The sequence below is a fragment of the Leptonotus elevatus genome, chromosome 9 (assembly GCF_054856555.1).
Source record: "Leptonotus elevatus isolate MCC_2025b chromosome 9, RoL_Lele_1.0, whole genome shotgun sequence".
In the NCBI taxonomy this organism is placed as follows: domain Eukaryota; kingdom Metazoa; phylum Chordata; class Actinopteri; order Syngnathiformes; family Syngnathidae; genus Leptonotus; species Leptonotus elevatus.
This window is the reverse complement of record NC_141247.1, coordinates 22,524,896-23,017,306: the sequence shown is the minus strand read 5'-3', so window position 1 is coordinate 23,017,306 and position 492,411 is coordinate 22,524,896. Positions and strand designations below refer to the sequence as shown.

The window sequence follows — 492,411 nt, the reverse complement described above, 5'->3', positions numbered from 1 at the left end:
AGGCAAAGGGGAGAGAGAGAGAGAGTATACGGATCTGACACAGCAGTTAGTGAGGTGACACCAGTTGTTGGAGGTAACACAATACAAATGTGAGCTTAAGTCGATTTTTATTTTTAGGTATCTGTAATTTACATAAGTATTATTATTATTTTTTTTTTTTAAGTTTTTACTTCCTGCATGTGAAAACAGGCATCTGTACTTCCTATACTTTCTGTCAACTTAGTCTCTGGGAGCCTGTTAGCTCGTGAGCTAGCTTGTGAGGTCGCTAGTGGCTATAGTGCATGTCTACATAGGGCTTGGAAAAGCCCCGCAACAACTATGTAGGATATATTCCAACCACCGGAGACTTTAAAGCAGATATATTTTTGTGTCTCAAACGTAAAGATGTGAAGGCATAATAAGAAATCTTTGCGGTATTTGAGTGAGCGTGGTTTTGGTGCATCCAGCAGCCACACACGCAACATTCGAGAGCAGAGAATGTCTTTTCTCCCATTTTTAAACCTCACTTTGAGATTTGATCATACAAATTTGGCAGGGTTGTTAATGTTAACAACACTCGTCTCTGTGGTGTGAGGCATTTACAAGACTTTTTTTTTTTTTCACTTTACAGAGACTTTAAGTAAAGGGGTTGAAACAGTACTTTTACCAGATTTTATTTTTATTTTTTTAAACAAGCATCTATACTTCTTCTAAAGTACACTGTGAGTACTTTTGCCACTTCACGTGTGTCACGTAGGTTGAGTGAGGCGGACTTTGAAAATAAAAATCCATAACGCAAATATGCGCAAACAACTATGTGGGCGTCCAATTCCTAATTTTGGAAGCTACGCTGTGTGAGCACAAGGAGGAGGTCTCATTCTGTATTCAATTTCACAATCCGGCTGCAGCGTTGACGCGGCTGCCGCGCGACGAGATCAATTATGGTGATGTGAAAGGGCGTAATTAGTGGTGTTGCTTTAGAAGGTGCCATTTAAACACGTTGCCAATGTTCTTCAGACTGTCAGTCAAAAGTACAAACAGGTCATGGTTATCGGCAGGGATTCAAAATGGAAAGCAGATGTCAAATATAATTTTATATTCAGCAGTTTAAAAAAAAAAACCCTGAATGAAATCCATGATAAAGCCATGCTTACGTCCTTGTTTCTAGCCAATCATCTTGTCAACCTCCCTTGCATTGTCCCTCGTGTATATTGTGGTTTTCTCCCTAAATCGATAAATGTCTTGCCTTTTACATTTACATTAATTATTTACTGGTAAAAAAAAAGAAACAGAGAAGGCGTAAAATGTATCTGATTTTTAAAGTTTGTTTTAAAAATCAAAAACGAAGAAAAAAAAAAGTCAACTGGTTCAGTACTATAAAATAATTTGACAGCACCTGTGCCATATACATCATCTGGACCAGTTCCAAATCAATATCTCGCTAATACCAAGACGAAAATATAAAACAATTAAATAAAATATAGTGGTGCCTTGAGATAGGAGTGCCTTGACTTCTGAATCTTTTGGGATACAAACCATTGCTTGTTTGATTTATTCGTCTTGTGATACAAGCATAAAACCTGAGATATGAGTGTGATTCTGACCCCGACCACTAGATGGTGGCAGCAAACTTCAAAACATCCAGCCACCATCAATTCACATTGGCTTCTTTGCAGTGGAAGGACAATCTGAGTTGTTGTTGGTAATGCACCATTACGTTGGTTCGCTCTACACACCACAGAAGAAAGAAGGACAATACATTTGGTACAGTCGTGTTTTGTGCTTGCATTTTCCGCACTTGCAGAATAAACTGTTGGGAAATAAATTTGTACAATTTGCATGGAACAAAACAGAATTTAGCTGGCCACAATTAACCTTGTTTTTGCCGCGCTATTATCACCGTTCCGCGCACCTGACTTTCTCTCCAGCTTAGCAGTTACGAAAAAACCCGACCCGTGCCGTCTCTGTGCTGATGCAATCTCACCCTCGTTTAGTCAAAACAAACAAGCAAAAGCAGCAAGAGGAGAACGAGATGGCAATCGCCGGTGCAGCAGACCGCCGCCACTTAGCCACGGCGAGAGCTTGTATCAGCTTCCATGCCACGCCGTTGCCGTTGACAACATGAACCACTCATCTTGTTGAACCAGCGCTAGAGGGAGGTCACTTGGGCTGGATTTACAAGAGGTGGCCAAAGTACTCACAATCTGTACTTAAGTATAAGTACAAATTTTTAAATAATACTGTGGTCAATAACCGTATTGGGAAAATTGGCCAACATACCTTGGGTGAAATTTCTCTTTCACTTTTATGGACAGATGATGAATGGATAGACGATGAATGGATGGACACATACGTAGGGAAGCATAGAGAAGGCGTTTGGGTCAATGGTACTAAATGGTACAAAATGGTTGAAACTCAATTCTCACACCACAATGTGTTGAAATGATCGTAAAAGTAATAGCACAATCAATGCAGGGGGGATGAATGTTTTGCCAGAGTTTCATGTTCCTGCATGCAGTACTTTGAAAGTAGAAGAGAGCCATATGAAGAGGCACCATCTGTATTTAACGAGGAAAGCCAGCGATGACGGACCTCCGTAAGCACGCTTTGTCGTGCGGTCCAATTTTGACAGATTTTCCATCGGAGCTTTTGTTCATGTCCTTTTCCACTGCATGTGCTTATGTTTCACTTCAAACTGCAGAAAATTGTTCCAAGGCGGTAAGTCTTCCGTAAAGCTCAGGATTTGGAGACCGATCGCTTCTTTGGCAAGAACGACGGCGGAGACCGAAAGGTTGCAGTAGCACAGAACGTGTGATTCACAGTTCTAAAGTTCAGGGTTCGACTGTTCGCTCTGGTCTTCCTGTGTGTCATGAAATGGGAGACGACTAGGGGTGTAACAAAAACCGGTTTTAACCGAAACATGTTTTTTTGATTCAAAATGAGCGAGTGCATCACACCAAACAAAATTATTCCACTTTGAAATATATTGAGATACGTATCGAATCATCTTTTGCTGGAGAGTCTTAGAAGGAAATGACACTTTTTCAGTACTGGCAAGCTCATTCAAAAGTATGTAAAATGACAACAAAAACCTGCTGCATACCCTCTTGAACTGAGCCGTACCGTATCAAATTGAATCAAAATCCCATTGAGTTGAACCAAATCGAATTGTCTCAATTTAAAATCGAACTGTTCTCGAATAATTTTGCTTGCGAATGCAAATTTTGGCTATGGTTTTGCGAATAAACGCTGGCGGATACACGTCACACGTTTTGACCGGATATTATGTCACACGTACATTTGTAGTCCCAAAGCGATAAAGTAAGGTATGTTTGGGGGGGGACGATGAAATAGAAATCTTTTTGGAATTAATTGAAGAGGAAAATATGAATGCTATTTTAGACGGAAAACAGCAAAGAAACGCTACGGTTTATCAAAGTCATACAACGTCATTGCACGGCGCAGTCGCTTCCTGGTCCTCTTCTTCTTTTAAATGACTGGTGGATCACATCTCTATGGTGTGTACCGCCACCTACAGCGGCGGAGTCCCCTTCTCAATATTCGCAAAAGAAGAACAAATGGAAACGTGCATAAGTCGCATGCCCGTTTTGCACATTTTCAGTAAATTTGCTTAAAAATTTTGAAACAATTGGATGGAAACCTGACTACTCTCATCAAACGGAACGGAAAGTGTGCTTGCTTCAAACTGTCACTCGTAGTACAATCTGACTGTAAAACTGATACCAACACATACAAAACAACTTACGATAAAACATTTTCAAAGAACTTAACATTCATGCTTTTCGGAGTGTGGGAGGAAGTGAAAAGCTGTGATTTAAACATCGAACCTAAGAACTGTGAGGCGGACATGCAACCACTTGCACACCGTGCTGCCATGGTTTATGTATTAAGTGAATCCGCCATTGTCTCTTTTGCAGCAGTGCTTCGCTACGGTCTGAGGAGGCCTTCATACATTTGATTTCCAGTCCATTTTGTAACTAACGTGATTTAACTTGGGTTTCGCAATAATCCAGTCACGCCAGTATGTTCTGACATAATTGCAATATGTTGCTCGTATTGTCTCCGTCCAATCTCCTCACAGCACGTGTTTTCCATTCGGTTCTTCCTCGCTGCTGTTTGTGGTTACTAAACCACACAAGTCACGTTTGAAGAAATAACAGCTCTCTTAATTGTATCGCGTCAAAAAATATACAGCACTCGGATCATTTTCTCCGTCGAGGGAGCTGGGAGAAGACTCCGATTTCGGTTTTGACAATCATCGCCACGAATTAAGAGCACGGAAGAGTCTGCCAGGTCGGTTTCTGTTTCCTCTGACGCACATGGCGAGTCGCTGGAACCTGGCATCTTCGTCATGTTTACGGTTAGCATACGCCGCCCAAACGGATTAGCGCACGGATGCGGAATTGCTCCTAAAGCAGTGATGTGAAGAATATGCGTCTCGAGACTGTGGGAGCAGATCAACTAAAGAAAGATACAAGTTTTCATATAGACTCTTGCAGATTTTTTACTTTTTGTATTTTTACACTTGTAGGGTGAAGAAGGCCAGAGATATCATGAGGTTCCATCAACTTTTTTTGTGACAAAGATAGAGGCATGGAGCTTTCTCTGATGGCACCATGAGTAAACAATCCCTTCCATGTCATTTGACCGTGCCAAAGTAATTTAAAAAAAAATAGGATCAACAGCTTGAATGAATGATGTTTCTAACCTTCTATTCTGCCGCCGTAGTCCGTATGCGCGACGTGACAGTTGAAAAGAAGATGTGACGTGAGGTAAATGCCTCGGAAGGAGACGGAACACTAGCTATAATTTGTATTTCAACTAATAGATAGTTTCAAAAATAGACATGGTGAAAATGATGTCATAGTTAGTTAGTCATTTTAAGTTGGAAAGGAGAAAAAAAACAATTTTGGGACGTATCTTGCAGTGTTATCGTCTTAGTTGAGATCAGCTCAGCAGTAGTTAATCATTTTTCAAGAATTATCAAATGGTCTATCCAAGCCATTAAAAGTACAATATCCTCTTTCTTCAGGTTTGTAAAGTTGATAGAGCATCCTAGGACCTTCTACCAAAGTTGTACTCTAGACAACCTTTCCCAAACTACCGGATGCACTCGCAATGACCACGTTGCACCAAACAAGTACTGGTACAATTTCGTCAACATTGATTTCCACACGTCAGCCCTTTTTCAGATATTTTGACAGCATTTCTTTCTTCTTCTTCCGCTTTTCCTCCTCCTCCTACACAACCGCACCGGCGGCAACATAAAATAGTTTGCTCGGCGAAAGATGATGTTTTGTTACACTGTTCGACAGCTAAAAGAACGAGACGAGGACGAGGCCGGGAAACGAGCACCAAGACGAATTTGCACTGCGAACGTGGCCTAGAAAACACTCAATCACACGGGTGAGATGCATCAGCTCCAAGTTTTTTTTTTTCCCAGCAACCCAACCAGACACATTATGTCTGGCCTGCGTGGATGTTTGCAAAACAGCGTCTCTTCCAGCTGCCCCACTTTAAATTGGCTAAGTTAAGAAAGAGGCACACACATACAGAACACTCGGTTTGCTTAACTTTCAAATGAGGGTATGGGTTTTAACTCGTTCACTCCCAGCCATTTTCACTGAAGCAACCCCCTTCGCTCCCAGCTGGTTTACTGGATTTTGACTGATTTTGCAAGGCCCTCAGAATATTGCTATAAAAACATGGAACCTACCAAAAGAAAGATTAGAGTCTTAGAGCAAACAAAAAGTATATTTCTATCTGTTTCCGTTTTGCCTCAATTAGCATTAGAATATAGCTAAGTTTCATCATTATTCACAAATCTGTTTAAAACACTGGCAAAAAGAGGTTTTTGCAACATGGCCTTGGTTGATCTCTTATACTCTGCTGCCACCTGCTTGCTGGCCGTTTTCGTAACTACCATTGCTTCAAGCATTCTCTACATTTCAGAGGCTACATCAAAGCCTTCTGTATGCTATAGCATAAAAAAAAAAACATAACATCTTTGGGAGCGTGATAATATTTAAAATAAAATGTATATATACGTTTTTGGGGAGCATATGAATTCATCATTCTAAATCTAGAGCCTCTATCACACTTCCCATAAAAACTTCTCCACCCCATTTATTTAGCCTTTTTCTCCCAAAACCACACAGTACTACTATTTCAAAATTTTGTTCACAAATTAAAGCAAAAAAACAAAAACAAAATCAAATAAATAAGCCGAATGACAGCTGACAAAGGTAAAATGTAAAATGTACAATGAAGAAATTTGTCTCAGTATTCCATTGCTTTTTGAGTAGATTGTGGGATAGAATGTAGTGGAAAAATTAGAATAAGTGAGTTGGAAGTCTGAAATGTCATGGTTTCCAGGAATGTGGCACAAGTCAGCGCGGTAGCTCAATAATCGCTAATGGACAAACAGCAGGGGATGACCCGCCAAGTCTTGGGGGTTCAACTAATTCCATCAACGTTGTTAACACTGTGATCCCAAAAATTGCCCTCACAGAAGATCTGGCATTACACACAACCAAGTGAAGTGTGATATGCTACCACTGAGTGCATTTTCACACTACAAGGCATCCTACAATCAGCTAATTGGCCTTACCGTAAACCACGCCCGCATGACCTAGTAAACAAGACGTCGCGTCTGCGTCGGCACGTGAGTTTTGTGTGGACAAACATAGGAATCGAGCTCCCGGTGATGCATTGCGTGGTTATCCAATAGCTTAATACCTGATAATTGGGGAATCGATGTAATTGCATTTATTAACGTATGCACCTGCAATTTCATTTAAATGTTTTCTTTTATTTTGTGTGACCTGTTAAATTGTGCATGTTGTTTGTCTGTTTCTACTTACTTTATCTGTTGAATACTGTTTTCATTTTTACTACATAGAATAATTTGAAACTGTATATTTTTGTTGAATTATTTGAGGACACCAGGAAGACTAGCGACCACTTTGTGGAAGCTAATGGGGATCCTTATAAAGAGTAAAGAGATCTGTCACCCCAAAGCACAACTTACTTGGTCACATAACACTACCATGGATGTTCATTTTATCATTTGACATCAATAACATCACATTCACGAGGATTAGGAGGCAAAAGTCCTTTGAGGAGTGCCACAGGGGTGTATGCTAGGTCCACTACAATTTCATCATCAACTGTACCTCACGACTGCATCATTTACACAGAGATCACACAAAAAAACAAACATTACAATACATGATGGACTCAAATATGACATCAGCATCTGATATGGTTTGTCGGACAGTGAAAATTGCTTTCAACTTGGGGGGTCAGGCGATTGAAATTGTTATTCGTAATTAATCGCATGACTTCAATACCTTACCTCACAATTAATCATAAATTTTATATCTGTTCTAAATGTACAACAAAATGTACAATCAAATATTTTTTCTAAGTTTTCATACTCTTGGTAAAAAAAAAAGTGGAAACATTTTAAATAGAAATATGGCTGCAACTTTTAGTCATTGCTTCAGTAATTTCATAATAATTCATAAAATTTAGTTGAAATTAAAAAGATGTACTGTACTGTAAAAAAAAAAAGCGAGTGTGATATTGATTTGTGTTGGTCATTTTTCTGCCACTAGATGGCATTATTGCAATTGCAAGACGTTCGTGACAGCTCAGTGCATTTTTCTTTTCATATTAAGAGCTATCTAATCTTTAACATGAAGTAACTTGTGAAATTCTGCACATTTTTAAAATTGTAAAATGCAACTTGACCCCAGTCTTTACAAATATATGTATTATTATTCAATTCATTACGGCAACATTTTGACGTGGACGTGTCTGCTACATTGCGACTGGAATTCCCCCAGTACAGGCTTTCCAAGTAATCGCGCGTTAAAAAAATGTGTGCCATTAAAGGAACTTTAAATTAACTAAAAATTAACACACTCATTTTGACACCCCTGTTAAGTGTTAAGTGTTGATATTCACATCCATATCCCGGTATTGCAGCATTTCTCATCCACACTCCTAGGTTGACTTCTTCCCCCAGTTTTATGTCGGTGGCATTTATTCAAAACTGTGACATTAGAAAAAAGCGGAAAAATCTTGCCTTGAATGAATAGTCTTCCTTTTCCAGACATCTGCTAACATTTTAAAATGTTTGAGTTCTTTGGCTCTCACGTTGGCTTTGGTTTCAACATAAATCAAGCACCACCTTCTTTTTTTGACATGAACATGCATCATATTTTCAGCACTAATTCATTGCCAGTTGTTTGCTTGTAAGGCCCCAGCTGACCAACTGTTTCAGTCAAGCCGACTTTGCACCGTGTCAACCCAAGCGCGAACAGGCCTGTCATTATCGTCAAAACCACTGAACACATCAGAACGTCACACCGACCCGTGCAGGCATAAAGGCAATTTTGATTAAGCGCTATAACCGGATAACAGCGCCATTTGTCTTACCGCCGCCACGGCACATTTATCGACTGTTTGCTGCGCAAGGCTCGGCCACAAACGTAATTACTGGCATCGCCGTGAAATGGACACGTTTGGCGCATCAGCAGTCGGAGATTTAAAGAGGCTTTGGCGGCGTCACCGCCAGGCATTCTGAGAAAAGATGCACCTGTCGCGGGAGACCGGACAGCTTGCTGCAAGCCGGCAGCAGCAGGCCAATGATACACTTGACTTCCTGTCTATCGGCGGATGAAGCCTGGGGAAGGTTTCATAGTGGCCATAATGCTCCCGTTAAAGGCTGGTGCATCGACCTTATTTGTCCTTTCTACGACAAACTTGTTGTTATTTTAGTTCACGGAAACTAATGAAAAAACTAAAATTTAATTTAAAAAACAATTCTGTTAATTAAATAAAAACGAAAAATGCTTTTTAAAAACAAACAAAAACTAAGAGAAAATATATTTTATGTTTACAAAACTAACTAAAAATATAATTAAATAAAAATTAAAAGCAAAAATGTCCTTTGTTATAGTCTTTGGTACTGTTATTAATTTAATGCATGAGTCTTTGGGGATGATTTTAAATGCGATTTTAAGTATATTTATTTCGATATTAACTGGAATAAGGACGTTTGAAAGTGTGCCACAGAAGTGCCGTCATCGAGCAGCAGCCAATAGAAAAGCACTTTCAGATGACAATTTTGCATGCTTGACTTTTGCCTTCGATGGCTCGCCTCGCCTGCTTTGTCATTTAACTCAGCCGAAATGCAATGCTAGGTAAGAAATATGTTTGTTTTTTTATTTTACCATGGTGTTTATTAACACATGTGCTCCCAAAAATTTACACAAATGTTCTATTCTATAAATACGTATTTATACGTTTTTTATGTGTGTGTTTTTTATGCTAGAGCATACAGAAGACTTTGATGCAGCCTAAGAACTGAAGCGAATCCTTGAACCAATGGTAGTTATTACAAAAACGGCCAAAAGGTGGCAGCAGAGTATAAGAGATCAGCCAGGGCCATGTTGAAAAAAGCTCTTTCCCCACTGTTTAAAAAAAAAATTGAATAAACTAAAACTAACTAAATTTAAAAAAACAACACTCAAATTGAAAAAAATAAAAATGTTTTTTCCAAAACTATAATAATCCTGATCTTCAGACACAAAAATGTCTACATAAATAAAATATTGCCTTTAACCGATTATTGGAATTGTGCATGATACAGTATGATACAGCATGTCTGTCAGGCAAGTAGTTTTATGCTACTTTGTTTTATTATACAGTGGTTAACCTTTGTTAACACATCGTGTAGGACGGTATATAGACGGAATAAAGGTTTCATGAACGAAGAAAGTTTTTATTTGTATTATTTTTTTTTTGATTGGACCTTTATTTAACCAGGTCAACTGAGAACTAATTCACATTTACAAACATGACCTGGACAAGAAGCCCCAACATGAGTTGCATAAACTGCAAATAAATAAATAAAAGAGGGTAATCCAGGACATTGTAGTAGCCTATAAACAAGATGTCAACGAAGGAAGCAAAAGATGATGACGATTTGGAATTTGCACATTCAACACTGACAGCCCCCCCTAACACTGCCGCCATCTTGTTCCGCGAGAAGGTTCACAAGCCATATGTCCTGCTTCTGCCTCCACCTCCACACACACACACACATACGCACACGCAGACACACACACCAGCAGATGGTGTTTGAAAGTGGCAGCTCTTCCATGCCCGCCTTCCAACCTTTTCCACCCGAGCAAATCCTCACGCATGTGTCAACACACCAGAACACATTTATGATTACGACACTGCTGATTGACACTGACAGAAAGATAGTCATTTGGCAATACTTTTTTTTTCTGAAAATGTCTCCAGTTGGCCTGATTGATTGACGGATGTCTCAGAAAGATTATCCTTAACAATGATCGTGTGGGATGTGTGTCAAAAGTCATTTTTGCGATCAAAGTCAACAAAGGCCCGATTGACAGATGTCTCTGAATGATTAACTTATCAATGATTGTGTGGTGTGGGATTTTTTCCCCCCACACATACTGACAACCAGGGCCGATTTTAAGCCCAATTCCACCTTTTGGTGTGGACTGTGTTAAGAGTAATTTTTCTGATTTAAAGTCAACAAAGGCCCGATTGACAGATGTCTCAAAGAGATTATCCTGCGTGATTATCCTTTAGTGTGAAGTGAGTCAAGTGATTTTACTGCGAAAAGTAAACAAAGGCCAGGTTCCTGAGTGATTATCAATTGGTACAGGGAGTGCGAAGACTAATTGTTCTGTTCGGTAGGATTAGCCTGAAAGATTATCATTTGGTGTGCGGTGTGTGAAGAGTGATTTTTTTTTTTTCTGATCTAACTCAGCAAAGGCCTAATTATCGAATGTAACTCAAAGATGATCCTGAGTGACTGATTGATTTGTTTCCAATCAAAACTAACATTGTCTCGGAAGTGATTACTGTTTGGTGCGATGAGTGTTAAGAGTACTTTTTTTTTGGGTGAAAATCAACAAAGGCCCGTTTGACGGATGTCTCAAAAAGTTTATCCTGAGCGTTTATTCTTTGGTATGCGTGTACCCCGCTTTATCTAAGCGTTGACCTCAGCTACCCAAGAATTGACATTCTATAAAATAATCGTTTCGGGCAACTTGAATAGGACTATTTTGGAAACTAAAAGACGTATCCAGGACTGTGTCTGATGTTAGCCCCGTTGCCATGGTAACAACTGCTCCTTCCAAGGCACAGTAGCCTTTATTGACTCACAAAAAAAACGAATGTTAGCCATCAGTTATGCTCAGCTTTGTGGGGGAGACTTTATAAAAAAACATCCTATAAATCTTGAGCAAACCGTTAGATTGCTTTTCCAGTTCTATTGTGTGAAAAGTGCAAAACGGCCCAACGTGGCGGTCTCTCTTAAGGGCCTTTCATTTGCATGCTATAAACATTTACAGAGCTGTGAAAAAAGTACTTTCGCGCTACCTGATTTGTTCCTAGCATATGTATCATTTCCAATCAGCGAGCCAATTTCAAAAAGTCCAACTTTTGCCTCATCAGCCATGAACGCTGAGCTTAATTGAGACGGGCGAGGCTTGCAATTGTTGAGGCCGCCGGGTTGACGCAACAGATTTTCGCACCGTGTTGCTTTTGTCTGGCTTCAACGTAGCGCGAAAAGAAGCTTTATGATGCATTTTTTACGGCACCTGTACGCTGAACGCTTAGCCGTCTTTTCACCCCCGCGGCGGTCGTTAAGCCACCAAATGGGAGAGAAAAAAAAATTAACAGCCCCAGCACAGTGTGCGGTGAACTTTGACCCCAACGGCCAGTGCACGCTTGAGTAAGTGTGTGCGGGTGTGTGCGGGTGTCAGCAAGAGGGGTTAAACAAGGAATGCGTGCAGCCTGCTGCTATACCTCACATAATTGGACCATTTGTTGCAAGGTCACGCAGAGCAGAAGCAACTCCCAGCCCCCCCCCCCCAAATTTTTTTTTTTTAAAGCTTGACCAGGGGACGCTGGCAAAAACACTGAATTTTGACCTTACTTTCATATTCTGTTTTGTTTAAAGGAGAATGAAGTTGTTTTTTTAATAACTTTTTAATAACTGTTTAATTCTTTAAATTCTATTTAGTTATGTTTTATCAAGTAAATATGATATAGAATTTTTAAATTTGTAGGGGTTTTTGTAGCAGCTGGAACAGATAAATGGCATTTCCATTCATTCATTCATTTCAATAGGGAAAGTCGATTTGCTGTGCCAATATGGGGAGAGCACTTGTACGTATATTTTGGATGTGTTCATGTATTTCTTGATCACTTGACATTCTGGGTCATCCAGGGATCTAAGTTGACTGAAGAAGGCGCGCGTGCATGAATAATGCAACAGGGGAGGACCCACCAAAAGGAAGTAGGAGCTGCAGGGAGGATGGACGTGGCCCTCGTTTTCTTTATGGCCCGTGCAAACACAAAGTGTGTCCTCAGCTGAGTTGCTCTTGTTCTTAAACAAGCTTCTTGGCCATAAAAGCACAGAAGGGAGCTCTGCCGCCAAACAACAGGAAGTCATTTTGATTGCACCAACGCAAATGCGAAAAACAAATACGACCAACCATCCATCTAAAAAAAAAAAAGAAAAAAAAAAGAAAAGTAATTTGTATTTATAACATGTAATGTTTCAGCCGAGAAAGGTCGAAACAATGAGGAATAAATTTCTACTCTTGAACAACATTTTATTTTATTTTATTCAAAACATTAAATAAATAAATGTTTTTTTCTTGATATAAAAACATTATTCTTGTAAAATGACCACTTTTTCCCTCGGCATATTAGGACGTTTTTTGCATTGTTGTTTCCCCTCAAGTCACAATTTTCTGCTTTGATCCAGTATTTTTATTACCTTCCTTAAAGGATGTGTATTTTTACTTACTTTTGTCATCTCTGCACGCATACACACACACACACACTTCACCTCATGGGACATAAATATTTCAGAGTTGTTAGTTCTCGTCTGCTGGCTTTCGACAAGCCTGCAGCTGAGCAACAAACAACACCTTCCGGACTACAATGTCACAAGTTCACAACTTGTTAAGACTAAATACTTGAAACTGATCTGACTTCTGCGTGAAATCTGCAGATACATGCTTGCGCGCTAACCTTGTTATTCATCCTCCAAAAATATTAACATGAGGCTCCCTGGAGCAGTTTGAACTCGAAACGCACACCAACACCAGTATTTATCTTCCCATTGCAAAGACCAAAAGAAAAAAAACTAAGTGTGTCAAAATTAGTGCTTTAATTTTGAGTTAATTTAAACTTCCTTTAACACCACTATTTTTTTTAATGCACGATTAATGGCCACCCTTTACTTGGATGGCCACACCCACATCAACATTTAGCAGGAATATATTAATTTAATAATTAATTAAATAATGCATATATTTGTGGATACTGGTGTCAAGTTGTACTTTACAATTTTAAAAATGTTCAAAATTTCACAAGTTACAGGATTAGCTAGCTCTTAATATGAAAAGAAAAATGCACTGAGCTGTCACCAATGACCTCAACACAAATCAATTCGTTTTTTACAGTACAGTACATCTTTTTTATTTTAACTCAATTTTATGAATTATTATGAAATTACTGTATCAATTACTAAACGTAGCAGTCATATTTCTATTAGTTTAACATTTTTTCCCCACTTATGTTAAGAAGATTAGGAAAAAAAATGATTGTGCATTTTATTGTACATTTCGAACAGATATAAAATTTGAGATTAATCATGTGTTAACTATTGATGTCACGCGATGAATTATGATTTTTAAAAAATGATATCGCCTGACACCCCTATTAAAAACACAAAATATAATTAAATATCATGTAAATTTGCTACGTTAGAGTTGTGTTGAACTTAACAGATATTGGTGCCTTAGACCAGCATAGAACATTAAATATGGTGCAATCGTGATGTATAATACAATGAATGCTGCTATCGTGCATTAGAGTTGTATAGAACATACAATCTGATGTATAACAGACGTATCGAATTTCATTTAGACGGAATGAAATGGGCTTTTACACCTGCAGCGTTAATGCAACTGAAGTGTCACAAAACTTTAGATGTCCAATACAACACATCACCCAAAAAGTTACACAGCTGATGACAAACACTCAAGATGTGAACACTTTGATTTGTTTGTTGCCACATTTCATTTGATCCGGTGTCAAGTGCTGACAACCATTAGGAAATATTCCATTCATCAATTAGGCGGGTGAGAGCAATCCATCAAGCAAAATAAGAGGGCGTGTGAGTTTGACGAAAGGGAAGACAGTTTCTGTGGCAGTGCCATTTGTCAACGAGTCATAAAAGTGTCCAACATTCAATGAAAGGATCTCCAATTTCTTACAAGTTTTTGCCTGGCATCACGTTGCCCGCAGTCACTCATTTACGCCTGAATTAGTAAACGCTCCCCATTTTGTCCCGAGGATACCGAAGAGCGAGGGCTTGTCAAATATGACACGAGGAACAAAAATAAAGAAAATTGCAGGACTTTGGGCTCCCGGCGAGGCAATTTGGTAAATGGCACAAGCGAGGAAACCAAATAGCCTCAGCTCGTGTCACGACTCGCCATTGACTTTAGAAGAAAAATGTCCTGAAGCAGTCCTTCCCACGCTTTTTAACACTTGCCCCCCACCGCCTCAACATCCCGACAGATACGGCGACCCCCTCAGCCCTTCATGGTTTTTGACATTTTTGAATACTAATAATACTAATATATTTAAACATATAAAATAATCAAATCACCTTTCCCCATTGAAATGAATGATAACGCCACTAATCTGTCCCAACCCCCCCCCCCCCAAAAAAAAAAATGTTCTAACTTGTTTTATTAATAAATAATAATAATAAAAACACTCAATGTTATTTGAGAGAAGCACTGAGAAAATAATTGTATGTTAGCTTCTTGTGTTAGCCTCTCGTGCTAGCCAACAGCTATTTCAACTTGATAGGACTCTCAGCCGAACCTGGTATCGATCAGTTTTTGTATCATGATTTCATGCATTAATTCAATAAGCCGTATGTTAGCTTCTGCTGCTAGCCTTTTGTGCTAGCCGCTAGCTAGTTGGGCTTGATAGGACTCTCAGACAAACCTAGTAAACAGTAAACAAACGTATAAAATATTACCATGGTATCAAAAATGTATTTATACGTTTTTGGGACCATGGTAATATTTAAGATAGAACGTATTTATACATTTTTGGGAGCAAATGAGTTACTTCCCAAGTTAACGTTATACTTTCCGGTTAAAGCATACAGAAGGCTTTGATGCAGCCTCTGAACTGAAGAGAACGCTTGAAGCAATGGTAGTTATTGCAAAAGCAGGTGGCAGCAGAGTATAAGAGATCAACCTGGGCCATGTTGCAAAAAGCACTTTTCCCCATTGTTTTAAACAGATTTGTGAATGATGATGAAATTTGATGAAACAGATAGAAATATACTTTTTTTTTCCTGATCAAGGAAGGGACTCTAATCTTCCTTTGTTTTTAAAGCAATAGAACACAATATTCTGTGGGCCTTGCAAAATCCGTCAAAATCCAGTAAAACAGAGTGATGGGGGTTGCTTCAGTGAAAATGGCTAGGAATGAGTGAGTTAAGCTGAGACTACCCCCTCAAAACAGGTTAATAATTTAGCGAGGCTTGAAAAGAGGATGAATACGGGGCTATAATTCATGATTTGTGTGGTATTTTGACAAAAGTGTGTCACAGACATCTTGTGGCATCTTGGTGCCTAGGAGCTAAGTTGACGTGAGGATCTTCATTTATTCAGGCCAGAGCATTGTCTAATTAGATAAAATTGATTTGTCGCCATCTTGTGTTATCCACAGGCAGCTTTAAAAAGCTTTTGCGGGAGTACAGCATCAAGCACGTTTATATTTTCAGTATACAGCCTGTTAAAGCGACTAAAGTTTCAACTGAAAATGAAGACTTCAGTCATGTGAAACCTAATTTTTGTTCAAATGTACTGAGCTGCCAGGTTTCATTTGTTTCCCCGCAGCTTATCGTCTCTCGAATGGGAATTTTTGGAGGGGAATTTTCACAAGCGAGAAACTCAAAACATTCACGGATTCTTGAGGCGCAACCAGCGGCGTCTCATGATTGCAAAAAATAAATAAATAAATAAGAGCGCCCGCCGGCCCGTGGCGTTGCAGTTCCGTGATTACCAATTATGCTCAGCCTCCGTTGGAGTGAGGCGCCACATTTTATCAGCCGGCGTCCTCATTGTTTATTATTACTCCATTATCATTGTGGCTGGTGGAATATTGATTTTTTTTTTTTTTTTTTGCTTGTCATTGTGTAGAAGTCATTCTATAATGGGACACTTTGATTCCTCTGGGACGCTGGAAGGAGAGATGTGCACCCCCTCCCCATCCACAAACCAGTCAACATCATGCACCACATATGCACACACACACCTTTTGTCACCCGAATAATCAATCATTTACTGGGTTGGGTTCATCAATTGAAGTACGATCTAAAGCCTTGTGAATAGTTGCAATATTGGCATTCATATCAAATTACAATAATTAGGGAAAGAAGGCCTGCCGCGAATAGTGTAAAATCATGATGATACCCAACCCTAAAAATGGTGTGTTTATTAATAGTTAAGACCTTAAATATACAATCCCAAAACACTTTAATATAATTTCAAACCATTCATAAAGGATTTGAATGAAAGTCCTTTATTCGCAAAAAGCTGCTCAATGCGTTTCAGTGCCTGCTACAGTATACTTTTTGCAGCCAGCCAGACAAAGACACATTCGCAGTGATTATGGGAATTGGGCAGATTGTATACGCACACGGTGCACAGTGTGAAAACGTCAGAATATGCAGCACAATGCGTTTCTACGGCGTTCCCGCAGGGAGGAATGTGCTCGTAAGTCGGCTTGTGCTGACAGACGAGCGGCGGGGCAGCTCGCAGAGAAGCCGCGATTTGCTAAGTGCGCTACGAATTGGCAAGAGAACGCACGTTAAAATTCAACCCCCGACTGCTGGAGGACGGGAGACTGTATTTACATGAGCACTGCAGGCGAGCACAATTGAATGAAAAAATAATAACATGTATTTTTAATGCTTCTCCGCCTCTCTGCTGTCCTTGTTCCATGCAGAATGAGTACTTGATTAAAAATGTTATGTTAAAATGTTGATGATAAAATAAAATAATTTTTAATAAAAAAATGTTTTTAAAAAGAGCAATGATGAGGACATGTCAAATCGGTAAAATTACCGAATGAACAATACTGAGCTCTCCAGAAAAAAAAAAATATGTTGATGATAAATGTTAGTGTTAACTGTTAAGGGATATGTTTGGATTTCATTTTTATTGCTCTGGTACTCCAACTTTTACGATTTTGAAGGAATGGCCAACTAGCTAGCGAGCTATCAGGCCCGCTATCTAAGGTTGCCAGCGCCACCCTATCTACTGTTGCTATGTCTATATATACTAATTATAATGTTATACCTAATATACGAAATGATCATACTAAAATGACATTAAATAGTAAAATATTACAATTACTGGTATTTCAATAACTGACCAAACATTTGAATAATTGTGATGCTATAGTTAACAAGCTACTTGATAGTAGCTAGCACCATCTTCTCCATCCATCTATGGTAGAAAGTCATTAGCCCAACACTGTTGAGGGATATTGCTGCTGAAGCTAGGTAGCGGTTTTAGGTAGCTAGCGCAATCCCATCTGTTGATGGGGGAAAAATATAACAGATAATCTTTAAACAGTAATATAATATTACATTTTCAAATTAGCTGTTGTCGAAGGATGATATTAGCTATCCACTAACAAAAGTTGAGTTTCTTTTATAACAGAATTGAAAATTAACACATAGGAAAAATAACGCATGTATCTCCAAGACTACATTTCTGAGTGTATTTGATCATGTGTATGAATAATTGAATCTGTCAGCATTCATACAATGTAAAAACTGCGTTTGAGACCATTATGTATCGTTAATTTACCATGTTATGTGGTAAAAACACCGCTGGCTGTAAAGACGACATCTCCCAGCATGCCCCGCGGCCGGCGTGTGTTTTGCATGCGGCGGACTGAAAACGTTCAAGAGTGTTTGGGAGGCGGAGAGTCACAGTCGGCTCGCCGGGGGAGCTGTGTGTGTGTGTGTGTGTGTGTCGGCCGGGCAGCAGGAGGAGCCCGCACCGACCGGAGAAGACGACGAGAAGAAAAGGGAGGAAGGGGTGGGAAAAAGAGAGAAAAGAGACCCAATTGAAAGGAAGACGCGAACGCTGCGCGGATGAAGAAAGCGGAGCGGCGACGGTCGAAAGGCTCGCGTGAAGTTTGCCGCTTGAAACATGGACAGACGGGGTGTCGACTAGGGACAAAAACACGGCAGAGAGACACGTCGGCGGGAGGTGAGCGACCGTTTCTGGGTTAAAACAGCAACCGAGGAGGGACTTAACAGGGGACGTTGTTGGAAACCTCACATCTGGCTTTGTTGAAGTTCGCACGACGGGTATCGAACATCTGGACCCGATGTTTCTTTTTTTCTCTTTCTGCTGCTGATTGCTCGCAGTGTGTAGCTTGTTTCTTAAAAAAATGAGGTGCACAAATGTGGTTATGCATGGATGAGGTGGCCATACAAAAGATGTTCGTCTTTTTTTTGTTCGTCTTCCGCCCACTTAACAAATCTGACCATTGACTATACAGTGGAGTCGTCCTTAAAGGGTTGGGGAACCTAAGGCCCGTGGGTTGTATATGGCCCAGAAGCGCGTTTGAGCCGCTGTGCAGTTCTAGACCAAAATATGTGTAAATGCTCATAAAATTTACTTCTCGTCAGAATGACCCTTACCATAACCTAATGTGTATTTTTTATAATTTCCAGCGATTTTCAGGCTAATGCAAGGTGTCCACGGGTCCCGCCCAAAACTGTCTGAAATAAGGTTTTCCGCAAACTAATGGCAATTATTGTTAAAACACATTGTTCAGGTTGTAAAATGCACACATAAAATATGCATTACATCCCACCTAAACATCCGATATAATATTTTTTTTCCTAAATAAAGCCTCTCAATTACCGTTAAAAGTATTGTTCAGATTCTAAAATGCACAAAAAACACATTTGTTTTTTCCATTTTCAGCTAGTAAATGCATCCTTTGCAAAAAGATACTCTCACTGCAAGTAATTCTCTTAAGGTCTTAAATTCTATTATGACCTAAATAAATGTCTCATTTGCCCTTAAAACTAATATTTGATCCTTTACATGCATCATTCACAGGTGGTGAAATTCACAAAATAATCCATATGTTTTGTGCAAATGTAATACATTTGTTACTAGCATTTTAGCACGTTAGCATAAAAGAGATCAGAATAATCAAAACCATATTTTATAGTGTAAAGGGAGAATTTAGTCAGTTTGGCCATAATATAGTACATTTAACATAAATGAATAGTGACATCAAAATAAGCTCAAAGTGGTATTAAATTGGCATGCAGCTACCCTAAATGCAATTTCATCACTAACAAGCACATGTGCGCAGGTTAAGTACACAAACAGGTTTCCCCCATTTTGGACTCTGCAGCTGAGTGCGGATGTGAGCTGTTTGGGATTTAAAGGCGCATAGGAAGGAAGGAAGGGGGGGGGGGGGGGTCACAGTGGACGTGGACAAGAGAAACTGCAAGGGGCGCTTGCCAAGAATTCAGCTTGTTGTGAGCCAGGCGTGGATGTTTGCAGTGGAACAGGGTGGAGGTGGGGTGGAGGCAGTAAAGGCAGTAACTGCAAGCATCACACTTAGTCATGTTTAAACTGCTGTGTTGTCTTGTGGTCATATAACACATTGGGATCAATGCATTGAACACGAAGGTCTCATGTCCAGTTCATCTCCCTTGGTGTGGACTACTACTTGTGTTAGCTTCTCATGCTAGCCCCTCGCTAGCGAGCCGGCTTGATAGGACTCGCGGCCATAGCCGGTATCGACTAGGTTTTTGCAAAAGTGGGACTTTGGATCTTCTGTGACAGGTTTTGTGTATTTGAGTCAGTGTGTGCTGTTTGACAAGGTTCAAGGAGCACAGTCATGGGTATGATTGAACATGAGAATTGGTTGTGTTAGGTAAAACCAACTTTTCATGAACAAAGGACTGATTTGGATCTTCTGTTTCAGGTATTCAAATCTGTTTGTTAGAGGCACAGATTTCAACGTTAGCTTCCTGCGTTAGCCACTACCTCGTTGGTTTAATGGACTCTCAGCTGAACCTGGTAAAAAAAACAGCTTTTTGTTAACAAGCTAGCTGCTGATTGGTTAGCCGCTAGTGCCAGTAGTCGTGCATATGACTTGGATAGAATGTTGCATTGATACTAGTTTTATTTTGATAAGTTTCTACTTCCCATTCCTGTTTGATTGACGGTGCTCTACGGTATCGACCAGCTTTTTACAAACAAAGGACTTTAATTTGTTTATGTTTTCTCTGACAGGTGTTGTGCATTTTTGTCTATTTGTTTGGTTTGTCAAGGAAAAGTACTAAGGACAGATACTGCTATGTTAGCTTCCTGCTCTAGCCAGGTTGATTGAACTTTCAGAATGAAAATGTATGGACCATTTTGCGAAACACTTTTATTTGGATCTTTTATAAGATGTGTTGTGTGTTTTAGTCCGTCTGTTTGTGCAGTTTGACGAGAAGGAGCAGTGAGTAGAGACTGGTATGTTAGCTACTTATGTTAGCCTCTTGTGCTAGCCACTAGTTAGCTCGGCTTCATAGGACGCTCAGCCGAAACTTTTTGTGCGCTCACCACCGCAAGTTAGATTTTCTGTGAGTAGAGTTTTAGACTGCTACGTTAGCTTCCGCACTATCCGCTGACTGGTTAGCCAACCAGTGTCAGTAGTCAAGTGGCTGCTGACTGAGCTCAAGTGTTGGTTCTGTTAGGTTGCATTTAGCACTGATTTGGTTGGTAGGTTTTACTTCTCATTCATATTGGTTTGAGAGGAGTCTCAGACAGACCTACATTTTTATGAACAAAGAACTTCTCTTGTTCACAAAAATTGTTTTTCTTGTTAGCGCTTCACCGACTGGTTAGCTGCCACATGCTGTTACGTGTTACACGTGCACATATATTTAAAAACAAACAAACACTACAGTACTATGTTAACAAAGCATTTGTTTCTGTTTTCTTTTTTTCCAGACACCATTGTACAAAATGCGCCGGCAGCCTGGTCCATGTTAAAGTAATGGAAACACTACGTTTGGTGGCCACTGCCACGCATCTGTGGGAATACGCGAGCGGCTCGCATGGCTAGTCGTGTCGAGCCTGTCAGCCGATACGCTCAGGAACGCCATGCTAAAGTGGCGCGAAAATAACCAGGAGCGCTCTGTTCACGCAGAGGGAAAACGCTGGAAAAAGTTGGTGGAAAATCTTGTTTTTTCGCCTCGTTTTTGATTCCCTGCTTTTTTTTATTATTTTGACCTAGATACTTCTACGAGGCACTTACATTTTGGCCAATCACATCTAAATGCAACCTACTTTTCTGTGAATAGTAATGGATGGAATTCACAGCCTGGCATAGTGAGGATGTAAGTGGCAAAAGGATGGGAGCCATATGAAGAGAAGGAGGACTAGCTGGAACCAGCAGAGCACAATGGCCCACACCAGTTTGCTGCAGGGGAAGCGCTTTTACTGCCGGGAATGGGTCTTCCACAAGATCCAGCATTGCCTTCAGGAGAAAAGCAGCAACCTGAGCGGGGGGACCGGCACCCCCAGTAAGCAGCCCCCTGGCGGAGGCGTGGCCAACCCAAGCAGCCTGACGTCAGGCTCGGTGAAAAGTGGGAACTCCTGGGGGGTGTTGCTGGTCGGCGGTCCCGGCAGTGGGAAAACGGCGCTGTGCACGGAGTTGCTGTGGCCCTCGTCGACGCAGGGAGCCCAGCGAGGCCTGCACCAGCAAGGCCTCGCCTTCCACTTCTGCCGGGCGGACGACTCGGACACGCTGTGCGTCGCCGGCTTCATCCGCGGCCTGGTGGCGCAGATCTGCCGCAGCGGGCTGGTGCCGGGATATGAGGAAAAGGTGCGCGACCCGGCCGTGCAAGGCGCACTGCAGCCCGGCGAGTGTGAGAGGAACCCCACCGAGGCGTTTAAAAGGTAACAACGGACATAATATTGGGGGTTCACTCCCAAAAATTTATTTATATATTTTTTTATGTTTTTTTATGCAAGAGCATACAGAAGGTCGCTTAAAGCAATGGTAGTTATTACTAGAGATCAGTTTTCAACAGGTTTGTGAATAATGATGAAACTTAACTATATTCTAATGCTAATTGCTGCATAACGGAAACAGATAATTAAAAAAAGAGACTAATCTTTCTTTTGGTAGGTGCCATGTTTTTATTGCAATACACAATATTCTGTGGGCCTTGCAAAATCAGTCAAAATCCAGTAAAATAGCCCGGGAGTGAAGGGGGTTGCTTCAGTGAAAATGACTGGGAATGAATGAGTTAAGTAGTTTTTTTTTTTTTTTGTTTTGTTTTTACAAACAAGGCCCAAAAATTACTCTGACCTTTTTATAATCATCTTCGGGTGCTTCCAGGTGACGCTGGAAATGTGCTTTTACCTCCCAATGTACAATTGCAAAGACAACCCTTCCCCCTATCACCTCCTGACCCTGATGCACCCTTCCCCCATTTTTTTCCCTACTGCCACTCACACTCATTGCATAGCTCCACCTCAGCGGCCTCATTGCATGTCATGCCTGGATAGGTTTTCCCTCCGGTTTGGCATTCCGGACGGGACTATGCCAATATTTCTGTGTCATTTGGGTGCTATGAGTCCGCTAACAGATTCACCCGCTGACCCGAGCGACAACTTTATCATAATGCCTGCAGGGACAAGTCTCGCAGTGGATCCGTACATGAGTGAGAGTACGGCTTGTCGTACTGTAGGTCAGTCGGTGTGTGCGCGCGCGCGCTAAGCACTCACATTTCTCGTCTAGCCATCTGCTGACGCTTGTTGCACCCTCTGAACACTTCACACACACACAGAGTGGAAAAGTAGGTCACGGCAAGGTAAACCATTTTTTAAACGCTCACCAGAGTCAACACACCTTTTATTTCCCGCCCCCACCTGACACCCTTGTTCCCAGGGAAGCACTTGTCATCTGGTCATAATCATGAGGCTGCAGTTTACCCACGACTGTGACTCTAATTTGACCCCCCCCCCCCCCACACTAGACAAAAAGCAGGTTACCGAAAGGGCTAAAATAGTTTGAACCTAAGCAGGATGCACTACTTGGCGCATGCAGACAGCATTTTGCATTTATGGAGCAAGTGTTCTTTCACACTTTCACCCTCAAGGACTAAGGATACGTTTAAACTAAAACTCAAAAGTTTCACGTTAACACTGACCTGAAAGTCATTTCTGGACTACAAGGCACACCTGACTATAAGCCGCGCTAGCTAAATTTGGGGAATATTTGAGTTTGTAACACATATAAGCCACACCCGACTGTAAGCCGCACGCGTTTTAATGTTACCGCACAGGTTGTTCCCGCTACTTTCTTTTCCATAATGAGGGCGTAAATGGTCTCGCTCTCGTTCTGTCTCCTACTGTATTTGGGCTCAATTGGTTTGTTTTGCTCTGCCTGACCCTCTTGCGCTTCCTTTATAGTGTGGCCCCTTGTGATCTGATGGATAAGCCGCACCTTTATATTAGCCGCAGTCTAATGCAAGTGAAAAAATTTGCGGCTTGTAGTCCAGAAATTACTGTATATGGATTACATTTTTAATGTATGTAAGTAATACAACTTCAACGGGAAACATTAGTGGTGGTGAATGTGTACACTTCGCTAAAGTAGCAACATTGTTTTGGTTGTACACATTGTCGACCATTTTCAGCATTCAATCAGAACCAAACTTACACTCAGCACAATTGTTTTTGAGCTAAATTATTTCATTGAATAATGTCAGGTGTAAAGGCTTGTCATACACAAATAATAGGATCGGTCTTCCTGGTGTCATAGTATATGGATTTTAGGGTACGGGGTTTTTAGGGTGTGAGGACTGACAAAAAAGAACATAGCATGAAACCAACAGCAGTGGCTTTGTGTCCATTATTGTTCTGAGTAACATCTATAGACGTTGCACGAACTCATACTGAATGCATATCAAGAATGTCCCTCGTTTTTGCAGTTCACCATTTTATAAATGATAATGATATCGTTTAAAAACAAACAAACACGTGAGAGCCGTTTTGAGCCGTCCTGAACTGAGGATCCCCCCCAAAGCACTTCAATGAATAATATCTGATGTGAACACTTCTCGGGATCATCATACATAAATTACCTTATCATTCACCCGTGTGTCTGTTTTCAGGGTGCCAGGTTTATTGGCACTATATGACAAAAGAATAAAAAAGAAATGGACGGGAGTAAAATTTTATCGTTACTCTAGCATGACAGACCTTAGGATAAAAATTCACAAGTGGGTGCTCTTGTTTTGACTACAGACTTCCAAGGCTACTCAGTAAAAAGTTATACAGGTCGCATTTAGTAAAGGGTGTTAATAAAAACCTTTTTTTTTTCATTTTGGGAGCATTTAGCCTCCACCGACTCCCGTCCAGCTGTGACTTTCAGCCAGTGAGTGCATGCGAGAGGCCCCTGCCAAATTCTTTGTCCTAGTCAAAGGCAAACAAGTCGGTTTGTTGATAGTAATCGCCAGTCGTGTGTTAATGCAGAGAAACTGGTTCAGACACGGGTTGACGTCCGCGCCGTACAAGACGATCGCTGCTTTTCCCACTATGTGCTTGCGGGCAAGCTAGACTTGAGGCATTTTGAGCACAGATTTGAACGGTTTGTTTGTCCAGTCTGTACACATTTGCAATGTACCTGCACATTTCTCTTGTAAATGTCGTATTCTAGCTATGTGTTTTTCATTTGACGCTTGCAGGAACACTGGTGGTTTGATGGTTTGGGAACAGGTTTGTGCAGTTGCAGGAGTCGGTTACTCATTGCTGACTCACAAGCCATCAAATACAGAAAAACAGATCTGAGAGTTGTCACAATCATGTCATTTCAAGGAATAAAAACCTGATGATTGATGACAATTGAGGAAATGCGGTAGCTGTGACAGGATAATTGCTATCCCAGGGCCTATTTAACCCATCACTTTGTGTTCAAATGATGAGTCGGTTAAAATAAAGTTGAAATCACATTGAGTCACATTGTGTACACTACAAAAATAAAAAAAATCAATCACTCATCAAGGGTAATACTATAGCACAGGGATCCTTAAAAAGTCTTAAATTTTACTTTCCGAAAGCCCTTAATTATCCAGAAAAAAGCTAAAAAAATTATGTTTAAAAACAAATGTTTGGAAATCTGCGTTGTTTTTAAAATGTTTTAATATTTTGCACTTTTGCGCAACTTATGTGGATGAGGCCCTAAAGTGTTTTAAGTGTGGCTTCTTTACTCCCTTTTTGTGCATTGTTTTGTCCAAATTTGCTGAAATAGTCTGACAGGGCTTCACAATTGTTGTGCATTGTTTGTTCAGCTGTTGAAGTGTTGCATCGCTACACAAGACCTTTCCGTTGACAGTCTTCCTTTTGAAGTCGTGTACGAACTGATCACATGTAGGAGCGATGAGAGGCTTGTTAAGAAAGACGAGACGCCTTTAAGCAAATATTCCAATAAATTTAGAGATTAGCTATTAATTGAAAAAAGTTGATAAACGGTGTTATTGATGTGGATTGTTTGCATGAAAACCACAGAGCGTGCAAATGACTTCTAAAAGTTTTCAGCGTAGGTTATTTTTTATGCGTATGTCACAACCGTGGTGGTAAACAACAATGGCAGATCACAGCTACACGGCACTACTGTGAGGCTTGTGAGCTGTGGTGTTGTGCTACATCAACAACACAGAGCCGAACCAGCTTACATTACCTTAAAAATAAAAGTTTTTTTTAAATGATTTGATGGCTTTTAAAAAAATGCACCAGGAGTGCAGTGTAAATACAAACATGGTAAATTCTCTCTATATAAACTAGACTAAATTTAGCTCCTTCCTGACACACACATTTCTTAGTTTCTCACTTGAGATGTATCTCTTCAACAATCAATTCCTGGACATCAGTTACTACTTACGTCTTCGCCAGGCCTTGACACCATCTTGTGGTGTCCGAGGGGCAGCTTAGAATTCTAGCCTGGCATGCACATTGCAGTGTTTCCAGTCATTTTTGTAGCTCTAGCTGGAATAGTCTTTCGTAGACAATTATTACTCATTGCAAGGTACTGTAGTCATGTCATGTTTAGGTTGTGTGCCCTGCGACTGGCAGAAAGTACTTTACCACTATCGTTATCGCACATTTCAAACGAAACAATTCCAAACAATGATTGATTTGTCACAATGATCAAGCTTGAAATTGGAATCGGTTCCCCAACTCGCCACTAGTTGACTGGATTTTGTCTGTCTGTTTCCAACTGCCGCTGGACCTACAGGCCTCCCAACATGCCTTTTCCTTCAGGACAAAAGAACTGGCTTCAAACGGGGGGGGGGGGGATTAACTTAGTCATGTGGGCCCAATGAATTCCAGCACTTTTGTTTTTGCTGATGGCACCAAAGTGTTGAGTTTAGTCGGTGTGACCTTATCTGGCTGCACGGTTCAGCTTCTGCTGCAGTCCCCATGATAAATTGCCAGAGATTTAAGTATTGAACCAAATATTTTATACCTGTTACCGTGCAAGAAATAGCCTGGGATTATATACTTCAAGTAAATAGATTTATTATGTATTTCTGGCAACAACATCAAACACTAACAAGCGGCTTTGTTCCAAATGAGCTGTTGATATTATGTGTCAATTTATACCGGCTCAGTAGTCTCTAAATAACATTTAACAGAACAGGGAAGTTTTCAGCTCATGGGAGCGAGACTCGAGTGGCAAAAAGCCAGAAATGAGGAAAAAAAACATCTAACATGTTTCCTCTTGGGCAATTGCGGGGAAATTGGCCATGTCACATGTTTTATTGCAGATTCTAAACACAATTCAAAGCTGCGCACGTTTCAGTTTCCACTGTACTAAACCAGGACAGATTTTAATGGCCAGTCGTGGGCGCTTTGTGTATTTCTTTTCCACTCGTGTGTTGACTCCTTGACTGGGCGGTAGTACTTTTTGAGGTACTGTATAAGGAACACTTATCCATGCCTTTCATGTGGTGCACGGCAGCAGAAGATTTGCTGAAAATTAGGGCCACATTTTAGCAAGCAACAACAAAACTTTCACTTCCATCCACCCCCTTCTCTTGTGACGCGTCAAGTCCAGTAGAGCAGAAGAGGAGAAACGGCAGCCGCAACGGTACAATGATGACTCAGCACTCCGTGGCTACCCTCTGTCTCAACATTACTGGGGGATATTATGCGAGTGTAAAAAAAGCATAAATGTAGTGTACAGAAGAGTTCAGTCTTCGTCATACTGCAGAGATGTAAAAAAAACAAACTTTTTTTAAAAAGAAGAAAGTTGAATTAGCTCAAATTGTTTTTTGTTTGTACGCCAACTAAGACTTCTAACAACTGCTTCTGATTACTTTGGTCCTCATAAAGTCGTTGACCTGGATGAAAGCTTGAAGGATAATCCAGATTTGGCAGGAAACTTTACCGGCCACTCTAAAGAGTGCGTTGGGTTTGCGGAGATTCCCACACGCCACAGTGTCGAAGGGAAACGGGCGGAGGTCGGGGGTGAGTTGAAGGGGGATGAAATTTCAGATTCAGTTAGCAGCATTGGCTCGCTCATCAGGAATGCGCACCTCGCTTAAAACTTGGAAGAGCTTGAGGGATTTGCGCTAGTTATCTGAGGCATGCGTGCTGTCTTAAAAAGTAGCATGTGTATACGATTTGAAATTATTAATCAGTGTAATAAATCGCATGACAGATAAATAAACAGGAGGTAGTAACAATATACTACTTCTACTGGAGCACTTTGTCAGCGTTGCGCATGCAACTCCAGTTTGACCTACTTAAGCTGTTTGTTTGTTTTTCAACTGACATTTAGAAGCTAATTTGGGATGGACACCATTCCAGATGCAGCCCTCAATGTTGCTGCCGCGGAAATAAAAACTAAAACAATTCGGTCTCTTCTATGTGACGGGTCCCATGACCAAGAAATTAAAGACATCATGAGACTTGATCTCAGAAGATTGAACATTGATAATAGATGGTAAATTTGGCTCTTTTTCTTTAAGTAAAGCCCAGTCATGGTAAACCAAACCTTCATGCGTGTCCTTCTTGACCAAGAGGAGTTTGAGAGGAATTTGAGAACGCATCGGATACATTTGAGGGTAAACAAGAAGATACCTGTAAAGAACAGTTACAGTATTCTTGTGATGTTCTTTGTAAAAAAATAAAAAAAATGAGAGAATCTGAGGTGACTGATTCCCTCTGAATAAGGTGAAGCATGAGTCGGCAGGTGTTTACGTAAAGTCCCTCCATGCTAAATAAATCGTTGAATCAATTATGTAATCATCGTTGAATGCTTTGTCCCCCAACTCCTAAGATATTTTGTTCTTATGAGATTGTTAGGCCATGAACACTCTATGAAAACGGTGGACGTGAGCAGGCGTGTTCGGGGTCAACATCTGTGAGAATGTCACTAATGATATGCAGCCCCAGCGGAGTCGCATTAGTTACAATGCATTCAATTCTCAGAGCTGACGGAGCGTTATCCCAAAATGTCAACGTTTTGAAAAAGATCTGTGAGGACAAGTATGCGTATCAAGTTTCTTTACAAAGGGACATTGAAAACACCGTAACAGACATGCCAGACAAGACTAGTTGTTTTTGTCAAGCTGTCCAAGCACAAAACTTTTCAAAGCCATAGACTGGCCTTGAAGTCAAGATCACATTAACCAAGAAAAGACCAACTTTGAGGAGTTGATTCAAGTGAAAAAAGCAGGTCAAAAGGCATGTAGAAATCTGCAAAAGATGAGGAAAATAGTATAATAAACTGAGAAGTTTGAAAACTACAACATGAGATCTATATGATGAGTAAGCACGTCATCTTGAGAATAAATGCCGTGCTTTTGAAACAAAGACCCCTAAAGTATTTTGAAGACCAACACCCATCTTAAGTACATGGTGGTCCTCGGTTTACCACTGAAAAAAAAAAAAAATTGTTTTGAGGTTATAAGCTAAGCTGTGTTATGTTAGCTATAGACGACAATGATAAGACTTACGTACACATTCAGGTTCTGACGCTGTAGTAATGGAACTAAGTCAGATGATGAGGAGCCACTGTACTTACTACAAGACTACCCTGATGACCGGCTTGTGTTATGTAGCTCCTGGTCAGGGTCATCCTTGTCATTTCATTTTAGCAGCCCCCTTCCAATGAGTTGTCTTAATTGCTTGATTGCTGCCTCAACCTTGCAACGACGTCAGTCGTCCAACCGCAGTGTGCGAGAGTGCAACATGACAGATGGTGAGTGCATTAAATGTCTTTCACGCCATGTCTTCTGTACAGCACTTGGCATCAACTCAGACATATGTCGAGGACTCGAGCGAGAGGAGCACACTCGGACATGCTCGGCAAAGTGGCTTTTGTTGCGCTTGCTTTGCCCTAATATCCCACAGAGTTGTCTTTTTGTCTGCCGCTCTTGTCTTTTGACTCTTCGACAGCCCAAAAGTAGCTGAATTGCGCGAGAACAATGGTCCTTTGTCCGGCCCACTTGCTGTCACTGTGGATTTGATTGTCTCGGTAGGCAACACAGACATGGCTATTCACGCCCAGTGATCCCCGTGCGTGGACATTCCTTTTGGCAACGCTCCCAGATGGCACGGCAGGTTCTCCGCGGGCTTCAGCCATCAGGAGAGATTAGCCGAGGAAGCCCGAGTAAGACCACAATCAAGCGGGGAAAATCGTCTTAAGGGTGTTAAGAGATTTGCAAAAAAGGAGCACCAAAGGGGGTAGATGTTTCATTTAGCCTTGTTAGGACTGTTTCTAGATCAGTGTTCCCAAACCTTACATTACATAAATCTCATGGCACACAAACAAATGTCATCATTATTCACAAACCTGTTGAAAACAGTGGGGAAAAGAGCTTGTTGCAACATGGTTGATCTCTTATACTCTGCTGCCACCTGCTGGCCATTTTTGTAATAACTGCCATTGTTTTAAGCAACCTCTTCAGGTCAGAGGCTGCATCAAAACCTAACAAAACATAAAAAACGTATACATATATTTTTATGCGTTCTTGGGAGCAAATGAGTTAATAGTTTGCAGTGTCACAAAAGCTTTTTTGCTCTTCTTGACATAATTCTTCTCACAAAAAGCTCATTTTTTTTTCTCTGCTTTTTGTTCAGAAACTGATGTTTTGGGTGCAGATGGCTTTAGAGCAAGTTCTGCTCTCTTGTTTCATGACGAAGCAATGTCATATCCCAAACAGAGCGGGCATCACCTTGGAAGGTGACCGATTCTATCCGTGCAATGGCCTCTTTGTGTGGAATTAAAATGTAGCTTTGCCTGTGCTCACGTTTTCATATTGATTAATTGATTTGTTCAACCCTATTTTTAAATGCTTAATTAACGGGGGCCCAGATTAAAATGTCCCCAACCTGAACTCTTCAGATCCTTTATCGCTGGCGGTTGAGCTTGAAGTAATTTACTGAGTCTCGGGAAATGACATTTTGCCCGTCTTACGCCCGCGGCGCTCACACACGAACAGAGGAGCTCAAAGAAGACCTCGAATACGTTTGTTGACCGCTGCGGTTCACTTAGCATTCATGTGCGACATTAGCAGTGGAGCTTACAGATTCCATGTCTGGCTAGCAGCTTGCCGTTGCTGGAATGGTTAATGTAGCGTTTAAACAGCCAACTTGTAATGTGACGTCTAATTCCGAGTGTTCTACGTCATGTTTGCTTCATTGCGAGATGCCGTGCGGCCGGGTTGGTTTCAATTCGCAGTCCACATTCAATGCTGCTGTTGCAGCAAAATATAATATTACATATGAATAATAATAGCATCTTGAAACATTAGCTCACAGGCCGGTACAAAATGGCCCAATGAATTATAAATGCATCTGCTGCGGGCCGAAATAATGTGCAGTGGACTGAATGGATGCGTACTTAACGTCGATTCAGAAAGTCCTGTCCTTCACATCAGAGCTGTCGTGCTTCACACAAACAGTCGGTAGTTATTGCTTGAGTAAGTTCATCATAAAAAGTAGGCCAGGGGTTGTCAAACTTTTTAGAACCAGAGACCCCTTACAAGGAAGAAATGTTTTCAAGGACTAATCCAGTCCAGCCTCCCCCGTAGCTTAAAGTGTTGTAAACTCTTCCGCACACAGGAGATGCTATTTGTTAGCCCTCCTATGGCCTTTCCCATTAACTCATTCACTCCCAGTCATTTTCACTGAAGCAACCCCCTTCGCTCCCGGCTGTTTTACTGGATGTTGACAGATTTTGCAAGGCCCACAGAATATTGTAGCTCAAATTCTTGCTCACAAGTCAAGACAAAAACACCGGCCGGACGGCTCTTATCTCGAAAAGGCTTTCTTCATGTACTAAAACATTTCCCCCCCATCCTGTCCCAGATGCGTGCTCTTGCCTCTCCTGAGCGCCAAGCCGCCGCCACAGGCTCTCTTCCTGCTGGTGGACTCCGTGGACGAGGGCAGCCAGCTGGGCGAGGCGGAACAGAGGTCGCCGCCGGGCTCCCCCAGGACCATCGCCGAGATCCTCGCCAGTCATCACGAGTTCCTGCCGCCGTGGCTTCTGCTCATCTGCTCGGCACGGAGACAGAACAAGGCCATTACTAAACTATTCACAGGTAAAAAAAAACAAAACAAATATATATATATATATATATATATATATATATATATATATATATATATATATATATATATATATATATATAAGAATATATATATATATATATATAAGATATAGATATATAAATCTCCTCGCATAACACTTGCTCATCTTGATACTTTCCACCTGAAACCTCATTTGCTGCCAAGTAGTATCTCGAGCATCTCGACGTGCCCGAATGACATCGGGGTCGCCGGTGCGGGCGCTCACCTGATGTCCTGTGACACTAGCTGCTGTTATCTTGTCAGGCCAGCAGCCGCCATCCCATTAATCAACACGCAACTCTGCCTTTCCAAAAGCTTTCCAGCGCCCAGGTCGTTTATGTGCAATGAAACTGAGATAACTGCAGACATCACCTCACATGATGGCACCGTTTTGCATATTTTATTTTTGCTTTAACAGCCCAAAGCTGGGCATTGTGAAAATATGTTTGGAATGATACCACATGCTTCCAAGGTGAGAATTTGCAGTGTATTGTGTCAGACGGAACAATAGGGTGACAAGCTGCACAAAGGAAGTGGAGGAGACATCTTGTCTTTTGTCTTGCTTCTTTTTGCTCGATTTTGACGCCTTTTCGGTTGCTCTGCCATTACAAGCCATGCTATGAGTATACAGTACACGACTTCTTGTTTTGTGTCAGATTACTGTGCCTGCAGCCGAACATATTTTAAATAGAAAAATTAAGACGTTGAATATATACACATTCTGAAATAATGATTATCTTATATGAATTTACAAACAGATTTCAGTGTGTGAAATTAGGGCCTGTTTAAAGGATGGTAGATTGGATCACTGACTAGCACGGACGATGTAGGGGTATTGGAGGATTTTGGACTGCAGTGCAATCTGGTCACAATCACCAGACATGGCAAAGCCCACTTTTTGTGTACCACTCAAACCCCCTTCCCATACTAAGACGGCAATCACAGTGCAAAGAATACTCACTATTTCGCAACACTGGCTGCACAGATGTTTTTAACGTTTTGGATTACATTTTGTTGCTTTAATTTGGCATTTTGAATCGCGCTGCGTGTTCGAGTACCTGCATCAAATATTTTTAGGGGTCCATTAAACATGGCAGCTCCTGCGGACTACTGCGTAGTACTCAAGATCGCTGCCCGTCTGTTGCTCTTTTGGAGGGTTTTTCATCTTGCAAAAATGTGATAAACAGCTGTTATCTTCCTCCTCTTCGTTCTCGACCGCCTCCTTTCACTTTTCCTTTTTAGTGGCTCTTTGATGGCGGCTGGGCCTTCGTCAAGCTCTGCTTCAAATTGCCCGGCAAATGGTTGTAAACAATCTCGGCGACGGGTTCCTTTTGAACACAGGAACTCGCTCATCACATGTGATTCCACCATTTTGTAAGGAACGAAGGCCATAGATTTTAATATCAGCCTTCTTTCTTGCGCGTGTTGCTATGTGAACGTTTGCTCCTGGATCTGCTGGAGCACCTCATTTATTTTCTTATTGAGTTTGTGCACTGACACGTTTCCGCATTGTATACAATAGCCTTTGCTGTCCTCCTTTGCGGATGCTTTTAGCAGCACTTTTTGTTTTGTCTGGATTCAGTCTTCCGCTTTGAGTTGACTACGATAATGACTTTACTTCTTGCAGGCATGCACACAAACAAAATAGCGTTACCCATTTTTGTGGCCTGCCTGCATTCATTTGTATCAGAAGTACATTTTTGTCAGTCAGTACTGTATCTTAAACAGGCCACTTAAGTACAGGGGGTCCTCGGTTTACAGTAGTGTTATGTTTCTCTGACACTGACATACAGATGCTCAATTGTGTACTTAAGTCGGAACACAAATCACTGACTACGCTTAAATGCAGTCAATATTCGGGTTAAGGTCAGAATTCCGGTTTCTGACACAATCGAGGTAACATGTTTACATGCGTGGCGGACCGAGTTACTCTCAATTACTTGGTCATTTGCGCTGGATTGGAATATCCTGTTTGGACTGTGATGCCCAGACAATGTACAATAATTACGTAAATATTATTGGTTCCGGCTATACCGGGCCACGCAAATGTTTTTTTTTAAATTACTGTGCGAGTATTTTGATGTAAATATTGACTTTAACTGTGAAATTCGACTTAAGTCGAAATTCGGGTTACATTCCCGGCGTAGGAACGGATCTCCGTTGTAACTTGAGGACTCCCTGTATTGCTACTGAAAGTTACTTCTCGGTACATCACAACAGTACCTTGATTCCTGTGGTTTGCTTGCACCCTGGAAGTGGTGCAAACTGATTCCATGTTATACGTCGCAACCATTGTAAACCAACGACCCCCTATATAGTGCTACCTCCAAGGTCAAGCACAATTCATTCAGTGAGCGGCCCATCATTTGATATGGTCGACATTTATATCGTATTTTCCCAGAAAATGTGGTCCACATTTTAAGGGCGTTAAGGCATTTCACCTTTGAGTGTCCTCTTCAGAAAATGTTTTACGAGGCCGACTTATTCTGGGTTGGCGATGGTTTGGGGTTTTGTGGATAAGGTTTGCATAAAACTCATAACCACGAGACCATGACTATAAGAATCCTTGTGAGGAGACGAAGCGCAGTTGTCTCTGGGAGTCTGACACATACTATCAAGCTTTACTCGGAAGTGACTGTTCCTGACAGAGATGACTCTATTTCCCCCCCAGTCCCCTAGGGGAGCACAACTTTGGATTCTTCTTCCCTTGCTCAACTGTTATTCCTTGTGTCCATCTCACGCTTTGGAATGTGCTCTGGGAACTTTTCAACACCTCTGAGACCAGAGCAGGAAGAATGAGGCTTTTCTGAGTCCTGCAGCAGTAGAATGCCTCGCTCGCATCCGCTCGGCTTGCCAACAAAGACGCTTCTGTTTGTGACGATTAGGGTGCAAATTTGGGGCACTCGCGTGTTATGCTCACTCATTTATGATAAAGCTCCAGACTTCCTCCATGTCGAGCTTGGAATTTTCAGACTGGAAAAAAAAAACTGTATGTAGCAAAACTATGGAGAACATGCTGTTTTTGCAGCGCCTCCCCCTCAACTGAGTGCAGTGCTACTGTACAGCCTCGATGGGGGCAGCGGAGTGGAAACACTTAGGTGGCAATTTTGGTCAGGAGTTGAGTTGAGTGCACGGCAATTTCACAAGGCCCCGAGGGCAGAAGGCAGACCAAACGAGAGGGCGGGGACATGCAAGTGGGGCTCGCAAATAAGACGGTTTTTGAAATATAGATTCTTCAAACCGAGTGGGTGTGAGATTTAAAAAAGTGGCGGTGAACAGTCCAATTACTTGTGCTCCTCCCAACTGTTGGGATTTTTCTTTGAGTCTCCGGAACTTTGAACGTCTCCAGTTGAAGTCAGGAACTTTAGAAAAAAATAACATTCCCCCATCTTTTCCCCTGCTAATTTTCGCTACGTTTGACTGGATACCAAGAGCCCACAGGTATAATTTCTGCAAAATGTATCTCATTTTTGGCCATTATTAAAAAGAAAAGACATAAAACCCTTGATGAAAAGTCTTTTCATGTTTTCAGAGCTGGCTATGAAGAGTGGGTGGCTTTCTGGTACTGGAGAGATGGGTAGATAGAAAATGAAAAGGCATCCACCTGAGTGAGCAGAATGCACTGGAGCTATTCATACACCTTCTTCCCCCCCCCTCTTCCCCGTTGAAACATTTGTGAGCAATTTGTTCGTTTGAAAGTTTACTTCCTGCAACGCAGCACCCTGCAGGCTGTTATCAGGGCTCTTTAAACCTTGCAAAATCTCAGATGGATAGAAACAGTCTTGTTTTGAAGACAGGAGACAGAGCATACATTTTATATATATATTTGGCATTTCGGCATTGGCACCCTGACAAAAAAAAACTAATTGGCTACATTCGCATTTTGCATGCATTTGTTGCTCAGTGAGATACAGGGAACTTTTCATTTATGGATTTCTTTAAATTTCCACTTTATAAAAATGAGGCTGACACTTTTTATTTATTTATCTTTAATTAAAAAATTATATTGAAATTTGGGAAAACTTCATTTACACTAGAAATCTTTAGGGAACTATTTACTTGCCTAGTTTTTAATTTAGCTTAACACATGCTGATGACCCTGGAAGCTCCCTGCAATTTTTGTTATAATTTTTAGACAAAGCTGTCGATTCTTAATGTTATTAAAATTAAAAGAAAAATATTTTTATTTTGACACTAATATTTTCTCTTTTACTGCAAATGAATATCAGGTTGGAATATTGGTTATCAGTCTCCTTGACTACTAATAGTCAATATCGGTATCGTATTTGAAAAAAACATATCGGTCTATCACTACTTTGCTATTATTTAGTGCAATGCAGCCTGGTAGAGATTGACCAGATAATTATAATATAATCAAAATAATCAAGTGTTTCATATCAGTGAAATTAATATGAACATTGTTGACTGCAGTTATTGAGATGAAGTGCAACTGGGGCTATGAATAAGAACCTGTCCCGAAACCCTCTTTACATGAGAGTATTCCAGCTTTGCACTGTTAGAGCGAGTTCAATGAGGTTAATTTCCCCAATCAGGACATCCATCATTTGTTTTGTTACGCCAATTTGATCCTTGCACAAACTTTGAACTAGCCGCACATTTATATTCATATTAGCAACCCCCCCCTCCCTCCCTCCCACCACCACCGCCTCTCCCTGCAGTAATGAATCACAGCTGTAATTAACTCTGCGATATTCCAAGCTCAGGCTGGAGAATGCTACAGAGAGCGTGCGGCCGCTACTCATCTTGTGAGGCATGTCGACTGGGGAGGGATTCCTAGGATGACAGTTTATGGCTGTTTGACCCAAAACTAATCAGGTGGTCTTCCACCACGTCATGTTTTACAGCTCTTTAGTCATCCCTACGAGAAGCCATTCTAAATTCCTATCTATTGTGCAGTAAAAACGGCATGCGACTCAGAGCTGGGTCTCCTGTCAGAGGGAGCTTACGTAGCCCACCCTGGGAACAGCGTGAATCACAGCGTTCACCTCGCCGTGCCCGCCGACGTGAATGGCGCGTTGTTCTTTTTCGCCCAAACTGCCAAGAGACACAACAGATTTACTGCAGACAATCACAAAGGAGAAGAGTCTGTTTAAAGCGCCGCTGTATCTCCCAAAAATGTCCTTTGTCATCGAGGCCCGCAGTGGAATCTTAAGAAAAAAGGTCAATGTCATTTTTAACATCTCCCTGTAAATACATTCTTGTCTGCAATTTTTTATTTATTTTTTTGTCAGCCGCCTCATTTGGAGGTCACCACAAGAGCTTCTGGCACGCTGACAACATAAATAGTCATAAAGCAACAAGGTTGTTTTACTTCTTCTAGACTGTAGGAATGCTCCCCCAAGAGACGCGCTTGAGTCGTCCGTAAATCACTTGTTTCGATGATGGAGACGTATACCAACACGAAAGAAAGACAGATTGCAGCTCAACAAATTGAGCACTTCATCAGGGATTACACAGATTTGACAAATTAGGAGATGGGAAGATAATCTACAATGTGAATTTATTGTTTAAACACCAAAAGAGAATTCTCTTGGAAAATAGCTGTCAGGTTCAATAAACTGACATTCATAAAAAACACAACACAATGAAGGAGAAAGGACAACCTTTGTACCTTTTTCACAATATGATGAGGATTTGGATGACACTAATGTTTTGGAGTGAAAGAAACAAAATGAATACATGTAATTTATATCAAGAAATGATTTTAAAAGTTTGACAATATGTTTAAATGTGTATAGGGATGTGTATAATCAGGGGGGAATGTTGTACAATTTCCCCAACAATAGACTTTGTTGTAATGACTTTAAGCTTGTTTATTGAACAACAATATTTCAGACTTTTCAAAATGTTTTTATTTTTTATTTTTTTTTATCTTACCCAATAGAATTTCTAACAAAATGTTTATGGAGCTTCCGAGGTTATCATTACGTCTTAAAAAGGTAAATACCATAGCTTTAGTTTTCTAAGGTAAATATTTGTTTCAGAAATAAAAAAAAATACCTGAAATCTTAAACTTTCGCATTTCTTTGTTTAAATGTCGAACAAAAACGGTTCCCAGGGTCAGCATCATCTCTTATAAAGTAAAATGAAAATTTTAATAAATAGTTCCCTGAGATCAAAATGGTTTTAGATTTTGTTTTTTTATCAGACGTCAGATTATAAAAAATTTTTTAAAGGTTGATACCGATATTCGTCAAAATGTCAAATATCGGCGCCAAGACAGATTATCGGTCTATCCCTACAAATCATAATACAAGTGTATTTGATTATGATTTAATGAGTCTCCTTAACATTTTAGACGCATTAACTCAGTCCCCAAAATGTCATCATAGCGATAAGTCGTATTCGCCAAGCACGCTTCCATCCAACATTCAAGCACGAGATGTCATTTTCCAGGCTGCGAGTCGGCTACCACATGAGATGATCTGACGACCGTAATCCTGGCTGAATACAGTAATTTCACCAGCATGCAGTCTGACGGCTGGTTAAATTACAGGTCTATCTTCTCCACCAACGCCGCTGCACTGACATGGCAGACCAATCTGTGTGATGCCCGTTGGTATGTGGCATCTCTCTGCCAAGTGCTTAGGCTGAGCGTTTTTATGTTTCTGGGGCTCTGAAGCAGTTAGACAGAGGTAGACTTGTCGGATTATGCTTTAATTAAAGGGTGTTATAATTAGGTCTTAATTAGACTTTAGTATGGATAAATACAGAGAGAATTCCTGGCACATGCTGTCTGTTCTTGCTCTCATTGCTTTCAAGTAGATCTTTTCTGCCTTATGCCTTCATTTTTGTTGTCTGGATAGATTCCCCATGAAGCATCAAAAAGCTTCCAGAATTTCCTGACATTTGTTTGTCCTTATAGAGTGAATAAAATGTAATGTGCATACTTGTGCCGGTGATAGGAAACATGTGGCAGAACGCTCTAAACCAGAGAAATCAGCGAATGTATTGATGAACAAAAACACGAGGCCGAGCGGTAAGAATTCTGATCCTGCGTGGGGTCGAAAGTCTAATTAGCTGCATGTATATTTGTAGTCACTGGGTTTAGTCAGGATATTGTTATATCTTATCGATTTGCTTGTGTTATTTTAGGTTGACAATGGTACTGATATACGTAGTTAAAAATGAGGCCATTTATAATACGTACAGATGTGTATTTTGAGCAGAATTCAGTTCCATTATTCACAGCAAAGTTGTGCTTCAGTAAACTAGTTCAAACTGTATAAAAAACACACAACACAAAATGAGAACGCCATTCCATTTCATCAATCAACACTTCAATATCAATTAATCCATGATTACAGTTTACATGCTGTAATAACATCTAGCTCCACAATGAGAAATTTGCTTTGGCACGACTCCAGTCTAAGATGGCAAGTTTTTAATTAGAAGAAAAAAAAATGCAAACCATCCATCATGTCGCAGTAGTCTCATTAATCGTTTCAAGCGAACAGACAGTTGCGTTTTATGAAAATACCGTCTTTCAAATGGAGCAAGACTTATTGGCCTCGCAGGTTATTTGAGTACTTGTCAACTTGCTCAGCTGTGCTGTTGAAAGAAGCCGTGTGAGATACGGCGATAACTCCGCAATATGTTGGAGTGACCAGGTGCACCCGCCTTATAGATCAGTGTCCCGTTGCATCATAATGAGCTTCTGTCACTCAAAAGTCACAGGTTCTGCCGCTGAACTGTATGTTGTGCTTTGTGTACCCCACCCCCCCAAACCCCGTCCCTCCTCAGCCCTGTTCAGTTACACCACAACAGGTTTGACTGGAAACGGGCTTGCAATTTAGCACAGGGCATGTTTGAGCATGAGCGTCGCCCGCAGCGCGACATAATTAAGTGGAATGATTGTGACACAGTGGCGCAGGAAAAAATTATTTTCTCCAACCGTCTCTGCAGAAACAGCCGCAGAGAGATAAACAGAGCGCTTAGCAAACAAAACAATTGCTCTCCAATGAAATAACCACACTTGTCTGCAGTCCCTTGTGGACTCTGGTCCTCATACTTGTGTCAAGGAGTTTTGGCGCTTTGTTGTTCGCTGGAGCGGCGAGCGGCGCAGCTGTCGAGCAGACGTTGTCGCGCACGGCTTTGCCGGAGCATCTGAGGGCAGCCGGGCTTAGGTTTCTGTTTTCTTTGCTGATCCGTTGACCTAAGACGCCGTCCCACAAAAAGGGACACTGACAATTCGAGGCGCTGCACCTCTTCTTTAAACACTGACCCGTGAGCTCACACCACAAGTTTCTCGGCGTCGTTTGTAAAAAAAAATCATCTCCAATGCAAACAGTCGCTCTTTTGTACGTGGAGCTGTGTCTCCTGTGGCTAGTATCCAGTTCTGTAACAAGCAGCAGCTGGCTGAGAGGCCTTTTTACTCTGGCGCTGCATCTCGCACACTGATGAATGTGGCATTTGTTGCTTGTTTCGCTGCCACTATTGTTCGAACCTAAAACCGACCACACAGCTACTACAGTCGAGGCTTTGTTGACTGAATGACATGAAGTTTTTGGAAGGCTTCTTTAGCCAAGCTTTGCGTTGCATTCCTGGAAACTGTTTAGTTGTGTTTCTGTCAAAAATACAGTCTGGACTGGCATAATCAAATGCAGGGTTTCCTGCCTAAAATAGGTCACAGTTTGTTCGAGTAAAATGTCAGCAAATCCACATGCTACTTGGTTTTCGCAGGTCCTGACGTAAGGGGTTAGGAACTGTGTGCAATGAACTAGATTACCACAGCACTTACTGTTTTTTATTGAATTGTTTTATACTGTATTTATGGCAGCATATTTACTGTAATTATGACTTTACTACTGCACTGTGTTAGCCATGTTAGACTACGGCACATTCTGACTTGTTTTGTGTTATGTCACTTCTGTAGGTATGGCGGTCTATGGAAATCCTAAAGTATTTTATAACACCTTCTCATTATTTTTGTAAAACCAACATTACGTTGTCTTGCACTGTTTTAACTGGCAAACTTTGTTACATTCGTGGCGAATACAACCAAATTCAGAGGTTTCTTATTTTGCAGATTGAAACTGTAGTTGGGTTTCCATCCACCCATTTTTATTAGAATTTTCAAGAAATGCGAAAATAAAACTGAATGGAAACGCTAGAAGTTCGAAAAAGGGCCCAAAATTCGCAAAGAAAGGTTTTACATCACACGTGACCGGATATTACGTCACACGTACGTTTGTAGTCACAAAGCCATATCGGGCGATAAAGTAAGGTATGTTTGGGGGGAGACGACAAAACGGAAATATATTTTGAATTAATGAAAGAAGCGAATATTAATGCTATTTTAGATGTAAAACGCTACGGTTTATCAAGAATTACAAAAGCAAACTCATACGTCATCGCACGGTGCAGTCACTTTCTGGTCTTCTTCTTTTAAATTACTGGTGGATCACATGTCAGTGATGTATAGCGCTACCTACAGCGGCGGAGTCCCCTCTCAATATTCGCAAAAGAAGAACAGATGGAAACGGGCATAAGTCACATTTTGCGCATTTTCAGTAAATTTGCTTAAAAAAAATGCAAAACAATTGGATGGAAACCTGACTTGTCAAGCACATAGCATAAAAAATACAATTTAATACCTTTAAATGGCCATCAGTTTTTTTTTATGTTCCTTTACTACCTTTCAAAACTTTTTTTAAAAACAAATGAGATCCTGATACCAGGGGGAAAACATATTTCTAATTTGAGCTGAAAAAGTTTAGGAAACCCTGATCTTGTACATTACGGCAGGAACAAAATCTTCACAGCAGACAACCATGCAAAGTGACAGTCAACTTTCGCTGTTTAAGAACAGTTACGGTGTAAAATAATATGTTATCATTTTCTATTGGTTTTAAATATATAGCAGTGTCATATATAGCAGTGTCTTGACTTCACAGTGGTTGCAATCTCCCACCACTTCCTCCCTCCTGTGATAGTTCCAAGTGACTGTCCTCACAGTCAGTGACCACGGAATGTTTTGTCTGCAGCAGAAAGGCAATTTTATTTTCTTTCGCTGAAGAGATATCGCAGCTCGCAGCATCTCTCCATAGCAGACTGTGTGCTCACACGGGATCCCTCGGTGAATAAAACCAATTAAAATCCACTTCAAGGAAAAACATTACTTTTCATCTGAGCCCTTTAATGGCTCTTCGCCTCGGCTTAGCTTGTGGCTTTCCCAGCTGGCGCAAACCCAGAATGTCCGTAGAAGGCTATGGTCCGGAGAGTATCACAGTCGGACTAAGTTCCTGTGTGGACGCATCGTCAATACAGTACACAACGAGTTTGACCTAAGAGAACCTCAAAATCCTGAAATGCATTAACAAAAGAGGATTGATTGTAATACTCAAGTATTTCTGATGAAAGCTATGAGGACTAATGCCAAGTAAATAATCTCCCAAGTTTGCATTTGCCGGCACTTGAGTAATCACAACAACGCAATCTGCAACCGTTTTTTGGTTATGTGTCTTTCTGTATTTCTCTTTATTGTGATTCGATTGATTTTTGGAGTAGGAACTGGAGCAAAAAGTCATGCGGCTAAAGAAAAGAAAAGGAGGGGGCGTCGGGAGGAAAAGGCACATGGTGCAGTGGAACAATGAGCAGAAAGTGGGTTGGGGTCATTGGGTTTTTGTTGTCATCAACACTCACTAGTGTTTAGTGCAGGGAAGTTCTTGATGTAACAATAGGAATTTGTCTGTCCAGTCATTTTTTGCATACACTCCAGCATGACACAAGAGCTAGAGTTGAGTATTTTTTTCATTTTATCTGTAAGATGAGTACGATCTCAAGGAGAGACAAGAACACATCCCTCGTCTTGGATCGCTTGTCCTTAAGTTCACTACATGCTTGGGAACTGCCGCTTTGCTTCTCGTGTTTGCTATCCGTCCTCCAGGTGTGGGTTCACTAGCCTCGTGGGAGGAAAATTCCACAAGCTCGCTGCTATCCAAACAGTAGTCTCAGTTTTGGCAGAAGTTTGACTCATGCTGCATCTCCGTTTGGGCTATATTACAAGTGGAAAGCAATCAGATATACAGATGATATATATATATATATATCTTAATGTTCATTCAATACCCAGTTAGAAGGGGTCTTCAGTGGCGACGTAACCCGAAATTGGTGAGAAGCACTGACTATCTACTCATGTTTACAGTAAATATTTTTAGGAAAAACACTTAACTGCTTTCCTGTTAGCGAGAACTTGTATGGTGCAATTTTGTGGGATGTTAGAAAACGCACAGAATACGTGAGGAGATTAATTTGTAAAGAGTAAAATGTAGTGGGGTTTCCATGCAATCGTTTCGAATTTTTTAACAAATTTACTGGAAATGCGCAAAACGGACATGCTACTTATGCACGTTTCCATCTGTTCTTCTTTTGTGAATAATGAGAGGGGATTCCGCCGCTGTAGGTGGAGGTATACACCATATAGATGTGATCCACCAGTAATTTAAAAGAAGAAAAACAGGAAGCGACTGCCCCGTGTGATGACGTCATACGAGTTTGCTTTTGTGATTCTTGATAAACCGTCGCGTTTCTTTGCTGTTTTCTAAAATTGCACTAATATTTGCATCTTTAATTAATTCCAAAAAGATTTATGTTTCGTCGTCCCCCCAAACATACCTTACTTTATTGTCCGCCATTGCTTTGTTACTACAAATGTAAGTAACGGTCAAATATCCGGTCAAAACATGCGACCTGTATCCAGTCATGTCAGTGTTTATTCGCAAAACCTGTTCCCATAGCCAAAATTCGCATTTTCCTTTTTTTGACGCTTCAAAATCCACCTCCTCCAAGAGTAAAAACTTTTTTGCAAATGTTGGGCCTTTTTTCGAATTTCTAGTGTTTCCATTCAGTTTTATTTTTCCATTTCTTGAAAATTCGAATAAAAATGGGTGGATGGAAACCCCACTTCTCACTAGAAGGGTGTTCAGGATCAATGTATCTCCTATTTAAATTTGGATGTTTATACATGGGAAAGCGTTCTTTTACACGGAGATATGTCACAAAATCCCCCAGTCAATTCATCCGGTCCCAGTGACCCTGAAAACCGTGGGCATTGTAAGCGAAGGCACGCAGAAATGCTCTCCAGAGTACTGATCACAGATGGCTTTAACATGCATCTTGGAGAAAGCCATTGTGGAGATCTTAACATCCTCACAAAGTAATTATTTTTAAAGACGTTCATTAAGCCTCATCTCTCTCAGCAGAAGGCTTGCGATAGAAGAAGCGCACTGTGCACAATAAACGAGGCGATGGGATGTTTTTCCTGCCCCCTCGCTCACACGTCAGCTCTTCATAACCACAGCTCATGTCGTGCTCTTAACCTTTGCACCGATTGCACCGCCAAATATGAGGCCATTTAGTCAAACGACATGTTTTCTTTCAGCAGGGGATACTTATTTCTTCGCCTCAAGTCTGTTCTTACTTCATATGAGAGTGTATCTGTTGGCGTGCTTTTTGTTTTGGCCCGACACATTTCTCACATTTTACGGCGTCCTTGCGGTCATTCTTCCACTTGAGTTGACATTTCAACTGTAACGTATGCGCACGCCGCTGTTAAAATAACCTCCACAGTAAGAGCATCCCGTGAGTTTACTCGGCCCAGATTTGTTTTCCCTTCACTGCTTATTGCCCGAGTTCAAAGCTAACTGCTGCTTGATGGTCTCTCCTGCCAGCAGCCAGAGGGATGACACGCTCATTTCCTCCGAAAGGATGTGTTTTAGTCGGTTATCCTGTGCCTTAGGAAACTGAAGATTAGCCGAGCCTAATTACCCGAAAAGTACAAAATCAATGGCTAAGTACAGGGTATGATTTAGCTTTAAAATACCGTATGATTCGGTATATTAGACTGACTGATTAATAAGCCACATATTTCCATTCATCCATTTTCTGTAGTGCTTGTCGTCATTAAGGTTGCAGGTAAGGGTACACCAATCGCAATTTTCTGGCCAATCACTGATCCCGATCTTTAAAAAGTCTGACCTGCCGATTCTGACTTAGTAGCGGCTTGTAGTCCAGAAATTACTGTAGTCAAATTTTGAGTCTTCAATCGTTTCTGGAATGTGGGAGGGAGCAGTACCACCAAGTTCAGTCAGAACATACAGGAAGACCGAAGCTGAGATTCAAACTCCGATCTGTGAGGCAGGTGTGTCCACCGGGTGTATATTGCGCATTCATATAAAATAAAGCAAAAATGACCTTTTTCAGTTGATCACCTTCAATTTGAAGGCTGCATTACGTATCGTTTCTTGGCATGGTGATGATTGTGCAGATCCAAATGTTATTTGAAATGTGTTAATATGTGCAGATTTTATTGAAAAACACAAAGTGAACACTTAATGCGAACACATGATTTTGTTGAGTTGAAAATAAGCTAATAATAGACGAAAATGTGACACTCCTGAGACTGAGAAAATCCTTACACTGCTTATTTGTAGAAGCCGCAGGGGTTCAAGCTGAAGGAAAAAGTCTTCACAGTAAAAAACTGCCATTGTTTCTTTGACTATGAGTATTTGTCATTAATCAAAGTTTTTTTCTTCCACTCAGGATTCCGAAAAATCAGCCTGGACGACCTGCGCAAGGCCTACATCGTCAAGGATGTGCAACAGTACATCCTCCACCGCCTGGATCAGGAGGAGGCCCTGAGGCAGCATCTCACCAAGGAGACGGCAGAGATGCTCAACCAGCTCCACATCAAGAGTAGTGGGTGCTTCCTCTACCTGGAGCGAGTGCTGGATGGCGTGGTGGAGAACTTCATAATGTTGCGCGAGATCCGCGAGATCCCAGGCACGCTGAACGGCCTCTACCTGTGGCTCTGCCAGAGACTCTTTGTCAGGAAACAGTTTGCCAAAGTCCAGCCCATCCTCAACGTCATCCTGGCAACATGCAGGCCAATCACGGTCAAGGAATTGTACCACGCAGTCTGGACCAAAAACACCACACTGACAATGGAAGAGTTTCAGAAAAAGATGGACATCCTTTCCAAATTGTTGGTGAATGGTCTTGGAAGCACCAAAATCCTTTTCCACTACAGTTTTGCAGAGTGGCTGCTGGATGTGAAGCATTGCACACAAAAATATTTGTGCAACGCCGCGGAGGGACACCGGATGTTGGCTATGAGTTACACCTGCCGGGCAAAGCAGCTCAAACCTCGCGAAGTGCAGGAGTTCGCGCTTCACCTAGTGAATTCCAATCTGCAGATGGAGCCGTTCAATCTGGCTCTTTGGATGGTCTGGAACGGGACGCCTGCCAAAGACTCTCTGACCACCTCCATACCGAGGGAACAGGAGGTTTTGCAACTTCTAGTCAAAGCCGGAGCGCACGTCAACAACGAAGACGACCATGCATCGTGTATCGTACAACAGGCCCTGGAGAGAGAGGAATCCATACGGACATTATTGGACAATGGGGCCTCTGTGAATCAGTGCGACTCAAGCGCGAGAACTCTGCTCTCCAACGCGGCGTACAGCGGCAACCTCGATGTTGTCACCTTGCTCATCTCCAGAGGGGCGAACATGGAGTTGGAGGACAACCATGGACAAACGGCGCTCACGCTCGCCGCCAGGCAAGGCCACACCAAAGTGGTCAACTGCCTCATTGGCTGCGAGGCCAACATCAACCACACGGATCACGACGGCTGGACGGCGCTACGTTCGGCCGCATGGGGCGGACACTCAGAGGTGGTGTCCGCGTTGCTGTACGCTGGGGCCAAGGTGGACTGTGCTGATGCCGATGGCAGGACAGCTTTGAGGGCAGCCGCTTGGGGGGGGCACGAGGACATTGTGCTGAACCTCCTCCAGCATGGGGCTGAAGTCAACAAGGCCGATAATGAAGGAAGAACAGCCCTCATCGCCGCTGCCTATATGGGACACAGGGAGATAGTTGAACACCTCCTGGACCACGGGGCGGAAGTCAACCATGAGGACGTGGACGGTCGGACCGCACTTTCCGTGGCAGCTCTCTGTGTCCCAGCCAGTAAAGGCCACGCTTCTGTGGTGAGTCTTCTAATTGACAGGGGGGCAGAAGTAGACCACTGCGACAAAGACTGCATGACTCCTCTCCTGGTGGCCGGTTACGAAGGACACGTAGATGTTGTAGATCTGCTTCTGGAAGGCGGTGCTGACGTAGACCACACCGACAATAATGGGCGCACCCCCCTCCTCGCGGCTGCATCCATGGGCCATGCATCTGTCGTCAACACGCTGCTGTTCTGGGGCGCGGCGGTGGACAGCATTGACAGCGAGGGTAGGACGGTGCTGAGCATCGCATCCGCTCAGGGCAATGTGGAAGTGGTCCGGACACTGCTGGACAGAGGTCTGGATGAGAACCACCGGGACGATGCAGGCTGGACGCCGCTGCACATGGCATCCTTTGAAGGCCACCGGCTAGTGTGTGAAGCCCTGATTGAGCAAGGCGCTCGATGCATGGAGGTGGACAATGACGGCAGGATACAGTTGATACTTGCAGCGCAAGAGGGACACTACGATTGTGTCCAAATCCTCCTAGATAACAAGTCGTGTATAGACCAGCGAGGCTACGACGGGAGGAACTCTCTCAGGGTGGCGGCACTGGAAGGTCACCGGGACATCGTGGAGCTTCTGCTTGGCCATGATGCCGACATTGACCACAAGGACGCCGACGGACGCCCGACGCTTTACATACTGGCGCTGGAAAACCAATTGGCCATGTCAGAGTACTTCCTGGAGAATGGCGCCAACGTGGAAGCATGCGACACAGAGGGCAGGACAGCCCTCCACGTGTCCTGCTGGCAGGGTCATTTGGAAACGGTGCGGCTGCTCATCAACTACCACGCTGACGTCAATGCCTGCGACAATGAGAAGCGCTCTGCATTGCAGTCGGCCGCCTGGCAAGGCCACACCAAAGTTGTCCAGTTCCTGATAGAAAACGGCACACGGGTCGACCACACATGCAACCAGGGCGCAACGGCCTTGGGTATTGCCGCCCAGGAGGGTCACATCGACGTGGTTCAGATACTTCTTGAGAATGGCGCCGACCCAAACCATGCAGACCAGTTTGGACGCACGGCAATGAGGGTGGCAGCCAAAGGCGGCCATTCCACCATCATCAAACTCTTGGAAAAGTATGGAGCCACAACTTTAAATGGCAGTAATCCATCACCAGTGCACACCATGGAAGACAAAACGACAGGTAAAATGCAGTCGCTCACCATCAAATCTAGCAGCTCCGGTAGTACCGGTGCAGGGGATTTGCAGTCAACAGGACGTGGTCTCACCAATGGGCCCGTCGTCCACGCGTTCAGTTCACCGTCGGAATCCCCTGACTCCACAGTGGACAGGCAGAAATCATCGCTGTCCAACAATTCCCTTAAGAGCTCCAAGAACTCGTCCCTGAGGACCACATCATCCACCGCCACTGCGCAGACAGTTCCCATTGACAGCTTCCACGGCATGAGCTTCACCGAACAAATCCAGCAACACTCACTGCCCCGCAGCCGTAGCAGACAGTCCATCGTCTCGCCTTCCTCCACCACAAAATCCATCGGTCAACAGCCACCACCGTCGCCGTCCAACGACTTTGACTGGTCGCTGCTGAAACCTGGTGTCAAGTCAACAAAGGGAACCAAGATTGTGAACGGCACGGCAAACAGCAAAGGAGCGCAAGACAAGAAAAAATCCAAGAACGGTGGCTCCACGCAAGGTCAGGTACTCGAGTACGAAATGACCGAGATGGACAAGCGTCTCGCTCTCACTAAATCGGTCGGCAAGGTGGTGATCGGCGGCTCGACGCAGCAAGACCAGCTCTTCATCCACAAACAGAGCTGCGCTGAGAAAAAGCGCAATGGCATCATGACCAACCCCAACTACCACCTACAGGGTCACCAGGTCTTCCTGGGGCGGGTGTCGGTTCCTTGCGCCCCCCAGAACCGAGGCCACCACCAGGACGTCCTGGAGAGCTACCCCGTCGGAGACACGGAGCTAAGCCTTAAACAAGCTCTCAGACTGCAGATTGAAGGATCGGACCCCGGTTTCAACTACAAAAAGGAGACCCCTTTATAGTTGCCGGTGTCAAAGACAGACGGACTGACAAACGGCACATTCGCAACGGCTGACTTTTAAGTCGCTGCTGGATTGCATCTAATCAGACATGCATGAAGAATGTTTCTCCATCTGGACTATTTGTTTCCTCCCTGAGAAACACTGAAATCCATCCTGAATGCCGACGGTCACACGTGCTAAAGCAACGGCGTTCGGAAGATCTCAAAAAGTGGAAACTTTACTATCGGGGGGTAGTTCGGTCCCTGCCTCAAGACTTTCTGTGGACTGATACTCAATGTGCCTACATTCTGTTACAGCCTTTTCCGTGCAAAACTATCATTATAATTTAATATAATGCTATTTAATAAAATAAAATAAAAAAAGAAGTGTATGCACTTTGGAAAGAGTCAAATGACAGACATGCTTTTGTTTTATTTACTCTGGAAGCCCATCCTTATTTTATCCGCAGTCTGTGACTATTACTTTTCATTGTCGGGCATGTGGCGTTTTAAACACCAGGATGTTGTATCAATAGGCCGCCTTTCTCCAAATATTCTTTTTTGTCCCGTGTTCAAAGTAATCCTGGAGATATGAGAGCGTATTTATTATTTTGGAAAAAAGCCACTTTTTGTTACGTTCCGCTCTACCATGGTGCTGTTGCGTTCCGACAAGTTGCCCGCAGCTATTTTTGGACTCACGTATTGTGTTTCATGACAAAAAAGGATAACAAAGGTAAATTTTTGTCCCCATGGGATTTTTTTTCCTTCTTTTTGGTTGTGTGTTTGTATAAATATATATTTTTTGCGAGTGCATAAGAATATTTAAATATATCCACGATGTTATCGTCCACATTTGTTTGGTGCTAAACTCAACGCAGTTCTGTTGTGTATAATGCTGCCGAGGGGTAAAATGCGAGAGACACGGGAACGGCTGAAAAGAGAGTTAGTTTGGATTTTACTCTTGAACGCCAAAGTCGGAAAAAAACAGTCAGTCACTCAGTCAGTCGAAAAGGGACCGAAATTAAAAAAAAAGTCATCTGTTTTTCATTAAGTCTGCAGTTACAGGCTGTGTCATATTTTTGCATCATGCTGTGCTATTTTCACCAAGGACTACAATCATGGCGACCTATCGCATGTGCAAACACTTTGTCAAGCAAGGCCTGAAATCTGTCAGTCCACTAGGAAAAAAAAAAGTTTGCAGTCTTATCAGTTCAACAGCTCAGTGTTTTGTCTGCCATCTTGGGGTGGCCGGGACTGTAAATAAATATCTCATATGTACATTCAACGTTCATTTACTGCCTGTATCATATGAAGTGACATTTTTCCCCCATGTATATTAAAAAAAAATGCTTAATAAACATATTTGCTTTACTGCTGGAAAAAAACGCCACACTTGTCTTCTTTGTCCACCTGATCAGTTGACAGGATTTTAAAACGTATTCATTGTGGGAATGCTGAAGCAGATAACACTTTTCAAAATAAATACACTATTAGCCATGATTTCAAACAAGTCAAGTTAGTTAGCTCAATGCTTAGAGCAATTGCCTTCCACCACAGAGTACCTTGTTTTTTTATGTGATAAAAAATTCCCAATGATAACACCTTATGCTGCATTTATTTCTAATGCGGATAGTCCAAAGTTCCCCTGAGGAGCTAATGTGTCCTTCACATCGCACCATTTTCTCTCTGATGTTCCACTTGCTGATTAGAGGGCGAGGTGAATCAGCCCCCCGCCACGCTGTCTTACAGCTGTGTGGGGGGGCACACACACACAAACACACACCGATGCGTCATGCGGCAATTTTTGTTCCACCTTGGCCACCCGCTAAGAGTGAATTAAGCTCCAACGCTGCAGAACTCTTTGCTGCAACATAGGTGGCGGAAGGACTCACAAGCGATACTTAAGTACAGATTCAGGTAGAAGCACTGATTTAATGCATTTACATTTACCATTATTTCTGTAGTTTTAGTTAATGAATTATAATTATTTAATATTGGCAACTAAATGCAATATAATTTTAGTTGAGGAATTTCAATATACTGTAATTAATTAAGTATAATTAATTTGAGTCAATTAATTTTAATACAATTAATGATTGCAGTGAGTTTAATATAATGACCTGTAAATTAAATTGAGGAATTTCAATAGAATGTAATTTTAGTAAATTAATTTGAATATATATTGCGTTAGTAATGTAGTTTCAACATAATTTGTGTTAAATTTAATATAATTACAGCTTATTTTAAATGTAATGTTTTACAGTTTATTTAATTGATTATATTTGTGTGAATGTGAGCCTTTGTTAAGCGCATATGGTGTCCGATTTACCATGATCATTTTATTAATTATGAATCTTATGTACTTTTGTACCATATTAAATATGAACTTTTTCTATAAATTCAGTGGTTAAATAAAAAAGCCATTTGCTAAAAACAAATCATAACTAATCTACCTCGCTCAAAAGAAACTCAAAATTGATTGGCGTGATGATGTGTCGTCGACAGTCACCGAAAAGCCAGCCAATGACGCCAACATCATGGAAACCCAAGTCACAAGCCAACTGAGTGAATGCAATCAAAGGTCGTTTTATTAGTAATGAATTATGAATGATTAATTATATCATTGATGCCATTCACTCTCAGCATTCATCAAGCGATGCTTTTCTCTCCCTTTTTATTGTTTGGCAAACCTGAACCATGACACTTTTAAGTACCTTATTTCACCACCATAACCCCAATAAACCCCAATAAAGTATTGTGTGGCCATGCCGTCCGTCCCAGTGACTGTGAAAGCCATTTGGTGTGAATTTTCAGCACTGACTCCCCCCCCCCCCCTCCTCCTCCTTTGTGGGCTAATAACCAGTAAACCATCTGGAAGTGATGTCATGTCTTCTTCTTTTTTGGTGCCAGCAGCCACATCTGCTTGTTCTCCACCCAATATGCCCTTATTGCTCGTGTTGTTGTGGATACCGACTGAGTTAACAGCACTTTGCATACCACTCAAGAAGGACAAAACCTAGAAAAGAGGATATCAATTTGGGTAAATTCCCTTGTAGAAGTCAATCAAAGTAACAGACTTCGCCCAAAATGTCCGGCTTCCTGTTCAGTTCCGGACATGGGTCCTTGAGACTTTCTCATGTGCCCTATTAACTCATTCAAAACCCCAAAATGTATAAATACATTTTTTAATACTTTGTCCTGCACTACCCAAAAAGTATTTTTGTTTTTTATGTTTTTTTTATGCTAGAGTATACAGAAGGCTGTGATACAGCTTCTGACGTAAAGAGGTTGCTTAAAACAATGGTAGTTGTTACAAAAAACGGCCAGCAGGTGGCATCAGAGTATAAGAGATCAGCCAGGGAATGTTGCAACAAGCTCTTTTTCCCAGTGCTTCTTAACAGGTTTGTGAATAATGATGAAACTTAGCTGTACTCGAATGCTAATTGTTGCCAAACGGAAACATATACAAATATTTAGTAAAATAGCCGGGAGCGAAGGGGGTTGCTTCAGTGAAAACGGCTGCGAGTGAATGAGTTTATATGGACATGTCCACCTGATTTCGTGTTGATCGGTTTAACTGATGTTGGGGGCCGATTTTCTTTTTTTATAGAACAAAATAGAAATGGCGGCTTCAATCCAAAATTTGCAACTTCCTATTCAATTCTAGACCGTTCTGTTTTTTTCAAGGCTGATACCGATACAGATTATTAGTAGTCAAGCAGGCCAATAACCGATATTTCAAGCTGATATTAATTTACAGTAATAGAGAAAATTTTTGCGTAAATAAAAAAAACTGTAAATAAACTTTCCCAAATTTCAACATCATTTCTTAATTTTACTTATTTAAAATTAAAATAAAAAAGTCTAGGGAGTTTCCAGTGTCTGAAACATTTTTATTAAGTGTAAATTTAAATACATCCATAAATGTAAGCATTCGCCGCTCAGTGAGATACCAGCTTTATCGGCCTTCAGATTCCTAAAAAGGCAGATGCCGATAGTTAGCATTTTGACAAATATTGTCACCGATAATCGGTCAATCTCTAATTCTGGGCATGGATCCTTGAGACTTTTTGTGCGTCCACTGATGATAGACGCGTCCACCCAATTCAATGTTGATCAGTGAAACTGATTTGTTTTTAAACTTTCAACAGCGGCCACTGAGTGACAAATGACTCGTTCCAACCAAAATGGATGACTTGCAGCTAAATTCCAAATTTCCCGGAGGTGTGACTGAGTGAATTTTGAGGTCATTTTGGAGAGCCGTCAAATACTTGACTATTTTCTCTCCTGGCTTTGATTTTGATGGATCTCTCCATCGTTTCCGTCCTCCTTTGCATCCCCTCATTCGTCACGTCTGTCACTTTCTGGTCTTCGGAACTTTTTCTGTTTTATTCGTGCTGTTTTTTGTTTTGTTTATGTGGACTCTTTTCTCTTCCTTCTCATCTCTCAGGCAGACCTCAACTCCACTGCTGGCGAGTTCATCTCGGGATAAAACCCTACTCTCGCGCACACGCACACACGCATGCCGTGTGTTCATTGAATCAAAGTAGTAGGCGTGACGGTGCCCGGGGACAGATGGAGAACGGTGACAAAGAGAAGAAGAAGAAGAAGAAACAAAGATCTTCTCTGATGCAGGACGAGAATTATGGACATGAGACGTCACATGACATTCCATGTGAATTCTTTCGGGTTGACACTTGACTTCTCTTTTCTGACATAGTTGCGTTTTGGCCTTCAGTTTCGCCTTGATGACTTTTGCAGCTGATTGTTGCTGAATTTCAACACATGCCATCTGTTTTCAATCATTATGTAAACAATGCCTAGCATACCACACAGACACAACGAGCACCACTGTGAACATTAGAAATAAACAGAACTAGAAATAATCCACAAAATTAAAAAATATATATCCAGAGAGCTCTTGGTCACGCACACATTTTTATGTGTTATGATTAACATGATCGCTCCGTGCAGCAGTTAGTCATTATGACCACCATCCTTGCGCATTGAAAGTAAACAGAAAGACTAAAAATAAACCACAAAAACCATCCACGAAGCACTCAGTTAATGTCTCGCATTATGTGTCATAATGAACGCCGCCTTCTTGCGGTAGCTCCTCTTGCCAATTAGTTATGATAACGACTACCTTACTGCACAATAGAAATAAACAGAAAGACCTGCAATAAGACAAAATGGAAAAAAAATGCTGTGTTTCAGAAGGTCTTCCAAGTTACACATTAATCAACGTGATTGCTCCTCTTGCCAGTAATTGGGATGGGGATTCCAGGTCCAGAACGTAAAAACCCTGCCACAGATTGATTTCAATCAGTGTATCATTCGTTCAGTCGTTTTTCCAAACTAAACAGGAAGTAAAAAATTAAAATTAAAAAAAGACTTGTTTTCTCAATATTCATTCCAAAAACCAAAATGAAGAAAACGGAGACCGACTCAATTTCCAATTTTGTGCACAAATGGAAAATGAGAAAAACGGACAACGGGTGATTTGGACGTTTTATCCAGTTAGGATATTTTTTATGGAGGACCAAAACTGCCAAAATTAAAAATAATAATCTCAGTTTTCTTCATTTTGTTTTTTAGAACGAATATTGAGAAAACTACTTAGTATTTTTTTTTTTGTTGTTGTTGTACTTCCCGTTTTGTTTGGAAAAACGACTGAATGAATGATACACGGATTAGGAGTAGGAGCACCTGCGGCTAAAGCCAAACTTTGTACTTTCTGGACCTGGATTATCTCTCTGATGATGATATGTATCAGCTTGCAAAATAGAAATAAGGACAACAACAAGAAGTAATTCACAAAATAAGTTTGAAAAATGTCCACGGCACACTTGCTGGAACTCAAGTTCTTCTACAACATCCAACGTCCATTTTTTGTTGTCTCCACAGAGCGCAGTAAACAAGTCTGGCAGTATCCGCGTATAATTGCATGTTACACTCAGAGAGCGCTTCTATTCTTACCATTGTGCTCGTGTGTGTGTGTGTGAAGACAAGAGGCTGAACTGAACCGACGCTGCTCTCAAAACACTCGGGATATTGGGCTTTTGGATGAAATTTCCAGGATGAACCTAAAAGCTCGATAACCTATACAGACCAATTTTGACCTTGCCTAAACTTCCGACTGTGCAAAGCTATTTGGTGGCCAATGGCGAGCCATCTCTGTGTAAGGCCAATTTAACACCTGAGAGTGTTAAAATCTGTAATATTGAAAGCTTACTTTCTACCAAGTACATTTGACATCACACCAGACAACGATGTCATCTAATTTTCTAACCGCGGGATGCCGAGTCTTTCCAGCAGCTTCTGGAATGGAAAATGTGGCGTAATGGTTCAGTTTGGACACATGAAAGACTGGGTTGGGTTTCAAGATGGCGCAATTATTTGGGTTCAACTTGAGGTGAGGTGAGTTTAGTCGCCTCCTGGTTGTGTGTCATTAAAACCAGGATGGAACAGCAGCCTGAAGCATTTCCTCCCTTTGCGGTCGCTGCCACAGCATCGTGATATCATCGGATTCATTCAAGTCCGATTTATTACATTTTCAGAGATGCTGCTGGCCCTGATCCTTCTGTTTTTGTTTGGAATTAAAACTAAGATAAGTAACATTTCAATACTGTACTTTACTTCAGATTAGGGCTGGGTTTTAAAAATCGATTTTTATTTACAAGCGTGATATTAGCGATTATTTTAATATCTCTTTTTTTCCAATGAATTAAACAATAGAATTTTAAAGGCCAATTTTTTTGTATCTTACTGTTTTCTTGAAATGTATTGTTTACGTGAATTTAAAAGTATTTTCTTATATTTTTGAAAGACCTGACTTATCGCACTTTATGACAATTCAAATCATTTTTGATTTGAGTTCAGAGGTAAAAATAAATAAATACTTCAAAAAACAGAAGCTGGTGATCTGTTTTTCGCAATAATAAAAAAATAAATAATAATTCCGTTTCCTGAATATATTTTTTTTCGTTTCTAGTTTTTTTCCAGTTTTTCTGCATTTTTCTTCTTGTTTTTCTGATTTTTTTTTTTAAACAAACAATTATTCAGAAAAACAGACAAAAAAAAACAAAGCCCCCCCCCCCAAAATTGGAAAAACAGGAGTTTTTTTTTCTTCAAGTGAATGCAATACACTTCTGTAAATTACCGATGCTGTACTTTTTTAAAAACTTTTTTTTGAGACTTGAATCAATGCTACGTCTTTTATTTTATACAAGTGTTTGCACTTCTCCTCGTAAGTACAACGTGTGAGTACTCTAGTCACCTCTGCTCTTTTGTTTGATTTGCGGCACCTTCCTCCATTGTGTCGCCCGGTGTGAGCTCGCCCACCAGTCGCGGCTGTCGGAGAATGTAGGTCAGGCACTACAAAAAAGGAGGTTACGGCGCGCCCGTATTCAGACGGCCTGCTGTAACCCCCGCAGGTCAACACACATTAACCTCTTTTGTGTGTACAAATTTGTTTGAGACCGTACCTTAAATAAAAGTTAATAACGTGGACAAGACAAGGTCATGCGCATCAACAATGGGATGGATTGTGGAATTGTGCTCGATGGGGACAATGGATAAATTGCAGGAATAGGGACAAAATGGATGATATATAGCGTATACATTTTTTTGACTCAAATTGTTGGTTTGTGATAGAGCTAGGCAAAAAAATTTAAAATGTCAGTCATTCAGGACGATTACAATTGTAATTGACCTTAATCGAATAAACCCACAAACATTTATTTAAAGTAGGAGTGTCAAAATTAGTGCTTTAACTATGAGTTAATTTAAATGAACAATGCCCGCCCCTTACTTGGAAAGCCTGTACAGGAGGAATTCCAGTCGCTACGCAGCAGACACATCCACGTCAAAATTTAGCTGTAATAAATGTCATAATCATGCAAATATTTGTGGCGACTGGGGTCAAGTTGTATTTTTAGAATATAAAAAATGTAGTCTCACAAGTTACTTCATGTTAAAGATTAGATAGCTCTTAATATGAAAAGAAAAATGCGCTGAGCTGTCACGTCTTACAAACGCAATTATGCCATCTAGTGGCATAAAAATGACCTCAACACAAATCAATATCACACTCGTTTTTTACAGTACTTCTCTTCTATCTTTATCATTTTAACTAAATGTTATGAATTATAAATTATCGATGACTAAAAGGTGCAGCCACATTTCTATTAGTTAAAAAAAAATCCCCAGTTTTATGTTAACAAGAGTATGAAATCTTAGAAAAAATATTTTATTTTACATTTTGTCATGCATTTACAACGGATAAAATGTTTTGCAATCAATCGTGAGTTAAATATTGAAGTCATGCAATTAATTACAATTTTAAAAAATAATCGCCTGATACCTCTAATTTAAATGTTCCGTTTATTCAAAAATAATTCCTGTGCAAATTGTTCAGACAATAACGTATACTGATTCTCAGTTTTAACAAACTCAATTTCACGAATCAGCAAATTTTCAACAATTAGATTTTTAAAAAGATGATTAATCAAATGTATTCAATTTATTGCCCAGCCCTAGTTTGTGAATAGCAAGTGGAGACTTTCTTACAAAGCTTTGAATTATTAGATTTTTTTTAATGAATATTTTGACAAAAATGTATCTGAGTAAACCAAGAGGTCGGGAAACAAGAACCGGCATTTTACGTACAGTTTTCCGCTAGCCACTAAGAGAACTGCGAGATGAAAGTTAGCTCTCATAAAATCTGTTTTTACCTTCTTTTACATTCTATGAGCCTTTGGGGTACCATGCTAATCTGCGGCGACACCTCGTCAACAGCGGCCAACCGATGACGACGGACATGAGTCATCGGAAATGACAGCTCATGAAAACTCAACCTTTCCCGTCTGTAACTTGGTGGCTCGATATTTTATTGATCCTGAAGGAAATGCTGGGATTCTGTACAACAATATGGCAAAGCAACATTTTTTTTCTTTTTTTCAGCTGACATGGAGCTAGCTAGCTAATCGCAAAGTACATATAGACAACAACCATTAACACTCACATTCATTCCTACGCTCAATTTCGAGTCTTCAATAAAGCTAACATCTTCATAGCTGACTATTACATAACGACTATTCACTCTTGTTGCTTCCGTGTGTTTATTGTCTTTCAAAAAAAATGGATGCATCATCTTTCCACATTTCTCACGGACCAATTGGCTGCTCTTGAACGCAATGAACCGTCAAGATGTAGAAGTATATAACCTTTGGCAAGTAGCGTATATCAACGATAACCACGCTGGGAATAAGGCAATTAAATTATTCTCAAAATTGATTTTACTGACTTGAAGCAAAAAGCAGAAGCTGCCAGTTTAATCATTCCTCAACCAATCAATAACCTCTTGGTAGCTGTCCAAATGTGTTCAGTCAGACGCCACCCCCACCGCACCGCACTACAACTACACACACAAAGACTCACTCGATTGGACAAAATGGAGGATAATTCATCCTTTGTGTCCCCTGCAGACCAAATTGAGGACTTATCAAGCTCCCGTTCGAGATTGTTAACAAAGAGGCTTAGGACTTCCACACAAGAAATTTATCGGAAAGGTCTCGAAACACAAAAGGCGTCAAGATCCGACATTTAACGACAATGAAATACAACAGAAGATGAGCTGTGAAAATAGTCTCTGTCGTTTGCATGCTTTGTGTTGGTTCACATTTTTTTTTTATTATCTGAAGTGCAACAACAACACACCAATGCCGCTAAGACAACACTAGAATATTCCGTCAGTAACTGAGCTTCTGGGCGTGTCTTTTTCCTTCATCTCGCTCATTAAAAACAATGCTGGGGGGGATGGAGTTGCAGTGGGAGTGGGAGTGTGTGTGTGGGGGGGCGTCGGCAGCTACCAGGTGCAGCCATCAGGGCCATCCTGGCCTAATGGCGTTCTCCGATCAATTACCGCTCAGCCGGGGCGCGGCGTCTATACATATTTCATGACGGGCGGCCGATGCTGCCGGAACCTCACACCTTTTTATGCCGGCACCAACCCCCCGCTTATTCAAGCCGCACCCAAGCCAACCCACCCCCCAAGTCAACCCTACCAGCGTGGGCCCTTCCCCCACTTTTCTACCTCGGGGGCGTGGATGAAAAGAAGGTTTGACTTGTTAATATGCCGGCCGCATGAATGTGGGGTTCACCCGCAGCTGTTTTTGCATTGTCTGTCTGAATGGGAGCTGTAACTGTGGAGATGTATATATATATATTAGACTATCTGTGATTAGCAGCTGACATCATGAGGTGCTTTAATGCTGACTCGTTCAATTTCAGGAAGCTCTTGATGTTTTACAATTTTGACCTAGGTGTCAAATCCAAATCCAGAAAGTAAAAACCCTGCCACAGTTTGGCTTTAGCCCATGATGCTATCTAGCTAGCTTGCTAGCTCCCTAGCAGGCAAACAAGCACCATGGGAGATAGCTAGGGAGCTAGCTAGCTAGCACATAGGGCTAAAGCCAAACTGTGGCAGGGTTTTTACTTTCTGGACCTGGATTTGCCACCTGTGAATTTTGAAATGAGATGAGCAATTTCAAACGATTTTAAGACTTATTGTGGTCTTGTGGTTTATTTGTGTGTGTGTGCGTGTGTGAAAAAAAAAATCTGAACTGTATCACTTGAAGCTTGCAGTGTAAATCCTCACAGCACAATGACAACAAAAGATGTTGCCAATCAGTTTGGCCATAAACGATCACATTGCGTGCTAAACAACCGATTGCATTTTTAATACGAATCAGCGTTGACAGCGGCAACAAATAACACTTCAAACGCGGCAAACAGGAAATCAGTGCAACGATAAAAGCTAAGTGGAGATATGTGCAGACAAATGTCCAGCTGTTGGCATAATGCATGTGTGTGTGTGTGTGTGTACAAGTCCCAGAGAAGAGGTTGGTGGGAAAATCTTGTGTTTATCCGCCATCCAGACAAAAGTGTCAGCAGCTGTACCGCTCAGCATTCGCCACGGACTTCACACACCTCTACACAAACACGCAGCTGTATTGTGCAGCTGTGTGAAAAATCCATTAGTAGTTGATGTCCACCCACAAAAAATGCTGAGATTTAACTATGTATGACACAAGATGGCGACAAAACACTACAGGAAGCTCCCCAACTCACTTCAACATAGTTCCTTGGCACTAACGATGTCACATGATGACGCCAAAGCACTACATGACCCTTTTTACCTCACTTTCGCATAGTTCCTTGACAAAAAGTATGGAGGACCAAAACTGCCAAAATAAAAAAAGACTAAATAAATTAATAAAAGTGAAAATTTAAAAAAAGATATAAAAAATATAATTCCAAAATTCAATACAAAAATATATATAAAAGTAAATAAAAACTTGTGTAAATATATATAAATAAATATATATACATCTCCCTAAATAAATAAAGTAAAAATAAATGAAAAAATAAAAAAAATGAGATTATAATATATAAATAGAATTAAATATCAATCAATAAATAAAAATGATCTGCTTATTTCATGCTGCAGACGCTCTGTCAGGTCGAAATGTTAAAAGGAGACATTTATTTTTATATTATATATATATATATATATAGTTTCTTTGCACCAAGATGGCGCCAAAGCACTACTTGAAGCTCCCCAACTCACTACAACACAGCATTATCTACTTTAAAAGAAGCTACTACTAACATGTGTGTGTTTACAGAAGTTGTTGTGGCAGGTGGCGTGACTCAGGCTTGAAGCATCTGCCGACACGCGGGCGCCAAAATGCGAGCGGCCGTGGCGGATAACGAGGCGCGGCGGGAGGGGCGTCGTTCTTCCATTTACCGGCAAATTAACTCCTCGACCCTCACCTGATGTCGGTAGCTTCCGGTGCGATGACTCGGCAGCTTTACCCCCGCAAATGTAGCATCTCGTTGCGCCCCTCTGGATGCCTCATTAGGTACACCTGCAGCATCTAATGAGCAACACATGCACTTGTCATAAGCAAAATATTTCAAACAGCTTCAGGTTTTGACGCATTGCGTTTCAACACTGCTGCAAACGGCCTGAAATCGTGGTCAGGGTTCCACACTCGGCCAGTCCCAATCCCAGATAAAAAAAATAAAAACAGGCATCAGGAAGCGCATCAAGAGTAAAAAGTAGCTACGTAGGTAATAATGACTAAAAGTGTCATGTTGAGTAAAGTTTTGATTTGGCTCCATTTCCATACGGTCTTCGTAGTAGGCTGTCGGCGAGAACGTGTGAAGGTCAGACGAGCGCTGCAGTCTCCTCATCAATCATGTAAGCGCTCATGTCAGTTCCTCATTATGGCGACACGCTGTTTTCGCCGTACAACACAATTATCCGGCGTACACAAAAGGTTAGCCGGATCGAGTGTTAACAAAGTCGCTTTTGCATAATCGGTTCCCCCCTTTTTGACCTGCAATTAATATCTCATCTGCCAAATGGTTTGCTAAAGAGACGACAGAGAGCGCAAAGTGAAGCACCAGATGCTAGTAAACGTTAATGAAGGGGTGGCATTCATTGCATTATCAAGAGTCCTGTCATATTTGGTGTATTCATTTCACATTGTTTCTCCCCGTACATTTGGTTAGTTCATATTTTCTTATCACATTAAATAAATAATTAATATAATGAATGTAAAAAAATACTATTTTTTAATTAGAGATGTAATTAATTTATTATTGAAGTTAACTATGAATAAAAACAAGTGTATCTGTAGAATGAGTAAATCCATAAATAAAATACAAGTAAATACAATAATGCACATTTAAAAGTTCAAAATTTAATTGGTCAATTAAATATAATTAAAATAAGCATGATTATTATTAAAATAAAAACAATACAGTACATTCCGATTTTTGGGGGGTTAATGAATCAGAATTGAATTCAGCTTGATTTTTTATGTTACTGTTAAAATAAATTATTACATAAAATGTAATTATTAGAATAAAAAGACACATTTTATATTTTTTGTTTACTGGCTAGACAAAATTAAAATTAGCATTAATTCATATTTTAATATTAAAAGTACACAACTACACAATATTAGTCAAAAATAAACCGTTTCGGCTTATGATTATATTAAAAAGTTGGTAAATATATTATCACGTGAATTATAAATGGGAAAAAAAACTGTATTAACTGCACAATTGCACATATTGAATTATTTTATTTCTAAAAATGAATTAATTTAATTTAATTATTATTTATTATTTAATAAAATAAAATAAAATTGTGAAAAACTATTTTATATATACATAATTTTAATTAATTGGTTAACCAAATACAATAAAATGAGTGTAACATTATTTTATTATTCAATTTCAATGCGCCTCGATAGAGAGCAGCTAATAGCTAGTTTTGCAAAAAAAAAAAAAAGAGAAGAACTCAAGTTTACACAAGGTTAAATTGAGGTCGCCTGCAAAGATTAGAGCGCACATTAGGTTCATCCTAAAACTTCACCCCAAAGCCCGATTATCCTTATGAACTGAAATGCTGGAAAACAAGTTGGTTTAGAGCATCCCAATTTATGCAGCACAAACAACAACATGACTAAGTAGCAGCAGCAAATCCCACAATTAGTATGCTAGAAAAACATGGCAGAACTGGCTCGGGGGGCTAACGGCAACCTTGCCAGACTTTTTTTTATTTTTTTTATTACAGTGTTATTTATTATTTACGGTGAAGGGAGGCAGGCGGGAGGTTATTCTTGCCATATTTGCCGAAGCTGCTTCTAATTAGCCGGCGCAAAAGACACCCGCCGCCCCGACACGTCCGAGCGCAAGGGAAACTTTTGGCCGCCGTGAAAAGCATTCCATTACTATCAGTGTGCGGAGCCAACATGTAGGAGGATACGGGTTGAGGGTGCAGGGTGTGGTGTGCACAAGTGATTTAAAAATGTCTTCTTTAGAAGGCTGCTGTGACCTTTAAAAAAGCCTTTTGGAACATGTACATACGGATTATTAACATCTTAACCGATTTTTAATATGTGAGAGATCTGCACATCACATGGTAAATTATTATTATTTTTTTTAAATAATCAACCAAATCAAGTGTGTCCTTCCTGCTCTTATCGTACGTTTTACCCCTCTATACACCAATACTATAAGTTGTCATCTCAGTCAACTTAAATTTAGTAGCACCGGGAAAAAAAAACCTCTAATAATGATATTTTAGGAAAATGTACATTATTTTTCATGGAGCAGCATTTTAATTTTTATGTCATACAAGGTCCCTCTTCCACTACATGAAAGAAAGAGAAAAAAAAAATCGAAAAGGTTTTCTGATTGTAAGAGCTGCCACAATGTCAGGCTGCCGACAGGCATGATTGGCGCATGCGGCTCCAGCGCCAACCCGTCAAGGGTGTTGACTGACAATAGCAGAAAGGGAAAAAAATAAAAGAGCTCGCGGACAAGTGCGGCGCTCTTTCACTGTCCTTCTCCATTACGGTGTGGCAGCGCTCCAAATACACAAAGGCCGGCCGGCTGCAGTTAAGTAGGATGTCAAGACAAAAACGTGCAAGGCTGTATCGCATTGCATCATTTCACTTCATTGGCACCAACATGAAATATTTGCAGGTAAAATGCTGAGTCACAACAATTGCGACATTTATGGACCTTTCTCTTCGGTGCTTGAACATTAATTCTTGGTAACAGAAATGAAAACTTTGACCTCAGACACTGCAAATCATTCCAGAACAGTTGATTTCGCATTTTATTTTTTAAACAATATTAAAACAAATATCTGTTTTTGTTTTTTTTTAAGAAAAAAGAATTAATGTTGTTTCAAATATTCCCATCTTAACTCATTCACTCCCAGCCATTCACTGAAGCAACCCGCTTCACTCCCAGCTGTTTTATTGAATTTTGACTGATTTTGCAAGGTCCGCAGAATATTGTGTTCTATTACTATAAAAACATGGAACCTACCAAGTGAAATATTAGAGTCTCTTCTTTCATCAGGAAAAAAAGCATGTTTGTATTTGTTAGAGATAGACCGATATGCTTTTTTCAGGGCCGATACCGATTATCGGTAGTCAGGGAGGCCGATAACCGATATTTGAAGCCGTTATGCAGCTAACTGTTAGCTCACGGGCTAACCTCATAGGCGCTAATTTGCGAGCTAACAGTTAGCACGCGGGCTAACCATTCACCCGCACGCAAACTCGCAAATAGCTGCTAATTCGCTAAGCCGGGGTAACTCCCAAATAGCCGCTAAAAAGCGGCTATTAGGTTAGTGAGATAAGTAATCTCCCGTGATGAAGCGGTCTACTCGCTAATTCTTCTACAACCTTAATGTATGAGGTTGAAAACATTTAAAGAACTCGAGATATCCGGAATGATACAAACTATCTGAGATCAATAGTTTTCTTTTCGTCGCTCAAGCAGTCACAACTGTCACAACTTCAGACAAGCAGGAATTCATTTCATGTTATTAGCTTCAAAAATGAAGAACTCGATTGTTCTGAAGCTATGCGGTAGCCAAGATCAAAGATTTTTTTTCCTTAGCGCTCTACCCAAACCACTTTCTTTAAAAACACAGGGATTCATTTGATGTACAACTTTCAATTATAAAGAACTCAATTGTTTTAGAGACACTCATAAGTTGCTTTTCTCAAACGGTTTTCTTCAAAATGGCAGAGATTTCTTCTCAGAATGTACTAGGTGAAAAAGGAGGATTCTGTTATTCTGGACGTTCCTGAAGTAATTTTCTTTTCGTGGCTCGAGCTGTCACAACTGTCCATTTTCTTAACACTCGCAACGTTCATTTTCATGTCAAAAAATATCCTCCTTGTAAATCGATAGTATTTCAGTTCCAAAGTTTTCTTTTTGGCGCTTAAGTTGCCGTAACCTTCAAACTTTCATTCATCCATTTTCTGACGCTTGTCCTTGTTGAATGGATTTATCTTCCTGTTAAGAGTTGAGAAAAACCTTTGACCCAAAGTGTTTCAAGTTTTTTTTTCTCTCCGCAACGTCTACGTTTAAAAATAAAAAAGTGATTTTGAAAGCTAGGGCAGCTTTGATCAAACGTCACAACCAGGAAACCTTCTTCCAACTAAGAATGCATCAATAGGAAACATTATCTGTTTAAATGGACTCACAGATTTTCAAGACTGCAAATCCGCATCAAATTGCCTTTGCACGTAATTAAGCTGTCAAAGATTTTGGGCAGGATTGAACACATAGTCTTGTCTCAATCTCTACTGTCTTAATAGACTGCTCGATGCCCTTCATCCGGCGCGCGAGAATCTTCCTGCTGCTACCCGAGCGCTGCAAAACATTCACAATCCTCCGCTGAAGTCGTCGGCGCGTCGGATCATAATGCGACGCGATGATGGCGCTCCTTTCGTCTTTGAAGCAAAATCGAGCAAAAGCGATCGAGCATACTAATGGGAAGGTTTCATTTGCGTTTGTCAGTGACGTGTCGAGCTTTGTTTGAGACGGAGCGAAGACATGTTTTCGAATGCATTCGACTGGATATGTGGATGTATTATGGTCACCTCAGGAAGAGGAAGTTTTCGTTTTCTGTCTATGAGATCACTTTGATTTGTACTTACCTGACAACTAAAGCAGCGTGTGTGCTTGTGTGTGGGGGGGTTGGGGTGGGTGGGGGGTAAAAAAATGCCGTATATCATTTTGCAATAATGGGCAATAATGAGATTGACTGGTCATTTTAAAACTGGCAAAATAAACCAATTAGTCTTCCTTACTGTAGACATTTTAGGGATAGACCGATTATCAGCCGGGCCGATTATCGGTGCCGCTATTTAGCATTTTGACGAATATCGGCATCGGCCTTTTTGAAGAATCATACAGCTGATAATATATCAATATTTAAAAATTTGTCAACTTCCAGAAAGTATTTATTTAAATTTTTAGGTAACGTTATAAAAGATGCTGCTGACCCTGGGAACTCTATGCACTTTGTTTTTGTTTGAAATTATAACTAAGAAAAGTCAAATTTTAATACTTAAAAATATTTAGCAATTTTGAAAAACTGTATTTACTGTAGAAAACAAAAGGAAGCTATTTACTTGTTTAAGTTTTTATTTAACTTTTGAATACATGCTACTGCCCTTGGGAGATCCCTGAACTTTTTGTTTGTTGTATTTTAAAACAAAGATGTCTATTGACTAAGATTTTTTTTTGGACCCCAATATTGTATGAATCCTAAAAGTTGCTCAATAAACATATGCTAAAAAAGAAATAAAAAAATTTAAGAGATGGATTGTTTCGTTTTAATTTTGATGCCAATATTTTCCTTTTTAGTGAAAATAAATATCGGCTTCAATTATCGGTTATCGCCGTCCTTGAATACTATTAATTGGTATCGGTATATCTAAACATTTAACAGCTTTGATTTGATTCTCTTGCATCATAAAAAAAAAATCTGACTTCCCCGAAAAAACAGTTTTTTTTTTAAACAAAACATTAGGTGCAACAATCAAATTATTCTATATATATTTTGATAATCCATTAAAATTGTCCAAATCATAAGAATTTCAGCCTTTAAACAGTAAATATGGTCAGATTTCTGGAGTCCTATAAAATCTGATTGATTGGCAAACATTTGCTTTTACTTTGTGTGTGTGTGTGTGGGGGGGGGGGGGGGGGGGTCCTTAAAAAATAATTGTAATTCCCGGCAGATAAATCAGATGAACAGACTCTGGAATGACAAGGCACAAGACTTGAAGACTATCGCTAGCTGACGCTAACTGGTGCCGAACAGCCAGAGGGCCTCCGACGAGCCGCGGCGTCATGAAATACTAGCGATACAATCGCCCGCGTCAAGATGGCTGAAGCTCTGGCGGAGGACAGAAAAAAAGCTGCTCGGGTTTCTCATTCTCTTGCCGGTCAATAAATTGCACACGCAGCAGCGAGTGTTATGGGACGCTGGATGTTACACGCCTGATATACTGCCCGGCTACGCTCTGACCATTAACGCCACAAAAGTCCAGATTTACAGCTAGATTCCCGCGGCGGGAAACGGCTGCACAGTAAATGCAAGCGCGGATGTGCATTAAAGTGATTAAAAAAACAACAACCTGACTTCAATCTTAATTGGATTCTGTGGCCGATTGAGTCATATTGAGTGTATTAATCACATAGTGAACACTTCAGACAATCGCACTTGTGTTGAATAAAAAAAAAAAATAACACATGGCAAGGCCACTTAGCTTAATGCTAACAAACAATTGAACTTTAGCAAACCATGCCTCCAAACGGTCAAGGTCTGTTAAGATCGTGTCCAAAGTCTTCCATTGTAACATCGATCAAGAAAACTTCTCTCAGCTGCCATTAGTGTCAATTTTGTCAACAGAAACTAAACTAAAATCATCATTAATAAACAATAACTGGGACTAAATCAGTATGCATTTTCATCGTCTAATAAAAACTGGACTAAAATCTGTGAGGAAATTTTGGTTCGTGAACAAAAACGAGACAAAAATGACAAAATTTTGAAAAATCTTGTCTCTGCTAATCTGTCACTGACACACAGTGACACACCCACTTTCAAATCTGCAGCTCGCGAGCGCAACATGCTCAAACGCAGGACAGGCAGGACGTGAATTCACAGCAAAAGGTAAAAAAATAAAATAAAATAAAAATTAATTATAGTTACAAAGTAACATTAATCCAACGGCTATAATGTTCCAAGAATAATGTTAATCCGACCGCTAACTAATGCTGGCTAATTTACTAGCTCGTAGCCATAGTAGCCACTTGTTGATATACTGTAATTGTGCGTCAGGTCGTTTTTCATCAAAAAGATGAGAGAACATTTTATGTGAAATAGTTTTAGATCCAAAATGTTCAATGTTCATAATATACTGACAAAAAAATACAAGGGTTAATTAAATGATTGTCCTGACTAAAACAAGACTAAAATGTTGACAGTTTTTGTTGACTAAAACTAAACAAATAAAATTATGCTTTCTTGGACAAAAATAAAGACAAAAATGCTAGCTTTATATTAGACTAAATAAAAACGTGATGAGGTAGACTAACTATGATTAAAACTAACTAAAACTGAGACTACATTTAAAATTGGCAAATAAAATGAACACTAGCTGCCATAAAACAACAACAAAATGCAAATGTTCCAACAAGCTGTGGACCTCTAACAAGCAAAATGGTGAAGCAATGTGCCCACGGATTATGTCAATTGGACGGCAGGTATCCCAAGAGTTTGTCAAGGCGGAGTCCTATTCTTTCCATTTCTAAAGCCAAAAGCAAAAAACACTGTTGGAGTGATGTCTTCAATGGATTCAACAGTGTGGATGGACGGCTTCATTCCCAGCTAAATGTCTCCCAGTAGGGGTGTGCAAAAACCCCCCAAAAAAACTAATTGATTCTCATAAGAATCGCGATTCTCATTTACTACGATTCAGAATCCATTTTAAATGTCCCAAAATCGATTTTATTCAAATTATTTTATACTGTCTTGTCTTGTCTGTGTGCCTTTATTTGGAGCACTGTTCATGTTGTACCCGGTTTGGCCACTGAGAGGCAGTGTGGTCCCACGCAATCTATTACACTTTTAAGTTGTAGCAACATTAGAGAGTAGAAGGAAAAAGTCACGATCAAGTTATTCCAATAAAAGTTGTTTTTTTGCAGTGTAGAGACGTTCTTTTGAGTGATAAAAGTGCCGCGAGTAGCGCACTAATTAGCATTAGCGAGTCAGACTGGAGTAGATCATTACAGTTCCTTGCGCATCTATCGATTGAAGCAAAAATCATTGTCAATCAAATCATTTTGGATCAAAAATCATTTGTAATCGAAAATCGAACGCAGACCCAAAAATCGGAATCGAATCATGACACATTCAAAGATTCCAACTCCTATCTCCAAGCATTACAGACATTTGCTTCAAGGTAAGGGCCTGGAAAGTAGCGAGATGGGCTAGCTAGGCTATAGCCATAGCGATGACTAGCAACCCAATGAGCTTAAAGTTAGCTCTGTTGTCAAATTAATTGTAGCTCTGGAGGCAAGATCATCCACAAAACGATTATTTAATATGATCAGGATATCATTACCAGACCACCAGAGGTGGGCAAATCCGTCGTTTCATCACCTAGTCACCTGCCTCTGTTTTTATACCTCTCACATGTCAGTCATGGCTCTTACTCTGCTAAAACTGTTTCGACCCGTCCTCTGGGAACTTTTGACGCATCGGCGATTTTGATCCCGCGACTACCTCTTAACATCACTTCAGAGTCAAACGTACAATGGCGGCCCGGATGGACGGATGTGTCACAGCGCGACATTTCACGTAGGGAAAGCTGACAGCTAAACCGCAGCACTGCAGTTATCCGAAAGAAGAGCAACTTTGGCTGTGTTGGTGCTAGCGAAGAGAGTGACTCACACGTGATGACTCTCAGTGGATCAAACCAAATGGAACAGAGCGCCTTTGATCGTCTCGCAGGCTCGTCTTGCCCGGACCGGTTACTGACCTCGCCGTGACTTTTGGATTTCATTTCTACCCTTAAGACAAGTTCATTCACATCATCATCCTCACCTCAGTGAACTCCCGACAGTATTTCATAAATTATACAACCGTTGTTTGTCAGCGTTGCCCAGCAATCGTGCTTGACGGTTGTCAGCTTGTGCCGCAGTCATCATTTAAACAATCGGGACTGACTAAGCCCTTGCAGTGGGCTACGTTGTTGTTTTTTTGGCCAAATGATCCTGCCTCCACGTTGCCTCATTCACACAATGACAATGTGGCGTATGCTGCCACGCAACACAAGTTGCCAGCTCATTCGCACTCATCGGGGCCAACTGTGGTGCCGAGCTCTAAAGTAGTTGAACGAGACGAAGCGGGGAACCCAAGAATCATGTCAAAAATCGTATAAGGCAGAAAAATTGCTGTGTAACCGTTTTAAATGTAGCATCATGTTATTATTTTTGCTGACTACAAACCACTAGAACCACCAAAGGTCTAAAGTGAAATGTACATGTTAAGTCAGAGGTGGGAATCGGGGGCCGGAGTCCAGCAGGTTTTGCATGTTACCCTTCTCCAACACAGCTGATATATGATCAGCTCATCAGCAAGCTGTGCAAAAAAGCCTGATAACGATCCTGTTGATTGGAATCAGCTTGTGTTGGAAGTGAGAAACCTCCGAAACCTGCAGGACCGAGATTGCCCACCTCTGCGTTAAGTGTTTGATGTGCACGGTTTTAAATATTTCAACTAAAAACATGAACAATCTGTGATACCACTGCATCAATGTTTAAGTCGACTACTTTATGTTAACCACGACACCAAAGGCCACAAATAAATAAATGTTATACATAATATAAAATAGGGATGTCACGATTAATCGTATGATTTTGCATAGTTAACTTGCAATTAAATCACACATTTTGTGTCTGTTCTAAATGTATAACAAAATATATATTTTTCACGTTTTTAATACTCTTATCAACATATGAGTGGACAAATGTGATTATCTTATGCAAATGTATACTGCAACTTTTCAAATTCAAGCCCAACAACAAATAAATTGGGAATGGACTGTATAACTATTACTGCACTCTTACTGTAAAACTAAACACACAACAAAACAAAAAGAATTACACACATTGTACATTTGAATACTAAATGCTAACACACTAATGTTGACATTAAGTTCCAGTGCCCTCAACACCATTTCAAGTTTCTTTTTTTTTAAAGGTGCTAGGTTGAACAGTTGTGCTTACCTGCCAACTCTTTTGTAGTTTTACTTTCATCATCATATCCAATTGTTTCTGTTATCTTTCATCGCAAAGCCTTTCACTCTTTCCTGGCCACCATCGACATCGAAAGATGTTGACCGGGCCGATTCTTCTTCGTTGGTGAATTGGCGCGCAACTTTCTTCTTCTGATCATTTAACTCACGTGCTTTAAGGTGTGTTATCTGCATGTGTGCACCACACTGCCCCTAAGAGGCCAAGGTGAGCGCTAGAAATTTCATTTGTTTTCCTTTCAAATGTGTCTTGATTTTATGTTTTGTTTTGTTGGTCGCTGTGTGAAATTCAACCATGTGAACTATTACACCACCGAGGGCCCCAAGCATTTAAATGAGCCTTGATTTGACTTTCTTGGGGTCCAAATGGGGCTTGGTTGAACATTTTATTTTATGTTTTGCCTTGAAATGTGCCATGATTGGCCCTTTCTTGCTTTAAAAGGGCCTTGATTTATTTTCATTTCCCCTTAAAATGTGCATTAATTTCACATTTTTGTCTTTTAATAGGCCTTAAATGCTCGTGGTTTTTTTGCCTGTCAATGGGTCTTGATTTGACTTTTTGCCTTTAAGTGGATGTTTACGTTTTTTGTGTGCGGAGAGAATGGGTGCTGATGGGAGTGCATGGTTAAAACTATTGACATTGTTTGACTGTAATGGAACCCACTGAATCTTGTATTGTTACAGTCATTATCATTTAAATGATGTACTACTATTTTGTAATACTTGACTGACAACTGTATTTAAATACAAACGCTTGCGTTTCAGAGTGCAGCACTACTGTAGCAGCAGCGCTGTGAGTCAGCTTCCCTTCCTCTGTCTGGTGTAATGGAGTCAAAGCGGGGGTGAAATAATGCCCGAGTTGGCAGTCAGGCATCAAGCGCCCACATCCTGCTGGAGAAGGAAGCCAACAGGGAAGATGGTACAGCGCTGCCACCTGCTGGGTCATGGCTGGAAGCACACCACGAGAGACCAAACTTCGAAAAAACTTTTGGCTGTGAAGACGGCATTATTTTTCATAAACGACGTCGAGTTCAGTTATCTCAAATTTACTTTAGTTTTTTTTTCTTTTTATGATCATGCATTATTCCGGACTCTTTTATTTGTTTTTTTACTTACAGAGTTGACTCAATAGCCCTACTATTGCCATAGTCTTTTCTTTTTTTTACACATGTACTTGTACTGCAGCTCACAGACTGTGAGTACTTTCACTACCTCTGTAAATAATTGGTAAAAGTAATGTTTTGATTGGCAAACACGGTCAACAGATGCAAGACGACATAACAGTGCACGTGCCCAATGCTGTCCTCTAGTGGTAATATAATGCAAGTTCAACTTAAATGGACGGACTATTTAGGGCGGCTATTTATTTATTTTTGCGCTTCAACTATGCAAATTGTATTGACTTGTAATGCAACTCTATACTAACTACACCACTTAAAGGGCTTCTGCTTGTTAGTGTAGCATTAATATTATTAATTGAATAATGGTAATGATTGTAGTCGTAGTGGTTGTATAAAGGAAGTTGTTCAAACATTTATTTTGGTATCCTACTGGTGTACAAATACACTTATTGTCCTCACAACAAAGACAATTCAGCACACTAGTCAAATGACTGTTTTACTAGTCATGTTTTTCCATACGGCATGACATTTTTGTGCACTAGTAGTAGGCCTATATGACTACAGCGTAGGCTACTAATAGAACCACTACATGTTAACAGTGAGGAAAAACTGTGCACTAGACAGTTGACGTCTGCATGCTACTTATTATCTTATGAAGCGCGCAATGTTAATGCACCCTGATTGAATGTCATTTCATGAAACTGGCTTGCTCTGAGGCCACTCGCTCTCGTGTCCGCCCCTTCTTAAAAAAAAAAAAAAAAAGTGCACCAGGTTCATGGGGTGTGAGTGGAAGAGGCCACGTGCAGTCGATGGACATTTATTTCCTCCTGTCATTCTCGGGGGTACAAGCGAGGGTCTGGCTCCGGCACCCCTGGGGAACGGCTTGATGAATTGAGCTGGCGGATTTATGACGGACCTGGCGGCTCCTCGACTTTGACTTTTTTCCTACGCAGTGTTTACAAAGTCCTCCGAGGGCCAGACCGAATTTATCAAAAAATATGAACAAGCATCCAACAAATTTTTATTATGATATATTGCTAGCATTTGTGGATTCTGTTTTTTTGCGCTTTTAGTAGCAATTCCACTTATAACGCATTGTTTTTTTTTACAACTGCTCTATTGATAATATTAACACAAGTTGTTAATAAAAGCATTACTTGTAGCAGTAACAGTTATTTTAGGGAAGTAGCAGTCGTTTGAGTTGTGGAATTTAAGCATTAGTACTAGTGGTAGTAATTGTAGCTGTAGTAGTTATTTTGATCATATTAGTAGTTAGGGATGTAACAATATCCAAACGTCACGATACGATAAATACCATGATATGAACCTCACAATATGATAATTATTACAATATTGTGGGAAGGTTGGTGATAAAAAAAAAAAAAAAAAGCCCACGATAATGTGTAAAAACTCACAATATTGTAAAAAAATAAAAAAATAAAAAAATAAAGCAACCATATTAAAAAAAAAAAAAAAAAGTCAGATTGTTGTGTTTGGCTGAATCGGGGCAAAAGTAATGTATTATTTTTTTGGGGATGGAGATATTGAAAAATATTTGCTGGTATGACAAACGTTGCAGCGGCCAAAACATTCCCGTTTAAAATTAAACTGCAATAATGAACTAACAACCAGAGGGTGCTAGAACTGCACAAATGAAATACAACCTCGCTTTTTTAACGGATGTGCTGCTTTTACAGTAATATCGTGACATAACGACAACGATGTTGTGGCACTTTTAATATCACGATATTGCCGTTATCGTTACATCCCTATTAGTAGCTGTTGTAGTGGAAGTTGTTGCGGTTACAGCAGCTGATGAAACATTTATATTGGTGGTAGGCAGAGAGAGTTGTTTTAGTAGTAAAAGTAGCAGTAAATGTAGTCGTTGTAAGCAGGAGTTGTACTAGTAACAGCAGCAACAATAGCAGTAGTAGATGTAGTAGTAGAAGTTATAGTAGTACTTGCATGTAATGTTTGTTTGTAGTGATTGTAATAACTGTTGTGGAGGTGGTTGTTGCGCTAGTAGTAACAGAAATAGCAGCACTACTAGAACTACTAGTAGTAAAAACATTAGTAGTTCAACTAGTAGTAGAAGTGATAGCAATAGTAGTAGTAGTAGTGCTAGTAGAAATAGTAATACTAGAGGTAGTAATAGTAGTACTCACATTACTAGTAGAAATAGTTGAAATATTAGTACTTGTTGTACACAAAGTGTTTGTCGTTACACTAGCTTGCGTGGGGGCAGCATGGGGTGAGTGCGGATTGTCCCAGCATAGGCGTTGCCACCGGGGTCAATCCGGGGTCGAGTCCGGTGGTCCGCTGTCCTCTCCTAAGTGTGCCGAGCCAGCGGCGGGATTGATGTGCGCTGAGATGGAGGCTGTGCAGCCAAAACATCATCAGGACCTCTCCTTGACTTCACATTCTTCTCGGGGGGGAAGTGGGGGGAGGAAGTGGGGGGGTCTGGTTTGAGAAATGTGCCGGGCGCCATGTCAGAATGCAAGGAACATGCTGCGTTATTTTTGTTTTGCTAGTATAAACACACAGTTTGCTGCCATTACATAATTAGGACATAGATAAATACTTTATTTCTAGAAATCTCTGCCAGTGTGTTCAAATGATCACGTCTAAGACATTCCTATAAATCACAATGTGCATCACTGGTGAACTATTTTTAGAAAAGGCCCGCAGGCTAATCATGGCGTCCTAGGGGGCACCACGTTGGTGACCCCTGATGTAAACAATGAAACAAAACATCCATCATTATGAATTCATTGCTTCTGGTTAACATGACTTAGCCACCAGGGGGCAGTATTTTACAATCATGAAGACACAAACGATGATGACTTTCACAACTACTACTACATTAAAAATGTATTTTCTAAAAAATGTAATGGCAAAAAAAAACATGAAAAAAAGACACAAACGTTAAAAAAATTATCTAGAGGCGAGAAAAATAAAACCTTTACAAAATCTATTTTGAATTTAAAAATTGAGCTAATTAATATTTTTTAATAACACAAATACAAATGTTTTTAAAAAAAAAAACTAAAAACAATAATAAAACTATTAAATAATGAAATTAACATGAAAAAACAAAATGAAAAAAACAAAAAAATACACAAACGTTAAAAAATACAAAGGTGAGAAAATAGGTTAGAGGCTAGAAAAATAAAACCTTTGCAAAATTTTGAGTTTAAAAACTGAACTATTTTAATATTTTTTAATAATACAAATGTAAACTAAAACCTTTAACAAAAACAAATACAACTACTAAATAATAAATTATTTAAGATTTGTTTTATCTTTAAAATGTACTACTTATTTTATCAAACAAATTAGAAAACAAATACACATTTTTAAAACAAACCCTAAATAATACAAGAACAACAGTAAACACAACTATTTCCATATGATAATAACCCGGTGTGTTTATTCATGACTTACAATGTGCTTTAAAACAATCATATGCAACAATCTACATATGCTGAACGCACGCACACACACACACGCGCACATGCACACACGCACATGCACACGCCCACACACACACTGAGCCCCTTGGAGAAATTTTTGAGATTCTTTTTTGTCATTTGTCTCGCAGCGTAAGTGAGCAGCCGGCTGTAGAATTACCACTTGAGTTGGGAAAGCGTTTTGAACCATTTTGCTCTACTCGTGTCATCCAAACAGCATTTGAACGCATTCCGACACGCTTGCTTGGGGGAAAAGTCACGTTTTGATTATCGGTGTCCGTTAGCAGCCGTGCTACCTGATAGCATCTCCTCGGAGCATTAACTTTTGAAATGTCTACGTGCAAGCGTACTGTGTAAAAAGTGGAGCCAGTACTCGTTTGGAAAACATTTCATTTCCTGTCCTTGGCGTCGCAGGCAAACACTGCAAATCTCCTCATGAGAAATTACAGCAAATCATTTAATCGTCGGCCTCACGTTAAGATGGCCGCCGAGGCAACATGACTTCTTGTATGTGACTTTTAATGCGACTGCGCGCTGAAAACAGACTTTTCTTGAAGGAGCCCTGAGAAGAGACACTTCAATTTATTTGTCACCTTCTGCCCTTTGAGCTCAGCTTTCCATTTAATAGACAGTCGAAGATGTTTAAAGGGTGTTTTGGCCACAGCAATGGCAACAATAAACACTAGGCTAGGTAAGATTAATTTATGTCTAAGATTTACAGGAAATACAAATACTGTACAAACAAATTGTGAAACTTGAAATAATGAAAAATACACACACAAAAAATTGAAATGATAAAATATATAACTGGAAGATGAAAAATAAAAAGGAAAAAAATAAGTAGTTTGGAATGTTCTTTTTTTAAATAAAAACTACATTTAAAAATGTTATTAATTAATACAACTAGGTAAGCTTAATTTATGGCTAAAATTTACAGTAAATACAAATACTGTACAAAGAAATAATTGGTAATATTGAAATAATAAAAACAATTAAAAAATGCAACATTTGGAAAGAATACTCAAATGATAAAACTGGGAGATAAAGTATAAAAAGGAAAAAAATCAAACATAGATGGAATGTTTTTTTTAAATAAAAAAATAAAAATAAAATAAATTAATAAAAACCCAAAGAAATCAATGTAAACTGTGTGATATTAAATAAATAAAATTGAATGATTTAAAAAAGGAAATATTATATAGATGTGCACTACCACTACTGCTGAAATGTTGGGGGGGGGGGGGTGGATAGCAAAAATATTTAAAAATATATTTTTTTTTTAATGCTTAATCCCATTTTGCACAATAGAAAATAAAACATAACAATTTAACTAACAAAAATCAAAACAATAAATGCAACTAGAAATTAAACAATACAATTTAAATCTTCAAACTGTATTTTTTCAAAATTTCCAAATGAAAAAACTATATATTGGCACACTCAAAAAATATTAAAATGAAAATTAAGTCAAAACAAAAATAAAGCGTTCAAATAAAAAAAGTCTCACAAGATGTATTAAGTTTCTATATAAATCAAAGTAATCTACACTGAAAAAATGGGGAGTGATATTTACTTGAGAAAGCTTAGTAAAGGTTGATGCACTCAGAAAGTACATTTCACAAGGAGTTTAACTAGAATTTCTGGCTTTACTATATTTTTTCAAGTAAATATCAATTCCCATTTTTTCAGTGCTATATATAATCTATGTATTATGCTCTTGCTATGATAAATGTATTGACTTTTTGCACTGTTTTCCTCCCATCTACATTATTTACATAAACATTCATTGTCTGTTCAATCATATTTCATAAATTCATGTCAATGTAAAGTAGTACTTATGAAGATTTGTTTTATTTTCTTTTATTTTTTTATCTTTTACTTTAATATTTATATGAGGTCTTTTTTTAATTTTATTTTTTAAATGCGACTCGTTTATGTCATATCTGCACCGAGACAAATTTTTAGTAATGTGAAATGTATTCACTGCATGGCAATAAAACCCGATTCAGATTATGTCATTTTTAATCAATGATTTTTAAAACTGCAATGCCCTGACACCATCTAACTATTTGTGCGGCCAGGTAGCGATGCATGTTATATTTTTTAATTTGTCAATATGGACCTTATGTGTTGTCAAAATATCCAGTTTTACTGCAAAGGCCAGAATGTAAAATATGGCAACCCGATTGGGGAATGGGCAGGACTAATAATTTTGACAGTGGCGCTACAATTTACAATTATGTTCCTAAACGTATAACTCACATTGGCCAGCAGAGGCCAGTAGAGTAGCAGTTAATAATATGATGAGGTGCTTGACGTGAACTTTGAGTGCACAAAGTTTACAGGAAGAGAAATGTGGGCCAAGTTAGTGAATAAGCCATTTGCTTGAGAGGACCTCTGCAAAATCTGTACTTTTTGCATTGAAAATATTTGTTGGACTGTAATGAAAGGTAAAAAAAAAGCTATAAAAAATAAAATAAAAAAAACATTTGAGGTGAGTCTTAAGCGTCTTAACTCACTTTTCCAGCTCTGTCTCCCAGATGAGCGGCCTAATTCGGAAAAGGCCTCGTACCCCAGCCCCCCCCCCCCCCCCATTCCCCTGGTCGGGCTCCACATCAAAGTGCGGTGCTTGCTTCCACAGGAGATGCCTTTTCCTTTCCTCCAGCCTGCGTTATCGCTTATGATCGATATTAAACAGACGCGGCTCATAAATCACGCGGGCGGCGCGGCCCGAAAACCGCTTTCAAGTACCAACAAACTCTGCGGTCGGACAGCAATTCACAGGCTGCTGCTGTCTTCTGTGTTTGCCAAGAGAGAGGAAGTCGGGCGGTATCGCGCCAAACGTTCTGTAAATAGATAGGGGCCTACTGGTCGGCTGGCACACACACACACACACACACACACATAGCCACTTGTGTCCACGTGCACTGACAACCAGTCGATTTTCTTCCCAAAAACAAAAGCAAAAAGTCCAACAAACTGCTTCCTGTGTGTGGCAGTTTGTTGCTTTGGTTATTTCCACCCTTCAAACCGAGAAGGAGTAAGAAGCTTTAATGAAAAAGCCAGGCCACAAAGCAGGAGGCAGTCAGTGAGCGCCTCCCACTGGTGTTCTTTGGACTTACAAGTAGGGCAGACTAAAAATGCGGAAGTCCCAAAATGTCGTGGGAATCAGTCACGTAGAAAGCTTCCGTCCACCCATGCATGATCTGCGGTGGAGACAAAATGATTGTCTTTTTTTTTTTTTTTTTGAAGCACAAAAGCAATAATTGTGAAATGGCTATGGAAATGAACAATGTACGGTAAGTAGGCCTATCAACAAAATGTCACTTTTGTTGTTTTAGCTGTAATAAAAATATGTTGATCACAAAACTTCTAGGATAGCAGATTAATGCATAGACTGACAAAACAGGAATCTAGTGTCATTCGTGGTGCTTTAATGAACCATAGGAAAGACGGTGAGCAGACAACCTTGACTTGACGGGATTGGACTGGACTGGACTGGTCGCCATGACTGGACAGGACGTGACTAGACTCATCGCCATGACTGGACAGGGCGTGACAAGACTGGTCGCCATGACTGGACAGGATGTGACAAGACTGGTCACCATGACTGGACAGGACGTGACAAGACGTGACAAGACTGGTCGCCATGACTGGACAGGACGTGACGAGGACGATTTAGCTGTGACAAAGTCGACTTGGCTTGATGCACGAACTTCCACACCTAACACAGGCAATGCACCCACACCGACTGGACAAACACAACGGACCACACCAACACCAATGAGACACACCTGGGGAAGGGAAGACACCTGCACACGGGTAGGTGTGGCCAGACACAACAAGACAAGGGAAGAAACCAGGAACACAAGACAAAAAAACACCCAACCACAGACAAAAACAACAAGAAAACCCATAACAAATAAAATCTCAACCCCCACAGAACTGAAACATGACACCCCAATGGGCTCTTTCCACAAATCCACTACTTCCTGAACTAGATACCACTCTTTCATGATTGGACAAACTGATTAATCCAGGTGTGTCTGGCCATTGTCGTCGTGGTTACTGAGGTCAGGCACACCTGGATGAATCAGTTTGTCCAATCATGAAAGACAGGAAATTAAGGAGTGGTGCTGAGTTCAGGAAGTAGTGGATTTGTGCAAAGAGCCCATTCCACCCGCCCATCCATACAAGAGGCGGCCATTTTGCCGTAATACCGCCCTCTGGTGTCAACTGAAATTGACTTCAAACGGCCCTCGGGCTCACATTGCGAATGTCACGTGTTCTGGGTTTGGTCTTGTGATTTAGCTGCACCGTTTGTGTTCAAATATTGGTTGCGTAAAGGCTACCACAAAATGGATGCTCGTTTCCTTAGCCTGTTTTGTCAGCCTGTCTATGGTGTTTTTCATCGTGAGTTAGATTCCTGTAAGTTATTTAGCTTGGCTACATGTGTGTCTCTTTGTATTATGAATTGAGTGACGGCTTGGATCGAAAAAACAAAACAAAAATGGTAAGCCGAGTCACCACTGTAGATAATGAAGTCTCACTTGACCCTGCATCTTTGATCATTTTTCAAGGATGCAAAGTGTCTTAAGCCATTCCAGGATTGCGACCCTCAACTCCCACTCCCTGGATGGAACGCAGCCTTCCGAGAGGAGGAAGCGGCGTTTCCTCAGGACATCTCTTCGGATTCCTTCAAGGTCGCGGCAGCGCTGTGAATTGTTTGACTGACAGAGATAAACCGCACCGTTTGTTTATCTGCGCTTCCTTGCACTGTTTGGTCACAAAGCTCTACGGAACGGCGATGCGGAACGTGCCACCACCACCCCCACCACGCTCCCTTTCCCTGACTCGCTTTGTTTGTAAAAAAAAAAATTCTGAGCCGCTATCTTTCGTCGGTGGTGGTGTTTGGTTTCAGCGCGGAGCGCTCGGAGGGGAAATTTGTTGAGTTTGTATCTACAAAATGGTGTTTTTGTGAGTTCCGCCGCTTATCTGCAGCCCTCCTGAGGAACAGGGAGCAGATGGATGGCAGGAAATAGCGCTGCTTAATGTTCAATAGTCATGCAAGAGGACTCGGGGGTCAGAAGCTACTCAGAAGAGGATGGGGATAATTGTCATGAATAGTCTATGAGGCATCAAATAAAAGAACGGAGTACACTGTTAACACAACCGCCATTCAATGATTGTTAGCAGGAGCTCTATTTCAATTTCAACCAGTTCCAACCATGTCAATTTTTGAAATGACTTAAGCTGAGTCTTCTACCCCAAATTAAAGGTCAGTCGTAGTACCAAGATTGACCTGTGAGAGGCAGCATGGGGCCACAGGGTATCCCGACTGACAGAAAACACAAAGTAAGAATAGCATTGGAAGACATAGAACAATTTAGGCTAACTGTTAGCTCATCTGGGACCCTACATCGTGCCCGCAAAGTCTTTTCTTTGAATTTCAATCACAAATTCTGAAGCTCAGCAGAACTTGCTTTTGAACACACACAAAAGGGTTTACAATTGTAAATATTGAGCAGGTCTAACGTTTACAATTGCCGGCCGTTTACTTGAGCAAGGAAAAAGACAAGACAATATAAATAAATATAAATATATATATATATATATATACACACACACAAATACAAAGAAGTGTCCGGAATTTCAAAGAAAACTCGAAAGGATTTCGAAAGTCTACCAAGGTGTGCTCTCATTCATATATATATATATATATAGTTGTATGTCATGGTGAACTGAACTGACCCGAGGTTTGAAAGTCCTATTTATAGCGCAATAACGTTATCTGTTATGAAGGAGGTAGGCTTGAGGTTGCTGTAGCCTACATTGTAACACGAGTAGATGCACCCCCCCCCCAACCCCCTTCTATCCTCTCTGCTATTAAGTGACAGCTTGACTAGGAAAAAACATTGTTGTCATGGAACAATGGAGTACAGGAAGTTGGCCTAATCCCGTGTGTCCATGCAACCAGATCAACTTCAAGCCGCACGAACAAACAAACCGATCCTGCTCTTGTCACGACAGGCTACAAGTCTACGTTTTGCCAAACTATTAAAAACACAAAGCGCTGCGGCTAATAAATGACGTTTGACTCTTGCAGGTGAGCGATCGTAAAACAGACGAACAGATAATTTCACACCGCCTGTTTGAGACCAGGATTTTACACCCTTCACTCTGGGTTGCAGTTATATATATTGTTACATGTTTGCAGGATCTCTATGTGAAAGATGAAATGGTTGCAGCAATATCCAGCGTTGGCTGGGTTCTGTTTAAAATGCAAAGGTATGGCTCTAATGGATTGATTTTTTTTTTGTTGTGTGCAGAATCACTGTCTGAAAGAGGCTATTTGCCTTTATTCACTGGGTTCCGTGTTAAAAAGCAAAAGTGGCTTATCACGAGATCTGGTGGTATGACTCGGATGCACCAATTTTGCCGGATCTCTGCGAAATAGATCTTTGTTCTGCATTTTCTGGGTTCTGTGTTAAAAGACAAATGTGGTTTATTGTAGGTGTTCCCTTGGTATGGGCCCAATTTTTGCAAGCACTCTATGTGAAAGATAATTTTATCCTGGATTTACTGGGTTCTGTGTAAATGACAAATGTAGTTTATTATGGGATCTTCTGGTATGGCTCTGATGCATTTTTTTCCTCAGGATCTCTGTATGAAAGAGGCCTTTTGTGCCTCCTGTGCAAAAGGTGGCTGATTGCGGATCTGCTGTTATGACCCTGATCAACTATTTTGCTGGCTCTCTGTGTCAAAAGACTAAGACGAGAGGGAATAATCTCCTGAAATAAGGACGTCGACAGGAATTGTGAATCAGTGGCGTGGTTCAAAGTGAGTGCCGAAGCCAAAATCTTCAACAAGGACTTGAAAAGGCCAGCAGGGGGGCCGTCTTGGTCATTATCCCGGTGGCTCCGAGCAGCACCTCCTTCTCGCAAGCTTTCAGAAGCCCACCCAGAGCTCCTCTGGCTCGCAGCTGTTTGAAGTTGTAAAGTTGAATTTGAGGGGAAAAAATCCAAACAAACGCACGTCTCCTGCCAACTTTGCCGCACGCAGGAATCTATTCCTGGAAGGAGGCAAGAGCGACAGTGGTGGATTAAAAGGTGAGAGAGAAAAAGAGCAGAAGCTCTTTAATTAAAAAAAAAAATAAAAATCCTTGGTCCCGGCCTCCCTGCTTGGTACTCCTCCAGGAGTGATACTTCATGAAACACACAGACAATGGCTCAGTGGAAGAAGTCACCCTTAATGCTCCTTTTGATCAGACGCAAGCTTTTGTGCCACACATTCTTCCCTTTTGCTCGCAATGCGCTAAGTTGGGAATGATTAGTGTCTGTGGACAAATCCCCTTATTTCATTCCCCCTTCTTCTACGGATGCTTCTTCACAGCCAGTCAGCTTAGCATAATGCTGTGTCGCATTACTATCCGACGCTGTCATCCGTTGCTTTTCTTACACCTGACCACATGAATACGGCGAAGGTCCTCGGTTTCAGGACTGCACAGACAGTTTTGGAGGTTTGCACTCAACAAAAAGTAGATCGCTGATTTTATATTTAAGGTCTGAAAGTGTTGTTCATACGAACATTTGACTGTTATTATGACTTTACCACTGCTTTAAAATATACATATATAGTGGAAGTCAACTTTAAACATTTCTTGACAATAATATGTTAAATGTGACCTCTGGGGTGAGGTGGGCGTGCTAACTACTTAAAAAAAACAAAAACATTCCAGTTGTTGCTACATTTTGGCGGCGCAAACGCATCCTGAGATCTTTGGTGCTCATGCAGCTGAGACTTACAGAACACAAGATTGACTATCACCACGTTGGCCCTTATTCCATGCAGACAGAGCGAGCGTGCGCACGTGTCAACGCGCATTCCATCGTACGCACGCACGTGAGTCGGCGGATTTTCCAGCAAGAACGCAGTCGTCTTGGACCACTTGAAGCACTTCCTCCTTTATCTGCGGCAGCTCGAGATAACAAGCTGATGCCTTCATGCTTCCACCCTCTCCCCCACGCCTGAGTGCACCGAACAAGGGGGGAAACCCGCATCTTGTGCCCCCCAAGCCTTCCGTCCCCAAACTTATCTCCAGCTGTGTGATGTGGGAGCCGGGCTGAAGATAAAATCATTAATTACGTGGTTTTGTTCAGTGCGCGCGGCTGCACAGTTTGACACGCTACAACGAGAGGCTTCTATGGAGAGCGATAACGGCCCGGGGAAATAACGCGGCTCAAGCACGCAAATGAGCGACCCCGCGATATAGTCGTTAAAACTGGGGCTCTCAAACTGGGGCCCCTGGCCCCATGGGAATCCGTAAGCAGAAGATTTGGGCCGCGAAAGGATTTGCCATGAATTTTGCCATATCATTTAATAACTCATTAATTCACTGAAGCAACCCCATTCGCACCCGGCTTTTTTACTGGATTTTGACCGATTTTGCAAATCACACAGAACATTGTGTTCTATTGCTATAAAAACATGGAAAAGAAAAATTTGAGTCTCTTCTTTCACCAGGAAAAAAGTATATTTGTATCTGTTTTGCAGGAATTGGCATTAGAATCTAGCTAAGTTTCATCAATATTCACATTCCTGTTGAAAACATTGGCAAAAAGGGCAACAAGACCCTGGCTGATCTCTTATACTCTCTGCTGCCACCTGCTAGTGTTTTTTGTAATAACTACCATTGCTTTAAGCCACCTCTTTATACAAGAAGCTGCATCAAAGCCTTCTATATACTCTTGCATATTTAAAAATAAAATAAAAACAAACGTAAAAAAACGTATAAATACGTTTTGGGAGTGTATGACAAATTATTAAAAAAATGTTATTGGGTGTGAATGAGAAAAAGAAAATAAAGTATTTTTACAAGAATAATAGATGGGCATGTTTTTACCTTTGAGAACTCCTGCTTTGAAAATAAACTCGCAATTCAGATAATCTACAAAGTCGGCCATCTTGATCACGATCAGTCAATCTTTTTGCAGTAATCATAAAAACTTGCAGCCAAATTAAAAAACTTTACCCCAAAACATTCGCGAAGCGAGATGGTTAAATTTACAACAGCTATACAAGAATAAAATAGAATTGAATGTCATCAATCTGGATTTCTACCTTATCTAACGTTGACCGTTTATGTTTTCATGTTGAAAATAAACGTTCCAATCAAATCAAAAGCCGCTTACTTTGTTTGGCTCTCATCAAGTGGCTCTTGTATAATGCGCATAGAAAGGTTGAGGGCATACGTATACATGCCAGAGCGTGTCAGGGCCCGCAGGCGGCGTGCCGTTAGCTGCCGAGTGTTAGCGAGTTCATGTCCGATCCGCCGCGGACAGGAACAAATGGCGAGGGGCTTCTGGCGGCGAAGAAGACCCTCTGACTGACACGATGAAGTAATCCCTTCCCGTAATTAAAGGATGAGGAGAGATCAAAGCACAAGTGTTAAGAAAAGAACATCCTTGTAGGATTTAACGCCGGCTAATAATATTGCCTTGTGATCTTCCCAGGCCAGAAGGAATGGCAAATGACAAAATGATTGGCTGATAGCCAGGAGGGTAAAATATGGCCCGTGGGCCACATAGGTTCCACTTTGTTCTTTATCCGCCCCCTTGCATGGAAAGTCGGGCTTTTGTTTTAGTTTTAGAACAAAAAGTCTAGAATTACAAAATCCTACTTTTTGTTCCAGAACAAAAAGGCACCGTATTACAAAAATCAAGTTGTGTGATTTTTTTTTTAATTCACTTTTAAAATAGAACATTCTCACCTCCTCCAATTTCAATTTAGAAAAATATTGTTTTACTCTTATAAGAATACTGTATAACTTTTTATCTCAGCAAAGTATTTATTTGTGTCTGTGAAGGATTATAACGTGTTTGTTTTATTATTTTGTTATTTGTTGTAAACTCATTCACTCCCAGCTATTTTTACTGGAGCAACCCACTTCGCTCCCGACTGTTTTACTGGATTTTGACTGATTTTGCAAGGCCCACAGAATATTGTGTTCTATTGCTATAGAAACATGAAAGCTACCAAAAGAAAGATTAGAAGCTCTTGTTTCATCAGGAAAAAATATATATTTGTGTCCGTTAACGTTTTGCAGCAATTAGCATCAGAATGTAAGCTATGTTTCATCAATATTCACATCCCTTCAATATACTCCCTTAACACCAATTACTACTTTCTTATTAGCTAGGGCTTTGTTGTCATCTTGTGGCAGCTTGGGTCATTACAGAAAGACCCACAAAAATGCCAAGAGCCACAAATGGGTGAGGATAGGTTCCACGGGGGGGAAAACAATAACTGAACAACACACAACAAATAGCGCTGGCAAACATGCAAAAAGAGTGGAGATTCGATTCCCAACACTCAGAACTGTGAGGCAAACATGCTAATCGCTAGGCCAGCGTGCAGCCTTTTGAAAAGATCTGTTGTTTTTCCGACTTAACCTGGGGGCTAAAACACACCGGCTTCATTTCCTCCCCCTTTGCTCCGAGCACTGACGGTGTTGATCTGGGCCTCCATTGCCGCGTGTCAATCAAGCGCTCAGCAGGTACAGTAGATATCAGGGCGGGAGGCGGAAGCCGCCTGATGTAAAATAAACATTTCAAGCTCAAGAGAAAGCACGGCGAGGCTGGCGGTGGGCGTGAGTGCAGCTGCGAGCTTGGGTGGGACGGCCGGGCTCTCCCAGAACGTTGTGTTATTTCCACATCAGGGAGTTTTCTTTCAAACTCAACGCTGCGCTTTCACGGACAGCCGCCCGCGGGCCCTTCTTCTTCCTTTTACCTCCGCGGATGCCTTTTGTGCACGCCTGACCCCTTTATAGTCTCGCAATATTGGTTTAGGAACAAAAGCGACCTGCTTAATTCAATAGAGCACCTTTGCCAATAAAACTAGCGGGTGCGCTTGCTGTGTGTGTGGCAGGAGGCGCTGTTTTCATTGTGTAGCCACCCCTGGGGGCAAATGACAAGCTACATACCACATGGGGCAGGGAAGGAGATTTGGAGTGAATATGACGGATATTACACTCAACAGGTGGCAATGAGGCAACAATTCCCAACCGCTATGTGGCGTGGAACTTTTTCAAGTGAGCAAAGGTATTGGGACATGCGACTGTTTGCTTGTTTTTCTTAAACATTAGCTAGTGCTTGTTTTTGGCTTTGAGTTTCACCTGTGAAAACGGCATTTGCTGCAGAGTTGGCAAATCCAGGTACAAAAAGTAAAAGCCCTGCCACAGTTTGGTTTTAGCCCTTTGTGCTAGCTAGCTAGCTCCCCAGCAGGTAAACAAGCACCCAGGGAGCTAGCTAGGTAACTAGCACCTTGGGCTAAAGCCAAACTGTGGCAGGGCTCCTGGATTTGCCACCTCTGATGCTATTAAACAAACATGAAGACCAGAAAGCTGCCTAAGGAAGAAAAGAAAAACATTTTAAAGCTGAAAGAAAAGGGAAAATCGATCAGAGCTATTGCACAAACAATTGGCATTGCTAATACAACAACTTGGAATGTCCTGAAAAAGTAAGAAACGACTGGCGTACTGAGCAACAGACATCGAACAGCTCGGCAAAGGGTATAAACATGAGTTAATGACAGAAACATTTTGAGAGCTGTGAAAAAACACCGAAAGACAATAGTCAGTGACTTCACTGCTGACCTCCACAGGGCCATGGTGAAAAAATTACAATTCATTGTTTGAAGAAGGCTTTGAGAGATGAATTATACAGGCCATACAACATGATTCAAACCACTTATCAGTAAAAACAGTCACAAAACATAGATTGGATTAACGTGGATTAGCTTCATCATGCAACAACAGAATGACCTAAAACACACTGCCAACCTAAAAAAGGACTTCATGGGGGGGGGGGGGGGGGGCTTAGACTGGCCACGTCAATCACCAGACCTTAACCCAACAGAGCACTAATTTACCTCTTCAAGAGGAGACTGAACAAAGAAACTCACAGGAACTAATAAGAACTGAAAGAGGTTGCGGTAAAGGCTTGGAAAAGTCTAACAGTCTTGATTAGCAAGTGAGTCTTATGCCACCAAATATTAAATGTTATTCACTCTAATGTCTGTTCCAATACTTTGAAAAGTGGGTGCCTTCAAAAAGAAATCATTCCATTCAAAAGTATGCCAAACTGTACACCCCAAATGGAAGTAACTGCTAATAATCAGAGTCAGATGCTCAAACCTTGAGCATTTGCATGGGCAGGCGGGTGTCACTGGGTGCATCAGTATTGACGACCAGCCGCTGAAAGGTGTTGCTCCGCATCCCCGTGAACTGTCAACAACAGTTCATTAGCCAAACGGTCCATGTGCTCTATTCATGCTTTGCCAATTGCCGAAGTATATTGTACAGTTCAAGATGCACCAAAAGCATCACAAAATCATACACTTTTGACAATGAGTCTCCGTCACGTCGAGCACTAACAATTCCAGCAAAACGTAGCAAGCGAAGAACAGTAGAGATGGACCTCATCAACATACCTTCTTGAAATCAATTACTACTTTCCTATAAATCAGGGATTTACAAAAAGTGTGCGAACAGGTTGGTTTTTCAGTGAATACCTGACAATAGGAGCCACAAAAATATATATATGTATATTAGGGGTGTCAAAATTAATGCGTTGATTTAAAGTTCCTTTAACGCCACCATTTTTTTTAAACACACAATTAAAGACCGCCCCTTACTTCGAAAGCCTGTATTGGGGGAATTCTAGTCGCAACGCAGCATACATCAAAATTTAGCAGTAATAAATGTAATAATAATGCATATAGTTGTAGAGACTGGGGTTCAAGTTGTATTTTACAACTTTAAATATGTGCAGAATTTCACAAGTTACGTCATGTTAAAGATTAGATAGCGCTTAATATGAAAAGAAAAATGCACTGAGGTGTCACCAATGTCTTACAAATGCAATTATGCCATCTAGTGGCAGAACAATTATCTCAACACAAATCAATATCACACTCTTTTTTTTTTATCGTAAATACATCTTTTGAATTTTAACTCAATTTAATAAATTATTATGAAATTACTGGCTCAATTACTAAAATATGCAGCCATATATCGATTAGTTTACCATTATTTTTCCCACTTTTATGTTAACAAGAGTATGAAAACTTAGAAAAAAATATGTCATTGTGTATCTTATTCTACATTTACACTCACTTAACTATTGAAGTCATGCGATTACAATTTTTAATTGCCTGACACCCATAATCTATAAAAAAAAAACTTCAAGCGCGCTTTCCTTTGTCTGTTATAGTGTCAAATCATGCGTGTGCGTGTTAAGAGTACACGCAGGCATCTCTGCAGGTATCTGTCTTCAGCCCCCCCCCCCCCCCCCCCACACACACACACCCTACCCCCCACTCAGCTAAAGTTGTCAAATCGCCTTGGGGTAACGCACGTCAACGGCGGGAGCGCGTTTTGAGGGGCTTTGACACTTGCAGCGCTTTGAGGATGCACATGAACCCCCCCCCCCCCCCCCCCGGCGAGAACCGTTTATTGGCGTGGGGGGCCAAACATGAAGTGGGGAAGAAGGAAAAAAAGAGAGCTGCCGGCTGTCAGAGGCTGTAAATGGTGATTTTGTTTCACTTCCCTTCAGAATCAAAGCGTCATTGAAGCCTGTCCAAAAGCAGCATGTTTGGCCCTGCCACCAGGAAAGACAGCCGTGTTATTTATTTCGTAGCTGGAGGTTGTTCTCTGCGAGGTGTTGATGGAGCTTCACATGCCGCGCTGCCGTGCCGCGACGGACGTGTGCACTGCAGGACCCCCCCCCCCCCCCCCCCCCCACCAACCCCTTTACAACCAAAACCCGCTCTTTTTGGTGGGCGTTGCTCATCAATGCAGCTGGAATGCAACGGCAGCCGAGTGCATGCCCGCTGGCTTTTTATCAGCCTGTCACATTAATGAAATACAGCGCATGTCGAGATTGCTCAACGTCCGCTTCAACTTTTAAACTTGTCTGGCTACGGCTTAATGATGTAAGCGTTAAATGGAGCATTCAAGTCACCGGGGAGGCTGCGAGGCAACAACCACACAGCGGTAGTGTCGTCTCCAAAGCATGCTCATATAAGGTGAAAAGTTTTTTTTGGGGGGGCGGGGGCGGGGGGGCTGCAAAGATGGTCGCCACTCACCACCGCGCTTTGACATTTTATTGAAGAAATGCGCTCGCTGTTAGGCTGCGGCAACTGTGATGATCAGACTTGCTGAAGTCATGCCTCGTGCAAGACCTCAAACACACACACACACACACACACACGAGATAATTTTATGGAGGTTTTTTTTTTTATGGGGGGGGGGGGGTGTTGATGTTCTAACATAGAACACAATTCTGCAATGTGAGGTTTCTCTAGACAGGGGAAGTTTGAAAATCAAACAAAATTGGCTCCTGGATGCTTGTGGGCTGCTCAGGCTGGCCCTTCTTTTGGTAGGAGCCTAGGAGGGTCACGAGAAGGGGGGGGAGGGGGGGTGGGGGTATGCAAAATAGGGGGTTGGTTGGTGACATATTTTTTTCCCCAATTGCAAAATCATGTAGAGTGAAAATTTCCAATCGAGGGACAAACTGTTGCTACCAGAAATTATTTCAACATGCTAAAATGGCATAGGTACGTTTAAAACAAAACGAAACACAATCCTATTGTTAAAATGAGCTACCGTTAACATATAGTATCTCATTGCATTTAACTTTGTAACACTTACTTTTAATGTAACCATTAATAAAACTATAACTCATTTGTGATTCATAAAAATAATGTGTTGAGTATTTGTAGAAAGAGGTAACATAATGTTAAAAAGCAACACTGTTAAAAAATAAAAAGTGCCGGGTGGACCAAAAATTTAAAAGGAACAAACTTTAATAACATTTTAAGATGGGCAATTCAACTAAATGTTTGAATTTGTGCTTTTGTGAAAATTGGCTTTCCTCCACATCACAACAAAGAAATTCCAAGAACAGTTGTTCCTTTAATTGAACCCCAACTTAAAGATATAAATTAAAAACAACTTGCTTGTTTTGTTGAGCTAACATTGTTGCCATAAGTGTCAGCAATTTACATTTTTTAAGTTTTCCAACTTAAATCACTGCTTTAGGCCAAAAAATAGAAGCTGTGTCTTGAGCTTTGAAAACAAACGAGGCTGCTTTCAACATTTGGAATGAGAGTCGCATAAAAGCTACATCATTTAACAATCTAACAAAATGTGGGCACATTTCCAATCTTGAATTCTGAATCACCCAACTTCAGGGATATCAAGTCTTTTTTTCCCTTCTTTTTTTCTTTTTTCGGAGAGCTCAGTTCATTCGGTAATTTTACCGATTTGACATATCATTGCTGTCTTTTAAAACATTTTTTTTTTTAATTTATATATATATTTTTTATACATTTTTATTTTGTATGTGGGAGTGCATGTCCATGTGCGTGTGAGTGTGTATGTATTAGTTCACCTAAAACCTATTTAAAAATCCCATACCGTTCACCTAAACCGAAAACTTCAAAATCCAGTCAAGAGTCGTGAGGCCGTCAGGAGACCCGAGGAAGAACCAAAGAAAGGAAAGGAAAGTGAAATCCATCACCGACCAGACACCACCCACCGGGCCCCCCAGGGATATCAAGTCTTGTGAAATGTAAAGCAAGTATCTCCAAATTGTGTCGTTTTTTCCCCCTCTTCAGACACCAAACAACATAAAAAATGATTTGTTTAATTGGTAAAAAGAAATATAACTCTTTTCACTGGATAAGGATAATAATGGATTTAGCATTGCATAATGCTAATTCAAAACTGACCAAATAAGATGTTTTGTGTCAGTATTATTGTTTGGTTTGGTTTCGACACATAATTAAATCTGAGGGATACGACTGTGGGGATTTGGATTGAAGCGACTGTTATTATGGCTTAGGAAACTCTTTACCAACTGCTGGTAAGACCAGTCTAGGAAACAGATAACTGTCTCCTGCTGCAAAGCCTTGACATTGTCCCCCCCAAAAAAGGAAGGCGGGGGCGGGGATGACAACCACCTTATTTGTCAACCCAACCACCCGCTCCAAACTAATCCCTGCATTTGGATTTTAGTCACTCATTTAATGATTTCCTCATTTGACGTAGGAAAAAAAAAAAAAGGATGCATTTTATATGGCTGACTGCATAAATTGATTGCATGTGTGAATTTCTTTCAAGCGTGGAGGACGATGAGTAAAGCAAGTGACACTAAATGACAAACGTGCATCTCTTGTGCGTTTTTTTTCCTTCTTCTCTACGACCGCCTGAAATGTTTGTTCCCTACTAAAGCCTACAGTTATCCGGCTGCCTTTCTCGCTTTGCTAGGAGCACCGACAAGTCGCGTCATGCCGCTCGTCCCATTATTACTGGCGTTATTATAAAGAAGCCTACCTATCGCTCTTGTGTTGATTTACTCGCTTGTGCCGCTCGTTCCTCGAGGGCTTCGCTGCGGTCAAAAGGCATTTCCTACAGCGCGGAGGCAAACGTGGCACAGAAAACACACGAGTGCAGTAACAAATCATTCGGGTAAAACTGCGCATGTCACACCTCACAACAACACGATTGATGTTTGCTGATAAAAAGCTAGGAAACAAGCAGAGGAACTGCATAGCTTGATTGATAGCTCGATAGACAAATAGTCTGATAGCTCAAAAGATCGTTTGATTCATAGTTTGACAGATTTACATACAAAACAGGCTAGTTAGCGAAATTGATGGGTAACACGATAATTTGATAGTAGGGATAGACCGATAATCGGTATTTTGGGCATTTTGCAGAATATCAGTAACGGCTGTTTTTCAAAATTTGACGGCCGATAAAAAGTAAAGCTAAACCCATTTTTAATCTCAGGGAACTATTTATTTAAATTTTCAGTTAGCTTTATAATGTATGCTGTTGACTCTGGGAACCTTCTGAACCTTTTGTTTTTATTTAACATTAAAACAAAGAAACGTGAAAGTTAAAGATTTCTACATTTTGGAAAAAATATTTACTGTAGAAAATTATAGCGAGCTATGGTATTTACTTATTTAAGTTTTCTTGAACATTTTTAAGACAAACTGATAACCTTGGGAGCTCCCTAAACATTTTTTTAAATTTAAAATTAAGTCTATTGTTCAAGACAAAAAAAACTAACATTTTGACCTTTTGAAACATATTAAAAAAAAAAAAGGACAATATCCCCACCCCTATTTTTTTTTTTTTTTTTTTTACTGAAGATGAATTTAGGCTTCAAATATCGGTTATCGGCCTCCTTGCCTACTAATAATCAGCATCGTATCGGCCCTGAAAAAAACATATTGGTCTGTTTCTATTTGACAGATCTCCATGGCAGTCCTGCGTTAAGAACGTTTTCACCATGGCGTGAATATTGTACGATATAAAAGCATCTGTCCTACGATATAACCCTTCTGAAAAAGTATTTTGCCTTACTCTCCAGACAAGACCAAGCAAGTCACACTTAAACCAGCTATTATATTAGTGTGACAGTTGGATTGAGCGTCAATCGATTAGTCGTGCCTGGAGAGTGAGCCACTCAGATGACGTGATAACGAGCAGACTGTTACGCTGGTCACTTGTGAGCCGAGTTGTGCAGCGTTCATGTGTAACAGGTGCAAGTTAGCGCTGTGCGGACGTAAACCTCACTCCTCAGGAGTCTTAACTCATTCACTCGCAGCCATTTTCACTGAAGCAACCCCCTTCGCTCCTGGCTGGTTTACTGGATTTTGAAGGATTTTGTAAGGCCCACAGAATAGTGTGTTCTATTGCTATAAAAACATGGAACCTATGAAAAGAAAGATTAGAGTATCTTCTTTCATCAGCAAAAAAAGTATATTTATATCTGTTTCTGTTTTGCAGCAATTAGCATTAGAATATAGCAAAGTTTCATCATTATTCACAAATCTGTTTAAAACCGGTTGATCTCTTATACTATGTTGCCACCTGCTGGCCGTTTTTGTAATAACTACCATTGCTTCAAGCAATCTCTTCAGTTCAGAGGCTCCATCAAAGCCTTCTGTGTGCTCTAGCAAAAAAAACAACAACAACGTATAAATACATCTTTGGGAAACTAGAACATATTTATACGTTTTCGGGAGCAAATGAGTTAAGAGTCGTCGATGGCTCACTAAACGAGGGGATGGTGTTAGCGTGGGTTCGAGCCTCAGGCTGGAGATTGTGCCTCTTCTCAGCAAACTGCGGGGGTTTACTGTAGTTAAAAAAATAAATATATAACCCCTGACCAAGTGCTCAGAGACAACTAAGGGAACCAACTAATGACTCTCCTTATCTCAGGGTGTTTTTATTGTAAAATGTTCTCTTCTTTTAACGTCAACAACAAGAGGCACAGAAGGGGCCTTTTTGCCCCGGCTGTTCTCCATCACCAAGGGTGGATTGCCGAGTGAGGCTGTAGGCCGAAAGGTTGAGGATTCAAAAGCGCTCTGACAGGCGGCTTTTCGGAAGGGCCTCATGAGCCTTGTCGCTTGTGACGACTTTTGTGAATACAGAAAAGCGGAGGCACAGCTGAGCATGCTAATCGAGTAATTGTGCTGCTGGGATTTCAGCAGATTGGAGCCGGAAGCCCCAACACAACACAAACTCCCACCACGGCCACCTCCTAACCCTTTCCAAACCAAACCTCTCCACCAGAGCAAGCAACCGAGCCACAATCTCGCCTGCCAACCGACAGATCCCCTCATTGGGCGCAGTGAAAGGAAAGCCTTGTGCATCAACAAATCCCGAAGAGCAGACAAAACATATCATTGAACGCTGCGCAGCTTTCACACATTAAGAAATCTGTCCTCGGTCTGGAGGCATTTGATCGGTTCATTTCGACTCCCACGGGCCTCCCCCCTCTTGCTGAGTGCAGCTGCTTCCATTCTGCTCATCTGTTTTTGTGGGGCGGCGTCCCGTCCTGGCGGCTGTCGCTTCAAAACAACCAAGCGTCAAAAAGGTGACGGAATGCTGCCCGCTTTCAACCACCATGACCGCTTTTGCGTGGCAACTGTTTTTCAGACCTGAATCTAACATTTTCACTATAATTATAGTTTGTTTTGTATAGGTAAAATGTAGTTTCCGTTTTTTTAAAAAGCATTTTGGTTTTTATTTTTATTTGAGTTATTTCGTTAGTCTTAGTTAACTAAATTAACCCTGGTTAGATGGCAAATTACCTCAAAGCAAAGGGTGGGGGAACAATCTAAATCAGAAGGAAATAATTCAAGGCAGTACCAGCTATCCCTAGTAATGATGCAAAATCCGTTTCTTTGAATTTACCACCAGAGTGGCTCATCATCCCATTAGGAGCGTTAGTGCTTGGAGCTACGACCATTGTCAAAAATGTCCAGACTATTATTAGCTTGGTCTGCCAAAGTATTTATCCATCTCCAAACAGTATACATTTTTGGACGGTCGTCGGAAAGCACCAGAACACGCTTTCCTGTGTTGCCCATTGTTGGAGAAACCACCGCCGGACATTTCTTTACATTCACAAACAAACATTTGGACAATGCAGATGGCGGTTGGGGGAATGGGAAGTCACGTGCGTGGCCGCTATCCCCAACTGTTGACACAATCTGTGCTCTGTGCCACCTAATTCCCGGATGTCGGCTCATCCTGTCCTCCAAATCTCCCCAAATCCCACGGACAGTGGTCCCCGAGAGGCCCTGTTTACCCTGGACCCCGGCCGTGGAAGCCTCGGACCCCTGGCTCATTCCCCAAACCCCCGCCGCCCCCGCCGCCCGTGCGACACAGTCACACACTCATCAGTTAATGCCGAACATCTGGAGGGATTAACAGTGTCAGGCCAATCAGAGTTGAGCTGAAAGATCCCAGTGAAATCGCATTGTGCAGCTGCACTCGGCATTCAAGTGCTTCCGGATTGCCATTCCTCATACTCTCCCCTTTCCTCCCTTTCCCTCCTCGTCAACTTGCCGGGAATTGATGGTCTCCGTCTCCGCTCCTTTGCGTCTTCTCGCCAGGTCAAATATCCAAACGAGAGGAGAGTAATGTGAACTCCCTCTCTACTAAATAAAATCAGTGATGACACTTCCGTGGACATTAGAAAATAAAAAAGTGAAAATAATCTGTTTTTTACCGGGAATTGACGGTCTCAGTTGCTATGCTTTTGCTTTTTTCTTGCCAGGTCAAATATTCAAATAGGTGGAGAGTAACATGAACTATTTCCCTACTAAAATCAGTGATGCTGTTTCGCAGGACATTTTCAAAGGAAGTCCTTTAGCACCATCAAAGCATACGTTTAGTAATGTAGTCCACTTAGCAGGAATTGATAGTCTCAGTCTCTGCTCTTTTGCTTCTTCTGGCCAGGTAAAATATTCAAATAAGTATTTTCTTTCATCGGGAGAAAAAAGTACATTTCTATCTGTTTCAGTTTTGCAGCAATTAGCATTAGAACAAAGGTAAGTTTCATGATCATTCACAAATCTGTTTTTAAATAGTCGGGGAAATAACTTTTTGCAACATGGCCCTGGTTGATCTCTTATACTCTGCTGCCACCTGCTGGCCGTTTTTGTAATAACTACCGTTGCTTCAAGCATTCTCTTCAGTTCATAGGCTGCATGAAGGGCCTTCTGTATACTCTAGCATAAAAAAAACTTTAAAAATGTATAAATACGTTTTGGGGACCATAGCAATATTTAAAATATCATTTTTGTATACGTTTTATGGAGCTAATGAGTTAATCGTTTCAACTGTAAAACAACCCAGGATAAACTTAGCTCATCCCCAACATACAATTCTTGTCGCTTATTTGAAATGCATCAGGTCCACAAATGTTCCTGCTAAGATGGACGCTTTCCAAACAGACATGGGCTTGGCACCATCATGTGGCATCTTAGAACATTTCAGAAAAGCGTGACAAAGGGAATTTGTGAATATAAAGGTTTTTTTGGTCGAAATACCATATTGAAAATGAACACTTGACCCTGCAGTGTGAATCCAGCCTAAAAGAGTCCGTTGTTCTTTCATTGTTATTCGGACATTGAGGAACTAGTTTCAACGTGGTTCCTACCTCAATGATACAATGAGAACCTGTTATTTCCGACAGCCATAAACACAGCAACCATGACTCCGTCAATCACCTGAACGTCGGTACTACTTGTTTTTCTGTTTGTATTTACAACATATGCTGCTGTTTGTCTCTCTGGACCAACGTTTAGTCGGCCTATCATTTCTGCTGGCGTTGGACAGCAGGAGCGTCACTAAATGGGAGGACAAGTGTGAGACGGAGACACGTAGGAGAAAAGAGGAGTGGAAGTGAAGTGGGGTCACGCTGCCACCTGCTCAAAATGTTTGCTGCCGTAAATCTCGCGCCGTCGAGTTGCTTCACACATGCAGAGCTGGATAAACACAAAGTCACGTTTCCATCTTAAAATGGCAGCATGGCCAACAATCGGGCTTCTCAAACTTTTTGGGTCCAGGGACCCCCTACAGAGGAGAAATATCACTATTATTAATAACAATCCTAATATCAACATAACTAAGTGTACCTCTAAATGCCATAGAAAATTAACAAAGCGCCTATAACTTTTGATATTAGTCAAAGTTTTATTTATTTTAAAAGTGAATTAGCTTTATCCTTGTATGATACACTTTTCTTCGATTTATTATTATATTATATATTATATATTTTAATTAGAAAAGATAAAGCAGGGAGTATGTTTGTTTTATTGGCCAGAAAACAATGTTACAGGGAAAATGAAGGTCTAAATGCAGCACATTGACTCCAATGAAGTTCAAAGGTGAAGGCTATTGCAAAGGATGATAGAACAACGATACGACTACAGATGAAACCCCCTCTCACCCCCAGGTTCGTGTACCCCCATTGGTGATGAAATTGCACGAGATCAAGTTGCTGGAATGCACCGGCAGTCTCGCTTCTACTGGGACTAATCGGTGGCTTTTGCTGCATCTGATCCCAAACAGCTGCTTAGCAGACCGGGGCTGCAACTGGAAATGCCCAGGCCGGGGTCCCGCTACGGACCCGCAGAGGCTCAATACATTTATTTTGGAATATTTGGTTGAAAAAAAAGGCTTGAAAATTCAATTAAGGTCAAATGCAAAGTAATGATTAAAAGTGTGAGAGCGACAGAGATAGAGACAGTCATGAAAAACAGATTGTGTCCTGTTCTGTCCCATTAAAAGAAAAGGAAAAACAGATCATGTCTCGTTCTGTCCTGTCCTACCTTGTTTTACTAGAACAGATCATGTCCTGTCCCATTAAAAGAACAGAAAAATAGATCATGACTTGTTCTGTCCTGTCCTACCTTGTTTTACTAGAACAGATCATGTCCTGTCCTGTCCCATTAAAAGAAAAGGAAAAACATATCATGTCTCGTTCTGTCATGTCCTACCTTGTTTTACTAAAAGAAAAAAAAGATCATGTTTCCATTTCCAATAAAGAAAAAACAAGCAGATCATGTCCTGTCATGTTTGGTCCCATCCTTTTTATTGAAGGAAGTCAAGTCAAGTTTATTTATGTAGCCCTTAATCACAAAAGAGTCTCAAAGGGCTCCACATGCCCACAGTTGACAAATATTAACGCCAGAATACGAATCCTATTTTTTTCTTGTCCTACCCCCGTCCCATCCCGTCCAGTTGAAAGAAATATAAAAATACATCATATCCTTAATAAAGATCCACACCTGTCCTATCAAAAGAAAATAAAAAACAGATGATGATTTGTTCTATCCTTTTGCAGTAAGAAAAAGAAGAAGAAAAATCCTCTAATGGCCTGTCCTTATAAATGAAAACAGAAAAACAGATCCTGCCCTGTCCTTCCTCTTAAAAGGAAAAACAAATCTTGCCTTGTCCTGTGCGATCCTGTCTCTTCAAGGGCTAGCATACTAAAAAGAAGGACAATTTCCAAGACTATAGTAGTGTGAGTTGCAAAATACGTCGTGCTGCGTAAATACACAGATTATAAACTGTGGGTTTCATAGAATGAGACTACAGTGCGTTTATGTCTGAGTGACAATGTCATAGAGTGAGTGTTGATTTCCTGTCGCTGTCATCTGGAAGTCATTTGGCACCAAGATAATTAGAGAAATTAGCCAGCATGTGGAATGTTTTCCCTTGACAGAGTGACAAAGGAAGCCTTCCAGAAGTGCTCCTCACTTCCTCGTGCAAAGTTCCTCCGCACACACGTACACACATCTTTACACACTTAATCCCTCACTTTTACAAGCACCATCTTCCCCTTGCGCCCCCCCTTTAAGTTACATGTATGTGTGCACAATGCCAACAACTATGCAAGAAAAACTGCTCCATTCAACCCAAGCCAGATGTTTTGTGTTAAAAGCAGTGAGGCTTTTGTGAAAAGTGCAGTCTTGCCTTTCAATCAAATTCACTTTCAGTCATACCAAGTACCTGATACTCACAACACAATCCATAGAAACACATTTGAATACATCAACATGGAAGCATGCACGACACCCGGCAGTCTTCATACTATAAATTGTCTGGCACAATTAGAGGTAAATGACGTCATTTCTATTGTGGTTTGGGATTTTATGGTTACGAAATGGATACAGTAACCTGAAGTACTGAAAAAACAGCCAAAACAATTTATGTGCTGTGCTGTCCTGTCCAAATAAAAGAGAAATTATGTTGTGTTTTATCGATCTCCTCCTATCCTGTACCACTGAAAAAAGAATAATATGCATGTCCTATCCTGTCCTATTAATAAAACAGAAAAACAGATCTTGTCCTGTCCTGTCTTTGTCGTGTCATATATATATATATAAGAAGAAGAAGAAGCACACATACACACAAATCATTCTTGCACCGTTCATGACCTCAAAATCTCACATTTCTAGACCATTGTAAACCAAGGACCCCCCTGTATGGTATTTAGTGTATAATATAGTGTTCCCTTTGCTTTCAGTTTCTTTAACATCTTCTGTTCTGCAGCATTTAGTTACAAAACAGTATTAGTATCTTCACTTCCACTGTTTTTGGTAATAACTCAGCACACACAGCGCTTGTTTGGACGGGTATTTCAGTATCTTAAGGTCATATTTTCCTAGGCGCGGGGTGGTGTAACGGAGACAGGAAGTCGTTTTGAACTGGTGCCATCTTCCACCTCCCGACTTCCCCCATACCGACCTCCTACTCCCACATCCCCTCTGACATTCCAGCTTTTGCCTTCTAATCCATCTCTTCCCTGAGCACATTTCTAAATAAATAAAAAAGTTGCATACTTTTTTCTTTTTTTTGCCAAATACTACCAACTAGTGGTGCAACGGATCATCATTGATCCGTGGTCGGTTCAGATCAGGCCCCACGGTTCGGGTCACACCCGATCCGTGAGTTGGTTGGTGGTGGGGGGGGGGGGGGGGGGGGGGAACAAAAAAACTAAACAAAGTGCGCATTCACAGTCGATACCATTCTAACATGACAAGGAGGCTAAAACATATTCAACGTAACACGGTAAGCCGAACTCTAAAATAAAGTTTTACAAATACAGTAATAAATTGATGGCAATGCAAATAGCCTTAGTACACTTTTACTTTGGAGTTCGCCCACGTCGTGGCGTAATGGCGAGCTTGACCTTTTAGACCTTACTTTATCATAGTTGATTGACAATATAGTTGCGACCAACATCAACACAACTCTATCCCGACCTCATGTTGAATCGATAATTTAGGACGCTTGTTTTATTTAATGAAAAAAGCGATTTACTAAAAAAATAAAGGCAAAGTACTATTTATCATTTTTTTTCCTGATCTGAAAAACGATCCGATCCGCTGCACAGCTACTAACTCAGATGATTTGGTTCAAAGACTCAAGTTAGCAGAATCTCCAAAAACACCACAGACAAAATTCAAGTGGATCTGGAAACAAATACAAGTTAGCAAATCCACAAAAAAACACCACAGATTTAGATAATGCAGTTGAATCGGGTGCCTGAATCAAGTTAGTGGATTATAAAAACACCACAGTCTCATATGATTCGAGTCAAGCCTGACTCAAGTTAGTGGGCTCAACACAAACACCACAGATTCAGATGATTCAGGTGAGTCACTAATGCTGACTCAAGTAAGTTAACTAGACCACTTTAAGTCAGCGAGTGACTCAGGGTAAGGTGAATTCCGAGGTACAGTATATTTTCCAGAAAACTTTGCTTGAACTCCAAATTGGAAGATCTTTGGATTTTCCACTATACTACATGGCCTTGGCAGAGGTCTGTGCACTCTGGCTGCACCTCAAGCTTGTAATGTTACGGCCATCCATGAATTAAGACTGCCATTGCAACAAGGAGGAATCATGGGTAAGTGGACACAGAGGTGGGGGGGTTAATGGCCACCAGGGCATGGTTATGGTTAGAAATAGAAGGAGAGTGCTTTATGGGGCGCTCAGCCTCTAAATGTTACGGCTGTGTCACTTTTGCTCCGGAGACAAATTGCGCTGGAAAAATATGGCCCATAAAGTCTGTCAAAGCTCAGCGCATGTGTGGCAAAGCATGAAAAAGTGCCATAAATGAAACACCCCCCCACAAGAAAAAGATTGACGTTTGGCTGTGTGTATTTGCCATGTGTCAGCCAAATGAAATGGGAAGGCCTTGTATGTGGATCTTGGTGGTAGCTCCATACGTGCATTTGGGAGATTTCCTCAAATAGAGACTGGGTACATCATCCACTTAAGACAAATAAATGCCCCCTGCAAATAGCATCCGAAACAAAGGTACTACAGTGAACCCTTCAGAAACCGTTTACTGTGGAGCCCATTTTGGCTCTGTTGCTAACCAAAACGACAGCTCCCATGAGGCATGTAAAGAGTCATAAACTGTGGATGCCTTGCATGCATGTGAAAGGCCGTTGTTAGCAAAATATGCTTTTCTCCCTCACAAATTGTAAACAACCCGCGTTTGGGAATTTGGACCGCAGTGTACTATTATTATCATTAGAGAAAAACACATAATTGTGCTTTCAGCTGCACTGTTTAAGATGCCTTTCATGACATTTTGTGTTAGCAGAATTTGAATGGAGATAACATTGACGTGGTCTTAATTATAGGTGTGCTTGGCAGGTCACTGACTTGTTGGGTGATAAGTGGACCGAGGTGGGGTGGAGTTTTTTTGTGGGAATGCGAACACAAAGCCTGACAATTGCATCAGAAGATGTCGGTGTTGGGTTTCTCCATCGGCCACGCTAGCTAGTATAAGCCTTTCCCTTTCAAGATTGGGGGTCGGAGTTCACGCAACAGGCCGGGGGCCTCCGAAACGAGCTGAGGGGTGAGCCAGAGGTGCTCCAAAAGTTCACAGAAAAAGAAGACCATCGTAAGAATATATTGCGTACTCGGTTGGAGCGTTCGTTTGGATGGATGCGAGACAGCAGGAATTCTAAGGCAGTGATTGGAAAAATCTAGTGACAAACTACTGTAGTGTTAATTTCGTCAAAGAAAACTTAACAAAAATACTTTCGTCAACACACATTTTTCACTGAACTAAAACTAGACTAGACTGGACTAAAACCCTCGGTTAGCAACAGTAAGTGGGGCTAAATCAGTATGCATTTTCGTCGACTAATGAAGACGAGACGAAAATGTACTTCACTTTATAAAAACTGGACTAATATCTATGGACATTTTAGTTCATGTACAAAAACGAGACGAAAATTATATGATTTTGTAAAATCTTGACTCTGCTAATCTGTCACTGACACTTTCATGTGACACACCCCCTTTCAAATCTGCAGCTAGCAAGTGCAACGTGCACAAAGACACGGGACAGAACAAATAAGTAAATTATAGTTATAATGCAACATTACTCCAACGGCTATAACTTTCCAACAATAATGTTAATCCGACCGCAAACAACCGATAGCTAATTTACTAGCTCGTAGCATGGAGCCATACTAGCCACTTATTGATATACTGTAATTGTGTCAAGTTGTTTGTCATCAAAAAGATGTTCCTTTTTTTTCGATATGCTTCAAAATCCCCCTCCCCCAAGCGTAAAAACCTTTTTGAGAATTTTGGGCTCTTTTTCGAAATCCTGGCATTTCCATTCAATTTAATTTTCGCATTTCTTGAAAATTCAAAAAAAAAAAAATGGGTGGATGGAAACCCCACTAGAGTGGTGATGATGACTGTGTGGAAAGGTATTCTGCAATGTCGAAACCACAATGTGCCATCTCCTTGAATTCCAAAACATTTGGTTTCCCGATGAGCCAATCAACACATTTTGAGCTAATATAAGTAATTTATTTCAATAAAGGATATGTCATCCCTTTGTTTGCAGCCAAGGATAAGATAGCCCCTCTTGGCGGTGGCGACTGTGACCGTTTAGATGACTTAAGGCCAACGTCATAGGGGTATGTAACCTCTGGCAGAGGGGTTAACAAGGCATTATGGTCATTATGGCCGGTGGAGGAGCTGTGAAAATTACCTTTAAATTATTGAGCTGATGCATATCAATTTTCAGGGTCCGCTAAGTACCTCCCTAAAGGCAAGTTAATCTCCAGTGCTGGGCACGGAGAACATGAGATGAGGGTTCTGAGTGTGTTCGCCCCACAAAAGATAATGACAACAACATTTTGTTGGTGGTTGTGTGACACTAAAGTTTCCACAGCAAAAAATGGTTTGTCGTAAAATAAAATGATGTCAGTTAAACTGATGCATAGCCTTTTATAATTGAGCAAAGTGTATAGCTGGGCAAAAACGTCGTTACATAGGCCTGTCAATGACGGATGCCACATTTCGGCGAGTGCTTTATTTCATGAAGCCAAGACATTTGTTTCCCTGAACAAGTTGTGTCATCTTTTATTACGTCTTAAATTTTTACGGATACAAACCTAAATTCATGTAGGTCTGATTTAGTTTGAATGAGGAACATTTAGCCTAATAACATTTGACGTCATCTTAAAGTGAGGGCAATTACAGTACACTGGATAATCACATCATATGTTTCTTTTTATTGTGGGAACGCTTGTGATTTTTATTCTCCATACTTTTTTGCCGCATAACAACTCTCACATAATACTTCCAATTTACACTGTACACTTGCTTCAAAAATTCACGCCTCCCAGGTTATATATATCATCTGATTCCACATTACTTACAGTATTCGCACAATTTAAAGTTAAATATAAACTTTTCCCCATTCATTTTCAATGGGACAGACATTGAACTTTTTCTAAGTATCACTTTCCACGCTCACTTCCATACATATAACTTAGCATCATTATCAGGTGTCTGACACTGCTCGGTGGCACAGTTGGTAAAGTGCATTGCCCAGTAACCAGGAGGTCGTCATTTCACAATTGATCTCCCAATTGACTTCATAAGCATTCCACATGCATACAAATCTTAGCATTCAGCTTTCAGCATTGCCCCGCAATTTCTCCAGAAATGAGTTACTATTATTATTATTTTTAAGGGAAATCTACCCACTTGAAGTTCATCAAGGGCACTACTCAAGTTGCCATCTCCAACCCCTGCCCCGGAGCGGGTCACATAAAGCAAACCGGGAGTCTTTTTATACTCGTTTACTGTTCGTGTTAGCAGCCATTTATGACTCCACTGGCTCCAGTGACGTGGGATACGGGACAAAGGGAGAACGAGCCGTCTCCTCTAAAGCCATTCAGCATCTCATAACTTTGAAATCTTTTTTCCTTTTTTTTTTTATGGCCATTTAAGTGCGTCTGCGAGAAAGCCCCCCCACGTGCGGGCCAGGCCGGTAATGAGGCTCCTTTTGCCCTGACATCAAATGTTCCCTCAAAGTCAAGAGTTGGCGCTTTTGTTTGTTTAAAAAGTTGCTGCACACTTCCTTGGTCGTTCCTTTAGCCAATGGTAAAGTGTTGTGTTGATTGATCTGCACTGTGAGACTTTGATTCAATAAAAGACATCAATACAGATACTTTTGCTTGAAATTAAATTAGGCATAAAAAAAACACATTGTAAATCACCAGGAATCCTTTTGGTTGTTTATGGTACTGTATATCAGCGGCTTTCAAACCTTTCAGATTGTAGGACTCCTAAAGTACAGTTGTCATATTATCTGCAATTGGGTCCGATCACCTAATTTTCAGCTGATCGATATCTAGTGAAAGAGATTTGTTTTTTCCCCTTTAAGTTTTAAAAGTCACAAAACAGAATCTGTGGCAGCGACTATTTTGGATGAGCTCCTATTTATTAAAAAATATATATATTTTTTTTTTACAACTATCATGCATATCGCCTAATAAGTCCATCCAGCTATCATTTTGTGTTCCGGGTCATGGATTTAGCTGGAGTCAATTTATCCCAGCTGACTTTTGGGCTAAAGGTGGAGTACAACCTGGACTGGCAGGTAAAGATAAGACAATTTGACAGTGAATACAACAAATGCTTATGTAGCAGTCATCTAGCCTTTAACATATCTTATAATGACAATTGTTCCCATATATGACGTTTTGTAAACCAAGGATCCCCAGGAGATTTGCAAATGGCATAATATTTAAATAACACTCCGGAATTAACCCATTCAACCCCAAAAACTTATAAATACGTTTATTTTAATAGTTTGTCCTTCACTCCAAAAAACTTATGTATATGTTGTTGTTGTTTTTTTTTATGTTTTTTTTATGCGACAGCATACAGAAAGCTTTGACATGAAGAAGTGGTTTAAAGCAATGGCAGTTATTATAAAAAACGTCCAGAAGATGGCAGCAGAGTATACGAGATCAGCCTGGGCCATGTTGCAACAAGCTCTTTTTGCCAATGTTTGCAACAGGTTTGTGAATAATGACGAAACTTAGCTATATTCTAATGCTAATTGCTGCAAAACAGAAAAAGGCACATTTTTTTCCGGATGAAACACAATATTCTGTGGGCCTTGCAAAATCTGTCAAAATCCAGTAAAACAGCCGGGAGCAAAGGGGGTTGCTTCAGTGAAAATGGCTGCAAGTGAATTAGGTTGAATTATTCCATAAATTCAAATACCCAAAGTGCGCCTGTGTGCCTTAAACACGAGTTCTTACAATCCAACCCGACTTCAGTTCCTCTGTGCTGACTAGCTGGCTATCGCTCGACTAATGTTTAACCAGCGTGTGGCAATCCTGCTCCCGCAAAGAGGTCATACGCCGAGTTGTTCATTAAAAGGCAGCAAATTGATTATTTCCTTCCTGTTGTTTGCTTGCCGCACGGGGGCCTTGCGGGTCTACTTCCGAACTTGTGCTAACACAATGACCTTTATCTGGCGGAGTGGGATGATTGTGTAACCGTTGCCCTCCAGTTATCGCTGTACCGTGGCCAAAGTTGATATCCTCTTCCTTTTTGGTTTCTCCATAGGAACCAACTCTAGCTAAAAGGTATCCATCTGGCTAACCCATGTTAAATTCATAATGTAAACCCTAACACTTGTTTGAAGCCATAACCCAAGTGCAAAACCCGAATTTACAATTTTTACCTGAAACCCTAACCCTGGCTTGGAAGGCCCAATTGAGAAACCCTAACATTGGCTTGAAACCTTACTTTAGACGGCTGAGTCAGCGAGTTAAAACTTAACGAAGCGGCAAGGCCAAAGTGAGCTCATATTGCGTTTGAGTTGGCAAGCGCGGCCGGGCCTCGTATCTGAGAAGGGCTCCATTGAGGCATAAGCGGGTCAGTGCTGTTTGTGTTCTTCACACGTCCAAAGTGTACAGTACAGCAACGGCGGCGGTGAGTTGGTGACTCACTGAAATTTCTGCGTTTATTTGGCTAGCAGGAGGGAGGGGGAAAAATTGGGCAAGAAAAATCAACTTCCTGCCACTTGAATGAGTCAGAAAAAGTTTGAGTGTTTCACTTGATGATTCTGCACTTACTGGAGCTTTCCCCTCACAGGAAAATATACATATTACAACATTCACAAGCAATCCAAATCACAATTGAAACCTTCACCCTGGCTTGAAATCCTCATTTGAATCCCTAACCCTTGCTTGAATCACAACTTTGAAATCCTAACACTACCATAGATCGAATCAAATTCTGGTTGAAAATATAACACTTGTCTGAAACCCTAGCCCAGGCTTGAAACCCTAACCCATGTTTGAAACCCTAACATTAATCCATTGTCCTAGTTTTAAACCTTAAACCAGGCAAGAAACTCTCTTTTGGTTCCCTATTTTACAAAAACTCTAGCAATGATTTGAAACCCTAAGCCTTGTTTCAAAGCCTAACCCCGTTTTAAAATCCAAACTGTATCTTGAAACACTAACCTACATTTGATACCCGTCTTTAAGACCTTGTTTGAAACATCAAGCCCAGGCATGAAACCATAATTCAGAAGTGTCCAAACTTTTTCATTTGAGGGCCACATACAGAAAAATGTAAGGATGCAAAGACCACTATGATTTTTATTTAACTCTAACTTATTTGCTCCCAAAACGTATGAATATGTTCTATTTTAAATATTACCATGCTAACCAAAGACGTATTTATATGTTTTCTATGTTGTTTTTTTAATACTAGAGCATACAGAAGGCTTTAATGCAGCCTCTGAACTGAAGAGAATGCTTGAAACAACGGTCAGCAGATGGCAGCAGAGTATAAGAGATCAACCAGGGCCATGATGCAAAAAGCCCTTTCCCCCACTGTTTTAAACTGATTTGTGAATAATGATGAAACTTAGCTATATTCCAATGCTAATTGCTGCAAAACGGAAACAGATAGAAATATACTTTTTTTTCTTGATGAAAGAAGAGACTCTAATCTTTCTTTTGGTAGGTTCTATGTAATAGAACACAATATTCTGTGGGCCTTACAAAATCAGTCAAAATCCAGTAAAACAGCCGGGAGCGACGGGGTTGTTTCAGTGAAAATGGCTGCGAGTGAAAGAGTTAATGTATTAAAAACACACTAAAATCAATCAATCAAGAAATACATTTTGGGAAAAACTGCTACATAATAGTTTTTTGTTAAAGGTAATTAGGCGATAGTATAGGATTTTCCAGATTTTGGGCTGGCCTCAGTCTTGTATCCCCCTAGACTAGATCCACACCTGCACTAAACAGCGACCAAATCCAATCTCCACATTCAGAACCAAAACAAGAGCTGAGCAGTTTTCAAATGACTTGAAGATCATTCATGTTCACAAATCGGACCTTGACAAACCCAGGCTTGAACACTAATTTGAAATCCAAACTTAAAACCCTAATAGTGGCTTGTACATTCCCAAAGCTTTGTACTGTAACAATACATTTGAACATGTTGAATGGCGGTATCATTGGATATTGTGCAATCACAACACAAGTGCGACTTATAATAGTGTTTGAACAAAACATTCATACAAGCAGCCCCACCCTGTCATGCAAACTAGAGATAAGAACATCCTCACTGCTCGTCCCCATAAAAGCAGGTCAAGTTTCCAGTGGGTACGAGCGATTCTTGTCATCATGCCAGACCATGACTAATGGCAAGAGTCGTGCAATAGCTAGTAAATGAGCGGCTCATTAATACGCGTGTCTCAAAGCACATCTTGCCAACAAATGCACGCACGCCGGCTTGTAAATGCCTGCCGAGGGTTACGCTAACAAATGGATCAGCGGCGATGGCTTTTTATGAGCTTGTGTGATGTAAAACCACAGCAAAAGCTGTCATTAATGACATTTTAGCCCTTTTTCCAAACACAAAGAGGAGGACTTGAAAGTAGCCTCATTATTCAATATTTACACATGGCACTTTGTAGTGCTCACTCACAGAAGCTTTCCATTTGTTGCTTAGAAGTTGATCAGAACGTTGCACTCTGACACATTCAACGCATATTCCAGCCTGGCATACAAAGTCGGCAAATGTGTTCAATCTGCTCGATGTTTCAAAGGAAATTAATCAGCATTCAAGATGATTTACTACAGATTAGGACCTCCAGCTGCATTTGATTGGTGGTAGTTCAGTAGATTTTTTTTTTTTTTTGTAGGTAGCAGTACTTTCTAAATTCTAGAAATCTCAAGAAATCTGAGATCACAAAACACCTTTGCAGGTTCCAATTCATCAGGTTTGGATGTGAACCAGTCTAAATTAAATTTTGGCCTCCCAAGAAAATTGAGAGAATTTCTATGCCTTGGATCTTCTGCCTGGATCAAAATAACAGATTTGAAAACCATCCATATATAAATTTTCTATACCACTTATCCTGTTGAGGGTCATAAGCAGCTGGAGACCCTCCCAGTTGTCTTCAGGCGACACCTTGGATTGGTCACCAATCGGTCACAGGCCACAAATCAAAACAGACAACCAATTACACTCACATCGACACAGGGTTTTTCCTGTGTACAAAATTCTGAGGCGGCCACCTCAACCTAGTTTGCTCGCCACCTCCAGCCTGAGCCACTGATATTGCGCAACACAGCGCTCCAGCTCTGTTGATTGAGCTCGGCAGCAACGCATTTGATATATTGCACCAAAGAAGAAACAGATAATGGAGAAATTGGATGTTGGAGTTTGAAATAATAAAGAAAGCAAAAAAAAAAAAAAAAAAAAACTTTGCACGCCCATTTCCTGGTTGTGAGGGAGATGTGGAGAGGTGGCGCGCTCCAGCCATTGCCAAAGTCAAACACAGTATTTACAATAAACATAATAATGTTTTACAACAACGCTAAACTATATTTACAATTTAATATGTACTAGCAGATACATTTTTAATGATTGTAGTAAAAAAAAAAAAAAGCAAACATTTATTGCAAATTTGTATTCATATAATTTCTCATTTCTAGTCCCTGATCGTAAAATGGCTGCAGGAGGGCGGCCGATGCGAGTACCGATACCTTAAATAAGACTGGTATTTGCACGGATACCTGGTTTCGGGTCACTCATTATAGTCAGGATGATACCACCATTTTGAGCCAGGAAAACCCCTGTTGCTGACAGGGACATGAACCAAGAACGACAAGTGTAGTAGTGTACCACTCCACTATCAGTAACATGTTTTTTTTTTTCATCTAATTCTTCAAAATGATCAGTGATCCAACAAATGTGAGCTCACAAAACAACTTTGGAGGTTCGTGACATGAACCAATCTGGATTTCATTTTGGTATTACCTCCCAGAAGATTCAGGGAATTTTTAATGCTTAGCTTGTTTGTTTTGGACCAAGAGTGGACCAAAATAACAGTCTTAAAAGGTGTCTCGAGCACAGTCTGGATCAAAGGACCAGAAAAAGAGATGGTTTCGGTCTGGGCCCAACGGAAGTATTATTTTTGGATGGTTCCGACCATCAACCACAGAGCCCCAGAAGAAGTAAAGTACCAGGTAAAGAAGTCCAAAAGAGTCTGTAATGCCGCTGCTGCTGGATTGAGTACACATGGTACAGGTAAAGACTATTAAAGCCAGCCAAGATTTACATAAGAAAGATCATTTAGCTAACACCTCAATAATCAGAAACACCTCGTAGTTGTTTTCCTGTCCATAAAAACTGTTTTCGGGGCCACTCTGTCATGAACATTAAAAATAATGAGCGCCTTCAATCCTGTAAACGCCGCCAAGAAATTTTGCACGCTGCGTGCACATCCTGTGAAAAAGGAATATTGCGTCTGGTGCTAAATTTTCATTAGCACAATAGCAACTGGCAGCGCCGCACCAATACAATAAAGTGGAGAGGGGGCGACGTAAACCTGTCACCTCGGCTAAAATGGATGGGTCCTGGCCGGAGGGGGGACCTAAATCAATAGCAGGGAGGAAGGTGAGGGAAGTGGACCGGGGCTCGCGGGGGGGGGGGTGTTGGTTGGTTGTCCTAGCAAGTACCCTCGGACTTGAGGAGAGGGAGAGGAGGGGGAGTGTTTGTCTGTCTGTTCATGTCAGTGAGGCCCAAGGAAGGCTCCAGGCTGCCTCCCTCCCTTGTCGTCTCCCCTTGGCGGATCCTCTTCTGGCTCCAGTCGGACTCTGGCTCTGATTAATAGCCACCGGAGGTGTCCGGCGACAAGCTGATAAGGACCCCCACCTCCGTGGGCCCTCCTCGTAACAAGCTAGCTCGCTCTCCTTCCCCTCCTCTGGCACTCAGGCAAGCCAATTAAGCACATCTTAAAACACGGGAGCGGTGACAACTGGTCTGGGCCCCTGGTAGTGAAACAGCAGTGTTCACATGGAGGACGCCGGATCATGTTGAACCCCTCGGCCAAAACATCGTAGCTCACAAGTTGGAAATAGTTCAAAGCTTGTTCTAAAACGTACGAGTGAAATGGATGGATTATTTTGTAAATATTCATCTTGGCTACGATGTGAATTTCAGGCTGTAGCAAAGTTAACAAGTTTGACGTACTGCCCAAAACACATCTGTAGCCATGACATCTATTAGCCAGAGGCTGAGCTGCAATGTGTTTGTTTAGGGCGCGTTTACATGTGACAGTCACACTTCCTGTCACTTCTCTACTCTGCTTTGTGTACTGTACCAAATGTATTCATAAGATAGAATCCTAAAACGTATACCTACCATTACACCCCTTATAGTTAGAGTTAGCTTTAGCAGTTGACATGAGCACAGCGTGAACCACTTTTTCACCTCTCTGCCATCCAGTTTTTATTTGGCAGCAGAAGCTTTATTTCATGGCATCTTTCTATTGGTTGGTTGGTTGGTTTTGTATGAAATTAGCTACATAGGCTTTGTTGAGGCCACCTCGATTAAGGCAGCTGAAGTGAATATTGGTGTATCGTTGGTGTGAGTTCTTCAAGTTCTTTTGTTTACTTGTATCTTATTTTGAGACCTATGCTTTTAATTTGAAAGGCCGCGCCGTATTTCCGTTTCCTGTTTTCAGTCCTCCGTTCGTCGTTCAACTCGTAGCGTGCAGTAGTAAATGACGGAGTGAGTGCCCATTCTGATTCGTTCCAATTCTAATTCATGCCAGTTCACAGGTTGAATCCTCAACAGTTAGGTCAGAGTAAATGCTCGGATGTAACAATGGAGGAAAATAAATGCAACTTTGTAGAATCTTTTGGTCATATTTAACGGTCCAACGGACACACTAGACTGCAGTGATGCCCAACCACTGTGATGAGAGAGGAGGTGTGCCACCAGAAATTATTAAATTATAATTATGTGGTCCAAAAACATCATTTATTGACTACAAAATGTATATTTGTTCAGTGACGGGTAGAGTAAATAAATGTTCTTCTAGTAGATAGTATAAAGGTACAATTATCAAGTCTATTATTTCAGTATACAGTACACTCAATGTATACCTTTTTGTGACATTTTTGTTTGGTAGTGTGCCATAGTATTTGCTAATGTGAACTATGTTCCTTGGCTCAGTACAACAGGTGGAGAAACACTTGATTGGGGATTTGTTCACACTGGAAAATTGCAGGTTTTTCAGTTTCATGTGAACATGGCCCAAGCCAGTTGCTATTTTATAAAGACTAAAAATCCACCAATTCAGCTAATGCAGTTACCCGCCCTCCTTTTTCGGGGACCCTGTTCCCAGGCTCATCGAGTGCGAGCATAGACAAGAAGAAGAAAAAAAAAGGAACGGTTGAAAAGGCGAGGGGGGTTCCTCCTTTCCAGACAAGAACACAAGATTATCCCAGCAGCCAGTTACTCTATTTCTTAACTGGATGGCCGACGTAACAGGTGATCAAAGAGCTGAACCCTAGGAAGGGGCTTAGGGCACAGCAGTGCAGCCAAAGGGATTGCTTCCCGGTGATTTGTAAGCAGGAAAAGACTTTTGACATGAAAGACAGCTTAAACAGCAGAGGAGTAACAATAAAGCAGCTGTAAAATGCTTCTGGTTGCTGCTGAATTGATGTAGAGGGTGGCTCTCACAACTATTTTTCTTCTTTCTTTTTTTTGTGTGTATGTGGGACTCTGGCATTTCCTACCGAGCCATTTGGACAGTCACATGCACACAACAAAAGGCGACATGGGAGGGGGTGGGGAGCCCGGGGTCTTAGGGGTAAAGGGATGCTTTGTGCTGGGGAGATTGTGAAATCGGACGACTCCCATTCCTTTTCACAAAAGCTATGTTTGAAATTTGGTTGTATTCTTTGCCGTGACAAAAGTGCGGTTTCCCCAGTTGCAGGATTAAGTCCACAAATGCAAGTTTAATGGATCAGTTGATTTCGAATTAAAAGACAAGATGCTGAAATGTGAAAAAGGATCCTAGGTGAAATGTTGTGCGGTAAGGTGTGACGAGCATCATTTTGGATTATATCACGCCATATTTTTTCTAAGTTATCCAATCATAATTTGCAAGCTAGTCATGCGCTGGTATCAGATTCTGATAGTATATTAATGAGCAAAAATATTGTGGTTTCATGCTATTGCAATTACAATTGCAATCTAAAGTGATTTTTTAAATGTTTCGCGAGAAAATTTTTCCATTGAATGTGCTCGTAAAGGTTAGTTAGCTACCACAGTAGCTGGTTGCAAACGTTCATTTCAAGACAGTGTTATGGCAATTTAGATATATTGCCTTTAATTTGCAGAGTTTCTGTAAACTTTTGAATGTACTAATCCAACTATGGATTGTTCCAGTATTTTTTTGGCCAACTTGACTCTCAGCCATTTTCACTGAAGCAACCCCCTTTGCTCCCGCCTGTTTTACTTGATTTTGACTAATTTTAAAGGCACACAGAATATTCTGTTCTATTGCTATAAAAAAACATGGAACCTACCAAAAGAAAGATTAGTCTCTTCTTTCGTCAAGAAAAAAAGGATAGCATATTTGTATCTGTTTCTGTTTTGCAGCAATTAGCATTAGAATATAGCTAAGTTTTATAATTATTCACAAATCTGTTTAAAACACTGGGGAAAATAGCTTTTTTGCATCATTGCCCTTGATCTCTTATACTCTGCTGCCACCTGCTGCCCGTTTTTTGTAATAGCTACCATTGTTTTAAGCGACCTCTAGCATAAAAAATAAAATAAAAAACATTAAAAAATCTATTAATACAATCATTTTTAGGACCATGGCAATAGTTAAAATAGAACATTTTTAATACATTTTTGGGAGCAAATGAGTTAAGGAGCTGATTGGGGGGGGGGGGTGACCAGCAAGTATTTGTAACCTAATGATGACCCTCTGTAACACTCTAAGCTCAGCGGCTACTTCCTTTTGATAACATCCTGCTTGAAGCCTTGCAATGACGAGGAACTGTTGATCTATAGTTAGGTGTTATCTTGGTTTCATGTTGTCAAAATGGGAACAACATGATGAAAAGGACTGAAATTTGACATCAATCCAGATACCAAAGTTACTTGGTCTTACATACTGTACAAATGTAAATATTTCAGTCTAAGACCTGAACCACCTTGGTCCTTGTTGGTTAGAAAAGCACCCTACAATCTGTCGTTCCCATGAGCCTTCAAGCAGAAGCACCAAAACCTGAAACTGTGTCAATGCCTTACATAGAAAGATTATGGCCAGCAGAGGTCTACCTGTCACAGACTTGAAACTACACATGAAGCCGGAGTTTATTATTTCATTGCAAGAAAATGTAATCAGGCAGGACTGATACGTGCAACGGGACTGGAAGGATTCCATCTCGCATAAGACGACTGTCGAAAAGTCCTGCAGAGCCTCAAGTCTCGCCTGCAACGACACGTGTGACACGTTCGCTACTGGCCACATTACAAAAAAAAAGGTTGTCGGGATAGAGAAAGGGAAAATTTAAATGAATAAGAATAAACTTCCTGTGGGAGGAATGTGGCTGCTACCCATCACAGCTGGAATCGGCCCGGTCGCATACCAGGGGAATGGTAAATATTTAACATTGAATTTCCTTGCTGTAAGGTAGACCGGACGCAGAAAATATTACAATAGGCTTCAAACACAGAGGTGAGTATTCATGAGGTAACAAGATATGAACTAAAAAGAGGTTTTTTTTCAACATTTAGGTTCCATTACTTGCTTCCCTTAAACTACAGTCCTAATATAAATTGTGAATCTTGAGGATGTCCGTAACACAAGCTACAAAGAACCTTAATTTTCGAGAAGTTTTACATTGGAGTTGTTTAGTTTTACAGGGTTGGGGAATGTAACATCAAATGATGGTATGATGACTTGATTTGTCTTAATGGCAACACCAAGAAACGTTCAGTTTACGTTGATTATGGCGGCCCCATATGGACAAAAGTGGTAATGTTATGCCTGTAGGAAGACCGTATTTCTCATGAAGACTAGCGCACTGCGTCGTTTTTGAGCTCACGCCAGCGAGTGAAATCCGGGCCACTGTTGATCCTTGACTGTTTTATCCGGGTAGCTTCCCTTTTTTTTGTCTTCGCAGACAAAACTTTTCAGTTGTTTTGCAGCGACATTTGTGCATTGACATTCAAATTGACTTCTGTCATTGTTAACTAATGGGGAAGGGGGGAAGTGACATATGTCATAAAGCAGTCAGCACATTTGTATTTTTTTGTGTGGCAGTGTTCCTACCATCCTCCTCAAAGTTGCTTAGTGCCAGTAAAAATGATACAGACCCCCTCAAGCCATGGCAAAGGTACCATTCAGCTTGTTTTAGGTCGTTTATTCATCAGAAAAGTTATGAAAATATTTTATACAGGTTGAAAAGTTCCATAGTGCTACTTTATAAGTCTGCTTTTGCGTTGGAACTGATCACATCTTTATCAAACAAAAGAAAAAAACTAGCCCAAAATTAGGTACAATGACCCCCCCACCCCCCACCCCCACCCACTACGCCAAGCTTTCCCGCAATGATTTTATTGCTCACTTGGGTGTCCTAGTGTAAAGGAGTTATAAAGACAACAGAGCAAAGAGCAACTTCACTTCACTTGCCCCGTCTCGAATTCCAACTTGGTCACCGGGCGTACGTTCTACTACTTTAGCGCTCGGGCCCGGCCTCACCTTATGAAGAGCCTATTGTGCTGCAACCTAGTTTCCGAACAGATGATTCATAGTCTGTCAGGGCCGCCATCTGAAGTGTACACAGCAGAAAGGGAGACGCTCAAATGACAGACGTGTTCACATCTTTCAGCAGACAAAAGGAAAGCTAAGAACCGGGCCCCCGGCCACGGCAGCCAGACACTTGACAAGTTTTTTTTTTTCATATCAGGAATTGCGGCATTGATGTGGCATTGAATATATCGAGGCTGGATTCAGAAATTGCGTTTGGCTTGTGATGCTTTATTTACATGGACTTGTTCCATTGGTAGCTGTCAAATTAAATTTTAGAATGGGAACATTTTGTACCTCAGAAAGATTCTTGCTTTGGTAAAACATTATCACCAGTTGTGCTAAATTTTTACCTGTAAGGGTCCAATAGCTTGTCACTGGGGCAGTACAATCAAGGGTGCACTCAGTACTCCTTCCAGTATATGAGTGTGTGTCGAGGCTACAAACACTAAGCTAGTATTCTGTTGTACAATATGAACGGTCGGCAACAGGTGTAAACAGAGATTAATTGTACCTTCTGCCATCTAGTGGAAGAACATTTAATTGTTCTGACTAGTCAGGTTTCCATCCAATTGTTTAGATTTTTTCTCTCAAAATAACCTCATCCTCTGCTTTATTGTCACCCGTTTCCTGTCTTTGTGGTAATGTGCTTCTTCCTTGACAATCGCACCTTGTTTTTGCAGTTCAATAAAAAAAATTGTATGTAGAGCCTCAAAACCAGATACAACAAGTAAATTTGTGGTGCTCAATTGCTTGGTGTGCAGCAAAGAATAGCCGACTGTTCACTTACGGCCGCTCTTATACACTCGTCGGTTTTCAAAGACAGGATTGTTCAAGCTATTTTCTGTGTCATTCTTCAGAATCTGCCTATGTAGCTTGTATCTCAGCAGTAACAGAAGTGGGGTTTCCATCCAATTGTTTCAAATTTTTTAAGCACGTTTACTGAAAATGCACAAAACGGACATGCGACTTTTTTTGCGAATATTGAGAGGGGACTTATACACCATAGGGTATCCACCAGTCATTTAAAAGAAGAACAGGAAGGATATTGCTTTTGTAATTTTTGATAAACCGTAGCGTTTCTTTGCTGTTTTTCCATCTAAAATAGCATTAATATTCGCTTCTTTAATTAATTCCCAAAATATTTCTGTTTTGTCATCCCCCCCAAACATACCTTACTTTATCGTTCAGCGTCGTTTTGGGACTACAAACGTTCGTGTGACGTAATATCCAGTCAAAACGTGCGACATGTATCCGGCCTAGCCAAAATTAGCATTTTCCTTTTTTCGATACGCTTCAAAATCCATCCATTTATTTTTGGGGGCGAATTTTGGGCCCTTTTTAGAATTTCTAGCGTTTTTATTCTGTTTTATTTTCGCATTTCTTGAAAATTCAAATTCTAATTCTAATGGGTGGATGGAAACCCAACTACTGTCACTATAAGTCGCTGGCAGAGAGATGAACAAAGATACAGTTGTAGATAAATCGTTTTCAAAACAATTCAGTAAAACTTGATTGTTTCTTGCAATTTCACCTGGGAATCACTGAATCAGACAACTGTGAAGTGTTTTTTCCTCCAAACAGTGATTGACCTTTAAATATGTCAAATCGATGAAATGTACCTGCTCGTTTCACATTCCGCTGTGCTACCTCGCCGGTGTTACACATCATCTTAAATACTTTGGCCCCTCGTACCCTGCCAGTACGGAAATTGAACAGTCATGGAAGCGAGAGAGGAAAGAGGAATGAGCGCGTCTGGACTCCCTCACAGATATCCCGGCAGACTGTTTAGTTGACTCATGGAATGACGCAGGCTCCGGCATAGTTGTGCTTACTTCCTGGAAGTTGGGGTGCAAGCGGCTGCCTTGACACAACTACTGTTGCTGAGGCCGTCGCACTCACGGAAACTTTGAAAGCACGCGCTGACGTCCGGACCAAAAAGAATCGAAACATCTGGATCCCAGGGCACGCATGTGTGTGTGTCACTATGACTTTCCAGTTTTCAGGCAGAGAATCTTTACTGGAAACATTTTTTTTTGCAGAGGAGAATCAAAGGGATGCTAATATTTATATTCCTGGTGAGTTGCGGCTTAAGCACGTTCCCGGAAATTTGCTAACATTTTGTTGGAGTTTCTCCTCAACTTGGCACAAAACGTCTCGACCAGTCATTCTTTTCCACAATGATTTTGAAACACAACTAAGTTATGCACATTCTGCAGTTAATATTTTTTTAACTTAATGTGGAAAGCTACCACCGAAGTGCAGTGGAAATTCGGAATTTGAACACAATCAGTCATTTGTTTCTGTGTGACTTGCAATTCTAGTTTGAAAAACACCGCAAAAAGAAGGAAGAATGGAAAGTGAATTGCTCAAACTGTTACAGAAAATGTTGAGAAACATATGACCACTATGAACAAGTCCTCCAACAATGACGACCATATTGGTCGTTTTACCATTTACCAAAATACGACCAAGTGTTACGTATTGTTGTTTAGTGACCTCTATCGGCCATGTTAAATAGCGAAAAAATACAAAACTGAGACTCGAACCCAGATCGTCTGGTCGAAAAACTAACGTTTATCTTACTGAGCTATATAATGATCTTAGTGTTAACATGTATGTCAATTTGCCGTCCGACTAATGGTTGGGGTTAGGATGAGGCTTTCAGTGAGGTTGTACAGTACACGTTACGTCTTTACATGGGACACTAATGGCTGAGATTAGGAAAAGAACACGAACATCTTTACCAGATAAAAACGCACGAAACTCCTCTCTCTGTTCATAATCAACAAGGAAACGGTGAGTAATTCTGTGACAACACAATTAATTGCAGCATCCATTCGTCTGTTAGGTTTTTTTGTTTCCCTCCGCCATTGCCGCTTATTAGTTTCGTCCTGCCTAAACAACGCCTGATTGGTCCGATCGGAAAAAGAGCGGCTGCAAACGTATCAGCGGGACCGGTACAAGATGTATCCTCCGGAGTTTGTGAACTCACAAATACCGCGAGAATTCATCTTCCTAGCAAGGTTAATGTGGCCTTATTTATTGGAGGACTGTCTCACTATGGAATTACTCGTGGATATTTCTGATGGTCTTGAAACCTACAATTCATTTTCGAAAGTGGAGCATGAAGGGGTGTGGGGGGGGGCTATTTTGGCATTTGACCGGGATTCTTTTGCACACTTGTGCAGTTGTACATCGGAGGCATCCTGTTTATGCGTCTGCGACTGCACCAGGGGGGATGAAGGCCGCATCACCGAGCTGCAGACCAACAGCTGGGAATGGCCTCTCAGTGGGAAGAGACATGCCGTTCCTATGACAAATACCCGTAGAGCAACAGTAACATGTGTCTTCCCCCCCCCCCCCCCCCCCCCCCCTCAACACAGTGCACAGTGTACTTAATGAATAGCACACTTAAGGCCGCAGGCTTTTTTCCCCTTTTTTTTGGTTGTTGTTGCCGGAACAGTGAGGGGGGAGAAAATGGCCCCTTGTGACCTGGGAGGGCCATCTGAGATAATAAATCCATGACCCTGAGTTCCGGAGTGCTTTGGGCAAGGTCGGGGTGGCAAATTTCCCACTTCCACAATATCAGATGTTAACGTTAATTCCTCCTAGGCGATGTGTAATGACGCAGGAATGTCTTCTCTCCACGGCCTCGTCCAGGGCCGACGGAATCTGTTGAAAATGTGCGACAGCTGTGGAAGTTGGCCGGGCCCTGGACCATGGATGTATTCAATCTTGGGGTGGAGGGGGGTGGTCACTGGAGGTTAGGAAGTTGCTTGTGTTGTGTTCAAGTTAACTTGAACTGGTCAATGTGACTCCTCACCCCCTTTCCTCTCATGTAGACTCGGGCCACCCAATTTCAGACATGTACTTGGTTGGGTAATTCTACACTTGATCCTATTTGTCATTTTAAGTAAATTTAAGACAACGTTCTTGCACCTATGTGATTGAAAAGATGCATGATTTTTTCACAGGAAGTATTAAGAAATGCCCCCAAACATTTAACCCCTAGTAGAGCTTAAAAAGTGAAATGGAAAAAGGGTCCCCGCCCCTGCTAATAGTGTGGTCCAATTACTTGTATGTCAATGCAAGAAGCAGTTGTAACAGCTGTCAATGGAGCTGCGGGTTTGCGGCTCTCGTGTGGCACACTGCCCAATGTGGCCTGCTGTCATGGTCAGTCCATGAAGCAAGAAAGGGGAAGGGGGCGCGAAAGGGCGGGGTAGATGAGGAGGAGGGGATGGCATCAGATAGTATTTCCTCCACTCCACAAACCTGAAACGCCTTGCCCACACAGAGGCCTCTTTGTTACCCTCTCGCACAGTTTTCTCTTTGCAATTGTGGAGTTAATTCCAGAGCTGTGCCCCCTGCATTGCCAAAATCATGCCCTGCAATCTGAAAGCCCTTTCAGCCGTGGCTACCACTGAGGGGGTACGATAGCATCATTCACGAATGGAAAAGTTTACCAGCATTACCAGAAAACCGTCTCAAAGGAAATTCAATTCATCACAATTTGAAATTAACACGTCAAAGGCTCCACTGGCGCAACATACCAACTTACTGTACATACGCACCTGTACTCACAAAAACAGGTGTTTGTTTCAACCAATACATTTCCAAGGACGTCCACTTCAATGCCTTTCAATAGTCGGGTTTCCATCCACCTTTTTTTTTTTTCAAGAAATGCAGAAACTAAATGGAAACACCAGAAATTCGAAAAAGGGCCCAAAATTCGCAAGAACACTTTGACGCTTAGAGGGGGTGGATTTAGAAGTGTATCGAAAAAAGGAAAAAAAATGGATACAAGTCCCACGTTTTGACCGGATATTATGTCACACGTAGTCACAAAGCAACGGCGGACGACGAAACAGAAATCTTTTGGGAATTAATTAAAGAAGCGAATATTAATGCAATTTTAGATGGAAAACACTAAAGAAACGCTACGGTTTATCAATAATTACAAAAGCAAACTCATACAACGTCATCACACGGCGCAGTCACTCCCTGTCCTCCTCCTTCTTCTAAATTACTGTTGATCACATCTCTGTGGTGTATACCGCCACCTACAGTATCGGAGTCCCCTCTCATTATTCGCAAAAGAAGAACAGATGGAAATGGGCATAAGTTGCATGTCCGTTGTGCTCATTTTCAGTAAATTCGCTTAAAAAATTCAAAACAATTGGATGGAAACCCCACTTGTGTCTCCTCCTGTGACCATGGTTCAAGTAGGTCACAATTGAGGGACGATTGGAGCAGGAGATCAACAGGTGGAGTGGTCAGTCGTAGTGAGCTGAGCCGAAAAACACGTCTCTCAATTTGTTGGTCGCTCTACATTCCCACTCTCATCCATGGTCATAAGTTGTGGGTCGTGGTCGAAAGAACAAGATCACAGATACAGTTTCCTCCGCAGGGTGCCCAAGCTTTCCTTTAAAATAAGGTGAGAAACTCAGTCATCCCAGAGCGACTAGCATCTGGCTTCTCCACATCGAGAGGAGCCAAATGAGGTGGCCTGGGCATCTGGTTAGGATGCCTCCTTTTGAGGTGTTCCAGGTGACACGTAGCACAAGGATTTGGCCAAGGATGTCCCATGACACAATGGAGAGTACTTTATGTCTCTCGGCCGGTCTGGGAATGCCACATGGATGCCTTTGGAAGAGCTTGAAGTGCCTGGAGAGAGGAAAGTCTTGGCTTCTCTTCTTAGGGTATTGCCCGGGTGACCCAACCCTGGAAGAGCGGAAGTAAATGGATGGGTGAATGGAGTGATGGCGAGCAGTACGCAGGAGGTAAATGTTATTGATCGAAACAAGTGCGTTTCCAGAACTCCTTGCGTTACCTCCTTACTGATGCCTCCCTCCTTGCGCTTTCTCATTCACATTGACGATGCATTCTTGGCGCACCACACCCAAGATCATTGTAATGAAAATTCCAGTACCATTGCCAAAACGGATCCGGTTGCCTGTAATCCTTTTTCAGGGAGCATCATGTGATCTGGGGATGGCGAGGGCTCGGATTGCAGCCGATGCCGCAGATTGTCTCGGGAATGTTAGCGCCTGGTGTACGTGACAGTTAGCAGATGCTGAAAAGCCATCTGCTTAGCAAAATATTTCAAAGTACTTCATCTGGTTAATCTAATTTGGCTTCGAAGCTGGGTGGGATGGCCATACGCGATGACATGGTGACTAGCGGTCAGTGTAAATGCAGCTTATAAATTCACAAAACTGTAATACATATACATAACATTTATTTCTCAATAGTTTACAGTTGTATGGATTGACTGTTGTACTGCAGCCATAGGCTTTCACTCTCATCACTGTGGTTAGCTCTTGCTGGCTGAGACCGCTGCCCCCTTTTCCAACCAGATAGCTAGCTATCTTATTTGGCTAGTCAGCTAGCTTTCATCATTTTACATCCTGATGGCTTCGGTGGCTGACATGCTATGCAGAGATGGATCCTGCTCCACTTCCTTCCATGTATCAGTTGCAGCGGCCATCTACCTCAAGCATTGGCACCTTTCCTTTCCTTCAGTCACGGCACTACACCGTACATCCATGCAGCTCCTCTGGTTTGGCTACCAGATTCTATCTCCTGTGGAGATCTTTGTCCCAATGGAGGGCTCTGGATTTCTCCACTGTCTGCTGCATCCACCAAAGCTCCCACTAAAAATGTGTCTACAATTGCTTAATGATGGACGGCATCGGTGTCTCTGTGTACTGACCGCAGTGTGGATATACGCTCATTGCCCTCCTACTGTTAGTCTTTCTGATTTGTATGGACTGTGGAGTGTCTTTCAGTATCCTGATAAATGCCATGTAAAGTAGATTTTTGAGGATTATGAGTGGGTCCTTGAAAGCTTTCTTCCCTTGAAAGGGGTCCCTGGACCCCAAAAAATTGGGTAGGCCTGCAGAGAGTTATATAGAGAACACTGAGTGGCCTCAGGGAACTTTTTCAACCTCCTAGTGCTCAGACCAAAAAAAGTGCATGTAGTTTGAAGAGACTCCAAACTGCTCCCATCTAATTTTGAATTTATGGCCGTGTTATGCAGGAATCCTTGAAATATATCCGATTACTGCTTACGGGTCCTGATGAGCCAGAGCGTGTGTTCCAAATTTTGATTTAAAACGAGTGATTTTGGAGGAAGTCACTAATGAAAACTTGGCAGAGCTCGAAGCGCCTATTTATTGCCCTCGCCTGAATGTTACATGAGCTTTTAATTTACAGCATTAAAACATGCTAGGACTGCATTACTATTTACCTTTCCATATCCAATAGCGGCCGGCCGGTTGCCATGGGGTTTGCAGCCATATCCAATCCCAGCCCCTTTGGTACACACTCTTATCTCTGTTTAAATATCCGGTTACTTCCCCCTCTGGTGCAGGCACACAGAGACATGTCATTAAGAGCAGTATCTCTCCCCAACCCAGGCTTCCTTCCTGTACGCGTGGTGACGGATTGATTTTCTCCGCTAGGGCTCCACTGCAAGAAATATCCAACTAAACCGGTTATTTAATCTGGTGTTGAGTTTTGACATTTCCCCCCCTTTGGCTGGGAGAGAGACAAACACAGCCAACAAAAAATATTTTTACTTTTCATGCATCTTTGTTTCCAGAAAGTGTCATCACCCTTAAAATAACTGGATTGAGTTTATCATCACGCCTCATAGTTTATTAGTAAATGAACAAAGTGGGACTGGAAAAGCAGAATGAAACCGTTTATGAATCCAAGCAGGAAATTGCATCAAGATAAAGCTGGAAGTGGTGTTTTTAGTCCTACAACGGTAATTAAAACCATCCAAGCTGCACTAAAACAAGTGCCATGCTCACCATATTTGGAGATGCGCGAGAGCCGGCTTTTGGATACTTTAGGAGAAACCCAAAGCAGGAATGCTTTACCCCCTTCCATCTCCATTGAATTATACACTACTCACAAAAAGTTGGGAATATGGCCTTTTGGTTGAAGGTGTTTGATCCAAGAACATTTCCAAAGATGTCCACTTCCATGCCTTTCTGTGACTCCTCCAGTCTCTGTATTTCTTTGCTCCCTGTTCCTTCACCTGTTTACAAGCAATCAAAAAGTATATTTTTGACTGATCAAACCACAAGTCCATGTTAATAAAGAAACTTACCTACATTAGCCAAATTCGGACCTCGCAATTTGACAAAGCTCAGAGATGTTTGTGGAGCTAGGCTGGTAGCAAGTGATGATTTGGTTGTGTAATTTCACACTTGGCAAGAGAGCAATCACTCCAGAGGCCCAACTATTTGTATACTACACAATCAATGCAAGTCAATTTGATATAATCCGTTCTCTTTAATACAGCAGAATGATGCTGATGCAATCATGAGTCCAGTTGAATAAACAAAATAGGTACCTCCCTTTACTTTTAGTCTAGCAGTAACTATATGATTTGGGTCAATGGTTTGTGGGTTGAACCAATGATCAGTGGCAGTTTAAAACCAGCGCTGGGTATTTCTTACAGTGGAGCTTTGGGTGTGTGCGGCTTGGCGTTGACTCTCCAGAGTAGCCAATGGTGCCCACAGTGTTTTAGTCTCCCCACCTGTTTTGGACTATGTCTTAGAGGAAGAAAACAAAATCAATAGGGATGCTGCCCTAGATCTTGTTCTTCAAATTTGGGGGACCTATTGATTGCAAACATATGTTCTTCCCGTTTTTTTTTTTGGTTCACTTCTTTCTTAGATTTCTTGTCATGGCCACAAGAGTTTCCATGCTTTGAGACAAACCGCCTGCTCATGAATCTCAAAGTGAATACCCTATAAGAACACATTCATCTTAAGGTATAAAATTCTCTTTCAGCACCCAGGCTCTCCCACATGTTCCATTCCGATCATGTTACACGAGGAAGAAGCGGGGGTCCGGCAGCTTTTTTGCACGTCTTTATCGTAAAAATGTTGGTCTATTGTACAGATGCCCCAGCGCTGAACTCTTTGGGAGAGTAAACACAGGGGGGGAACGGTTATGCAGGCCTTTCCTTCTCTTTCAGCTGCACTAATGATGTTGTGGCGGACCACAGCTGTTTCTTCATAGCAGGTGTGCAGCAGGAGCCGCGGTGGACCGACCGCGCTCGGCTCGGATTAGAGGAATGCCAAGAACAAGACGGAAGGAGAGGAGACGGGGCGCACAGCGAGGCGGGGAAACGCATATCCACTGGCCATGCTGCGGGATACAGAACTCGATTGGGAATTTTCCCCTCAACACCTGGCCCGGGACATGAGGAGGATATTGATGTGGGGCCAGTGCCAGAAACCCCACACATGATTACCTGCAGTACGTACGGGAACTTGTCAGAGTCCTTTCCGGAGACAAGGCACAGAACCACCGCGTCCTAAAAACACACACTGCTGATTCGCAAGGAAAGAAAAGGCCTAAAGATATTTTCCTGAATTTGACTGGATGGGAAGAGGAAACAGGAACTGTGCAAAGACTACTTGCGGCATGGATCGGATAAGATGCAACGTAAGGTCGTAGGACGTGGACGGAGTGATGATTCAAACCATTATTCCAGACAAAAACTTTTACATGTCCAACTGTGAATGTTTCAGTATTTTTTGCACAACTTGCTGATCTCTAGCAGGAGCTGAACCAAAAAGTTTCTCTGTATCTCTGTTGCAAGCTGCTTATGACATTCTATGACACACTCACAATTCTGTAGCCACCTCCAAGAACACCGTCTTTGTAACTTCGCAATGATAAGGTAGCCTAAGGCTGATTTCGATCACATGTTGTCAAAACATCTACAGGACGAAGAAGAAAACTACCGTTGTTAATGCTACTTGGTTTCACGTTTCTCCATGTACTGCTGTTCCTGTTTGTTGTATCATAATGGGAGAAGTTAATTTGAACAAATAAAAATTAAGATAGTTGAGACAATTTTGATGAATGCTCTCTTTGTTTCTTCTCAATGCATTGCCGAGGTATCAGATCAGGATTGGTATTAGCAAAAACGTAAAGGTATTAGAGGATTCTGCGGCGAAGGAGTAGCCCAACGGCTATTTGTAGTTTTCTCAATAGTGTGCATGCTAATCTAACATTCCCCGCCACATCCACAGTTTTTGAATAATATTTTTTTTGTCAACCATAAGTACAAGTCTGTTACAGGTTATAAAGTGATTTTTAAGTGAATCAGACAATTTATTTTTGTAGTTAAATCCTCTCTAATACCTTTAAAATCAAGTGACTTTGATGCTGACACAAAAAAAACTAAATAATCATAGCATACCCAGTAGAAAATACAGACATCTGTTTTCAAATATAGGAAGTAAAACTAGAAAGTCATCAGAAAAATTAACACTCAAAGTGGAGATAGCTTAAAAATCTGACTTCAAATCATGACTCTTGATCACTGACTTTCGATTTCAGACTAGGCTGAGCATGAATTCAAAATCTCACAGTGGATGCCTGATCAAAAACTTTAAACATTTTTCCAAGGCAACTAGCAGGGAAAGATGAACAGATTGGACTGCCCTGAGAACTATGACGTTCTGTGTCGTAAGCGGCTACAGTCTGCAACCTAAGACGTTACGTTACCCTTTTAACTGTCCGCCTACTTTAAAACATTTACCGCTTTCCACTTGATATCCTCATCTCGTAAAGCAGGAGCACAAATACATCTTTGGATAGCTGCGTTGGGCAGGAAGCGAATGCCGAGTCAGAGAACGCTGCTCTCCCTCGCCTAGCACCTTGAGCTAATATTAAAGCACAGGCCATAGGTGGTAAATATTAGCTTTTCTCTGCCGTGTTGACAGTGTGTGCTTTTCCACACACACACGGAACAAAGGTCTGCCATACTGCACGCCCACCAGGCAACTACGACGGGGCCCCGGAGTGGCGCTAGATGATCGTTGCTCAACGGCGGTGGCTTTTCATTGTGTGACTTATGATTACGCAGTTGAAAGGTCCCCTCAGACCGGATGTGCAACAATGATAATGGGAGCAGAAGGCCGCAAGCTTTCACCTTATGAAGAAATTCACAAGATTATCGTATTTTAATATCATTACTGCTCGATGCTGTGAATTTGTTTCTACAAATGTATTGCCACATTTCAGCCATGTTATTCAACATTAAACTAGATTCGTACAGTTTAGCGTAATTCCACCAAAATCTTCAGGAATGCATATATTTCTACAGTCACAAAGAGTTGCCACCATGTCTAATGTTATGAAACTCTAACCCTGACTTGAAACTGTACTTATAATACAAGATGCCTAAACCCTAGACACCTTAAATTGAAATGTGAACCAGGGCTTTTAACCCAAATTCTAGTTTCTAACCCTAGTTTGAAACCCTAAACCAAGCTTGAAACCCTGTTTACCACTGAGAAAAATCAACAATGTAACTTGCCATTAACGCAAATTTTTAACTTTCGAGTAAAATGTTGTTTTTATCATCATGAATTTACCAACCCCTGCTTCACTCTCTGCTCACCATGCATACTACTACTTGCACTTGGATCGAGGTGGTCTAAACTTGAAGTGGAGGAAGCGACAAATGCGGATAAACAGTACTGATGAAAAGCTTGGACTTTCTTTTTTTCCGTTCATTTTGCGCATCGTCACCCTGCTGTACCCTGCGCATTTGAACGTACAATATTTGTCTGGACAGAAGATCGGGAAGATGACATATTCTCTTTGGTTCAAGAGAGACCGGCATTGTATGATATTACCGTTAAAGGGTATGCCGACAAAGGTATGAAAGCCAAACTATGGCATGACATGGGGACGCGACTGGATATAGCAGGTAGGATTTACTTTTATATATGATACTGTGCAAAAAGCCGGAGGGTTTCATTCATGTGGGAGGACATCGTGAGAGGAAAAATAACCGGTATGTTTACGTTTTTATATCCCGCCCCTGTAAAGAGGTTTCCGGTTGCCTCCAGGAATAATGACTACCACCACTGATGGCATGGAGGGGAATTGCTTCTCGCGCGTGCGCGCTGAAGGTACGTAATAGTCAGGGTCGGTCCAGTGTGTATTTACGTCATTTTTGTATGCGATGTGCCAATGTGTCGGTCGAAGCCACAGGGGCTACCCCCTGCATCGGTCACATTTGGCCGACATCGGATTGGTGTATCTAGGCCTTAGCTTTGGTGTAGCATTAAACATGAACAAATTTGGAGGCTGGTCAGCCTTCCGGAAGAGATTGTATTCAACCTGTGTAGTTCCAGTGTAGCCTTATAAGCCCCTCAGCCATCAACTCCAACCACATACAAGTTACTCATGCATTCCCACAGACACACAAAATGAATTTGCCCATCAAACTGGGCTGTTTTACTTACCTACCTGAAACACTTTGGCTTGGTAAACAGGGGTGGCTCAGTCAGAGCACTTTTTCCATCTTAAACCTGAAAGACACTTTACTCCATCAAAGATTTTTTTCTTCACATTAAGCTAAACGCTTCAGGAATATGCAAGGGTAAGCATTCATTGCTCAGGTGTTAGCAAACAAACTGTCTCAGCATGCTTTTTGGCACTGACTGCCTGGAAGATCAGGACGACTAAAATCAGAGGCCCTAATCAGAGTGGCATTGGCTCCCCCCTTCCTACCCAAACCGCCTCCCTCGTCTCCCTCCCTCAACTTCCTCCCAACTTTCTTCTCTTCCCCAGTGCGGTTTGCCTTGGCTGACTGATAATAAGAGACACAAAAATCCTCTTTTCTCCTTGCCGAAATGAGTCACTTCCTTGCCAGGGCCTCGGTTGCTGGACGGCCGCCAGGAGATACCCTGCTATTTATGCCGCGTTTCCATCACCACAAGTGGCAAGGCCTGGGAAGGAGAACTTTTAAGTGGAGGCTGAGCACGCAAAGACAACACGCATCCGTGCACATACAAATCCCCCAAAAAAACAAATCAACACAAAGAAAATCCAAGCGCGATTAGGCACACACACTGCCAGGCATGCTCTTAAGCATCCAACAGGTCCCAGAACACGGTCTCCTTCAAGGTCTCCATTTTCCGTGACATCCCGCCGTGAAGATTTATGTCCCTTTCCTCTGCATTTTTGGAGAAAGAAAACAGACTTGCTTTTGTTTTTTTAATTCCTGACGCACAAACACGCTCTTGTATGCAGGCACACACAGTCTCTCTCATGATAAAAACAGATATGGCCGAGGCTTTGGCCCGACAATTTCGAACACAGATGTCAGGCATGTACAGAAGCCCTCTTACATGACTTTTACAGATGTTCAATGCAAAGCTGATGCTAAGGAGATTTCACATCGATATATATATTTATTTATTTTTACCAACATGTTGCACATTTTGCGAACAAATCCAACCATTCCAACTTCAATATGTTCAACAAATCTGGGAGATTCTGGGACATTTTCGATGACACTGTTCTGAACATTGACCTTCTTAACCAATTTGAACTTTGACATGTTCCCCAAATTCACAGTCAAGTCGTCTTCGTCGCAGTCAAGTCGTCTTCGTCACAGCCACGCTAAGCCATCGTCACAGTCAAGTCGTCTTCGTCACAGCCACAGCCGAGCCATCGTCCCAGCCAAGCCATAACCCCAGCCAAGTCATAGCCACTCCACAGCAAGTCAAGTCAAGGCTAATCAGGTCGTCACATCACGCTCGTTCCAGTCATTGCAACTAGTCTAGTCATTTCCTGTCCAGTCATTGCGACCAGTCGAGTCATGTCCAGTCATGGCGACCGGTCTAGTTACGTCCTGCATTTGGGTCCGCCATCCCTCAATTACTCACGTCCCTCATGACAGCTTTTTTATAACCTTATTTTGTTTGATTGATTGGCCCATTTTTTGCTCTTATGTTTTTTTTGCCCTTTTTTGTATTCTTGATTTGTTTGCTTGCATTGTCAATGGCTTTTGTGACTATTGTCTACATTGTTATATGCTAATGGAATTAATTACAAACCCAGCAGTGCGCTGAGGTCTGCAAACTTGAGGGTTACTAATTCCAATATCTAATGTGTATGATATTATGATTTAGGTCCTGAATTAGCCTTTTGAGTCTTCATTTTTATGGTGCCTTTTATGCATAGGACTTTATTTGGGCAATGATCATGTCAAAATAGCATCACGGTCATAAACTAAGGCCCCACCTGTCGCTTGGGCATGAGAGTGGCAGTCTACTAAATGAGAGATTTTAAAACAAGAAACAGCAAAACAGAAACTGATCCAGGTGAGGCGACTGCGTCTAAGTACACTACTTTTATTCGGGATTAATGCTGCACACGCATGCCGTTAGCCATGCACTTAACCCACACAGTCAAATACACAGGATCCTTGTGAATCCAAAACATTCCTTTCAACTCAAGTTCAGGCACATCCCCCTAATGGAGGGGTTTGCACTTTTATTCATGGGCCCTTCTTTGGAATATCGCTGCTTTATACCTATCAGCCGACTACTTGTTGGGCCCTCTCTTTTTTTTTTGGGCTGTTTTTTTTCCACTGCAGCACATTGTCCCTGCAGCACTGCTTTGGAATGCGACGGATTGTGATTTAAATGGCTTTTGAGTACTCCTAATCCACCGGAGGCACATAAATCACACAAAGGTAGCTCTGAAAGGCTCGGCGAATTCCACAGAGCAAAGAGGAAGTCTTAAATCCCGAGCCTCACTTGAATAACACCAAGGTGACTTATTAATGGGATGATTTTTGACTCGTGTGGGTGTGTGTGTGTGTGCGTGCGTGCGTGCGTAGATTACCCTTGATCAATTCTTAGTTGTCTACTACTTGAGGACAAAATCCGTAGAAGAAACATTTTGACACATCATGAAAACTTCCCCAATTCTTTGGCTACAAAAACAAGGTGCTTTTGTGTTTTCCTTGCGTGCTGTTTATTTTGTCTTTAAACCGAGCAAATCCTAAGGTATTATATACACAAGGAGATGTGGTACAGGAAGGGTGTAGGTTGTGGCGAGGTTAAACTCAAGGTATGATATGTTTTCTCTTCCCAGTTATGGAAATGATCAGAGCCAATTTCCTCTCCTCGCATGATAAGATCGCCCCAATAAAAACCGGACTCGGCAGCGGAGGGGGTTAATACATTAGCTGAGCGTTTTTTTTTAACCGTGTCCTGAGGCCCACAGTGACCCACCACTGAAAAGAGCCGAGCACGTCTCCGTGGTAACCAATGGGCAGCATTAGTGAAGCCTGAGAGACAAATCAACTGCAAGTTTATTGATACGTTGATTACATCAATGTGCCCTATTTAATTGCTATGACGAATCCGAATGTGGTCGTGAAGCCATCCTTTTCCACTCCATCTTCAGCATAGTCATGTCTTCACATACCTGATCTAATAGAAAATAACAATATCCTGGCCTACGACCCACGAATGACTCCAGCAGAGAGGTGCCTAAACTTGTGCGACTACAAACCTGTTGACGTGACAAGCCAAGATTCACCACCTAATCAGAGGGAGTCCTCGAGTTACGACGTACGCGACCTACGACGTTTCGACTTTACAGCGCCCGTGCCGTAGCCATTTTTAAGTTATTTAAAGTTATGTTGTTATTTTCAGCAACGGACGTCCATCAGGCAAGACAGCTTGCCGTCAGGCGCGTCACTTTTCCGTGTTCAAATTTCCATTAGCGCCGCTTTGCCGTCCGTCAGCAATGAATGTCCGTGCGGAAACACTAAATATTGGTTACGGCATTTTACGGGTGGCAAAAAAAAAAAAAAATTCAATTACTGTACAAAGTATTTTGATGTAAATATCGACTTAAACTCATTCACTCCCAGCCATTTTCACTAACGCAACCCCCTTCGCTCCCGGCGATTTTACTGGATTTTGACTGATTTTGCAAGGCCCACAGAATATTGTGTTCTATTGCTATAAAAACATAGGACCTGTCAAAAGAAAGATGAGTCTCGTCTTTCATCAGGAAAAAAAGTATAGTTGTATCCGTTTTCGTCATTAGAATATAGCTAAGTTTCATCATTATTCACAAAATAACTTTTTGCAACATGGCATTGGTTGATCTCTTATACTCTGATGCCACCTGCTGGCCGTTTCTTTTTTATAACTACCATTGCTTTAAGCAATCTCTTCAGGTCAGGGGCTGTATCAATGCTTTCTGTATGCTCTAGTACACAAAAAAAAAAAAAAACATACAGAACATATAAATATGTTTTTGGGACTATGGCAATATTTAAAATAGAACATTTTTATACTGTTTTGGGAGCAAATAAGTTAATGGTGAAATTCGACCTACGTCAAAATTCGGGTTACATCACCAGCATAGGAACGGAACTCGTCCGAAATTCGAGGACTCCCTGTATTCTCTACTGTAAGTCACGAAATGGCTTGAAATTTGACAGAGGTAAAAATAAGCATTCATGAAAAACAATGTTGTGCGGATAGATTTGCACCAAAACTTGCTTTATCCACGATGCCGTAGGTTCGGACACACCAATCCCATTGTTGACAATCACTTCAAACTATGGCAAACTTCCATTTCTGATCACCTCAATGATCTCAGTTCTTCTGACTTCAGCTTCAGTTCTTCACATTAACTCGTATGGTCGTATTTGGAGATGTAGCTCAACTTGTTTACCCGCAAAGTGTTCCAAATCCCAAGTAGCAACATCCGGGAAGACCATCATTGTTGTTGTTGTTGGGGAAACTGATCCAAATCCTGCTGCTAGGCTAGTCATGGAGGATATATTTGAATGATGGTGTACTGTTAATCCGCAGATTTCAGACCATGCTATACTGTCATGCAGACCTACAAACTAGCAACGCCGAATCAATAATTGCCCTTAATAAAGTATACAGTGAGGAAGGGCGATCTATTTGACACTACATGTTCCAGGCCAAACTGCCGTCATTCTCAGGGCCTGCAGTGAAGAGCGAGTTAATGTTTACCCAGAAAATATGTAATTGCAGACTTCCCGCTAATAAACTGTTCCAGACCAAAATCCTCCTCTAACATTATTATTATCATAAGCCTTGCGGGACTCGGCCCGTCGATCTCAGCCTCGCTCGCACACATTGGCATCTTGAAATAGACAGATGACACAAGCAAACTTAAAAATAATAATAATAAAACAAGTCCGCCGGGTATGAGATGAAGTCACCAACCACGGGCCACATAAGTACTAGTAGCTTCGGCAGCAACTTTGGCACTTAAGCTAAAACATACGTTTGCTCTGGTAATATTATTACCAAAGAAATGCTAATGTTTCTCTCCATTACAGTGACAGTAAAAACCACAAAGTGGACCGTTCTACAAGTCTCGATAATCAGACTTGTCCTCAGTGGAGGTTGGCAAGTTGTTTTCAGTCGAATGCAGTAGTGCAAAGATCTGTGATAAGCTTTCTGCATTAAAAAAATTGGGACAGCGGTCTAACCTCAAATTACCCAAATCTCTATCTCATTTGCTCCCAAAAATGTACAAAAACATTCTAATCTAAATATAGCCATGGTCCCCAAAAACTTATTCATAAGTTTTTTTTACGTGTGTTTTTTTATACTTGAGCATACAGAAGGCTTTGATGCAGCCTTTGACCTGAAAAGGTCGCTTAAAGCAATGGTAGTTTTTATAGGGAGAGATCAGCCAGGGCCATGTTGCAACAAGCTCTTTTCCCCAGTGTTTTCAACAGGTTTGTGAAAGATGATGAAACTTAGCTATATTCTAATGCTAATTGTTGAAAACCGGAATCAGATACAAATATACTTCTTTTTTTTTAGGTGAGCCTTGCAAAATCAGTCAGTACCCAGTAAAATAGCCGGGAGGAAGCTGGTTGCTTCAAGTGAAAATAGTTGGAAGTGAATAAGTTAAAGACTTACTTACTTACTTACTCAAGTTTAGCAACATCTATAAAGTAGCAAAGGAGCAACAAATTGCACTCTAAAAACAGTTAAAAATAACCCAACTATGGGTCAAAAATGGACCGATCCTCTACTTGGGTCAATATGACCCAACTTTGAGTCAAGAAATGGGTCTTTTGGTGTAAAACAACTCGTAAATATTGGTCAGCTCCTTTATTTGGGTCAAAATATTGTGTCATTTTGTATAAAACAACCCAGAAAGTTCAAAGGTCAAATTAACCCAAGTAGAGGATCGGTCCATATTTGACCCATAGTTGGGTTATTTTTGACCCAACTGTTTTTAGAGTGTGTGGTCCTGGTTTGCATCTTCCTTGTAATTCTTGATAAACCGTAGCATTTCTTTGCCGTTTTCCATCTAAAATAGCATTAATATTTGCTTCTTTAATTAATTCCAATAAGATTTCAGTTTCGTTGTCCCCCCAAACATACCTTTACTTTATTGTCCGACACTGCATTGTGACTACAAACGTACGTGCGACGTACTATTCGGTCAAAACGTGGGACGTGTATATGTCGTATGTGTGTATATGTAGATGTGTATCCGGCCTTGTCGGCGATTATTTGCAAAACCTGTTTCCATAGCCAAAATTATAATTTTCCTTTTTTTCGATACACTTCAAAATCCACTCCCTCTAAGCATAAAAACTTTTTTGCGAATTTGGGGCCCTTTTTTATAGTGTTTCCATTCAGTTTTTATTTTCGCATTTCTTAAAAATTTGAACAAAAATGGACGGATGGAAACCCAACTATTGGCTAAGCTAAAAAATCTCAGACTTTTTCTATGTTCACAAAAGATTTCTAGAACTCTCAAACAATGTTAAAATATCGGTAGTGAGAAGATAATCTAGGTACCTAGGTGTGGCCTATCAACGCTGAATAGACAGTACAATTATTGCACAGGTGTGCCTCAGCTGCCATAATAAAAGTCCACTCAAAAATGTGCATACTAGTGGCAATAAAAAATGGGCCCATCACAAGGCCTAAGAAGATGGACGAGCCCACGGGCACAGCTTCCGATGCCAAAGTCAAAGTCAGTTAGTGGAACATGGAGGAGGGAGGGCCGGAGGGGAACTTTTTCTTCCTCTCTAGCTTTCTGTGGGAAAAAAAGTAGGGATTGGGGCATGCTGGCATCCCCCCCCCCAAAAAAAGAGGGTTGGGGTGCGGCAAGTGGCAGCGGCGGGGTGCGTTTCTTTCTTCTCTCGCCTTCCTCTGACTGCACGCTGCCTCGCTACCCTCAGCTCCACCCCTTCCTTGGTGAGCTCAAGGAGTATGTGTGTGTGTGTGGGTGTATAAAGAGGAACTCTTATTGAGGCGCGATAGAGTAGGACTTGGTTGTATTGTCTCCTCTCCAGCATGGAGCAGCCCTCCTTCCCCCCCTCCCTTTCCATCTCCCGCCTCCTTTCTCCAGGGACAAAGAATGTCCTGAATGCCTGGCGTCTCCTGCAGTGTCAAATAACTGGAGGATAGGTGGAGCGAGGGGGCGAGGGCCCGAGGAGGCGGAAAGGAACGATGGAGTCACAAGTTGCGGCAGGACTTTTACATTTTGTACAACAATTCACAAATGTTGCACTTAGGATCACCAAAAGATTTTCATGGACGTTGACTTGTATGTCTTTTATTCTTTTTTCTTTTTTGCGACTCTTTCAGCCTCTCTGTAAAGTAAAGATGCTCTATGACTCTCATTTCCCTCTAAAAGCATGAGCAAGAGAATTATTGATGAGGTTGATTTGTTGTTGGTGTCATCTTGGTCTCATATTGTTAAAATGTCTACAGACGATTTAAAATTATTGAATTTAAAATGGACACATTTAAAAACCATTTATAATTGAATCAGTACATTTATTCAACCCATTTATGGATTCTTTTGTGAATTTTAAGTTGTGCAAAAATGTATGAAAAATTGAACAGTTGGACCAGGCACAGGAAGTTATCAAATTCTGACAGTATGATAATCTTGAGCAAAAATGTTCTACATACAGTATACAGTAAAACAGTAAAAGTATTCAGGAAATTTAGCTACTCTGCTTTCTCACAAATTTTTGAAATAACATCAGAGTATAAACACGTTGATATTAGCCATGCTAGTTAGCCAGTTAGCCATGATATCTTACTTAGTAACAAGTCTACATTTTTACACCAGTTGTTGACTAAGAGCTGACGTTAATTTCAGCAGCAACCATGAATTTCAAGCGTGTTATCGTAATATATTAACTCATTCAAACCCAAAAAACGTGTAAACACATTTTTTAATACTTTGTCCTTCACTCCCAAAAACGCATTTAGACGTTTTATTGATGTTTTTTTTTCTTTTTTACGCAAGAGCATACAGAAGGCTTTGATGCAGCTTCTGACATGAAGAGGTCGCTTAAAGCAATGGCAGTTATTACAAAAACGGCCAGCAGGTGGTAGCAGAGTATAAGAGATCAACCAAGGCCATGTTGCAACAAGCTCTTTTGCCAGTGTTTTCACCAGGAATGTGAATAATGATGAAACGTAGGTATATTCTAATGCTAATTGCTGCAAAACGGAATGAGATACAAATACACTTTTTTTTTCCTAATGAAAGAAGAGACTCTAATCTTTGCCTGGGTATGTTATGTATATATATTTTTATAGGGACAGAACACAATATTATGTGGGCATTGCAAAATCAGTCACAATCCAGTATAACATCCGGGAGCGAAGGGGGTTGCTTGAGTGAATGAGTTAATGTTAGCATAAATTTGTCGAGTGATTGGTGCCGCTCTTGTAAATGTTATATCACATTGAAAATCTAGCTCCTATAGCTCTTCATACAAACCTTTACAACGCCGCAGTACACAAAAAATGATTTTGTTTTTGTGACATACGTTTCTATACGGAACACTTAACACGCACATGTGTCTCTCTTTTCAGCATTTACACAGCAACTGCAATGTTTTTGTTTACAGAAACTTCAGAATATGTTACACGTTTCACTGCTGGCATGTAAGCAAACCACCAAAACAACACTTTTGTAATCATTTTCAGTTATAAACAAAACTGAGTAGATTGCCCCCCACCCCCTCCACCCCGAGTCACAATTATGTTATGTTTCATGTTATAAATTCCGCTTCTACCTTGAGGTAACTGAATGAACAATTTTATTGAATTCAGTCCACAATATCGTGAGGATCTCTGTTTGGGAGAACAAAGTACATTTGTTTTGTTTTTGCCATGAGATTGACTTACTAAACAAATCCTATAAAACTGTAATCACTTTTAAATTATGATTAATGGCTTTTCATTCAACTTATTCTCTGTCCAGTTTTCTATTGTTTTTCTGGAGAGACTTAAATTTTCCGCAAAGCCACAAAAAAAAAATGCAAACGTGGTTTTAAATTTGATAGTTCTGTGCAATCTTCACAAAGACAGTGTAGCCTAATCAGAGTCAGTGTGATGGGTGATTGCGTTAACGTCAGCACCGAGAATGGCGAAACCTCACGACCGCACTGAATCATCTTGGAGCGTCCAAAGAAGAACACCATCCATCAAACTGACGTTCAAGCCTCCCTCGCTTAAAAAGGTAAGAGGTAAAAGCCTTCACATACTGAATGACTTCACTCGTCATCCACGGACCACCGCTTATGAATCCTTTTGTGAAGAATTTGTTTTTCATCCACGTACAAGCTTTGCTGCTAATTTTCTGCTTCATGACGAGCGAAGACGGTCCAAATATGTTGTCATCCATAGAAGACGATAGACCAGATGCATCACTTCAGCATACTTCCTTGGCACAATTACTACTTTCCTAATCAAAATTTGGTGCCATCTTGTTGAATTTAAAGTGTAAAAATACAGTGGTGCCTTCAACTAATATGCTTCATTTGCCCTCCGACCACACTCAAAACTCAAAAACACTTGTTTCTCAAATGACCTTTTCCCATTGAAATAAATGAAAATGGCATTAATCTGTTCCAGGCTACTCCCCTCCCCCCCCCCAAAATTAATGTGTACACTCTTAAAAACTATGGGTCAAAAATGGACTGATCCTTTACTTGGGTCTATTTGACCCAACTTTGAGTCAAGAAATTGGACTTTTAATGTAAAACAACTCGTAAATATTGGTCATATCCTTTACTTGGGTCAACATTTTTTTGTCATTTTGTATAAAACAACCCAAAAAGTTGGGTACAATTTGTCAGGTTCAGTCAACCTATAACAATTAATAAACAATAGACAAGAAAGGAAGACAAGAGATTTAGTTCACTCACGAGGAGAACGAACAGAGATGTGCACAGATTACAATCTCCTACCCGCTCTAAAGCACACTCCGCCGAACCCGCACTTTTTATTGGGGAGTCGCTGGTTATATAGCCTATTGCTGCTCTAAAGGGTTTGGGGAGGAAGCAGCAATGTGACAATGATCCCAGATATGAGTCTTGCGCTGACAATAATGCGCTGAAAGTTTCAGTCAAAGTTCAACAGTTTAACCGCAAAATGTTCCAGCCGCTATCTTGTGATATGGTCACAGTTCCTGTTTTGCAGCTGCATGAGCATAAGTCATGCTTTGCAATACTGTAAGAGTAAAAATGGGATAACTTATGTACATTTATTTTAACAAAATTGACTAATAAAGTGGATCGGTCCATTTTTTATCCATAATTGGGTTACTTTTGACCCAACTGTTTTTAAAGTGTATCTTAATGAGGAAAAATAGCACTCCATGAAATTGTACTTAAAAATAACTGAACATTTTTTTTCACACTGCAACAGTTGATTGGCCTTTGTGCTGCTCTTTCTGGTCACCTGGGGGCAGTATAATACAGGCAGATTCAAACTATTGAAAAAATATTAGTCGTTCTTTGCAGAGGATACAGAATATGTCTCTGAGTAGCATTAACATTCGGATAGTGGACCGAGAAGCTAAGACAATCACACCATATTACATATTTGCTAGTAAAAATGACTCATAGGGCTGGATTTGGCCCGCAAACCTTGAGCTTGACACTTGCGTTCTTGGACGTCGTGGCTGTCAAGATACGCATCAGTGGGGAAAGTGCTGTAACTATGCAACAGCGTAACTCTGCAGTGCTTCTTTTCCAGCGGCTTTCATCTGACTATCATAAAAACCACTGTGACTGCTACTGATATTTGGAAGAGGGAATGTGTCATGACAGAGTTCAGCTTGGTGGATGAAGTTGTTTTTCTATGAGCTTGAATTCACTGACAAAAAAAAATATGAACATGAGATGATTTCATCAGCCTATCATCATCCAAACCATAGTAAACAGCCACACATGACGGACACATGGATGAAGCAGACACATGGTGTTTGCATTGAGAAATAATAGGCCCGCATTTTTTTTTTCTCTCGTCCTGCTCTGACTGACATTAGAGACGACCCACGAGGAGGAAAAGGAAAAAGCGGAGCACCAAAAATGAAAGAAATTGCAGTCCTGCTTGGTTTTTACGAGGTTCAGACCCATTTTCCTGTCAGACTGGACTTGTTAAAAAGCAAAAGAGTGAGCTGCTTTTGTTCCGTGCTTCTATCAAAAACAACAGGTCGTTACATTGAAAGAATAACTGAGCTTCAGAAGTCTTATTCATTGTATCATATTGTGCAACTACTGCTTGCACTTTTACAAAGTACTTGAGACATGTAAAGAACAAGTTAAATCTAATTTGATCAAATGTTATATCGGTTCAATTTTATTATATTCAACTCAATTGAACAACAAAAATCCAGATAGACAATAAAATCTATCAAAACAAGAGAACAAAATTAATTGAATTAAGAAAAGAAAGAATAAAGAATAAGAATAAATAAGAATAAAAAGTGTTGTATCATAAATGTATTTAAGATTTCATGATAAAAAAAAAAGGCAAAGAGGAAAATGTAAAATATTTATAATCAGGATAAGAGTAAATGTAGCTTCATTTTTTTTTTTAAGAGTATAAAAGGATACATTTTTCAATGACGCATCCAAGTCATTCCAAAATTTAGGACCTCTGAATGCAATATTGTTCTGGTAGCGAAATGTTTGACATAAGGGCAAAGGAAAACTACAACTATTCCTAGTAGAATTCAGGTGAAAATCAGATGAAAAGGCAAATAAACTTAACAGGGAGATCTTGCTTATTGTAGACATACTTGTGCATAAGTAAGCAATAATTTCATAATTTAGTTTATAAAATGGTAGTATGGAATATTTTTGAAAGAGAGGTAAAAAAGGTTCACGAGGGCCAGATAGAGAAATACCTCTTAAAAATGTATTTTGCACAGACAGTAGTTTACTCGGATATGGAATAGGTTGCTGCCCACGCAATATTACAATAATTCATAAAAGGAAATAAAAAACTATAATACAAAGTTACATTATAGTTTTTTATTTATTTTTGCTTTTTAAATATTATATCGGTTGTTACATTGTTATGGATTCCTTGAGTGTCTAAATAAATAAAAAATAACTTCAACATTTTGAGCACAACAAATTGCTATACAAAAGCCTCTGTAAACAACAACATTCCCTGGGGTTTGTGCATTTCTGAGCATAAGTGGCACTTGGACGCGGGGCCGAGTCATTTGCGGCAGGCTTGGCACGTCAGTCACAGTCTGCAAGCAGAGCACAGTAGCACCTTTTGCGCGTCGCCTGGCCGCCTGTCAGCAGCGACATTAAGCCATTACGCCGGCGTGCGAGTCGCCCTCGTGGCCGCCCCACGCCGACACGCATCCGCATATCGTAATTACACACACTTCATACTCATCTCCCCTGGCAACACCAATCATGGCCGCCAAAGAGCTGGGGCTAATTCATTACGTTTGGTGGAGGGAAGTGGGCTGCCTGTAATGACACCAATTGCGCTGACCTAAACGCTGTAATAGGACCTCACAGTACACTGGCGAGGAAATGGCTGCAATTGAGGCTCTTCCACTTCCTAGCAACCCAAGCCCGGGCCTGCAATTTGAAAGGAAGGGGAGTGCAGTGGGGGGGGGGGGGGGGGGGGCGCCTCACATTACCTGCGCCCTGCAGCTTGAAACACGGCCTAATGAAGGCGAAATTGTACGAATTAAGCCGAGGCAACAAACAAAAAAGTGGAAGCATGTGTGCCAAATGGGCTCTCTCGTTAATTCGGTGGCTGTCTCTTAACGGCGAGATTACAGCAGACCGGAATTTGCCGGGCCGTGCAATCAGGAAAGACCAGAGGGGAAACAAACACAGGCTGCTTGTTTGGTCCAGAGGAAGGAAGGGGAGGGGAGGGGGGCAGGATTCTCGTCGTAGTTCTAAGAGGTGAGTCCAATATTTAACACCAAACTGCAAGGGTTGTTTCGCAAACAAGACTGACCCAAGGCAGATAATATTAGAAAATACTTTTAATGATGTGTTATACGCTGCTGGGCAGCCAGATGTTGGGGGGGGGGGGGGGCACCAAGCTGGCCAACATGGGCAGAGGAATAGAGTTCAAACAAGTATGGATGTTTCAAAGCCAAAGTGTCTGATAGAGAGATACAAGGCACCTATTTAGCCCCTTTCACGCCACCTGTTAAAACTGGTACTATTACACCTTTTTGGGCAAGTTCCACTCATATAAACGACACCAACTTGGAATTGTGGAGTAGACTTGGTGAGCTAGTAGATAGATAGCTTTCTTCGTTCATAAATATTCAACATAATTTCACAGCGTACCTGACAGTATGCCGCTATCTCGTTGCATGAAATTATAAGGTGAACTACTAAACTGTATGAAATGCTTATGAAATGAGATTAAAATAATAAATGGAGCAAAATTGCGAGAATGTTTGCTGAAGGTTTTGGGGACCAAAATAAAAAACTATTTATCACTATCCGCCATTTTGGTTGTTAACTTTCACCTTGAACGCGTTCAGGTCGAACTGGGAAAAACCAACTCTGATATATCCGATTTCCGACCATCCTTGAATGCAGCATATGATTGGATAGCCGATAGGCCAAGGCAGTTGAAGTCGCGAGGCCGCCATATTGCTCCTCCTAAGAAACGTTTCTTGGCACACGGTCCTATACATTTTCAGTATCGAAAATGGAGAGCATTTGAGATCGTACTTAGTAGAAACAGCATGATTTATGATGTTTTAAATTTGTTAAACATAAACAAGAGGACTACAGACATTCTACAACTCGCCTGAAATACATGTATAAATGATATGCTTAATGATGTTTGCAGGAGTAAACGTCTGTATATTCTTTATCAAAAAATTATAACTGATTTAACAAAATATGCCAAATCTACAATGTAATGAGCGATAAAAGAAAAAGGGGGGTCTTCAAAGCAGCATATACCGTCCACTTGTTAATTTATTTTGATTTTACTTGTTAAAAAATGGTGACCAAACTACCACATTTTTGTTTTCATTTCACGATTATAACCGTCCCATACCTACGATGTGGCATGCAACAAAACCAAGTTGGACAACATGCCTTTACAGAAAAAGTGGTTGTTGGCACCCTTCATCTTTTCACTCCTCCCTGCTTTAAAAGGACACATGTAGTTGCCTCACATGGACGTAAAACAGCCCATCTGTACACACTAAATGCACAAGCCCGGCAATGAAAGCTAAAGCGGGCGCGGCAGCTGTGTGCGACCCCCACCGCACATTACCTCAACCCTGCTCGACAAAACACAGGTTGCTCCCATTATAGAGCCGGGCAGCCCGTGCGCTGCTATTGGTTGGCCCAGAATAAAAGCAAAAACTCGGCGTGTTTTAAAAGCCTACCTTTGGGATGAGGTAGGAGATGCAGGCGCGCCAGTCGGTCAGGAGATAATGTTATCTGGACGCTCTTCAGTCGGCCGCCACCGCTCCACAGCACCGCGGGGCCAAGTCAGCGTTCCGCCGGTAAACTAGTGAGCAGCTGGAGACCAGGAGGGTTCTTCTTTCGCCCATCTTCCTTAAAGATGTCTCCAGTCCAGCAGGGAAAGTACATTCTTGCTTGTACTAGTGATAAATTAGAAGTACGTAAAAAGCAAGGCCGTGTGAATAAACAATATGATTGATTAATTCCAGTTTATTACCCAGGAATATTTTATTTATATATATATAAACAAACAAACAAACAGCAACATATGTTCTAGTAGGCTATTCCTAACATTTTATTTAGCAGGTTTTGACTAACACTGCTAATTGAATTTTTTTTATAATTTCTAATATATATCGTATCTTGTGACACAAGCCTCTGGTGAAATTCTTCATCTAATCTTATCATTAGCATTTAGCATTTTTTGTTAGTCAGTTCGCGACATTAGCTAAGCAACGAGAACATGTTTGATGGCATAAAAGCCTGTGCCAATGCCAACTTGCTTTATTTTGTTAAAAGTTAATAAAAAAAAAAACAACTTTATGTAGAGAGGTTTTTTTTTGTTATGCCTAGTTATTAAAATAGCTATTGTTATAATTGACAAAAAAATCATTTACTTTTGTACTTAAGTACATTTCAAGAGTCTGTCTATTTCTTTACACTTTAACTTAGGTAAAGGAGTTGAATCATTATTTGTATTTTTACCAAAGTCTTTTATTTACACATATTTGTCCCGTGGCAATCCGGAAACGGGCACCGCAGCCTGAGAAGTGGGTCACAGTGAGGCAAAGGAGCCCGGCGGCCACTTTGAGCCGCTTCAAGTCCCGTCACGTAAACAATGGCACTTCACGGGGAGAGGCTCGTCTTCCTTCCTGCCTGACTTCCTGTCCATCGTTCTGCCTGACTTGGCAAACTCAATGCTGAAGCCCCCCAGACACCCCCCCCACCCCCCTGCCCTCCCCCTTGTCCCTCCCTCACCCATTCAGACCTCCCTCCCTCTTGAATCCAGCAGAGTAGAGGAAGGAAAAGAGGCGACGACAAAGGAGAAATGATAAACGACGACAAAGCGACACGATTCTTGTGTGGAAGTGCAACACGGCGAGTCAACAAGCTGGGCCCTTTGACATGGAGATGACGGCGGTGAAGGTGACGGGGGGAGTTGAAGGTTGTGAATGTACTGATTGGCACCTACAGTGCACTAAACTTTTAAACCCGCCCACGACCTCCAGTCCTTTCTCATGCGGGCCCCGGCCCAGCAGATTGATGATAGCCAGTGCACTTCCTCCTCGGGGAGCGCGACCTCGGCTTGAAGAATGGCTGACCGTTGATTAGCCCGAGTCATTACCATTCAAGGCTAGCTGCCATTATGTGGTGGCACAAAGATGGAATGCTAAATTAGTATGTCAGCAAAAGATGGCCATTTACACATAAAGGATAGGAAGATAAAGATGAAGGTTTAAGGAAAGCAGATTTAGGGCCAGCAGGATCAAATGTAAAGCTCCTCATTCACCAAATATAAACTCTAAGATACATTTTGAAACCATGTTTATGATACACTATGTAAAATGAGTTGTTCTATAAATAACTTCCTTTTGAAAAAAATCTATTTTGGCGTTTGTGGATCTCACTCCGCTTCATCTGTCCTTTCTTTAGTCCTTCCTAAGGTCTCTTGGGTTCTCGCTAATCTGTTGGAATTGAGATGTTTCTGGGGTTGGTGAAAGATTCTGGTTTTGTAACTCTGCGGGTGGTAGGTGGTGTCTGGTTGGTGCTGGATTTCACTTTTGATCCTTCCTCTAGTCTCCTGACAACTTCACGACTGACGGGATTCTGAAGTATCGGTTTAGGGTGAAGAGTTTGGGATTTTTAACAGGTGTCAGGTGAATTAAAGAGCACAAACTCACACACACGCAAATTAAAAAGATTGAGCGATGAAGATGACCAAGTAACTTTGTATTCTTACCAAAGTCTTTTATTTACATATTTGTCCCCAGTGGCAACCCTAACCTTAACCCTAACCCATGTTGACTCGGGAAGGGTGCTGAATGAATAATACTGAGCTCTCAAAAAACAAACCAAAAAAAGAAAAAATATATTTTAAGAAATTAAGCCAAATTAATGCCACCCCGATCATGGGTTAGGGTTAGGGTTAGTCACCCTAACACAGAGGTGGGCATCGAGGGCCGGAGTCCTGCAGGTTTTGCATGTTGCCCTTCTCCAACACAGCTGATATATGATCAGCTCATCAGCAAGCTCTGCATAAGCCTGATAACGATCCTGTTGATTGGAATCAGCTTGTGTTGGAAGTGAGAAACTTCCAAAACCTGCAGGACTGCGGCCCTCGAGGACCGAGATTGCTCACCTCTGCCTTAACCCATTAAAAATTACCACTCTATCACAACATTTTAAGAGGTTCTGATTATAGACGAATTACAAATTGTCAAATTCTGAAGATTTGTATTTATTTATTTATTTTAAGATAACGGATTACAGACTATTTTTTTAAAGCAAATTTGAGAAATTTAGTATGACTTTTAAAGATAATTAAGACCATCATTTTGGAAAATGTTTTCTAACTTCTAAGAATTTGCCAAAATGAAAGCATCAGTGTGTAAAGTCACACATGACGTTTGATTGAGAGCATTTATATACATAAATCAGATATTCATACTTGTGCATCTCCTCTGTCTACTCCTGCTTTTAAAAAGATAACTTTATGCATTTGATGTTTAAACAAATAACCAAAACTGAGTAAATGTACATTCAGACATCCTGTCACACCTTAACAATCACAAATTCAGGCATGCAGTTCATTCCGTGACCTGTTACTCAACTTATAGGGGGACTATAAACTCTCTGTGTTAAATAGGCAGACTTCCTGAGGAATAAAAGCCACATTTTATGAGTTTATGGGCCTAATTGGGTCAACAAAAGAGCAACACACCCAGTACAATCTCAACTGATCAGGTGACATAATTTTACACTTATCTTCGACCTGAATTGGAGGGGGAAATTACATCATGTAGTCAAGAGAATACCTGACATCACCATTCTAGTTAGAGGGAGTAGTTGTGGTAGTGGTAGTAATAGTTGTTGTAGATATCATGGTCACACCTTTACTCATTGGCGCACCAACTTTAGAGAGTCTCACAGAAAAAAAAAACTAGTTACTGAGCAAGTTAATGATAACAAACTTTCCTGACATTATTTGTGTTTCAGAGGTGGCAAATCCAGGTCCAGAAAATTAAAACCCCAGCACAGTTTGGATTTAGCCCCAGGTGCTAGCTAGTGAGCACCCTAGCTAGCTCCCCGGGTGCTCGGTCACCTGCTAGCTCGCACAAAGGACTGTGGCAGGGTTTTTACTTTCTGGACCTAAATTTGACACCTCTGTTGTGTTCTAGCACACAAACTTCTGCACGAAGCATCCCGGAAGCCAAGCGCGAGCTAGTGAGCCAATCGGCATTCCGTAGAGCTGACAAATAGGATCACATTGGGGGTCACCAGTTGTAAGGAGACAGAATAATTCTGATTCTGATTCTCATTCTGTCTCCTTACAAAGTCATCATTAACACACACAAAACTATTACTTGCTTTTGCGGTTTTGAAGGCTTTTCATGTTCATCTTTCCACATTTTGACGTCATGATGTTGTAGTAGCAGTAGTATTAGAAAATACCAGTAGCCAGGAGGGGTAAAATGACTAACTGTACTAAGTTGTTAAGAAATATATATTGTCAAAATGATAGCGCCTTGACATATATCACAACGAATTTTAAAAAATAAAATCTTCCTTCTTCTTCTTCTTCTTGCTTTTATCGGCTTGCTAGCGCCCTCTTTGTTCATTTGTGGCACCTACGGACTATAATAAGTCTCAGTACAGAAGCTGAGTACAAAAGAAAGCTCCCAAGGACCAGTTTTTGTATAGTACAGGTATTTGATCTCAAATGTGGTGATCACCACCCCCTCCCCAAATATCTATAAATGACGCATTTAAATATCAAACCAGGGAAGCACCGTGTGTGCATCGCTGGTGCGCAGCTACTCTGAAATGATACTCAGAAAAAGCTCAGGGGTCAAAAGTCACGTCTTAGTTGATAGTGTGCTGCTGGTATCAGATGCAACCAATCCTGACTACACAGCAAAATAGGAGGGGGGAAAGAGCCGGAAATGGAAAGTGCCTTGGGTGAGCGGGGAAAGCAGAAAAAAGAGAGAGAGAGGGAGGGGATTTTTTTTCACTGCAGGCGACCAAGCGACCTTGAACGAGAGGTCTTTTAAAGTCGCACCTGTATGGCGCATGAGGAGGAAGTCTGGAAGCTTGATGTGGGCGCTACGTGTACTCCAGGCCCTCAGGAAAGGAAAGAATTAGAGGGGCCCCTTTGTTGTCTACTCTCGCTACACTTCATATATATTTTAAAGGCCTGAATACAAGGAAGAAGACCCCTCCTCTCTCGCTCTCTCTGTAAAAAAAGACCTTGGCGCAGATTGTCTGATGTTCCTGTAAAGGCCAATTGAGCGTTTGATTGTGGCCAAACACGGATACGGTTATGAGCACGCGTCTCGGCCTCGTCGTAAAGACGAGGCGCTGGCGGACAGCTGGTTTCACTTTTTTTTTCTTTTTTGGTGCTTTCGCTCGTTGGCGCGCTCGCACTTTCCTTTGTTCGAACAAAGTGTTCCTCTTTTGATGCGTCCTGACTAATGGTGTGATATTCACAGGGCGGCCGCACGCTTTCCTTTCAACTCCTCCGCAGCTGGTTGCCTGGAACACATGCATACCCCCCCTCGCAAAAAAAATGCTACAGGCGACAGCAAGGGGCCTATTCTTATCAGCTCTTAGGCCTGTCTTATTTAATACTGGCATAGATAAACATCACTGGAAATGTAGCTAGCAACACTTACACTTACTCTAAGCCCGGGAAAAACTACATTGGGGCCCTACACATCTTGAAAGGCCCCTAACAGCAGAGTTTCCCAATGTTTATTGAGCAAATTTACATTTACATTTGAAAATATCACAGAGCACCACCAAACAAAAACATCACAAGGTTAAATAGTGATGACTTCCATCTCAATTAACTCAAAATGTACTTCAGTATGCAATCTGTGCCTGTTTAGTTGAATACAAAGCTATTATTCTTTTGCATACATAATGGGTATAGATTAGGGGTGTCAAAATGAGTGCATTAATTTTGAGTTAATTTAAAGTTCCTTTAAGGCCACTAATTTGTTTAACGCGCGATTAATGACCGCCTCTTACTTGGAAAGCCTGTACTGGGGGAATTCCAGTCACAATGTAGCAGACAGGTCCACGTCAAAATTTAGCAGTAATACATTTAATAATAATGCATATATTTGTGGAAACTGGGGTCAATTTGTATTTTACATTTTAAAAATGTGCAGAATTTCACAAGTGACTTCATGTTAAAGAATATAGCTCTTATATGAAAAGAAAAATGCACTGAGCCTTACAAATGCAATTATGCCATCTATTGGCAGAAAAAGGACCTCAACACAAATCAATATCACACTCGGTTTTTTTACAATACAGTACATATTTTTAATTTTACCTCAAATTTATGATTTATTATAAAATTACTGTATCAATGACTAAAAGATGCAGCCATATTTCAATGTTACTTTTTCCACTTTTTTGTTAACAAGAGTATGAAAAGTTATTGTACATTTAGAACAGATATAACATTTGCAATTAATCGTGAGTTAACTATTGAAGTCATGCGATTAATTACAATTAAACATTTAAATTGTCTACACATACACATTAATTGTACCGTCTGCCTGTTCTTCCTATCACTATTTGTCGCTGGCATAGATACAATACTCAAAATAAATCATTTCAAAGTGAATACGTTCCCACAGCACACCTGACCATCTCTCACAAATTAACTCAAAGGCCAGGAAAATGCTGGGCCGCCTTCGTCTTACCTATTCCGTGTCGGTACCTTTGTACGCACATAAGGAACACGGGAAAAAGAAAGTTTTTATGGGTAAAAAAAAACACTGCATTATGTTCTATTATCAACCCATTCCTTTTCCTATGTGCTCTTCCTCTCTACTTTCTCTGCCAAAGAACCCCTCCAATGGACAAAAGACACCCCCAGGTTCAAAGAACTCTAATAACAAATAAAAAGATGAGTGAGGGGTGGGGGTCGTGGATGAAGCTCCACTGATCACAAATCCTGTAATTCCTTGACACATTTCTAGAAGCCCGTGCTTGAGCGTAAGCCTAAAATCAACAACAGATAAGCCCCTCTGTGTCCCTTCTCTTTGATCTGAAGGGGTGTGGAGGTGCTTTGGTGGTGGTGGTGGGTAGGGGGTGTAACTCCTAAGCTTCCTGCTCTGGACCCCCCACTCCTGTTCTAGATGTGGAAACCCTGGAGGGGGTGCTGAGCAGAGCCCATCAACGATTGATCTACTGTATTGGTCCATGTAATGTAAACAGACACTAAAGTGATTATTAAAAGCTACGGCGGCAAAGTCGTCCAGCACATTTTTGGCTTTCGGCCGATAACAGAGGCGAAGGAGATTAGACGAGGAAAAAAGTCAACATTTCCGACACAAATAATAGTGGGACTGCTACATATGTTAATGTGATTTTTATTCTCCACAATTGTTTGCCATGAAACAACTCCCACATAATACTTCCGAATTACACCGTTCAAATTTCAACTTGCTTCAAAAATTCACGCCTTCCGGGGCATTTATCCTGATTCCTAGGTGGCGCTATTGAGTGATTTTTATTTTTTGGTGCATTTTTCCATTGGATATCATTAGTTTCACTTTTCCATCTAAACAAAATGGAGGGTACTGCATGCCTAGGTAGCGCTAATGAGTGAATTTTATTTTTATTTTTTTGCATTTTCCCATCGGCTATCATTAGTTCCACTTTTCCATTTAAATGAATGGAGGGTACTTTCAGATAACACTTTTCCATATAAATTTCAACTTGCTTCAAAAATTCACACCTTTCAACTTCATCTTTTGTATTCATTTATCTTTCAACTGCAATTAATAGTTTGTAATTTTCACATAATTTATCTTTCAATTTACTTCATAAGCATTCAGTTTAGCATTCGGCTTTTAGCATTCCCACGGAATTTCTGCAGAAATTGCACTTAGTCTAGTAGGAAAGAGAAATCCTGACAGGAGTCGAAATGTTCTGATATCAGAGTGTTTCAAAGGCAATGGGAATTCTATAATACAGGACCACAGTGTGAAACCTCCATTTTCCAGTATCCTGTTTCTGTACAAATGGCACCGACACCAACTTGGGAGACAGTGGGCCTGGCAATTTTACAGCTGAATATCATTACATTCCCTTAACTTTTCATTAACATTAACATTCCCTTATCTTTTTACAGAATAGCGACACAGATAAAAAGGTAGAGATGTTGTCCGAAGTGGAAACTCCGGAGTCTTCCCCTGAACAGTACACACAGGCAAACAAAACTATTTTGCGACCCATTTTGGCCATTGTCCCAAAGTTTGTAACGCAAAGTTTGTAAACTGCTGTCTCGGGTGCTACGTCTGTAGAAGAGTAACAGAAGCCAAAGTGACATGAGGTCACCTCCTTTATGGAGGTAATCAGAGTTGCCTTCCTGTCTATTTTCACCCTATTCACACACAACTTGACCCCATGACAACAACCCACTCCCAATGTGAAACAGGACACCGTTTTTTTTTTCTTGTTATGGCTTTACAGCCTCGCAAGGCAACGGCACAAACAACAAGCTTCGTTCCTTCATCACCCCTTGAGCTTTAAAAACAGTTTACGTAGCATGTCGGAGTACAAACATTCTGTGTGGACTTGTTTGGCAGGAGCGCTCGTAAATCCAGAGAGTTTCCTTTAAAGAAGCAACAGCTTGTTTTGGTATTTAGTAGCATCAACAAGGTCAGCGTAGCTAGCGGAAGCGATGTAAAATTGTGCAAATATTCCTTTTTTCTGTTTTCTAACAACTCTAGACAGAGATGAATTGAGACACGGTTACATGTGACAAGCCAAACCATAATTAAAGTTTCGAATACAGTGGTGGACAGTAAATTGGAGCTAACACGTTAGCCATGTGTGAACAGCTTTTTGGTTTCAGACAAACAAATCGAAAATGTCCGTGTTCTTATAGTTAGCACTGAATAGCATCTAGCTATGATCTACTAAAACAAAATTGTGTGTTTAGGGATGTTATTTTAATTAAATAATCAACAATTATATTGCAGATGTCAGTATTCTACAAAGTCTAATACCCAACATTTCATATAGAAACTTTCTAGTATTGAGTGCACCAAAATGAAATGTACATTTGTGTGTGTTTAGAGTTACTATTTTTCATTTAATAACCCCAAAAATATAAATCTTATGAAATTCAAAGACAAAGTCAGTCTTTTGTATTTTATGCAAAATCTGACTAAAATCTAGCGTCCTTAAAAAAAATTGTTTAAACTTAAAAAAAAAAAACTAGATAATCAGGGAGGTGACTGTTTTGACAAATGAGAAAAAGAAAGTCCCTTGTGACGCCCCACCACCCGCAAGCCACCCCACCCTCTGACCCAACCCCATCCCATTGCCCCCCAGCCGAGAAGAGCCGGACGGAACTAAAGCCCCCCATTGTTGTCCCCTCATACAGGATCCGTAGGCAGTGAGAGAGGGATGTAAGGGGGGTAGAGAAAAGATGGGTCTGGTGTTGTAGGGGTGGGGGGGTGTATGAGTGTGTGAGTTGGGGGGGAGTGGGGGGGTCAGCCGGCCCGCTCAAACAAATAGCGTGGTAGGACTTGGCCCTATCTAATCAAGGGCAGGAGGTCACTTCCGAACAACTGGGCAATAAAAGATTATTTCCAGCCACATAACAGAGGAGCCGTTGGGGGGGGGGGGTGCTTGGCGGGACGCAAAAGGAGGGGAATGGGATGGTGTGGGGGGAGGGGGGCAAGGGGGAGGGCTGTCTGTGAGGGGAGGAAGTGAATTGAAAAAAGCCAGCAGACGGGAACCATCTGTCTGGATGCAAAGTCTAATCTCCCCCTCCCAAAAAAAGCCAGTGTAAGGGAGGTTGGGGGGGGAGGGAGGGTGTCAGTTTTAGGAATTCTACTTCTTACTGGATGGATCCAACCACCGTTGTCCTACCTGAGTCTGGTTTTGTTTTCCAGGCCGCCACATAGAGGGAAAAAGCAACGGGGGCCTGGAATGCTCTGAGTTAGCAACGAGTAGTAGCTAGCCGTGAGCAAGCCTTTTGGATTAGCCAATCAGAGACAAATTGTGGTGGGACTACATGCTACAAGCTAAAGCACAATAAAAGTGACTGTCTTACAGTGTTTGCAAGGGAAGTCAAACTCATAGCTAATTTAAAACATTCTTCTTCTTGCAGTTAGCCCCGAGTCATAGGCAGTCATGAGCTAGTTTGATTAGTCAGTTGAACATCTTTAACGCGAGGCAAGGCTACATGCTACAAGCTAAATCACAAGAACATTAACTGTCTTACTAAGGGTAGTTGTTAAGTAAAGTCAAAGTCGTAGCTAATTTTAAACATCCTTGTTCTTGCAGTTAGCCTTGAGTCATAGGCGGTCACAAGCTAGCCATTGGACTAGCCAGTCGGTCACATTTTAACATAAGTGATGGATTGAGGCAAGGTTACATGCTACAAGCTAAATCCAAAAAAATTTGACAGCCTCAGCCTAGGACTTCACGGTTGTCAAGGGTATACAGCAGTCGATAGTAAAGTCAATCTAAAAGCTAATGCTAGTTGTCGTTATCCAAGTGTGCACAGCCTCTGGTTCTTTTCAAACTAATCGATTCAGAAGATGTTCTTGTTCTTATGGTTAACACCAAGTCTTGGCTACCTGCAAACTCGTTTTTGGATTAGCCAGTCTTTCAATGTTTAATTTATTCTTAGATAAATGCAGGCTAAACTACTATAAAAGTGACAGCCTGAGTGTATACAACACTCAATGGGAAAGTCGAACCAATAGCTAATGCCGGCTCACATTAGCAGGCTAGCTTAGATCCTATCTGGTAATGCTAGCTCACATTAGCAGGCTACTTTATATCCTACTTTATATACCACATAGCAACAGCAACACCCTTTGAAAACAGACATGATCTTTAATCCGAGTTTGATCGATCCTCACTTTGTTTTTGAAACCGAATGCAAAATCAGATTTTTCAGAAGTGACGCATGGAATATCAATGAGCCCATTTGCTTTGTTGAAACAGGATCCAGTGATCAGGCACATTGATTGTCTTTGCCCAAATAAGGGCATTCAAAGTGACAGGAAGGAGGCTTGGAAAATAAATGGTAGGGCTTTGTGGTTTGACACTAAAAACAGAATGGCGGTGGGGTGCTTGGGTGGGGGGGGGGGTGTGTAACGGTTGGTGGTGTTTGTGGTGTGTACCCAGGAGCCTCAATGAAACACCTCCATCTTGAATAGCCCTCGACACCTGATAAAGCACCCGCCCGCCCTTTATGGTTCCCGAGGAGAAAAGATGGTGCTGGGTGACAATCCAAACAGGAAGCACTCAGTTTATGACGGCAATCCTCCACTTTGGATCAGCACTAAATGTATCTTTTATCCGGATCCACATCTGAACTTCGTTGGGCTGATGCAGAATTTTGGCAGAAAAAAAATATAGATTACCGATTAATCTGCCGATTATTTCAAAGCATATATTTAATGCATAAAATTGTGTTCCCACAGCATGCGCGTGAATATTCGTTATTTTAAGGAAAAACAAAGTCGACGCTAACTTCCTGTTCGCATTTGACTGGTATCTTCCCTTCGCTTTCACTTTTAGCATTAGCGCTTGTTCTTTGAATCCTACAAAAAAAATATGCGTTTCTATTAAATCCTTGTGAGACCATTTAAAGATTGACACAATCCAAGTCTGTGCCGATTTCCGGACTATTTTAAAGTCATTTTTATCCTGCGGAGGCCGAGTGGATGTTGGACGCGTTTTTGAACACATCAAACATTTCTGACGTCAGTTCGTCCAAAACCCAAACGTCTCCAGAGGTGGCTTCTTTTGGAGCGCGGGTCACCGTGTTGGGAGTCCAGAAGAGGCCCAAATCGCTACACTTCCTCTGATTGCTTATTTCTATTTATAAGAGTGTGGGGAGTGCAAGGGGGGGGGGGGGTTAATATGAACCATATGAGGAGTTTGAGGAAAGCTGAAGCAGCAATGTGGAGGAGGAACACTGGGAGAGAACATTCTGCTCCAGCCATGCCCCAGCTTTGGAAAAAAAAAAAAGAAAAAGGACTGCCCCGGTAGGACGTGCGGCTTGGAGGTTCCTCCGTGACTCACGTGGTAGTCATGTAGTTAAAAAAAATAATAACGCCAAGAAGAATGACGTGGGCGTGTGGAGCTGCTAAATTTAACCTGAAACAAGCTGCGCAGTTTACGCCGACAGATTACTTAATAGTGACTCAGATTTCACTTAGCAAATGTAGCTTCACTCACCACATGAGTAGGATGTGCGCGTGTTGAGGAGCAAATGGAACCACATTTTTCATGCACGTCATGTATCACAACAACAAATTGATGTTGCATCATGCTTTTTTTATATTCTCCACCACTGAACTTATCATTATACATCTTTCATTGCAGACGCTGATTGTTTTAGCTGAACTGATCGGAATTGGACAGAAATGAAAGGAAACAAAATTAAAAGGAAAAATAATAAAAAATTAAATATAATTATGAATATACCACCAAAAATATATTTGTCTATTTAAAAAATAAATAAAGGAAGAAGAAGAAATCAAATTGTTCAAAAGCACATGCTTAAAATTAAGGCTTTCAATTAAAATTTCAAATGTTTTGAAAATAGAAATCGTTTTAGAAAGGGATAAATAAATAAATAAATAAATAAATAGATACATAAATCTTATAGTAGATGGCATTATCCATTATATTGTATCATTAAAAATATTAGAAAAGTCATACAATTTTACTAAAATCTTTTACAAATTGTCGCAGGACTCCCTGGTAGTTGCATTGATTGGAATTAGACACAAAGCAGAAGAAAAAAAATAATAAACGACTATACAAAAAAAAAAAAGACTATAAATAACAAAATACACTTTGAAACCAATATTTTTAAAAGTGCTTTCCATTTGACTCAAAATATATATTCTTGAAAAATAAATAAAATGCAAAATATACACACTAAAATATGTGCATGTTCAATTATATCATTAAATATTAACTAAATCATCCTTCTTCTTTTTTTAAGTGTCTTTCTCAATGCCGAGACATCACTATAAGCCAACCTATTACCGTGCAATCATTACACATACTCAAAATATGCGATCTGCGTCATATTTTTGTTGAATGTACTTTAGGATTTTCTAAACACCAAAATGTCTCTAGATGGGGAAAATGGTTGAAAAGCTCGTTCAGCCTCCATAGCCAAGTTTGAGATGGGCTTCCTTATTTGGCTTCGGCTGGAAAACATCAAGTAAACACGCTGTCACTACAAGCATATAGTGGAGGGGGGGGGGGTGTAAGGGGGGCTCCTATTGTTTGCCATCATGCGAGGGAGCCAAATGGCTCTCGAGTTGCGTCGCACTGAAAGACGACAGGAAACTGACAAATCACTAATCCACTCCTAAGCCAACAAAAGGTACATTCCACCCCCACCCCTCACAAAAACACATTTGGTCAGGATGGGGAGCCTTCTTCATGGGTCATTCAAATATTTTGCAAAACTCTAAGGCAATAAATAGGCTTTTATTTTTGTGGATAGTAGTAAGAAGTAACAAAGGACAGACAGTAGTAACACTTTGGTAATGTACTTAAGTAGATTTGATAGATATTTGTACTCAGCATGAGTATTTATATTGTAAATTTGACAACCCGAATTGAGATGCAAATTGACCGTTAAAAAAAGAATGCTGAATCAGAATTTTGGGATTTGAGTGATAACCAAACCCATTTAACAGTGTGCGGCTAATGCTAACGATTGTGAATATAGCTACATAAGTGTCATGAGGTCTAAACTTTGCAAAAACTATTTTCTCAACACACCTCATAAGGACGTTTTTGGCTGGTGGTACATGACAAGTTAGCAAAATGGCTATTTGATATAATTGACAGTGAAATTGTATTTTTTATTTACTAGGACTGTGACTGTGAATTGAGATGCGAATTGGCTGTTAAAACCCGTGGGCAGTATTTTATTTTGATATGGGATTGGTCAGAACCATCAAAAAGCCCAAAACGGGTCACAATATCGCCAAGGGGTAAAGAATGCTGAATCAGAATTTTCTGATACGAGTGATCAATCATAGCTCATTTAACAGTGTGTGGCTAATGCTAACAAGTAACAGTTGTGAATATAGCTATGTGTCATGAGGTCTAAACTTTGCAAAAAACACACCGGGAAAACGGATTCTATACCTCTGTAGGAAAACTAACTCACCTTATGCTTGTAACTTTTTAAATCTGCGCCAGAGTAGTCACATGGTCCTCCTTTCTCTCACTTGCTGTGATGTCACAAGTCAAAGAGGACCCAAGGATTAGCTGCCTAAACATTACCTGCCTAAAAATACAAATATTTTTTGTACAGCATGCACTTTATAAACATCGTTTTTTTCTTGTCTCGTCATGATTTAGTCATCAAATAGTCAAACACTTCTTAGCAGCAACCATTTGCTTGTATTTGAACTTAAATTTAAGGTTGTTGTTTTTTTCAATTGTACCTCTTGCTGTGATGTTACAAGCCATAGAGGACCCAAGGATTAGCTGCCCAAACATTGCCTGCCTAAAAGTATAAACAAATAGTTTGAGAGCATACATTTTATAAACATCGTTTTTTTGTCTTGTCTCACCATAATTTAGTCATCAAATAGTCAAACACGTCTTAGCAGCAACCATTTGCTTGTATTTGAACTTATATTTAAGGTTTTTTTTATTCAATTGTAATTCTTGCTGTGATGTCACAAGCCATAGAGGACCCACAAATTAGCTGCCCAAACATTGCCTGCCTAAAAATACAAACAAATCGTTTGAGAGCATACATTTTATAAACATCGTTTTTTTTTGTCTTGTCTCACCATAATTTAGTCATCAACTAGCCAAACCCTTCTTAGCAGCAAGCATTTTCTCGTATTGGAACTTACTTTAAAAGGTTTTTACTCAATTGTACCTCTCATTTTCTCCAACGTGCTTGTCCCGCCTAAAGTGCTGACAAAGTCAAAACACTCACTGAGACTGTATGTAAACTGATAGCTCGTTTTGTGCCCTTTTGTTTACCTTCTTATCTGCTAAACTTTTACGACGCATCTGAGGACTTCCTGGTTTGTCCAACTGACATTTCAAAGTGATGATCTCATCCGCTGGGGGGTTGGGGGGGCGCTGGCGGGGGTCAGCAGACTTCCCAAGTGATAAATTCCCCTGACACACGCACACAAAAAATAGTAAGACAAGGGTAGGGGGAAAAGGAAAGGAAGAGGGTGAGGTTGGATTTTTCCTTAAGTGCAGGAACTACGCCATAAAAACTCGCCATTGATGGCCACCGGTTTTATTATCTTTGAACAGGTGGCCTGGTGATGGTCGCATGCACACACACACATGCAATATGGAGAGTGCCTGGAAGTTTAGGAATCTGATTGCGAGGGTCTTGCGGTGACTTGTTGAGCAACTTCCTGTTGGGAGTGCAGTGTGATGTTCGTGTGATGTCAACGTCACATTCATAAAGCCAAAAATGCCACCAACACACACATTCAGGAAAAAAAAAAGAGCCAGACACGTGCTTGTTTGTTTTCATTAATTAATATATTTTCTGCATTAAAGTTAACATAGTTTTCTTTTGTGCCACCCTTTTAATTTTTTTTTCTCAGTAAGTATTTGATATTTTTGTTATATTGACATGAGTAAAATTTTAAGACTGTCTCTTGCAATAAATATCATAAAATAATAGAGCTTCACATAATAAATATTTTTGTACAACAACAAAAACAATTTGAACAGATTTTCTTAACCAAAATAGCCAGAAGGCCTCTTTTTTGAGCATACAATGTACACAAAATAAATGGGAGCATGAAGGGAAGAGAAACATATTCCATGTGGAGAGACGAGAGGAAAAACAAATACTATGAGATGGATGTGCTTGTGTTAATGCAACATAAGCATGGAGGAGGTTTTTAGTGTTTTCTAGCAACCGGTAATTCCAAAAAAAAAAAAGAAAGAAAGAAAAAAGATACCTGCAGGTAACAGCTACATCATTGCCCTAAAGATAAGCAGGGTTTCTCAAACTGAGGCACAGGGGCCAAGAACGGGTCCTAAATGTCAAATTGGAGTTGTGATCTTTTGTATAGTTCCGAGGAGACATTGGCAGCGGGCTGAGTTTGAGAAATCATGTTGAAAAATAAGCAAGGTTTTCCAAACTGAGGATCAGGGGCATAGAATGGGTCCCATTTTTAGGGGACAGCCCCCAAATGTCAAATTGGAGTTGCATTAGTTTGGTTTGAGTTGACGGGACCAATGTTAAAAAAATAAAATAAAAATGTAATAAATCGATATTGAATCGATTTTCCTTTTTGAGCCCAATTTTGATTCATAAACCCATGAATCGGTCATTCAAATTTCATTTTCCCCATAAATTCTGAAAAAAAAAATTATTTGAATTTCAGGCCATTTTTTAAAAATCTTACCGTTTTCTTGAAATGTACTGTTCACGTGTTACTTTAACAAACTAAATCATTTGACCAATTACTGCCTCCGTCAAATTGACTTTGGAACTTATATATTTGTGGAGTTTTTAATCATGTCCTTGACATTTAAGAAGAATTGATGTTCCATAATTAATCAATATCAACATTGAAGTGAATCGAATCAAATTGAAGTCTTGTGAATCAATTCAGGAAATTCAAATCGATACCCAGCCTGAGAAATTATGCTAAAAATGAGCAGCGTTTCCCAAAACGACAGTCACGGGGCAAGCATGGGTCCCATTTCCGGCCTCGAACCCATATGCCAATTTGGAGTTGTGTTCTTTTGCATTGTACATTTTGAATTGATATTAGCAGGAGATTGGGGGGGTTAGTTTCAGAAACCCTGCTTTGAAAAGACACTCCTTCACAGGAAAAAAAACGGAAGTAAAACGATACAGAAATCGGAGAAGAGACTCGAGGAAAGACATAGGAGCGGTTAAGGCAAACACTGGTGTGTAAAACAAAAACATGGTCCTGAACCAGAAAAATAACTTTTCAAATCGAGTGGTTTTTCTTCGAGGGAAGACGGGCGGGAGGTGCTTGCTAGATTTTCTGTTTTCTGTCATCATTGTCTGTGGTGGTGGTTGTTGGGGGGGGGGGGGCGATCAGGAGGGTTTCTCCTGGTTCTGCGGGGCCCAGCTCTCCAGTTTGCAGTACACAGTGTTGGAGTTTTTGCATCGGCAGCCGGGCCTCCGCACCCGGTCGTAGCATCCCTGGCACGCCTTCAGGCAGCCCTTGACCGGCGGGTAGCACAGCAGGCAGGGGAAGAGTACCGACATTAATCCCATGCACAGGAAGCGCGAGCAGCAGTGCGAGTGCGACGGCGAGCAGGGGTGGTCGGCGCACGAGTCCCCCTCGTCGTCGTTGGAGCAGTGGTAGAAGATGCCCTTGACCAGGCACATGCACGTGCCGTGCTCCAGCGCGCTCTCCGCCGAGCAAAGGCACTGGCCGTTGCACGCCAGGCACGAGGGCAAGCTGCGGGGGGCCGTGCACTCGCTGCACTTGCATTTGCCGCAACGTTCGCAGATGAATTGGTGCCCGGCGGCGGAGGGGGGCGGCGCCGCCCCTTTGGCCGGGCCCGAGAAGTCCGGTTTGCCCTTGAGCGGCCCCTGGTGCAAGTGGGGACCCGAGTTGGGGCCCGCTACCGGCCCTTTGGCTTTGGGCTGAGTCCGAACGGGCCGCGAGTTGAGTCTGGCGGGCGGCGAGCGCGCCAGGAGTCCCTGCTCGGAGGAGGCGCTGCTGTTGCTCCCCGAGCTGGCGGCGCTCCCCGTGCTGGTAGAGCGGCTCAGAACCGGCACCCGGGCCCCGCCGCCGCCGCCGCCGCCCCAATGGTGGCCGCCCACCACCACCCCTGCGGACGGCCGGTGCTCATAGTTGTTGTTCACATTGACCAGGATGACCTCGTGAGTCCTCTCCTGCTTGTCGTGCGGCCGCGGCGGCATGCGGGGCACGGGCGGGCGGCGCGCCACCGACGGCCCCTCCGTGTACTCGTTGCTGGAGCGGATGGCCTTGATCTGGTCCAGGGAGAGGATGGCTGCATGCTGGAACTCCCGCTCGTAATCCGACCTCTGGCGGCTCTCGAGGGAGGGCTGCTGGATCACCACTAATGAACCGCCGGGGCCATGTTGACTTTGGAGCTCCATCTGGGGGGATCACCACTTCCGACATTCACCGTGGACTTGGCATGCATCGGAAAACCTGCGCAAAACGGGAGGAATTGGTCAGTTAGGGTTAACTCGTCGTCAAATGCTTGAGTATCTTTTAACCATTTTGTCACCCTCTTAAAATAGTAGCATAAGTCATATATCTGACCAATATTTATGAATTGTTTTACACTAAAAAGAACCATTTCTTGACTCAAAGTTGGGTCAAATTGACCCATAAAGTGGATCGGTCCATAATTGGGTTACTTTTGACCACCTCTGCTAAAATCGGCTGCATCCCACACATCATTCAGTTCTACCTCTGAATTTATTTATTTTTTACTTTTTGGAGAAAAAAATACACGTGTACCGTACGTACCCTTATCAGCACTCACTTTGTATTGCAATTTCTATGCTTTCTATGGTGTCCTTGAGGGCCCAAAAAGGGTGCAGCTAGTATAAAAAAATTATAATAAAAAATAAATAAAATCACTATTACACTTACTCCTGCTTATTAAAATGACAATGTAACAATAATAGTAAAAAAAAAAATTACATTTCTGTAGCTTGTTATTTCAAGATTTCAGTTGAGACCGCACTGAAATTGTGACCTCTTTGATTTAACATTAGTCGTTCGGCATTGTGTAGTTTTCATTGTGGAGACAACAGCCGATTTCCCTTGTGGGAATCTTGTCGTTCACCAGAAATCGACTAACAAGACTACTCTACCCTCTAATACCCCCCCCCCCCTTTTCCTCACCCCAATACGCACGCATTGCAAAAAGTCCAACGGGGGCCCGCTAGCAAACACTTCCCCTCGCTCATTTACATCTCTATGACTAGTTAACATTTAAATGCAAGCGCGGCCACGAAATGAGGACAGCGACTAAATGAGCCGCCTCGCTTAGTATTCTCGCACGCACCCCCACTGGAAAGTAGAGGGGGGGGGGGGCTTTTGAAGGAAATGGTGAAGAGAAAACAACAACAACAAAAAGCCTCAAGGTCAAAGTGAGTTGTGAAAAACACTTTGAAAATGTCACCGGTCGCTGAAAACGCCGTTGTTTAAACTCCTCTTTACAAGATATTTTATTTTCCTCCCAAACAACTTTGACAATTGTACATACTCTCCATGGCCCACGCTCCTTATTTTCCACCGCTCGCACTTCTTTTTTTTTTTTTTTGCTAATTTCAAACAAACTTTTATGACAATTTTGGACACCTGGCGTCAATCTGCTCGTGCGTATTGAGCGTTTTTGTCAAACATCGACTAAGTAAATTTGCACCTAAAGCCTGCGTTGCATGCAAATAGGAAAAGTTATGAATGAAAACGAGCGCCGTTGCTGGGGGAGGGGGAGGGGGAGGGGTGTTTGTCGCAGGCAACAGCCACGGAAGGACGCATGCATGCACGCGTGGAACCTCCACCAAGGAAGAAGAAAAAAAAAACCCTCCCTTCAACATCGACTTTGTGCGCTTTTAAACCCATCAAAGCCCACGCGGGGAGGCTTTGTAAGTGCTGCAAAAGTGTTTTAAAAAGGTGCGCTAATCCCCAAGGTGCGGCGCAAAATTGCGTGAAAATAACTTTAAAACGGTTATTTACCTATATGCAAGCGTCCATGGGCTCGAATCCATCAAGCCAGGCAGCCTACCGAGAGTCCATCCAGAAAAGAAGCGTGTTGTCCCCCCACGCAAATTGAACGCGGAGCATTCGCAGCCTGCTAATCCAAGTGCGTGTATCCCGTTTGCGGCGTTAATTCCCTTGTTTTTACGTCAAGTTTCCCGTGCGTAAAGAAAGAGAGAGAAAAAAAAAAAGCGAGTACATCCAAAGCCCCTCTGCACACATGCACAGCTGCGCACTTTTTTTTACACGGACGAGAGGCAGGCTGATCTCCGGCCAGGACCGAGCCGAGTCGGAGTCCCGTGCGTGGAAGTGTGAGAAAAGTGAGCGCAAAGTGGAGAAAAGTGGGGGCGAGCGTTAAATTGGCGAAAAGGCGAAGGGAGTTTAGGTCCAAAGCGGGTGCTCCTGCGGCGTACGGGCGCTCTGAGGCGTCAAGGCTGGCTTTGGCTCGCCTCCCCGCTTCCCTGCTCGTTTGCTTGCTTGCTTGGTGCTTGGCGGGCCTGTGAGCTCTGAATGAATGAGGCCGGGGGGGCCCCGCAGTGTTTGCTGCAGCACAAGGCACCTCCCACTGGCCATTGAGGCCCCTGAAAAAGGATACATCGCATCCGCTCCTGATTCATTGGGCAGATGTGCTGAAGCCGTTAAGGTGGACCGGAGCGTTTCCGCTCTTGTGGCTTTGGTGAATAATCAAGTGACGCACTGTGACGCAACACGTTTTCTTTTCTATTTTTTTTTTAGGGCCCCTTCTCGGTGCTTTTGTCATTTTTTTTGGTAAGAAAGACTCATCAGGGGAACTTACTGTACTCGAACATGTGAAAAACATGTTGCTAAGTGACCCATGCGGAATCACTATTACTCAACATTTGCATTTACATTAGGTCAGTTTGAATTAAACAACATCCAGTTTGTCACTTAAACAAACCTTTAATTTGTATTTAGTAGTAAATTCAAATAGAAAAAAATAATGATATGATATAATTTTTTACATCAATTCTTAAAAACACAAATAAATTACAAATGAAATATTTTTTAGGGGAAAAGACAAAAGTGGACATAATTAATTCATTAAGATGAAATATTTATATTGGGTTTGTTTTTATAATTATTGAATCATTGATTACTACACATTTTTATATTTACAATGAAAAACGTTTATTCATTTGAAAATAATCATGGAAAAATATATCCTAAATAAAGAAACCCTTTAAAAAATCAGGTAAAAACTCAATCATTTATTAATTTCACAAGACGTTACCAATTAAGAGTGAACCGAAGGCCTACAAATTAAAAATATATATTTCAATTGTACATACATTGAATGCGTAGACTAATTACAAATAAAATACATTGTAAATAACAATACAAATAAAGTGAGTAAATAAAACAATGTCTATAGTTTTAAATATGGAAAGTGTAAACTATCTATGCTACTTTAATTACTGTACTTAAGTAGATTATTTTTTTAAACACCTTGAAAAAGGACACATCCTTAAGAATATTATTTTATTTTAATATTATGCATGTGTACCTGTTTGACACATAATTATTATTATTATTCAAAAATGTTCACACGTGTACAATGTGAACGTTCTGTATCCCAGTGGAATGCCTGCTACTCACATCAGTTCCGGTCCACCTTAAAAACACAAGAAGCGCGGGGGAGGGGTGAGTAGGAAAAGCCCCACAACCCCCACCCCCGCGCCCACCACTCCGCTCGGCCCCTCCCCCACCCGTGTCCCCGACTGACTGCTTTGATTGGTGTCGCGGATGCGCTACATCCGGATCCATGAGAAAAGGGGAAGTTCAATACAAAGTCAATGGGGCCGCCATTCAAATGGAACAATCCATACGGGAGGGAAGAAGGGGCCTCCCTCCCGTATGCTGCTCGGCCTCGACACAACACATAGAGACAGTCATAAAAAGAATACTTAAAGCGTTGGTGAGAGTTTTGAGCAGGTTTAGTGACTGATGGGAGTTGCTGTCGCTGCTTTAGAAAGCGACAGATGGCCGCCAGTGTCGCCATTAGGGCGACCTGGACGGACTGGGCACAAAATGGAGGACCACGTTGGAAAGCGTCAGTCTCAGGAGGCAGATGGCTTCGTCCCATAGGACATTGATTGTCTCTCTCTCTCTCTCTTTTTCTTAAATTTAAATACATGTATAGATATTTCATAGGAAGTACAAAATATAGATGTTTAAGATTTTATTTTGCATCCATTTATTGATTTCTCAATTTTAAAAATACAGTCAAAATGTTGTTATAAAGATCCATGCATTTGAGAAAAAAAAAAGAATATATATATGACATTACAAGCTCCATACACTATTGGATTTTTCAAATTAAATTTGAGAAAATGTGTACATGACTTTAGTTTTTCACAATGCCCATGAAGAAATTAAAAAATAAGTCATCTCACTGCATTATTAACATCCGTTTCTCTTTTCAATTTGAAAACAATTATTTTGGATATGTGAGGATTATGCCTTTTTCTTCTAGTTAAAAAACAAACAAAAAACCGCCCTGAGCAAAATTATATGTACTCTTTATGTAAACATATTCCCCCCCCCCCCCCCCAAGAGAAGACACAACCAAAAACACAAAATCCATTTATTGCAATGTTGCCTCCCAACTAAGACAATAATTGATTTAAAAACATTTGACATTTTAATTAAAAAAAAAAGTTTTTATTTTTACTTTTTTTTTTACAAAAGGTGAAAAATATTTATTTGTTTATATGCCCTTGTTTATTAAAACATATTTTTGATAGTATTTTGTTGGGCAGCGTCGACCACTGGTGTATGAACAAGTGTGTGAATGGGTAAATGTGAGGCTTATTAAAAAGCAGCACATTTACCATTTTACCGTGATTATTGAACGTTAAATAATTCATGATGATGGAATCTTTATACTTGATGCGACCATATGTTTGACTGCTGGATGATGTCGTTTACATGATGGGACGACTCGGAGCCAGCAAATGATGGCAAGCCAAAAACAAATAGACATCAAAGGGGGGGCAGGAAAGAAGGCGGGGTGACGAAGGCGTTGGCGTTCCGCTGCTGGTAGGCGACGTAGGACTGGACCAGGGAGTCGGGGACGCGCGGCCTCACGGCGGCGAGGGCGCTCTGGAAGTGCCTGGCGTCCACGTGCTCGGCTTGCATGTCCTCCTGCAGGGCCAGCAGGGCGGCCTCTCGGCATACTGCTGTTATCTGGGACAGGAAGCACACGCGCGCACACATGCGCGGGTCACATGGGCAGTCGTAGTGAGAGGCCAATCGAAGTGAGTGACACAATGGTTATCAAGCGAATAGCTAAGCACGTGAAACGTGACGCAAGGCACATGGCGCAAACTCTGACCCCGGGGCTATTTGCAGCCTGCGGCTCATCTAAAATCTAAGAAATAGACCAAAAAAAAAAGAGGTAAGTCAATAATTGATTTGAAAATATTTGACATTTTCATTAAACTCATTCACTCCCAGACAGTTTCACTGAAGCAACCCCCTTCGCTCTCGGCTGTTTTACTGCATTTTGACTGATTTTGCAAGGCCCACAGAATATTGTGTTCTATTGCTATCAAAACATGGAACCTACCAAAAGAAAGATTAGAGTCTCTTCTTTCATCAGAAAAGAGTATATTTGTATCTGTTCACGTTTTGCAGCAATTATTATTAGAATTATAGCTAAGTTTCATCATTATTCGAAAAAGCTTTTTTGCAACATGGCCCTGGTTGATCACTTATACTCTGATGCCACCTGTTGGCCATTTTTGTAATTAGTACCATTGCTTCAACCGTTCTCTGCAGTTCATAGGCTGTATCAAAGTCTTCTGTATGCTCTAGTATACAAAAACATAAAACATTTATAAATATGTTTTTGGGACATTGGCAATATTTAAAATAGAACGTATTTATACGTTGTTGGGAGCAAATTAGTTAAAATTTATTTTATTTATTTTTTACAAAAGGTGAAAAATACTGATTTGGTTATATGCCCTTGTTTATAAAATATTATTTTATTATTTTTGGGCTATATTTTTAATAAATTTATGTCATCTTCATAGAAAACCACTTAAAAAATAAGGACACGTCTGATCTACGCATGAAAAAAAATTGTAAGTGGACGGAATTCTGTTTTTGCGCTCAGGCCAAAGCCATGTCTAAAATAAAAGTATTGTTTGGCACCATCTTGTGGCATCTTTGGGTAAAGCAACTACGTTGAAGTGAGGGAAGATGAATCTGTTTTCAGTAAAAAAAAAAAAAAAGTGATTTTCTGCCATCTTTTGGCATCTTTTGGAAATTGCAATTCTTTTTGGGTGGACTTAAATTCCTCGCGGATTTTTGTGGTGGTTAATTTAGTAATAAAAAATGGTATATCAAAATTAAAAGTGTAATTTGATGAGAATAAAATGCTCCTCTCTGGAGCGTAGCATTCCGCCCGCCGGTGTCCTCTGAAGGTGGACTTGATCTAACGGGATTATGTCTGCTTCCAAAGCAGCCCCCCGTCACTCAAATATGTGTTGAGGCAACATTTGGGATGTGGCCGTGTCTAAAGTGCAAACACGGCCTCTTTGCTTTGAATTACACGCATTTAGGACAGGGGCTCTCAAACTTTGCGGGTCCAGGGACCCCCTTACAGGCAAGAATTTTTTCCAAGGACCCCCCTTATAACCCCAACGCTAATCAAACATTGCTGAAGTCAGGTTGACGAAAAAGTCTCATTCCAGGAATTGAAGAGGAAGTCAGCAATTTTGGTATGATGCAGTCATTTTGCAATTATATATATTTTTTATATCCGTTTTTATTGTCACTTGTATTCGCTTATTTAGTCATATATTTATGTTTTAATTTTGACAGTTTTGGTAGTATTTTCGGTGAATTCTCTGGACGAAAGATTTTGTCAAACGAAGCCAAATTTGCAATTTCGGGCCACGTTGACATCTCAAGTGCTGTTGCAGACACGCAACATTTGAACGCGATGAAAACAAAAACTGCGACCAGAAAATATGGCTGGACGTACGGTTATGAATCAACTCAAGACAGGTGGCATCGGCTTGTTGTTGAAAGCTCGTTGGGGTTCAAATCTGCTTCGTTTGCTCCCTTGAATGCGCTCGGGCCAAGCTAGCATAGCGCGCTCGGTTCAGGACAGGTGCTTCGCAGATGTCAGGATGTGAGGTCCGCTGCCCCCCCCCCCCCCCCTTCCATCCCTTCGTCTTCTGTTTCCAGCGACATGATTTAGGAAGGATAAACACACACGAGGCCGGGCTCATTTCAAGCGAGGATTTCCCATCATTCAAACAATTTGGGGGGGGGGGGGTTGGAGGGGCGGGGGGGGGGGCAGTAAACTGTCAGTAATAATGATTCCAAACAATGAAGGCAATGTGTATGCCGGCAGAAGAACGGGACGTGTGGAACCAAGTGATCCAGTTTTTTTTTACCGCAACATCCCCAAACAGGAAAATATCATCTCAACAAGTTTCTCGTACTCTGAACTTGAAAGTCCGCGGATAGTTTGTGTCTGTGTCTCATTTGGGGATATCAAAAGTGGCTGTTTGGAGGTATAAAGCCGCCGTCCCTCATTGAGCTTCCTTTTAACACGTCCTCCATAGGGTTGAAGTCAGGGGAAGATGGTGGCAGTCATGCCAGGACTTTTCTCTCTTCGCACCCATTGCAGGCCAGACGTCATCTGTTAATGAAGACAACGTGCAATTTCTGCGGAAATTGCGCAGGAATGCTGAAGAGCTGATTGCTAAGATTTGAATGCGCGTGTTTATGAAGTCAATTGAAAGATAAATGACGCGACAATTATTATTACATTTTTAATTGTAGTTAAATGACAAATGAATACAAAGAAAACTTGAACTGCAATCTGTCTAAAGTGGGATTTAATCATTTCAGAAAAATTATAATCCATTTCCTGATATGATAGTCAGTTGGTATACACGTATATTACTTAGCATAATAGTCATGGATATATTTACGATGTACACTCAGAGGTGGGATTTGAACCTGCAACCTCCTGGTTACTGGACTCTACTAACTAACTAACCTGGAAATGATGATCAGTTGTATGTATGGAAATGGGCGTGGCAAGTGAGTCAGTCCCGTTGAGAATGAATGGGAAAAAGTTGTTATTTAACGTCAAATTGTATGAATACTGTAAGCAATGTGGAATCAGACGATATATACCGTGGGAGGCGTGAATTTTTGAAGCAAGTTTAAATTGGAACGGTGTAAATCAGAAGTATTATCTCGGAGTTGTTACACGGCAAAAAAAGTGTGGAGAATAAAAATCACAACAACACCACAAAATTAATATCATAGCAGGAAATGTTCATCTGGAAACCTCTTTTGACTATCAGCGCACTCCTCATTTATTCTAGCCAAAAGCTTGCTAACAACAATTTTTCAGTCACTGAACATTGCATGTCAAAACAATCATGTTGATTCCGGTGATGAAATCTGTCTCATATTGAGATTGTCAGCAAATAAACAAGCCATCAAGCGCAAGATTCAGTGAATATCGAGGCCTCCGTCCGTCACAGACGTTTAGTGTTTAACTGGAACCAGCAAACAGGCGCTTAACTGTTCGCGCGGCTCTTTTTCGCCTCGTCATCAAAAAAAAGAAAAAAGAAAACGCCGCTGTAGACTCGCTATCGGGCCAACGTTTTGGATCTTGAGTCAGCAGATTTCCCAACTGAGAGCCACTTGATGATTAGCTCTGCCCCTCATTTGCTTCCCCTTTGCACAGCCAAGAAGCTGACGGGAGCACGTCAGCCTGCCGCACTGCATCAAGACTTAAAACTTTAAGTGATTGCCGACATATTTCATGCCACGGAAATGAAAAATCCATCTGCATTGCAAGGATGAAAAAAAAATGGTAAAAAGCAAGACTCATTTGTCTGGCCTGTCACGAGTCAGCACTTTTAGCCATCGGAAATCTTATGCATTCAGATTTGATATCGATGTGGATCATTGTGGACGTCTATCCATCCATCCGTCCGTCCCGAATAGACATATTTTCCATTTTTAAGTACATGTATTTATTTAAGGAAGGAAGGAAGGAACAGAAGGGAGGGCGGAAAGGAAGGAAGGAAGGAGGGTGGTCAGGAAGGAAAAGATGGAATAAGCAGGTCTTGTGGAAAGAAGGCAGGAAAGGAAGGAACAAATGAAAGAAGGAAGGAAGGAGGAAAGGAACATAAGGAGGAAAGGCACAGAAGGAAGGAAGGAAGGAAAATATGGCAGAAAATAAACAGGTCTTTGTGGAAAGAAGGCAGGAAAAGAAGGTAAAATGAAAGAAGGAAGGAAGGACGGAAGGAAGGAAGGACGGAAGGAAGGATGGAAGGAAGGAAGGAAGGAAGGAAGGAAGGAAAAGATCCCAAACAATAACCAGGTTTGAGGACAGGCAGGAAAGATGGAAGTAAAGAAATGAAGGAAGATTGTTAAATAGAATAATTAAATATGGGGTTCCACAGGGGTCATAATTGAAACCACTTTATTGTGTACATCGATGGCTTTGTTAAATCTACAAAAGTGCTCCACAAAGTCGCGCCTCTTTTTGGCCCACAGGAGCCCATTTGAACTGAACCAAATTAAAAACAAAGCACTTAATGCAATTCATATTCCACAAACACATTATTATTCAAAATACCGTGTTTAGACAAGTGGGGGTGCACAAAACATATTGCAAAGAAACGTTTTCACTTGACTTTCCTATGTTGTGGCGGCAATATTGTCAGGTGTGTTTTTGTGTAACCTGACTTTGTACGCTTTCCTCCCATTATTGGCCATCGCGTTACCATTTCGCTTCCTTTTGCATTTCGAACCCACGCTCATTAAAATGTCGCTTTGTCTTACCCTACGAGGTTAACGGGACCGCACATACAGCGGCCGGCCTACTGTAGTACATCACCACACGCGCGCACGCACGCACGCACGCACGCACGCACACACACGGAGTGTGTACATGACGCGTGCGCTCGAGCGCGGTGATTTAGGGGCGCAGTGGCGGCTCAAAGCGGGAATGCGCGTGCGCGCCGTTGAGCAGCCGAGCAGAAAGGCCGCCGCTGTGCATCCGGGGCAGCGCGATGGCCGCGAGGCGCACCGGCGTCTGCGCGCGCACACGCACACACCCGCCCGTGCCATAACCCCCTTCAAATGTCCTCCCCTGTCACAACGCTGAAATGTTGCGCTGGCTCTGCCAATGCGTAATCCAACAAGCTCCATTTTCTTGGCTTTTCTTTGACTTTTTCTCTTTCGCCAAATTGTACTGAGCAGACAGGACACAGACGTGTGCACCGCTTTTGCCATTACACTTTTGTCCTCTAAAGTTAAAATTGAAATAAAACCACAAAAAAAAAAAATGCTCGCATTGTGTCTGAGCAACCAATAAAATGATTAAAAACAAAAGACAATATAAATGTCAAATAAATTACTTGACTTTGCTTGAACACGTAGCTAGAGTTAGCTGAGGACGCTACAAAAATAATTGTCTTCCCTTTCCTGAAAGCCACTGCAACTTACTTGAAGTAAAAAACAACAGCAAATGTTTGTGATTAATTTGTAGAAAGTATATAAAACCATAACATATTTTTCTTTTGAAAAAGTTGTTATGCCTTCTCTTAAGTTTGATGGAAGTTGCTATAAAGTAAATTGCTACTAAATGAAATAATAACCTAATTAAATGTAACTAAAAATAAAGTTAAGTCATTTACCAAAAATTTATTGCACTAGTTTTAGTAGGTTCAAAAAAATATTTTTTCCTTCATTTTCTGAAGCTGCTAACGTCTTCTCTCACGTTATTATAAAGTAAACTGTTGTTGAGGAAAAACAATAAAATAAAACAATAAGTACATTTAAAAAACATACAAAATATTATGGAATTTTTTCTTTTTCTTGTGCATGTAGCTAAAATGATACTAGTAAGTTAGTAAGTCAAATTGATTCAATAAACAAATCAACAAAATATTTGTAATTTATTTGTCAAAAAATACAATAAAATACAAAATAATCAAATTAAATAAAACAGAAACTAAATATGCTGCTACCCACTATAAAGCAATAAATGCTACCAAAGGAACTCAAAAATAATAATTTGTAAAATATTTTTACGAAGCTAAAGTTAGAGTCGTATACGATTTCGTTTTTTAAAATGTCTTTTTTACGTGAAGCTGCTGTGCCACCGCTACAGTCCCCGCGCTCCACAAAGGTTGTCGCTGGCCTACCTGCCCAAAATAAGCCCTTCACCCCTTGGGGCTGCTAAGAAAATAAAAAAAAACGCGAGCTGGCTAATCGCGTCAGGCAGCACATACATACGGACTCAAATCAGTCTGGTGTACTTTTCTGGCTTCCTCCAGCAACAAAGGCGCTCAGTGAGCGTATCAGACAGCCTTAATGAAGTGCCTGTGAGCAGCACATCCACTCTGTGTGTGTGCGTGTGCGTGCGCGTGTGTGTGTTTACTATCAATCCGCCCTTGTGTCTACAGCCGGCGACGTCCAGTCCGCCCCCCCCCGCTGCTTGCCTCACCCTCGCACACAATCGCTCACATTTACAGGAGCGAGGACGGAGGAAGGTGGCAGGAAGTCGCTTATGTGCGAGTCTCCAGTCTGAACCTTCCAGTGTCCAGCAACCCACGTCGATGCACACGTTAGCCGCTTAGCGCAGAAATGGATGGCGTCTTTCTGTTATTAAATGACAAGCTAAACGGATGGATGGATGGATGGAACGGCCAAAAATAAAAAGGTTTGATCTTCCAGAAAAAAAAGCCAAAGAGGAAGCATCTGCACGGCCTGCTGCTCCAACACAAACAGTGTCGTAGAGAGAGGGAGGGAGGAGAGAGAGAGAAAGAGAAAGAAAGAGAGAGGGGGGGAGAAGGAGAGAAAGAGGGGGGGAGAGAGAGCGAGGGAGTGAGAGGGAAAGAGAGAGAGAGTGGGAGAGGGAAAGAGAAGGTGAGAGGGAGAGAGAGAGAAAAAAAGAGATAGAGGGAAGGAGGGAGTGGGAGAGAAAGAAAAATAGAGGGAGGAAGAGTGGAAGAGGGAGGAGAGAGAGAGAGAGAGACAGAAAAGAAAAGGGAAGAAATAAAGAGAGAGAGAGGGAGAGCAAGCGGGAGAGGGAGGGAGTGGGAGAGAAAGAAAAGAAAGAGAAACCGAGAGAGACAGAGGGAGAGAAAGAGAGGGAGAGAGAGTGAGAGAGAGAAAAAAAGAGAGAAAGAGAGGGTGGGGGAGGGAGGGAGAGAGAGAGAGAGAAGAGGCCGGCACAGTCAAGTGTGTGTGATGATGAAAGTGTGACGGTATAAAGCTATGCCACCAAAGAAGAAGAAGTCCATAAGACATTGCTGCAGTACATACAAAATGTCTACACACCCTTGTTGAAAAGCCAGCTTCTTGTGCTATAAAAAAATTTAATCATTTCAAAATCCCTCCCCCCCCACCATTAATGTGACCTCTGACCTGTATAACTCAACTCTGAATCAATCAATCACATTCAAAAACTAAAACATCTGAACTTTAGTTGGGGGTTCATCAGTCACGCTTTAAATAGTGGCAGGCGCGTGCTGGCTCCCATTTAACATGTGTTCCAATATGGCCTAGCCCCAAATAAAGGTTTTAGTCCTAAGGGAAGGTTCTAGTCCAGAGGGAGCTCTAGTCCAGAAAGGTACTAGTGCCCTGGGAATGATTTAGTCTACATATAAGATTCTCATACAAAGAGGAGGTTCTAATCTTGACAGAAGACTGTTGTCCCCAGAGAGGGCTCTAGTCCTGAAAGAGGCTTCCTAGTCCTAACATAAGGTTTCAGTCCAGGGAAAGGTTTTTGTCCTGAGAGAAAATTGTTGTCCCAAGGGAGGGTTGAAGTCCTAATGGTAGGTTTTAGTACCAAGAGAAAGTACAAGAACTGAGGGAGGGCACTGGTCAGAAATATAGGGTGTAATCCTAAATTAATGTTCTAGTCCCAAGGGAAGGCTCTAGTCCCAACCAGACAAAAAAAAAAACTTCCTAGAACCAGAAGGTTTTAGTCCTGAGAGAAGGTACTAATCCTGAAAAAAGGTTTTATTCCCAAAAGATGAGGTTAGCCAAAAGAAGTTCCTCAGTCTTAGAGGTTCTAGACCTGAGAAAAGGTACTAGTCCCGAGAAAAAGGTTTTTAGTCTTGGCAGCGGATTGTAGTCCAGAGGCAGGGTCTAGTCCCAAGCACAGGTTAGAGTACAGAGAGGACATAATAGGTCTGAGAGAAGGTACTAGTCCCCAAAATAGGGTCTACTCCCCAATGCAGGCTCCTGTCCCAAATTAAGGGTCTCGTCCCAATTGAAGTTTCTCGTCCAAATACTAATTTAATCTATGACTACCAGAACCAGATCCTGACATGTACAAGAGACGTGTGCTTTTTTGAATTAAGAGCACTAAACATCTACATTTTCCTGATTTTGATATTAGAATGAAAAAACAAATGAAGGAGTAACAATGGAGACAGACGAGCAGAATATTTCACGTCAAGCTTTCCAAGCTACACAAAAAAAAAAAAAAGTTCAAATTGCCGTTGTGATTGGTTGTATGTTTTGGAAAGACCCGTGTGGGGTAGCACCTGTGTTGGGGTTACACAAAGTTAAGTGTGTGTGTGTGTGTGTGTGCGTGTGTGTGTGAACAGGGGCATAGGCGGTCCTCGCCTTTAAGGACATATTTGTCCTCGCCCCTTAATCAGACGAATGAAAGCTCGGCATTCTCCGCCGAGCTGGGAATTCAGGGATGGCATATTTACCAAACACACCCACACTCAAGTGACCTGTGTGTGTGCGTGCGTGTGTGCGTGTGTGTGTGTGTTAACGTCAAGGTGTGTAAAAGTCCACCTGTGTGATGTGCACCAGTGAAATGTGCTTTTTTTTTTCCTTCTCTCCGCCCCTTTCACAAGAAGCAAAGTGCACGTCGACACACACGGGGAATGTTGGCCTCCGTGAGATGACTGAACACGACATCCAGTACAAACGATAGGGCGATTACCTCCGCCAAGGCCACAAGCGGACTTTTAATCATGGTTGGCAAACAGAAAAACAAAAAAAAAAACATAACCAATTCACACATAAGTTAACGTTACCGTGACGTTTTGGGCGAGGTTTAGGATAAAAATGAAAAATGTGTATATAATAGTAGTTTGACATAAGAGCTGAATTTTTTCCGTGACCAATCTCATAACGAGGATTACTCACGTCAAAGCATTTTTCCCCAATTCAAATGAACGGACACAATGCTCCTTGTGTAAAGTCTGTTTTTTAAGTAGCCTAATAAAAATAACTTGTGTAATAACTTGCAATCAACATTGTATTTTGTTTATTAAAATATACCGTATTACCTACAACTTTTTAAACATAATAATAAAATTCATGTGATTTCTTGTATTATTCCACTTTTTATACCTAGATTTAATATTTTAAAACAACAAATGAAAAGAAAAAATTGTGTGCTAGCTTACAACATTCAACTTTTTAAAAACTTTTTAGTGATATTTTGTGACAAAAATTTTTTTTTTAAAAGCAAATTTGACCAATAATAGCTATTGAAATTAATTTAATTGAACTAAATAAAAACTAGTTAATCACATGTTTTTAACTAAAAAAATTTTTTTTTACAAAAAATATTGACATAATGATTTTAAAGTTAAAATGTGAACTTTTTCTCGCAACCTTCTTATGTAAGACATTTTCATTATATCGTTAAGACAAAACAAGGCCAGACTTTGGTGGCCATGCCCCCAATCGAGTGGTGAACCCCCGCCGAGGAACCAAAGACTTTTAGCGAGTGGCTGAGAAAAACTCAAGCCGACACATAACATCGGACCAAAACAAAAAGGAGAAACAAAAGACTCGTTTCGGAGCGCAGGTGTGAACGGCTTCTTTCCTCGCGCTCTTTGTCGAGCCGTCTTTCTTCGGGGACGGGGATTGCGCCACGTGGGACCAGTGGAGCCTTATCAAATGAGTGTCGTCTTAGAAAACAGCATTTGTCTCAAAGTTGAAAAATGAAACATGACCATGATTGTACAGAACGGCAGCAGCAGTGTTGTTTGCGCTTATGAAGAATCCCCAGCAAAATGATACGAGTCATATAACTCGCATATTTCCTTGTATCATCTTTCCCTATTGAAATGAATGGAAACGCCATCAATCAAGCCCCAAAAATGACACCAACGAAAATATTTGTATTGTGTCTTACAATTGGAAAAATGCCACTCTGCAGTATTTATAAAAACAGGTATTATGATGTCATGCAATAATTCCGTGGGCATTGAGTGACGGGTGTCGTATGGACATAATAGACCTTACCTAACTTAATGATGAAACAGAAGAGGGTCACAACTAAATGCGGAAATATTCGTCGTTTTCCAATGAGGATTAAGTATATACGCCTTTAAGTGTTTTTGTATCGTCTGTCTGCATGTGTTGCGAGTATTTTTTGTTTTCAATTTTACAACACGTTGTTCAAAGGTTTACAAGTACAACGCTAGATTTCAATTGGGAGTAGCATTAAATAATAAACTTTTTTTGTTTGTTTTTGCAATCTTTGTGTCGATGATTTGAATTGGAAGTTAATTACGGAAAAAACCCCAAATCTATTGGGGATTGTTTGAAAGGCAAACATAAAAAAACCTCAAACAAATTCTTGACTAGTTAGCTGTTGTGTAAATGTCCTCTTTACAGCCGTGCATTCCTCTGAAGCTGTTTATCTTTCATTGTCGTCGTTGCCCAACGGTACAATTAAATGCACAGCTACTGTTTGTCAAAGAGCATCGGGGACATTTATAGATGCCTTCTCTTTTTTTTTTTTTTAAGTTGATAAGAATCTTTGCCGTGACAAATACAAGGTTGTAAATCACAAAAAGGGGAGTAACCGAATAACAGGTGTGAAGAGGAAACTGTTTGTCTCCCCGTGTGGGTGGCTGCATTGCATTGTGTGTGTGTGTGTGTGTGTGTGTGTGTGTGTGTGTGTGTGTGTGTGTGTGTGTGTGTGTGTGTGTGTGTGTGTGTGTGTATCATTATAAAAGGTGTTATTGTCTTTTATTAACCTCCTATTATGCGGCTCAAACGGACTCATTTTAAAGCTGGAGGAAAAAAATACTTAAAAAATGTCAAAACAAAAAAAATAGGATGGCCTTGCTCTTCTTTTTATTATATCCTGTACTTTAGCTTTAGCATGTTAGCATCCGTGGACCTTTACTGCGACGTATCTGTTGACTTTGATCCGATCCGACTGTGTGTAATGAATCCTGTCGGGTGTTTTCCCCGACCACAAACACAAAACAACTGGAGCTCAGCGCCATCACACCTTTTTCCTTTGGGGGTTTGTTGCTGACGAGGCGACGATTACGCTATCAAATGTCACTTGTGTTTGGAGGAAGAGGACCCTGTGGCCATTTTTGGGGGGGGGGTGTTGAGAGGGAAAGGTTAGCGCTGGGAAACCAGTTGTTGCAAGTAGGGAGGAAGACAGGTGAGATTAACAAGCCTCCAAGCGCCGTGCTGAGAATAACTTCCTCACAACATGCGTTGGGGAAAATAATTTGCCACCAACACCGGTTTAACTAATCAATCGGAAATTGAGCCAAGCTCAAGTCTCACGGACCCATGCCTGAAACTCAACAGGAAGTCCGCTATTTTGGCTTGAAACTGCCATTTTTGAGCCCATCCAAGCTTCCCTTCTAGAGATCCAGTATAATATGACCTCCAGCAGCTGCTATGTGAGAAATAAGAGATAGACAAGTGAGACTTCTCATCAGCCGTGGCTTGTCTTTGAACGTCCGTGGGGCTTCGTTGGAGAAGCTGCAAGTGACGGCAAAGCACTCATTCCACGGCGGAGACAGCAGGGCAGAAACCCCTATGTCAAACACAATACTCGATAACAAGGGGGGGGGGGGGGTTCACGCCGCATACCTCCTCCAGGTGTACGGCCGCTTCTCCATGCAGGATATGAGAAGGACCCCGCTGATAACCTCCGTTTAGCTTGACTTACTTCAGACGCCCTGAACGAACCTGACTGATGCGGAGGTCGAAGGGAACTGTTTTCAAAATGAACCCAGGTGAACGCAGGCTCCGGTAAATCTATGCCGGCCACGCATATAGTCAAGTTGAATCCCTCAAGAATCAACAGCAGACGAAACCAAAGTAAGCAATGTAATTGTATTATTTGTAAAATAATGCTATGCTACAACCAAAAAGCTACTGGCATTAGCTTCAACATTGGCACTTTATTCACCCTTGACTTTTCATCAAAACATTTCCCGCCGGGAGCAGAGACAACAGTGGAGCGTCACATCGAAAAAGCCCGTCGGGAGTTAGTATTTGTTGCAATTCTGTGAAAGAGAATCACACGGAATAAGAAGAGACCAGCCGGTCGCACAACCAAGCGTTTGTGCGACGATCAGTCACAGTCAGCCACCAGATCATGAGGCCGACTCGCGACATTGGGGAAAGACGCGATCACACTGCGCTGGAAAGTACATCGCAGACAAATACTGGGAACCTTAGACGCCGCCTCGAGGCCGTTGCTGTGAGGAGTCAGCGAGGTTGCTGTTTTGACGGTGTCAGATCGACCTCGTAAACATTTGCAACTCGCTGGACTGAACTCCACAAAGTCACAACATCCTCCCAAGCAAACTTATGTATAATGAAACAGCTCGGCACCCAAACCACACATGTGCCACTTTTAACATATTATTTAAGACGAGAGAAGGATATAAGATTACAAGTACACAGACACAAGGTTTCAAAAGAAGGTTCGAGTCCCGAGAGAAGGTGCTAGTCCAGAGAAAGGGTCTAAGACCTGAGAGAATGTCTTGTCCTGAGAGAAGGTTGTCGTCCAGACAGAGGATTTTATTTCTGAGAAAATGTCCTGAATGAAGGTTCTGGTCCCAACAGAAAGGCGTCATGCCCAAGTAAAGGTGTTAGTAATGAGACAAAGTAATATTCCTGTTAGAAGGTGCCAGTCCCAAGTGAAGGTTCAAGTCGTCAGATAGGGTTCTCGTCTTGAGAACCGGGACTTGCGCTCAGAGATGGTGTGAGTCCTGGGGTTGATGTTCTCGTCTTAAGAATAGATTTGCGAGAAGGTCCAAGACCAGTGAGAAGGTTGTATTCCCGATATAGGGTTGTCCAAAAAAGAAGGTACGAGTCCCAAAAGAAGGTACACGATTAGGTACTAGACACAAGAGACTGCTGAGAGAAGGTTGTAGCCCACGAAGCAGGTTGTAGTTACTGAGTGAAGGTTCCAGTTCCAAAAGGTTTTAGTCTTGACAGACTGTCTAGCCCGGGAGGAGTTATGGTGCGAGTACCAATTGAAGGTTTTTGTCCCTAGAGAGAAGGCACCAAACCTGAGAGATAGCACTCGTCCAGAGAGATCTAATCTTTTCCTGCCGTCACTTCCTATTTCAAAGTGGAAACCGAAGTAGCCAAACTTACCTCGGCTCCAGAGTACTTGTCCGTGCAAGTCACCAGATCATCCAGAGACACATTTTGGGCCACGGGCATGCTCACAAATTGGAGGCGAAAAATGTCCTGTCGTGTCGGAGCATCTGGGAGAGGAACGTAGACGATTCGGTCGAGGCGACCTGGACGCATCAGAGCCTGCGGGATTAAAAGAGGACATGGGGAATGACGCGCTACACTTTGAGGGCTGCCTCAGAAAATAATTTGTTGAAAATTCAGCGCCCCGAGCCAGTTTCATGAAGCAATATTGGAATAGACCCATAAAAAAGTCTCAGGAGGCCATGCCCGAAAAGACACAGGCACATTTTGGTTTGAAGCAGACATTTCAGGGTCATTTTGGCGTTCAAGACAAATTTGTCGAGATAATTTATCCAATTTCACCAAATCTTGACCACATATAGGACACGAATGAGAAAAACACAAAACACGAACCCTTGTACAAATCTGACATTAAAGTTTCAATCTCATTTTACAGTCATTTTCTCGAGCCATCCTCAATGATGACTTGCCTTAAAACTAAATTCTAATAAGCAGCATTTCATGTGCTCCGTGTGCTGTTTTGGTTAGCAATGGCATTCAAATGGGCTCTGCGGTTAAGTTTTGTCGCAATAGCGTCTCTGTATGGTGATAATTAGTTACTAAATATTCAATTTTTCCTCAAGGGCAATAGGGAAGCATCTCTGAGGGTGGCATTTCCTAATCAAGAGACAATGTTTAGTACATCATATATTCTGCTCTGGAATGAACAACGAACCATTGGCTGTCCCACAGTAAGTCCTCCACATTGTCGAGTTTTTAAAATTGAGCCCCCCCCCGTCCGTCTATGAGAGTAGGGGCCACCATATCCAGATTTAAGAACAAACTACACTCCTGAGCTAAAGTGAACTAGTTAGTCCACTTAAGTGGCCGCCAAGTTGGCGTTATCCGACTGATCCTCCACTTCCTATAGATCATTTCTGTGTGACCCCAAAACAGTTCCTAAGTAGCCGAAAGCCGCGGCTGTCTCCCTTGTCAGACGTCGTTAAGTGGCAGGCGCCTCTCCCACGCAGACAAGCAGACGGACAGACAAGTGCGCCTGTCTACGAGAGCTCCACTCAACCGTGCACAGAAAAGCTTGGTCTTAAAAATAATGCGACCAAAAAAAAATAAATAAAATAAAATAAAGAAATATAGTCAAAATCCAGACAAGTTATAATACTTTAATATTTTTAAGGAAAAAATGCTTAAAGCACGTGAAATGCTCTAACAAAAACATATCTTGAAAGACAAGGAACAAGCAAATTTTCCCTTGATTGGAGATATAAATCTTGAGTTTGAGTTTTGAGTTTTTCTTGTGGCAACGACGCCGCCTTCTGATCCACAAGCTGTCCAGGTTGGGAAATGGACGTGGTGGATTGTTTTTGCCAAACATCTTGAAATCGATGTGGAATCCGCGGGAAAATAAGCATCAATTGGTGATGACAGTTTCATTGTTGTTTTTGTGGGACGGAGCCCCTCGCCGAGGCCCAGACGGGCCGGCTCACCGCGGCGCTGCACTCCGCAAGACGGGAGACGCGAGACATGCGGGAGGTCGTGTCAGAAGTGATCAGCCAGGCCAGACCAGGAAATTTTTTTTTGTCCTCTCACTGACACGCTTCATCGTAACACAGTGTTTTCATAGGAACAACTAGAGCTCATCCATGACATGTTAGCATTTTGGCTAATAAAGCAACTAAGTTCCCAACTATCCAACAAAGTAAGTAAGTATAAGTAAGTAAATAAGTAAGTTAGTAAGTTACGTTTTAAAGCGAATTCTTAAGTAAGTACGTTCATAAACGAGTTGTAAGTTTGAAGACAGAACATTTGTAAGTTAGGAATCTGTCAGTAAGTTTGTAAGTACGTTAGCTGGTTTGCCAGTTCCAAAGAACGTTTTGAAGCAAGTTGGCCAGTAAGTACGTTCCTAAGTTTGTACGTAAGTCATTTGTAAGTTTGCGGTTAAGTAAATAAGTTCGTTAGCAAGCAAATTCAAAAAGCTCATTAGTTCTTAACCAAGCAAGTTCGTAAAGAAGTTCATTGGCAAGTATGGTCAGAAGTGTGAAAGTAAGCTAGTAAGTTGGTGTAAATTTATAACTATGCCAGTTTACGTTAGTTACTAAGTAAATAAGATGATAAGCAAAGACCTTTGTAAATAAGTAAGGTCGTAAGTTCCTAAGTAAATAATTAGGACGCAAAGTAAGATTGTAAAATCTAAGAAAGCAGTAAGTAGTCAAAGATGTAAAATAAGAAGAAATGAAACTAACATCCCATCCATCCGGACCGGCTCTGCCTTTTGTTACCACGGCGACTGGACCATTGCTTGAAAGTGTTTCTGAAACTTCATGGTTGGAGAATCTTCATGGGGGCCATTATTACGTACAGTAAATTGCACCGATTGCTATATCAAAATGGTGAGCAAATTCAGAATGAGCTGCTCAGAGACACATTTTTAGAAATAGCCTAAAGTTTAATGTCATACTTGATAGGTGGGCAGGCACTCCAGAGATCCAACTATACGAGCAACTAAAAAGTCACTTTTCCATAATGTCACCTTTTCAAGTTTGACTCCAAGTCCAAAAATGACCAATCAGAAGTAAAACATCAAGCTTGGCTGCGCTCCTTGAAATCCCCCCTGCGTGCAAAGCATGCAGGACGGAATCGGCAGCCTTTTGTCTACGGTTTCCTCATTCCCCCTCTGGATAAGCAATTTCCATTTCACAGGGCGTGATGGACACTTTTCCAGCCTTTTATCTGCTGTTTTTCCTGTGTTTGCACGCGGAACACGAGAGGCTGGAACACAAGCAGTTCGCCTCAGGGAACCGCAGCGTGGCCCGGCGCTGACAAAAGGAACAGCCGATCACCAAAGGAAATCTTGTTTTTCAGGTCTTGGGATTCTTCCACTGTGGTTGTTAGAGACCATCCGCAGCGGTACAGAAAATAGAATGTGTAATTGTGGATAGGACATACAGTAGTTGTTGATCAAGAGCTGCAACCTGACTATGAAAATTCTAAAGCATGAGCTAAAGTGTAAAACTCTGCCAAGGCCGAACAATAATCCAGGTTTGTTGGAATGTTGTCCTCGCTTCCATATTAGTGGCTTCAACTGTGATATCATCATATCAACGAAGCTAATTTATACATTGGCTTTCCATACCTTGGCAGCTAGGCAGGGGAAATATCTGCCATTTTTAAGTGGAAGTCGGTCAACGGCAAAATGCAAGCGGAACTACATTGAAAACAAATTATTTTCTGAAGTGGCTCTGTTGTTAATAAACGAAGCCCAGGGTTAAAATCTGCATATCTAACGGGCAACATTTCTGCTCCAGTCCTGTAGGTGCCAGTAATGCCCATCACTCAATGGCTGAAAACGGCTAAATAATCAAAGAAGCAGCAGCCACGTCTGTGTTCTTTAGTGGGGAAGTTTTGTGTCAATGGTTTGGAGTCACGCTGGTTATACATGAATGGATTATTTCAAGTCAACTCGAATGTCCTGTCAGGCAAGTCGTGCTGACTGCTCATGTGAAATAAAATTCACACCATAACAGGCCGGCCATTTTTGAACGATCCTGCTAGCTAACAAACAAAAACAACCCCTTTGTGGAGAGCAACAACAACCCCACTAAGTCGAATTTGTCACAGCTCTTCCCGCACATTAGTGAGCATTGCCGGTGCCTTTGTGTGCGCAAGGTGAGGTCGGGGGCATTTCGGGATGGTGACCAGCCGGGGGGGGGGGGGGGGGGGCACTTCATGAGTCGTGCTCTCTGGCACGACTGTCAGCGCAAACCCGCTAACCTCGTGTTGGCAGATGCTCCCAAACAGAGCGAGGAACAAATGCACAATTCATTGATAGGACTTTGCTCATGAAACAAGTTAATGAATTGTGGCGCAAAAATATCTTCAACATGTGTGACGTTTGACCTCATTACATTTCTCTTCATCAAAAACATTGCAGGGTTTTTGGGGATCTGGAATGGATTAATGGCATTTCAATTCTTTTCAACATTACAAGTTGTGGTCATGGAACAAATTTAAATCACAATTTAAGATACCGCATGGTGATTAGGGGGTAGGGAGAGAGCCAAACTCCAGGACATTTCAAGCTGGGGACTTGTTCAAGTCGCAGTCCATCTTAGAATAATATGTTCAAATCAGTGGACTCAGCAGGACCTCGTCTGGTCAGCAAACCATCCCAGAGTAGCTACGGAAGAAATTTCCTGACGTCCGGGCGCCAAGGGTTCCGTGGCGCGGAACCTCAGCTTCCAGACTGTTAAACTCATCTGACTGCCCTGGAGGGAGGGAAGGGCTTTCCAACCTCCTCCCTCCGCCACCCTCCCTCGCAACCGCCCATCCGACATTTCCTGCTCTCGAGGATCCAAAAGGAGTAACGACAGGGGGGGGGGTACCTTAAAAGACAAATAGTTGGCAAGCCGGTTTGTTTTATAACCCAAAGTCTCAGTGCCCCAGACAGACCACTTGACAACCCCGACAAGTGGCGCGGCCCATGGGAGACATCCTGGACAGACGTCAAATTCTCGACAGTCCCGGCACAAGTCTACGCGAGGATTCCGTCCACCTTGTTGCACATCTGACATGAACGGCGTCACTACACGTCAGCCAATAGTAATTAGAAATGCCTCGGGCTCGGAAATGTGCTTCTATATGACGGAGGAAGCGCAGAGATGCTGCCATAGGAAGTGCAAACCTGATTGGAATGGCAGACTGGCGTTGGAGATCAAACAGCCTCTAAAAGATGGCGCTTTCTTGCGGACTTGGCAATTTTTCACCTTTTGTGGTAATATCATCGCAGGAACTCAAATGAGACACCACTGTTGTCTAAGAACATTTCAAAAACGCCAGATTGTGACTGAAAACCAACACAGTTTCAACAATACCCCCGTTCACAAGAGGTTGAACCGATTGGTCGACTCATTGTGAAACGCCTGAGCACTGGCTTCCGCGCAAAAAAAAGGCAAATAACAACGGCAGTCATTCCAGACATTCCAAATAATCCCTCATGACAGATGACTTCCTGTCTAGGAAGACCCTCAAGACCTCCTTGCGCAACCCGGAATGCCGAGAATCTTCAGTTCACAAGTGTTGCTGCCGAGGGAATTCTAACCCTCCCCTCAGCTACGCGAGTTTACAAACAGACACCACTCTATTCAAGTGTCTTCTTCCTCGATGGCGCAACCGAGATCCTTAGACCTGGGACTCGGTATGCGCATCATATCTACAGGTTCCCTTCTAAACACGGCACAGGCATGATCTAACCACCATGTGTACCTTGAAATAGCAATTAAAAAGTTGCCTACTTTTGAGAGAAAACAAAAAAAGTAACATTGCTGTTCGTTAGTGGTGCAACGGATCAGCGATGATCCATGGTCGGTTCGGATCAGGCCCCACGGTTCGGACCGTCTACAATCCGCGGATTGGTTGGGAGGGTGGGGTATAGCAAAGTGTGCATTCACAGTGGACACCGGACACGCCAAGGAAGCTGAAACGTATTCAACGTAAACACACTGCTTACGCTCAGGCTAACTTCAAAATGAAACTTGTTTACATTGATGGCAATGCAAATAGCTTTAGCATACATTGAAAGTGGCCCACATCATGGCATGATGGCTAGCTTGACTTCCCTTTTAGACGTTGACATTAAAGTTGCGACGGCCAACCAACCTCAACACAACGCTATCCCAAACTCATATTCGATCACTAATTTAGGACGCTAAGAAACCGCTAATTAATTACGCCATCATTGTATAATACGGCAGTAGTCTCCGACGTAAGAGGCTACTGGCTAGCTGTTAGCTACGGGTGTTTGGCTGGTAGCTGTAAATGAGTTTGGCAGCTGGTAACTTGAATTATTTTTCAATATTTGGGGGGGGGGGGGGGGGTTAGCCATGACAAGCTTTGGCTTAATTCTGCCCCTTCTCGAACCAAAAACTTTGTATGAGATTTTTTGTTTACTTTTATTGTAATCAAATGTGATGTGCCACCATCACATCAGAGTTTGTAATTAACCAAAAGCTAATGTAAGAAGTAATTACTGTAATTTGCTTTATTTGCGCACCACTCCCCATATATATATATATATATAGAGCATGTACACACATGATAGAACACAATTTATGGCAACCTGTTTGGTGGCGCCCAGTTTGAGAAGCACTGCTTTCGGAATCACTGCACACGTTTACAGCTGCTGGCTTGCTCGCGGAGACACGAGTGGACTTCCACGCCTGAAGGCATTCGCCGTATGCGGTTTCCTAACCTGTCCGCTCGCAATCCTCGGAGGCCTGGATGAGTCACGCTGGCTGAATGAAGGGCCACCCCAAATTTCCGCTATGAGAACCGACCAGTACTCTATACTAAACAACAACTAGTGGCCATTCCCCTAAAAGATGCTATACCCAAACCATATTTTATTGGTTCCATTCATTTAACATTTGTTTATCGAGGTAATGAATGCCATTGAGAAAATAATTTCATTTATGATGCTAACCTGGCTGAAGACAGCAGAGTAAAAAAAAAAGAAGAAGCAAAATAAAATCAAAAATATAAACATTAAAAATACCTTAGTCAAACACATGTTTAAACCCTATTACGAACCAAAACAGCAGTACCCATAGTCTCACAGATGAATGTTTTTTTGTTTTTAAAAAGAAACTTGCAAGTACTTTTTGAAAGATTTCAGAAACCCCCCCACAAGAAATAAAAAAAAGAATCTACACTTAAACGATAAAAAGACCATTTTTAGCAAGCATGATAGATATTTATGATTGATATTGCGACGGTACATTAAAAATGACATAGGCAGTTATGTGAAGATATTGCACGTTATATTTCATACTCAGACACGTAGACCGGCACAAATAAGGGCAAGAAACGAAGCGTTGATTGAAATGACTTTGACGGGACGAGCTAATGATGCTAATGACGCGTGTGTTGATCTCTCCCCGAGGCTCAGCACCATTTGATCACATTCTACAAAATGGACGACTTGTACCGACATGCACCCATGTTCCGTTTACACCTCAAATGGCTTTTTAGAGGTCCTTCAAGGACCATACCAACTTTAGCAAAACATGATTTGAGTCACAATCATAAACAACATGATTAACGGAAGAATGGAACGATGACTGTGCAGAACGGCGCGCTGCGTGTTTGCCAGTTGCGATGTTGTGAAAGCACCCTAAATGCACCGTGTCGCTTGCGTAGCAAGCATGTGACGTGTATGTGATTTTGTTGTCATGACACCCTAGTTGTAAAACTAAACACTAGAAATAATAAAATAAATACACATATTGTATATGTACGTAAATACAATCCAATATATACTGTACTTAGTTTTATAAACACACCCCAATGCTAATGCTAGCAGTTAATGTAAAATTCCACTGACAGGCTATTGCTAATAGAAAATTAGCATTGAACACCAGGAGTGATATTCCTTAAAAAATAATAATAAAAGAATATTCACAAACAATGGCGGTATTAACAAATACAGATACACTATTTATTCTTGCTTATCTGTGAAAAAGGATTCATTCCTTAATAAAGCTTTGCCACAGCTTTCTTCTTCTACTCTTCTTATATTGTGTGTAAGCCATGCATGCACGGCACCACACTGCCCCTAAGAGGCCAAGGGACGCACAGCAGGGAGAGCCATTACCTATTTATTTTTTAATTTTTTGTATTGCTATTATTTTAATGTATTACTATTTTACTTTGTTAGTTATTTAATTTCTGGTTGCTCTTTCAAGTTACATTTCTGTTTCCACAATTTTTCTAATATATAGCAAGAGTCCACTAAAATATATATATATTTTTTTTTATCCTCTTCATTATTGTGAATGTTTTTTTATTTTTTAAAGAGGTGTACACATCAGGGCTCTTTTACCTTTTATGGTGCGTGTGCGTGACAGTTGGGTCACACTCATATGGACACTATTTAAAAAGGGGCCGTGACAAAAGGGCAAGAGGGACACCCACCGTCCACTTGTTTCCCCGCAATTAAGCCCCCGGATGTGTCAAAACAACTAAAGCAATAAAAACGGCTGGAAAAAACGCAAGATTATTATTACAGGAGGGCGAAGAAAAGCAGAGGAAATGAAAGCGAGGCCATGTTGAAAAGTGGACTCTTTGGAGGCCATCATCATTTCAAAAAAAAAAAAAAAAAAAAGCTGCAGCAAAGTGTCTGCCATAAAACACATGTATGTTTGTTTTACAAAGAGCTGTTTCCTGAGAGCTGTCCGCAGTTCTCTGCTGGCTTTTCAATAGAACTGGCCTTCAGTGTGAACGTCTCCCGGTTCCTGTGGGCACCCTGCACATTCCTGACTGGACTGGACTGGAATCAACGCAAGGCTGTCTGGCCAGCGCAGCACAAAACACACATTCTTCATTAATTGAGCTCGAGCTAAGCAGCAACCCCTCGACGCGGGCCGGCCAATCACAGCGTAGCGGGGAAAGGGTAGGCTGGCCAATCACGGAAGCTAAATGGAAAGGCACACCTTGGTCGGCTCTAAGGTAAGCAAATGGAATTGGATGTGAAATAATGCTAGGCTATTGTTAGCCCAAGCATGTTTCATCTAACCAAAAGCTAATGTTACGCTAAACCTAAAATTATGCTAACGTTTTGCTAACACTCAGTATCTGTAATAGTTCATTTGGCAGTTTTCCCCTCTGAAATTGATTATTTAATATGTATTTATTCATTGAAAAAAACCAAGCTTTTAAATTAAATGATTAGTTAATTATTTTTCTTTCTTTTTCTCTTTGCAAAGGATCAAATAACATAAAAAAAACAAACATTTTTACATATGTAGCCAACATTTTAGAAAACAATAAAAAAAAAATTGGGTTATTTAATTGATTGTAAATCATAAAATAAATATATTAGTAAAAATACTTTTGGCTAACATTTTTCAGCAAGCACATTCAGTACAAGTGATTTTATGCGTATTTAATATGTATTTATTAATTGAAAAAACTAGCTTTTAAATAAAATTATTGGTTAATTATTTTTATTCCCCCCCATTTTTTTATGCAAAGGATCAAATAACATGTTTAAAAAACAACAACATTTTTACATTTTAGAAAACAATTTCAAACAAAAATTGGTTAATTAATTGGTTGTTAATCATAATATAAAAATATTTGTAAAAATACTTTTAGCAAACATTTTTTTTCAGCAAGCACATAAAGTACAATCAATACTTTTTAGTATTGATTTGGTGAAGCTAAAAATGACTTGAGCAATTATGCTATTAGGCTAACACATTAGTTGGATAAAACAATTGGTTCGTTAATTACAATTTATCGTAATTAATGCAGTTGGAATAAGAGTCAATTATTTGATCATTTTTAATTAAATTATTTGTCAACTGTCGATACCACAGTCTCTATGGAAACCAACATCAGTCTATTAAATTTATTGTATGTTAGTCCTAAGTGCAACTGATAAAGAAAGAAAGAAAAATAAAGTATCTCTCTAATCGCCGTTTCTTCCGCGTACAGACACATGCAACATAAACAGCAGTGCTGCTGAGTGACACAAGCGACTCGGCCGGATCCGTTTCCACTTCCGTGAAATCTAAACATTGGTTTTTGTTTACCCTCATCCTGAGCTGGGACTGGAGCCCGGCCAGCCTGGTGGGAGTGTGTGTGTCAAGAGAGAGATAAACAAGAGATGAAAGACAAATCAAGATTTTTGAACATCTCACTACCGCATGGCATATTCTACGAGATGGATGAGAGATGTGCTGCATTTTCGCCTTGTACTAAAAATATGTATAAATAGGCGGAGAAACAAGACTTGGGACTTTAGGCTTTGGAGGAGGGACAGGACACACAAAAAGAAAAATTCCCCACCCAGCATGTGAAAACCTGTGTCAGATTTCCTCATTGACAAGGTCACCCTCTCTCCGTGTCGCCTCAATGCCTCCACTCCGGTAACCCAATCTGCTGTAGCAAAAAAAAAAAAAAAAAAAAAAAAAAAAAAAAAAAAGCAGCAGCAGAAGACTTGAACCGTTCCCCCCAGTCGGTGTCCATTATTCCACTTTCCACTTGCGTGTGTTTGCATCAAAATGAGCTCAGTTGTTGATGTTTGTGCACGAGCATCCCTTCTTGCTCTCTCCTTTTACACACATTTGTTTTAAGGTAGTATCTTATCATAGGTCACTTTTGTGACAATTCCAGCACGATGATCAGTTTAAAAAACAAAAAACAACAACAACAAAAAAAAAAAACTACAATTCATGTTTACTTTCAAACTCTGCTAAATTACCAAGCAACATTTAAGCACATTTCAATCATAATTTTTTTTATTTTATTTTAACAATAACTTTTATTTTAATAATAATTTTAAGTAATCCATTATAACGTCGCTGCTATGAGAAAAACACTTATGTCCATTCTTATATACATTTTTATCCCAAAAACATAAAAAATATATATATATTTTTTAAAAGACAAAATGATAAAAATGGACATAAGTGGGGTTTGTGAAAACTCCATTTTTATTTTTCATTTTTATGTTTTTGGGATGTCTACATTCAGTTCCATCCCAAAAAGCATATACACATTTAAAAAAGAAAAGAAAAAAAAAGACAAAAATAGACATAAGTGTTGTTGTTTTGTGGTAGCCCCCCCCCTTTTTATTTTTAATTTTAATTTTTTATTTTTATTACGTTTTGGGGATGTCCACATTCAGTTTCATCCCCAAAACTTAAAAATATAAAAAATGGACAAAAGCGTTTTTTTTTGTTTTGTTTTTTGGATCATTTAAAATTGAAGAAAAAAAATGGACATGCTATGTTTTTCACATAGCAGCGACGATAAGCAGCATATCACACACTTTCATGAGAATTCTAGCATCAATAGCCAAGTAATAGCACATTCATGTCTAAGGCATACCTGCAACCCTTCAAGCATTTTTATTTCCCATTTGAGTCCAAATGAATGCCCTGCAACCGACCATGCACGGTCATGATTAATCCAGCACCATAAACAAGGTCAAGTCACTCATATTGATGTAATCAAGCCCTAAAAAATTCCTAAGTAAGTTATTTACAAATGTTGTTCAAAATAAATTACAAGGAGGCTATCATGGACTGTTCCAGCATTCTGAACAAAGTTCAAGCCCCCCCCAAAAATCAGTTTTGGTCAAAATCAATCCCGAGCAGCCTATGGTGAAGGAAAGAAATTCAATTGGAAACGATTGGAGTGTGCATTTTTTTTCCTTCCCTTTTTGGAGGCAAGGTAGGCTATGATGCACGATTCATGACGATTCATGACGATTCATGACGATTCTTTCCTCCCTATTCATGTCTCAGCCAAGCTCTGCCCAACTCGCCAAACACATTTCGGGACTTTCAGAGTCCCAATGAACCAGATGTCAGCAGCAGCCACTGTCAGGAATGAAGAATGATATGCATTTTCTCTATTGAAAGTCATGTTGACCGGAGGAGTCAAGAGGGTCAAGCAAGAAGCAAAAACAAAACACGGCACAAAGGAGCGCGTAATGAAGACAGGAAACGGGAGAAGAACGGAGGACTCGGGAGGCTTTCAGACAAGAGGCGGCTTTTCCGCAGCGCCGACCGGCGAGGCCGACACTCGAGCCGTCTGAATGGGAATCAGATCATCTGTTAACACAAGGCTGGCTCGGCCGGCCCCGATCCTGACACGGATAGGACACTTCCTCTTACAGTTCCATGTAACGGTGGCACAAATGGTTGCCGCGGCGACCGGCTGTTCCTTCCGACCGAGAGCAACAGGTGGGGCTGCGCTAAACGCCGAGCTGAAGTTGTCGTTCCGCGTGAAAGGTACCAAACGGAAAAAGGAAACTAGAGACTCAGTTTGAGAGGAATATTTACATTTGGAAGAGAGCAAAATAAAGAATTGGAACAATTCATTTGAAAAAAAAGTCACTCAAGGGTTGAGGAACGAACTTTTGTTTTCAAAAGTTAAATAAAAACAAACAATTGTTTTCTACAGTAAATAAAGTATTCCAAAATTTTAGTATTACATCTTTACTGATCTTAGTTTTAATTTCAAACAAAAACAGAAGGTGCAGAGAGTTCCCAGAGTCAGCATAATCACTGGGGGAAAAACAAAAAAAACATTTAAATTAGTTCCCTGAAGTTAACACTTTTTTTTAAATGGATCTATTATCGGCCATATGATTCTTCAAAATGGCCGATGCGGATATTCGCCAAATTGCTGAATATCGGCCTGGCCGATAATTGTTCTATCCCTACTCCAAATAGAATCAAATTGAATCTAAATAGAGTCAAATTTACCGAATTTACTATGTAGGTTCAACAAAAGGTGTCAAAGTGGAGAGTGACCAAAATGAATAATCTATCAAAATATTTTCAATTAACGGTGAAGCTTAATCTGATTACCATTTCAGATTTTCACACATTTGGGATCCAAATCAATCCTGATATTCGTAGTGGATTGAGGCAAAAAAAAAAAAAAAAGCCTTCAGTTTGGCCCGTCTGCATGATCAAATCCAAACACGCTCAAAGCCTGAAACCCTAAAAACCAAGTCTACCATCTCCACAGGTGTACACATTTCACAACCAATTGCTCATTTGCATATTTCATACTGAAATGCCTCAAGAATTTGTTTGATTTCCTTTGAGCTCTAAATCAAAAACGTGCCTGTCATTTCTACACACGCTGCGGCATCCTCTGGTATTATTAAGTATCCAACCAGGGGGGGCGAGTGCACCGCAACCCCAAAAAACTTCCCCTTTCCTCTTGGAGGGGAAGCCATTTTATTGTGTTCCGCGGAGGAGGAGGGGGGGGGGGTAATTACTTGAATGAAAGGCTTTTCTCCAAAGCTGCGGTAATTACTAGATGCGCGGCGAGAGGCTGGCGGAGAAAAAGGAGGAGGAGGAAGGGGGGAGGTACTGAAAGAAAAGATGACAGGCAGGTATTAAAAGTCAACGGGTGAGGCAGGAAGGAAGCGGCGAGCGGGATGTGTTGTAACAGAGAGAATGCTCAGCCGGAGTTTTGGGCCTGAGGGCGTGGCCTCGTGGGCACCAATCACGCGTCTGCTCCTAAGCTAACCGTTTGCTGATTTATACACCGACCTGAGACACACACACGCGGAAGTCAACGAAATAAAGCGATAAAGCCGAGCAAGTGTCATCCCTGTATTTAACTGTAGTATTTGTGATTTGAATGAGTGCCAGAATTAAAATGCCTGGCCACTTTTTTGAAAACTTGCCACGAGCAAGGTTGGATAAGTTGAAAAATGCAGCAAACTAACGTACATTTGTCAAGTAGCGATAGCATGCCGTTAGCTAGCTAGCTATGCCGACACACTGAAAACGTGCATTTCGAGGTTGCCACAATTTAGAGAACAGCGAGATGATGTTATTTGGATTCCGCCGGGCGAGGTCGTGTTGTGGAAAGGCCCCAGGATATAGTCCATAGATTTTAAGCGGATATATTTTTACACAGCTCTAACGTGTAGACAATAAGGATGATGCTAGACAATGTAGCATTGATTTTTAGATTGACACCATTTTAAGTCAATAGAATATTTTTCATAATTTTGAAGATGATGTAACTCAAACGAGCATCACAATGATTTCTGAAGACAGCAAAACAAAAAAAAATTTGTCTGCTAATTTACAGAAAAACAGAGAAACGTCATCATGCAACAAGACAATGACCCAAAACACACTGCCAACACAACCAAGCCCTTCATCAAGGGGGAAAAAGTGGAAACAGTCAATCCCCAGGCATGAACCCAATAGAGCATGCATTTTGCCTCCTGAAGAGGAGACCGAAGGAAAAACCCCGCAGAAACAAACGAACTGAAAGAGGCTGCAGGAAAGGCCTGGAAAAAGCATTTCAAATGAAGAATGCGACAATCAACGGGTCACAGGCTTGACAGTTATTGCAAGTAAGTGTTATGCCACCAATTATATAGCCAAGTTTCTTCATTATTCAAAAAACAGAGGAAAAGAGCTTTTTTGCAACATAGCCCTGGTTGATCTTGTATACTCTGCTGCCACCTGATGGCCATTTTAGCAATAACTACCATTGCTTTAAGTGTCCTCTTCAGGCCAGAGGCTACATCAAAGCTTTCTGTATGCTCTTGCATAAAAAAACAACCTAAACACGTATAAATACATTTTTGGGACCATGGCAATATTTAAAATAGAACGTTTTTATACGTTTTTTGGGAGCAAATGAGTTCAATGATGTATTTTGCAATATTTTTCTCTCTCTCAAATGTACAAGACATATTTAATGACATATTTGGCAAACGTAAGAAAACCAGAGCTGAGATTCGAACGCCGATCCTCAGAGCTGCGAAGCGGACTTGCTAAACCACGATGCCACCGTTCGGCCCAGGCCTAAAGTGGAATGTCAAAGTGGCAGTGAGCAGTTGGCTTAAACGAACAGTTGTCAGTCCCAGCGTTAACGAGCATGTCCGTCCATCAAATGATTTTTTTTTTTACACACTTTCCCCCCCTGGTCGATTCTGACCTTGGAGAATGGCCCCTTCAGATGCCCCGAGAACACCCCCACCCCCACCCCGTTACACGGCCGACCTTGTCAAAGGCTCGCCTGTTGAAGACCCGTGTGGAAAAAAAAAAGAAAAAAAAAGGTGTGCTCTTAGCTTGTTATGTGACACGCCGGGGAGACGGGCTACAGGAAGGTGAGGGGGGGGGGAGGCGGGTGGGCACGCGGGGGGCAACAATGGCTCCTCTCATGTCGGGAGGGCCCATCCGTTAAGTGTGTTTTCCTGCAATTTGAGAAAGTGGAATCTAGTCAAAATTGGTGTCCTCTTGAGTTCCGAATGCCTCAAGTTATGTGGCCGGAGGGGGGGGGGGGGTCGCTGCTCTATAACCAATGCCTTGGACTGCAGCTTTCCATGGCGGTGCTCATAACATGCCACACAAATGATTCTCCACCGTGAGAGATCAACAGGTGTGCCGCTGTTAGGTAGCGGACTGATGCCGGGTTATGAGTGACGCAACTTTAGAAGGAATGTAAGACTTTAGGTAGCCCAAGTTAAAGACACAGAGGAACCTGGTCTGGAAATGTTAGTTAAAAGTCTCTGCTCGTAATACGCAACATGTAAAAGCTCTCCAAAACCCAAACTATCGAAGTTAATTAAATTCAAAGGAACAATAAATAATCGGCAATTTCAAGCCAATTTATATCTAGTGCACATCTCTGATTCACTCTCAGCCATTTTCACTGAAGCAACCCCCTTCCCTCCCAGCTGTTTTACTGCATTTTGACAGATTTTGCAAGGCCCACAGAATATTGTATTCTATTGCTATAAAAACATGGAACCTACCAAAGAGTCTCTTCATCAGGGAAACAAAGTATATGTGTTTCCGTTTTGCAGCAATTAGCATTAGAATATAGCTAAGTTTCATAATTTTTCACAAACCTCTTGAAAACATTTGGGAAAAGAGCTTGTTGCAACATGGTCCTGGTTGATCTCTTATACTCTGCTGCCACCTGCTGGCCGTTTTTTGTAATAACTACTACTACTATTGCTTTAAGCGACCTCTTCGGGTCAGAAGCTGCATCAAAGCCTTCTGTATGGTCGAGCATAAAAAACATCAAAAACGTATAAATACGTTTTTGGGACCACGGTAATATTCAAAATATATTTTTTTAATTTGTTTTTGGGTGCTAATTAGTTAAAGACAATTCAATACAGAACTCAAAATGTTGGGATGTTTTACAATTCAATGATACGCTTTGTAAATGTAACGAGTTTCCCATTCGAATCAGTGTTTGTTACAATCCCTAATTAGTTGTCATCAATGAATGATAATTTCCTGACCAGTTAAGTGACATTTTCATCCATCTTGCAATCTTTTATAAACTACAGAGTAGGTTTCACACGATCAGGATTTTTTAGCCAATCATCGAGTTAAAAAAACAAAACAATAAACGATCACCGATTTGATCCGAAAATGGAGCAATATATATATTTTTAAAAACTTTTATATTTACTCGTCAGTCGATGGCCACCATTTGCAGGGGATAGGAACTGGCCCGGCCCACGAATAGCAAAAAACACGTGTTAATTGAAAAAAAAAAAGCACCCCAAAAAAAAAACTCTTTAAAAAAATGCTGATAATCATTAAAAATCTTATTTAAGTCTTTTTTTGTGGAACCGATCAATGATCGGGCAAATTAAGATATTACAGACGAACACCGATTTTGCAGAAAATGCTAAATATCGTGCGATCCAGCCGATCTGATCGGAGTAAAGTCGACTACAGAGTAATCCGGTTGCAAGCAAAAAAAAAAAAAAAGCACAAACTTTCCAAGTGCACTTTGCCGTTGTGTCATGCGGGGCAGGGCGTGTTCAGTCAAACAAAGCTGACCCATCCAAATGTAATAAAGACATTATGTAACATAACGCCATAAAATAATACGCCGAGAAAGTAATCAATGGAATACTGGCACAAGGTGCAATCCTATCTCCGCGAGTCATACTGTATATCCTCCTCTTATTTTTTTTTTCAGTCTCCTGACCTTGGCTTGGGCGCAGTGAAACCCAACACTGCCCAGCGAGCAGCAGTGGCAGTCTATTTCAGTATTTTTCTTACAGTAAAAACAACCCCCCCCCCCCCCCCCCTCGTAATTGAATCGCGAGCCGGACGGAGACTGCCAGACGTGACCGCCTGCACGCTCCCGTCACGGCGGTTGAAGAACAAGCTGCTTAATAAGAATCATCATCTTGCGGCTAGCGCGCTTAGCACAATGTTTTTACAGGACTTTGCACTGCCAGGCTTTCAACGCCAAGTCCACTTTGGTGTTAGGACTTTCTCAAAGCAAATTGCAGAGCAGATACCATCAATGTATACATTTGTTCAAGAAATGAATGGTAAAAGTCAGCGAGATAAAACTTGCTGAAAGGTGGACTTTTATGATATTGAAGCGACTTTAGCAGTCAACATTTTCACAGCTTTTTGGCCGAGTTGCTGTTCGGTATAAATGGCATCAAAACGTAATGGTTGTCAGAGGTGGCAAATCCAGGCCCAGAAAGTAAAAACCTTGCCACAGTTTGGCTTTAGGCCATGATGCTAGTTAGCTAGCTAGGTAGCTCCCTAGCAGGTAAACGGGCACAATGAAAGTTAGCTAGGAAGCTAGCTAACTAGCACCTAAAAGTAAAAACCTTGCCACAGTTTGGCTTTAGGCCATGATGCTAGTTAGCTAGCTAGGTAGCTCCCTAGCAGGTAAACGAGCACAATGAATGTTAGCTAGGAAGCTAGCTAACTAGCACCTAAAAGTAAAAACCCTGCCACAGTTCGGCTTTAGCCCCTGATGCTAGCTAGCTTGCTAGCTCCCTCGCAGGTAAACGAGCACCATGGGAGCCAGCTAGGGAGTTAGCTCGCTAGCACCTAGGGCTAAAGCCAAACTGTGGCAGGGTTTTTACTTTCTGGACCTGGATTTGCCGCCGCTGATGGTTGTAGACAGTGGACCTAGCAGTTTTTCGCCACCGGTGGCGGTAGTAAGGGTAAACATGAATTTGAAATGATATTCATGTGTTTTTAATTAGAAAAATAATAATAATGTGTAGTGTAGTGTAATATTGCACTTTCTAAAAAACTTTCTAAAAACATACAGAAATGACATCAACTCATTCACGCCCAGCCATTTTTACTGAAGCAACCCCCTTCGCTCCCGGCTGTTATACTGGATTTTGACAGATTTTGCAAGGCCCACAGACTATTGTGTTCTATTGTTATAAAAAGATGGAACCCACCAAAAGAAATATTAGAGTCTCTTCTTTCATTAGGAAAAAAAAGTACATTTGTGTCTGTTTCCGTTTTGCAGCAATTAGTATTAGAATACAGCTAAATTTAATTAATATTCACATTCCTGGTGAAAACTGTCAAAAAGAGCTGACCTTGGTTGATCTCTTATACTCTGCTGCCACCTGCTGGCCATTTTGTAATAACTGCCATTGCTTTAAGCCAAATCTTCATGTCAGAAGCTGCATCAAAGCTTTCTGTATGCTCTTGAATAAGAAAAAAAAACATATAAATATGTTTTTGGGAGTGAAGGACAAAGTATTAAAAAACTTATGTACATGTTTTTGGGTTTGAATGAGTTAAAAGGAATGTAAAAAATTATGTCTTTTTTTTTTTATCACACTTTTTGCGACAAAACTATTTCCTTCTGGCATCCCAGAAAAAAATTCAAATCAATGAATTTGTAAATAGCTAACTGCAACGAGGTGGAGGTTTACTGTAAAACAAACAAACAAGGAAAACACGGACAAATGACGAATCTGATTCGATTCAGATTCTTTGTTACGACTCTATCACGCAAATGTAGAACATTTTGTTGTCACTTGTTTATCACTCGTGCAGAGTGCACAATCGCGACGCAACCTGGTGGACTTGTAAGCGCGCCTTCACCGCGCCAGAGCGCCGCGCCACGCCTCAGGTTGTGTAACAACTCCGGATCTCGGTGATTCCCTTTTGGCACGGACGCGACAAGCCTGCCTTTCTAAAGATAGATAAACAGGTCTATTCACATGCTGTCAACTGCTTCATCTCCCCATCAACAAACCGCAAAACTGAAAGTCTCCGCTTCTTCCAACAACAAGCCTCGCCTTCGCCGCGCCGGTTCAACGTTGGGATTTTCAAACGCGTGCGAAGGCGTAAAAACAAAAACAAGCAAAAATGGAGTTCTGGATAGTGTAGACTTCTGCCAAGATTGAACTTGAAAACTAATATGTAATGATGAGACACATTTTTCCAACCACTTTGTGGCCGATCAGCAGAGAGGGTTCTGACAAGAATGAGGCAGTACAGGTAGCCCCCCTTTTCACACTGCCAGTTGGAATTTTCCTACTTTGTTTTTCCTGATGTCACCATTTTGTATAAATGGCATTAAAAATATATGAACAAGTCATTTTGTATATTCTATTTTCATTACGGGGTGACTGGCCGTTTAAGAAACCCTCTCAGCTTTTTGTCAATGGATGTTAAAACAGTGGATAGTCAATGCTGACACGTTTTCATGATTTCCGTCATATTTGGATGGTGTCAAGCTTGTAGAGAAATATCAATTGATGGAAAAACATTTTCCAAAAATGAAAATTAGGTCAACTGTACAAAGTCAATTTGCTACATGCAGTACATTGTGTGCTTAATTTAAAACTCATTGACGACGATAGATGCCAACAGATCCATTTCTAATGGGCTGGCATTGAATGAGGTAATTCTTTTTTTTATGATGTTTAAGATTGACCATTCCATGTATTCAATCAGAAAATGTTCAGAATTTTGGGTGATTGGGGTAAGGCAAAATTTGACGTTTTCCCCCCCCTCAATCCATGCGTCAAGCTTTTCTGCAAAAGTCCGAAGGAAATTGTAGCCGATATCACATTTCTGTCTTCAAATGGGAATCAGTTTTACTTCACTTGTATTACGGTTAATATCCCTTTATCCCACATTTAAGCTTAAGCGCCACACAACAGAATCCCTAATATGGCCAACAATTGGCATTCATTTAAAAACCCAAAAAAAAAACAAAGCAACATCTGCCATCTGCTTGCAATTGGAGCTGAGAGTCTGTTCTCTTCATAGATAGGAATCTTTTTGGGGGTGCAAAACGCTCTGCGATGAGGGTCCCTGCACTAATTGTCCTCTCTTATCAGAGTTGCGTCCTGTGTAGGCCACTTAGGAAGTTTGTGCGGGGAGGCGGAGAATAAAAAAACGGTTTGCTAAGGGTATTTACAGTAATACGTGTAAAACGCGATGTGTGGGGGTTCCATGAATGTGCAGCTATCGCATCGTGTGTGTGTGTGTGTGTGTGTGTGTGTGTGTGTGTGTGTGTGTGTGTGTGTGTGTGTGTGTGTGTGTGTGTGTGTGTAAGGCAGTTGTGATTACAACTTTGATAAGGAGCATGTTGATGTTCTGTGCAAAAGCGCTTTTGTCTGTGGAGCGTAACAGCGCCCTTGAAAGTGGTGAACCTGCGCTGGGTAAATACACACGAGCACATACTCAACTGGCATCCAGGCAGGCCTTCGTTTTGAAAGGCTGAGAATCCGTTTTTTTCACAATTCCCAGGACAGGGTTAAGGATTCAAGGAACGATTAGCATTTTTTTTTTATTATTATTATTTAGTAGAATCAAGCTCCAAACTCCATCCATCTATCTATTGTAGCTATCTATCTATCTAGCCTAGCTATATACCACTGACCTGAATATATGACTGGATAGCCGATAGCCCATACATGCCCGTGCAAGCCGTTGAAGTCACAGGGCGGCCATCTTGCTCCTCCCACCTCGCGAGCAGACTACTGTATAAACTATACGGTATGCGTACAGATGAGACATATACAGCTTGTAGGCAGTTAAAATAAGGCCGGGTGGGGGGCGGGGGTTGTGTTAGTTTTTTTTTTTTTTAATAAAAATAATAAAAATAATTAACAAGTGGACGATATATTTTGCTTTGAAGACCCCCTTTTTTTTTCTTTTATCGCTCAGTTCCTTAGACCCCAATATTAGATTTGGCACAGGCATCTTTAATTAAAAAATATATATACAAGCTTCCTCCTGCAAACATCATTAAGCATATCATTTATACATGTATTTAAGGCAAGTTATAAAATGTCTTAAGTCCTCTTGTTTATGAATAATACATTTTAAACACCATAAATCATGCTGTTTCTACTAAGTACTGTCTCATATATTCTCTCATTTCCATACTTTTAAATGTATAGGATCGTATGCCGAGAAACCTTTCTTGGGAGGAGTAATATGGCGGCCTCGCGACTTCAAAAGTCTTGGCCTATCGGCTTTCCAGTCATATATTCAGATCAGTGCTAGCTACTCCAGCTATTGTAGCTATCTAGCTAGCTAGCCTAGCTATTGTAGCTATCTAACTAGCTAGCCTAGCTATTGTAGCTATCTAACTAGCTAGCCTAGCTATTGTAGCTATCTAACTAGCTAGCCTAGCTATTGTAGCTATCTAACTGGTTAGCCTAGCTTTTGTAGCTATCTATCTAGCCAGCTACTCTGTCTGTCTGTCTGTCTGTCTGATCCTTGGAGTAGGCCCGTGACAACAACATATGGTACAGTACTGTACAAAAATACAGATCATCACACCTTGCCTGAAAACTGACTGTGAAAGAATGGCACTTTTTTTCTCCTACTCTCTGCCACACACGCACACGCACGCGCACGCGCACGCACACACACCACACACTCCTATCTGTACTAAAGCCGCCATGCCTGAGTGCAAGGCGGAGACCACAAAAAGGAACACCTGGCAAACGCGGATGTGCTCCTCCTCCTCGTTCAGAAGGGAAGGAGGCGCATCCCACCGCCGCTATCTCCCCCGCAACCCGCCCCGTCTGACTCACCTTTCACATGGCGGGCAGGAAGTGGCGTTGAGAGCAGGAGCTGCATGTACACGTACCCACGCGAGCGCACGCACAATTCAAAGCCATCACGGCGTACAATGTGACATTTGGCTGCAAGTGCTGATATGTGTATTAATGCATGATAATAACACACATTATTTTTCACGTATGAGCTTTTTGACAATCTTTTGTTGACCGTTGCACTCTATTTACTAAACTGCAGCGCGCCGGGCATCAATAAGGGCAAAAGTGCAAGTGCTTAAAATTATATTAAAGAAAAATATATGGATAATGGATGGATATTTTCCACATGCATATTTATGCGGTATATTTTCATTTATGTTATTATTATTATGAAGTACTGAAATTATGAAGATTCTTTTTTTTTAAATTATTAATAATGCCAATATGATGTCATTAGAAATGAGGAATATAAATATTTAGAAATTGGAGCTATATCAAATAAGAATAAATATAAATTAAGTATCATGAATAATAATGGATATTTGAACTTATCATACATAATAAAAGGCTATAGAATATGTGCAGTGCTATTTATATAATTGAATTTACATTACTATACTGTATATTCTTTAAAAATGTATTATCCTGGGCACTACTCGGATGTATTTTTTTTTATCAAATAAATAACATGGAAAATAATAAATAAATGGTGCTTTTTCACTCTTTTTATCATATTTTTTTCAACGATTAAATTTCGACAACAGGTTGTAAAAATCTTGTTGGTCCAAGCACTACTATGAACCAACTGAAGTATTTTCTGGAGTTGTGCCAGCTGATGTTGGTGCATGTCCACAAGATTCTTACAAATCATCATCCCGAAAAAAAAGAAAAAAAAAAGAAGACTTCTGCTATTTGCTTTCCGCTCGCCACCTCTGAGACCTGGGAAACGCCACTCCTGTTAAAACAACACTCTGTGTGGCGACTTACATTTATAAACGGACATTTATGTAAAGTTGAGGGCTATTTGGGAAAACTCCGGGAGGGCCGGCCCACCCTCCCCACCGCCCCCGTAGGGCTTTGCTGCGTTAGGCGCATTTCCGCGTCCAACCGCGGTTATAAAGTTGCACATATAAATAAACCTGCTTCGACAATACAACAGCTCTTTTCTTCGTGCTTAATGAGGGCTTGTGGTGAGAAAGCCATTTTCACTTAACAACATGAAATTCGATCGGTATGCCTATCAGGAGTAGACCCGTGAAAGAATCTTAAGAAAAGCTCTGCCTGAATAGACACGGGAAGTCCGCCATTTTGGCTCTAAGTAGACATTTTAGTGTCATTTGGTCCTTTTCCAGAGAATTTCTCTATAGACTTTGTCTAATGGGGACCAAATTTGACATTAAAATAAAACAAGAGCTGCTCGAGCCACTTTGGGGTACTTGCACGTTGGAATGAGATTATAATTTTTTTTAAATGGCATAATAAACCTTGACAAATGGATTTTTTATTTATTTTTGCCAGGTGAATGTTAAGACCCTTAAAAATCAGCGTCCTTTTTTATTTTATTATTGCCCATAGATGGCATCAAAAATAAATATTTAAATAAAATTAAATAAAAAGTACATGCTGTATGTTTGGTCTGATGCCAATGAACATTTTGAGTGATGGAAAGTAAAAAAAAAAACATTCATAAATGACTTAGTTATCACACTTATAAAGAGTATCCAAATTTTGTACAGAATACCCTATGTGGGGCATTTTTTTATTTTCGCCCCAAGGGCTAGGTGGCGCTATATTTCTAACCGAATATTGTCATAGAGATACCTTTAGGTCGTGACGATACACATACATGTGAAGTTTGGGATTTTTTTGGAGCATGTACTTGGGAGATAATAAGCATTTTCTCTTTCATGGTGAAGGCATGCGGTCGCTTGCTAATAGAATTAAAATAAAATAAATAAAATGAAATTAAATAATAGTGGTGAAGTTTGATGACTTCATATTTTTGGGGTGAAGTAAAAAAAAAAAAAAAAAATCCAGCCCCTTAAGCCAGTTTCCCTTAACAACCTGAAATTAGAGAAAGAAAAACAACAACAGAAAAAATAAATAAATAAGAAGAATCCTCATTGTGTGTGGTTCGAGCATAGCAGCAAACTTTAATGACTCGCCATAAAACGAGAAATAAGAAACTAACTATTTTGGTTTGAAGCCACCATTTTAAGGGTATTCAAGAACAAACTATTTTTTTTGCCAGTTGGCTACTAAATTTGAACTATGCAAACGAGACAGAAGGGCAACGCTAAATTTAATGACTTGTCATAAAATAGTAGAAAACAATAACATAAACAGCAAATCAACTTTCCAGGGGCCACAGACAAGACTACTTTCCAAGAGATTTTGGGGCCCCTTTGTACTGTTTGTGTCCATTACAGCAGCCTGTCTAGGCGGCTGTTCAGTTTTTAACCACGACTGCTGCAGTAACTTTATGGTATGCAAACTGCCCAAAAAAACTGAATCCACTTTAAAATGACAGTTAAAGGAGCTTATCAGTGGAATGCAGAACGTCGGCCACATAAAAAAAGAAAGGAAAAACCCTGCGACAACTGCAGCCCACCAGACATCCTCTTTGCCAACCAACTTCCTGTTTATGCAGGAAGCCAACGGCTGCTTGGAAAGCAGGCAAACACATCGGACGGATGACGGGGGAAGTGAAGATGGGCTGGGAGCATTCAGGAAGAGTGTGACAGCTATACGACCGCCATCAAGTATTTATAACCTACAAGTCCCCTAACCCCCCCCCCCCCAAAAAAAATACTTTAACCCCCCCATATTTGAGAACATTGTAAATCTCTTACTGAGATGACGGCATTGTGTGTATGAAAAACGAGGCCAAATATGCATTGCATGTACGTAGTGCTCACTATCGAATATTTTAGAATTGATTAATCGAGTAATCGGTTATTTTAATTTTCATTCAAGTGTATTGCAAAAGCACAACCCCCCCCCCCCGATTAATGTTTATTAACCAGTGATTGGTGTTTATTTTGTACTTTGTATTTGTATAGCGATTTGAAAAAAGGAGGATTGATGTACTATGTTACTGGTTCAGTCATTGTTTTCCAAAGTAAAGCAGATGTTTGCAAATTTTGATTAAACACAGAAGAGAAATCTTTCATGAAGGACTACAGAAATCAGTGAACAATTACTGCTGATATGCTGACATCAGAGGATTTGGACAATTTTTTAATTAAAAAAATGGCTCCAAATGATTACTCTATTAACTAATTCAAACCCAAAAAACGCATAAATACGTTTTTTTAATATTTCGTCCTTCACTTCCAAAAACGTATTAATACGTTTTTTAATGCTAGAACATACAGAAGGCTTTGCGGAAGCTTCTGACCTGAAGAGGTCGCTTAGAGCGATGGTAGCAGAGTATAAGAGATCAGCCAGGGTCATGTTGCAACAAGCTCTTTTTTATCAACAGGTTTGTGAATAATGATGAAACGTAGCTACATTCTAATGCGAATTGCTGCAAAACGGAATAAGATACAAATATACTTTTTTTATGATGAAAGAACAGACTTCCATCTTTTTATAGCGATAGAACACAATATTCTGTGGGCCTTGCAAAATCAGTCAAAATCCAGTAAAACAGCCGGGAGCGAAGGGGGTTGCTTTAGTGAAAATGACTGGGAGTGAATGAGTTAAAATAGTTGTTGATTAATTTGATAATCCGTTACTCGTTTAATAGATTCATTTTGACAGCTCTGATGTACGTGCCTAACTCCCATCTCTCGTTTTCGGTCATATCGAAGGCCTTCATACCAAGCTTAGAAATTACCGTGCAAATTTATTTCCGCCATAAATGCTGTTTATTCTAGGAATAAAGTCACCAAAAAAAAAATAGGTGAAAAGGGGTGACTGCATCCACGACTGCAGCTGGTGATTGGTTGGAGAAACGCAGCAGAGGCGCTTATGGCACCTTGTAGGGAAGAAAGAGTTAACCCGAAAGCTTCTGCTGGTGTTTTGAGGGTGTCAATGAGAGCATGGACGCCAAAGGCCATAAAAGTATGATACTATCTCAATTGCACCGACACACGTCGTGCGGCCCGCTTCGCCCAAATTACACATCGACGTAAATACTCATTTCCTGCAGAAGGGCCCCAAAAAAACAACCTGAAAAAAAAAAATACCATGCCTCCCACTGAAAATGGGATTCCTAGCTGTGAATGTCGAGCTATTTATGGTATGCGCCACTTTCCACCCCTGAAATATCCACTACATTTCAGACTTACCCCCCCCCCCTTCCCTCCTCCACACCCCCCCACCTCTTTCCGCTGCTACTTGACAGACAGTAAAAGCCTCCACCAGTCGAACTGCGCGCAGAGATTAAGTTTGACAGATAAATAGCCACTCTCAAGACTGCAATGGCTTGTCTGTTGTCATAGCACGCGCACACACGCGCTCCATAGAAACACGGACAAAAATGTATAGACTAAGTCATATATGACTTCATTTAAGCTAAATTATCAACCAAAGGGAGGGAAATATCAGTTAGTTTTATTATTAAAACTACAAACATAGCTAGCTAGCTAGCTGTGTATTTATACTACCTACAGTAAATACCTTGGTGATTTTAATTCATTCCAAAGTTGCGATGGCTTCTTTTTGTACTAGTCGGCTTTGCATCCAATTGTTTCGAATTTTTTAAGCAAACGTACTGAAAATACGCAAAACGGACATGCGACTTATGCCCGTTTCCATCGGTTCTTCTTTTGCGCATATTGAGAGGGGACTCCGCCGCTGTAGGTGGCGCTATACACTATAGCGATGTGATCCACCAGTAATTTAAAAGTAGAAGAAGAAAAACAGGAAGCGACGACGCCGTGCGATGATGTCGTATGGGTTTTCTAAAAATATTTATTTTTCGTCGTCCCACTCCAACCATGCCTTTACTTTATCATACATCTACAAACGTATGTATCCGGTCAAAACGTGTGACATCTATCCGGTCAAAACGTGTCAGCGTTTATTCGCAAAACCTGTTTCCATAGCCAAAATTCGCATTTTCCTTTTTTGGGCCCTTTTCCGAATTTCTAGTGTTTCCATTCAGTTTTATTTTCGCATTTCTTGAAAATTCGAATAAAAATGGGTGGATGGAAACCCAACTTACGATAAACCGACTTACAGTAGACGAGAGAAGGCTAAAAAGTGTGTCAATGTGGCGGCCATGTCAGCGGGGGCAACTTTCCCATCAAAACCAAAGCATGCACATAAGTGGCGGCCATGTTAGTAGGGGCAACTGTAGGTAAGGTAGAACAAATTATCTTAGCATCATCACCCTAAGTACGGAGCTCATACGGAGAATGTTGTATCGGCATTTTCATATCTGTCTGATTTTTACTCAGCTTGTCATGTTTATCATCTGTGCTATTTTTGTACCCAGTTTTATTGTAAAAGAGCATATAACATCGCTAAAATTGTGGCTAATAAACACGACCAGATGCACACCCGTATCCTCTCCCCCTAAGCACCAATAAAGTAAGCTAGGATAAACTTTTTGTTTCAAACTTTAAAAAAATATGTATTTTCATAAATGTTACAGAAGGAAAAAAAAGCTAACTTTGGGTGTTTTCAGGCCCCGAAAAAAAGTACGGACAACCCCTTCTCCCAATTAGTCCGTCAAATTGATGTTTTACTGTACAAATAAATTGTTCAAAAAGTGTTTGACTTGAGCCGTTTCGCTGTACAGCGTTTTTGACTTGCTGCTTGTTTCTCCAGGTTCGCCTCCACATGCACAAGCAACTACTTTGTGCATCAGCGTGTAAAAAAAATGTGCACTTAAACTGCTTTTCCAACTCCGCGTCGGGGGAGCGCTCGCGGTAATTCATCCACGCTGACAGCCATATGGAATACTGCTCCGCAGCGCCGCAAAGCGCTACTCTCAAGTCCCGCCAACTGCGGAAAAGAAAAAAAGTGGCGCACATCCTGCCTCTTGACTGCCAGCTCGATAAGACTGCAAATACTTTTCAGGAGGCGCATTAGCGTCGAATCCCCGCAGCTGAAATACGGCTACCTTCTCCTTTACCAAAGCCGAAAGTGGCCCTTGCATCAAAACGTTGACCATACAACGTATAATTTGTACCTATCGAGTAACATTTCTTCCGCTAACCACCGCTTCCCAGTGAGTTTTGGGGATACGGAGACTGTAATTGCACTGTTGCTTGAGTGACTCTTCCCGGGATGGGGTGGAATGCGGAGCGCATATTTGCCAGTGGAAATAACTGGAATATGGCAGAGGTGGGGCGTCGGCGTCGGTGGTTGGGGGGTTGCAGGGGGTCTCGCTCAATCAAATGAGCGACTCGTGCAGAGGTAACGCCGCTTTAATTCAAAATGGATGGCGTGCTGATTGAGCGCTGGGGCCAGACGATATGGTTTTGGACAGCTCGTGCGGAGATAACCGCAATTCCCTCCGGGGTTGTATTTCTGCTGTGGACCCGTTCACATTAATGACTGCGCAGAGCCTTGATCCAAAGTCAAGTGATTTCGCTCCATAATTTAGTTTCAAAGACCTTATGCTAAACAAATGTTGTTGTTTTTTCAGAACTTCGAACAGAAATCAAAAGGTACCGAAACCATCACTATATATACCATGACGTGTATTATATGCCAAAACAAAACATAAACACAACATTGTGGAGCGATCACGTCAGAATCAACCAAAAAAAATTACTTTTACACAAAATCAAAAAAGTTCAATTATGTATAAATGGACATAACTCACATAGCACCAGAGGTGCCAAATCCAGGTCCAGAAAGTAAAGACCCTGCGCCACAGTTTGGCTTTAGTCTCAGGTGCTAGTTAGCTCCTAGCTAGCTCTCATCGTGCTCGTTTACCTGCTAGCTAGCTATCGCAAGAATGAATGCATAATAAGTCGTGTACCTCCCACAATGTAAGCACAACATTGTGGAGCTCCCACGTGACAGAGTTTATACTATAGCAAGACCGGGGCGCTTGTTGTCGGGAAGTTCCACTTGTGGGGTGCCACTGATTGATTCCTGTGACTTAACCTGGAAGCCAGGAGCCATTTTGAGCGGAGCTCTGCTATTTGTTAGCTTTTTTGCATTGCCATGTTTTCATCCCCGGGGTCACGCTAGTGTCATACGTCAAGCTAAGTGCTTCCTGAGCTTGGCCATGTGCTGCGCTCAGTTAGCGTTAGCTGCCACTGAAACGCCACGATGCATTTTGGCATGGCGGCGTGAGGGGAGGGGCGAAAATAAACCAAAGAGACGGGACGTTACGGTACGTTTCAATCATCTGGTGGCCGCATTTTAGCCGGCAGGGGGTGCTGTCAATGACAAGCGGCAAACATAACCGTGTAAAATATAGAGCAGGGGTGCACAAAGTATGGCCCACGGGCTGCATGTGGTCTGTTACTGCCTTACATCAGGCCCTCCGAGTATTTAAATAATTTATTTGTTGCATTAATTCAGATGTTTTTTTGTTCCTTGGGGGAAAAAAATCCTTTATATCAGAGCTCATGTTCTGTGAAATGTGAGACATTATATATCACTATCATTAAATAATTTATTTTAAAAAATAAAATAAAAATGAGTAAAAGAAAAAATATTTTTGTGAATTTTTTTGATTGTAATTTATGAAAATTAGTAAGATACAATTTTTTTATTTTACCTAAAGTAAAGATGTCAGCAAATTATTTAATGAGAAAGATTAACAAAATTAACTTGTACATTTTAATTGAACATTCAATATATAATATTATTCAAATAAACATTTATTATTCAAAATCAATCAAGACATTTCTATAATTGAATTCCAATTTTATGTATTAAAAATAAAATAAAAACATTTTAGTTTAAATATTTGCAATACATAAACTAATTAAAATTAGTTGTAAATTAGATAAAAAAATTAATAGTTTCACAAATAGTATTTTAGTAAGTATTTTTTTTATTATGATTGAATTAATCACAGAACGATTAGTAAAATTATGTATTATAGTAAATCAACAAATTATGTATAATTATGAATTATATTTTACCAAGTGAATAAGAAATTGAATTCATGTAAAACTAACTTTTTCTTATATGAATATTGCATGATTACACATGTCACAATGAGAGCTTTTAATTGCTAAGGTAGGAAGGAGTAATTGGTTTGTCATATTTGTTAATTGGGTGCACCTGTCCCCATAAGTACTCATTGTTATGCACATTTTTAAACAATACCTCAATAATTAAATGCACTTTATTTTTGGACCTCCAACGAGACCAACGTTCCGTTAACCACACATGAAAGCACTTTCCTCCTGTACTGGATCCAAGAGTGCATTACGAAAACGATACAGGGTTGAGATGCAGTGGCAAGGTCTGGACCCAGGAGTCCTAATTGGTACCCCCACCCTGGCGACAAGCCCGGGGTCCCCCCCCCCCCCCACCCCCATTCCCCGTCCCCTCCACGGTGTTTATCCACTAATTGGGCCACTTCCTGAGACAGAGGCCAAACAGGGAAGGGAGGAATGCATGGCAGAGGGCCACTCAGACAAGCTAGCGTCAGGACTAGGGGGTGGCGCTGGTGCCGGTGATGGGAACGGGGGTGGGGGGCGGGGGGGCCGAGTGATCAGGGCAGGGAAGGAATAACGCGCAAAGACAGATGCCGTCTTTATCTTATTTTGGGGGCGAGTCCTTGTTTATGACATAACGGTTCAGATTCATGTAGACTGCGCTATGCAAACCCCTGCTCATCCCTTTAAACCCCCCCAGTAGCTTTTAATAGAGATAAAGTGCATATAAGTCATTGGGGTGACAAATGGGAATTTTTTTGTTTTTTTTATCCTTGCTGACCATCTACTGCGCTCGGGTTTGTTTGATGTGCTTACCCTTTGAAGTGGGCCTACAGGGTGTATATGCCGGGGTTAAAAGTTGAGCCCCCCCCCCCCCCCCCCAACACACACACACACACACACACACCACTTTGGACTTTACAGGGCAGCTAAAGGAAGCCAGATGAACGCCACACACCTCCTGACATTTATTTTCAGACATGAGAGCTACTATATGGACAAAAGTATTAGGACACCTGGCCCAAAGAAATGAAGTTGAGACCAACAGGAGCTCCTCTCAAAAAAGGCACCGACGCAAAGCAGGGTGGTTAAATTTGTGGTCTGAATTTCACGGTTTCAAACATTTTATCAAAAGACCCTTTTGATTCTACATTAGTGATAGATTTTTTTTTCGAAGCCGATGCAGATACCGATAGTAGTAGTCAAGGAGACCGATAACCGATATTTCAAGCCGATATTCATTTACAGTAAAAAAAAAAAGAAAATATTAGCGTCAGAATAAAATTACAAAAAAATAATTTTAAACATATAAAAGAATTGACAGCTTTGTTTAAAAATTCTAACAAAAAATGCAGGGAGCTTCCAGACTCACCTGCATGTGTTAAGTTAAATAAAAAAACTAGGTAAGTAAATAGCTCCCTAAAATTTCAACATAATTTCTTAATTTATTTATGTATTTATTTCTATAAAAAGTGTAGTGAGTTCCCAGTGTCAGCATCATTTTTTATGCAGTGGAAATTTAAATAAATCCATAAATGAAAAGTTTATCTCACTGAGCGACAAATGCATGTGAATGTAGCTAATTTAGTGTTTTTGTCAGGGTTCGTAAAAGGTTTCAGAAGATCTTTACAGACAGTGAAAAATTTGACTTAATATTTGAAAATGCTTTGCGACAATTAAAAACTGCAAACATCTCACAAATCCTGATGACGTTCGCAAGCATTCATTGCTCAGTGAGATACCAGCTTTATCGGCCTTATTTGGCATATTGACAAATATCGGCACAGATAATCGGCTCGGCCGATAATTGGTCTATCCCTATCCTACATCAGAAGCCGGAAAATGCAGTCGACTTCAAATCCACGTCGCTGGTTTGGTTTCAAAGGTACTGACACGGAAACACGCAAATTTTACAGCTTTCACCAAAAGCCCGTTTTGAAATTGCCTTTTTAAAGATAGCTTTTTACCGTCACGGTACCTTTCACACAAGAACAGCAACGTGGGAAGAAGCTGTTATGTCTCTGATAAGTGATATTGGAATGCCAGTCGAAATTGGAAGGTCATCAGACATCACAAGAATTTTGTTTACATTTGACGGGAACATTTTGAAGCTGTTTGCCAGATATTTCCCAGCGGACTCAAATGCATCATTCTGGGGGAAGACCTTCGACACGATTTTGGACTGTGGGAATTTTTGTGAGCTTGCTTTGTTCACTGGGAACAGAAAAGCGTCTTTCCCCAAGCTGCGGAGGTCAGAAAAGTTCATTTCGAAGCGGGAATTCCTACTGGTGACAAACTAAGGCAAATCAAGCCGTGACGAGAATTGTGTTTACATTTGACGAGGACATTTTGAAGCTCATTTGTGAGATAATTCCCGCCACCCGGCAAATGCAACGAGTTACAAGATTTTGCCGACCGATATAGATAGAAGGACATCTGTGAGATGAGCTGGCGTTGGCGAGACTTGTTCCAAGGGATTGAGCTGAAGATTCTTCCAAGCATGCCTTTGTTTGAGGACTGAAAACAGAAAAGGGCCTTGTCCTTCAATTCCCACAAACTTTGACATTCACGGTTGCCCAGAATTTCTTGATAAGATGAACAACCACCTTGTGTCATAAAGTAAATGTGATTATTACATTTGGAAAAGAGCAAACCAAAAGGCTGTACAAAAACATCTGAGCTAGGATCTTCAATGTTCCCACAGAACAAGACAAAAAAAAAAAAAAAAAAACTGACAGCGATCAGGGTCACAGGGAGACCAATTGGGTCGAGAGGGCTGAAATGCAGCTGGAGTACTTGAGAGTGACTGTGAATAAACACAGCAGGCCAATAGAGGAAGGAGAAGGAGGGCGGAGGAGCAGGACGACGGATACAGACACAAACCCTTTCCTGTTGTCCTAAATAGCAGCAACCAAAGGGGCGCTATCCCCGACATACTTCCTGTCCTATCAGCCCCCGAAGGAGGAGGAGGGGGGGGGGCTGGTCACACGGCGAACATTGCGGTACCATGGAATGTGGAATATTAGCGATGGGAACATGATTGTGTGACGTAAATGACATTCTAGTACAGGGATTCCCAAATGTGCGGCTTAAAAGTTTTTAGGAAAGATTTCAAAATCCAACTGGAGCTCCTTTCACATGGGCCGTCACAGCTATCTTTTTCTTTGGTTCATTGTCACTGTAAAAGGGTGTGTTGAAAAAAGGCTGCGTGGCTTAAAACATTTGAGAAAAGCAGTTCCACAAAGAACAACTATTAAAAAGTTCAAATCCATACTAAAGACTCCAATTTTAAGACTTCCAATTCTACCCCATCAGTAGCGAGAAAGCGGCGGTGTCATGGAAACGCGCGCAAGAACCCAAATATGCTCTTATTCGGGTTTTTTAAAAAACGCATGTAAACGTGTTACCTCGATTGTTTCAGAAACCGGAATTCTGGTCTTAAACCCGAATATTGACAGCAGGTTAACGTAATCAGGGTGAAAGGGAGGCATCAGAAAATTGGTCCCGCAAACTTTCCAACTTCTCAGGTAGTTACAAAGGGTACGGTGTCCAGGTGGCGTGAGACAGGCCCTGGCGAGTGGCAATGAAAAAAAAGAAAGAAAAAAACAGGACGTGTTTCGGAACTCCCAAGTCTTGATACTTCCTCTCCCAGTACGCCGGTCCAGAGTTCAGGCAGCTCCCAGCCCAAAGGAACACATTACTGATTTGGCATCCGCAACTTGCACCCTCTTCCAATCCATCCCTTGACAATTTAAATCAACAGAAATCCTACACATTACGCATATCAGAGCTTTTAATCGTTCCAAAGCTAAGGTAGGTAGGAATAATCGGTTTTAGTGGCATGTCATGGTCCACATATGCACTTTTTAAAAATGAAATGCGGACCCCCGGGATACAGAGAACCCAGTTTGAGAAGCAGTCAGCTGGAGGTGCGGAGCTGCATCTTCCTTAAAAAACAAGCATGTCTGTAATGGGATCGCGGTGACTTCATTAAGTTGGCACGCAAACAAGGGTATGTTTCCCCTCTTCGCCAATGTGGTTCCAATCCCATCCAAACTGTACATAAAGCCCGCAGGAAATGCAGCTGGGCCACAGACCATCCAAAAATATACAGCCGTAGCGTATGGATGTACGGGGTGTATATATGTGCGGTGTGTAAGGCCCGGGGAAAATAAAACACATGTGCAGGCGGTGCAAAAAAAAAAGGGGGCCAGGAGGTGGGGGGGGGGGGGGCATGATTAACGACGGCAACACTTTGAAGACAGGAAGACACCTGGTGACCATCTTGTCTCGATGGGCCACGGACAGACGGGAACGCTTTAGTGTGTAGGAATTAGCCGCAATAGCACAGAACAACCCCCCCCCCCAAAAAAATCCCCTTGCCAGATGGGGGTTAAGCCCGTGGGATTGCGGAGGACTCAAGGAATGAGACTCGCAACTTTGGCGGCGCGTTTTCACGGAGAATGATGAATGCGTTGGCTTCCTGTATTGACTGGCGATCCCGCTAAAAGCCCGCTCGGAGAGGCCGAGGCGTACGCCGTGAGACGGATGGAGTGACGGAGGATGTGTGTATTTTCCTCCCGAGCCACAAACAGCCATTGTTCCACGGTAAGCAGCAAACACCCGGCACCTAAGAAGTCTATAGAAACCAGATTGATGCGTGACATGAATACTAATGACGAGTTTGGTGGTTAAAAATCAACAATCATATTGAGAAAACATGTTCACTGGATCATTAAGGGAACCATTTCCCAGCCGTTGAGAGAAGCAGGATTTTCCCCACCAGAAAATAGTTGGCCCACTTTACAACACCGCCTAACAAATGGCCGCCTGTACAGTTTCCGACCCGTAGGTGGCTACGTATTGACGGAAAAATGAAGCTCAAGAAGAAGTTTCTAAGGCGGCGTTTCCCAATGCGATGCCGTCATTGTTATGACAAAACAACTGACAACAAGGCGCTTCCCGCTGAAGAGATCCAGCAAAACTGGCAAAACAGGTCATGACACGCCTTTTTACACAGAACTCGCCAAAGCTGGAGATTGGCAACGTCCGTGCCCAACGTTTGGGGGCTCAGTCAGAGAGTCCTGCAAATTAAACATACTCACGTACTGAGACTTTGTGCTATAACAGAAATTGAAATTCAACACAAAGCCAGGTTTAGTTAGCCAGTGCGAAAGGTGCGAGTGAAGGCAGCAAGTCTTGGGTGTTCAATTTGATATCAACTCATGACTACCGTCTTTGGTACTCGCTGGTAAATTTGCAGGTGTACTACACGCTCCGCCATCTAAGAACAGTCCGTTTATGGTTCTAGGCAGGACTCGAGTAGTAGCACTTTGGATGTACTGCTGCTGTCGTATTGCTTATTTAAAGAGTCCGGTGAACGGGCCGTTAAAAGTATTCTGAACTTCTGGAGACAAGCACCTGGATCTGTCTAACTAAATCAGGTTTAGACACTACCCCTTTGATTTTGGCAACGTTTCTTAGAAAAAGTAAAAAGTTGAGTCCAGTATTGCCCCCGAGGTTTCTAACTTGATTAAGTATTGCCGTGAGAGTCCAAGTTGACTGATGACACTTTGACCTTATTACTGTGGGCCAAAAAAAACTATTTCATTTTTGTCCAAGTTAAGCTGGAGAAAATTGCTTTATGGCTGCACACTGATTTGTTTGATGCAATGACAGAACGGAATCTACAGACCCGTGTTCACCTGCCGTAATACGTAGATCTGAGTATCGCAGCTTTTATACCTGCATATTAGCTGGGATCATGGAAGTATGTATTATACAGGTTGAACAGTATGGGTCCTAGGGTTGACCCCTGGGGAATCCCACAGGTAAAGAACGTGGTTAGGTGTGAAAAGGTCTTTGAGCAGGGATGTTCAGTTTTACACTCCGCCTCAGTTCCCTACGTCAGAAGCTGGCAAATCCGCAGATTGACTTGAACCCGCTCAATCCTACATCAGCGCCTTATATAACCTCCGAAATAAATGTAAATCCTCCAGGTCACATGACAATGAAAACAAATGATTTTACGCACTTTACTTCATCCATTGTGTTCATTTCCAACCCTTGCCCCAATTTGAGAGGCAAAGTGGCACAAACAAAACAGAGAAGTGCGCAAACAGGCTTTGTGTTGCCATTTGGGCCTAAAGGAACCAACTGTTCCCCCCCGGGTCGGATGTGCTGTGCATGTTGAGGCGGTCCGGGCTAACGGCTGAAGGGCCGCTCTGTAATTAATGGGCAGGAGGCCTCTTCCTCTCCTCTCTCTCGCTCTGTGCCACAGCGTTCAGGGCACCGTTACTGTCCTTCCTCTTATTCTCAGTGACTGCATTTTTTTGTGCTCTTTCTTAACGTGCTAACAGTCATAATTGTTGTAAAGGAAATATGTTGAAATGACATGCTGCAACCGAGGGAAACAAACTTTAGCACGAGTTGCTAGTGTAGCATTTTTTGTCTCCTCAAGACGCTGCCACACAGCTTTCTGCAGTATATTTTCACTACGGATGCATTTAATGGCAATGGCTCCTGGCTGGTCGCACCTGTCTCACTTTTCAGTCCGGCGCAAGAGCTCAGACCCACTCCCATTCTGGTCATGTTTGCTTTCCCCGAATTCCCCCCTCCTCCCGCTGCACAATCAAGGGTGAATTATCTGTCTTCCGGAAAGAGAGAGAGAGCGAGGCAGCCCACTAATTTGAGATGGACTTGATTGAGCCCCGAGGCCAGAGGGATGGAGCCCGCATCCGGGATGCTAATTCTAACCATAACACGGCTAACATGTGTTTTGCGCTGATTTGAGACGGGCTCAAAGTGGCCGCTACCTTCTTCCACTGCAAGGAGCCGTTCTTTCTTGTGGCGTGTTCTGCGGCTTTCGGGCCCACCATGTGTGTATTTATAGAGGCCGGGTCATGACACATGTACATTTGACTGCTTGTTCTTTCTTTTGGGACATGAGGCAGCGCCTGACTCGCCATTTTAGAGTTTGATTAAAGGGGACATACGATGGAAAATGGACTCTTTCTAATGCAAACTCAATTCACCTGACAACGAGCAGCAGGCTTGGCAGATAGAATTAAAGAGTCAATCTTCAAAAAAAAGAAGCTACCAACACAACAATTGGAACCGCTATAGACTTGCTAACAAATAGCATCATTGTGGTGGTGTTATAAACTTTTATGCTACGTTCAGACCGAACTGAAAATATTGCGACGCTACGCTGGTCTTGTGCGTTTGGAGGAAGAGGAGGGATTTCCGCTTCGGTAGGTGGTGCTAACTTTATAGTAGCATCGTTAGCTTGTTTCACACTTTGACAATTAAACAAACAAATTCACCAGATAAGCCAACCTCCACGCAATCTCCTTTTTGGCCCGGTCCCGATACACGATACAGCTCCGGGTGCCTGCAAACCGCGACGATCCCCCATAGCTATGCTAACGCTATGCTAACGCTATGCTAACGCTATGCACACAACCGCTTCCTGTGAAACGCGCCGCCCGTCCATTGAATGCAATGGCGACAGCTGATCCTGACTGCCATCTTTAGGATACAACAAAACTAAGCAAACCTAAAATAATTTGATCAAATGTGGCAAATATGTCTACCAAATAAACAATCAGATTGGATTTGTTGGATGAACTGTTTCTCATGTAAATTGTTTTATAATCATGGCGTAGAAGAGTGTAACAAAGTTAGTGCGTTTAGTGTAACTTCTTGACAGACGTTGCTGCTTTCCGACAATTTTGTGTGACGTGGCAACAGAATTTCATCGTAAACCGAGGACCTCTTGTGGTGGCTGCATGGGGGGAAACCAACAGCAAACTTGGCTGATGATGTCATCAAATTCCCAAGAGTGTATCTACTGCTCTTTGAAACGAAAAAAAAAAAAGAAAAGAAAAGGGGGTCGACCCAAGAAATATGTTGTGTTGTGCTATCCTGTTTTGTACATTTCCTGAACTCCAAGGTGGAGGGCAGGGGGGAACATTCACTTTGAGGAAGGTCAGGACAGGTCAACCCCCCCCCCCCCCCCCAAAATGCATTTGCGGCAGTCTGGAAAAAGCATCAGATGGAATGGGAGGAAAGGTTTGAGCTATTTCCTCTGCTGTTTTGTTCCTCCATCATTAAGGAGAGAAAAAAAAAAAACGAGGCTGGGGATATTTTATTTGTTGCGACCATTGTGTCCGGGAAGGACGCAATGACAGGAAGATGGAGGACACACTTGTGTATTGCAAGAGAACGGGACAAAAAGTGCTCATGCATCTGCTGCGTTGCACGCGTGTGTCACTTAATACACACCCAGCACTCACAAAACGTTTGTGATATTGGGCTTTTGGGGGAAATTTCACAATGGGCCCAAAATGCACTGTAATATATACAATGAACTTGATTTGAACTGGAAACTTTTGAATACACATTTTCAACCGTTTAATGTTTCAGCCTCTTTTTTTTTCTTTTTTTTAAATAGACAGATATGGTATTTTCAGGGCCGATACCAATTATTAGTAGTCAAGGACGGCGATAAACGATATTTGGAGCAGACATTCATTTTCACTAAAGGGGAAAATATTAGCATCAAAAATTTAAAAAATACAAACTCCAGCTCTGATTTAAAAAAAAATTAAGCATATGTTTAATGAACAATGTTTAGGGTTCGTAAAATCTTAGTCAGTAGACATCTTTGTTTTACAAATGTAAAAGTTCAGGAATCTTCCAGGGGCTGTAGCATGTCTTAAAATAAAAACTTAAGTAAATAGAACTCTATTGTTTGCTATAGTAAATAAAGTAAAAAAATAATAAAATAAAAACATATCTGAAGTATTTAAAATGTAGTTTTAGTTTCAAACAAAGAAAGAAGGTCCAGAGTTTCCAGGGTCAGAAGCATCCATGAAAATGTAAATAATTAGTTCCCCGATTTTTTAAAACTTTATTTCCCTGAACACTTAGTTTTTTTTTTACGGATCTATTATCGTCCGCATGATTCTTCAAAATGCTGAATATCGGTGCCGATAATCGGCCCAGCCAATAATCGTTCTATCCCTACCCTTTTTGCACAACTTGCTGAACGGAGAAATTCTGAACAGGCGTTTGATCGATGGAAATATACACGGACAAGGCAAGTCTCCACTGAGCTTAGTGTCATCAGCGGGTGAAAGAAGTACTGGAAGAGTCACAGAAAGGCATAGAAGTGGAATCCATAATTTCAAGTGCCTGTGAATGAAACAGACAGCCCACTCCCTCTCTTTATGGCAACTTGCTTCATTGACAATCCCACTATGTTTTTATGGTTGAATAAAAGTGATGCAGTATACTGTATGCATGCCTCAAAACCGTGTCGCAGTACAGGCATTGTTAATGCGGTACGTGAGACGTGACAAACACGCGACATTCACCTTTTGAACTGTCGTAGTGTATACCGTTATTTAGATGACAAACTGCAGCAGCACGATGAGCAATTGAGGCTCTCGTTAACGTTGTTATGCAACAGGGTGAGGAGACGACGAGCCAAGAGATGTTAGGTAATAACCTGACAAACACAATGAGCGACAAATAGAATCAGGAAGGCTGGCTTTCTACCAAAACGGGCTTATATGTCAAACTTTTTTAAAAATAGTTTCAAACCAGCCTTGTCATCGGGAATAGTGGAAAGTGAATTCATTTGCAATCATAAAATGGCCTGTAACAGTGTAGGCCATATTTAAGCGATATTTGACATATATATGGAAAATTGACCAATATTTGGTTCTTTGGAGTAACTACTGAACCTTTATGCGTGAAATTAACTCATTCACTGCCATTGACGACAAAAATTCATTCAAACTATTTCTATTAGTTTAACATTTTTTCCCCCACTTTTGCTAACAAGAGTATGAAAACCAAGAAAAAAATTATTGTAAATTCAGAACAGCTATAACATTTTTGATTCATCAACTAGTGAAGTCATGTGATTAATTACAATTAAAAATTGTAATTGCCTGACGGGCCTAATTAAAAAAATATATATTAAAAATTAGGGGCATTTAATCGTAATTAATCGCATGCTAATTTTATATCTGTTATAAATTGACAATAAAAAAATTCTAGGTTTTCATAAAAAAAAAAATTAGGAAATGAAAAAAATGCTTAACTAATAGAAATAGTTGACATGAATTGTTGACGTCTATAGTCGTCAATGGCAGTGAATGAGTTAAACAACCAAGTAAGTAAAGCATCTCACTGTCATGTTTTTAAAACAACCCAGATCTGTTTTAAACGGAGAAAAAAAACGCGTCATGTGTCTGTATTTTTTTGGTTTGCCTTGCGCAACCTCATCTCACGGAAATGGAACAATGTCAAGCGCTCACTCGTCCAAATATACAACATTAATGTGGAAATGAGACTTGTGGCTTTTCCTCAGGTGCTTCGACATCTCCCCAAAGCAAGTCGGTTAACCGCCCGAACCGCTCCGCCAAACTGTAGCGCGATCCCCCTCACGGTCACAATCCACAAAGCGCATTGGCTGCAAGCCCGCGGAAATCAACCCAGGAAGCGGAATCATTTGTGCAAACTCGCTGAAAACATCAATTGAACCATTTGGAATTCCGTAACAAGAAAGGGGGAAAGGGACGACGGCGGCGGTGCAACGGCGCAGCCTCGCACAAGGCAGCTGTCCTGGAATGCGGGTTGGCACAGCAAAGCCAGCTCTTCAATTATTGCTGATGAAAACAAAATGGATGCAGTCTGCTGGGCACGCAGCTTCTAATTAGTGGCTTCCGTCTTCCTAATTGCTTTCTCCGCGTCGCCCCCTCGTTCGGGGATCGGCGCAATTGGCCGCGCCGCATTTAGCGCGCTTTGTTTATCTTTGACAGAAACCATACACCATAATCAAGGCACAAAGTGAAGGTTTTCAACGCAGAGAATAGTCGAGCCGTTCCTTTTTTTAGTTTTGGACTTTTTCCTGCTTTTAAAAAGGGAATAAATCGCTATTGGCACAGGAATTAACCACAGGAAAAGCCTGTACGCTAACTATATGTTTGAGGACATGCTGTGCGTGCTGGAGGCCGGCCTGCTTTTTTGCCTTAATAGCCGTCTGTAAAACATCCCAAGTTGGTTCGAAAGAGTTTTTTTTTTTAATGCAGTAAATGCATGGAATTCTGCCTGCTAAAAGAATACGTCATTGACTCAAAAATTAGGCCCTCTTAGAAGTTATAAATGAGACGTTTTGCCTCTGATCTCCACCAGGAGTTTGAAAAAAAAAATTTTTTTTTTTTTAGGATTACTCAAAAATACTTGACCGATTTCCACAAAACACTGTGGAGTGGCTTGGGCCTTTCAATTACAGAAAGGCCGCAAAATTGCCGCTGTTGTTAACTAACCCGTTTCAGAACGTCTGACGACACCGAATCGGACTAAAACCAAAGCAATGTTTTCTTTAGGAAACAATGTCAATTCTTTTAAATCGATTCTATACACACAAAAACATGAACAAAAATGACATTGTACAGAGAATAACTATATGTTTGCATACAGAAAAGAGTGTAAATTGAGTCAATTTAAAAGGTTAATAAAGCGGATTAATAAACATTCAGCATCACTTTTACCTTCATTAGACTCAAGTGCTTGCGTACCGAAGACTTTGCATACGGCAAAGAGACATTTTCATTTTTTGCTTCGGGATTTTGCTCTTGAATTCGGTCGTGTTTCTCAACTTAATTATGAAATGACTGCCACTCGCAACTTTTTGTCGAACAACCCTCCCGGTCTGCTCGACAACACTCGGCCAAAATTCAGGTGTTTAAAATAAAAGCACACCTTGTTATAATAAAAAATTCCCGTGACTTTATTCACCCTCATTGTGGCTCACTTAGCAGTCACACTAAAACTATTTCGTGCTTGTTTATTGAGTGTGATGGCTAAATAGGACACCTTGGGGCAAGTGCTATTTATGCTCTATGCTTTTATTTTGAAGGTCGTACTTTTGACAAAATGTGTTACGCTGATGTTTCCGATCAGACCGGCGGGGTTATTGCTTTGAGAGTTCAAAGTCAAGCCTTGCCATCTGAACTGCTTCGAATTAACCACATTTGTTTTTCAGCAAAATTACACAAAACTAGTTGATTGATTTCCGCACAAAACGATGGAGTGGCATCAAGGTGCTGGACCTAATTAGGACTGTTTGGCCTTGGATTGTTATTTCCTTATTTTCCATGGACATGTGGAAACACGATATACACACACCGGCTTTTGTATTTAAACAAATCTAATAATTCCGGCCGCAAATGTGTCATGATATCCTTTTACGGCGCACCAACACGTGTTCTTTGCGTGCTCATGTGCTGCTACTATAACAAACAAAAAGTGAGCATGCAGCCCTGAGTAAACAAAGCAAATTCGTTACACCGTCTGCCATCCCGCCCCCTTGGACAAAATGGCCAACATCGCGAGCGTGTGTATTTACACCACTTAATATGACAATGATATCCTTCTTCCTGCAAAGGTGACATTAAAACGCCATCATGAGAAGATTTACTCCAAGAGTTGAGTCATGCTTACAGCACACAACAAAGGCTAACTGCGTGTGGTCTGCTGGAAGATATGCAAAAAGCTGAGACAATGAAGGAATATTTGCGAACAAATGACGTGCAGGTGAATTTCTTCCGGGATGAAACGGTGAACAGCTAGAAAACGGCGCTGCAGCAAAGTGGAGACTATGGCAACAGAGGAGAAAGCGAGTCTGCTGGATTTACTTCTCGGAACAGAGTCCAATATATCCAAGAGGAGACTGCGGGCGTACAACCCTGCAGCATACAACTACATCCTGCATTCACTATCAGTACGGAGACTAAGTTCATCCAAGTGGAGAAGTGGGCAGCAAGAAAATGGAGCGCTGCAACAAAGTTGAGACTATGGAGTATATAGCACTCCTGCCTCCAAGCAGAGCACTTCAAATAGACAAGGCAAGCTAACAAACGCATTTTTGAATTTTGCTCTCAGTTTGTAGACTAATTTCAATTAAGAGGAAACTATGGGCAAAAAGAGCATTCTAGAAAAGTGGAGAATGTGGAGCATAGCACTGCATCATCCAGAGGGACAAGAAAAAGTACCTTGCAAAATGAGTTTCTTGCATTCATTTATTAGTAATTTCATTCCACAGGAGACGTGGGCAACAAGAAAATGGACTGCTGCAGCCAAGTGGAGACTATGGAGTATACCATTGGCGGAGCTAAAGCACCTTACAAAGCAATGTGAATGAGGCAGGTTAACAAAAGGATTTGGCCGTTCAATTCTCAGTCATTTCATCTGAGCGAAGACTACAGACAGCGAGAGCACTGCAGCCAAGTGGAGACTGTGGAGTTTAAAACTACAGCATAAAGAGAGGCACTAAGAAAAAAGAACTTTGCAAAATCACAAAAAAAACATTCTTGCATTCACTTTTCAGAAAGGAAATGAAGAGAGAATGGGCAGCAAGTACACCAAAGCCAAATGGAGACTGTGGAGTACCAAACGTAAATACTGCATGTTTATACCCCCAAAAATTTGATTCATTGTGCAAAATAATAATAACAATAATAATAACAATCTTTACAACAAAAACAATAGGGACCTCGCAGCGGTCGCTGTTCAGGCCCTAACTAGAGCTGCAAACAGCTATGAAGCGCCCTCGCAGCTGCTAAAAAATGTATCCACCACTCCGTAAGGACATGAGTTTCTTCCAAGAGGAGACTAAGGGCAGCAGGGTCGCTACAGTAAAGTGGATTGTACCGTTCAGAGCACAGCAACATGGTAAGCTAACGTGGTACCTTGGGCTGGCTAACTGCTTGTAGAAAAACTGTCAACCCTAAACCCTAAAAGTGCATGTAAGTGAGTAGAGGAAGAATGCAACTCTTTTAGTATCGGGACCAAAATTTTGGATTCATAGAGTTGATTTAGATTTTATTTTATTTTATTTTCTTTACATCCGTTGTGTTCATTTGAGTAAATCGAGTAATTCATACGCAACATTTAGCGCACGGTAACTACATCGTGATTTAGTGTGGCTCGATGAGAAGGGAGGCAGGCAACCGGATAAGCCATAAAGATGGCGGAGATATGCGGAGAGGGGAGGAAATGGAGGGATTTGAACGCTCCTCCATTCTCTTCTCCCCCTCGCTCTCTTTCTCTCTCTCTCTCTCTCTCTCTCTCTCTCTCTCTCTCTCTCTCTCTCTCTCTCTCTCTCTCTCTCTCACTCGCTCTCTCTGTCTGTTTACAATTAGCATGCCGAGAATGAATCTTCCACGAATGACCGCTCAGTTGGCAGCACCCCGACTAGTCGGGAACAAGGGAGCTATTAGTGGAGGAGCTGAGGAAGGAAGGAAGCGGGGAAAGCCAAAAGAGAAGGCCGGCCAGCTCCGAGGCCCGAGAAGGGGGGCGAGGGGACGGCGGGGGGGGGGGGGGGGGGGGGGGAATCAGAGGAGGCCTTAGCCACACATATCCCTGAGGCCATCACCACAAGGAGGAGGAAGAGGAGGAAGATAAAGGAGATTAGTTTGGGGATGTGGCCCGAAGGACGGCGTAGGATTTAGGCCGGGACCTCCCCGCGGCCCTTTGACACCGGAGCACCCTCTCATCCAGGCATGAGATGCCCCCGGTGGTGTTGATTCACTACGATCTCGTACCGGGGTCCACAAACTGCAGCTTTGGGGGCAATTGCAGATTTTTACAATTCTCGTCAGGAAAACTTCGCTCCTTTCAACATGCAAAAATATTAGAACTGCCAGGACGTATCATTTCAACATATAACCTTGACACCAATTACTACTTTCCTATTACCCAGCACTTTGGCTGCATCTAGTGGCATCTTGGTGCGTTACAAAAGGCGCACACCAATTGCTGAGAACCGCCAGTGCTCTTTTGGATGTTTTTTTTTTTGGGGGGTGGGGGGGACAAACAGAAAATGATGACACTCACAAGGAGCTGCTGTAGGCCACAACTCACTACACAACAACCACACAACTATTTTCCTGAAGTCAATCACTAAGCCACGCCCCTCAAAGGCACATATACACAACTACAGCTGATTAACTCGTTTTACTAATTTGCATGCACACTTTTTTTCCCCCCAACGATATAAGTTTTCATTTTCCAAACCGTCGTAAATGATAACACGCGGATATGGAAAGAGGCACAAGCTCCAGAAAGCCGCCCCCCTTTCACACGGCCATTCATCATCGTGAAAGAGGAAATGAAGTGAAGCTTCTGCCAACAAGCAGCAGGGGGCCCCGAGAGGCCTCAAAGACCTCCACAGTCTTTCTGTTCCGCTTTGTTGTTGTTGTTGTTGTTGTTGTTGTTGTTGCTGCTGCTGCTGTCTCTCCACCTTGCTAACTAGCACAATAAGTCTTTGGAACTGGAAAAGCATGGCAACGCACCACCAGGACCATAAAACGGATACATTATCAATACGGAGTGGAAATGGGGTTTTCATTTCATTTGCGAACTGGACTTACAAATTGACTTGGTTCCTTCACCATGCTCAAAAAATGTGTACTGTATCAAAAAAAAAAAAACCCACCTAATTCTTGAAGGGTTATTTTAAGTACAATAACACTGATGCCAGTTTTGCTAACCCGTCTATGATGTTCTGCATTGTGTGTTAGCATTAAGCTAGCAAACTTTCATAAGGGCAAGTTTAAATCAGTACTGTACAGAGAATAATATCCCGTTTGTTGGTCCTCCCCCCCCCCCCCCCAAACGTGGAAGTGGACCTCGCACGAACCTACTTTTTATCAAACAGAGGCCGAAAAGGAGACAATGTCGAAACGTTACCCCCTCGAGTCGGCATACTCCCATTTCAAATCCCCCCCAAAGACCTAAAGCTTTTACACTTGTAAGCAGCCCTTAATGTGGCATTTGGGAAGCCTGGAGCGGAGAGACGAGTTTGGAGGGGGGGGGGGGGGGTTATTTGGTGGGGGTCTTCGGCAGGGGATATTGGGAAGGTACAAAGAGGGTATTATTTGTTGGCCCCGCCAGCTGCTCCCTAGCCACCTTCTATTCTGTGCGAGTGCATCCGGATGTGGGCAAAGATGGCTCCTTGTTGTTCAAGAGGCCGGAGAAAGAGCTTCATGCATACTATTGTACTATATACACTGCAAAAAAGTGGGGACCTCGGACCCAAAACGTTTGTCTCTTTATAGAACAGCGCGCTCTACTAGCCTCCCAAAGCTAACCTGGAATAAAAAACATTGCTGGGGGGTGGAAAAAATGTCATCTTTGGAGCATTATTGCAGGAGGGGAGCGAGCTGCCTTTCATGACAATAAACGAGATTTCCTGAATGGAGAGCATTCCAAGGACGCCGGTGGTCTCGGCTTGCCAAGAGGCAAGACGACACATGCCGGAGGATCGTCTGCCAGGTAACACAAAGAGCTCTCATTTCCTCCTCTTTTAAAACACGCACACACACACACACAAGCACGCAAACACCAAAAAACGAAATCTGGTGAATCGCTTGAATTGTCCGTGACAAAACTTACTTTTGAGATCCCAAACGGGTGCTAAAATTGTCTCTTTTACGTAAAGATCCAGCAAAATTGCAAGTATCAGAGCAGTAAGACAAGATTTTGTTTTTATCGGTTTGTGACTTTTACACAGACCAAGCGGGATATTGCCACATCTGTGTACGGTTTCACGCAGAGACACGGCAGTCCCCCAAGCAGATTATTAGAAGACCTTGGTCTCAGTAGTCAGGTTTCTATCAGAATTTTTGAGCAAATTTGATGTAAATGCGACTTATGCCCCGTTTCCATCTGTTCTTCCTGAAGAACTTCCTGGCATCCAAGGTAACATTGCAGGGGCTGCTATGTGAGAGGGGGTGCAGAATGCTTGGGTGTGAGGGTTATGATGGACAGCGTGAAAGGGGTTTATTTCGATGTCGAAAATACAGAAAATGCGAAGAATTGCATTTAAAAAAAAAATCCTCCGATTTCACATGAAGCGAATTTATGAGTAAATTGAGACGAGATCTATGCATATCCTTTGAGTGACATTTATTCAAATGTAAAATAAAATTCAGCTCAACGAATGCTGGAAAACACCGATTGAAGGTAACTATTAGTATGGATTCGAGGATCCACACGCGGAGAGAAACATGCACGCACGCACACACACAGGTGTAAACCGATACGAATGCAGCTCTTGAAGTTTGATACTTGCCTGGGGATCCTCCATGCTGAGAGACACACACAACTTCCCAGAGAACATCCTTATCCTATTACTTGCTCTCACACGCACACACACACACACACACACACACACACTGTGATGTTTTTTTTGTGTTTTTTTTTTTTTTTGCCCATGTGGCTTAACTGCGCCACAACGCTTTCTTCGCTGCATCCTAACAAGTTGATGACTTTGGAATACTCTGCGAGAGCACAGATGCTCGCGGTTGATACGGAGAACATTGCGTTCCGCTCGGAGCTACGCCGAAAAGCGTATTGACGGCCAATCGCAGTTGCAGGACAGCCTGTTCCCTTTGAATCCTTTACGGCAGAGGCGAGATTGTGATAACGTTAGTGGAGAACGGCTCGCTATAAAAACATGGAACCAAAAGAAAGATTACGAGTTTCTTCTTCCATCTGGAAAAAAATATATATTTCTCTTTGTTTCCGTTTTGCAGCTATTAGCATTAAAATATAGCCAAGTTTCATCATTATTCACAAATCTGTTGAAAACACTGGCAAAAGGAGCTTTTTTTGCAACATGGCCCTGGTTGATCTCGTATACTCTGCTGCCACCTGCTGGCCGTTATTTGTAATAACTACCATTGCTTTAATCCACCTCTTCAGGTCAGAGACTGCATCAAAACCTTCTGTATGCTCTAGCAATAAAACATTTTTTTTTTTTTTACGTATAAATAAGTTTTGGGGACCATGGCAATACTTAAAATGGAACGTTTTTATACGTTTTTGGGATCAAATGAGTTAATAAGCAACAATGAATCGACATACATCTTTGCGGATGACCAGTTCTTTCTGCACTGAAGCAATAGGGATCTTTTTTTTAAGCCATCTTACGCAAATGTATCGAACCTAACTATTTTCACTCATTATCGTCTAAAAACGCATCCAGAATTTCAACCTTGAGGCGACTTAATGCTGCACAGCTTCCGCAGACGGTTCAAGCGTTATCGGATTCATTTTCAACACTTTACATTGGCTGATTATGTGTAACGATGAGAAATGACGTCATGTCAGACCAATATTATCGATTTGTGGAAAAATATGAATTGACCATATTTGGACATGTGAAGTTTCTGCCCAACTGACAATATGTGACTACAAAATGGCCAATTGTGACTGCCTGTCTTCTTCAAGACTGCTTCCTGTTGATTACGTTCAACACGGAGCTTTACGTCAAAAAAGAAAAAAAAAAAAAGACGATTGATGCCAGGTGCATTCTTTTATGAAGTTAGCAATTACGAGGAGTGTACGTTACACACATACACATTTAGCTCCAGGATATTTAACTTGGGTTTCACGGAAGACATTCCTCCGATATATGATTGACTTGACATGAAAATACAGACAGCAAGACTTTTACTAATTGTTATTAAATTGTCATTTCAACACTGAAGGGGAATGATTCCCAAACGCTTAAGAGCAAAACATGAAATTGGGTCAACCAGTAGGCTTTATTTTTTGTATATTTCTTTCATTTAATTATAGTGTTCACTGTCCAGGTAGGTTCAGTGCTTAAGAAGTAAAGTCCACATGTTTAAATATCATTTATGTGTAAGAAATCTGAATTTATTGTTTGTCTTTGTTAAAAATAAATACAGTACATAGAAAGAGGACCTTACTCATTTGCTCCCAAAAACGTATAAAAATGTTCTATTTTAAATATTGCCATGGTCCCAAAAACATTTTTTTTTAACCTGAAGAGGACTCTTAAAGCAATGGGTAGTTATTACAAAAAACGGCCAGCAAGTGACAGCAGAGTATAAGAAATCAACCAGGGCCCTGTTGCAAAAAGCAATTTTCCCCACGCAGTGTTTTAAACAGATTTGAGAATATTGATGACATTTAGCTCTATTCTAATGCTAATTGCAGCAAAACGGAAACAGATAGAAATACACTTTTTTTTTCCTGATGAAAGAAGAGACTCTAATCTTTCTTTTGGTAGCTTCCATGTTTGTATAGCAATATAACACAATATTCTGTGGGCCTTGCAAAATCAGTCCAAATCCAGTAAACCAGCCGGGAGCGAAGAGGGTTGCTTCAGTGAAAATGGCTGGAAGAGAATAAGTTAAAAAAATAAAAGACTATTATTTAATCGGAATCGCAATATTTATAAGGGAACAAATTGCATTTAAATTAGTCATCAAAATCATTCAGCTCTTTCAAAAATGCTGTTTTTCATCAACTGAAAGGTCAGACAAGTTTCTCCTTGGCCTGGAGGTGGCAAACGCCATTGATGAAGAGGCGGGATGCAAACTCGCGTAGCGGCAATCAACCACGTGTGCTTTGCATGCAAAGGAGGAAGTCAAAGCTCCACTTTAGCTAATATCCGAATATTTACCAAGCTGCCCGCTAATTACACGGGGGTGCAATCGGAGCGTGATTGCAATTAGCCAACGTCCACGCCGGCTCGGGTGGGGGAAAAATACTGGCAGATGTTACGGCTGCTCAGAATGAATGCGCACCTTTATGGACGTGGAGCGCTTGTTTTCAACTCCCGGTAGCACGCGGCCACGTGCCCGACGTCAACGGAATGAACATCAAGGAAAAAAAGCCCGTTTGAGCCAAGAGATAGAAATGATTACCACAAACTTGATTTGAATTTAGACTTGTTCATAATCAAGTGGTTGGCAAATGGAAAAAAATAAATAAATACTGCATTAAATGATTATGAAAGTAAAAATGAAAAATCTCCCCAGGAGTAAAAAGATGACAGATTTGACAGCATATTCATGTAATTTTTAGGTCAGGTTTGGCGCCCTCTCCTGTGCAAAAACGACATTGCAAGGCAATGGCTTAACTTTTTTTTTTTTTTTTGTCAGTTGAGAATTTACATGGTATCTTATGTTATCTTGAATGTCGCCAGTTAGTCTTCAAAGAAGGCATGATCTTTGTATCAAGTCCACTTGTGTGGCTTTTGTTTGTCATTCTCCAAGATCTGAAGAAGGCCCGGTTTTGCTCCAAAACAACACCAACAACAAACATCTGCGAGTACGTAATCCGCCTTGAGCCTCCTGATTAGCGAGGCTGGAAAGCAAATGGCCGCTTCACGCCAACAATAAGGCAGCAGCAAAGCTTTCTTTGGGGATGTCAGGAAGTGAATATATTGTGAGGAGCAAACACCGGCTCGCTATCTGACACGCTACGGCCAAACGTCAATGTTTTTCCACATTATCATTGCAAACATTAAATGCAGGCTCACTATTTGGCAAGCCTTTGCTAAGGTTTAGATAACACAGAGCCTAATTTGAAAACAAAACAAAAAAATTCAAAGCCTTATTTGAAATTCGAACCCTAGTTTGAAACTGTTAACCTTATTGTTAAATTGTATTGTAAACCCAAGTTTTGAAACTTAACCCTGGCTTGTAACCCTAATTTAAAGATCAAATGCTGTCTGGAAAGCCTAATCCAAAACATTCAATATTGGGGGGTTGGTATGCCAATCCTATCTTGGAGCGCCAGTCTTGAAACCCTAAACCTGTCAAATTTGAAACCATAACCCCTAACCCTGCTGTGAAACCCTACTTTGTAACCCCAATTAATGTAATTTAAAATGTAAAACCCTAAGCCTTTCTTGAAACTGTTGATTGAAATCCCACTCTGAAAGCGTTGAAACCCGAACAGATATAAAAACCCATTTCTTGAAAGCCTAAGCCTGCCTTAAAATGTCTTGAAACACTCATTTGAAATCACAAGCCTGTCTTGACACCCTCCTGCCTTGTTGTCTTGGAACCCTAACCCGGTCTTGACAACCCTGATTCAGGCTTGAAACGCTTGATTGAAAACCATAACTTGAAACTTAAACACTGTCAACCAAACCTTCTTTTGAAACCCTAACCCTGGATGGAAACCCTAATTTTAAAGAATTTTAAACCCTAACCCTGTTTTGTCTTGAACCCTATCCTCATTTCAAACCTTAACCCTATTTCAAAACCTTTATCTGAAACCATAACGATGTCTGGAACCCTTATCGTGAAACCATATACCCGTGACAAGAAAAATTGTCATCTGAAAGTCAAACTTTCAAAACCACCCCCAAAAAAATCCAATGCTAGTAGCTGGTTGTCATGTAACCACGTTTTTGCGAGTCGGTTTGAGGAAGGCGGTCGCCCGGCACGTCTTCACTTCCGACCGCGACTACAAAGCCGCCACATTCATTGGAGGGAACAAGCGACAAAATGATTAATTGGCAGCGTGGCCTTCAATTAAAATCAAATCCCGGGGGCGGAAAAAGGCATGCCTGAAATTCCCGCCGATTGATTCAATATTTATATTTGCTTTGGGCGCCAAAGAAGGCACAACACACCACAATGTTTCCCCGCGCCTGATTTGCAGCAGATGTGGAGTAAACAACATGAAATGGCACATTTTGTTTTATCTGTCAGGAAACGAGGGAACGACCTGTTCCCCTCGCCATCTTTCGATGCTAACCGGGCTGTGATTCAGATGCATTCGTCACATAGCTAGCACAAGGGGCTAAAGCCAAACTGTGGCAGGGTTTCTTCTCCCTAGCAGGTAGTATGGACCACTCTCACGTTTTCCGCACCGTGGGTCCTCACAAGGTCGCCAAAGTTGAACCTGGGGAAATTTGCCAAAACAGAAATGATCCATTGGATAATACAGGAAGTGTTGGCGGGGCGGAAATGCTAACATTTAGCATTGGGGAGCGTTGAAAAGTGAATGGAGGCTCACTATTTGGCAGGCCTTTGCAAAAGGTTAGCTCATTTCAAAAGCTAACCTGAAACACTAAACCAGGCTTGAAACCAGAGGTGGCAAATCCAGGTCCAGAAAGTAAAAACCCTGTCACAGTTTGGCTTTAGCACCTGGGGCTAGCAAGCTCCCTAGCTAGCTCCCTGGGTGCTCGGTTGCCAGCTAGAGAGCTCACTACCTAGCTATTTACTTTTCACACCAGAGGTGGCAAATCCAGGTCCAGAAAGTAAAAACCCCGCCAAAGTTTGGCTTTAGCCCCAGGTGCTAGCTAGCAAGCTCCCTAGCTAGCTAGCTCCCCACTCCCACCTGCTAGGGAGAAGAAACCCTGCCACAGTTTGGCTTTAGCCCCTTGTGCTAGCTAGCTAGCTCTCTAGCAAACCCTTGTTTGAAACCCTAAACGCAGCTTTAAATTCCAACACCGTTTTCAAAGCTCAACCTTGATTTAAAGAAACGTTGAGCAAACGGACCTCCTTCACTAATCACGTGAGCATTCATCATCATTAAAAACAATGGACTGAGTGGATTGAGTGATGGACAACAGGTCCGCTCCGTCCACATTGGAATCAATTCACTTTTTCTCCATTTGTTTCCACTTCCTGCACCCGCCTCCCCCTCCGACTCAAACAGCTGAGGCCTCCTCGTCTCCCCTCTCCACCACCGACAGCTGACAATGACTGCATTGACACCCCGGCATCCCCCCCCATTCATCTTCATTGCTCCCCCCCACCGACCCCCTCGTCATATCCTGCCATTTGCATTGGAATGACCACCCGTGCCTGCTGTGGTGCGTGTGTGTGTGTGGAGGTGGGGTGGTGGGAGAAGGGGGGGCGTGTGGGTTCCGCACCCTCATGACTTGACATTGGATCAGTTAACATTCATTTCATAAAGATCTGTCTTACGTTGACAGTTTTCCACCGCAACATAAGTGACTATGCGAGCCCATTTATGAGCAATGCACTCACGCTCAGTGAGGGGAGGAGGGTGGCGAGGCGGTGGGGGGGGGGGGGTGATGTGATTTCTCAGCTGCCTGGGAGACCACTTCCTGAGAGGCCCACTCGTGGAGGGGGAGATGCATGGGGCTTCCCATCTGTCCCAGCCAGCAACAAAAAGCCTGACCGGCCTCCCCGGCCTAATTGACTACCCCCCCCCCCCCCCCCCCCCAAAGTCTTTGCAAATGGAAACTGGGTGCTTCTTGGTTCGAGGGCTACAAAAGGAGTTGAAAATGAGCGAGCGGCCGCTTGTCAAGGAGAAGGAAGCTGCTGTCACTCCGCCACTGCGGAGACGGATCCGTTCTCCAGACAGGAAACGGACCAATGATGGCGTGGTCAGCCACGAAAGCATTTCCATTGTGGCTGATGGAGATTTATCGATGTCGATTCCAGATATTTGACAGATTAAAATTCCATAAATTAAAAATATGTATGAGGAATAAAATTACTTATTTGTTGGTCCCATATGCTTACAACAATAAAGATATGAATTAGAGGCAGAACATTTGACTGTGATACAAAACTTTTCATTTAACTATACAAAAGAGAATAGGGGGAATTTTATGTTGTAAAGTGCTATTCAACAATAAATAAATATATAAATAATCAGCAAAAATTTTTATTTTTTTTTCGTGAATATCACCTAATATGCTAATATCGGGTCCTAACATACTATAAAAAAATATATTTATTTTAAATTTGACGAGTTTTTTAACTAATTTGCTCCCAAAAACATAAATATAAATCTTATCATGTTCCCAAAGACATATTTATAAGTTTTTTAATGTTTTTATTTATTTATGCTAGAGCATACAGAAGGTTTTGATGCAGCTTTTGAACTGAAGAGAATGCTTGAAGCAATGGTAGTTATTACACAAACGGCCAGCAGGTGGCAGCAGAGTATAAGAGATCAACAAGGGCCATGTTGCAACAAGCTCTTTTCCCCACTGTTTTAAACAGATTTGTGAATAATGATGAAACGAAGCTATATTCTAATAATAATTGCTGCAAACCGGAAAACAGAAATATACTTTTTTTTCTCGATGAAAGAAGAGACTCTAATCTTTCGTTTGGTAGCTTCCAATGTTTTTATAGCAATAGAACACAATATTCTGTGGGCCCTGCAAAATGAGTAAAAATCCAGTAAAACAACCGGGAGCGAAGGGGGTTGCTTCGGTGAAAATGGCTGTGAGTGAATGAGTTAAGAAGCCTGCCAAGTTTGAATGATTATAATTTTCTGGATTTCTCTGAATGATGCGTGTGCACTTACGGCCAACAATGAGGCGCTCTGACGTGGCCGAGATGCGTTTTTAGGGTGTAATCAGAAAAAGTGAAAATGGTGGGGAACAATTTCACGCAATAGCTCGACAATTAAGTGCTACTTAGCCCTCAGTCTTTGCTTGTTTTTAGCCATGGAAATGTCAAATGGATTTAGAAACAAATCTCTGCCGTGTACAGAATGTACGTACAGAAGGAGGCTGTTCCATTTCCCAATGAAACGCTTCCTCCTATCATCCACGCAAATGTATTTGTGATGGCTCAGAGCCAAAGAAGCAAAAAAAAATAAATAGACAAGCCGTCTGCCCTTTAAGAAGCATCAGGACACTCTCCTTCCTGTGCGCCTTTGAAAAGGCCCAGACGCGTCCTTTGATCAGCACTCAGGAAATTTCATTAGGCCAGAGATGGGCGGATAAGAGAGCAAAGGAAGCTTTTTTTTTTTTGTGGATGGGGAAGAGGGGGAGATAAAAGAGAAGACAAATAGTGGAAGGTGGAGAAGTGCCTCTCGGGAAGGGTCACCAATGGCAAGAAGGAGAAGCCCTACTAATCATCTTCAAGTGACTAAATCAAGATGCTGGAGCTGATTGCAACACAGGCCGGGAACAATGTTTTACATCGTAAACAACAGTGCCTTACATATCATTACTGGCGGGCAGAAACATTGCTTGTCCAAATTTGGTCAATTGCATATTTTTTCACAAATGGATACGATTGGTCTGTCCACACATTGTCTGTTATTTTCACACATTATTTAACAATTCCAAGTGTCCTGAATGTTTGAAGTGTCTGACAAGTGTTGTAAAACTCATTCTACGGGAGCCGTGTGGTCTTACGTCACCTCAAGGTGACGTCTCTTCTTGACAATAATGTGTTCTATGCAGCCCCACGAGTCGAAATACAATATTCTGGTTAATATTGTTTTAGTGGAATATGAGTTAAGCATCAAAACCCAGCCGCTTTTATCAATATCAGAAAGCGGCCATTTTGCCACTTGCTGTCAAGGGGAAATTACATCACAGTTGCGCAAAGTCTCTGGTAACAACCAATCACAACTAAGCTTCAGTAAACAGATGCACTGTGATTGGTCGCTGCCTGAGCCCCGAGCAACGGTGATGTCATCTTCACTGTAGATTGAAGAAGCTGTTTTTATCCATCTCAGGGGGCGGCCATTTTGCCACGTGCTGTCGACTGAAGATGACATCAATGTTGCTCAGGTCTCAGGTAACAACCAATCACTGCTCAGCTTCAGAGAAGAGGTGAGCTGTGATTGGTCAATGCCTGAGTCCTGAGCAACATTGATGTCATCTTCAGTCAAAAGCACGTGGCAAAATGGCCGCCCCCTGAGATGGATGAAAATGGCAGGATTTTGCTTCATAACTCATATCCCACAAATGTAATATTAATCAGAATGTCATGTTTAGACTAGTGAGGTCACATATAACATATTATTGTCAAAAAAAATTTAAGTTGACATTTTTAAGTTAATGGATAATTGACTCATTTTGTCACTTGCTGTGAACTGAAAATAATTACCTGAGCCTTGAGCACCTGTGATGTCATTTTCAGTCGACAGCAAGTGTCAAAATGTGTTTTTAAAGGTATTACTTGTACATGAAAAATTGAAGCTATCAAATTAATTCTAGACAAAATATTTAACTTTTTATTGCAGAAATTGCTAAATGAGTCAAGTTGATGTTGAATATTTTCTCATGCGAGTCAAACAAAGCGAACGAAATGTGTTGTGGTGTTTATCCAAAAGGGAGAGTGAAGAGAGGCACCTTTAACCTCATCAATCACGTATAACAGTGGCAGAGGGGGAGGCGAGAAGGGAGGAGGCGGTGCGGGGAGCTTATCAATCACAGACCAAAGGGGAGCCTGGCGTGTGTTTACCTTATCGATCATGTCCGGCCGGTTGGTGGCGGCCAGCACGGTGACGTTGCCGAGCTGCTCGATGCCGTCCATCTCTGTCAGGAGCTGCGCCAGGACCCTGTCGCCCACGCCGCCCGATCCCGAAGAGCTGAGGGGAGGAATGATGGCGGAAAATAGGAGTCAATGACAGGATGTGATGAATGATGGATGCGAGCGCGGGAAAATAAACAGAATGTGAAGCAGTGGTGGGAAGTAACCGAGTACAAATACTTTGTTTTCGTGAAGCTGCATTTTACTCATTTTTATGACAACCATTTACTTATATTTATAAACAGAACATTTCTGCGCCTTACTCTGTCAAAAAAGGCAAATCACCTTTTTCAACCTCCACAAATGACAATTTTAGTTTTTTTCCCAATAACTTGAAATTTTATTTTGTATTTAAAATACATTTTTAATTGTATTTTATTTCAAATCTGTATTTCTAAAATATATTAAATATTTTAACACTTTGCATTTTATTTTTGATATTTTATTTGTATTATTTCACTTTTTTCCCGTACAAATAAGAGCAAAGTTGTATTTTACTTATTTATTTTTATGACAACCTTTTACTTATATTTATAAACAGACCATTTCTACTAATTTCTTTGTCGAAAAAAGCATATCACTTTTTTCAACCTCCACAAGTGACAATTTTTGTTTTCCCCCCAATAACTTTAAATGTTATTTTGTATTTAAAACACATTTTTAATTTAATTTTATTTTATAAATATCTGAAATATTTTGAACGCTTTGTATTTTATTATTGATATTTTATTCGTATTGTTTCACCTTTTTTTCCCCTTACAAATAAGAGCAAATGCCAGGACATTATATATATGACAGATGCAAGCAGGAAAAATAAACAGAATGTAAAGCAGTGGTGGGAAGTAACAAAGTACAAATGCTGTGTTACTCTATGTAAGATTTTTCAGGTAGCTGTATTTTACTTATTAATTTTTGTTTTTATAACCTTTTACTTATATTTATAAACAGACTGTTTCTGCTCAAAAAAGGCAAATCCCTTTTTTAAACCTCCACACAAATGTAAAAAAAAATATTCCCCCCCCCCAATATCTTTAAATGTTATTTTGTATTTATTTCTTTAACTAAAATACTTTTTTTTTTAAATATACAAAATATTTAGAATACTTTGTATTTATTTTTAATATTTTATTTCTATTATTTCACTTTTTCCTTACAAATAAGAGCAAACGCCAGGACATTGTATATATCATGGATGCAAGCAGGAAAAATAAGCAGATTGCTGTACTTAGGTAGAATTTTAAGGTGTAATGGACATAAAAAGTTTGCACACCCCTGTTGAAATGAAAGCACTTAAAAATGTCCTGCATGTGTGCCAACTCCCATTTAACATGAGTTTGAATGTTTATTAGTTGATTCGGAATACAGCACATAGCCTGTTATAAGGGTGTACACACTTATGCAACCACAATATCTCAGTTGTTTGTTTTTACTTCCCCTCTCAAAAAACGTTTACACGGACTTTTAGCAGAGTATTGGACACAAGTATCTGTACTTCTACTTGAATACAGAATGCGACTACTTTTGCCGCCTGTGAAGTGAAGTGATGGAGTAGGTTCGAAGACGTAAACAAGGGTTGAAACAACAAACGTGCCCAGAAAAGACACACATGATGGATGGACGGTACGCCAGGCAAATTCCCTGCAAGAGGAAGTGACATCCATCACCTCTAATTGCTAATATTCGTCTTGTAAAACTCACAAGCAGTCGTTTGAAAGCCTGCATTTGTGCACTTATTCACAGCTTCTTTCATAAGAAAAAAGGGGGAAATAAACCAACCCGTTGGCTGCAAAAGTTGAGCCGCACTGCCAATGATGTCATCAAAGGGCACCAGAACACCGGTGCCGACGGCAAACGTTTTTATTTGTAGCCCTTTGCAGCTTCATGGGGCAAACAGATCCCTCTTCTCTCGTTTTTAAATTGCAGTAACAGTATGCTTTTAAGTGGGTTTAATTGTTTTTAATTTTGTAAATACAATTTTATATCTTAAAGTATTGTTTATTCAATTTAAATTACGTTTGTATTTTTGAAACAAATGTTATTTTAGATTAACATATTTAATATTTACAATATTTTATATTTAAAAAAATTGTTTTGTTTTTGTTACTTTTCTTTTTTTAAATACAATATTTGTATTCTTGCTATTGCTTTTTTACTGTTTACATTATTTAGTATATTTATTTTATCAGTGTTCATTTCTGTTATTCTAGATCGCTATTCAATACTAACTAGTATTTCATGTTATACATTTTGCTTTTAAAATATTTTTTATTTCTATTTTCTAGACATTATTTTTTGTTATTCCCTTATATTTTTCTTCTATATTTATTTTTATGTTTATAGTTTTGGATTTTTATTGCGATATGTATTCATCCAAAATTCCCAGTCGACGCTCCTTGCTTCACTTCTGTGCTGCGTTGTGCAACGTTTGTCACCTTTGTCTGCTCTTCTTTGTGCGTTTCTACATTTCCCCCCTTCAGCTCCATCTGGCTCTCGTCCCTCAATTCATCCCGCGAGTTTGGACTCGCGGCAGGTCGGCTGACAGATTTACAGGTGCTTCTCCTTTTTTTTTTTTATATATATTTTTTTACGTGTCGGTGTGGGGAATGGACGCGCACGCGCCACGAGTCAGACAGAGGTGGTCCGCCTGTGTCAACAGTTTTGAAAGTCCCAGGCAGGGGCCGCGCGAGCCATTTTATTGATTAAACGTGGCAGGAAGTGCACGCGCATAAATAACCTTGGCGGATGAGGGATAAGTCAATGTTTTTTAACAGTGTTGGGCTTTAAGGTGCTCAGCCGCTTTCCATTATTCATCCACTTGAACTCACGCTCATCTACTTGCATTCATACTCAACTACCTACCTAATCCATCCCTCCATCCCTCCATCATCCATCCATCCATCTTTCTATAGTAATCATGTCAGGTTGCCTTCAGAGACAGTCTGTGACCATAGCTTTGCTCTCAAAACTTATCTAACACTTCAAACTTTCCATTTGTTCTTTTAAGACTACAATTTGTTGTTAACAGCTTCCCATTTTCATTACCATTTCTGTTAAATAGAAATGGGCTCACACTTTTGGGCAAGACTAGTTTTAAAAAAAACAACAACAAAAAACGAATAGGATTAAATTGGATGGAATAGAGGAGATTAATAGACGCAGCGAATTGATGGATGATGGATGAATTTATTATTTGGAGGATGGATGATAGATTCAAGAAAATTGGTGAATAATTTGGATGAATTTATTATTTGAATGGCTGGATGGATAATTTAGATGAATTGATTATTTGGATGAATTGATTATTTGGATGGATGGATGATAGATTATGTCGAGGATGATGAAGGCAAAATGTATGGATGGACGACTGATGGATGACAAGATGGATAGCTGGATGAATGACAGCTGGATGGCTGGATGAGAGATTCAAATAGATGGGTGGATAATTTGAATGAACGGATTATTTGGATGGATGCATTCAGTTGGTCACAGACAGACAGACAGGACAACAGACAGACAGACAGAAAGCCCACTTTACAAGTTGGCCCGATGGTAATCTTCTACTTCTTCAATCACATCCCCGCCGCATATTTGGCCTCCCTCCACCCCCATCTGCCAGGGACGGTGGACAATGAAGCGTTTGTGTGCCTCCGGTGCACGTCCGTCTGTCCGGCCAACCCCCTCCAGCGCCCCCGCCATCCTATTTCCTCTACGCCACAGATGTGCCATCCCATGAAAGAAAGAGCGTCCACTGTGTCCAAGAGGCCACAAAGAGGACGGCTATGAGACGTTGCGTTAGTCACAGGCCCGGACAATGAAGAAAGCAGTCTGTTGACTCAGACGTGAACAATACTGTAGGCGGCATCATTATTAATAGCGCACACTTACCTTCCTCTTTCGCTGGCCAGGGCGTCGATCTCGTCAAAGAAGACCACGGAGGGAGCGACGGCCCTGGCCTTCCGAAACACCTGCCAGGTGGCCACAATGGGAGAGGAGAGGAGGAAAAGAGGATTTTAAAATAGCCGGCCAATGGAGATCGTCCTCAGCTGGCAGCGAACGTAAACAGGAAATGCATCACGAGATGGCGTCAACATGTGCGGACGAGCGCATCTGAAATCAAGCGCTAAAAATAATAAAAAGGATGAACAACATAACTCACGTTTACAACAAAAACAGACTGTCGGTATTATTAGAATTAGCCGCCGTCAAAGAAAACCGAAGTTTCCAACACTGTGAAAGTATCCTGAATGCACCATTTTGCCTGCGTAGCGTTAGCAACTAGCAAGTGTGTAGCGTATGTTATTGTGGTTATTCTCTAGTCCGCAAGCGTCCTTTAAGCTGTTTGATGACATCCCAGTTGGAGTTAACTGTAAAACTAAACACACGCCGTTGAGAATTACATCCACTGTATATTATTTAATTACAAAACATGCTTCATTTTTAAAACATCTTTAGCCTAGCGCTAATGCTAAAAGCGAAAAAAGGAAGTTAGCATTGACTTTCCTTCAAATAAAGAATATCCACACACAAATGCTGTGGGAACACATACCCACAGGAGAGATAACACTACGCAAAGGCACAAATGTATCTCAAGGTGTAGAAAAACGAGTTATTTTCATATAATTCAACCGCAACTTTCTTCTGTACCCACTTTAAGTGTGTACGCCATGGATGCACGGCACCACACTGCCCCCAAGAGGCCAAAACACTCAGGAAAAGTAAGTATTGTTCTTACTGTTTTTTCAGATTTTTCTATCTATTATATATCATCCATCTATCTATTTTCTATCTATAAAAACAAGAATGTTTTTATTATTGACACATACATTAGCCTTGTATACTTTTTTTTCTTCCAATTTTTGATAAGGTCATACTTGTCATTCAAAGCAAATAATCTTAATAGCGAAAATTTGTGCGTAAGTGACACCCATTGAAAAATAATGGAGGGGGGGGGGGTAATTTGATGCCTTATATATATATATATATATATTTTTTTTTTAAATAATCTGCAGATTACGCGGTAATCTGTATTTTTTTCTGCCAAAAATCGATATCGGCCTAAAAAAAAAAGCATTTCGGTCAGGCCCTAGTCAGCATTTTGTATTTGCTGGACTGTGTAGAAATCCGAGGTGGGTATTGTAAATGCCGTTTCTTCTGCTACAGGCCTGATGATGTAAAAACAGGACTTGCCTCTCTCACGGCTCTTTCAGACTCGCCAACGTACTTGCTCAGCAGTTCAGGACCCTGAAAAGTCAACAATGGCGGACGTTAGCAAACCTTTTCGTAGATTAGGATACTTTCAACATGAATTCAAGCATTTGCAGCGATGTTATCGTGCCAAAAAGCATTCCAATGGGTTGGAGGCGCTCATTAAACATCATAATATAAACGGAATAGCGCACTGATTTTAGTTGGCTTTCAAATGCCTCCGTTTCTGCCTGAGTGGTGGTCCAAAGGCTAACGTAACAGTCTGCATCTTCACTCTGTGCTCCGTTTTGTCAAGCATTCTCAAAGGATGGACTCCATCCAAAGCGCACCCGTCAGTACTTCAAGTCTTGGCTGTGGTTCATGATACCGTTTCTCAACTTTAACGTCAGTCCTGATCCACTCCCCCCAGACTCACTTGTACCTCTCTTGCTTGACTTTTAGATTAAGCAGATAAACGTCCACTTAGCCTCCCGGGGAGAACTTCCTCCCTCTGAAGTTCACCCTTTCAACACCTCCGGGCCGACACAGGAGAGGACATTTCACGTCGCAGCCTTTTTGTCTGCTGCAGTTAAGCGTGTAGGCTGACTCAATGTGTGTGTTTCAGTGTAGCTAATAATATGACTTTGTCACCATGTGCAGAGAATCAGAATTAGAATCATAAGAATTTGTCACCATGACAAAATATACATTTAAGAGCTAAACAAGTCATTACATGGCTAAAAACTGAATAATAACTGTATTTTTGGGGTACTTTTTTCAAACACCGAAACATAACAGTTGCTATGCAGTTAGTATGCCCCTTAGGAAGATGACACTTGATGATGAAGTATTAGCCACTTTTAGTCTGGCTAGACTTATGCAGTTACTATGTCCCATATGATGAAAATGATTGATGCTGCTGCATTAGCCACTCCTTGTCCAGTCTTATGCAGTTACTATGTGCCTTATGATGATGTTTGATGATGATGTACAGTATATGATGATGTATTAGCCACTCCTTGTCCAGTCTTACGCAGTGACTATGTGCTTTATGATGCTTGATGATGTATTAGCCACTTTTAGTCTGGCTAGTCTTATGCAGTTACTATGTGCCATATGATTAAAAAGATTTATGATGATGATGATGATAATGATGTATTAGCCACTCATTGCCTAGTCTTATGTTATTTTATGTGACTTATGATGTTTGATGATGATGTACAGTATTAGCCACTTAGTCTGACTAGTCTTATGCAGTTACTATGTGCCTTATGATGATCTTTGATGATGATGCATTTGTCACTCTTAGTCTGGTTAGACACACGCAGTTACTATGTCCCTTATGATGATGTCAGCTGCTATGTAGTTGCTATGGTCCTGTAATAGTGACTCTTATTTTGCCTAGTCACTCTTAGGCCTTCATCTGTCATATTGAATTGTGCATTGTCATTGTTTCCTATCCCTACTCTTTCACGCAAGCTGTTCAAGATTGCCCTGCTCTTTTTTGTTACTTTGCATTTTTATGTATAGACTCACTCTCTATATCCCACACTAATCCTCATGTCAAAAAAAAAAAAAATGCTAAAAGCAGACTTCACCTCCACTTTTCCTCAATACTTTTTTTGGGGCAGCGTAATTAGCATTAGCATTTCCTCATACAGCCGCGACTTCCCTTCTCACACGGCAACTGCTTTGAAAGACAATCACAGATCAACAACTCCACCATTTGGCCCATCCATCTCTGTCAGGACGCTGTGAATGAGTGGAGGCAGGGAGGGAGGCTGAAGTGACACCGGTTGGGGTGATGAATGAAAATGGACAAACATGGGTTCAAGGGTCACCACAAGGAAGCTCTCCTCACAGGAAGTGGGGCAGCGAGATGTCCCTCCCGGGGTCATTGGGGGGGAAACCTCTCCTCTAAGATGTTGACGGACATGTTAAGACTTTGTAGGGCTATGACTTGATGAATGCATAGTGGTTTTAATACATGAGCATTATTTGATATAAATCAGTAAAAAAAAAATTAACATGTAAATAAAAAAAAAAGGAAGTTTGTCATTTTGATTTTATTTGGGGAGTTGTGCATCATTTTTGGCCTTTTAATGAAATTTTGCACACACGAGGCTTGGCAAAAACATTTACATTTTAGACGGTCCTTGTCCTATGTAACAGTATTGCAACGTGGCCACGGTTGCGAGGGCACGTTTTTTAATTTAATATTTTCTTTGCAATAACAGTATGGTTTGAATTGAGTTCAATTGTTTTTAATTTTGCAAATACAATTTATATCTTAAAATATTTTTATTTTATTTAAATTACGGAAAAAAAAAAGTTTGTATTTTAGTTGTTAATTTAGATTAATATTTTTAATATTTACGATAGTCTGCTTTTTTTCCCCATTAGTTTTCTTTTTTAAAGAAACTATTTTCTTAATATTTGTATTTTGGTATCATAGAAAAAAAAAGAAAGATCATTAGGTTGCATTTTGCGTAAATGATTTTGTGCTGATGTGTGACTTTATTGATAGTGGTCATTGGTGACAATTTACTTTTTTTTTTAAAGCATGTTTTCACATCATTGTGCCACCTAATGAAAATAAATGGAGGAAATAATGACTGATTCAGAGAGCCTTCATCATGGCCTTTAGTTTGACATATGACTCCATGTTGTTTATGGCATGTCCGTTTTTCAACTTATTGTTGAACTTTGACCTGAGGCAATATCTTTACGTTTCAAGGACAATCAGAACCAAACAAATTAATCAGCCGAGTAACCTATCAACATTGACTACATGTTCATCAAGTGTGTAAACAACAACAACAGATGCTGATCATGATTGAAGCAAACAACAATGCAACTTTTGCTAATAAAGACAGACAAACTCACTTTGATGGCCAGGAAGTTGAGGCCACTTTCATTGGCCAGGGCCTTGGCTATCATGGTCTTAGAGCAGCCCGGCGGTCCGTACAGCAAAACCCCCTTTGGTGGTTGGATGCCCATGCGGGTGAAGGCCTCGGGGTGCCTCAGGGGCCACTCCACGGCCTGCTTCAGTTTCAGCTTCACATCCTCCATCCCGCCAACGTCAGCCCAGCGGACCTGCATAGCGGATAGGGATTTTGGACAGGAGTCTTGAAAAGCAAGAATTACTACATACAGTGGTGCCTTGAGAGATGAGTGACCTGACTTGTAAGTTTTTCGAAATACGAGCTGTCATTGGGTCGATTTGTTTGCTTTGGTTTACGAGCATAATTTGAGATACGCGTGCTATATGTTAGCAATGAACGCAACTCAACTAACTTCACAACTAGTAGACGTTTGACAGATAGTTAACAATTTGAAAAAAAGAGGCACCAAGCTGTTTTTTTTACCATTCCCAGTTGAAGTTGAGTGCCGAACTTAACATAAAGCAATGAGAATTACAACACATACCTTTAACCTTTAGAAAGTCGGTTTAGCATAGTGCTAACAAACAATGAAAATTGACATTGACAAGCTGAACTAGTTTGCTCCCAAAAACGTATAAATATGTTCTATTTTAAATGTTACCATGGTCCCAAAAACGTATATGTATATGTTTTTATGTTGTTTTTTTTTCATGCTAGAGCATACAGAAGGCTTTGATGCAGCCTCTGAAATGAAGAGAACGGCTGAAGCAATGGCAGTTTTTACAAAAACGGCCAACAGGTGGCAGCAGAGTATAAGAGATCAACCACGGCCATGTTGCAACAAGCTCTTTTCTCCACTGTTAATGATTAAACTTAGCTGTATTCTAATGCTAATTGCTGCAAAATGGAAAAACTGATGGAAAAGTGAGAGACTCTAATCTTTCTTTTGGTAGGTTCCATGTTTTTATAGCAATAGCACACAATATTGCAAAATCAGTCAAAATCCAGTAAACCAGCCGGGAGCGAAGGGGGTTGCTTCAGTGAAAATGGCTGCGAGTGAATGAGTTAAGAAATGTAGTGCACATGAAGCGATAGACACAAATTTGTTTGCAATATTGTTGTCATTGATTTATGACTTACTGATTTATGTTTACGCCACATTTAGAATTTTGATAAGTTGTCGTAGTGAACGCTTAAAAGACTGCAAGTCAAAGTGTTTCCTTAGTTCATGGTTCATTTGACTTTATTTAATGTAAACCTATGTGGCTTAAGTGATAGTGTTAAAAACAAACAAACACACATTTGTGTGGGGAAAAAAAGAAAAAAAATCACACAAAATCATAAACGTAATATTAAAGGGAAAAATAATTAAATTCTATTTCAAAATGGTTCCGCCTCACTCGAAATCCTTCAAAGATCAGACAAACAAACTGATTGTTTGCATAAGCCAGCCTCATTGAAGACCTCTCAGACAAAGCAAATGGCCATAAATTGTTCCGGATGGACAAAAGCGTTTGAAGCATTAAAGGGAATATTTGGAAGGACGCGAGGAACTGAAAATTCCGGTTGAATTATGAGCCGTCGTAAGAGTCAGCCAACGGCCGCTTGTGTGAGCGAGGGCGCGAGGCCAGCGTCTTCCCGCACTAACGCTTCCATTCCGCTCTTCAAATCCACGCCGTGGTGCACTTGTAACGCCTTTTCATCCAAATCACCGTGCATTCTTGCGCGGTTCACATAACCTCTCACCATCTGCCTTCATTCACGTCGAATGGCTGTCTGAAACTGGCCCCTTTAAAAAAAAAAAAAAAAAAAAAAAACTCTGAACATGCTATAGCGGTGCCAAAACCAGTTTCCACTGATGGAAAACAAATAGAAGAATGCTCCTGGCAAAACGCTTATATCTTCCACCTGTTTCCCAGATGGCGAAAAACTTATCTGTTTCCAAAGTCATAAATGCTTGAAGGGAAAAGGATTACGAGCGAGAAAGGAGACAGAAAAGCAGAACTGAGTTGCAGAATAGTGACTTTAACAGTGCTTGTTTACGCCAAAACAAGCTATGCCATCATAGCCAAAAAAAAAAAAAAAAAAAAAACGCCTTACAGATGATTTCATTTTGAGAAGATGCATCGGAAGTACGTGTCACACATGCCACAGGCTAAATAAACTTGGATCCTCACCGACATGCTATAAAAAGCTTGTCCTTCATTCAAGATGTATCACTTACAGTGGATATGAAAAGTCTACACACCCCTAATGACATACATTCACGATTGTTATTATAAAAGCTATGCTACAAAATAAAAGCTAAATGGCTAAAAGGGAAGTAGTAACTGGTATTTTTGTGATTGTAAATGCTATGCTACCAAAAAAAAGCTAAATGGCCAAAAGGAAAGTAGTAACTGGTATTTTTGTGATTGTATGTGGTATGCTAACCCCCCCCCCCCCCCCCCCCAAAAAAAAAGCTAAATGGCTAATAGGAAAATAGTAACTGGTATTTTTGTCATTGTATATGCTATGTCAAAAAAAAAAATCTAAATAGCTAAAAGGAAAGTAGTAACTGATATTTTGATGATTGTATATGCTATGCAAAAAAAAAAAAGCTAAATGGCTAAAAGGAAATTTTTAACAGGATGTGTAGCAGTGACAAAAGCCAGCAAATTTTCACCATTTATTTTAAGAGAAACATTGAAAAAAATAATTTAAAATGATAATAAAGTTTGGCTTTAAGATATGAACATAAGCAATTATACATTTCTATGTGTTCTTATGCACTTTTGTTGTCGCTTGTTTTAGTATACAGCAGCTAACTTCCTTGCTATATGACAGCTAAAAATTGTAATGTTGTTGACAGTCTTTATCAAGTCATCTCCTGTTCCTTGTAATTTTAACTTTGAATTCCTCCATGTCTTTGACTGTCTTTTTGCTTGTCCCGCAATCACCCCCCCCCCCCTCCAAACCAGCCCCAGCAACACCCTCCATAACCCCCCTCTCCCGACAGAGGTAACACATCCCAGGCCACCGGCGCCGTCTCCGGGGAACGGAGCACCTAATGGAAACCTGGCGTCTGGCCACATACTGTAAATACCAAGCAATTTATGGACAGCGCCGAGCGAGGGGGGAGGAACGGGCGGAAGGAGAAGGAGGGGGAGAAGAGGATGAGAGAGAGAGATAGGCCGGAAAGCCAGAATGCTTGTTTAGACAGCCGGGATTGAAAGAAATGAAAAACAAAGGCGTAAAAAAAGCAGACATACTGCGATGAATGATAGCAACAGTATCACCATAAAGCAATCATCAATACAAAAGAAGATAAACCATTTATGGCACACCAAAATATCAATCTTTATTTTTCCCGTGATACCACCGCTATCAGGATAAAAGCGATTGTGCAATAATCAATATCAAGAAAAAACATCAACTATCCATCAATATCAAAACCATATTGATAGTATCATCATATAGCAAGGGTGCTATAATCAATAGATAATTTCATATACTATAATACATCATACAATGAAGCAATATTTGAACAAGCATGCAATAACATCCTCACAGCGATTATAGTGGGGTGGCATCCACCCATTTTTATTCGAATTTACAAGAAATACGAAAATACAACTGAATGGAAACGCTAGAAATGTGAAAAAAGGGTCCAAAATTCGCCAAAAAGTTTTTACGCTTAGACGGGGTGGATTTGGAAGCATATCAAAAAAAGAAAAATGCGAATTTGGGCTATGGAAACGGGTTTTGCGAATAACCGCTGGTAAGGCCGGATAGACGTCGCACGTTTTGACAGGATATTACAGCACACGTACGTTTGTAGTTCCAAAGCGATGTCGGACGATAAAGTAAGGTATGTTTGGGGGGGACGACGAAACGGAAATCTTTTTGGAATTAATTAAAGAAGCAAATATTCATGCCATTTTAGATGGAAAACAGCAAAGAAGCGCTACGGCTTATCAAAAATTACAAAAGAAAAGTCATATGATGTTATCGCACGGCGCAATCGCTTCCTGGTCGTCTTCTTCTTCTTTGAAATTACTGGTGGATCACATCTTTATGGTGTATAGCGCGCAAGTCGCATGTCCGTTTTGTGCATTTTCAGTAAATTCTCTTTAAAGATTCTAAACAATTGGATGCAAACCTGACTTGTACGACAATCAATACTTTTGGAAGAAAACCGTCAACGATACATTTCAAACAATGCCAATATTATCACGATACAGCAATTTTGTGACAATCAATAGATTGAAAAAAATCTGCTTGATACATGATTCAACAATCGTATTAGTATCACGATACTACAATTGTGTAATAATGAATGCATTGGGAAAAAAACATCTATAATGAGTCTCTTCTTTCATCAGGAAAAAAAAGAAGTATATTTGTATCTATTTCTGTTCTGCAGCAATTAGCATTAGAATATAGCTAAGTTTCATCATTATTCACAAATCGGTTTAAAACACTGGAGAAAATAGCTTTTTTTGCAACATGGCTGGTCTCTTATACTCTGCTGCCACCTGCTTCAACCACTCTCTTCAGTTCAGAGGCTGCATCAAAGCTTTCTGTATGCTCTAGCATAAAAAACATAAATTTAAAAAAAAGTATAAATATGTCTTTGGGAGCATGGTAATATTTTAAATAGAATGTATTTATACGTTTTTGGGAGCAAATGAGTTAAAAAAAAAATTCTCCCCATATTGTGCCAATTTCCTCTAGTATTGAATTGTATCAACACGTTCCCTCTGCTGCCACCTACTGGCACAGAAACTGCATTTGCTCTGCCAGCACAGGTGCAGCGGACTGCCAGCCCACATTGCATGTCGGTTTTTTACGACGAAAAGCTGGCGTGCGTCGGCCCCCGCCACGCGTTACTCAGCGAAACGCAAATCACTCGTCTCGAGGCTTTGCGTGGCATTCTTGCTCTGAAGATTTTAACGGTTGCACGGCCGGCACGCAACCATTTATTGCGAGGGCGCTTTAGTCACGTTTGTGGAATTACAAGGTCGATGCTTTGACTCACACCTCGTTCGCTGGCTCGAAGGCTTTTTTTTTTGTTTAGTTTGAAGACCCACTTATTATCTTTTACTGTTGTTTTCTGAACTTTACAAGAGTTGCTGGCGCTTTGATGGGCTCAGAAAGGGAGAAATAAGTTTAAAAGCCAGAATGAAGCAGCTCTTGTATGCAAATGATGACACGACATCTCCATTTGTTTGAACATATGTGAGATTCTTACTATTTGCATGTCCTGTTAAATGTACATTATTCCCCCGCGATATAATTTTTTAAAATCAAATCTTCTTGAACATTCGTTTTTATACGAGTTGAATAACGGTGTAACAAAAAATGGTTTGAACTGCAAAAATTGTGTTGAATCGAACCGCTTCAAATCGGTGAATTTTGAAATATATCTAGATACGCATATAATTTTATTGGAGAGAAACGTATATCTCGATGTTAAAATAGCAACAAAAAAATTAGATGCATCGTACCCTCTCAAACCGAGAACCATATCAAATCAAATCAGGAATCCAACCGAATGGAATTGTTCCACTTTCAAACGGAACAGTCCTTGAATCGTTTCACACCCCGTGTTCGAACGCAGCACGTTTACTTGTGAGGCAAGACTCACCTACGTCATAACCCACCTGATTAGGCCCCGCCTCCTAAAGAAACACAATGCACATTTACTGTTTTATATCAATTTTATGCTTGCAATTTTTCCAATGTTTTTATGTCACTAAACAACCAATGAAAATGCATCTCACAACAAGCATTCCCATTGGCTGCCATTTTCTATTGCGCCGGAGGAAAGGCGGGGTACACCCTGGATTGGTCGCCAGTCAATCACATGAAACATACTGAAATTCACTTTAGAGTCTTGAATAAACCTACGTAGGTTTTTGGTAATGTGCGAAGGAAACATGCAAATGCCAAACAGGAGAGCATGAGCCGGGAATTGAACCAAGAACTTCTCGACTGCGAGGCAGATGTGCTGCTAACCGCTAGGCCGCTGCGCTGTCCTCAGTCAAAAATGATGTCGCTGAATTCATCGCGAGTTAGTACGAGGAAAAAAAGATGAGGTAACTTCTCATAAAATGAGTAAAACAATATCGATGTGCAAGTTTGCGTCCGTGATTGGCGAGGCCTTCCGAGGAACTCGGGGCACGCATTCATCCGGCCTCCGCTGGAAGTTTCTTATATAAAAGGGATTAGAAACAAATGTTTGCACTCATGTGGATATAATCAAGTCCGGGGCTCTGTGGCTAGCTTTTCAGCTGAGCTGCCAAGGAGGAAGGTTGATTTGGGGCGGGGGGTTGGGGGGAAGGGGGGGGGGGGTCACTTTCCAGTTCCAGGAACTGGCCGCAAGGAGTGAACATCGCTGGATGTGCAGAGTGTGGCAAAGAAGATAAGACGGACATATCGTCTTCATTTTCATGTTGTTGTTTTTTTTTTGGTTGGCGTCTGGCATGAACCGTCGCTGAGCCCATCTGCTTTCAATTACCAACAGAAAATGACGCTAACCTTCTTCCTGTCCATTATGTCCTACACTTGCAATGTCAAAACATCCTGCGTCTTGCCACTGTCCACCCCCCCCCCCCCCCCCAAGCCCCTTCCTCCTCATTCCCCCTTTTTCTTTGAGGAGAGGTTATTTACACTCCGGCTAACTTTTTTTTTATAAGGAGAAGTGAAGGTATTTGAGAGCAAAAAGGGAGGCCAGGCTACTCTTTGAGTGATTTAAGGTCATCTTGTGGCGTTGGGTATCAATTATGCTATCAAATTTGACGGATTCATTGAAGTGGTTGAGGGAAAGTCTCCATAGGGCACTCATCTCCCTGCATAGTCGCTAGTTCGCTATTGGTTGCTAATTCGATGTTTTGTTTTTGTCTGTGAAAGCTAGCTAGCCACTGAAAAATTCACCTTTTCCACATTTTTAACGGGGAGCCGAAATGCTCTCATAACTGCTTAACTGAACGAACATGGAGGGTTTACAATATTAGGGGTTTTAGTAGTGCTAGCAATGTTTCTTCTGCTTCGCCACACCTAGCTGCGTTAGCATAAGCAGTTCCGTTTTGCTAATTCAATGTTTTGTTTTTGTCTGTCAAAGTTACCTAGCCGCTGAAAAATTCACCTTTTCCACCTCAAACGTGGAGCTGAAATGCTCTCATAACTGCCGAACTGAAAGAACATGGAGGGTCTACAATTTTAGGGTTTTTAGTAGTGCTAGCAATGTTCCGCCCGCTTCATTGCACTTAGCTGCGTTAGCATTAGCAGTAGCCACATTTCACTCTGGTGATTACCGCACAGTTGGAGGAGGCTTGCTGAAAAAAAAGGATCTTCAATCTGACCTTTGAGCAGTGGTTCTCAACATGTGGGTCGGGACTCGAGACACAAAAGTGTTTTGGGTGGCTTGCGGACAGTTAGCAAAAAAACAAAAACAAACAAAACCCAAGAATTTGTATTTCAATTTTTTCAAAACAGTACCGAAGTGTACCAAGTTTCCACATTGAAAATACAATAGTGGATAAGTGATAGGAAATGTTACTACTTGTGCTCTAGTCACAAGCTACTCTATAAAGAAAAAGAGTCCAGCTCAGCCTTCAGCTGGCGAACATCTTCGCTAGCTAGCAATATGCTCCTGGTAGTATGCCAAAGTCATTTGAAACTGCGCTTTAAAATGAAATATACTGTGCATGTATTTTCAGGAGCCATTTTTGAGCCCAAAAAAAAAAAGAAGTTCTGGGCTTCTATGAAAAGGGGGGCAATGTAACAAAAGGAAGATGCAATAAAAAATGTTGGTTGCGATACTGTATCGTAACAGTCTTAATAAAGTGTGTTGTGCGTTCATGGATTAAGAATTAAGTCGGTGAAACCAGACCGGTTTCATCCATCTCAGGTCTTTTTATCCTGCACCGCCCCCTACTGTTGACCGATACTGATGTCAAAGCACCCTCGGGCTCGCACTGCCAACGTCACATGACTAAACCTTAAAAACTGGTGAATTATAATCAGCTTACTTCTTATTCCACAAATGCAATATCAATTGTTGACTTGCATTCCACTTTACACGGAAGGCTTCCTGGGCTTACTCTACCTTGGGCACGTCGACGGAGACCTCCCTCATGGCACTGGGCTTCACCACCGACATGGCCCATTGCAGGTCGGAGAGAGTGACCGTCACTTTGCCCGTCAGCTGCTGGTCTGACGGATTGTCGGAGGCGCCGATCGCTCGTCTCAGCGCGTTTAAACCTGCAGAAAGGACACTTTAGGTGTCAAATCTATTGCATGTAGATTCTGCTTCAGACGTTTCATTTCGGGGGTTGTGTTACAGAACAGAGAGCAACAAGGTGGGGAAATGTCACTTTCGGGTGAAATTTCAGGATCGTCTCAAAATGCACTATAACCATAACATGTTAGCTTAATTTGAACTTTTCTAAAAGTTTGTACATGCCACTGCAGTGACAGTTTTCTGGCATGTGCGTTACGTATTGCCAACTGTTCAATGTTCCAGTCCTGTTTGCACAACTTGCAGTTGGGCTCTGACAAGGAGCAGAACGATATCCTTCACAATAGGCAAAGCAAGGCAAGCCTTATTTAGATTGAGAATTTCGTACGCAAGGTCGTTCAATGTGCGTCACGTAATCAAAAGTACATTTAAAAGCATTTCCAAACAAAATAATTCAAGACATTAAAAAGCAAAGTAAAGAAATGAAAAAGTAGCTTGCTAAAATTACTTCTTTTTTTTTTAAACGCAAATATTTGGGAGAAAATTATTTTAAAAAATCATAGGTATAGAAAAATCCCATCTTTTAACTTTCATTTAAAAGCATTTACACTTGAATTTAAAAATATATATATATATATTGACAGCTCAGTATTGTTCATTCTGTAATTTTACCCATTTGACATGTCATTACCATTGCTCTCTTTTGTAATAATTATTTTTTAATTTGTATGCGGGTGAGTATGTGCATGTGCGTGTGAATGTGTGTGTGTGCATGTGTGCGTGCATACTCATTAGTTCACCTAAAACCTATTAAAAATCCCATACCGTTCACCTAAACCGAATACTTCAGAATCCAGCTAGAGTCGTGAGGTTGTCACGAGACCCGAGGAAGGATCAAAGAACAGAAAGGAAAGTGAAATCCAGCACCAACCAGATAATTACACTTGAATTCTATTGGCAGCTTATTCCATTTCTGTGCAGCATAACAGCTAAGTGCTGCTTCACGATGTTTGCTTTGATTTCTGGGTTCCACTAATTTACCTGGGACTGCAGACCTTAGATCCCTACTGGATTTATTTTTAACAATGTTGTTTTTTTTTTTACCTTTATTCAATGCGATTATTATAGCATCTTATTCTCCTCACTTTTTTTACAGTGCAAAAACTCGCATGTAACACATCTGATTTACACCGTTCAATTTTCAACTTCCTGGGTATATATATCGTCTGATTCCACATTACTTACAGTATTCGCACAATTTAACATTAAACATAAACTTTTCTCCATTCATTTTCAATGGAACTGACTTTTTCTAAGTACCCCCTTTTCCACGCCCACTTCCGTACATACGAGTGATCATCATTACTAGCTCTCTGATACTGCGCCATTTTGTACATTCGATGGTTCGATGCCAACCGACTATCATATCAGGAAATGGATTATAATTTCTCTGAAATGATTAAAGCCCACCTTAGACAGATTGCGGTTCAAGTTTTCTATTTATTGATTTGTCACAACTACGTATACATTTTTTTTTGTACACATAATCACATAATTTATCTTTCAATTGACTTCATAAACACATGCATTCAAATCTTAGCATTCAGCGTTCCCACGCAATTTTCTGCAGAAATGAGCAATTCCTTAATGCATTCAAACCCTTCAGTGATTTATAGATCGGCAGAAGAAGTTGAAAATCAATTCTACAGCTGACTGGGAGTCAATGTAGAGCTTTTAGTAATGCGCATCTCTTATATATCTATAAACAGGACTGATAATTAAAAGCAAACACTGGGTCGGGTAAAAAGGTTTGAATTGTTGCCTTGGAATAAAGTGGGACATTTATTTGCCAAAGTAAAGGCAAGCGGGCAAGGAAGTGGGACTTGTTTACGACGCTGTGACTCAAGGAGGTTTCATCCCGGCTCCAACTTTTGATCCAATTTAAACTCAAAAGCATTCGGGCTGCTGCTGCGCGATGCGACCGTACACGCCGGGCAAATGCAAACCAAATGAAATCTAATTCCCACCCCCCCCCCTTTTTTTTTTTGACAGAATTGCGTGAGGTTTGAATAGGAGACATCAGCATTAAAGCCAGGAAGGAGACGGGCAAAAACATTGATGTGTCACTATCAAAACTCAGCCTTTGTTGGCCTCACAAAAGAAGTCACGGGAAGCCGCTTAAGGAGGAGCTCGCGAGGCGTCGAGAGAGTTTCCACGCACAAAAGCAGAGGATGTCGGGAAGAAAGAGCGTATTTATTTGCAGGGAAAGGGGGTGTTTATTAGCACAAAAGAGACGGCTCCTGGCCGGATAATGGCCTAAAAGCGGGAGAAGTTATTCCAAACATTCACGGCGGACAGAAGGAATGTTCTGTTCGTTTCACGGTGGAACTATTTAAAGCTCAAAGTCTGGGATAGTGCGGTATTTATCGCCCCGGCATAAAACGTCAGCGCGTTTGGATATTTATGATATTCCGCGGTTGCTATGAAGCCGACGTTGCGGATGGATTGTGAGGTTTTAAAGACGAGACCATGCTTTCGCACACATAAGGAAATTTGGGAGGTGATTGCAGCAACATTCGATCAATCATACGCGTTTGAGGTCAACCGGGTCGACGCGTCGCATGCCTTGTTGTTGGAGGTACAACGTTTACGCAACAACAAATTGATTATCAATGTTTTGCTTGAAATTGTCCAAATCTTACAAATTTCAGCCACAGAACAGGAAATATTCTCAAGTTATGTAGTCCTCCATGAAAACACAACCGGGGGTTTTTTTTTTTTTAATACAAGGCATTTGCAAACATTTGCTTTTACGTTGGAGAACAATTGTCAACATTTTTGCCAAGTTTTTGACATGTTACAGACCAAACCAGGAAATAAATTATAATTAATTTGTGAATTTTCTGCACTGTCAGTTTGACGTAATGTCCACTTTTTGAATAAAGGAATAAAAATAAAAAAACATTAATTAAAATTAAAAAAAAATGCAATCAATTATTGAAAGGATCATTTGTTGCAGACCAAATTCAAGTAATATTAAACAGCAGTATCACCCATATACTACAATTTATGTCATATGAAACTGGAGCTGAAAACTAAATGAAAACGACAATAATGGAACTATGCCAACTTGCTTCAGCAAGTGCTGCTTTTTTGGCTAGCAACTGAGTTCAAACACGTTAAGCATTTGACTTTTTATTTGACTTTGCACTCCCATTTTTCCCGATTGACCTTACCACCTATGAACAAAAAAAGTATATTTCACTGAAATATTGCTCACAATCTGTTAGTGCGCACTTCTCCTTTGCCAAGATAGTCCCTGCACCTCACAGGTGTGTGGTACGTTCTGTTGAACCAGTTTCCTGCTGTTGGCCAAAAACACCTCAAACCTATTAAGTGTTTTCGCGCATTTTATGAAATGATCTTGAAAAGTGTTTTGAGATCATCGTTTGTCTAAACTGGACTAAGTGCAATTTCTGGAGAAATCGCGTGGGAATGCTGAAAGCTCAAATGGTAATAGATTTGAATGCTTATGAAGTACATTGAGAGATAAATGATGAAATGATGCACTTTACCAACTGTGCCACCGAGCAGTGTCAGACGCCTGATCATGATGTTAAGTTATATGTATGAAAGTGGGCGTGGAAAGTGATACTTAGAAAAAGTTCAATGTCAGTCCCATTGAAAATGAATGGGGAAAAGTTGATAAGGTAACGTCAAATTGTGTGCACATACTGGAGGCGTGAATTTTTGAAGCAAGTTGAAATTTGAACGGTGTAAATCGGAAGTTGTTGTACGGCAAAAAAAGTGTGAAGAAGCATTCCCACAATTATAACCATGTTTAGGTGGGCATCATCTTTTTGTTTGCTATTTGTTGTCACACGAGCTAGCTAGCACTATAATGGTATATCATTGTGTGGTGCAAAGCAAACTTCCGCCGGCACTTAAAACAGCCCGTCTTCTGGCCTGAACTTTATTTATTTCGTATGCCACTCGCTTCTCAGTTTGATGCGGAGCACGACGGATTTGCCAGGTTACATACCTGAGCTCTCGCCAAGCCGCCTGGCTCGCAAAGTTCGGGCTCTACGCTTCCAAGAAAGGCTCGAAAAACAAACGAGAAAAACGCTCCGTTCGCCGGCCCTGACAGGATGTGGGCAAACGCGTACGATCTGGGGAATCTTTCGCAATATATCACACGTTCGCTTGTCACTAAATCATTCGCGCTCGTTTGAATTCTATTTCAAGTCATCGAATGGTGTCATACAGATGACTACAATTTCAAGTAAAATATTTAGCGAGCTGCCTTTTCCTGTGACAGTTTAGACGAGCAGAGAAGGCCTTGCCGGCCCACCGCCGGTTGGTACGAAACCAACAAGAAACAATGCGAGATAAGGAAAGGAAACTAAAGAAGGAAGGCTTGTTTTATAACTCAATGCAACGCAATGATTAGTAGTTCCAAAGCCATCCCGCAACTGCGTTTCCAACCCCACAGTTGGCTAACCGTATATTAGCGACAACCGTTTCCAGCGCATGTGCGCGCCTTCCTGCTCGGAGCCAGAGGGCTTCTCGGTGTGGCAAATGTTGAAGTGGTCCGGACGGGACGGGAGCCAGCGTCAAGACATATGGGGGGGGGTGGTGTTGGAGGTGGTGGGGGGGGGGGGGGGGGTTGGGGGTGCATCCTGTTTAGATTTTCCATCTTGAGGTGAGCGAAACCGCAAGAAACACAATGAACGCAGGTTTTGTAGCGTGGTTCTTCCTATCGAGTATCGCTGAACTAGCGACAACTTCGCTAATAATTGCTTAGCTTGCAGCAAAAACACAAACAAACATCTGGTCCGAGTGGAAGCGAGCTGGCGAGGCAGGATGTGGAAGGAAGCCGGGGTGAGGCGGGAGATGCGGCGCACCGGCCGCAACGTGCAACATGTGCGCTAACTGCCCCCCCCCTCAACGGCAGCCTCCGCCCCACAGAGGATGTTGGGGTCACAAACAAAAGCTGAAAATTGTTCCAGCAGGGTTCTTGCAGGAATCACTAAGTTACATTTTGTACCTTTTTTTTTTAGACCATTAGGAGAACATTTTTAGACCAACTTCACTGAGAGCCAAGTTAGCTTTGGACAATTGTCCTGTCTCACGAAGATTAAATTAACGCTTCATGTGGTACCTACAAAATAAAAGTACATACCGGTACATATTTCAGCTGTCAGGACAGCTTTATTGTGACAACAGTGCATGCAGCAGTCCACATATGACATTTTCGCACAGACAGCACACGCATGTTGTTACTTTTTTTCGGAATGGACGGAGCGGATGTAAATTTTAAGACTTGGGTAAATAAAATTTGGGGTATTTTTCAAGACATTTAAGGTCTAAAAATAAGGTTTTTGAATTTTAGACTTTTTTTTAGATCCCGCGGGAACCCTGTCCAGAGAAAGACGCCAATCCATGAGGCAATCTGGGGGTTAAAAGATTGATTATCAATTGTAAAAATTAGTATTATATTTTTTATTTTTGGTCTACTATTTTGTGTTATTTACTAATCTTTTTTTTTTTTAATCACCAATGTGTACTTTTCATCTAATCTGTCAATTTTAAATTTTTAGTAATATTTGGTGATTTTTTAAATATATATACTTGGGAATTTAACGCTGCGATATTTTTGTCGAACATTTTTAAAATGTTCTAATATTTTTAAAACTAACTAGATTTTTCACATGTTCACCAATAGTTTTCGTATTTGTTTTTCATAATTTTGATATTTGTGTATTTTCCATCTAATTATTGTTCTTCCACTATTCTTTTATTTTAATTTTCGCTCCCGGCTGAAAACTAACAAAAAACAAAAAACAAAAAAAAAGATAATAATTTGCGTTAACGAAATAAAATAAAAACGAAAATGCTTTTAAAAAAAAGGAAAACTAACTTAAACTACCTTTTATGTTTACAAAACTAACTATAAGCATAACGAAAATGTCCTTCGTTTTAGTCTTTGATAATTAAGTCAATGCATGTTGCCGTTGGGGATGATTTTAAACATGATTTTAAGTATATTTATTTCTACATTAACCAGAATAAGGACGTTTGAAAATATGTCACACAGAAGTGACGTCATCTAGCAGCAGCCAATAGAAAAGCACCTTCAGATGAAGTCGCGCCTTGGCGACAATTCAGCGTGCTTGACTTTTAGCTCCAATGGCTCGCCTCGCCTGTTTTTTTCCATTTAACTCAGCTGAAATGCAACGCTAGGTAAGAAATTAGTTACTTTTTTAATTTTACCATGGTGTTTATTAAATATTGCGCACAAGCAATACACTTAAAAAAAATTATACTGAAACTAATAAAAACTAAGAGAACCCCCCTGAAAACGAATTAAAACTAACAAAAAAACAACAACCTCAAAACGAAATAAAAACTAACTCAAATTTGAGTTTCAAAACTATAATAACCCTACTGTATACATTTATTGGTTTTTAATATGGTGGTATTTTTCCAGATTCTTGTGTCGTGTTTATCTAATATTTGGCATTTGTTCAAAAACTTGTAAAATTGTGTTTTTTTTTATTATTCTACCACGACACACGTTGGGATATTTTAGGTACAGCTTTTGTTAACAGAGGGATGCCAACTTGCAATAAATATTGATGACAGAAGGACTTCTATTAGGTATTTTCATTGACATCCTGCAACGACGGCTGTGTTAGAAGACACTTAAAAGGTCAACAAGTCCAAGGTCTTGGAGAGTAATATATTTCTCGACACTTTTCCTGGAAATGACCGACTTTCTCTGAAAACCTCCTGAGCTGTACGTGCAGTTGCCATGGCGATGGTATAACGGTGACCTTTTGTCACAGTGAAAACTGCCGGTTACATCCGACGCTTGCTGAACCGAGCCGCCACAAAAGCGACGGAGGGCCAATGTCCTTTTGGTTTGGCTCTAAATCGCCATTTGTCTTCTAATATATTTGATCTATTATTTGTGGCTTTGATTTGTACTAGTTTTGCACTTTTTCAAATATTTAAAGGTTGCTCTTGGTGGTATCTTTTTTAAATAATTTTCACTCTATTATTATCTAATATTTTGGCAATTTTTTCCCATCATAATATTGTATTTGAACTTTTGGCTAAATATATAAATATGTGATATTTTTTGTCCTATTTTTCTTAATGTTTTTATACTTCTTGCCTATAATAACGTTTTGTTATTATTTTCTAATATAGTTTAAAATTGGTGTATCTTAGTATTTGTAATATTTAGGTACTTTTCATTCAATACATTTGTCAGTTAAATTGTGTTTTACTGTTGCGTTTTTTTTATTTAAAGATTTTCCCATTTTTTTGCCTTTTTGTGTATTAGTCTATTTTCTATATTTGTTTCTACAATTAGTGTATTGTTCATTTAATATTTTTTGTTGAGGTATTTTTCACTTTTTTCTTAATTGTTTTATTTAATTTTTTGGTTTACTATTGCATATTTGCTAAATACATTTTTTATTATTATTTCCAACTACAGCAATACCACAAAAGTGAACAGCCCTCTTTTCATTGGAAGTTGAATATTATGAAACCGCACTTTCATGGCGGGGCCACTTGTTTTGCAAATGTCCATTCTTGAATATTGCGATCCCTTCTCCATCTCTGCAAACAATTGGGAGTCCGCATAAGGTTCAAATTAAAGCGTGTTGTGTTGCCTCGCTCGCTTTTCCCCCTCCCTTTTTTTTCCCCCCCTGCCTGTCTTCCTTCCCATCGGATGTTTTCATAACCAAGCCCAACGTGTGCTCGGAATGGGCCAAAAGCACTCAGGAGAGAGAAGCTCCCTGAAGCCAAAAATGTTGGAATCGCATTGCTGAAACAAGTTTGCGCTGCCCCGCGGGCGTCCGTCAAGCTCGTTTGCCGTCTCATGTCAGGCTGCTTCTCCTCGAGTCTTGTCACAAGCATTACAAGGATTAGCCACCAGTAAAAGGTGACAGTCAAAAGCTGCGCTCATCCACCAGTAAAGGCCAAGGCACTTAATTCGATATTAGAAAAATCTCACAGCACACAACCAGAAAAAAAAAAAAAAGTCTCCAAAAGTATATCAAGTGAAGTAACGATGATCTCGTGGCAATTTGCTGAGTGCGAAATGTGGTTCAACATTTTGCCAATTATTCAGTTATATAAATGACAACAGGATACACAAGTCAATGGAACCTTCCGCCATCTAGTGGAAGAGGAAATAATTGTTCTGCCTATCACTGCATGTCGCTGATATAGATCGATTAACAAAGATACAAACACTCATCCAGTATTTTCTTTTCATTTCTATTTCTCATCTAATATTTTTTTATTAATTGTGTCCAGTAGTTAAGTAATTTCCCACAGTATTTATGTTAATATTATATTTTTAGATTCATATTTTGTTTAATTTTGAGTAACGTTTTCCTAATCTATTTTTTTCTAAAACCTTTTTGTCATAGATTTTATTTCTTTTTTCTAATGTACTGTTTGTGTACTTGTAAATTTCTCCATTTTTTGTCTAGAACACTTATTTTATTTTTTACTTAATATTTTTGTACTTTTATCTAATAATTTTCCAAATATTTCTAATGCTTCTCTTGATGCCACATACTCCCCTACTCATCCAATATTTTTCATTTAGTATTTTTCTTTTTATTTCTATTTCTTATCTAATATTTTTTGTTAATTTTGTGATGTACTTAAGTAATTTTCCACAATATTTATGTTAATATTATATTTTATTAATATGTTTATGTTAATATTTTGTCTAATCTTGGGTAACATTTTCTTAATCATCATCTATTTTTTCTAAGACCTTTTTGTCATATATTTTGTTTTATTTTTCCTAATATATGTGTACTTATCGGAATTGTCTTCTTAATACTTCAATTTTTGTTTAACACTTATCTTATTTTTTACTTTTATTTTGTACTTGTATCTAATATTTTCAAAATATTTCTAATACTTCTCTATTTCCTGTCTACAGTTTTATGTTTTTCCCGATATATATTTTTTCAATAATTGTGTGTTTCGTTTAATATAAAAGTTATTGCCTTTTTTAATGTTTCTATTTTTTTTAACATTCATGTGTTTTCCATATTTTGTTTTTAATACTTTTCTATGTGTGGTATAATATTCTCATTACTGATTGCCCGATTGCTTTTGTCATTTTTCCAAATATTTGTGTATTTTTCATCTAATATTTTGTTTTGTTTTGGTAATTTCCTAGTTAATATTTTCAATTAACTTTTAGTATTTACTTTTTTATATATACATATTTTATGTATTTATTGATTTATTTATTTTATTTTATTATTTATCAATTTTTAATTTTTTTTTATTTTTATTTTCCACCTATCAAAAAAACCTCCACATTTTTTCTCTTGTCTAATAGTTGTGACTTGTGCCCACAGTATTGCTCAAAATTGAATATCCAACGTTCCCGTTGCTCAAGAGCGAGTTGCGGGACAGCATCTCTCGGGAGAATTGCAGAATACTTTGGCCGTTACGCCATCACACGAGCGCAGTAACATGTTCATTACTGGCTGGCGCTTCGGGAAAACACTCTCCGCACCTGCACCCACAACAGCTGCTCTCTCAGATGAAACACAGCAATAGAATGTGCTGTTCAAGTTTGAGCGCACACACACACACACACACACACACACACACACACACACTTGATCGGTCTCTCTCTCACCTTCATACATGCACATGCGCACGCACGGCCAAAAGTGAGGGAGCATTAAGTGTCGGGGTCAAGGAGTACAAGCAAACCATTTGCGTTTTTTGTCGGCCCCCCCATAAAGCTTCGCCTGATGTTTACATGAGATTTTGCCAGCGTGTTTGAAAGAGAAGTACTTTAGAAGGTCTGGCCGCCTGGCGTTTTTGCGCCATTTGGGGTCCTGCCGTGCACAATTTATGCCAAACACACAAAACTCTTGCTGCATATTTTCCGGCATTTGTCTACCTTTTAATTTGCTTTGCGACCACTTTAAACTGAAGTGCGTTAGCCAATTAACTTTGTTGTGTAAGATTTGTTTATTATATTATATTATTTGCACTCACAGCCATTTTCACTGAAGCAACCCCCTTCGCTCCCGGCTGTTTGACTGGATTTTGACAGATTTTGCAAGGCCCACAGAATATTGTGTTTTATTGCTATAAAAACATGGAACCTACCAAAAGAAAGATTAGAGTCTCTTGTTTCATCAGGGGAAAAAAGTAGATTTCTATCTGTTTCGTAGAAATTAGCATTACAATATAGCTAAGTTTAATCATTATTCACAAATCTGTTTAGAACCGTGAGTAAATGAGCTTGTTTGCAACATGGCCCCGGTTGATCTCTTATACTCTGCTGCCACCTGCTGGCCGTTTGTGTAATAACTACCATTGCTTCAAGCGTCCTCTTCAGTTCAGAGGCTGCATCAAAGCCATTTGTATGCTCTAGCATAAAAAAACCCATTACAAATGTAAAAATACGTCTTTGCGACACTTAAAACATTTACAATAGAAGGTATTTATACATTTTTGGGAGGAAATGAGATGATATATTTTTTGATTTTTTCAAATATTTCCATCCATTGTCTTAATTTGGGTTAGGCGGGTTTCATCTAATACATTTGTATTGTTGTGCATGTACATTTTTCTATTTGTATTTGGTGAACAGAGTATTTCCATAATTATTTATAGATGTGTTTTGGATGTTTTTTAAATTTAAAAAATTTAGTTTGTATGAGTGTATTTTTGTATTTTATACTTCATTTGAGGATTCCTGAGGATCGTAATTAGTCGAATAAAAAAAACGGAATATTCCAGCAACTTCCCAATTGTCTGTGTATTTCTAAGCTCATATTTGTGTATATTCTGTCTAACATTTTTTTAAGACAAAAAATCCCTGCATTTTAGTAATTTTTGATTCACGTAGGCCATATAATCCCGTTATTATGTACATATTCCTTTAAATTAGTTTTATACTTGGTCCAATATTTTTGCAATGACTTCCTATTTTCCATCTGATATTTTGCTAAATTTCTTCTTCTTCCTTGCATTTTCCATCTTTTGTTTTGTCATCATTTTCCAAATATTTGTGAATTTCCCATCGAATTGTTTTCCGTCCATGAGTGCACAATTTATGCCAAACAAAAAGCTCTCCCTTCATACTTTCCTGCACGCATCTGCCTTTTAATTTGCTTTCCGGCGGGATTCAACTGAAGCGTGTTAGCCAAATAACTTGGGCGGGGGCAAGTAAATTACTCTTAGTTGTTAAGTTAGAGAAGCGGATCTTTGTGTTTATTATTGCTCATAATCAATTTTACAGGCCCGCTTTTTTTTGTTATGGTGGGCTTCCCCTGTTTACAGAGGCTTGTAAACAGCAGGGCCCGGATGTGGCACTAACGAAACAGGCGCACGTACACACGCACACGCGCGCATGGAAATGAGTCATGTTCCAGCAGGACGCCAAGAGGGTCGACAAGAATCCAGCAGACCACATGACAGCTTACAATTTGGGGTTCAATTTCTTCAACAACATTCATTATTAAAGTTATATCATATTTCGATGTAACTCTCTCTTTTTTTTGTCTTCAACTTGATAACATCTACTGTATTTGTTGGCAATTGGTCCAAAATCAAAGGAAGCTTTTTTTTCTTTTTCTACAACACTGCTGCAATATGATATTTGTGCACTAGAGGGAGACGTTTAAGTCTACCACAGCTGCAGCACAAACACTTTAATTTATTTATTTTTCGATAGGAATAGACGTTAAAAACGTTACTTCGTTTCCGTAGATCCTGAAATGAATTGCTCTACGGTATCGGCACCTTCACCCAAATTCAGATTGCCATGTTCTCCCTTAAAAAGCCGCCCGTCACGTCCAGCTCGCCGCACTTAGATGCTCGAAGCGTGCGCTCGGACCACCCAAGAGGCGCATACACGTACAACAAGTCAGTATGTGTGTCATCTGGGTGTGCGAAGGGTTGTGGAGGACGAGGAGGAGGAAGAGGACGTGGTTTTGGCGGTTTCTGTCTTCGGGATTGGAATACCACGGAAACCCCCGACCGACTTCCTTTTCGGTTAATATCAACACGCGGAATTGAAGACAACGAGTCATGATTGTGGTTTGGAGGCGCTACAACAAGAAAAAGCTCGGGCAACACATGGATCAGTGCTCAGATAATTAACTACACTTGCACAAAAAAAGTCATTTAAAATGACACCGGTTCGAAATATTTTCATTATTGTAACTAACGGTTGTTAGCCGTCATGCCGGAACAGTGATGTGAAATTTGAATTTTATTTCACAATTGGACCAGAAAAAGTCTCACAATTCTAACAATAAATGTGTCATTCGATGAAACGCACTTGTCACCGTCCTTACCCGCTTCTTTGCAAACAGCAGCGAGGTCGGCGCCGACGTAGCCGTGAGCGACGTCAGCCAGCCGCGCCACTTCCTGGGAGGCGGCGGAGCACGGGACTGAGCTCAGCTGCTTGCGCAGAATGTCGGTACGCTCGGCGGGACCGGGAACGCCGACCTGTCAGCGGGCACTGGCGTTAGCGACCACATGATTGTGTTGTACCCACTACAATTGGAAGCGCTAGCTACATAAATCAGGAACATTATACGTATAAATCAGAATAGATTTATGGCAAAAAAAAAAAAAATCACCTTGCCTACACATCCTTTTTTTGTCTTAAAAAAGAAAAACCACAGGACAGAATAGATTTACATCACAATTGGCCTTACAATGAACATAGTTAAACTACAGGTACTTAGAATAGAGCCTTGGGGAACTCCAAAAAACATTGCACTTCACGACAATATTGTGGTTACATCTCTAGAACTAAAACATAATTGGCTTTCTAGTAGGTACCTCCAGCTCCTTGTCAAAGCGTCCAGGTCGCCGCAATGCCGGGTCAAGTGCGTGGGGCCGATTTGTGGCCCCTAGGACTAGTAGCTGTCCCGAGTGGCCCTCCTGGAAAGAATCGGAAACCATTTTGAACTTACAAACACAATGATGAGCATGAGGATTAAATGGTGACATTGTGGAAAAAAAAAAAAAAACTAAAATAGAATTTTAGTTCATTTTAATTAATTTGAGCCGGTTGTGTCAATTAATCCTAAAATAATCCTTAAATCCTAAAATATATATATATTTTTTTTAAATGTAGTGATGATGAATGTTGACAGATTAATGATTACAGTATGGTTCGGCTTGAAAAATGACGGATTAACGATAAGAGGCAGGTGTCAAAATGCATCATTCTGTAAACGATATGTAACTCATTATGATGCAAAATAGCAATTAATCAAAATTCAATTATAAATTTTTTTGAGAGTTCAGTATTGTTCATTCGGCAGCAGTCTTACCAAGTCAACATGTCATCATCATTGCTCTTTTTTTTTTCCTGGTGTTTGTGGATCTCACTCTGTTTCATCTATCTTCCTTCCATTCTTTAGTCTCTCCTCTGGTCTCTTGAGGTCTCCCTAATTTGTTGGAATTTAGACATTTCTGGGGTTGGTGAAAGATTCTGGTTTTGTAACTGTGGGTAGTAGGTGGTTTCTGGTTGGTGCTGGATTTCACTTTGTTTCATCTTTCTTTTCTTTGATCTTTCCTCTGATCTCCTGACAACGTCGTTCAATTACAATTTCAATTATTACACTCTACAATTACAAAAAGAGCATAATCGTAAAAAAAGAAAAGATTATTAATACTAATTTTTGTTTACATTTAAACATTTGCACCTTTTTTTAAATTTAAAAATAACAAATTTAATCAATTCTGTTTCATCCGAAAGGAATTTGCATTAATTACAGTGTTTCAAAGAATTTCATGTGAATTAAATTTTCTTGTTTTGCATCAAAAAAAAATAAAAAAGATTGTCCTAATCATGATTTCAATTATTACCAAAATAATGGTGATTAATATTTTCTTCATCATTAAGCGGCTCCGCATACAAAATGCTGATAATTAATAAATATAGAACTTTATTTTATTTTTCTATTTAATTGTTTGAATGTCCTGCTTGCTAAATGACGATAATGAGTTCTCCTCCTTTGACTAAGATTCCTCCCCAGTAAGCCGTAACGCAAGCAGGAATGATGGAGGAGGCGGAGGAAGTGATTTGTCCAACAGACCAATCAAGTGCATAACCTTGATCCTCTGGACAGGAAGCCTCGCAGCACCTCTGAAAACAACTCCTCCTAGCTGATAACCGTCCGGTCGCGGTGACCCGAGGTGATTTACTTCACAGGATTCTATTCAAAGTGTGTGCGGGGGTCGAATCCAGCGAGCTGCCACGATGTTTTAAGCATTCCCAAACACAACGTGTGCCAAACATCAAGTAATGTCCTCACGGTACAAGCCTAAAAGCATCAGTGGGGAGGACAAGTTAAAAGTGAAGGGTCGGGCCAGGTCTTGACAGGATACTTACGGAGCCGATCCCGTCCATGAGAGTCAAGAGGGACGCCACTACTCGCTTCTCCACCTCGTTCTGCGCGCCCTCTCGCTTGGGACACAGAGCGTCCAGCTCGTCGATGAAGATGATGGAAGGTGTCCTGGCAAAAAAATAAAACACAAAAATCGTCAGCATTTTTGCTGGATTCCGTGTAAAAATTGTAATTTCATGAATTTTTTTTTTAATATTAGCCAAAAAATGTCCGAATATTACACAAATAATACAGATGTTTAAAAAAAATAAAGTTAATTCCAACAGAGCCTTTGGGAACTCTAAAAACTTCACAATACGTTTAGTATTATTGGTATGAATAAAAGTAATTTTACGAATAGAGTGAAAATATGATAATAAATAAATATGCTAAATAAAGTTGTAATTAGAACAGAGCCTAGGGGAACTCCAAAAATATTAAACTTCTATATCGTTTAACATCGAGACAATGTGTATAGTATTACCGGTACAAGAAAAAAACAAACATATATAATATTATATAATATATAATATGATGAAAATGAAGTCATTTCACCCTAAAAAAGACAATAAATTATAAGAATAATGTCATAAAGTAAATCATAGTATAAAAAAAAAAAAACTAGTAATGAGGAAAAAAGTCAAGATATTACAACAAAATTTCAACAGTCAAAAATATCATAAAACGCACAAAAAAGTAAAAAAAAGTGGCAATATAATCCTAATGACATCCATCTTTTTTATTTTTGGGAAACAATGACAATACCACTCCTGTCCAGTAGGTGGTGATCAATCCTACATGCACCATGTAAATGTTACCTTTTTGCTGCCTCTGTGAAGATTTGCCTCAGCTTCTCCTCAGTTTCACCATAAAACCTGAAGAGGAACATTACGACCCCACTCAGTTTGTATGACAGTGATGACATGGACCTTGCCATTAGCTTAGCATTAGCTTTACTTGCTCATGATTTCCGGCCCGTTGATCACCGTCATGTGAGCGCCCACCTCGTTGGCAATGGCTCGTCCGATCATGGTCTTTCCCGTGCCGGGAGGTCCGTAGAGAAGAATTCCTCGGGGAGCGGGGATGCCTGGTGAAGGCAAGAGCTTCATTTATAATTTCAATAAATAAGAATATGTATAGAGCTGTCAAACGATTAAAATTTTTAAATCAGATTAATCACATTTTAGAATTTTGATAAATCACGATTAATCGCTTAATTAAAAAGGCTTCTTTTTTTTTTATTGCCCGCCAAATTTTTATTTTTCTACATTAAATATGAGGATGTCGTCAACATGTATTATCCACTGCACACGCTCATCCTCCAATTTTTCTGATAAGTGAATTACTTACTTAAAAATGGGGAAAAAAATGACCCCAATAGTTTGGCATCATGAACAAATATTATGTATGTAGTTGTGATTATTGTTCAAACACAACCTGTGCTAATGCTACCTTTAACGTAACTTTGACAGCACTTGTACATGAAAAAAAACATTTCAAGAGAAAAGTTGACATGTTATGAGAACATCATAGTTTTGGAGAAAATGTATTTTATAAGGAAAAAAAGTTCAAACATTACAAGAATAAAATTTTAATTTTATGAGAGAAAAAAAAGTGTCTGGAAAAATACATAAAAAAACTCATAGGATAACAAATGTTATGTTAAAAGAAAAATGTAAATACAAAAATATAGTTGTAATTTTTCCCAAGAAATTGTCAAAATGTTATAAAAAAATGTATTCCAATAAAACACACAACATAAAATAATATTTTTCAAAGAGAAAATATTATTTTGTAGGAGAAGGTTAGGAGTTTAACAACAACAAAAGTCAAAAGAAAAAAAATCTAATAATACAGCAATTCCGCCATAATTTCATGAAAAAAAAGCTTCCTGGTAGTCTTTGAGAATTTTGTGTTATTTTCATAACTTAACAAATGTATTTTAGCAACATTACAATCTCCTCATTTTTAATATGAATTTGTATCCCTGCCAATTCCGAGTTGACATTAAGTTTTGTTGCTTTTTAATTATAATATATTAATTTTATTAATTATATATGTATATATATATATAAAATTGTCATTACATACCATAGCTGGAGAAGAGTTGCGGGTGTTTGAGGGGCAGCTCTATGGTCTCTCTGATGACATCCAATTGGCTGCTGAGGCCGCCAATCATGCTGTAGGTCACTTTTGCTCTTTTGCTTTCAGCTTCCTTCTGCTTGGCTTTGCCTCGAAAACTAAGCTTGGTCATAGAGGCCAGACAGTAGAAGGTGTCAGTACTCAACAAAGCAGCAGAGGGCGCTATGGGGACTTGGGGAGGGCATTCTGTGCTGAAGGAACCCTCCAAGCTGGTGGTCTTCTCCTCGCAGTCCGCAGGGGGTTCGAGGTGGTTCAAAATGGGAGATGCCGGGGTGAGGGGAGGCGGGCAGGCGGCGGGTCGGTGCGGCGTGCTTGCCGCGGGGGTCCCCCGAGGACCCCCGGTGTCATCTAAGGAGAGCAGATCGAGCTGGAGGGAGAGGTCGGCGGGGGTGGAGTCCTGCGCAAACGACTCTTCGGTGTCACAGGAAAGAGGAGGAAGGAGAGACGACATCTGGAGGGCGCCGCCGTCTTCACCTCGTACGCTTTTCACGAAAAGACTGCATGGCCGGCCAAAGTATGTGACGGACACAACGTTGCCGGGAAGAATGATGCTTCCAACTGGGGGAAGAAAAAGACACGAAATCGCCACATTGAATGCTACGGCTGTTTGTTTCATTCTCAACTGCTTACATTTAGAAGGTACTTATTTATTGATACATGCATAGTATTATATATGCTATGTATTATATAAAATATAATCATTGCATATATAAAAATCGGAATGCTACAAGAATGTAATTGTCATTTTATAAAATTAAATTTTATTAAAAAACAAAGTGGAAATACATGACATCGTCTTTTCATAAAGAAAAACAAAGTAATTTTAAGGGAAAAAACTGAAATATTGTCAGAAGTCAGAAGTTAAGTAGAAATATTATAAAAAATAAAGCATCATTTTATAATGAAATAAAGAATTTTACAAAACAGAAGGGTTGAAAATTTACAAGACTAAAAAAAGTGTGTGCAAAAATGTAATTTTACATTAACAATTAAGTTGAAATATATATATATATATATATATATATATATATATATATATATATATATATATATATAAATATAAATAATTAGAATAAACTCTGAATTTTATGCAAGTTTTTAATGTTTTTTTTTTTATGTATATTGTGTCTGTTTTACACGGTTCTTACAAAGAAAATGTATTTTTCTGACCATTGTTCATATCAAAAGTAAACCAGCATTTTCGCCATTACGGGATGAATAAAATTTTCTTCTATCTAATGTGTTAAAACTCACCTAAATAATTCAGCAGGAAGCTCTTGAACTCGTCTGTGTTTAATTTGTCATCGTCAGACCTGAAGGTATGAAGACAGCACAACAAAGCACTGAATGTGCGAGCTGCACTTGCACAAACATGACAACAGATGGCAGTCTCTCACTTCTAACGTCATCCAAAACACAACTGTTTTACTATTCAATTATAATTCATTTGCTTTTGCTCACAATTTATGGATTGTATTTACAAATATCGAAATAAAAATTATATTTTTCCATAATTTCAAAGGGGTGAAGGTGTGAATAATTACATGTTGGCTTCCAGCAAACGCTGTGCATTTGTAGTCAGAATGCAAGCAGGATGCAGAGAAGTCGCAAAGCTGCCAAAGAGTAGATGCTAGCTTACATGCCGCATCTTTAGCACCGCCACTGATTGTCACGGTAACAAAAGCCCATGATTTCAACCAGAAGTTCTTTATCCTTTGTCTATTTTGACAAATTCATGTCCGATATTATTTATCAATACGCTTGGGAGCTGTTTTAAAATTGTGAAAAATGTGCATCATTGAAAGCAGCGGTATTGATAAGAAGCTAACCTTGGAGAGAGAATGACTTCCTGGGCTTGAATCACGGGACCCGTCACAGGCTGAAGCATCACTGCATCGCCACATTCCACTTTGAGGTTGCTCTGCGCACCCTTGTTGAGGCCCACTTTCCCACTGGGGAACGCGGCCACAGGCCATCCCACACACACCTGTTAATATGGACAAAAACACAAAATGGCAGCAAGATTACGACTTGTAATTTTGTGGAGGGAAAACTGTTATTTTTAACAAGATAAAAAATGTGTAGTGTATTTTTTTTTTTACATACTTTTTTTTTTTAAAGAAAGAAACAATTACGTGACTAAAATTGTAATTGGGGGGGTTGTTTAGCATATCTAGACTACCTCCTGTCGTCCCGTGGGACTCGTGAGGAGGACGGGTCTGCCGATGCTGACGCCCGCCGATTTCAGCGAGTTGAGGCTCAGTTGCGCAAGAGACCATCTGCAACTTTTGGGCGTTTTATCATCAGCTGCAAAGCACAAAAACAAAACAAACACCTTGTAAAATAAAACGCAATGGTTATCATGCCTGCCCTGCGGTTCTGGGGGTTCGGGGTTCAAATCTCTCAAGTAATCGAGCTTCATCCTACATTCTGAAATCATGCATTTTCTGTATTGAATTGTACTGTACTGTAAAAGACAACTTATTATGTGAATGCGTTGTGAGTGTGCCCTAAAAAATATGTTGATCAATTTAAAAGTTATAAAAAAAAATATCCGCAATCTGCAGATGGGACTTTCGCAGGACAACACCAACCAAGAAAATGCATCAAAAAGGACTTCTTCGTGTCATGATCATCATAAGGTCAAGTTAGTTAAAACAATGCTAACCCTTTTCTTCTTCGTGTTGTCACAGTAAACAGTTAATTAGGTTTCCAGCCGGCGTGCAATTATTACCTTTCTCAACGAAGTCGATGACAGTGAACGCGTTGCTATTTTTACTCCCCTCGTGACTGGATGTCTCTAAGTTGCTCGAGTCACAGGAGCTGTCGCCTTCATTTAACCGCTTCGATTTGCTTTTATTTTTCTTAGAAGACATAACAAACGAAAGAAATGTGACACACGTGAACGCGAATACAGGCATAAACACCGGTCGCTGGATAGCTTCCGGGTTCAAAGTTGAACAACGCCCCATTTTACCGTAATACATAAAAAAACAAATTAGCGTTCACCGACATTTTTGCTAAAAAGCTAGGTTAATCGAGTAACACGTCACATAACCGACTACCACTTAACATTTTGTCATATGCAGATATTTAAATGTAGGTGGTTGGTGATTCATCCTTATAATAACCGTTTTGTGTTAAAAGTCGTGCCGGTGGGTGAGTCACTGATGGCGAATGATGATTGGCGTACGCCAAGAAATTACGTCACTTTTGAGCTACTCTAACATTCACGCTCTTTCAACGAAGCATTACGGTAATTACGCAACTTCAACCGCGGAAGTCGGCCAGTCTGCATTTAAATACGTTTTTAACGCAAGTAAAAGTGACCGACCAACAATAACAACATGGCTTCGTCTGTCCTACTTTGTCAATTTCGTTTGGCTGGAGTTTGCCGGAAGTGGTGTTCCTCTCGCACGTTCACGTGCAGGGCAGCTGTCAAACAGTTGCAGCGGGAACAGGGCGCCTCGGCTCTGGCCGGCAAAGTGGACCGGTTCGGGGGAGTTACGGTGGACCTGGCGGACGTCGGTCTGTCGGAAGACATCAGCGAAAGTGCTTTCGGTGACTTATTGACAGGTTTGTTGTGCTAATTTAGCATGCTGAAATTACCACCTCGTGTCAATAATTGGAAGGATTTATGTACTGGATCCGAATCTCTGAGTAAGTGACATTTTTTTCTTGCTTGATAACAGGAAGGATTCATTAGAATTTCATCTGGTGTCAGAAGTGGGATTTGATTAAGTTAGCCGTTATCTCATTGGTGACTTAATGATGTGCATGATTGATGTACCTTTTGCTGAAACTAATTTGTTGTCATTAGTGGGATCCAAATCAAGACAACTCGGCCATTCATTCATTCATTCATTCAAGTTGTCCTGTGGTTTTGACGCCATAGATTCATTGGCCCGGTGGAAATCGGAGGGCAAGTTGGCCGTGTGGCTGCGGGTGCCCATCGCGATGAGCCGATGCGCCTCCGCCGCCTCCGCCCACGGCTTCACCTTCCACCACGCGCAGGAGCGCCACGCCGTGCTCGCCCTGTGGATGGGCGCAGGAGAAAGCAGGTTGCCTCGCTTTGCGACTCACCAAATCGGAGTGGCGGGTAGGGGGACGACTTCTGCATTTCCAAACAATGTCCGGCAGGGGGCAGAGTGGGATTTGAATACTTGTCCACACAGCATGTCAGAACATGTCCTCAGCATATGGCAGGAAAACAAAACAAAAAAATCGGCTTTTATCCGGTAAAACGAAAGAGGCCTTGCTGAACAACCGGATTGTGGCGCACCAGGGCTCCCTAAAGACCTAAATTAGAAAAGTTAAAGTGGAAAGTAAAAATTGGCACATTGTGAACATAAATTACAATTATAAAGAACGCAAGATATATTAATTTAGGTTCATAAAAAAAAAGCTCTTTGGGGAAAAAAAGAGACTTGATAATGTATTCAAAGGAGGAACAATTTAGTTTTTTTTTTTTATCATAATTAAACAAGACTAAAATAATGTTTAACTTTTTTTCAAGGAAAAGTAAAAAAAAATTTTTTTCAACATTTGTAATGTAAAGCTTGACGTTTAATTTATAAAATATGTAGGCTTATGCAATGAAATTCATAGGTGCGAAACTTGTGAATGTTATTTATTTTTTTGCAAAAACTTTTTCCAACTTACTTGCATTTCAATTATTATTATTAATTTTTTTCCCTCGTGGTTCTCTTTTCCATGCAGCCTTAATACTCATTTGTCAGCCAAAGTTACATAACTTTATTTCGACAGTAATTTTTACACTCTATGTTCAATCTATTCCAATTTGAAGATTTTTTTTTCACCACTTCCGTTGATGCATATGTATAAATAATGTTTTCCCCCTGTTGAATATTCTCTGCGACACAATAACAAGCTTTCAAAGTCAATTTTTGGGCTCCCGGATGGCGAATGACCTCAATTTCCACGCGGAAGTCCAAGTCGGGCCTTGAACACATGCCTCTTTTACGCTGCTGTCAAATACATTTTCAAAGGAGGTCGTACCAGCAGGAGAAAATAAGATCCCTTCCTCTTCCTCCTCGCTTAGTCACACCGTTGTAAAAAAAATAAATAAAAGGTCCACTTCATTGACAAATGCGGCTGAGTCACACATGCTCTGTTTAGACTCCACAAAGGCCAGATGTTATTGTAACCCCTATTAACAATTTCAAGTGAAATATTTACAACACGGACGACTGTGTGGTTCAAAACCACCGGTGGTTTGGTTCCAGACCACTTGCCCATTTATTAGGTACTCCTCAAATGTCGTTTTGCTGGCGCATTCACCGACATAATAGTTGAACTGGTTTAAATATGAGTCAATGTATGTTTTGATTGTACTTTTGTGTAGGCGCAGTAGTCGATGAGTCCAACGGGAAAGTTTTGGTGGTGCAAGACAAGAACAAGGTAATTTGCTTTGGAAAGCTTCTTTTTTTTCCCTCCGCAAATATTAATGCATGGAAATACAAATACATTTTGTAGAATGGTGAAATGGTTGCCATTATATTGTATACAGTGAAAACTCTGGTTAGAAATTTGTTTCCCGTCCTCAAATGAATATGTTCACAAAACAAGTTATTATTTCCCTTTGAAATTAATGTAAATGCAATTAATCCGTTCCCATCATGAAAAATGATATTTTTACCTTGAACATTTTGTGGTAACAAATATATAGTCTTTGCAATATCAATAATTCGCTATCTTTGACTGTCTCACTATTTGATTCGATTCTGATTTTTGGGTCTGCGATTCGATTCAGAATTTTTTTTCTCGATTCAATTATTTCTGCTTCAATTTATAGATGTGCAAAGAATCGTCATGATCTACTCCAGTCTGACTCGCTAATGCTAATTAGCGCACTACTCGCGGCACTTTTATCACTCAAAAGAACGGCTATTCATACATAACGCTTCAGGAATGTTTACAGAGAAGCATCTTAACATTGTTCACCGGCATATGCGCCTCCTAATTTCTTACGCTGCAAAAAACAAAACAAAAAAACCCCACAACTTTTATTAGAATATCTTGATCGTGACTTTTTCCTTCTACTCTCTAATGTGGCTACAACTTAAGTGTATCAGAACGTGCGGAACCACACTGCCCCTAAGTGGTCAAATTGTGTACAACATGAGAAGCACTCCCAATAATGGCACACACAAGACAGTATAAAATAATTTAAATAAAATCGATTTTGGGACATTTAAAATCGATTCTGAATTGTACTAAATGAGAATATTTTTTTTACTACTAGCTCTAAATGACCACCACCTCACATAATGCAGCGCAGCTTTTGCTTTGTATTGTGAGACATGGCGGCAAACTAATTTGTTGCTTCATAAACTCTTAAGCGTCACATTTCTGTCCCACCCTAAATCGGGAAACCCTTGTACTTAGTTTGACAGATATTTTTTCCAGCATAGTATAAATAAATGTAATCTTGGCACACAAATGAGCTACTAATGACTTGACTATTTGTCCTTAATGAAGCGTCTATAATCACTTGTATTTATTTTTACTTTTCCGTGCCCTCCAAACCTCCAGTTAGTTGACCCGTCACAAACACACTCTGTTTATACATAAGGCCGATGAATGCACTGGGCCAGCACCACAGAGCGACGACTGTACAGTACATGTTCATCTCGTAATGAGTGCACTCTCAACTGATCCTGTGAAAACACAAAAACGGCCCACTTGGGTTTGTTTGCATTCCAGGAGGGTCTGAATAACACTATCACAAATTCAACCAGACAATGACAGCAAAGACACTTTTATGTTAATTGCACCGTTTTTAGTTACGCATCCGTGTATGGGCTTTTGAACAGTGGCGTTTAAAAAATATTTAAACAGACGATATTAGCTCTTTTAAAATGGCCTGCTTTTCTTTTTTTTTTCTTTTTTTAATGATGGCTGTCTGTGTTCAAAATTAATCATAACAAACGTATTTTAAATGGGAGTCAGAACACACCTGCCACCATTTAAAGTGCATCTGGTGAGCTCCTAATAAATTTCAGATGTTCTAGTAGGCTTTTCCTGACATTTTTTATGTAAGGAATCATGAAAAGTTCCAAAAAGCAGTCGGCGTTAGCAAAAAACAAACAAAAAAACGCGTAAAGTTTTAAATAGCAGTTGGCGTTAACCCCAGAAACATTCAGGCTTCACAAAAAAAGCTAACTAGAACATCTGAACTTTATTGGGGTTAATCAGAGAAACTTTAAGTGATCAATGATAAAACAGCAAAACACACAATTATCAATTTAAAAAAAACATCATCCCAATTGGCATCAAAAGGAAATAAATGTAAAAAATCAGATTTTTAGTGTCACAAAATCTTTTATTTGTCTTTGTGTGGTTCAACTCCAGCAGTAAAGCATTTGGTTGAAAATGCATACAAATACAATGCAGCTTAATTTGTGCATTTTTGTGTTCCTCATACAGTCCTAACGTGTATTTTACATTTCTGCGCTGTATACAAAATAGACCTACAAAAATATATATATATATACACACACACACACTGACAGTATAATTTAACCAGCAGCATTCTGTTATTAAATATCAATGATAAGTGGTGAGACAATTTTTTTGGGGGGGTTGAAAGATACGCACTTCTTCACTGCATCATACTTATCAAGTCAGTGACAAAAAAAAATACATTTAAAACCACGTTGTTTTTTTCTTTAGCTATGTAGCGGCTAAATAGTTTCTGTTTGCAAGCTGTAACAGAAGGAAAAAACTGGGTTCTGTAAAACTGCATTCTCACTTTTCAAATAAGGTTCTTGTCCCAATAGAGAACAGAAATGGCAGAAAGTTTGAAAACACAATTTTGCACTTTTACTGACAAGCTACCTTAGGCAGCCTAAGTTGGGGTCTTTCAAAACCTTCTTACTTTGATCGCTTTTGTCCTGAGTGAGAAAAAAAATCTGAAAATTGGCTCAAACTTAGATTTCACCTTAGCTGCGATGCCAAAAACAGCTCAATCGAAATGTTCTAGAGAATACAGTTTTGCTATGAAATTTTTCTTGCAAAAAATGGATCGCTACGATACATGAAACTTCTATAGCATATGGGTAATTAATTTAGTTTTTTATTTTTGGCAGACGATAAACGCCTGGAAGTTCCCCGGTGGGCTGTCAGATCCCGGGGAGAATATCGGTGAGTGTCAAGTTAGCATGTTAGCATGAAGCTAACACAGTACCAGCTTAATGGAGCTAAATTCATCCTTTCATCATCAGTGGTTCTCAAACTGGGGTTGGGCACATTGTATCTTGGAGATCCGCAAAATAATTGGCAATAAAGTATGTTTTATTATTAACTCCTTCACACTCAAGGTCATTTTCACTGAATATTGTGTTCTATTGCTATAAGAACCTACCAAAAGAAAGATTAGAGCCTCTTCTTTCGTCAGGAAAAAAGTATATTTCTATCTGTTTTCGTTTTGCAGCAATTGGCATTAGAATTTGCTAAATTTCATCATTATTCACAAATCTGTTTAAAACAGTGGGCAAAACGGCCTAGCATAAAAAAAAAAAAAAAATATATATATATATAACGTATAAATATGTCTTTGGGAGCATGGTAATATTTAAAATACAATGTATTTATACGTTTTTGGGAGCAAATTAGTAAAAAAAAAAAGTGCATATGGGCTAATTAAAAGTTCTGATATGATTTGTGATGTATCATTATATGACATTATCAGAAACAAAAGGTGGATTTTAATGGAGGATAGTGATCCTCAATCCAGGTTACACATCGGACTTACCCACTTAATTGAACTTAAGTCTCTAGTCTAGACCCCAAAAGTTTGAGAACACTTGATGTGCTCCATATTCATCTGAAGTGCACAAAAAGAGAAAAGCAGCTGGCAAATCCAGGTCCAGAAAGTAAAAACCTGCCACAGCTTGCTAGCTCCCTGGCAGGTAAATGATGGAACTAGCTAGCTAGCACCTGGGGCTAAATGCCACAGTTTGGCATTATACCCCGATGCTAGCTCCGTAGCAAGCTAGCTCCCTAGCAGGTAAACGAGCACCAATGGAACTAGCTAGCTCGCACCTGGGGTTAAATGCCACAGTTTGGCTTTACACCCTGATGCTAGCTAGCAAGCTAGCTCCCTAGCAGGTAAACGAGCACCAATAGAGCTAGCTAGCTAGCACCTGGGGCTAAAGCCAAACTGTGGCAGGGTTTCTACTTTCTGGACCTGGATTTGCCACCTCTGTTTACTATCATAGTTGACATTACTTCACGTTATCCTTCCCAGGAGTGACGGCGGTGCGGGAAGTCTTGGAGGAAACGGGCGTCCGCTCCGAGTTCCGATCCCTGCTGAGCATCCGTCAGCAGCACAACCACCCGGGCGCCTTCGGCATGTCCGACATGTACGTCATCTGCCGCCTCAGTCCGCTCAGCTACGACATCCATTTCTGCACGCACGAGTGCGAGCGCTGCGAGTGGATCAGCCTTGCCGAGCTGGCGCTGACCGCCGACACCACGCCCATCACGTCCCGCGTGGCCAGGCTGCTGCTGCATGGGCTGGAGCGTGGGTTCGAGCGCATCGACCTCGCCATGGAGGAGATCCCCGCCGTCTACTCGGGGATGTTTTACCAGCTCTACCATCGACAGATTTCTTCATCTTAGCGATAACGAACAATGTGAGGACCAGGCCTGGACCTGTTGTAGTGCTCTCTGCACTACGCTCGTCTCTACTGTTTATGAATGGACCACTACTACCTACTACAAATACTGTTTATCTAATTGAGCTAGTTTTATTTTTGAGAAAATATAGACTGGGAACAGTGCATTTGACAACCAGCTGTGACCTGAACTTGTCATCTTGTTTTAGGATCAATCAAAGAAAAGTTTGATCAAGACTGGGAAGGGATGCTGGTCACAACCGATAAATATATGACAAGATTTCCCAAAAATGACAGTCTATAAAAATGCTGAGTATGTTGAGTGGGAACTTCAACAAACTGAGTTTGACACACCAATAATTTTGAAAATTGTTGCAAAAAAAACCCCACCACAAGCTTGTCTCCAATATTCGCGACCTACCTCCAAGAAACTTTCCTAGCATGTTACGGTCAAATTTGCCGAGTTAGGACCAGGAAGTTGTACCTCTGTGTATCAGAAGCTAATGTATTTAGCTTCTAATGTTGCATTATTACAATGTGCTGACTTGGCTAAGATAACTACAGCGTCTACATCATCTTTAAATCGCCGTAAACTGCCTGTCGCCGGTTTAAACCGAACCTCATTCACTTCACTTGTCTTGCATTGGTTTCGTTCTGCTCCAGTGCAGCACAAATGCAAATAAGATACCTCAGGAAGATGCATCAAAAGGTGCTCAAGGTTTCATTAAAAGTGTGTGAAATGCCCTCTTTTTTTTTTTTTTTACGTCTTTCTCCAAGACACCTTGTGTTAAAATCCTTAACTGAAAGAAAGTCATATAATATAAAGGTATAATCCCAAATCCTCTTCAGAAAGGCACCTCATTCTCTTCACAACCAGTTGGGATTGTTGGGAGAAAAAAAAGTCAAGGTGTGATGGAATAATATGACGTAATAGTTGTAAAATTATCACAGCAACTTTTTGGGGACAGCGGCGACGCACCTTCACTGCCGTCACACCTTAAGACATGAACATGACTGCCTCGTCCCAGGTTAGATCTTGGCGGACATCGGGAGGAAGAGGATGGCCTTCTGACCCGGTCCAGTTTTGCTTCCAGACTTGTACTGGCCGGTCCGCTTCAGCGCCACATACATGGTGGGGTATTTCCTGGAGCGGTACGTGTTGTAGTTGTTGCTCTCCAGGCGCTCCAAAAAATAACATTCCTCGGTCGCTCGTCTCTGAGGAACAAGACAGAGAGGAATAACAACATCCATCCATTTTCAATCACTGCTTACCCTCATTTAGACAAAAGGACCGGTCGCCATTCATTCACAGGGTGAGTAGATAATCGTTTCCACACCGTCACTGAACCAAACCCAATAGTCAGACAGGTGAACTTCTACACGACCAACAGACTGAATTCTAACAATGTACAATAATCCTCTGCAGATTCAAGGTTTGCCATTCAGTTATGTTGAAGTCAACTGATAATGTAGAAATACGCCAGGGAAGAAATATGCTGCGATTAGCAAAAATACGTGAGCAATTGGCACGGTTATCTTATTTGTTTACTTCTTAGTTTGTTACTTATTGTTGCATCAAAATCCCCAACAAGGTATCAGGGTTTTAACAAACTGAACACGTAGTCTGAATGTGCCTTTTGTGTTATGGTGCTCTTTTTTTCCCCACTGTAATAATTCCCACCCAACGTTAGTAGTATTGTGCTAAAGCTTATCTGAATTTCACTGACATGTTTTGAGATGTGGTGAAAATGTGCAATAATTACAACAGTGTAAGCTTTCTGAAGATGCTCACTACCAGCAACAAGGCATTTCCATTAAAATACTCAAACTGGCGCGTTCTTGGGGTTTGGCTCATATTAGCTGCTTGTATTGTACTTGCTACTGTATTGTATTTATGGTAAAAGAAAGTCAACCAGGCAATCCACAGTAAAATAAATAACTGGCAAGGCGTGGTCCACTCACCGCTCCAAACAGTCGTCCGTCTCTGTTCATGGCCAGATAGCGGTTGGCACAAACTCCCTTGATGACTACCTCCCCTACAGATGTGGCCTGCAGCTGAAGCGTTACTGAGGAGAACAGATGAAAATGCCTTGGTACAGACTGTGGAATGTCAATGAACCCCCCTGAGGCTCTGGACCCTGACACAAGATACCAGAAACCAATCAATTGGCTATCCTAGATGATTCCAAACTGTTATGTCTTTTGGAAAACTATGACATCAGAAGAATGTGGATGGTACATAGTGAGATGATTTTAGGGACAACTGAAACCTCCGATCTGATTGTGACGTATAATCACATAAAGCTTACAACCCTGCAGGAATAAAATCATTTTGACAACAAAAGGCGCATTATTCAAGGAATTACGTCAACTTCTTCTTCTTTTTTTTGAGGAACAAAAGGTGTATTTTTGGGGGGAATGCCGTCCTACTTTTCAGAGAATAAGGGCGTCTACGGACCAAAGTACAGAAAGTCAAAGTCTGAGAACAGAGGGGCGGAGATCACAGAATACGTCTGTTCTAAGGTTGAATTTTTAGGGAGTTGTGGCCTCTGTTTCATGTCCGGCTTTAGTTTTTGTGGTGGACTGCAGGGAAAACGAGACATTTGTCCCCCAGAGTCTAAGCGTAAGCATCCAAAACAGGTTTGAAGAGATGGAACTTTGATCATACCAGGGGTTCCTTCACGCCAGCTGCAGCGACTTGGAACCCACTTAGTGTGGGTTTTGCCTGGGATGGTGTGAACGCAGGACTAAAGTCTGTGGTCAGCCCTTAAGGATGTGGTCTTAATGTCACTGGAGCAATTAAGTTTTGAGGTGAATGGAGTTCAACCAATTGCATACCACCAAAAGCACAACGCCCCCGTGACCGAGAGTTACTTTTGGGGAACAGTTCCATAGTAAATTTGATTAACTTTGTATGGTCACAAATCGGTAGCATCAACCCAAGAGGAAAATATAGTACTTGCATTAGTGAATTATGTCATCCCAAAATTTGGCAAGTCTATTATGCTTCAACAGAAGTGCCATTGATGGCGCTTTGCTATGATCCCATCAATGAGGAATAGCTCTACTCATTAGCTTCCCGTGCTAACAGTCTTTCTCAACATCCACTCTGGTTTCTATCACAAATAGTTGTGACGTGACTCATTGTTATTGAAAGGTAAATTCAATTACCTTAAGTAGCTCCTCTCTTTTACAGGACAATCTAAATCAAGCTACAATAGTTGTTTTGGTGCTGGTCATGTCACACTGGCTCAGGAACAAAACATTTTCCAAACATTTGTTTTCCTGAGGCATTTGCTGAGCGTCTCCCTGTCTCTCCTAATGGTGACTGTTTAAAAGTATTTGTGTAACGGACCTAACAAGGCCCTCTTAATTCAGGACTGTGTACAGTTTGTGTTCTTAAGAAAGTGAAAGTGTCCTGATGTAACCGCAACTTGTTTTTGGTCATAAGCCTTCGTCATCAGGAAGTCGCCTTCACTGATTTTTTTTGTGTTGTCTGGTGTGACGTCTTAAAGTGTGAGTCAGCATGGCTAGCCCAATTTACTAAACTCAGACATGTTCCATTGATTACAGAATTTTTTTACATTACATTCCCGGAACTTTGCACATTTGAATGAGCTGAGGAAGAAAATAAAGATAGCAGGGACTTACTGTGGGGATCACTCTTCTCCCGGATTCCGTCCACTCCCCCATCCGATTTAATCCGCAAGAAGAAGCCCCCGTTCTTACAGTACAGCCTTTTGGGTTCCTTGAAGGCTCCGGGTGGGAAGCCACCGCTACCGTCTTCAGTTGTAGAGGGAAGCGTGGTGATCTCTCCGGTGGCCATCTCCTCCTCCTCTCTCGGTCATCGACTGCTGCTCCGACTCCTTCTGGAAGAACCCCACGGTGGCCTCCCACCTACCTCCCTCTAACTTCCCTCCTCCCCCTCCTCAGAGCTTCACACCAACTGGCTCGCAAAGACCTCAGGGGTCAGTGTGCTGGTTGAGACAAGCTGGTCGCAAGGGCCTCAAAAGCCCTTTTGACTGGTGACATTAACAAACAGAAGGTTTCCACGGTGAGCTGGAAAAATGTCAGCAGATTTGCAGTTTTCATATGCTTGGCTTCTGTTTGGAGCGTTGTAGTTGGGGGTTGGACGGTCGCCTCACTCCCTGCCCCCCTTTTTCTTGCTGCCTTCCTGCGTAGTTTAATCAAAGCAGCTGCCTTTTAGATCTGTGTGCAAGGCTTTCCCCATTCGGGCCTCAGTTCGCATGCGCCCTGAGAGCACCCACACACAGTCAAGCTCACGCCCACTAGCGCTCTGCGATTCGCAGACGTCAAGAAAGCGGAGATGGGGGCGGAGGAGTGGTTCATCTTGGACGGTTTCACTGTGACCCTTCAACCACGTGAACAGAACCAGAGTTTTCATTCATCCGGGCTGCTCATGACTATGACACGGTGTTCCCAACTTGTTGCAGAGTTCTTTTTTGAACGATTCCCCCCCCTGCGTCTCATCGGTTTGGGCTTCTAGGCAAATGTAACCACATCTGAAACTCGTGTTGGATCAGTTTACATCCAGCTGGGCTCTTGCTGGTGACACTCCACCGCCCGCCGGAAGGAAGGAAGCACTCAGTCAAACATGTACATGTGTGATGTGGGTGTTTCGGTCAAGATCATTTTCAGAGACAACTGATAATTGGGTCTGTTTGTTGTTGACTTTGTCAAGGAAGTAGGGTTAAAAACTAAATATCAATAGTGTGACATATTGCAAAGTTATCTACAGAATACCAGACAACTCAATTAGAGATGGACTATTGTTGACATGCCACATTCCACACAAGTGCGTTAACAAAATTAGTATCCCAGTGATCTCCCAGAGTTCACTTCATGTATGGCTGTAAAAAGTATTCCAAATACTTCAACCGATTCATTCATTTTCTACCTTTTATCCTGGAGCCTATCCCAGCTGACTATGCGCAAGATGTAGGGTACACCCTGAACAGGTCGTCAGCCAACTGCAGGCCTCATGGAGACAACCAACCCTAAATTCACACGTTCACAGGTATGTACAATTTCTAGTCTTAGAATCCAGAATACTTGGATATAGCACAGAGAGTCAAACTCCACTGAAAGCAAGGATTTGAATCCTGAACTTTTGGCTGTGAGGCCTTGGGCAACAAGTCACGCGTACTTGGGGTGGTGTCAAAGATTTACGGTTTGAATTTGGTTTTAAATACCCTCAGGCAGTATGCTATCCTTGGGTTGGCTCTTCTCACACAGCTAACTTCATTTTAAATCATGATGTAGACTGGCTATGTTTGTATAAGGTTAGTGGTTCCCAAACTGGGGGACCCGGATCTTCAGGGTTCTGTTCAGAACCCCCATAACTGAGGAACTCGACAAGCATTCGCATTATCCAAAACGTGTCAAAATTTATATAACTGATTCAATGCTTATCGAAAACCTCAATAGATACCAATAGATTTATTTTCTTTTTTTACTTTTACTTTTTTAACACCACAGCTAGTAGTTAACATGTCTGCTTCACAGTTCTGAGGTTCTGTGTTCGGACATCAACTAAAGCCTCCCTGTGTGGAATCTCCACATTCTTCCACTGCTTGCATGGATTTGTAAACGTACTGGAATGTTGGAGGAAGACTCCAACATTCCAGGAGCATGCACTTTAGTTTAATTGAAGACTAAATTGTTCACAGGTGTGACTGCTTGACGACCAGACCAGGATGTGCCATTGTCAGCTGAGATAGGTTCCAGCTCACACATACATGGATGGAATTATATGACTAAGACTAGGATGTAATGTTTGATAGTCAACAATCATTTTCAGTACTGATGCATCTGCAACTTTCAGCAACTTACCATCTGTCTCCCTCATGTGGTAAACAATGGTAGTAACATTTTAGATTGATTTTGCTGAAGATTCGCTCCACCTAACACGGGTTGACAAATTTGAGGTTAGAAATATTTCCTAGGAACCCCCAATCTTAACTCTAAATGAACATAACTACCATATGTACACCTGATATGCTGCATCAATTAAATAGCAGCCTGTTAATTTGCTAAGTTTTTATTTTTTTCACAGAACCCTGAGGATCTGGGTCTCCCAGTTTGGGAACCATTAACTTTATAGAAACACACCCGATCTAACATTTTCCAGTTTCAGAGGTGGCAAATCCAGCTCCAGAAAAAAAAATGCTACAGTTTGGCTTTAACCCCAGGTGCTAGCTCCCATGGTGCTCATTTACCTGCTAGGGAGATAGCTAGCCAACATCAGGGGCTAAAGCCAAACAGTGGCAGGGTTTTTACTTTTTTGCCATGGACTTTCCAGCTCTGTCCAGTTTACATTAAAAAAAAATTAAAAAACAATTCTTCTTGTGAGGGTCATAAAAACATGAGACCTGCATGCTTTCCTTGCTTGCTTTCATCCACACCCGTAATGATCTCAGCGTCCGTCTGCAAGACAAGCAAAACCAGATTTAAGGCCTTCCGCCATGATTCCTGCTTGATGCTAAGAGTGTCAAAGACTTTGGACAGATGAACGTCCTTGTTGGAGTCCAAGACAAGTTGTGAGAACTTTGCAGAAATGCTATTAACATCTTGTAGTTTTTGGTTTACCACAGTCCTGGCTTTGACTTGTGAAATCCCGTTGGAGTTGGCCATCACGGCAGATAGGTAATCCATAAAACTGTCTGTCAGGAGGTGCAAGACAACACCAAGGTAGGGGTTAGAATCACTAGTCCCATCTCTGGGATTCTCCGCTTGCACTTTCTTCACCAGACGACGAATACAAAACAACTCTGTGACACCAGCGCCAGGTAGCACTGCTTTGTCTTTCAGGGCATAGTGTAGGCGGTAGGCACAAGCCCAAAAGTGGTCCTCCAGCGTCTGCACCTTCCCATGTACGGGGCTGGTGATGACGACCGTGACCAACTGGGTGCTCCCAACGGTGTGAAGGTTGACGGCGGTTAACGGAGTCCCCTCGTGGCTTGGGATTTCCCTCCATATACTGACCTGGATACCCTTGCCAACGCAGTGCTTGCTCAACTGCGTGGCGTACGTCACCAAAACCGCTCCAGTTGCGATAGCCATCTCCTTTAAAATGGGCACGCTAACTTTTCCAACTACGAGTATACAATGCTGAGAACAGAGTTGAATCACATCCTTGTTTACAAGCCCGCTGACAAGCACCAGGTCCACTTCTAGGTGTGACAGGAGTGCCAGGACCTTCCCCATCCACTCTTCGTCTTTGCTCACATCGGACATATTTGACTGGTTGCTGACATATTGGATGCCCGTAGGCCTGTTAAAGCCGAGATGGCGGTAGGCGTGGGATAAATCCCCACTGATAAGAACGGCGTTCAGAGGTTTGTTCTTGAGATGATGCACCACGGAAGTCTGGTCTTCATTGAGGAGAACGACGCAGCCCGGACTAACGTGAGCGTGATCCTCCGGGAAGCCTGGCAACAAGCAAGTGGTCACTTTAGTCACATCGAACACGGAACTCCGGATGTCTTTAGACTGGATACGACTGGCTTGAATGACTAAACGCATTGCGTCGTTGCAACCGTGGCTTAGTCCATCCGCCAGGTGTGCGACGTCAGGAAGACGAGGATCCGGAACTGAAATACTTTCAAGCTCGGTGTTGCAAAAATGGCGACTTAACTTTACGTGCCTTTTTACTTTGCTGACTTTAGAGTCTGATGGGGCTTCCGTATCTCGTTTCCGTGTCGACACACAAAGAGCATCGAATGAAACGCTGCTTTGCTTGCAAACATCTATGCACAAGTCCAACCCCTCTTTCATGGCTGCAACAACATGAGAGGTTGGAATTCCTTGCTGCAAGCACAACCTTGCTGCCTGACTCCACACTCCGGCAAAAAACAGCAGGCATCCGGACCCCGTGCGATAAACCTCATGGTGCGCCCGAACAGTCTCGTGAACCAGCTGGCCAACAGCGCAGGTGCTCAGGTCCAGGTTGTCCAGTATGCGCAAACACGAGCTGACCAGAGTCGACTCCCCGGTAGCTTCATCCTGGATAAACTTGTAATTTTTATGGGGTCCCAACGTTGAGTGTGCGACAGCGGCTAGTGTGGACAGTTTTTGCAGTCCCATGTGTTGCCGCTGATTTATTATTGTGCCTCCCGGCATTACGACTGAGGCCTGAAAAATTTTACGAGATGTTAAAGCTTTATTTTCTTATGAAGGAGTATTAGAAAATGAAACATTAATAAAACCAAATTAGATTCAAGCCATAATTTTACATGAATTAAGATGGGTATTTTTGAGAGTTCCATTTTTGTTTTTGTATTCATTTCATATTGTATTCTAATCTAAATTGTAATGTCAAATATTGTTCTTATCAAATTGCAAGTTGCAATCTTGACCATACTACTGTTTCTCAAATATGACTGTTTCTCAAACATATTTTAATCTGATAATGTTATGACTTTTATCTAAAATATACTTTTTTTAATCTAAAGAAAATTCTCAAATATATGACTTAATTTGCATACTGTTATGACTTGTAATCATGAAAATATCGAATTAGTATTTTTTTTTTTAACTTCAGGAGATTTTTTCTCTCTTAAAAACATAAAACATTCATTTTGTAAAATTAAGATTTGGTAGGTCTTTTTTTTTTATTTCAAAGTAATCCTAATTTCTTTCTAGTTTCACTTAGAACAGAGGTGGGCGTCGAGGGCCGGAGTCCTGCAGGTTTTGCATGTTGCCCTTCTCCAACACAGCTGATATATGACCAGCTCATCAGCAAGCTCTGCATAAACCTGATAACGATCCTGTTGATTGGAATCAGCTTGTGTTGGAAGTGAGAAACCTCCAAAACCTGCAAGATTACGGCCCTCAAGGACCAAGATTGCTTACCTCTGATTTAGAACTAGCTTCTTTGTTGATTAAACTCAAGAGCAAAGGCTGTCATACAGTAAAAAAGAGACACCTTAGCAGTCCTTGGTTAAGTAAAATAAAGCCCAGTAAAAACTTATGTGGCGCTAAAAACTACTTTGGAACACACCATACAGTAAATTATATACCATTACAACACGTATAACGTACGTCTCTTCGTGGAATTAAATATACGGTATAGTGGAACTGGAAATATAAACAGCAACTTTACAGGCTTTAGCGACAATCCTACAAATTTACGCTCAATTTATGATGACGGTACAAGCTAGGCTAACACACTATTTTGAATTACAGCAATTTATTGACTACCAAAGTTGTCCACAATTTACCACGCTAAGGGCGAAACAAGCAACAGGATATACTCCACTTAATACCTTGAAGAACTTTTCAATTATTAAAGATAATACCTTATTTCGGGTTGTATGTTTTTCCTTCCATTGACAGGCTTCCAAGCTCTGCTAACGACTGCGCGTGCGCCGTTTACCTCGTTGCTACGGGAACATGGATGGTCCACAATGATTGGTTGACCACGTTACATCCCGCCTACTTTAACTTCTTCTTCTAATTACTGGCGGATGGCAAGCAACGTTCAGGTGCATACCGCCATCTACCGTGTAGCACTCACCGTTGCAATCTACTTATCAATTCGTTCAACCGTCAATGTCAGCAAAAGGCTGACATTTGCGGAACGTTTTGAACATCAAACGTAACTAAGAGGGCCCGTAGTAATACTAATTTAAAAAAACAAGAACAACAATAATAATAATGTTGTTGCCATTTGGTGGGATACCTGTCACGACTACGCATGCGTCGTTTGCTTGGTTACTAAGGAGACAAAGGAGGGACCGCAACAATTGGTGGATAACGTTACATCCCGCCTACTTATTTTTTCAATTGGCTGATAAACAGACGTCATGGCTAAAAAACGTTGCCCATTGGTTCACGCGTTAGCAAAGGGAAAAAGTAGCAACGTTGAAACGTTGGTAAAGAGAAGTCAAACAAACCGAGCTGCTTTTCCTTGACGACCGTTGTAAAATACGTCAGAAGCTGAACTCTATTTGCGTTACTATTGTTTGGAGCAAGAGAGTGTCACTAGGACTACCAATTTGTTGCATTTTTTTAGGATAAAAGAAGCAAGAGAAGAAGTGAAAAGGGGTCGTGAGCGGCAAAAACGAACGTGTCCGATTACTTCCGGGATTCCTCCTGTTTGTTGATCGTTCGTTCACATCTCTGCTGGCAAAAAATGGTATATATTTGTGTACAGGGGTTTTGTATTCACAACTCACTTTCTCAAAACCACTGTCTTCTTTGTGTTAAAAGCACGTGTACGCTAATTTGATCCAGTTTGAGTCCAAATGTTGGCGACGTACTCATATTTTTTGTTTGTGTTTTCAGGCGGCAGCTTATAGAAAAACAACCCCATCCACGAGCCAGAAGAAGAAAGCCAGTTCGAAAATCGAGCTGAGTGAGGAGCAGAAGCAGGAAATTAAGGAGGCTTTCGACCTCTTTGATTCTGACGGCACTGGCAAGATTGACGTCAAAGAGCTCAAGGTTATTCATTGTTGCTTTACAAAATGCACACTGTAAAGTGCTTGAATTGATAATTGTCTAAACACTAGTACACTACTCAAGCAGGCTAACATCTAAATGTGAGTCGCCACATATTGTGAAAGAACCAAATAATCAACATGATAATTCTTACTGGGTGTGTGGTGTGCTTGAGATGACCAGCGCAACAGAAATGTAACAATGTTTGTTGTCATACCAACACCGACCTGTAAGAAGCAATGTGGCACTACAGGGCATCTGTCACGTCCAGATCACAAAGTCTGTGTCTCAACCCAACTCAGCATATAATAGAGAGAATTTTGTTAATGATAATCCGGGTTTGTCATTTCCATAATGTTTCATCTCTTGGTGGTGACAGGTTGCTATGAGAGCACTTGGCTTCGAACCCAAGAAGGAAGAAATCAAGAAGATGATCGCCGACATCGACAAAGAAGGTTCCGGAACCATCGACTACAGCGACTTTCTCAGCATGATGACGATGAAAATGGTGCGTCCGGGACCCGCAGGCCAAACAGTTGTTTGCGACGTTAATGGCTAATATGTGAAGTGGTTTCCACCAGAGTGAGAAGGACTCCAGAGAGGAGATCATGAAGGCTTTCCGACTGTTTGATGACGACTGCACAGGGAAGATCTCCTTCAAGAATCTTAAGAGAGTGGCCAAGGAGCTAGGAGAGAACCTCACAGATGAGGAACTGCAGGTACTAAGTTCACTCTTAACCCCAATTTTGGCCCTTTTCTTCATAATAGTAATTAAATGCGATCACTACTTGCGCCAGTTATTTATGATGCTGATTCTGATGTCAAATATAAATGTCTAGTATAGCACAGCCCTGCTACAATGAATCCATTCTAAAACGAGGGCAGTAAGTGCATTTGTGGTCTTGCAGGAGATGATCGACGAGGCCGACCGAGACGGCGACGGTGAAGTCAACGAGCAGGAGTTCTTGCGGATAATGAAGAAAACGAACCTTTATTGAGGAACTTGTCATTGTTGTCGTTTTTAAATGTACACAGCCTCATGTTTTATTTCTCTTTCCACTTGGTCTGTAAATAACTTTTTCCTACATAGAAATGAAACTTTTTGAACGTAGCCTGTGTGTTCTTTGTCAAGCCAGAAAAAGTGAATAAAAGATGAGTCATTTGGTAAAAGTTACTTTCGCTTCACAAAAAAAAGAAAAGTTTGTCGTCCTATGGGGAGAAAAAATGCTAAGTCGACTTTCAGCCCAAACAGGAAGCTGTTGTGACGTTGCTTTTCCGTGCCGTATGGCGTCTTTACTTTATTTTACATTAGATTTTTGTTATTTAATATACAGATTGATAACCAACATTGTGGAGGTTTTGAACTTTATTTCTACTCTATTCAACCCGTCAACTTTATTTTGTGTTATATAGGTGCAAAGATTTAATGTTTGAGCAGGAAAAACAAAGTTAACATGTGGCATTACAGTAATATGTTTGTGAAATATGTTTGAGTATGATTTGTATGTTGAATTATAATGCTCAAGTTTGGGGAGGACAAACAAAAATACAGTAAAATATATTTTTCCCTTTAACTACAAAAAAAATTAAAACACAGGGGGTTAAAAAAAATGGTTACCATAATGCTACACCAGTTGACATGCTAAAAATAAAAGTAAAAAAATAAAACAATTTAAAAACGTATTTATTATCTATTGAATAAAAAAATTAATATTTCAAGTACACATTTAGCGAAAAAGTATTAATTGAAATGTTAAAATAAGTTTGAAAAATGCATTATTACAGTAAAATTAATGAAACAGTTCAAATACAGAGAAATGACTTTTTTCCGTAATAAATGTGCATTTGAATCATGAATCATAACTTACTCATTCATCTCAGTTGAAAATGGACAATGTGCTGCTGTTTTCTTATTCCTGAGCAGAGGCGGCCATCCCCCACCCCCGCCCTTCTTTACCTGCTTCCTGTACATTTACAATAAGATGGCGCACCCTTGCTTTTCACACGGCTCGTCGTTCGACCTTATTGTGCCTTGGTGCCACAGATGACATCATCATGTTAAAGGGAAGACACCGAGGTGACTCGATGGATCAACAAAATGGCAGACTTTGAAAGGTTTTTGACATGGCGATATGACCTTAAAAATGAATGAGCATGGGGTTTCTTCTCTGATGCTTTGGAAGCTCTCCGCAGAACATGACTCGTGCTGTAAGGTGCGACTACAAAAAGGGCAAGAAAAGCCGACTCAAACAGCTAAACTTGGAACAAAAGCTCTTTAAATACTTTTAAAATGTAATTTGACCCAAACCAAAGTTTCTTCTACAGCCCAACTATTCATTTTTCCAATTATAGGACTTCAATCAATCAATTTCATTCATTTCAAAAGAAAAAAATACCATATAAAGCAATATTCAAACTTAATATTCAGAATTGAACATGTTTCGGAGACATTTGACTTTTTAAAATAATGTGCTTTTAATTATGTGAAGCACATTGCGTATGAAATGTGCTTTATATATATATAAAAAAAAAAAAGCTGCGTTGCCTGTTAACTAGACAAAACAAAGAGAATGATAAAACATTTGTTTAAAACAACCTCGTAGCTAACAGCCTGTTTAGCTTAATGCTAACAACAATTCAAAACTAGCATCAGTATTCTGATGTTATAACTGACATATTTGAACAAAAACGGTAGATGTAATGTTTAAAATAGACAGACAATACAGCAATCAATACTCGGAAACATATATATTTTTTTATCCTTTGTGAAAAATGTCTAATATTGTAGCTTACCAAGTTGGATGTGAAACTCTTCATGTGTGGCTTTGTATGTAATATACTGCCCCCAGGTGGCCAAGACGCGCAAACCAGGAGAAGCACAACGTCACCAAATTGGAGTTTAATTATTTATATTTTATTATGTCATGACTGTATCTTTTAATACAATATTATAGATTTATAGCATTTCCTTTCATATCAATTGGGAAAGATGATTTGAGATATACCCGAGTGAGGATGAAGCGCTACAAAAAAATTGAGTGATGGATAAAAATGCAGTCCATGTGTACGCTTGGTCCAGTCTACATAAATTCGTGAAAATTTTGATAGTGAAAAATATTTTCCCCCATCAACCCGCTGATGAGTGTCACCTCTCAGGTGTCCTGTGAGACTGCACGGGGTTTCACACACGAGTTGACCACAAATGACAAGTGGCTTCGTCACCAGCCCAAAATGCAACCTCTTGACACCACGCGCGCATTTCGCTACGTTTACATCACTTTCCACTTAAAAACAACAAACTTGTAATGACATTTAAAGGCCACAAAATTTTCATTACAAATTTTCATTACAAATTTTGTAACGCATTAGCGCAAGCCTTGACATGTATGTAACCCCCCCCCCCCAAAAAAGGTGCTCGCACCGGATCCAATGTCAGTGCTTTGGTCCACTACAAATCCTATCCTTCGTTATTCACCAAAAACTCACATCTTTGTGTAAAATAAATACTACTTTGGCGCCAAGGAACTATGTTGAAGTGAATTTAAGGAGTTGTGATTAGACAAAAGTTAAAGTTTAGTAGTCAGAATAATTGACATTTAGATGCTGTACATCCAAATCTAATAGTTTTATTTCTCCATATATACACAATTTTTTTTAAGTCAGTTAATTATTGCAGTTAAACAACCATGGCAAATGAAAAATGATTTATTTATTTATTTTGGGGGTGGGATGCAAATAGCAATTTAGGGAAAAAGTTATTTTATGAGAATAGTTGTGTTCATTACAAATTAAAAGCTATGTTACATCTTTTTTTCTTTGTGAAAATTGTAATTTAAAAAAATAAAGTTGGTGTTTTTTCCGAGCAAAAAAGTTGTAATTGTGACAACGACAGATGGGGAAAATATAATGATACAGTAGCAAATTCATTATTTTTAGAGAAATAAGTTGTAATATTATGAGTCAAAAATTGTAAGCTTTGCTAGAACCAAGACATTTGGTCAGGATAAAAAAAATTCCAATGTCACAAAAAAAAAAAAAAGAACAAAAAATTGAGAATAACTGCATAAAGTTAAAGCCTTTTTCCCCTTAAAAGTTAGTAAATAAGTTACAAGAACAAAGATGCATTTTGTTGGGGTAAGAAGTTGTACTGTAATCATACAATTTAAAAAATGGCTGTCTTTTTCCCAGTTGAAGTTTGATATTAAAGTCAAAATTTAATAGGGGAAGAACTTCATATTTTAACACAACTTTATAAGATTACGATTACTTTTTATCCCTACCATTACCGTACTTATTTTTTTCTTGGAACCCTCCCTCCCCCACGCAACTTTACTCTGATGACATTACATATTTATTCTTCTAACAGTTATTATGAATTTATGGTCGTAACATTACAACTTTTTATCCCGACAAAATGTGCATTGTGATTATTGCAACTTTTTTCTTGAAACATACAACTCGAGTAATGTCACCTAAAATACATACATGAATTTATCCTTACATTAGGACTTCTTATCCCAACAAAGTATGTATTTGTTCTCGTCATGATTACGATTTTAAAGTAGATATATTCTCATAAAATTACAGAATTTCCCTCTAAAATGTAGGAATTTGCTATCACGGCTATGAAAGTGCCATTTTCTGTGATGCGCAGGCGAAGGAAAGGGACTCCAGAGCATCTGAAAGTTCCTCCTACGCGCTTCTTCCCCTTTGGTGCTGACTAAGCGAGAGTGCACATCAGAGGGGTTTTCGCTTTCTCTTTTCTCAGTAGCTCTCTCGCACGCTTCCTTTCATTCTTCCCTCTCTGCCCGCTGACGTTCACACGGGCTCGTCCTCTCAATTTCCACGTGACAGTGACATAATGCAATGGTTTCATCTTTTATGGTGATTCATCAAACTTTTTAATGTTACGACCTATCTGGTATATGACGTTTAACGTAATGCATGCAGCCATTTCATTTGTTTATTTGTACATATGGTCTCTACAAGTTTAGCAGAGGCGGCAAATCCAGGAAGTAGAAACTCTGCCACATTTTGGCTTTAGTCCCAGGTACTAGCTAGCTAGCTGCATTGGTGCTCATTTACCTGCTAGAGAGCTAGCTAGGATAGCCACAGTTTGGCTCTAGCCCCAGGTGCTAGCTAGCTTGCTCCATTGGTGCTCATTTACCTGCTATAGAGCTAGCTAGCATCAGGGGCTAAAGCAAAACTGTGGCAGGGTTCTTACTTTCTGGACGTATATTTGCCACCTCTGAAGTTCAGTGTTTGAGAAACTTGAAATTGATTTTGCTTTTCAAAGAAAACACAAGCAATATGGCCAGGTTTCCCGATTAACACTTGCTTAACAGTCAAGCGACTTAAAATGGTAACTAACACCAGTGAAACAAGTGTACTTAGAATTAGGGCTCGACCAATTAATCGCCCAGCCGATTTGATTGGCTGATATTAGCTCCTTGAAAAATGTCCCAAAAATTTGACATTTTTCGTCAGCTTTTTTTTTCTTTTATAAATTTTACAAGGTAAGAAACCAACCAAAAAATAAAATACATCATAAGATTTTTCCTCCCTTGTGGTTAAATACGGAGGAAAACGTCAAACAGTCAAATGTTCTGCCTTTAATTCCAATGTTTATTGTTGCTATAGTGTCCAAGAACGACCTAAATAAATAAGTTATTTTATTTATTGTATATTTTTTCAATTAATCGAACGATTAATTGGTTATCAGAATTATATTCTGCCAAATATTGGAATTGGCATCGGCTACAAAAAATATACACATTGGTTAGGCCTTATTGAGAATGCTTTTGAACACACACTGAGCATGCCACTTAAAGGCAACTCAAAGCTTTTCTTCACAATAATACGTTGTATGTGCCCCCACTAGTCTAAAAACGGCATTCTTATTAACACTGTGCTTGTGGAATATGAGTTACACGGCAAAATCCTTTCAGGGTGCGGCCACAACAAAACACCAATCCAAAACAACCAAACACCATTGTCACATGGCCAAACTCAGATACAGGTAAGATGTGATTGGTCGTTAACTGAGCAACTGTGATGTCATTTTCAGTCGACAGTAAGTGTCAAAATGGCCGCCCCTGGCGTATTTTTCCGTTGAACTCTTTTATTGCTCAGTTCCTTAAGACCCCAATGTTAGCATATTTGGCAGAGGCATCTTTTGTTGAATCACAGTTATAATTCTTTCATAAAAAAATATGCAAGTTTCCTCCTGTAAACATCATTACGCATATCATTTATACAGGTATTTAAGGCAAGTTGTAAAATGTTTGAAGTCCTCTTGAACATCATAAATCATGCTGTTTCTAATAAGTACCGTCTCAAATATTCTCCATTTTCGATACTGTTAATGTATAGGATCGTATGCCGAGAAACGTTTCTTGGGAGGAGCAATATGGCGGCCCATCGGCTTCAAAAGTTTTAGCCTATTGGCTATCGAGTCATATATTCAGATCAGTGCATGAGATCAAGAAAAACGGGCGTATTTTTCCACTTAACTCATATTCTACAAATGCAATATTAATCAAAAAGTCAGTGGGTCTGCATAGAACATATTGTAAAGAAAATTCTGTGGAGAATTTATTGCTGAAAATTTGCAGCCCCATACAATTGCGGGTGGGTCTGTAATGTATTCCCCCACCATCAACAAGAGGGTTCTCTGTAGTCATCATCATCATGTGCGTGATAATAGTGTGGTTGTCAGAATCACTACGACGCGCTACGACCGCGGCGAGAATGGGAAGTGGTACCTTCCCTGCCTCTTCCTGCCGCGCTCGAAAACGCCGCTCGCAACCTACGGGCGGCGACGCGCACACGCATCTTTTGACGCCACGCGGCGGTGGAAAAGAAAAAGTCATTAGTCATACAAGTTTCTGCAGGGTTCCAACTCTCGACAGGTGGTTTTCCTGCGTCCCCTGGGATGCGTATAAAAAAGGCCAGCAACATGACGAGCGTCACTTCCAGAAAAACGTACAAACTTCTTGACAAGCTCTTTTTGCCGCTTACGCGAACATCAACATGAAACTTGTTTTGTGCCTTCTCGCAGTTTGCTGCGCCGCTTTCGTCAGCGGCGTGACACTGGAGGAGAGGAAACTGGTCGAAGTTTTGAAGCAACTTGGTGACGTTAAAGACTCGCTAGAGGTAAGCGCGCCTGTTTACTGGCTTTGTTTTACAATCAATTTATAAGGGTTATTGTAAGTTCACTTGCTTTCTCCTTCGGATCTAAAAAAAAATTTAAAATATGTTTTCCATGTTCGTACTCAACACCTTGTTTGTGTCCTGCAGTGCAGGGAGCTGCTGGTGAACACGCCGCCGCAGAATATTGAGGTAAGCGTTACTACGGCATGTTATTATCTTTGTGTCTGGGCCGCATTTAATAGTTGCGGTCGGTTAGTCAGCGTTACGTTCACACTTGGGTGAGTAGGAGAACCTCAATTAATGACTCACGCAACCAAGCGACCTAGAAAAGTAAAAACAAATTAAATCATGAAAATGAGATGGGATTCGTTTACAGCCCTAAATTTGTTGTTCATGAAAATGAATCAGTGTCAATGCAGTAAAATATGTGATGGTTATTTTAAAAAAATTTAATTAACAAACATATTTGCAAGTGCATTCTTTGAATTGGAGCTTTTGCACTGTTATTAAAATGAATAAATATTATAGAAACAATTATTTGTATAATTGTTTGTATTTTGCTTTAATTTAAATTTTTACAACAAGTAGTAGTACATATTAGTAGTTTTGGTATTAATATTCAAAAAATACTTTTGGTACTTTCACATGTACTAATTTTATGATCATTGCTATTATTTTTACTTACTTTTGACCAGTACAAAAACCCAATAAGATTGAACCATCTCATTTTTAAATTTTAATTATTTTATTTTAATTGTATCTTAATCAAACCTTCACTTGAGCAAAATTAAAAACGCTAAAATATGGTACAAATGCAAAATTTCCCTTGACGATAAATAAAGGATCTATTTATCTAGTTTTTTTTTTTAACATATTTTTATTATTACTTTGATTTTTAAGACCTAAAAAATAATGGCACAGATGTATTTTCATTTAAATTTGACCTTTTTTAAAACCCTTTATTTAAACTGGAGTACTAACATTTTAATTTTTTGTGTGTATACATTTACATATTTAAATTTGTATTCCCATGTTATTGAGTTTTTAACCTTCATTTGACCAGGAGAAAACATAGCATAAATAATGGTCTATTTTTATTATTATATTTGTATTTGGCTGAAAGAAAAAGTGAATAATCCTCTTTTTATTTTGCTATTACTATTACAACTATTCTACAATCAAACTAAAAAGGAACTTTCACAAACAAGTACAACTGACATAAATTTTAAAAGTTTAAAGCACAACTTGTAATACTTGTTCCTTCTCATCAGACGTCTACTACTCGACAAGTCGCTTCCTGTTGTTGTTTTTTTGTTTCTTTTTCACACTTCCGCGATTTTGCTCGCTCTCTCTCGGTCAAAATGTGATGAGTAATCAAATTTAATCTCGTCGAGATTTACTTAGAAACCCCTGGAAATGCCCCAAATTACATAGTTTCGAACTAAAATGGTTGAGTTCTGGTGTCTTTTCTAAGTTTTATACTCAGTCCTATTTCATCATTTGGAATCCCCTACATGCTTCAAAATTTGGTAGCAAGCAGACAAAATCTTCAGGATGAGTTTGTTTTTGATGGACACGAAAATTGTCTGATTAAACCTAAAATGATTTTTTAGATGTCAAATTTTGCTGGCACACCACAAGCATAAATGGGAAATAAAACATCGCCATCGAAATAAAAATGAATAAATAACAGACTTTCTGTCTCTTTTTGGGCACAATAACTGCAGTTAAGTAAGCAAATGCCCCAGCTAGAAAGTTGCAAACTGATTTCTTGAGTAAGTTGAGAAACATTAAGTGTTTCTTGTGTTGTTGTTTTTTCAGGACTGTTGCTATCTGTCAGCGATACGATGCTTCCGGAATAGTTTGCTTGTGCAGTTCAACGTGACGGAAATGAAGCAAGTCAAACTTTACCGGAGCCTCAAGCATCACATCACTGTAAGTGGAAGTCTTTGAAGTAGTTAGCGTTCCGGTGCCGTGTAACTGATTACATTTAAATAAATAAATAAATACATTGTCTTTCAGGAGAGAGGTCTGGACTTTTGTAAATCTGGAAATAAATCTGGAAATGCTGTGGTAAGGGAGTCATTTTTCTCCTCTACTTTTAAACAGGTCTGTCATATTTGATGACGTTCAAAAAGTCTACTTCAATTTTTTTTTTAGTCCACCTGCCAAACGTGTGATTCGCATCCAAAGGCAACTGCTCGGGAATTCGTCAGCCGACTGGAGTCTCTCATTCAAAGGGTAAGTTATCGACTTTTATAGAAAAGTTCCAGCTCTTTCTCATGTTGCTGTTCAGCTTGAACACACGGAACTAATGTTTCCCTATTGTTTTACGTCATGGCCAATTCTGCAGGATACCTGTTGAAAGAGTAAGACTAAAACGATTAACGGAATAACTCCGATAATTCCATTAGGAAAAAAAGGTTGATGCAAAATTCTTATGAAGATTCGCAGATATCCTTTTTCCACACGGTCTAATATTACTGCAGTCCCATGCACTACTCCATGTATAAATAAATGCAAACTTCCATATTTTACACAAAAAAAAAATAAAAAATTTAAGTACAATGCGTCTACTGCCAAGCTTCCACAAGAATATGTCTACGATTGTCGACAAAAAATAACGGAAACATCGTTAGCTAATTCAATATAGCCCACCACCGCTAGTTACAACATACAGTATTAGAATGTCCCCGCCAGTGGTCAAGCATAGACCTAATCCCTTTACTGTATTAAAACAAACAAATAAAAACATTAATATGCAATGGCCCACAACTGATAGTCATTCACTCAACACACAGACCAGCTCACTGTTAGCCGATTAACAACCCAGCCTATTACAACAGCCAACCACACTCTCATTTGCTGATGCAAGTCACTCACCAAGGTCAGGCTCCGCCTTTTAAAGCCACACACACTTTAAGTCACAGATACTACAATGTAGAACGTGAGGATGGCAAACCCAAGTGGACAAAAATTATACCTGCTTCTCACACGTACTTTTGTATAGCAGGTTGCTATTATCAACTCATGATGTTAAAATGGACAGCATGATTCATAATTCTAATTCAATTCACTCCCAGCCATTTTCACTGAAGCAACCTCCTTTGCTCCCAGCTGTTTTACTGGATTTTGACAGATTTTGCAAGGACCACAGAAAATTGTGTTCTATTGGTATAAAACATGGAACCATGGAGTCTCTTCTTTCATCAGGAAAAAAAATGATAATGATGATATAATTCTGTTTCCGGATTCACAGCAATTAGCATTAGAATATAGTTTAAAATTGTCAGGGAAAGAGCTTTTTGCAACATGGCCCTGGTTGATCTCTTAGACTCTGCTGCCACCTGCTGGCCATTTTTGTAATAACTAAAATTGCTTCAAGCATTCTCTTAATTTCAAGGCTGCATTAAAGCATTCTGTATGGTCTAGCATACTCGCTAAAAACATATAAATACGTTTTTGGGAGCAAATAAGTTAATATTAAGCGTGTTCCTTTTATTTTTTTGGTTTAGTTTATTTGGGCATGTTACTTTTAAAACAAAAATCCACACATTGTGTTGAAGCCCAAAAGGAGTAGGCTCAAGCAAGAGCTTATAATTGCCTATCATGCAGGAGCCCGGATTTTTTCCCTAAACATTAATACTCAACATAAAAAAAACATCTATCATAAACATCGATTGAAAATGAGAACCAAAATGCTGTGCAAAGCAAAATACCGTATAGAACAAATATGGAAATTAAAGTTCTTAGGCCATACCACATATTATTCCAAATGTAATGCCATCTAATATTCAATATATTCCTAAACATAATATAATAATGTTGCTAAACATTAGGAGAAACCCTCAATCTAATATGCTTCTTTAGCATATTTATTAAAAAATACTTATGTATATATTTTTTAATTAGTCTATATTAGCAACACACTTTAGATTATTTTCTAGACCATTCCATAAATTAACCCCTTTTCGAGTGATACAATGGCTCTTCAGGGTCGTACAAACACACTAAAAGCATAATTACCCTCTCCTATGAGTAAAACATTGTTGTATTTTTGTTGGAAGTTGACTGCTATTTGCAATTAATATATGAAATTGTGTATTCGTGTGAAAAAAGAAGACATTTTAATGAAAAAAAAGTAATGAAAAATATTGTGTCTCCTTTTAGGCTATCAGCAGACTGAACAACAACTGAACAGAAAGGAAGTTCAAGTCCAGAAAAAAAGAAGACACTATTTGCTGAGAGAAGACGGCCAAAACAAGCTGTGGCCTATTTATTTAACTTATTTATTTCTTGTTCTGAAGAGACGGCTTTTTAAAAAGCCGCTTTATCGCCCTCTGGTGGGCTTGGTATTTGGTTTGCTTCATTATCAAAAGCTTCTTTAATTTCAATGTGAGATTCTACAGTGACATCTGATGCGATTTATACTATGTATAAAGACATCTAGACAAAGACTATTTTGTATTGACATTTATATAACTATTTATAGAAAATAAAAAATAACTTAAGGCCTATGTTTTGTCATTTGTTTTGATTTTTGACAAACATGCATACAAATGTGATCACTCTTTCATGTCTTGAAAAGGTTTGAAAGCACGATTTTGCCTTCAGATGAAAGTGCCTGGCTGGTCATTTATTGTTAGCATAAATAACCAAGGCAGGACAGCAAAAATCAAGAGACTGATCAGCAATATTGCAATTAGCAATATCACTAGGACTGTGTACAATAACAGTAATGCTTTGGCGCCATCCAGTGTTATTTCGGTTACCGAAGAACAGTTGAAACGAGTTAAAGAGCTTCATCGAGAGAAAAGTAATCCTTTGCTGCCACCTTGTGGCTTCTACAGGCAATTTCAACCTCTATAGGGGTGTGTCAAGCTCAATACTTGCACATTTTTGCTGGTCACAGCAGGGCTCACTGTATTATGTGAGTAGAACAAGTATTCCTGGTATTTTATGTTATTTAAAATATGTTAAAATAAATACAGATACTTGGCTTATGATGGAGTTCAAACAAAGAAGGTGTTATTGTAATAGCATATTGTTAAAAAGAACCCCGACTGTCATGACAAGTTTACGTCGCAACGCACTCAGTGCGTTGCGACGTAGAATGGCGGCAGGCTCTCTGCCGAGCAATGTGCAACGCCTACAAAGAAAGCAAGTTAAGCCTCGTAGCGTTCCTAAAGAAACAACATGCGATCGGGAGTCACCTTCCCCCACGCCGTGCTCTCGTTACTCAACAGACGCAATCAAGAGTTTTGATAGTCTCTTTAGGAACGCTACACAGGCTTACCTTGCTTTCTTTATTGGCGTTTCACATTGCTCGGCACAGAGCCAGCCGCCATTCTACGGCACTATGCACTGAATGCGTTGCGACGTGAATAACAATGGCCGGCGTACGTCCAAATAAAGTTTCTACAAAATGTATTAAACTGGAAATGATTTTTGAAAAATGAGTCTCATAGTTATGTTGGTAACAGCCAAATAATAATAACATAGAGCAAACTTGTTATTACAGTCGGGGTTCCTTTTAAGACATCACAATGAAGGGGTTTATTTTGACAAGATTCATGGTCTATATCACACTTTTAAAGTGAATAATCAAGCATAATGACAGTGAGCATTGTGCATTTACCAAATCTGCCATGAATATCAATGAGGACATGTTATACAACAAAGTAAGAAAAGCCTACAATTGGTTCACGCAATGACAGCTGTGCAAATGCCAGCTGGCAGGTGCCGGCCACTCGGCACGTCACGTGGTCACATGACCGGGGGATTTTACCGAGGTATATCCCTTGCACCTTCAAGCTACAGGCCTGGTTGGACGTGACCAAAAACTTATTTCTTTCACAGGTGTGAAGTAAACCTCGGTAAAATCTGAGTGGTGTTGAAATCCCCCGGTCATGTGACCACGTGACTTTATTTGGACGTACGCCGCCATTGTTATTCACGTCGCAACGCATTCAGTGCGTAGTGCCGTAGAATGGCGGCTGGCTCTCTGCCGAGCAATGTGAATACAGCATAATTAAGAAAAAAAAAAAAAACATAAAGCAAAATGTAATGTGTGGAATTTCCCTTTTCATGGCTGAAACTGCTGTACACAAACTGTGGTGAAAGAGTTGTATGTCTGGAAAAGCTTTTTCTTGAAAAAAAAAAAACATCTTAGAGAAACCATCAAGTACAGCTATTATTTGTATTTGTCAAGGCACTCATTTTAGGGTTTAAGATTTTGTTACTTACATATAAAATATGACACGGCTTAGCGCCTTCTTATCTCGTTGATTTAATAGTACCGTATGTTCCGACACAAAACCTTCGTTCGCAACACGCTGGTCTTTTGGTGATTCCAAGAGCTAATAAGAAGTCCGCGGATTCTCGAGCGTTTTTTCGATTCGGGCTCCAGTTCTTTGGAATGCCCTAACCACAGAGGTCAGAGACGCTACCTCTGTAGAAACGTTTAAATCGCGTCTTAAGACTCATTTCTGAATGATGTGTACCTGGCGACTGCCGCTGCTTTCTTTCCCTTCCTTCTCCACGGCTTGGAGAGGGAGTTAGATGTTAATGACCGATTTGGATGCTGCACTACGGATTCTGTGCTGGTTGACCGGGATGCGATCCGGACCATCACCTTAAAGTTGCCGCCATGGAGGTAGCTGCTCTGAATTACTGCCATATCTATGCTAATTTCCATTAACCTGTTTATGGTGTTTCCTATTATATGTTAGCATTAGACTAACAGACATTTTCTAGAAGAAATTTTTATAGTTTATAGTCGATTATTTTGTTGTTCAAACATACAATGTTGAATTACCTTTGGTTCCAGGTGTCCATTTTGCTGTAAACATCAACTGTGGGTGAATCAAAAGCAGGCTTTACATCTTTTTGGGGATACTGGGCGAAGACGAAAAGAAGAGGCCCTACAGAATACTTTAATAAGTGTGTTTTATTATGTTTAGTTGTGTTTTAGTAAGTTTAAATGTGTTTAAAGCATGTAGACGTGTTTTTAACTAACACAATATTTTTTAAACACATTCAGTCACAGCCATTTTCACTGAAGCAACCCCCTTCACTCCCGGCTGTTTTACTGGATTTTGACTAATTTTGCAAGGCAATTACAAAGGCTAATAACTACCATTGATTTCAACCGTTCTCTTCAGTTCAGAGGCTGCATCAAAGCCTTCTGTATGCTCTAGCATAAAAAAAAAACATAAAAAAACGTATAAATACATCTTTGGGCGCATGGTCATGCTTAAAATAGAACATATTTATATGTTTTTGGTAGCATATGAGTTTATCTATATTAAAATGTTTGTACCTAATACAAATGGGTCTAAGAACATATCCCTGTGGTATACAGACATTCACTGAACTTCACTAAAACCGCAAAAATCGAGTTGTTTCGACTGCCTAACCACATACGTTCCAAGGGTTTTACATGATTGGTTTGAGTAGTACCTGGTAGTGTGATGCGCTGTCTTTTCATATTTGAAGAGTAGGTGGTCCACATTTTGGTTGAGTGGACCTTTATGTGAAAATGTTTGAGGAAAGCCAGTGCTTTGTCATGACCCAACATGAAACTAGTGCTGATTGGAAACATTTTGGTCCAATAACATCAGGTACTCGCTCTATGGTCATTATGAGATGACATGAATGATGACTTGCTCAGCCTCAACACATTGTTCCAACTTATTTTCACTTGCAAACGGGGAAATCCCGGCGCTCTGTCGATGACGCAAAGTCAACATACACAAGGACCTTTAGAATTGCTTTAGCACAAGAGGAGATTAGTGAAATGAATTGATTTTTTTTCTTTAGATCATAAGATCGATTTAAAAAGTATTGTTCTACTTAAAACACATCATGTGCACTATTTGTAACGCAAAAGCGATGAAAACAGTTTGAACTAGCTTTGCAATACAAAGTTAAATTTAGTGGCGCCGTGTTCTTACCAGTTGAATTTGTCCTACGACCATGTCTTTCTTGTTTTATGATTTTAATAATTGAAAGATAAAAATATTTTTTAGGACTATGACTTCATTTGTGTAAAATTATGACCTTTTGCCACTTCATTCTCATACGAATTTTCTCTTTTATTAAAACTTTCTCTTAAGATTTTTTTTCTTGTATTATCACAATTTTTTATATGAATTTTAAATCTCTTGTAATATTATAATCGCGTAATGATTGTTAGGACTATGACTTCATTTGTGTAAAATTATGCCGTTTTGCCACTTCATTCTCATGCGATTTTTATCTTTTATTAAAACTTTCTCAAGATTTTTTTTCTTGTATTATCACAATTGTTTATATGAATTTTAAATCTCTAATATTATAAGCGTGTAATGATTGTAAATGTATTGTAAAATGATCACTATTTCTTGTATTGTTACAAACCTATTCTAATAAGGATAACTTTTTTTATAACAATTTGTTCTTTAAAAATGTGGACTTTTCCGTTGTAATGGCTTAATTCTAAGATTGCGATTTAATCTAGTAATATTAGAACAATTTAATGAGATTATGATTTCTCCTGTAGTTCATCATCTACATCTTTATTAAAAGATAATTATGTGCTGTATTATTTACTTTAGTCGCCTAAATGTACCATTTATTTTTTGTATTATAACTATTCTCGAATGCTTGTCTTTTTTTCTTGTATTATGCCTAAATTCACTTACGATTATGACACGTTTGCGACTTTAATGCAATAAATGTGCGAGTTTTTTGTATTACCACTTTAATCTTAGATTACGTACACTTTTCTCTTGTATAATTTTAACATTATTCTCCTAAAATTATAATTTATTTTCTCATATGACTAATCCCAAAAGGATGACTTTCTCCTTCAGCAATTACTTTATTCTCATAAATTTTTCTCTTGTTTAATGACTTCTCATAAAATTATCACATTTTTCCTTGCATTACCACAAGATTTTTTCTCCCTCCACATTATTACAACTCAACTTCAGTCTCATTTTCCCTATTCAGTAAGTTGTGTTTGTGATTAATAAGAAAAAAGTTTGTACACCACAAACTAAGGACAACCAACCTACTTTCACAGGTTGCAAGAGGCCACATGGGGGATTTTTTTCCTTGTAGAAGCATCACGACAAAAAAAAATCCCAAGACTATAGGAAAAAAAAAGACAACGTTGTATGCATTAGGCTGATACCGATTCAGCCCACCCTTTCCAGTCCTGCAACTATATAAATTAAACTCAACCCAGAGGGGCGCATAACACAACACCAACAGCTTTTAACCTGCTCCCATCCCTCAAGACCACCATGGAGAACATCCTGATGACTTTCTTTTGGATTTGCGTCATCTCTGCAAACCTTCTAGCAAACTCGCAGCCTTTGAGTGACGCCAAGATCTTCTTCATACAGGAATATGTTAAATGCGTGAGTCTTAATTTAAGTGTGCTGTGTAAGACTATGTACTTACTACTTCTTAAAAATGAATGTTGACATTTATTTATGTCCTCACAGCCTTCAAACTCGACATTCTACACTCCCGCAAATGTCGTTTTGAATCTTGCAAATGATGAGGTAAGGTAATACACACTTTCATGTGTCTTTGATGCTGGGAGAGATAACAAGGTCACATTGGGTTCTCCCCCCCTGTATCAAAGAGGCTAATTTAGCGTAGCTTCCTCTGAACCGCACTCGAGGTTGTCTAGTACAGGAAGTAAGCACGGCAGGCGTTGATGCCTCGCAGCAAAAGGAAGCTTCCAAATCAAAAATTGTTCTCTCTCTCTCACACACACACACACACACACAGACATTATGCGTGACAACTGCGCTGGACTGCTGTTTGAAAGAACTGGACGGTGAAATCCGAAAGCAGTGCGACAACCCTCATGATTACATCAGCGACACCGTGGAATTCCTTAACAAAACCATTGGCAAGTGGAAGGACAGTCACGTGAGTATTGCATCACGCTTTTATTAACGAGATGAAACGATGGCAGTGCTCAAATGTGCTTATTTTCCCTCTTTGATAGCCACTGACCAATTCCAGCCGATGTGCTTGCGAGCACTGGCCTAAAACACCTTTGAGAGGCTTTCTCAACAATATGAAGTCGCTGCTTCAGCTTCTGAAGAATATGCCGCCTCCGAAGTCATCAACAAACGCCTCTGTAGACAGGAAGCGCCGCGACACTGAGGACTGACTCGAGCGGTCACAAAGCAGCCAGTTTTCTTTACGGGGGTCAAAAATGTTGACTGAAATAACTTGATGTATTTGATATCTATTGTTTTTTAACACTGCTCTATTTATAGCCATCTATGTGCACTTTTGAGCTACTGAATGTTTTGACTGATTTGATTTATTTCAAATTAAGGGTGAAATTAGAGTCGATTTTTCACTCCCTGGAAACGCCAACATTTTTCCGTTTTTTTATTTAAGCAGATTTTACGACATGGGAGGTAGTACCAGTCTGGATTTTTGTGAAAGAGATTGTGTCCACATTTGAAGAACCCTATTTATATATTTATTGTTATTTAAAACACTTCCTGATTGTGTGTACCTGAACTTATAACTTAATAAATAGAATCTCAAAAGAAATTGTGTTGAAATGATTGTTGTTGTTTTTTGCACAAAGACTCAGAAATCAAAAAGGTCTGTGACTGAAGACAATTGTTCCTAACATTTTCCATACACGCACGAGGCTATGAAATCAACGTGGGAGAAGGACTGACGTGTCGCTGCTGTAGGAGGTTGAACGCTGTCAACGTTAAGGCTATATTCAGTTGTCAGGCTGCCCACCAGAACAAAGATGGAACATTCAGTCATAGCAAAGTTGATGTCAAGTCATCCCGGGATTCGGTACTTTTCTATGGTCGCCTTAAGCAGGTCTACAAGTCTCTATGACGACAGACTTATGATCTCATAAATCACATATTAGATGGGATCATTTGCATAATGATGCAAAAAAAGTCAGATTATAACAAGAATGACATAAATCCTTCTGCATGGCGTCTTGGTGTAAATGCTGCTCGTTCTGAGGCCAAAGCTTTCATGTGTTTACATTGTGTAACCACAAAGGAGAAAAAAAAAATGCACATCCTGTTTGTCTGCAAAAAGACGAGTAGCACACTTCCACCTTTGTGGGCTTATTCAGACTAAACATTAACACTTAACACTTGTGAAATTGCGGCAAACAGTACTTCAATGCAGATCTATGTTAAACTAAAATTAGTAAAGTGCAGGCGGACTAGCATTCATAAAGAGATTTTTGTTTTTGTTTTAAAGGTTTGTATTGTATACAAATAGTTTATTTTCTGAAATTAAACAACCAATTAAATCTTTGTGAGACACCTATTTCCGAAAATGTGAGTTTGACTAATTCCATGACCATGCTCGTAAAACACTTGTATCTCAAATCATCATTCCCCATCGAAACGCACAGAAATGCTATTAATCCTACTCCTGGCTTAGTTTATGATCACTGGCACAAAGGCTCAAATAAGTTGCTTGTGTTTGGTGATGTTTCCACTGCATGGCAAGGGAAATCCGCAACCAAATCAAGTATCCTATTCTTCAAACGTTTAAAATTTACAATAAAACGACACCTTAACAAACTCACGATACAAATGAATAAATAAGTAAAAGTAGTACAGTAACGCAGAAAGAAGGGTAATATGCAAAATATAATTTTCATGTACAGCTTTTTACTAACAAATAAAATAAACGGTATGCTTTGGATGACTTCATAGAGAGCACAACTTAAAACAGACCATCACCATCAATCCTAAATATATCCATAAAACATGGTTATTGATGGCCCTGTAGGAAATTGGTATAAATAAAAAATATTCAAAAAAGTGAAATGAGAGCTGTACATTCAATGAAAAGTCTTGATCCTAGCACACAATTCCATATTTTCTCTTGTAAGCAGCGAAACAAGAAAACTTGCCAATTGACGAGAGTGATTAAATTAAATAATGTCTCGCACTTACAAACACACACAGGAAACTTAGGTATGTTTCCTGCACGCTTGCGCAACTACACAAAACAAATCACAGACTTAAGTGGTCAGACGGAAATTCTAAATATGTATAAGGTCCTTTTGCTTCATATTTAAGAACTAAATGAGATTGCCAGGAGTGGCCGATATGGGATCAAAACTCAACGCCAAGAAATGCAGTATTTTGAAATGCTGTGAAAATAAGTTTGCAGGTGGCAGAAATTTTACTTTGAAATGTTAATGTGTTAAGTCCCATTTGCTGTCTCATGCATGAAGCAGCAGCTTTGATACTTTTTACCCCCACAAATGACTACAAGGAAAAAACTGATTTCTATTTATAATTTTAATTTGTATGTATATTTTTTTTAAATTGTGCAACATGTTAGAATGCAATGAAACATATAACCTCCATCTCTAATTCAAATGGTTCACCTTGGATGTTGTTTTACAGGGGTTCTAACATTTTTCTTTGGCTTACATCTTACATACACCACCTGCACTTATATGCTAATATACAACTTAAAAAAAAATAAAAAATAGTACAGGCCATTTCGGCTACACACCTGGAAAAGAGAAGCTTTTTTTCCCCCCTCAACACAGAAACATTTATCAAGTGTGTGTTGATCTTACACCAAAAGAAACAACTATGCAATTGGACCAACTGTAAACAATCACTACTAATGTATTATATTTGTTTGTCCTTACTTATTTGACCATAGAGACCTCTGGAAACCTATGAGCTCAACAACAACAAACAAACAAACATCTCTTCATTCTTATTCTACTACATGTTGAAGTTATCACTGACCATGGGCTTGTCTGGCCAGGATCCGAAGCCTTGCTGCATAAAGTACGTCCTCAGTAAATTCTTGGCCTCCTGGTACGGCTTCGCCGTGTTCTTCATTGACAAAAAACACGATAGGATTACTGTTGTGAAAGACGGACAATAAAGAAAGCATGCCCACACTGTACTAGATGAAAAAGCAGAAGGGCTCCTTTGGGTTACCTTGGCTTCACCGTATGAACTTGTGGCAAGCAAGTCCTCCCTCTTGGCTTCTTTGGCCACCACCTTGAAGCGGTGCAACATCGCTGCCTTGCACAGGCGGCTTGCCAGAGCGGATCCACTCTTGAAAGGAGACCTATTTAAAATATGGAGATCACGGTAACCTGATTTGCAACAAAGCAGGAGGGCTGGATTTAAAAAAAAAAAAACAATTAATCTATATCAAATCGATTTTCCTTTTCGAGTCTGATATCGATTCATAAAACAATGAATCGATGAATTTAGTATCTCTTTTGCCCATAAATTCATAGGAAAATATAATTTTAAAGGCCAGATATTTTTTTTTGTATCTTACTTTTTTCTGGAATTTTAGAATTTAGAATTATGATAATATTCTCATCTCATCCTTGCTGATAACAATAGTTGCGTAACACTTTGTGATTATAACGTGTGGGTGTTACTTTCATTATTAACTCATTCACTCCCAGCCATTTTCACTAAAGCAACCCCCTTAGCTCCCGGCTGTTTGACTGGATTTTGACTGATTTTGCAAGGCCCACAGAATATTGTTTTCTAATTCTATAAAAACATGGAACACACCAAAAGAAAGATTAGAGTCTCTTCTTTAAACAGGTAACAAATATATTTATATATTTATTTATATATAAGCTTTTTTGCAACATGGCCCTGGTTGATCTCTTACACTCTGCTGCCACCTGCTGGCCGTTTTTGTAATAACTACCACTGCTTCAACCATTATCTTCATAAAAGCATAAAAAAGGAGCAAATGAGTTTAAGTAAATCATTTAACCAGTTACTGCCTTCGCAAAATTTTATTTGGAATTTAATGTCTGTAGAGTTGTTATCATGTCCTTGATATTTAAAAGGAATTGATCATCCATAAGTAATCAATATCGGATTGAATTCTTGTGAATCAAATCAAATCGGAATCGAATCAAACTGAATTCTTGTGAATCAAAATCGAATAGATTGATGAAATTTTAATCAATACCAAGACCTACAAAGCAGCACAAAAAGTACTGTGCAGGCGGATTTTTGCGGTAGAGCACAAGCCTACCGCTTGTGAAAATGTTTCATTTGGAAACCATCTGTCCCCATAAATACAATCTGTTGCATGGTCACGTACAGGAAGCAGTGTAGCCAAGCGAAACACTTTGTGATTTTTCTCTCTCGCTTACTCGGCTGTGGTCCTTCCAATCAGACCGTCCACCACCTCGATGGAGTGGTCGCCTTCGCTCCAGTTGAAACAGTAGGTTACCAAGTCGTTGTCAGCACTGCTGCTGGCTACAGAGGGTGCCGTGCTGATGTGAGGCCGCATCATGCAGTACAACATGGGCAGCTGCGCGGTGATGCCCTCCGTGCGCCGGTTCACCGTCATGTCCATACCGTGGATGTCCCCGCCGCCTGAGTCACCTGGACGGGTTCGTGAAAAGTGATTATGATGACGGATGATATGATTACAACAGTCAATGGAGCATCCACTTGCCTACGAGGATACTTTGGACGTAGACAGAATCGATGAAGTGGCTCAGTAAGGCTCCCTGGTAGCCCAGCACTTGCCATTGCGTGATCTTGTCCATGGGTGACACGCTGACAATTTTGGTGCTGGGGTGCTTGGAGAAAACAGAGTACATCTGAAAAAGGGAGCAAGTTTAAAATACAGCTGAATCTATGTAGCCAAACACAAATTCAGTGACTTTATTTATATTGGAATAATATGTCACCGGTTCTGGCTAAATGGTCCTCATTGGTTAAAAAAAAGCAAGAAAAAAAAAAAGCAGCTTGATATATCTATTAGGTGTCAAAATTAGTACGTAATTTTTTCTTTTAACGCGTGATTAATGACAGCCCCTTACTTGGAAAGCCTGTGCCGGGGGAATTCCAGTCGCAACGCAGCAGACACGTCCATGTCAAAATTTAGCAGTAATAAAGGTAATAATAATGCATATATTTGTGCAGAGTGGGATCAAGTTATATTTTACAATTTTAAAAATGTGCAGAATTTCGCAAGTTACTTCATGATAAAGAATAAATAGCTCTTAATATGAAAAGAAAAATGCACTGAGCTGTTACCAACATCTTACAAATGCAATTAAGCCATCTAGTGGCAGAAAAATAACCTCAACACAAATCAATATCACACACGATATTTACAGTTGAGTACATCTTTTTACTTTTAATTAAATGTTATGAATTGTTATGAAATGACTGTATCAATGACTAAAATATGCAGTCATATTTCTATAAGTTTAACATTTTTTTCCACTTTTAGGTTAAAACTTAAGGGGGAAATATTTTATTGTACATTTAGAACAGATAAAATGTGCGCTTAATCGTGAGTTAACTATACTGAAGTAATGCGATTAATTACGATTAAGAAAATTAATCGCCCGACACCCCCATTATTTATATATTCTAATTCTACACTTATTTCGTTTTATCATGATATATACCGCTTCTCAAAAATTGACATTTAACCTCAGAACTATGAGGCATGCTAACCACTACTTCACTGTCGTTCAGTAAGTTATCAAATTTACAATATACAAATTTAAAGAATAACAGTCCAACACCTTGCCCTCCCTTGACACGTGCAGGCCCATCTCATTGCTCATCTGCCATGTTGATACGGAACAAGGGTTCAGGGACCTGCAAATACAAAGTACAAAGTACTTACAAAAATGACTAGATATGGATTTCATGGCCAATCTCTGAAGTGGCTTAGTAATTATTTACATAATAGAGTACAATATGTTAGTATGAATGGCATAGAGTTTGAGAGGTATATGATACAATGTGGGGTACCGCAAGGATCCATTTTAGGGCCATTATTGTTTCTTATACATATATGAATGACCTTGCTACAGTATCAACGACTCTATATCCAATATTATTTGCAGGTGATACCAATTTACTTATTTCCAACATAATTTTTTCTTCACTCATTACTGAAGTTAATAATGGCCTTCAGGCATTTCCAAAATGGTTTCAAACAAATAAATAGGCATTAAATGTTGGAAAGAGCATATTAGTTTTGTTTGCAATAAGGTAACTAAATCTCTGGGAATCATTAGGAAACAAACTACACATACAATACACATACAACTACAATTATTCAGTCGCTACTTACACTTTGGAGGGCATCTGAGCGGCGCCCATCGGAACCTGGTTGACGTAAAGGTGCAGCGTGGTGCCAGTCTTCAGGCTGAGGAGGCCATTGTCTTTATCGTTGGGCTGGAAGATGGATTTCTCAACCAGGTGCGTGTTTTTGCTGAAGAACATCATCAGGTGCTGGTAGAGGAATCTCATAAGCGACCGCCTGGCAGTGACCACGGCGTGCGAGTCGTGCACAATGCGTCCATTTGTCGACGCGCTCTCGCTGGCACTGTAGTTGCCGGTGCCCATGGCTACCACCTCACGTCGACTGGCTACATAGAGCAAATTAAAAAGGAAAGAGGATTGGGGGTTGGGGTGAAGGGATAAGGTCAGTATTTCTCCTTTAATTAGGCTCATCTAGGAAAATGATTATACCTGCCTGACCTCAGACCAGAGATCTAACCAACGGCACAATGTTCAACTTAAATCCTATCTACGTAATTGTTTGGTGTGTGTCACAGCCACAGAATGCACTCACAAGTCTGAATGACGAATGCCGCGACGGTGGCGGTGCAGGCGCAGAACTGCGGTTGGCTGTTCATCAACTCGGTGAGTTGATCCTTGACGGCCTTTGGTATTTGGAGGTTAGCGGGACTCTTCCTCTCTGTCAAGTAACACATAAAAGAATTGTGTAGCGAAGGAAATGTAACTGCGTCAATGAAGCAGATAAAAGTGCCTGATCAGATTTTTTTGTGAAAAGAGAAGAAAAGCAGCACATAAAATGGATGGACTACCATGAACAAGTGCGTAGGCTTGGCTGTCTGATTGGGAGGACTCCTCTAAAGCTGGCAGAAATGGTGGAAGAGCTGAAAAAACACACACAAAAAAACTACTCAAACCGGGTCAGTTCCTTGACACAACCCTTTGTGAAGATGGCTGATTTCCAATGTGTTCTTCAATGGCCATTCAAGTTTTAAGAGAGGTTAAACACTTTAACTCAAACTAAAATAAAGTAGGAGACTTGCAGCGTACAATAAGAATATTTCTCTTAGCATATGTATATATGTATGTAACTGACATTTAATTTGCAAAATTTTCTATATGTCGCATTAAGTTTCATTTCCTGTTTCATGGTTACATTTGTATTTGTCCTCATTACCATCAATTATACCATATTGTGGTGTTATCGCAAAAAAATAATAATAATAACAAATAGTCAAATGAAAAGATATGCATGTGTGGAATTAATCCCTTATTGAGTTCAAATTGTGCAATTGTGATAGTTTCGTTTGACTTTTGTGGCATTTCCACAACAACTTTGGTTGCACTTCAAGCTGTACCACTTTTAAGGCTGTTTGACTCTGGACATTGCAATGTATATGATCAATTTGTGCATAGCATTCTTTCAAGCCCCTGCCTAGCAACTGTTCCCGATTGCTTTTTTTTTTTATCTCTCTTTTTTTTATATATATATACTGGCTCACCAGACAATTTAGGGGGCTCAGCCTTCTCTTTCTCTAATGTGGGCAGCAGGTCCTGAAGAGCCAGCTCAGCCGCTTTGAGCCGGGCCTCCTTTTTTGTCGTCCCCATTCCGGTTCTGTACTGGACGCCGTCAACCACCACGCAAAAAGCGAAGAACAATCCACTTACGTTGTCTTAAGAGTCAGAATGAATAATGCCGCTTGAGTCACACTGTATGTTTCAAATGGCACTTTTTTTTTTGTCTTGCTTTCAAAAATGTTATTCTCTATTGTACCTGTGGTCACCGTCTCCTTGATGTCCAGGTGGAATTGTAAAGTCTGCGCCAGCTGATGCAGCAAAGACACAGCATGGGTCTTACCGCTTCTGTACCTGTTGATCAGCTTTTTTGACCCAACACTTTCTTTGAGCCAAGCTTTGGGTGTAGGAGGAAAAGGAACCCGTTAAGTTTTTAAATGACTGATTTAATGATACACCAAGTCTCTTAGGGGAACTCACCAGGATTGTACTTGATGTTTTTATTGAGTTGAGCATTTGGCTTGTCTGTGTTGGCCATTTGGGGAAAGCTGGCTCCCCACCCCAAACAAAAAAAAAAGTAATTAAATAAATAAATAATACAGTAAGTACAAAACCAAAAACACAATATATTAAGCCAAACGTGATTCAGCATTTGATGATATTTGACAACACATTGACAGATTAGTTAGCCAATTAAACGCAATGTTAATGAATCACAGACGTTTTTAACTAATGTTTGTCTACCTTTACATCCCCTTACTGTTTTAGTAGCAGTTACCGCACATAGCCTTTCTGTATAGTTACGGAATGCTTTACTACAATACCAGTACTGTACCGGTACTAATCACAGGCTAGCTCGAATATGCCGAAGCTAATTAATTAGCAATCATGGTTAGCATGACGTCGACAATCCAAATTCGCACAGTGAACATTTCATGGCTTCCGTTGAAAACTGAATTTGACGCTCAATGTAAAATATTCTTATAGCTTATCAGTTATACCTCAATTGCATTCGTTAAAATTAAAAACGCCACAAGGGCTAATTTAGGACACAAACGTGAGGAATCGATTAAGTTAGCGAATGTTCAATTACTTACAAAACGTTACAGAGTACACAGTTTAATCTTTTTACTTGTGTCTTAAAGTCCTTATTTGTGTTTTATTTCCCATACGGCTCCTTACCTGTCCAGCAGTAAATGTTAGTATGCTCACAATCAGGTCGACTCAACCACACAGCCCGTTGCTTTGCTCCAGAACAAGAAACTGCAATCAGCCTCGGGGGCCTCACGGACATTCAGATGGCATAGCGGAGCTAATTCAAACTTAAACACGGAAATGTGACGCGCCTGATGGCGAGCCAACTTGCTCGATGGAGGTAACAACACAACTTTAAATAACTTAAAAATGCCGTGATTACTGTAGGAAATTAACGAAAAATAAGGTTCTACGGGACGAGGCACGGGCACCGTAAAGTTGAAACGACGTAGGTCATAGTACGACGTAACTCGAGGACATTCACACTTGGGGTTGACTTCTGTTGGGAGATTATACCATTTGTGTGCTGCATTACAGCTTTTCCATCTTGGATGAAATCATGATGATTTTTTTTTTAAATGTTTGTGTGTTAAACATATACAATTTGGTGGGATGTCTCTGAGTGTAAATGATGCAGTCGTGAGAGAGTGCTGATGATGAAACAGTAGTGGGTTTAGCACAGACCTCTGTGATACTCCTTTGTAGGCCCTATTGAACCTAACATGCATGTTTTTGGAATGTAGTAGGAAGCCAGAGTACCTGGAGAAACCCCACACAAACACGGGAGAACCTGCAAACGCCATATAAGACATGCTCATGAATAGGAAAGCTGTTTTTTTTTTTTAGGTCACTTATTAACCCCAGTCGTGTTAAGTGAGGAAGTTGGTTGTGGTCTGAGGTGGAATTTGCTTCAAAATGGCTTCAACATTACGTTCGTACTATGCCACTCTGGATGGGAAATGGCAAGCATTCACACGATATTAACTGTAAAGCTAGTCACTGTGCCCACAGTGAATGACGACGATCGAGGTCAGTTCATACTTGAAAAGGAAACGTGAAAACGGGATTTTCCCATCAACTACGTAGGATCGAGTACACAATCTCTTCGGGGTGTAGTTAACCACAAACCATTTCCATTCATAAAACTGGATGTTAGATTGCTCTTAGTTTCAGTTTGATATATTTTCTGGGTATTCTTACATGTTTAGCTCAGTCAGAAATGAAACCTAACCCAACCTCGGAAAAAGAAAAAGCATTAATGTAGCTTTTACCTAATAATAATACTCTCAAAGGGTCATTCAAAGTAGTGGAATTCCCCATGTCGATGTTTAGTTGGTATTCGAAAATACAGTATTCTCAAGAGATGCCATCTTTTCCTTCATAGTACGCACTGGGCATAGGCGACACACATGTTTCAAAAGGTAATTCATGATTATTGCAAATTTTCTAATAGCATCCAAAACAACAATATCGCATTTAAAAAAAATCATACTTGTCATGAAGACAGAAGGTACAATATCAATATGTGATGCAAACAGCACGATAAGTCATGACATATTTTATTTTAAGTTGATTGATACCCATAAAAAAAAGTTGTCCCTGTTCCAACATACAGACCCGAATTGTCTTTGGATGCCCGCTGAACAGTAGAGGGCAGTGTAGGAGTAGAGATGAATCTGTTGGGTGGATGCCTTTGGACATCAGTGGAAGGACATTTTCAAAGTCAAACATCCATTTCTATCACAGACATCTGCAAATGAAGTCAAATATGATAATTATTTGTATGGCATTATAAAAACTTAAGTGCAATGTGACTCATGCTATCTTTCATAAGTATTAAAAAAAATAAATGCGAATACAGTATATACAGCTCTCAAAGCTAACACATTCATTTACATCAAGTGTGATATAACATTGTGCAACAAGATAAACCAGGGTTTCCCTAATTTACAGCCTGTATTGGGTTGACTGTCAGACGAAAATGATATATGGTTTCTATTATTCCATTCTGTGTCATGCGTTTGAGTCCCATTGATAAATAACAGCAGCTCAACTCCAGGCTGCCGCTTCTGCTGCAAGTTGCATTCAGCCGTAGTTCTCCGCTGCGTCTCCACAGCCCGAGATTGAATCTTCCCCATTCATTAGACTAAGTGGATGAGGCTCCCTAATAGGGGCTCCCTTCCCCTCAATAATTGCCATTGATTGGCGTAAATTAGACCCTAGTTGCCAGACGAGTGATTCTCGACGACGATAATCTGATTCCCAACTCAAACTAATAGGATTTTAACTCTGGCTTTGGCCTTAATGTCCGTCTGCGAAACCTGCCCGTGGCCCTTGGCCCCATCTACACCAGGTCCTCTGGATCATATCTGGTCCAGGACTAAGTTGGACGGGTGTGTGGATTCACTGGGGCCATTCAATCACAACTCTTCAACTGGCGGTCATTCATGTGCGTCACTGCAACAGTGTCGTTCAAATGACCTCAGAAATGTTATATAAACACTCGTTCAAAAGAAATGTTGTACAATACTGAAACAGAAGATTAGAAATGGGAAAAATCTTAACTGGCTATTATTCATTAATATGTTTTGAAATGAGATAGAAATCCTGATATGCTTTGGAATGGCCTTCTTCCAGAAGATGTATTTTGGCGTCCATTTTGTCAAATGATGCCAAAAGCCAACTTTGGCTACATCAGACCGTCTTTGAGTTTCTTTCACCAAAACCAAAGATTACCCATGGCAATAATTTAATTTATACTATTTTATCAAATCGAACATTAGCATTAGATGTACTTTTGAATGGCCTAAATTGCATTTTAACCGAATGATCTTAGTTCTAACTCTAAAAAAAAAAAAAAAGCTTCAAGTCAACCTTAAACATTTCTTGACAATAATGTTATATGTGACCTCCTCACTAGTCTAAACATGACACTCTGATTAATATTACATTTGTGGAATATGAGTTATGAAGCAAAATCCAGCCATTTTTATCCATCTCAGGCCATTTTGCAACTTGCTGTCGACTGACGATGATGACATCACAGTTGCTCAGGGCTCAGGCAACGACCAATCATAGCTCACATGTTTTCTGAAGCTGAGCTGTGATTGGTCGTTGCCTGAGCCCTGAGCAACGTTGATGTCATCTTCAGTCGACAGCAAGATGACATATTGAGATGAAGATATTGTGTTAGTAGAATATGAGTTATGAAGCAAAATCTAGCCATTTTTAATTATCCATCTCAAGGGGCAGCCATTTTGCCACTTGTTTTCGACTGACGATGATGACATCAATGTTGCTCAGGGCTCAGGCAACGACCAATCACAGCTCACCTGTCTTCTGAAGCTGAGCTGTGATTGGTTGTCACCTGAGCAACATTGATGTCATCTTCAGTCGACAGCAAGTGGCAAAATGGCCGCCCCCTTAGGTGGATTTTGCTGCTTAACTCATATTCCACTAATGCAATAGCAACCAGAATGACATATTTAGACTAGTAGGGCTGAATAGAACATATTATTGTAAAAAAAAAAAAATGCTTTGGGTTGACTTCCTCTTTAAGAAGGTGGGTTAGAAACCCAAGTCACAGAGGGAGGAAGCATGCATGCCGACTGTATGGATGGAATTGTGCCTGACTTAAAATAAGCGTCACATCCATTGTATTAATCTGTATATAAGGAAGTAGATATACTCCCCCCCACTTGTTTCGGTGATTAGAATTCCATTTACTGATCCAGAGGCAGTGGTGTGTTTGAACAAAGCTACTCTTTTAGCACTAAAATGGTCGGCGTTGACTGATCACCACTCTGCGACTTCGTTAATGAAGAGCTGCTACCAAGTGGGAGTAAATGCTGTCATTTTGTGTCTTTATTATGAGCCGACGCCAAAGTCCATCGCTATCCGTCCTTCCGCTTTCCAAACAAGCCCATAACAAGAGTACAGCCGATGTTCTTTTGTCATTCTGTTGATAAGGGGGACGCCGCTGCGACGACTAAGGCCGGAGGACTAATGAATCTCCACTCCATTACCCCTGAATCGGACAGATTGCTCTCCCGGAGAAATGAATTGAGTTTTTTGTATTTGTGAGATCATTCTCCCTCCATTAACTGCTCTTTATCCCGTCTCTTCATCACAGGCAAATCAGGTTAGGCAGCCATGATTAGCCGGGGTGGCCTCCCTTTTTAAAAGGTAATTGGGTTTGGCGGCTCAGCTGATAGTGCCATTAGGACCAATAAAGGCTGGGCTTGGCTCATCGAGTGAAACAGATTCTTCGGCGGCAGATGGCAGGCGGAGGGATGATGCGTTCGGGGCGAAAACAAAGTTTGTGTAACCAAAGTAGTTTGGGGAAGGGGGGGGGGGGCATCCTCGCGGTGCGCCGCCCCTCCCCGCCAGCGTGGCCTAATCACCTTAACATTTTCATCTTTTCACTGCAGTGACATTTTCAAATGGCAGAAGATGGCCTTCGATGATGTACTCTCGGGAACTGTGTGGTTAATTACGCATTTACAGGAAAAACTAGCATGAAGAATCTGAAGCTATAGAGCTTCATTCTTCATGCGAGTAATAGAGTAATATGTACTTGAAAAAGCCTAGTAAAGTTTTTTTTCCACTCAGAAAGTAAATTTTACAAAGTGAGTTTTGAGTACATTTTACCAGTTAATAAAAAAAGTAACTTCAGCCCAGACAGCAACTTTACCACCTGAGCCATGCCATGTTTGCAGTTTGCTACTATACTGCATTGCTGGTGTGGCAAAATGAGACCCAAAAACTGGCCTTTTAGAGGTGCAAGGATTCTGCCTGACACCTTCAATATACAGCAGGATCGGAAAGGCTTAGGTGGTAGAGTGGCTGTCTCCCAACCTGAAGGTGGTGGGTTTGTTCCTCAACCCTTGAGTAGCCTCTTATTTAAAAAATGTTTTTTAAATAAACTAGTAAAATGTACTGAAAATTCTCCTTGTAAAATTAAAATACAATTTTTTTTTCAAGCAAATATTACTCTTTTTTTCCCTTCTTTTTACAGTGTAGAAGAAATTGCGTGGGAATGCTGAAAGCTGAATGCTAACAGCTGAATGCTAATGATGGAAATTTAAAGTTAAATTATGTAAAAATTACAAAGTATTAATTACTTATTAACTCATTCACTGCCATAAATTCCTTTAAAAAAAGATTGTTAAAAATTAGGGGCAAGAGGTGTGTTTTTTTTTTTTTGTAATTAATCGCATGACTTTACTAGTTAACTCATGATTAATCACAAATTTTATATCTCTTCTAAATGTACAATAAAAAAATTCTAGGTTTTCATACTCTTGTTAACAAAAGTGGGAACAAATGTTAAACTAATAGAAATAGTTCAAATTAATTGTTGACGTTTATAGCCGTCATTGGCAGTGAATGATTTTTTTTTTTTTTTAAAGGAGAGAAAATATTATTAAAAATTTGGGGCGATTAAAGTGTTTCATCGTAATTAATCTCATGACTTCACTAGTTAACTCGCGATTAATCACAAATGTCATATCTGTTCTAAATGTATAATAAAAAAAATCTAGGTTTTTATATTTTTGTTAACAAAAGTGGAAACAAAATGTTAAACTAATAGAAATAGTTTAAATAAAATGTTGACGTTTATAGCCGTCATTGGCAGTAAATGAGTTAAAAAAAGAATGCTTCAAGTGCAAAATAAATTCTGCAAAGTGGCACTGGGTAGGATTTGAAGGTGTGTAAAGGTGAGAAGGGGTGCTGGGTGTGTGGGATAAAACATTTGTCAAATGCTGGTTGGGAGGGCGTGCACCACTTCTCTGATATAAAAAGTTAATAAGACGCTGGTCTAGATGATTAAATATTCTGGATAAAAATTGAATAGTGCAACAAAAATGTGTTTGAGGAATTGGGGGTGTTTTCAGCTCTGTCTGGAGGTCAATAGGGGCGCGTCGTATAATTGGAATGGCCGGTTAAGATGATGATGATTGGAGGGTGTTTTAATTTGTGTGGACGGTAGCTGGGCTGTGCTAACATGCCAGAAACCGACACTAGTCGGGGCATTCATGAGGGTGCACGCCTTCAAAGTTTGTATGGTTGAAAAGATCAAATATCAAACAGTTCATGATTCATATTCGCTTACTTATAGATGGCTACTCCACTAGGGGGCGCAAATTCCCATACAAATACCAAAGCTTGACAAGACATTTATTTTTGGGCACCTTGCCACCTTGTGTGGCCGCACATAGCGCACATGCCAGAAACCGCCACTGATCAGGCCATTCATAGGGGGGTGTGGTGTAAAACTCTTTGCAAAAAGCTGGTCTCGAAGATGAAATATTAAGCATAAAATCCTGCCGAGTTGCTTTCGTTTAGTGCTCCAAGGCCATTAAGGCGCTTATTTTTCTGCTAAATCACATGCTGTATATCACATCCTGCAGAGATAGCGATGAACCGGTCTAAAAATATGCGCCTTTGCTCAGTCCTAAACGAGCAATTAAGAAGATCATTACTTTGACGACGGGGTCATTTCTGAGACGGCGGGTGTAACGCTATACGGGTTTTATCGTGACGGCCGCGTAAACTGCACTCTACCTGTTTTTCGACAGCTGAGGCCCGGCGGGGCGCTGAAAGCGAATACCTGATTGTGTTAGCGTCTCCCCTTTAAGCTGTTGTCACCTTGCTGACCGATTATGGGCAATTACCTGCTCTGTCGGAATCCTAGCCGAATAGATTGAATTCAGATTGATTTTGGCCCAGGAAAGAGGAGGGAATTTAAAGCCTTTTTTAATTGGGTATTTGGTGTGTGCTGATGTGAACAGCGGGGCCTTCCCGGGGGATCCGTTATGGGCCAATAATGGCATCGGAGTGCGGTGGTGGTGCTGAGGGCGGGGCGGTCGCTCCGGTCTCGTCTGCCGACTCCCTCCCAAGGCCATAACCCTGCATTTGCTCTGAGTGCTTTTCTATTATGCATTGATAGTTGAGCATCAATCAATAAGAAGGGAAACAGAAAACCCAGCGAAACCAACTTCTTAAGTGTAAAATGTCTCTTAATACCCGGGGCCTTTCAAACAACTTAACCTGGACGCTTTTTACCCTCACCCTTTCCTCCCGGTTGCTCTTTGAGGGACACTTACCGGCGCCGGGCGACACCATCTTTTATTTACAAGTGGCTGGAAATGTGAAAAGGATGCCAGTTTGCTAATAAACTACGGTGTTTGCAGAAGCACAATTTGACCAGTGGGGTTTGAACTGGCTGTCCGCGACCCGCAGTTTAGGGGGTCCGCAAAATAATTTGTAATGCATCATGTCTTTTTTTTTTTTTTTGTATACCTATGAGAACAAAACATTTACTCCACATTGTCTCAACTTTGAGGAAATTTAAAGTGCGGATTGAGTATGATTTCTGGTTCATATCATCACGTACTGATATGAATATTTTTTTAGTACAAACGCCAACCCAATTTAACCCAATTCAACCCAATTTAACCCAATCCCCTGCTTAGTCACTTATTACAAGTTTTTCTTTTTAATCTTAAAATAGCTTGCTTACTTTAACCAGAAACTAAATTGGTAGGGCTGGGTTAAAAAAAAAATCAAATAATCGATATTGAATCGATTTTCCTCTTTGAGCCTGATATTGATTCATAAAATCATGAATCGATTCTTTTAATACCTCTTTTTTTTCCCATAAATTCATAAGAAAATAGAATTTTAAAGGCTATTTTTATTTTATTTTACTGTTTTCTTGAAATTTATTGTACGCATGAATTTAAAAGTATTTTCTTACATGAATAAAAGACCTGACTTTAAGACCATTCTGAATCTTTATTTACAATTATTGAATTATCTAACCATTTACGCCCTCCGCAAAATTTAATTTGGAATTTGTTTGTGGAGTTCTTAACCATGCCCTTCATCTTTAAGAAGAATTGGTGTTCCATAATTAATCAATGTCGATTGAATTTTAGCAGATCGAATTGAATCGGGAAAAGTCTAATTGAACTGAACCCTTGTGAATCAAAATTGAATCGATTGAGGAAATTAGAATCGATACCCAGCCCTACAAATTGGCCACAAATGTAAATCTGCGACTCACTGAACCGCAAAGTAGCGAAGGAACACTTATTTGGGATTTTTTCTTTCATGACTTTCTTTCTTCGTTAATTTTTGATTTGAATATATTTAAAAGAATATGTATTTATAAAGTAACTTTATAAATGTAATTACAAATATCTATATTAATTATAAAATGCATTCTTATAATATTCTAATTTTTTTCTCAACATTTTTTTTTTCAAAAATAGGAAACGACAAAGTGAGATATTCAATGAGAAAGGCAGGTTTTATAGCAGAAAGAAAAACAGGAATTTATAGGCAACAAATAGACAACTTTTTAAATCCTCTGGCATTTCCATTAATTTATCGGCTTGTAAGGGGTCCCTTAATCCCCAAATTTTGAGAACACAGCAATTATTCATTCCACCTCAGCAGAAACATGAGAAAACAACCTTCCGTCGACTAGAATTTTTTTTTCTTCCAATTTTGCAGGAACGTCAAGGTTGATAAGGTCACCAGAACCCCTGCATGATCGTATTATGGATATAGTGAAATCAAATCCGGCAAATGGTTTTAAAATGACCCAAGAAAGATGGCCTCCTTTATAATGCTTAAACACAGAACATGGAGAGTCGCCTTTCACATTAATAATGCCGCAATGGGCCTGAATTGGGACGATTCCGGGAAAAAGTGCGCCCGGACCTGCAGATAAGCGAACAGCGGTGGGAAGAGATAAGCGCAACGGTCACAGCAACGCTCAGCCACATAATACACAAAGTCCACCTCAGGCCTTGCGAATGCGTCCCCACCGGGCTCGCCTGTCACCACTAATGCAGCTTTTTTTCCTACAGTAAGGCTATCCCGCCGATTTCTCGGAATGGCCCAGTTCACCTTTCCTCGGGTCCAGATGACAGGACGCGATACAGCGGGGAAACATCGATCGCTGGCCTGGTCCACATCTTAAATGTCCATCAACTGACAATTGCGTTTGCAAATCAACAGGTTAGTGGATAAGGACGTACCCTTTTTCCACGGTTTTTACCAATCACCACCTGTCACTGCTAATATTTGTGGGAATGCTAAAGGATTCTCACAAATGTTGTTGTGGTTGTTATTACATAATACCAAATAATGCTTACAAATTTCAACTAGCTTCAAAAATTCACGTCTCCTGAGGTATATATATATATATTTTATATATATCATCTGATTTCACATTATTTACAGTATTCGCACAATTTTCCTCATTCCTTTTCAATGGGACAAACGTTGACATTTTTCTAAGTCCCACTTTCCACGCCCACTTCCATGCATACAACTTTATCATCATGACCGACCACCTGTCTGATACTGCTCAGTGGCGCAGTTGGTAAAGCGCATTGTCCAGTAACCCGGAGGTCGCGGGTTTGAATCCCACCTTCGACTACACATTGCAAATATACCCATGGCCATTATGCTAAGTGATATAAATGTATACCAACTAACTACCATATCAAGAAATGCATTAGAATTTCACTGAAATGATTAAATGCATGCTACCTGGGTTCAAACCCCCGCTTTAGTACATTCGATGGTTCGATACCAAGAGACTATCAGATAAGGAAATGGATTATATTTTCACTGAACTGAGTAAAGGCATGCTAGCTTTCAGCATCAGATGACACTTTTCAAAATAAATATGCTATTAGCCATGATTCAAACTCAAACTCCACTTGGACCACATTTGAGTCATTTATCTTTTAATTTACTTCATAAGCACATGCATTCAAATCTTAGCATTCAGCGAATAGCATTCATTGCAGAAATTGCACTTTGCCTCGTCTCGTTTAGGTTAATCATAGTGGCAGACAAAGGCCTTTTGTCTAACTGTACACAGTTTGCCCTCATACCAATGCACATCCTAAAAAAAAGTCAGCAGCTTCTTCATGCTAATTTTCATTGGAAATGTGAAATTATTATACCAGACAATTCAATTTTAATTTTGCACACCCCACAGTTCTGGAATCCCTGTCTAAGACCCCGTTTTTCAATAAAGTGACCCTAACACATTAATCCACATTTCAAACCTTTTTTTTCCCGTTAGTTTTTTTGGTGGCTTGTTCACATATGTTCTTTTGAGTTGATATTTTTTAATCCTGAATTTGCGTGTCAGGTAAAAAACAAAAACTTTTTTGTCTCTATAAAATAAAACAAATAAAAACTTTGAATTAGGAGGTGGTCGCCTTGGGGTGCGGTAACATGATGTCCAGAGGTCAGCGGAGGTCAAAGGGTCAGCAGCAGAAGGTCACGATTAATGGATCGTCGGATAAAACTAGCGAGCTAATATTACCAATCGTCCTTCGCAGAAGGCGGAGAGGGAATTCCTTGCCTTGAAGAATTGTCGCAAAAAAGAAAAAAAAAAGCAGTGAAGGGCAAACAGCTTGGCTAAGGAGTTCAAGTGGTCACACGCTTTTGATTGACCAATCGGGAGGAGGGCCAAGCAATTAATCGACACGGAAAGTCAATGAAATGGTAGCAAATCAGTGCAGATTGTACAGAATTGTTTTTTCACATTGGCAACAGGATGAATACAGTGTCATCCATTATATATGTATATTTGTATCATTTTTAAGAATTATTAACTTACTTTATAGAAACAAATCAAACATAGTCTTCCCACATATGGAATAACTGCACTCAATCTGTCATCATCAGGCTTAAGTGCTGCAAAGCATCCAATGTCCTTTAGGTGGCGTCTCCCACCCTCAACACAATGACGTCCTTGTAACCAGGTCACTCATGGAAAAGAGATTTTTAATCTCAGTAAAAAAAAATTTTTTAGCTGGTTAAATAAAGGAAATGAATGACTTTCTCATCCAGGTTGCTTTTAAACTCAGAAAGAAAAATATTGCAATGTATTTATTGTAAGTATTTGTCCAAAATCCAATAGTAAGTCTATGGGAAACTGGCCAAATACTTTTTTTTTCCCACGGTACATTTATATTCATCTAAAGCAGGTGGGAACACTTTTGAGCGCACGGGCTACATTTGATTTAAAAAAAAAAAAAAAGAGAGAGAAAAAGAAAAAACTTACAGATGGGACTCAACGTATATGTAAATAATTATTTCTCATTTTCAAATTGTATTGTTTATAAATAATTCACTCAATTAATCAGCCAGTTGTTTAACAAATACAACATATTTTATTCATATGTAAAATCATTAATTTTACTCATTTATTTTAATTTTATTATTTACAATAAATCAGCTAACTAGAGTAGCTATGGAATGAGATACATTCATCACAACAATGAATATATGAAATTTAATAAACACATTTCAGCTAAATTAATGCAACAAATATTACTCTTGTTTTTGTTTTACTATCTTATACTAATACTACAGGGTTTTTTTCTACAATCAGTGACTTATTTTTATGTTTGTGTAAGAATGTTAACATATTCACAATTTATTATATATAGATAGATTTTTACAGCAGTAAATGTGGTAGAACGCTAATTTGATATTTGCAATTCGAGAAAAAATATATAATAAAGTCAATAAATAAATAAATAAACCCATTAAAAAATACAAATAAATTAAGAAAATAAGAACAAATACTTTAAAAAAAAAAACTACAGATTGATTTACTTCTTTAGACTCTTGTTGCGAGCCTTACTGTGCGAGGTGCTACTGTAAATGTGATGCCTTTGTTATCATCCTAACAGGATGCGCCCCTATGACTGTGTGTTTTGCCCCATAGTATGTGAAAGCCAAAGCATACGCAGATTATCAGGGCCGTGCGAGAGCCGTATTGAAGCCCGGCGGGTTTTGCTTTAAGGCCTGCGAGCCGTCGCTTGTATTGGATTTCACAGAGAGGCGCTAAACACGCCGCTCTCCTCTGCGTCGCTGTTGTTCCGACACGCTCGGCTGAGACGGAGAGAGGCTCTCTAAAGTGTCAGCTCGAGGATGTGGGAACTGCAGGTCGGCCTTTTTGCGCACACAAACTTACGCCTCTCATGTTTCAGCCCACAATGTGGGTGGATGTTACGCCAGGCCCCACTTCTGATAGAAAATCAAAACACAGTTGTGCCTCCAAAGTCGAACGCATTCCCTTCGAGATGACTTTCAAAACGACATTTTTTTTTTGCTACCTCGTGGCTAGCGTGGGAAGCTAACTTAGCGATCTACATCTTTGCGACATTTGTCGAACAATACAAATGGATCAACTCAAATGCAAAGCAACGGTCAAAGAATATCCTAACCAATGCCCTTCATTCATTCATTCACAAAAATGTGGTCACCTGCTCTGGTTGAGAGTCCTATCAGGCAGACAGGAATTGGGTCTAGCTCAAAGCTAATATAACAATCTAAATCTCACGGCACAAACAGATATGACAGCAGTTCCAAATAGAAAGTTGTTTGTCCATAAGCATTTGGTCAATACCGACTTTGGCTAGCTGGAATGGAGCCTAGCTTGAAGCTAACATAGCAGTCTACGTCTTCTCTCAGTGCTTTCTTGTCAAACAGCACAAAGTGATGGACTCAAATGCAAAACATCATGCGGTCTCAGAGGACCCAAATTGGAAGTTTTTTCCTTCAGAAGAAGTTGGTCCAGCCAATTGTCCTACCGAGCCAACAAGACAGGAAGCTAGCTCGAAGCTAATGTAACAATCTACATCTGCACTCAGGGCTCCTTCTCAGCACAATCGGACACAAATGCATGATAGAAGTCTCGCTGAGAGATGAAGCTCACAAGATGCAGTCTTTTCTTTGTGCTCCAGCTTCGCAAACAGCCCAAACAGATGCACAACACCCGTCAAGCGATCTAAATCAAAATAATTTGTTACATAGGTTGTTTTTTGTTAAGCAGATTCAACCCTGCTCTGGCTTAGAGCCCATCAAGTCAATAGGACTTGGGACCTAGCGCAAAGCTAACGTAGCAGTTTACATTTCCACTTGGTGCGCCTTCTTGACAAACACCCCAAATTTAAGTCTTTAAGTTTAAATTTAACTTAAGATTGGTCTGGCGGAGAATCCAATCGAGCCAACAGGAATAGGAGCTAGCTGGAAGCTAATATAGCAGTCTGTATACTCCGACTCAGTTCTTCTTCTTGCCAAACAGGGCCAATAGATGAGACAGCTGTCACTGAAGATCTAAATCAAAGTTTGTTTATTCACAAAAGGGTAGTCAACACCAACCGTCCTATATCAAGTCAAAAGGAATGGGAAGTCTAGATCTTTACTCTGCGCTCCGAGTTGTCAAACAACAATGGATGGGCTCAAATGCAGGGCTTAAAAAGTTACAAATATCAGATGCAATAATGCCCTTCGTTTACAAAAAAAAGCAACTTCTGTTCAGTCATTTTCTGTAATGCCGGACAAAAGTACTTGGACGCGGCGAGTCTTTACCAGCTTCATTTGTTCCCCGTCAATCCGTCGGCGTATTGTTATTTTAATCCTCTCCTGAGCCCACTCCACTTTCAACAACGTGATGCGGTATCAATATGAGAGAGGACAATAAGACTCTCTTTGGGCTAATCATTCAAAAAAGATGCTGGCTTTTGTCCTCTGCAGTCATATAGGATACAAACGGCTGATGAATCCCCGGAGGTGGCGTTTATTAACTCCATCACGTGTCCATAGGTGCGCAGCAGCTGCACAGGCCCTGAGGACGGCGGGGGTGGGGGTGGGCAGGGGGGGGGGGGGGGGGGTATATAGCCCCCACTACCCGCTTTCCTCACTTCCATACAGGCCCGAAGGCCAGCCTGTTGTCATGGACTAAATCAATGCTTGCCCGTCAAGACAACATGTCCACGCATTGATATTCCCCCTCCTCGCCCGCTCTTTATTATTTTAATTAATCAGGATGGCTGCACCTGTCTGTCAGTTTCCTCGCACACGAAAAAAAAGTAATTAAAGTGGCTGGCAAGGCATTCTGGGTGGGTTTTTTTTTGGGGGGGGGGGGGGGGCAAGCAGAGACAAGATGAATTGGATACAGATGCCAGAGCTTTCATTAAAAATCGTCTTTGCAAACAGCTCAAGCGTTGTTGTTTTTTTGTACTCGGCCAGGTAAGGCGAGGGTTAATGAAGCGGCAGGCTGCGTTGCGTGTAATTGTGAGCGGGAATAAAACATGGCTCCAGGGCACACGTGTGGTGGAAATCATACCCTCAAAAATATCAGCTGTCTTACTGACAAATTATTGAGGCTCATTAGGGCCCGTTTGAAATGTCATGTCTGGAGTTGTCATGTCATCACGTCATATTGAATTTTAATCAAATCAGGTGGTAGGAAACCGCAAAATTCCGACAGAGATTTGAACTCAGAGCTCCTGACAGCGAGGCAGTTGTTCTGACTCCTAGCCCCGCCACCAGTTTTACGAGTTGGGTTTCCATCCACCAATCTTTATTCGAATTTTCAGCAAATGCGAAAATACAACTGAATGGAAACACTAGAAATGTGAAAAAGGGCCCAAAATTCGCAAAAAAAAAGTTTTTACACATAGAGGGGGTGGATTTTGAAGTGTATAGAAAAAAGGAAAATGCAAATTTTGCCTATGGAAACATGTTTTGCGAATACAACTCGCACGTTTTGACCGGATATTACGTCACGCGTACGTTTGTAGTCCCAAAGCAATGTCGGAGGATAAAGTAAAGTATGTTTGGGGGTCGACGAAACATATTTTTTGGGGGAATTAATTAAAGAAGCGAATATTAATGCTATTTTAGATGGAAAACAACAAAAAAAACGCTACAGTTGATCCAGAATGACAAAAGCAAACTCATACGTCATCACACGGCGCGGTCGCTTCCTGTTTTTCTTCTTCTTCTTTTAAATGACTGGTGGCTCACATCGCTATGGTGTATAGCGCCACCTACAGCGGCGGAGCCCCCTCTCAATATTCGCAAAAGAAGAACAGATGGAAACGGGCACAAGTCGCATGTCCTTTTTGCGCATTTTCAGTAAATTCGCCCACAAAAAAATTTGAAACAATTGGATGGAAACGTGCCGACTGATTGACACTATATTGGGTGCACGTCTTTTTGTAATACCAGGCATGAAAAACTGAACAGAAGTCATCCATTTCCCTTCAAAGGCAGCCCCTGTTTATGTCTACATCTCACTTTCCAGATCCCTTCAGTGACCTTAGGGGCCCCCTTGGGGTCCCTCCCACCTGCGCAGGTTCTTGTTCCAGCGTTGCTATCATTGCCTGTGACTTGATTGCGCTCATACATCGGTCACCCGGCGCAATCACATCCAAAGTCATATCTGCGCTCAGCTTTATGGCTCCGTCTTTCAATAAAGCTTCGGCTGGTAAGCGCCGCAGAGGCGGAGAAAAGGCCTTTGTCGTGCGCGTTATCAGCGCCTTGTGGGGCCGACTTAGTGTCAATAAACGACGGCAAGCGGGAACGGACAATCAGAGGGTCTGCGGGGATGCATAACGCGGCGTCGGGTTTAAGGGAGTCTCCGCACCGTAAGTGGGGACGTGAGGTCTCCCGCAGCAGTGCGGGTAATGACCTGCATTATGAAGCATCAGGCCACTTTATGAGGATCCCTGAGAGGGCGGCGGCGGCGGCGGCGGCGGCGGCGGAGAGTCAACAGCGAGACGTGACGCAATGTAACCTGCTAAAGCTTTCCATTTGGATCCCCTTGCACCCTCCCACTTTCAGTGTCGTCTTCTGCGAAAACTGGAGCAAAGTGCTTTAAAAGGGTGAGACGGGAATATTCGGCGGGGGCTCTTGGGGCGGCGAAACGCAGTTATCGTCCGAAAAATGCACAAAAAGTGATATTTTATTACAGCTGCCAGGCTTTCAAAAATGACCGGAAAAGGCAAGAAAATGGAGGCCGGCCGTGTTTTAACAGCGCGTAATCGCTTTAACCCTGATGTGTGCTGTCCTTTTCACGCCGATAAGAAGCGTTTCTGACCCCTGATTGGATTAAGTCAAACTTCATTTTGGTGAGGAGGAAAAACCACTTTGTTGCTATTACTGCTGAATTTCCAAGATGGATGAACATAATAAATGTCTTGTTTTTTTTCCCCCTCCATGTCGCTCTCTGGCGGCCTTTACAGTGGAGCAGATCATTATTTGATCCCCTGCTGGGTTTGTAAGTTTGCAAAGAAATTAACAGCTTCTAATTGCCATGGTTGTTTATTGATTATGTTTTGACAGGAATATCAGTCAACTTTGTGTGAAAAAGTTCTAAAATGGCGTCCCTTTAATTGAGTCAAACGAGTATTTCATCCCTTCCAACTCCCATAAATGGTGCCCAACAAGCATTAAGCAAAATGTGATCTCAGCTCGTCATGTGTATAAAGCGCACCCGGGCCCGGTTGTTTAAAACTCGGTTATATTTGTAACCACTGGCTAAGTAGATTTAACCGACTATTAACTTTAACGGCACCATTATCTTGTTCAAAACTCGGTTCATTTTAAACGGCTACTAACTTGACGTTAACAAACATAAGTACCGCCACTAGCTTTTTTTTTTTAACTTCACTGCATTGAGGAGCAATGAATGGAGAATTGTTCAGTCAGTCCACAATGCCGTTAACCCAATTCTGGAAATAACACACTTTGACAGCTACTGCACGAAGGGGAATTTGGGGTGGACTGGACTATTTTCTGTCTGTTAAATCCAGAGGTTTTTTTTGTTCCGGGTCCGTTAAATCGTCATTTCATTGTACTGTCAAATCTTGTTTGAAAGCTGTATCAGCATGACAATGGTCCAAAACATACCATCGGGCCAACAAAGGATTGGCTCAAGAAAAAGCATATTAACTCATTCAAAACCCCCAAAAACGTATAAATACGTTTTTTAATACTTTGTCCTGCACTCCCAAAAATGTATTTATACATTTTTTACGTTTTTTTTTATGCTAGAGCAGGGGTGGACACACTCGGTCCCGAAAGTTTCCCTTCTCCAACACAGCTGATATATGATCAGCTCATCAGCAAGTTCTGCATAAGCCTGATAACGATCCTGTTGATTGCAATCAGCTGCGTTGGAGCAGGGAAACATCCAAAACCTGCAGGACTCCGGCCCCTCGAGGACCGAGTTTGCCCACTACTGTGCTAGAGCATACAGAAGGCTTTGATGCAGCTTCTGACCTAAAGAGGTCGCTCATTGCAATGGTAGTTATTACAAAAAAATGGCCAGCACGTGGCAGCAGAGTATAAGAGATCAAGCAGGGCCAAGTTGCAACAAGCTCTTTTTGCCAGCGTTTTCAACAGGAATGTGACCAATGATGAAACTTAGCTATATTCTAATGCTACAAATGTATTTTTTTTCCTGATGAAAGAAGAGACTCTAATCTTTCTTTTCCTAGGCTCCATGTTTTTATAGCAATAGACCACAATATTCTATGGGCCTTGCAAAATCTGTCAAAATCCAGTCAAAAAGCCGGGAGCAAAGGGGGTTGCTTCAGAGAAAATGACTGGGAGTGAATGAGTTAAGGTCATGCAGTGGCCTAGTCAGTACCCAGACCTCAACCCAATAGAGAACCAGCAAAGGAAGTTGAAGTTTGGCTTTTCCAGGCGACCGCCAAGAAAATTGAAAGTTTGTGTTCAAGATGGACCGTTTTACTTCATAATTAAATACTTGTTTCACTTACGTACCATTTTCTAACATTGATATTGTGTGTGGTTTTTTTATTCCTGATATTCTTTCCATGACTGTAGTCAATACACAACCACAAATATGAGAGACTGCTCATTTCTTTGTAAGTGAACTTAGAAATTCAGCAGGGGATCAACTAATGATTCCCCCCACTGTATATAAGCGTGCGTCTCGGGCTCCCCAAACGCATAACAACGCCACCGCGTTATGAGCTCAAATTGTTTAGGATGAGCGTAAATTGCATTGACCATAAGTGAGCCGCATATCCTCAGCTCATTTCGCTTCCAATTAAAAAAAGTCGAGCGGAGAAAACCTCCCGCGACCGTAAATCCCCCTTTACGGACCAACTCTTACGACTTCATTTTGTTGTGCAACGTTATTGTAACGAGCGACCAAAGAGCCCCCTGTTGTCTTTTAACTATTTTACTCACAATTAATAAAAAACAATCCAGTGTTAGAAGGGAGTGGTTGTAATATGTTTTGCAGGAACTATATGCATCACCAGAGCACATGATAATAAAAGGAAATCATTATTTAATAGGAGAAGAAAGGCTGCGCCGAAAAACAAAACAAGCAAAATGGAATGACACCTGTCTGCAGCAAACGGCAATTTATTTGTATATATTTTTTTTGGGGGCAAAATATGCGGCGTGAACAACAGTCTTCTGTCTTCGCACACGTTTTCATGCCTTATCGCCGCCATCGGGTCACGCGTCACCGCAGTGAAGTACAAAGGAGCATTCACGCCGGTGTGCTGAGAAACGTCGACTTTTGATGCAAAGCGATCCATCATATCGAGCTGCTCGCATGACAATTCAGGAGGGAAAGTTAGGCAGTGATGCGGTAAGCACTACTTTTGGCCAACATTTCAAAACCATTTACATATATATATATATATATATATATATATATTAGGGGTGTGAATTACCAAGTATCTGGCGATTCAATCCGTATCACGATTAATAGGTCACGATTCGATATATCGATTAATCCCGATACGAATCGATAAGTTGATTATTGCGATTTTTTTCCTCCCCCTCAATTTTAGAAAAGAATAATCAGTAAACTTGTACATGTACACTGTAACATTTGCAAGAACATTTATTTATTTATCTGAAACGTCAGGCTTATAACTGAGCCACCGTATTTAACAAACAATCTGTTGCAATCGTGTTTAAAAAGCATTGAAATAAAATATTAAGGCTAAATGTTCCGTTAACATAACATTCTTCCATGCTTATAACGTGTGAACCCTAACTTGAAGTAAGCCTTTGTAGTAGTTTGTTGAATATTTCTATAAAAAAAAAAGTTTGCGTATCGATTCGATGTTTATTGAAAAATAAATAAATAAAAAGGGAAAATAAAAACGGATATAAAAAAATATCATTAAAAAATTAAATTTACACAAAATATTCATAAAGTAAAATAAATATAGAAATAAAAAATAAATAAATATAGAAATAAAATTAAATGTCAACCACTAAACAAAAACACTCTGCTTTCATATTTATTTAATTGATCTCGCAGACGCTGTCGGCATGAAATGCGTCATGAAATGTTATTCAAAAGGCATTTTCGATGACTTTAGAAGTTCCACTTTCCTAAAAAGAAAAGATCCACATGCTGTACAGTTATTCACGTTGCCACGTTTTTCCATAGTAGTCTTTCCTTAGTGCTTTAAACTCAACTTTTACAGTCAAATCGGACATTTAATTGTTCCAGAGTGTTGCATGCACTCAAGTTGTCGTCTTTTCTTGCCATTGAACTGAATTTCTCCATAGAAGGCATCCATGTTTATATTCTCGGCAAGCTCTGCAACTTTGCATCAGTCCAGTCTGCTTCACTTTTGACCACTTCCTCCTTCCCCAAACAGCATCACAAGCATTCACTGCGTCCTATGATTCACTTAACTCATTCACTGCCATTGACGGCTATAGACGTCAACAACTATTTCTTTTAGTTGAAATTTTTTTCCCACTTTTGTTAACAAGAGTATGAAAACCTAGATTTTTTTTATTGTACATTAAAAACAGATGTAAAATTTGTGATTCATGAATTAACTAGAGAAGTCATGCGATAAATTACAATTAAAAAATGTAATCGCCTGACGCCCCTAATTTTTAATAATCTTTAATTTTTTTCTAATCGCATCAGGTGATTAACATTTTTAATTGTAATTAACCGCATGGCTTTAATAGTTCTAGGTTTTCGTACTCTTGTTAACAAAAGTGGAAAAAATGTTAAACTAATAGAAATGGTTCAACTGAATTTCTGGCGTCTATAGCCGTCAACGGCAGTGAACGAGTTAATGACAAAGTGAATCGTCTTTGACACCGACATGTCACAGCATGTAATCCAATTGGGACGTAAAGCTCACTTCTCCTTTCACACCCGCACTCGTCGGACAAATCTCCATCCCAGCTTTCCCTTTTTGCGGCGCTCTAATCGGTAACATTATATGGACGGACGGACGGACGGACGGACGGACGGACGGCGCTGGCGGCTATTGGGCCGGCGAGCAGCTGAGCTCTTGACGGGTGAGTACGGCTCAGCGGGGTGAGGCGGCCGCATCATTAAGCGTAATTACCTCCAGCTAATCCACTTCCACGCCGTGCAAAATAAACAGCCAGGCCCATTAGAGGAGCTGACTGTCAGCCTGCAAGTGGCCTGTGGCTCCTTTGGCACTGATCCACAGCCACAAGGGAATAAGAGAAGAGGGAAGGTGGGGGACATGGAGTAGGAAGTGGTGGCTGTGTTGTGTGGAGGTGCTGGCTACATGCTGGCAGAGCTGGTGCTTTTGTTTTGCCCCCCCCCCCTACAACAACCCCCCCCCCCCCCCACCCCACCCCGCCCCCGCCTCCTTCCCGTGTACCCAGATGGTGCTCATTGTGACCGCCACCATTTGCACTTTGCCTGCAGGCACGCCGCCTTCACCCGTATCACGGTGTCACCACACCCGCCGACCTCGTTGCGCGCTGCACTTTGGTGAGGCGCTGATTTATTTGCCCAACCTTTTATTAGTCACCCCTCAGAAGAGAGTACGCGAGATGCAAAATGAGAAAAACACTGGTGGGAAGTAAGGAGGTCAAAATAATTAAAGTCCTTCAAAGTGTCTGTAAAACGCAAATGAATGTTTTCTAAATCAGCAAGAATACATTTTAATGAAACACCTCAATATTGATTTGGGGAAAATGGAGCCTACTTTGTTAAGCTTTTTTTTTTATGCCTACATTTAACTAATTCACTGGCAATCATTTTCACCGAAGCAACCCCCTTCGCTCCTGGCTGTTTTACTGGATTTTGATTGATTTTGCAAGGCCCCCAGAATATTGTGTTCAATTGCTATAAAAACATGGAACCTACCCCCAAAAAAAAGATTAGGGTCTCTTCTTTCATCAAGAAAAAAAGTATATTTCTATCCGTTTCCGTTTTGCAGAAATTAGCATTAGAATATAGCTAAGTTTCATCATTATTCACAAATCTGTTTAAAACAGTGGGGAAAGAGCTTGTTGCAACATGGCCCTGGTTGATCTCTTATTCTCTGCTGTCACATGCTGGCCGTTTTTGGAATAACTACCAATGCTTCAACCGTTCTCTGCAGTTCAGAGGCTGCATCAAGGCCTTCAGTATGCTCGAGCATAAAAAAAAAACTTATAAATACGTCTTTGGGACCGTGGTAATATTTAAAATAGAATAATAGCAAATAAGTAAACCACATTTTAAAGCTGTGAAAATATAGCCACTTAAAGCCTCCGGTGGCTGGAATATATGGCAACAACGAGGCACTCTAAAGAGGCCACAACAGCACGGAAGCCCCTGTCCATATGCTGGCTGTCACGACAGACAATGAGGCGCTCTAAATCAGTCAAGCCAGCAGACTATCCGAAAGGAAGATGTGTGACATGACAACTGTGATGGAAGGTTTTTGTTTTGTTTTTCACTTAAAGAGTTACTTGACTCATTGAGCCATTTTCAGCAGTAAAAAGTTAATATTTTGTCCAGAATTAATTTGATAACGTCATTATTTTTCATGTAGAATTAGTACCTTTTAAAACAAATTTTCCCACTTGCTGTTGACTGAAGATGACATCACCTGAGCTGAGGAAGTCATGGCTCAGTTTGCTGACCAAACCCAGAAAACCGGCGAGCCATGATTCCGGATTTTGTCAATTTCTTAGCAACAATCTAAAAACAGTTGGGTCAAAAGTAACCCAATTATGGATAAAAAATGGACAACTTTCTAGGTTGTTTTATATAAAATGATGCTTCTTTTTTTTTTACCCAATTATGAGTTGTTTTTTAAAAGACCCATTTTTTGTCTCAAAGTTGGGTCAAATCGACCCAAGTAGAGCATCGGTCCATTTTTGACCCATAGTTGGGTTATTTTTGACCCAACTGTTTTTAGAGCGAATAATTAAAGTTGCCAGTCGAGAGTTGCGGAGGGCTCAGAAAACTCGCTAAGCCATTCTTTGAAAACTTTTAAAACTGTGCTTTTGTAAACTAAACAATAAATAAATGAATCGCCAAACTCGATTAATCACATGCCATAGGAGCTCCAATGAGAAGAGAGAACACGAGTTTACCGACAACATCTGCGGGCCAGCTGTGGAAAAACAAGTGCGACCCAAAGTAGGCCATAAATCACGTGATCGGACAGCCGAGCGGTTCACTCGATCCTTCCGCCGACAGGTGCCTTTGACCCCCATTCCCCCCCGCCCGCAATAACACCTGCTCCCGGAAACTTCCGAGATCTTGTCCCCCCCCCCCCCCCCCCCCCTCGCGCCCACCGACCCAGCCAACCCGCCCCAAAGGCAACGAACAAGCGGGAAGAAGCATTAACCGTCCGCTAGCCCGGCTAGCCGCTAATGGATGGGAGCCATTTCATCAGCAATCTGACATTTAATGAATATATATTTTATCTGCCCGCGCCGGTTATCGGAACGTCCTGCCTGTTCCGAGAAATGGTCGCCGTGGGACTCTTTGGAGTTTCCCCCCCTCTCTGACTGGCACCTGCACGCCAATCGGCACTCCCGCCTTCAGCCTCTCTCTTCAATATGGTACGCCGATTAATAATTCATGGGCGGTTATTAGGGCCGGTTCAATAGGAGATGTGCTGATGGAGGGTCGGGGCTTGGGCGAGTGCGCCCCGCAGGGATGCTGCATGTTGTTGTGTCAGCCCCCCATCTGCCAGAATGCAATAAGGCAAACAATGGAGGCCTTGATTTCCACCAGCAGGCCCATAATCTTTAAATGGCTATTAGCTGAAGAGTGCAACCAGTCAATAACCGACAAAATCCTTTTAAAAGCTTCTCTCGCTCGCTCGCTCATTCTCTTTTATTTCCCCCCCCCCTCTCACGGTTCTTCCCGGCCTGATTGTGATCAGACCGGAACGCAGGCAGGCGTTGCTCAGCTTTACGATCGGGAACGACCAGAGGTGGCTACAGTAGCCAAAAATTGGGCTCAAAAATGTCATATCACGATAATGCATTATCTTAACTCATTCACTGCCATTGACGGCAATAGACGTCAAAAATTTATTTGAACTATTTCTATTAGTTAAAAAAAAAAATCCACTTTTGTTAACAAGAGTATGAAAACCTAGATTTTTCTTTTTTTTTGAAATACAGATGTAAAATGTGTGATTAATTGACTATTGAAGTCATGCAATTAATTACAATTAAAAAATGTAATCGCCAGAAGATTATTAAAAATTTGGGGCGTCAGGCGATAAAATTTATTCGCATGACATGATTTTATATCTGTTCTAAATGAACAATAAAAATATATAGATTTTCATACTCTTGTTAACAAAAGTAGAAAAAATGTTAAACTAATAGAAATAGTTCAAATGAATTTTTGACGTCTATAGCCGTCAATGGCAGTAAATGAGTTAATAATTAGGGATGGGCGAGCACCGATACCTGGCCACATTGCATGGTATCTGGTCGGCAGTCCTAAACGTGCACGTCAGGTCTGGAGCGCACGGTGTCATGCGTCAACAGCGCTGTTTTGACTAGCCGCCGTGACCCCTGTGTTGCACAATCACATGATCAACTGGTCAGGTCAAAGGGCAACGCTAATGGAGGATGCGGCCAGGGAAGGAAGCACAGCCGGGGTGGGGGGGGGGGGCTTTGCCATTCAACTTTATCAAACAACTTTTTAGATGTTATTGTTTAGTTAAAGATAATATGACTTTAGAAGGGACAATCCTGCAGGATATGTTTTAAAGTACCCCCCCCCCTAAATAAATAACAATAATAATTATATGTTCTATGTTGTAACACTAGTCTAAACAGTATTTGTATTAATATTACGTGTGAAATATGAGTTAAGTAGCAAAATCATTTAGCATGTTTGCCATTTTGCAAACATCACATGACCTAACCCAGAAAAAAAGGTGAGTCGTGATTGGTTATTACCGCCTATACAGTATACCTGAGATATATAGAACATACAGAATTATTTAAAAAAAAAACACACACACACAAAAAAATATATATATATGTATATGTATATATATATATATGTATATATATGTATATGTGTATATATATATATATATATATATATATATGTATATATGTGTATGTATATGTGTATATATATGTATATATATATATATATATATATATATATATATTTAAAAAAAAAAAAAAAAGAGCAATGATGATGACATTTCCGAATGAACAATACTGAGCTCTTAAAAAAAAAAAAGTAAAAAAAAATAAATAAATAAAATAAAAAAAATAAAAATTTGACTTGACTTCCTTTTAAGACGGGGAAACTGCAAAAAAAAAAACACACTAAACTATCCTAGTAGTCACCAAAATATTTTTTTATCTTTTTCAAAGGCAGTATAAGTTTGGTGAAGTGCAAACAAGGGACAATAGTTCAAATTGACAACCATTACATTTTTGTAGACTTCCTGTTTCCTGTGTCGAAACTGTCCTTTAGGGATTATATAAAAACTAAAAAGTTTTGATTTCCATTTTTACGCGCTCCACAGGAAAGAGAACCTTTTAAGCGAAGGCAGGAAAAAGCCTGAAACGGTGTCACTTCCTCCCGTCTCCTCCCTCACTCTTTCCGTCTTCATCTTCCTCCTCGTGATTGTTCTCCGTCTCTTCGGCTACCTCGTCCGCCTCCTGCGCGCGCATCCAGCAACGAACAATCTGTCTTCATTGTGGAGACACATGTGCTGTTTTGACACTGAAGCCTCAGACAGAGCGAAGAGGAGGAAGGAAAGCAGAACGCTCCTGACAGCCCCCGCTACGCCGAAAAACAACAACAAACATTACTGGAAGCTCGTCCATCATTGAGAACGGCGCCAGACAACCGGTTCGAATGCGCATCACAGTTGAAAGTCGAAATTTGATGAGAACAAAATTGTAAATAATACATTTTGGAAAATATTGAGGGTATTCAATGAGCGAAAATCTAATAATTGGATTGCGAGAAAAAAGTTGCATCATGAAAAGATGCATTTTTAAATTTAAATTGTAAATTTCTGAATAAACAATTCAGATAAAGTCAGAATTGTGTTCAAATAAAGGCATATTTGTCAATAGTTGTAATTTTAGGTGAAAGAAATCTGAAAGTCCAAATTTTGTGAGCGTAAAATGTGTAATTTTATGATTTTAAAAAATCCATTGAAATTTTTACAAGAATACATTTGTAACTTTATAGGGGTAAATTGATTTTACAATAACATTTTAAAAAAGGAATAAAATTAAAATTTTTAGGAAAATGTAATTTTAATTATCAGGGAAGGGGAAAATTATGAAAAGACTAATTTGGTATAGATTTGTAAATTGTGAGGAAAAATTGTAAATTTGCGAATAAAGAATTCAAATAAAGGTTACAATTTGTTTCAACGAAAGGCGTAATTGCGAGACAAAGTAAATAGAGTCAAATTGGGGGGGGTCAGAAATTTGTGAGAACAAAGTCAACATTTTGCAACCGTGTGTGTAATTTTATAAGAAAACCCCCCAAAATTTTGCAGGAATAAAGTTGTCACTTTATAAGAAAAAAAATTGATTTTACAAGAACATTTTTAACTCATTCACTGCCATTGACGACTATAGACGTCAAAAAATCATTTTAACTATTTCTATTAGTTTAACATTTTTTTCCACTTATGTTAACAAGAGTATGAAAACCTAGAAACCAATTATTGTACATTTAGAACAGATATAAAATGTGTGATTAATCTTGAGTTAACTATTGAAGTCATGCAATTAATTACAATAAAAAAAATGAATCGCCTGACGCCCCTATTTTTTAATAATCTTTTCTCTTTATTTAAAAAAAAAAAGATTACTAAAAGTCTAAGTTTTTATATTCTCGTTAACAAAAGTGGATTTCTTTTTTTTAATCAATAGAAATAGTTCAAATTATTATTTTTTATGTTTATAAGCGTCAATGGCAGTGAATGAGGTAATAAAGGAATGAAGTTCTCATTTTTTAGGAAAATTAAATTTTTGTTATAAGGGAAGGGGGTGGAATCACAATTTAAAGAAAAATAAACATTTTAGGAGAACAAAGTCGTACTTTTAGGAGAATAGAAGTCATAATGCTACGACAATAAAGTTAGAATTTTGAGCTAGTAAAGTTGCAATTCCTGAGAGTACTAATTGTAAGACAATTTGTAATTTTACTCGATGAAAACATGCTACGTCGCTAAAAGTAAGTTACAAAAATTTGCGATAAATAATCACACACATTGCCTGCTGTTTATTCTCCGCCTCCCTTCAACATACGCACTCGCGCGCTCCGAAGTCCATCGTCCGTTTGTCCTAATTCGAGTTGACCGGCGCTCATCCGTCCACATCCGCACGCTGCCTCGTTGCAAAGTACATGATCGTATTTTTCAAGTCCAACGATCCATCACGGGCCGGCGGTGGCGGCATTAAGTGCATCACGGTGGTGAACTAATGCAGTTGACGAGCAGATGAATCTCATTTGAAAACGTCTGCGCTGCATTAGCCGCGGTGCTCAACGCGACAAGCACGCTGACCTTCCACTATACGCCGGCAAGTCAACCAAAAAGGACGAGAAAAACAAAAACCTTCAAAAAAAAACTTATTTTTAGTCAATCTGCTCCTTCCAAATTTCTCAACACATTCTACATCTAAAAAAAAAAATCCTATTGAAATGAATGGAGACATTTTCCAACAGTTGAGCTCATCAAACAGAAGTACTTTACATTTTCACAAAAGAAATCCCAAATCAAGACTTATTTAGCGCTCTCTTCCACATTCTTTAACTGATTCAAACCATTTCAACAAATTCAATTCATTGCAAAGCATTCGAGTTGAGCGTCAGCTTCTCACACTTCAAAGTCGATTGCGCGAGAAATTGCAATCTCTACTTGACGTATTGACTTTTTTTTCTTTTCTACTTGGTTTCACGGTCAGACATCAGAGTGACACTTTGACAAGAGAGCCACGTCGTTATTACCCTCACGGCGACTGTCCGTACATCACGTCCTCGCCGAAACGTCCACTTTAATTGAAGTGTCGTCTTCTGCCGGGCCAAAGTAAACGCCGTCCAATCCACTCTGGCGGACATTACAAATGACGGCAACGACGCACGAAATTCCGGCGTGGGCCAAATTGTTTCTTATTAGAGCTATCCTGTCCTATCAGGGGTCATGTTGAATTGTTATAGAGACTGTATAGATTGCATCTGAAAAGAATCCCATCATAAAAACGTTTTTGGTTTTTTTTGCAACCCCCCCCCACCAAAAAAAATCTGGGGGAATAAAATAAATAACGAAAAAAATTATAAATCATATGTTCTACGTACAGTCAGTAGGGAGATATTATGTTCAGTTTAAAAAAGAAAAAAAATATATATATAGCAAATAAACTCATTCACTGCTAGTCCAGTAAAAATGGATTTTTGACGTCTATAGCCGTCAATGGCAGTCAATGTCCCTCAATCTCGACCATGTTTGCTTGTTTTGGTGAAAGTATGGGTAATTGGCAACCACAAACAAGTTATTATCAAATACGATCATTAGCTCTCTGGCGCCACCTGGTGAATTATGGCTTTTAAGACTCTCAACTCACTTTTTTTTTTTATAGCTTTAGTTGAGTCCCCACTGAAGGGATAAATTGGCTAATCGTGGGAAATGCTCTATAACTGACAGATTCACCTCAAAAGTTCACCTTAAAAAAAGAAGAATTGTTTCATAATGGCAGTTGGCAACCGTGTTGTGCTCATTACTGCCACTTACAGGCCTGGACAACTCATTAAAAGGTCAAATATATGTCTACTGGATCAAGTAAAATGTCATTTGAGATTCAATTAGGATAGAATTATATTTTAAATGTGTACTTGAATGCACTTTTTTAAAAATCAGATACGTTTAAAATATTGTTTGTTTAATTAGAGCTAATAATAATGGGACAAAATAAACTAAGAAAGATTTTTTTTAAAATGTATGTTCATGATAAAAAACGTTTTTAGAGCAATCGTCCCACACCGTCAGGGACCAATTCAATTGTATTAGGTGCTGCTATTTTGGTTAGTAACAGCATCAAAATGGGCTCTAACTTTTTCATGACACATAACTCGTTTTTTTGTTTTCTTTCCTGGTGTGAAAAGGGAGGTGTCAATTTCCTCAAGGAAAAACGGATTTAGCAGAATTTGACACTGCTGTGGTGTGCAAACGCATATATTTTTCAAACATAATCCCCATCCTCATACAGGAGGTACAACGTTAGGATTAAGGTCCTAACCCCATTTTATTTTAAAATGAAACCGCATTGTAATTTGTTAAAAAAAAAAAAACATTTCACAAAGCAGCACTATTGTTCATGTCATGAACGTCTGTGACGTTCAACCCCGCACGCATTTACGGTACAACAATGATGGCGATGATCTCCGCACACCAATAAGAGTGTGATTTACTACGAAAATATTGACGCGTGATCGTGTTTGGTGCCTAATGTTGTTTTTCAACTTGTCACATTAATCACGTCAATTCATGAGGAAGAAGGGAAATGGGGGTGGGGGGGGGATAGCTGCCACCCCCACCGCCTCCTCTCCGCCCCTTCATGAGAATGAGCTCATCCTTCCACGGCAGACGCGCCGGTCTGGCGCTGGCGCTGGCTTCCCGTCTCGATGCGGGACAACAACAACGCTGCTCTTCCTCTTGATGAGCCTCCGAGGTACACTTGATGTCAACACCGAGACCCCCCCCCACCCCCACCCCCGTGCACCCTCTCACTTCTTCCACGCCAAATCGATGGTTTTGATGGGCTTGTTGTTCTGCATACAAAAGTGCCTGTCACCCAATGTGCTGTAACCGTCAATTGATATAATTAGAAAACACACTGTATATATAAAAAAAAATTCCAGTTATAAATTGGCATCCGATAAAAAAGCCATTTGGGACATCGGCTTTGAACTGACATTTTGAAATTATTTGGGGATTTATCGGAGTATCGCGCACTCAAAGGGACAATACACGAAGGCATGAATGTCATCTATGCGGAGCCAAGAGCCTGGATGAGCAACTTCAATGATGGAGGGAGCCGCAATTTTTTCATCAGCACTACTGTGGGGCCGCATAAGACGAGTCTCTTCCTAACCAGATGTGTGACAAAATGCCATATGGACAAAATGTGCGCTGGCCCAAGAATAGTGGAAATTCACTTCTAATTTCTACCCATTTAAATGCATTGGGAGGGAGGTGAATATATATTTAAAAAAATGTTTTTTTAATATATATATATATATATATATATAATTTTTTTTTTTTTAATATATATATGTTTTTTTATTATTGTTATTATTATTATTATTTTTCTGGCGGACCGCCAGTTGCCCGTGGCTAGATTAGACGGTGCAAGTTTTTTCGAGTTCACTCTCACCCAGTGCGAGCTGCGCAGCGTAAAGAGGAAAAAAATTGATGAGCTCATGCCGTCAGCACTTAAGCGGCTCAGGTAAGAATGCGCCTCATTCGTCAACATCAGACCAAGTGCGTCCATTAAGAAAGTGAAGAGAGCAGAAGAGTCGCTGCTTAAGTGTTGTTTCCCCCTGCCAGAATATTACAAGAAGACCATTTGTTTTCTCTCTGACGTGTGATTGACTTTCATGTAAACGTGGAAAAGGGACAGTCCAATGAATCATCGCCTTCCTACAATGTTGAGTAAAAGTGGATTTTTTATCTTTTGGCCGGAAGTCAAACGAGATATATTCAACAATTAAGGACTTTGGCTCAACATTTTTGACACAGATGCATGATCAAATCTTGCAACAGATCTTGGAAGAAAGAAAGTGAAAGAAAATTTAATAGATTATATTCTGTGTATAATTTATTTCCATGCAAATATTGTATTTAAATGTATTTTGTCGATTTTTTGGTCTGGATTTCTATAAATATGTTTATTCAAATATAATAGATTGTGTTTATTTCACCTTAATTATTTTTTATTAAATTTAATATATTTCTTATCATTATTTTAAAATGGCATTTTTATTTCAAATGACATTTTCTGTATTGTAACCTAATTGATTTATATTCATTAACTATATTTTTATGACATGTTTACTAATTATTTAATATTTCCATTTGGATTGATATATTTTATGTAACATAATTAAGTGTACAATTTAATGTAGTCATATATTAATCTATTGTAAAATTTAACTATGATATATAATTATATTTATTTATTTTGTAATTATTAATTGTATATAATGCATTCATTTAAATTTATTTAAATCACTCTTTGACAAATCACAATTTTATTTACCTTAATGCAATGTTTAAATGTATGTTTTAAATAGTTTTTTTTTACTCAATTGACAAATAGTTTTTTATATTATTATTACTACTTACTTTTATTCCGTGAAAACTGTTTAAACTATTTGAATTAAACTATCGTTAATTAATTTAATCCACTGCAGTAAAATTTACATTTTTAAATTGCTGCTCATGTCATATTTGTATTGATATATTTAAATTTGAATTAACTTAATCTCACTTTGATAACATTTCATCTTTTGTGTGCGTGGAAGGTTGTGAACTCACAAACCAATGCGACGTGACCTCCTCGGTGGCGGTAATAATAAAAATAACATCTGAGGTAGCATAACCGCTTCGATGAAATTCAACACTTGGGAATTTGTTTCGTAAAGCGTTGCGCAAACATTCCCCTGCCGCTCTTTTTTGTCTTTGAGCTCAACGTATGTTTAGTGAACTCTGATTCATCCGTCACAAATGTCAACATGACAGTGTCAAAAGGCAGAACATGGAAATCCCCTTTTCCCACATTTTCACCGCTCTTCCTTTCCTTGCTCATCATCGACCATTAAAGTTGTTCACTTTATCATTCTTATGACCGCCCCACCTACACCATCTTCGTGTATTGGGGCTTTCCTCCCCCTCTGCCTGTAATTCATCATCCTTTATAGAGACTAATAGGTTGTGCATGACACCGGGGAGCGTCCGGCCCCCAATTTTTCTTCGCAAAACTCAGCAAATCCTTGCGAGGGGCCTCTGCAGGGAGAAGAAAAGTGCTGCATCAAACCCCATTATTCGCTCTTATGATACATACAATATAAATAAAAAATATATAAAAATCCTGAATCCAAAAAAATGGCACAGTCCAGTTACGCACCTGCCTTTGCAAAACAGGAAGTCAACAAACAGGCATGAATATGATGCTTCGTTTTTTTGTTTTGTTTTTACTCATGCTGTGACTAAAACAACAAAAAAGAAAGCGGGTTGGGATATAGAACCAAAAAAAAAAATGGTACAGTCCATTTATCATTACTTTTCATCCAAAAGTAGGTAGGTCGCGTTCAAATTGATTGAATGCGACCTACTACTACTACTGACACACTACCGTTTATTTTATATATTTTTAAAGTTGTTGTAAGTTAAACAGAAAAATAATGTGGGGACAAAAATCATCCCGATTTTTGGGGGAATGGTATGATTCTGGTATCCTACATCATCTGCACCACTTTTTAACAAAATCGCTAAAAAGTTAGCTTGTTTAGCTAGCTCGCTAAAAAGTGAACAAAACGGACAAAAGTATGATGCTATATTCAATTAGTTTTTACTTTAGTTGCTTCCATCATGAAAAAAAAAATCTGGACTAAGAAATGGTCCAGTCCCAGCATCTTAAATTTTCAAGTTGAAACCAAGAAGTAGCCAAGAAGCTAACATACGGATGGACAAATACACAAAAAGGACGTTCATACTTTCTACTTTTGTTGTGACTGAAAAATAATAATAATAATATAAGAATATATAGCTCGGCCATTTTACAACTTCTGTAAAACAGCAAGTATTATGCTAGCTAACGGTTGCATGGATAAACAAATACAAATATATGATGTCACAAAAACAATAATACAGTAACACAGCAAATATCTCAAAATTAAAAAAATATATATATATTGTTTTAAATGCTAAAGCCCCTTCATTGTTTTCGTCATTATCCATGTAACATGTAGTAGCCACTAGCTAACACAATTGTTGTTACCTTTTTTGAAAGTAACACACCGCATTAGGAAATTGAAACGTTTTTTTTAAAGTTGATTAAAGAATCATTTAGTAAAGAATGCTACTTAAGACTAATTTCATACAAAGATTTTGATTAAAAAAAAAATGCGCGCAGCTAAATAATGCTAAAGCTAGCACGACTTCAAAGACCTCAGCGTTAAACAGTTTCAAAAGAAAATAAAGCTGGAGCTCAAGCAATAAATACGGGGTTGTATTTCCTGACGTCTTTAATACAACAGCAGACGATTACAAATGAGGAATTATTAGGGCGAATTAAAAAGGCCATGCTAACGTCATTTAGACGTGGGAAGAAGATCCTCAAGTGCTCCCTCCTCTCACTAAGCGCTTAATAGGATTTACTAGCAAGCATAATAACGTTTGATTAACCGGCCGCCGTCTTTTGCTTTTTGTTAGCGCCCAGCAATATAATATTGGATTATTATCGCGTCTTCATTTTCACACTGAATAAAAGAGGACATTTCGTTTTCACAGCGATTAAGTAAGTTACATCTGCAGTATTTCTAAACATTTGTTTTGACCTTTTGTATTGTGTTTTAAGCAGCACTTTCACGGCTGATTATGGCGGGTGGTTGCTCCACAATGTTGTGTGCGTCCAACAACGTCTCATTTCTGCCTTTTAAAAGTAATTATATAGTTTACAGAAATGATTTTACTGTTCATATCGCTGTAGTTTTATGGCAGTCATTTTATCCACATAAAAAGAGGTAAACCCCCCCCCCCCCCCCCTCCAGAAAAAAAAAAAAAGCAAGGCTCATCCCAAGGGAAGCCTCCTCCCTATCTGTTGCCTCCATGGTAACGTTATACACTCATCATATTGGCCGCATTGATGTTAGGCCAAATGTCCCCTAAGAACAGTTATGTTAGGCTGTGGGGCAGCCAGGCGTGAAAGTGACCAATCATCTGCTTTGAAATGTTAGAGACCCCAGGAAGGGACAGGGAGGCGTTTAATAACCTAGCGGTCCAATTAATTTGATACTGTTGCGGCAATATTTTCTATATTACTGTTATAAACACTGGTAAACACCAAAGAGGTCACGAAGAGGAGAGATTGCAACGCGCAAACATGGAATTCAAAATACAAGGTCACTCAGGAGCCACCTCGCGATCATAAACAAATCATTGTTTGGAACCAAAAAAACAAAACAATTGAGAATCAGCTCGGGTACTGAGCCACATGCTGCTTCACTAAGTCTGATCGCATGGTAAATTTTGCATTATAAATGTGTAGCTGGATTAATGCACAGCAGGGTGTGTTCCAAATACAGAGGTGCATTTTCACATGGAAATGGACAGACACAACATTGTGGCATGACCACATGTCAGAATGTATAAGAAAAGGGTGTATAAAACAAAATAAAAATGACAATTCTGGAAACAAAAGAGCAAGAAAATAGGCAAGATGGGTTGAAAAAAAAAATTACGTTGCATAGCTCATCAGAAACTGAAACTTGGGCATACACAACGTTGTGTAGCGAGCACATGTCAGAATCAACTGTTAGACCAAAATGGTCTACTATGAAGAAATCCTGAAACACGGTATAAAAACGAGGCAGACTGGATGGAACAAATAAGTCATGTACGGTAGCTCATCCGAAACTTAATAATGGATGCACACAACATTGTGGAGTGATCACATGTCAGAATCTACTCTGAGTGGAGTTTAAAACACAATGACAAATGACTTCGATGGAGAAATGCACAGTAGATCGAACAAATATGTCACTTCATCGTAAATGTACACATGGATGCACACGTTGTGGAGCGACCACCACTGAATCTACAGTGAAAGTTGAGTTTAAAACACAATAAAAGGCCCATTATGAAGAAATCGTGCAAAAGGGTGACAAATCAGTCAGACTGGATATTCATAGAGTAAACATGAACACACACAACATTGTGGAGCGACTGTCCAACTCCTCTTGAATTCTAATTACATTTAAAGACTCCGTCTCCATGCGTCATACGGTGACCTTTAAAACTGTACATTGACCTTGATTTATAGTCTCCACGCTGCTTCGTTATTAGGCTGCTGTTTTGGTTAGCAATAGAGCTGAAATGGGCTGAGCAGTTATCTCTTCGATCTAATTCCACTTCTTTCTTCATGGCGGGAAAAATGAGGCGTGTGTTGGAGGGAGGCGTTTAATTGCCTTAACTGCAATTTTGTCTAATACACGTCATATTGTTATCGAGTTAGTGGAAGCAGGTCAGTTAAAGGACGCGTTCAACAAAATCATTAGACGTGAATAGATTAGTGGGAGGCGTTAATGGCCGACTATTTCCTCATTGACGTGAAGGCTCTATCTTTAGAACGAGGCCAGTGAACGACCCCGTCAACGCTCCCTGCACCCAGCGCCGGCGTGCGACATAAGGGGAGGTGGGAGGTCGGGGATAGCGGGGGGGGGGGGGGGTTGCGGTGGGGGTGGGTACCGAGATGGGAGCGCGGAAACCCGATCGAGCGCCCCTCACCCTAAACTTAAAATACCAGCACAGATCAATAAGTGCAGCATGTTGTTTGATGTCCGTGGGAGTTGGTCAATCCCGGGCAGCCGCACACATCATCGCCATCGCAACAACAGATAGCATCAGTAATGCAACAATTGGAAGCTAATTGTTTATATTGCTTTAAAAAAAAAGATTTAAAATAATAATAATAATAATAATAATATATATTTTTAAACTGTTGTTGACAGAAAAGGACTAAGAAAAAAGTCGAAAATATTATGTAATCAGAATTACATTAATTACAGTATTTCAATTTTATTTAAATTACTTTGCTTTTATTATTTTTGTACTGTATTATTACTTTTTTTTTTTAATAAAAAAATGCATCTATAACATTTTCTGCCAAGCAATAAGTGAATCTAATCTGTCATCATTTAAAAAAAATCATTTTTAATAAAGAAAAATATCAATGGATTGGCTAAAGCGTGATAAAAGTCAGTGTTTTCTTGTGCGTCGGATGTGTAAGGGGCGTGGCCTAATGCGTGAGGTCCTGAACTTTGAAAGCGGTCTCATTTTGTATTAGTGTGTTTGACTGTCCCATTCAATAAAACGTCTGAAAGTGGGCGACTAAGGCTCTCCTTGCCCAATTGCCAGGGCATTACCAGAGGTGGCAAATCCAGGTCCAGAAAGTACGAAACCTGCCACAGTTTGACATTAGCCGCTGAGGCTAGCTAGCTCTCTATCTCGCAGGTCGAGCTAACTAGCTAGCACATGGGGTTAAAGCCAAACTGTGGCAGAGTTTCTAGCTAGCTAGCTCTCTAGCAGGTAAACGAGCACCAATGGAGCTAGCGAGCTAGCTAGCTAGCACCTGGGGCTAAAGCCAAACTGTGGCAGGGTTTCTACTTTCTGGTCCTGGATTTGGTCAGCTCCGGGCATCACTCCATTTTTTGGTGGTTTCACTTGAGCGTCAACATATTTGAAGCTTGCTCAAAAGAAAAGCAAGCTTGTGACTTTAAAATAAACTTGCAAGTCAAGGTCAAGTGTGTGTAAAAAGTTTATTATTTGCACCCACTTAATCCTAACTGTACCTATTAAAATGAATTCTATATTAATGCCTCCCAGACGAGAAAAATGCAAATAATTTAATAAGCATCCTATCAGCGTTGTTTTAATAAAACAATAAAGGAGTAACACAATTAAAGCGGGCTTGTTTTTTTTTTTAATAAATCAAAATAAACGTTATTTTTTTCTGTCCCCGTGTAATTAAGGGCTGGCCCGCAGCCTCGCGGCCGTGCGTCTGCTCGGCAAAGATGAAAAACAGATCCCGCATCATCAGCAGCCACGAGCCAGCCGGAGAAAGTCAAGCACCTGAGTGGAATAATGCATTGTGGGTAAACACGGCCGCAGCTGCCGCCATTTTAAAATAAGAAGCGCGACAGGCAGATTGATGAGACGTCGACGTCGCCCTCCGTCGGTCTGAACGCAAGTTGGGAATCTCGCTGATGAATTGAGGAATTCTCATGTCATGTTGGGTGTGTTGACTCAAGGGGGCGGGGGTGGGGGGGGGGCGCCTGGAGGCAGTGGGGGTCAAGTTTAGCCACTTTTGGGGCAGATGGTGTTAAGAGTTCAGTCTGTCACTCGGAGAGAACAGACAACCGGGAGGGGAAAAAGACACTTTATGGCTTTTATTGACTTGTGTGCGTCTCAATATTGACCTGACTTAGCCCCCAAAACGTTGCCCCCGCCCGCCTCTAAAAGGAGACACTTAAGGTCAGCAAAACACTCCACTTATTCACCGCTTACTTTAATATTGATGAACGCAAGCTTAAATCATTGATTCCTTTCGACTGAGATCAAGGGGACTCATGCAGTTTGTACACTTTTTACGGAGCTACGAGGACATAAGGGAAGACAGACAGACATAGTAGCTACGCTAGATAGAGTAGCTAGGCTAGCTAGATAGAGGAGCTATGCTAGCTTGATAGATAGATCTTGCTAGCAAAGGAACGAAATTTGTGTTACCCCCTCAAATAAAAACGTAACCAAAAAATGGATCACTACCTAACAAACTCAAAAACAAAAGCATGCTTCACCCAAGAAATTCTAAAAAAAATAAAAATTAAATCAACATAGATTTTATTTTTTTGTATTTTTTTAATCAAAAAACAAATATCTTCACATTTTCTGCGCTAAAAACATTTGGAGATACATGCCTTTCACTGGATTGTGACTACGACTATGGGGGGGGGGGGGGGGCACATGCCCTTTTTTTTAATACGTAAAAGATGTCTGTGATAATTTTGCTAATAATGTCAAACCAATCAGCAGCATGCAAAATGTGCATCTCTAATGCATTTGTGATGGAGGCCAACATTGCCATGCAAGCAGGACACCCAGCTGGGTGTAATCTTATTGAAAAATATGGCCTAGTTACGGTCTTGGGGCAGCGGAATTTACCTCCGTAATGAAGCGGGGGGAAAAGTGCATTACGCGGCGCTCTTATTGCAAAACGATTCTTGCAGGACTCATTAGGTGCGGCGTTCGCCTCGCCCTCGGAAGCGTCTCTCTCCGCAGGTGACATCAAATTGTCTCGGCCGCCAACAATTACGACAACATTAGCCGACGGGATAAAACATCAATCGCCCAAGCTCATCGCGCTGGGTAAACATCGGCCGCCGTTGACGGGGGAATCGGTTTCCGCCGTACGGATCGGCGATGGGCCAGGTGGGCTCGCCATTGTGTGGAAGTGGCGAGGACGGTGGAAGGGAAAGACGACCGGCACGGCCAACCAAAACTTCTTTCATCTTCACTCATCAGCACAGCATGAACACTTTCTTTCATGTGTCCGCACAAAAAAACGCGTCTCTTCTCACCGATTGCAATCTGACACCCGAAAATGGAGGACAACACAATCATATGCACTCACATTGGGCTGTGCGACTACCACCGCCATCACCATTACTACAACTAATAATAATAATAATAATAATACTGCTAGGATCCACTGTAGTCGTTGACACCCAAAAGTAAAGTTTATCGTCATTGTAAAACAAAAAGCAAATATATCCAGATTGTGTTTTAGATTTATTTTTTATTTAAAGTTTTGGCGCACATTTGGATTTTGTTGTTTATAAGAGAAAAATAAAATAAAAAATCGAATCAATTATTTCATAAAAATCACACAAATTCGACATGTTTGTGGCTTTGTTGTTTTTTTTGGGGATAAAAACAAAAAACAAGACAAAAAATTCTAGATACATGCTTTTTGGTTAGGTTGGATATGAGAATAAAGGGGGAAAACACAAAATGTGGTTGTTGTTTTGTTTTTTTTTTATAAAAAAAAATTTTAATCACCAAATTTGGAGATACATGCTCTGGATAAAAAGGGGGATCTTTTTTTTTTTTTTTATATATATATAGATGCATGGCTTTTGTTTTTGGTGGCCTATCAGAGTAAAGACAAAATAGATCACAAAATTAAATTATTTTTCCCAAAAATTATATAAAATAAAAAAAATTAAAAACACAATATTTGGAGATACATGTTTTTTGGCTTTGTCATTTTCCATATTAAATAAAATCATAGATGCATGCCTTTTGTTTTTGGTTCGGTTTTAGGTTACCAAAAACATAATTTTTGGTCTCCTCTTGGAGATAAGGAAACAGTAGACGGGTGGTAGTTTCGCAAGCTGAAGGTCGTGAGTTTGTTTCTCAACCCTTGAGTGACTTTTATTTATTTATGTATTTATTTTAAATTCTTTATTTTACCATCTTCCACGTGTAAATAGTAGCCTACTCTAAAACGGAGTCTATTTGGTCCCACTCTAAATAGAGTCAAATTTACTTTACAGAATTGACTGTGTTACAGAACCGGGCCAATTTTGGTCCGAATGCGAAAAACGTGCAGAAAACCCTTCATCGTCCACGAAGCAGGAAGTGGCCTGTACCGAACCGTCCCACTTCCAGAGAGGTACGAAAACATCCCAAGTGGCCCACGGGGGTTGGCGTTGAATGAATCTTTCGGATTGCAGGCAGTTGAAAGGCCGGCCAGCGAGGCTTGAAGCGTATGAATGATGGCACTTAGTGAGAAACGAGCGTCCACAGGCCATTAAGCGCCGTCCGTCACCAGCCAGATCGGCCAGATTAGCGCATGTCATAAAGTCAAACGCGGCCCCTATCTGCTCGCCGGCTGCAGGAGATGATGCCGGCGGCCGGACCGAGCGGGGGCCCCCTGCCGTACCCATGGGGGCGCTTCCTCTCCTCGCTTTTGTTTTGGCCGTCTTATCGGGATGGCTCGCTGCAGCGGATCGCCAAGGTGTCGCGGCAGACTAAACGGATGTCTGGACGTGTCGTAAACATGTCATAACAATCCGCTCAAAGTGGCAATATGTAGCAGTTTGGAAAAGTATGAATCGAGGCATTTTGGGAGGGGAGGGGGTTGTTGTGGTTGTTTTTCAGATTAAAAACAAAACTATTTCAAACAAAAACAAGTATCTCCAGAATTGGTCAATTTTCCTATTTTTAACCCCAAAAGTAAAAAAAATAAAAAAAATCATCTTCGAATTTGGAGTGTTTTTATTGTTGTCCAAAAACACCAAAAATTATGTGCCTCTGAATTTTGTAAAAACTATTTTTATTTATTTTAGCCCAAAAGTACCACATATCTTTTTTTAACTAAATGCCAAAACAAACAAAAACAGGAAGCATTCATCTTCAAATTTCATGCAAAAAGTTTTTTGTTTTTGATATATTTTTTCTCTTTCTCTTATTTTTTGCGTGATGAGTTTTTTTTACATGTGTTGTTCTTTTTTAAATGGAGTTACATGGCTTTAATTTCTTTTAGGATAAAAGAACATAAAATAGGAACATTTATAAAATTTGGAGATACCAATGTGTGTGTGTGTATACTTTTAGATTTTATTTATATATATATATTATATTTGTTTATATTATATTTATTTATTTATTTTAACGTTGACAAGTGGCCAAGTGACGTGCAGAATAATGAGATGCGTTGTCACTCGATGGCAGACGGTCCGACTCACAAGCCCAAACGTCACACCGAGTAAATCCACTTGAGAGTAAATTGAGACGAGATGTTCATTATATCCGTATGTATACCTTTTGGTGACATTTTTCTTTGATGGCGCGCCCCCGCGATTATTCTCAAAGTCAAATGTGTGCCTCCGTCGGGAAGCGGGCGCATTAGCCCGATGAAGGCTGAAAGTTGAAAGTGGGCGTGCCCCGACAGCGTGGCGACAAAATACTTTTGAGGGGAGGTGGGAGATGCTATCCAGACGCCCTTCAAAGTTCAGTCCATGAGTCAGCGCGTCGATCAGCGCTCACCAGCCAGAAGGAGGAGTGGGGGGACGGGGGGGAGGGGGGGGGGGGTTGCTGGGGGTATGCCAAGTTCCCAAGATGTGATCCTGAAGCTTCAGACAATGGCGGATGGGAATGCGTCAATATAAGCAAAAGGCGCTCGACGCGTACGGACACGTCGACAAATAACTCACAATCTTGTCAATGGTTTTCAAAAGTCAGTCCCATCATGAGATTACCTTCGAACGAAAACGCCAGCCTAACAACAAATTGTAAGATAAATTCATTTTATGGTTTGTTTGTTTTATGAATTAAAAAAACAAAAACAGTTTCAGTGATAATATTTTGAAATGTAAAGATGTGTGTTGTTGTTTTAAGGATGAAGATCCCGAAAATGTGAGTTGTCAAAATTTGCAACGTTTTTTGTTGTTGTTCTTGTTTTTCAGATTAATTAAAGAAGCTGACAAAATTCGGAGGTACATGCTTTTTGGTTTTGTTGTTGTGCGCTAAAAAATTGATTAAATAAAACTGAAAAATGTGATGATACATAAATAATTTAGATAAATGTTTTTTGTGCATTTTGGAATAAAATCGAAATAAGATCCATGCTTTTTGCACGTTTTTAAGGGAAAAAAACACGGTTTTGAATTGGGAGATAAATGATTTTTGTTTGTATCACTGAGCAGATTGAAAATTTTGCATACATTTTGATTATGGTTTTCTTCGGATGCAAATAAACATTTGGAGATACATGTTTTTTTGTTTCTTTGGTTTTTTAGGTTTTTACTTTTTGAGATAAAATTGGTAAAAACACGTTCTTGTTGTTTACAGCTAAAACTACACCCACAAAATGTATTCATTTGCATTAAGTTAGTTCATTTGAGATGCTGCTATAACGATCACTTGTTGAATGTCGTCCAATTCAATACTGTACTTGAATTTTTTTATCTGCCAAAAAAATGTCAGTAAATAGTAACATGACATTTTGGAAGTAACTTAGCCAGAACTCGCGTGACACCTGCTTTGTTACAAACATTATAAACAGCGACAGGTTGCGTTTAATCTCAGACATAAATTAACTGTTTTTTTTTTGTTTTTTTAAGTGCCCTATCCTGTTTCTGGCCCATCCGTGTTGGGGACTTTGATGTCTTACCTCCTGTCGGGAGCCGTCGGACATCCTAATCCCGATTCTGACACTTTTACGGCGGGACAGTCCAACCTGGAAGGAAACAAAGGTTACAGTAGCCCAACACGCGCCCGATCGCCTTTCGCACCAACAACAACAACAAGCCCCGACCGACAACTTTATCTCTTTTTTTTTTTTGCAAATGGAGGTCTGCGTGATGGGACAGCTGACAGAGTGGCGAGGCCCGGCCGCCCGTTTGTCGTGTTTTGCGTCGGCCACTCGCGTCTCGTCACCGGCAAACGGATTGACCTCGCTTTGTAACCCGAGAGCCAGACGGCGAAAGAGCGAGCGAGCGAGCGAATTGGAATTTGGAAAAAAACTTTCATCTCGCCAGTCAAAACCTTTCAAACGGCTCCACGTCTTCGTCACGTCGCACTTCACTTGCCCAGAAACGTAAACACGGACGGGGAAAAGAAAATAAAGGGAGCCGGGGCGACTTAATTACAAGACGAGCGTGGACGTCCATCACGCTCAAGTGCAGTTCGCAATGATAGGCCTGCTTCGTGGAATATTTCATGGAAATATACATACGGTATATAAACATTAAGACAAAAAAAATTACAACTGATTTCTAGCTACCTGGCAACTTAATGCTTTTTAAACGAACTGTCAACGGTTCTGTGCATACGTTTGGGCCACTTTTGAGTTCCTCGAATGCATTGTTGCATGCAATACTGAACTTTTTCCATCATAAGGTCATTAATCACCCCCAGCTATTTTCACTGAAGCAACCCCGATTGACCGATTTTGCAGGGTCCACAGAATATTGTGTTCTATTGCTATAAGAACATATAACCTACCCCAAAAAAATTATTAGAGTGTCTTCTTTCATCAGGAAAGAAAAATATATTTCTATCCGTTTTAGTTTTGTAGCAATTAGCATTAGAATATAGCTTAGTTTCATCATTATTCACAAATCTGTTTAAAACAGTGGGGAAAGGAGCTTTTTTGCAACATGGTCCTTTTTGATACTCATACTGCCACCCGCTGGCCGTTTTTTGTAATAACTAACGTTGCTTTAAGACACCTTTCCATGTCAGAAGCTGCATCAAAGCATTCTGTATGCTCTAGCATAAAAAATATATAAATACATTTTTGGGGGTGAAGGACAAAGTATTAAAAACGTATTTACACATTTTGGGGTTTGAATGAGTTAATTATCATTTATGTGAGTATTTTTTGTACAGTTATAAACTATTTTGTTCTGCCTTCAATTTATTGAGGCAGCAATTCCACTGCTGACCACTAGATGAGTAGCAACCTATTTTGTTTGACAGTGTAAATGAAAAAAACAACAAAAATTCAGCTCATTGAGTTTTTTGCTGAAGATTATTGAATCTAGTGTATGAATATTTTTGCAATCGATTAATCGATCTATTATTCAATCGATCAATTGGCTAATCAGATTCATTTTAATTTTGTGTGCTTAAAGACCTTGAAAAAAAAATCAAGGGCCGTATACGTTTATCATGGAATATAAGCCTGCAATGGAGGGAGTTTTCTATTTTGAAACAAATGTCGTACTTCGCTTTACAGGACTCGGATCACTACTTCTACTTTTCTTTTTTTTTAACACAAAGTATTCTTCTTGTACTTCATTCTAAGTACACCATGTCAAAGTACTTTTCCCACCTCTAAAAAAAAAATACAAAACATGTCTTTTGGAGTTTTTCTTTTTTGCGTCCTATGCGACATTTGACACGAGTTTGCTTTTCTGACACACAGCGGAAGCGCATTTCATCGGCTGTTGATAAGCGTGACATTTGTGAGCAGACGAGAGTGGAAGTGGATTCTATCAGCGTGTTTAATAACAGCGGCAGAAATGAAAAGATCCTGAAGGTAGCCTCGCCTCCTCAACGGCTATCTGGAGGAAGAAACAAGATTGCGCTGTCATTTATAGCGGGCCCGCGGGCTCGCTGGCAAAGAGAAGCTCTCGGAAGCTAACAAGTAGGAAATAAAGGAATTTCTCCTCTTAATCGTCCGGGCGGCTCCAGGCGGGAGAAGTGCAAAGTCCAAATCGGACGGCGTGGTCACTCTTTGGATAACTTCATCAGTCGCGGCCGACGCAATCACACGCTGCCCTCTGGGAGGCGGCGCGGGCGCCCAGAAACCTTCATTTTGCCGAGAAGCGCCTCCCTTTTGTAATTAAGAGAACCCGAACCAACGTCAGCCCCGGAGTGGAACGTCTGGAAACAAATAAAAGCCTAATGAAGAAATGATTGCTCTCGTCGACGGTGAGTAAAAGAGGAAGGAAGGCGCTCCTAAGGAACGCTAACGAGCTCCACCGAGTCGGGCCCGCTAAGGCCGGGTACACAAAAACTCAATCAGGCTGTTTTTGTCACTGTTTTTCGCCTTACATACCAACGTCGACAGACGGGGCAAATCTTGGTGCAGAAAGTAAAAACCCTGCCACAGTTTGGCTTTAGCCATTGATGCTAGCTAGCTAGTTAGCTCCCTAGCAGGAAAACCAGCACAATGGGAGCTAGCTAGGGAGCTAGCTAGCTAGTTAGCATCAATGGCAGGAAAACCAGCACAATGAGAGCTAGTTAGGGAGCTAGCTAGTTAGCATCAATGGCTAAAGCCAAGCTGTGGCAGGGTTTTTATTTTCTGGACCTGGATTTGTCACCTCTGCAAGATGATCCTTTGGTTTGAGGTGTGTTAAGAGTGGATTCGCCCTGATAATCGGATCCGAAAAAGGTCAGGCTCTTCAATATTAAACGTTTACGTATAATCGGTACATTTTCCCCTGCCTCTCTGTGTAGCCTGGTACCAAAAGGCCCACGGGCAGGTGGTTGGGGACCCACTGGCTTGAAGGGTTATAACACCGCAACATCAATGCTAGCTTTGGGAGCTAATCTATGGGATTTTGCATTGTGTGTTAGCATTAAAAGGAACTCCGACTGTCATGACAAGTTTGCTCTAAATTATTTATTTGGTTGTTACTAACATAACTATGAGATTCATTTTTCAAAAATCTTTTTCAGTTTAATACATTTTGTAGAAACTTTATTTGGACGTACGCCGCCATTGTTATTATGTCGCAACGCATTCAGTGAAAGAAACAACATGCGATCGGGAGTCACCTTCCCCCACGCCGTGCTCTCGTTACTCAACAGACGCAATCAAGAGTTTTGATCGTCTCTTTAGGAACGCTACACAGGCTTACCTTGCTTTCTTTATTGGCGTTTCACATTGCTCGGCACAGAGCCAGCCGCCATTCTACGGCGCAATGCGTTGCGACGTAAATAACAATAAAGTTTCTACAAAATGTATTAAACTGGAAATGATTTTTGAAAAATTAATCTCATAGTTATGTTAGTAACAACCAAATAAATAATATAGAGAAAACTTGTCATGACAGTCGGGGTTCTCTTAAAGCTAGAAGAATTTCGTAAGAGTAAATTCATGTGGTTTGGTTAAATAAACTGCCTAAGCGTTTTGAGATCATAGTTTGTACGATATTGAGGGTTTGAAAAAAGTTGTTGCTCAGTTTAATAAATAGTCAAGACATTTTACATTAACACTGTGAAAAATGTTACCGTTGCAGATCAGGATGAAATCAAATGACGCATACAACTAGCCTTTTTCGCTAATCAAAGACTCAAGACTAAAGCTAGTACATAAAACTGTCTGTTTTTGCTAATGTAATATTCAAGACTTCTTTCAGCTTTTCTTGCGATCCAGAACGTATTTGCTGTTTTGTGTCCTGAAGCTCATTTTTTCCAAAGTTTCACACATAAACTAGTTTCTTCCTGGGACCTTTTAGACTAAAATGTAACATTGATGGCTAATAAAGTTTTGTGACAGGCGAGATGATTACCCAACAGTCACAACAATATTAACAAAGGCAATTATAAATGTTTTCAGGAGGGAACGTCAATTACTGTTTTTTTTTAATGTCATTTCCCCAATCTTTTCTCCCAATAAAGTTGTAAAAACGAGACCAGTGTAAATAAGAAAAGAAAAAAAAGTTTGGTGTAAAATAAGCGCTTAGTAACACGATTTATCTTCGAGTTGCGCCGGTTTGATTGAGTCATGCATGCAGAGCACACAAACACCTCCGGCGCTCTCCCCGACAACTGTTATCGATGGCCTTCCATGGAAAATCACGCATTGTGCAGCTAAAAGGCCCTAAATCTCATCCGCAATTGATTACGGGCATCTGACTCGGTGTACATTAATTCAGTTTGGGCCCATTAAAAGAAGAATGCTTGGCCTGGCAAATGGCAAACGATGACTGTCAACGGCGTGATGAATGGCGGCTTATTATATTCCCCCTCATTATGATTAATAACATAGGAAGGGATGCTCCATTCTTGTCAGGGCGGAAAATGTAATTAGCCGCCTTGGCCGGCGTTGCAGCCAGGCCTCCTCTCGGCTCTCGTACAGAAACACACACGATCCGGATCTCACGCCGTTCGCGCTACAGCTTCCTGTTTGGCTGTTTGTGCTCCTATGTGGATTTTGCTGTTATTTCTCAGCTTTCCTTTCCTCCTCCCAGCTGTAACGTTCCAACAGTAATGTTAATCCGACCGCTAACTAAAGCTGGCTAACTTACTAGCTCGTAGCATGGAGCCATAGTAGCCACTTGTTGACTAATGGTGGCAAATCCAGGTCCAGAAACCCTGCCACAGTTTGGCTTTAGCCACTAATGCTAGCTGGCTAACTCACTAGCAGGTAAACAAGCACAATGGGAGCTAGCTAGCTAGCACCTGGGGCTAAAGCCAAATTGTGGCAGTGTTTTTACTTTCTGGAACCTGGATTTGCCACCTCTGCTTGTTGATATACTGTAATTGTGTGTGAAGTTGTTTTTCATCAAAAAGATGAGAACATTTGATGTGAAATATATTTTTAGATCTCAAAATGTTCAACATTATCTGCTGACAAAAAATATACCGTGGTTAAAATGATTGTTCTGACTAAAACTCGACTAAAACATTGATGGTTTTTGTTGACTAAAACTAGACAAATAAAGTTGTTTGCTTGGACTAAATTAAAGACGAAAATGCTAGATTTATAAACGACTTAAAATGGACTAAATAAAAACGGGATGAGGTTGACTGTTAAAAACTAGCTAGCGTGATTGAAATTGGACTCAATTTAAAAATAGCGGATAAAATGAACACTAGTGTACAGTATATTTGTATGCATGTTATTCTGCTGGCCTAAACATTTCCCCATCACTGTACTAATAAAGTCTTATTTTATTAGCATGAATGTGGTGTGCACAACAGGGTGGAGGTGTGGTTTGGGGGGGGGGGGTATTGTCGGGGTCAACGGCAGGGCGTTCTCATGATTGCACCTGCAATCAGCACCTGTGAGACCACTCTCGCGCTAAACATCAATTAATGCGCAAATATCCTAGCGGGCTCCTGGCGGACTCACTACAGCCGCCTTATGATTATTAAATTATTAAATTACGAGCGAGACGTGCTGATGGAACGTGAAGCAATTTGTACAGCCATCATCTTTCTTTCTTTTTTTTTTAAACTACAAAACGGTGTTCTGTTTCAAGTGATTATCAGTGATGACTATCTGCTTGGAAACTTGGGTGGCATTCCCACTAATTGTTTAGGACTGCTCCTGTTACTTTGTTTTAATAAACCTCATGTCAAATGTATTCTGCCGTCTGCATGATGCAGGGGGAACATGTTTTGTTAAGTCGCGTTTCAACATTTGACTGCTATGCCGCTTGTTGCTCTGTTAATTTAGATGTTTGCCATTACTTTGTGTTATTAAACCAAAGTTTGGAAGTGTTACTATTTATATAGTGTTATTAAGGCAGTATACAACCAATTTGTATTGTGGCTCCTTGGATAATAGAATAATAATAATAATAATAATAATAGAAATGTCAATAGACCAACTGTGGAATGTATTCTTCTCTATTATGTCAACACAATTCCTATAAACGACCAATGAAAACATGTTTTATGTCATGTTTTTAACGTTCGACTGCCCAACTACCACCAGCTTACTTAATTTTACGCCAGTTACTTTGTTTTAATAAACCATGTGTCAAATGTATTATTCTCTTATCTACAATCAACAGGGTGCATACAAACAAACAATAAAATTGTTTTTTGTTAAATGGTGTTTCAACATTTGATTACTCCGCTACTATGTTTATTTTGTTTAATAGTTACTTTGTTTTATTAAACCAAGTGTGGAATGTATTCCCAATGTACTGTCAACACGGATCATATAAACGACCAGTGAAAACATGTTTTATCATGTCATGTTTTTAGCGTGTGACTGCCTGAGTACCACCAGCTCGGTTTATCTTACGCCCGTTACTTTGTTTTAACAAATCATCTGTGGAATGTATTCTCCATGTACTGTATAGTTGACACAGCTCATATAAATGACCAAGGAAGATAAGTTTTATTATGTTGTGTTTACAACATTATGTACCGTTGTTGTTACATAACTTTAGCAGTTACTTTGTTTTATTAAACTGTGGGACGTATTCTTTCCTATGTACTCTCAAAATCCTGTATAGAAGTAACAAAACATTGACATATTATGTTTGAACATTTGACGGTTCCACTTATCGCCACTTCTGTTCATTTTGATTTTCTTGTTACTTTGTTTTAATAAACCAAGTACTGAATTAAAGTTTTTCCGTCTTCAGCCACGGAGATATTGTGATTTTCTTCCAATATATCGATTGTTGTCCACCGATTATTTCATGATACAAATGTTGGCAATAACCAGTCACAAGTTATGTTACAATTCACACTGCTAACAGCTCATTTGCGCCTTTTTTTTTTTTTGCTGCGTTCTTTGCCCAGGCCCGCGTAGCCTAACCGGAGACGGCGCACATCCGTCTCGATGCGTGTCGGCGGAGGGCGAACACAAACAAGCAATCAATTGTTGGGCGCCCGGCTTGCGGCCTCCTAATCGAGCGCATTTATCTGAGTGCGCGGCGCGAGCCTCTGCGATACTTTAATTTGCGAGACATTACGTTGAGTTAGCGCCTAGCGGGTCGCTGCTGCTCCACCTGGGGGGAGGAGGCGGAAGTGCGGGGGAAGAGTGGGGCACATTTGGCAGCGTTGTTAAAAAACAAACAAAAAAAAAACATGTTGTGTAGTGTAGCGGGACCGCCGCCATGTAAATGATCCCACCCGCTGCAGCTTTAATGGGCCGCCCAATGGATTTATGTGGGAATAGCCAGCGAGGAATATTGCATTGTATCATGGCGTAATTAGGGGGAAGCTTCGCCGTTTGTCCTTCGACCGCTCGCTTTGATTGGATGAAAGGGGTGGGGGGTGAATGGAGGGTGGGGGTAGTGTCTCTCTAATAATGATGCACCCTCAGGCCTAATGTGCTCGCTCTCGTCTCGTCTTCCTCGCTCTGCTTTTTATTCCTCCTCCTGACGACAATAATAAAGAGTTCTTGGGAGTAAAAAAAAACCCGTTTAGTCTAATTTTTGCAGATTAACTTCAAATGCTCTACACTTTATTGTTATTTTTTTATGTTTTGGGCTCATTTTGTGATTTAAAAAAAAAATAATCTTTTCCATTTTGACTTCCCATCTTCACTTTTAGCCCACCCCCTTTTTTTTGTGGCGGCCAACCAGCTTCAGTCCCACCCTTTTTTCTTCTGTCAGCCAATCAGCTTCTAACCTACCCTCGTGTGCTTGTGTCCTCGATGTTTTCAGTGAAATAATTATTATTTCACTTGATGCTTGCTTGCCTCATGCGGCAAACTCTTGCCGGTCAATGTAGTGACTTTATCCCAAAATTGTTTTGACTTTGTGCACTATTTTAGTTTTAATGCAGTGGCGTATGTGGTGGTCCAGTTCGGCACCCGGGACCTCAACTATTTTTGAATTTTTTTATTTTATTTTTATTGTCTGGCGATCGCTGCTTGTTCAAAAATCTTTAGAATAATTCTTCATTTGACTACATTTTAATTATGCGCAACATGTTCAAATTAAATAGAATCAAAATACTTTTTCTCAGTTAAATAATAGAATATGTATATTTTTACCGTCATGTAACTAAACAGAAATCAGACAAAATGTTTCTCGTCTGGAAGAATGGCTTTACGTGCAATCTGCGGACGAAATACACATGGAAGAATAAACTGCAACTAGAAACAAAGCAGGACCTCACCAAACATCACTCTACTATGTGTTTTTTTTTATTACAAATTCTACAATGATTGTTTCAATAAATATCCAAAATGCTGCTTCCGTCATGTGTACGCTCGTAAAAAGACGAGACTTCCACTTGATGCAGACAGATGTCCCCCTTTCCCCCCCTTCCTCCCCCTTCCTCCCCCAGTCTCGCCCCGGGCCATCCTGCTGCTCGCTGCCGGGGTTGGGCATCCCGAAGTCGGCTGTATATGACAGGCGGCTGCATGGTGGCCCCTTCAATGCCGGCGGAGGAAATTCAATTAGCGCTTTTGTCAACAAGACAAAAGCCAATGATACGGCCAATTACGCTCGGCCGCGCGCATGCGCGGTGCACCCACGCCACTCCAGCACTCCGCCAGCACTGCCGAACCCAGCACATAAGGGAAACCTTGTTCGCCATTGTCAACGCGTCCTCATCAACACAGTCCTTATTAAGAAATACTTTTTATGACCAATACTTGTTGCGATGATACTTGCGATACGTACTGTTCCCTCTGCGCGCCTGTCATAAAAGGGGCGAGATGAAAACGGCGAGGCGAGTAAATGAAAGAGAAGCTCTTTTATCCGACTTAAATGACGTTCACGTAAACGCCTCACAGCGGTGGCTGTAATTCACTCGAAGCTGCAGCAAGTTACTCAATAAAAACAAGCCAGATCGATGCGAGCCATGCAGCTCAACTCGGATGCCCGCGAAGAACACCGGGAGGGGGAATGAAGACAATGAAAAGAAAACTAAGGAGAGCGGGGAAAGTAAATAAATGAGCGAGTCGGTTCATTGTGACGGATTAAAAGAAAAAGGGAAAGAAAACATCGAAATCACCTGATTGCTTTGGGTCAGCTTTGTCAGTAATAAAGTTTTTTTTTTCCCGTAGAATATTAATGCTTGAAAATGTCAAATACAGTATCTGCTTTGAGCTTGTATAAGTATTATCAAAAGTGAAGTAAGATTAAAATAGGATACATTACATGCTCGATCTTTTCAGTACGATAATGCTATAGAAAAATTAACATTGTTTTCAAGTGTGTCTATTTCGAACATGTGTAAAAAGACATTTCAAAAAAATAATAACAATTTCAGTTCTACACTTAGAAAAGGGCAATTGAAAACAGCAATTACAAATAAACAATTTCCTACCTGCTTTGACCTTGTCAGACGTTTTTTAAATAGCTTTTAAAGAGTTGTTTAGTTTAATATTCAAACCTAATAACAATAATAAAATAATAACGCAAGCTTGACCTGCTTGTTTGAACTTCCATATATATAACTAGCCTGGTTGTTAAGTGTAATATTTGCTACATTTAAGAAAAATAATTCATACAAACTTGGCCTGAGATTCAGTTTAATAAGTATACCAAAAAATAAATAAATAAAATGAGCCCCTTGTATTCACAAAGCTCTTCATTGTAATAATAAAAACAAAAACATCATAATAAATGACTTGATTGCCTTGAGCCTATCAGTGTCATTATTTATTTTAAAAATGATTAAACATTATTTGAATGACCTGCTTGCCAATAATAATATTAGTCATTCTAATACATGAGCATGTAGCCCTGAGCTTGTCAGCATAAAACAATGATCCTCATAATGCTAATAATAATAATAATAATCATGATGATGATGAACCAAATGACCTCGTTGCCTTCAGCTTGTCAGTGCAAGCAGCAATATGACGTCCATCAATCGTCCCCAGACTGCAGTTCACGAGTTTTTTCTTTTTTTTCTTCACTCCCTCCTCCTCCTCCTCCTCATCCTCCCCCTTCCTCTTCCACTCTGGCCATGCAGCTTCGCGTCGTCTGCTCCAAGCAGGAGGCGCCAGGTTTCCCCCTGGGGGGCGTTGAGGACCCCGCAAAAGCACCCTAATGTAATACAACTCTACACATGCAACAAACTGCACGACCAGGCCTTCGTCCATGCATGCATCCAAGGGCCACTACACAATACTATACTATACTAAATGCAATGCTTATACTTGACTAAAAGTAAAACACACAAACGCCCTGCGTGACACTTATGCTACGTTCAGACCGAGCCGAAAATATCGCGACACTACGCTGGTCTCGCTTGTGTTTGTTGGCGGGGTTCTCAAATGAGATTTGTTTCGTTCCGCGCCAAAACGACGAAGAGGAAGTATTTCCGCTACGGTAGGTGGTGCTAACTTTAGAATAGCATTGCTAGCTTGCTTCACACTTTGACAATTAAACAAACCATCTCACCAGATAAGCCAACTTCCACGTTTCTTCCTCCAAGCAATCTCCTTTTTGGCCCGGTCCCGATACACGATACAGCTCCGGGTGTCTGCAAACCGCGACGATCAAGCTATCTTCCATTGCTATGCTAACACGTTCTGTAACCGCTTCCTGTGTTTGTCTGTGACGCGGACGATCTCGACACCGATTGGCTGTCGCTGACGCAATGGCGTCAAAAGTTAATTTCAACCAACGCAGGGCGGAACGGGCGAAGTAGCGAAAGGATCGCCGGAAACGGCCCAAATGGGCCCCCAGCGCGAAGGCCATGGACGACAATGCAATCGCGCCGCCGGAAGCGCCTCCCCGACTGTTGGTCTGAACGAAGCATTAAAGTGTGTCAGCTTTGATCATTTTTGCAGCTGTCACTTTAAATGCACCTCAGCGCCTCTCCTCTTGTCGAGTGTGATGGACAGCTTAGTGACATACACACCTGCACGCACGCACGCACGCACGCACGCACGCACGCACGCACGCACAGTTGACCTATGGTTCACAATTAAGACTTTTATAATTGTTTCCCCCTCCAGGCTAAATGTGCTAAAGAAGGAGAGATCATCTTAAGGCAGGAAGTGAAAAAGGAATATTAAATGATGGCATATTTTTTTCTGGAAAATAATATATACAAAAATATATTGTTAAAGAATTATATAATTAAATACAAAGGAAAGTAAAGGAATTATTTTAAAACTAACACAAAATCCAGAAAATTACTTATTTTGAATATAATAATAAATAAATGTAAATTTAAAGAATTTAATTCATTACTATTGATTAAACACTATATTGCGAAAAACAAGGGCTATAATTGATTATATTTTTAAATTTGGAAATCTATTATTTTTACTTGTTAAATAATGCTAAATAAATAAAAACATAATAAACAATAAAATGTTCAATCAAATTGATTTCTTAATGAAGTGAAAATGTCATGTACTGTATAATGTTCTGATTTTGTTTTTCAAAGTAATTTATACGTATTTTGTTTTAGAAGAATAGTAAATAAATAAATGTGCGTACACTTATTTATTAAAAAAATATCCTTTTAAATACATGTATACATTATTTTTTTAATCAAATGAATTGAGATACACCTATTGTTTGGAAAATGTTGAATTCAATGTGTTTTTAATAAATTGTTTTTGAGTCAAACGTTTTTAATCAAGTCTCTCTTTTTTTTTTTACAATAAATTATTTGATTACATGTACTAGTTTGATTGTGACAGTCTCGTTTTGCATGAGTCAACCGGATTTTCTTGTCTTCCTTTATTATTATTTTTTTTTTAATTCACGACACACAGTTAATTAAATTAAAACAAAATTATTGGAGGGAAGATGGGAAAAAAATACAAAATGCTCCGATGTTAAAATGTTGATTTGGAACAAACGATATCAATCATTTTCCACCTTACACATTATGTTAATGTTCTTATCATGCTCCTTTACTTTCCAAAGGAAAACAATGTGCCACATGTCATGCTGTCATCCATCCACTCATCGCGTGGACTTTCCCACCTGCACTTTGTGTTATTGTTGCTTTGAATTGGCCGCGTATAAATCACTCACTCAAACAAACTGTAACCAATTTCTTTTTGTCCTTTTTTTTTTTATCTGCATGGCTGCTGGACTTTATGTAGCACACGAACTGCATCGCCTGCAGGCAACATTTATCACACACACACACACACACACACACACACACACACACACACACACACACACACACACACACACACACACACACACACACGTGGAGGAAAAGGCCCATGCACGGGCGTGGGCGCGCGTGCGTGTATCTTAATTAATTTTTATTGCATTAGAAAAAAATCTGCATCACTCCAATACATGCCAAGCGCTGAATGGGAGATGAAATGAATTTTTCACATGGACGATAATACTTATTATTATTATTATTATCATGAAGGGGGTCCTGAAAAAACTCAACAAATATTGTTACTTTTTATTCAGAAAAAAACGCATTGTATTTTTCCATATTATCACCCAAAAATATTTGGCTTGATAATATTCGAAAACAAAGACATTTTCAAAATTTCATTTGAGAAAAAAAAAGTTAAATTTACATTACTATATTTATATATATATATATATATATGGATGTTTTCGTAAAAAAAATACAATATATATTATTTTCATGTTATTAAAACAATATAACAATACTTGCTTTAATTTTATCCCTCTAAAAAAAATACAAAATCTATTTTTCCACCAGGGGAAAAAAATATATATTCAAAACACCCTGTCTCAGTTTCTTCAATAAATTCGAATATATGATTTTGTTGTTGTATACGTATATAGTTACATTCATTAAAAAAAAAAGGTATACTTTTAAAAATGCTCAGTATAACTGATGTGTGGTTTTAATTAGGAAATTCACAGTGTGGGTTGCTACAGGTTGAGTCCCTGCAATGCACACATCAGCACAAGTCTTCATCATATAAGGATACATAATGTACATAATGTTTGACGGTGTCAATTCGAAACACCGAGCTATACCTCAATAGCGTTGTCTCTGCAGGAAAACAAATGTCTTTTATAAAATACATCCATCATTTGACGTATGTAAAGCATGCAGATGGAAATAAAGGCTTCGATATATTGCACATTCTGTATGTGCCTTGTTTGTCATGCAGGTCAAATTGTATTTATGGGGAGATTGACTTGGCATTGAATTCATCTACAGCATGTAAACAAACAGCCCATCCTCCTCTTAATGCTCCTCGTCGTCATCATCTTCATCATCATCATCGTCATCACGATCCTAACAATAAGCATCGCAGCCACCAGCGTTATGGATATGGTCCGCGCAGCATGCACACAATTGATTTTTATGCTTCCCCTGCAGCCACCTCTTGCAGCGGAGACATATCTCCATTCGCGCCCAAAGTGAAATAAGTGCGTAATAAAACGCTGATATATTAAATTTGTTTTTTTTCCCCCTCCCGCCCTCCCTCCTGCTGCTGCTGCTCGTTCTCCTCCCTCACAGCGCGTGTCGTGCTTTTATTATCACTCATTTTTCATGTTTATTGAATTGAAGCCTGCACAAGGAGCTGAGGCTATCTATCTATCTATCTATCTATCTATCTATCTATCTATCTATCTATCTATCTATCTATCTATCTATCTATCTATCTATCTATCTATCTATCTATCTATCTATCGTGTCTGTGTTCATATGATAATATGTTATGGCACTTCCGGACAATTGCCCTCAGTAGATGACGTCACGACACACCGTAAAAAGAATAGGAATGGAAGAAAAAAAAAGTAATTTATTAGTCGATTGCTTCTGTTTTGCTGTGTAATATGTTGTTAGAAGACTTGAAATATATTTCACGTTTTGAACAAGCAATATCCAGCAAGCTGGCAGATATAGCTTGAGGTCACGTGCTCTGCATTTTCTTCAAAGCAGGTTAAATATAATTTATATCTATATGGCATTGTAGAAATAAATGATTCGAGTCCGTTTTTAACGCTGGGGCATTTATATTGAGACACAAGATGATCTGTTAGCCGTCCATCAATTCTATAGTCGCGCTTTTGTGACGTCACAAATCACTTTACTCACGGATTGTTTTAATTTGATGCTGATTTAAAAAAATAGTTTTTAAAGTAGCTAAAATACAAAATTTTGGACAAATAATACAATATGCATATATATATATATATATATATATATATATACTTATATTTCATTTTCATATTTTTATCCTGATTAAGTTGGTCAACTTCCAAGCGTAAGAGATTTGGGCTCGGTTTTTAAATGCATATATATTTTTAGTAATACATATAAAAATGTCACTTTAGGCTATTTATGTTGTTATTTGTGAAGTTGTCAGGAAGCTAAAAGTATAGCACCTTTGACTGAAAATACTTTCATCCACATAATGCGGACGTCTTCGTCTTCTTCTTTCTTCTTCTTCTTTTTTTTTTTTTTTTTTAAATAATCTAACCCTTGTGTATTCCTGCAATAAAAGTCCTAAAAGGACGAATTGGAGCGTTACTTCGTGGCCTCGGGCATCATTTAAAGCCACAAACGCCCCAGTTGGCTTTTGAACGCCGGGAAAGACGCTGTTCCTTTAAGAGCACGTCCATTAAGGATGAAGAAGGGGAGGATGAAGAGGAGGAGGAGGAGGAGGAGGAAGGAGAGAGCTCGGCCGAATGGCAGCTTTTACGCATTGGCTCGTCTCACCTGCACTTGAACGCAGCACGAGTCTCCCCGCTCGCCTCGGCGAGCCCGCAAAGTCAAAAGTCTCCCCAATCCGGACGGGGTTTCGCTGGGTTTTGACGCACATGGATCCCCACCAGCAGCATCCCCACCCGTGGGCCCTCGCAGGCTCTCCGGGGGCCCAACGCGCGGATTTGTGCCAGTAAGTGATTTGTCACATACGCGTAAAATGGAATACGCTGTCTCTTAGCCCCCCTTTGGACGCAAACGATGGCACCATTTGGGTCGTTTTACGCACTGGATCTATTGCCGTTATTATCATCATTGTGGGCCGTTATGGATGCTTGAAAGCAAGCAGACTGCAACGAATATAGTGAGAGAGAAGGAGAGGGAAAGGAGGGAAAACACACTATAGCTTGTTATTAGAATAAGAATAAAAAGATGGAGCACACGGGCATCGAGGAGGTGAACCAAACTCACCAGCAGCAGCAGCAACAGCAGCAGCACGAGCCCATCAGTTTCGGCATCGACCAGATCCTCAACTCGGAGCAATCCCAGGGCGGCTGCATGCTGCCCAACCGGACCGGGGAACCCGAGTACGCCGCGCTGGCCGCCGCCTCCAACGCGGTCTACGGCAACGGCTACGGCGGCGTGTACAACCCGGCCTGCTCCATGGGCCTGGCCGGCTCCTACAACGTCAACATGAACATGAACGTCAGCATGAACATGAACGTCAACGTCAACTCGGCGGCGGCGGCGGCGGCGGGGGCGACTGGGGCGGGGTCCGGCGGGGTGATCCGGGTGCCGGCGCACAGGCCCATGCCGCCGCCGCCGCCGCCGCCCAATTCGGCCGCCGGCGGGGTCCATCAGCTGCCGCCCGGCCTCGGCCCGGTGCCCGGCATGGGGCCCATGGGCAATGCCAATTTTACCTTCCCCTGGATGGAGAGCAGCAGGAGGTTTGCCAAGGACAGATTAACAGGTAAAGCGCTGTTTTTGTTGTTGTTGTTGTTGTTTTTTAAATACATGAATGATGCGTCAAGGTTGAAAAGTACAAAAATGTGGTTTTGCACCGGATTTCTGCATGCACACAACGTTAAGGTCCCTAAATATGCACACTCATAAAATATGTTTTGCATAATTATTAAAGAAGCCAACAGCGACTTTTATTGAAATAAGTACCCTGAAATATGCACAAAAACGCTCAAAAATTTGCTTTCACATATTTTAACAAGTAAAATTCAAGATTTTTTTTTGTTTCAAGGGGTTAAAATTCCAAAAACATGCACAAAAATGTTTTTGCAAAATATTGTTTTCCTAAATGTATAAAGCATGAACCTATTGAAATAAGGCCCCAAATAATATGTACAGAAAATGTGTTTTTGCATTAGTGCGATATTGTGAAAACAAACAAAACCCAAGAGGAACCCCTTATTAAAAAATCCCCGAACATCATCAACACGCTCATAACATATACGTAGAAATTGATCATATATTGGCACAAATTTAACACTAGAACACAAAAAGTACAATTTAAAAAAATGCACCCAAACGCATCATTTTTTTGCGCAGTTGTTGCTCTAAAAACAAATAACACCCAAGAGGACCTGTTACCAAAAAAAAAGCCCCCAAAATATGCAGTTTGCATCACTACACAATTTAGTATAGAGCAACTAAAAACAAGTAAAGCCCAAAAGGAACAGTAACTACAACAAAGCCCCAAATGTAGAATACAATTCTCATAAAGTGTTTTTTTTTGTACCATTTAATCATATTTATATATTTAAATTTAGTACGACGATCGACAGCAACAAAAAATAGGAAAGCATGTTCAAAACATGCTGTGAATGAGGCGTGATATATTTTATTCAACTTATATTACAGTTGGCAAACAGGAACAGCCACGTGACAACTTCTTGCAGTTTGAAAACATAAATCAAATTACACACCAATAACCAACGAATACACACAAAGTGCTCACAAATTGTGCATGTCTGCAGTAAATATCAAATAAAAAAACGTGTAATAATAATAATAATAATAGTAATAATATATTTCGTTTTGCTGTATGGAAAATTGCACATGATCAACAATTGCCATTCATAGTGACATTTATGACAAATAGTATGAAAAAATGCATCTTTTATTTTCACTAAAAATAAAGACTTTATTTTGTAACAATTTCCCACCTGCAAGAAAGGATATCTTATTGTTCATCGTTTATGTTCCCTTAATGGCTTATATTGTTTTTTAGTAATAACATAATTGAGTGCAGGGCTGCAATCGAGATGTCTAACATGAAAAACAATAAACAAATACTTTCATTTCCCAACAAATAATCATGTATATGTTGCCATTATATTCCATACAAATTGCATAAAAATCCAATGCCTTAAAAACACCGTAGCACTACTTTTTCCATATACATTTCTATGCAAAAACAGGCCAATTGTATAGTCTTAAATATGAATGACTTCCATTATTGTATATGAATCACATCAATGGCTTTTCGACTTCCATGACGATGTATACTTTGATTACAAGTTGTATACATTATTTATCCATATTCTAATCAAGCTTGAGCCGGACCGGGTTTTTTTTTTTTTTTTATACATTAAAAAGCATTTTTATAGGGTGTGTAAAGATGGAGAACAAAAACATAATTTATATTTCCAACGTTTTTAAATGATGCTATTAATTAGTCTACTGTGTGTATGTGTGTGTGTGTGTGTGTGTGTCACGTGATCTCACCGTTATGAAGATGAAAATGCTTCCCTCTCGCACCCCTATTAAATATTGACCATTCCGTTCATTCGACGCAATGAATTATTAATATATGATGGAGAGGGGGATGGGGGGGGGGGGTATTGTCAACTGCAAAAGGCTGCACTCATGTAAAGACTCACTGATGATTTCTCCTTTTAATTCCTCCATTTTGTCGCTTCAATCATGACTTGTAGGCCGTCTATTGATCAGAAAATGGCGGCCAATTAAAAAGGCGCGTGCACGAGACGAGAAGATTATTATTATTTTTTTAGAAATGCACCATTTGGTTTGCACAAATGTGATTTTCGTCACGCGTGATGCGTTTGTATGCAAAATAATAGCTGAAGATTTGGAAGACGTTTTGTTGTATAGGCCTATTGAAGAAATCGTTCAAAAGGAAAAAATAAAAAATAAAAAACAATGTCATTTTAATGCATTTTCTGTTCAAGTTTGAATAGATCCACATTTTTTTTTATCATGCAAATACTATGTACTTTTTTATTTTTTTGAGCCATCAGATAATATGTCATAATTTCGAATTTTGCTTATTTCAATTGAACACACACAAACACGTTTTTGTTTAGTTTTTTTACATAAAATATAGTGGCAAGACGTTTTTAATGTTAATCAGTCATTATAGTTTAGCAGACGTACAAATGAAAAATAAAACATGTGCCTTATTTTTATTTTAATGTTGTCATGTGCACATAATTTTCTTGTTCTGCATTTTTTAAACGTTATATATATATATATATATATATAAAACCACATCTGTAGACGTTCAAAACCTAAATTCCATTTCAAATTGCCTGCATTAATTGGACTTTCACTTAAAAAAAATATGGTAAGGACATTGGTTATAACTTAATCGTAATTAAATGTATTTCACATTTCTTTCATTATTATTTTCATTGGCACGTTTATGTAAATCATTTAGTATATATCATAAATGTTCCATCGAATTTTTGACGATGCAATACATAGAACAATGTCAACATTTAACTAAACGTTGTATTAATAATACTCAGTATATTTTTAACAATCTTTGTTTTGACTTATTATACAAAAAAAATGTCTTTACAATCGAACACTTGCTAAAAAATAAAAAATAAATCCATTAGGACGCGTTCCCCTTCGATGTTCTTTTCCACGCTGGCTCGTCATCATAATAGGACAAGCGACAATAAACAGAGCGGCCATCACGTCCACTTTGTCGCCATCAATACAAAAAGAAGCAGCAGCAGCATCAAGCGAGCAGTCCTGAACCTGCAGCCTCCTTTTCTGCCTGAACGCCGCGCGGTAATAAATAGCACTGTACAATATGTTCATGTTCTATTTCAATATCCCCGTTACAATCCTTCACGGATTTATTTATTAGATTGCCGGAGAAAAGGTAATATCCGCAGTGGGGTGTGGGGGGGGGGTGCTTTGTCACTGAGAAGTGTTATTAAGTAGGCCTACAACACACGCACACGCGCGCGCGCCTGCTTTTATTATACACGGCACGCATTTTCTGAGGTGGCCTTTTTCTTCCGGTCAAATTGGGTTCAAGGCCAAAAAAGGCACGTTTTGTCCTAAGATTTTTTTTTTTTTTTTTCGTGGCTTTCATTAAGGCATGTACATTAATTTATATTTCATATAGCCTACTCCACTTGGAGTGTTTAGTGAGGATTTCTTAGAGGCGTGGCGTGTAGAAATCATAAATATTCTTCAAATTGCGCTCATTACAAAAAAAGAGAAATGTGGATTCATTTTCAGCCAATAAAATACAGCTGAAATTTGCCAAGCCCAAGATGGCATAAAAAAAAGTTATAAATTAATTTTTATCCAGCCTTTATCCACATTTTCGCAACCCTTTAAATACCATATGCACCCCAAATTGAGACCCTAATTCCAATTTGGACCCAATTCCAGATTTACAGGATCCTACAGATTGAAATAATTACCAAAAGCCTGTCACCGTTCGTTTTCTAAATGCCGCATCCTAAAGAAACATTGTTTTTCTTCCTTAACCTAACAACATTTTTAACAAGTGTGCCCATAAACATAAACAAATACAAACGATCATCGTGCCACATGCCAAAGAAAATACTGTTTTGCTACAGATTAAAAATACGCGTGGGGTAAAAGATTTGTAATCTAAATTCAAAAGTTTCTTAGGGGTCTGGCAAACAGAAAAGTCACGGAAATTTTTTTTTTCATCGGTTGGACGTTATTTAGATGGCATTGCAAAGATGTAAGTATTTAAAAAGTAGGGTTTGCAAAAACATCATGATTATTTTATTTGGGGTATGGCGTAGAATATACAAATGATCGCAAAATATGTTTTTTTCTTTTTGGGGGGGGTCTTTTTCATCCTTGGTTCGAGTATAATGGCAAAGGAAATGTTTCTTGAGGGTGCGGCACGTAAAAAAAAAAGGGGCGACATGATGATATATACATGTGATATGCGAACCAGTTATTAGCTCAAATATAATTTTCGGAAACGTAAAAACTGCTAAAATCATTGATAAGTGTTAAGTGTTATACGTCAATGGATGTGCAATGCATTTATCTGCTTGCATTTGAATTCCAGTCGTCCATTCAATCTTTTCCGGCAGCGACCCGAATGTTCTTTTCTACATGCCCGGTTCTTTATTTAGCAGGCAGCTGGCCCGAAACGGCATCTAATGCAGAACATGATGTGGCCAGATGTGCTGCTTGTGAGCCTCGACAGGCCTGCAGGACTCAAAACTCCATCCATCCATTTTCCGAACCGCTTCGTCCTCACAATAATAACAATGACATTTATTCAAATAAAATCGACACCAAACTGAAACGGTCAAAAACAGGAAAAAAAACAACACTTTTAACGTGGAGGGTCTTTGCTGAGCTTGTCTGTGGAATTCAGGTGTGTAAACAACTGTAATGACTAACAGCTCCCTGTAGATGGCGTCATTGCATCGCTTTAGATTTTGCTTCGGATTTGAGTAGATGATAACGATTAGGCGATCAATCTCAGATTATCACGTCAAATATGAGGGAGAAAATTATACAGAACAGAGTATTTATATGTATGGTATAAACAGAATACTGTCATTTGCTGTGAGGAATATACAATTTTTTGCCCCCCCCCAAAAAAAGATCCCAAATCAGGTCGTAGCATTAAAAGGGTCCAGCGAAAGGTGCTAATAGTAAAATGTGGCTTAAAAAGGAAGTCCCCCCCCCCCAAAAAAAAAAAACTAATAATAATAATTTAAAAAAACTAGTCTAAATATGCTATTTTGATTAATATTGCGTTGGTGGAATATGAGTTAAGCAGCAAAATCCAGCCGTTTTTATCAACATCAGAAGGCGGCCATTTTGCCACTTGCTGTCGACTGATGATGACATCACGGTTGCTCCGGGCTCATGCAACAACCAATCACAGCTCAGCTTCAGAAAACACGTGAGCAGTGACTTCCTCTTTGAAAACTGAATGAGGTCATGTGCGAGCGTCTTTAGGCAGCATCAAGGGAATCGAAACTAATGATAAAAATCCCCCCAACGCCCCCCCCCCCCAAGAAATCTTTTAGCGAGGGGTACAATTACCACTTCACAATTACCGAGCGTGAAACCTGATGATGTTTGTATAAAAAAAAAAAAAAAAAAGCATGCAGGAGATTAGGGAACATCATTAGAGAGCAATATGCGGCTAAACGCGCTTGTCATTTACACGGCGACGTTCAAATTGCAACAATCCGTCTTGGAATCACAAAACTCGGAGAGCCTCGAACGCACCGCGCCGTTGCCAAATTGCTTCGGCGACGCTCCGGGGACTCCTGAACAGATGTTTACGCTCATTTTGGGCTCCAGGTGAGATTTTTTTTTTTCATTTTATTTTAATCTTCGGTGGCCAAACAGAAGGAAAGAAAGAGCAAAGAAGCAGATGGTTTCAGGTTCTATTGCTCTCCGTCACAACGAGAGTGTGGCGGGTGGGTGGTTGGCCAAGTGGATCTATGGCCAAAAAACGATCCCCTTACATACGCATTGATCGCGTGTTTATCCCACGCCTGACAAAATAGACAGTATTCATAGATATTTTATGATGTCGATGATAAGTGGGTATTAATACTTGGACAGTGAAAGTGAGACAAGCAAGCAAGCAGGAAGGAAGGAAGGAAGGAAGGAAGGAAGGAAGGAAGGCCAATGAGACTTCCTGCAAGTTTCCTACAAGGGAAGCTAAATGCAAAATGACAAAACATTTTTACCTGTAAAATTTCATACAAACATCAGTAAAAAAAAAAAAAAAAAACTGTGGTGCTTGGATTATTATTATTATAACACTCCATATATATATATTTTTTAAATTAATATTGCGCTCGTGAAATATGAATTAAGCATCTCAGGGGGCAGCCATTTTGCCACTCGCTGTCGATTGAAAATGACATCACAGTTGCTCAGGGTTAAAATAATGACCAATCCCGACTCACCTGTTTTCGGAGCGTGGTCACGTGACGTTCACAAGCTGAGCTGTGATTGCTCGTTCCCTGAGCCCTTAGGCTACTGCGATGGCGTTTTCAGACGACAGCAAGTGACAAAATGGCCGCCCTGAGATGGATGAAAACGGGTGCGTTTTGCTTCTTAATTCACATTCCACAAACGCAAAATGAATACGAATGTCGAGTTTAGACTCGTGCGGGATCATATTGTAAAGACAGTTTTCCACGTGACTTGACTTCCTCGTTGAATTTAAAAACCAAAATTCAGTTTCATCATTTGGACTGTACACACCATCTTGGTGGAGCAAACATTTATCGGTAACTGGAACACATTTTGCATACCGGTAAATCTGGAGGGTTCGAAAACATGGCTTGGACATTTTTTTAAATATATTATAGATTATGGTATATTTTTTAACATATATATTTTTTTCAGATTTTAAATGACACTCAATGTCTCATCTTTTGGACACGACAAGAAATAGGTAGAGGGTGCAAACATTTCAACGTAGCTATTTTTAAATTTAGCTTAAATATGAGCGGGTAAAAGCTCGATTTTGAGAATTTGAACCTACATTATATATTGGGACATGGATTAAAACAATTTTTGGGGAGATATATTATTTGCTGATTTTTGTAGAAATTAAAATTATTACACATCTTCATATTTTGTATGCTACAAACAGGTCGTGACAAATTGATTGTAGCAATTTAAAAAATGCATAAACTTGTTTGTAGCAGTTTAAAAATATATGATATATCATTAAATATATTTTATATTATTTTGCAGCTTTCGAATTGAAATCAAGGTACAATTTCATCACATACAAGCCTTTTAAATCAATAAATAAATAAATAAATAAATATTTTTGATCCATTTGTTAAGTTTAAATAATGACTTGGCTCTACTTGCATGCATTATTCTGATAAATGATTTGGTCATGATGGTTTTGCAACATGACTTTCAAAAATGTTGCAGGTTTGTTTAATTAATCTGCTTTTATCGTGAGTAATTATCATTTTTTACATCACCATTAAATCTTCTATGCTGATGTTTGGTCATTTACCTTTGAGCAACCCTGTGACCAACTGTGCGGATTGTGTCTTATCATCGCTGCGGCACTGCTACCTGTCGCTTGTTTTGCTAAATGGCCGATGTTTCAAATTGAAAGCATAAATGTCGCTGGTGTCGGTCATTCTGGCTCCTCCCCCATGTGATTCGCCACCCCGGGCCGGCCGCTGTGCTCCAGATGCGGGACCTCATTGTGTCTCCCTTTCCTTTAGGGGAGCAGGCAGAGGAGAGCCGAGCACGAGAGGTCGCGGGGGGGCCGGGGGCGGCGGCCGGGCCCCTCTGCACTCTCCCCAAGGGGGACATCGGCAGGGTCCCCGTCTGGAGCACGGTGGAGACCTTAGCTAAATGCTATTACCCCGAGCTCGCGCACCTGCGAGACGGCAATGGCCTCCTCGCTGACTATTCGTTCCCAAAGGGGGCTTGCCCAGGTGAGTCAACGCCTCGCTCGGATGCACATCATTTCAAGTATTACCAGTGTCCCAAAAACATATTTATACGTTTTTTAATGCTCGCGCATACAGAAGGCTTTGATGTAGCCTGTCAACTGCAGAGAACGTTTGAAGCAATGGTAGTTATTACAAAAAACGTCCAGAGTATAAAAGTTGAACCAGGACCATGTTGAAAAAAGCTCTTTTCCCCAGTGTTTTCAACAGATTTGTGAATAATGATAAAACTTAGCTATATTCTAATGCTAATTGCTACAAAACGGAAATGGATAGAAATATACTTTTTTCTTGATGAAAGAAGAGACTTTAATCTTTCTTTTGGTAGGTTCCATGTTTTTTTTAGCAATAGAACACAATATTCTGTGGGCCTTGCAAAATCAGTCAAAATCCAGTAAAACAGCCGGGAGCAAAGGGGGTTGCTTCAGTTAAAACGGCTGCGAGTGATGAGATAGTAGAAGCTCTGTTTTTATGAAAGGCAACATTTTTTGTTTTTATCCAGGGCAGCCGTCAACATGCTACAATTGTTTCCTTCAGAGAAATGTGAATTTATTGATTTACTGGCAATCGTAATTACAATCGTCGTCCTCAACTGGCAGCTTCTGGGCCTTCGCCCAGAGGCCCGAAACGTACCACAAAATTGGCAATCACTTCATCCAGCTAAAGACGGAAAAACAAACCAAATCTCAAGGGAAATCTTTTCTTTCTGGCTTTTGATGGTAATAACTGATCCGGGACATCAATCACCAGAGGCGGGAAAAAGTCGAGCCTTTCATAAGTTTTAGCCCAGCAAGTTCCAAGTCTAACTCAAGTCACGTGACTCGAGTACCTTTGTCAATCACTACAATGATTTGTAAGCTTTTCCTTGTGTCTGACCATTATGACAACAAAAAAAGCCGTTCTGGCGTGTGTCCATTTTCCAGCCGCCCTGTCGCCCTTCTCCGTGACCCGCCGCATCGGCCACCCGTACCAGAACCGCACGCCGCCCAAGAGGAAAAAGCCCCGCACGTCCTTCAGCCGGGTGCAGATCTGCGAGCTGGAGAAGCGCTTCCACCGGCAGAAGTACCTGGCCTCGGCCGAGCGCGCCACCCTGGCTAAAGCCCTCAAGATGACGGACGCCCAAGTCAAGACGTGGTTTCAGAACAGGCGGACGAAATGGCGGTAAGACTTGCGATACTCCGCTGCTGACTTCAGACCAGACGCAGACATTCGCAAAATGATAGTACGGGAGATTAAAACGCATTATGCTGTGGTTTGGTTATCAAAAGAGCAAATGGTGAAGTGCAGTTTGAAAATGTCTATTCCTATTCAAAAGGATAAAATGTCGACAGAATGGAAATGGAAAGAATCCGCATTAAAGCACGTCGTTGGGAACTCACTTAAAATTTAAAGAAAATATATTAAAGCACTGAACAATGCTGGAGAGCCTCTTCTTACTTATTACAAGTTATGTAGTGAAAGTAAATTTTAGCTTGAAATTCCCCATTCCGGTTTAAAATGGTAAAATACTGCAAATGAGACTGCAAATGGAAAGAATCTGCATTAAAGCACGTCATGATGCTGGATGACCTCTTATTTTTCACAAGGTGGTCACAAGTGATACGTTTGAAATGTGTTGTTCTTGTTCAAAATGGTCAAACTTGGAGAGCTCACTGAAAATGGAAAGAAACTGCATTAAAGCAGTGCATGATGCTGGATAGCCTCTTCTTACTTTGTACAAGTCAAATGGTTACAATGGTTGAAGTACAATTCATTTTGAAATACACCATTCTTGTTCAAAATGGTAAAATGTTGTCTTTGAAAATGGAAATTATCTTAATTAAAGCTCTTCACAATGGTGGATAGCCTCCTTATTGTTTTTATGAGAGGTGGTTTTAAAACATGAAGAATTCCTTTGAAAATTAAAAAAACTAAGCAAAATGTAAAGACGTTGCGAGCTCACAAAAAATGTAAAGAATATGAATTAAAGCACTTGTACGTTTTAGCCTCTTATTTTCTATGAGAGATGTTTTTAAGTTATGAATGAAGGAGTATCCTGTTGAAAGTTAAAATCAAAACCAAAGCAAAAATGTGAAACTATTACGGGCTGGCTGAAATTGAAAGATAATTCAATTTGAAATGTAAACCAAAATTAAAGCAAAAAATGGTCAACTGTTGAGCGTTTACTAAAAATTGATTGAATATGCATTAAAAGAGTTCATGATGCTGCATAGCCTCTTATTTATTTACAAAAGGGTCACAAGTGTCATAAGTCATTCCATTTCAAATTTGTCTTTCCTGTTCAAAAATGGTTGAACATTGAGAGTTCACTGAAAACTGAAATAAACCGCATTAAAGCACTTTGCCATGCTGGATGGCGAATTCAGTTTGAGATTCAAAGCAAAATCAATCCAAAATGGTCAACCCGTGAGAGCGCACTGAAAATGGAAATAATCCGCAATAAAGCACTTCATGATGCTCGATGGTCTCTTGATGAGTGGCGCTCTAATACGTTTGTTAAGCACTCTATATAATTATAACTCATGAAAGGGAGCCCAAAGGTGAGCCATCGAAACAGCATGTGCACTTTTACCCAGCCCGAAATGGACACTCTTTGTTTTGCACTCGGATACAAAGTAGCTTCTGATGCTGCACAAAATGGCCGTCGCGGTTGAAGCGTCGGAGGCGCCTCGCAACACGCCGTTGATTTTGCTTAGCTGGGCGGCCGGCGGAGGCCAGTTCGCTTGACCAAGCACAATTACCGGAGCCTCCTAAAAGGCCTTTTAGAAAGCTGCTGTCCGCAGCAAAACTGTACTCAAAGCCTCTCAGCGGAGGGCGGAGACACGCACGTGCATGCCCTGCACTTGATTCTCGCCGCTGCAGGTTGCAATCGTTTGGAGGTGAACGTGCCATAAATCCAATTACCGCCGCGACCTTAAAGTGACAGCGCCTTTTAAAAGCATATTTGACGCTCACACAAAAATGAGTATTTTTGTTTTGGTTGTTAGTCAGCAAATAAGCAAGGTGTTTACAGAGCAATACTGTCACTTATACGAGAAGTGTTTTATAGGTATTATAAAATATGTGTTAAAAATTGAAGAAAAAAAAATTCACGGGTGCAGCTCAGCCGGTTTTATGACAGCTGGACTGTACGGGCGTAAGTCTTTTTATTACGCAATACTTACTGCGACTGTGTTTTTAAATTTTGCACATAAGAAATACTCCATATATTAAAAAAATAATAATATTAAAACTAATAAAAGTTTTAAAATTAAAAAATTATTTAAAAAAATATATATATATTTTTTCAAGTTTTGGAATAAAAATACAACTAATTTAAAAACTAAGAATGTTCAATACCACTTTTCTTTCAGACCGATACCAGTACGAGTATTGACACTTTTGAGTACTCATCGATACAGAGTACCGATACCTTTTGTACTTTTGATAGACAGCATAAACAAAAAAATACTGTATGAACAAAGTTTCTGACGTAGATGAAGATTTGCCAATGTGTCAAAACGCAGCATTATAGCTGCTGTCGGGGAAGACTTGATGCCGGATTTGTTATTTTTTTAAATTTTGCCTTTAAGTATCGCGGTGGTACTCCGCGAGTACCCAATACCTTGAAAGAGTGGTGGTATCGGCCAGATATGACACCTAGTATTGGTACTCGCCCATCCCAAATAAAAACAAAAATGCTCTAAGAACTAATCAAAATAAAAACAAAAGTGAAAAACACAAAAACTATAATAAGTAGTTTAATAAACAGTACTCAGTATTTACATTAGCATGTTGTATGTGCATGTTGCCCAACCTTTCCTTTCAAATTGACCATGAGTTATCACACATAAACAAATATAAATATCAATTGTAACCCTCCATGAACCCGAACTCTCGTGTCAAATCTTGTCCGACGAAAGCCAGCTTCAATGCCTAAAAGTAAAATGAGCGCAGACAAAACAGCGTGTCACTTACGACCAATGAGCTCCCAGTCCTTAACCCGCTTCCTCGTTCAACCAAGATTGATGCGGCCGCCGCCGCCATCGTAGCAGCGTGCACCTGCTAGCCTCAACGTGAGGGATGCGCTTGCGTGACGAGCACGCTAACTAACAAGACGGTGATCGAATCAGCAGGCAGCCAACCGCATTATGGTAATGCTGTTAGCAATAACGCGTGGCTAATGGCCGCAGCTTGCTGCGCGCGCCTGCGTGAGGGTCGTACCTGCCCTAATCATTTTCTTTATCTTGCTATTGGCACAGCATTTCACGCCAGCCTGGTTACTGATTTTTTTATATGGATGTTGAACAAAACATACTAAGGGGCTTAAAAGGAGCGCACTACTCGGGTACTGTCAGCAGAGGCGCTGTTGAGCCGCTCTTTGGTATTTTGCAGGCTAAAGAAGAGGAAGTCACTAGGAAGTTATGGGAAGTTGCTAGCTTGTAAAAAAAAAGAAAAAAAAGTGGAAAAATAAAAAATGTGGAAAATCCATAGTATTTTTCTCTGTGTATACATAATGAATATAAAAACACTCTGACAAATATGCATTAATCGGTTAATTTATAGACTGCTTAGAAATGAATTTGATTAATTTTATGTCCAACTTTGTTAAAAGAAAAAAAAAAGTTTTAGTTTTAACTTAGGGGTTGTTCATATTCATTTTAACTTAATAAAAGTTTTAAATTGAGTTGTAAGATTAACTTAAATTGCTGATTTTTACGTTAATATGTTTAGTTTTAGTTTTTTTTTTTAGCTTAAGTTAACCTTTTAACTAGTTTGTTTCAACCATTTTACATTTCATTTTTATTTGTTTTACAATATTTAATGCTTTTACAGTGAAGTAGCTTTTAACGTGCGTTCTACTTTAGCAATTTATCTTTTTTTGAACAACCATACTTGGTGTTTTAACTTAATAACCCTTTATATTTTTTATTTTTGATCAAGTTTGACATTTTTTAACCAAAAAAATAAAAATAATAGCAAAGCACTCCACTTTAAGACTGATTTTAAAACAATAACAACCAATAACAACAAATAAAATGATTACTTTTTTTTCACCAACCTGATTGGTTGAAATATATTACAATTTATAGCGAACAAGTTTTATTTTTATTTTTTCTTGGCGACCCCCTTCCTGAATCAAGTCTGCACATTCGCAGTAAGAAGATGGGAATAATCCATTGCATGAGGACGGAATGGGAGTCGCCCAAACAATCATGATAGGAGAAACATTTTGATGTGTCATCCCCCAAAAATGTATTATGAGAAGTTCTGTTTGCCAAACGGTTAACTCGACCATGGCATACATTTCACCTTAATACTGTGCAGGGAACGCATGTACGACAAGCGTTGGGTCCGTTTGAGACATGGTCTAAGTGCTGCTGTTTTGGTTAGCAACAAACAGGATCTGCTCTTCAGCAACATCGAGAGTCGCAGGTAATTCCGGCGCCTCCCGACACGCCGTACAGGATGCGCGTCTCCATGTTAACACGTTGAGCCGCCCACCTGCCTGCCCGCCAGTCACGCTCCCGCCTCGCTAACACCTGTCACTCAGCCAGATCAGCTGTCATCTCCCCCCGATCCCCCGACACAGGTGGCGAGGAAATATAAATGCTAATGTGCAGCTTTCTCTTTGGCGCGTCAACCTGCAAACAATACTTTTCATGTCAACATGGCTACCAGTTAATTCGCTTTAGTCTCACATCCTCACCTGTCGTCTGCCGTTCGATTAGAAATTCACTGGACAAAACATTAGGTACGCTACTAGAACTGCTCCTGCCTCATAGAATTGTCTACCAGAAGTGGCAAATCCAGGTCCAGAAAGTAAAATTCCTGCCACCGTTTGGCTTTAGCAACAGGTGATAGCTAGCTAGCTAGCTCCCATGGTGCTCGTTTACCTGCTAGGGAAATAGCTAGCTAGCTAGCATCAGGTGCTAAAGCCAAACTGTGGCAGGGTTTTTACTTTCAGGTGCTAGCTAGTTAGCTCCATAGCTAGCTCCCATGGTGCTCATTTGCCTGCTAGGGAGCTAGCTAGCTAGCATCAGGGGCTAAAGCCAAACTGTGGCAGGCAGGGTTTTTACTTTCAGGTGCTAGCTAGTTAGCTCCCTAGCTAGCTCCCATGGTGCTCGTTTACCTGCTAAGGAGCTAGCTATCAGGGCCTAAAGCCAAACTATGGTTGGGTTTTCACTTTTCTGGACTTGGATTTGCCACCTCTAGTGTCTACCCAAATCCACATCAACGCTAAAACCCTCTCTGACCTCTTCCACCCGACCAGAAGACAGACGGCGGAGGAGCGCGAGGCCGAGAGGCAGCAGGCCAACCGGCTCATGCTTCAGCTGCAGCAGGAAGCCTTCCAGAAGACCCTGAGCCAGCCCCTGCAGCCCGACCCGCTCTGCCTGCACAACTCCTCCCTGTACGCCCTGCAGAACCTGCAACCCTGGGCGGATGACAATAAGGTGACGTCCGTCACCTCCGTGGCATCTGTGGTGTGAATGTGTGTGCGCGCGGGTACGTAGACAACAATGACTCCTTCTGAATGGACACAATATGGACAAAAGTACACCACTCGCAAAAAGTTTAGGATATCGCGCTTTTGAGTGATGCAAGATATTCCAAACTTTTTGTGAGTAGTCTATGTGTTGAGTCATTTTCCTGCCTTACACCACCTTTCCCTTTCGCTTTCCCTTCAGCTGACGGTCTAAAAAGGCAGGAGGGACCCCCTAACTAATGGACACCTGTGTACATGCCCACCTATCAAGACTGACCCCCCCCCCCCCCACCCACCCTCTATCTTCCCTTTTTACCGCCGGAACCTTCAAGAGGATGCAGAGACTTTTCTGCCCATGTCTGCAAAAAACAAACAAAGAAAAAAACACCTGGATTCTCCTTTTGACTTTGTACATTGTAGTAATAAATGAAAATGCATGTTTAAAGTCCTTTTCTGTATGCGCTGGCTGGGAGTTCTGCTGTTCGGCAGCGCTCCTCGTGGAATCGGACTTCCTTCACGACGGTCCATTTAAAAAGGTGTTTTATATTATTAAATGATATTGTTGACTTTTTTTGGAAACAACTTCTTGTTTTTTCTTGTCTCTTTGTGCTATTATGGGTCATAGTCATTTCAGGTGGGATGAAAAAGGATACATTTGATAATTCTCAAGTTGACATAAATACATTTAAAAAAAAATACTTTGTCATTCACTCCCCAAAATGTATTGATACGTTTTTTTTATACTAGAGCTCTTCTGACCTGAAGCTTAAAGCAATGGTAGTTATTACAAAAAAACGACCAGCAGGTGGCAGCAGAGTATAAGAGCTCAAGCTGTGCTGCAACAAGCTCTTTTTGCCAGTGTTTTCAACAGGTTTGTGAATAATGACGAAACTTGAGGATGAAGTGCTCTTTAACTCATTCACTCCCAGCCATTTTCACTGAAGCAACCCCCTTCGCACCTAGCTGTTTTACTGAATTGTGTCTGATTTTAAAGGCCCACAGTATATTATGTTCTATGGCTATAAAAACAACAAATCTACCAAAAGAAAGATTAGAGTCTCTTCTTTTATCCGGATTTTTTATATATTTTTTTATCTGTTTCCGTTTTGGAGCAATTAGCATTAAAATACAGCTAAGTTTCATCATTATTCACAAACCTGTTGAAAACACTGGGAAAAAGAGCTCGTTGCAACATGGCCCTGGTTGATCTCTTATACTCTGCTGCCGCCTGTTGGCTGTTTTATTTTTTGTAATAACTACCATTGCTTTACGTGCCCTCTTCAGTTCAGAGGCTGCATCAAAGTCTTCTTGTATGCTATAGCATAAAAACAACAACAACAAAAAACACGTTTTTGGGAGTGAATGACAAAGTATCAAAAATGTATTTATACGTTAAACTAGCTGAAATGGGTGCTCAAAGTGGAGCCACCCCTAGCTCCACCCCTTCGTAGTCATGGTAACAAAATCAGCATTCACCACTGGCCAGGATTTGAGGCGGGAAAAGGACTGGTCAACTTGAAAGAGTCAGAAATAGGATGTGTAAAGTACACTCTCATTTTTTATCCTTGACGTCAGACATATTGAGAAACCTGAAACTTGTTTTAAAATTTGTCTTCTTTGAGCAAACGGGCATAAGTGTTTTGATGACTGTTATTATTAGTCTTCCGTTGTCGTCGTCAAGGTGACCCCAAAAAAAAAAAAAAAAGACAGTGGGTAGCCATAAACATTCCTTTATCGGCCAAATGTTTTTTCAGCCAAGTCATAACACAAGATTAGCAATCTGGAAAGTGCAGTAAACACCTCATTCAGGTTCCTTGCTCGTAAATGAGCCTTGCCTACTTGTGACGTCACGCCTTCGCCTCCTTTTCACTAAACTTTCTGTTTATCTTAGCTGACCAGTCTTTTATAACTGCAAATACATTGCGAAAGCTTTTGGATCCTCCATGAGGTCTGAAAACACACATCAGGCTTTTGCAGAGCTTGCTGATGAGCTGGTCATTTGAATCAGGTGTGTTGGAGGAGGGAAACATCGAAAACGGTGGTTTTGATATGATATGCCCTGCTTGGCCGTCATTGGCTGCAGGTGATTACGCTGCATTGTTCGGCCTATCTGTGCTGCAGGGAAAAAAGTCTTCTTTCCCCAGTGTTTTTAATAGATTTGTGAATAATAATGAAACTTAGCTAAATTCTAATGCTAATTGCTGCAAAACGGAAACAGATAGAAATATATGTTTTTTTTTCTGATGAAACAGGAGATTTTAATCTTTATTTTGGTAGGATCCATGTTTTTATAGTACTAGAACACAATATTCTGTGGGCCTTGCAAAATCAGTCAAAATCCAGTAAAACAGTTGGGTGCGAAGTGGCTGGGAGTGAATGAGTGAATAATTAATTAAACTTAATATATTCACTTTGGATCAACTTAATTGAATCGTGTGTTACCAATTGAATCAATCTATTTAAGTTGGTTAACATTCAATTCAATTTGTAATCTTAAACTGGTGTAACAATTCTCTTTTTAGAGTGTATAACGGAACGTATGGTGTACCACAGGGCTCAATTCTGGGGCCTCTACTGTTTTCGTTGTATCCGCTCATCCCTGGGTTCCATCTTAAGAAAACAGCTGTGGTTGTTTTAATGTTTTAAAGGGGAATACAAGATCCTGGCACGAGAGTTGTGCATTCGAAAGTTTAAAGGTCAGCCCTAACTTTTTGTGAATAGGATTAAGGTCTCGTGATTGATTACTGAATATGGATGGGAAGATGTTTGTATGTGAAACTGTTTTAAGGGGGGGAAAAAAAGTATTTGTGAAATTAAAACGTGCTTTCCAAGACCACATGACACCCCGAACCTTTCCCAATAAATACCAAGTGGGTTTTGAAGAGACGTCAACACTAATCTGTCAACCGGTGTTCCGCTGCAGCGGAAAGGCCGATGATGTGCTCACCAACAGCTGTCTGCAAACTTAAGGCTGCCCCCCCCGACAGCCCCCGTGAGGCTCGTCGTTATTTGGGGCGTCTCGCTCGGCCGGGATCCTGTCAGCAACGGCCCGGTCTACAGGTGACGCCTGCCTCTGCCCCCATTTCCTATGCCGCTTTCATCCGCATGTCTCGGCCGCCTTGACGACGTGACTTGGCTCATTTTGGAAAAATTCCTGCCTTGGCTGTTTTCATAAGCGTGCATTGTGTTTGACTGCAGGTGCTTAAAGATTTGTATTTATTTTTTTAATTCCTGGTTGTGGCTCTCTCATCCCCCCACCCCCCCTCTTTTTTTTTTGCCTCTGTCTTCTTTATGAACAAACAGTGGCGTATCGGACTTCCTATCTTGCGTTTGCGGGGCGACCAGACAACTGTTTCGGCACACAGCGTGTGTCACGCTTGGTCTGCGGCCGTCACTTGTCTCCATTCTTTGGAGACGTTTAACTCATAATCAGGCAGGCCATTGAAGCGGCCACGGTTCACTTAGCAGAGCTCAGAGGGGACGCAGACAGCCTGACTGTAAACACTGTTGAAAGCTGCCGGTATTGAATAGTTAAGTAAGGTGAGATACCCTGGGTGAAGGCTTTCCCAAACATTTAAAGTAGGGGTTTTAGGCAATTTTTTTTTTAATTAATCACATGACTTATAGTTAACTCACGATTAATCACAAATTTGATATCTGTTCTAAATGTACAATAAAATATACAATTAAATATTTTAAGTTTTCGTAGTCTTGTTAACATAAAAGTGGGAACATTTTTTTCATCTAATAGAAATATGGCTGCATCTTTTATCATTGATACAGTCATTTCATTCATGGAGAATTGTTGAAATACCAATTTCCAAAGAGAAAACCACTTGTTTGCTGCACGCTATAATCCACACAACCATGCAAGCCAATATTGATTTAATTCAAATGACACTTCAACTGCTTGATACTTCAGTTTTCTGCTAAATTAAGCCTTATTTATATAACAAATCCAAACAAGTAAAACGGCTTGCCCAAACTGTTTATCCCTCACTAATCCACATGCAAAATTTTGGCTCACGTGTTGCTCCCAGTGAAACATTTGCTGCTTTCTCGACAATGCAGAGCTTCATCCCGCTGTCTAAATAAAGACGAGGCTTATCTAACGTGTTTATTTAACTGCGTCTCGACCCGGCTCGCCGCTTCACCGCGCCACGCCATTCCCAGCTGTTGTGTGCAGCGACGGCCGTTTGGTCACGTATTAAAACTTCTGCCGTTTATTTACGCAATACATACGAGTTGCTGCACGCCAGCAGTTCCGCGGGTTTGATGATGTTTGTCACAGCTTGGCTCTGCACGGCTCTGGGAGCTCTAGCGTTAATAAATAATAATAAATGTATAGAGTAGATCATGATTTATCTAACATGTTAGCATTCCTATCTTCATTGATTTTCCTTTTTTACCTTACAAATAAAGCAAACGCCGATGATGTTATTCAAAACCGTTTTTTGTTTTACTTATTACTTCTCTCCTGATAAGTCAAATTGTATGTTGTTGTTTTTTTTTTTTTTAATATAGGTTAGAAAACTCACAAAAAAGTTGTCAACCCCGACTATACTGTTGTGAACTAGCTTCCCTGTCCATAGCCATGTTCTTAGTGTAAGGACCACACGTAAGTCGCTAAAAGAAAATGAATTATTAAAAAATGTCATTAAATGAATCCATCCAACTCAAATGATTACTCAACAAGAGTTGTGTTTTACAAGGATCTGTGAAATTAGCTACATGCTATTTTGGTTAGCAGCATTCGCTTGAGGTTTTACATGTCGCTATCATCAAACATCATCTCTGCAGAAGATGAAAAGAAGTTAAATGCTGAACAATAACAACGATAAAATAACATAAAACTTCTTTGACATGTAAGAAGCAGTGGATTTATCTGTCACTTATTTGGGTATTGGTGGAATTAGCTTCATGCTATTTTCATTAGCATTCGCTTGAAGCTTGACCTGCTGCCATCGTAAGACTTTTATTAAGTGCACAGGGAACATTTGAAAATTTCTCTTGGTCATCCAAGTGTAAAGAACCAGAATGAGACATTTTATGGAAAGTCTTTTTGATCGTTTTTCTCATTTACATGCTTCGGACGTGAGCATCGCATAAATTTCACTCGCAAGATCTGCTGACATTTTTGTTGATGCTTAGTGTGACTAATGACGCCTTTTTTACTCCAGAAAATTCTGTTTGAACTCTATACACTTGAAGTAGTCTTACTCCAGAATAAGATATACAGGCAGTCCTTGAATTACGTCGTACGTGACCAACATCGACTTTACGGTGCCCGTGCCTCGTCCGTAGCACCTTCTTTTTCGTTAATTTCCCACAGTCATTTTAAAGTCGTGTTGTTGTTACCTCCAGCAACGGACATCCATTCAGTTTAAGTTTGAATGAACTCCGCTCTGCCGTCCGTCAGCAATGAACGTCCGTGCGGAAACACCAAATATTGGTTACGTCTCTTCCGGGTCGCGAAAATATATATATTTTAAATTACTGTACAAAATATTTTGATGTAAATATCGACTTTATAACGGTGAAATCCGACTTACGGCAAAATTCAGGTTACATCGTCAGCGTAGGAACGGAACTCGGCCGTAACTTGAGGACTCCCTGTATAACTTTAAGATACTTCTGTGACACAAATGACTACTTTCATGTCGCCATCTTGTGGTGTCTTAGAGAATTACAGAAACAGCAAATTCTTGCAAAAGCTGGAGTATGGTGAATTCTTACGCAAATAACTATGGTTAGGTTTCACAAAAAAAAAAAAAAAAAACGCAAATATGTGAATAGCGAAAAGCAAATGGGCACTGTACATGAAATGTATAGTATCAATTTCAACCGTCCCATTCCCCCCCAATAAAACGTGTTGAGTGTGCCGCCGACGTGCAGATGTGCCTCCCCTTCAAAGCATTCGGCCATGCATGAAGACAAGTCATTCCTGTCGGGTCAAAATTGGTGCTTTTGGCCCCCACATGTGACTCAACACCTGCTGTGCAAACGCGGTGACGTGAGGCTAGAAAGGCAACTGACAAGCCGTTCAGCTGGCTGGCATGTCACAATTCCGCTCTGAGCGGACACGGTTCGGCGGCAATTAAAACACAGGGGCAGTCAAGGTGATCTTTGCACGCTCGGTTTAAGAAGAGAAATATAAAGGCATACAGTAAGAGGTGATGAATAAGACAAACTGAGTATAAAAGGAATTTGCACATTTGTCTTATTTGTCATTTGGCTTCAAGCCTCCAGCACACCATCATGAAGTTTACAATTTTCTACTCAGGTATTTGCTCTTTCAATGTTCTAAATTGGAGCTCATGTTGTTGTCAGGATTTTTTCTAACAACCACATAAATGTCCGTTTTATTTTGTTCCAAACAACACACCTGGTATTAACGAAGGGCTATTTCTAAAATTAAAGTTGCAATTTGGGAGTACACCAGATCAAGGGTGGGCAAACATTTTGTGGCTCAAGGGCCACATTTAATTTTGAAAATACACAAGTCCTTTGTAGATGAGGTAAATGCAGTCATATCATGTGGAGGGGGAAAAAACAAGACAACTGCGACATGGTGAAGCATAATGATGATGATAATGTAATTGATTTTGGAGAAACAAAATATTCAGAGATTTTTATGACATGATTGTCAGTGACAAGAATGGTTAGAGGCAAATTCATTTTCCCGTGCTTCCTTTAAAATCGGCTTGTGCCGTTTAAAATCTATGTCTATTTTAAAAACAAAACGGCATACAAGGTTTTTTAATTGTTATTTTAGTTGTTATCATTAGCTAATTTAACTGTTTTGTTTTGCTTATGCAGGGCATTGTTGTCAATTCAGTCTTAACAGATCTTGTCAGGATATAGGCCTAATAAAAATACAATGTCATTTTTTACTTGATTACATTTTATGAATTGTACTTTTTTTTTTTTTACTTGTACTTAAGGAATGAGTTTGTTTGTTTTTAACCTCGATCCACTTTACGACAGCTCTCTCTAGCGTTCATCCACAGTAGAAATCCCATTCCTTTGTCCCGCCTCCACTTCGACTCTATTGGCTCATACCGTTGGCCGTCACGCGCCCGCTCCTGCCTCTCTCATTGGCTCGGCAACGCGTCCGTCAGAGCGACCTACGGAAGTAAAACCCCCACACCACACACAACAATAAAGATGGAGGATGACATTTCAGACATGAACAGACCGCAAATGTATTTATTCGGTGAGCTCTAGCCTTCAACAAAACAACCAAAACAAAAAAAATGTGTTGCATTTTCGTCTGACGCCCATAATATGTCTAGTTGAAAGACGCTTATAGTATAACATGCTCATTTAATCGCTCTAGTTGTGCTCTATTGTTAGCTAGCCGGAGGACATAAAATGGCAAACAGGCGTACCTCAAGTTACTCCACGTTTTTGTCGGCTTGATGTGCACACACGTAGCATTCGTTTTATGTCCAATATTTATCTCCAGGTTGTACCCTCAAATCGGACAAACGGGAGTACAAAGTTGACGTCGACGACGACGAAACGGAACAACAGCTGTCCCTCAAAGCGGTAAGGCGTCCTTAAAACGAGTAGCCTAGGCTTGGAAGTTTTAGAATAACAACAATAACAAAATAAATCGAAGACACGCGCACTATTCAACTGGCGCCAATTTATCTCGACTGGCGCTAATCTGCCATCTTTTAAAAAAAAAAAAAAAAAGTCACGTGGTCATGGTTAACTCGCCTATATGGGGAAATTAATTTACTACTTTTTTAAAGGATACCTGTTGTGCTTCCACAAGAGGTGTTAACAGTGGCGTAGTAATAGTGAATTGTGTTTTATGCTGCACACTGCCGCTGTTTCAGGCTTGCCTAGGAGCCGAGGCTGAGGACAAGTTCCACATGGTGGAGGTGGAGGCCCTCACTTACGATGGAAAGGCCACCAAAGTACCGCTGGTTGTTCTGAAGCCGTCCGTCTTGCCCTCTGTGAGTCAAAACCAGTCCAAAGAAAATGAAACGTTTGACATGCGTTTTCCTGTGTGTGCGCTGAATGTAAATTTAATATATATATATATACGTTTTAATTTCCTAGATGGGTTTAGGTGGATTTGAGATCACACCGCCGGTAACATTGCGTCTCCTGTCGGGCTCTGGACCGGTTCACATTAGCGGACAGCATTTTGTCAGTGAGTATTCACAAGTTGTCCCTTTTCAATATTCTACGCACTGTTTAAAGAATATAACGGAAGTGATGAAATTCAACATCTAGTTATGCTTTTTGTTCAGACTAACTGAATACATTAGTGTGTATCATGCTACATATTTGTTAAACGTTTATAAGTTGTAGCTTTTTTTTTTAAATTTTGATTTAGGGACAAAATTACAATTGACATGTCAAGAAGTTCTTAATTGGGGGGGCGGGGGGATTTTTTGCTTTGAGTGTGAATGTACCTTGTGTAAGCAAACGTGATGAGTACAGCTGGTATAGAAGATGGATGGATAATGTAAGCTCATTTGTTGGTTGTTCTTTTTCTTAAGGTGTTAAAGATTCAGACAATGAAGAGGAAGAGCACAACACGTCACCGGTGAAACGTCCTGCTGGCCTGATGTTTGGGAAGAAGGTTTCACAGGTAGATCTCTCAATTCCTTTTTATTTATTTATTTTTTCAGCGGCTGCTCATGAAAATTAAGCTAAACATCTCAACTCTTAACCCAGCCACTGAGAAATCAATCAAGTGAGCTGTGGTCAATTACAAATGTCACTTTTGTCCACTTCATTTTCAAGAAAACGGTCATTCATTTACAATTGAAAATAGATGGCAGAAGTTACAATTAACCCGTGTATCCACCTGTTGCCCCTGCAGAATAATAGCTTTTGAGTCCAAAGGTCACACAGAGGAATTTGTGATAAAATGGACGTGATGTCATCATCATTGTTCCGTTTTAGTTGACCACACACAGTTTGCCATCATACATATGGAATGTTTTACATTTACTACTGTGGTTGTTTTCTAAGATCTGGAAGGTGAAATAAATCCCTCTAACGCACACACAGGATTATATTATGGAGACCTCAAATAAACACGCTATTGCGGACATGTATCGAAAGGGGAACAGGCTAAAAATCGATCCAATTATCGCTACGTCTGCCCTGCTTAAACATTTTATGGGTTCTTCGATTGCATACAGCCAAATTTTTGGCTATTTTTTTTTCAGCATTATGTCAAATTTGTATCGCAGTATACTTGCTTTGCCACATTGAGTTGTTCCAGGTGAGCCATTTCAAATAAAATGCTTGCAAATTACTGTGATATCCATATAAATTATTTCAAAGTGTGCAAAACCTCTCATCTATGTTTGCATCTTATCATTCGTTTTTTGCAGAAAAAGCTAAAAATGGATTCTGACGAAGACAGTGATGAGGAAGATGACGATGATGAGTATGTTTCTCTTCCCCCCCAATTGATGATAGTTTTCCCATCAAGCTTACCAGTCTCAAACATTATATTATTTTTTGTTCTTTTGTAGTGATGATGAGGATGAGGAGAGTGATGACAATGAAGTCGCGCCCCAGAAGGCCGCAAAAAAAGTAAGACTAGTCGATTTCGTCGTGGTTTTTAAGTGAATAGTTATTTTGGATTAGTTGCATTCTGTTGTTAACATTATTTTAAACTAAAGCTGCAACGATTAATCGGATGACTAATTATTTGATTCCAAAATCATGTAGACTTAGTCCAAATAAATGAGTTGTTGCCATGGCAGCAAGGCAGGAGGAAAACCTGCATAAAAGACAAATGTCCAAATTTTGTGATTAGTTCATTACAAATTAATTTGGCCTTCATAAAATAAATTAATTTCAATTGAAAGTAGGTTTTTATATTTGGTTATAGGACCCATCTGATCACAAAAAGCCGCATGTGTCAAATGGACTGTTAGTCCTCACTTGTCCACTTGGTGTCAGCATAGGCAGAAGCTTGCACACAAAAGCATTTCTTCCTCAAGTCTTCCATCTTCATTCAAACTCGCACAGACTGTATGTGTCCTGTGGCAACATTTAATTTGCCTCCAGCCCCGCCTCCCACCACTGCACCCACTGACCGACCACATTTTTTTCCCCCTGCCCTGTACGAGTCAAAAAACATGGAACTTTTTCATCCTGTTCACTCTTGCGCCCACCTGTTTTTGCAGAGTAAAACACAGGGTTCGCGTGGTGTAATGATTGTATTTCTCCTCTGTAATCTACGGGAATTCTCACTGTCTCACCAGCAGGACGGCACTATTTCATGACTACGCTCACACCCAAATGCACACATGTATGCATTATTCTTACGTACTGGTTTTTGCAGTAAGTGCAGATTCTTTTATACCAGCAAGTTGCAGTGGAACCTCCGAAGCTGAACACCGATTGACTTCCAAGGTATTAAATTAAAACTCACACTTGGGGGAGGGGGATGAAAAACAAAACAACAACAACATGCACCTTAACTATAGATACCCCCCTTAAAAAAAAAGTTTTTGTGCCATAATTCACATTTGCAGCTTTTCCCAATTTTTTTAAGCAGTCAAATTTTTTATAAAAAGAAAACAAGGGTTGTATTTAACCTTTTTACCCAAATGGATCCTCTACTTGGGCCAATTTGACCCAATTTTGAGTCAAGAAATGGGTCTTTTAGTGTAAAACAAATCTATACAACTAAATATTGGTCAGATCCTTTACTTGGCTCAAAAAATTGGGTCATTTTGTATAAAACAACCCAGAAAGTTGGGTCAAATTGACCCATAAAGTGGATCGGTCCATTTTTGATCCATAATTGGGTTACTTTTTATCTAACTGTTTTTACAGTATGTAATCATTTTTCAAGTCACAACCAAACCTGAAAATGTCAAAAAAGTAATTTTGAGTTCCACAAAATTGTCATATTTAATCTTTTATAGAAATAAGAAGTGACACAACCCTTCAGCATGCCGCCTCAGTTGACGCACCCCTCTCCCAGGCAAAAAGTATTCGTTTTTAAAATGACATTTTCTACATGAAATGGGTATATTTCAACCTTTCTACTTCATTTTCTAGAAGATGGTGCACCGTTTTCCCCCTGCAAAGACTCTTTAAAAAGTATAAATTTTTAAAATGACATTTTCTAGATGAAATGGGTGTTTTTAACCCTTCTACTTATTTTTCTAGAAATAAGAAACGACGCACTCCCTTCAGCATGCCGCCTCAGTTGACGCACCCCCTGTCCCAGGCACGCACCCTAAATAAAGCATAAAATAAAATATTTTTAAAAACGAATACAGTGTAAATGTGTAATTTATCAGAGCAGATTGTCATGACACTTGTTATGTGGCAAGCCCTGGTGGGCACTCAGGCATGTATCTCTTCCACTCCACTTCCTGAGCTGAAGTCTCACGGGATTTTCTGACATCACACGTGATGATGGTTTGAACTCCAAACTTTTGTTTGATTTTTTTTTTGTATTGTTCCAAATTTTTGCACTTTGTAGGTTCCACTGTAGATGTTTATATTGTCATAACCCATGTAGGATTACTTCGTTTGCACACATGCACTACTTTCTTTTTTTTGTGCAAGCCTGCATATCTTCGTCCCTCTGTCATCCCACTGTTAATATGATTGCTCTTTTTTGTTTAATCGTCTCTCGTGCCATTTCAGCCTTGCACCTGGCCCTCGCCTTTGAACACGTTTTGCGTGTCTCCGCAATCACTTTCAAGTGCATATGTGTGTGTATCAGCCCAATTTCGGCCTGCGATTTCTCCTCCTTTTGACAAAAACACGCGGGTCGAGAGAAAAACTATGCCAGGGCGAAAGATCAAAGCAGGGCAGATGCGCATACCTGCGACATGAGCGCCGATCCTGGCCTCGGGGTCAGATGACAGCTGAGCGTGCCTGTCACCTGTTGAGTTATTCTGTTGTCTTCTCCTTGATCCACATCGTCACACTTCTTGTCCACAGCACTAGATGGAGATTAGCGAATGACGCAGATGCCTTTCTTTATGGCTGAAACTGCATGTGAATGTGGTTTATCAATCAGTGTTTTGATCCCTAAAAAGTTAGATTTTCCAATTATTCATCCTTAAAAATTACACTTTAGTCCTTCAACAAAAGAAAAAATGCCACAGATGTAATAAACAGCATTGCGAAATTGTCTTGATTTTATTCAGATGTCTTCTGTTTGTTTGAGGTAGCCTTAAATTTACAGGGAGGGTCCAAATGCACGACTCACTTGTTAGTTATAGATGCATAGATATGCATTTTTTTTTAAACTTTATTCCTTAATGTATAATTAACAGCGGCTTGCTGTTAACTAATTCAAACCCAAAAACATATGAATACATTTTTTAATACTTTGTCCCGCACTCCCAATAACATTTATAAAAAAAAATATTAGCTTTTTTTTATGCTAGAGCATATAGAAAGAAGGCTTTGGTGCAGAGAGAATGTTTGAAGCATTGGTAGTTATTACAAAAACGGCCAGCAGATGGCAGCAGAGTATAAGAGATCAGCCAGGGCCATGTTGCAACAAGCTCTTTTTCCCAGTGTTTTCAACAGATTTGTGTATAATGATGAAACTTGGCTATATTCTAATGCTAATTGCTACGCAACGGAAACTGATACAAATATACTTTTTTTCCTGATGAAAGGAGACACTAATCTTTCTTTTGGTTGGTTCCATGTTTTGATAGCAATAAAACAGAATATTCTGTGGGGCTTGCAAAATCAGTCAAAATCCAGTAAAGCCGGGAGCGAAGGGGGTTTCTTTAGTGAATGAGTTAATTGGCTACCTATTAGTTAGTCTTTGTGTTAAGTGCCTCAGGATCAGTCGTCAGTTGTGTGAGTTTTGTTACTGTTCTTTCAATATAGCTCCTGTCATCCAGTAGGTAAACGTTCACTGAGCTCGGAATGTGCTATTAAATGTGCTTGTGAGTCATGCTAGCAATTAGCTTTTCTACAAGGAACACCTAATTAATTGGTCAAGTGTAAAAAGCCTCAAACGTTTACACAACATAAAAGTTGGAGTGTTTTGGAAAGATTTAAGATGCAGGCGACATTTTCTTTTTTTGCAATATAGTGATTTCAAACATATAGCGCTAAGTTAAGCATTATAAACACAAAGAGTTTGCAATCTTTTTGACCGCGCCTCGTTTACAGCATGCGCTGTTCTCTCGTCAATATTGAAACATGACAGGTGTGTTGTCATGACTGAAGCGTTCTCGTCTCGTCAGGTGAGAAGGTCTCGTAAATGCCGTCACTTGATCTTTCCAGAGGTATCGCTTCGGGAAATGACACGCATAATGGGCTTGTAGTCGTTATGTCAACACGGGCAATTACACCTGCAACCCGCTCCGAGGCGAGGAAAGGTTTGGTGTTCAGGAAATGTGGGTTATTAGATAATCGCGCAGGTGATTTCTATCAATGGGAACCTAATTGGAAGGCCTCTGGCATGTTAGCGAGGCAACGCAGGTGTTTATTCATAGAAAATTGTGCTAATTTGTGTTGTCTTTGAACGTTTTTAGAATAATTCTCCAGAGTTTGTGTTAATTCAGATTCCCCCCCACCCCTTTTTTTCCCGCCCCATAGGGCCCGGAAATATCGAAGAAGGCTAACAAAACTCAGATGAAACAAAATGGCCCTGCGCCGAAACCATCAGGATCGAGGGCTAAGCCACAAACCAAGGTACATAAGGACAGACAGTATTCCTGTGTTACAGTTTTGACTGGTGAACTTGCAACAGCATCAACTTAACTAGACAAAGTGCAATTTTCTGCAGAAATTGCGTGGGAACGCTGAAAAGATGAATGTTAAGATTTGAATGCATTATGTGCTTAAATCATTTCAGTCAAATTATAAACCATTCGCTGATATGATAATCAGTTGGTATGCATGTATATCACTTATCATAATGGCTATGGATATATTTGCAATGTATAGTCGGAGGTGGGATTCAAACCTGCAACCTCTTGGTTACTGGACAATGCACTTTACCAACTGCGCCACTGAGCATGAATGGGGAAAAGTTGATATTTAAGGTTAAATTATTATTCTAAGTAATGTGAAATCAGACGATATATACACAGGAGGCGTGAATTTTTGAAGCAAGTTGAAATTTGAACGTGTAAATTGGAAGTATTATGTGGGAGTTGTTACACTGCAAAAAAAGAGTGGAGAATAAAAATCACAATAACATATGTGGGAATGTTTTTTAACATTCCCACTATGAGCAAAAAGTTGTCATGCCTTATTACCAGCTCTCAGACATTTTGATATTTTATGTTAACCGATTGCCGATGCCACTATTTATTAATGACCACCTGCTTGCATTTACTTCAATTCCAAATAGATAGGAAGAATTATTATTATTTTTGGCTGCCTTGTGTTCTGGAATGTGATAAGCGCATTGTAATTAGCTCGACCTGATAGCAAATTTCTATGGCGGAATGTCTTGGTCGGCCGCCTCTCAAAGCCCAAATCTTGAACTCTGCCTCTCTCTTAAGCAAACACACCTGACCTCTAAAATGGTTTCCTGGGGCAAGGTTTAACCCGTGACCCCGTGTCCCGACCCCTACGTCTTGGGTTGCAGCCTCCTTTTGATGCAACCCCGCCAGCCCGCAACGGCAACATGCAACACCAGGAGAAAACAAATTGGCTGGCTTCTCCGCACGTTTGGCATAAGCATTTGATCAAATGGCTTTGACAGGAACCAAGATAAGGCGGTTCACCGCAAAGACAATACACCACCCAGACCAATTGCTGCTTATCTGACCCCTGGAAAGGTTGTGATTTTTGTGAAACACTAGGAACATAACTCCCAAGGTGAGTGATAATTTGCACTGCAGGAACTTTACCCCAGAACTGCTGTGCCTCGACATTCTACCCAATTGTTACCAAATCTGAACGACATTAACCAGACACATCAGTTTTTGGGATCTAGATCTAAATACAGATGACATATATCATTGATATGATAACAAGCACATCAATCCAACTGTTATACTAATTTTAACGTTGGATGAAGTGTGTGTTGATCAGTCATGCCCATGTAGAGTGAGGTGCAAGGATGATGTAATAGAATAGCAAATATTAGCAACAGTGCTAACACAATACTCCACACATCAAAATAACTGTATAAACAAATAGAGGGTTATATCGCACGGAAGCGTATTCCATTGCCCCTGTTTTTCTGACAAATTTTTTTTTGGGGGGGGGCTTGTTTTTTTTTTGTTTCATTTTGTTTTTATTTCAGCTTTTCTGTCATAGAAAAATATTCTGAAAAATGGGGGGTAAATATAAAAAATAAATACTGAGAAGAACAGAAGCTGGTGCTCTGTATTTTTTTTTTGTTTTATTATTATTTTTTTTTAAATCTCTGAAGTGACTTGTTGCAGACTCGCTAATGGCGGACACTTTTCCGCATACCTCCAACGTACCTTCGACTATTATCACTTTACTGGCTCAGTTAAGGTAAGTATGAGAACATATCGGCATAGAATATATCGGCATGATTGTAGTAAGCTAACAGTTAAGTTTCTACGGAAGCGTATTGCATGTGGGACACGGGGGCAGTTTTTTTATTTTGTTTTCCAAGTAAATGCAATACGCTTCTGTAATATCGCACCATAGCATCATGTTGGAAACGTTAAGAACCAAAGCAAACAATTCCTAGGAATTGGAACAGTTCTTGGTTTTCAATTCCCGTCTATACTGGCATTTTTTGCAGGCCTGTAGAGGATTGCTTTTTCCTTTCTTGGGCAGTCATATTTAAAAATGTTCCAAGCACCTTTTGGCCAGGTTGGATCTGCTCAAATGCTCACAAAATTTTACAGGCATGTTTGTCATGGTTGAATTGTTTGTTTGATAGAAGTTGCTGGCAGGACCCCCGGTTCTTTTGAAACGGTATCCACTTAAAGGGATACTTGATTCATTGAGCCATTTTCAGCAGTAAAAAGTTATTATAATAAAAAGAAAATATTTTCTCCAGAACGAATCATTATTTTTCTTGTGCAATTAATATCTTTAAAAAAAAAAAACTCCACTTGCTGTCGACTGAAGATGACATCACCTGTGCTGAGGAAGTAGGTAATGACCAATCATGTCTCAGTTTGCTGATCAAACCCAGAAAATAGGTGAGCCATGATTGGTCGTTACGGACTTCCTCAGCATAGGTGATGTCATCTTCAGTCGACAGCAAGTGGGACAATTCGTTTTTAAAGGTATAAATTGTTTATGAAAAATGATGAAGTTATCACATTAATTCTGGACAAAATATCAACTTTTTACTGCTGAAAATGGCTCAATGAGTCAAGTTTCCCTTACACCTAATTTCACATCTCTCTTGAATGGAGCTACAGGGTCACAAGAGTCCCTACCCAAAAAGACGGAGGGGAAGTCTGCCGTTTAGTTTTTTCGCGGCAATTTTTGGGTTGCTTGAACCGCAAACATATTTTTAAGGTTGTTTCCGAAGGACGCTCTGGGGATCAGCAGACAATACCGTCCGACCACTTTGAATTTGCGGCCCGTGGAGCTTCGCCTATTTGTGTCGCCTTTTGTACCCAACAACTGTTCCCTCTTGACAAGCTCTTCACACCCCTCGCTTCCTGGACACACCTTCTCCCAATTGCTCTCATTACCGGCGTTTGATGTCTAGTGCAGCTTGCGCTTCCAGATGCCCCCAAGGAGCGAGGAAGAGGGTGTGGATGTCTGTTTTTTCTCTCCTAAACGCAGGTGACTGGTCATTAGATTGCCTCGTCAGATCTGCTGCCAGTACTGCAGTTCTCACCTCTCGCGGCCCAGCGTGTCGCTGCACCTTCTTGCGTAACTGGGCTTGTCATGAGAATCAACAAAGTCGCGCCGATCCGAAGTCCATTTATCTCCCAGCTGGTTTTCTTTAGATTGATGAGTTTGGAGAAGTTATGCCTTAAAGCAGACGTCAGAGTTGTAAAGTTGTTAACCACTTTGCTCAGACTTATCCCGGAGGATGACTCATTGTTTTTAGCAGCTGATTGACATGTGTTAAAACAGGTGCCTATCTGGATAGCATTAAGTGTAAAGATTTTTTTTTTATGTGGGTATGACTCGTCAGATTGGAACTAATGTGCATGAGAACTTTCAAAAAAGACCAACCCATTGAGTGACATACATGACCCTCGTATCCAGAAATATTACATGACATCATTGTTGACAAAAAGACGAGTCTGCGCCTGCACGAGCAAGCAGCATTAGTAAGAGCTAACTTGTACTAAGTTGGTTTAGTGCAACATTTATGTTGTCGACTAGTTTATTGTATTAAATAAAGCACCACATCCTGACCATTACGTGGGACCCCGGACCAGTATATGGGCACTGATAAGATCGCTAACCTGTCTCTATGTGTCGTTTGAATATTTTCATTCATGTTCTCCATATTAGAGATAGACCGATATGTTTCTTTCAGGGCCGATACCGATGCTGATTATTAGTAGAAAAAAAATACCTGAAAATTTAAATAAGTAGTTCTCAGAAATTAAAATGGTTATAACTCTAACCGTCAAATTTTGAATAAAGGGCAATACCGATATTCGTCCAAATGCCCAATATCGGCGCCGATAATCAGTCCTACTCCATATCAAGTTGAAGGATAAATAATTTTGATATGTATTTCCATTGTTTAATAGGGCTAAAAGAATTAATTGAATAATTCAACTATAGAAAAGTTTGAAGTAAAATCTCTTTGAAGAAATGGTCAGAAAACAAACGTGATAAGCAAATTCATACATGATTTACCCCAGGCAACAACTCATAAACTCTGCACTCTCATTCGCCGCCACCCACGTCACTCACCATATACACCCAGGCACATATACTACAGTAGAACATGAAGATAGCAACACCAAGTGAACAAAAATAATGCGTGCACATCACTGTGTTTAATAATGAAAAAAATATGTATCCCTGAATTAATTGTACGACTTAACGGCTATTTAATACAAGCTATGCTTTGCCTCTTGCTTGGGTTGTTTTTAGCCTCCTATTTGTGAAGGATTGTGGGCTGTTCTTTTTGATTGAAGTCTACGCGTATACGCTCACAGCGAGATTAAGAGAACCAGGGTTGACTTAACACACTACTTATCTGTGATTGTGGTTGCTTGGTCATGTTGAGCCAGATCTCTTCAAGACATTGCGGTTTTGCGGAGCACTCATCGTCGAGCGGCTCCACCCCACCCCCAACCCAAACCCCCCCCCCCCCCCTCCCCCCCGGGCCAACTTGATGAGCAAAGGTGTTGCAAAAACATGTGTTTGCTTTGGATTGAAGACGACAGATTGCGTCAAATGAGAGTGTGCTTGTGATTAAGTTCCATGTCTTGTGGCATCTGTAATCAGCGTCTGGGCCAGATGAAAAAGCTGGTGTGTTTATCAGCTGTTTCAGGTCCGCAGCTGGCCTTTGGTGTTGGCTTATGCGGAGAGCTGCCTGTAAATAATAAATGTAGTGGATTTGGCTGGCCAGCAGCATATGTGCTCTTTGTCTGTAGTGGGGTGCACGTGCGCCAAGTTTTCTCTTTTTATTTCAGCCTTTTGATGTACGCCGTAAAATACAGGTCTCACGGAGAAGACGACGGATGACAATATTTTTTAAACATAGACTAATCTTAAAAATATGATCTCTTATCATATTCCTGAGATGAGTCCATGTTTTCAACTCGTGTTGAGTGACTTGCCTTAATTCAGACACCGCTGCCTTGAACAAATGACGTGACGTTTTATATAACTTTACACCGTAGAGTTCAGAAGAAGCAAGTCTGACATTGGATCAACCTGTTAAGCTTTGGTTGCTATCCTGCACACTTTGATCAAATTCAGCATATTTCGCCATACAGTCCACGTGCTGTCAAGTGGGATCAGAACGAAATCAGGTGTTTGCACTCTCAGCTCTGGCTCTAAAAAGGACAGAAAAATGTCTTGGACTGAGCAAGACCGCACCATGAAAGCCAATCAGGGAGTTTTCTTCTCAAGCAAATCCCAATAGCAGATTAAAACATCTTCTGTGAATTGCATGCAACCCAAAGACTGATTTACTTTATAATTAAATTCATTTGTTCAACAATAACCAACATTGTTTGAAGTTACGATACTAGATACCAATACCACAAAATCCCCCCCCCCCCGCCACAAAAATTACAGATAATTAAAAAAAAAAAGACCTATAAATCCCAATATAGTATTTTTCCTTAAAATAGCATGAAATTAACTCATTCACTCGCAGCCATTTTCACTGAAGCAACACCCTTTGCTCCCGGCTGTTTTACGGGATTTTGACTGATTTTGCAAGGCCCTCAGAATATTGTGTTCTATTTCTATAAAGAAAATGGAACCTACCAAAAGAAAGATTAGAGTCTCTCCTTTCATCAGGAAAAAAAGTATGTTTCTGTTTTGCAGCAATTAGTATTAGAGTATAGCTAAATTTCATCTTTATTCACAAATCTGTTTAAAACAGTGGCGAAAAGAGCCTTTTGCAACATAGCCCTGTTTGATCTCTTATACTCTGCTACCACCTGCTGGCCGTTTTTGTAATAACTACCGTTGCTTCAAGCGTTCTCTTCAATTCAGAGGCGGCATCAAAGCCATTTGTATGCTCTAGCATAAAAAACGTATATATTTAATATTTAAAATATAACTTATTTATACTTTTAGGGAGCAAATGAGTTAATTACAATTTTCTATTACGCTCATTTCTAATTTCTAGTTCCTGATTGTAAAACGGCCACTGGAGGGCGGCCGATACTGGTATCAGCCACCGTCACGACCACCGTTACCTTAAAATAAGGCACGTATCGGCACAGATACGATACCTGCTATCGGTACTCGTCCATCCCTAATTAGAAGTGAAAAGCGATCCGTCGGAATGTCTACATGAAACTGTTTCGGATGGGGACCATTGTACTGTGCTGAAAAAATATCAATGACACCATCTATTAATCGACTTCATCACATCATTGTCGGCAGTAAAACATCTTTCGGCGTTCAACGCCGATAATAAATATTGCGCATCTGTGACCATGAACCACAGAAGCAGAACCCACAGTACAACATGATCGTCCAAGACTGCGTTTGCTGTGCAGTCGTCTTCCATGAGTCTCTTTTTGCTTCTGCCCGCTTTTGTCTTTGGCTATCGATGTAACCCTGCAATTTCTTTGGATTCCACGCTGCCGTTGCATGCAGGGACAAGCTCGTTGGCTTGTGTAACATCCACTTGCATCCAGTATGTCGTTTGTGTGTGTGTGTGAGTGTGAACGCACTTGTTGGACTGCGAATGACACAGTTATGTTATTGTGATTTTTATTCTCCTCACTCTTTTGCAGAGAAACGACTTCCACATAATACTTCCGATTTACACTGTTCAAATATCAACTTGCTTCAAAAATTCACGCCTTCCGGGGTATTTATCATCTGAGTCCACATTACTTACAGGACTCGCACAATTTAACGTTAAATATCAACTTTTCCCTATTTATTTTCAATGGGACTGACATTCAACTTTTTCTAAGTCCCACTTTCCACGCCCACTTCCATACATTCACAGCTCAGTGGCGCACTTGGCAAATTGCATTGTCCAGTAACCAGGAGGTCACGGGTTCAAATCCCACCTCCCACTGTACATCTTATGCTAAGGGTTATACATGTATATACTGACTATCATAGTTCCACTTTACCATCTCAATGAATGGAGGGTACTGCATGCCTAGGTGGCGCTATTGAGTGAAGTTTTGGGGCATTTTTCCATTTTTTATCATTAGTTCCACTTTTCCATCTAAATGAATCGAGGGTACTTCCAGATAACACTTTTCCATATATATTTCACCTTGCTTCAAAAATTCACGCCTCCTGGGTTCATTATTTATCATGTGTTCATTTATCTTTTAACGACAATTAATACTTTGTAATTTTCACATAATTAACGTTTCAATTTACTTCATTAGCATTCAGCTCTTAGCATTCGCACGCAATTTCTACAGAAATCGAGTTCCTTGTAATAGTGTCCATGAGATCACCGAAGATTCAAGGTATTGAACAGAAAGAAAGACATTTTGGGGGGGGGAGAAAAGGACATACTTAAACACACATGTTGCTCTGTGGCACGTGTCTTTCATTTCTGTGGATTTGCCATTGATGGAAATTTCAACAAGTGGAACGACGAGGCTCGCCCTCCCCGACTCGCAAGTATTAATTTGTACCTGATGTATTCAGAAAAATAAAATAAAAAAGCTGTTGTAATTAGGGTACATTTTGTCGTCCCTTGTCCTTCTTTTATCTCCGTCCAGCTGCGTACTCATGCCAAGGCTATAAACACAGGCCAGACTAAATAGGTCACGATTGGGGCTGCGGCTCGAGCTCTTTCTGCGATGCTCATAATATCAATCCATCACCACTTAGAAAGTCCTCCATTTTATACACCATAAGCAGGACAGATGCTATTCAAATAGTACAGAAATAAAGAAGAAATATTGCTCTAATATGTCATCTTTTGAATCTGCAACTCTGCAAATCTCCATTTGACGTCCCAATCAGCCTGTCTTATCTGGACAATATATTTTTCCAGACACCTGTTCCAGGAAAAGACAAAGCGCAGGCCGGCCAGTCTAAATCTCCGTCTTTGGCTGAGATAAAGACCAAGTTGTTGACGGCAGCCAAAGAGGTACAGCCCGCTATTCTCAACCTCGCAGATTGCCGCTCTTAATTGAGTGTCTGCCGCTTGGCCGACTCGCTGATTTACTGTCTTCTGGCATCAGGGGAGACCGCTGCCCAAGACGGAGCAGAAGTTTGAGAACTTTGTCAAGAGTTCCTTTAAAATCGCAGATAAACAAGTAAGTGACTGGGGCACATCTGATGTATTTTTTTGGTGACGTGTTTGCTGATCGTTCATGGGTTTAGAACCCAGAGCCAACTGAGACTATTTCTTGCCTTCAGAGCCTCCTTTTTTCCCCAAAAACATTTTGAGTCTCCCAACACGTTGTTTTTTTTGTTTTGTTTTCGTGATCGATGCACAGCCACAAGTTTTGAATATGACTTTTATACCCATTAGATGAATATGAGTGGATATAAAAAGTCTACACTTGCCTGAGACCTTTGAACAGTGATGCTGTGGAATCCCTCTTGTCTCTCCAGACCATAGCTTGCACTGTAAGATATAAGTACAAAATGTCAGGAAAAGCATACTAGAACATGTGAACTTTATTTGGGGGGTTAATCAGAGACACCTGAAATGGAGGCAGGTGTGTGCTGACAGGCACCAGTAGAAATTTATTAGTGGAAGTAGTCAGCTGGCAATAATAGATAAATAGTTATGTTCAATGAAATCTATTAAAGGGATACGTGACTCATTGAGCCATTTTCAGCAGTAAAAAATTAATATTTTGTCTGTAATTAATTTGATATTATTTTTCCATGTACAATTAATACCTTTTAAAAACGAATTTTTCTACTTGCCGTCGACTGAAGATGACATCACCTGTGCTGAGGAAGTTGGTAACGACCAATCATGTCTCAGTTTTGCTGACCAAACCCAGAAAACAGGTGAGCCGTGATTGGTCGTTACCCACTTCATCAGCACAGGTGATGTCAGTTGACAGCAAGTGGGACATTTGTTTTTAAAGGTATTAATTGTACATGAAAAAATAATGAAGTTCTGGACAAAATATTCACTTTCAAGTGCTGAAAATAGCTCAATGAGTCAAGTATCCCTTTAAAGTTCCTCTCTATTAAACAGGTCATTAAAATTTAGGTTAAAATAATTTGACGTGGCGTTGAGGCGCGCACATGGTAGTATTTAATTGGACTTCTGATTATGAGGACCTCCTTTTGAAAAAAAAAATCCCCCCCCCCCCCTCCCCCAAAAAAAGTTTAAGAAGCGCTGTTTTGGATATTCTCGCGCTCAAGATATGCTGAAGTCTTGCGTTTCATCAAGTATGACAGTAGCTGGAAGCCGAGTGTATTTTTCCAGGAAATGTTGTGAATCGCGCGACCTTGGTGCCATTCAAGGTCCAGCTGCCGCAACATTGGTAACCGGCTGTCCGTTTTGCTCGGACTCTTTGCAGTTGCAGGGTCAAGAGCCCTTTGGCTTCATTTGAAGCCGTAAGAGCTCTTCGCCATGATGGATTCACAGGAATGCGCCATTGTTCCTCACACGGTTGACATGCATTATGCTCTCCACACACACACACACACACACACACACACACACACACACACACACATCTCTCCAGGACGCCGTGTTCTCTTTGAATTATATCCATTTTGTGTCTGTGGGCTCGGCCCGTGTTGAGGCGGAACGGGAGTACACCTGCCAAGTCCGACTCTTTCCCAGTGATTTAGTGGAGAGTGTGTCTTTTGTAGCCTTAATGAAGGGACTGGTGGTATGCGGATGGTACCAGTCTCACATTCACATTCAAGGCCTTTGACCAGCTCAATGCACAAACTAAATCTTTTCCACATCTTCCTTGTCATTTTAGTGGCAAAACAACAGCCCATTGCCTTTTATTTACTAGTGAATCACTCAAAGAAGCTTCTAAGACTTCTGCAAAGTGTCAGATATTCGTAGTGTATCCAGGACTGTTTGGACGTTTATTATTTACGGTTTTGAAATTGCTTCGTTTCATCATTGTTATTCTTAAGAAACATAAATTACCATTTTGAGGGCTTTCTCATACTCAAAGACTCCCAACTTGAAAATCCCACCCCGAAAGCCAGTTTCACTTCAGAGGGAATTTGGGAGGCATGTCTATCACGAGTACCACAAAAAGCCGGGAAAACAACGCTTATAGTTACAACTACTTGTGCTCGAGATTTTGTTCGATTGCTACCAAATTTCATTTACATGTACTCGACAGATGATTGGCGCAAGAGGGAGATTTTAGTTTCGTATGGCAGCACAATTTGATGACTCATAAAAAAAGTAAGCCACTTTCCTGCCGGTGTGCTTCAAGCAGCCATTTTATGAGAATTTAGCACATTCCAGTGGGTCATTCAAAAAAAATATTTTTAAATATTTGCTACCAAATTTGAGCCATACTCGGCACTAATTAGCCAAAGATTTTAGTTTCTGTTTTTGCATTGCAACAAAGTTTGAAGAATTGTACAATTGGAACAGAATTAGAACTATATACCTTGGTGCCTTGAGATATGAGTTTAATTTGTTTCATGACCACACTTGTTTATAAAGTTTACTTGCGCTATCTAGTGGTGGGGGTCTGAAGTGCACTCGTACGTACGTCAAGGCCCTCATATCTAATTGCACCACTGTGTACTCAACAGATGTTGCTAAATTGCTAAAAAAATAATAATAATAAAGGCTGTGCAATTAATTGAAATTCAATTATTACACTTCACAATTACAAAATCAGCATAATCGTAAAAAAAAAAAAAGATTATTAATACAAATTTTTTTAGTTGTCTAATTTTATATATTTGCACCTTTTTATTTTATTTTAAAATAACTAATTTAATACATTTTGTTTTATCCAAAAGGAACTGTATAATTATAATGTTTCAAAGAATTGTATTTGTCTTCATATTTTTTGTTTTTTATTTTTACATTTAAACATGTTCATGTTTTGTACCAAAAAATAAATGATTGTACTAATCGTGATTTCAATTATTACCAAAATAATCTTGATTAATATTTTTTCCATAATTGAGCAACCCTAAATAAATATAAATATAATGCGTGGAGCCACAGCAGTAAGCTTTGATGGCTCAACATTAAACCCGGAGAAACAATGGAAAGCAACCATTTTGTTTTGAAACAGCCATTTTGTCCAACTTCCAGACGGGTCCGTCAAAAACCAACGTCTTGAAGATTTTATTCGATTGCGACCAAGTTTGAAGCATAGATTCTTGACGCTAAATGTATCTTTTGCCATTTGTGTGTGAGTGGAGTTTAGCTGAAAAATGCAGTGTAGAGAAAAGGTGAAAACCCTTTCAAGTGTAGCAAGGTCCCAGCCGTGGCTGGTGGGTTGGGGTGGGGGGCGAGAGAGAGAGAGAGAGAGAGAGAGAGAGAGAGAGAGAGAGCGCTTGTTGATCCCGCTGCGTAGAGAAACATCTGTGGAAATGCTTTAGTTTCATCAGCCCGGGCTGAGATTTGTCAGACCTGAAGCACCTACTCATGTACTCTGGTATGTACTACTGCCCCCACCCAAGCCCCCGTCGCTCCCCGACAGCCCCGATCTCAAGTCCCAAAAACATGTTAGCAAAAGTGAGTCATGTCTCTCACGCTTGTCTTTCTGTTTGTACCCTTCTTCCCCGTCTGCCGCAGGTGGTCACGGACCTGTGGGGTTATGTGAAGACGCTGAAGGTGGAGAAGAAGTAGACGACCTCGCGCTTTGAACGCATTTCTCCGATTTTGCATCCGTCGGGCGATTTTAAAGGCACAGTCGGCGAGATTTCCTACGTCGCCTTCTTTTCCGCGTTGACGTCGCTGATTGCGTGTGACCTGGACGGGCGCCGCATTTAGCGGAAGAGTGGTTCGGGCTACATGCGGAAGCCGCCCAGCTCGTCAGTCTGCACCACCTGCAGCCGAGTAAATTGACAGCGCGGCCAGTTCAGACCTGCAGACCTGCCGCTTCCCGCGTTAAATAAACAGCTACGGTAACACGCGTGACACCTGCACATTTTACATTCAGCACGTTAGCGAGACGTTTGACGTGTTAATAGCTTGGTTTTCAGAAATAACAAGTAGGGTTGCACGATATTGGAAAAATATGCGATGTAGTTGTTGAATATAGCGATATCAATATTATTGCGATATTTAACGTGCCTAAAGAAATACATTTTTTATTATTTAATGAAACAATTAAATTTTTTCATGGGGCAAAATAAGCTAGCTCAAGGTATTCTTAGTTAATTAATTGCAATTACCCTAGATAATAGATCGCAATGCACATTTGAGGTTGCGTCTGACTGGTCAAATTTAGATACAATTCCATATGAAACTTGATGTCTTTGCGATATGCATTTTGCATGGCCTAATATCGCGATATTGATATATATTTTTTGATATATTGTGCAGCCCTAATCACAAGATAGTAGTCATATTGCAATACCGTATGTCCAAAAACAGTGCGCGTGGCCGTTTGTTTACTCCAAATAAATAAGGTACAAATAAGCTAGCAGAATGCTAATCATCTGTCTCCACATAATGTAAGACAAGACAGCATGAATATAACACAACGTGCGGCAAAAACCCACACTTCATCTTGTTTACGTGTCATGGTAGGTGCTGCTGTTTTGGTTAGTAACAGACTTCAAATGGGTACCACAGTTAACTGTGACAAGAACATCGGTGTGCAAACAGCAACAACATGGCAGTTGCTGCCTTCTCTATTTGTCAGCTTAAGCAAGCTTCCAAACTGGTAAACATTTCGATTTGCGAATCGTAACTTTCAAACTTGTTTAAGATTGTGAAGATCAGTGAGGAAAAGATCACTCTGCATACAACCTACTTATAGCGCACTTTAAAACAACCACAGCTGCTTTCTTAAAATGGAATCCAAGGGTGAGCAGATACAACGAAAACAGTAGAGGCCCTATAATTGAGCCCTGTGGAACACCATACTTTTAATTATACACTCTAAATAGAGAATTGTTAAAGCAACTTAAAATTTTTAATTAAATTGTTGACCAACTTATAAAAATCGCTTCAATTGGTAACATGCGATTTAATTAAGTTAGTCCAAAGTGAATATATTAATTACGAGTTCATTACATTTAATATATTCTCACTGAATTAAGTTAATTCAAAGTGACTCTAATCCTAAATATTAAATTAAATAAACTCATAATTAAACTTAATATATTCACTTTGGACTAACTTAATTCAATCGTGTGTTACCGATTGAAGTATTTTTTTTTCAAGTTGGTCAACAATGAAATTTGTAATCTTAAATTGGTTCAATAATTCGCCTTTAGGGTGCACCGGCTAATCTCTCAAAATATTTTTGGGGTGATTTTATGATAATCAGGCCTTCAAGCTCAGAATTGATCCAATTACGTACATTATATGTGTACATGTACCTGATTTTAAGTGGATTGGAATTGTATTTCAGAGAAACGGGCACTATTTGAGGAAATACGGTAGTAACGCCTCCTCTGAAATGAACGTGATATCAGTATGTACCTTTTTATATAATTTTACTTCTAGTTCATTTTTCACCACAAGCTCAATCGTATGTGACTGTATTATATATATATATATTTTTTTTTTTAACATTTTCTAAGACAGAAAAAGCTGAAGAGTTTGAAGTCTACACGAAAGGGTGTAAATCCTACAACAGTAGCTATAAAACGCAAAGCACCTGCAGATGTCACATTTATTGCATTCAGGTGCTCCGAGATGTGTAATTGTGTGCATGCTGAGATTGGCATCTCACTTTGCTGGCGCGTTACGCTGAAGACTGACCGCAGAAGCTCCGCATTTCCGAAAACGCCGCACGTCCGCGTCAGACGCAATCACGGGAATGCAATAGGAAATATCGCAGAATGTGCCTTTAAATGTCTTTGCTCCAAACTGATATACGTCCCATTTGTTCTGTGAGTGACATATTTGTGTTGCTTTACATTTTTATACATGCTTGTACAGTTTGTGTGCTTTTAGTTCGGGTTTGCACCAAAGTCACGGTTCAGATCATGCAGTTATGAAATCTGTTAACTCCCACAAAGAATTTTAAATCGAAACAATCATTCTGCAGCAACTCTTACATAGTTTTTCATCTTTTTCATGTGTGTGAACCCACTTTTTTTTTGTGTGCTTGATGTTCTTCCAGGAACACACCTGGTGCTAGTGGATCAGAATTTTTTCTTTTTTTCTATATTTTTTATCAACATATTTAGCTTTTCCCCCCCATATAGTTTCATAAAGCCTAATCCACTGATGTTCCAATTGTTTGATTGCGGTGTACTCCCACACGCATTTGTGACGAGAAAATAAATCGCCGTGTGTGTCCTTACAGTGCTTGTATAACAATAGCTGATGATGTACTACCAAAACTGACCTGTAAGAGGCAGCATAGTGCCACAGGGCATCCAAATTGCTGGAAAAATACAAAGAAGGAATAGATTAAGATAGGCTAAACAGAGGCTAACTGTTAGCTTGACAATGTAGAACTACAAAATCTTGTAATTTTTCTTGTGGTAAATTACTTATCTGTGAGGGGGGGGGGGCGTTATTGAGAAAACTATAAATAACGTTTCCTTCCAGACATAGGCTAACTGTTAGCTTGTCTCAGAACTACATTGTAGTTTCAAAATCTTCTTGCAATTTTTTTTTGTGGTGAATGACTTATCTGGGGGAGAAAAAAAACTTTCTTGAAAAAACAAACAAAATAACATTTCCTTCCAGAATGCTGTTTGCTAAGGTGAAATCCGCCAATCAGAAAATCCTGCAGATAGGAGGTTCTGTGTTTTGCAATTGTGAATATTCAACAAGTTTAACATCTACGATTATCGGGCCAGACCATTTTCTGGGCAGATTGGTGAAGGGAAAAAGAATTCCTAACACACCCCACACCACAAGATAATCGCTCAGGATAATCTTTCAGAGACATATCGATATGATAACCGGTCCTTTGCCATGATTAGAAGAGGGGAATCGGGTTCAAAATCAGCCCGATTATCTTTGCGTGGTAATGCACGTTATACAAACACTCAAGCAGTCCCCTCAAAATATGTTCGGCAACAGCGAAAGTTGCTTCTTAATTGTCTATCTTCCTAGTCTAACATTTACAATAGTCGACCCAGACGGTTTTCCGAGCAGATTCGGGAGGGAAAATGACTCTTTAACACATCGCACGCCACGTGATAGTCGCTCGGGATAATCTTTCAGAAGCATCCAATAATCAGGCCTTTCGTTACATTGATCACGCGAGAGACAAAATGATCAAATAATGTCAATATGAGCTCTATAAAACCAACCCAGATGTTTTTACTTAAAAAAAAAAAAACATCATTAGTCGCAGCGACACATTTACAGGTTGTCCGCCGTATATTTTAACGTACCCGCTAACGGGAGAATCCTATGATTAAGCGAGTTGGTCCTGTTTACTACCGCGCCATCATGAGGTATTCATCAGCGAATGACACGAGAGTTGCAAAATGATGTCACCTGGACAGAAAGCTCATAAGGCGCTTTAATTGCTTGAATGTCTCGACGGCTTGAAGCGTGCTCTCAATCTGCGCTTATGTGTTTATGGCGCCGTATAATAGCTTTTACGAGGCAAATGTTGGCTCTCAGATGCCATCTTCTAACGATTCACGTCAATCCCTTAATCATCACATACTTCATCTGATCAAATAAATATTGCAGCTCTCTTAATTACCTAATCTAAATGGATTTAGTAGCCAAGTCTGACTTTAGGCCATTATCCAACTGAATGGATAATGTAGTTCCTGCTTTTATCAATTTAATGAACTGTTTTCTTAAAGTAGTGATTATGTGCAGCTGAATAAAATGTGTTTGATGATGATGATAGCCTACTCAATCAGTCCTTGTGTTGCAGTGTCTGATTTTTGATTTTTCATGAAAATCTCATTGCCCTTGTTGCTTGCCATTTGTTTTGAACGTTTATCATTTTACTGTATGTACATTTTGAAGCCTGTACCCGATCAAATGAAATTGACTTTTACGGTTAAAAACAAACACTACTACTGTTAACTCAACTAGGCTCAAAATGACACCTTGAGTTAACATCCCTTCTTATGGGAAGAAAATGGAATTAGTGCAACTTGGAAATCTACCAACTTTGGAGGTTCCACTGCAAAGCTTTTCTGGCTCAATATTGGTGATCATCATGCATGACTCCTGGTGGTGGATGTCAGCGGATCTGATGGAACTTTTTTTTTCTTCCACGAACCAACCTGTAACATGCCCAAATAAAGGGAGAGAAATAAAATACTGTAATACTGATGTATTTTTTTTTTGTCCCTCAGTGAATCTAACAGTAACTAATTTGATACCAAGAACGTATAAATACGTTCTATTTTAAATATAATGTATTTTTATGCTAGAGTATACAGAAGGCTTTGATGCAGCCTCTGAACTGAAAACGATGCTTGAAGCAATGGTATTTATTACAAAAACAGCCAGCAGGTGGCAGCAGAGTATAAGAGATCAACCAGGGCCATGTTAAAAAAAAGCTAATTAACCCAAAGTTATAAACAGATTTCTGAATAATGATGAAACTTAGCTATATTCTTATGCTAATTGCTGCAAAACGGAAATGGATAGAAACATATACTCTAAACTTTGTTTTGGTAGGTTCCATGTTTTTATAGCAATAGAACAAAATTCTGAGGGCCTTGCAAAATCGGTCAAAATCCAGTCAAACAGCCGGGAGCAGCTTCAGTGAAAATGGCTGGGAGGGAATAAGTTTAAAGTTATACTTTTATCTCTTCTAAGTAGGTATGCAGATTTGCTGATTGGACATATTTCATCAAGAGGTCAGTTTCAAATATTGTCTTCCGCAAAGCTAATCCAGGGCTGTCGATCCTTCCTCATGATTGGAAGCCATCTTTCTCATTTGGCCTTCAAGCTTCATCACCACTGGATGGCACTGAAGTCCAGACTTTTTCTAATGAAACAAATTGATTAGCTTCAAGTGTGAGTCAAGCATTACTTCACTCTTCGGCCCAGCTGAACCTCTTTTGCCCCCCAGCCATGAGGAAGTGATGCAGCCGCGGGATGACGCACGGCGTCGTCCGCCCGCCAAAACGGAGACTTGATCGTGCAAGAGGCACGTGGAAATCCACCCGGCGCACGCCTCCCTTCTTGTGGTCGACTCGGAATTCAGCAGCCCGGAGGTACTGACACACGCTTTGTGGTGTGGCGTGCACGGTTCTAGAGCGGAACCGCAATTAAGCCGCGGTGCAACTACAACAATAGCAACGATAACGGGAATACATCACTTAAATGTTACGATCAATTCTCTGTGAGGAGTTGAAGTATAATACCTGGAAAAACAAGCTGAAAAACTCACAGACTTGCGATTTGTGCTGTTACTCTAACACTCTAAAATGGCCTTAAATAGGAAAGTAGTAATTGGTGATAGATCTCAATTGAGAGACATGTTTTGCATGCGTTGAAACCAGTTTTTTTGTTTTGTTTTTAAATCAAATCATTTGTAAGCCATTTATTTGTAAGGGTATTAAGATGAGTTAATCCAAACTTTTTGGGGATCATAGTTTCTATTAACTATTAATATGGGCAATTATAGTAGGTGTCAGGCAATTTAAATATTTAATCATAATTAATTGCATGACTTCAATAGTTAACTTACGATTAATCGCAAATTTTGCATCTGTTCTAAATTTATGTTTAAGTTTTCATACTCTTGTTAACATCAAGTGGAAATAAATGTTAAACTAATAGAAATATGGCTGCATCTTTTAGTCATTGACACAGTAATTCCATAATTCATAAAATCAAGTTGAAATTAAAAAGATGTGCTGCAAAAAAACGAGTGTGGTACTGATTTGTGTTGAGGTCATTTTTCTAAATGGCATAATTATATTTGTAGGACATTGGCCAGCTCAGTGCATTTTTTCTTCACATTAAGAGCTATCTAACCTTTAACATGAAGTAACACATTTTTGAAATTGTAAAATGCAACTTGACCCCAGTCTCTACAAATGTATGCATTATTATTACATTTATTACTGCTAAATTAGGTTTGTATCAATTACTTAAGCTTGTTTGAAAAGGTAAAAATTGTGCTGAATCTGAACAAATCTGAGTTTGATGCCAGATATTGTAAAATTATACTAATTATTGATACTGAGCTTTCGCTTGTCTTGAGTCACTAATGACTTGCATCTTCACTTGGAACTTGTTTGAGACTTGAATAGCTACTTGAACGAGTACTTGTCCACTCTATTTACAGTATTGAAAACATTCAAAGAATTCCAGTGACGGGATGGGGGGGGGGGGGGGGTGACTTTGACTGGAGACCCACTTGACTGAACCTCATGACCTTCCAATCGAGCAAAACGCAGCGACTCAAAAAGCAAAGGACTGGATGAGGATTGAAAACATCGAACCTCCATTGTTAGCACAGCTTGTAGCAACTAGTATCAATTAGGCTCAAAAAGGCTCTGCTGCCAAGAACGTCGCAGTGCGCATGCTTCTCCTCAAACGTCCTGGATGTGTCAGCATACGCTTCTCAAAAGAGCAGGCATTCTTTTCCATGAATCCAAGGTGCGCATTATGCAACCTCATCCCACTCTGTTCTTTCAGAATGTCTTTTGGGAATGCGAACAGTACTGTCAGAATGCCTCTGCTCGCAAAGGCCCAACCTGCATTTTTATAATTCCAATTTTCAGACCGAAAAGCAGCCGGCTGCTGTTATTTCACAACACGAGAGAAGATGTGAAATCTTGTTTAATAATGATGATGATTTAAAGGAGACACGGGCAACACACCTTAATAGGGATAAGTGGTATCAGGGACATGCTGGGAAATATTCGTCACCTTGGAGGGGAGTGGGGGGGGGGGGGTGTTAATGAAATTCCCGACGGCCACACTGAGTAGTTTACAAAATGGATGAATGGATATACATTTCTTTGTAATTTAGATGGATTTGCGATCCATTATCCTATCAATTATTATTATTATTATTTAATGAAGTAATCAGATGGATTTGTACCCAGTAAGTGGGTAACACCACTTTGGACACATACTTGGTTGTTGAAATTCACACTTTATTAGCCATTTGTATTCATAAGTACATGTCAATTTTCCATATTAAATCTCAAGTTGAAATATTGACGCATTCTTTCAAATCCAAATACGTTTTTAATACTTTGTCCTTCACTACCAAAAATGTGTTTACACGTGTTTTTATGTTATTTGTGTTTATATGTTTTTACGCAAGAGCATACACAAGGCTTTGATTCTGACATGAAGAGGTGGCTGAAGGCAATGGTTAGTTATTTTAAAAAATGGCCAGCAGGTGGCAGCAGAGTATAAGAGATCAACCAGGGCCATGTTGCAACAAGCTCTTTCTATCGGTGTTGTTTTTACCAGGAATGTGAATATTGATGAAACTTATATTATAATGCTAATTGCTGCAAAACAGAAACAGATACAAATATATATATTTTTTCCTGATGAAAGAAGAGACTCTAATCTTTTTTTTGGTAGGTTCCATATTTCTATAGCAATAGAACACAATATTCTGTGGGCCTTGCAAAATCAGTCAAAATCCAGTTAAACAGCCGGGAGCAAAGTGGGTTGCTTCAGTGAAAATGACTGGGGGTGAATGAGTTCAAATAATCGCCTAAAGTATTTTTTTCAGATTTTTCAAGAAGTACAAAACATTTTACCATTTGCATCATGAGGAGATGATTTAAGCCAACGGTGTCAAACTCATTTTAATTCAGAGGCCACTTTCACCCAAATTTGATCTCAAGTGGGCCGGACCAATATGTCTGTGGCCTAATATGCTATAAATAACAACAGGCTAAAAATATTTCCTGTTTTGTGTGCAAATAATTACATGCACAATCTGAAAATATTCCCATTTATTTAATTGTTTATGATAAATTAATGATCATCATTATTGCAAAAAATGAGTGCAAAATGTTTGAGTAACATCCACATTTCAGAATGTCATTTAAATTATTGTGAGTGTGCCATCCAGTGGATAAAAATAGCAAATAAAAAATAGCAAAAATAAATAAATAAATCTATTTGTTTTTTATTAAACTGCAGTTATATTCTGTCCTCATTGGCCAGATTAGACCCCTTGACGAGCCAGTTCTGGCTCGCGGGCCGTATGTTTGACATCTTGATTTAAGAAAACAAATAATTTTGGCCAAAAAAACAACAACTTATTATTATTTTTAGAGTGTGACGATATGTAAAGTCTGCATGCATGTACATTGTCCTCTTTTTTTTTGTTAACGTAAAGGTTGACTGTCTTTTTTTCCCAGCCCATCTGTGCATCTCGTCTCGGGGAAAAAACTGGCTGCACAACAACAGGTGTTGTCAACATGTGTTAACACTAGCTTATTATAATTCTGTGGCTCTGACATGTGGTCAGTACTGTAACCCTGCTAAGTGTTGTTATGATGATGCGGCGGGCTGGAACGCAACTTGCCGTTTGCCCTTCAAGATGGGACGTGCAGATGTTTTGGAGCGGCGGAGCATCCTTTTTGAATGGCCTGCCAAGTTTACACTTTGGCGGCCCCCAGTGGCACTGACGTCTTACTTTGATTTGCCTTGACGGCGGAAACTCTGCTGGTCCACCTTCCATTTATTTGCATTGAGGTTTTTCTCATTGCGACTTCCGAATAGGCAGACATCTACGGCACTGCGCAGCTTGTCGTGTCACACTTCAAGCTGACAAGTGTGGTCTGCTACCCGCCGCCCCGCCCACCCGCGTCCCTCCCGTGTCGATTGTTTTGACCTTTGCTCAGAGGAAATAAGGCCGTCTGCGCTTGATGTGACAGGCAGGCGCATCACCTGGATACCAGCAAAAATAAACCAGCGAGGAAGAGAGGGGAACATTTCAGGCTCTCACAGGAGCTTTCAAAATGGAACAAAGGCTTCGCCCCGAGGGGGGAAAAAGTGATCACGCTGGTATGTTTACATTAGCGCGAAGGGAAGCCGTCATTGTCATTGCCAGACATTTTCTTCAGTTTCTGACTGTAGTCTACTAATTCCCTCCATGTCCCGAAAATGTACATGCAAATGAACATATTTAAAGAGTATTATTGAAGTAACTTTTTTAAACACATTGTGAGCGTATTTGAAAAGTGTTAAATGTACCGAAAATAGCGAGTGTCCTAATATCACTGGTGGCCTGTTTGAGGGCACTCACGATGTTTTTTTTTTAAGACAACTACAGCGTTTGCTATTCGTGTCGACATGAACGAACGAGTTCTAAATCGACTCGAATGGGTTTGTCAATGTACTTATGCCGGAAATCGTGCCATACGCCAACAAATGAAAAATCTAATTTGATCAAAATGATAAATGGGCTTACACAGTGCTGTTTAGCATTCCCACAATTATTACACTCCACAATCATAAAATTGGCATAATCGTAAACAAAAATAAAATATTATTAATACTAATTTTGAGTTGTTTTTTATTTTAAAATGACCAATTTAATCAATCTTGTTTGGTCCAAAAGGAACTTGCATAATTATAGTTCTTCAAAGAAATTAATGTTTTCATATTTTTTTTACGTTTAGACATTTTCTTGTTTTGTATCAAAAAACAAAAGATTGTCCTGATCGTGACTGCAATTATTACCAAATAAATCATCATTAATATTTTCTTCATAATCGAGCAGCTCTACTACAACCTAAAGAAATATTTTCCTTTTTAGTTTAAAATAGTTTACTTTGAACACCAGGATCCCTCGCCGTATCCTGGCCAATGGGAGATCCCAGTTTTTTTTGTTTTGTTTTTACATTTGGTCAAATTTGAAATCCATCTGCGTTATGTCTTGCCAGCTCGCTTGTGCTAAGCTAACCTGGGTGAGTTTGTGTTTTCCGGTCCAGGATCCGAGTTTGCAAACTCCTTCCGTTAGTTGCTAGGACAGATTCAGCGAAGTCACAACAAAGGTGTTGATACACTGCCTTGATGGGCTTTATTGACTGATTGCTTCACATTTCAAAAACTCATTAGCCGGCTAATCATTCCTGACAATGCTATGAAAATTCGAGTTCAGCGTTCGTTTTAATCGGTCCAATTCGCATCTCAATTCAATTTGTGTACAGCTCTAAAGACAACGGGTGAAGTGCTTGTATAAACATTTATCCACTTTGGCAATGGTTTATTTGTTGTTTACTTGTAGGCATTGGGGATAAAGGGGCGTATGGGGGTTAGGGGTGCAAGATTTGGGAACACTTCAATGGAACAAGCATGTGGGAGGAATAGTTGTAGGGGGACTTCATCATCACGTCTTCCCGTAAGCTAAAAAAGAAAAAAAAAATCCTGGCCCAGTGTGTACAAGAGCAATAGGACACACGCTTGCTTATTAATACAGAAGAGGGAGGCGCGCTCACCTCGACAAGCGCCAACATGTGAGCGCATTACCTCGCCGGCTGCTATGGCAAAGATGTGAGCGAATTCCTTGCAGCACAAACTCGCAGCTTTTTCCCCCTCTCCAGAACTTTTTGAGGGTGACTCAAGTTTGGGCAAAGGGGAGGGGTGACGGTGCGAGTCTACAAAAGGAGGTTACAACTGCCTGCATGTCTTGTTCATTTTTCAGAAATGAAAAGTTGTGATTAACAAGATGTTTAGCGACAGTTTTGCACCGTATTGGTGAGAAGTAAAACACAGCTATATGTCATCAGCGCAGGAATGCGCATGCATGGCGGTCCTATGGACGTGCGCTAATGTAGAGATGGAATGACAACTGCTCCCTTTATTTGGATTTCTAGCCGAAAAAGGTGTCAATGTGGTTGGGGGCCTTCAACATTTGCAGTAGCACAGTGACTAACGCATCTGCCTCACAGTGCTAAGGTACAGAGTTCGAATCCTTCCCGTGTCGTGTTTGCAGAATACTCCGGCTTACTCCCATGTTCCCAAAACATACACTCTAAAAACAGTTGGGTCGAAAGTAACCTAATTATGGATCAAAAATGGACCGATCCACTTTATGGGTCAAGTTGACCCAACTTTGAGTAAAAAAAAAAAATGGGTCTTTTAGTGTAAAACAACTCATAAATATTGGTTAGATCCTTTACTTGGGTCAAAAAATCGGGTAATTTTGTATAAAACAACCCAGAAAGTTGGGTCAAATTGACCCAAGTAGAGGATCGGTCCATTTTTTACCCATAGTTGGGTTATTTTTTTACCCAACTTTTTTTTAGAGTGTACATGTTAGGTTTACATTTAAAGTGAGATGGCATAGGCTACAGCTCACCCGAGACTCGAATGACAATTGGCGGTGCAGAAAATGGATGAATTGGAAAGTATGGGGGGATTTTAAAGAACTCTTCAAAAAACAATTTTAAGTGAACCAGGAAAATTGCATTAGTCCATTCATGGACCTACACTCTAAAAACAGTTGGGTCAAAAATAACCCAATTATGAGTCAAAAATGGACCAATCCTCTACTTGGGTCATTATGACCCAACTTTCTCGGTTATTATATACAAAATGGCCCATTTTTTTGACCCAAGTAAAGGATCTGACCAATATATATGAGATCTTTTACACTAAAAGACCAATTTCTTGACTCAAAGTTGGGTCAAATTTACCCATAAAGTGGATCGGCCCATTTATTTTTGTATCCATAATTGGGTTACTTTTGACCTAACTGTTAAGAGTGTAACAACTGAGACTGCGACAGGCCTGGACTGGCCATCTGGCAACTGAAACTACTGAGACTGATACTGAGACTGCAAGATTCACAGAAAGGCAGAGATGTCAACAACATTGGAAATGTTTTATGGATAAATAACCAGTTGTGAATTTTGCCTTCTCAGCTCCTTGTTAAAGAACTTTTTCTGAGTCATGTACTGTACATTGTTACATATTATTTATTCAGGACAAATCCCTCATTGTTTTCATGAGGCAACAAAGCACTGGATGCGCTGGGTTTGTCAAGACAAGATGATTAGTCGATTATGCCTCGAGGGCGCTCGCATTTAATTTCCATTCGACTTTACCTACCAAAACACAGCTTCACCTAAACCGAAAGCATATTTGTTTCATCTCAGTTTCCAAAGTCGCCTCGGGCGCTCCTTTTACCCGACGTTTGAAAGACATAGCTCACTCCAAGCAGTCCGGCGCAACAAGGTAATTTGTCAGTGGGTGAACTTCAAAAAGCTGAAATCTGTAATGACTTGAAGCCCCCGAGCTCTGTGGAGCTCTTGCGCTCGTTGCATGTGGTCGCCCTTGATTGGAGACCTGCGCTTAAGTTGATTAGATGAAGGTTCATGCTTGCTTTTACGCACACAAAATTGCTATTTAGTCAATTAGTTAAAAGAAGACAGATAATATTATATGGAAAATATCAAGCATAGGCATATAAAATGCCTTTGTTGTATACCTTTTGAAGGATTAATGAGAAAGAAAAAAAAAGCGAAGAATAAGTTTGAAGTGCTTCTATGAATTTAAATACCTGACTGTGCTTACTCGCTAATTGGCTCTCTGTCACCATGATATTAATTGTAAAAAAAATTACCAGAAAGGAGCGCATGGAGGAGGGATGTCGTATAAATAGACATGCAAAACAAGTCCTCTGTATTTCTTGACCGACTACAGCATCACCAAGCTTTTGCTTGGTTTACAGCCTCGTTGGTTGCCTCAGCTACTCCTGCTTTGACCCTTAAATATTTTACTCCAAACATTAGCATTTGTTACATTGAAGACAATGTCCTCATCTTCCAAACTCCATGACTTGCATGCAGTTTTTACAAAAATCATTTAAAAAAAAAATACTGCATTTGTCCTTGTGTCATACCCAAGCGACACACCAAATCTCATCCAAATAAAACTATAAACAAGAATTCAGGGTGGAGAACAGACCTCATTAAAAACTGTTGATGCCTTTTTTGTGTGAAAGTAAAGCTGTATTTCTAAAATGTGCTTATTAAAATATGACTTTCTTCTTTTGTTAAATTTTTTTACTATAATATATTGCAACATTATCTTGGCGAAGTCTGACTTTTTATCTTTTTTGTAAATATTTTTTCTTGGAAATATGAAATATTTATTCTCATAACATTACAGGTTTTTCTTTGAAAAATATGAATTAGTTATTGTAACGATAAGACTTCTCAAAATTAGGCAATTTTTTAATCCCTGTGCACACACTGGTAATTGTGTTAGGATTATGAGTGGGTCCCTGGAAATATTTCCCTGAACCCAAGATGTAGGCAAAAACGAGCTTTATCAAAGCAACTGCACCCCCCCCCCTTCCCCAGTGGGTGGAGATACCAGCCAACCTTCACTTTGTACATCTGGAGTGGCACATTTTTCCTCTCTTTTCCCAAATAACATCTGCTGCTAAAAAGCCAGACAGGTAGTTAGAGTCTATTGGTCATGGATGGATTTTCTCTTCTCTTTTTCTCTCTTGCGCTCTTACCCCCTACCCCCCCTACCCCCCACCCCCCATTCTAAAAAGCCCCGGGCTAGTATTTCACTGATTACAGAGTCCCTCCATTTGAATGGTCGTTTGTGTATTGTCAGAACAAAGGGGGCGAGCGGCCTCTGAAGAGGTGCTAGACAGGGGAATGGATTGGGCTCGGCGATTAGGATGAGTGGAAGTGCAGGTTCGGGCTAGCTTACGCCAGAAGAGGCGGCTCAAGGAGGGGACTCCACTCCAACCACTCTGGAATATTTTCTTGACCCAAAAGGTCCAATGGCAACGTGGCGCATCAAGTGCTTCTCCTGACCATTAATGTTATTCTGCACTTTGGCCATTCCTTTCTCATTCTCAAGCTACAAAGCCCTGGTTGAGAGGCAAGATTCAGGTCTCATCATCCCTCGGGTCCTCCATAATTTCGTATATTAAATCTAATCACCCTGTAAAAAAAAAAATCTAAAATAGCTACTTTTGGGGGGTCCGATCTTGGAATCAATTGTATTTTGAGACATGAAAGCCTCAGGATTTATTCTCAAGACCAAAACTGCAGGGATCAACCCGTTCATCTTAGAAAGAACATATACAGAGTGTCCCAAAAAATGACCCTTACCTAATTTTGACCGTCATAACAAATCAGGGAGGACACATTTCCACTCTCTGTGGATTTAGAATGCTAAGGTTAAAATAAAGCCAACTACTAAGCAACACACAAATCTTAAATGTGTGTGCTGAATACTCAAATAAAAGACGATCTGTTTCATGGTCTTGACTTTGTCTCAACCTGGGGCTAAAGCCAAACTGTGGCAGGGTTTTTACTGGATTTGCCACAGTTTGGCTTTAGGCCCTGATGCTAGCTATCTATCTAGCTAGCTAGCTTCCCTAGGAGGTAAACGAGCACCATGGGAGCTAGTTAGGGAACTAGCTAGCTCGCACCTGAAAGTAAAAACCCTGCCACAGTTTGTTTGGCTTTAGCCCATGATGCTAGCTAGCTCCTTAGCTAGCTCCCATGGTGCTCGTTTACCTGCTAGGGAGGGAGGGAGGGAGGGAGGGAGGGAGGGAGAGAGAGAGAGAGAGAGAGAGAGAGAGAGAGAGAGAGAGAGAGAGGAGAGAGAGAGAGAGAGAGAGAGAGAGAGAGAGAGAGAGAGAGAGAGAGAGAGAGAGAGAGAGAGAGAGAGAGAGAGAGAGAGAGAGAGAGAGAGGGAGGGAGGGAGGGAGGGAGGGAGGGAGGGAGGGAGAGGGAGAGAGAGAGAGAGAGAGAGCAAGCAAGCATCAGGGCCTAAAGCCAAACTGTGAGGGTTTTACTTTCTGGACCTGGATTTGCTATCTCTGCTACTTAACCCCCTCAAAGTTTCAGTCTTGACTTGTTCTTAGGTCAAGTCTCAATTTTAACTTGGTCTTAAAGCCTCAAAGTATTGGTCTTGACTTGGTCTCAACTCCCCAAAATCTGGACATCTTGGTCTTCACTCAACCCTCAGTGTTGGTCTTGACTCAGTCCGTATTCCTGCAAGTCTTGGTCTTGATTGTATACAATAATACAGAGGTTCCCAAATTAGCTTGAATTTTTTTTTAATAATAATAATATTAATAATAAATAACGGAAACTTTTCTCCAAAGAAGCTGCGCTAATAAAAGCCATGCTACCCGTGATAGCATCACAGGTTGAAAGCAATCCCATCCTTTACCTAAACAAGGCAACAACAACAGGCCCAGATGCACCTGATGACACGCCACTCAGACTCACAATAAGCAGATAAACATTAGCGTGACAGGCTCGGTCTTTGAACACTCACTTAGTACTTCTCACCCCCAACATGAAGGTGGCGACTCACAATCAAAGTCCTCATCAAATTACGAGGGTGTGTTAGGGGTCACGCGCTCGGTGGGCTTCCACATCCTTTTGATTGCGAAGCATCACCTTTTCAAAGCTGTTTTCCAGCCCGTTTTTAATTGACTCTGGGCCTTTGTGCCGTTAATGAGGCTTGTAAATTGCCATCCATCAAGCCATTGAGAAGGAATCCAGCGGGGCACCGAGGTGTTGTCTTTAGTGTTTGTCAAATAATCGCACGTTTTGTGAAAGCCGGGCCAATGTTGCTTTGCCAGCTTGTTTGGTCTCACAACAATTTTATGCCGTGTCGCAAACAAAGCGGCAGCCCGTCATTTGCCAATACCCCGCAGAAAACAATTACGGGGCTTTCTCAATTCAGACACTTGCGGCATTTTTACTTCTCCAAAAACAGTGGTGGTAAATACAAAGTACAATACATTGTCACTTTTACTTTTGTACTGAAATACATTTTAGACTAGTCAGTCCTTTTTTAGTTAGGCTTTTTTATCATCTGTTTTCAAACAGAGTGCATTTTATTTTATTTTTTAACTTTCGCCAAACATCTACCCGGACCTGTTATGTCATCGTAATATCGTTTCACGATCGTCTGAGAACAAGACACGAGATGTTTGCTCGTCCAAGGGTGGTGACATTTACAGTATCTGTCAGTATCAGTACTAGGCGCCAAAAATTATCTGAGGGACAATTGTTGCGCCGTGACACATTTTGGCCGTGTCTTTGAATTAGGCAATGGCTAAACAATCCCAGCGAGTGAGAAGAGTTTAGCGTGGATGTTTGAAGTGAAACTTTACGGTTTTGGACAACGCTCAATTCCACTTGAACGCAACTTAGCAGGGATGATTGTTATTTTTGAACAGGCGACTGAAGTTAGCACAAAATTTTCGCAATGTAATGAAACGACTCAGAGGCAAGAAATGCAAAAGTTGATGCAGAGTTATGTCATAGGTGATACGGTGTGAATCTTTCTTGTAACTAACTGGCTCCAAGTCAGCCCTTAGGACTACGGGTGCAGCTATTAACCGGTTTTTTTTACGATTAATCGTGGTTTTTAAACATTAGGATTATATAACCGCAGCCATTCAACAACACCGGTTATTTACGCTCACAACAGTCCGTCAGTTTAAACTTTTCCACATAGCCCATTTAGCGGACGCACAACAACACAGGGCTCATCCATAGGCCGAGACTTTTCAAGCTGCGGGGACGCCATCTTGGGACTCCCAAGAAACGTATCTTGGCATACGCATTTGGCTGCAAAATGTCTACATGTGTAGCGGTAAACTGCACAAATAGTCAGCTTAAAGGCTGTGGACGAACATTTCACCTGTAAGTGTGATTGAAATGGAAAGAAATTGATACATACCTAATATGTTGTTTCACTGTTAAGTGTATTATTTATGGCTGTTTCAAATGGCAGGTACTTTATATTTTATTATTCAGTTATTTATTTTCACTTTGTTAAAACAAACCTCTTAAAGCTAATTTGAGCTTTTCAAGTTCTGAAACTATATTTTTTTTACATATTTGTGTGCTGTATTTGTTTTAAAAGGCAGCAACTTATTTATTTTCAGTTATTTATTGTTTAATTTAAATTTTCAAAGAATGCTTATGTAATTTTTTTAAGTGTCTATAAGAATAACAATAAAACCGCGTTTTTTTTCTCAGACTATAATTGTACACCAAGATCTGAAACCGTTGCACCTCTACTTAAGGACATTCGAAAACTCACAATTGCATTTCTGAATAGCGATGTGTGGCGATCATCTTTGTTTCTGGTATTTCAAATATGTTGAAGAGCCGAATATATCAGTTCTCTCCCGCCACAAATAAGAAACCTGAGACACAAAATAAAATGAAATGACTCAACAGGCCCAGGTTTCACAGTTAATGCTAACCATGGTACATTTCTACAAACAGGACCTGTGCTACGACCCACACTGGTAAAAACACTGAACTCCTACAGCAGGCGTTTGCACCAAGCCAAGGAAATTATACCGGAGTGTTGAATTGGAACTCTATCAACAAAACTCGATTTAGTGTATGCTTCGTATAGTACCGACTCAAGTTCGTTAAACAACAATAATAAAGTAAACTATGTGCAAAAACAGCTCTCGGCCATGTTGGATCAGTGCCGATTTTTACATAAACCAGCGGCTGAAGTCAATGTAAACCTGTTGTGCATGTGCGGCGGTGCTTATGATGATTTGTACAAGAGCGAAGCTTTTAATTTTCACCTTTCACTCCCCCCTCAGCAAGCCCCCCACACCCTTCAAGGGCGAAACCTAAATGGGCCTTAATGACTCCATGCAAACAACGTGTGACGGAGGACAAATTACTGAAACACAGTCCCCCCCCCAAAACCCTTCTCTTTCAGGTAATACTTGAAAGGTCGCCGAGGTAGCTGGAGAGCGGCGCCCCCCCTCTGGCTCCTCTCTCTGGCACCCTTGAGGTGTCGCGACCTCGCCGCTGTTGCTCAGTAGCCCACAGGAGCGCATGGCCGATGGTGTGAAAAGGGAAGTCAGGGCGGGAGCTGGAGTTGAGATTGTGGTTGGGGGGGGGGGGGGGGGGGGGGGAAGCTGGACTAATGGGGTGAGGCTGATTCCGGCGAGATCAGAGGAAGAAGGCCGTCCCGTGTGGGGCTTCACACGTCGGTGGCTTTTCCTTAAAGGTTTCTGGGTGGCTCGTCCGAGTCGCCTCACCTTGGGACTTGAATGGGACTGCCCCCCTCCACCCCACTCCCTTCCCTCTTCCCTCGCCGCCCCTCCCTTCCTTTCAGTCAATATGTCCATGTCAGAGATGAAAGTGCAAAGTGGGAGGGACGCGGAGGGGGTCCTGACACTAATGTACTACATTGGGCTTCACTTACTGATCTGCCAAGTTCTTTTGTCAGGCCTTAAATGCCTCCTCTGGGCCCTTTGAACCCACCGAGCGCTCCAAGCCGCCCGCAAAACCCGCCAGCCCTCGGACGCCTCCTCCCCGAGCTTCCATGAGACGTCCCAGCCGCCATTCCCACAGTCTCCGTCGCCGTGGACAGACACGCACTGCTGCACGAGCGAGGTTCAAATTCAAATGCTTGAAAGGCAATAAAATACCAGACCTGGCATCCCCTAACCCAGGCCCGTTTTGTTTCCACCCAAAACTACAAGTGTGGATGTCACACAAAGTCTGATGTGTGAAAGCACCTTCGTTAACAAAGGTTTCAAAAGTACTCGCCATCTGTAGTACAGATACTGTATTTGCGTAAGAAAAAAAGTACTAATTCAGCTCGTATAATAAAGCTCTTGATTTTTAATAAATTACTTAACACTCATATGAACTCATTTGCTCCCAAAAACGTATAAATACATTCTATTTTAAATATTACCATGCTCCCAAAGACGTATTTATACGTTTTTATGCTAGAGCATACAAAAGGCTTTGATGCAGTCTCTGAACTGAAAAGAATGCATGAAGCACGCTAACTCCCAAATAGCTGCTAAAAAAACGGCTATTAGGTTAGCCATTGAGCTAACCTGCTAGCCCGCAAGCTAACGGTTAGCTCGCAAAGTCAACAGCCACTGACTCACAGCAGACTGAGGAGCAAAAATAACAGTTTTTAACATATCGGCCATCAAAACAAAAAAAGAGGCCGATGCCGATATTCATAAAATGCTGAATATCGGCGCCGATTTTCGGCCAGGCCGATTATCGGTCTATCCCTCTAATAAATCCATGTCTTTAAAGCAAAAGAACACAATATTCGGTGGGCCTTGCAAAATCAGTCAGAATCTAGTAAAACAGCTGGGAGCGAAGGTGGTTGCTTCAGTGAAAATGGCTGGGAGTGAATGATTTAACTGTAAATTGTTGTGATTTCGGAATATATGTCATTAGGCTAATTGTATATTGCCTAGGTCATTTTTTTAACTTTATCAAGAAAAAAACATAAATTTAACATAGTCCAGTTTCATTGATTTAATTCAAACACATTGGTGTTTTTAAAATTGATATTGTGACAGTAGGTAAAAAAATTAATAAAATGATATAGGCAATTAGTTAGGCTTACATGTCGGCTGCATATTAACGACTGTATGCAAAGCACTTTGTGAGTCCTCTCTGTGAAAAGTGTCATAGAAATAAAATGTACTTCACCGACGTAGAGGAGTTGAATCAAGGCTTTTACTCAGCCTTAAATAAAAGTCAGATAAGATTAAGTTTGTGTTATTTTTATCACACATTTTACAGTCACAAAGTGCTGCACTTTAAGTCGAAAACCCAACCCAATATTTTCAAGTTGATACGAACTGGGAAAATAAAATCACATCACATGTTCCATGTTGGATTTTTTTAAACCAAGAAGCTCAACTTGTATCAAAACAATAGCTTTGTCCAAATTCATAGGCTGCATCCTCCAACGGCCAAATTTGCCATCCACATGAACTAACTCCTGACTAAATTCACACGGCCTTCGAACCCAGCCTCCAAATCTGGCCTTCGTTTCTGGCCTTCCGCCTCAATCAATCAATCAATCAATCAATCATCTCAACTGCGGCTGACTTAACCTCTCTCTATTTACGTCCTCTATATGTCGGATTGACATCTGCAGAGACTGAAAAAAAAAATCCTACCAGTCTATTTGGGGCGTAGAATTACAAGATGTCAGTTTTCAAAGTACAAATAATGACTACAGGTAGCTGGAAAATCGACTTAGCACTGTTCAATAGCATCCCAGGTAAACCAAAACCTTTAGCTTTCTTAATTGTTTTTCTCCACTCTTGTGGGCTAATCTCAGCGAGGTAACCTTATCCCAACTCTTGAATCGCTTGCCCCCCTTCCTCCAGTTTCCAGACATCATTTCTCCCCTTTCTTAAGTGTCCTACATACGCTCCAGCATCAACTTCCTGGACTGGAGAATGTTATATCATACAATTTGGATCTTAGTTTGCTAATAATAGCACACACCAATGAGTGACAGTCTGGCATGGAAGTATCACAAAATTTCTATTCAGGTCAAACACAATCTATTTGGGATGCTGGTTGACCTCCAATTTGTTCGTACTTAGCAGCCATTTTCCCCATTGGAAAAAAACAGATTGTCATTTCCAAGGGCAATTGTTTAGTAGCTTACCTGAGTTGATTATTTCTCAGGGACCATGTAGAGTAGCTTTTATGCTGGTTTCCTTCTGCAGTCAAACTGGCATGGAAGAAAAGAAAATAGAGAGAAGGAAAATAAGAGGTGACACTGCAAAAACTGGGCTTTAATTATTCAATTAAATGACACAAAATTTTAGCAACATTATTTGCCAATAGAACAGGAGAACAGACTCATCTACAGTGCATTAGTCATGCATATACTTGACATAAAGTCTATACACCGCTGTTTAAATGCAAGGTGTTTATATTACAAAAAAAACAAGACAAATCTTTTTTTTTAACTATTAATGTGATTTACTTGTACAACACATTTAATATTTTATCCGTCTTTGAAAGATGAAAAAAATATTCAACTGTTTTCAAAAGTGTGCACACCCTCTTATAACTGGGGATGCGGCTGTTCAGAACTAACCAATCACATTTAAAGCCACGGGCATCAATTTGTACATTCTCATGAACACGAGCTGTGACTGCAAGGGAATGCATTTGCCTTGATTCATGTCCCAAAATTGTGCTTTCATTTTGTGTGGGTCTTCTAGCTTGCCTTAGTTGTTGTAAATAAACCAAAATGTGAGTTTCCCCCCCCCCCTTTATTATTATTATTATTTTTAATAGACCTTACCTTGATTTAGGGTCCCTTAACTGTCACAAAATGTTTCAAATTTGTCTCATCAATCAACTTTGCATACAACAAATGAATGGCTGTTGGCATGTTTGTAGCCTTAACCACATGCAAGTCGACATTTGCCCTGCAGGCACTATCAAATTGCACTAATTGTTTAGAAAAAAAAATCACACACAAAAACGTCATTTGTGACGTGTTGATTTTATGTAAAGCTGCCTCGCTGGTTGTGTCTTTCTTGGAACGCTGCTTTAAAATGAACACATTGGGAAGTGATGTATGTAATCATTTGGGATGATTTTGAATATGAATGGGGCAGGAATGCTGAGGATCCACTTTTAATGGCACAATAAAGGCAGAGCACCACAAAGCTTCTTTTTTTTCTCCCCTTCTTCTTTTAATGGCAGCATGGGGATGTGCTGCGGGCTCACTTTTGGCGCTGCCAGCTCTGAAGCGCTTGTAAACACATTCACACCTCGCGTCCATTTAAATGTCGGATAAGTTATAGCACGTTATTGAAATAAAGAAGGTGGGAGGGGAGGCGGGCTGCATTTGAATGCCGTCTGGCGAAGGTGCGCGCCAATCCACAAAGCGGCCAGCTTCTCAAAAAGCACAAATCACAAGCAGACGACACGACAGTTTCGTTTCTGTCAGGCGCGGGGGAGCAACGCAATCGCCACTCCATAAGCAGAAGATCATTGCGCAACGGGATAGTAACGCTCATGAGGAAAAAGAAAAAAAAAGTACCGATAAAAAAAATATAGGCCTATATGAATTTGCGTTTTCATGTAACGCACGTGAACATATTTACCTACTAAAATAAAATTATAGGGAGGAAAGTACAATATGAGACAAATTGAAAACAAAATACTTACTAAAAATATATATTTTAAAAAGGAACAAATATAGGCTATATTTATTAAATAAAACATTTTGTATATTTTTCATTTCCTTTTAAAATATAACTGAAAATCATGTACAACGTTTAAGATAGATTTTTTTTTTTAACAAAAACGCATTGAAAAAAAATTTACAATGACCACAGGCTCTCAATTTTGAAAGCTGAAAAACATATACAAATCACAATATAAAATATTTCCTTAATATAATTACATTTTTTAATAACCGAATTTGTTCGCGATTTCACAGAATTTAACACAAATGCATGATGTTGAATGTAAAAAAATATATACAATTATAATCCTACCTATATTTATTTGTAATGGCATTTAAATGAATCCCTGCACGGGCTGTCGGGGTGAGGAGGTGGGGTGAAAAGTGAGAGAGGGGTTGCGATGGAGGGTTGTGGTGGTGGTGGGGGGTTAACTGCTTGCGAGGGGAAGCCCGTGCATGCTGATGGTCCGTGGGATTACCCTATCAGGTGCAAACCACTGACATGTTTCCACCCACCAGCGAGCAAAAAGCCTCCCAGTGGCCCAACGTGCAGCCGCAGACGCGCAGCTCATCCCGCTGACAGCCACCTTTGGATTTCATCTTCATTATTAGCATTATTATCCCCAATCAGGTGGAAGGACTATTTTCTAACATTCAGCATTTGCAGCATTAAAAAAAAAGAAAGAAAGAAAAGAAAATGGCCCGTGCAAGGTGTAGAACTGCCCCTCTTCAGGTGCACTTTGGGAACTTGTGATTTATTTTTCTTCTTCTCGGAGAGGATATTATTCGGAGAGTGGGATTTTGTTTCTCTTGATTAATAATCTGGATAACTCGTCGACAAGGAAGCGCCTCATGTTGCCTCGGGTGAGCGTGTTACCGCCGGACTTGTCCACCGCCGCCGCCGCCGCCGCGAGAAGCGTCTCCTCGCCGGAGCCGTGCGCGTAAAAGGCGCACGGGGAGCCGCATCGGAGCTCCAGGAAGGCGGCGGCGGTGGTGGTGGCGGTGGGTGCCCCCTCCTCCACACCCCCCCGCCTTCTTTCCCCTGTCGATCGAGCGGAAGCAGGTGTCAAGATGTCGCCGCTGCCTTCCAGGTTCTTTTACCTGTAAGTTCCCCCCCCCCCCCACCCCCACCTCCCTCTAAAAATCAATCCGCATTCTTTCCAATAGAAGTCGCTAAAAACGCTTGCATGTTGTGGAATTGCATTCACTTGTCTTTGTGTGTTTCCTCGCAGGTGTTTACATTTCCTGGTGCTCTACTTTCAGCTGCAGGTACGTGCACCGTTCACTCGCTTAGTGCACCAAGCACCACCGAAAAAATCCACATGACAGAAGTAAAACGAGGGGCCGGGGATGGTTTATAATAAACACGTGTTCTTGACTGAGAAAAAAATATATAAATGTGAACAATTCCAAAAGATTAAAGTTAAGTTCAAGTTAAATACAACTGAACTGTACTTAAATGTAATGGAGGGAAAGGTTTCTAAACTCAGAGTGGGGAGTCAAATTGTGTCGCATGGCTATGAGAACAATACCAATAGTATCACATACAAATATTGCATGATAATACATATGAATAAAAACATCCTTGATACATCACAATATCTAGCAATATTTTGTTTAAATGATTCAAACAGTTTCATGATACTGCATAAAAATCAATCATCAGCATATATAGTACATCACAATATCTAGTAATATTTTACAAAACAGTATCATGATGCATCAACTGCATGATAATCAATATACAATAAAAGAAAAGCATCATGATCTTAATGGGAAAACTTTATGTAATGACATTTGGTATGTCCAATTCTGAACATAGAGATTTACAACGTATTAAAAAAAACAAAAAAAAACAGCAATGTTTTCAAAATCTCATTAATATTGATCAGATCCTTTACTTGGGTAAAAACATTGGGTCATTTTGTATAAAACAACCCAGAAAGTTGAATCAAATTGACCCATAAAGTGGATCGGTCCATTTTTTATCCATAATTGGGTTACTTTTGACCCAACTGTTTTTAGAGTGTACAGTATTTTTAAGAATGTATATTGATTCATGACTTACATATGTAGCATGTCACATTGCTCCAAAATAATAATTTAAAAAATGTAAAAGAAAAATGTGCTATTTTTTGTTAGCTTCTTTACAATGTGTATTTAGATATTAATTTTACGGATAAACGGGGAAAAAAGCATCCATCCATCCGTATGCACGTGTGTCTCATGTACATTTAAATATATATTTAAAAGAAAAAGAAAAAAGCCCATTATTTCTTTGTATATATAAGAATTATTGGAAAATTTATGTTTATGTTCTGACTTAAAAGGCAGTAAGGAAAATTGGCTCATATCAAGTTTAAATATCTCAAAGAAACGTTTTTAAAAAAAAAATATTATTATTAATGTATTCTTTGTGATAAAATTAATATAAAATTTATGAGCAAACATGCAGCAGGTCACATTGACCCGTGAACATTTTTGGCATAGCAAAGAAACACACACGACAGAAAAAAAAACCCACACAACTTCACCTTTGACCCCTCCCCTGTTCTACGTACATATGGACGTAATGATGCTGTATGATAATAATCATAATAATAATGATGTCTTGTACGTTTGGGCGTGCACGGCATCTAATCGGATGAGCACAGACACAATTACGAGCGGACATAACATGAGCACTCGTTCATGTTGAACATGCTTGCAAATCTCATTGAAGGCGTGTGACAATTAAGCACAAGTGTGTCATGGCTTGTATGTGCACTTCAATTAGCAGCATGCCTCGTGTTTTTACAGATATTCCAAACTGGGGGGGGTTAACAGCTCCTCTTTGAACAAATGCTTTACTTATTTTTTTTCATGGGTTGGGTGCTTGTTTTTTTTCTCTCCTTGTTTTACGAGCAGCGTCTCACTTTGAACCGTAAGCACTAGCAGGCGTCTGTGCACCTAATGACTCGCTCGGTCAGCTTTGGGAGAACGCCAGTGTACTGCAACACTTTTATTTGACACCCCCCCCCCCACCCCCCATCATGGTGGGGTTCTCCCACGGCAAGTTATGACCTGTGACGTTCAAACAAACAAACCAGAACATGCTACGTTTTATGTGAACCTGCATTTACTGTAACCTGCATCATTCATGTGGGCGGCACGGCGCACAAGTGGTTCGGACATCTGCATCGCAGTTGAGATGTTCTGGGTTTGACTCTCATGCTGGACTCCAGCTTCCTTATGGCAACAGAGTCGAAAATATTCATCACGATGACCTAATATTGTTATGTAGTTACTTAGCGTTCGTTATATTTAAGTATGTCCCACTTATCCCGTACGCTTGCAGCTCTAGTTATTACCTTTTGCCTTGATGATAAAAATCAGGTTTTCCATCCAATTGTTTCTTCTTCTTTTTTAAGCGAATTTACTTAAAAGGCGCAAAACAGACATGCGACTTATGCCTTTTTTTCTCTCGAATTTCTAGCGTTTCCATTCAGTTGAATTTTTTTCCATCCATCCATCCATCCATTTTCTGTACCGCTTGTCCTCACAAGGGTCGCGGGGGTTGCTGGAGCCTATCCCAGCTGGCAGTAGGCGGGGTACACCCTGAACTGGTTGCCAGCCAATCGCAGGGCACACAGAGACGAACAACCATACTCACAATCACACCTATGGACAATTTGGAGTGTCCAATTCACCTGCCATGCATGTTTTTGGAATGTGGGAGGAAACCGGAGTACCCGGAGAAAACCCACGCAAGCACGGGGAGAACATGCAAACTCCACCCAGGAAGGCCGAAGCCCGGACTTGATCTCACAACCTTTGCACTGGGAGGCGGACGTGCTAACCAGTCAGCCACCGTGCCGCCAATTTTTTTCCATTTCTTGAAAATTCGAATAAAATGGGTGGATGGAAACCCCACTAATGTTGGTGTCATTTGAAAATCGCAGATCAAAAGAAACTCAAATGTGGTGGTGGTATTATGTAAATGAGCCCAATTGTGACATCACAATGTGGCAACATTCCAAACGTCTCACTCACAGACATATTTTTTGCCAACCTGTGCATTAAGTCAACACAGGTGCGTCGTCTACCAAAATAGTCGACAGTGTCATCATCAGCAGGTCGCAAAAGAGATACTGGAAGAGTCACAGAAAGTCATAAAAGTGAATCCCACTCAGGATATAATTTTGCCGTATTTGGGCGTAGTACATCCCGCTTTAAATTGCGCTCGTCTTTTTGCCCATCGTCGTGCTTGTGACCCCGCGCGCGCGCCAGTGTCAAAGCGTTAACGTGGAGATGGATGCAACCAATCACTTCCAGCTTTTGAAGTCGGCAGAGTATCGTCTTTCAAGTGGTCTTTGAAGACCAAGTGGAGAGGGTGGGAGGGGTGGGGGGGGGGTTGTCGCGGAGACGACAGCGGCCTGATAAAACGCGTCGGCGCTCAGCCGTGTTAGCCGCTTTTGCCTTTCCCGTGACAAGAAGTGCAACTTTGCACCAAAACACACCTTTGTGTTTGTTTGGAGATGGCCAGATGGGAGATAAATCCCTCAGCAGGCTGCTTTTTCTTTTTTCTTTTTTACCTTTAAGCTTCACTTTAAAAGGGTTGATGAGAGATGATGCTAATCTTTGTCTTTGCTGAAGAGACTCTTGATATGTTTAATGCGCTTTATGCCAGTGGTTCTCAAAGTGAAGTCCGAGAGCTTAAGCTTGGCGGCCCACTAAATAATTGGCATTCAATTATTGTCGTAGCATTTAAAAAAAAAATGCATACCAACAAAAGGCAATCGGCGTGCTAATAAAACAAACATGCTATACCAAATACTCCTTCCAAGTTTAGATTTGGGCAGATTAAAAAGCTTGGGTATAAATTGTGAGGTATCGTCATGAAACTGACGTTATTGCAAAAGTAGTCATTTTTTTCCTTAAAAATAATTTTACTAAAATAATGTTAAAAGGTGTATTCTTTCGAGAATATGCTCCCATTTATTATTTATTTTTAGAGGATAATGGCATGTTTTCCAGAACAAAATGCATGTTATTACGGCAATAAAGAAAAAATATTTTTTGAAATTCAAGTGTTACTAGTAAAAAAAAAATCCTTGGTAAATGTTTACTTTAATATTACAATATTATGACTTTATGTTGGAAAAAAAATACTTCATTCTAATAACGTAATTTTTTTGTAAGAAAATGTAAATGTTTGTATGAATACAGCAATAACCTATTTTTTCAATTAAAAAGGTGTGTTTTATCAATAATATATCGGCTGTTCTAATTTTATGATAATCAAGTTGTGTTTGTGCAAATCACTTTCTTAATTTTTTTTTTAGTAAGGTTTTAGAAAATACGAGTTAATAAATATGAGTTATTTCGGTGGCTATTTTTCTTACCCGTAAGTCAAACGCTCGGTTCAGTAAAACCCCGCCTCTGCCCCTGTGACTGCCGCGCCCCTCTCATGACATCGTCCGAAACAACGCCCACAAAACATACAGATAGGTTTTAAGCCGATTTTTTAAAATGGATTCTAAATTTCACGGGCCGCTAGATCTCTGCGCCATCAATTCTTGAATAAACATTTGAAAGAAAACGGGTCCTTGCCGCATTAAATCGTGGAAGAGGAGGGGAGCAGAGAGGTTAGAGGAAAGAAGGAGCAGAAGAAAAAAAAGCACCACAGCAGGTCGCGAACCCGCACCCTGTTACCATCCATTCATTTAAGTTTATCAGCGCAGATATTTGACTTGTAGTTTACACCAGTGTCAGCCAATGGATTTTAAGACAGCCAATTGTCATTTCATTGCACTTTGGCATTGCAAATGTGAAGAATAATTGATTGCTTTGAATTCATTTGGACAGAAATGTTATTGATAAAGGCTACTTTTGTCATTATCCCATGGAGGGAAGTCTCAGCGAAAGTGGACGTGCGTTTAGTCCGCAGAGGCGGTGCGGGGGTGGGGCTGCACGCAATGACGTCAAACCGTGCCAACAGCTCGTTTTCTCAGGTTGGGAGGGGCTGGTGCTTGGAGAGCAGAATAACCTAGAATTTCTCATACACAGGCAAATGGAAGAAAACACAACTTTGATAATGTTTTTGGTGAGGAATTAGCATTTTAACATGGCTAAAAGCTCTAAAAAGTAGATTTTTCATATTGCAGTCCCTTTAAGAAAAAAACATGTTTAGCAAGCATTTTGGTGTTTTTATAGATATTGTGAAAGTAAGTCAAAAATGACTTGGGCAATTAAATGATTTTCTTCCATTTTTAAATTGTATAATAGTGTAATATTACCACTTAGTAATTATTTTATTTTATTTTATTTGTTGTTGACTATTTTTTGCTTTTTTTTTTTAATTCCTTTGACTTTTGGGGTACACGTGGTTGTACTGTTTAATGTTTAATTGTCGTGGAAAAAATGTCTCCCTTTCACGGCGCTGCTTTTCCCACAAATATTTCTTTCACCATCTATGTGGCATCACCTTGCAATTGTGTGCGATATCTGTGTGAAATCTGCTGTTGTGAGGCTAACCTATTAGTACCAATGTAAACCGGTAGCCCCTTTTACACTGCCTGTTGGGAATTTTCCATAAACAGCCCCAAGTTGCCCCTGCACCTGGTGAGCTGCTAATCTTTGGTGGATCCCGTCTAACTTCCTTGTTTATGTCCTTGATCCACGTTTCAGGCATCAACTTGTCAACTTGTCACGTGAAAGGGGGGTGGGGGGGATTGTGTCATGGTGTCTTTTTGTTAAACCTGTTGACTCACCATGACATGTTTGCTTTAGCGATGCTGAGTGGCCCCCCCAAAAATGGGGACAGGTCCTGAATCTTGACATTTGGGAAGTAATGTTACCTTTGGCCTGCGGGAATATGACGGCGTCTATCGACACTGACTTTTTACTCACAAGCCGGCAAAGTGAGATTTTGCCACGACAGTCTATGCTTTCACGCAGAGACATGACATCCTGCAATCACATTATTAGTCCCACAGTCTGTTTGGAATGTATAAAATAGTCCAACAAAGGACAATTGCTTTCAATATAATGGCAGTGTGAAAGGGGCTACTGGCTTTGCTGCCGCCTCTTTCACATAAAGATAAAATTTCAACACAAACTGTGTGAAACTTCAAGCACCTGTCCTGGCATCACGAAATAGCCTTACGCACAGACTCTGATACAACCTCCGAAGTTAGAAAATTGCTAGTCATCCCATTCCAAATTCTGAGGATTTAAATTGTTCACTGCAGGTTGATGATTACCGTAACTTGTACGGATAACAAGTTGGACACAAAGTTTGACACCGGGAGCTGAAAATGTAAAAAAGAAAAAGAAAGAAAAAGATCCAATTCATGTGGAAATGAAGAAAAAAAATACTTCATGTGACATGCATCACTGCCCTCTAAAGGACTAGAGTGAAACAGTATCAAGTTTTATTATGTCACTTTCCAGTAAAAAAACACTCATCTCCAATTTTGTCCCCAAAAATGCGGATTTTTTTTTAAGGCAGGTTTTATTTATTTATTCAATAAAAAAAACCCGAAGCATTTAGCTTAATATTCTGTTCAGTATTTACTTGATATTTTTGTTTCCGCTATCAACGGGTAAAAAAAAACAAAAAAACTTTTGGGACGTTTTCAAATGTTTGCATTTTTGGTCTTTTATTGTCATGTGAACAAACAGCCCAAAATTACATCACACTTTCAAAGATTGATCATCTTCAGCATTTTTTTAGCGCAGCCTCATGACACTCTTATACTCACCAATAACTTAATTGTTTTTCCCTGGTTCCATATTTTAAGGATCTAACCAAGATTTATTCGTTAGTGCTTGATTGAAGAGGAAAAAAAAGTTTCCCACATCGTCAATCAAACTAATCGTCATTTACTTGTTGGACCTGCTTAAACACAGTAATGTGAAAACCAGACCAGTAGTTGGTGATGTCATTGGACAAAAGTTAATCTTAAACTATGAAATCTTATGAGTCAACAATATTTGTTAATTGTCTTAATAAAGCCATGCGATATCTGGTCGTTAGTGCTCCCTCGGTTTATGTTCCTTCACGGTACTGTTTTCTCTGCCTTATAAGTCCTTAAGATATCAATCAAAATTACAACTGTTTGATTTTACTTTTCTCCATTTGTCTTTTTTACACAATGTCTCCATCTGCTGAGTTTTAACAAAGTACTGAGTCAGGGGAGCCAAAGTAAAAAGTTATCAGAAAAGTACGTTTTCAAGTAAAGTACTGTACACATCCTGGAACAATCTAGTTTAGTAGCCTATGTTGAACTGTCAAAATGACATCACAATTTTATTTTTGTCTTGTGTGAGTCTTCCACACTTCACCCCCACCCAATTCCGACTTTTAAGACTTTGTTCTAGCGCGACTGCCATCTTTCCCATGGCTTTCGCTGGATGTCATTAACTGTCCCGGGTTAGAACAACAAGAGCTCGGGGTATGTAATGCGTATGTAATTAGCCACCTGAGAGCCGCCACGTAAAGAGCCATTACCGTGCAATTACGGCCGGCGTCCAGCTGTGGAAACCAGGTCCTGCCGCAGATTCCAGGGCTTCCGAAAGTATATGTTTCCTCACACGCTCGCGCTTGTGATGACACCGCCCCTGCGAAATAAGTTGGCAATTTCCTCATTTTTACACTGGGTCTAAAGTGATAGAAAGGTTGCTACCTTCAGAGGCGGCTTTGGCGAGTTGGATGAAAAAAAAAAATTCTGTGCGGGATTCCCCAAATACAAATACTTTTGGTACTAATGTAATAGATATAGTAGGTATTTATTCCAATCTTGCGCTAATTTATAGAGCCTGCTGGGCCCTGTGGGCGGATATTTGTTTGATGATAGTGCGACTTCAGGTGTATAACTAAGATTGGTAATGAATTCCAGTTTATTGCTCAGGACAGGAAAACATTTGATTATTTTGATCATGAAAATAGATTTTTGGGGGGTGTTTTTTTTTTAAATGGGTTTTGTTTCTGCTGAAGTGCACTACTTGGGATAACAATGTGGCTCGGAAGGTACCATTTACGTTAACAAACAGACAATATAAATGCCTTTTTTGGGGGGGGTCTTTTCATAGTACCAGTATAGGGTTTTATTATATATAATTTTAATGTAGATGTTATTTGAAGGCCTGTCCCTAAATTATTCCTTGTTCCCGCCTCAGGAGTCGCAGCAGAGCTCCGCCGACTTCCGTTTCTACATAGAGAACCATACGAGGAACCCGGACGACCTGAGCCGCAAGCAGGTCCGCATCTACCAGCTATACAGCAGGACCACGGGCAAGCACGTGCAGATCCTCGGGAAGAAAGTCAACGCCAACGGAGATGATGGGGGCAAGTATGGTATGGGAGAATTCCTGTCCATCTCACCACACGTCACACCATACATTATTCTATTTTTCCATTTTGTGTTCCCTTTTATGAGGTTATAAGAAATACTTATAGTCAATTCCTATGAATGTTTTTGATAGCTACTGTATAAACTCTTTATTATTATCGGGGGGAGAATTTTACACTTATGTACAGCATCCAGTCCCTATTCTTTTATATATTTATTTATTTGTACCTGTTTTCCGTAGAGCACTGTTAAGAGTCCGCTTGCATTAGGGCAGTGACCCGGCAAATCCATGAGGGAGCTGCGGTTACAAGAAAGAAAAGAAAAAGTTGAATATGTTATTTGTCAAAGCAGATCCTGTTGAAGGTGTGAATCAAGGAATTTAATTTGTCACAGTTAAGTCTGCTTGTATTGGGGCTAAGTGGGTCGGTGATCCACTATATACTGCATCTTGCTCTTCTTTGATGAGCTTTCACGAGTTTCTATTTAGTGTTTCAAAAAAATCCCATAAAGGATGTTTAGTTGGTTGAAGGTTTCGAAATAGCAGAATTATCTATTTTAATGTAGACACCATTATATTAAAAAAAAAAAAAAACTAGCTTGTAGAAAATTAGCTTGCAAAAACAGATTAGCCGAATAGCTAGTCAAGCTTGATCAATATTATGAGTAAACTACACAAATTGATCAATTACGTAGCCAGCTAAGATATATCATACAAAAAATAGCTTTCTATACTTTATGAAAATCCAAGTTACCTATGACACGTCTATATAATTTGAAAACCAGATTGCTGAACTTGAGAAGCTTAAGTAGCTAGCCAAAAGCTGAGTAGATTGCTAAACAGATTAAACCAAGTAGCTAGCAAACATACACGAAGTAAAACGGTATCACTTAGCCAGGCAGAAAACGGTGGAACGTCAGCCAGCAAATATTGTTCCACGCACGCTAAAATGGTTAGCAGCTCACAACAGCTGACTCTGGGAAATTGTCGTGCTTAAAAAATGTTTCCTCGCTGCTTGTTGGAGCTTGAGTGGAAGCAGACCTGTTTTTTTCTCTCTCCCTGTGAGGAAACCTTGCCAGTTGCGCGTTTCCCCTCTGCCTCCCCCATCTGCCCGTTCAGCTGCAGTGCCTGGCACCTGCCAACTCCCAGCACTTACGTCGCCAAGAAGACGTATGCTGTGCTGTCCTTATTGCAAATTAGCGTATTCATTATTTTTAGGAAGCTGTGCTCCTTCGCGGTATTCCCTCACCCGGGTCGCAGAGTGGAGATTTAAAGAGATCAAATCCACAATCTGGAACATTATGCTCCAATTTTTGACAGTTGGGGTTAAAAGATGTCCGTGGCCTGGCGTCACATCGCTCATACGGCTACGCTACGCTCACATTTATCAATACGTTCAGTTTTTTGCTTGTAAGATGAGTGTCTTAATGGTCGGCTAACTATAATTATTTTAGATCAAATTTAGATTTCTTATGTTTTAAAACAATTCCTCTGCGGTTTTGTTATAAAAGTTGCATAATGGACCGTATACAGTAAGGTGGTCGCTATACAAATATGGACATTAAAAAACTGTTCGTGATACACAAATGTGTACGTCATACTGAAGTGTTGTACTCCATAGTCTCCACTTTGCTGCCGTAAGTATCCTCTTCCTCCATTGTTGTTTGTTAACATGTCTCGGTGTCCACTTGGCTGGACTGACGTTTTTTTTATTGCCCTCATTCTCCTTTCGGAGAAAATTTGGAAGAAAATCCTAATTCTACCCTAATCCTTCTCCATTGCCGTAATTTGTTACTAAGTCTTGTTTTCAGATTGGTTTATGTGCTCCATTTCTTATTTATTATTTTTTTTTACTGCCCGTTGTCTTTTCTTGGATAAAATTAGTCTCCTGACCAAAAAGAAAATACAGCAGCCCCGTGTTTTTCTCCAGTGGTCTTGTTAGTATGTCTTGTCAGCATGGTTGTGCTCTTGTTTTTTGTTGATAGTGCTCTCCATTGATAGTGGGTCTCATTCTCCCCGTTACCCGTGGTCACCATGGTCTCATTCTCCACTTGGCTGGATCGATGTTTTCTTGTTGCCCTTAGTCTCCTATCGGATCAGATGTGTTTTCATGCCATATTTAATGGACACTGTAACTGCTGAAGCATCGTTTGTTTTGATTTGTTAGTGTCTCATTCTCCATCCATCCATCCTCTTTTCTACAGTGCTGTTTTCATGCTGCCCTAAATCTCCTTTTGGATAAAATGTGTATCCTTACTAGAAATGAATACAGGACACAGACTCTCATTCTCCTTCATCGTTGTTCGAATGTCTCATTCTCCACTTGGCTGCAGCTCTATTTCCTTCTCGCCCTTAATCTCTTTACAGTTTAAATTTGTCTACTTACCAAGAAGTAAATACAGGAGACCCTTGTTCTTCTCTATTGCTGTTGCTCTTAGTGTGTCTCATTCTCCACTCGGCTGCAGTAATTCTTTTTCTTACTATCCTCACTCTCCTATTGGAAAAAATGCCTCTTTACTGAGCTGTAACTACAGGAGAGCCACATGGCGTCGTTTTGGACGACGTCTTAGGATTGTTATTTTTTTCTTTTTTGTTCCAAGGCGATAATAAAAGCACCACATGCCCTCCTTTTGTCAACTTAATGCCACTTGCTACGACGGCATTGATTTGGCGGCAGATTACGCTTAATTAGCGCGGCTTAGCGGACGACGACTCAAGAGGATCCCGTTAAGTTTGACCAAAGCTTCACTTAAAGTCTTCTTTGTTTCTGAACACACACAGACAAGAGAGCGCAAGGGACCTTTGGAATACAAAGATACAAAGTTGAGGCCTACTGGAGTGCAAATGATGATTTCTTTAGGTCATTCTGTTGTTCAAAATAACATGCAGGGATGTCAGATTGATGCGATGATCACAATCATATGAAAACTTTAAATTGGCCGAAAATTAAGGCATGTAGTAATGTATAATATTGGTGCGATACAAGAATATTTGTGGACCCCCAAGCTTGGGCTCGCGAAACCCAACTTTGAAAAGCACTAAAGAATCCAGACGGCATAAAAACCAGCAACCCAAACTTCCAGCGGCTTAAGGCTCATTTCTTCCTCCGGCTTGTCCCCGTGTAGTTTAAGGCTTGTGGGGGGGTGAAGGCAGGGGGAGAGCCCATCCCAATCCCCGTCCCCGGGGCCTATTCTGTCCTTGAATGGCCGCCCTGTGTGTTAAACAAATGGATCATCTTAACTTTTAGATTGAGTGAGCACAGACTAAAGGCAGACTTGAAACCTAATCCGGCAGGGTGGGGTGGGGGCACATAACCACTGCGCAAATGTTTGGCGGCCCTGCTTGGAGGGCCCCCGCCGCAGACAAAGGGCCACCTCGCGTGGGTTAACATCGGAAAGGGGGAACGGGTGCAAGGGCAGGGGGGGGGTGGATTCTCCAAAAATAAAAGAGCCACCGACCGGGATGTGGCCTGGGAGTGGATTACCGCTGTGTCATCTTAAAAGACGCTGTTGGTTTTTAGCATGCATCTACAAAACACCCAACTGTAAACCTCAGAAACTCTTGTAATGTCATGTTAAATTTACATTAGATTTATGACACAAAAAAAATATGCAGTTGATATTCTACAAATGTATGTGCAATATATTTTTTCTTATATAAAATAGAAATACATATGATTTATAAAATGTTAAATTTGTTGCTCAGATACTTTTCGGAAAACAAAAATGTTTTTTTTTTTATAAAATAACATTTGAGGAAGAGTTCTTTCTACTTATCTGATTTTTTTCTCTACTTTTTTTTTTTTTTTTAAATAACTCCACTGAGGGTTTTTTTCCCCTTCCTTTTTAAATTGCATAAATTGCACACCCAAGCATTACAAGTATGGACAGTACAAAAATGGCATGATGAGCGCGTGTGCATCATACCCAGGCTACAGATTGCTGCCCTTAGTCTCCTTCCGGATAGTGTATCTCCTTGCCAAGAAGTAAAAATATAGCAGAGCCTTGTTCTCCTCCAGTATTGGCATTTCATAAGCAAGTCTTGTTCTCCACTTGGTTGTTGTGGCCTATTTTCTTGCTGCCCTTAATCTCCCTTTGGATGAAATACTCCTCTTTACTGAGAAGTAAATACAGAAGATCCTTGTTTGTTAGTGTCTCAGTGTCCACTTGGCTTTAGTCATCCGTTTTCTTGCTGCCCATAGTGTCCTTCCAGGTAAAGCTTGTCTCCTTGCCGAGACGCAAATGTAGCAAAGCCTCATCTCCCACTTACTTTTTATGTTCGCCAGTTTCTTTCTGAAAAGTGAGCGGTATTATAATCATTGTAACGGTAGAATTTGCATATCGGTGTGGTATTTTTGTAAAAACGTGCAACATGCTTTCATTGTGTAACCCTATCGTGTTCTTTCTTCTGTGTTTTTTCAGCTCTTCTGGTGGTGGAGACGGAAACCTTCGGCAGCCACATCCGAATCAAAGGAAAAGAGAGCCAACACTACATCTGTATGAACGAGAAGGGCAAAATAGTCGGAAGGGTGAGTTGGCCTGTGAATTCTGTCAAATCAAAACGGACTTTTGTGAGGGAGCTCTTAAGCCCCCCCCCCCCCACCCCACCCCCACCTCCTCAAAACAAAACCCCTTTGATAACTCTGGGCCCGTTCCTCCATTACGTAACTGGATCGCTCAATTAGCCGCTGCAATAGCCACAATGCGCCTGCACAGCTAATGGTCACTTAGGAGGAATGCATTTATGTCACCTGCTCACGCCAGGTGGTCTCCGGGGCGGTTTGGAAGTGTGTGTGTGGGGGGGGGGGGGGGGGTGCTGCATGCGGGAATAGATGCTAGCGGCCCACCCGCCGTAGTTCTCATCTGAATCATCCACCTGTTGTGTCATTATGAAGGATGGACAATTACTTTTTGCTTGGTTTTAATGATAATCGTAATAAAAGAAAATTACAGCACACATTCTGTTAACATGGCTAATGTAGTGTTTTTTCTTGCTGCCCTTAATCTCCTTTCGGAGAGATTGTCATTTGTTAGCATGTCTTTTTCTCTACTTGGCTGTCCTTAGTCTCCTTTTCGATGTCCGCTAAATGCAGGCTCTTGTTGTTTTGCCTTACCTCGGGACACACAGCGCAGTATTACCCTCAGGCGTAACTACTTTTCCACAGTGCCAGATTTTCTTGTTGCCCGCAGTCTCCTATTGGATAAAATTTGCCTCTGTCGTTAAGAGTAAGTAAGTAAATGTAGGCCATTGTTGGTCTTCCTCAACTCTGGACGCTGCAGCAGTGTATATTTTCATGTGGAAAATGCCCACAAATAGAACCATATTTTTTCAGTTTGAATACTTAAATTGAAGTATTTTTCAAATGTATTCAAAATGTCTTTTCATTGTTTTTTTGTCAGCCCGACGGCAGGAAGCAGGAGTGCGTGTTTGTAGAGGAGTTCCTGGAGAACAACTACACGGCGCTGGTGTCAGCCAAGTACAAAGGCTGGTACCTGGGCTTCAACCGCAAGGGTCGGCCCAAGAAGGGCTCGCGCACCACCCAGCGGCAGCAGGAGGTCCACTTCATGAAGCGGGACCCCAAGGGCCGCGAGGACCCGCTGGAAGAGTTCCGCTTCACGCCCGTCACCAAACGCACGCGGCGAGCCCGCCGGCTAAAAGCCAGGAGGAACTGATTGATGGACGGATGGTTTGATTGACAGCACTCAGGAGGGTGGACACTCAATGGACAATCTGGTCTTGAAAGAACAAATTTTTATTTTTCTACTTGATGCGTCCCGCCGTCTTATTTATACGTACGGATAAACTACAGGAAGCTTTTGGGGACAGCGTCTTTGTTGACTGTCAGGCCAGGAGGTGACGCAACGCCGTAAAAATCAGCCAAGCGGGATTTATTGGAATCTTGTTTGTGTTGCCCCGCCATGACGAGGACGCCATACTTTCCACTGGAAGAGGACGCCATGGAGACGGGAGGAAGAAGGCGGGATGCCGCCACCAGAATGACTGTGTTGCTTTGAGTGCAATATTTCACACAGCATTCTATTTGTCTTCTTTTTTTTTAACCAATTCCACGTCTTCCACCTTCATCACAGACGCACTACTGGACTTGCCGGAAAAAAAACTCCCACGGTTTTTTGTTCTTTTTGGTGATAAAGACTTCCTCTACCTCCTGGTTTCTTATTTTCCGAGTCATCAGCGGACTCTTCATCTAGTGATTTCTGCTGGGACACTCATTTAGTGACTTTGCCACCTTTTCTCCAGTAATGTGTACTCAACTGTCTACTGACAACCTTACTAACAACGTGACACACACATTTATGACCTTTTTTTTTTTTTATAAATGTAAGCAAAAAATAATTTTATGACTATTATTAAGATATTTATTGCCTCCCCTTTGTAAATAAAATGTGATAAGTTTTATTTGGCCTCTGTTAATAAAATGAGGACTATATTTTAAATCAGTGTTGATGTCTTTATTGCAAGACGGGGTCTCGTGTTATGAATTCTCAAGTTGCAGTTCGAGCTCTGAATTCACTCAGAATGGCCTCTTCAAACCAAGATGGCCGACTTACTGTTCAATTCCGGGCATGGTTGTTTAGACTTTTTTTGTGCATCCTGTAAACTTGTCCACCGCCACCAAATGTCAGGATAATCGCTAAAGCTGATGTTGGGGGCTAATTTTATAACTTTCCAAGGGGGACTTTGGAGTATGAAATTGTTAAATCAAAACATCCTGTTTAATTTCGAACGTGTTTTGAGGGGTTGTGCTGGAAATCCGTGTAATATTCCATTGTGCACCAAGATACACAAGCTTTCAAAAGTTGATCAATTTTCAAGCATGTTGAGGCCCCCAAAAAGGCAGTAACGGCTTTTGTACTACTTCTTGCCCACAGTCAGATAAAATTTGTACAAGTTTTCTTGATGCCCACAGTCTCCTCTTTCATATGATTTTCTCCATAGATTAGGGAATTCTATACAGCTCTTAATGCTGTACCATTAGGCCCGAATTTTCCCGTATTCCACAGCGCACCATTTAATTGCTGCCCACGGCCTCTTCTTGATATCCAAGAGGATGTACCCTTATGTTAAAGAAGTAAAAGTAGGCTGCCCGCAGTCTCTTCATAGATGACATGTTCTTCTATAGCTAAGAGAATTGTATACAGGCCACCTTGACTGTGCCTTAGCTCTTGATCCTGTATTACAGTCCGCCGTGACCCGTTTTTTTGAGCTGCTCGCAGTCTCCTCTGGGATAACATTTGGAAATATAGGAGACCATAGTTCTCCTCTCTTGTTCAAATATGCTATGATTTTTGCAGTTTCCTATGGTACTACTGGAAAACGGCACATCCCAAACTGAGGCCAGTCTTAAAAAGCATGATGGCAACATTGCTCAAATATTTCGAGATCATACCGACGAGGGGAAAAAGCTCAGAATTGCTTTGCTAACCTTTGAAAGCCGCTAAAAATACTGTCTCCTTTTTGTTGTAAACATGCAAACGGTGTGGACATTTCTCTATGTTTTATGAAAGGTGCTGCAGGAATGTGCAGCGGCATGCTTTCCCCAATGCTGTTTACAGGAACCGTCAGACTGAATGATGAAGCCACAACGAGGCAGAAGAAGGAAGAAAAAAAAAACTTTGGGTTTGAATTCCCGGCGCTGCTTCCTTCCATTTGGACCCCCCCCGGAGACCCCCCACCTCACCCCCGTCCCTCTTACCTTCGCGGGTACGTGTGGTTGACTTTTAACAGCAGATGACTCACGGCTAACATGATAGATCAGCGCTTGTCTCCGATGGTGAGTTAAAGCAGAAAAGACTTTTAGGAATGTTTTATGTCCCCCCTCGTTGCTTTTTCATCTTGTTGCCGCGGGTGCCAAACCGTGTGGATACAAGGGTCGACTGTATGTGTATTCTCATATTTAGAGTTGAGAAAAGACGGAAATTTAAATTCAGTTTGAGAGCATTAAAACAAGTTAACGGCACCGATTGGGTGGAATCAACTTATTGGTCATTGGGCTATTTTGATGAAAACATAATTTGTTATCAAGGCACCTGAGAACTGTTCTCGCCCAAAATATTCTGAACTGTACAGTATGTCTTCTTTTGAGTCAGTTTGACACAAAGTGAAGTGGAACTCCCCAAAAGAACCAAAAAAACCCGCCTCAGATGCTTTTTCTGTTTCGCATCGGCATACCTCAGCGTTACCCAAGTGTGTCAAAAAGTGCATATTGACATTTAAACCAATAAGGGAGAGACGCCGTTTTTTCCCCCTCCTTTTTTTGTGCGTAAACCTCCCGCCAGGCTTTTCTCTGACTCCACCTTTGATCAGTGGGCCCAATCACGTCCAAACGAAACATAGAATGGAGCTCTCTCTCTTTCAAGCTTTATGCAGCCTCGCTTGCCAACTGGTTGACATTCTATTATTAGGGTGTACACAATGGATACAGTATGAGCCGCGGACGCGGCGAGTGAGAAAAAGGCGGTCGCCGCCACACACTTAACAATTAGCCGTGCCAACAGAAATGTTTTCGCTTTTAACAAGATTTGTCTCGGCGAGTTTTAGCGGAGGTGAGCGAGACGTTCCAAAGCAAACAAAGCTCGATTACAACTTTTCACAACTCGTCATTTACTGTCAAAACAGAAGCATGGCCACTCATGGTTTCAGGCGACCGGTTACTCCTTCTTAATGTATTTTTATTTTCTTTTAGCTCCGTGGCATCGTCACGGAGGAGACAGTGTGTGATTGTAGGAGTGTTTTGAAAGGATTACCAATGTGCTTACTGGATGTACTCAGTAGCACTGGTGGAAAACACAGACCAATGTGGTGGACTTTGCAATAACAGCTATATTGTAAACCACGATGTCACTGGGTTCAAACGCACGCATGTTGGGTTCATATATGACGAAATTGTCCATCGGTGTGAATGTGAGTGTGAAAGCTCGTCTATGTGTCTTGCGACTGACTGCCGACCAGTCTAGGCTGTATCCCGCTTCTTAGTTCAATCATTTTTAAAACGACAAAAAGGTGGAACTATTAAAAAAAAATTATTATGTATAAGAGAATTGATTATGCATGTCTGACCCACAGTTGAAAGGTTTGGGGATCGAATCTCACACCCCCACCCCCACACATTTATCACAGTGACATGCGTGCACTCACGGTAAAAAACGAGGCACTCTAAAGTATCCACACCAACACAAAAAAGGTCCATAGCATACACTGGCCATGAAGTCTGAGTTATTTTTTTCTTTTCCCTTCCTGGCACTTTTTCCTTTCTCACCGTGATGTGTGCTCAATCACGGCTGACAACGTGGCACTCTTATGGCTGCACGAGCCTGGAGCCCTGGTCCAAACAACGGCTGTTTTTAAAAAAATTGTTTATTTCATTTAAGTTGAAAAGTTCCTTAGTGCTACTTTAACCCGGGTAGACACAAGCACGGGAACAACACGCAAACTCCAGAGCCGAGATTCAAATCCCAATCTTAAGGACCTGTCACCAGGTTGCCCTTTATTTCCAATCACAGAATGTTATTCAAACATGATTTCACCCTCCTGATATTCACACGAGTGGAAAAACAAACACAAGTTGAGAATGCGTCCTCCATTGAATCATGTGGCTGGTGTCCATTGGTGGGAAAGTGCTGATTAATTGTGTCATAGCCCTGTGAGAAAGTACGCCCAGCGCGAAGCACTAATTATGGGCCCGGGGCAGAGGGGGGAGGATTGGGGGGGTTTGGCCGAGAGAAAAAAGGGGGGTGAAAAACTCGGCGAACAAAGGCTCATGTCATATCTCAAGACAATGAGGAGGCTAAAGAATGGCAGCAAAGGAGAAGTTAATGAGCTGTGTCACCTGGCATCTGACTGAGGACGCTCTTGTTCACATCGACCAGTGTCAATTCAAGATAACAAACACTTCCAATAGCTGTTGTTGTTGTTGTTGTTGCTATTGATGCTGGTGGTGCGTTTAAAGCAGGGGGTGTCAAATGTGTTTTCATGGCGGGCCACATCGGAGCTAGGGTTGGCCTCAGGGCCCCGGTCATAACGAGGAAGGCACATAAATGTGTAATTGGTGGGGATGTCCCCATCGCATTTCCATAGTCAAGTCATTTGACTTTAAGTGTATGCCGATGCCCAGTCCTGATCCGATATCTTGGCAATGCATTAGGAAGAAAATGATACGGGAATTCTTTAAACTTTACTGTATTTCTTAAAAGGAAGTTGTGCATATCACATATTTTGATTGGGCCTTTTTTTTGAATGGATTATTTGTTTCCTTTTTTTTTATTTCTTTTTTTTTATTATTGTGTGCTCCACACAAAATGACTTTTATGGGAAAATTGAAAAATATAATTGCCATTAATTTCAAGCAATTTTAAGGAAATTTGCTATAATTGGGATACATAGGTCTTAAAAAAATCTGTCATTGTTTTAGTTGGAAATTTTATGTATCATAAGTACTAATGGTATCGGCACTTAATATCGGTATCGGTAAGTACAGTGTTCCCTCGCTATAACGCGATTCACTTTTGGCGGTCTCGCTGTTTCGCAGATTTTTTAAAGCATGCAATTTTGCATGCTTTTTTTTTTTTTTTACAGAAATGTACCAATTTTATTAAATTTATGAAGGTTTGAACATTGATAATGTTTAAACAAGAGAGAAATGTGAGAAAATGTAAATGCCTGATGAGAAAACTGTATAAACTGTGGTGGTGAGGGGTTTGAGATATTTACAATAATTGTAAAACATAAAGCTAACTACTTCGCGGATTTAATTTATTTGGGTATTTTTTGGAACCTAACTCCAGCGGAAAACAAGGGAACACTGAACTGAAGATTTGAGTATCTGTATCAGTAAGTGGATAAAGTAAGGCAGGATCTCAATTTTGTTCGGTCCAGATACCTCATACAGGGGTTAAATTTTTCAAAGGAGCCAATCATAAGTATAAAACCAATTAAATAAATATAAAATATCACATGTACTGATAAATGCCATAGGAATTGCCTATTTTCGAGACAAAAGTTTAAATGCTACAATGACAAATTTTTATTCTTTTGAGAAAAACATTATGAGGATAATGTCATATATTTCAAACAAGAAAGATGTATTTTGTCAGGGTAAAGTTGTAATCTTTTGATATTAAAGTGGTCAGTCTAAGAGAAAGTCACAATATTATGACATGTAGTGTATAGATGACCTTACATATTTAATGTTCATTAGCATACGCTGTGCCACGCGGGCCGCTTCACAATGTTGTGTGCCCTCGCCGTGTTTACGCTCACGTCGACCTCTCGCCTGAGGTCTCTTCCCAGTTACCCGCGCCGCTAATGCGACACATGTTTTCATGAGCCAAGACAAGCAACCCTGCCATGGTGGCTGCTCTCCACAACTAATGATGTCAAGTGATTCCCGCTCCACCAAATCCCCTTTTTAAAAGCGGGATAAAAGAAGGGGTCAGCGCGGGGGGGGCTCGGGGAGGGTTTGGGGGAAGCAAGAAGCAGGACAACTGCGCCATCGTATCATTGGATGAATTTGGGTTCATTATTGCCATGCTCATTGTGGGGATGTTACTTTTAATTACTGCCCTGCCGCAATTTACAAAGAAAAGTGCTTAACCGCCATCTTGTGTGGGTCAGTTACAGCAGATTTTGGTAATAAAAACAAATAAAGGGATGGAAGTAGGCACAGGTTTATAAGCATTTAAGCAATAGAAATGTAAACATGAAGACAGATACTATAACAATACTTACATCGATATATTCTTTATCCTCTGTGAAGAATGGCTAGAGTTGTGACAAATATGTGGCATATGCTCTTTGCCACCCCACGAGTTTTAATACGGTATTCTGGTTGATATTGCATTAGTGGAATATGAGTTATGCAACAAAATCCAGACGTTTTTATCAATCTAAAGGGCGGCCATTTTGCCACTTGCTGTCAAGTGAAATAGACATCACAGTTGCTCAGGTCTCAACCAATCACAGCTCAGCTTCTGAAAACAGGTGAGCTATGATTGGTCGTTGCCCTGAGATGGATAAAAACTACTAGATTTTGCTGCGTAACTCATATTCCACAAATATAATATTAAACAGAATGTTATGTTTAGACTAGTGAGGTCACATATAACATATTATTGTCAAGAAATGTTTAAGGTTGACTTTCACTTTCAAATTATTTACATTGTATTTAATTATGTCATTATTATTTTTTATAAAGCATGTATGTACAGTAAAGTATGTTAGAAGTGACATTTTCGTATTAAAAACATTTTTGTTGGTTATTTTGGGGAGGATGGAACGGATTAATGGCGTTTCCACTCATTGCAATGGGGAAAGATGATTTGAGTAAATTGAGTGACGAGCATGGTTACAGAACCAAGTACAACAATGTAACTTCAAAGTATGTTTTAATAAGTCGTTATTGTTGATATGGTTTGGATGATGAATAAACGAGGGTTCACAGTATCAGGCGAGTCTGAGACGATGACTCAAAGTAATGGAGCATAATGATGTCTCGGCGTGGTGATGGCGTTGGGGGGCCTGAAGCTCTCGGGTCAGGGGTTGGACAATGTGAACATTCAGCTACTTAGCTTCCTTTGCAACTTTGTGACAAAATGTGTTTGCCCAACACCAATTAAGATGCCTATGTGTGTGCTCTGGTCAATGGGTTTGACGGGGAGGCCGCTCCAGCGACGTGACATGTCCCTGAGCACGAACAAGCCGGCCTGTGTCCTCGCCGCCGTAATTGGTGTCCCTTGCAATGCGCCGCTTCCCAGGGTCCCGGCCTTTGTGTGGCAATGGCACTGCTAAATAAGGGGAGTCAGGGCTTTAATGAAACTCCTGTGAGTTTTAAACAAACACACGACGACCCCCGCCACAGCCCAGCGTGGTGCGTAGAACAGCTGGGAGTCGGGGGGGACTTGGGAGGACCTCCCTGCCCTCCCCTCAGCCATTGTGGCTTTGAGTGACATCCTCTCAGGAGATGAACTCCGCCAGGATGGTGCTGCGAAAATGGAATGTATGCTCATACAGAGGCAAGATGGGCAGCATAGTGATTTAGTGGGTAGCATGTCTGCCTCACAAGATAAGGAGCAAGACCTTGTTCCGGTCTCTCTCGCTGATATTGTATTTGTAAAAATATCTGTTTGAGGGGGTGGGAGGCAGTCGCATGAGACAGATGATAACCTATGACCGAACCTTAGAAGACACTATAGGACTAACTAAAGAAGGAATTAACCAATTAGGCCAGCTTGTGATGTCCCCTTAAAGGCACACATCTAACACTAGAATACTACAGTGCATAAAGTCCACTTTATAAAACCAGTTTATTTACTTTACATTTTATTATGTTTTAGATGACACAGTGCTTGTTTTTCTTTATTGAAGGATAGGGATAGATCGATTATCAGCCGGGCCGATATTCAGCATTTTGACAAATATTGGCATTGGCCATTTTGAAGAATCATATGGCCAATAATAGATACATTAAAAAAAACAAGTGTTAACTTCAGGGAACTAATTTAAATTTACTTATTTTTATTTATTTTTTTACATTTTCAGAAATGCTGCTGACAATGGGAACTCTCTGCACCTTCTTTTTTTGTTTGAAATTAAAACGAAGATAAGTAAAAAAAATTATACTTCAGATATTTTTTATTTTTTAAATACTTTATTTACTGTAGAAAACAATTGTTTAAATTAACGTTTGAAAACATGCTACTGCCCCTGGGAGATCCCAGAACTTTTTGTTAGATTTTTAAAACAAAGATGTACATTGACTAAGATTTTTTTTTTTTAACTCCAATAATTTACGAACCCTAAAAATTGCTTAATAAACAAGTGGTTGAAAATTCCCCCAATTTTTTTTCAAAATTTTGATGCTAATATTCTACCATTTGTTGAAAATGAATATCGGCTCGAAATATCGGCTATCGGCGTCCTTGACTACTAATAATCAGTATCGGTATCGACCCTGAAAAAACATATCCGTCTATCTCTATTGAAGGGGAACTCATGGCAAAATAAATCTGTGCAATAATGTATTCTTTGTGCTGGGTATTTGAACATATTTTGTCTTTGTGGTATATTCAATTGAATACAGGTTGAAAAGGATTTGCTAATTTCCATTTGACTCCTGAGAGTGGCTGGGAAAAAGACCGTGTCGGCTCTCAGGCAGGGAAATCTCTGTCCGATTTGTCAGTGGGGGGGCTCTTGAGCGGCGTGTTGATGTTGTGCGGCTAATGTGTTTGCGCTGGCTGCGATAGAGGGGATTAGCTCCCTTTGTGGTGGTCCCGCCGGCACCGCAGACTACTGGACTTTGAAAGCATACTTGCCAACTTACTCAGCGGACAAATCAAAGCCGCCTGAAAAATGGTTTCCCCTTCGGGCACCCAGTTGACGGCTTGACCCCTTGTTTGGGAAAAGGTACAATATACACACACACACACACACACACACTGGCTGTGTTTGCAGAACGATTGTGGGTCAAGGTGACAAATGGCAAACACCAAATAAATCTTGTGTGAGCTGACCTCCTGCCAAGCATCCAGGCAACAATTAACCCACATCCTTGTCTACTTACTAACATCGACATTTTTTTCCAACACGTTTTACAGCCAGAAGAGCATCAAGCCAAGAAACAAGGTGGGAGTTGGTGAGTATGAATTCACGGAAAAGCCAACTGCTATCAAAGTACTCACACGCGTGGAAATAAAATTTAAAAACCAACAAACTCAATTACTAACCAAAACAGCAGCACGTAAACAACCTCTCAAATGAATTTTTCATTGAAGTTAACTTTCATAATAATCTTATTTTTTACTTATGAAAGTATGACTATTTTGTACATTTAAGATTAACCTTATTTTCATAATATTCTGACCTTTTTCTTCTAAAATTAGAATTAACTATTTTTGGACTATCATTCAAATGTACTTTACTTTGGTATTCAGATTTTTTTTCTTGTAAAATTAACATTATTTTGCATTTGAATCCAAGCGTACAAAATAAAAATTGATGATGTCGGCAGGTGATATGTTAAAGTTCAGATAAGGCCCCAGAAAAAAGGAAAGCAAACATTATGATTTCCCTTCATTTCACAGGTGATCCCGCGTTCCTTTTCTTCCTCTATCGACAACTGCATTGCATGTGATTAAATAACCTGAGTAAATAATGATATATAATAAGGGCAGATTGACATGCCACTTAATCCAGTTAAGAGTGACTGACTACCTGACACCCGGCCTGAGCCGCGGATTAGCTACGACGCCTTCGCTGAGACCGTCTTAAACGAGATTAATGTCAGCGCGCTGACCCGCGTGAACGTCTGCATTAGCAATGGTATTTGAACACAGCGCCGCCTCGGGCTGATCAGCTGCCGCCGTGCTGGCATGTGGACGCACATATATAATTATATTGCATCCGACAACAAGGATTTCACTGCATGCTGATAATTGGCCTAGGTAATGTTTTGGGACAGGTTATGTTATGTTTGTATTTTAAGAGTGTGCTGCAGACATTTTCCTTTTTTTTTCTTCTTTTTTTGAGAGAGAGGATATTATATTTTCCTAATAAAATTATGACTTTATTCTTGAAATATTCTTGAAATATTCTGGCTTTACATATATGTATATATTTACTATATATTATGCGCTAGGAGTATCAAAATTAATTAAAGTTCATTTAAAGTTCATTAGGCCACTAATTTTTTTAACGGCGATTTATGACCACCCCTTATTTGGAAAGCCTGTACTGGGGGAATTCCAGTCGCAACGCAGCACACGTCCACGTCAAAATTTAGCAGTAATAAATGTAATAATAATGCATATATTTGTGGAGACTGGGGTCAAGTTGTATTTTACAATTTTAAAAATGTGCAGAATTAAAATTTAGCAGTAATAAATGTAATAATAATGCATATATTTGTGGAGACTGGGGTCAAGTTGTATTTTACAATTTTAAAAATGTGCAGAATTTCACAAGTTACTTCATGTTAAAGATTAGATAGCTCTTAATATTAAAAGAAAAATGCACCGAGCTGTCACCTTCTTTCAAATGCAATAATGCCATCTAGTGGCAGAAAAATTACCTCAACACAAATGAATATTTTTTTACAGTACAGTGCATCTTTTTAATTTTAACAAAATGTTATGAAATATTATGAAATTACTTTATCAATGACTTAAAGATGCAGCCATATTTCTATTAGTTGAACATTTTTTTCCACTTTTATGTTAACATCAGTATAAATATTTATTATAAAATTAATAAAATAAAATATTTTATTGTACATTTAGAACAGATATAAAATTTGCAATTAATCATGAGCAAACTATTGAAGTCATGCGATTAATTACGATTAAAAAATTGAATCGCCTGACACATACAGACATTTTTTTTATTAAAATGAAGCAGGAAATTTCGTGTCAGGCAAAATTCTGATGCCTTTCAAATACTGAAATAGTAATTTACAGTAAATATACATGAACAAGAATCTTATTGGTTTTTAACATCCACCACAATATGGGAGAGGCAATAGAGCCATATATGTATTTAATTTTTTTAAATCAAGGGGTTTCTTGTCACAGTTTGTATTTTTCCATGACTGTTGTATTTTGTTATTGCGGGAACGGGCTGGAGAGCGTCTGCATGTGCGGCGCTGTGTGGTCTGAGCGAACGTCGGGGAAGAAAACGCCTGAAAGTATGACAGCAACGATAAACTTTTCCCTAAATAAAACACAGCACACAAATGAGTTGCTACAGGTGACAAATGAAATAAACTTTTAGCGAATTGGAAGAGGCAAAGTCATGGTTACTATCATTAATGTATTTGTAATGTTGTCAGAAGAAAGTCAATGTTTGGATATAAAAAAATCTAAACTTGACACAAAAAGACGGTTGCAATAATGTGGGAAAACAGTCATTATGAGAAAAAAGTTTAAATATTACATGAATAGTGATGCAATTTGACCAAACAAAATTATAAACACAGAAATGTAATACAAAATACAAGAATAAATGAAATAGTAATATTAGGATAATAAATGTTTGAATTTTACATGAAATAATTTTATTGTGTATTATAATGCACATTATAAAACAATAATAATTCCTAAATTTACATTTTGTGAGAATAAATTCATAATAATATGAAAAAATATTTTGTAGGGATAAACTTGTAATAATTTGACACAAAAAGTTAGAATTCTACTCAAAAAGGTAATGACCAATCATGGCTGACCTGTTTTCTAGGTTTGGTCATGTGACGTTTTGCAAGCTGGGCCATGATTTCATTTTCAGGCGAGTGGCAAAATGGCCGCCCCCTGCTTATTTCACATTCCACAAATGCACAATTAATCATATGCCAAATTTAGACTACAAGGGCCACGATTGAACGCCTTAATGTAAAAAACAAAAATGTTGACTTGACTCCCTCTTTAAACTTAGTTTTTTCCCCTCCAAAATCCTGTTTCAACCACCCGTCATAATGTACGCTGAGACTCTTTCTCAAAGTAATCTTTTTGTGAATCCAGATAAAAAGTATTAAAAGTGTCGTAAATTTCATCTCTGCCTTTTCTCCTTGTTGAACGGGACAGGGAAAGCGTCCCAGAAATGTGTTTTTTCAAAGATTTGTGAGCCTTCACTTGGACCGTGCCCCCCCCCCCCCCCCCCCCTCTTGCCTTCTCGCCTTTTCCCACAGACCTTGTGAAGCTAAAACACGTCCAGTTTACATCTCAACTGCAGCAAAGCGTGAAATGTTTCCACTCGCTGGCGGAGCGTCTGCTTAATTTTAGCTCATTTTTATAGATGTCAGAATATTTGGCCTGGATTAAAAGAGCTAATCAGACACTGGTGTTTATAGTCTACATCAGTCTTTCCCAAACCTTTAAATTTCCGCATTACTTTTTGCATTGGAATAAAGTTGGCACACCTTTGATTACCAACACTCTCACCCTAACCTACCCTTATCCCGATCCTAAACCCAAATAACTAGCCGTAAACCCAATCACCTAACCCCAATCCCAAAACTATTGCCTATTATCTAACTCAACACAGTTGTGACACCAAACAACAAGCAAATTAACCTCTAACGCTAACTAGCAATAAAGTGTATCATTAATCAGGAACCCCAATCCTAACTCTAACCCTAAACCCAAATGCCTTAACCCTAATCCTAACACTGATAAATACCGACTAAAACAAATTCTAACCCCAATCCCAACTCCAAACCACTAATCCTTACCTAAGCCCCTCACACTTAACAATTAGTAACTAACAACTAGCAACAACCCCTAATTCCAACACTAACGCCTAAACATAACCTAACAACTATTACCTAATCTACCTTAACTGCCACACTCTAACCTAAACAACCAGACACTAACCCTAACCCATCACCTCCAGTCCCAACTGGCAACTAACCCTAGTTCTCATCCTTAACTCTATTACAAATTATAACCACTAACCCTAAATGACAAACAACAACTACCAATGAAAATCCAGGACCTGAAGTATTCCCGACATTTAAAACCTTCCAAAGAACAAAGTCGTCTGGAGTCCAATAAGTTAATGGACGAGTGCCAGTTCCAGCTGATCGTCTGGCTGATGTCATGTTTACACAATAGACCAATATTTCACTGGCCTGTCAGAGCAGCCACTCACCTGCGTTTATTCAATCGCAGAGGAATCCTTCGGGTGCCTTGCGCGTGCACACACACACAATGATCTGCCTGTCTGTCATTGAGACCAGTCTTGTTGTTGTGCATCTAATGGAGCGTGTAAACATCACTTAGCTTTTAATTACTAGCCTGGTGATGTTTGCTCAGTTTTGATTGGCGGACAAATTAATGGCCAATTAACAACAGTTAAGTTAATAGTTAGGTGCCATGTACCCTGTGAACTGTACAGTATTGGCTGGGCGGTTGAACAACACTTCAAATTTCATATGTTGTCATAAACACCATTTCCTGTTTTGAGGTTGTCATTGCACTTACTTTGCCGTCTTCTGCGGTTAGATAATATACATTAATAGTAGTTAGCAAATTGTAAGTGATACTTTTTGCACCAATTAAGTAAAATTTGATAATCATCTACAAATTATTGTATCATGGAATCTTTGATTACATATTGAGCAAAAGTCATGTACCAATGTTGTCCAAGTCAAAAAGTGGACGGATTGATTCCAGCCTCCATTTTAACATAGTGACCTTATCACGGCTTGATGTTATTGAGTGGACACGCCGCGTCTCCAGGCACACCCCGATTAGCTGAGAATGTGGGGGGGACAGAACCTGGTAAACGCCCTTTTATTCCATTTTTCATTTCCATTTTGTTTTTAAAAAAAAATCAAAATTAATTAAAAAAAAATAAAGGAATTCATTAATAATCCCATTAGTTTAAGTTTTACGGCTTTAAGAAGCTTTTGGATTAAAATGAAAAAAATGTAATTAAAAAAACTACTGCAACAAATGAAAGCAAAGTCAAGTGAACTTTACACTGACTTGATGTTCCAGTCGTGTCAGCCTCCTGGGATGATTTCTTTTGTTTGTGTCATTCAGGTAGAGTTCAGGTATGGGATGCATTAGCGGCCTGTGCGAGCACACACATCAAAGGAGAGCGGTGAGGACATCAAATTCGACTTCACTCAAACAAACTGTAAAAAGAATACAATAAAAAAATAAAATCATGGCAGAAATATGTCAATATTTTCTTAAGCCGAGGTCAAATATTCCATCTATTTCAACTCATTTTTTGATGTGACAGGTCGAGGTACAGCATACGTGGTGTCGGGTTTGCATTGTACAGATAAATGAAAACAGATGCAGCTTTGTACAGCTTGCACTTTTTCGAGATGAAGCGATGACGAGAGGTATATTTTCATAACTATTTTGTCAGTGCTGGATGATGAATTCCACCCAGCCAATCATTTTTTATAGCCTTGTCCTCACCTCGTGGGCGAGCTGGAGCCTGAGGTAGACCCAGCACTGGTCGCCAGTCAATCACAGCGCATATATTGACAAAAAAAAAAAGCATTCACACTCACATTCACACATAGGAACAGTTTATTCTTCAATTAATGTGACATGGAAGTCTTTTGAAGTGTTCAAATAAAAAAGGAATTGACGGCATGAAATTGCACCTTTGACTCCAGTACTGTAGGTGGCGGTAATGCCAGTTAAATATTTTTCACCACAGTGAAGAAAATATGTGTTTTTTGTGTGTGTCTTTCAAAAATAAAATAAAACGCAAAGTAAAAATAATAGAGTAGCGAGTGACTGTCTGCCTCTCTCCGTCTTTTCTCCACTGTGTGGGGCAGCAGTTTGAATATCAGCTCTCCGAATATTGATACTACGGAACTGAAATTTTTTCTTCATTCTGCTGATGTATGGAGTTATTTTCTTAGTATCTTTTCTGACTCCAGCGGATTGAGACATGATGGAAGCTACTGAAAAGGCTTTATGGCTTTGGTTGAGGAAAAGGGGGATATGTGGCATAGTGCGCTACCTGGACACAAGTCGGGGCTTGATCAACCTCGGCTGGATCACCGGGGTGAGGGTGCCCGAAACAGCCCTATACTCGAGGTATAGGGCTGTTTCAGGCACCACTGAAGATTTATATCTCAGTACTGACTGCCGTCCCTCCGTCTTTTCTCTGTGTATGCGGGCGGGGCAAGTAGCAAAAACGTAGCCTGTGGATCGGCTACTGCGCTTCTGTTTTACACTGACTTCAAAAGTCTCTTAAACGGACATGGTTATTTTCGGGTACAGTCAGTGTAGTGAAAGAAATGAAAACACAGCAAGTCCCAACATGCCCCAGAGTGAAAACAGAGCCGTCGACACAAATCCTCAAATAATCTTTCAAGGTGTTTCTCGTCTCTTCCTCCCCTGATGCAGCAGACAGGTGATACAATGTCTGATTTAAAACCCAGCAGCCAATTAGCGCTGTACATGTCCGTATGTCCCGCCGCTCGTAGATCAAGTCGGCTCGACGAGTGGGAGCTGTTTGGCCCCGAGCAGCGAGGGATGAATTACTGCTCGTTTGCACTTCTTCAGTGGAGGCCCCCCATGTTTGAGGATGAATCTGTTTCCGACGTTGCCAAATTGTACAGCTTGACTGATCACCTTGAAGTTGGCTTTGTGATCGTGTAAGATATACAGTCCACCCAAAAATAATCATCTATCACAGGTTAGACTACGACCCTGAAACGATGGCAACGGTCCATGGATGTTGGGACTTCTTAACCCTTCCAATAGGTAGTTTGATTTGTTTATCTACAAATTAACATCTTCATAATTTTGGCCATGTGTAGGGAACCCTGGTCCTCGAGAGCCATTGTCTTGCCTATTCTCAATTGTCTCCCTACTACCTTTGGATCTTTTCATGAGTTCAGTATTACAGTAGGCATCCATCGAATGTCATGACGATCTTTGAAACTGGCGTTAGGGTTTTTTGCCAGGGAGCACTAAGGACTGAGCTTTTGGAGGTCATTTTCAGGACCTCCAATATTCATAAATTGTCACCAATTAAGTTTATAGGCATCGTGAGGAGCCATAGTATTGCGCCCTACCTGAAATGGCTGCTTCAAACCAAAAAGGGCAACTTCCTCTTCAGTTTTGAGCTCTATCAACTTTTCATGCAATGACTGCCATCACATTTGGTAGTGATCTGGGAAGCAGGTTTTGGAGGCTACTTTCCAAAGGGTGCTACTACCAGGGACATTTAGTGAGGTTGTGTTTGAGATGTGAATTTTCACCAGTATACTATACATGCACATTTGCAAAAACTGATGCCTTTTCAAACATATTGAGACCCCCAACAAGGCGATTCTCTCGTCACCTGGTGCTCGGGCCCTCATTATAATTGGTGGACATGACACCATGATCCCACCTCACTTAACCCACTCACCAAGAGTCACTAATCAAGTCTTTTGAATCAAACATCCTGTCCGACTGAAAAAAACGTTGCTCTTTGTTTTCCCTCTCCACACTATCTGCTAATGAGGACTCGGGGGTCGATGTAATTGTTGCAGGAAAGCCGCGCTGATCAGACGTGCAATTTGAGGGGGGAAAAATGAGGTTGCGTCGGATGACCTCATCCCTTTGGTCCAGCAGAGAAGCAGGGAAGTGCCTCAGGCAGGGCTTTTCTGATTTGTCTTCTTGGGTCAGCAGCATCGCATGTGTGCGATGTGTTTTTATGCCTGTCAGGTGAGGTCAGGACGGAGAGCCGACGCCAGCCGTTGATGATGACTGTGACATGATTGGACCTCCTATGGATGATTCCACTTCCACTCAGGGAGATTTACTCCAGTCGGAGCGGTCCGTCTTATCAAAAGTTCTCACAGCAAGACGCTGATTAAAGGCCGGTGATTAAATGGGAATGTGGAATTAACTCATTGTCATACGCAGGAATTTGGAATTTGACATTTGGAAACTCCCATTCCCGAGCAATGAGGCAGGGAACTCCTGGATGCCATTTACAGCCCTGGACACAAGCAACAGATGTATTTTATTAGGTCAACATGATTTATTAACACAACAAATCATGTGATACATTGATTAAAGATCAATTAGGTCCAGGTCACATGACTTGCAAATCACACCAGGGGCTGTCATCTCTCTCAGTGTGGATGAGCTTCCCTTTGGGTGTTTTTCCTCACATGGTTTCTCTATGCTCCGCCATATCTTTTTACATAGTTCTCAGGTTGTGTGCGAGAGTGGGCGTGCTCATGGGGATGTTGGGGTAAGTGGGTGGGTCCTATAAGTTGTTGTTCTATAAGTGTATTAATTACACAGCACTTGAGTTGCAATTTTTATGTATGAAGAGCGCTACATACAGTGGGGCAAAAAAGTATTTGGCCAGTTTCCCTTAGACTTCCTATTGGATGTTGGCCAAATACTTTTTTACTCCACTGTAAATAAAGTTTGATTTGATGTAGACAAACAATGTAACAACACTCACATTTTTTTTAGTCCTCTGCAAAATTCGACAAGTTAATTATGTATTATTTATTTCATTTGAAAAAAATGCTACAAATTTCTTTTTTTTTTTTTTTTTTTACAGAGGCTGCGATGGATTAAGGACATTTGCACTGATTTCAATGGGGAAAGTACGAGTTTAGAATACAATCACGGAACAAGGTGAACTCATAGCAAAAGGCACCATTGCATATTTGCAACAAAGAAAATGACTTTTTTCACCAGAGTGCCATCTACTCGAGCTGACGGGGCACTGCCCCAATGCAAAAAATAAAAATAAAATTCATGGCTTGACAGTGACTATTTCCAGCACATCAACACTGAGCAAACATGCTAACCTGCTAGCAACTGTGGACATGCTAACCTGCTAGCAACTGTGGACTGGATCCCTCTGGATAGCTCAAACCACCAAGTAAATCCGACGACAAGCAAGGGATCACACCCTCCGCCGCAGAGAGCAAACAGCAGATCTTGCACACACAAAGCGCTCTCTTTGCCACTTAAGACAAAAGCAAACAATAGCACTTCATAGACACAGCGGTCGCCTCTTTATACAGTAAACAGGGAGTAAGACCATTATCAAAGAATGTCTTCCCTTCATCTTGGACCACTTAAATGTTGGATTCCCTCTAATTACATGCATGGAGTGGATTTATGGCCGTTCATTTTATAGCAGTTGTGAGAACAAATGGCAATTTGTACTTTGCAATACAAGACAATGTTTTTAGTTGGTTTTGAGAGCCACACGATAGGAAATGAAGCATCTTAAAAATGTCAAGTCAGCCAGTCAGAGTTCAATTAAATTATTTTAGTACTGTACAATTTGACCCTGTTAGAAACAAAAAAGTTGGGGAAAACTTTTGATAGAACTCGCAAAACTTTAATTCGAGGAAATGTCGTTTCGAATCAGTCGTCCAAACCGAGCTGGAACATGAAGTGATTTCATAAAACCTTTTTTTTTTTCTTCCAACTTTTTTTTCCCTTCCATATCCCTTTTCCAAAATGGACAACAATCCCCGCAGTAGTAGTAGTGGTGGAAGTAATAGTAGTGGTGGTGGTGGTCATAGTAGTGAGAATCGCAGGAGTAGTAGTAGTAGTAACGCAGTGTGATATAAAATATACTTGTGCGGATTCTAATTTGGAGGATATCTACAAAAAAGGTAGACATTACCCTACCAAAATTGCTCAGCGTGACCGATGCTCATCTGTTCCTAAGGAAACCAACAATACCTTTGCGCCACACTACCAATAACACCAGTGTCATTCAACCGCAGGCGGTGGTGCAAGGACAAATTGTAGCCCCCCAAAAGTGTCCAGCGGGAAGCCTTGAGCGGCATCATTGTTCTTCAGCGGAGCAGAACTCTTGTTGATGGCGTCCCAGTAACCGTTCAGATAAATTCACATCAAAGCTTTACGTCGTGTGTGTGTGTGTGCATGCATGGCTGAGATAATAGCGAGCCTTTGATGCACACCAGTGATTCGCTTGCCATTATTTCCTTTCTGGGCCTCCTATGAAGAAGAAGAAGAGGTAGACTAAGTAGAAGAGACGACCCTTATTGCCTGCTCCCACTGTGTCAATAATGGAATTGTTTTGGAGACTTCCTGCGCATCTCTGGGCCTTCATGCAGGCGTTCTTTCATGTGTCAGCCTATCTGGGCCTTCCATCTGCTTCTGTAGCATGCGAACGCTCACACGATGGGTCTGAGTCATTGCGCGCCTCTCTTGAGCAAGCCAACTACTCGACTACTCCACTGCAACAATGCATTACTCTTATACACACACAAGACATGAGGTATTAATTCCAAATAGACAGTGGAACCCATGAACAGCAAAAATCTGCGTATAATGGATGCTCATTAATAAATGCATTGAAACTGTTTGGGTTTTTTTAACCCCAAAAATTATTGAAAATACGGGGATGAACTGCCAATAAGTGCTTAAAAACTGGTGTGGGCTCCAAAAATAAACAAATAAATAAAAATATTGAAAATGTATTGAAAAAAAATCTGCAAATAAGTGAATCCTTGCGTGCCGTGGCTCACTGCGCTATTTGCGAGGAACTGGCACAAATCATGGTATAACTAAAGCCCACTATGAATGCATTGAAGAAAACCCTTAGAAAAAACGGTGATACACCATCAATAAGTGTTTTCCACAAAAAAACGGATTGGCTACACCCCTAACAACAAAATTATTCTTATTTTTATAATCTGCAAATAGGTGAATCTACAAGTGCCGTGTTACGAGTATTCATGGGGGAAGTGACTGGGCTGGCCTGCAAATAGCAAAAATACATAATCATTTTGTAATATATTACAAATTACGTTGTTTCTCATTGTTAGCGATAGCTAAGCGTACTTTCCTAAAACAAACTAGGTGGTTGTTTGAACATTGGAAAAAAAAATTAAAGCAGAAAATTGACTTTTAAAAAAATCAAATTTTTTGTGGATTAAAAAAAACACATTCATAAACTCAGACAATGGCTTCCGGTTAAAAAAAAAAGAAGTAGAAACGTTAATTGACGGTGTTGTTTTGTGCTAAAGTAAAACGTAAAAGCCGATGGAATAGCACACCATGGACCACTTAAACAAAAGTACTTGGCATATTTTAAACATGGACATTTCACACCTATTTTTTTCTCTCCACCAGCTTGTCTTTTTCTCTCATGTTGCTGCCAAAAAGATGTCAGCTGGTGGAAGAGCGTGAAAGAATGTGGAACGAACTCCACAAAATCTTGGCAAAATGCCCCCGAAATGAGAGTAGACCCAAAAAAAGACACTTTTTTTTTGGTGCCTCATCATCATGTCATCATGCTCATCAGGCACTCTCGCCCAGCCCGCATCCTTCTCCAAGGGAGTGGCGCGACGCTTCCTTTCTGCTGTCTTTTGTGGTGCCCTCACCCGCGTTCTCTTAAATGGCCGTGAAGATGAAGATGGCCATGCGATAAGAGAGCGTGCACCCGAGGAAGATGAAGCAGCCGACAAGGCAGGCGAGCGTGCCTTGGCCCTTTGCGGGTACTTCAATTTCAAAGAGGCTAGCGTGGAGAAGAGTAGCTCTGGCGATCAAAGTGGACGTTTTTTTTTTTTTTTTCACGATACGTTACATCAGTGTATCTCAAACTTTTGCAACAAGTAGCACTTCCAAAGATACTTCCTCTCCAAGTACCAACAACACCATAATGACCAACATTAAAATACTATAGTGGGTCAAACACTGCGGGGGTAGGGATTTTTTTTTTTTTAAGTTCAAATATACTGTCCACATGTTTTAGCCGAAATAAAGGCAAAATAAAGTTAAATACAACTTAATTGAAATGAACTGAACTTAACCTAAACCAAACTCTTGAAAATGTGATTTTGTGTACCACTAGTGGTACCCCTACTGCACTTTAAAATGCACTAATCGGTGGTAACCAACACAACCGAACAATTATGTTTCTTTAGGTCTGACTGAGGGTCTAGTTCACATGAAAAAGCATTGGGACACATTCAAAAGTAAAAAATAAAAATGAGAAAAAAGTAGTACCGGTACTTTTTTATTTTTAAGGAACACGTTCCTAGCTTATTTGGGGAACATATGTTTTTAAGATAATAAATAAATAAATAAAGAAAAGAATAATGAAATAAGAAAAATTAAAAATAAAGAAAAGGAAAGGAAAAATAACGAGGTAAAAGTAGTACCGTTACTTTTTTCTTTGTTTTTTTTAAGGAGAACATTCCTGGCTTATTTGGGGAAAAATAAATGTAAAGTAAAAAATAGCAGTGTTTAAAAAAAATCTAAGTTAAGTTTAAGAAAAACATGTTTTAAAAAAAGTCATTTTATTTTAAAAAGATAATCATCTTTGCTGGAACAAAGTTAGTGTTATGAGAAAGCAAAAAGTGTTTTTTTATTTTTAGTAAAATAGCACATTTTTGAGAGAAAAAGTCAGTGCTATGAAAATATTTTCAAAAGAAAAAAATAATGAAAAAAATATATCAAATCAAATATGTAATTTGTTGTGTTGTCATAATGTATCTTTTTAGGACGTAAGTGCATTCAACATTATTCGCTCTAATGATATTCTGTGATATATGAACCATTCTAGTCCTCCTTAGTGTAATACTTACTCAAAGTGTACATTTATCAGGTTCAAAGCTCAATAGTTAAGTCATTCTAAAATAACACACACATACACACACCTTCACTATTGAGTCCAACAAAGCACTATTGTGCCACATTAATAAGATTTAACACGGAGCTTATTTCTCGATTGGTTCTTCTTAGCAGCGGTTCTTATCGCAACATCTTTCATGTTGTTATTTAACCTCCAACGCATCTCAACCGGAGCTTGGCTTGTTAAATTTGAAATATCTCATTTAATGGAAATCACGCCGTAAGAACATGACTTATTTTATTGATGATTTGTATTCACATTAGTCTATTAGCAATAAAAACAATTTTTTCCTTTACAATGAAAATATCCTCATTTATGAAGGAGTCTAGTAATATAAAAAAATAAATCATTGTAAATTGTTTCCCTCATTTATCGCAAACCTCAACTCTTAATATTACAAGAAAAACTATTTTGAAGTCGTCAAATCACAATCGGCTTGACCCATTAAGGCCACCGTACTTTGCCAAAGCTAGCCTATGAAGCTACCATTTTTTGAGGAAAACTTTGACGATAGTTTTAGGAAAGAAATCATAATGCTATATCAGAAAGTCATGTATTTTCCAATTAAAAATATCCTAATCTATTAGAAAGTGTAATATTAAAGAGATACTTGACTCATTGAGCCATTTTCAGATGTAAAAAGATAACATCACCTGTGCTGAGGAAGTAGGTAACGACCAATCATGTCTCAGTTTGCTGACCAAACCTAGAAGTCTCAATGAATAACGTTACTCACAATGCTATCAACATCAAATGATTATTGCACTGTTAGTTGACTACTATGTGTTATATTGTCCAAATAGCACAAAAATGGTTTGGAAAATATGTCAGGATTTGTGTCTTACGCTTGTTCCATCAGAGAGTGACCGGGCGTCATGTTTGTCTTCTGGCTGCCCTCAATTACGAGAATTTACGCCAGTATCAAGCATGAAGGCACCAGAAGAAGACAGCGGTCGCATTTGGGCACCACCCAAACCTTAATCATAACGCCACAAACGAGCGTGTGGCCTCAGGAAACGTCTCCCTCATCAACTTGTGCGCCTCGTGTACTTGGAAGCAGAGTTTATTCAATCAGCAGTTTACATTGTCTCGCTGCTCTCGCTATTTGCTTTTGGCGAGGCGTCGTGTCATTACATGCCATTTAGACGTCTGTTATGGATTTATATTTTTCAAGCATTATTTTCAAGAGCGTGAATCACGGCGGCTGTGCGCAGAGGAGCCCGTGTGCTCTTTGTGCGGCCGACTGGGCCCTGTTTGAACAGGTCGGCGTATTGGAATTACACGCCGAGGTCCGCTTGATCCCACCCCAGAGGGCATCCAAGCTGAAGACCACCCAAAAGCTGGTGGACCAGAAGACAGACTTTCCCTGTGTTTCCTTCCCTTTTTCAATGTTAAAATATGCTTAACAAAGCTTCAAAGTCGGTTTTGTTAAATTTACATAACAATTTAGTTGGATAATTTGGGAAAAATTGCAGGCAGCTGGGTGGTCACCACACACACACACACACACACACATACTGAAAAATATTGAAAAAATAAAACCAAAGAAAATCTGCCAATATTCCTGCGATTATGCAGAGGTTGACTAGTTTTAAGTTGTAATACCACCATTCAGCACTTGATGGCAGACATAGCTTAGTTGCGTCTTATACTGCCCATAAAAACAGTGAGGAGGCCTAAAAATATTTTGCTGGTTTACGCTTTCTTTTACTGATTTGTGTTGGTTCACTTCTAGACACATTGGAGGTTATGGTGCCCTGAAAGGCGCAAAAGACATTGTGAAAGATCATAATATTAGTATTTTATCCGACGTTCCAGCGTAGAATGATTGATTGCACCACAATTTGCCATAAAAACAAGTCAAATGGAACCCTGATCAATATCATTTGGACAGCATAACGATGTTCAACTTTGGCTCAGGTTCGTTTTTTTTTTTTTTTTCTGTGATCAGTGTCGCTTGAAGGAGCCGCCACAGTTGAGCATTGTGTTCCTTTTTGCCACGTAAAGTTTTACCTTATCCGCAAGGTCAATAAGTATCTGATTGACAGAGCTCTAAATAAACTCCGTAGGCCTGTAGGCACAGAAGAAACCGCATCCAAGAGTGCCCCCCAAAACAAAAAAAAATGAATCAAATCTTATTGAATCTTTTGTCTATTGTCATACTTTTAAATCTGGCTGGCAGCTTTTATTTTCTCCCATCAATCACTTTTACTGGAAATTAACATCTGTCTTTAATAACGATAAAAAAAGATAGTAGTCAGATATTAATTTATCCATATGGTTGTAGTGGCGTAAAAATTATAATGTTTTTAAGCCTAAAAAGTACTCTAATATTTTAGAATTAAAATATTTTTTTATTTAAAAAACTACATCTTTTGAAAATCAATACAAGTAGCACTATAATTATTTTCCTAATTTTGATCCTCAAAGGGACAAACCAGTGTAATACTTATTTTTATATTATTTATACCACTTTTTAAAAAATGAATAGGCTAACAAAATAGTGTGAATTTAAATTGTATCAATAACAAATAAAATAATATGTGTATATACTTAATAAATTATTAAATTTAAGTTTTTTATACAAATTTTAATAATTTATGTGATTAAAATTATGTATAATTATTAAACCATTCCTATAAATATTTAAATGTTATGCTTAATACAACAAATTTTCAGATTTTTTAAATAACAAAAAGTGACAAAAATTGTAAACCACCCTAGTCATATTTTTACTAGATAAATTCGGAATAATCTAATATCAAAGTTAAATTTTAACATGGGAATTTAAAAAATGACAACTTTATTCTAATACCATACCTTTTATTCTGGAAAATACACCTTTTGTAATGATAAAAAGGGATCCCTTGATAGTCCGGGGCGGGGACCCAGTTTGAGACCCGTACATTATGTGTGAGCCAGGGGGCCTGTTTCCCCTTCGCGCTGGTCATGTTGTGCCAAAAGGCAACAGCGAGGATGTGTGTGGCAAACAAGCAGGAGACCCCCCCTAACCCCCACCCACCCCCAGTCTCCCACCCACCTTCTCTCAGAGCAATCAGAGCATGGAGGGCCGAGCTGTGGCTTTTGTCTCTCGCTGCTCCTGCAATCGGCCCGCCAAGTGGCAAGCTAATGACCACAGCACCCTTGGAAGGACTCCAGAAGCTCGCGCACTCTCTCTATGAACGACAGAGGGGGAGACGTTAAGTTTTAGTCATACATCACGATTGCCGGCCGCAAGGCTACATTCAGATATTTACCTGGATTTGTTTGGATTTATGTTGATTTTTAAGAAATTTAACTGACTGCATAGATGCACTGAGTGAGCTTGTTTGGTTTTTGAGGAATTCAATTCACTGCGATGACGACCACATAAACAGAGATTTTTTTATCTGGGTTTATTTTTGAATGATTCAACTAACTATTACAAAAACCTGTTCTTGTTGTTGCATTTCAGAAATTTAGCATGGCCCTCCGAGGACTTTATGAAAAACTAAATGGCCCCGATACAAAAAAAATCAACCCCTAGCCACAAAAAAAAGTTTGTTTAAGTAGCTTTCAGGCCTTGATGCCAGTTTGACGTGTCAAGAAAACACTCAAGAGGTGCGGCGTTATCACATTTTTCCCTTTGATACGTACATAGTTGGAATAGCAGCAGTGCCTACATCATGGCTAACATAAATCTAAACTGGGCCCCGGGCCAAATATGTCTACACCACATCAGCACGCACTCCCGACAGAGCAATATGTCACCAACAACTCTCTGTCTTCAACATGGAGATTTTATATTTGAAAATTAGTTTAAGGTTTAGCTCAAGGTGGTTGGCTGCTGCTCACTGAATGACACACTTGATGTTCAGCACTGTACTGTATTACATGTACAGCAGCAGGGCTGCAAACAATTATGTTGTTGTGGCGCCCTCTATTGTCCAAACAATTCAAAGCAGGCAATTTAAAACAAGCCCAAAGTGTCATTTAAGTGGTTTACTTTCTTCTCCTAAATGCTTGGATTGACTTGGCAGGCTCTCTGTAAACCCTTTCACACAGAAACTAGGCTAAGTAGGAGGAAAAATACATTTTGTTTGCTTTGTATTTATGTAAAAAAAAAACTTAATAAACAAATTCATAAATTAATAATTTAATTTCTATTTAAAACATTGTCAAAAAAAGTGTTTTTCAAACTTTTTAACGAAGTTTGAGTCTTAAACATAATTTTAAATGAGGGCTAATTCATAGCTTTTTCTAGAGCCAGCATTTATGGCTTGTTTTGGGTTTTCACTCATTTTAAATGCAATTTTTTTTTAATTAAGTTTTTTTTTTTTTCTCATTTTCACATATTTATTTTACAAAAGTGTTGATATTGGTAATCAATGCCAAAATTAGGCACTGTTAATTGTTGTTTTTACATTGCAAATATGACGTGAACACAGTAATACTGTCATAGGTTTCATAACATATTTGATTGAACATTCACAAAATATACATATTATAAATATCATAAACATACATATTAATGTTACATTGAACAACCTTAAACACTTGTTTAAAAGGGACTTCTCTCCATTGTATTACCTAATAACATTTTATACAAAACAGCGAATTGATTTTAGTACGACCAATAGTGCTAATTGCTAACTGCTAATGTAGCTACTAGCTACATTAATGTTTAACCTGTTACCTGTAACCCCTTATTGTCAATGCCCAGTCTATTAACTATTGGTTGAATAACTATCACATTATAAACATTTACTTTTTTATACCAAATATATTACATTGTTGTTTTTTATATATAAATCTAAATAACTAACCAGTGTGTTACTTTCGCTCCTTCTCCTACTTCTTCGATGGGGGCCCGCTGAAAGGACACTTCCGGTTTACCCGGAAGTGAGTGTAAGACCCAAAGATGGCGGAGCAAGGTCCGATGGCCATAGCGATGCGGCTACGAAACCAGCTGCAGACCGTCTACAAGCTAGACCCGCTAAGGAACGAGGTAAGCGGGACGTGCTTGATGAGGGCAACCGCTCGGGAGGAGCCGCGGGCGGCCGGTTAAAGCGTTTACGAAGCGGACCTTCGCTCGCTCCCTCGCTCGTTGTAGCGGAGCTGATGGGGAGAGCGGAGAAGGTGGCGAGGGGGGGAGGAAGGAGATGCTGGGGGAAAGTGAGCGTGCGTTACGGTGTCCGTGAGTCAAACCCCCGCGACTCACAGCTCCAAGCGGGGGAGGCTGCGTTGGCCAGTTCGACACCCGGCGATGCGTCGCTTTTATCGGCTTTGGAGAATGTAAACACTTCCACGGAGCTTGTGCTGCTAGCTGAACACACGCGCCCGTGTGGACTGTCACAGGCTACGCTAGCCGCTCGTAGCGCGGAGCTGTAAAAGTGCAAAATGTTGAACTCGAACTTGCTTCAATGGCATGTTTTCATTTCGATTTTAGTTTCGTGAGGTAGTAAAAGTGATTCGCGCCCCCTCCCTCTGTCCGTCCGTCCGTCATTCCTTGTAGGAGGAGGTCGAAGTTCATGCTCATTCACACAGCAGTGCAGCTCTGTCACAGGGGAGGTCCACGGTGACACAAGGGACCGGCATTGCCACAATAACATAATTACATATTCAAACATGAAAGCAATAGCAAGCAAAATGTGTTAGTCGTGTCGAGTAGTGTGGAACAATGTTGAAAAACAATCTAATTGCATTTTTCTCCCTTAATATTGCTATTTAATATGCTTTTTTTAATTTATTATTATTTATTTATACACATTACAATATAAGACTTATGACCCCCCCACCCCACAAAAAAATAGGGGAAAATGAATGCCCATTTTTTTCTGATTTTTAAGTTAAGAAAATTCCAAAGGAGAAAGTTGTAATTAATATCTTTATTGTTGTAAGCGTTAAGTGACCCAAAATGTTTTTTTATTTTATTTTACTATCTAAACTGTATATGAATATTTTAAATTAATTGGCAGGTTTATGTAATTCTAGCAAATATTGTGGGGGGGGTCAGGGGAAAAAAATCCATATTGGTCATCTTAAAGAAAACCGCATAATCGATGCTAATTCTGTTAGCCCATCTCTGCCGTTTGACATTATGCATTGGCGTTAAACTAGCAGACTTAAAGTTATTGGGTTTGGTTGTTAGGTAGTTTTGTGACATCATGGCTGGCTCGACCCGGAACCTCAAAGTATATCCACATGACTGATGTGGCTACGACCTGGAAATCATAAGTGGTGGTATTGGTTATGTTTTACAATGCGAGGAGTTGTGATGATTGTGTGTGTCCTTTTTAAATGAAACAGTTCCGCTATTAATTTATTGTCGTGTTGCCAGGAGGAGGTGAAGTTAAAGATCAAGGACCTGAACGAACACATCGTGTGCTACCTTTGTGCCGGCTACTTCATCGACGCCACCACCATCACAGAGTGTCTGCACACATGTGAGTCCCCAGACATTTTGTTTTTTGACTTTTTTTTTTAAAGGGGAGGTGAGGTTGTATGTCTTTATTTAGCTTTGTCTTATTTTGTCATGTTGTCAAAAGAGCTAATATTGGCAGATTAAATAATCGGCAGGCTGATTAATCGCTCAGTCACGAGTAAAAATTTGTATTAGCTAGCTAGCATACTAGCCAAAGTGACATGACATCTGACTTGGGTAAACAAATACACAAACACAAATGCTAGGAAGTTATTAAATTCACCTCTTGGCATATATACAAAAATAATCAACTTTAGGAAATACAGGCAGGCCAATTTTTATGGAGGACCAAAACTTCCAAAATTCAAAATAAATAAATGGCTTAAGTGAAAATAAAAACATAAAAAAATATAATTAAATTTTTTTTTTTTATATAAATAAAAATAACTTTTTATCTATCTATATATATTTATCCATAAATAAAAGTAAAATAAATGCAAAAATAATAAACGAGATTCAAAAAATTAAAATATAAAAATTAATGTTGAAATAAAAAAATAAATAGCATTAAATATCAATCAATAAGTAAAAACACTGTGCTCTCACATTTATTTATTTCATGCTGCAGACGCTCTGCCAGAACAAAGTGTTATTCAATTGTGGGGGCGGTCCTAAGCGTGTCTTAGGTTGGACTCTGCCGTTGCAAACTGCCTTTTATTAGTCGAGTGAGCAGCTCGGCTTGCATTGGAAAGTTCCAGCAATAAACGACTATCTAGTCCACTGTCACCTCGACTTGTTGTCGAGCAACTCAAGTCACAAGTTGCAGAGCGTCTGCAGCATGAAATAAATAAATGTGAGATCAGAGCGTTTTTATTTATTGATTGATATTTAATTCTATTTATATATTTTTGTATTTATTTCGACATTTATTTTTATATTTGTATTTATTTTTTTGAATCTCGTTTTTTTTTTCAACTTTTATTTATTTATGGGGTTTTATTTCCATTTTTATGTTTTTTTAATTTAATCATTTAATTTTATTTTATATATTTTCACTTATAGTCATTTATTTATTTATTTTGATCGTTTTGGTCCTCCATAGATTTTAACGGCAAAGGAGATGAAAAAAAATGTCAGCGGATTTAACCTAACACCAAGCGTCCACCAGATGGCGCCAAAGTACTACATTTATTGCCTTGGCCTAAGCTCAAAAACAGAAAACGACATTTACACCCAAAAATTAAAATTAAATTAAAACAAAAATTCTGAAATATTTTGATGTAAATAAATCAAATGAAGATTCTCCTAAGTGTGTCTTTTGTGTGTACTTTGCAGTCTGTAAGAGTTGCATCGTCAAGTACCTTCAGACCAGCAAATACTGTCCCATGTGCAACATCAAAATCCACGAGACGCAACCCTTGCTCAACCTCAAGCTGGACCGTGTCATGCAGGACATCGTCTACAAACTGGTGCCCGGCCTACAAGAAAGTACGCGGACGACTCGTTCTCATCCAAACATAAAAAAAAAATCGCAAAAATCATACTCGCCTTACTTGTGTTTGAACAGGTGAAGACAAAAGAATAAAGGAGTTCTATCAGTCGCGGGGGTTGGAGAGGATTATCCAGCCAGCAGGAGACGGTGAGGATGACAAAACGGGACAGTTCATCATTTGTTTGCTAGCTTTGAGGTGTATTTTGCATTCCACAGGGATAAGTAACATTTTGTGAATATGAATTATGTTAAAGCAACTGGGAACGTTTTTCTTCACATCCCTCACAGCAGACGTGGCAAATCCGGTTCCAGAAAGTAAAAAAATCCTGTCACAGTTTGTCTTTAGCCCCGGATGCTAGCAATCTAACTCGCTCGCTAGCAGATAAACGAGCACCATGGCTAGCTAGCTAGCTAGCACCTGTAGCTAAAGACAAATTTTGTGAATGAGAAAAAACACATATGAGGAAAGGGTTGTTATCTATTTTTGAGAGAGACAATCATATTTGAGGAAAAGCGTGTTTATCTTTTAGCAAGAAAATCATAATCTTACAAAAATAGTCCCTTTTTTTTTAGGGTGAAATGTTTTGTTTTTTATCATTTAAAAGTGGCCTTTTTAAAATGTATTTGAAAAATAAAAGTTATATTATTGAGAGAATATACTATTAATTTTTTTTAGGAAAAGTCATGTATTGTGAAAAGAAAAAATTATATATTTGAGACGATTTTGGAAAAAGGCATGCTAGGTGTGTTAGCATTCTTTGCTAACATGAATGCAATTGATATGTAATGAATTCCATTCTGATTGTGGATAATGTAGTATGTATGTTTTTCTGTTCCAGATTGTGTATCAGACGCGTCAGGTTTACCGTACACCAGCTTCGACCACTCCAAGGCTCACTTTTACAGATATGACGAGCAGGTGTCGTTATGTTTAGAACGACTAAGGTAAGATGTGCGCTTTCATCATTTATGAGCAATTATTATTTTTGATGAATTATTATCAATTTTTGATTTATTTTTTTGTGCAGTTCGTCACTCGCAGGGAAAGATAAGACGAAACTTGCATTGCAGGTCAGTCGCACGTACACACACACACACACACACAAAACACAAATGTATTAATATATACATTGCATATAAAAAGTCTGCACACCCCTGTTCAAATGCCAGTTTTTTTGAATGTGACATAAGCTGTACGACTCAAGTTTGTTTGTTTTTAAGAGAAAGTGTGCACACCGTCTTGTAAGTGAGACGTGATCATGTTCAGAATGAATCATTCACATTTAAACTAATGTTCACAGAAATCAGCACACAATTGCCACCATTTAAATTGACTGTGATGAATCAAGTTCAGCTGTTCTAGTAGGCTTTTGGAATGATTTTTCTTCATCTTGCTTTTTATCACACAAAAAAAAAACTTTGAACAAGAGTGTGTAGAATTGTTATTTATTTATCAACTATATTTATTTATATTAAAATATGTTACATTTTTCATCAAGTTTTGGAAACATTTGATTTGAACAATTTCCTGTGCGCGCACGCAGCAGAAGTTTGTGCGATGTTCTGTGCGAGCGGAGGTGAGGCATCTACGCAAAGTGCTTTGTCATCGACTCAACGTGGAAAAGCATCAGGTCGGTGGCTCGCTCGCTCGCTCACTTCCTGTCTTGTTTTATTTTCTTTTTTTCTGATGATCATTGTTGTTGTTTGTGTTGCAGGTCCAGATGTTGTTCAACAACGAGTTTTTGCCCGATCACATGACTATGAAGCGCTTATGGTTATCACACTGGTTTGGAAAGGTGATGTGATGCATCAATTTATTTGATTTTTTTTTTTTTACTTTATTTTGAACATTTAAAATGACAATAAAACAAAAGAGCATCATTTGACAATTGTTGCCAAAAAACAAACAAACATTTAACCAAGTTATCCCGCAAAACAAGTATGAAATATAACTGTTTTCGTTCTCCATAAATGTAATGACGACCCAAGAAACCCATAAAATGCTGTTCGAAATGGGATAGGATTGATATACAGTATAAATCAGCAGTAATTAAATGTGGTACGGAGGTAAACAATGAAGTACATTGAACAAAATTTACACAAAAAAAATGAAAGAATATCATCTGGTGAAAAAAAGTACTATAAAAACGGAAGTAAATGAAACATTATTTGAAAAACAAAAATCCCAATAAATAAATACTAATAAAATGAAAATAAATGTAAAATCTTTATCTAAATAATAGAAAATACATAATTGTAGGTAATATAAAATCAAAAAGAAGTCCAACTAATACAAATGACAAATCAAAATAAATGCCATAATATATAATTTATATAAAATACTTCAAATAAAAAAATGCAAAGAAACATGAAATAATTGAAGCAAATAAATTAAACTAAAATAATAAATGTATATAAAAAAAGACATGAATTAAAGATAATCACACAAAATATGAATAATATTGAAAGGACAAGGGGCTAGCTATAATAAAAGTAAACAACATTAAGTCAAATACAAATAACTATCGGGGGATATCTGGCGGTATGTTGTGAAGTTTTATTTCCCGTACAGGACATTTCTAACAAGATGCATCGACATTTTGAGTGGTTTCCGAAGCTCAGATTGAAAATGAATTTTAAAGATGTTGGATCACATATGTGAATATGAATATGTATTCATTGAAATGTTTTTTGTTCGTTTATCTCAGGCGCAGCCGCTAGTGCTTCACTACACCATCAAGGAAAAACGTAACAGATAGGACTCCGTTGGACTTTGGCCTTCCTTCCTTACCAACACAGCTGTACATATTTTGTACAATACATAATTCTATTTTAATAATAGTGTTTGTGTACAGGAACTTATTTTCCCTCCTTTTTGTATTTTTGAAAATAAATTAAAAATGTCAAACTAGCAAAGGCTGTCATCACTCTTTTTTCACAGAAAAACAATCTTGATGATTTACTATATATATATATATATATATATATATATATATATATATAATCATGAAATTGCATAAAATTCAAGTCGACTGAGAGGTATAAAATTGCTGAAGTTTCAAATTGGCGAGGCAGGCAACAGTGATGCGGTGCCATGATATCTCCACCAGATGGCGTCCTTGCGCTTTTTACATCCTGCGCCCAGCTTCCTTCTCCATTGTCACGTGGTCATAATCTGCTCATATTACCGTTTTTTAATAGTCCAAATGTTCTTGGTGGATCGTTCGGATCGCGGTGGCACAATATGCTACTTACATTTAATTTATATACACATAAAAGTGTCACAGGGTCGTAAATAAACACACTGTTAACGTGTTAATGCGTCTTCTCTTACCCGGTTGGGGCAAAATGGAAATATCGGCCTTCCTAAACGCTGGTCGATGACAGGCTGGTGAGGTTGCTCTCTCTCGTCTCGTGTCAAATGATATGCACCGTCAAAATGCTCACAACAAGCACAAGACATAAACACAAAGAAATATTCAATTAACACCGCAATGAAAACGCAGCGTTGTTAGCTGGACAACACCGCAGGTGTACCTAAGCAAGTGGCCAGGGAGAACATATTTATTCTTATTTCTGTTGAATATATAGCTATAATTCATTCAGTCGCTCTTGAAGCGATTATTATTATTATTATTATTATTATTTAGAAGTAGTAGTAGTACAATATCAATAAATACGTCCACAAAGAATACAAACAAATACGACATTCACACACACGTAACACACACATGCGTGCACACAATATATAGTGCACGCATATACACGATGTACATATTCACACATTTTTACACACACACTTACGAGTTTTATTTATTAATATATATATATATATGCGTAATCATATTTAAAAATTCTGAATGATCCAAATCATAAATGGCCCATCTCCTTTTATGATTGTGATGACATTATGACGTAAGTCGACTTGTAGCGCTTGCTTGCATCCACTTGACCCCCCCCCCCCCCCCCCCCCCACCACTACACACACACGGCCCCCCTTCCCGGTTGCTTGTTGTAAGCCTGGCCTAATAAAATGGGGGTGGCCACTTGACCTTTGACCCCGTGTGCTCACAGCCCATTACCTCCTTTGTGAGACGGGAGGTGTGCATACAGCCCCACGCTTGCACCCACTCACACACACACACGACCCTTTACATTGGCCCCCACATCACTCACAAGGGCCTTTTTACATCCATAGTTACCATCCTTGTTAAAAAGCCAAATATTGTCTTGAAAAATTGTGGGGAAATATTTTTGGGTTCAGATGACAAAAATGACAAACTCAGGACGACTGTGCGGTTTGTTTGTTTTTTACATGCATTTTTTTAAATCACCAAATTTGAAGCTGTGCTTTTTATTTTGTCCACTAAAACATTTATTTTTAATCACAAAATCTGGATTTACATGTTTTTGTTTGCATGTAGTGAAAAAAAATATCATATTTTGCAATACATGATTTTTTCAAATTCACAACATTATGTAACACTATATTGTTTTTGTTGCATTTGAAGATACATGATTTTTTTTTGTTGTTTTGAATTTTTTTTCTGTTATTTTAAAATGTCCCCCTTTTTTGTATATATTTTAAATCACAAAAAAATTCAGCTGTAGCCAAAATTATTCTTGTTTTATAATATTTTTGTTAAAAATCACAAGTGTTTGTTTTTGTACTAAAAACAAAAAAAAAATTGATGGAAGGGAAAAAACAACAAATTTTTGTTTTTGTCTTTTGAAATGCCAACATTTGGAGATGCTTTTTGTTTAGTCGATTGTAAATGTTGAGCAGGAAGTTGGTTGCCCCTTGCAAAGAAGATTTGGGCCTGTGACCCAAATGTATAAGTGGGTGCGTGCCTGCGTGTTCTTCTCGGGGCGTGTTGACTTCACACGGGCCCATTTGCTATTCATTGCCACCACCCACCCCCCCCCCCCCCCCCCTCCCTCCCTCCCGGCTTGGAAGGCGGCCAGATGCGTGGCAATGTTGCCGTGTTGCGTGGAGCGATCAATCAAGTGTCTGGTCGGCGGAAGGATGCGTGGAAGCGTGGAAGCATATGGCCCGGCGGGGGCGACACAAAAGATGCCAGCTTCTTCTTGTGTCAACATGCGCGAAGAAACACAAGGAAAGGAAGAAAGGTCATTGTGACGTCATCACACATTCACACCCCAACACGGATCATCATTACGAGGGTTTTTTTTTTTTTTTTTTTTTTTGCCCGACTGTTTATAACAATAAATGGATTTTTTTGTTTGTTTTATTTTTAAACATCAATTACGGGTTAATGCACTTACTGGGAAATTAATTAATATGTTTGTAAATAAACAAATGCATATAATTTATTTGACATTTTTAAATACTGTACAAAACAACGGAAATGAAAAATAACTAATAAAACCCATTAGTTTGAACTGATACGCCACCTAAAACATTTAACCTATTCTAATAATAATATGTTCATTTTGATCAATTTAGCATGGATGTGGATCTTTAATATATCACACAAAGCTAATGTTTTATTTTAATAGCATTATAAGTTCATAGATATGTTTTAAGTTTATCCTGAACATATAATAATTACATTTTATTTAGTTTGAGAAAAAAATACTTCAGGGTCCAATCATGCATTATTTTGTTGTAGTTTTCACAATTTAATCTATTAACACGACTTTACAGTTCACTATAATTAAAAAAAAAAAATCTCCATTTAAAGGTAATATTTATCATGGTATAATATCAAGTGGTGTTTTTAAAAACATGAATATTTATATATTTTAAAAAATTATTCAATTTGTACAGAATCGAAAAAGTGCTGTCTACCATTCTTGAAAAAAAAAAGAAAATGTATTTTCTTGAAATATCATATAGGCTTTATTTACATAGATGCTGATTAAATACATTAAAATTCTCATGTTGACCTTTTTATATATTTACTGTATATGTACACATGGAGAGTGTAAAAGGCTGCATTGGCTCGTCATCATAATGATAATGACCTTTTAATACCTCCTGTCAATCATCCAAATAGTGTCAAAAAGGGAAGAAAAAAAAAGCTAAAAGAAGCCGATGAGCTATTAAAAGAGCAAGTCCTCTTCAAAGTCTTAACAAGTCCCATAATAAATTAAACCGAAGGAAATTAGAAGAAGCAGAAAAACACTCCTTTTTTTTTTTTTGTCAATATCCGTGCAAAAAGTTTTGGGAATTAAAAAAAGAAAAAAGTCTTGTATTGGTAAAAAGTGAGGCTGTCAATCGTCCACTTCGATCTCCTCGTCGTCCTCCGAGAACTCGTCGGTGGTCTGGCCGCGGGACGAGGAGGGCGACTGGGGGAAGATCCGATGCGACGAGGGGGTCCCCCTGCAGATCGGGGATCCGCCGGGAGAGCTCCCTTCGCCGGCGTCGCCGCCTCCGCCGCCGCCTCCTCCTCCTCCTCCTCCCGCGCCGTCGCGGCCTTCCCCCGCGGCCTCGTCGGTGTTGCTGTCCATGGCGACCAGCTTGTGGAGCGTCTGCGGCGTGATCTTCTTCAGCGACTCCACGTCGGCCTTCATCTCCTCCAGGTCGCGCTTGAGCTTGGCGCGCCGGTTCTGGAACCAGGTGATGACCTGCGCGTTGGACAGGCCCAGCTGGCCCGCGATCTGGTCCCGGTCGGCGGGGGACAAGTACTTCTGGTACAGGAAGCGTTTCTCCAGCTCGTAGATTTGATGGTTGGTGAAGGCCGTGCGGGACTTTCGCCGCTTTTTGGACCCCTGCCGCTGACCGAACGTGTTCAGGGGCTCACGACCTGTGTGAGGAAAAACAAAACACACAAGCAAGTTCATATCAAATATGAAAATATGAAAAGTCACAACAGTTGATTAGATCCTTAATAAGAGTGTTTCTGGCTCCAATACGTTCACACGTGAATTTTGATTTTAAATAAAGCAGAAAAACTTGCGACTTTTATTTACTTAAAGCCACAAAACACCAATTAAGAGTATCTTTCACGACTTAAAATCAAATATAATAACTAGATATTTATAACTGTCCGCTCAAGAGCAATCTATAAGGGAACAATAGCATAATAAGGTCGCATTATGCTAATTTTATGACATACGGTCACGCCTACAAATGCGTAATTTGGCAGAATATTTACATGTAAAAGAATGTTTATTATTATTATCCATACCATTAAGAACTTCAAATCTATCTCAACTATAGTGGCATATTTTATATCGAATATTTTGTCATAAAGTCACGCCCCCAATGCGCAATTACGCACACAATGATCCCCTTATCTAGTCTATCACTGATTCCATTTTTCAAAGCATGCACATTTACTTTTAATATCTTCTTATCGATCTATAACTTCTGCTTCCATTACACAGTAAAAAAAAATGAAGCGTACATTTAACTCCCATGTTACACAGAAAATAGTCTATTTATCCTCTATGAGTCACGTGACCCATCTCTATCATCAACGTTCATTTTGGCGAATTTATCACATATTTGTCAAGCCTCCAATGCGCATATTAAGCACAAATCAGCCAAAATGTGAAACGGGCATAAAGATTCCTATACATGTACACTTGTCTATAGGTTTAGGGTCATATAGGCTATATTTAGTCCGCATGTACAATATGCATGCATACATTTGTTCCCTATAAAACAGAATAGTCACATGCAATCATAAATGCAAAACAATATTCACAGGTCCAATATAATCACGCACGTTAACTTAACTGCATATTTATTTCAATGCATACATATTTATTTTCCTGATCCACACATATAGTGGCACAATAAGGCCATGTGCATCCATCCATCCATCCATCCATCCATCCATCCTCGTACCTTCTGCCGCCTGTATGACGTTGACCTCCAGGCCCTTGAAGGTCTTGCTGGCCAACTCCTCCAACGCGCAGAGCGGCGACGACGGCGTGTTGATGCCGTTCCTGGCGGCGGCCGCAGCGGCGGCAGCGGCGGCCGCGGCCACCTTCTCCAGCACCCTCGGCCGACCCGAACACACGCCGGTCGCGACGGAGGAGCAAGCGGATTTCTTGACCGACGGCTTGCTGAGGATGTCCTCGATGCTGAACGGCGTCAGCGGTTTGTTGGAGTTGGCCGGCGGCGGCAGCTGGTCCAGGGGGGCCCGCCTCCTGCCCTCGCCGGCAGACGGCAACACGGAGCCCGCCTTCATGTCTTTCGCGGAGGTCATCGAGACGGGGAAAGTCGCAAGTCGGCTATTTCATGAAGCGTCCAACAAGTGGTTTCCGCGGGGGGCGAAGTTGTGCTAAAAGTGTGTCCGCGTTGGAGCTCGCATGCTCCGGCAGCGCTCGCAGCTCGCAGCTCGCTCGCCACCCCCCCGCCCCCGTCAAAAGTGCACCTCGAGTCGGCCGAGCTCCATGCAAATGCTCGCCAAGTAGCGGCGGACTTGCAGTTTGGCAAGGGGGGGAGAAGAAAAAAAAAAAAAAAAAAAAAAAAGGAGGCGGAGGAGAAAGGGAAGGGGGTGAAAGTATCCCGAAGCAGGAGGAGGAAGCAGAAGGTGACTGCTAACGAGTTGTTGTTGATTGGCCGAGGCTCAATTAGAGCCAGGCGACACCATCGCTGACCCTCCACCTCCTCCACCTCCACAACAACCCCCCGTGCGTCTTAAAGGGCCGCGCCCCAAAAAAACGCACTCGGACTCTGGTAGAGTGGGGGGGGGGGGGGGGGGGGAGTCTGCTCCTGAACCCGATCATGATGATGATGATGATGATGATGATGATGATGATGCTTCCAAATATTTACTCTTTCGCATTCTTCGACAGAAAGAGAGAATCCGCGCACACACGAAGTTGCTAAGGAGACAATTCGTGCGTAATTACGCACAAAAAGTGGACATTCAGGCTTTCTAATGAAAAATAAATAAAAGGAGGAAACATGACCAAAAGAAGGAAATAAAATGTTTTGTGTGTCTATCGGCTACACGAAAACAAAAAAAACTTGTTTATTACGCAAAAACAGTGGACCAGTTTGGCACATTTGGGCTTTCGAGTGAAACAAAATGAATACAATGACCAAAATAAGGAAATGAAATGTTTTGTATTGAAAAATACAATTAAAAAAGCGAAAAATAATATACTCGTAAAAAACATCCATAAAAAACAACAACAACTAAAGCCTAATTACACACAAACAGTAGTCTAATTTTGCACATTTCACTCTACTGAAATTTTTATATATATATATATATATATATATATATATATATATATATATATATATATATATATATATGAGGAAACAAATTAAAATGTGAAAAATAAAATGTAACAAATAATAAATAACGGAGTTATAAAGTATGATGTTTTAATTTTTTATAGCTATATAGGTTGCAACTATAGTGAATTACGATGGTCATTTTATTATTTTTATGGATGCACACAGAGGGATAAGGCCTACTTCAAAATGTATTGCAACCTACATGTAACCCATAACTAGTTTATTAAGAGGAACATTTTCCTTATTTTTTTTAATCAATACAAAGCTTGTCAAGATAATTAGCAATTTTTGGGAAGCAAAAAACTACATTTTTAAATAGACAGTTGACTATGAAGGGCAATAAATACATACAATTACATGAGTTTTAAAAAATAGACAATGGCGCATTTTAAGACAATATATTTTTTATCATGTTTTTAGATACAGATTTGACAGATATCTTGAAAGTTAATCACCATTATTTGCTCAGAAACACTAACGAGGCCAAAGTAACAGATGTTATTTCATTGCTCTTATCGTTTTGTTGTATTTTTTAAAAATAGATTTTCAGTGCAAATTTACAAGAATAAATATTTTGGTTATTGGCCTGCATGTTATTCATAACTATGAGCATTTATGAATGCAATGGTGAGTAGTCTCACACATATTCGATTTTTTTTTTTAACAGCAAATAGCAAACAAAGAACTATTTTTGTGTGTGTTCTTTGAATGAGGCTCCTCCCACGTTAATCAGCATCAACGTGCATGGGCCTGCAGCTACATTCGTGGCGTGTATTGCAATCGATGTACATTAAATATGAATATGACAATCTAACGCCACGCAACGAAGGCATTTTGTGTGTGTACCATGCACGTGGTTTACATTCGTTTCTTTTAGCACAATTCTCATTCAAAAATCAGCATTTCGGCACAACTCTTGAGATTTAGACGCACGCATCAAAAATCAGCATTTCGGCACAACTCTTGAGATTTAGACGCACGCACCTAAAAAAAAAAAAACCTAACAAAACAAAACAGCTTTTTATTGTTGTCAGCGTGTGCTCCGTGCACGCTTTTGACGCATCAGCATTTTCCCGCGGTGTGTGTGTGCGTGTTGTTTTTAAGCGCACTGATTGTTGGGCCATTTGAGGAAAGTGAATGTTTGTGTGCCAACATGAGCATATGGTGACAAGTGCAGAGACCAGAAGCCATAAAACGGCAGGAGTTTCTATTAAGGCTGCCTTGGGGGAGTCTTCTTTTTATTATCATTATTATTATTTTAAAGGAGGGACGTTGTCTACTTTGCTAAAACAACCATTATTTTGAATTAAAGAATTAAGGCCGTCAACGGTGATATTATATTTTTAATTAGTTGATTTTTCTTTTTTAGCTTTGTTTTAAAAACGCTGCACAAAATTTATTTTTTTTATTTTTATTATTATGTCAGACGTCGATGACGATGGCCAAAATAAGCTTTTTTTGTTATTTACCTGGTCGAAGCTTAATTTGACAGGCTTATCATTTGACCCCATCCATCATCAACTACTTTAATTGGATGAGTCTCGTTTGGCGTTTTCGCTGCCCTGAAACCAGGGAGGAGAAAAAAAAAATGCAAAAAAGGCCCAAACGTGTGAGTAAAAATGAGTTACGCTCTTGCAGTCATATTTGCCATTCAAAAAATACAATAAAATGACAACAGCATGATTAAATGCGCATAGACACGCTGCAGCAGCTAAAGGTAATTAGTCTAAACTAATTAAATGAGATGCTTTAAATAGGCGGTGATGAATTTAAACATAATTAGTGCTTTAAAAAAAAAAAAAAGGCTTACTGCGCATGCGCTACAATGCAAGTGTTTTTTTTTTTATTTGAGAAAATAACTCTATATATAACGTTACATAAAATACGGAGCACAAATTATACTGATCGATGAGTTTCTTAAGTCACATTTACTTAAAGAGGAATAGATGCAATTCATTTATCAAATAAAATCTGGAGGCCAAACAATACCAATAAACGCTAACAGAGTATCATTTTAATATTGATTTTTACCCGGGTTTTACAATCGAGAAAATGTCTTCGCATACGTTTTGATTTTATTTTTTACAATGAAGGCTACACTTTCCATCCAGATTTTTTTTTATACTGCATACAGCTTTAAATCATTTTATTAGGTACACCAGCACAATCACATGCCATGAGCTGTGTAAAAAACGCAGCTTGGAAAAATGGTCAAAAATCACTGCTTGATGTACAATAATACATGTTAAGAGAAATTAAATGACGGTGAATATTTCTTTATAGTGGGCAATGGTGCGCTTGCGTGCATGTGCCAAAACGCAAGTAAACAGCTGGAACCGCCTCCCCACTCCAGCGTGATACAGGACACAGATTTTGCTAGGGGCGACGTTTGAGTCCACTCGGACATGGCAAGTTTGACGCTGACTTAAGTACTCGTTGACTCCCGTTTTCGGCCAAACCGTCGGTTCATTGGAGCCAAATGTGTCATTTTCTTGCTTCTCGGTTTCGTTATTAATTGATTAGAGTTGAAAAAACGCGATAAAACGACATAGAAAATCCTTAAGTAATAGAAAACGGGATTTTCTGAGAGGACACCTGTCCCAAAAGAGAGGGACCCTCTTCTTTCCAAGATGCCCGCGAACGCCTCTTTATCGTTGTGACAACAGCAGGTGTTCGTTTGGATGGCATAAAGCGACGCTGGGAGGGGCGGTGACACGTCCTTCACTGGTCATTTGGACGCCACTCGGACATTCCGTGACAACACCACTATCATCACCACACCTTCGTTCCCGGTTCGTTTGTTTTTCTAAAGCTGCCTGGATTACGTTTTTATTTTTATTTTTTTAAATTTGATATTACATTAGATCCAAATAGTTATAAATAAAGATTGGTAATATGTACGTGGCTTTTTGTAAATAAAGAAAAAGAAGAAAAGAATGGTCTCGCAACGAGTCAGCAAGATGAACGTCAGGTTTACAGGTGTAAATACAGTATGCTCGTCACATTTGTACAATAAAAAGGTTCTCTTTTTCTAATTTCAACTGTAACTTAGTTTCATAGAACTGGTATAATACAGCAAATGTTCCAAAGACACAAGACAGCAGTCATATGACGAAAATCCCTCAGTATTTGGTAAATTGGTTTTGCCGATTCTCAACCAGGTGGACTGAAATTCGCAAACGTAAAATGTTACAAACTACTCAAAAATAAGTTATAAACATTTTTGTGCCGAGATAAAAAGAATTAAAAAAAAAAAGGCTTACAGTAAAAGAAATAAGTGATGTTTTATACTCGGAGAAGAGAAATTACAAATGTGTAGTGACCCTCTTGCCAATCAAAACAGGTCACCTTAGTTACCTGTGGATTGTCGTTTTGACGCGTGGTTCAATGACGAAGACTCACTCCAGTTTCGACTTCACAATGCTGATTTATGTTACTTGCAGTTCGTTTCAATTTCGTTCCCACTTGGACAGAGAACGTGAGTCCATAATGACCAGACACAGCACGATCACCCCCCCCACTGGTTACACCTGAGACTCATCATCCCACTGATTAAGTAGTCTCAGGCCAGGGCAAATGGGCACCACTGCTCCCCCAAGTGGTGGGAGGTTAAACAAATAAACAAGTTAACAGAAATGGCTCTTACAAAATTAAGAGAGAAATGCAAAAAAACAACCCCTGAATTTAAATATACAAGATGAAAAAAAAATCATATCTTACACAAAATGAAAAATATGAAGGCAGTGCTATTTCCTCATAAAGGATATAAAACCTAAAATCACAGTGGTGGAACGTTAATATTTGAAATCGTTTTATTTTTGCTGCTACTGGGAGAAAGCGCACATTATACTGGTTAAGTTTGTATTGACAGACACTTTGCATCGCATTACATGAACATCCTGGATTTTTGTACTGTGAAGGGTCACAAATCAGTGAAACTGGACGTTCTTTTCTCTATTGTTATTTTTAGTATTGCGTTAATATTGGAAACAGTCTGCCATGTGAATCTAAAAAAAACAAAAAACAAGTCTTTCGGTTGTTTCTAAAAAAGAAAAGCTGGCCTCCATTCAGGACTATTAAGGCCTATCTTCTCATGTCACCGGCCATATCTTGGCAAATGAAGACAAATGTAGGTGCGAGGAGGCCGCGTTCCAGGGGATCCTTGGGCAAATTAATCACTGCAATTCTATCCTCCGCCGCTGGGGCAGTTGCCCCCACTCGTCCCCGATGCGACGTCGCTCGAGGTAATGAGGCCAGCGCGATGAGCGAGCCAAGTCTTCCGAGAGATGCCGACGCCTCGACCTCGGAGATTCTCCTCCTTCCACGCCTGCCCCGAGTCCTCCTCACCACTCTTGACATCAGGATTTCATTACGACACCCCCACCCCAATTCAGTCCACTCCATCACCAGCACCGACGAATGCCCCCCCCCCCCTCCTCTTTCTTTGCTCCACTTTGCTCCCAAACCAAATGAGGAAATAGCTTGTCTGCTCGTTGACAGTCTCCGAGTTTGGGCTGTAAAGATAAACGATCCCAAGCATTAAAGTTTAACACGTTGACAAAATCCACCTGATCTGCGGGACTCGTGAAAAAAAAAAAAATCCACACAAGGGAGACGGGTGATGAAATACACAGGAAGGTCAAACAATACAGTGTAACCTCAATTCTCCAATGGAGTTTGGCTCAGGGGTTGAACCACAAAATATTTTTTTTGTAGTCGACTACAGTGTGACGAAAGTCGATTTAATGATGATACCATTGCCATTTTTTTCGGCATGGCCCCCAAAATCTTTTTGCACCACAGACTGGTAGCACGTCAAGACTCACACAGACTGCGATACGGAGAATAAAGTCGAATCATCAAGCAGTTCTGATCAACCACTATTTGGTCCATACATTTTGCCATGTGATCTGAAGAGACCTCATTTCAGGCAGCATCAGAAGATGAATTTGTGTTTTTCCAGTAAGAATGCTACAAGTCAGATTTCCATCCAATTGTTTAAAAAATTTTAAGCGAATTTACTGAAAATGCGCAAAACAGACATGCGACCTATGCCCGCCTCCATCTGTTCTTCTTTTGCGAACATTGAGAGGGGCCTCCACCGCTGTAGGTGGCGCTATACACCATAGAGATGTGATCCACCAGTCATTTCAAAGATGAAGACCAGGAAGTGACTGCGCCGTGCGATGACGTCGTATGACTTTTCTTTTTGTCATTCTTGATAAACCGTAGCGTTTATCTAAAATAGCATTAATATTCGCTTCTTTAATTAATTTAAAAAAAGATTGTTGTTTCGTCGTCCCTCCAAACATACATTACTTTATCGTCCGCCATTGCTTTGGGACCACAAACGTACGTGTGACGTAATATCTGGTCAAAACCTGCGACGTGTATCCGGTTCTTGACAGCGTTTATTCGCAAAACCGTTTTTTTATAGCCAAAAAATTTTTCCGGTACACTTGAAAATCCATCCCCTCTAAGCGTAAAAACTTTTTGCCGATTTTTAGGCCCTTTTTCGAATTTCTAGCGTTTCCATTCAGTTTTATTTTCGCATTTCTTGAAAATTTCAATGAAAATGGCTAGAAAGTGAATCGCTTCCTGTAATACGGAGAGACTTTGGTGGTGTCCAAATACTTTTGTCCAGCGTTTGTTTCAGGGATAAGGCCGTGGCGACAGTTTAAAAACAACAATAACAAGTATATGCATTGTCCCATAACCCCCCCCCCCCCCTCCCCAAATACTTTTATGTTTTGTATTTTGTTCCTTTTATGTACCAAATCTGAAAACAAAATAAGTATCGAACCAAAGCTTTTGACATTCAATTGCTCACCTAAATGAATACAAAATACACAAAATCCATGTACTGGATAAAAGTGGTCATATCAATTCCTTTGGTTTACTTGCAGTTTCTACCATTTCTACTTTTAATGTAACATGGAAATAGCATTAAAAACACATGTGAGAAACATAAATATCAGGAGTGTGAAAACGGCAAGAAAAGGTCTTTTGGCCAGATCCCGGCCATAACTTACATTGTCACTGCAGTTCGTAAATATTAAGAGTGGGCTCTCAATCCAAGGAGAAAACCCCCTACGGAGTTTTATTTTTCTTTCCTGGATTAAACATCAGCATGAGGACAGTGCGTGATGGAAAGTTGTTTCGTATTTCGAGCTGAAGGGGATTTTGCCGAGCGCTAGCTGTTTTGCTAATTAATGACAATGGATGTTGCAGCTGCGAGGCCAATTATCAGATACAAACGGGGACTGTGATTACCCTACAGTACATCACACACACGCACGCACGCACGCACGAGGCAGAAATATTATCAATGCTCACTTCTGCAACGTAATCGATGGGTAATTTAAAATAAAACAGTTCAACATGACTAGTCTTAATAATAACTAACGGTAAACTCGAACAACAGAAAAGTGTCAAATCTGATGACGGCAATACTTGAGGCTGAAGTCCACATAAATATTTAAGGCGGAGGATGATTATGCAACGAAACATTTTGGACTTTTAACCTGCGTTTTTTTTATTTTTATGAATGCTTCTCTTAGGAACAGCCCAATGTCCCAGTTGCAAGTTGAGACCATGTGAGAGGCTTTTAGTGTTGCTGTAACTCCAGAGGTCTTCTCTTGAGGGTTCGTTCCAAAAACAAGAGATTTTTTTGAGCTGGTTGGGTCCTGCAATCTCCGATGGAATTAGGGGGTGATGGCAGAGGCTATGACCAAAGGCGAAGGGGTCAGTTGACAAGAACTGGGTCTATAAAACTGGGCTTGATCCAGAGACCTGTTCCTGGATGGATCAATGGATGACGGTTAGTTCCGCAGGCCTGAGTCAATAGACTTGGGTTGGTTCCATAGGTCTGCTCTTAACGAGTCAGGGTTTCTCTGGGTGAATTGAGTTGGGCTGGTCCGAGATGTTTTCTGTTGTCATGCAGTTGGGCTGGATACAGAAATCGGATTTTCCCAAGTTAGGGATTGTGACTTCAAGAGCCCACCACGAATGAGTTTATGGTTAGTGCTTCAGCCAATAGTTTTGTGTTCGCCTCCTTGCGTAAAATGTTGTGTTCTAAGGAGCTGAGTGATTTTATTTCGTCCTGGAGGTCTCTTCCCATGGAGTTAGCCTGAGTTCCAGAGTCTTGCGCTCTTGGAATTAGGGTTTCTTCAAAAGATCTGGGCAAACCAAATCGGGTTTATACCGGAAGGTTGCTGTTATTGATTTAGGTTGGCATTCAAAGGCCTTTAGAAATTGATTCAGTGTTACTTCCAGAGGTCTGGTCTATTAGGGTAGAACTCACTCCAGGGGTCTTCCTCTATGGACTGGACTAAGAGCTACAGGCCTCTCTCTGTAGAGTTGGGGTTAGTTTCATTTGTTCAAAAGATCTAGACCACAGGTGTCAAGAGTCCGGTCCTCGAGGACCTGAGTCCTGCATGTTTTCGAGGTTTCTCTACTCTAACACAACTGATTCAATGATCAGGATCATTAGATGAGCTTAAATAAGAATCAGCTGTGTTGAACGTGGGAAACCTCTAAAACATGCCGGACTCGGGTCCTCGAGGACCGGACTTTGACACCACTGATCTAGGCTATTTGAATCTTCTGCAAGGAGTTCAGTTAATTTAGCTTCTCGAGTTTGCATTTGTCCAAGAGACCTGAGGAAAATGAGTTGGGAAGGTCTGAGGGGCTTTTTTTCCTACAGTAGTGCAGAATCCAATGGTGAGCTCCTCCAGATGTTACTTAGTTTTAAAGGGCTTATTGAGCTCGCTGTCTGTGAGATATTGGGATTCTGCCTCTGTCTTTCTAAAGGTGCTTACTTAATGGATCCTGGTAGATCCACGTCACCTGTCGGGAAAAGTCAAGGACTGTCCTCACATAGATTTCAGTGTCAAGTCTGAGCAGGAGCTTCAAGTAATCTTATCTATAATGCATGTGTGTTGCTGGACACTCCATTTCCAAAGACACTTATTGACTTTGAAAAAAAAACCACAAGGAAAAAAGGGTGTGGAAAAAAGCACTTCAACACACAATTTAATCTGGTGTCTCCCAGCGGCAGAACTGGCACAGTCCTCCGGTGACCACATGGGCCGTAAGCAGCCGGAGATGAAACGATATGGAGATCATCAGGACAAAAAGCCTCCCAGCTTGTCACGGGGATGCAGAGCGTATTGTACATCCTCATGTATTGAACACAAACCTGTCACCGTGTGTGACAACCCCATTCATCACACACAAAGCCAAACCTGTCAGGGGCATAAAGCGCTCTATCCGGGCCGCCTCCCCTTCCCCCGTTTTCTAAGTGACAGCACTGAAATGAACACCCGCGTATGTATTCAAATGATTTGTTTTCCTGCCTCCCACTGAAGCCAATTTCCAGAGGCTAATAAACCCGGCAAATATTTTGTGTCAGGAAAGGGACAGGGGCTTTTTCTCGCTAAAGCATCATGAAGTCCCGTGGGTGGTTGCCATGGGAGACGGCGAATCTGTAATTTAATTTCAACCGCGACGGGATTCTCCACTAAATTATTTCTCCAAGGCAGAGCTGCGAAGGAGCAAGACATCTCGAAAATTAGCGCTTCACGGGGTAAGTTCATCGATCGAAATAATGGCCAGTCGGGGAGAAAGACGAGGAATACCTGTACTGAACATCCAATTTCGGCTTAAGTCACGGGTACTTGTTCTTTGTTGTTGTTTATTTTAACTTCTGCCAGAAGGACACCGTATTCATTTTATGGTCACTGAAAACATTCTTTCAACCATGTCACAATTTTGCTCCATTAAATAATTTTAAATTATGTTATTTAACTGCAAAACTACTAACTAATGGTGTAACATGCTATGATCGCTGTGGTACACACTCAAAATCAAGTCACCACTACATAAATCGCTTAAATATTTTATTTTTCAGAAAAGTACAACATTGAATAGTTTTTCTGATTTTTAGGAAATTAAAGATGGAGACGGAGTACAACTGAAGCAACTTGAACAGTCTGAATTATTACTCTATAAAAAGACCAATGGCATTTGTTATTGCTTTGGCTTGATCTGAAGAGCCCAAGAGGGGTTGTGAAAATGCAGCTGGAAGTTGCATTTGCATCATGCTAGCATTTTTTTCCCCTCATGCTGCTCTG

General features: G+C 40.3%; 17 protein-coding genes and 2 long non-coding RNA genes across 43 annotated transcripts; 9 read left to right on the top strand and 10 right to left on the bottom strand.

Annotated features, from left to right (window-relative positions):
- Window positions 1–18,198: 18,198 nt before the first annotated feature.
- On the top strand, window positions 18,199–50,190 carry ankrd50 (ankyrin repeat domain 50). Of its 3 annotated transcripts, none has more exons than XM_086084484.1 (4): window positions 18,199–18,383; window positions 21,147–22,097; window positions 31,527–31,759; window positions 45,351–50,190. In XM_086084484.1, the coding sequence occupies exons 2-4, from the start codon at window positions 21,562–21,564 to the stop codon at window positions 48,839–48,841; spliced, it is 4,260 nt and encodes a 1,419-aa protein (XP_085940610.1). In that variant the 5' UTR covers window positions 18,199–18,383; window positions 21,147–21,561; the 3' UTR covers window positions 48,842–50,190. The 3 variants fall into 3 exon arrangements, with proteins under 3 accessions (XP_085940610.1, XP_085940612.1, XP_085940611.1); XM_086084486.1 differs by lacking the exon at window positions 18,199–18,383 and adding an exon at window positions 19,894–20,130; XM_086084485.1 differs by lacking the exon at window positions 18,199–18,383 and adding an exon at window positions 20,299–20,441.
- LOC147168850 (uncharacterized) lies at window positions 23,194–70,640 on the bottom strand. Its single transcript, XR_015095934.1, has 3 exons — window positions 70,513–70,640; window positions 60,658–60,761; window positions 23,194–31,712 (listed from the first exon to the last, which is right to left on the bottom strand). It is a non-coding gene; the product is annotated as an uncharacterized LOC147168850 (long non-coding RNA).
- An 11,367-nt stretch (window positions 70,641–82,007) lies between these two features.
- On the bottom strand, window positions 82,008–155,071 carry LOC147168849 (uncharacterized). Of its 2 annotated transcripts, none has more exons than XR_015095933.1 (3): window positions 154,961–155,071; window positions 141,468–141,686; window positions 82,008–82,201 (listed from the first exon to the last, which is right to left on the bottom strand). It is a non-coding gene; the product is annotated as an uncharacterized LOC147168849 (long non-coding RNA). The 2 variants fall into 2 exon arrangements; XR_015095932.1 differs by lacking the exon at window positions 82,008–82,201 and adding an exon at window positions 122,582–122,991.
- Window positions 155,072–156,302: 1,231 nt separating this feature from the next.
- Window positions 156,303–161,109, bottom strand: spry1 (sprouty homolog 1, antagonist of FGF signaling (Drosophila)). The gene is made up of 2 exons (XM_086085780.1): window positions 160,494–161,109; window positions 156,303–158,951 (listed from the first exon to the last, which is right to left on the bottom strand). Exon 2 carries the CDS (start codon window positions 158,894–158,896, stop codon window positions 157,859–157,861), a length of 1,038 nt encoding a protein of 345 aa, XP_085941906.1. The 5' UTR covers window positions 158,897–158,951; window positions 160,494–161,109; the 3' UTR covers window positions 156,303–157,858.
- A 1,996-nt stretch (window positions 161,110–163,105) lies between these two features.
- Window positions 163,106–268,303, bottom strand: afg2a (AAA ATPase AFG2A). The gene is made up of 17 exons (XM_086085669.1): window positions 268,103–268,303; window positions 267,551–267,675; window positions 267,198–267,355; window positions 266,623–266,681; window positions 265,318–265,926; window positions 264,184–264,313; window positions 264,045–264,101; window positions 263,232–263,355; window positions 261,671–261,772; window positions 261,178–261,331; window positions 248,675–248,829; window positions 240,584–240,793; window positions 237,701–237,754; window positions 236,399–236,478; window positions 232,445–232,571; window positions 176,937–177,101; window positions 163,106–163,721 (listed from the first exon to the last, which is right to left on the bottom strand). The coding sequence occupies exons 1-17, from the start codon at window positions 268,287–268,289 to the stop codon at window positions 163,518–163,520; spliced, it is 2,700 nt and encodes an 899-aa protein (XP_085941795.1). The 5' UTR covers window positions 268,290–268,303; the 3' UTR covers window positions 163,106–163,517.
- Window positions 268,304–268,637: 334 nt separating this feature from the next.
- On the top strand, window positions 268,638–277,259 carry nudt6 (nudix (nucleoside diphosphate linked moiety X)-type motif 6). 2 transcript variants are annotated; one of them, XM_086084698.1, is made up of 5 exons: window positions 268,638–268,944; window positions 269,264–269,467; window positions 270,734–270,789; window positions 273,480–273,534; window positions 274,640–277,251. In XM_086084698.1, exons 1-5 carry the CDS (start codon window positions 268,716–268,718, stop codon window positions 275,011–275,013), a joined length of 918 nt encoding a protein of 305 aa, XP_085940824.1. In that variant the 5' UTR covers window positions 268,638–268,715; the 3' UTR covers window positions 275,014–277,251. The 2 variants fall into 2 exon arrangements, with proteins under 2 accessions (XP_085940824.1, XP_085940825.1); XM_086084699.1 differs by having other exon boundaries at window positions 268,800–269,028; window positions 274,640–277,259.
- fgf2 (fibroblast growth factor 2) lies at window positions 272,693–279,380 on the bottom strand. Its single transcript, XM_086084700.1, has 3 exons — window positions 278,661–279,380; window positions 276,972–277,075; window positions 272,693–276,224 (listed from the first exon to the last, which is right to left on the bottom strand). The coding sequence occupies exons 1-3, from the start codon at window positions 278,833–278,835 to the stop codon at window positions 276,039–276,041; spliced, it is 465 nt and encodes a 154-aa protein (XP_085940826.1). The 5' UTR covers window positions 278,836–279,380; the 3' UTR covers window positions 272,693–276,038.
- A 196-nt stretch (window positions 279,381–279,576) lies between these two features.
- On the bottom strand, window positions 279,577–284,672 carry bbs12 (Bardet-Biedl syndrome 12). Its single transcript, XM_086084697.1, has 2 exons — window positions 284,330–284,672; window positions 279,577–283,163 (listed from the first exon to the last, which is right to left on the bottom strand). Exon 2 carries the CDS (start codon window positions 283,149–283,151, stop codon window positions 281,385–281,387), a length of 1,767 nt encoding a protein of 588 aa, XP_085940823.1. The 5' UTR covers window positions 283,152–283,163; window positions 284,330–284,672; the 3' UTR covers window positions 279,577–281,384.
- Window positions 284,673–284,876: 204 nt separating this feature from the next.
- On the top strand, window positions 284,877–286,644 carry cetn4 (centrin 4). Its single transcript, XM_086084598.1, has 5 exons — window positions 284,877–285,168; window positions 285,318–285,473; window positions 285,850–285,978; window positions 286,052–286,189; window positions 286,379–286,644. The coding sequence occupies exons 1-5, from the start codon at window positions 285,166–285,168 to the stop codon at window positions 286,466–286,468; spliced, it is 516 nt and encodes a 171-aa protein (XP_085940724.1). The 5' UTR covers window positions 284,877–285,165; the 3' UTR covers window positions 286,469–286,644.
- Window positions 286,645–292,502: 5,858 nt separating this feature from the next.
- il21 (interleukin 21) lies at window positions 292,503–296,862 on the top strand. Its single transcript, XM_086085361.1, has 6 exons — window positions 292,503–292,625; window positions 292,770–292,811; window positions 294,444–294,557; window positions 294,645–294,695; window positions 294,783–294,863; window positions 296,793–296,862. The coding sequence occupies exons 1-6, from the start codon at window positions 292,503–292,505 to the stop codon at window positions 296,817–296,819; spliced, it is 438 nt and encodes a 145-aa protein (XP_085941487.1). The 3' UTR covers window positions 296,820–296,862.
- Window positions 296,863–301,912: 5,050 nt separating this feature from the next.
- LOC147168841 (uncharacterized) lies at window positions 301,913–302,799 on the top strand. The gene is made up of 4 exons (XM_086085572.1): window positions 301,913–302,029; window positions 302,117–302,152; window positions 302,409–302,552; window positions 302,632–302,799. The coding sequence occupies exons 1-4, from the start codon at window positions 301,913–301,915 to the stop codon at window positions 302,797–302,799; spliced, it is 465 nt and encodes a 154-aa protein (XP_085941698.1).
- Window positions 302,800–304,924: 2,125 nt separating this feature from the next.
- Window positions 304,925–312,801, bottom strand: adad1 (adenosine deaminase domain containing 1 (testis-specific)). 4 transcript variants are annotated; one of them, XM_086085394.1, is made up of 12 exons: window positions 311,396–312,801; window positions 310,694–310,765; window positions 310,473–310,610; window positions 310,201–310,371; window positions 309,511–309,582; window positions 309,255–309,380; window positions 308,751–309,048; window positions 308,194–308,269; window positions 307,107–307,233; window positions 306,799–307,033; window positions 305,603–305,735; window positions 304,925–305,494 (listed from the first exon to the last, which is right to left on the bottom strand). In XM_086085394.1, the coding sequence occupies exons 1-12, from the start codon at window positions 311,505–311,507 to the stop codon at window positions 305,381–305,383; spliced, it is 1,674 nt and encodes a 557-aa protein (XP_085941520.1). In that variant the 5' UTR covers window positions 311,508–312,801; the 3' UTR covers window positions 304,925–305,380. The 4 variants fall into 4 exon arrangements, with proteins under 4 accessions (XP_085941520.1, XP_085941519.1, XP_085941521.1 ...); XM_086085393.1 differs by having other exon boundaries at window positions 307,107–307,254; window positions 311,396–312,796; XM_086085395.1 differs by having other exon boundaries at window positions 307,107–307,254; window positions 310,694–310,761; window positions 311,396–312,340.
- Window positions 312,802–333,975: 21,174 nt separating this feature from the next.
- Window positions 333,976–363,051, bottom strand: LOC147168839 (uncharacterized). The gene is made up of 4 exons (XM_086085571.1): window positions 362,730–363,051; window positions 352,337–352,402; window positions 336,008–336,143; window positions 333,976–334,061 (listed from the first exon to the last, which is right to left on the bottom strand). The coding sequence occupies exons 1-4, from the start codon at window positions 363,027–363,029 to the stop codon at window positions 333,976–333,978; spliced, it is 588 nt and encodes a 195-aa protein (XP_085941697.1). The 5' UTR covers window positions 363,030–363,051.
- A 3,886-nt stretch (window positions 363,052–366,937) lies between these two features.
- tlx2 (T cell leukemia homeobox 2) lies at window positions 366,938–382,669 on the top strand. Of its 5 annotated transcripts, none has more exons than XM_086085400.1 (5): window positions 366,938–367,924; window positions 375,453–375,668; window positions 376,607–376,844; window positions 381,940–382,169; window positions 382,352–382,669. In XM_086085400.1, exons 1-4 carry the CDS (start codon window positions 367,387–367,389, stop codon window positions 382,151–382,153), a joined length of 1,206 nt encoding a protein of 401 aa, XP_085941526.1. In that variant the 5' UTR covers window positions 366,938–367,386; the 3' UTR covers window positions 382,154–382,169; window positions 382,352–382,669. The 5 variants fall into 5 exon arrangements, with proteins under 5 accessions (XP_085941526.1, XP_085941527.1, XP_085941524.1 ...); XM_086085401.1 differs by having other exon boundaries at window positions 381,937–382,117; XM_086085398.1 differs by having other exon boundaries at window positions 381,937–382,169.
- Window positions 382,670–388,401: 5,732 nt separating this feature from the next.
- LOC147168835 (uncharacterized) lies at window positions 388,402–471,022 on the bottom strand. 10 transcript variants are annotated; one of them, XR_015096051.1, is made up of 11 exons: window positions 470,959–471,022; window positions 469,194–469,329; window positions 458,527–458,614; window positions 442,960–443,527; window positions 441,420–442,244; window positions 439,264–439,333; window positions 438,195–438,304; window positions 428,159–428,224; window positions 404,233–404,293; window positions 393,980–394,149; window positions 388,402–389,276 (listed from the first exon to the last, which is right to left on the bottom strand). XR_015096051.1 is itself a non-coding variant. In XM_086085870.1 (10 exons), the coding sequence occupies exons 5-10, from the start codon at window positions 441,479–441,481 to the stop codon at window positions 389,244–389,246; spliced, it is 402 nt and encodes a 133-aa protein (XP_085941996.1). In that variant the 5' UTR covers window positions 441,482–442,244; window positions 442,960–443,527; window positions 458,527–458,614; window positions 469,194–469,329; window positions 470,959–471,022; the 3' UTR covers window positions 388,402–389,243. The 10 variants fall into 10 exon arrangements, 5 of the variants coding, with proteins under 5 accessions (XP_085941996.1, XP_085941994.1, XP_085941992.1 ...); XR_015096052.1 differs by lacking the exon at window positions 388,402–389,276 and adding an exon at window positions 392,932–393,382; XR_015096054.1 differs by lacking the exon at window positions 441,420–442,244.
- npm1b (nucleophosmin 1b) lies at window positions 389,297–411,629 on the top strand. 2 transcript variants are annotated; one of them, XM_086085858.1, is made up of 11 exons: window positions 389,297–389,365; window positions 389,618–389,700; window positions 389,997–390,116; window positions 390,223–390,316; window positions 390,669–390,760; window positions 391,515–391,570; window positions 391,659–391,719; window positions 395,725–395,820; window positions 403,715–403,810; window positions 403,905–403,979; window positions 407,426–411,629. In XM_086085858.1, exons 1-11 carry the CDS (start codon window positions 389,317–389,319, stop codon window positions 407,477–407,479), a joined length of 876 nt encoding a protein of 291 aa, XP_085941984.1. In that variant the 5' UTR covers window positions 389,297–389,316; the 3' UTR covers window positions 407,480–411,629. The 2 variants fall into 2 exon arrangements, with proteins under 2 accessions (XP_085941984.1, XP_085941985.1); XM_086085859.1 differs by lacking the exons at window positions 403,715–403,810; window positions 403,905–403,979.
- On the top strand, window positions 430,269–445,415 carry fgf24 (fibroblast growth factor 24). 2 transcript variants are annotated; one of them, XM_086085865.1, is made up of 6 exons: window positions 430,269–430,803; window positions 430,933–430,969; window positions 438,863–439,040; window positions 443,455–443,561; window positions 444,433–444,588; window positions 444,640–445,415. In XM_086085865.1, the coding sequence occupies exons 1-6, from the start codon at window positions 430,772–430,774 to the stop codon at window positions 444,703–444,705; spliced, it is 576 nt and encodes a 191-aa protein (XP_085941991.1). In that variant the 5' UTR covers window positions 430,269–430,771; the 3' UTR covers window positions 444,706–445,415. The 2 variants fall into 2 exon arrangements, with proteins under 2 accessions (XP_085941991.1, XP_085941990.1); XM_086085864.1 differs by having other exon boundaries at window positions 444,433–445,415.
- Window positions 471,011–476,936, top strand: pcgf1 (polycomb group ring finger 1). Of its 3 annotated transcripts, none has more exons than XM_086085861.1 (9): window positions 471,011–471,140; window positions 472,473–472,578; window positions 473,892–474,044; window positions 474,124–474,195; window positions 474,888–474,993; window positions 475,077–475,119; window positions 475,596–475,679; window positions 475,764–475,844; window positions 476,757–476,934. In XM_086085861.1, exons 1-9 carry the CDS (start codon window positions 471,054–471,056, stop codon window positions 476,805–476,807), a joined length of 783 nt encoding a protein of 260 aa, XP_085941987.1. In that variant the 5' UTR covers window positions 471,011–471,053; the 3' UTR covers window positions 476,808–476,934. The 3 variants fall into 3 exon arrangements, with proteins under 3 accessions (XP_085941987.1, XP_085941986.1, XP_085941988.1); XM_086085860.1 differs by having other exon boundaries at window positions 475,593–475,679; XM_086085862.1 differs by having other exon boundaries at window positions 471,029–471,140; window positions 472,476–472,578; window positions 475,593–475,679; window positions 476,757–476,936.
- A 3,058-nt stretch (window positions 476,937–479,994) lies between these two features.
- lbx2 (ladybird homeobox 2) lies at window positions 479,995–482,471 on the bottom strand. Its single transcript, XM_086085197.1, has 2 exons — window positions 481,868–482,471; window positions 479,995–480,818 (listed from the first exon to the last, which is right to left on the bottom strand). Exons 1-2 carry the CDS (start codon window positions 482,229–482,231, stop codon window positions 480,286–480,288), a joined length of 897 nt encoding a protein of 298 aa, XP_085941323.1. The 5' UTR covers window positions 482,232–482,471; the 3' UTR covers window positions 479,995–480,285.
- Between the last annotated feature and the right edge of the window lie 9,940 nt (window positions 482,472–492,411).

Excerpts from the sequence above, each read along its gene's own strand:
- ankrd50 (XM_086084484.1), top strand. The coding sequence starts at position 21,562 with ATGAAGAGAAGGAGGACTAGCTGGAACCAGCAGAGCACAATGGCCCAC. Across the intron at positions 22,098-31,526 it reads CCCACCGAGGCGTTTAAAAG|ATGCGTGCTCTTGCCTCTCC; the intron begins GTAACAACGGAC and ends ATCCTGTCCCAG. Across the intron at positions 31,760-45,350 it reads CATTACTAAACTATTCACAG|GATTCCGAAAAATCAGCCTG; the intron begins GTAAAAAAAAAC and ends TCTTCCACTCAG.
- spry1 (XM_086085780.1), bottom strand. The coding sequence starts at position 158,896 with ATGGAGCTCCAAAGTCAACATGGCCCCGGCGGTTCATTAGTGGTGATC.
- afg2a (XM_086085669.1), bottom strand. The coding sequence starts at position 268,289 with ATGCCTGTATTCGCGTTCACGTGTGTCACATTTCTTTCGTTTGTTATG. Across the intron at positions 240,794-248,674 it reads TCTCCGTCGACGTGCCCAAG|GTCCGCTGGGCTGACGTTGG; the intron begins GTAGAGTAAGCC and ends TCCGCTATGCAG. Across the intron at positions 232,572-236,398 it reads CTGGCCAGCGAAAGAGGAAG|CTCTTCGGGATCGGGCGGCG; the intron begins GTAAGTGTGCGC and ends TCCTCCCCTCAG.
- nudt6 (XM_086084698.1), top strand. The coding sequence starts at position 268,716 with ATGGCTTCGTCTGTCCTACTTTGTCAATTTCGTTTGGCTGGAGTTTGC. Across the intron at positions 269,468-270,733 it reads TCACCAAATCGGAGTGGCGG|GCGCAGTAGTCGATGAGTCC; the intron begins GTAGGGGGACGA and ends ACTTTTGTGTAG. Across the intron at positions 270,790-273,479 it reads TGGTGCAAGACAAGAACAAG|ACGATAAACGCCTGGAAGTT; the intron begins GTAATTTGCTTT and ends TATTTTTGGCAG.
- fgf2 (XM_086084700.1), bottom strand. The coding sequence starts at position 278,835 with ATGGCCACCGGAGAGATCACCACGCTTCCCTCTACAACTGAAGACGGT. Across the intron at positions 277,076-278,660 it reads GGAGAAGAGTGATCCCCACA|TAACGCTTCAGCTGCAGGCC; the intron begins GTAAGTCCCTGC and ends TGTTCTCCTCAG. Across the intron at positions 276,225-276,971 it reads ACGGACGACTGTTTGGAGCG|AGACGAGCGACCGAGGAATG; the intron begins GTGAGTGGACCA and ends CTTGTTCCTCAG.
- bbs12 (XM_086084697.1), bottom strand. The coding sequence starts at position 283,151 with ATGCCGGGAGGCACAATAATAAATCAGCGGCAACACATGGGACTGCAA.
- cetn4 (XM_086084598.1), top strand. Across the intron at positions 285,979-286,051 it reads GCATGATGACGATGAAAATG|AGTGAGAAGGACTCCAGAGA; the intron begins GTGCGTCCGGGA and ends GGTTTCCACCAG. Across the intron at positions 286,190-286,378 it reads TCACAGATGAGGAACTGCAG|GAGATGATCGACGAGGCCGA; the intron begins GTACTAAGTTCA and ends GTGGTCTTGCAG.
- il21 (XM_086085361.1), top strand. The coding sequence starts at position 292,503 with ATGAAACTTGTTTTGTGCCTTCTCGCAGTTTGCTGCGCCGCTTTCGTC. Across the intron at positions 294,696-294,782 it reads ATAAATCTGGAAATGCTGTG|TCCACCTGCCAAACGTGTGA; the intron begins GTAAGGGAGTCA and ends TTTTTTTTTTAG. Across the intron at positions 294,864-296,792 it reads TGGAGTCTCTCATTCAAAGG|GCTATCAGCAGACTGAACAA; the intron begins GTAAGTTATCGA and ends GTCTCCTTTTAG.
- LOC147168841 (XM_086085572.1), top strand. The coding sequence starts at position 301,913 with ATGGAGAACATCCTGATGACTTTCTTTTGGATTTGCGTCATCTCTGCA. Across the intron at positions 302,030-302,116 it reads TACAGGAATATGTTAAATGC|CCTTCAAACTCGACATTCTA; the intron begins GTGAGTCTTAAT and ends ATGTCCTCACAG. Across the intron at positions 302,153-302,408 it reads TCTACACTCCCGCAAATGTC|ACATTATGCGTGACAACTGC; the intron begins GTTTTGAATCTT and ends ACACACACACAG.
- adad1 (XM_086085393.1), bottom strand. The coding sequence starts at position 311,507 with ATGTCCGTGAGGCCCCCGAGGCTGATTGCAGTTTCTTGTTCTGGAGCA. Across the intron at positions 310,372-310,472 it reads CAAGGAGACGGTGACCACAG|ACAACGTAAGTGGATTGTTC; the intron begins GTACAATAGAGA and ends CTGACTCTTAAG. Across the intron at positions 309,049-309,254 it reads GGCATTCGTCATTCAGACTT|CCAGTCGACGTGAGGTGGTA; the intron begins GTGAGTGCATTC and ends TGCTCTATGTAG.
- LOC147168839 (XM_086085571.1), bottom strand. The coding sequence starts at position 363,029 with ATGGCCTTCGCGCTGGGGGCCCATTTGGGCCGTTTCCGGCGATCCTTT. Across the intron at positions 352,403-362,729 it reads CGTGGAAGTTGGCTTATCTG|GTTGGACTGTCCCGCCGTAA; the intron begins GTGAGATGGTTT and ends GTTTCCTTCCAG. Across the intron at positions 334,062-336,007 it reads GCGCGCAGGAGGCGGACGAG|ATGGGGGGCTGACACAACAA; the intron begins GTAGCCGAAGAG and ends GCATTCTGGCAG.
- tlx2 (XM_086085398.1), top strand. The coding sequence starts at position 367,387 with ATGGAGCACACGGGCATCGAGGAGGTGAACCAAACTCACCAGCAGCAG. Across the intron at positions 367,925-375,452 it reads TGCCAAGGACAGATTAACAG|GGGAGCAGGCAGAGGAGAGC; the intron begins GTAAAGCGCTGT and ends CCTTTCCTTTAG. Across the intron at positions 376,845-381,936 it reads AACAGGCGGACGAAATGGCG|AAGACAGACGGCGGAGGAGC; the intron begins GTAAGACTTGCG and ends CCACCCGACCAG.
- npm1b (XM_086085858.1), top strand. The coding sequence starts at position 389,317 with ATGGAGGATGACATTTCAGACATGAACAGACCGCAAATGTATTTATTC. Across the intron at positions 389,366-389,617 it reads ACCGCAAATGTATTTATTCG|GTTGTACCCTCAAATCGGAC; the intron begins GTGAGCTCTAGC and ends ATTTATCTCCAG. Across the intron at positions 390,761-391,514 it reads TTGGGAAGAAGGTTTCACAG|AAAAAGCTAAAAATGGATTC; the intron begins GTAGATCTCTCA and ends CGTTTTTTGCAG.
- fgf24 (XM_086085864.1), top strand. The coding sequence starts at position 430,772 with ATGTCGCCGCTGCCTTCCAGGTTCTTTTACCT. Across the intron at positions 439,041-443,454 it reads AGATGATGGGGGCAAGTATG|CTCTTCTGGTGGTGGAGACG; the intron begins GTATGGGAGAAT and ends GTGTTTTTTCAG. Across the intron at positions 443,562-444,432 it reads AGGGCAAAATAGTCGGAAGG|CCCGACGGCAGGAAGCAGGA; the intron begins GTGAGTTGGCCT and ends TTTTTTTGTCAG.
- LOC147168835 (XM_086085868.1), bottom strand. The coding sequence starts at position 441,481 with ATGAGACACACTAAGAGCAACAGCAATAGAGAAGAACAAGGGTCTCCT. Across the intron at positions 439,334-441,419 it reads TCTCCTGTATTTACTTCTTG|CTCCCTCATGGATTTGCCGG; the intron begins GTAAGTAGACAA and ends TTGTAACCGCAG. Across the intron at positions 438,305-439,263 it reads CAGTGCTCTACGGAAAACAG|GGGCGGTGTCATCACAAGCG; the intron begins GTACAAATAAAT and ends CTTATTTCGCAG.
- pcgf1 (XM_086085860.1), top strand. The coding sequence starts at position 471,054 with ATGGCGGAGCAAGGTCCGATGGCCATAGCGATGCGGCTACGAAACCAG. Across the intron at positions 472,579-473,891 it reads CACAGAGTGTCTGCACACAT|TCTGTAAGAGTTGCATCGTC; the intron begins GTGAGTCCCCAG and ends TGTACTTTGCAG. Across the intron at positions 474,196-474,887 it reads TATCCAGCCAGCAGGAGACG|ATTGTGTATCAGACGCGTCA; the intron begins GTGAGGATGACA and ends TTTCTGTTCCAG.
- lbx2 (XM_086085197.1), bottom strand. The coding sequence starts at position 482,231 with ATGACCTCCGCGAAAGACATGAAGGCGGGCTCCGTGTTGCCGTCTGCC. Across the intron at positions 480,819-481,867 it reads CGTCATACAGGCGGCAGAAG|GTCGTGAGCCCCTGAACACG; the intron begins GTACGAGGATGG and ends TTCCTCACACAG.